This window comes from Pantherophis guttatus, chromosome 3 (assembly GCF_059756535.1).
Source record: "Pantherophis guttatus breed Tessera chromosome 3, ASM5975653v1, whole genome shotgun sequence".
Taxonomy (NCBI): domain Eukaryota; kingdom Metazoa; phylum Chordata; class Lepidosauria; order Squamata; family Colubridae; genus Pantherophis; species Pantherophis guttatus.
Genome location: NC_142065.1, coordinates 73,015,513 through 73,592,228, shown reverse-complemented (window position 1 = coordinate 73,592,228; position 576,716 = coordinate 73,015,513). Strand labels below are relative to the sequence as shown.

The 576,716-nt window shown below is 37.9% G+C and overlaps 6 protein-coding genes, 1 long non-coding RNA gene and 1 pseudogene across 27 annotated transcripts; 6 read left to right on the top strand and 2 right to left on the bottom strand.

The window, feature by feature from the left end:
• Positions 1–121,329: 121,329 nt before the first annotated feature.
• Positions 121,330–132,096, bottom strand: TYW3 (tRNA-yW synthesizing protein 3 homolog). 3 transcript variants are annotated; one of them, XM_087889828.1, is made up of 6 exons: positions 131,931–132,096; positions 129,289–129,369; positions 127,056–127,154; positions 124,331–124,402; positions 122,855–122,988; positions 121,330–121,994 (listed from the first exon to the last, which is right to left on the bottom strand). In XM_087889828.1, the coding sequence occupies exons 1-6, from the start codon at positions 132,063–132,065 to the stop codon at positions 121,787–121,789; spliced, it is 729 nt and encodes a 242-aa protein (XP_087745954.1). In that variant the 5' UTR covers positions 132,066–132,096; the 3' UTR covers positions 121,330–121,786. The 3 variants fall into 3 exon arrangements, with proteins under 3 accessions (XP_087745954.1, XP_087745953.1, XP_034292902.1); XM_087889827.1 differs by having other exon boundaries at positions 131,847–132,068; XM_034437011.3 differs by lacking the exon at positions 131,931–132,096 and adding an exon at positions 131,334–131,646.
• CRYZ (crystallin zeta) lies at positions 131,680–142,546 on the top strand. Of its 2 annotated transcripts, none has more exons than XM_034437008.2 (9): positions 131,680–131,819; positions 135,467–135,583; positions 136,134–136,286; positions 137,251–137,414; positions 138,499–138,550; positions 140,216–140,365; positions 141,424–141,525; positions 141,608–141,703; positions 142,188–142,546. In XM_034437008.2, the coding sequence occupies exons 2-9, from the start codon at positions 135,473–135,475 to the stop codon at positions 142,350–142,352; spliced, it is 993 nt and encodes a 330-aa protein (XP_034292899.1). In that variant the 5' UTR covers positions 131,680–131,819; positions 135,467–135,472; the 3' UTR covers positions 142,353–142,546. The 2 variants fall into 2 exon arrangements, with proteins under 2 accessions (XP_034292899.1, XP_034292900.1); XM_034437009.3 differs by having other exon boundaries at positions 131,692–131,831.
• Positions 142,547–151,302: 8,756 nt separating this feature from the next.
• On the top strand, positions 151,303–229,985 carry ERICH3 (glutamate rich 3). 11 transcript variants are annotated; one of them, XM_060689983.2, is made up of 15 exons: positions 151,303–151,656; positions 162,282–162,375; positions 171,870–171,995; positions 177,776–177,847; positions 179,553–179,675; positions 184,273–184,434; positions 189,379–189,588; positions 192,285–192,465; positions 194,614–194,800; positions 203,321–203,589; positions 204,782–205,114; positions 212,172–212,588; positions 216,617–216,739; positions 220,713–226,944; positions 229,517–229,985. In XM_060689983.2, exons 1-14 carry the CDS (start codon positions 151,637–151,639, stop codon positions 226,919–226,921), a joined length of 8,526 nt encoding a protein of 2,841 aa, XP_060545966.2. In that variant the 5' UTR covers positions 151,303–151,636; the 3' UTR covers positions 226,922–226,944; positions 229,517–229,985. The 11 variants fall into 11 exon arrangements, with proteins under 11 accessions (XP_060545966.2, XP_060545965.2, XP_060545970.2 ...); XM_060689982.2 differs by having other exon boundaries at positions 216,617–216,751; XM_060689987.2 differs by lacking the exon at positions 151,303–151,656 and having other exon boundaries at positions 162,282–162,379; positions 216,617–216,751.
• Positions 229,986–240,747: 10,762 nt separating this feature from the next.
• Positions 240,748–478,903, bottom strand: LOC117677329 (serine/threonine-protein kinase TNNI3K). Of its 3 annotated transcripts, XM_087889820.1 has the most exons (27): positions 478,613–478,739; positions 476,862–477,029; positions 475,482–475,574; positions 455,745–455,853; positions 443,058–443,143; positions 441,643–441,740; positions 441,083–441,193; positions 415,318–415,416; positions 414,181–414,319; positions 398,061–398,205; positions 397,852–397,956; positions 396,897–396,991; positions 396,328–396,477; positions 394,514–394,600; positions 384,004–384,060; positions 375,928–376,020; positions 375,793–375,850; positions 375,478–375,672; positions 372,376–372,480; positions 311,917–311,969; positions 311,128–311,180; positions 309,232–309,364; positions 302,846–302,955; positions 277,359–277,418; positions 266,843–267,012; positions 247,903–247,982; positions 241,045–245,829 (listed from the first exon to the last, which is right to left on the bottom strand). In XM_087889820.1, exons 1-27 carry the CDS (start codon positions 478,689–478,691, stop codon positions 245,753–245,755), a joined length of 2,808 nt encoding a protein of 935 aa, XP_087745946.1. In that variant the 5' UTR covers positions 478,692–478,739; the 3' UTR covers positions 241,045–245,752. The 3 variants fall into 3 exon arrangements, with proteins under 3 accessions (XP_060545964.2, XP_087745946.1, XP_034289089.2); XM_060689981.2 differs by lacking the exons at positions 475,482–475,574; positions 476,862–477,029; positions 478,613–478,739 and adding an exon at positions 456,510–456,636 and having other exon boundaries at positions 240,748–245,829; XM_034433198.3 differs by lacking the exons at positions 241,045–245,829; positions 247,903–247,982; positions 266,843–267,012; ... (19 more) ...; positions 443,058–443,143; positions 455,745–455,853 and adding an exon at positions 471,594–473,824 and having other exon boundaries at positions 478,613–478,903.
• On the top strand, positions 277,948–291,959 carry LRRC53 (leucine rich repeat containing 53). Its single transcript, XM_087888811.1, has 7 exons — positions 277,948–277,981; positions 279,911–280,024; positions 286,901–287,608; positions 288,827–288,931; positions 289,744–289,956; positions 290,128–290,262; positions 291,856–291,959. Exons 1-7 carry the CDS (start codon positions 277,948–277,950, stop codon positions 291,957–291,959), a joined length of 1,413 nt encoding a protein of 470 aa, XP_087744937.1.
• LOC148114632 (uncharacterized) lies at positions 292,012–294,120 on the top strand (annotated as a pseudogene).
• On the top strand, positions 459,481–464,014 carry LOC117674950 (uncharacterized). The gene is made up of 3 exons (XR_015732866.1): positions 459,481–459,565; positions 461,328–461,412; positions 463,864–464,014. It is a non-coding gene; the product is annotated as an uncharacterized LOC117674950 (long non-coding RNA).
• LRRIQ3 (leucine rich repeats and IQ motif containing 3) lies at positions 476,707–531,473 on the top strand. 6 transcript variants are annotated; one of them, XM_034433195.3, is made up of 10 exons: positions 478,884–481,579; positions 482,746–482,836; positions 485,407–485,703; positions 487,454–487,777; positions 492,057–492,190; positions 503,607–503,760; positions 507,503–507,623; positions 514,558–515,269; positions 521,316–521,518; positions 530,973–531,473. In XM_034433195.3, exons 3-9 carry the CDS (start codon positions 485,440–485,442, stop codon positions 521,512–521,514), a joined length of 1,908 nt encoding a protein of 635 aa, XP_034289086.1. In that variant the 5' UTR covers positions 478,884–481,579; positions 482,746–482,836; positions 485,407–485,439; the 3' UTR covers positions 521,515–521,518; positions 530,973–531,473. The 6 variants fall into 6 exon arrangements, with proteins under 6 accessions (XP_034289087.1, XP_034289085.1, XP_087745947.1 ...); XM_034433196.3 differs by lacking the exons at positions 478,884–481,579; positions 482,746–482,836 and adding an exon at positions 476,707–476,792; XM_034433194.3 differs by lacking the exon at positions 482,746–482,836 and having other exon boundaries at positions 478,582–478,927.
• The last annotated feature ends 45,243 nt before the right edge of the window (positions 531,474–576,716 follow it).

Sequence of the window (576,716 nt, the reverse complement as noted above, 5' to 3'; positions counted from 1 at the left end):
CCCTACTCTGGGGCCAGCCAGAGGTGGCATTTGCCAGTTCTCTGAACTACTCAAAATTTCCGCTACCGGTTCTGCGAACTGCTCAAAATTTCTGCTACTGGTTCCCCAGAACCTGTCAGAACCTGCTGGATTTCACCCCTGCTTAATTACTATACCAAGTTGGCTTTCTTCTTTCTCCTTTCTTCTTCTCTGCTGGCCTCAAGGTGGGGTAGGTCTATAGCTTCCATAGCTCCTAGTCATTATGTATAATATATGGAGTGTTTACAGTGGCAATATACAGTCAAGAGGCTGGAGAAGGCTATTTCATCTTATTCTTTCCTCTCTGTCATCTTTTAGAACAGTTGGATTAGGGCAGTGGTGGGATTCAAATAATTTAACAACCGGTTCTCTGCCCTAATGATTTCTTCCAACAACCAGTTCACCAAACTGCTCAGAAAGTTAACAACCGGTTCTCCTGGTTGTTAACAAAGTTGTTAACAAAGTTGTTAACAAAGTTAACAACCGGTTCTCCCGAAGTAGTGCGAACTGGCTGAATCCCACCACTGGATTAGGGCTACTAAAGGGAGCTGTAGAAATCCATACAACCATTAGATCAGGGTTTATAACCCCCAGTCTGTGGACTGGCACCGGGCCACAGCATGCCATAAACTGGGTCGCGCAAACTACTGAAGCCCCATCCACGGGATGCAGGCAGCACATCAAACCATGCCCCCTCCGGTCGGTGAAAAAACCTCTCCCCACAGAACCAAGTCCCTGGTGCAAAAAGGGGGCTGATGCGTCAGATGATAGCTAGGAGATTAGGAAAAAAGGAGCTGTAGCTGCCATGTAAGGAGTTGTAACTGCCAGTTCTCTGGACTTTTACAACTCTGATTATTGGTTGCATTACTGACATTTGCATCATCCCAATGGCGGCATTACTTTTAAAGATCACTCAGTGGTATCTGTCACAATAGTCTCTTGGCTTATCCAGAAGATGACTTTCCATGCTTCCTGTTTTTGATGGACTTGATAACTAGGACTTTTGTCAGTTTCCTCTTCATGGAGTGGTAGTGATCAGTGAGGAAATTCAGGCAGTGGGGGGGATTTAACCAATCAATTCATTCTTGCTATGAGTACTGCAGTTCAATATAGCAATGTATTCTCTAAGAACAAAACATTCAACTGTCTGAGTGGGTGGTCAGTTGCCCATATTTTCTGAATGTTCCCATCTAAAGAGCAATGCGAATTAAAATAATTTGTGGTTTTGGTGAAAAAAAAAATGAAGTGTAGGATTGTGGGAGACCAAAACACTTCACAAGTATATAATGTTATTTTTAGTAACTTAAGGCTGTGCCAGTTTATACTTTCACATACAGCTAGAAAATTATGTTCTAGTCAGATACCTCATTCTTGTCTCTGGAGACCAAATTACCATTTTGATCTGCTTCCTTCTCAATAATTCCATCTAGTTCCTGGAGCTAATACATTCATATTCTTCCTCTTTTAACTTCTGGCTTTGAAATCTTTGTACACATTCCATCACTTTTTTTTCCAGTCCAACTAATAGCTCAGAAGGGATGTTAGTATATTGAAATTCAGCTTGAGTTGTTCTATACAGTGAGTTCTATACAGTGCTACATAAATACGTTACTTCAACTTAAATATGTACTATTGTAAATTATTTAAAGCTAACTTCAGCTTTGCAAAGAGATATGTAGCCAAAGGCAGAAAAATATAATTTGGAGTCCAGTTGGATATCATAACAGAATAATATCAGTCAATGGTTAGCATTTACTACTAATGAGTTGAGATGTAGGGATTCTATACTTGCAGTAAATGCACTGCATCTAAAGTCTTCCCATTTATATGACTGTGACTGACTTAAAATTCTTGTATTGATACTGTGCAAAAGCTCTACACAAATTAATTGCCTTACAGAATTTTTTTTGATTCATGAAAAGATTGCAAAATTTAATTAACTATAGATTAATTGATATTTTCAGTTAAACCTGAAAGACAGATGATTTTAAAACAAATCTTAAGTGGTGGAAGCGGAAGGTAACGTTACTTTTTGTTTTCATTCTCCAGTGTGCTTATTAATAGAGCATAAAAACAAAAGAAGCCATATTTATTATTCTAACAGCAAACGGTACTTTTATTTCTTCGGTTACTTTTGTTCACTTTTGTTTCATAATGAGCTAATCATAAAGAGCTAATCCTTGAAAATAGTTGTAATTACTAGATTATAGTTAATACTACAGGTAGACCAGTGGTGGGTTGCTACCAGTTCGTCCTGGTTCGGCTCCGCCAACCTGCCCAGATGTCATCACATACACTCTGCACATGCGCAGAAGCTTCTGTGCATGCACAGAAGTGCTGCGTGCACGAGCGAAGCGAGCAAAGGTAAGTGAAACACACCCCTTAGATCACCCTTCAGCGACCCACAATTAGAACTGGCAACTCAGTCACTAAGTGACATGATTGTTACGATAAGTGGAATATTGCATGATTACAACCGTATTAAAATTTTACTTTAGCTTCTCTCCCCGCCCTGCCCCCCCACTCCCTGACCCTTTGGATACTCACCCTGTGCTGGGATCATTAGTAAGAAGGGAATGAATATTGGTATTTACACTGATTGGAGAAGAAGAGATTACATCAGAGTAAGCAGGCACACAACAGGGAAAAGAGATTGGAAGGAATGAGCTGACCTTGGTTGTGCAACTACTACACTGCCCACTCCAAGTTCCACCCTGCTTTTGTTTGGACACAAACTAAAGGGGAAGGTGTGAAACTGATTAGACTTGTCAATTACAGCAAAGAGCTGTGAGTCAGCTAATTGAGGTCCCAGATTTGAATTTCTTAATTGGCAGTTAGCATCTTTTGGGGGAACCACTGAACTGTGGAGAAAAGCATCTCAGGCAGAGATTGGAGAAAGGGTGGGGTCCTTGGTGCTCTCTGAGCTTGGTTGTTTTCTTGCAGATGTTTCATTACCAAACTAGGCAACACCATCAGTGCATTTGATTGGAGAAAAGTAGCATAGATTGGAGAAAAGCAGCACTTGTTTAAGGGATCTCTCCACCCTGCAGGGGGTGGGGAGAAAAAAAAAGCAACGTCTCAGGCACAGGAAAAGGCATATTAACTGACTGTAGTCAGAGAGAGACACACTGTGGAGGAAGAAAGTGTGTAGCTTGGTTGCAATTAATTTTTTCAGCACTGTGGAAATTTTGAACAGTCTCTGCATGGGGCAGACAGTAAGTTTCCTTTATTCAAATTGCAAATCAACTAATTTTTAAGTAGGCTGATGTACCAGTTATAACTTTTTTCCTCTTATTCTGTGTCTCTGTAGCAGCTGTCAACAAATTGAGGTGCCTTCCAGGCAAATTCAGCTTCATTGTTCCCAACCAGGACAAAGCTGCAGAAGTCTTCTCCATGGGGACTTGATACAATGCTTCTGATCTCTGAAGAGAGACTGCCCCTTTATATTCCTAAAATAGCACCAAAAGAATCAGATAACTGCTCCAAACTCGATTGCAGAAAATATGACTTCAGCAACAGAGTGGTCAACGCCTGGAATGCTCTACCCGACTCTGTTGTTACATCATCAAACCCTCACAGCTTCAACCTTAAACTGTCTACTGTGGACTTCATCCCATTCCTAAGAGATCCGTAAAGTGGGCGTGCATAAGTGCACTAGCATGCCTACCGTCCCTGTCCTACTGTCCCCATTTATTTTTATTCATTCCTTCGTTCATGTCCACGTTCATACTTACACCTGCTATCTTGGACATGTTTGACAAACTAATAAATAAATAAATAAAATAAAATAAATAAATAGTTGAGGAAAAAAAATAATCATGATTATTGCAGTAGTGGCCAAAGCTTGTAGGAGAAGCGCAGTCATCCGAAACAATTTATAGTTCGGTTAATTTTTAGTGATATTTGCCTTGAGGTAGCTTGGTAGTTCTTGCTGGTATTATTATTATTACTATCCAAGGGATATATTTACCTTGTACTCTCTTCACCAGCCCTGGGATAGGAGCCCTGAAACTAAAAGTTTCAGTAGTTGTGTACCTTACTGGCAAGAACAATCAAAAGAAAAGATTTTTTTAAAATGGGCATACATTATATAGTGCCACCTCCTGGCCTTGTGGTGCTGAGTCATATGGCTAGAGAAATCAGTCTCTTCTTCTTCCTTCTGCTTTATGGCAAGGCAGATCAGTTTCTCAAGAGAGAAACAGAATCCATTTTTTTTTTTAGGAAAAGGAAAAAATGTAGATGTAAAAATTCCTTTTTGTTTAAATAGTTACATGCAAAACTATCCATGACAGAAAAAATTAAAACAGGGTGCTCCTTAGATCATGCCCAGCATCTTAAAATTACCTCCCATAAAAACATACAGAGGGAAAGAGAAAACTCTAAGCAAACTGTAAGATAATGATGGCTTACTTCAGCATTACTAAAGACTTTCCAAATTGCATATAAAGTGATTGAGCTTGCATAGGGAAAATAGATAGCAGAAGCAATAAAACTTACCATATTTTTTGGAGTATAAGACACACCTTTCCCCCCCCTAAAAAGGGGTGAAAATTTGGGTGCGTCTTATACACCAAATGTAGCCCCACCCACCCACTGTCCCCCACCCTATGGCTTCTTCCTCCCAGCAATTTACCTCCTTGCAGCAAGAAGAAACAGCCCATTTCAGCTTCAGCACAGCCTAATTAGCACAAGTTGATTGTCCATTGGATTGGCCTCCCGACTCTCAGCTGTTTCAGGCTGCAGGGATTGCCATTGCCTATTGCTGCACAGGCCTCTGCTGCTTGCTGCAAAGAGATAAATTGCTAGGAGCAGATTTTTTTTTCTTGTGCTAATCAAGCTATGCTAAAAACGAAAATGAAAGTAAAGCAGGCTGTTTGCTGTTTGCTGAAAAGAGGCAAAATTGCTGGGAGGCAGAGGCAGATTTCTTTTTCTTGCTTTCCTCACCAAAAAAGGTAAGTGCGTCTTATAGTCTGGAGCATCTTATATTCCGAAAATACGGTAAATAATGAAATGTGTGGCTTTCATGGTATGGTTCTGAACATCATCCTGCCTTTTTTGCCCTCCTATGGAGACCCTTAGATAATGCATGATTAAAATAAAAAGCAATCATAAATATTTCTAGCAAAACCTGTTACCAGCTTCTTAGAGATAAAGGGATTCCTACAGCAAATATTTTCTGTTTGTTTTCCTTTTCAGTTTCTTGTTTCAGTTTTTTTAGTCAGTGGAGAGAAATGTTACTTTTCACCTTTGCATAGCTTCATTAGTTAACTTCTCTCTGTCTTATAAAAGGATAAAATATTTTATAAAAGCTCTTTCTTCAGTAGAGGGGACAGCCTGGTGCACCCAACTTTGCTGTTTGCTCAAGAACATGCCTGAGAACATTAGCTCTGGCCAAATTGTACAAAGAGAACTTATATAAAATGTTCTATAGTGGCACCTACCACCAGTCAGGCTAGCCAAAATGTACAAAAATTGATCACCTAAATGCTGGAAATGTGACCAAATACTGGGCACCTACTACCACATGTGGTGGACATGTAGAAAAGTAAAAGAATATTGGCAAAGAATTCGAAAGTGGTTGGAAGAAATGACCAGGCAGAGATTGGAACTCAAACCAGAAATATTCTTATTAGGAATTATTAAAGAAGATCTAAGTAAAGGATTAATATATTTAATACTGCATATCATAACAGCTGCGAGAATAGTTTATGCCCAACAATGGAAGAGTGGAAACATACCTAAAGAAAGGGAAATAACAAAGAAAATACTTGACTGTGCAGAATGTGATAGACTGATGCTAGAACTGAAAAATAAAGGAAAGACAGTGTACTATGAGATTTGGAACAGATTTTATCAATGGTTAGACTTAAGGAATGGAAGTCGGAATGGATAAGAACAAGGATGCATAGATTGAAACAAGAGGTAATATATGTAATATATTATGTAAATGTAATCGTAAACGTGTAGAAGAGGTTAAGTATGCATATATAATTAGTAAGTAGTAATGTATATTGAATGCATAAGAGACTTGTGTTACACTTTGTATGGAGGAGATATCGCCAAATGGTTCCACCATGTCCAATTTTTTTTTAACAATAAATGTTTTTAAAATAAATAAAAAAACTACTAATAAAAAAGAACATGCCTGAGAGATGTTCACTCTAAATGTCTGCTATTCGTCCAGCATACAATTGTTGTTCTGGAATATGGTGGTGCTGTGGTTAAATTTTATAGTATTGCAGGCAAACTCTGCTTATTGCCTGGAATTCAGTCCTGATGGGACTCAAAGTTGATTCAGCCTTCCATTCTTCTGAGGTCAGTAAAATGAGGATCCAGATTATTGAGAGCAATATGTAAACAATGCTTACATTGTAAACTTACCTGAGAGCGCTGTAAAGCAGTACAGAGTGGCATATAAGCCTAAAATGCTATTGGTATATTGTGACAGCAGATTGCATGATAAACCCTGTGTCATGACTCTATCTGAGTCTTTTATTTAGTTTTGTACTATTTTTGGGGGTAGCTTTGAGTCAATGTTGACTCCTGCCAATTACCCGGACAGGTCTCTGCATTTTCTTAGCAATGTTTTTTTTTCTTTTCCAGAATGATTGCCATTGACTTCTTTCTAGGGCTGAGAAAAAATGACTGACCCAAAATCTCTGGGCTGGCTTTGTATCTAAAGCGGGACTAAAACTCAGGGTCTCCCAGTTTCCAGCCTGATCCTTAACCATTACACCAATATGGCTTTTATGTGCAATAACAACATTGACAAAAAATTGCTGATAGGTCAAACTTGATATGTCAGTCTAAAAATGAAGTTTCCAGATCAAAAGTTCTTAACGTTAATTAGTTTTTAACCTGTATTAGGGAACGAAAGTGTAAGTGACAATTCCTAATGCTGCTGTTGCCTTTTCTAACTCACCGTAATTTTAATACACAATAATGTCTAAATCAAGACTGAAAGAGCCCTTTATCATTTTATGAGTAGGGAAGAAAGTGGCAATAAGTATACATATGTATGGAGGGAAATTGTCATGTTCCTGAGATTATACTACACTTTGAAAACTGAACTTAAAAATGGCATTTTAGAAAGCTTGCTAGGACATCATTTTGCTGCTCTATTATCCGTTTTGCAATTTTTTTGGAAACAAAAATTGTGCCTAACGGTAGTTTTAGGAAAAAAAATATCCATACCAAAGTGCGTAAGATTCTCTGTAGTTAAAAATCAAACCAATAAAATCCTTCTTTGACCATTCACTTAGTTCAGTCAATACTGTTTCAAAGTAGATGTTAATTTCTTGTTTTGGAAAAGTAACGCATATCTGGATTTAAGTTATGCAAATCCGCAAGTCGATGGAGGATGCGTAAGATGTTTAGTACATACATCTGGGTTAAGTGAGATGTTTACTATTGCGGCTGGTATTGAACTGATGAGATGTGTGAGGTCTCAAAAAGTGTGGCTTTTCATTTGGAAGTCTGAAAGCAAATGGACTCTTGCTGTTACACCAAAATAGGAGAGGGAGACCAAGGAATCTGCTAGCATTTGAAAGAGGATGTGTTTGCTTCCAGCGTCCTTTAAAATAAATATTTGGAAAGAGCAGTGAGCTTTGATTCAGTATCAGTGCCAATAGATAGACTTCAAGTTTTTTGACTTTCAGGTTTTGTTGCTTGCCTCTGCCATACTGGGGTAACAGACAATTTTAGGAATGCGGTGGAAATAGTCTGAGCCGGTGGCAGCCTCAGTTGAAAGACCAAGAAGAAAAACAAAGATTCCTATGCTGGAGCAGGGTGGACTTAAACTCAGATTGACACAGTTTAGGAGACACTGGGGGGACTTTGCTGTAAGGGATGGCCAAAAGATGCCATGATGTTCTCCTACCCTCTTTAGACAAACAACCAATTATTCTTTCTTGGGGAACAGGACATGGATAATCAGGTAAGCGAGATAGCATTGACTGTCATGGACGCTGTTCCTTTAGAGAAATTCTAGAACTTGCTGATAGGGGTAAATTGGCGTTGTCATGGCGGCGTCATGTAACGTATCATGACTTCCCTCCCCCCTTTGTCAAAGTAAGCATGGGTGTGGCCAGCGCATGATGCATCTGGCCTGTGGGATGTGGGTTTGACAGCCCTGGGGTAGACTATGAAAACCTTGAGCAGCATTGGCAGTGCTTATGCTAGTGTTTCTCAATCCTAACAGTTTAAAATGTGTGGACTTCAGCTCCCAGAATTCTCCCAGCCAACACATGTAAATTGCTAATATTGAGAAACACTGGTTTGTGCCCTGACTGGGCACTAGGAGAAATATTGCTCATAAACATTTATTCAGGATCTATTTCCCAAGACATGAGAATGTCTGAAGGATTGGTGTTTGGATAGATTTTTTTTTGCTTAGAAAAAAGGAGTGAGTGAGCAACCAAGTGACTAGATTTGGACATGATAGTAAATTATTGGTACAATCTAAAGGGGTTTGTGCAGAGCTACAAAAGGATGCTTTCATCCTGATGTAAACAAATGTAACGAGATGCATATTCACCAACACACAAAATACAGACTTCAGACCAGGGGTGGGTTCTACTTACCTTAACTACTGGTTCGCAATGGGGCCGCATGCACAGAAGCATTTTCATGACATCAGGGTCAGTGGGTGGAGCCTCCCGCCGGTTTTACTACCAGTTCTATAGAACCGGTGCGAACCGGGGGCAACCCACCACTGCTTCAGACATATAGTACTAAAGTTGAGCTGGGAGTATCTGATGAGGAAACGACTTTGGAGTCATGGTAGAAGATAGGGCATTGCAAAGTTTTGATCCACAAGGTATTTTTGCATAAATAAAACTCTCTTCAGCATATTAAAGCAGCCATTTCCTCCACGGATCAGGTTATCCAGTGAATACTGATCTTGAGAGCTTTGTATTACTTCTGAATCACACTTAAAGTATCTAATATAAAATATTAGCTGCTAGAGAGTAAGAGTGGAGGAGCGTTAGTATTCATCTTTGCAACTTTACTATATTTAGGTTGCAAAATCCCAGAAGACCATTAGATGGTAGCAATTAGTGTTTTTTGCATGTACTAGCTGCCATCTAGTGGCACCTGGAGTTTTGCAGCTCAGACCTGGTAGCCTAATACCTGTGAGCTTCCTGATTGCATCTAGTATGGTCGCTGTGTGACATAGACGTTTGGCCTGATTGGGCAGGACTTTTCTTCCCTCCTTACATTCTACATAATTAATCCCTATAAAAGGGATGAATTGGATAGGTTTGATTCAAATCTATTTTCTGCTCACTGCTGCCTTTACATTACATCTCTAATTTCTTAACTGTCCATCTTGTTCAGAGAGGGTCTCCGTAATACTGTATACTCTGTACAGAGTAATTATCTGTATAATTCATTAAATTGGGCTATTTAAAATCGAAAGTGATTTATCTTTCCTTTTTAACTGCAGGCAGTATCACTGCCAATATTTTTTGATGATGAGAGTGACAATCTTGGACAGTATTTTCCTTTACTAGAAGTTAATACCTGTTATTTAGCTCTAACTATTGGGCTATCATTAAACATTTAGGGGCCCAGGAAATGCATCGACCTGGAGCACTGGAGTCCAGCGTCTACCAAGATCCTGGGAGAGGTAGAACATATGGAAACTATTTAGGAATGGAAGCTATACAAGCCATTAGTTAACTGTGGAGTCTGTGTTAGTTAGACAACAACACAGAGTAAAAGAACGATGCCTGACCACACAGCTATTGAACTTGAAAACTAGCAAGAGTGTCATTACAATTAAAATTATTCTTCCTCTTGGGGTTTTGATGGTGAGTGCTACAAACAATTGCATGCATTTTATTTCTGCGGAGAAATAATCCTCCAGATGAATTCTGAACAAACAGATTCCATTAAAAACAACAACCCAACTTCTTATATGCATGGACTTATTATATTTACATTGTATTTTTTATTTTAAGGCTGCTTCCCCAGTCTGGTAACCCACAGCTCTGTTGAGCTTCAACTCATAGAATTACCACCCATCTTGTCAGTTCTCAGAAGTGCAGTCCAGCCCTTTCAGAATCAAGCATCAAATTGGGAGCTGAAAGCAGCAAGCAATTCCCACCTCATAAGCAACCATGGTGGGGTATAGAATAAATGGATCCTGACATAACAATACAAATCACATGACTTATAGGTATGTCTGTGTGTTGTGACCTAAGCTTCCTGAGTCATTAAAACACACGAGTAGTTCCAAAAACCTCTTTTATTGAAACAGCTGTGAATTATGTTCATGCACAGCTGAGTCCCAATTAGTTGCAAAAAGTCCTTTGGGAGAAGTCCTTCAGGATAATCACCAACCTTTATCTCCCTTGACATTCTGCCAAAGACCTACTTGGCAAAGCCACATGGATTCCAGAATCAAACAGAGATGCCGACTGGGAACAGAATTAACAACGCTGCTTTCCTGCAAAGTGCCTACGTGCCTTTGCTCCTCTTTTAAGCCTTAAGGGGCCAATCATCTTCAGGCCTTACTCCCGAGTCATCCCTTTTGTTTTAACTGTTCATGCTTTCTGGCAGCTCTGTGCATGCGGGCACTAGGAACAGACTCCTCCTGTTCCTCTGCCTCTCTGCTGCCCGACTCTGGAGGCTCCAGAGTCCGCACATCGCTCCCAGATGGCCCTGGCAACGCAGAGCCCTCGTCCGGACCTTCCCCAGACTCCAGGACTGGCCCATGTTCTTCCCCAGCCTCCTCTGCAGGCTGCTGGCTGACCACAACACTGGGACACTGGGACACCAGTAAGAAAAGCTGGAGTTTATGTTGTAACACATTTCATCTCTAGAGATTCTTAGTTATCCAAGTCATGGTTGTCCCGCAGATGCTTTTTCAGGAGACAACTGGACTTTCTTGTTTTTTCTTTTGAAGACATTTCACTTCTCAGCACAGAAGCTTCTTCAGCTCTGACAGGATAGTGGGGAATGGAAGGATTTACATTCCTTGCAGACAGCTGGTCATTTGCATCCTTTTAGAGGGTTGTTGAAGCACTTGGAGGTTTATCTGTGTCCTCAGGGTCACCTGAGTAGTGCTTCTGATCTTGAAGTCTTCAATTTTTTCTCTCTCTGGAAATCCATTCCTACTCCCACACTATTCAAAGGGTGTTCATCCCAAATTGTATAACTAAAAGTCTCTAGAGATTCTCAGTCATCCAGATCATGGCTGTCCCAAAAGTGCTTTTTCAGGAGGCAACTGGACTTTCTTGTTTCTTCTTTTGAAGACGTTTCGCTTCTCATCCAAGGAGCTTCTTTTGGGAAGCACATTTCATCATGTTTTCATCACTGTGGTTTATGCAGGATGCTTTTGCCTGCCTCAACTATATCCTCACCATAATCAGAAATAGAGATTGATTCTAAATGACCACTGATTACTATGCATGAGAAGATGTAAAGCTGACTTCTACAATCTGAATTTAACCAATATACCAAAGTGGTCTTTACCTTCTCAATTCTGTGGCTGCTTCAATTATAGTTTAATTGATTATAGACCTGGGGATCACTAGCAACCACTAAACGTCCATGACAATAAATGAAAATATATGTAGATTTTCTATATACAGGCAAAGCCTCACTTGTTTTACTTTCAAGATGTTTTGCTTCCCATCCAAGAGGCTTCTTCAGGACCCATTAGAACAAGATTCAGCACTCCATCAGCATTTAAAAGACAAAGTCCACTCTTTTGAAGATAGCAAAGTCCACATTTTGAACAGAGAGGACTGCTGGTTTGAAAGAGGGATCAAAAGGCCATCTATGTTATGGTGGTCCTGTCCCGAAGTGATGAGGTATTGGAGAAAAATTCAGAATTGGCTACAAGAATCAACCAATGAAAAAATAGAATTGATACCTGAAACATTTTTCCTGGGAATACTAAAGACGAAATATTGGGAGGGAAAAAGATATCTAATCATACATATACTCACTGCAGCAAAAATAGCTTACGCCCAATATTGGAAAGGAAAGGACACACCACCAGAGGAACATATTATTCAGAAGGTTCTAGAATATGCCGAAATGAACAAATTAATGTTAGAATTAAATGAGAAAGAAGACTCAGAATATTATATGGTGTGGGATGATTGGTACAGGTGGATTGATAATAGAATAAAGAAAAGATAAAAGTTAATATAAATCTTAAGATGCATATGTAAATTACGTTATATTATGATGAAAAGTAAAAGAATCAATCTAACCTGTGTAGAAAAATAACACTGTCTGACTGATTGTACTGTGTTGTATTATAATAAATTTCAATAAAAAGTTAAAACAAAAAACAAAACAAAAAAACAAAAAAACAAAAACAAAAGGCCATCTATGTCAAAACTGAACAGCCCACTCTCAACAGAGGGGGAGGGATACAACATCATCTATCTCCAATCTACAACACAGTCCTTTCAGCAGTTCCAAGAAAGCTCCACACCCATTGGCACTACTCAGGTGACCGTGAGGACACAGATAAACCTCCAAGTGGCCTCAATGGCTCTCTAAAAGAATGTAAATGACCAGCTGTCAGCGAGGAATATAAATCCTTCCATTCTCCACTATCCAGTCAAAGCTGAAGAAATTTCTTGGATGAGAAACAAAACATCTTCAAAGAAAAACCAGGAAGTCCAGTTGCTCTTGCAAAAGCACCTTTGGGTATGGTCTGCTAGGTCAATATTATGCACTAGAGATTCTCTCAGGGTTAATGAAATATTTGTTAAATGAAATTGCTTTTTTGTGCATTCCATAAAATTCGGCAGAAATATTATTGATAAGGACTCAAAAATGTCATATTGATTATGGGCTTCCATCAGCATTATTTTCTTTGCTTATCTGCTGCCCATTTGGTCATGATCAGAAGTCTACATCTGGTTCAGCAGAAGCCTGAGACCATTTGGGATGCTTTAAATGGAGCATGTAGCTTTGAAGATGATGCAAGAACCTATTTCTGATTGGAACCCATTAGACTTCCATTAGATTGGAAGTCAAATGGAACCATTGTGAGGTATTGTAGATAATGAGAGAGAGGGAGGGAGGGAGAAGAAAATAGTTAACTCATGTTGTTGTACAACCAGGGTGGGAATCAGGGGAAGGAAAACAATGGAATGACTAACTAGTTTACCTTCTAATTATATAGCACAGTCCATCAAGTTCTGTTCCTTCCCAGTGCTTTGGGAGGGATTGTTTGTCTGTAAATATAATTCATTCTGTTTAAAAACAAACCACAAAAATATTATGACAATGTTCCTTAAAAAAAAGAAAGAAAGAAAACCCCAGCAGTGCTTAAAAGCACCTTTTCATATACTAGAAGCCACTTTTGGCTAATTTGTAATTAAAGTTTCTGTAAGCCACAGGCACCGTATCCTGATTTTCTTTCTTTCTTTCTGAAGAGTTGGTTCAATTTAAAAATGCACAGTAAATGGCTACATCTCGGGGAGGCCATTTCCATACTAGTGATTTATAATATCTTCCAGCAGCATCTAACCATTGCTGTGCCTTTCTAAACCTAGCTGTGTAACTGTTATAGCTCAGCATAACAATAGTGAGATGATGCTAGATGGTGCTATAAATCCCTGCGATTAATTCCCCACCCTCCCTCTTTCTCTGCTCCAGAGTTGAAGATTTATCTGTATTCCATATGTCTCAGGCTCTTGAAATACCCATGATCATCTATTTATTATGTATCTATTGGATCCAAGACACCATTCATCTTTAATAAATAAACCAAGTATTTTGCATAAGTTGGTTCACCAGCTATTCAATTAGTATTAGTACTCAATAATCTCTATAGAAAATTGAAAATGTTGAATTCTAAGGGATGAATAAAAATTCATAAGGATTTCTTTGGGGCAGACAGAGTGGCTAAACTAATTAAAAAAGACCTCACACTTCTGTTTCAGAATTAGTGTCAAGTCTTCCTTCCTCATGTGTTACTGCCCTAAGCTCAGAACTCAAAGCAGTGAGAGGCTATTCAGGTGAGTAGTGTGTTTTTTGTCGCTAAGAAATGTTCTTCACAAAACCACTAATGCACATGGCTTGTCACTGACGTAATCCAGTAAGGTGCTTGTCACGCCTCAGTTCCGCTGACAATAAACGGACACACATACTTTCTACATCAGCAGTTGCCTTCAGCCTCAGTTCAAATGTATAAACATGATTTAGAAGACAAAGCTTTCAGAATATAACCGCAAGATTATTTGACTGAGCAACAAACTAATCGGAGGTTACTGAACAATGATCCTGAACAAAATAAATTCTATTCTAATCCATGAAAACAAAACAGTTTTTTTATCCAAATGTAAAAGTGAGGGGTACTTCATAAATTTAATCCTTATACATTTCAAGAATTTAGTATTTAGAAATGAGGTAATGGAACTTTGTCTTATTTTTGGGAGTCCTTCTGATAGAACTGAGATGAATCATAAACACATGGATAGCTTACATGGAAGCCATTAACAACTTGATAGTTAGGTCTACTATTACCAATATAGAGAACAATGTATAAATGTTCCTGCACCTCTCATGAAAGTCTGTTTTAGTTCTCTTAGGAATCGATCCCATTCCACACAAAAGATTTTATTGTTTTAAAATCAAGTCTTTGGCACATCAGCATTCACCATTATGACACAATGTTTACAAAGTGGAACGACAATAAGGATATATAGGGAAAGGAAAAGAAAAACAAAGAAAGGAAAGCTTTGTTGGACATATGTTGTGTATGTGCAGTAATGGATCTTGCAGAAAAAAGAATCAAATTAGGTCATTGGGTATAGAAGCTTTTTATGTGCAACAATGAGGTTTTCGGTTTGGAGAATAAACATTGGCAAGAGGTTTCCTTGTGGATATGAAGATGGATTTGAAGTAAAAATGGGTAAAGTCCCCATTAAGCATTCCATTATTTTTCCAGAGTAATGCATCCAATTTTTGGTACAACTACTGATGATTATGGTGACAAGAAAGATTCTATGTTACATACAGTTAAGATCTGCATTAGCCCTCTCTAGCCGATAATAACAAGACTACCTGAACTCAAAAGCTATTTAGAAAGCAGGAACATTTCTTCATAGAAACAGAGTTGGAAGGTGCATAGAAGTCATCTACCCCATCTTAGTGCAGGATCCCCTAAAACAGTTCTGACAGATGACTTCCAGACTCTTGTTGAAGATCTCTAGTAAAGAAAAATTCACCCTATCATGTGGCAGCCTGGAAGAGTCAGCGAGTTATTTTGATATCTAGCACAGGGGTCCCCAACCCCCTGGTCTGTGGAACGGTACCAGGCCTCAGCATGCCAGAAACTGGGCCGCACAAACAAGTGTAGCTATCTACGGGATGCAAACCACGCCCCCTCTGGTCCGTGGAAAAACCTCTCTCCATGGAAGTAGTCCCTGGTGACGTCCCTGGTACCCAAAAGATCTAGCCTTTTTATTCTCACTTAAGAACTGATCATGATATGAATATGATTCATGCTTTGAGAATTTAATTTGTCATTGATGTTTTGGATGCTGCTCTGCATGAACAATATACCCAGGGAAGTATATTTTCTGCTATCATCCTTTAGCAAAAGTGCTTATGATAAATAGATCCCTTCACACACAGGGGAATATAAAACCTGAAATCACATGCCATAGTAGCCTTGACCATATATTATATATATTTAGACTATTTTTTTTTGTAGAGGGCTATAGTAGGAATGTCTTGGAGCAACCAATATGCCCCTTTAAGGCAACACTAAAATGGAAGCCGTGAAGTCATCTCTTTGACTCAGGATCAACCTAGCATTGATTCAGATCTATTTTATTTTGGTTCTAGGACTGATTCATACAGTCACCTTGTCCTAACCTGAGTATGGGCCACTGACCATTTGTCCATAACCTCATCTACTTTTGAGGTTGGCAGTGCCCCCTGGGAAGGCATCTCCTGCTCATCTTCTCCTGCCATGCCTCAAAAGTAGAAATTTGTGATATTTTTTTTTGCCAGCACTGGCAATGCCATCTGTTTTCTTTGCTGCACTTCATCTCACTGCAAACACCCCCACAACATTTAGCTACGCTACATAGTTTTAGGAAAGTTTTCACTTTTCTAATCACTGCCCTTCATGGCGTCAAGGATCTGACTTTTAAAGTTTTTAAAAGAAATCAGTGATGGAACAGGATCTTTTAAAAATATATGAGATTGAAGAATAGAATTGTGCCACTTTCCCCTGCTAGCCTAACTAACAGAAAGAATAGTAAAACTCTTATTTCTCTCCCACTGTCATTCTTATTATTCTCAAGCTCAGCTTGAAACAGTAAAATAAAGGATGCCTGCCTGCCTCTCTGCTTCTCTCTCTCTCTCTCTCAATATCTATCTATCTATCTATCTATCTATCTATCTATCTATCTATCTATCTATCTATCTATCATCTATCTATCATCTCTCTCAGTGAGGAAACTATAATGTTTTCTGTTTTTTTTTTAAATCAGCCCACTGGTGAACACACAGATGGTAAGTAACCTCATTCCACAGGCCCAATGTTGGAAATTACATGTCCCCAAAGACACACCCACAAGACAAAAACATTTGGTGCTTTCCCAGTACAGGTGGGTGTAGTAAAGAGGCAGGGAAAGGCAACAATCAGGGGCTATGTTTAAATGTGGTCCAGAGAGAACATCAGGTCATCACTGGGCCCAAATAGAGAAAGGGCTTGAAATTCAGAAAGGAGTTTAATTTCTAGTTCATCCACAATCCACAGCAGCTGAAGGCTGCACTCTCTACTCCTTGGTTTAAAGATTTGATTTAAACTACAGCTTAAACAAGTCAAGGCCAAAAACAAAATGGAAATAACAATAGTTTTTTGAAACAGATTCTCCTCTAATTTGCATTTGTGTCTGTTTTTTTTAAAAAAATATTGTATTGATTCTTTAGCACATTTGTTCTGGATGTATGTTACACTGGTTATATTAAACAATATATTAAACATTACACATTTTCATTAAAGCAGATAATTTGTTTCTCATCTTAAGATTACTGTGTCCATGTTTTAAACTTTTAGCGCTTATAAAACATGTTTTGTGAGGTTTTCTGGAAGATATTACTACAAAAAAAGGGAAAAAACTGCAAATCATTTCTGTCCAGTTCAATTTAAAAATAGAGTTGAATGGAATGCACACTGTGAATATATTTCTAACACTCCTGCTTCAATCATTGCTTTCTCTATAGGGGCATTTAACTATACTATTATCTCTTGAGTAAAATGAACTTCCAGAGGAACATTTTTTCACTAGGAAAAAATGTAAGATTCCCCCCCCTCCCACTATAGATGTTCAATCCTTTCCTTTTTAAAAGTGTTCTAGGTAAATGGGAAAGGAGGCAACCATTTTTAATTGTAATCATTCAAATTTCCTCAGCATAAAAGAAAGAAATAGAATAGGCTTTCTGCTGTTGCTGCAATCTCTCTTTCTCTCTCTCTCTCTGAAAACTTAAAACTGATTTTTTTTTCTATTTACTATTTCCTCTCACTACATCCCAGCCCAGAACCGTTATAATGAAGAAAATTCAAATTTTCAAATGTTAAGGAAAAACCAGTGACAAAGTTACATTTCTTATCGACCATAATGTCATCCTTTTCAACCAATCCTGAAAACACTTTGTACAATTTATCCTTCACAGTGTGGAAATATGGATCGAAACAGACACATCACATGGATAGATTCTGCTGAGAATTTTGTTTGTTACAGAATTAGGCAAAGAATTTTACAGCAATGTTTTGATTGGCAAAACAAAAAAAAAAGCTACTGAAATAATACTCCCTTTGAAAACCATACACACATATACTCACACACATATGTACAAATACAACTATTGTGTACCCTGATTCAATTTTCGCTAAATGTGCTGAATGTTTTAATTATGCTATAATGGAAAAAAGTTTATTTAAAAGTTATGTAATTTGCAAATCTACTGGGCAATACACTGGAGGAAGGTAAAAGAGTTGATTCAATTATTGTTGAAGCATGGTTCTAATTTCTGCATCTAATTCAGTTTAAACACTCCAGACACTTTTACCGAAGAGTAACAATATGAAACATAGTGGGACTTCTGAATAAACTTACACACAATACCAGTATTAGAAGTTTTTTCAGCTTCTGAATTTTTAGATCCTTCAGAAACACTGCCAGCTTTTTTTGAAACTGAATGATTTAATTTGCCTTGTACTGGTCTTGGATAACTCTTAGTGTAGGGCTGTCAAACTCCTGGCCTGTGGGCTGGATGCATTATGTGCTGGCCACGCCCATGCCCGGTTTAGTGAAGGGGGAAAAAGTCCTGATATGTCACGTGACACTGCCATGACGAAGTGAGTTTGACACCCCTGTCTTAGTGGAAATTTAGATGCTCAGTCAGGTGAAAGTTTTTAAGAAAATTGTTGCTATGCACTTCAAATAATGTTTAGAAGTTCCAATCATGGAGATAAAAACTGATCACTTGCATATTTTCCAATGAGTCAGAAATCCTTACCATGTCACAAGTTTTTTTATTATTATTATAGCACAGTTATTTCACCCTATGTCTAAACTAAGAATGGTGAACTTCAACCTTACAAATTGCTTTTTTCCCCAAATTAGAATTATCTTGCTAATTAGATTTAGCTTGTTAAAAATCCCAAACCCAGCATTTATTGAAAACAACAACAACAACCCCATATACTTAGAATTGGAGAATTTTGAGTCCAAGGATTTTCCAGAACTAACTGGCAGTTACCATTTTTCATACAAAAATATACTTTCAGTTACCTTTTTCCCATCCCCCAATTTTTATATTTTGGCTGTATAATTGTGTTTCATATTATCTGTGTTCGCGCAAAGTATTGGCTTTTGGGTTGCGTTGTTAACCTCTATTCCGGGTAAACCAAATGGGCTGAGTTCATGTAAGCCATTACAAGGAAAAAAAACTAAGCAGGCTTAGCTTCTGGAGCACATGTGGCTACCGACTTGGGGCGTTTCCAGAATGATCAGACTTTTCTTTTCCCTTCTGATTCCACTTTAAAACACAGTCAAGATTGATCAGGGCTGTTTTGACTGCTGGCGGACATCAAGACACTTCAAGCAGGGCATGTTTACATGTTTATGTGCCTACAGAGTTCACGCAGAACTGAGAGCCAATCAGCATGTGTCCTTCCTGGCCAATGGTTGAACGCAGAAGACTATCAACCAATCAGTAGTCACTTGTGGGCCAATATAATGACTGCCTCATTCTACCCGCTTTGTGTTTGTGCCTAAACATGCCTCTCTTTCTCCTCTCAAAAAAAAAATAAAATAAACAAGGCTAAATTGCTGCCATTTCGATGCTCGCTACATCAGAGGCCTACCTTACTGCTTTCCCAATCTGGCTGGCAGAAGGGCAACTCTGCATTAGATTTCCCCATTAAGTCATCATGCCACCTGCCATGGCAGGATTTAGAGCTGAATGGAACCAATTGTTCTCTCCAGTGATAGAAAAGGTTCTCCTTGAAATTCAATGAAGCAACGCGCTGCTGTTTTGGTGGCAAAAGTTCATAACGAGATTTCCTTGTGGGTGGCTGGAATGCATTTTGAGAAAGGTTATTTGGAAATTGCCACCATGGTAAAGATCTGGGATCATATGCTCAGGGAGAGCCTTGTTTACGAGCAGGACTGCACTCTTCTTTTAATCAAGAAGCCCTTATTTAGTGGGCTTAATGAACACAATCACGAACACAACAAAAGAGGTTTTTTTTGTTATGAGATGGGAGGCAAATAAATTCAACAAACAGACAAACAGACAAATAAGCAAACACGATTGGCAAACAGAAATTCTTGCTCTATCATCCAGAAAGTTTGATTGATTCATTGGTTCAAATTATATAGCCGGCCATCTCACAAAAAGGAGACATTTGATAAAAGGGTATAACTAAAGAAAGAAGAAGCTAACTATCATCCAAAGGCCCAATTCACATATTGTGAATGGTGTGTCCCTATCTCTGAGCAAAAGAAAATCCACAATAGCTTCTCACTCACTAGTTGCTAGCCAGAGTTCTGGCCTTGCTTAATTAAAAGAGTATAAACGTTTCAAAAAGTTAGATAAAATTGTTATTAGTTTAACTTGAGAACCATCTATTACACCTCATTCTCTGGAAAAGCAGATGATATTACCTTATTGCTTTTATGAGAAATACTTAATAGTAAATAGGAAAATAGAATCTCTCCTCTATCATAATTTTCAATGTCAAAATGGATTGTATCTCTGCTAGCTCTCTAGCAATACTCTGTTTTGCAAAAACAAAATCCTTCCCCCGTCTCCCTGCCCCCACTTTTGACATTTCCCTGAGACTATAATGAGTTTAGTCTGTAGGATTTCCTATTTTGGTGACATTATCAGAAGAAATTACCCCATACCATTACCTGTAGTCAATGAAGTTTGACAGGTCTCCTTTCTCTTTCTTCCACTGGACCACACGTAATCCTCTGAGACAGGAAAGCATCGTCTAGACTTGGCCCTTTGAAGTTCATTCCACCTCCATCTCGCCCGAAACATTGGCCCTAGCCATTTGCATTCAGAAATTCGGAATTTGTTTGGTGTGGGTTGAATATGCGTAACTACTTAGGGTATTTCTCTGCAAAAAAAATGCCAGGATGACTGGGAATTCACCTAGAATGTGTTCTGTTTCAGACTTGGGTTGCTTAAGATAAGAGCAGGCTAAGCTTGTGTCAGGAACTCTGAATGGGAAAAAGGATCCTTTAAAGCGCTTGGGAAAAATGATGATACGCTGGAATGACTTCTCACTACATATTAGAGTTCCTGAGCTTATGAAAGGAAGAAAAACGTAGTGGGGGGAAAAAGCAGCCCTTCAAGTGAAATAACAGCTAAGTAGTCAAATCAGCCACTTAGTAAGATTATGTTCCCCATTTACTCTCAACAACAGCAAGCACTGACTGTCAGGAAGGGCCTTTGCTTTCATGTAGTCAGACCTCCCAGCATAAACTCACTTGTGATTAGAGTGTAACTCATCAAAAAGGAAGACCATGAGGACTTGCAGGCCGATTATACTGTATTTAAAAATAATGAAAATTATTGCCAGAGGCTCTGAAGGGTCGATCTCCAAGCCAGGGCTACCTTCAGAAGTTAAGATTATAAACTGCTATTAAACCCAGATATAGTGCAAGTTCCCATTGACCTTCCTGTCATGATAGAAACCTGATAGATAATTTTGCAGGATTAGTGAAAGGATATGAAACTGAAAATGTTTTGAGAGAGATTCAGAATTTACTCTTGAAATAAAAGAGGGGATAAGCTCTTCAGCCTCAAGGATCATAGGCAATCCTGGTTAATGGAGCTGGGCAGCATTCATATAATTTAGGAAACACGCACACAAAATTTCTTCCCAGCAATTTTGATAAATTTGGGGAAGTTAACCCCTAGTCCCCCCTCCGCCTATTGCTCCCTTTTCTATTACTAGGGCTGCAGCTGGTCTTCATTATTTGAAAAGCCCCTCTGCTCAGCACAAAAAGTCAGCCTGACATTCTGGTTCCTGCACTTAGAGAACTCAATGTTTATGAGGTTTTCCCAAAACAGAACCCTTCAAGAAACTTGTAGTCATAGCAGAAACTTTGGGAAGATAGGAAACATCAGGCAAGTGGGGGAAAAGAGAGTTATGGATATCCAGAACAGGCTGTGTTGAAAGAGTGGAGGATTCATTGACAGAGGGACTGCAAATTGTCCCCTCGCTCCATCCTATAAAGCAAAAGAAAAAGCAGACCAAGTTTTTTTAAAAAATGGGGAAGGAAAATCTCTGTGAGTTCACATGATCCTAGAAGCTTATTGTTTCCAAAACTTAAATATTTGAAGATTCCAAGATCTAAAATCCTGTGGCAGGACATGATCTAAAATTTCTTTGCAGCTGCCTTGAAGACTTCATTGGTTATTTTAAAACTTTTCCATTTAACAAAGCAAAATATAAAGGTAGCACATTTAAATTTATGTATTCTAAATGATGACATCATAAAGATTGACCTGAAATCCTTCCCCCTTCCTTTTTTTTACATATTATACATGATAGAAAGGAGGTCATCACATCGCATGACTGCACAATAAAGGATTGCAAGTTTAGTAAACACATTTGCCTTATGGGGGGAAAATGGTCTTCAAATATGATAATTAAAAATATTTTAAAATAAAATTGCCTGGGAAGCAATCACACTGCTTGAATTCTTTAGGCAAAATTATGTATCATGTTCTTTAATGAGGGGTTGATGTGATGACCTTTTAGGGAGACATTAAGTTATTATAATTATTATTATTCTATACTATTATTATTCTTTTGTGAAATTGTCATGCTCCAGGTAGTTCTTGACTTATGACTGGTTATTTAACATCTGTTCAAAGTTACAGTGGACTTTTAAAAAGCAATTTATAACCCATCCTTGAAGTTATGGTTGTTGCCTACCCCTGCAGTCACAATGTGGTATTTCAGATGCTTGGCAACCAGCTCACATTTATGACTGGTTGCAGCAAACGACAGTCATGTGACCGTGATTTGTAACTTTTCCCAATTTCTGGCAAAAATCTTTGGAAGAATGGATTAACTGATTCACTTAATGACCATTAATTCACTTTAGAAACATGGTGACTTGTTTTACAACTATTGTAAATATTATAAAATAGAGTCACCAGGACTACCTGTATATATTTCAGTAGTGGGTTACCTTCACTACCGATTCGGAACTCTGAGTGTGCACACGTGCGCACTTGCTTCACTCACTCACGGCACTTCTGCACATGCACAGAACCTTCTGTGGATGCGCAGAGCATCCGTGATGATGTCCGGGTGGGTGGGCAGAGCCTCCTGCCACTGCCACTGCCACTACCGGTTTGCCCAAACTGGGGCGAACTGGTAGAAACCCACCACTGATATACCCTGTTTTCCCAAAAATAAGACATCCCCTGATAATAAGCACATGCGCTAAAATAAGTCTCCCCCAAAAAATAAGCTCTCCCCGAAAATATTTAAATGCAGAGCTGGAAACCAGGTAAGACAACAAGAGGAGCCCCATCTTGCTCCACATAACCCAAAATAATAAGACCTTCCTGAAAATAAGGCCAAGCGCTTATTTCGGGGTTTAAAAAAAATATAAGACAGGGTCTTATTTTCGGGGAAACATGGTTTTTGTTTTCATCTAGAATTGAAACCTGAGTTTAAGAATGATTCTACATAAGCAATTTATCTAAAGTCCACAGCAGTTCTCCAATAGCAACTCTAACCCATAATTCTTTTCTTTTTTTTCAAAAAAATTCCCACATTAATTCCATTAAACGGTTTAATCTGCTTAATAATATCATGTAGATGTGGAATCCAGTTAGGGAATGGAATCTAAAGTTGGAAATATTTATAATGGTCTTAAACATTGTCAGAATTCTATTGTTGTATATAGAATTTTTCAATATCTCATAAACTTTCCCACAAAGTCAATCATCACTGCTCTCATTTAGAATAACAATCTCCCAGTTTTTTGGCAGAACAAATTGTGTGGCATATACGATAAGCCAAGAAATGATATTGTTTCTCTTTGTTAACTGTATTTCTTTGAAATTGCCATCCATCTCCTTTGAAGAAATTTAAGAGAAATCTCTCTCTTTCCCCCCCTCCTCTCTCGGGAGAATAGATTTCAGAGTGACCACTGACAAATATATTGTTTTAGAAAACGAAAGACCAACAAGAAGCTTGACTACTACTATCTCCCATTTCTAAAGGAGGGAATCCTACCTTTCTTCCTAAAAATACTTTATAAAATCTAGTACTCACTTCACGTTCTTTCTCTTAGGGGAAAAAAAAAAGAATCTGCAAGGATGGAGGGAGCTGGTGGGCTGGTTGGAGAACTGCCAATATTTATTTAAAATACAGGTCAGGTTCCTCTCATTGATTCTCTCTGGAATTTTCCATGAAATTCCATCTCCACAATGAAACTGTATACAGTAAATCCATCCTGATCACCTCAATTTATATGCTCTCAAGGAGTGAAGATTGGATTCACTCCGGATTATTAATATTGCTACGACACCATCAGCTCTTCAATTTATATGTATAGTTCTACACTATATTACACTATTCTATAGTGTGTGTGTGTGTACTATTATAGTCTATAAATATCGAACCATTATAGTCTATAAATATGAAACAAAAGTAAATCTGCCTCCAATGTTTACTTGACATTTCTGAGTGATTTTTATTTTTGAATAATTTGTTAATTGGTTTTCAACCTGTAGTGAGGATTATTTTGGCATGTGTTAATTAACCCTTGATATAATTTCCCTAGCCTAGGGCTCACGAAGTGATTTTGTACTTCAACTTTATAATTCTCAACCAATTTGGGCATCGGTGTGATCCACTGAAGCTTTCCAACAAATTATTCAAATAATATACCAAATGATATCAATTTATACAGTTTGCAAGCTTCTGTAATGGGCAAAAACTTCAAACAGTGAAGAAATGTTTAGCTATATTTATCACAGCATTCAAATACCTCTGCCATGAGCAGCAGAAGATGATCTTGCAGACAGTCTTGTGTTACTTTTATAATTTTTGTACCATTTTTCTCTTTTCTTTTAATTGTTCATTATCTGGTTATTTTAAATAAACAAATCCCCTTAGCCATAGCAAACTAAGTCACAAGTGATCATCTAATGATGTTCTACAAATGATCAAGAATGGGCTTAGCATTTGGTAGATAAATGGAGCAAGAGGAGGAGGATGCTGAAAGCTTTTAAAATAATGAATGTCTTATAGGACACAAGACCTAAAATAGTTGAGTAGAGCTACCTTTAGTATTTTCACAAGTGCAGAACGCAGAACCAAACATTCTGCTAAACGTGATCCTGTGACTTTACCTTGTGGATAAGGCTGTCAAATCTGGCCTGCAAATACCCAGAACATCACTAGAGAGCCACAAAGAAATGCATAAAACCATAACTTTGCTGCCTTTCAGAATTCATCCAAGATATTTGCAGTTCAAATCAGCTGGTCCTACTTATGGAACTATTGAAATATATTGGTCAACTGTGTGAACACTTCATAACCTTTAATCTAGTAAAATGTTTTGCCTGTTTTGTTTGTACTTTTTAACAAATGTATATGTATAATACATATAATTAAGTGAGTTGCTCTCAACTGAAACTGGTAACTGGGTGGCCTTTCCCTGGGTTTGAGTCACAACATTGGGTTTTTATGTGTGTGTTAGACAGGCTTGCAAAACAAAAGTGAGGAGAACGCATTGTGTCGAATCTCCGCACAATTCTCTGACACTCAGCAACTTGATCGGGCCTCCCAGTTTTCTGTGGCTGGAGGAAATGCTTGCAGGGCTTCATATGGTAGTGATTTGTCATTTAACATGTTTTGGGCAAGCTGCCAGAGTCAGCTGTTGCCAAATGAAAAGAAGACATGGGAATAACATGATTTTTTTTTTTAAAAAAAATAAAGCAATAGAAAATGAAGCGAAGTAGGAGATCTTAAAGCATAGTGTAGGATATCATACTGTCAGAGTAAGAGTTTAAAGCAAAGGATGGACAACCCGCTGGACTTTCTCACCGGTTCCAACTATAGACTACTGGACTATTCTTTTAAATGTTTGTAATCAATTGGACCACTGGGGATTAATTGCTTGTGATTAACTTACTATGTTTAGCTGCATATGGGTTGGAGAATCTTCCTTATCATGTATCTCAGGTGAAATGCTACCGGTTCGGACCGGTTCAGGCAAACCTATAGTAAAAAATGCTACCAGTTTGGGTGAACCGGTATTTCTGATGATCAGCTGTGACACGTGATTTAGATTAGCTAGAATCATCAGATTTCCTGCTTTCTAGCTAATCTAAATCACGTGGCACAGTGGATTCCCCCTTGCTTTCTACTTACCTTTGCAGACTTGGAAGGCTTCAAAATGTTCCTTTTTTAGCGCTGCGCGGGCACATCTCAAACACACACTTGGTAGCAGACTCACAGAACCGGTAGCAGGCTTCAGAAGATTTCACCGCTGGTGTATCTCTGATATTTGTGGTGTGACTGGTTCTAATGAATAGTAACTGTAACGCCATAAAAAGGTTCCAAGGCCTTTTCCACTAAATCTGTGGGATTATCATAAAAGGTCCTGAACAAATATATGAAAAACAACATTGTGTCCTACAGGTACAAGTCCACCTCCCATTTTTTTTAACTCACTCGAATTATACAGTAATGTGCTAGTTATTTCAGTATAGGCATAAGAGAAGAATTTTTTAAAAATTACAAAATATCAATTCCAAAATCTAAGTCTAAGTCATTAAGTGGAGTGTAAGCCAGGGGTTTCTAAACTTCTTGCCATCGTACCACCTTTTAGTGTATTATTAAGGCAGTGTACACACATAAATGTACTCCTTTAAATATCCAAACATCAAAATGAACATGAATGAACATTGAAAACAATTTAATCAAATGTTGGGAAAGAGGGATATAACAAAGGATTCTTTACACCTCCGCTGACTCTGTCTTCATCTCCCAAGGGAGGTACACCTCAAAGTTTGGGAAAACCTAGTGTAAGCTTATACCATTTGGTAAAAGCTCCAAGGACAAGCTCAGAAAAATAATTCTAAGAGTAATCAACAGAAATCCACTTCTGCATTCAGGATTGTGCTTAAGGGATGGCCAAAGAAGTCAAGATGGGAACCAACAATGAAATTTTATGTGACCCATGTAAAATAATGGGTGTGTTTCAATTGTACTGTTGTAGTTAATATCTTGACTTTTTAAACCATATCCTGCGCAGTATGTCTGAATCGTCACAAAGAAAAGAAAAATTTTACCATATAGTTGCAAGGAAACAACTCTGTTTCAACAGAGGCTCAACATAATGTCTTAACATTCATAATATGAGTTTTAAATTGTTTCTTATAGCCAACAGTTATATTTGTTTTGCTTTAAAAAAAAAAGACTTGGTACTTAGATTAGGCAGTTAGATAACCTGTGGTTTGCTTTTTCAAAAATAGCCTGTTCAGAACAACACCCCCCCTCAAAAAGGGTTGAAATGCAATTAAAAACAAGTGGATTATTAAAAGATAGATTAATGTATTCCATGTATTTATATTTCTTTCTGTTATGCTAACTATTGTGTGCTTGTGGTTGCCCAGATATTTTAGACTATACTATATCAGTCATAGTCTGTAGCATTTAAAAGAATTACTCTTCGATTGGAATGTCTAGAATTTCTAGCAAGGAGAACTAAAGGAGAAGTGAATAGTTGGCGAAGTAAACTCTTATGTTTTTTGAGGGACCAGGTGTCAAAGTCTGCCCTAAGTTGATTCCTTTGGATCCTGGCTGGGGAATTCTGGGAGTTGAAGTCTCCATATTTTAAAGTTGCTGAGATTGAGAAACACTGATCCAGGGTAATCTTTCTGTACTACCATTTTCTTCGCTTTTTCTTTGGATTTAACCTCCTTTTCCCCATTTCAGGTTTATCTTCTTTTGTGCCTTTTTTTTTTCTCAGAACAGACTCCCTTTTCCCCTTGTACTTTCTCATGCAGCCCTCTCTCCTGCCTTTCTCATTTCACTTAAAAATTCACTGTGCTCCCCATCTCCCCACTGTGCCAAATTGATACTTGAGCAAGCAGTGCCTTCCATCAGTGCATCCTGCTGCTGATTTCTTTTCCTGGTTTAATGGAAGGGGCTGCTTTTTGAGATGCATTGACAACTTGGCCTCTGCATTAGGAACTATTATTGCTATGTGATTTGCTGGTCTTATTTGCACCACTAATTTCAGGTGTGCCCTTCCTTTCTTTGTTACAGTGTTGGCTATATAATAAGAATCAAGTTCATCCTTTCCTTGTGATGTCATCACACTGTGAAGAATGACTATTGTTTTGATCAGAGAGACAATGCCAAATGTTTCTGTTGGTTACCACTCAGATGGGAAGATCCCCACAGTAGTCTGTCTTCTTTTCTCTGTGCCAGTTGCAAATGGATGGCTGTAGGAAGTCTGGACTGATAATTGCTATCCACATACTTTTCAAAGTCATGTGCTGAGGGCAATTTAAGCCTTACTTGAAAGCAGTCATGGAAAGCTATCATCTGTAAGAGAGTTCAGAGCATTCAACGCCATCATCCATGGTACAGAAGCCATGATTACATACCTTTTTTTCTTATAATATTCATCAGGATGCTGTGAAGATTAATTATGCAATGGTTAAATGCTCTGAGGGTTTCAGGAAAAGCTCTCATTGAATGCTAAGTATTATTATAACTTCTGTTGCTTGACTAGGGAAGAGCCTTTGAGTAAAAAAAAAAAAATCAATTTCTTACAAACAAAGCCTAAGAAAAGAAAATACATCTTCATCCAGTCTGCCTTTTTTGTTGAATTACTTGGTTGACTTGCGGTTTCACATGAACTGAATTCTTGTTACAGTTTCTGCCAAATGAAAATATGATTGACAGGTTCTGATGCAGCTGGTTCTGGCATGTTAGTTCATCAGAATGCCTTTTGAAAAAAAAGATAGATTGAAAAGATACTTAGGCAACTTTATTTTTTATCTGAAATGAATGCATTTGTGATGGACCTTCAGCCAACGGTGAAAGCAGCATTATATTATTGACTTGCTCAATGAGGAAATTACCTTGTCTACAGCTGAACTAAACCTCTCCAGATTATTGATTTATTCATGGCAAGAATTAAGAATTCAGACACAGTTGCTCTAATGCTGAGTTTATTTGCCAAGATTAATTTATTTCTAGGCCTACGGATGCATGAACTATGTAGAAAACCCAATCTATATTGGCCTGGTATGGCCATTCGTGACAGCTATGTGCCCAAACTGATTATATATGTAGCCATTTTGTGAACTAGCCCTAAATAAATTGGTATATATTTTTTCTGACTAAGTGGGACTTCAAAAACAGGAGTGTCAATAGCACTTGGGAAGCTACTTTATGTGGTTGCAACTTGAGTAACCTAGACACACACACACAAAAAAGATGCTACTACCCCAAATCGCATTTATTTAGAAATAAGGCATATTTCTTTTACTAGGAATTGATATCACATAACTATGCTTACCACAACAGCTGTAGATCAAGTTTTATATTATGAAGTAATGGGAAAAACAGACCTGTTTTAACACTACTGCATACAATTGGACACATGAATCTTTCTAGTGAAATCCAGAAGCTCCCCGGATAAACTATAATTCATACATCTAATAGATGAAGAAATCTGATATGTGGGTTCTAACTTTCATAGGCACATAACAGTACATATATGGAAAGCAGAAACATTTTCTTGTTTCTGCTTTTCTTCCTGTACAAATGGTTCTGAGAATTGCAGCTAAGCATGCCATAAGCTAAAGGCATGATAGAATCCAGAAAGGAGGGAATTGTCTATGACTATGGCGTTTACTTTGAGATGAATGTCAGGGGACTGATCTAAAATAAATGGGAAATTTGACATTGTTTGTATCTCTTTGTTTCCATCTAGTTATCACCTGGATTGTTGCAGCACTAATGGAGGGGATTCTATAATCTGGTCTACAAATAATATTGTTTATCTATAGTCTAGTAGACTTAGATATTTGTGGTTTAATATGAACAGTTTTAAATAATAGTTTCACATAATGTATGAAGCCAGATACTATATGTTTAGGCAAAAAGCTAGATCTATTATATCAAATTAATTATATAATATATTTTGCAAATAGTAATGGAGCACAGACCATAGCTAAGTAAAATAAAAACAAAATCACTCCACAAAATAGAATAACTTCCTTCCTTCCTTCCTTCCTTCCTTCCTTCCTTCCTTCCTTCCTTCCTTCCTTCCTTCCTTCCTTCCTTCCTTCCTTCCTTCCTTCTGGAAAACACTCAAAACAATCTAAAAACTCATTGCAATTAAATATAATGCATGCAATAAAATCCCCAAAATGATAGAACTAAGAAAAAAAACATGTAAAAAGAGATTATAGATAATCTCGAAACAAAACAAATACTTAGCTGGCCAAAGTCTATCAAATTATCACTGGCTTAACAGACAAGCTAAGGCATCTAGAAAAGTGATGTTCATAATTTCCAAGACTTTCCAAGATATTGGTACAGCCATGGTGATAAGACTCTATTACCACAAACAAACAAACAAACAAACAAACAAACAAACAAACAAACAAACAAACAAACAAATTCAGTGACCGTTTGAACTTATGGTAGTGCTAATGAGTGGTATTTATGACTGGCTCTCAAAGTTCTGCCTGTCACAGCAACTGGCTTACAATTACAATATTGTAGAGTCCTTGTGGTCGGTGATATTTGCAACCTTCACTGCCAGCTTCCCAGAAGCAAAGTCGTTGAGCAAGTCAGCAGGAAAATCCAAGAAGCAACTACATGACATTATACTTAACAACATTGAGGGATTCAGTTAATGATGGCAACTGAAAGTGGTAGAACTGCCATTGTTAAGTGGTGTGGACATGTGACCTTGTGCTTTATGACTGTGTTGTTTAGTGATGGCAATTCTGGTCCCAATTGCTATCCTTAACAACTTGGACTACTTGTAACCCAAAAGATGCATTGGGATAACTGATTCATTTGTCCTGCTAAAGAGAAAAATTACTAGCTCCAAATGTGTTATGTAATGTACTTTTGTTTCATTAGCACTTTAATGGCTGTCCTAGGAAAGTTATAGCAAATGCACTTTCTGTCATATCCCTTAGACAATTGGTCAGTGCAGAAACTAAGAAATATAGTACAGTTCTTACTAATAAGTAGTAGTGACAGATTTATGAAATATTAAAAAAAAAAAAATTCCATTGATCACCTGCCAGATTCTCAGTGAACTGTGGTGGTGTAGTGGTTAGAATGCAGTACTGCAGGCTAATTCTGCTGACTGCCAGCAGTTTGGCAGTTTGAATCTCACCAGCTCAAGGTTGACTCAGCCTTCCATCCTTCCGAGGTCAATAAAATGAGGACCCAGATTGTTGGGGGCAACATGTTGACTCTGTAAACTGCTTAGAGAGGGCTGTAAGGCACTGTGAAGCAATATATCAGTCTAAGTGCTATTGTTATTCTGTAAAAAAAATGATTTTTCTGTAGCAGTTAAACTGCATTCTAAGGATTGGACTCATTTGCTTTTTCAATCTTTAAAATGGATCTCAGAACATTATATAGCAGATCAGTTTTTTCCCCTAATGTCACTCCATCACTTTGGTGTCCCTAAATTTTTAGTGATTATAATTTGATAAATTCAGTCATTTTTATAGCAGCCTTTGGAACAATACGTTCCTGCAAATAATTCTAGGGAATAGAAGAAAGGAATAGTTTTTTGTACAAAGTATATGGAAATTGGCCTAACAATGTTAAAAGAATTTTAAAATGCCCAGTTGAAGGCCATATCTGAATGCTTTTTGGGATTTGCACATTAGAAAGCATTAGCACAAAAACTAAATTTGATTTCATTTCATTTCCTTGTACATGTAATTAAAAATGAACTAACTTGATGTTCTAGACACTCATATATGTAATATTTTATTGCATTCTCATGTTGAAATTATTTTAATAACATATTTTGGAGATCATTAGGGGCAATCTAAAGATTGAATGATGCCTAGCTAAGATAACAGATGTAGGCTGAAAAATAAATCAGAATCTATATACTACTAAAACTCTCATTGTCATGACTTTTCATCATGACTGGATGAAACAGTACATCAAAAGGCAGAAATTTTTGCACTATAGTAATTCAAATGGGCTAAAATACAGAATGTGTCTAGAATCCGGGACCCATGACTCTTGGGAAAATGAAATTTGGAAAAGTTGTGACTGCTTTAATGCTACTGACTGCTGCAGTGTTGCTGCTGCAGTCACACAGTCTTCATTTTCAACATTCTGTGACAGTTTCCCAGACAGTCTCGCAATCTGTCACTCAGATTTCTTGCCACTTACCTGCCAGTTGGAAAGGGAAGAGAAGGGAAGGGAAGAGAAAAAAGATGGAGGGAGGGAACAGAGCAAGAAATCCCTGGGTAACTTTCCTGGCCCTTGCCTCCCCTAGGACACTCCAATTCATGCTGCTCCCTGCATAACTTCCCTGACCCCTACTGCACTCCCACATACCCTCCCTGACTTGTGTCACCTCCCCATGTTATTTCCCCGACACACCTGGTACCTCTTGTGCATCTGTCTCCCTGAAATATGATCTCACCAGTGAAATTTAGAGCACCTCTTGGGGACTCAGATTTCGGATGCTCCCAGTCAGCTTTCCCCAAGGAAACTCAATGGGGAAGCCAGCAGGAAGTCAGGAGTTGCTATCCTTCTCACTGGTTTTATGCGCATGCTCATTGTATTAGATAAGGAAATATCTGTGAAAGGGCACAGGTTGTCTAATAACTATTAGATGACAACTAAAAGTTAGGGGGTTCTTTATTTCTTTTTTTTAACTAGTGTTATACAGATTTATGCAGCCTAGCTCCCATACGCCTAATATACATTGTACTATATATGATTAATCTGGTGCTCATTATACCTAAGTTCCTTATGCATTTTTTCTGGTATTTTAACTGGATAAATTCAAATGATATTAACAGAAATCTTGGTTAAGTTTCAACAGTCTGAAGCTTTTTTAAAAAAACACATACCATAGCTAATATTAACCAAAGTTTATTTGGCTTCAGGTGAAATGATGAAGTGTGCTTAATGGAGATTAAAGCTTTTAGCAGAAAAACCTCCAGAAATGCATGTTTACTGGGATAGATTTAACCTATTCTGGTGTGAGGAGGTCAGATCATTCTGAAGGTAAACTCTACTGCTTTCCAAATAATTCTTATTCTTTTTAATGAAAATATATATTTTTTAAAAAAAAATGAAGTCAGCTATAGCTGAGTGCTTGCTGGGAAAGAAATAAAGTAATGCTGGAAAAGATAACAAATGGGAATGCAGTCATTTTTAAAGGATGAAGCTAGATAATAAAGAAGGTGAAGAGAGTCCCAATTGCATAGTGTATATTACTTCAGGGTTTCCATGAAATACTTTCAGTTCAGTTATCATCACTTTACTGCCAGGGAAAGGTAAACCATTCTGAAGAAATCATGACAATACTTGGCTTGAAATGGTTTGGCTTGAAGCTGCTTGTCATTTAGAGGTTTGGCGTGTAACTATCTGGCATTTAGCCAATAATTTTTCTGCTTTACATTTTCTACTGGGAAATTCAGTTAACACATATGTTAACTGAATTCTTCTGAATTTCTTTACTTGAATTCTTTCAGGTAGAAAATAGGCACATACAGATGTCAAAATCATGTTTTTGGGCTTTGTGAAGGATAGCAAAAAAAATAAAAATAAATCAGTTTTGTGTTGCAACCAAGTACCAAGACAGTTCAGAAAGGATGTTTTTAATCCTATATATATCAGGCTATTAAATGAAGGAAAGTACAATACTTTGTTTTAATAGGTAAAAGGATAATAATAATGAGATATAACAGTTAATAATCAAACTGGGGAGAAAATATGATTAAATATTTGTTGCTCTAACTGTATCATTCCTTGGTACACTGAAAGAACTCAAATGTTGAGTTCACACTATGTTAAAATCACTTACACAATGGGTTGTCCCTGGCCTTCTATGTGTAAGGACCTGAAAAAAGGGCTGATACTTGTCCATGGAACCTGATGCAACGTTTAATTCTGCGGTAAATGATTTTGGATTTCAATAACTGAAATCCGGACCACTTATAGTTGTCTCAAAATATCAGATCCTGAAAGCTGACAGCCAAATCTTGGAGGCGATATCTCTGTGTCAGGTGGCCTCTTCTGGATCTCAGAGGCATCCAGAGCAAGCAGTGATTTCATCAAAATTATAAAACAGATGATATGATGCTGTAATGTAAGCTGTGCCTACACATACCAATGACACAAGTACAAAGGAGATAGAATTTGTATCTTGATGTTGATAGATCATGTCACCCCTCTCCTGATGGCCATCTTGCACCTCTGATATAGCTAATTAACTCAATTCTAGCAGGAGCATTGAAAGAAGATTCAACTAGCCTTTAATACCATGGATGTCCTTCACATGAAGTAGCTAATGTTTTAGGACAGCTCTGACTAGCAAATTAATACAGTATCTCTATATCTGAAGCTGTGCTGGTCTGAATATTCTCTCACCATGAACTCAAGAGACTTTAGATGAGCTGCTAGATGAATCCTGTCCTGTATCTATGATATAATAATTATATTGTCATAAAGTCACAGCTTTTTTATATATATCACTGGCTCCAACAATCCTCTTTTAAAAAAGTGTATTTGTTATGAAAATGTTCAAAAGATTGGTCTATATTGTCAGACACAAAAACAAGCCTATACAAGCCAAGAATATAGTCAATAAATTTCAATACTGAATTGGTGCTAGGTGAGTGTCAGTGGAATTCAGGAGAGATTGTAGTTGGACTATTTGTGGCAACATAATGAATCTAAGCTAATGATTCATTTAACTCCGCCCCTCAGTTCTGCCTGCTCTTTTCCTATCTACAATATATTTCATAAGCATTAAAAACTGTAATGTAAAAAAAAAAACTACATTAATACCTCTTTTAGAGTGATGTTGTACATGCCTACTTTGAAGTAAGTCCCATTGAGTCTAATGGGATTCCTGAAAGTTACAGTCTTCCAGCTTTGCAATACAATCTCATGCCTTCTCCAATGGAAATCTTACTGTTTTATTTGACTTACTTTTAGAAAAATATTAAGATTGCTGTTTTAACTACCAAGCAGCCACCAAAAATAAAAGTTTGCCATTAAATACACACAATATTCAAATTAGGGGAAAAAACATAAAAGAAAATAATCCATATATATAACTCCCACACACCATAATTCCCTTTCTTCCCCCGTTTGCTTATGCCATTAATCTGACTATGTAATGTGAGAATGAAGGAAAAGAGCTTGCTAAGCTTCATGAAACCTTTCCTCAGCATCTCCATGAATGCTTTAAAAGTAATCCAAACAAGTAGGAAGAACATAAGAAGCCATGGAAGATTATGTGCCCGATAAGGAAAATGCTTAAGATTTGAAAAACAAAGCAAAGCAAAACAAAAAAACAAAATGGGATGCCTTTAAAATCGATTGCCAACAATATTCCTTGCATGAGGCCCCCTAATTATTTCATCATGCACTCAGGAAATCCTGTAGGTCATATATAAACAGCCCGAGGCATGGACCTCTTCATCAGATAGAGCATGACATCTGACATCTGTGCAGCCTGCCGCTCGCATGCCACAATTAGCCTAACTAGGAAGCTCAAACGTTAACTGATGCAAAGGCAACAGGGACCAGAAGGAGACTTGACGATGGCAAAGGTCCTTCCTCATCCAAGATTAAAATTGCAGCACAGCTCTGTTGGTCACATCCACGGCGCAGTTCAAAGCTTCGTGTAATATCAGGTTCCATGTCTCCCCTCTTTCTGATTACAGAGTTTTTAAAAAGGGAAGGATCCCACATGAGTCCAATATTAACCTCATACAGCAAAGGGAGGGGGATACTACACGAGACTGGAGAAAGGTAAAACAAACTTACAGAGAAGGATCTGCGATCTTTGATGCTCTTAATGATGGGTGAGCAGGGTCAGGATTTTTCAACATTGGCATTTCAGTGCTGTGAACTGTACAGTACATTTGTTTCACATTTTTTAAATTAATAATTCAAATTTAAAAAACAATGGACATGGTTTGACATCTCTGGTTTTTAACATTTCCGTCTAATTCAAATTAATAAATAATGTATTCCTTAATCTATATATAAATTTACATATATCTTACTTCATTACATGTCAAGCATACTACATAATTCCTCCTAATCAGCTATATCCATATCCAATAAACCTATATCACACACACAAGTTCAGTATACATTGACATATATATTTCTAGACATTCACTATCCCTTCTTCTTGGCATTCTTCCTCTTATCTAACCATTCATAAAATTTAGTCCAGATTTCATAATATGTTGATTCACTTTTATTTTTGAGTTCCAAAGTGAGTCTGTCCATTTCTGCACAATTGAAGATTTTACATAACACTTCTTCTTCTGAAGGTGCTTCTTTACTCTTCCGTTTCTGAGCAAATGTTATTCTTGCAGCTGTTAATATATGTAATATTAGGTAGGTTACATTTTTATTATATTTACCATCTGTCATTCCCAATATGAAAAATTCTGGTTTGACTTCTATTTTAATCAATAAAATTTCTTCTAGCCAGCTTTTTATTTGATACCAAAAACTTTTTGCTTTCGAGCACTCCCACCACATATGGTAATAGGACCCTAGAACCACCTCACATTTCCAACATGTTGAAGAATATTTTTTACTAATTTTTGCCAATCTTGTGGGTGGGAAGTGCCATCTGTAAAACATTCTATACAGGTTTTCTTTATATGAGGTCGCCAATGTAATTTTAATATTTTTTTCCCATAGATTCATCCAATTATCCAAATCAATACTATGACCAAAACATTTACTCCAGGTTATCATAATCTCCTTTACTTGTTCTTCAAGCATGTCTTGTTCTAATAGATAGTGGTATAATTTCTTTATGGCCTTACTTTCCATACTTAGTAAAATTTTATTCAATTCTGTTGATTCTATTTTTATACCCCATTCCTTTTTATCTTTCATAAATTTGGATTGTATTTGTAGATATGCCCACTATTCTAATTCAATTCCCTCTTCCTTTAAATTATTCCTTGATTTCAGTTCTCCTTTCTCATTTAGAATCAAATTAAGATTGCTACAGGATGCAAAAGAAAGAGGGGGATTTGGCCTTCCAGATTGGGAAAAATATTGTCAAGGTGCAACTTTGGTGTGGGTAAGCGACTGGTTACATCTCAAAAATAGAAGGTACAGTACAACATTTTCAGGCCGGAGTAAAAAAGGCTTGTATTTAAATTGGGATGAGATTGAAGCCCAACTATAGTATTAAATGGCAGCTCTCACTATCCCCTGATGATGTGGACAAAGGCCATGCAGGATGGTGGATGATGGAATTTAAGTCCAAACCAGTCCAGAGAACCCAGCTTAGGCTGCATTTAGGCACCGAGTTCTCATTGTGAGAGAGGAAAAGACAGAAAGGTGCCCTTATCGGCCCTGATCCTGCCCTCTTTGTTGGTGAGAGCATGCCAAATAATACAGTCTTGCTCTATCTCTCATAAGGATAAACATCCAATGCCTTTCTTCTGGATATGACATCTTTCTCAGGCAAGCTATTTCACAAAATATTTGGAAACGTAACAGATATGCTCCCTTAAACTCTCTGGAGGAGAGACAGACAACTTTTCTGCTCTCAAAGTTCACTTGCAGACACAAAACACAGCTGGCACACAAAAGAGCAGGTGAGCTTGGAGAAATACATTTCCTCTGGAGATAGAATTGCAGAATTGGATTAAAACTCTGTCCTTGGCCATTCCAATTATGCTTATTGTTTCTCCACAAATTTTGGCAGTCATCTTAGCTAGGGATGGGGAGGGAAGAATTTAAAATCCTCACCAAGAAATGCAAATCAAGACAGTTTGTAGCATTGACGATGTCACCTGGTTTGGTGATGAATTGTCTTCAAGAAAATAATCAATTCAAATAGCATTAAGGAACCCACAATTCTTACAATCATCAATTCAAAGTTTCTTTTAAGATCCATTCACAGTCTGACATCCAAATCTGACATTTCCCTTCTCTCTGAATTTGAAGAGAATTAAAAAAAAAAATCTGTTAATTCTGTTTTCAGTGAAATTTTTCTGATTAGGATAGAGAATTCTTGCATCATGCTGAATTAGGAAAGAATATGTGCAACTGTCCTGTTTCTCACTGCACAACCATATCTCTAGTGACCAGGTATTTCTCTGGCTTCCTGTTTACCCCAGTTAAATTTCACAGAGAGATGCAAGAGAGCTCCTACTGCGTATCTTTTTAAAATTTAAAATTAAATGTTAGAGATGGGGAGAAGCCAGGAAATTTCCAGAATTATGAAATATGTAATGTAACAAGGTGAAAGAGGGCTGAACATAAGTCTACATCTGATTTACTTTAGCCATGTCATGCGTGTCAATTCATTGGAGAAGGCAATGATGCTAGGAATGGCTAGTGGAACAAGAAGAAGGGGCAAGCAAAGAACATCCTGGCTTGATAACATCAAATCTGATACAAAGCTGAACATCCAACAATTGAAAGAAGCTATGCATGGAGCTGTGCAGGGTAGCACGGAGAGCATTTGCCTTTAAAATTGCCAAGAGTCGGACACAACTAAATGGTTAAAACATCAGCATAATAGAAAAAAACTGCATGAAAATTATTCTGCTTTGTCTACACTGGGTAAAGTCTCAAAGATAAAGCTTATGGTAAGTTCGTAACCAATAAAAAATCTCATTCAGATTTGCTATGATTTGCTAGCTACTGCTCGTTTAGTGCCAAATATATCTACATAGTCATTAAAAAGAAATCTCCATTGGGGGTGCCAGGAATGTAACTAGAGATTCTCAGTGTGGTGAGCCAAAGTACCAAATAGATTCTGTGCTTGTAACTCTGGACAATAGCCTCTCAAACTGCTTACATTATGAAAAATGATTTGGCATTAATTAGCCTGGATCCAGTGATCTAAAATTTGCTGAGCTTATTTAGATCAGATTTAAAACTTTGCAAGGAGAAACTCCCCAAAATTTTGCTTGGATATCCCTAAGACTTTCTGTGGGTGCAATGCAGCTATCTTGAGAAGTCAGATCTATTTCATTTTTGTATAAAGTCTGTGGTTGTTGCACAGATGTTATCACCATAATGTTAATAACTTTTAAAAAAACCCGACTTTGTTCTCTATTTTGAAAATATCTTGTTCCAGGAAGGAAAAGGTTAACACACTTTTTGGTGAAAAAGAGCAAATGCTTTATCATTTCCAGACGATTTCTATATAATTCAGCTCCCCAGATACCTTTGGATAGGGTGAAAACAGAAAGAACATCTGTGAATACGGATGATGAAGTTTAGATATTAAAAAGGGGAAACTGTTCTGAATAAAAGAAACAAAAGAAGAGGAAATAAGAAATTGTCATATAAAACTAGGTTCTTCATAAAACAATATGCTTACTAAAAGTGTACATCCCAACCATGGAAATTCTATCCTTAAAAGATAACAATATAGCACTGATAAATACCCTAGGCCAAATAATTGAAACAGCTCAGGCATATTCGAGCAATTAAAAGACCCAAGGAATTTAATCAGGAAGCAGAAAATATGAATTATACTTACATAACAATAAATAAAACATATGGACAAGCTTAATAGAAAATGTCATACTAGTTTTAAACCTATTTTGAAATGAATAATTAAAATAGTTTGGAACCAGAAAACCAAAGCAAAACCAACATATTTAATAAAAGCCTTTTTATTAAAAGTCAACAAAAATAAATTAACTTTAAAGCAACAGATGGAGCCTTCTGTACAGGTAGTCCTCGACTTCTGACTATAACTGAGCCCAACCTTTCTGTTGCTAAGCAAGACGGTTGTTAACTGAGTGTTGCCACATTTTGCAATTTTTCTTGCCACATTTGTTAAGTGAATCACTGCAATTGTACAATTACTACAGTAACATGGTTGTTTCGGTAAATCTGGCTTCCCCATGAACTTTGCTGGCCAGAAGGTCGCAAAACATGATCACATGACCCCTGCAACCATTATAAAGATGAGTCAGTTGTCAAATTCCTAAATTTTGATCATGTGTCCATGGGGATGTGTGAAAAACGGTCATAAGTCCTTTTCTTTCAGTGCTGTTGTGACTTTGAATGGTCACTAAATGAACTGTTATAAATCGAGGAGTACCTGTACAATGATGAATTTGTATAGGAAAAAGGCCTCACTTAGAAGGTAGGATTTCTTGTTTTATATGGCTTAGTAATGGGTCAACAAATAGAGAGTCTCAATATGATTTTCATACAGCTAGATATAAATCTGAAATTTCAAGGTTTTAAGATTGAGACCTTTGAATGCAGAAATGCTTTCACAATAGCTGGCACACAATGTTTGTATGTTTGTTTATTTTTTCTATACAGCAGAAGATTTTTTTTTTTTTAAAGCTAGAATTTTACCCGCAGTTTTGCTGGAAATCAGGCTAGGAATTCAGCCCTGATTGTAATTTTGATTTAAATCTGAATGCAAAATACTCGCTGCTAGTTGCTTTGCCCAAGACCCCTTGAAGAAGTCAGAGAGACAAGGAATATGTGGGTATGGTGATTTGAAACTCTGTACTTAATGATCTTATGCGTTCTCTTTTGTTTACTTCTTGAGGGAGATTAATTCACGTTATCTTTTCGAAAGCAAGTATATATTTTAAAAGGTAAAGTGAGCATTTGAACTTGGTCAGCTAGCACTTGATTTCATTTTTTTTTCTTTTTAAAGTAAGGAAAGATGCTGCTGTAACAAGCAGTATCAGTCTAATGAACCATAATACAAACTGGTCTTATATGAAACCAACTGCTCCCAGGGTTGCCTGTTATATTCTCAACTCCACTTCCCCCCCTCCGTCTTCCTCTCCCCCACAATCAAACCCCCATTTCCCAAAGCAAGAAACAGACCAATAGATCTATAGATTATTGTTTTATGGCAGATGGTTCTGTGGTTAGACGAGCAAAATCAGTACAAGTCCAGAAATTGCCTTCTGGCTATAAAAACTCATTTCTATTTTTCATCTTGCTTGTCAATATCTGACTTAATTTTTATCTGTCAGAAACCCACAAAAAGCAGCTGATCATAAAACTAAGCAGGCACACAATGTTACTATTACTTTTACTAATTTAAATGTATCGTAGCTGCCTATTCACATAGACTCTGGATGGTTTACAAATGCAAAATAATAAAAAACGTTTTACTGATAGCCCTGGCCCAATAAAAAAAACCCTCTTCCTAAAACGGTTCTTGGCTCCAAAACTCAAAAAAACCCCACAACCATTTAGTTCTCAACTTTATGGCCACAAATGAGTCCAAAATTTCCACTGCTAAGTGAGGCAGTTCAGTGAATTGTACCATGTTTTATGATCCTTTTTGTTAAACGAATCATTGCAATTATTAAGTGAATCATGGGGTCATTGAGCAAATCTGCCTTCCCTCATTGGTGGTTGCAAATGATGATCAAATGGCCCCGGGGCAGTACAACTGTCTTAAATATATGCCAGTTGTCAAGTGTCTGAATTTGGATCATGTGACCATGGGGATGGAACAGTGGTAAGTGTGAAAAACGTTTGTAAGTCACTTTTTTCAGTGCTGTTGTAACTTCAAACCAGTGGCGGGTTGTTCCTGGCTCGGTCCGGTTCTATAGAATCAGTAGTAAAACCGGTGGGAGGCTCCGCCCATCCGCCATGACGTCATCATGGGTGATCTGTGCATGTGCGCACGCGGTCCCATTGCGAACTGGTAGTAAAGGTAAGTAGAACCCACCCCTGCTTCAAACGATCACTAAACGAATGGTAGTAAATCAAGGACTACCTGTATTCTGTTGTGCACATAAGACTGACTTGTAGCAATCAGATATGAGGAAGAAATCCTTTCGTTTCATACAATGTTCCCACCCAAAATTCCCTCAGGGGTTACTATAGGGAAGGCCCAAATAGAGTGGCTCGAAAAAAAAAAACCATCAAGGTGGCATCGCATCCACAACCTTTATACAGCCATTATGTCCACTCTCCTCTTCCCCTTCCCTAAAGATGCAGCCTGCTTCTTCATTTTTCTATTACTTTTGCTTTTTATTATATTATTAAGATTCCATTGTTCAGCTTAATCTGAGCAGTCAAGGTAGTTATCAATTTAAAATTATGTATAAAGAAAACTCAATGCAAATTAATCACCTCGAGAAAGAGATGTTTCTTGGCTGCTTCTCCAAGCAGTCCCCAGTTCTTCCACAGGTTCTCTACATCACAGAAAGGCCAGATAAAGAGCTTCTGAGTTTTTTAAAAAAGCACTTTTAGAGGGCTTCTATGTCAATTCCATTACTAGATTGGAATAGAAAAAAAATTATCCCTCAGTTTGTGTCTTAAGCCATTTAGGACAGCAACGTTTTTATTTGTTTCTCGGATGCAACTAATGGCCTTTCATTGCAGGAATCATATGCTCTCTTAACCTTGTAATGTTTAGCAGTTCAGCACCTGCATTTTCAACCTAATTACAATATTATAATATAAAAGGTAAAGTAAAGATTTCCCTTGTCCAGTCATATCTGACTCTAGACAACTTTAGAGAGTCTAGAGTCTAGACAACTCCAGAGGGCAATGCTCATCTCCATTTCTTAGCCAATGGAGCCAGCATTGTCTGAAGACACTTCCATGATCTTGTGGCTGGCATGACTATATGCTGAGATGCACAGAACACTATTATCTTCCCACCGAAGTGGTACCTATTTATCTACTCGCATTTGCATGCTTTCAAATTGCTAGGTGGGTAGGAACAGGGGCAAGTAAACAGAGCTCATCCCATGGCATGATGCTCAGGTCTCGAATCCAGGCTGTCAGCTTTCCAGGTGAAAAGCTCAGTATCTTTTATCAGCCATTGTACTCCCCATTATAATATAATTTAAACCTAATTACAAAATTATAATTTAATATTATATTTTTTCAAGATTAGTCCCAGACAGAATATGTTGCTATACTCATTGGATGTAACCAACGGGTGAATAACTATGGAAAACTCCAATTAGGTCAGGAACTATTAGTGGACTAGTTATAAATGTGCAAATGTGCACTTATTATAGCCCTCACCAATGAATCTAGTTACAGTGGAAGATTTAGGAACCCTCTTGCACTATGGACTGAGTTTTCAAGGGGAATACAGCCTCATCTAAAAAAGGTTGAATCTTCATTTTTTCATTTTCAATACTATGTCATTTTAGCTTGCTCTTCCTCATCCAGCCCATTATCATACTTAAACAATATTCAAGGATATTGATTAGGTAAGGATATTGATTAGGAACAGTATCGAATGTCATTGGCACATTGGTGGCACTCCAAAGCTCTTAAACAACAACAACTAGATACTTAGTTTGGACATATGGCTAAAATGGAAAACAAATAGTTGTTTCTTCCCTTGAATAAAATTCAGACCCTTTAGAAGAATGGAAGTAAGCCATTCTTTGACAGCCTCCCCATGTCAATTAGATATATAGAATACATGAATTAAAGGATGGCAGAATGCATTAAGGGTTAGCTACATGAACAGCTTTTGTGCATGTTTTTGGAGGATTAAGTTACGGTTCCCTTCCATATTGGTTTATGGTTTTTGACTTTGTGAAAGTTCCAACATTAGGATCTATTTCTGATTGAAAAAACATTTCATCATGAACAAAAGCACTGGTTTTGATTGTTCTGGCTCATGAAGGAAAACAAAGGAAGACTCAGGTACAGTAAACAGTAACTTTTTGGCTACGTTCATATAACCACATGTACTGTGCAAAAATTGTTTAAACCTCTGGAGAGAAGTGATATACAACATTTGTGTGCATGGATATTATCATATCTCAAACAAAGCTGCTGTGGTCATAGATCTTGGACCGGAGATTGTGGAAAAACTGGATTTGGGGGAATAGGTCATGATAGGGTAATCTCTGGAACGCAAGAGCTATTTAGGAAATTCTGGGATTAGTTTAGAAGAAGTGAAAGGCATTGTTATAGACGGTTAAATTTTGACAAGCGAATCCTCCACCAGGGACACAGCAAAAGATATGTTCAGGAAGTATGCCAGATCTCTGCTTTATGTGTCCTCTTTTATCCAAACATCTTGTGTTCACAAATGCTTGCTGTGTTAATAACACTTTCTTTTCCAGAAGGAGTTCTCCTATCATTTTTATTGTGTGTGAGCCAATGAATTATTATTCATGCGTTTCTCTCTGATATCATTAAGATCCCATGAATTTATGTCAGGGAGGGGGAAAGGGGAAACCATATGAGACATTGAACTGTATCATGTCCCCAGATCCCAGAATCAAAATAAATAAAAATGCACGCAACTTGCATTCTCTCTGTACCTGCTCTGAACCTTGGAAAGAGAATAGATCTGTTATAGCTGATAGCTAGCTTGTTCAGAACCAACTTTCTGCGAGATCTGCTTATCATCTGAGTTATTTTAAAATGCAAATCAGTAACACTTGCACCGAGAGCTGTGTTTTGCTTAGATTCGGCAAGCTCAGATAACTCGTTTCACAGTTTTCTTGACTCAGAAGGAAAATATTCCCAGGAAGCATCACCAGGCTGGTTCTTTCCCAGATGAAGCTAAACGTAGCCAGAACTAAAGAGTTCATGGTATGAACTCTTTAAATGCTTTATATGTTTTTAGAAAGCTCTGGGTCTAATCTCTGGATAGAACAAGAAAACTTCCTTCAGAACTCTGGTGAAAGATAGTGTCAGCAACATTGGGCAAGTCCTAGTATAGTAATGCATAGTATTAGTAGTAATGCAACTTTCTATGTTCCCATACAGATGGCGAGAATTTTCAGAAATCGGTATATACTATATATTATTATATATGTGCACATAGATATACTGTGCAAAAGTCATAGGCCACCATCTGCTTTGTTGTTTTAGCAAAGTTTTAACGACCATCCATAATTATTTTTCGGTGTCGAATACCACATCTTGTTTGTTGATTTCCCTTTGAGAGTTGCCCTGCTGATGCAAAAGTACGATTTTATGTCTGTCAAATGCTGTGATCTTTGGCATTTTGACTGGAATGATATGATTGAAAGTTAATCTTATTAGCAAATTTCCAATGAATATGCAACGTATATTGTCTGTAATGCAATGCTCAAGCATGTCTTGCACAAACCTGGTGTAATAGACCATCTTGCAGAGTTGTAATTTTGGCATGAAAGAGTAGGATACACACAGATGTTAGCAATGACAGTGCTTAGGGTTCCATTCCATTTAGATTTACAGGAACCGGGTGTTGCTCAAATAAATCAAATCTAAAAAAAAAAAATGTAAGGGGAGATCATACTAAAATACTTCCCACTTTAGCCTATGGAACTGTCTTTTCTGCATTTTTCTGTTTTTTCAATACTACCTACAAATATCCTGTACTTTCTGGTTGTATTTTAATAAGGAGACAGAGACATAATTATATATGGTCATCACACTGTTGCTATAACAACAAATCTAATGATGGTCTAAGACATGGGTGTCAAACACATGGCATCATGTTGCCGTCATGTGACGTTTCATGACGTTTTCCCCTTCGTGGAGTGGGGTGGGCGTGGCCTGCATATGACGCATCTGGGCTATAGGCCGCTAGTTTGACACCCATGGTCTAAGACTTTTGCACAGTACTGTACTTATATAGACTGCATTCAGAAAGTATTTAGATCTCCTTCATTTCTGTCAATTTTGTTATGCTGCAGCTTGATTCTACAGTTGTTGAAATTCATATTTTTTCATTAATCTATACTCAGTACCTCATAATGACAAAGCGAAAACAGAATTTTAGAAATGTCTGTAAATTTATTAAAAAGAAACCCCCTGAAATATCACTATCATTATTTTATTTACCTTTTAAATGACTTAGAATATACCTGTTATTATGATAATTAAAATTAAAAAAATAAATTAAATATAAAAATAATAAATTAAAAATAATAAATTAAAACAAAAATATAAACTCTAACGGGAGACTCAATGGACCACTAGATCTTTTTCGGCTGTCAGTTTCCTATGTTTCTATGAGAAGCACTTTTTATTTATCTATAACTTCATGTCAAGAGATTTGAACTCTTGTTATTTTTTTTAGTTTCTATGATAGCCAAGAAGACCACCAATGCAGTTCTTTAAATACAAACAGAGATGTGGTTTCTGTGATACTCAGCCTGTTTCTGTGTAGGGCAAAACTTGTAAATTATTTGAGTAGTTGGTTTTATTTGAAGCATTTTGATTAATTAAAAAATGTGAATGCCTCCCGGACAATTTCATATTTATTCAGAAAATTCATCAAGTTTCTTTGAGGGAATTTTAGAAGATCATGGCCTTGTACTCTGATCTGCGCACCTTCCGTCGCGGTCTCAAGACTTTTTTATTCCATCAAGCCGGCTGGCCTAAATCTTTCCCGTTTAAAATGTACATTTTAATTTGTTTTAAAATTATTGGCTGTTTTAAATTTGTCTCAGCCAATTGTTTAATTCAGTTTTATTCTGTTTTTAAATTTTGTATTTATGTGTTTTATTCTGTGGCTGTTCACCGCTCTGAATCCTTCGGGAGTAGGGCGGTATACAAATCCAATAAATGAAATGAAATGAAATGAAAAGTCATGTTATAGGAAGCCTAATTCAGTTTAAAAATTAGTTAATCTAATCTAATCTAATCTAATCTAATCTAATCTAATCTAATCTAATCTAATCCTTAATCTATTTTTTTTGGAACCCACTTCATTGGATGAGGCTTGGAAGTTCAAGTTCACACATCTTAACATTGTTGAGGTTGAGAGTCTTCTTTTCATTTTCTGTCATAGTAGCTAGATAACCATTTCAGAAAGCTTTGCTATTCATTACCAAAGGGGGGGGGGGGACAATGCCCAAAATTGCTCCTATTTTAATGCATAGTGTGAAAATGTTCTCCCTTAGGATAAGTGTGATAAATTATTGGAGGCTCTATACGTCAAAATGTAATTAAAATGTATTTATTTGCTACTCCCCCAAATTGTGAAAAGTGGTGAAGCTTTGGCATTTTGTTACCAAATGTTAGCTGTAGGCAGTGATGAAATGTAAATGTTTTTACTACCGGTTCTGTGGGCATGGCTTGGTGGTGGGGGTAATATGACTGAGTGGGTGTGGCCATTTTTTTTTTTTACTTTTAAAACCATTTTTCTACAACCTCTTGGGCTGAAGAGGTTGTTTAAAAAAAGCTTTTTAAGCCTCTGACGATCGCAGCTGACTTGCCTGATCAGCAGAGGCTTTTTCTTTTCTTTTTTTTAAGCCTCTGACGATCCTAGATGACTTGCCTGATTGGCAGAGGCTTTGTTTTTACTTTTAAAAGCATTTTTTCTATAACCTCTTCGGCTGAAGAGATGGTAGAAAAAATGCTTTTAAAATTTTTAAAAAAGCCTCTGATGATTGCGCAGCTCAGCTGGGCAATGTGGGGGGGGCAGAGATTTTTGCTACCGGTTCTCCAAACCACCCGCCTCCATCGCTACCGGATCGGGCGATCCGGTCCGAAGTGGGAGCATTTCACCCCTGGCTGTAGGATCGTGCAGCTGTATGTTGTCCAAGCCTGATTTGACAGTGTAAACCAGGGTGTGGGGGAATCATTTAAGACTGAAGTTTGAAAATACTGCATTCCAGACTAAGCAATAATATTGTTTTATACTACAGGTAATCTTGGATTTATGACCACAATTGAGTCCAAAATTTCTGTTGCTAAGCAAGACAGTTAAGTAAATTTTGACCCATTTTACGATCTTTCTTGCCACAATTGTTAAGTGAATCGCTACAGTTGTTAAATTAGTAACATGGTTGTTAACTGAATATGTCTCCCCCATTGATTTTGCTTGTCAGAAGCTCACAAAAGGTAATCACATGACTTCAGGACACCGCAACTATCATAAATACATGACAGTTGCCAAGCCTTCAAATTTTTATCATGTGATCAATGGTCGTAAGTGTGAAAATCTGTCACAACTCACTTTTCACAGTGCCGTTGTAACTTCAAACGGTCACTGAAGAAATGGCGGTAAGCCAAAGACTACCTGTAGTATGTTTAGTTAATTGTACTCATGTTGTATTGCTTGATACTGTCTTATTCACTTTTTTGGGGAGGAGTTTCCATTTTGAGTGCCTTCTGAAATGGGAACCTGAGCAGGTGGATTCAAAGTCTCAGGAAGTCTGTGATTGGGTTCAGACATTTCACTAAACTATGATTTTGTTAACTGTGATTTTTAGTTCACGCTTAAACCACGACTGCCTTGATTCACATAACCTATTGGAGTCAGTGGGACCGAATATGCTTAACTCTAAATAGGTTGGTTTCGGCCTATATCATAGATATATTTCAGGCTTCTTTAAAAAGACCTGCCTTTGGATTTAAAGAATGCTGCTTTAGTAGTAAGAAAGCAATTGCACACTTGGAAAGTTTGAAAGGTTTTGGCTTTGTTTTTCTTTTTTCTTTTTTGGACCCTGGAAAAAGAATTGGGTTTTCTTTCTTTAATGTGTCTCTCCCCTCCCCTCTATAAATAACTCTTGGCAGGCAGAAACAACCTTGATTGCAAAAGATGAAGTAGAACAAGCAGCAGGCTCTACAGCAGAATAAATGGCACGGTGCCAAGAGCTTCATCAAATGAATAATAGCTTCCACTTGACAATCAGTAAAGTGCCTCTTCTCCTGTGGATTTAGTTTTTAATGATGATTAGAGAGGATGGGCCCCTAAAATTTCTCTGGTAGAAATGACCTTCTATTAATTTCTGTTACTTGAAAATGCTGAATTTAAAAAGCTATTTTACAGCTGCAGAACCAAAGGCACTGACATAAAGGAACTATTATCTTCATAATTGAGGCAACAAGTATTAATTTTTTTTTCATTGATTAACTGGGACTTTTTAACTTTATGGATCCTCAATTGGTTTAAGTTTTCCAATACCGTGTACTGGAGCTTTGGGATACTGACTTATATAAAAGTGAAATTATGGTTGGAGTTATTGATGTCAGGATGGTAGATATTAATATTGTCTATCCCTGTGCTCTGTCTACCTATCTATTTACCTGCCTAAGTAGACATCCATCCATTTATGTGACATATTTATTTCCCATCTTTTTTTTTTTTCCTGGAATTGAAACCATGACTAACCTCAGGTTATTCAATGAACATGTGTGGTCAAAAGTAGGCTTCAACATAGAATTTCCCATTTCAGTATGTTTTATTTTATTTTGAAAAATAATTGTGGGTGGGTGGGTGTTTTTGGAATATTATATACACACAACTGAGGGAAAATTGATAATCCTCTTGTAACAAAATAAACAACAATGGTTTGCATTGTTTTTTGTGTGACACCAGTGTTTGGATTCAATATAAAACAGATCCATATATTATGGTTTAATTGGATTTAAGATGCTAGTTTGGAAAAATGGTATTTAGTTCATATTTATCCTCATGAAATGTTTTGCAACCCATATAATTAAACTGAATTAAATGTTATGATGCTGCTAACTTTCCATGGGAAAATGGCACTCTGAAGTTTTCTATTCAAAATCCTAGCAAACTACTAACCACTAAGCAAACTCTACTTTTATAGAGTTTATAGAGTTCAGATTACTTCTGTCACCTTTGTTTAAAGTACAGTTGTGGTTTGCTCTTGGGTTTCAGTTTGATAGGACCTTAAGCAAGCTATAGTCATTCAGCCAATTCTTACTAGTTAGTCATTTAGTGACAAGCATGATATAGAAAAAACCCAGCTCCCTGGTAGACCCTTGTTTGAAATTATGGATACTCTTACTAGACATTGTGAGCAGTGCTAACCTAGATTGATCATTGGAGTAAAATGATATAAGGCATTTTCACTTAGCAGTCTATGAAAAAAAGGTTTTCCTGGCAAGTCTTGATACTAATAGTGCATATCAGGCTAACATTAGATTGAAAAACAAAGAGATTCAAAAGAATAGCCTGCTTCTTCAAACAATGATTTTTCCAAGAACTTTCAGAGTCATTACCTTATCTTTAAGATATTTCATAAGCATGTCAAAAGCATTTTTAAAAGGATTTATGAATTGGTTTGCAACACAGGAAAAATGTTAATTAAAGTTTATTCATTCATTCATTCATCCAGAGCTATAATTTCACTCAACAATTACCTAAAGGGCCACCATCAGTGAGCTGTTGGACAGAATTACTTGGTCTGTTGTGTGGATGTTTGGGTGGTTTAGGGATGGGGAATTTGTGGTGGGTGGGGGTGTGTTTGGGGATTGTTATGTGTGTTGGCCTGGTGTTTGGGTGTTAAGTGAATTTCATTGTATGGGCATACTGTGTATACACAATACACATTGTGTATTGTGACAATAAAGTTAAATAAATAAATAAATATTTCATTGGGAAACCATTACTAAATTTTAAATTGTTAAACATAAAATCTTAGAAAAGTGGTAGAATATAGTTGGCACTATGTAAAAGAGAAGATTACAAATGCATGAAACTTCATCCAAGGGATAAAAAATATGGTCAGTTAAAATACTGTGCCCAGCAATGAAATTTGATGAAATCTTCCATAATCTGATATCCTTGAGACTGGTTTTTATCAGGGAATGGTAAGCAACTATGGTTTATGAGGCTACATTGTACATTATTCAATTTCTGCAGTTCCATCACTACATGCTGCCAGAATAATGAATGATAAAATAAACATGAGGTTTATTTGTGAGGTTTAACATAGATTTTTAAAAACTCTTAAATACCACCTCAAGCCCAAGAAAATGGGACAAAAATGGTTGGCCAAAACCATTTGGTTTTGCCTCTGCATCACTGATTTTATAACCTGCTGCTTTTACCAATGGTAGCCTCCAATAAGAAAATTTTTCTTGTTTCTGGCCTCCATAAAGTAGCAAGAGGTCCAATACATTGGATTCTGAGTTCATTCCAAGCATAAGAGTGGCTTAGCACCCATTATGTCATCTGGCATCTTAGCCAATGTATGGGATAATCCTGAAGGGAAGAAGTAATCTTACATGCTCTATAACTCACGGCCCATGGTCCGGATGTGTCATGCACTGGCCATGCCCACCCCTGTTTTACTGAAGGGGGAAAAGTCGTGATACGTCACATGACAACAAAGTGATGATGTGAGTTTGACACCCCTGCTCTATAGTAAACACTTCATGCAATTGGTGTTTATGAGTACTAAGTTCCCAAATAGATCTATACAACTGTCTGTCATAAGGGTTTGTGCAAATGAAGCATAAGTACTTGATTTTGGGCAAATGAAGCCTATGGGACTTTACTTTTGGACTTCCCAAAACCACCCAACAGCTTTTACCAAAGCTGTTCATATGTTTAAACCAGTATATCTCTAGTATATACAAGCTTAATATGTTTTATTACCCTCATATACCCTGTTCCTTTTTTAAAAAAAAAAGTTTTTAACCCCCCCCCCCATGTTCCACAGCAAAAAAATAAGGAAAGCTTTGCCTGATTAGCATTATCACAGCTAAGCTGCAGGGAAGGCTGAAAACCACAATCTGTGGCTTTATCCTTTAGAAGCCTTCCATTGTGTCTTTCCCCCCCATTTGAGTTCAGTTGGCACGAAAAGAATCAAAACACTCTGTAGGGATTATGCATTTTCAAGTATGTTTTACTCCAACAGTGTAGTTTGGATGTTTAGTGCCAGTTTAGAACTCAATGTGGCCAATGCAATTTATCAGAAACATTAGAAATAAAAATTAACAGTTGAAGTGAACCCATTGAGAATTCCACTTCCTCTGATTTTAGCTGGCAAAAGGCGGGGGGGAATCTCTCACCAAATATACACCCCTGGATTCCTGTGTTATATAAGTGCTTTGTTGTGAACGTGTGCTTTTCTAAGCATACATTTTAGAGATTAATGCAGATCACACACAGTTATTGTGAAGACTATGTACATTTGTGTGTTCATATCTATATTTAATCTAATTTAAGAGAAGCTCTTGAAATTATACAGTATGTAGCTTCTGTATTGCAGATGTATCACTTTTCCTTGTTTATATGTTTTTAACTGTTCTTTTAAAAAGATTTTTTTAAAATCTTTAGCCTCATCGACAATTTGGTGTCAGTATTGTTTAATAATTTCATATTGATACTTTATTTTCTTCAAAGCAAAGAATGGCTTTAAACAAACAATCAAGAACGACAGCCCCTCAATCATCACATGAACTGGTTTTCTATTGGACAGTGTTCGTCTTTAAGCTTCTTAAGCATCCATTTGGTGCATTACTTGAATTTACCTCTTTAATTGTTAGCAATATTTGGCAAAGTGGTAAACCACTTGGAAAATGTCTGAAGTGATCTAAAAGCCTTGAGGTTGGGAAAAAATATTGAGAGATGAAAAATATCTATCAAAGACAGAAGATATTTTAGGATGAAATTTATGAATAAGCTACATTTCAGAAATATTTGTTGTTTAATTAAAAGGGGATCCAGTTTAATATAACGGTTAAGGCATCAGGCTAGGAACTAGGAGATTGACTTCTAGTCCCACCTTAGGTATAAAGTCAGTTGGGTGTCTTTGGGCCAGTCACTCTCGGCCTTAGAAAGTAGGCAATAAAGATTTCTAGAAGAATAGCAGACTGAAGATGACTCCATGAAAAGCAGAACTGACAACTGCAGTGAAAAATAAAAAATTTGCAAATAGACCAGTTCTTCAGATCTCTGTGGTTAAAAGAGAAACTAGAGATCACCCAGATGCACTCCATACAGATACTCCTGATAGGAAGATTACAAGATAATGACCTCTGATGGGTTTTGAGCACTGAAAATAGCCATCTTGCTCAAACCACAATCAGTGCCTTAAAAGGATACTAAGTTTGCATACTTTTAAAATTACTTTTAAAATTAGTTATTACAGTAAGTGCGTTTCTGCTATTAGAAACTTATTAGGGCTTTAAGACTAGACAAATCTTAAAACATCAGGTGAATCTTCTTCCATTCTTTAATCTTCTACAAGCTTAAGAAATATTCAATATATTGAAATAAAAAGCAAAAAATTGATTAAAATATTAGAAAGTTATAAATGGATTCAAATAAGGATTCAAATAAATATGGAATTAATTATAAAGAATCTTTCCAGGGAGAAAATGCTTTTGTTTTGATTTTAAAAAATAAATAACAAGCTAAGATTTTAAAATTTGGATAAACTTAGAGACTTAGAATAACTTTATTGTCACTTTGAATGTAAACTAATCGGCATACAATGAAATTTCATTGCATACAGCTCTCAAAGACTCTCCACCTCTAATATGCTAGAGGAACTAAAGATTTCAAATAAAGGAGAACTCATAAACTAGTCTAACAATTACAAAATGGTGCAAAATTTTCTAACACTGGAAATATTGAAGTATATTTTTGAAAAATGGATTCCAAAATTAATATTTTGATGCCTGTCTCTATGGATAGAAAGTGCCTTAAATGTGCTATGGAATAGGAACAAGACAGAAATGAGTTGAAGGTAGATTTTCAAATGACAAACTACAAGAATGATGAAGAAAATATGTTAGAGTGGACATATAAAATAAATTGGCTATCTTTTAATAATTAAAGAGATACATGAATAATAAACCAAGGTAATTTTTAATAATAAACCTTGCTAATTTTTCTACATTAGATTTACAAAAGAGACTTGTTGAAGCTTTGAAGAATCTCATTCAAAGGGACAAAGAAGAAACAAAAATAAAGCAAGTTCTATGACACTGACTAAAATTTAAAACTATTAGAAAAAACGGAAGGAATATAAAGTTGGTTTAGTTGATCAAGGTTAAAATAGTTATGTTGTTGCATCTGATAACAATGGATTTTTGATGACAACAGGTCTAAATGAGAATGCTTTATGGAATTGTGTATAGATAAGATATGGGATATGGGAAGAAGGGGTCATTTGTTTAAGAAGAGGTAAAATTACTAGAAGTGTTTATGTTTGTGATGAGGGTTGGAAGTCATTTCTTTATATATTTCTTTTCCTTTCCTTTACTAAAGTTTTAGTTTTTTCATTTTTATTTTTCCCAATTTCCTCCCTCTGCACCTTTTACTCCCTCTTTCTCTTTTTCTATTTTTTAGTTTGCATTAGTTTCTACTATTGTAATTATAATGTTTAATAAAATTACCTGGAGGGGAAAAAAAGGAAACAGGCAATGGCAAATCATTTTGAAAAATTGTGCCAAGAAAACTGCAGGGATTTGTCCAGACAGTCACCAGGAGTCAGAACTAATTGGAATACACAAACAAACAAACACCTCTCACACTCCCCCCCCTTAATTTTACTATAAAGCTCGAAGGTGCAAGTCTGATTTTATATCATCATCCTGACTCATAGTCTGAAAAGATAGATGGGACCAAACTGTCCCTAACTGTAGGCCAAGTTTGTGTTTCCAAGAATAAAGGCTACCAACAAGAATTCGTGATCTCCTCATCTGAAATTTCCTCTAAATGCATCTGTGTCTAGAGTAGCCATGTTATTTTTACTCTAAAATTATGAAGAATTCCCTCATCGAGAAAATAATCAGAATGAACTAGAGTTGGCTGTATAGTTTTCTGTTTTGGTTAAAAAAAAAGGAGACCAGGCATCCTTTTATTCAGTTTTATTTAGAAAAAGTGGGAAGGGCATCCATTTCATTTAGTTGTCTTTGAGACAGAATGCCAATCCAAACATCTGTATTATGAAGGGCATCATCATCATCATCATCACTTGTGTGCATTCAAAGTCCGATTCTTTGTGAAAGTATATGAACAAAACCAATCCCGGGGGAACGTGGTGTTATTCTTACTCTCACCAGAGGATAAAGTGAACTCGTTTCTCATCAGAGTAAATTATGAAACTCATTAGAACGAAATGTTGTAGCGAGACTTCTGAAGTAATTCTCCTGAGATATAATTTCTGAAACCTTTTGATAACCATATACTTTCCCAATTCTGTGGGAATATCCTGTTTATGGATGACTTGTTTATTGTAACTTGGTGATGGCACAGGGGAAAACCAAAATGGAGGAGGCACTGTGTGGAGAGAAAATTACATCCTGGTTACCCGTTGCTCAAATTTAATAAATGCCAAATTGCAGCTGCAATTTGACTACACACTGTAAAATTATTTTTCTGCACTATGCGCCATTTGTATATTAGTGTGCAGCTGTGTATTAATATAACCTTAATCTTCTAATATGTACATTTTCTAAGGATGCATCAATCCATATGGCTACTAGAAAACATCAGAAATTCTGTTTTTTATACTGTATCTCTTTATTTCTATCTCATCTAGATTTCTGTAGCCTAACAACAGTTGCCCTGGTATTTTCAGCACTATATATAGTGCTGGATTGAAGAGATAGACATATTACATGTGAGTTGTTGTTTTTTTTGGGGGGGAGGGCAGTGGTGGGATTCAAACCGGTAACAACCGGTTACAACCGGTTCGCTGCTCATGTGTGGTGAGATTGAAAACAGCTCTAAAACTTACCTTCTACTGCGGCCCTGGTGAGTAAAACAGCTGAGGCACGGCAATCCGCTCTGTCGCGCCAATCAGCTGCGCTACAAACAAAGGAAATATAGGTCAGTAAAATGCAGAGGTGGGCAGTCAGGCCCACCTGATTGTCAGAGCGAACCGGTTTGCTCTTAGCTGATTGTCGGAACTACTGGTTCGCCGGAACCGGTCAGAATAGAATAGAATAGAATAGAATAGAATAGAATAGAATTGAATTGAATTGAATTGAATTGAATTGAATTGAATTGAATTTTTATTGGCCAAGTGTGATTGGACACACAAGGAATTTGTCTTGGTGCATATGCTCTCAGTGTACATAAAATAAAAAATACGTTCATCAAGAATCATAAGGTACAACACTTAATGATAATCATAGGTTACAGATAAGCAATCAGGAAACAATATCAATATAAATTGTAAGGATACCAGCAACAAGGTTACAGTCATACAGTCATAAGTGGGAGGAGATGGGTGATGGGAACGATGAGAAGATGAGAAGATGAATATTAGCGCAGACTTAGTAAGTAGTTTGACAGTGTTGAGGGAATTATTTGTTTAGCAGAGTGACAGCGTTCAGGGAAAAACTGTTTTTGTGTCTAGTTGTTCTGGTGTGCAGTGCTCTATAGCATCATTTTGAGGGTAGGATTTGAAACAGTTTATGTCCAGGATGCGAGGGGTCTGTAAATATTTTCACAGCCCTCTTTTTAACTTGTGCAGTATACAGGTCCTCAATGGAAGGCAAGTTGGTAGCAAATGTTTTTTCTGCAGTTCTAATTATAGGCTGAATCCCATCCCTGGATGAGGGAGAGCTCATGTCTATGGGAACTAGACTGTTCTTCTAGAATGGTCAATGTGCCAGATGTTCCCAATGGATGCGACCATCACACAGAACTGAATTATTTGATATTTATTCTTATACAAACCAATGGTATCATTTTCAAAATAGCCTATTGTTCCATTGGACAATTTCCCACTTTTAACCATCTGATCAGTTAGAGTGGGTTCTGTCAGAAGATTCAGGAGATCCATTCTTCTGGCTGTCTGCATGCCTAGGGAAAAAGGCAGGAAGAAAGACCCTGAGATGAGCAATTCATAAATAAAGAGATAGATGAGGAAAACACTGGGAAATCCTAATCCACAATCCATGTTCTGTCCTTCGTAGATTATAAAATGCTAAGAAACAGTCTGAAGACACATTTTCAACAACCAAATATAGGCAACTATGAGGAATACAGGAAATCTAACTGAATGAAAGAGGTCATTTTTAGTTCTGTATTCAAAAAATATACATTTTCCATACCAGCATCATCCATATCAGCTACAAGGATTCTTTAAACAATGTTTGGACATAATCAAGCATGTGGTTTTTAACCCTCCATAATACTGGATTGCAAATCCATCAACTGCAGACAAGAGACATGGGTTGGTTTGAAAAGAAAGAATAATAATGCTGAAGCAAAATGAAATTTGATAGTAATAAAAAAGCACAATTAGCAGTAAGCAATTCAGGGTGCAATTAATTTTATCACAATCTGTTCAAATATTTTTGGCATTACTGCTACCTTGTAAGATAAACTTGGAGAACTCTGAGTTGCTGGGCAAGATGCAACTCTGAATGGGACCAATTCATTAGCCACAACAATTTACAACTTGGAATCTTTTTTTTTCTTTTCTGGTCGAGATTAAATAAGGTTATCCAGAATTGTTTCATAGGGTATTCTTCCTCTTTGCTGGCTAGCTCTCCTGGGGTAAATCACGTCCACAACATGTGGATAACACGTGTCTGACTCAGTTTATTTAGTTGGGCTGCATAAAAAAGTCATATGCTTAAAAATGTTGAGATTCTGGCTCATTGTATAATTAATTTTCTGCCTTTCTTTTTGGTCATTGGTGGGCTTGTTAAGCATAGGAAGAATGGAAGATGTGAGTCTCAGAAAAGGAAATGGGATTAGAATGAAGCATTCTACATACCTGAAAGGTTAGGAAGCAGAATCTAGAAGAAACTTTACATCACCATTAATCTTAGTCAGTTTCTGAAAATTACCTAGGCACAAGAGACTTTATTATTTCAGTAAATATCAGATGCCAAATAATGAATCTTGCTCCTAATCTCTTGAAATCCATGAAATTCCCCTCCCCCAAATACATATGGCTATAGTCAGTGATCTTAAGATTTATCTGTTCAATCTCCTATCACATCAAACATGAAGAGTACATCAGCAGTTTACTGGGGAAAGGACTAATTTAAAAACCTATTGTGTTAAAAACCTATTCTTTGCCTGCTCTCCTACTGCTATTAGTTCATCCAGCGGTTAAAAAAATTGCCTTTTCTCAAGCGGTTGATGAATAAGGATTTCAGCTCTGTAGACTGTTAAATAACTCCCTGTCTGGCAAACCCATTTGCAGCTAGATAAAATAGATGTAGGTAAGTGAGCTTATTGATTTAAACCATCGGCTTACTTTATCAGTTTTGTGTGTGTATGTGTGCCTGTGTGTCTGTGTATGTGTGCATGTGTGGTAGTGATGGTTGCGGCTTGCTTAAATTCAAATTAGCTCTGCAGGAGATTGAGTTTAGCACTATGACCTTGTGGTCCAGTGACATATTTTTTCCCTCACTGTCTTTTTCCATAATTCATGGTCCAAAATGCATCAGATTTTTAGGTTTACTTCAAAAGGTTTTTTATGGCTGATATTATTCTCAGGAAAGTCAAGTGGAAAACAAATGAAAAGTTAACTTCGACTCTCTATTTGTCAGTGAATGAATGGTACAGAATGCAAGGTCACATTCCAAAAAGGTTTTTAAATCATTCAGATTAGTGCTAATCAGATAAAATATTACATTATCGATGTTATGGTTTGCTTTTCTAAAAAATGGCCTTCGTGGAAGAGTCTTACATTCATGGACTGAAGTAATTGGATGTTCAGGTGTAAGATTTTGTTCTTAAACTGAGCTCAGGTATTTCTAATTATGGTACATAATTTTGAATTAGGTATGGGGTGATCCATGGTTTTTTTAAAAAATTCATTTTTCTTTATAATTCTGCTTTCCCTCATAGGTGAAAAGAGAATTGCATGTGAATTTGTTCTACTATATACAAAAGTCAGATGGGTGATAATTTGCTGCAGATAAAATATATTTCAAAAGTCATCATTGCAGTGAAGAGAATCTATGGATTTATGGACATTCATTTAATAATATTTCTGCTTAGTTTATAAAACAGCTTAAACTGATATTTCCAATTTGGTGCATTTAGGCTGACATCAGGGAATAAAAATAGAAACTGCTAATTTCTTGCAATGACAATTGAATTTCTGAGAAGTACAGGTAGTCCTCAACTTACGACCACAATATATGTTATTAAGTGAGACACTTGTTAAGTGTGTTTTGCCCCATTTTATGACCTTTCTTGCCTTAGTTGTTAAGGGAATCACTGCAGTTGATAAATTAGTAACCCGGTTGTTAAGTGAATCTGGCTTCCCCATTGACTTTGCTTGTCAGAAGGTCACAAAAGATGATCAACGTGATTTTGGGACACAGCAATGGTCATAAATATGAACCACTTGCCAAGCATCTGAATTTTGATCACATGACCATGGGGATGCTGTAAAGGTCGCAATCATGAAAAACAGCTGTAAGTCACTTTTTTCAGAGCTGTTATAACTTTGAATGGTCACTAAATGAACTGTTGTAAATGGAGGAGTACCTGTAATCTCTTCGATTAACATTTTGTTTCCTCAGCATATCCTATCCAAATAACTGGAGCCTGCAAATGCTAGTTGGCCAAATCACCAAGATCAGGATGGATGCCTCATCCCACAGATATACCAGATTTTTCCAGGATGCTGCCTGTCCAGATTGCTATAGTCTCTGCATCATGGCTATTACCTATGTGGCTGCAAGTGGTGGAAGCTATAGGCCAACATACTTGAAGAACATCAGACTGGAGAAAGCTGGTGGATAACAATGACTGTGGCTTCTTGTTCACAAATATCATGGCTATTCCCATTAATTCAATTTGTTAGACCATATTCCATATATTGATTAGCCAGGAAAAGAACCAATCTGTACTGATACTATAGGTGCTTATAGAAAAAGTATAAATTTGATAACATCTCCTGAAGCCCTAAACAATGTCATCTGAAACACAAAACACAAATTTACACTCATTACAGCATATCCATATCAGTATCAATAATGGAAGATTCCAAGAGACATCAACCAATCTGTTTGGCAGAAAGAACCATTCCTAATGTCTGTATAAATGTTTATATCATGATGAGTTAAACTGCATGTGGTAGAAGGACCTTTTGTTCAACTTGTCAGAGAAAAGAACATTTAAAAGTTCTTAGTAATCTTCTTTAAATAACTTGGTAAGACAATAATTAGATAATCAAAGTCAGGAGCTCAAAAACCATGGAATCATTTCCTATGAGCCAAAAGAGACATGAAAATTTATAAACAGCAATCTGCATTCATTTCTAAAAGTAATTTCTGAAATGGTACATGTGAGGTGTAGGCACAAGAGAGAAACAGCTGTAAAAAAAATATTAACACATTTTATTGTGTACGCTAAACTTCAGTTGAGTTGAAAAGTGTTTTATTTTTTCATTCCAAGCACAATGTTTGCTTAAAATGACAAATGGTTCTTTCTTGGAGATAAACTTTTGACAAGAACCAAATCATGAAAAGAGCTCCAGATTTTGTCTGATAATGGGTAGATTCAAAACCTGATCGTCTATTTCTTTTTATAAATACATCTTTCTTTTCTGTTCTGACCTGCACAATTAAGCAGTCCACAATTCTGACTCAAGAATTGGCTGAGTGCCCTGCAAAATTTGTTGTGAGGCCTCTAAGATCCTCTGGGACTTTCATTCTAAACATAGGTACTTGCTTTAAACAAAATGAAGGAAACGGTATCTAAAATTTCTTTAGACAGTGGAAGAACTGAATTTGATAATGTGATTTCATGAAAAATATTCACATTTTATTCATACAGTTTATATTTGTCACAAAGAAACTTACCTTTCCAAAAAAATATCTTTGATTCATGCCTCTACCATCTTAAATTCTATATCCAGTTGATTAATTAGTTAACCAAAATTAGTCAGTAACCAGAACTGAGTACAGTTTTAGAATAAATGAAACTCAACTTTGTAATAAAAAGATATTAGAAAGAATCTAATTTACTGACTTAAAGATTAGGTAAAGGTTCCCCTCGCACATATGTGCTAGTCGTTCCTGACTCTAGGAGGGCAGTGCTTATCTCCATTTCAAAGCCAAAGAGCTAGCGCTGTCTGAAGACCATGTCTCTGTGGTCATGTGGCCAAAGGAAACACTGTTCCCTTCCCATCAAAGATGGTCCCTATTTTTCTACTTGTCTTTTTTATGTGCTTTTGAACTGCTAGGTTGGCAGAAGCTGAAACAAGTAATGGGAGCTCATCCCGTTACGCGGCATAGGGATTCAAACTGCTGAACTGCCAACCTTTTGATCAACAAGCTCAGCATCTTAGCCACTGAGCCACCGCATCCCTTTAAGATTTAAAGATTAAGAACATTATTAAACAAAGATTAAAACCAAAGCAATAACACAATGTAATTCACTACTAAGATTTTAATCTCTTTAAGTGATAACTGTAGGAAGATAAGGATAGATGTATGGAAATCTATTTGGTATTCCTGATTTAACATTGTACTGTAAAACCATAAACTCACAGGTTTAAAATTTCCCCCTGGGTATCCATAAGATTCTAAAGAGGGGAGATGATACAATCTTGCAGCAAATGGAAAGCAGAATTTAGCTAGTCTTGTGGATGACATCTTTGAGGTATCTGTTGAGAGGTGCAGAGGAAGAATGGAATCTGTTTTGCTGTACCTGATGCTTAAAATAAGTGCAATTAAATCTTTATGCCTGTTTGAATCAAAGAAGCAGCATGTTATTGATCTGATTTTTCCGAAAGGATATGAGCCTAAGTAACTTTGTGTAATTAAATTTCCCTTCCAGAAAAGTTGGAGATAAGACTTCAGGTCTGATTAATGTAAAAGCTCTTTTCTGTATTGGCACAGAATACTTTAGAGGGAACCATGAAACCGAGAGAGAGAGAGAGAGAGAGAGAGAGAGAGAGAGAGAGAGAGAGAGAGAGAGAGAGAGAGAGAAGTAGGGCAAAATGCAACGGCTGTATTGGTGCTGAGATCATTTGTACTTTTCTTTATGTGCAGAAAGTTAATCTTGGATTGATTTATGCACTTTCTGAAAAATTGTCATGCTCCCCTAAAGAAAGAATGAGAGAATGCAACACGTTATTGTCTGCTGAACCTGTCACAACCTGGTGATATAATTGTTTGTATTATCATCTGTGTTTATTTTTACACCTAGGAAACCTTTGGATAGTTTACTTATTCCCCCTCCTCCCAATTCTATGTTCTCCTTAGAAGAACTAAAGCGATCCTGTCCCGCTAGAAACTGCCATCTCCTCCTGATTTATTTAAACAATGATCTAAGTGCGTAGAATATTTCAGACACAATTTCCCAATGCCCCTGACTCCAGTTCTATGTTTTGATCTTCTGTGCTTGGGTTAAGATCAAGTCTCATTGCTTAGTAACCATATCAATCTTTGGACAATGTCTGATTTATTGGTTAAGAATTCATTCCAGCCTGAGGTATTGATATCTTCAGGATGATACTGGATCATACCATGTATGCTTGTTTTGGGATAAAGGGGGTGTTTTCACAAAAATGAATAGTCATTTGGAAGCTTTTTATTTCTTTAAAAATTAATAATAACTAGCATTTCTTGAATAAAAAAGAGTCTGGGAAGGGGCAATGGTAGTCACAGTGACTACAAGGAATTATTTTTGGAGCAGAATGTTGAAGGAAACCAAAGTCAGGATTCATTTTGTATCACCATTTTGAAGTGTCATCCGTTTGTATTAGTCTTAATTTAACAATGGTAACAATGCTCATTTCCCAGCCTTGAAGATTTCTACCTTCTGACCCTTGGTTAAACAATGGCTTTCTCATGGGTATAAAAATATAATTCTGCTTTTCAAGATGATAAAGATTCAGGGAGCAGCTTTTTAAATAGCCTGTTCACAGTAAGGCCACAGGGCTTTATCTGGATATCTAAAGAGAGGAGTAGGTTGTATTGGAAAGTAGTTCAGTTGCAACAATATTTGTAATCCTTACTTCTTTTACTCTAATAAAGCTTGTTTACAAGATTCTGTGAATTGTGGCTCAGCAGCTTCAAATTTTTCATTCTACATGCCAACCAGGGCCGGATTTTCCTATAGGCTAACTAGGCTTCAGCCTAGGGCCTCAAGATCAAGAGGGGCCTACATTCCCTACATTCAAATTGTTAGCAAAATTAAAATTACACTTTCACTATAGGTGAAAGGGCCTCATAAGTGGAATAGCCTAGGGCCTCTTTTCACCTAAATCCGGCCCTGATGCCAACTGCATGGAAATTTGTTTTACTGGAGAGGAGCTGATCTTGTTTGATTGCATGCATTGCAATTATGTTTGCTCATATTTATCTATTAGATATTGTTTTTTGTTGTTGTCTGCTATGTTATATCTTCTTGACTCCTCCTTTCCCTCTATATATTTTACAAACAGTATGACAAACATTTGTCTGTTCCTCTATGAAACACACTAGTTCATGTCACAATGCCCTCACATTGTGCTTCTTTAGTTTTTTATTTACTCCTATTATATTTAACCTTTTCTCCATGTATTTAAGGCAGTGTTCATTTTCATCTTCACAGTACTGAGAGGTAAGTCAGACAGAGAAGGGACTCTTCTAGACAACCAGCCTTTCAGTCTCCCAAACCTTCTGAATTCATTTTAAAAAGAGCTTGAGATGGATCCATGCTGTTTTGATTATTTTCGGATTACTAATTTATTTCTAATTTTTTAAATTCTTAAACTTATGGTTAATTTTTCTTTTAATCAGGAAATAAAGCTAAATTCACCGGTAGTTTTTCAAACTTGTCATTTCTGAAGATCTATAATAGTCTTAAGATAGTTAAGTAGGCAATTTCTGAAAGTAATTAGAAAGTAAGATTAGCAAACCAAAGCTCCTCCATGACTGTGAACATGATGGCTGATTCTTTCATCTCTCAAAGCTCAAACCCATGGGAGACTGCTATTTTGTAATCTCCTCACAAGAACAGCCATCTGGAGCACATACGGGTGATCTCCTATCCTCTCCTTGTCTGGAGAGGACTCGAAAAAACAATCTACTCATTGGTTTTTCAATCTTTATAATGGTCATTGCCTCCACTTTTTGAGAGAAGTGCGTAGTTCGCTTCCCCCAGAAGTCTATCAGATCCACTTTCATGCCTCTCCCTACATCAAATCATCTGTGGATGCAACACCATCAGTACAGAGTTTGCTTGTGAGGCTTGCAAGTGCAGTTACAGAGTCATGTGATCAGTAGATCGGTTCATTTTGCCTCCATCATTAAGACTCAAGCTTTGATTAAAAGAGTTTAAATAACGCTTCACTAAAATTCATATGTGAATGGAGAATGGAATCTGGGACTTTCAAATTTCTGTCTAGGACTTTAACTGTTCTTCACACAGATGTGAGAAATAGGACAGCAAGTTCAGGACTGAGAATTTTAGCAGTAACCTCATGTGTAACATTCAAATCCACCCTAAAGCTATTTAAGAGCCTCTGGCAGTCTCTGGTTGTCAGTCCCTAGCACATTATTATAATTTATTCCATCACCAATTCAGAGAAGAAAAACTTCAAACATAAATAACAAATCTAAGAAAAATAAACCCCTCAGTCCTTCAGTAGAACTGAATGAATCAGCCTGAAAGTGGTATTTTTCAGTCTTGCATGGATTCAGTTTTACAACTGTTCTGTTAAATTTCTGCACCATCCCGGTATTCTTTAAAAAAAAAGAAAGAAAGACCTTTGTTTTTCTATACATTTTTCTAATATATGCACCTTAAATGTAAATTTAGTTAACACATATATTTTTGATGTAAATTTGAAGCCATGTACTATAAAACCTGGGGAAATACAGAATTGCTAAAACAATTGTGATGAAAACAATTGTGCTGAAAATCAGTTCACTTAAAATACGTGGACCAAATAAAAATCTGCTCCTTAACACTATTCCTCCTCCTCATCACATCATTTTAAAAAACTATCCTTCCAGTTAATTATATTTAAGAAGGAAACCTTGCATTGTACTGTGAACTTTCCCTCAAGGATAAGATGGCCCTCTAATGTAGCAGATGCACTTAACACACTTCGGAAAGATGCTCAGATAAACTGGTGATGACAACCAGCCAGAAGCCTATAGAGAATGGAACTAAATCAGCCATTACAGCAACATAAAGCAGATGTTTCTACTGAGCATCATTTGTGCATCAGGCCAGCACAAATAACATTGCTAAAGTAGGAAGAACAGTTGCTATGAAAAGATTGCACACCTGATAATGTGAACTTCCTGTTGTCCTGGTTTGTTTGCAGTTCACCTCAGGGATGAAGAGGAGGACAGAGCAGGAATGACTGCCAAGCAAAATCAGCTCTTGAAGTCACTCTGGGGGTTGCTGTGCAGATTGTCTCCTGTGTAGCTACACAGTGCCTCCCTCTGAAGGCGAGCTGTGCTTTTTCCTGCTCTTTCCAAAGCTGTCTGCATTAGCAAAAGGCAGGAAGGTTTAATCTTAAATGATTGATTGGCCCACAAGGACATTAGGAACTTTTTTATGTAAAAAGTTTCAATGGATCAGTTCCAGGAAAGCTAGCCATAAATCTATATTGTGGAACAACAATTACCTGATATCAGAAATCTTTCAGAACTTTCACTGGCCAGAAATCAAAGGCTTGGGTTATAATTTTAAATAACTTTTTTAAAAAATCAGGTCCTAGAACAAGTATAATGAAATGCAACTGGTACAACACATAAACACATATGCTAGGCTGCCAAACCATTTGGCACTATTAGAGTCCCACAAGTAGAGAAGCAGTGATTCCCAAAAAGAAAATCTTTTCTTTAGGCGAACACACCTGAGACTACAGCTACTTCTGCTTTTGGACTCCAAACCCAGAAAACTGTTGTCAGGATTAGCCATAGCAGGAAACACTTTGAGAGAGGAAGGGAATAATTTCAGTGTCTAAATTTCTTTCCTGGGTCTATTTCTGCTGCCCTGATTTTGCCCCTCTTCCACAGAATAATGGTCTGGTCTTACTTAGCCTGGTCTAGTCAACTTGTGTTTAGAGGAAAACCAAGACAGTGGAAGAGGATTGTAGAACTGAGTTGAGTCCATGGACTGCGGCCACTAGGTTATTGCTAAGGAAGGAGCAATCCTCACAAGTTAGATCTTTGGCTAAGATTTGAGAAGCAGAAGCCAGGACATAGAGATAGTCCTCGACCCACAATTGAGCACAAACTTTCTGTTGTCAAGTGAGATAGTTGTTCAATGAATTATGCCCATTTTACAATCTTCCTTGCGTTGCTAAGTAAAACCACTGCAGTTGTTAATTTAATTAACAAGAACCGCGGTGGTGCTTAGAATGGTGGTTAGAGTGGTTAGAATGCAATACTGCAGGCTACTTCTGCTGCCTGCCGGCTGCCTGCAATTTGGCAGTTTGGATCTCACTGGGCTCAAGGTTGCCTCAGCCTTCCATCCTTCTGAGCTGGGTAAAATGAGGACCCAGATTGTTGGGGGCAATATGCTGACTCTGTAAACTGTTTAGAGAGTGCTACAAAAGCACTGTGTAGTGGCATATAAGCAGTGACGGGATTCAGCAGGTTTGAGCCAGTTTAGGCAAACCGGTAATTAAATTGCTGGCTGGTCCTGCCCCTTCCCACCCTGCCCCTTCTAGGAGTTCCCACGTACCCCATTTTGGCTCCCAGGTAAGTTCAGAGAGGCCTCCTAGGCCCAAAATGGTGTGTGTGTGTGGGGGGGGGTGAGGTGCCCCCCGCAGCCCGTTTTTACTCCAAAAAGGCTTCAGGGAGGCCTCCTAGGCCCAAAACGGGGCTTGGGGGGTGTGGCGCGGGCCCCCTGTGGCCTGTTTTTGCTCCTAGGAGGCTGCAGGGAGGTCAAGTGCTGCCTGTCACACTCCCTGGCCATGCCCCTGATTGCCACGCCCACTCAGCTGGTCATTAGGGCAGAGAACCGGTTGTTAAATTATTTGAATCCCACCATTGTATAAGTCTAAGTGCTATTGCTTTTAATAACATGGTTATAGTGAATCTGGCTTCCCCACTGACTTTTCTTGTCAGAAAGTTGCAAAGATGATCACATGACCTCCCAGGGCACTGCGATTGTCATAAATATGAGTCAGTTGCCAAACATCTGAATTGTGATCATGTGACCATGGGGATGGTGCAATGGCCATAAATTCAATGGAATTAGATTAAATTTTATTAGGAACAAAGGAGAAGGTGATTAGAAAAATATATCAATATTTACTGGAATAGGCTATGTTTGAAGAACAAGTGAAAGAAACCATGTTAACTTGGAGTAAAAACTTTGGTTACAGCATCGATTTAGACAATTGGCAGGAATTATGGGAAAGAAATAGAAAACTTACTTTAGCTACTACGTATAAAGAAAATCTATACAAGATGTTCTACAGGTGGCATCTCCCACCCACAAGACTACCCAAAATGAGCAAAAACCGTTCACCGATGTGTTGGAAATGTGAGGCAATGCCAGGGACTTTTTACCATATGTGGTGGGAATGCCCGAAAGCCAGCGACTTTTGGCATCAGATAAAACAATGGCTGGAAGGGATGTTAACACAAAATATAGAATTAAAGCCAGAATGTTTCTTACTGGGTATTACAAAGGATAAATATAACAAGAGAACAATATATCTAATGTTACATATTCTAACAGCAGCTAGATTGGCCTTTGTGCAAAACTGGAAAAATAAAGAGACCCCCTCAGAAGAAGTATTAGCTAAGATATTAACTTGCGCTAAAATGGACAGGTTGACTTTGGAAGTCAAAGTTAAGAGCGAAAAAGAATATTACAAAATCTGGAATAAATTGTATTATTTGTTGGAGAGGAGGAGGAATGCTGGGATAAAGGATCATTGATGAGTTGAAAGTTTAGAAATCTTTATGTTAGATATTCTGTGAGAGATAGGAATGAAATTGGTATTGATGTAACTTTCACAGGCGAAAGTTTGAAAGTTTGAATTGTGATAGATGGTATATACATGTATAGCAAAAAGGAACTGTATTTGTTACAACGTAAAACTTCATGGAAATGTCTAAACCAGAAAAATCACACCATGTCCAATGTTTTAAATTGTATTATTAATAAAAACTTTTTTTAAAGATCTTAGAGGAAATCTCAGTATTACAGCCAACTCATTCATTCAAAGGGTATAAATTTGACAAAGGATATTGGGTGTGGTTCAAATACAATAGGTTTCATTTAGTATTGTGTCCCCCAAATGTCCACACAGAATTAAAAATGCCTGAAATTCTACTTCTATCATTTTCTAATTTCAACAGCTATTGGAAGGATTTTTGAACACAAGAGCTCACTGTGGACCTCCATCCCTCCCCAACATTTGACAAGTTTGCAACCATGGGCACATAGAGAAGTAATTAATTAGCACAGAAGTAGACGAAAGCTAAATAAATTGTGTAGAGTTGCAAAAAGCTTTGTTCAAAGTGGTTAATTATGCTAGAAAGTGGTAACAGAGATTTTACATCAGCAAGTGTCTGTTGGAAAAGATCAAGGCATTTTAATAAGAGGGGGAAACAATAAAAATGCCATTCAATCTGTGGCAGTTGTTTAAAAAAAAAAAGGGAAACCTATGTAAGATTTTGTTTTTTTTGGCTATACACTTAAGTGGGTTGAAATGAATTGCCTCACCTGTTGAAAGAAAACATAAGTGAACCAGAGACCTTGAATTTAGCTAACATATGTACATATACATTTACAAGCGTGAAACATAAGAAACAGTATCTTGACTGAAGAAGAATTACATTCATATGTTTCGGGCCTCTTATGTGCTTGCTGAAGCCTTGCCAGAAGGAGTCATAAACAGTCAATAGGGTAGCAGTGAAGGACATGCTTAACTGTCATGGATTTCTTGGCATTGCCACAGTTTTAAAAGTGTGCTTGCGCACAAAGCCTGCCACCACATTTCTGGCACCTAAAAGCTGAAATCAGTAAGATTACTGTGAACTGTTTCATGCCATTTCTCCCAGGTCTAGTTTATCTTTAGGATATATATTTTTTTCTGGGAAAATGGGATGTAATGGTTAGGTCACAGACGGATAAATATTCAGGAGACTATTTTCTGAACAGTAAGCTGCAAGTTTGCTTGTCCCACCAATTCAGTGTTCATAGAAAGTTAAAAGAAACTAAAGAAGAAGCTATCTTTTGGGGAATTATTGGTTTTAGGTGGGAAATAATTCAGCTGTTGGAATTCTTGCAACCTCATATTTTTTGTCATAATCTTGCTAAGGAGACTGTCAGGGGTGGGCTTCACAAATTGTTGCCACTGGTTTGCCACACGCACGCACACTTGCTTCGCTCATGCACATGTGCACACGCATGCCTTCTGCACATGCACCCGGCCTTCCGTGCATACACTTTGCTTGCACAGGCACCTTCCACACATCCGCCCGGCCTCAAAAACATGGCTAAATAGGATGGTATTACATCCAGGTGGGTGGGCGGGGAGCAGTCGCTGCTACCGATTTGCCTGAACTGGTCCGAACCGGCTGAATACCACCTCTGGAGCCTGTGCTTGGAAAAGAGTTTAATTTTTTAAGTTTTGGCAGATGCCAAAGAGTTTGAAAATAGGCTTACACCAGCCAAGGATCTCTCTCTCTCTCCTGTTGCTGGAAATATTATCAATGTGCAACCAAAAAGTCAAATGTAACCTGATATTGGTTGATTAACAACATGAACTAATTGCTTCTCTTCTCTAGTTGGGGCTGACCAGTTCCTTTGTATCCAGGACCGCAAGAAGTTTCTCTTTGCTTGAACAACAACTAGAAGCGAAGCGCAGGGACTTGTGAGACAGTCTGGCTGCATTGGTAAAGTTCAGATGCAGGCAACATGAGGATCAAAAGATAAACATGATTTTCCTGATATTTAGTTTACATATAAAGCATTTGAGGAATGACTTTCTAGATGGTTGCATGAGGCCTATTACAATGTCAGTGGTAGGTGAAGCAAATTCTTCAGTGCTCCCTCAGCGTATGATGGTTGAAGCCCCACAAACGGAGGTGATTATCTGATTTGAGGTAAAAATAAATCTGTCGGTCTTATCTCCAAGCCCTACACCCAGTCCAAGTTTCATATAAATGTAGTGTCAGGGTATGTAGATTTAATAGCTGTAAGCTGATAGAAGGTTGTAAGCGGAAGCAACTGAAAGCTGATGCAATGGGAATGAGGCAGCAGGATTACTGCCACTTTAAGAAGCTGGGTAAGAAGCTGCCTATATAAGGAAAGCCGTTAGAGGGCGTCTTCCTTCTCCTCATATGCTCTCTCGTCATGTATCTCATTGTTCTCCTTGTGTCAGTAGCTGTATGATAAGGTATTTAACCACATATAAGTCTGTAAATATTTAGCTGTATATAAACCACTCTTATTTATCTAAAGGCTTTGTGTGTTGTGTGCTGTGTTTTGCTCCTGGGTTTATCTCATAATACTAGTTACGCTGCCTAAACTCTGACATGTAGGTAGACTCCCTGGCAAGCTACATTAATAGAAGCTGTAAGAGGGACAATCAAAAGACAAATTAATGCTTTTCTGTACTGTATCCTTAAGCAACTTGACTCCAGTTATTTTCCAAGGCACCCGAAGGCCAGACAAGTAATAATGGATGGAAACTGATCAACGAGAGATTCAACCTAGAAACAAGGAGAAATTTTCTGACAGTGAGAATAATCAACCGATGGAACAGCTTGCCTTCGGAAGTTGTGGGAGCTTCATCACTGGAGGCTTTCAAGAAGGGACTGGACTGCCATTTGTCAGAAATGGTGCAGGGTCTCCTGCAGGGGGTTGGATTAGATGACCTACAAGGTCCCTTCCAACTCTGTTAATCTGTTATAATGGAAATCATTATTCCATGTCCTGCACTCTGGAATGAGAAAGAACAGGTCAAACAGTTCATGACTTTTTTCTCTGAGATATTTGAAGAATTCTGATATTATTTTCTTCAAGTTACCTTTCTCATCCAGAACTTTCACTTTCTCCTGAGAGGATTTGCTTTCTAGGCCTTGATAATCCTGATCCGTTTTCTTTCAATTTATTTTGCAGTTTTTCCAAATTTTTCCTCATTTATTAATGAGTAGAGCCCAGAAAGGAGATGATACTTTATGTGGCACACATTTGTCATCATTTTTGCTGTCCCCAAATGTATTAGCAGAAAGTGACAGTGTGGTCTTCTTTGGTAGTTAGTGCCCCCCCCCCCAACCTCTTCCATGTCTAAAGAGAACTCTTGAAATAAGAGGCTCTTTTTAGGATGAGATGGAAGTGGGAGACTACTTTAATTTTTTTGCTTATCGAAATACCCATAAATAGCCTAAAATCATGTCCTCAAATCTGTTCATTTTGCCACCAAATTTTTGATGTTTCAATCCAGGAGTGTGCAATCTGACAGTGTTGTGTGCACATCTCTGCTATGTTATAAGCTAATGGTGAGGAGAGAGAAATGGAGGCGACAGGGGTTTTTTTGGTCTTTTAACAGAAGTTTTTGTGAAATGACAAGTGCGATCAGTGTTGTTTGATTCTACTTGTTTTATTCCGTTTAAGAAGACTACAATCTAGCTACTATATATTACCTAGGAAAAAGACTCATTGAATTCAGCCAACTAACACCTGAATAGACACATATAAGTTTGCGCTGTACAAGTAGCAATTTACTCAAAGAATCTGCAGAAAAAGTCTTCCCAGGTTGGCTTTATAATTACAAGGGCAAAAGGGGAAGAGATGATATAATCTGCTACCATTTGCTTGGCAGATTTATTGTTTAATTGTCTATAAAATACCTGTAATCTTACACATGCTAAACTAGGAATATGTGACATTGAATTTACTGAGAATCACTTCTTCTTTTTTTTGGAAAAAAATTTCAGTTTTATTTCTTATACACATAACATAAAATGTACATTTTCTCATACATAATTAATCATACATATACATGTTTTCCTTAAAGAAAGCATTAAAATAAGGCATTTTAATTTACATTCAGAGTTTCTACCCTTTCTTCCCTCATTTTGCAACAACCCTTCTTCTTCTTCTCCTCTTTCCCTTCCCTCCCTCCCTCCTCTCCTCTCCTACTTTCTCCTTTCTCCTCTCCTACCTCATCCTACTTCCCCTTCCTTTCCCCCACTCCTTTCTTCTTTCCCCCTTTTCACCTTCTCTCCTACTCCTGTCCCCTATTCTTCCTTCCTCTCCTTTTCCCTTTCTTCCCTTTCTCTCCCTCCCTCTCCTCTTCCTACCCTCTGCTCCTCTCTCCTTTTTATCTTCTTTGCTGTGAAATATACTGAGAATCACTTCTAAATACGGTAGGTGTGCAAAGAAACCTATTTTTCAACTGCTGCATTTCTTCCCTCTGAAAAGGGATGTGGGGAACAGTGATGTGTAGGGAAGGGGTTGATGATGCAAGTAATTCCTTAATTCTTAATAGACAACCAGAAGAAATACGCACATGGTAGGGGTTTTTGGTTATTTTAAAGTCATTTTTTAATTTTATTGATCCACTTTAATTTTGTCCCCATCGAAATTGGAATGTGACCTTTGCAATTTTTTTTTCCAGAATTAGATTGGAAATTTTTTTGCCAAGGAGTAAATGTAATAATGATGAAGAAATTTTGTCTAAATGTCTAGTTTGGATCTTACAAAGATGATCCCCTTAGGATTTGGGAGATAAAATACAGGTCTGGATGGAACAGAAAAAAATGTTAGGTATTATGCAATGCATATTGAAATAAAATACATCAAGTCTGAATTGGATTCCTTGTTATTATATGGGCATTTAAACTACAGGATTTCCTTGTTGTCTCCCATTCACATCTGACTGCTTAGTTAACATTTTTAAAAATCCAAGATCAGTGAAGGAAGGCTAGCTGTTGCCAGCTGCCGTGTCATCCTTAAATAACAATGGCCCTATTTTGAATTCTGAAATATTAATAGAGAGGAGAGTAACTAGAGTGGGCGGTTTAATCCATTAACAAGGACATAGTTTTGAGATTTTAAAATGTATCTTCTTGGTTTTATCTCTCTCACACATATATGCACAAACATATAGTTTTCCTCTGAAATTATTGGACAGTATTCCTATGTTTAAAATAACAGAAAAGATGACTTGATGATATCTTATATAATCTTGTTGGATACATTTAACAATTAGGAAGAAAAGTTAGGTCTGATAATACAGACATTACCTCTTTGCTCTTCCTAATAATATGTGTATTTTAAGTCATTTGTCTTTTTTGCATTTGTCTTTTGAAAGTATAGATTGAAAAGCGAGTCCACTGCGCAATTATTTTTCATATAAAATGGATTGCCTTCTCATCATATCTGCCTAATCACTAAAATTTTTGTTTTGCTAGTTAGATAGGATAGATCTGGTCTTTTTAAACAAAGTTGGGAAAAATAGTCTGGCAAATGGCTGTAAATTGGATATATTTAATGTTTTCCTAAACAACTGTTTTCACTTCACATGCAAAATGTGTACAGTTGGGTCAAATTACAAGTAACATGGGACTTGTTATTACAGCAAATTACTACTCTCTTTTGTTACATTCAAATCAGAATCCTTTTCCATTCCTTAAATGCTTCAAGGAGAGTATTTTTTTGCAATGTGTGGATGCTTTTTTTAAAAAAAAATCACATACTATTCAGTCTCATTCTACCACCCCCCGCCAAAGTTTGGAAAATCTAGTACATAATTGCAAAATCATTTGGAAAAAGTATGCTCGGTTTCATAGACTATCCTTAAGGTAATTTTTAATTCATTTTATTTCATTTTACATAGCATATAATTAAATGGTGGAATTTGCTTTGAGGAATTGTGGTGATGCAGCTTACTAGCATACATACAATAAAATAAAGAGGGGTGAGTATACAACATTCTGCTGCAAACTGTGGAATATTTCATGCAGTGATGGGTTTCAATTTTTTTTACTACCGGCTCTATGGGTGTGGCTTGATGAGTGTGGCATGGCTTGGTGAGCGTGGTTTGATGGGCATGGCAGGAGAAGGATACTGTAAAATCATCATTCCTACCCCACTCCAGGGGAAGGTTACTTCAAAATCCCCATTTCCTCCCGATCAGCTGGGACTCGGGAAGCAGAGAATAGATGGGGGTGGGGCCAGTCAGAAATTTACTACCAGTTCTCCAAGCTACTCAAAATTTCTGCTACTGGTTCTCCAGAACGGGTCAGAACCTGCTGAAACCCACCTCTGATTTCATGTCTCCACAGTCCAAGGACCCTTATGGCATAATAAAGTTGGAATTAAGTGCAGCAAGACTCTTTGTAATTCTTATCAGAAGAGACTAGCAATCTTAATGCTCTAGGAATTATGTATGCTGGATTCTGTCAAATACTGCTTGTATCCAAACAGACAGGAAGCAGCAGGTGAAGCTAAGCAGAATCACATCAGATACCTGTACAATTAGCACAGGGGCCTCCCAAGGCTGTGTGCTCTCTCCACTTCTCTTCTCTCTATATACCAATGACTGCATCTCAAACGATCCATCTGTTAAACTACTGAAGTTCGCAGATGATACAACAGTGACTGGTCTCATTCGAGACAATGATGAATCCGCATACAGACAGGAGGTTGAACAACTACCCCCTTGTTCCGACCAGAACAATCTGGAACTGAACACACTCAAAACATAGAAATGGTGGTAGACTTTAGGAGAAACCCTCCCATACTACCACCTCTTACAATACTAGAGAACACAGTATCAACAGTAGAGACCTTCAAATTTCTAGGTTCTACCATATCTCAAGACCTAAAATGGACACCTAACTCAAAAACGTCATCAAAAAAGCACAGCAAAGAATGTTCTTTCTGCGCCAACTCAGAAAGCTCAAACTGTCTAAGGAGCTGCTGATACAGTTCTACAGAGGAATTATTGAGTCTGTCATCTGCACCTCTATAGCTGTCTGGTTTGGTTCTGCAACCCAACAACACAGACACAGACTTCAGAGGATAATTAGAACTGCAGAAAAAACAATTGCTACCAACCTGCCTTTCATTGAGGACCTGTATACTGCACGAATCAAACAGAGGGCTATGAAAATATTTACAGACCCCTCACATCCTGGACATAAACTGTTTCAACTCCTACCCTCAAAACGTCACTATAGAGGACTGCACACCAGAACAACTAGACACAAGAACAGTTTTTTCCCAAATGCCATCACTCTGCTAAACAAATAATTTCCTCAACACTGTCAAACTGGTTACTAAATCTGCATTACTATTAATCTTCTCATTGTTCCTATCACTCATCTCCTTCCACTTATGACTGTATGTTTGTAACCTTGTTGCTGGTATCCTTACGATTTATATTGACTGTTTCCTAATATGGTTTGATTGCTTACTTGTTCCCTATGACTATCATTAAGTGTTGTACCTTATGATTCTTGATGAATGTATCTTTTCTTTTATGTACACTGAGAGTGTATGCACCAAGACAAATTCCTTGTGTATCCAATCACACTTGGCCAATAAAGAATTCTATTCTATTCTATTCTATTCTATTCTATTCTATTCTATTCTATTCTATTCTATTCTATTCTATTCTATTCTATTCTATTCTATTCTAATTTCATCTCATAGGAATATTAGGGCTTCCATCTTTGGTTACAAAAATCCAGACAACCACTAGATGGCAGCAAAGTGATATAGAAACTTCTATTTTTTTATTACCATGTTGTGATCATAGGGTAGAATCTCTAAGACCACCCATACACACAGAGACAAGCAAGAATATAAACTGACAGCAAACAGCATTCCTTTCTAGCACTGATGAAGTTGCCTAGTTAGGGTAATGAAATGTCTTTCAAGAAAACAAGCAAGCTCAGAGAGCACCAAGGACCCCTTATTTCAACCCTGAGCTACAAATATTCTCCTTTATTGGTGCCATATTGTACCAATGATCATTAAGTATTGGTGTTCAAACATATCAGCACTAATAATAATCAACTACAGACCATTATATGTAGCTATTATTCATTATTGGCCATTATAAAAAAGTTAATTGGTTTTTCATTGTTAATGCTGAGTATGAGATCATGGCAGTTTATTTATTCATCTATCAAATTTGTATAGCCGCCCATCTTACAAAACGTGAATCTGGGTGGTGTACAATAATTAATTGGAAAATACTCATCACTATTCTTAGAAGAAAATGTTGAGAATAAGTTTGGTGGCAGATTGACTTCATTTTAAATTTCTACTATGGCTAATATAAAATATGTCAACATACACTATTACTTATTTTGATAAAAATATTTATTTTTGAAATGAATGAAGGAAAAGGGCTTGCAAAATAGTCCTTAAAACAGTAAGGACATATAGCACATAAAATATGTTTTTTTACTGAATCCACCAACAACCCTTGGAACACTTGTTTATTCCATTAGGTCACAGAGTGCATATCTGTTGTCGCCTGTTGACCACTGGCCCCTCCGGCAGCCGAATCAGAGGAGGAGGAGGCGTGGGAGTCAGGGTCAGCATCAAGGAAACCCTGAGAGCTCCGAGGGGGAAATGGAACTGGCAGAGAGAGAGACAGAGGCAGAGCCTGGGCCATCCATCAGCCTTCAGATGGCGAGTCAAAAGCCCCCAGGTCTAGAGGTGGCTGATGAGGAAGAGGAGGAACAGCTGGGTCCAGTGCCTAACACTTGGATGTGGGGAAGGCAGAGGAGAGGAGAGCAGTGGAAATCCGTGGGCTGATCCTTGGGAAGGAAGAGACACCGCTGCTAGTGAAGCCCCACCCTAGCTCTGGGGATAAAAGGCAGGGGAAGAACATGAATAGATATGGCAGACAACTATTCATCTCCCTGCCAGACAGACTTGTTAGCCTGCAGTGAGAAAGAAATTTTTTGCCAGGGCTGCTGGCACTCCTAATATAGGAATCTTTAAGTTAACTTCAGAGGGTTTGTTGTGTTTGGGGAGTTGGGTCAGAATAATATCCATCTGCAAAAACTGAAGCAAATAGTTCTTATTTGCATTTCAGATTTGTTTCAGATTGTCAATTCAATTTGATTCAGTAATTCAAATCTATTTAGAAAAATGAATTGACTTGATTCAACAGTTTGATTTAATTCAGACTGGATTGATTTGGTTCTGAAGAAGTTTTAGAAAATCAGCATTTCTACATGAAAAGTAATCCATTTGATGATTAAATTTGATTTTTGATTTGGAAGGTGAAATTAATTCAAATACTCATTACAATCAGCTTCGAAATAAAGTGGTACCTTGGTACTCTACTACTTTGAAACTCATCAAATTTGGTACTCAGTGAATTTTGATATGAAAATTTTGTCCTGCTACTTATAATTTGTTTAGTACTTAATGTACAACCTAGAACTTGTTGGTGTCAGCTTGTGGCTCACTGTATTATTCTTTATGGGAAAAATTTGTTTGGTACTGATCATTTTTGGTACTCATCGCACATCTCAGAACCAATTAATGATGAGTGCCGTGGTACCATTGTAAGTTTCTGGATTACTCCTTTGTACAGCCCTAACAATAACTGAAATTGGGTATATGCCTCTTTCAGATTTCTACCATAACAAATTCTATTCCACTTGTTTCCCATCGCTGTACTAAAGCCTTCCTTCCTTCCTTCCTTCCTTCCTTCCTTCCTTCCTTCCTTCCTTCCTTTTTTCCTTTCCTTCTTTCCTCCCTCCCTCCCTCCCTCCCTTTGCAACCAGACATTGTTACTAACACCATCTACATTGGGAAGTAGTCAGAAAATTTGTAATAGCCACTAGGATAACAGATGCTAAGATATATCTGCATGTTTTTTTAATTATTTCCATGCAACCTTGAGGCATTTAAATGATATGTTTGGGTTTGCATATATTTCCATTTTTATTCTTAACCAAAGGATTCCAGCAAGACACAATAGAAAATCCAATATAAAATTTTGTAATAGAAGACAGAACAAAAATGCATTATAATAGTTTCACCTCTTCTCCCAACCCCACTGCTGGGGGATCAGAAAAATAGATACAAATTACCAACCCTGACCATATATAGGAGTTAAATTGGAACCTTATTTTCCAAAATACCATCCCATGCTTGATCAACTACAAGTTGCCTGGGATCAAAAATTGTAGCAACTACATTTTTGGCAACTTCTTTCTTAAATAGTTGGTGACAAATTCACTCCTTATTGCTATACAAACTTTCTCTTCTCTAGCAGTTGTTGATTGTGTTTAAACCTTTCTGTGTAATTCAGATTCATTGTGTTATAATAGTATTGGAAATTGGGCAGAGGTGAAATGCTCCCGGTTCGGACCGGATTGCCCGATCCGGTAGCGATGGAGGTGGGTGGTTCGGAGAACCGGTAGCCCCCCCCCATGCCCAGCTGAGCCGCACAATCATCAGAGGCTTTTTTTACTTTTAAAAGTATTTTTTCTACAACCTCTTCGGCAGAAAAAATGCTTTTAAAAGTAAAAAAAAAAAGCCTCTGATGATCGTGCAGCTCAGCTGGGATCATCAAAGGTTTTTAAAAGAAAAAAACCCTTTTTTCTTTTAAATGGCTCTGACGATCCAAGCTGAGTTGCCTGATCGGCAGAGACTTTTTTTCTTTTAAATGCCTCTCATGATCAGGCAACTCAGCTTGGATCGTTAGAAGCATTTAAAAGAAAAAAAGAGTTTTTTACTTTTAAATGCCTCTGACGATCCAAGCTGAGTTGCTTGATTGGCAGAGGCATTTAAAAGAAAAAACGTCCCTGCCAATCAGGCAACTCAGCTGGGATCGTCAGAGCCTTTTGAAAGCATTTTTTACAACCTCTTCGCCAAAGAGGTTGTAGAAAAAATGGTTTTAAAAGTTAAAAAAAAATGGCCACGCCCACCCAGTCACATTACCCCATCACCAAGCCACGCCCACAGAACCGGTAGTAACAAATTTTAGATTTCACCACTGAAAGTGGGTCTCTTCCTCTGAGTTCTATTCACTTCCTTATTCTTTTCCTCTGCTTAGATTACTGCTCTGGAATTGACCCTGGCTTGGGTGTGTGTTTTGTATTGATTTCTCTAAATTAAGTTGGAGTCAGGGGTGGGTTGCTACTGGTTCACCCCAGATCGGGTGAACAGGTAGTGGCGGTGGTGGGAGGCTCCATCCACCCACCCAGATGCTTCTGCACTTGCACAAAAGCGCCCACACACGCCCACGAGTGAACCAGTAGTGACGGGTTTTGAAACCTGCCCCTGGTTGGAATGTCTATGGAGATTCTCTGTCATCCAGGTCATGGTTGTTCCAAAGGTACTTTCCAAAAGGCAACTGAAGAACCTTTTTGGATGAGAAGTGAAATGTTTTCAAGGAAAAACAAAGTCCAGTTGCCTTTTGGAAAGCACCTTTGGGTTAAGTTGGAATGATGAATTGATCACAAAATTGATCAATCAATGTTCCCAGGGCAGGGATGAGTAACCTTTATGACATTTAGCAGTGGTGGGATTCAGGTAATTTAACAACCGGTTCTCTGCCCTAATGATTTCTTCCAACAACCAGTTTTATTTTATTTATTTATTTTATTTTAAATTTATATACCGCCCTTCTCAGTTTGCCAAACTGTTCAGAAAGTTAACAACTGGTTCTCCCGAAGTGGTGCGAACTGGCTGAATCCCACCACTGACCTTTATGCCATATAGATTTCTTTCTTTATTTTCATATGGTCCATGACCTAATTTCAAAAGTTCTCTATTCAGACTTCTAAATAAGCAGCACCTAATGCTTCTCTGAAACTTGGGAGATACAGAAGAAATTGTCAGGGGGGAAAAAAAGGGAAAAAAGTGTGTGTGTGTGTGTGTGTGTGTGTGTGTGTGTGTGTGTGAGAGAGAGAGAGAGAGAGAGAGAGAGAGAGAGAGAGAGAGAGAACGAACGAGAACGTATGAGGCAGTGGTGAAATCCAATTTTTTTTTACTACCGGTTCTGTGGGTGTGGCTTGGTGGGCGTGGTATGGCTTAGTGGGTGTGGCTTGGTGGGCATGGCAAGGGAAGGATACTGCAAAATCCCCATTCCCTCCCACTTCTGGGGGAAGAATATTGTAAAATCTCCATTCCCAACCCACTCTGGGGCCAGCCAGAGGTGATATTTGCCAGTTCTCCGAACTACTCAAAATTTCTGCTACCGGTTCTCTGAACTGCTCAAAATTTCCGCTACCGGTTCTCTGAACTGCTCAAACTTTCCACTATGGGTTCTCTAGAACCTGTCAGAACCTGCTGGATTTCACCCCTGGTATGAGGGTTTCTTGAGAGAAAATAGATGTCCCAAATCAATGCTTCAGTATCTATCATGAAGCTTGGCAAAGATTGAATGCATTGTACTTTTCCCTATTTTAAGGACAATGTTGCACTGCTGCCTAAGCTGTTCTCCTATACGGAGTAAAAAAGATGATCTTCATGAAGATATGTGAGTTCTATTATGAAAGTAATGAGGGAAAACATCTTAAATCCACAACAAGAAGACATTGTTTGTAAGCAGATCAAACTAAACACCACTCTAATATTCACCTGAACACCATTGGCATTGACAAAATCATTATCAGTCAATTCAAGAAGGCAGCTTTACTTGGAACAGCTCACATCCTATGACAATACCTTGAACACCATCAAACAACCACATCTATTTATCCCAGATCTTTGAAAATAGTTTGGAATTGATTAACTCCTTGGCCAAAGGCAGGTTGAACTACTTCCAAGATCAGCTAGGAAACAGGTTGAGAGGTGCGTGGAGAGCCTTATCATCTATACCTGCACACCCACAGGTATTTATATTTCAGGCAGAGAAATCAAACAATAGGGTGGGGGAGGAAAAAGTTACTTTGTAGGAAGGTAAGGAGTAGAAATATTGTGCTGAAAATCTGGAGCTGGGTGCATAATAGCAAAGAGACATTGGAGCTGGAAATTTTGTTGGTTCCTAGTGAGGGCTTAAACCAGGGATGGGTTCTACTTACCTTTACTACCGGTTCGCAATGGGATTGCGCATGCGCAGATCGCTGATGATGACATCTGGGGCAGTGGGTGGGGCCTCCAGCCGGTTTTACTACCGGTTCTTGCGAACCGGTCTGAACCGGGGGCAACCTACCACTGGCTTAAGCAAAGTATTACTGTCAGAAAAAGAGATCTGGGACTCTTGACCTGGATATCATTTTGTTTATGAAATACTCAAAAAATATTAAAGAATGTTAATAAGTCCAAGGAGCCATGGTGGCGCAGTGGTTAGAATGCAGTATTGACGACTGCCAACAATTCAATTCTCACCGGTTTAGGATTGATTCAACTTTTCATCCTTCTGAGCTCCAAGGTTGGTAAAGTGAGGACCCAGATTGTTGGGGGCAATATGCTGACTCTGTAAACTACTTAGAGAAAGCTGTAAAGCACTATGAAATGGTATATAAGTGTAAGTGTTATTGCTATTGCTATATTGTGATGGTGGCATCAACAGCTACAAGGACAGGTAGTGCTTGTCTAATACTTGTTCAAATAGACATATTATAGAGTTGAACACAGATGTGGATAAATTACAAGAACTTTAAAATGGAATTAATGAAGCAGAACTGAAAAATATGACAACAGAATTCCTCCTAATAATCCTAAGGAAGAGAGATGGTCAGAACATTTTGTATATAATGTCACAGATTTGGAAATCCTCTTTTGAGCCTGTTTTGATTTTAAACCCTAAACCATTCTCTAAAACCAATATTGTTTTGAGTGGAACGGGAGAACAAAGTGCTAAATCATTTACAACTTTCAAAGCTTGGCCAGTTCATGTAAGCTTGGATATATCCAATTTTTCAGCTTTGAAGAGCTTTGATATTTCAGATCCTTTCCCCTTGTAGAACTATTGAAAATAAGGAGAAAATTAGCAATGGCAATTGAAGGTCAGTTTTTGCTGAGACATTTAATCCTGGGTTTTGAGATCGTCGTTAAGTTTTGGCAAAAGTAGTTCCAATTATCTCTGCCACATTGATTTAGGGCAGGGGTCCCCAAATGTGGCAGCTTTAAGACTTGTGGACTTCAATTCCCAGAATTCTCCAGCCAGCGTAGCTGGAGTCTTAAAACTGTCAAGTTTGAAGACCTCTGATTTAGGGTCTGTCTCCAAACCATATGTAGTAGATTTAGTCCTCTGAGTATTCATGGACATAATTCTCATCCATCAAGAGATCTGAAAAGTTCGATTAATTTCCTGCCATTCTACTGTACTTAATATTACTTAATATTATTTTTGAATATATACGGCCACATATTAGTATGTATAGATGGTACAACTCATGTTCAGTGACTCATAATTGAATTGTTAATATAATGAATGCTCAAATTTTGGATTGGATCATATCAATATACATAAAAGCAGATTCTTGAATGTGGTTTATTTGAGAGTATCTTGTACCCTACATAATGTAGCCCATATTATAGATTATGTTAGTTGTACACCCTAGGAAGATTTGCCTTTGTTTAATATTCACATTATTCCAGAACATGCTTATTTCATTGCTAAAAATATTTTACGTGTAAATATTTTTAGAGGTTAATTATTTCCAATTCGGTAGAGATGTAATTCAGAGTAACAGTTGGAAGACCGGCTGTGAATAATTACAACACTGTCTTTATCCTGAAATCCAAAAACTAAGCTAAATAAAATATTGAAATTACAGAGTATTTAACAACAAAAAAACAAGTAAACAACAAATTCCTTTGTTTTACACTATGTAATTAGTTCACTTAGCACGCTGCCTTTTTTGTTTCAAAGATTGCAGTATATGCTAAAGTTTTGAGAATGCTTACTTTACTAAAAGAAATTCTACAACAAAAAAATCCATCCCATACTAATGGCATGAATGTATATATATGTCTATGCATGGGTGTCCATGCATCTGATATACATGAACAGTAAGTTATAAATCTTCACACACTTAATATATATTTGCTGTTATTAGTTAGAGGGAAAATATGCATTCTAGATTTATTTATTTTCCTGTTTTGAGCAACGGTTCTTTCAGATTCAGTTTTTACAGTAGCTTCTTGGTCATTGTAAATTTTCCTCAGAAGAAAAATCAAACATTCTGGCATATCTATCCATCTTAATGTATTCCACGGTCTAGCACGAGCTACACCAGGGGTGTCAAACTTGCGCCATCATGGCAGTGTCACATGACGTATCGGGACTTTTCCCCCCTTTGCTAAGCCGGGAGTGGGTGGAGCCAGCACATGATGCATCTGGTCCGTGGCCCGCGAGTTTGACACCCCTGATCTACACAATCAAAAGACTTGATGCAGATTATACAGCAAAGGGAAATTTCCTTATTCTATTCTCTCACTTTGTAATTACCTATCTTACATTAGCTATTAGAATGTCCCTTTGCCTTTTCTTAAACCAATCGATTTATTTGTGTTTTTTTCCCCCTCCATGTATGGTTCAATTCTTCTTTGCAAAACTTTGCTTCTGCGACAAATTGCTGCAAGTGGAGTTGGTAAGTGTTTACGTTTTCTTGCATCTGTCTTACTCAGTAGATAGATAGATAGATAGATATTAAGCTAAAACGTGCTATGAGTTGTTATCTCTTCAAGATTGCAGGTGATGGTACATCATTCGCAAATAAAGATGATTGAAACACCACTGCAAAATGGTTATGCACTACTGCCATATGTCAGCCATTTTTACTTTACAAACCATTAGAAGAATGGTTTGCCATGCCTTATGCCTTATGCCACCAGACTTGAAATTTTGGGCTTAGACAACTTAGAACTACGCCACCTTCAGTCTGACTTAAGCGTAATACATAAAATTATCTGCTACAATGTCCTACCTGTCAATGACTACTTCAGCTTCAACCACAACAATACACAACCACACAATAGATACAAACTTAAGGTAAACCTCACCAAACTCGATTGCAGGAAATACGACTTCAGCAACAGAGTTGTCAATGCCTGGAATGCACTACCTGACTCTGCAGTTTCTTCCCCAAACCTCCAAAACTTTAACCTTAGACTGTCTACTGTTGACCTCACCCCATTCCTAAGAGGTCTGTAAGGGGCATGCATAAGCACACCAACATGCCTACCATCCTTGACCTAATGTCCCCTTTTATTCGTATCCATTTCATGTATTAATCATCATGTTTATACTTATATCTGTTATCTAATATATGCTTGACTAAATAAATAAATAAATAAGAAAATAAGAAAATCAGATTTTGAATCTGTTCCAGTTGTGCAAGTGCACATTTTGGGATATCCTTATTTTACCTGATAGTTACATTCTATTTGGTTGTTTTCTGCTCTGGTAAAATTATCCTTCAAATGGGTTTGCAATAATTTATTGAATACGGACAAGTTAAAGAGGAAAGGACTTGCTGTGTAATAGAAAAGCTGAAACCTTGGCACTTTGTTTTTCAGATGAGACCCACTCACTATGATTAACTGATCAATTGCAGTGATTATAGCTCTGTGAATATCCAAACATTTATGAATGGATATTTGCATGCATGCATGCATACATCTAGCACAGCAGACTGGAAAAGACTAGTATAAAGCAATTATAAATATCCAGAGGGTTTACATATTCCGTATCCCATTCCCTATTTACAATGTACGGTGCTTACAACCATTATTTGTAAGCTGCAATAAATGAAATGAGGTACAAATTAGTGGGATATCATTTGTACTTCAGGTTTTTGAGATCCCATCTGGGGACAACAGCTGAATCTTAGTATTTTGTGGTAGTAATTTGAGTTTTTGCCTGAGGTTCTAAAGCTCAGGGGAATTACAGAGTTTTATGACCAAATATGGCAACCAGGCAAACATTGTGTCCCTTCTTCAATGCTGAAATCTTATTCAACTAATTTTTCGCCATTTTTAAGCAGCCCTTTTAGGCATTGCTCAATGTCCCTTCATTTGTTCTGAATGAGGGAACTGATATGGCATTTAGATCACATTGATTTCTATGGCCACCAAGGATTATTGCACTCAAGGCAATAGCGAAAGAGAGTTTATGGTTTTCCATTCTATTGTCATGCTTGGTATCCAGATCAGTATCAACAGAAATAAGTAGGAAAGTATGGTTTTGGAAAGTACATGTGAAAATATAATTGGAAATGTTAAGTACCCAATAACACTGTTGGCAAATAGTTACAGGGGTGAAAGCCATGTGTTATACACACATTTGCTGACCAAATATTCACATTCAAAAGTTTTCCATAAATCAGTATGACAGAAAAGGGTTCTTGGGATGTAGAAAACTACCTACTGTTAAATTGTTTGTTTCTCCCTCCCTCCCTCCCTCCCTCCCTCCCTTCCTTTCTTCCTCCCTCCCTCCCTCTCTCCATCCATCCATCCTTTCCATCCCTTTCAGTTCATATATGTACCAAGGAGGAAGCTTACAGCTAATTACATTTAATATAACAACTCATATTTGCTAAAAAGCTTTAGAAATTGACTAATTAGAATAAACTATATGCCATTTGCACAACTTTAAAAAAAATCTGATAAGTATGCATATTATTACTGTTGTGTATATACTGTGCCATACAAATAGTCCTTGACTTACAACTATTGAAGTTACAATAGCACTGAAAAAAGTGACTTATGACCATTTTTCCCACTTGCAACCATTGCAGAATCCCCATGGTCACATGATCAAAATTAGGGCACTTGTCAATTAGCATATATTTATGTCACTGCAATCTTCTGGGGTCACGTAAACATCATTTCTAATCTTCCCAGCCGACTTTCGACAAGCAAAGTCAGTGGGGAAAGCCAGATTTGCTTAATGGCTGCATGATTCGCTGAGCAACTACAGTGATTTGCTTAACAACTGTGGCAAAAAAGGTTGTAAAATGAGGCAAAACTGGCTTAACAACTTCCTTGCTTAGCAACAGAAAATTTGGGCTTAATTGTGATTGTATGTCAAAGAATACCTGTACTATGACAAATTTTCTTAACAGCAACCCGTGCCCATTCCCGCAATGAAGAACTCACTCAACACCAGACAAGGCATAGTCAGAGAAGAAAACAGTAAAAAAAACCCAGGAAATTGGGAAAAGGAGATAATTTTGGGGAATTGTGGAGAAGGAAAAATATATGGAAATCCTAATAGGAAACTAAAAGAACCAAAGAACTCCAGACAAACTAGACACAAAGATTGACATAGGCAAGGCAAATAAACTGAAATTTAAGAAAGAAGGATAAAGGGACATGGATTTGGGAAAAGGTAAAGGATCACACAAAAAGGAGCAAGCCATGCCCTTTCTCTCTCTCTCTCTCCCTCTCCCCCCTCTCCTCTCTCTCTCTCTCTCTCTCCTGTCTGTCTGTCTGTCTGTCTGTCATCATTGCAGAATAATTCTCTTTTGTCCCTACCTTTCTCTTTGTTCAAGCAAATCCATCTAAACAAATGCTGTCAGAAAGGATAAGAGAAACAGAGTTACACTTCTCTGTGGGTCCCGATACCCATCAAGACCCACAATAACAGGAAGGTGGATTGATTATATTCAAAATAAGTATCAGACAAGAAAATATCAAATAGCTTATGAATGAATGTTAAGTATTAGAAGTATTATGTTATCTATAGTGGAGTTAAGGTTTCAGGGGGGGATCTAGTAGTCTAAGGATAGATAGTTTAATTTAGCTTATGATTGTTAATTGAAATACCTTGTATTTTGCTCTGGGAAGTCTGGTGGGGGAGGGTGGGTTGAGGGGAGGGAAAGGGTGGGGGGAATATTGGGAGGAAATTTTTTTCTTTTTGTAAAACTTTTCAATAAAAAAAAAAAGACCCACAATAACAGGACATTTCATGAACTCCAAAGCAGGGGTGAAATCCAGCAGGTTCTGACAGGTTCTGGAGAACCAGTGGGGGAAATTTTGAGTAGTTTGGAGAACTGGTAGTGGAAATTTTAAGTAGTTTGGAGATACCAAAAATACCATTGGCAAATACCACCTCTGGCTGGTCCCAGAGTGGGGTGGGAATGGAGATTTTGCAGTATCCTTCCCCTGCCATACCCACCAAGCCACACCCATCATGCCCACCAAGTCATGCCCACAGAACCGGTAGTAAAAAAATTTGAATTTCACTGCTGCTCCAAAGGTTAATGACTAATTTTTAAAACCTCAAACTTTTGAGAACATCAAAGGTCATGAAAGTTTGATATTCAGTCCTGAAATTTTATGAGATTTGGGCAAGAATGTATATCTGGGACTTGTGTCAAATATAAAGAATATACACCCTTCCACTGATGTTTTAGCAGAATTACTCACTTTCCTCAAACTGAAGAATTACAGTGAAAATTGCTGTTCATTGCACAAATTCTTCCTTGCTGGAGAGTAAAACCCATCCTCTTTCGTTAATAGTAGAACATCTTATCTTTATTCATGTTCTGCAACTAAATGAACACCTGAACCAATTTGGAAAGCAGTTAAGGACATTAATTCCAACATCATCTCTGTGTTGATTGATAGGTTTTCAAACTTTGTTGCTCTCAGTGCAGACTTGATGGCAGAAGCACACTTTTCCCCCCCCCAAAATGAACATCTGGGCACCCTGCTGTGCAGCAGTCAAAATTGATTTCAAATAAAAAAGAAAATGGGATATATATCGACATATTTTTCTTTATAGCTAGTGAAGCTGGGTTCAAAGGAAACCTCACCCTTAAATAGATACTGTTTTGTTCGTTTTCCCATTCTTTTCTTCTTTTCAGCTCTTAAATTCCTATTGGCTGTATGCAAGGGCTATGAACTGCTGCTTATAATAGTTTCATGGCATAGCATAGAAATACCTGATTGAGTTGAATGTCCAGTTGGACTTTGTAACTTAGCTAGAGGTTTCCCAGAGGTTTTATTATTAATCTGAACACGATACATTCAGCAGGAAGCAGAACCTGATGGATTCAAGCTTTAGTACTGACCAGAGGGAACTTTAAAAAATACTCATTGAAATAGCTGAATCACTCATTCTAAAGGACAGAAGGGCAGGAAAAGCTTGAGGCAGAAGAAGATGGTAATTGGCACGCTTTGCTGGCTGTGAGTGATTGTTTGGGATAAGTACTAGGGAAATCCAGTAGAAAAATTACTGACTCAAGTACAAATAGTTGAGGAAACTATATATAGAAGAAGAGCCTTGGTGGCGCAGCAGACTAAAGCACTGTTAAGTAACACCAGCTGCCTGCAATTACTGCAAGTTCAAATCTCACCAGGCTCATGGTTGACTCAGCCTTCCATCCTTTCGAGGCAGGTAAAATGAGGACCCGGTTTGTGGGGGCAATAAGCTGACTTTGTATAAAAAAGAACACTGCTTAGGGGGCCCCCGAAAGCCCTACTAAGCAGGTATATACAAAAGTATGAAGGCTATTGCTTAACGCATTGTAAGCCACCCTGAGTCTCCGGAAAAGGACGGCATATAAATCAAACCAATAAATAAATAAATAAATAAATAAATAAATAAATAAATAAATAAATAAATAAATAAATAAATAAATAAAATAAATAAATAAATAAATAAATAAATAAATATACAATATATATTGGGGATAATTAATTAAGTGTGTTTAATAACAACAATAATACCCCTAATATCACTAACCTTGGGCTAATCTTTCTCATTCAAAAGTAATTATTATTTTTCTGTAAATAATGCCTTTAATAAATGATTACTTTTTGTATATCTGTCAGAACTACAGTACAGATGTCTGTCAAAAATCTTTATGGGTCAAGGAGAGTCAAAGACTTCTATTGGAAGCCCATTGGAAGATAATCACATTGTTCTGCCGTGAAGTGGGGAATACCTCTGGAAAATATGAATACCCGTATCCTAAACATGATGTAAAAGACAGTTGTAAAAGTCAAGTCAATAATAGGAGAAGAGATGGAAGAGATAGGATTTGTCTTACAAACCAAGCTTAATAGCCAGATCTCTACTTCATTCTCCTTATCTCCAGCTGCTGTGGCCTAGAGTGGGAGCTCTTGCCTCACAATCAGAGATTATGAGTTCGATCCTAGGTAGAGGCAGATGTAGGGTATCCTGCTTGGGCAGGGGGTTGGACTAGATGACCTGCAAGGTCCCTTCCAGCTCTGTTAATCTGTTCTCCAACAGTTTTTAAGAAGATGTTGGATAACCATTTGTCTAAAGTGGTGTAGTGTTTCCTGCCTAAGCAGGGGGTTGGACTAGAAGACCTCCAAGGTCCCTTCCAACTCTGTTATTCTATTCTATTCCTGTGATAATATAGGACAAAAAGCCCATCTCAGAGTTGTCATGTAAGACTTGGAGGCCACTTCAAATTCATAGAAGTTCTTCAAAGTGACACTTGCCTGGTTCCTTGAACATGCTTTAGAGAAGGCACACAAATCCCAAAACACACAAAAAAATGCGATTTGTCTGGATTCTGACTGAGCTGGAGATAGATCCGAAGCAGCCATTAGATCTGGCATCCAATTTCAGTACCTACTAATATGGCCACTGCTGATGCAAATGACCAAGAGAAGGCTTCTGGTTGGATGAGTAGGGTTTGGAAAGAGAAGCCTTATTTGAACACCTGAGGGTTGGATAACCCAACAATGATAAAACTAGCCAGCCAGAAATTAACACCCTCCAATAAAACACAGAAGTTATCATTAATCACTTTTGGCATAGTTTGAAAATATGACCTTTTGAAAGTAAACTGGAAAACTTTTTTGTTGTTGTCTGCCAGCAGCCTGCGGAGCTGGCAGTGGAATTGGACAGCGATGAGGCTGACGAAGAACATGGGCCAGTCCTGGAGGCTGGGGAAGGCTCGGATGAGGGCTCTGCGTCAGAGGCAGAGATGGGGCCAGGACCATCGGGGAGTGATGTGCGGACTTCGGAGCCCCCAGAGGCTGACAGTAGAGAGGCAGAGGAACAGGAGGAGCCTGTTCCTAGTGCACGTATGAGAAGAGCTTCCAGAAGGCAGGAGCAGCTAAAGCAGAGAGGACGACTCGGGAGTAGGGCCAAGAGATGATTGGCCCCTCATATAAGGCTTAAAAGATCAGCAACGGCTCTTGGCCTCTTTGCCGGAAAACAACCGTTGAGGGAATTGCTTCTTGTTTGACTGTAGTTATTTCTTCTGTTCCTGAACTGTTGCCAAGAAAAGCCTTTGGCAGTTTGCCTAATTATCCCAAGGTCAGAGATAAACTAAAGACTGGTGTTTTGAGGACTTTGCTTTCATTTAATTTACAATACACTGAGAACGAGTTAATTCTCAGCTGTTTTAATAAAATCTGTTTGTTTTTTAGAATTGTTTTGCATTTAATATCAACTATGTGGGCCTGGGTCACAACATTTTTATCTTTTCTATGTGACTATTCAATAGAGAAGAAGAGATGTTCAGCTGAAAACAAGGTTTGAGCACCTATGCAGACTGTGGTTCAGCATTAGTTGCAAATAAAACAGTGGGTTTCTTAGGGATAGCAGTGATTTGCTAGAATGCATATTGTGCGATGTTACAACTGGTTTAGAAAAATAGAGGCAACAGTCTTGGAAACTGAGTTCTTGAAATCTCAATATTTGTTATCTATAGATGCTTGTGGAAGTTGGGCTTCCTTTAACTAGGCTGCATACTTTTTTCAGCTTGAGGGCCCTTCTTCAAAAAATGGGCAAGGCCAGGGAAATTTTTAGAAAAAGTTTTCAGGCTTGTGAAATGTTAAAATACTGTATGTGCCTTGAGCATCTGAAATTCTTAAAGTGCCTTAAAACCCTGTAACATGCCAAAAATGTGTGTGGGAAGTGGGGGGTCCCTTCTATTCTGGAAGGCAGCTATTCTGACAGTAGGCAGTCCATGAATCTAACACTCCTGTTTAATCTAATTAAAAATATGCACTGATTTTGTGACTGTAGGTTATCTACAACAGATCTCCTCTTATTTATTTATTTATTTATTTAATTTTTATACCGCCCTTCTCCCGAAGGATTCTTGATACTTTTGTTCTGTGATTTCTTTTTTCTGAATTCTTTAACTGACATTGTTTCTAACATGAGTCCCATTATTTTCAATAAACTTAGGATGTCAGTCTTAATTTGAATCTGACCATTGAACAATATTGGTACAATAAACCACTGGTCTGGAGTGCAAAATTTATCTTGGAGCTTGAATGAGCTTCAAGCTCCTCTATTCTTCTCAATGGCTGCTTTTTAGCTCGTTAATTCCTAGCACATTTCATTCAGCCACTCCAAAATAACATATTAAGAGGCTGGTGTCTCTCATTTTTTTAATTGACAGATTGAGACCCTGACATTTAGCAGTCCTATCTCTTAAGTCTCTTTGTAAAGGACCAGAAATGAATTACCCGAGGTCAAGTTCTGTTTATACAGTGGACTGTTCTTGCTGAATTACCTTCTTGACTTAATAGCTTCCTTTTGGGTGACATTTCTCCCAGAAAGAAGACAAATTGTCTAAGGTCACACTGCAGATCAATTCAGAGTGTAGGAGGAAATTGTATGGGATCAGCTAAATTGCACCAGGTCTACCAGCTCGCATTTGGCAGCACGCCGTCAGTCACAAGGCACAAACACAACCTTCCTTAGTGGGTAGATTAAAATACAGCCAAATGTGTAAGGAACAAGGTACTTAAAATTGAATATCCTAGGGTCAAGATGGTGAACTATGGCACGCGTGCCACAGGTGGCATGTGTAGCCATATCGGTGGGCACGCAAGCTCAGCTCTGGCGTGCATACGTGCACTGGCCAGCTGATTTTCCAGCCTTCTGGGCCCACCAGAAATAGGGAAACAGGCTGTTTCCTGCCTCTGGAGGGCCTCGGGGGGTGGTGGGGAAGGCCCATTTTTCTCTCTCCCCAGGCTCCGGAGTCTTTCTAGGAGTCTGGGTAGGGCAAAAATGGCCCACCCCAGACTCCACCCCCCTCAGAGGCTGAAAATGGCCCATTTGCCACCAGAAGTTGGCAAATGGGCCGTTTCCGTTTCTGGAGGGCCTCTGGGGGGGAGGAGGGCGTTTTCGCCCTCCCCAGACTCCTAGAAAGGCTCTGGAGCCTGGGGAGAGAAAAGTGGGTCTACCGGGCCATCGCATGCCAGGAGCAGGGGGAGTGGAGGGGTCACGCATGCATGCGCGGGGGTGGGCTGCATAGAATTATGGGTGTGGGCATGCATGTGTGCAACCCCCCCGCATGATCCCCACTCCTGGCACCCGATGACAAAAAGGTTAGCCATCACTGTCCTAGGGCCTGAATGTTTTCTTATTTAGGCAGATCCTGAATCTAATCAAGCATAGGAGTGTTGCAGAATTTAGATCCTTCCAAATTCACAGAAAACTCCAAAATGATGTTTTTAGTTGAGAGACTTAAAGGATTTAAAAATGGTTACCAAAACTTTGTGATTTGGATGTGTGAAATTACGATAGGATTTTGTCACCAGCTGACTAGCACGATGAAACGTCAAAATGAATTATCTATACTGCATGCTTTGCTCTTTTACTTAGTGCTAATAAAATGGATGTGTGTGGTATTCCACTTCCATTAAGAAATACCCTCAGATCACTCAACTAATGCAAATAATTTTATTGGATTTGGATCCAGGTTAAGTGACCCAAATATTGAAATAACTGTCCTATTGAAACAATGTGAATAATCATGGCTAATTTTTATTCCCCTAACTCTTCCTGTAAGCCCTTAGATTTGAAAACTAGGAGCTGGGTTTGAAATATAAGACATGTATTGCTGGATAGATTGGAGACTGTTGGTTAAGGCACCTGATTTTTTTATTTTACTCTTTTTGGTTCTTATTGTTGTAAAAGCCACTTGGAATTGGTTTCATAAGATCAGAAAAATATATAAATAAATACATAAGTCAATAAATAAAGTATTTAAAATAAGTAACTAAGGGTGTCAATTCTCCTTCTGGCTTTGAGGACTAGGAATTGCAATATAAGTATTTTATATTTGGGAGCAATCTTTCCTGCTTTATGTTTTCATGAACATTTTAGAGGAATTTAGAAAGTGATGTGAGCCAAGTTAGTATAGTAAGGGTAGAAGGCACCAGGCTAGAAACCAGGCAATCGTGAATTCTAGTTCCACCATTACCTGGGTGACCTTATACCAGTTACTTGCTCTTGGCCAGCGAGAGAAACAGGGAATGGCAAGCCATTTTTGAAAAATCTTGCTAGGAAAAACTGCAGTGATTTATTCAGAAAGAATATACCAGAACAAGTGACTCATAACTGACTCAAACCCCGAGTAAAAAAGAAAGACTGAAGTGATGATGAATATTTATTTTGGTATGTAACAAACAAGTGAAGAGATCCCAATTTTAAATCTTCTGAACTTCTTTCAAAAGGGAAATTGAGCCAGAAACTAAGGAATTGGAATAATATCTGTACCAAATCAGAACAGTTTCAAGAAAAATGACAAAATCAATTTTCCCTTTAAACACTTCGCATTTCATTCCATTTCAGCCTTGCCTCATTTCCAAAGAAATACACTAAATGTTGCAGACTACAATTCCTAGAATTCCTCACCATTGTTCTAGCTAGTTAGGATTCTGAGATATTATAATTCTACAGTATCTGGAAAGCCATAGTTCCCTTAATCCTGCTGTAGAATTTCTTGAAAATATGAGAAATATTTTCAGTTAATGTTGGCTTTGCCCTGTCCTCTCTGACCCACTGATACAATATGAGCAATATTGAATAAAGAATACGGGCTTCTCTCAGCAAAACAAACTGAAAGTAATAGAGTTCCAGCAATACAATTTATTCTACTATTCCCTGGTGATGCTTACCTTCAGATCAGTGGTGAAATGCAAACATTTTTTTCTACCGGTTCTTTGAGCATGGCTTGATGGGTGTGGCTTGGTGTGTGTGTGGGTCATGTGATTGGGTGGGCTTGGCCATTTTTTTCCTTTTTAAAGCATTTTTTACTACCTATTCGCCCGAACCGGTAGTAAAAAAATGCTTTAAAAAAGTAAAAAAAGGTTCCAAGGATCGCGTGGCACAGCTGTGATCATTGGAACCTATTTTTTTTTACTTTTTAAAGCATTTTTTTACTACCGGTTCACCCGAACTGGAGCGAACCGGTAGCATTTCACCCCTGCTTCAGATGTATTCACAGGTCACATGGTTGGCCCAGGTACACGTGTGAATGAAATGAAGTTGTTCCAAGTAATGCATGAAGAAGATTTAAGATTTAGGTTTATGTTTGGCAAAGACAAAGGTTATAAAATAATGGGGAAAAAATAAAAGAACCAACAAAAATGTACACTTTGTCATGTAAAGATAACATCCTATTTTTAAAGACTGTGGCAAAAGCAGGACTTAGAAACAGAACTGAACATTTTGTCATAAGATTAGTGCTTTGTGTACTGAATAAACAAAGATGGTAAGAAAAAACGGACCTGAAAATATTGCTAATGTTCCCTCCTCTTATCAATTCTTCCTAAATGCTTTTAAATCCATTTTCATCTTATTCTCTCTAGCCATGAATTCAAGAAACAAAGCTTGAATATTGGACAAATGGTTTCTGGAGTAAGGTTGTGGAGAGCGGGAAGCATTGTGGGGAAAAAGCTGTTTTTCTTCTGACTTAACAATTTATTTTTAAATTCTGGCAGTTTACAACATTTACACACACTTTTGCAAATGTGAGCTGGACATTCCATGTCCATCCAGGCAGGTTTATATGTCTGGGAGTACAATGTAGAATTAGCCTGGGAAAAAATAAGTAAAAATTTCTCAGTTTTTTTAATGCAATGATCAATTGAATTGACAGTTGAATTTTAATTTGCAGGGGACAAGACAACATTCTTGATTATGCCTGAGGATAGCAGGAGACTTTAGGCTATTCTTCTCCGTTTTTATGATGCAATGGACACATTCTGAATGCCGATAACCTTGATTTGTTCTGTCACAATATGGCTACCACGACTGTGCATGCATGTCCTATTACAAATCATTCTTTAAGGAGAAGACACAGTGGTGTGATTATGGCCCATCACTCTGTGTAGTCTCCCAAGTGTCTCAATTTAGTGTTGTGTGCATGTGGGTTCTTTTTTCTCTTGGTCAAATGGGGACACTTCGGAAGCATTTGTTTGGAAGTGTCTCAACTTGTGTAATAGTTGAGCTTTGTTTCTTGAGTTCATGGCTTGAGAGAATAAGATAAAAATGGATTTTAAAACATTTAGAGTTCTATTATTAAAGAATTCTATTATTTAGGAAAAATTGATAATGGGAAGGAAACATTATCAATATAACCATGCCATGCCCACTAGTTTTTTCTTACTATTGTTGCTTGTTTATTTATTTTCTAAGAATAAAAATATAATGGTTAAGGTACCAGGCTAGAAACCAGGAGACAATGTTCTAGTACTGCCTTAGGCATGAAAACTAGTTGGGTGACTTTAGGCAAGTCATTCACTCTCTGCCCAACAAACTTCACAGAACTGATATTGTGGGGAAAACAGAAGAAGGAAGTTTTAGTTATGTTTGATACCTTGAGTTGTTGTTGTTGTTGTTATTGTTGTGAATAAGAATACATCAAGAAATTGCTGTTTCCTGCAATAACACCAGTGGAACTGCAAAAAACTGTGCTTCTTGGAACATCGTACATTTTAAGAAGATAGTTGATTGATACCTGCAATAGGATGCTGGCAGCAACCCGTATCAACCATCAGCGCCAGTCAATGATATTTGTGATACATTTTTAAATGTTCAGTTGACTGAGTTTCATGTTTAATGACTAAAAGATATAATAAGAATAATAAGAATAATAGTAATAGAGGTGGGATAAAAATAAATAAATCAGAAACCAGATATGTGGGTCCTAAACATTTTTGGAAGTACCGAAGATGCTTGAAGCTGAAACACTGCTTGCTTCCTATCATGGAGACGGGTGTTTGAAAGTGCCATGACACAAATGTAGACTTTATGAAGTACAAGAGTATCACATGGCATGCACAATTATGTTTCCAGGCTTGTGAACTGTTAAGCAAAGAGCAATTTTGCTGCCATTTTCCATATACTTTCTAGCAACTTCTGTCTGAGGCAGTTTTTAAGCCCAGCCTAATGTCAGAGGTGGCTCCTGTTCATTTTATTTTGTTTTGGGAAGCCATATCTGTTTGCTTCAGGAAAACAGAAACTGCAAAAAGTAAGATTAAGATGGAAGCGCTATAGAGTGCAGAATTTTTATTTTATTTTTTTTGTAAATTATGAGATGATTTCTTGAGATGAAATTCTGTAGGTATAAAAATAAGGAAAAGAAAACACTCCACTGCACTTGAGATCCTCAGTATTTCTTTGTGGATGAACTTTCAAGAGCAACTGCTTCATATTTATAAAATCATGAAGGGATTAGAAAGATTTGCAAGAGGAGTAGAAAAAGGTATTTTTTCTGCTATCCTATTGAAAGGACAGCATTGGGGAAAATGAGGGTGGGTCGGAGGAATAAAAGTCTCTTTTTAATTAAGCTTCTTACCCTTTGAAGTTTCCTGATTTTTTTTCACATTGATGATGTAATTTATGTAAATAATCATCTATCTATGAAAGGAGTGTGTCTGTCAAAACCTAAAATGAAAAACATCCGTCATTTTGAAGTGATTAACATTCTCCAGATGTTTAAATCCTCAGATTTCAGGAGTTTCTCTTTGTTGTGATAATGATGTAGTATCCAGAACAAGAATGTTTACTTTTTTTGTATGGGTCAAACACAGATTTTTCACAATCCTATTAAAGCATGCCGTGCGTTGTAATTGTATGTACAGATGAAAGCATATCCAGTTATTATTATTCCCCCTTTAATGGTAAACTGCTGCTGGTAATTTTACTGTAAGGCTTAAACAAAAGGAATCTACATGAAAGGGCCACCATTGCTCACTTATGTAATCAATTTATAGATGTCAAGTTTGCACAAAGATGGTTATCCTTTTCTGTTACCAGACATGAGACATGCTACCACCCTGCAGCACTAAGAAACATACTGCTCACTCGGGTTGGTTTCCCTCCCTCCCTTCTCCACCCACCTCCCTTCCCCCCTTTTTTGGGGGGGGCATTGCTTGGGAATACAGTAGATGTAACTGATAATATTAAATGACAGCTAAACATTGCTTTACTCTGGGCTGTCCAACTTTAGAATCAAAGGACGCTGACACAACGTTAATATATATTCCCATGAGAAGAAGATTTGAAGACCTGCCATACTTCTCTTTAAGGTCTAGAAAAGATCAATATGAAATGAGTTTCTTCATTTGTCAAGCAGTTTTGTCACTAGAACAATCAATGTTGAAGACAATCTTCCTTTCCCTTTGGGTTTTTTTTTTTTTTTTCCTGTTGAGACTCGCAGATTGGGAATTTACTCATGAACTGCTAAATCAGGTTTCTTTATGTACCAGGCAGTGGTGGAATTCAAATTTTTTTACTACCAGTTCTGTGGGTGTGGTTTGGTGGGCATGGCTTGGTGGGCATGGCAGGATACTGCAAAATCCCCATTCCCTCCCTACTCCTGGGGGAAGGATATTGCAAAACCTCTATTCCCACCCCACTCTGGGGCCAGCCGGAGGTGGTATTTGCCGGTTCTCCGAACTACTCAAAATTTCTGCTACCGGTTGTCAGAATGTGTCAGAACCTGCTAAATTTCATCCCTGGTACCAGGGGACTTTTAGTCACAATAAAGGGATTATTTTGGGATTGTCATTGGAGCTACTACTATTGTCGATTCAAGAGAAGGAAATGTGAATGGAAAGGCTGGGACCTCTAGTCAGCTCTGGGACACAAAACAAATTACAGGTAGTCCTTGATTTACAACCATTCTTTTAGTGACTGTTAGAAGATGCAAGGGCATGGAAAAAAACCGATGACCTTTATTCACACTTATGACCTTTGTAGCATTCCCATGGTCACATGATCAAAATTAAGATGTTTGGCAACTGGAATGTGTTCATGACGGTTGCAGTGTCTCCAGGTAATGCGATCACTTTTTGCGACCTTCTGACAAGCAAAGTCAATGGGGAAGTCAGATTCATTTAACAACCGTGTTGCTCACTTAACAACTGCAGTGATTCACTTAACAATTGTGGCTAGGAAAGCCATAAAATGGGGCAAAACTCATTTAACAACTGTCTTACTTAGCAACAGAAATTTTGGGCTCAATTCGGGTCATAATTTGAGGATTACCTGTACTTAACTCTGAATATCTTTCTTCTGAGTATGCTGATCAGGATCTGATTGGTGGCTAATGAACAGTTTTAGAGTTCTGGACTTCCAATTCCCAGAATGAACAGTTTAGGATTTGTAAACTTCAATTCCCAGAAATCCCAAGATAGTCATGCTGGGTGGGGAATTCTGGGAGTTGAAGTCCACAGGTCTTAAAATGCCAAGGTTGGACAGCCCTGTCTACATTGAGAAGGCACTCGATTGAAGAAGGCTGGGCAAGGATAACTAGCTACCATTTGCAAGAGAATTGGAATATGTTGCTTTCAATAACTCCATTAAAAACAATTTAATTTTTGTGCATATAATACTGCACAAATACTTATTGTGTTTTAAATAAAATCAATGAACATTCAGGAAGCAGAATTTTGAAAATAATGTGCATTATGACTCAAGCATAAAAAAAATGCATATTTAGAAAACAGTATGCCCAAGAGCCTGATGTTTTATATTTGTTCTTCACTTCCCAAAAAATCTATAGTACCCCATGACTTCAGTAATATTTGAAAGCCTAGAAATGACCATCTGCTCCAGAATCATTTTGGATATTGAGATGGCGGCATATGTCCTCCCTCTCACAGAGCCTAGAGACTGTTAGGGGCTGGATGGGGAGCAACGGGTTGAACTAAACCCTTGCAAGACCGAGTGGCTCTGGGTTTGGGGTTCGTTGACTTAGTGAGAATTGCCACCTTTGGTCTTGGATGGGGTGGTTCTACCCCAACAGACCCTGTGCGTAATCTAGGAGTTTCCTTGGACTCACGACTACTGCTAGAAGAGCAGATGGCGGTCATAGCCAGGAGGGCCTTTGCACAACTGTGGGTTGTGCGCCAGTTATGCCATTTCCTGGACCAACAGTCCCTACTCACAGTCACTCATGCCCTAGTCACTTCCCGTCTTGACTATTGCAACATGCTCTACATGGGGCTGCCCTTGAAGAGCATCTGGAAGCTCCAGTTGGGGCAAAACACAGTGGCCCACATGGTTTTGTGCAGATCCCGATGTGCAGATGTATCACCTCTCCTGTGGGAGCTGCATTGGTTGCCCATTTGCTTCCGGGTACAATTCAAGATGCTGGTTGTCACCTTTAAAGAGCTTCATGGCTTGAGATCAGGTTATCTGAGATTTACTCCCCAGTGGGGAGACAGGGAATATTGTGGGTCCCATCCCCTAGGGAGATACACCTGATGGGACCCAGAAGAAAGGCCTTCTCCGTGGTGGCTCCCTCTTTCTGGAACATCATTCTCCCAGAGATTAGAATGGCCCCCACTCTGAAACTCTTCTGGAAGATGCTGAAGACCTGGTTCTGCCAGTGGGCCTGAGGAACCCAGAGTGGGATGGAGCCCATTAAATGGCTCATGTGATCTGCTGTCGCTGAGGCGGGGGGGGAGAGGTAGGGAGTGATTTTGTTACATTGCACTATATTAATTTATTTGATTCTTTTTGTTAGTTTTTATTGTTCTAAATGTGGTTTTATATTCTGTAAAACGCCTTGAGTCGCCATGGCCAAATAGGCGGCAATATAAATTCAATAAATTCAATAAATAAATAAATAAATAAATAAATAAATAAATAAATAAATAAATAAATAACGTACGGATTCAGAAATTGCTTTGTTGTGATAAGTAGTTTAATAATAATTTAATAAATAATAGTTTAATAAACACTTTATACCAAATAATCACAATTTTGTTTGTAAGTTCCTTCTAGGACAGGATAATTTAAGAGAAAAACTCTTAATACTTTTCCTTTCTTCTTTTCCTAATTGTATTACCACATGGAAGTAGTTAATCATTATCATCTCTGTGCTGGTCTAATTTCTTAGATCTATATTAATCTTCACAAAATGGAGTGGGAGGCATAGAACTTGGTCAGCAATGATTTAACCATTCAATTATAATAAGAGCCCTTATTTTGTTAGTAGATACAGAGTGGAAAGCGCAATTTCCTGAGGCAAGACAGTTCAGCTTTTCTCTTTCGAATAATTTATATAAAGTTATTAAAAAGAGAAAACTATTTCTTTTTAAGAAGGAAGAGAGAAAAATCACTTATATTTTCATAGAATTTTGTTTCTAGTGTTTATAATTTTGCTTGTTTAATACCAACAGATTATGTCAAAAGATATTTTGGGGTGTAGTTTTATTAGTGTAATTTATTATTGCACTTTTATATTGGATATTCTTAGCTTGTCTCCAATAATCAGATGTAATAGAAGTTCTATTTTGAATTGTTAATTTTTGTCTCTGAAAAACTGGAAAGGTTTATTTCAAAGTCCTTAACATTTGGGATCCTAGATTATGAATCTAATGCTGACCAAATTTGAAATTAAACTATTATGAAGCAATTAGAATACAGAATGTGTAGAATGAAGATGGAGGGAGGGAGGGAGGGAAGGAAGGAAGGAGGGACAGATAGATCTATGGCTAAATCCATTTTGTAACTATTAGTTAGTATTTAAGGGACTGTCACAAATACTTCGTTAAATAAAAAAATCAGTAGTGTTATAAGTAGACAGACATCTAAAAGCAATGCAGCATAAATTAGCTTTTAAACTTTAAATTGCTTTGTAAATAAGTAATTTTGTTTCGGCACCTGAATGATAGTAATTAGGCAACTGCTGACTTTGATGAAACGGGTATTCCTAAGAGTCAATTTCATAACTTTTCCCACTCAAGAGATTTTGCTTGCTACATTAAAGAGAAAGAGATGCTTTTATGGAATGAAAATGTCATCTTAAAAATATACTAGTTTTTCTTGCCTAGGAAGAAATATTAGGAACTTTGAAATGCATTTCAAAGTCTTCTGAAATAAACCAAAGTGAATTTAAGGAAGAAATTCCTTAATTAGAAAGAATTTGTACCTATTAGTTATGGTAAATGGAATGGAATCCTGACTCATTCTGCTCATAAATTTACAAGCTAATGCTCCCGATCAAATGGAAGTGCTATAAATTAACCAACTATTTTGCTATATATTTTGCCCTCATCTTGGGAAACTCAAATAATTGCCTGAACTAACCTGGACTGTTGTGTCTAATTTATTAGGAAGCTGAAGCCTGAAAGTTACAGCAAGAGCATTCATATTATGTTCACTTGTGCCTGGACATATGATGATACTTAGCGATGCCTCCTGAGAACTATTTGCAATGAGCAAACCATTGGAACTAAATAAATCTATTTACTGATTTGTTCAAAAATATCTGAATCACCTTGATTTGATTATTCCAATTTATCACCCATTTGTAATCAAGCAATATGTTTGCTGGATTCATGTGTGTTTAAAGCTCTCTTCCCAACATCCGGTTTTAGAAGGACAATATAGTCTTCTTCTTAAGAGTACATACACAGTTAGAAGTATGGAATGGCAGATAATTTGGGAGAAAACCTGCTCTACTGCAAGTGCTTGATGTTTCAAACTTTATACTCTGTATGTGTGTCTGTGTCTGTCTGTCTGTCTCTGTGTGTGTGTGTGTAAACGTATATCTCCTGATGGAAGCTAAAAGGTGGCAGCTGTGCCAAAGTAGTCAACCCCAAATCGCTGAGCAGAAACGAGCAGAGAAAGCTTTGATTGCTTCGGAGGAGTAGTGTGTCTCAACTACAAATCAAGCAAGCTACGAGGGGGGAAAAAAAGACCCAATCAACGCAATAATGGCCTCCACTTCACAATCAGACAAGTGCTCCTACTTTAGAAATCCCACCATTTATGGCTGATTGCTAAGCCTGGCCTCATTTCTAATCTAAAGGCGAGTAATAATTTAAGGAAGGAATTATAACAACTTCCCAACAATTTGGTAAATTGTTTTTATTTGGAGGGGGGGAGGAGAGAAAGAAAAGAGGTTGTTGTGAACCTATTGCTGTTTGTAAGCTCTTTCAACCCCCCCCGTTCCCCCCCAAAAAAATCTGGGGTATTATTATATCATCCATTCTTTCCAGTTCTGTCCTAAAGAGAAAAAAGTCAAACCCCATGAAAAACCCCAACAAAAATCCAGAAGGAGTCTAGTAGGATATTGAATGTTTAATCATTACATGCCCACTGTTATAAATTTAAATCCAGTATTCTAGCTGAATGAGCATTAGGGGACATAAATTGGTCCAAAAAACCCCAGAAGTCATTTATCCAGATTTAGTGAGACTTAATTAATAGAATGACAGCAATGTGGTTTGATCGCATTTTAAACAAATGTGCTTATTTTTCTTAATTGTTGCACTATAATGGTATTATTATTTTGAAGGCAACAAACATAAAATGATGAAGAGTATGTTAAAGTATGAAAATTAAACCTATTTCTAGGCAGAGATGCTACTTCTCAAATGCCAATCTAACTGACAACTATCTGTACCTCTCTGGATATCGGTGAGTCACATTAAATTGTTTTCCAAGCAATAACATATTTATCTGAATTGTACCCATGGGATAAACTATTATCTTGTCATCCGTATAGCACTAAAAACTCTTATGTCTGTTTGTAACCTTCAATTGGGTGAAACGGTGTATCTTACGGCAACAATTTTTGAATCAACATACCTCCAATGGACTAACTTACAGAATATATCAAAAAAGCCAAGACCCATTACTCCCATGGGATTGAAATTTGGCAACATTGTGACCGCTTCAGAGCTGCCACGATCAGCTGTGGTGATTGTCATTTCTAATGCTCCATTCCAATGTTGGAAAGTCAATGGGAAAAGTAGCAGGAAATTGTTGCTTTTTGACCGCTTATGGTCATTCTGTTTTTCTGTTTAGGTACGGAAGCAACTCTGAAACAATGACCTAACAGTTGCACAGTGTTAAATGAAGAAGCCATGATACTGCTCCTATGGAGCATCTAATTGAAATTATTTCTTAACCGTTCTTAACAATGATACACATTTTGTGTAATAATTAAAACAGTTACTTGTTTAACAAACAAATAGAATAGTAAAGCTTATCAATAGCCCAATACTGAAGATATTTATGAGAAACTTTTATTTATAGCCCTAATGAAGATGCTTATAATAGTAGAGCAAGATTTATAAACAGACAGACCAGATGCAAGTCTGCACTTACAGCATTTTGGATATCACAGTTGGTGGGAGGAATTAGTATGCATTTGAATTTCCATTGCCAATTGCATGTTGTAAAATAATGGGTTTTCATCTTTCATTTTTTAAAACAAATTTGCCACTAGATCATGATTTATCAACCCATTATTATATTGTTTTTAAGTTAGTTGTTCATTCTAACTGCATATTATATAGTCATAGAAATATCTCTTCTGAATTATTTTGATTTGGGACTAATATATTGCTATGAACAAGCAAGCAAGCAAGCAAGCAAGGAAATATCACCAGAATATTTTTTGTAATTTAAGGACCACATGCTGAAGCCAGACAATGAATTAAGGTTTGCTCCTAGTTGATACTATTTTCATTCCTTATTGGATGCAGATAAAAAAGTTGTGTGTAATGTGAACTGTAGGATTTGGGTGCATGTTTAAACTATTTGCACGTTTTATGATGTAGAATTAGCTCTGGCGGGCAGATAAACCTCTCTCTTTATTTTTGGAAATATCTCTCGGGAACAAATAGATAGTTCAAACATTCATGATGATAAATGAATTTTCTTATATATTTTAATTCATATTCTACCCATAAATCCTGATGCAGAGTGTCATACACTGTGTGCAACTTCTGTGCTAATCTGCTACCCTATTAATTTCACCAGATTAAGCAAAATTTTTCCACATTTAAAATAAAATTTATTTATTATTTTATTAATTTTATTTCTATACAATTCTATGCTGACCTTTCATAAATCAACCCCCTTGAAATGAATGAATCTGACTACTGTATACATGGGCCAGAGGTCCCCAAAAGTGGTCACGAGTCTTAAAGTTGGCATAGGCCACCAACCTCAGGATACAGTGCCAATTCTATTTATTCGGCAGTAAACATACTCACACAATGGGAATACATTTTACTCCACACAAAAATGATCAGACATTTTCTGACGACTATTTAGTGTTCCCTAATCTGGTGCTTTCTAAATAGGTTGGGACCAGATATGTCCAAAGGGATGGCAAAAAGGGTCAAAATGGTGGCCTGGTTTTTTTTTAAATGTTTGTATGCATATAGAACAGAACAGAACAGAATAGAATTCTTTATTGGCCAAGTGTGATTGGACACACAAGGAATTTGTCGTGGTGCATACGCTCTCAGTGTACATAAAAGAAAAGATACATTCGTCAAGAATCATAAGGTACAACACTTAATGAAAGTCATAGGGAACAAATAAGCAATCAAATCATATTAGGAAACAGTCAATATAAATTGTAAGGATACCAACAACAAGGTTACAGTCATAAGTGGGAGGAGATGGGTGATAGGAATGATGAGAAGATTAATAGTAATGCAGACTTAATAACTAGTTTGACAGTGTTGATGGAATTATTTGTTTAGCAGAGTGATGGTGTTTGGAAAAAACTGTCCTTGTGTCTAGTTGTTCTGGTGTGCAGTGCTCTATAGCGTCGTTTTGAGGGTAGGAGTTGAAACAGTTTATGTCCAGGATGTGAGGGATCTGTAAATATTCTCACAGCCCTCTTTTTGACTCGTGCAGTATACAGGTCCTCAATGGAAGGCAGGTTGGTAGCAATTGTTTTTTCTGCAGTTCTAATTATCCTCTGAAGTCTGTGTCTGTCTTGTTGGGTTGCAGAACCAAACCAGACAGTTATAGAGGTGCAGATGATAGATTCAATAATTCCTCTGTAGAACTGTATCAGCAGCTCCTTGGGCAGTTTGAGCTTTCTGAGTTGGCGCAGAAAGAACATTCTTTGTTGTGCTTTTTTGATGACATTTTTGATGTTAGGTATCCATTTTAGGTCTTGAAATATGGTAGAACCTAGAAATTTGAAGGTCTCTACTGTTGATACTGTGTTGTCTAGTATTGTAAGAGGTGGTAGTATGGGAGGGTTCTCCTAAAGTCCACCACCATTTCTATGGTTTTGAATGTGTTCAGTTCCAGATTGTTCTGGTCGGAACAAGGGGGTAGTTGTTCAACCTCCTGTCTGTATGCGGATTCATCATTGTCTCAAATGAGACCAATCACTGTTGTGTCATCTGTGAACTTCAGTAGTTTAACACATGGATCGTTTGAGATGCAGTCATTGGTATATAGAGAGAAGAGAAGTGGAGAGAGCACACAGCCTTGTGGGGCCCCTGTGCTAATTGTGTTTATTTTATTTATGTGTTTATTTTATTTATGTATTTAATTAGTGTATGACAATCACTGATTTACAAATATAAATTGAAATAAAGCACCAGCAAATTATCTATCTATCTCTTTCTCCCCCCCCCAATCTATCTTCTATCTATCACCTCTCTCATGTGGACGGTACAATATATGATATAAAATATTAAATTAAGATAAAACCATATCATGCCATAGAGTTGCAATGGGATAGATGTGTGTGTGTGAGAGAGAGACAGATGTGTTAAAAACAACAGAGCTTTGCACAGTGACACACACCATCTTGAATTTTCCTTTAACTATAAGGGGAGGGTCCTTGGTGCTCTCTGAACTTGCTTGCTTTCTCACAGATATTTCATTATCCAAGCTAAGTAACATCATTAGTGCTACGGTAGTAGACTACTAGCAGTGATGGTGTTACCTAATTTGGGTAATGAAATATCTGCAAGAAAACAAACAAGCTCAGAGACCACCAAGGACCCCCTCATTTCAACCCTGAGCTACAAATATTCTCCTTTATTGGTATCATTAACTATACCTGTGGACTCTCATGTTTAGGACTGTAGGCTATATTTGACCAATCTGGCTAGGAATTCTAAAAGCTGTTCAGTTTACTACATTTTTGTTTCTCATGAAACCAATTCAGAAAGAGGAGTTCTACAATATATATATCTCCCTAACTTTGAGTATCCATTCAAGTATCCATTCAATGTCTTGCTCAGTGTGTTAATTAACACACAACTGCAAGAGGCACACTGCAGAGCCTGTGTGAAAATCGTGCCCAGTTGCGACTAAATCTGACTCAAGATTCACCTAAATTTGATGCACTGCTGGCAGAAGATTAGGCACAATGTGACAATTGTGATTCTATGATAATATTAGAATTTCAAATTCACTACTACTTTGTCAGGCTTTCAGAAAGTAGAATTATAAGAAATCACACATCGAGGACTTCACTAAATTCTAAAATGTTATAGAAAAGGTTTTTAGAGGAAATGATAATGCTAGCAGAGTTTAAAGACTATCTGTATTGGTACAGAAAACAAAATGTCAGATCTTATCCTTAAGAGCTTTTGAATTTTGAATACATTTTGCTTCTAAGAACTCTTTTCATATTTGGAAAAAGCATGACTTACTAAAATAGATTCTAAATTCTAAGTTGACAGTTCATCTACAAAGATTGTTTGAAATCTATTGCTGCTTCCCCACTTCCAAGGATATGGTTATTGTGAATTAGTTAATAAGTCAATATGAGAATCTCTGCATATTGTGTATGCTAAAAATTATCTTAGAAGAATGTGAGAAATCTTTTTTGAAATTGTGTGTACAACTGTGTTTTGATGGAGAATTCTAGTTCCTAACGACAGAAAGGAAAATTGTGGGAAGTGGTTGGGTGCTGGTATCTTGTTTTTATATCTGTATCTAGGGCACATGAGAGAAGTTGGGAGCTAATTATCAGGTATGATCTATAAGCTTCAAGAAGAAACTGAAAGTGATCTGCTGTGCATAGCTACTCTAAAATAAGGCTGAATTGAGTAGAATATCTTTTCCCCCACATGCAGGATTATAGCATTACCTTCTCACTCAATTAATTACAAGCAATGGCATCGGTATGCCTCTATTTATTTGATAATATTCAAATCAAACTAACAGCTGAGGTAATCATAGTGTATGCTGTAGTAGAATTTTTTATGAAAAAAGATTGTAACTAAAAAAAATCTGAAATTAAATATCTGTAGGAAGATGAAATATTAAAAGAAACAAATAAATCTGCAGAGCAGGCCTAAATCTTGAGCCCAGTGAGAACATTCCCTTGCTCAAAAGTAAAAGAAATTGTGAGAAATTTCATAATAATTATATAAAAAGCCAGTAATTGGATATGCAGGTATGTTCTACTTCTTTCATTTAATTCACAAGTGCTATTTTATCATCCATATTAATGCTCAGAGATTACAACTGTATAAATGGTGTGACATTTTCAATGGGGAAATAATCCATTCTGATTATAATTAATATTATTTACTTGTGAGAAAAGAAGAGAGTGAGAAAAAGCACTAATATAATATGGAGGTAGCAGTATCATTTTATAAAATTTATGATCCCACAAATCTATGTGGCTTTGATCGATATTTTCACAGATATATCACAAATCAAACATATGTGCATGCAATGGGATCAATTTACAGTTGTATTAACAGAAAATTGTCAGTCAGGGCTTAGCAAAATGGTTTTCTTAATATTGCTGCCTTCTGAGAAATTTTGTATTCTCTGAATGTTTAGTAGTACACAGCGGGAGTGCAAGCTTAAATGACCCCTAGTGTCAAAAAGCAGCACGCTTAAAACAATTACAAGCACTGATTTTTTTTCCCCATTCAAAGATAATAGTGTAGAAAGAGAGGGGGGCTAATAACCTAAACTACATTTATGGTCTGATCTAAAAATAAAATGGGCTATCAGTCTCCCCATCATAAATTGATAGAAAATCTGTTAAATGAAGGAAAACTGACTATTTGTCCTACTGCCCTATTCAATTTATTTAGGCTTTGTTGTTTGGGAAATGTGTACAATTGTCAATAGAATATTATCAACAGAATAGATTTTTTTAAAATACCATGCTGTCAATTTTTTACATGCTGATCATGTTATAAATAATGATGAATATTAGATGATACTAATATAATTTAATACAAATAGATTCAACAAAAAAGACACCCATTCATTTCAATTAAAAAGACAAATATGTTCCCCCCCAATTGTAAAAGCTGATTTTAAAGGCTAAGATCAATTAGCTATGCTTTGTTTGTCTTTAATTTTCCTGTGATGATGATGATTATTTTTTTAAATGGAACACTGAATGATACCAGGAACATTTTCTTAAATGCTAATTTGAATTGTTAGGAAATATTCTTTCCTGGTGAAGGAAGAGTTTCATTATAATAAAGTAAAATTTTTGTCTAGTTATTGCAGTGAATTGACTGACACCTTAAAAGGTAAATTGATGTAAGAATACATAAAAGTGATTCTTCAAATCAAATTGTAAAGATTTTTCTCCCCAAAACTTTGGAAGGAAAACTTTCCATAAAACTGTCAATATCTGAAATGCCCCCTTTCAAACTATATATGGAGTGTGTGCATGTGTATATGTGTGTGTGCTTTTACATAACATGATCACATGACTGATGGATATTAAAACAGTTTAGCAATTATTATATTAAGGGTTATAACAATGGGGATTTATTGTAGTCAGAAATACTTACTCAGAATTCATGCTACACTGTATGTGTATCAAAAAAGCTGATATTCTTGCCTTCTGCTGTTTGCTGATAAATTAGAAGTGGAGAAGCAAACATGTTCTAGAGGTGGGTCATTTCAGATTTCTTTATTAGAGGAGCATGAAGGAAAAGAGACCAAGTTCTTAATGCAGCATCAAAGTCTTTGTTTGGAAATCTTTAAATTCTCAGATGCAGAAAGCAGTGTGTTAAGAATGTAAAATGGTTTCATATGTATGTATGAGATTGTGTGTGTGTTTGTGTGTAATCATAACTATAGCAACAATATAAACACATGACAAAGAAATCCTTTTAGTTATGAAATTGTGGCCTTTGTGAGTTTATAACCCAAATGTATAGAGCACTCTCCCTGTCCCTTGATATTCACATTATGTGTCATGCAAGCAATCAGAAATATATATAACCATGTTATAGGAAAGTGGTCATGTACAAATAAGTTAGGCTTCCTTCAGAAGGTATGCAGAGGACTCTTAATAGTCCATCTAACCCAAGATAGTAACAGCTCTCAGGCAAAAGTTTTTTCTTGGTCCTGTCAGTAAATTAAGAAGTTTTAGATTGCATCAAGAGACTGAAACTGAAGTTTCAAATATACAAAACATGTGATTTACTGCATAGGTATCTAAAATTGTTTTTTTTTTTTTTAATTAATGAGGCAACGTGCATAGCACCCTGAAGAGTCATTTATCCAGCAGTTTTATTCTTTTTACCATAACAAGGAATATGTATAGGTGTTGAGAAGTTACATTCATTAAAATACTCTCTGTTTCCCTTAAGATTCTTTAGCTCAAGAAAAAACTCTCAATCAATTCACACTGTAATTTTCATTTTATCTCCCAGGAAAGCATGTGTATATGAATATTTACAAAATTGCTCCTTTGTAAATAAGAGAATTTACAAAGAATTATAGTTTATAGTGCATCATAAAATGTATTTCTTTTTTTTCTTTTTTGTATTTCTAACCAACCTACTTTTTCAGGAGAAGCTCTTCATCATAAAATTCTCCTTCAGTGAAATGTATAGACTGAAAGCCTGGTCTGCACTGTCTGCCAGTGACATAAATTATGGTAGAATAGTTGAAATCCTAAAGTCATTTAGTCCTTGGGATTCTTATTCAACTGCCTGGACTGTAGAGTCTTAAGTTTCAAACTTAACTGCTGCTGTCTTCTCTGATTAAGTGAACATCTACTTTCTTGTCAGCAAAAGTATTGGTTTTCAGGAAAAGATAATTTTCATAAGAAAATGGAAAGACAAATGTTAACTGTATAGGCAAAATATTAAATGAAATATTATAGGTAGTAGGTATCAATTCTGCCTCTTTTATCCCACCTACAATTAAGATAGGTAAACAGATTTGTGGTGAAAATAAGCATGTCATTTTATTCTGGATGCTATGATTGCTTTGCTTGGTTTTGGTACAAAAACAAGAAAATATTCTGAGCAGTGCATAATTTGTCCTCCCACTAGAGCTTAAATATCAAGGTGCTTGAAGTTTTTGTTTTTACATAAAGTGAGCAAGGGATCATGGAAATTCGATTTTTGAACCAATGCAAAAAAGAAATCAGAAAAATGTATCCTTACTCACCCTTTAGAATGAATTTTAAATCACGTTTTGCTCACTCTCTCAAGATTCTTTACATTGCCTGGAAGTAAGATGAACATTTTTGTGACTGGGTAAATAAATAAAAGTACAAAAATAATGAATGCTAGGTTAAAAGGTCCCAACTCATTTGCCAATATGATATCTATCACTATTAGTTTAACACAACAAAAATGCAATTTAAGATCTGGAATGTGAAGAGTAGAAAACTATTTCTATGAGGTAATAATTTGCCTATTATTGTATAGTTTCAATAAATGGTTAAATTGTAAAACACAAAATATGTCAGAAACACATGTGAATATTTCCTATTGATTAATACCATACTTGGCCAGTTCCTCTTTAGAGAAGAATCTGATAATATATCAGATACTCATAATAGCAATTAGTTTTAGCATCTAAATTGTTTTCACCTCATTTATGGTAAAATCCAAGAGTTATCTGCTGTCTGCAATTACTGTAAGTTCGAATCTCACTAGGCTCAAGGTTGATTCAGCCTTCCATCCTTTCTAAGGTAGGTTAAATGAGGACCCAGTTTGTTGGGGCAATAAGTTGACTTTGTATAAATATACAAAAGTATGAAGGCTATTGCTTAACGCATTGTAAGCCACCCTGAGTCTCCGGAGAAGGGCGGCATATAAATCAAATTAAAAAAAAAAAGTCTTTGAGTTCTGTAAAATTTAAGGATGAATCACTGAGTATATTAGTTGATACTTAAATTCTTAGATGCTGACTCTTCCTGAGTAGTCTTTAAAAGTGTGATTATTTGTGGATTCTATTGCTATTGCATTTGGTTAGTTCTCTTGGAGTCTTTTTTTTTTTTTTGCAAAGGTTGTTAGGGTAAAATGATATGAATAAAAATTATAAGCAGGAGATACACAAATACAATTATGGAGCAAAAGTATTTACATCTTTGATTGATATCCCTAGCTCCATAAACCTAGTCAACGCTATGTCCTGCAGCTGCAGAAAAATGCTTGTCATTTGCCAATGCTTTCTATTTCCAGTTTGTCAAGTTTGTCAAGACAGACATTTGCCCGTGCATATATCTTTCCTTAAATGCATCTATAAAACAGTTCAAATTGTGTTTGACATAAAATTATTTCAGTGATTGTAACATATTATATTTCCTACATGTATACAATATGTGATCTCACCAGAGTCATAAATGGATGCAAGACACAATCTTTTGAAGTGCCAAGCTGAGGAACTGCTACTCTCTATCTACCCCTTTCACTGCATAGAACAGGAATCTGGGACTTCCTAATACTTGAAGTTCTATGGATCTAAGCCAATATGATACAACAGTGTGATGAGTCTTACAGTCCAAAAATATCAGATTCTACCCTGGTATATGTAAAGATTGTTGTACTAAATGCACAAGTATCTAACTCAATCTAAAATTTTAAGAAATGGAGGTAGAGATCCATGATTCAGTCAATTTCATTTTCTTCAGGGTGCAATTATTGTCTTAATGATACCTTTGTCAAGTTTTGTAGTCATCGGCATTTCTCTCCAAATTGGAATCACTGTGCAGATTGTGCATATAGTTCTTCAGGCAGCGACGTTTTGCTCAAACATTTCTGCTCACTTTTGTGTATCATTTCCTCCATGTATTAATTTTAGGAACATATTTTTTTAGTGTGCTATTTTCCAGTTTGCATTTGATGTGTATTATTCTCTAAAGTAATGTTTTTGTGAGCATCTTCCCAGTGGAAAAAATAGATGTATTTCAAGCGTTCATATCTTTTCAATCATATGTTTACATTGGACTTAGAAACAATCCCATTTTTTTATATTCAGCAAGTCTGAAATTCATATAACATGCAGACTTTGTTTAAATGATTTGTGTGTAGCCAGTGAAAATTTAACACAAATTTTGTGAATTATTTGAAATAATAATAATAATAATAATAATAATAATAATAATAATAATAATAATTGGTAAGTAGATCATAATTCCTGCTATGGACACACAGAACTTGATATTAAGTATGAAAAATATCTGGAAACAAAAATTTAAGTGGATTAGTTGGGTTGATTTTTAGGATTTCTGTCAAACACACTTTTAGATGTCCCAATGTTACTAATTGCTGCTATTTCACATTTCTTAAAATATTTACAACACAAAAAGGTAAGCTTCAAAATTTTTCATTATTTTCTAGAGACTGAAAAATTCATATTATATTACTCTATTTTTAATGACATTCTTTTGTTTTTTGTTTTTTTTTTAAAGAAAAGAAAATTGTATCAGAGTTGGAATCCTGCTAGCTGGTCCTGAATTATAACTTTTGAATTGCCAGAAACGATTATGCAAGTAGAAAGATAATTAAATGTAAATTGGATTAACTAAAATACTACTTGGCTAGCTCTTGATTTGGGACTTATTACTACAACCACTAGTAATAATGCCTTATTAAACTTTATCAGTGAGGATTTTGCATAGTATCTGAATAGATCTAGCTATATAATTTTAGAATGCAATTTGGTTGAAATTTGTAAATTCAGACCCTTATGCAATCAACTTCATCGTGCTGAAGGGATTGCTGTCAAAGAAAAGAACATGTAGCCACTTAAAATAGATTGTTAACTGACCAGGTTTCCTGAAATAAAAAATAATTAGTTGCTAATTGGTTGAATTCTGGTTAGTGACTATAAGAAAGTACTACTACTAGTAGTTTTCTTTAAATATCCATTGGAGTAATTTTCTATATTTAAACTGTCATTTTGAATAAAGGCAACATCTGTTAATGGCAAAAACATTTGAAACTCATTCAGAAATCTCAGGTATGTCCTCAGCAAGCCTAATATTTACCTCCAAAATTGATTTTTTTTTAAAAAAAAATTCTTTTGACTTGGACAATCTTACGTTTATTTGCCACTTCAAACTGATTTTTTTAACCATTGATTTCAACTCCATGGTATATTGTACCATATAGAAAACCATTATTTAAATAATAATAAAAAGTTCAAAATGACATAATTTATATAGCTAGCTGTCTGGGCTAAAGTTTTTTAAAGCATAATATTTTACAATAAGTATAATAGTTAACGATGGGCTAATATTTCATTTTCTTCTGCAAAGCTTCAAATATATACCAGATTTCACTTTGGGGATTCTGTGAACAGCATACATTCATCTAATGTTTAAAAGCGCAGATTTATAATAATAAACGGTTATGTTTTTGTTCTTTGCTCAGAAAAATAAATAGGAATACTTTTATAGTCCAAAAAAAGTAGGCCACAGTTCTAGTCATAAATGTATGGTAAACTGAACAGTCTTTAAAAGGCAGCTGTAATGTTTATACGTTGGACTTAGATGATAGCAGTACAATTATTTATTAATTTGTGATTTTATTTCTCTTTTATTTTTTTTATGCTGGTGACTGGATCTCTGTTTTTCTTGGCCCAGGCAATTAACACAAAATATAACCACAATATTAATGCAAACATAAACCCATGAGTTAAGAGTGCAATAGAACTTCACAGCTACAGTTCAAGCAAATGAATCTGGATCAAAATCTTAATTTTCATCCTATGTAGCTTTATTATTATTTTTCTCATAGATTCTAGATGTGTACAAGATATTTGGGTGCTATTGAATATTCATTAATGCTGAATATTCTTGACTAATTAAGGAATAATTGAATTCCTATATTGATGCATCAGGAGTATACTACTTTTTGTAATGATTCCATGAGAGAATTAAAGCCTTAGAGGAATGCTAGAATTCAAACTACAAATTGATTCATTTGTAATCCTTTAAGTTTGTTTATCTATTTATTTATTTATTTGATTTTTTAAAATCGCACCTTTATTGTTTTTATAAACAACAAGGCAGCAAAAATACATAAGATATGCTTTGGAATTGCTCCCAAGATTGTATTTTAGATTTTGCTCATGCATGAGCCTATTCTTTTCCAAGTTTTTAAATATGCCTGAAGCATGTATCATATCAGGTAGTATCACTGTATCATTCACCTCAGTTGCAGACTATGGCTTCCTCAGAGCCTCATAAGCTTTTTTTCCAGGTTCATGTCCACGTCATTAAAAAAAATGACTACTTTAATGAATAATAGAGAACTATTAATAATAGAGAACTATTATTGAATTAATAGAGAATTGGTACACTTACACAAGGGCTGTGCTGTCCTGATAAAATTTTAGATGGTGTTTGAATAACAAGTATGTCTACTTTTTAAAATAGCATTCCTCTATCATATTTATTATGTGATTAACTTTTCCACTCTCAAGCTTTTGAATATATCTCAATTTCCTTTTGTGTTGTCCTGGACACAGACCTCCTTATTTTAATGATGGGCTACAGTACTCATATTTAAGATTATGGGCACTGTTATCTATCTTGATTCGCTCTGTGAACAATGTTTAAATCCTGCATGATTTCAGTGAATATTATTATATATTCAGTAAATATATGCATGTAAGACGTTTGTGAGAGCTGAGAATATTTTAAAAAGGGAGAACTGTATCATTTGTACAATCTATTTACAAGTAGATTGTAAAGCAGTTCCAAGAAAGCAAAAGGCAAAACAGCAGATCCGAATTCTTGGTGTAAAAACACATATTTTTAGAACCCCTCGCTGAAAAAAAAAATTCCAAAAATTAATTTTCACCTCAATAAATGACACGCCCTAATTTCTTCCAGTAGCATCCTTTAAGACAGCTCCTATGCTGCATTTGAGGTTTCCTGATATTCAACAGATGGGGTGCAAAGGGGTGTAACAGGTTGATGGGGAAAAGCATCATGTGTGTTCATGTGGGTGGCAGAGCATGGTTGCATTTCTTTGGGCACGAGTCAATGTATGCAGCAGGGTCATTTTTCTTCGAAACATGAAATTAAGCAAAGCCTCTGGATACAATTTTCAGTTCTATTCTTAATGTCTCCATTGAAAATGACTGTAGGTTGTATGGCTGTTGATTTTTTATTGGGGTATTGGAATGTAGGAGGAGTGGTGCGGTGGCCTAGAGGTGGAGCTCTTGGCCCACAATCAGGAGGCTGTGAGTTCGATCCTAGGTAGAGCCCGATATTTCTCTCTCTGGGCACAATGAGAATATATTTGCTGCGAACTCCTCATTGGTGACAGGAAGGGCATCCGGCTAGTAAACACTCAGCTCCATTCAGTTGCCCCAACTCCACCCCAATGCAAGGGATTCCAGGGTCATTAAAAGAAAAAAAAAAGTATTGGAATGTAGGAAAGGTACTTGAAAGTGATCAAGCAGACTAGCGGCATGACTCATCGGCAAACAGCCTCATGACATGGATTCAGAGATAGGTACAGGAGATTTGTACGATAATTTGAGGGTGGTACACATCACTACAGGTAGTCCTTGACTTACAACCACAGTTGGAATTGGAACTTCCATTGGTAAGCAGTGAAATCATTAACTGAATCATGCCCAAGTTTACCTTTTGCACTGTGGTAATTAAGCAAATGATCACAGAGAATCATGTGATCATTAAGCAAATCCGGCTTCCCTCATTAACGTTGATTGCTGGAAGCCCCTGGAAAAGTCACAGATAGCGATCATGTGATGCCGGGATGCTCCAATCAGCATAAATACTTGCTAGCTGCCAAGTGCCCCAACTGCATGAATGCTGTGATAATATGTAAATGCGAGGATGGTCATAAGTCACTTTTTCAGTGCTATTGCAATTTCACATGTTCATTAAATAAACAGTCATAAATTAAGGACTACCTGTAGAAGATAGCTGTAGGGGCTAAACATCTTTAATCCATCATTCCTGTGGTTTCTGGCACCAATGGCTTGTTCTAAGTTCTAAGTTCTACTAGACTTCACAAGTTCTAAAGCAGGGGTGTCAAACTTGATTTCATTGAGGGGCTGCATCAGGGTTGTGTTTGACCTCGGAGGGCCGGGTGGGCATGAGCAGGGGTGGGCATGGCCAGGGTGGGCATGACACGGGATTCATGTCAGGGACACCTGTGGTGGCCAAGTGCTAAGGCAGGACTTCCCTGAGATCCTCCTTCACTCTCATTATAATCTCCTTCCTTCCTTCCTTCCTTCCTTCCTTCCTTCCTTCCTTCCTTCCTTCCCTCCCTCCCCCCCTCGTCCTTCTCCTTTGTTCTTCCTTCCCCTCTTTCCTTATTTTTCCTTCCTTTCTCTCTTCCTCTCTTCCCTTATTGTTCTTTGTCTTTCCTCTTTCCCTTTCTCCTTTCCTGTCCTTTCTTGCATGCTCAAATGCAAAAGGGTTTTTAGTTTGTTTTGCTAGCTCTCTGCCAGAAAAAACAGAGCCCGGGGAGCTCCGTTTTCGCTGGCAGAGGCACTGCGGGCCGGTCCTTTGCTGTTTCCGGGCCGGCCCCATGGGCCGGCTCTAAGCACCCCGCGGGCCAAATCTGGCCCACAGGCCTTGAGTTTGACGCCCCTGTTCTAAAACCTCAGCCAGTGTGGTCACTGGTGAAGCATGCCTGAAAGTGTAATTAATCAATAGAGAGAGGCAAAGTTTTGTTATTTCTGATGTTGTACTTATTTATATTTTGTAGGTTGTTTTCCACATGTTAAGTTTTGCCTTGTAATCTGCTTGGGGCAGAACCTACAATTTGACATGCCATAAAACTCCATGCACATTGCTATAGATCTACAAATATAAATACAAATTACTATTAACTATTATTATTATTACTGCTTTAACCAAGCAGTCAGTACCCACATCATCTGTATCTAGTTATGTTTAATGACAGCCAAACCTGAAATATAGTACTGTAGATTCACACTAAGATTCTGTGTATTTTTTGTGGACATTTCCTTCTATTTATGCTTCCAGGGTTATCTGTAGATAAAAATGATAATATTTTCCTCTATACTGTGTAGTTTTACAAATAGAGAAAATCTTGTTTTTTGCCATCCTGTACAATTTAAATGGAGTTTACTTCTGAATTGGACACATAGAAGCTTGCCAGGCCAGATTTCAATTCTGTCAACAAAAATCCACCCATTTCTTTTATACCTTAACTATATCTGCTCTGTGAGAAAGGTGAAAATCTAAATCGAGTTAGTTTGCATAAACTATAATATGTTATGTGCCTTTAACACACACAAACACACATATATTCATATCTAACATTCTTGTTGATCGTGGCTGCATAAGTATTGAAGGCTTTAGATGTTCTATTTATCTCTGCTGTCAGCTTAATTTCATGGCATCCTGAATGAATTGTTTGAGAAACTGTTTTCCTACAACAAAACAAAACAACAACAAAGCCTCCCAAATCTAAGGTTCCCTTTATTTGTTTGTTTATACATCTTTATGTATAAAAATTGGAGCAGGATTCTTTGAGCTAATTCAATGTAGGATAGCGCCACCTGGTGGCCCCCCTTTAAAATAGAAATAGAAACCAACCACCTACCCAAACTCAAAATGCAACCGTGCATAATTTTATAAAGGTTGGTCTACATTCTTCATTTATCATAGCTCATCAGGCAAATGTTTCTGATAACCACTGCGATTGAAGAAATTGTTTCAACCTCATCTAGAAATGATACCTTGCTTAGGCATGTAATATTAATTTGGGATGATAATCTTGCTCTTTCCACAAAATATTCCTCTCATTGAAACAGGCAGTCCTTGACTTATGACCACATCGGTGATCAGAATTTCTGTTGTTGGTTGTTAAATGAGTTACACCCAGTTTTATGCCCGTTTTTGCCAGGGTTGTTGAACGAATCACTGCAGTTAAGTGAATCATGAGGTCATTAAGCGAATCCAGCTTCACCTGTTGACTTGCTTGTGGGATGATGGCTGCGAAGGTTTCAAACGGCAATTGCATGATCCTGGGACACTGCAACCATTGTAAATACAAGCACCCAAATTTTGATCACATGACAATGGAAATGGTCCTAAATGCAAAGACCAGTTGTAAGTCACTTTTTTCAGCGCCATTGTAACTCTGAACAGTTGATAAATGAATAGTTGTAAATTGAGGAGTATCTATACACAACCAGCCAGCAAATAGCAATAGCACTTACACTAATATACTACTTCACAGTGCTTTACAGCTCTAAGCGGTTTACAGAATCAGCATATTTCCCCCAACAATCTGGGTCCTCATTTTACCCACCTTGGAAGGATGGAAGGCTGAGTCAACCTTGAGCTGGAGAGAATCGAACCGACTGCTGGCAGTCGGCACAATTAGCCTGCGTTACTGCATTCTAACCACTGTGCCTCCACAGCTCTTAAATGTTGGGTTTAATTAAAGATCAGGCCCAGCAAATACTTTATTCCAGTACTTTGAAATGAATGGCTATCGTCTTTCTCAGACCATGGGCATCTTCAGTTGAATTGGAAGAGGCAACTTCCACATACTGTATGGAAAGTCTATAAGTAGCCATAGTATTTCATTGTATAACATCTACTCTGTTTCAAAATGAATTACATTCCTAGCTTAATTTGTCTGGCCATTAAAACCAGATCACATTAGAGCACGGGTGTCAAACTTCACCACGTCACGTTGCCGTCACGTGACATTTCGCGACATTTTTCCATTTGCAGAGCCGAGGTGGGCGTGGCCTGTGCATGATGCATTCGGCCCGCAGGCTGCCAGTTTGACTGCCCTGCATTAGAGAGATCCAGGTGTACTCTGGCTTTCTAAACATGGTCCAAATGAGATCTTTGGGCAAATGTTAGGCTTTCCTAGTTCCTGCTAACATAAAAATGATTAATTACTTCATTAGAATTTTACTTCATTTAATGTTCATCAGTTGTAATATTTGACTGCACTTTGTAAACTGTAGTTTATATACAGGTAGTCCTTGACTTAAAACAGTTCATTTGTGATTGTTCAAAGTTACAACAGTACTGAAAAAAGTGATTCATGATTGCAATGAATGAGTGATTTATCATTCATTGCAACATCCCTATAGTCACACGATCAAAATTCAGATGGTTGGCAAAAGAGCCTTGGTAGTACAGTGGTTTAATGCACCCTGTTATTAACACAGCTGCCTGCAATTTCTGCAGGTTCGAATCTTACCAGGCTCAAGGTTGACTCAGCCTTCCATCCTTTCTAAGGTAGGTAAATTAAGGACCCAGTTTGTGGGGGCAATAAGCTGACTTTGTATAAATATACAAAAGTATGAAGGCTATTGCTTAACGCATTGTAAGCCGCCCTGAGTCTCCGGAGAAGGGCGGCATATAAATCAAATTAAAAAAAAAAAAAAAACTGGTTCATATTTATGACGGTTGTGGTGTCCTGGGGGTCACGTAGTCGTCCCTTTTACGATCTTCCAGAATCCAGATTCACTTAACAACCATATTACTAACTTAAATGCAATGATGCACTTAACAACCGTTGCAATAAAAGTCATAAAATGGGACAAACTCACTTAACAAACATTTCAATTAGCAACATAAATTTTGGCTTCAGTTGTGGTCGTAACTCAAGGACTACCTGTACAATAACGTTAAGAGTTTATTCAGATAAGAATTTATTCAACTAATTTAATTACTACTGTTCCACTTTTTGATAAAAATTTTCTTAGCTCCCACCAGTGACAGATGGATTGCCTCAGACCTTCCTACCCTGTTTCCCTGAAAATAAGACATCCCCTGATAATAAGCCTAATTGGGCTTTTGAGAGTATGCGCTAAAATAAGCCTCTCCCTGAAAATAAGCCCTCCCCGAAAATATTTAAACGCAGAGCTGGAAATCAGGTAAGACAGCAAGAGGTGCCCCATCTTGCTCCACGCGCCCCAAAATAATAAGAACTCCCCGAAAATAAGGCCAAGCGCTTATTTTGGAGTTCAAAAAAAATATAAGACAGGGTCTTATTTTTGGGGAAACACGGAACTAAATGGACAACATACTCAAAGGAAAAGGGAAAAAAAATGAGAAGGATGATCAGTTTGCCAATGTCAGAACAAAATGTTTCATTGTGTACTAGCATTCGTATACATTTGCTGTGAGGCTTTCCTTATTTGGCTAAGTTGTCTTACTTGGATAAACATGAAGCAACTGACTCAAGCCGATGGAAGAAATGCAACCTAAGGGCGATCGGTAATTCAAGACGTCTGTGTGTACACCTAAACCACAGCCAGGATCAGTTTTCTGTCAAATTATTTTTCTTGGCAAAAATATTTATTTAGAGAATGTACCTATTTATACAAGACTGCCCATCTTACATGCATAACCACAGTACAGTGTCTGAGGCACCATAACAGGGTCACAACACAACTATACCTCCAGTATATTGGGCTCAATTAATGTCCGGGTCCAGTATCTAGGGCAATGATGAAGAACCTTTTCAGCACCTGGGATGCCTTTTTGAATGCGCACACATAGAATCCTTAAAAAGTTCTAAGTTAGTTTTTGAATTGAATAGAATGAATGGACCCATAAGGTGATCGTCACTTTTAATCAGTGATTTGAAGTAGTAGCTGAGTTATATCTAAATACGCCATTTTATTGGTGAATACTACCTTCATTAATGTATATATATTCTTCACACTGTGTGACTGTACAGTACATCAGCCTGGAGAAAGGCAGAATTGTCTGAAACAGGGTTTTCTCTAGGACAGTGATGGCTACCCTTTTTCTCTTTGTGTGCCAAAAGTGCCCGTGTGTGCACGTGACAGTCCACGCACATGCTGGCACCCATAATGTAATGCCCCCCGCATGTGCTCATGGCACCCTCTACGCTCCCGTGCATGCGCACGCAACACCCCCCCACGTGCATGTGCGTGAGGTGTGGGATTCAAAAATTTTAGCAACCTGCACCACGTCGGAGGGGTGGGGGCATTTTCACCTTCCCAGGCTCTGGAGGCTTTCCTCGAGCCTCCAGGAGGGCAAAAATGGCCTCCCTGGGCTCTGAAGGCCCTCCGGAGGCCAGAAATGGGCCTGTCTCCAGACTTCCGGAAGGCCTGTCTTTCACCCTCCCCAGACTCTGGAGGTTTTTTCAAGCCTCCTGGAGAGCGAAAAAATGGCCTCCTCTGGGCTCCGGAGGCTGGAAATGTGACCCTGTGACCCCTATGCATGCTCACACGTCTCCCACATGCACCCCACCCCCTGCACATCCCAAAAATCAGCTGGCTGCCAGGAGGTGCGCGCACACATGCACAGTGGAGCTGAGCTGGGTGACGGCTCGTGTGCCCACAGAGGGCTCTGTGTGCCAGCTGTGGCACGCGTGCCATATGTTTGCCATCACGGCTTTAGGACGTAGGGCAAATGGCTGTTAACTAAGTGTGTGGGAGTGCAAATACAATGCACAGAGTTGGACATAACCTATTACTACTCTGATCTAGTTATTACTGTAGCTACTTGTAATTTTGGTGAAATACATCCACATCTAAACAGTGTAACTTAGAAAGATATAGTTAAGGAGCTATACATACATGAATAAGATTCTATTCATGGATAGATTAGGAAGCAATGCAATGTCTCAAAATGTTTATCAAGAAAGGCAAAGGTTAATTGTTCCTATAATTATTTATTTCAGTAGCTTAATCAATGATGTATTTGCTTCCTGCTTTTTTTCCAAACACTGAAGAGCTTTTGCTCCCAGACGTGCCTTATGGTCTCAATTATCCATACTAAATGAAATGGGAAGAGGAAAGTAATTTTAATAGCAGAAGTTTCCCTGGTTATATTCAGAACAGTAGTTAACCCTTTAAAGAATATTAAAGAATAAGAAAAGCACAAACAGCGCAAAACAGTATTTATTGTGGCCATGTCTTAGGTACAAGTTACAAGTTTGTGATATTGCACATTGTTAACATGTGTAAAAAAATAAAAATCACTTTCTCCTAAAGGTATCTACACATTTCACGTGCTACAATAGGGAAGGCACACTACGGGTCCAAAAACTGTCCATAAAAATGTTGAAGTTCACTTGTATTATATGGCAGTTAAAACCTTGCTAATAACCTAAGCAAACCGTGTAAACAACATGTTACTTTCTAGAGCAGAGTTATGCAATTATGGGTCCATACTGACTCAGGAATTCTGAGAGTTGAAGTCCACAAGCCGTAAAGGGCCATAAATTCCCACCCCTGTTCTAGATCACAATAATCTACTAAACTCTTATAAAGAGCAAAGAAAAAAACTACATTATCCAAACATAATGAATATATAGGGCTACGTCACACAATTCTATACTTAGTGAAAAATATTAGTATTGCTTTGACGATCATCTTCACTCTCTAAATTTTTATTTTGGTGTGAAGGACTTCCGCCATCCTTTTTGGTTGCTTGAGATTTTTTTCTTCCACCCGAATCCATCCCATTTCCTTTTTCTTTCTCCTCCGAGGGAGAACTCATAGAGTGATTCTTGCTTTCTAGTGCAAGCTTCAAAGAGCTGTAAAATCTAGAGACAATGATTTAAATATGTTTCAGGTTGGCAGTTCCATTAATTGGCTCGCATAAAGCAGAACCTGCAGCTCAGAAACACTAATAAAAAAATAAATTAACGCAATGCCACAGGAGAATCACCGAATTTTTCCTCAACTGATTAGTGAGAGGCTAAAATAGCATGGCATTGATATACTGTATTTATTAAATTCCTACTCTACTGCAATCATAAGACTCTGGGCATGGCACAGAATCAACTGTAAAACACCTACAGTATAATAAATAAAACCTCTAGAATACAGAAAACTAATGATCAAAAGCAACCAATATATGACCTTAAAATGGAGCAGTGCACAGGAAGAAAATTCACAGGATGACATCATCTTAATTAAAGAAGATATAGTTTAATATGAGGCTTATATGATGAATGCAAAGTAGAATTGTTTAATGGGATTGTTTATCCTGTGCTGTTGTCTTAAAAACTGGAGTCCAGCAAAGATGAAACTTTACTAAAGAGATTCGTACAATGGTTACTCATTAAACCTATCCACCCTGAATTCCTGCCAAATCACTACACATGGATCAGCATAGTAAATATGCATGTATATATATATGCACATACAAATTTTGTATTGAATATATGAACTATTTTTTATCCAACCTTTATTATTTTATATAAATAACACAACGTGGAAAAAATAGCTAATACTCCTTCCTCCTCCTATTTTCCCCATAACAACCCTGTGAGGTGGGTTCTGCTGAGAAAGTGATTGGTTCAAGATCAGCCAGTTGGCTTCATGCCTAAAGCGAGAGTTGATACAACTCACAATCTCCTGGCTTCTGGCCAACACCTTGACTAGTGCGCTCCTAACAAACCTGTTAATTCTCTTCCAATTTTCTTCCATCTTCCGATTAGCAACTTGAACCACAAAGTCAACATATTCTTCACTGACCATTAGTCTTTCCTTCTGTGTTAGTGGAACTTCTAAGCAATGAGTACTTCGGACAGCCTATAATGATGTAAAAGGAGAAACTTGCATCTTTAACCAGCTTTTATTAAATCTTATAAAAGATGTGTACATTTTTGAATTCTGTTATCAACAACTTGAAACTTATTGCTAAATGAAGGATTATGGTCTACTGAGGATGGGGGCAGACAGAAAGATTATTTTTCAGTGTTAGGAACCCTGTATTTATAGCCTTGGTTGGCAAGTATAGTTTTGCTTTCTGTTTATCGTCTGATTCTCTAGAGGTGTAATGGAAAGACAGGTCAATGGAGTCAAGGCTTAATGGTGGTTAAAAATAAGGCTGAATGGTTTCTTATATATAACACAATTTGATTTTGTTGTTTAATGTTTCCCCTTTTTTGCCTGTCTTTTTTTCTTCCTTTCTTTCCCTTTTACTTTTTTGGGTTTTTCCTTCTGTTTTTTTCCCCTAGTATATTAAAGCAACAAATATATTTTTTAAGAAGTCTGACATGGAAACAGTTCTCGGCATAGGTTAAGTTTCTTAAAGAAAACTTAATCTTGTGTGGCCTTTAACAGAAAAAGATACTTGATGTGACAAAGGAAGGTGTCTACATTTCTTTTGTAATGTACAACTCAATTTTTAGTAATTACTGTTGCTCCCCTCTGGGAGGAAGTTTCAAAGTATTTCTAGCAGGACTACCAGATTCTGTAACAGCTTTGATCCCTATGCCATCTATCTTATAAACTTGCAAGATGTGTTTTCCTCGCCAGGTACATGTACGCATCCGAACTAGACTGTGTTGTTTGTCTGCGTCGTACAATATATGTGGGTATATGCATAATTATGTATGTATGTATGTATGCATGTATGTATTTTATCATGTTTATGTAGTGTACATTGGAGGTAGTGACCCTTTGAGAGCTGTATGCAACGAATTTCATCTAAATGCATGCCCATTAGTGTACATTTAAAGTGACAATAAAGACTTATTGTCTTATTATTTTAAGTCTAAGTCTTACCAAATATTTCACATTGCTTCCATCAATCCAGCTGAAATTGTCTAGTTTGGTGATTAAGCCTTGAAAGTGGTTGAGGCTCTTGGTTGTACTCAAGGTTTAAGTTAAAAACTTTTAAGGATACCTCAACATGGCTAAGATGTGATTCAACCTACTGATTACAACATGTAAGTGTCATCTTATGTTGGATCAAGAGCAAGTCAAAGAAGAGTCCCTGTCATCTGGGAGCCAGTGATAGCCATGCATTTACTTTCCACGTAGAGATGGTGATTCACCTTGATGAGGCCTGTATGCAGTTACACCCTAGCAATTTTCTCAGGAGGAGCTGCAAATATCCCTTTGGTCAAAGTAGAAAAAAACTACATACCATCATAATTTTTCCTTTCCGGCTAACGGTTATACCAGAGTTTCTGAACCCGGCTTCTATAGCCACGGTGTGCTATAAAAATAAAACCAAACAGTTGGCATAAACAAAGTATGTAAGTGTTAAACCTATACAACAGTGAAACAAGGTGTATTTTCAAATACTGATTTTTCTCCTATTTACAGGAACATAGGTTATTTATTATACCTGAATCCAAACAGTAGATTTTGTTTTGCATTATCCCAGAGTATTACAGGTAGTCCGCATTTAGCAACCACAATTACGTCTGGTAACTTGGCTGTTAAGTGAAGCAGTCACTAAGTAAAACCAGAACTGTGCTTATGATCTTACTTCAGTTTTTTATGTATGTATGTATGTATGTATGTATGTATGTATGTATGTATGTATGTATTTATTTATTTATTTATTTTTATTATTCCAATTTATATACTACCCTTTTCCAGAAGGACTCAGGGCGGTGTACAGCCAAAAGTAAAAGTACACAAATATAAAATTTAAAAGTGATTTAAAAGCATATTAAATAATTTGGCCCAGCTATTCAAATAAAACACCCGTTTTAAAATTTTAAAAATTAAAAAAGTTAAAAAATTAGGCCAGCCCGGCTTTTTGGAATAAAAATGTTTTGAGGGCACGGCGAAAGGTGCGCAAGTCGGGAATCCTCCGTATCCCGGGGCGCAGTTCGTTCCAGAGGGCAGATGCCCCCACAGAGAAGGCTCTCCCCCTGGGGGTCGCTAGTCGACATTGTTTGACCAACGGCACCCGGAGGAGCCCCTCTCTGTGGGAGCGTACTGGCTGGTGGGAGGCTATTGGTACCAGCAGGCGGTCTTGTAAATACCCAGGCCCTAAACCATGGAGCGCTCTGAAGATGCTCCTTTGCTTTATAGACCTGCAAAAGTCATAAATGAAAGGATTGATCCCAAAGTTACTTTTTCATCACTGATATATGATGAACTGTGAGCAAGAACAAGGCAGTTACCTAAGTGAGGACTACCTGTATAGCAGAAGGAAGTATTTCAAAAAGTACATAATTGTAAAATGTCTATAATAACAGACTTGTAGCAATGTGAACCCATGTTATGAAGCAGAAAAATAGAAGCAAACATTAGGGCACAATTACAGCCAAATGTGAAGAATCATGGGGTCTTAAAATGGAATGGACAACATTGCCAATCAATAGACAAAATGTTTCTTCTTTAAAGAGCTGTGCAAAACATTTGAAGTGCAAATATTCCGACTTTAGAATAGTACCTTACTGGAAGTTTTTTCACCTCACAGCTGGCCATTCTGATTTCTATTTTCCAATCAGAGCAATCGGTTTAAGGTTGAGATACTGTCAGATTGGAATAGCTTAAATTGTTTTTGGTGAGATTGGCATGAAATGTTTTGGGGTTCAAACATTTTGATCTCTAAAAATGTTCATACATCTAATCTCTTCCTTTCTCCGAATTCTGTTTAAATTATCTACTCTACAGCATAGTAAAACTGTGAGAAGACCTAAATTTGCTGATGTGAATCAAAATAATTAAAAGCTTACAATAGTTCCTTACTGATACAAGTTCATAGGCAAAATCTAGGATTCATGAATAATTATTACATAATTTGATGATAGCCATCAAACAATGTCAGCCATATAAAACTGTACTTCTGAAATTCTCATTCTACCTCATAATCCCAACAAAACAAGCTTTCACTTACGAGCGTGACATTTATAGAAACAATAGAGATGCTGTTTCCTCCACCAGCATTTTCACAGCCCCAGTTATTTAACACACAATGCTTCAGACATAGCTAGTCCCTGAACTTATAACCATTTGTTTAGTGAGCAGTTACAAAAGCAATGACAAATGTGACTTATGACTGGTCCTCATACTTATAGCCATTGTAGCATCCTCATGGTCATGTAATCAAAATTCAGATGCTTAGCAACTGACAGTTGCAGCGTCTTGGGGTCATGTGATCATCACTTGTGACCTTTCCAGCTGGTTTCTGACAAGCGAAGTCAATGGGGAAGCCAGATTTGCTTAATGATCATGTGAGTCACTTAATAACTGTAGTGATTTACCGTATTTTTCGGAGTATAAGACACACCGGAGTATAAGACGCACCTTAGTTTTTGGGGAGGAAAATGGGGTGGGGGGATTCTGTCTACCAGGTATTCAACTGGCTAGTCCTAGCACATTAGTTTGCTTGCTGGTTTTGAGGCTGGGGCTGGTTGGGGCTGTGCTTCTAAAGCACAGCTGATTGTCGGAGGGAGCAGCGATTAGAAAAGTAGGCAAAGCACGGAAGATCGCTTCACTCGCGTTGGGGCTGAAAAACAGCTTCAAAAGCACAGTTGATCCTCGGAAAGAGCTCCAGTGACTAAAGCAGGCAAAGTGCGGAAGGGGTAAGAGAAGGCAGCAGCTGTTCCGGGTAGCCATTTTGGGCACTGCGTGGGGTTACATTTGGAGTATAAGACGCACCCAAATTTTCAGCCTCTTTTAGGAGGGAAAAAAGTGTCTCTTATACTCCGAAAAATACGGTAGGTACCAACCATGGCAAAAAGTTTGGGTGTGGCTCACCTAACAAGAACATCTTTTAACAACAGAAATTCTGGCCCCAATTGCCATTGCAAGTAGAGGATTACTTGTAATGCCTTCAAGTGTGAGAACTAGGAGGAATCAAGCATTACTTATGTAACAATAACAGTGTCTTAAGCACAATGCTTTACCAGAAGTTGTGCATCTTCCAGGTCTTGACATTGCACATGGAGAACAAATGGTTCAAATTTGAAGATGGCATCAGCTGCAGCTTTCTGCAAGGCAGTAAGCTAAGAAAGAGCAAAAGGTTAATATCAACGCTACATCTGTTAGCAATGAAATATAAGTAGCTTATATAGCATCTAAAAACACTGCACGACAGAAGCTGATTCGACGTGCTAATTAAAATACATTTCAACATGTTGTAATACTCATATGCTCTGCCTGATATATGCTCTGCTTGTTTTTATTCACTTTGGTACAACATTTTGTTGGGATTTAAGATTGTGCGCTGATGGTAAAGAGTTTTAGAAATCTTGATGCTGTATGATACAACCCCAATTCTAAGGTCTGCACACCAGTTCTCAGAAAAGCTTCTGATCAAATCTGGCCTATCCATCTATCTACAAGATCTGCAACAGGGGAAAAAATAGTGCACATTTACTACAGTGATAATGCACATTTTTAGAGAATACTTCAAAAACATTCCTGATCCCAAAAGTTTTATTATTTTCTGTGCAGATCTTATCCACATATTGACCTATTTAATCTATTTAAAACTGGTATTTGGAAGAAAATAAATACTACAAAGCATTGTTTCCCTATGAACACTTTCATTCAATAAAATTTTGTCTTCTCTTTAGTACACAATATCCTAGAATGTTAGATTGGAGGGCAGTTTGGAGATCATCTAGTCCAACCCCCTAATAAGGGCTGGAACCCACTTCTATGGCATCCCTGATAGAGCTCTCCTATTGCAGGAACTGGGTATGTCTAGTTTAATGAAAAAAAGGACTAGGGGAGACATGATAGCAGTGTTCCAATATCTCAGGGGCTGCTACAAAGAAGAGGGAGTCAAGCTATTCTCCAAAGCAACTGAGGGTAGGACAAGAAGCAATGGGTGGAAACTAATCAAGGAGAGAAGCAATTTAGAACTGAGGAGAAATTTCCTGACAGTTAGAACAATTAATCAGTGGAACAACTTGCCTCCGGAAGTTGTGAATGCTCCAACACTGGAAGTTTTTAAGAAGATGTTGGATAACCATTCGTCTGAAGTGGTGTAGGGTTGCCTGCCTAAGCAGAGGGTTGGACTAGAATACCTCTAAGGTCCCTTCCAACTCTGTTATTCTATTTCTGTTTAAATACTTCCAGTGAAGAGAGACCATTAACTCCAAAGGTAGGCATTCTCCAGGTCTTTAGTGAAGTTATTTTTTTCCCCTTAGCATTTAACCAGATTCTATTTCTCTGTAGTATAAACAATGTTCTGGAGCCATTTTGAAGAATTCTGTCTCATCTTTGTATTCAGCCCTTCAGATTTTGAAGAAAATGATCTATTATGTTGCCCCTCTATCTTGTCTTCTCCAAGCTAAACTACCTAACACCTTCTCCATTCCTTGCACATTTTTCCTCCAGGTTCCTGATCATCTTTGTTATTTTTCTCTGGATGTAGTCCAGTTCATCAGTCTTTTAAAAAATGTTTTTATTAAAAGATTTCACATACCTAACAAGTAGTACATTCAAAGAAAAAGATATAGTGAATGTGAAAGAAGGAAAAAAAAGAAGAAAGGAAAGGACAACAGAAAAAGGATTGAGGAACTGGACTCATGATATTATACTTTGTTGCTAAAGTCTAAGACTACATTTGAATTTTCTGTAGCTGTTAACTTATATTCAACTTGTAATCCACCAAGACATCCAATTCCTTTTCACATGTGCTGCTTCCCTCAAAAAAACCCTTTCTTTCAGAAGCTTGCAATTTTCTATTAATATATATATACATCTTATAACAGCTTTAAAACAAGTCTGTCCATATCTCTAGAAATCATGACCAAAGCATTTAAAATTTTGAAATAAATAAGGTGATTTGATCATCTGATATAGTCACCGTCTTGGATACCTCAGACTTAAGATAATAGTAGCCATGACATGTGATGAAAAAAGCATCCGAAAACCAGTCATGTCTATCATCGATTGAATGACTTTTACCACTCTATAAAAAAATACAATAATTCAATTTTCTATGATCAATAAAGACCAGCATCAGCCACAAACATAAGACAATGATACGGAAGAGCAGACTCCCTTCTTTACTGATTTTGTTATAAAAATTTAATTATAGAAACTTGGCAATTCTTACAATATTGTTAGTATGCAGAAATATTAATTTGACAGCTTGTGTAATAAACAAAATGCATTGACCCTTACCACATCTTTTGTACTACATAATTGGTGGGTCACCATAAGCCAAGTACAGCTTTGCTTCTGTATTTCAAAGCCAGCAATACCCTAATTAAGGGGGAAAAAAAGCACACATAATACAAATCTTTTAGGCAGAGAAACATACTCAGAACTATTTGCTGTATTCCCAGCTTTCCAACATTAAAACACTAAAATTTCCCAGCACGGTAAGAGAAGAAAAAAAGCTAAGGAGGGTAGGGGGAATAAAATGTAAACAATGAATCAGTTTCAAGCCACATTTCTGACTAGCTAGATGAAAAAGAGTAAGACGACATATTTCTGGAGATCATATCATGTTTATCTCTGATAGAACAAGTCTTGAAGGGATTGAAGCAGTGGCACTTAAAACTCTGAATAAGGTGTACAGGTAGTCCTCAACTTATGACCACAACTGAGCCCAAAATTACTGTTGTTAAGTGAAACATTTGTTAAATGAATTTTGCCCCATTTTACAACCTTATTGTCCAGTTGTTAAGTGAATCACTACAGCTGTTAAGTTAGTGGCACAACTGTTAAGTGAATGTGGCTTCCCCATTGATTTTGCTTGCAAGAAGGTTGCAAAAGGGGAATCACTTGATCCCAGGACACAGCAACCATCATAAATATGAGCCAGTTGCCAAGTGTCCGAATTTTGATCCCATGACTTTAGGAACATTTCAACGGTCATGTGTGAAAACTGGTCACAAATAATTTTTCAATGCCATTGTAACTTTGAACAGTCACTAAATAAATTGTTGTAAGTCGAGGACTACCTGTATCTTGCCATTATATTTTCAAAAGGGGAAAAAATCAGGACATACATACTTCAATACGTCAGAGGTGCAACCTGAACCACCTCCTAGTTAGTAAATAAATGTTTCAGATGCCCCCATTTCCTTTTAAGAGGGATTCTGTAGTGTTGACTCAGCCTTCCATCCTTCCAAGGTGGGTAAAACGAGGACCCAGATTGTTGGGGGCAATATGCTGACACTGTACACCGCTTAGAAAGGGCTGTAAAGTACTGTGAAGCGGTAAATAAGTCTAATTGGTATTGTTATTATCCAAACCTTCTCACTTAAGTTGGAGAAGAATTCTGGATAACTGGCCAGTTTGGTTAAGGTACCAGGCTAGAAACAGATTATACGTGAGTTCTAGTCTTAGGCACAAAGCCAGCTTGGGTGTGTGTTTGTGTGTGTGTGTGTCTTGGGCCAGTCCCTCTCTCAGCCCTAGAAAGGAGGCAATGGCAAACCACTTTCTTGCCAAGAAAATTCAGGAAACCAGACCAGACAGTCGCCCAGATGTCAATGCTAACAGACATACACACAAAGGGAATTTTTCCACATTTGGGAACATTTCAGGGGAAAGCTGCTTCTTCAATTCCAACAATCTTGAGAGAGGAATGAAGTTCTCATAGAATGGGATAGGGAGAGGGATAGGATAGGATAGAATAGAAAAGAAATGGAATAGGAATAGGAATAGAATTCTTTATTGGCCGAGTGTGATTGGACACACAAGGAATTTGTCTTTGGTGTATATGCTCTCAGTGTACGTAAGGCGAATAAAATACATTCATCAAGAATAAAAAAGATACAACACTGATAGTCAAGGTTACAAGCAACATGGTTATAGTAATAAGTGGGAAGAGATAGATACTGCCTTCCACGATGGACCCGTGTGTGTGTGTGTGTGTGTGTGTGTGTGTATGTGTATGTGTGTGTGTCTGTGCGTGTTCATTCAGCACCCAATCTATTGCAGCTCAGGGCTTCCAGACTTTGGGGGCTGCAGAGGGCAGCAACAACTTTGTAGGTGTCGTCGTACTAACCAAAGGGTCGCGCGGAGCTTTGCAAACCCAGATGGGGCAGAGCCTTATAACCCAGAGGAGGGCTGACCCTGAAAGCAGCGCTTTCACTCCCAAAGAAATTGATTTTGTCAAGGTTACAAATGGGGGATCCAGAGGAGAGGGAGCGGTTCCACCCAAACCTCAGCTCGGCTTCAGATCTGCGTGGCGCAGCCGAGGCCGAAGATGGGCTTACCGCAGCCGGGGCGGCGGCCGGGGGCTGTTCCAGCACCACCACGCGCCCCGAGCACGAGCTGGTGGTGCAGAAAGTCTCGCGGCCATTCAGGAGCCGGACGATCTCCTCGATAGGCTCGTCCACGCTGCCCTTCCGGCTCGCGTCTGCGCGCGACAGCCGCTGCTCTTTCCAGCGTTTGAAATCGGCCATCAGCAATAGCAGCAGCAGCAGCAGCGTCGTCGGTTCTTTTTTTTCCTCCCCGCCCCCAGACGGCAACAATGGCGGCCTTCATGGGACCCGTCTTTGGGAGGCGCCATCTTAGCTGTACGGCGTCTCGCTTGGGGCAAACTTATTTCTCCAAGCCCCGAACCCTCGGAAGTAAACACCCGATGACCCCTTCTGATCAGATAAAGAGCATATATTCGTTTCTTCACCCTCCCTCTGTATTTTCTTAGAAGCGAAGACCCCGCGGAGGCTTCTCGGCTTGCTCAAGGACACCAGGCGACGGTGAGTCGAGAGGTACAAAATTATAACCTCGGTTTGCGGCATGTTTCGACTGTGATTGCAGGCCTGATGTTCCCTAGATTTGTATCCCCGCTTGTCTGGCTGAGCACTTACTGCTTCCTCTTCCTGTTTCTCCCCGGGCCAATCTTTGAAATGGGTCGGGCTGAGAGATGTCTCTATGGCTGAGGGTGAAATAGAATCCGGGTGTTCCTGGTGCCATTCTAACGCTTTTAACCTACCGTTTTTCATCTTTGCAACTTTAAGAGATGTGGACTTCAACTCCCAGAATTCTGCAGCCAGCGTTGCTGGCTGTAGAATTCTGGGAGTTGAAGTCCAAGCATAAAGTTGCTAAGGATAGAAAAACACTAGTCTTAACCACTTTGACTTCTTCACCAGGCTGCCCTGAGTTGGAGGGGGAAGTCAGCAAAACACTGAAAAAAGGCAACATCAGCTTAATTTTTTTTACTGTACTCCAGAAAAGTGTCTGGAGATATCCATGAAGTCACCAGAAGCTGAAATCAAGGGTGGCTTCACTCTTCTTGTCCTTCATCATGAGGGGATGATAGGCTCCTGTTAGACAAGAGAAGGCTGGACCAGATGGCTGTTTAGTATAGCTGGGAAACCAGGGTTGTTGTTTTTTTAGTTGTTTAGATTGTTGTATCAGTTGAGATAACTGGAATTGCAGTCCTGCAAACATCAGGAGACCACCTGTCCTTGGCCAAAGGACAGTCGTTCATATTGTGTAATAGCAGTGAGTAGACATTCCAGAGCAATAAACTGCAGGGGGAAATGTTCACATCAGAACTAAGTCTTATTTTGTTCTTGGATTATAACAGGATTGAAATATAATACTGTATTTCCTTTTTTAAAATTGGATTTTCAGACCACCCAATTCCAGAAAGACTCTAGACAGCTCACAGTCTTTTAAAAAAACTCAACCTAGTTTAAAAGAAGCATGATTGCCTGAACAAAACTCCATAAATGACATTCAGGAAAATTGCAGTTTTTAATGGTAGTTGTGCACTGAGTGGTACCACAGCTAAATTCTGACTTCAAAAAAGGACTGCTAGATCTGTCAGGTGGAAAAACAGGTGCCCACTGTATGGCAGCAGAGAGATGTCAAAAACTAAATCTTTGCTGCCATCATGTGGGCATCCCGATTTCTAGTAAGTATGGATTTGGTAGCCCTAGAAAAGAGAATAGGCACAGGGATACAGTTCCTGAAATCTTATTTTGGAATAGGTTCCATTACAACAATTTTTGGACAAATGCTCATGCAGTACAGTAGACAAATAGTTTAAAAACAGTTTACTAGCGTTGAAAGCTTGCACTAGCCAATATAGGTGTGATCTCTTCTAAAACAGAAGGGATCATGCTTGCACATTCCTGTGCAATCTTTAGTGTTTGTTGATTTGACCCAAGAGTTCTGTAGTCCTGCTAACTTCGTGCAGTTCAAATAGTTCAGAAATAAAGAAGGACAGCACAGAAATTCAAAGACACTGAAGACCAATATGTTATATGCTTAGAGTTTCGAGTAATTACTGTCCTTGCAAATCATTTTCTATCCATGTTTCCTTTTCATGCCAGAAGCACGAAGATTTATGAATTATCAACAGTATATTATTTAAATTATTCATTATATTATAAAACTTTATTTTGAATAAACATTTTTATTCTTGTGCATTTATTTTACAAAAAATCTATTAAAATGTGTTGGTTGGGTCAGAAATAGCAAAAAAATGTAATTTGTTTTGATTAAATGTACTGAATAATTTTTTAATGGACAAAATGCTTTTTTTCCAAGAGTGTAATAGGCAACTCTTGATCACTCTTCTTTTATTAACCAATGATGCTAGGATGGTTAGTGGAAAAAGAAGGGACAAGCAAAGAACATGCTGACTTGATAACATCAAAACTGATACAAAGATGAACATCCAATAACTGAAAGAAGCTGTGCTTGATAGGGTAGCATAGAGAGCACTTGCCTATAAAGTTGACAAGAGTCGGCACACGACTAAATGGTTAAAACAACAATTGATCATGTGAACATATTGTTTTAAATATCTATTGGCTCTGGCCATTGATAATTGGATTCAGCTTCTCTCAGAAATACTATACATTTCTGACAACTCTACCAATATGCAGCAATATATTATTGGTCTGTCTATAAATTTTCACATAGTTTGGTTTCACAAGCAAAAGAATGGGTTTTGTTACTTGCAAAAGGATGAGCTTTTGCAGTATGCTTTTTAAATCAGACAACCCTTTCCACTTGGAATATAAAACAAAACAAACTAAAATGGCATGAGAAATGACATCACGTAGACTTAGCCAAGAAACGCTGAGATTTTTCATTTGTATAGATGAAATGATGTAACAAAATATGAGCAAGTGAATTCAATTTGCAACATTCAGTTTGTGCAAACCAGGATTTTCTACACTTGGTACTCTAAGGAGTAAATATCAATCTGCAGCCATACAATGTCAAGGAACGGTAAGGCTGCTTTAATGTGTTTTATACTCCCATGTATCTCAAATCAGTTTTTAGAGATTGAATCTAAAACACTGCAAGGCCCTATGTTACTATTTATGTGTTCATTCAAACACTGTTTGCTGTTTGCCTAAAGAGGAAGAAAGATTTCTCCCTGTAAAAGAACATTTGGATGGAATTTGAGCAGAACTCAGCATACTGTATAGTAATCATGCTATGTTATGACAAGTATTATTAGACTGCAGGTATGCCTTTGTTTTCTTTTGGACCCCAAAGGGGGAAAAAAAGGTGCCAACTATTTGTATATCAGATCAAAGACACTGATGTCCTGATTTGAATGTTTGTTGATTTTGCCTTCCCTGAGATTTTATTGGCACCAGAATCTTTGAATCTGTGTTGTATTTTGATTCTACTCTTCCAGGAGGTCAGAAGCTCAAGGAAACACATGTTGTATTCCCCTTCTGGTTATTTTCACGATTCTGTAAAGCGGGTCAGACTGTGTAGTAATCTCTTTGGGAGTTTCATGGTTCAGTAGAGACTCACTAGTCGTAATCTAGGACTCTGTTCCTTTGCAAAATCCTGTTAACTTTGCAATGCAGTAAATCATTCAGAATATGTGATGAATGATGCCAGTTCAAAGTGATATATTTGTTTATACATATTTTGCTATGTTTGATTCAAGATTTCTTCACATTGTTGTTGGAATTTTATCCTTTTAAGGATAAAAATCAGATGGGAGATATAAAATAAGTAAGAGCCTTGGTAGTACAGTGGTCTAAGGCACCCTGTTATTAAGCTGGTTATTAAGACCAGCTGCCTGCAATTACTGCAGGTTCGAATCTCGCCAAGGCTCAAGGTTGACTCAGCCTTCCATCCTTTCTAAGGTAGGTAAATTGAGGACCCAGTTGTGGGGGCAATAAGCTGACTTTGTATAAATATACAAAAGGATGAAGGCTATTGCTGAGCACATTGTAAGCCGCCCTGAGTCTCCGGAGAAGAGCGGCATATAAATCAAATTAAAAAAAAAAAAATAGAACAGGAAGAAATAGAGAACCACTGATTTAAATTTCAGGTGAAGAGTAAATGATTTGATTCTGTTTGAAGTGACAAAGGCAGCAGATATTCAGATACTGTAGTTTTTATATCTCTGCATTTTCAGGTTGTCATGACAACAGGAAGAAATTTGATGAGAGCCATAAAAGTGTTTGAATTTGGTGGGCCTGAAGTGCTCAAACTGCAGCTAGATACGTTAGTGCCAGTTCCCAAAGAAAACCAGGTAAAATAAAGAATATGCAATCTTGGCTGCTTTTGCTACCGCTGCTACTACTAATGCTACTCTTAAACACGAAGTCCTGCAAAATGAGCTTGAATAAAACTTGATACCAATAATTTCATTTCAGAAAATAAAATGGTGAAAACAATTGCAGTTGCACCTTAATTGGAACCCAGCATTTGTATTTGGATAATTGAAATTGACATCAACAATCTGAATCATATTCCTGGACTATTCCACCAACAGTTGTGGTGAATATGTATATGGATTCACAATTAGTAAGAAGGCAGCAAGGAAATAGGTTAATTAATGATTCTGGCGGGGTGGGTGGACTGTAGGAGAGAGGACATTCTCCAAGTCATCTTGTTCCATGAGTGACACATCCATGTGGATGCTGAAGGTTATGATTTAATGGTTCTGGTGAGACCCAAATCAAGCATGACTGCAAACTTTTCTCTGATCTGAGAAACCCGAGATTGTGAGGTTACATGCTTAAAAAAGTATCCCCTTTTCTTTTGAACTAGGTTGTGAGACATATTTTTTTCTCCTTCAGGTTCTCATCAAAGTTCATGCATGTGGGATTAACCCAGTAGACACCTATATTCGTTCTGGATCATATAAAAGGAAACCATCTTTACCATATACACCAGGTACAGATGTAGCTGGAGTGGTAGAAGAAGTTGGAGAACATGTGATTGATTTCAAGGTACTGGATTGCTAGTTGCTCACTTCCTTTCTCTTAATTTTTAGGCCCGGAAAATAAATTCTTATCTGGGCTTTCTGGCTTTGATACAGCTCCCATCCCTCATTGGATCCCACTTTTGTCATTTTGCTGACATGTTTATAGTAATTTAAACATTATAATAAAAAAATAATACAAATTTTAAAAATACAATAACAAAAAGAAAATAGGAAGTACAGAGAAGAAAAACAGAAAGAAAAGTAAAAAAAAAGAAAAGAAAGAAAACTACTAATATATGGAAAGGAAACGAAATACATAAAGAAATGACTTCCCCTTTCATCACAAACAATTTTATTAATGTATCACCTTCTTTTAAAATACAACAAATCTCTCCTTCCCATATCTCATCTCTTATCTGTAAACACATCCTTAAAGCCTTGTTGTTCAGTTTTGGTCAGCAAAAATCCATTAAGAGTTATCAGAGATAACAATAGGTCTGTTTTAACTTGGATCAAATAAACCGACTTTTTATTTCTTCCGTTTAACAATCTTTATCTCTAAATCTGTGTGGCAGGAAAGTCTCCAAATAGTGTCCTAAAACTTGCCCCCCCCCCATTTTTTCCCTTTATCCTTTCTTACAAAATTCTTCAAAAACATTAACAAGTGCCTAAATCCAGTATAGGAAAGTGATCCAAGTTATTCTTTTGATTTCTTTAAAGTCCCTTTTAATTTGTCCAGAGAGGAATTATGTAGAGCCGGCTCTACACTCCACTGGGTCATCAACTCAGGTTTTAGAAGAGCTCTGGTTTCAGTTCATTTCTTTCCCAGTAGTCATTTTGCTGGTACTTTATGCATTTTTGTTCACCTCATGCTTCTCTTCTAACTAACTTTTGTTCCGATTTCATTCTTTTCCTTTTTTTGTACAGACTTTGCAAACAAACCCCCAAAACCTTTGATTAATCTATCTTCATTTGTTTGCTCCTGTTAGAAAGGTGACCGGGTTTTCACCTTGGGCACTATTACTGGTGGCTATGCTGAATACACGGTTGCATCCATTGACACCATTTTCCCTTTGTCTGATAAACTGGACTTCAAGCAAGGTGCCGCCATTGGAATTCCATACTTTACTGCATTCCGAGCCCTCTTTCAAAAGTAAGATGCCACTTCCTACAACTCTTTTTAAACTCTTTTAAGTCATACTGCCCCCTCCCCTTTTCTGACTTTCCAAATGTACTCCTGTTAAGTCTTCCTGAATTCAAATTGTAAGTATTTAATGACTTGATGTGCTTTTTCCTCTATGAACCATAAAAAGAAATCTCCAGAGATTTCTGGAGGCATTCATTCAATATCATTCTGTCAGTAGTGCTACAAGCAAGCATGTCTCTGGTTGTTGGTTCATTGTATGACAAGAGTCTACACTGGCATTATGCAAGTGTAGATCAGATAAATAGATACACAGGGACACATATTTTGTAAATCTACACATTTGATACCGTGTTTCCCCAAAAACAAGCCCTCCCCAGATAATAAGCCCTCCCCTGAAAATAAACCCTCCCCTGAAAGTAAACCCTCCCCCCAAAATATTTAAACACATGCTCAGCCAGTCCCCGCCATTTCCTCGGGTTAGGGTTAGGGAGACAGAACTGGAAATCAGGTAAGACGGCAAGAGGAGCCCCGTCTTGCTCCACACACCCCAAAATAATAAGACCTCCCTGAAAATAAGGCCAAGCGCTTATTTCGGGGTTCAAAAAATATAAGACAGGGTCTTATTTTCGGGGAAACACAGTAATAGACTTCAGCATTTTCCACATGAGTGCCCTTTAAAGGGGATGGACTATATCATCTTCCATTTACAATTATGTTAGTGATGAAAAAGTTAATTTTGTGACCAGTATGTGCATTTATGACTTTGCAGGTCTATAAAGTGAAGGAAATGTCAAGTAAGATCATAAGCACATGAACAATTTTACTTAGTGACTGCTTTGCTTAATAACTGAGTTGCCAGTCCCACTTGCTGTTACTAAATGAGGAATTTCTGTATTTATTGCTACAACGGATTTTTTAGGGAATTAAAAATATCAGGAACTGATCCCAATTTAATTATCAAGAGTCCACTAAACATAAATTTTCAATGGATTATATTTTTTCCACTGCTATGTAAACATTAGATTTGGGGGCTGCATAATGTGAAACTGTCACATTGTTATGTTCAAAATATTTATTATGTTTTTTTCAGAGGTTCTGCCAAAGCAGGAGAAATAGTGCTAGTCCATGGAGCAAGTGGAGGAGTAAGTGATTCTGTTTTTATTGCTGTATGCCACCCAGAATTGCACTTTTGTGAACTGGTGGCCGTTTAAAGGAAGAAAGAAATTTGTAGTTACATATAGTATGTATTGGGGAAAATTATTTTGTTCTTCAGGGATTGATATTCCCTTTTCCAGGTAAGCAACACTACACAAAAGGCATAAGAAATATTAAATGAGGGCTCAATGGTTAAAGATTCTAAGCTTGTCAGCTAGAGAGCTGACAGCCCAGGTTCGAGACCTGAGCACTGTGCAACGTATGAGCTCCAGTTCTTGCCCCAGCTCATGCTCGCCTAGCAGTTTGAAAGCATGCAAATGTAAGTAGATACAGGTCATCCTTGAATTTCAACAGTCAGCTTAGTGACCACTCAAAGCTACAACGGCATTGAAAAAGTGACTTACGACAATTTTTCACACTTATGACCATTGCAGCATCCCCATGGTGCTTGACAATTAACTCACATTCAGATGCTTGACAACTGACTCACATTTATGACAGTTGAAGTGTCCCGGGGTTGCATGGTTTTCCTTTTGCAACCTTGTGACAAGCAAAGTCTATGAAGAAACTAGTGTTACTTAATTTAGCAACTGCAGTGATTCACTTAACAAATGTGTCAAGAAAAATCATAAAGTGAGGCAAAACTCACTTAACAAATTTTTCACTTAGCAGCATACACTTTTGGTCTCAATTGTGGTCATAAGTTAAGGACTATCTGTATATAGGTACCACTTTGGTGGGAAGATAACAGTGTTCCGTGCACCTCAAGGGAATAGCCATGCTGACCCCATGACCAGAATCTGTGGACAATGTTGGCTCCCTAGCCTAAGAAATGGAGATGAGCACTGCCCTCTAGAGTTGGACACAACTGGACAGGGAAAACTTAACCTTTCCTCCAGTGGTGAAATTTAAAATTTGTTACTACCGGTTCTGTGGGCGTGGCTTGGTGGGGAGTGGGTAATGTGACTGGATGGGCATGGCCAACTTTTTTTTTTTTTTTTTTACTTTTAAAAGCATTTTTTCTCTTCGGCCGAAGAGGTTGTAAAAAAATGCTTTTAAAAGGCTCTGACGATCCCAGCTGAGCTACGCGATCATCAGAGGCTTTTTTTTTTTTTTTTTACTTTTAAAAGCATTTTTTCGGCTGAAGACTTGTCACTAAGGACAGAAGCCACTCTTTGTCACAAACCCTGAAATTCCATCTTAAACCCTCTGGGGGTACAGATACCCCAAATTGAGAACCCTTGGCTTTGAATAATACTATAAAAGGGTAGCATAAAGTTGATACCTTGGAAATTTGAAGAGGGAATGGCTGCACTCTAGTGGTAATTGAGCGGATAGATTTTACACGCTACCTGAAAAAGTATAATCGTATATCCTGATGGTTGAGTTAATTATTCATTTGCCTGCTTTTGTTTCAGGGATGATGTTTGAACTATTGTTAAGAGAAAGAGTAGATTGTCTCATGCAGGAGGTATCTAAGGATGAGCGATGAACACGCTGTACACTATAACAACTGTAGTAATAGTTAAGGGGTTAATGCTGTGTTGTTGAAAGTCTCTTCATTCAGTATGACGATTGTCATGAAAATATTATGCTGGAAACTTTACTGCTTCTTATCACTATCTTTGCTGTTTTTCCTCTCTGTTTCTTAGGTTGGAATAGCAGCATGCCAATTAGCAAGAGCTTATGGTTTGAAGGTTTGGGGCACAGCTGGGACAGAGAAAGGAATGAACTTAGTTTTGAAAAATGGTGCTTGCAGAGTATTTAATCACAGGAAGAGTGATTACTTGGCTGAGATTAAGGTGATTTGAGAGCGCTCTCAGGTATCCTACCTGTAACCTTTCAAAGTAAGTTCCACTTTAGTTTTAGGGGAGTCCACTTCTAGGTAAGCCAGTTTAGATCGCGGTCCAACTCTGCTTTCCATGTCTTGTTGAATTATGTGGGGTTTACTTTTTAATTTATTCATTCATTTATTTTATATTCCACCTTTATTATTTATGTAAATAACTCAAGTGGCAGACATATCCAATCTGCCTTCCTTCTCCTGTTTTCCCCACAACAACCCTGTGAGGTGGGTTGGGCTGAGAGCAAGAGTGATTGGCCCCAAGTCACCCAATTCAATTATAATTACATTGAATTAAGATTAACGTTACAATTGTAAATTTAGAGGTATACATTCATTTCATTTCTCCTCTTTTGAATAAATATATAATGTTTTCTTCAGATTGTTGGTGGAAACATATTTAGATGCTAACTTTCCCTCATTCTTTGATACCTGTTCATTAATTTTTAGTTTAGGCCATTCCCTACTTTTAGTAGCCAAGGGTGGAACAGTTTTTTGGATTCTTTTTAGGCAAAAGTTAACATTGCCTAAAATAACATCGTAAAAGTTAACATCGCCTAAAATAACATCGTAAAAATAAAGATTTTGAGAGGTGAGAAACCATCATCCTCTCAGTCTTATTATTGGGTGGTAGAAGGAATGAACCAGAGGGCAAATTACCTGAGCAAAACAAGATGGAAGATGTGGATTATAATGACCATTTGTGTCTGTTTGAAGCTGGGGCTTAACATCCCCATTTGTTCATTTTCTCTAGAGTTCCTTCCTACACCCCGTTTAAAATGTGTTTAACCCTCCTTAGCAGAGGGATACCACAGATATAAATGCTATATATATATATATATATATAGCAAATGCTGTATATATATATAGATACATATACTTTATATATTTTGATTTTTAGAAGTAGTTGTAGAAAATAACAATTCCAAGAGAGGGACACTAATGGACCAAGGACTCGAAAAAGGACAGTAACAATTTAGGAGTGAACTAAATCTGCCAATCTCATGATTTTTGTAGAAAATCTCTGGTGCCCAAGGCATAGATTTGATAATAGAGATGCTAGCCAATGTCAACCTTGCAAATGACTTGCAACTGCTGTCAAAAGGAGGAAGAGTGATGGTGAGCAAGCAGTTCTACTTTTCAATTAGTGGCTTTACCATAAAGCGTTCTATTTTATAATTTTCATTTCTCTCTGTGGTAGCTTGTTGGAAGTCGTGGCCCAATTGAGATAAACCCCAGGGATGCAATGGGGAATGAATCAAGCATCACAGGAATTACTTTATTTTCTGCCTCTAAGGTAAAAACTAAAATGATGTGACATGATAATAGGTTAAGCTGACCTATTTATCTTTTTGGTTATACAATCTCAGATGATTGCCTCCATATGGAGAATTCCGGAAGTTTCTTTAACCTCCAAGTTTCTGTTCTGTTGTATCATTCATTTTGCCCAGTGTTTCCCAACCTTGGTCACTTGAGGGTATGTGGACTTCAACTCCCAGAATTCCCCAGACAGCCTAACTGAGGAATTCTGGGAGCTGAAGTCCACATATCTTCAAATGGCCAAGGAAAGGGAACACTGATTTAGCCACATAGTGTGAACATTTCCATTTGGAGGAAACTTTACATTTACTTTTGAAGGGAATGGCTAGATCTTGGTTTTTTTAAGGCTTCAGTGGGATAAAGTAGGTTAACGCTAACATTTCCAGCAGTGTCAAATCATAAAGGTCAGCATATCTGAAATGTCCTTTTTAAATGCTTTATTTTAAATGTTCTCTGTTTAGGGAGAGATGCACCAATGTGCAATGGCAATTCTCGCAGGGATTGAAGCTGGATGGCTGAAACCAGCAGTGGGTCCTGAATACCCATTGGAGAAAGCGGCAGAGGCTCATAAAGACATAATCCACAGCACAGGGGCTTTGGGGAAGATGGTGCTTCTTATATGTTAATTCATTTTGTTAAGTTCTTCTGCAGTAATCATATAAATGAGAATTGCAGTCTTTATGCAATGCATTTGAAATATACAAAAATGTGACGCGGAAGTAAAATATAACACATACAACTGGTATGAATTTGCACAACAAATTCAAATGTTTGTATCAAATTTCACATGATTAAATGATTTATCTTTGCCCTTCTGAAAGTCTTTATGGATCCTTGCAATTTGAGCCATACTGCTGAATTGTGCTTTGCTAGTCTATCTTCATGAAATTTCTGAAAACGTATTTGGGCCGATACAGAAATCTCAGTATGCGTATCTTCTGAGATTTACATATCACAGAACCCTGTTCACTCAGAAACAAACAAGCAGCAAAGATAGAGCTAATAAATTATTTGTTTTATTATGTGACAGAATGGCGTTTATTAGTTGTATCCTCTGTTAGGGTACCATAAAGCAGTAATGACAACAGAATTCCAGATCATCCAATTTCTGATTTTTAATGCAATCTGGAGAGGTATGGATTGAATACTGCCCTATAGTGCTTTACAGCCCTCTTTAAGTGGTTTACAGAGTCAGCACATTGCCCCCCAACAATCTGGGTCCTCATATTACTGATCTCGGAAGGATGGAAAGCTGAGTCAACCTTGAACTTGTCAGGATTGAATTCCTGGCAGTGGGCAGAGTTAGCTTGCAAAACTGCATTGCAACCATTGCGCCACCACAGATATAATACAAAAGTAGTAGTTTGACACTAGGGGCCAAAGCTAGTCTTAGGCTTATGTGTTATATGTATTTCTGTACAATTGTAAAGAGCTCAGAATTATACTACTTAGTATATCATAGCTATATAGCTCAAATAAGTCAACTTCAAGACATAATTTATTGAATGCCATTCTGGTATACTGAAAATTAGTAAGTAATGTATAGTGCCAAGTAATGCTTTGTGTAATTCATACTTTCTTAAATTTGGCTTAGAAATACATTTTAACTCTACAATCATTGATCTGATTCCTACCAAATGCTATCTGATATATTCCTCTGGATTGCTTGCTTCACCTGAAAGCATTACAGATATGGAATCATGTGTTAGCGCTGAAGGATAATCTTTCTCGGACTGGTGAAAACTTACAGGTTATTGATACGATCTATGATGATTTCAGTTCAAAGCATAACTGAAGGTGAGCACTTAGGTGTGAAAGCCAGGTAGTAACTATTTGTCACTGTGATGGAAGCCGCTGGCACTGGCTGAATAGAACCTAAATTTTGTAAATATTGGGTTTGTGGACCCAATGATTCCTGAAAAATACCATCTTTGACTCTGAGTGGGGTGTAGGGTCACAATTTGGGGGTTATAAAGTCACAGTTGCTGCTTGATGACAGAGTGACAGGTCTAGCTAGGAGGCCTTTGCACAGCTACATCTTGTGTGCCAGTTGTGACTATCCTGAACTTGGAGGCCCTGCATACATCATTCATGCTATAGCCACCTTCTGTTTGAATAACTGCAACATTCTTCATAGAACTGCCCTTGAAGTGCAGCAGTTATACAATGTAGCAGTAAAAGGTATGTCCTTATGTACTTGGGTGACCCCATTGTATTGGGAACTACATTGATCTCCAATTAACTTCTGAGTATGATTCAAGGAATTGGTTGTCCCTTTAAAGCTCTAAGTAGCTCTGGACATAGTAATCTAAGGACATTTCTTCTATATTGGATCTGTTTGTGTAACAAGATCAGGTAAGGTCAACTCTCTCCAAATCCCATCCCTGATGGGGTCTCAAATCCATGCGTTTTGACTAACTGATCTCATTCTTTGGAAGTCTCACCTGATAGATATCCAGTTTTGTTCCTCTTGGACTCCAAAGCTTGTGGAAGACTTACCAGGTCCATCTTACACTGGAGGAGGAGGGTATGGTATAACGGAAGATAGAGTTTGCAGATGTGTGGCATTTCTATGTTTCTTAGCTTGTCATTTTTTAAATATGTACTTGGATTATTTTATTTTATCCTGATGTTATTAGCCATCCAAAGGTTACAGGAATGAGCAGTCTACAAGTAAGTAAGTAAGTAAGTAAGTAAGTAAGTAAGTAAGTAAGTAATTGTAAACAATAAAGAGAAGAAAATTGATGTTCTGTTTTTCAGTAGATGGATGGTAGAAATTAAAAGCAGGGAGGCAATTTAAGAAATCTATTGAAAACATTGTAATTGACTTGGGTGGAGACTAGAATCATGGGGGAATGAAATTTCTGTTCCCATTTTTTTTTTCTTTTATAAAGAGCTTGTGGCTCTCTCTAGTAAATACTGGCATTCCAAATGAAATTGACTACATTCTAACAGAAAAAAGCCACATAGATTTGCTGATCATTTACTTACAAAAATTATCCCAATATTGAAAAGCCCATTAAAGTCCTTCACAAGTGCTAGGCTAGAATATTTTGATGATGATGATCTGAAGCTGTCTTTCTTTTTTATTAACTTTATAAGAATTTTGAAAACAGAAAAAAAAAAACACCTAACAAGACTAGTATTTAGAGTGAAAAAAAGAAAGAAGAAAAGAGCAAAGGAAAAAGTGCAGAAGAATTCAAAGAAAAAAAGAAAAAAGATTCAAAAAGTGACTTGATTTTTTTTACAGCAGTTATAAGTATACATATAAATCAACCTCTTACTCTATGGTTACAGCATTGTTTACGTTTTTCCTGTAATCTATTATTTTTATTCTAATCATCAAAACTATTATAACTTCATTTTTTTCCAGGTCTCTGAAAACATTAATAAGGAATTTCCAGTCGTCGTTAAACATAGTCAATGTCTTTACTCTGATTAAATCAGTCAATTTGGCCATCTCAGCAAGTTCCATTATTTTCACCATCCATTCCTCCATTGTAGGCAAAGATCCAAAATTCTCCACAGTCTGGCAGTCCCAAAGCATATGCTAAATCTTGGGAAATATTTTTTGTTCAGTCACTAAGTTGTGTCCATTTTTTGGTGATCCCATGGACCACAGCATGCCAGGCCTCCCAGTCCTTACTGTCTTCCAGAGTTTGCCCAAATTCATGTTGTGTTGATGACTCTATCTAGCCATCTCATGCTCTGCCATACCTTTGTCCTTTTGCCTTCAATCTTTTCCAACATCAGAGTCTTGTCTTCTCATTAGATGGCTGAAGTACCTCAATTTCAGATTTAGGCTAGGATAATAAGAATTACAAGAGTTTCCAACAATCTCTTGTTGGAAAAGATTAAAGAGGTCAAGATTGGCCCTTTGTTATAATTTGGATGTAAATATGCATATTATGTGTTTATATATTTATATTATGTGTTTATAATGGACTTCAACTTAAAAGCAAGCATGATATAAGGTGGGGATAGGAAATCTTCAGTATTTTGGACTACAGTTTCCATAAATTTCACTCATTGGATTACTGAAATTCTAATCCAAAGAACCTGGAGAGATAATTTTAAATGTGTATAATTTTTCAAACCATATTGGAGATCTGCCTATTTTCTGTTGGTGAGGCCTCTCACTGGTGTTGAAGTAATTATGAGAGCTTATTGACTTCCCACCAGAAGGTGTCATACGAGTATTATTTTAAACACATTTCTTTTCTATCACTTTTGATTCTGAAGGAGGAAAATAATTGTAACATCATTTACCAGAATATAATTTTACACCCTCTACTTGAGATGCATGTGGGATTCTCACGGAAAATGGAAATTATTGGAGATCTTCCTTTTTAATAGGTTATGTTTTGTTTGCAAGATCTATGACAAACTTCCTTCACAAAGAATGAACAAACCAGTCTGAAATTCAGTGAGCTGATACGAACTTTATGAAGGCAATAAACTGAAGCCAATGCTATAAATGTATTTGGAGGACATACAAGCTATTGGATTAATATAGTATAGTAAAAGTGTCGAGGTCTGGAGGACCAATTTATGCTGGCATAAAAAAGCCCAGCTTCATACTTTTCCATAAAGATAAATTCATGTTTTGCTTGACAATCTGTGTTTTCTACAGCTAATTCTTTTCTTCATCACAGCAAAATCTATAAAACTTGGGAAAAAAGACTTTTATTAAAAAAAATTATTCTGATCAGATATTGGGGAATGTTATTCTTAGGGATGCCATTTCTTTGTTTTTCACCCTGTTGCCAAGTACACAAAATACAAATCTTATCTGTATTCTTGGTCCTCCAATATTTTCTTTGTCATTCTGTGATTGCTGAGCTAATATTTATGAGTCCAACCACCATAAACGTATTGTCGAGAAACAACATGCTTGTAACAATGGCTGCTAAACCAGTTTCCCATTCTTGTTCTATAGACATGTTGATCTTATAAATACATGTGATTTTCTAGTGCCATTTCAGCTATATTACGGGAAGCCTGTCAGGATTCCAAGTAACATACCCATAGCCCTTGAATTATGATCGGTTGCTTAGTAACCATTCAAAGCAATGACCGACCTGAAAAAGGGGATTTATGACCTGGATAGGAAGTTCTGATGGTTGGGCTCCCTCTGCAATTATGAGACTGAATTTTGTCCACCTCACAACATGGTCGCCCTTACAACTGTTTGCAGCATCCTGTAGTCACGCAACTGCATTTTACAATGGTTTTGCTGAAAACCAGCACTTACTTTCATTTTTCAGACAACGAACCACAACTGTCACAAAGGAGGATGTAAAATTGGGTTGTGTGACTGACTCGTACTACAACCGTCATTTATTTATTTATTTTATTTTATTTATATACCGCCCTACTCCCGAAGGACTCAGGGCGGACATGACATCCAATGGTAATGGGCAAACTCTGTTATGGTTATATATCAAGGACTGACTGTACTCCAGTCTCACTTATTCTCTTTCCTGATGATGTGGCATTTGATATATTATACTTTTTTCCTGTCATTTGGGACAGCATACCTGGCCTTTTATCTAGATATTAAAATATGATTTTTTAATATATGTTAATCCCATTAAGGATATATCAACATGGAAAACAGAAAGGGGGCTATTGTGTGAATTCCATCTCTAAAGCTGCACAAGGAGTCCTTGGCTTACGACCATAACTGAGCCCAAAACTTCTGTTGCTAAGTGAGTATTGCCCCATTTTACAACCTTTCTTGCCACAGTTGTTAAGTGAATCCCTGCTAGTTGTTAAATCAGTAACATGGCTGTTAAATGAATCTGGCTTCACCATTGACTTTGCTTGTCAGAAGGTCACAAAAGGTAATCGCATGACCCCGCGACACTGCAACCACCATAAATATATGCCAGTTGCTAATTATCCAATTTTTGATCATGTGACCATGGGAAGGATGCAATGGTCCTAAAAAATGGTCATGAGTCACTTTTTTCAGTGCCATTGTAACTTTGGTCACTAAATGAATTGTTGAGGACTACCTGTACATCTCCCTCCCCATTCCAACTGTATAATTGTGAGTTAGAGAAGCTTCCAAATATAGATTTTAGTGTTCAATAGGCTTCTCTGGCAATTGAAACTAAGTCTCTATGGCATCTTTTGTCAATAAGATATTAACAAGCAGGCATTCCAGTGTTTGTGAATCAGACTGGAAATGCAGATTGCTTAGTTACATAAAGGGCCTGCATATGATGAACTGGGAGCAGAGCTGAAATCTTGCTCCATTTCAAGTGTATCAGAGACTTTTGGGATCTGTTTTGTTTTAAAAATCAAATTTACCGTATTTTTCGGAGTATAAGACGCTCCGGACTATAAGACGCACCTACCTTTTTTGGTGAGGAAAAGAAGAAAAAGAAATCTGTCTCTGCCTCCCAGCAATTTTGCCTCGTTGCAGCAAACAGCAAATAGCCTGCTTTACTTTCATTTTTGTTTTCAGCATAGCTTGATTAGCACAAGGAAAAAAAAAATCTGCTCCCAGCAAATTTCCTCCTTGCAGCAAGCAACAGACACCCGTGCAAAACAGCTGAGAGTCGAGAGGCCGATCCAATCAACTTGTGCTAATTAGGCTGTGCTGATGCTGAAATGAGCTGTTCCTTCTTACTGCTTGCTGCAAGGAGGTAAACTGCTGGGAGGCAGAGGCCAAAGGATGGGGGCCAGTGGGTGGGCGGGGCTACATTCGGTGTATAAGATACACCTAAATTGTCACCCCCTTTTAGGGGGAAAAATGATGCGTCTTATACTCTGAAAAATATGATATATAGCTGCACAGCTACCAATGTGACAAATTGCAGTGTGTCCATTTTATGAACTATATTCCTAACTACATACCCCTTTGAACTGGGTCTCCACATAGGCATGTATTATGCCCTATCCAGTTCATCCCTGTCAAGATTTACAGTAAATGTCCACTCTATATCCCATGTTAGGTAACAGCTAGAATTGTCACAATCTTGCTAGAGGTCTTTTTTTTTATCGCAGTTAAGAAAGAAACTAAGAGAAGATCTACTTTTTGCTAAACAGAGGAATCGAAGCCTATACAAAGCAGCCCTTTTTTGGTGACCACAATTGTGACTGGCAACTCAACTGCTAAGCACTATAGTTACTAAATGGAAAAATCAGACGACTGCGATAGGTTTATGACAGGGGTGACAAACTCAATTTCATTGAGGGCCGCATCAGGGTTGTGTTTGACCTCGAGGGTTGGACGTGGCCAGCTCCATGATACTTCTGTGATCATATGCCACTTTTGCTAGTAGTCTGTTTTGCTAGCACTGCTGTGTGTGGCCCTCACGGGCTTCATTTTTGCTGGCAGAGCTCTGCAATAGGCCGTCACAGCTGAAAACGGAGCTCGGGATGGTCACGCTCAGGCCCCCTGAGCTCCGTTTTCACTGGCAAGAGGCACCGCGGGCCGGTCTTCACTGGTGGCTCCGCAGGCCAGATCTAAGCACCCCGTGGGCCGAATTCAGCCTTGTGGGCCTTGTGTTTGACACCCCTGGTTTATGACCTTACTTCCCCTTCAGTCATTAATTGGAGTGACATGGTCCACTTGGTAGCAATTGCGATTGCGACTTACAATTTTACTTCCACCTTCTCCATTAACTCTGCTGACACAAGCTGGTTGAAAATCGCACAAATGGCTGACATGACCAAGGGATGGTGCAGTGGCTGTAAATGTGAAGACTGTCGCAAAGTAAAATTAAACAAACAAAACACAAGTAGTCCTCAACTGACAACAGTTCATTTAGTGATGGATGTTATAATAGCACTGAAAAAAGTGACTTATGACCATTTTCCCACACTTATAGCATCCCTATGGTTACGTCATCAAAATTTGGACACTTGGTAACTAGCATCGATGATGATTGCAGTGTCCCAGGGTTATGTGATCATCTTTTGTGAACTTGTGGACAAGCAAACTCAATGGGGAAGCCAGATTCATTGAACAACCGTGTTACTAATTTAACTGCAGTAGTTCAATTAACAACTGTGGCAAGAAAGGTCAGAAAATGGGGCAATTTTGGGTTCAATTGTGGTCGTATGTCTAGGATTAACTGTAGTGTGTGGGGGGGGGGTTTCAGCACTGTTTGAACAATCACTTCATGAAGCAGTCAATAAACAAGGACTCCCTGTATATATGTGTCTGCTCAGCTGAGTTATGCAAGAGGTGGCCAGTCTAAAATCACTCAGTGAATTCCAGTGGCTGAGGTTGGACTTGAACCCGGATCCTCCTAGTCCAACAGTTAATTACTACGTCACACTAGAGAACTAACTAGACACCTTCAAAAAGCCTATAAAAAAAGGCTGATGTTGTTCTTCAGTCCCTGGCATTCATAGTACATGGTCTGTGTACATTTTGTTTAATTATCGGGAGTAACAATAGGTAGAGGTCTCATCATTGAATATGCTTCATTGTTTTGAAAATCATCAAAGTATGTAGCCATTGCTACTTGTATATTAAACAATAGCCCCTTTTAAGTCCTTTCCAGATGGAACCCCCAAATGCAAATCCCAGTTGTTTTCTTGAGATCACTATAGAACAAGTTTTTCTCCTACTTATGGAAGGGTTTTTTTTTACTGCTTTGTCCGGCTTATAGTTCTAAGATTTCCTAGTGGTCTCCCATCCCAGTATTAATGAAACCCAACTCTGTTTAATTTTTCAAGATCAGCCAGCGTGTTCAGTGACAAGAAACAATTCCTTTTATTCTCTCTTGATTCATCTGACACTTCTAGTTCTAGGACCATGAGCAGAAAGGAAAATCTCTAACCTGGGTGTGATGATTCTATCCATCTCAACCATGTTCCTTTCTACAAATGCTTTTTTTCTTTTTTTTCTTTTTTGGTAACTAAGCTAAATGGGTTCAGCACTGAAACTTTACCTTGAAGGAGAAAATACTCAAGTTGGCCACAAGGTGTAATTTTAAAAGCAGGGCAGGTGAAAGAATCGCCTTTTGCACTGCAGTCGGAATAAAGGTGTGCTTGGGATTTTCTCTGCTCTGTTTACCGAATTTTAAATGCATACAGCGTTTTTTTCCCTTTCTTTCCAGCCTCTTTACTGAACTCTGTAGCTTTTTGGGGGGGATGCAAATACCTTAGAGGCAGGCGCCTACCTCTGCGACTATGGAAGCTGCACCCTGCGACTGGTCACTTCCTCGCAGATTTCAAGGGATCTGAGTTTAGAAGAATCAAGCTCTTGATGACACGTCGGGCCTGATCCTTCCATGGGGGGGGGATCCTAAATAATTTTCATCTTCAGGGAGCGGCTGGCCATCCTTTACCTTAACCCCGTCAGGGAGAATCCTAACGCCATCAGCCTTCACGTTCGAGCATAGCACCTCTACGTATTCGCTCTAAGTCAAGCTGGAGCATTGCGCAAGGACAGTACAAACAGCTCCCTTCTGCTTCTCCCTCTCTTTCTCCCTCTCCCCATATACTTGTCAGCGTCGGGTTACAGGAGCCCGGGGAACTGGCAACTGGCAGAAACGGACAGCTCGGCTTCCCCTATCAGCGCGGAGAGCCCGCGCAGCCTCCCAATTCATTGGGTCAAGGGAGACCTTTGCGCCCACCTCCTTCAAAGCATCACCACGTGGTCCTCCCTTAGCAACACGAAGACCTGCGTTGATGCAGGAGGCTGGAGGGGAGGGGGGGTGAGGGTGGGTGGGGGCGAGGTGAGGTGCGGGTTCCCCTCCCTCCAGGGCATCAGCTGGGTGCGGGCTCTGTCTGGCGCGGGGCGAGGCGAGGCGAGGCAGCGCAGCCTCCAGGCGCTGAGAATGAAGGTTCTCATTTAAAAAGCATCCAGCCTGTTAGCGCCCCAAAGCTGCCCTTTGGGTTTCCAGTGCATCCTCCCCACACCAAAAAGAGCTATTCTGTAAGCATGAATCATCCCCATTCTGGGTAAGTGAGAAGCTTCCAAATACTTGGGTGAGGGTGGATGGGGATGAGATCAAAATCATCTCTTTGGATTGCTGTCAGCCTATCTTGTCTCCTGAGCTGCTGGGTTATGAATTCATTTTCTGAAAGAAAAAAAAACAAAAAAAAAAAAACCCAACCACGCTTTTTTCTATCTGTACCTCAGAGATCTCCTCAGTTACTGAAATGCCATTTCTTTGCAAAGTGAACAGGCTGTGGATGACACAGGTCCACTTCAACAGCTTGAGTTGTAGGTGCCCCCACACCCCCAAACTCCAGGTTAAGGAGATGCTGTTTAGCGTATGATGTTTGGGACAGCATAGGGTTTCGACTAGGCTGAAGCTCATCCATCTTCTTCAGGCATGATGGAGTGGCAGGGAGCGTGGAGAAATAATTTTAATTTGCAAAAATTGCATCTCAGAATGAAATGGTTACATTCTTTATTCTGGACAACCTGTTGGAATATAGATTTGGCAGCTCCTGCTAGTTCGTCAATGGAGTCTTTCAAGCAAGGAGGAAAAAAAATCTAATCTAAATCCCCTTGCTGTGATGAAGTTTTCGTTTGTTTAATGAACCATAGTAAACGTTTTTTTAAGAAAGTAGGTGAACAGCTCAAGAGCTGGTCCTATTGCAAAACTTGTCATATTGTAGTTAATACAATCCCTTCTAATGCTTACCTTTCTGAAGGGGAAAAACAAATAAAATAAAATTAATGCAAAGCCTAAAGGCAGCCAATTTAAATTATTGTAAGATTTATGCATTAGAAAGTTAATAACCTTGATGTTGAATGTTCACAGTAACACTAAAAGTTTTCTAATTAATTCTTGAGGGATTGCGAAATCAAATTTTAAGGAAATATGAAGCAACTTTAATACATTCACAACTGGCCAAGTGCTGATGGCTAGAAAGTCTGAATCTCATCATGAAAAAGTGTGTGTGTGTGTGTCCTCACTTCTGTGTCCTAGCAGTTAAATCAAATATTCCACTGAAAAATAATAGCAAGATCCACATATTGCACTAAATCAAAATTGCATTTATTTAGATTTATCAATCCTAATTTTCAGACCATTTATTTTGTAACACTAGATATGGATCAGTCATAAACTGTCATTCTCATGCAATGCATCAGTGCATGTATACACAAATATACAAAGGGAGAATAAAACATTTGTGTTTTCATGAAGGAAAAAAATTAGCATAGAATCTGTCATTTCTTTCAGAGTAGCAGCAGAGGACCGATTTTTAAAAAAATACTTCCTCATATAAAAAATACATCCATGCAGAAAAATAGTGCATCATAGAAGCAATTGTCAGGACTGATGCAGCAAGAAGCAATAATCGCAACAGGACAAAATTGTCCTTCTATGTAATTACTACTAAACATAAATAATTCTTACGTTGCATATATCAGTCTTGCTTAATACGATGGATATCTCCATGAATCTGGATTACAGTTCTCGATCAGTATGGCCATAAACCATAGTAACTAGGAATGATAGAAATTGTAGTCCTTATACACTATGCTGGGGAAGGGGAAGTGTAGTCCTTCTGTGGCTTTCATGCCCTTTCTTTGCTGTTGACTTTGTTGGGGATTGCTTGTTATGACCTTGAAGGACCATAGTGATCAAACCAATATTTGCTGTTTGCTTCTGATATGATATACTGCTAGAAATCATTTATTAGGAATTAAGCTTTGTTATTGGCGTCTGCTCATATTATTGTATACTATCAGAAATTAGTTGTTAGGAACTAATTCTAGCTTATTGTAGCCTTGATACTGATTGGCATTACTGCAAAGTTTGTTATCTCGCTTCTGTTCTTGGCTTCAAAGCTAGGCACATCCTTGAAAATATAGAAGAAACTGTTACCCAGGAATATCAGGCCCCCTATAGATAAAGGAACCAGAGTAGGGAGTTTCCTGCCTCATAGATTCTGAATCCTGAAAGCATTCTGCTGAATAAACAAGTTGGCCAGGGAGGGAAACTTCCCCTATAGGAATGCTCCATAGATAAGGTGGATAGAGACAGGGGCCTAAACAAAGAACGCTTTAAAGACCACATTGGTAACGAACCTTTGTCTTTGATTGGGTAGACTTTGTTTCTAATGGGGTAAAATGTATATAATACTCTGAGCCACTCTCGCAACGGTGTGGCTATTCCTTACATGCATTTTATCTGTGTGTTTCAGCTATAGTATTCACCCAGTCTTTTTACTTTGACCATAAATAAAAAGCTATTACTTTTTGCAAGTCTCATCTCGAGTCTCATTCTCTTTGGTGGCTCTGGGAAACTCCTGGGACCTTACAACCTTATAGGAGAGTTTCTGTAGGCTACCTTGGATTTTCCTTTCGTTATCGTGATCACCTCCAGCCATTGTTGTCTCCATCTACTGGGCCTTTCCCCTTCTCAGATCATCCTTCTAGCATTTCAATTTCCTTTTCACTGCAAGATCTGACTGTAACCACAGTAATATTTGCTCAGTACCTTCTCATTAATTTTTCTATGCCTCCTTTTCCTTGTTCCTTCTTCCTTCACACCTGTCTTCCAACTATGCTTCTACCAGTTCTTACCGTCCTATTTATAATTGCCAACTTTCTTTAATCACCAAATGTCTATGTTCTTGCCCTTTTAACTTCTCCATCTTCCAGGATCTTTTCCAGCCTACCTTGAAAGTTAGTTCAGATTAACTAATTAGCACCTCTGTCACGATGACTTTTTATTTTAGGCAGAGTAATAGCTTCACAGAGGTTGCATTGCAAATACCCTGTCAGTTTTGTCTCTAGAAGATAATATATTCATCAACATCCTGGTGCCCTTTCTCTATGTTAGAAATTTCATATCTGAAAGAACTATAAAAAAAACCCATTTGCAAATAGAACATGGACCCTTCAAAAGCAATATTTAAAAATAGGTCATAGAGACTTCAAATTGTCGAGGGAAGTTATTTTTCATGTTTTTACAAACATAGACTGCAAACAAAACCGATCCTAAACTTGTGAACCTGCCTTATGGAATACAAATAGCCCTTGACTAATGCTTAGTAACTGGTCAAAGTTAGAACGGACTTCCAAAAGCTCTTTATGACCCAGTTCTGAAGTTACAACACCCAGGCCTCCCTTGCAATTACATGATTGCATTTTGGGTGCTCTGAGGTGGTGCTCATTTATGACTGTTTGCAGCACCTCATGATCACAGGACTGATGTTTTATGATGTTTTTTCCCCCAGAAACTGGCATTTAGTTCAGTTTTTTTTCTTCCTACGTGAAATGTTTTATTGACTGGACTATATGCCATTTCAATTGTCAGTGATTCTGAGCAGCTTCCTTGGCCTATGTCGGGGGTCCTCAAACTTTTTAAACAGGGGGCCAATTCACAGTCCCTCAGACTGTTGGGGGGCCAGACTGGCTGGGTGGGTGTAGCTAGGTGGTCATGTGACTGGGTGGGCAGGGCCAATTTAGCAGTCCATTAAACAATACACACAAATTAAACTTTAATTTTAAACTTTAATTTGTTATGCTCCTGGGGGTGGAAATCAGGTTAGTGAATGGATGTGGCTGCCGTGTGGAGAGGGTGAGGGACTCACTCTCTTTGTGTGTGTGTGTTTGACCTCCTACTCCTCCAGAACCACTCTGCCGCCAAAAAATGGGCCCATTTTTGGCCTCCGCCCATCCCATTTTTGGTCTCCTCGGCCTCCAGAAGGCAGGTGGGGACTGGCGGGTAGGTGGGGCGATGTGGGCAGGGCAGCCTTGTGGTCCTGTGTGGGCCGGATTAATGGCTTCGGCGGGCCATATCCGCCCCCCGGTCCATGTTTGAGGACCCCTGGCCTATGTAATAAAATAAGATTAAAAATCATACTATTGTATCTTACTCACAATTTCACCATATTATTTGCTAATGCATATTTTTCTTCTATTTCATCCCTTATATCCAATTGATTCCTCTACCTTCTTATTCTGATAAATATTCATGGAAATTTAAATAGAAAAAAATAGAAATAGAAAAAAATAGAATAGAAAAAAACTCCAGTTCAAATTAATGAGAACCTTCATTCTAAAAATCTTTAATTATTAAAATCCTGGCTAAAAAGACATGGTTTTTACTGATCACTTTGTGGGAGCCAAACACCACAACTGGTTTCACTGAACCAAGCAGAACTGAATGTGAGCCATATCACAAGAATTCCAAAAGCTTTCTATCTCAAATTAAAGACTCTGGGCAGCTAGAGAAAGGTCCCCCACAAGCAATAAGAAGTTAGAAAACATAACAACAACAACAACAAAGAGCACCTGCTGTCATTCAAAAACCAGCCTATAGAAACAAAGCTCTTTTGTGCATTTTATTTTTCTTTATGCCTCAGGGCGGGTACATCTTGCTCCGTCCCCCGATTTTGCATATGTTGGCCTCTTTCCATCTGCCCTTTATTTTTGCAGTGGTCTTATTTGTTTTTCACTAATAGTGTGAGAACTAAACACACTCAGCTTTAAGTGCATTCCATTACCCAGAAACAACACAAGGCAGGATCTTTTAATTCATATCACAAAGACCAGCCTTTTGCTAACAGGCTAATAGAGGCATGTCCAAAGAGACCTTAAGGTGTCCAAAGAGACCTTAAGTAGATCTTAAGAAGGTTGTAGTGAGAGAGGCTTCCCTTAAACCCTTTAAAACGAATGCAATAGCAAGACTTTAAATTGTGTCCAGTAAGCAATTGACACCATGTAATTTTTGTGGCTTGAACCTACTTCCCTCATTTTGGACCCATTGCTATTTCTGGACAGGATTTTTTTCCTACCCGAAATATTTTATTTACTGTTCTTACATGCCATTTCAATTGTCAGCAATTCTGAGCAGCTTCCTTGGCCTATGTCATAAAATAAGATTAAAAAATCGTACTCTTGTATTTTACTCATGATTTTAGGCCAGGAACGATAGACACAGTTTAAAATGCGTAACAGAAGAAAAAATGATTCATGACCCGTGTTTTTCAAGAAGAAGGAAGGTATTAACTGAAGCTTTTTGAGAATAGCCTAACCCAGGGGTGTCAAACTCAAGGCCCAGAGGCCGGATCCGGCCCGTGGGGTGCTTAGATCTGGCCAGTGGGGCCATCCTAGAAACAGCAAAGAACCAGCTCATGGTGCCTCTGTCAGCGAAAATGGAGCTTGGGAGGGCTGCGTGCAGCCCTCCCGGGCTCCATTTTCAGCTGCGATGACCTCCTGCCGCCCTCTGCCAGTAAAAATGGAGCTTGGGGGAGCTTGGGCGGGCCGCCCCTGGGCTCTGTTTTCACTGGCAGAGGATGGTCGGAGACCGTTGCAGCTGAAAATGGAGCTCTGGACACTGTTTTTGTTGGCAGAGCACTTGGGCCACCACAGATGCCCCTGACACGAGTGACATCAAGTTGGCCATGCCCACTCTGGCCCCTGAGGTCAAACACAACCCTGATGCGGCCTCAATGAAATCGAGTTTGACAACCCTGGCCTAACCTAATAGCATAGTTTTGCAAGCCGTTGACTTCTTTTTTTTATACCAATCAGCTGCTGGTAAAAATATTTTTTAATCAAAAAGAAAAATCAATAGATAAAAGTGTATTATCACCCAAGACCAACCATTTGCTAGCTCATGGGGTTTTTCAAAAGGCCTTTTTCAATATTGACTTTTGATTTTGATTTTTCTCTTTTAGTCCTAATATATGTAAGCATATTTGGTTGCTTAAAATGTGAAAGGGTCAGGGTCAGAAGTATCCCTGCTAAATGTCCTTGAAAGATTTGTTTAGGTGTTTAATTTTGTGAGTGAAAAGATTAGTAGAAAAGAGCCACTTGTAATTAATATAGGGTTCCTCTATAATCGACTATGGCTACAATAAATATGGGAGTGTTGGAACTTGGAAGTCATACAGCAGAAGACAAGTCAATACAGATACCATACTTGAGAGGAGTGTAGTTTAATCAGCACACTGCACAAATAGATGGATAGACTGCTGAACACTAAGCAATTTTAGAGTATATATGTCTACCTTGGTTTCATCTACTATGGATGTTTAGTTTTGTCAAGTGAACTCTATCATGACTGAAGTTCTGGGACCAAGGGTGAAATGCTCTGAAGTCTGTTACCGGTTTGCTTCACTACTGGCCCACTGCGTGTGCGCATGTGTGGTACACACCAAACATGCGTTTTGTGCACGCATACGCAGTGCGCACCAAATGTATGCTTCACATGCATGTGCACCGCAGGCACTATCGCACAGCGCTGAAGAAGGAGAATTCTAAGGTAAGTAGAATAGCGAGGGGGGGAACAGCTGTGCCACGTGGTTTAGATTTGCTAGAAAGCAGGATTTCCTGCTTTCTAGCGAATATAAATTGTGCGGCACAGCTGATCATCGGAAATACCAGTTCGTCTGAACTGGTAGCTTTTATTACTACCGGTTTGTGCGAACTGATCCGAACTGGTAGTATTTCAACTCTTTCTGGGACCCTTTTTCAAACACTGGTTGTAACACTTCATGTAAACTTTTAGAACTGAAGACTGCACAAGTTAATTAGTCTCAATGCCCATCCTTTTCCAAAGAAAGAAAAAATATCCTAGAGATGACTAATTAATATTTCTCTTGCCTCCACTGAATCATGTTGTCCATGCAATCACTTGGTACATATCCTAGGGAAGAAAATGTCTTCTAGTTACAACAAGACAATGTTGAGTAGCTAAGGTGAGTTTATATTTTTAGAATAAATGTTTAAAAACCTTCTCTTGTTAGTTGCCCCAAAATATAAGGCCACACTTTCTCGCTTTTCATAATACACATCCCTGAATCATCTAACCAACTGAATGGTAGAAAACTCATAGCTGGAAAATAACAGGATTTCTTCCCATAGAGCAGGGGTATCAAACTCGATTTCATTGAGATCCACATCAGGGTTGTGTTTGATCTTGGGGGCCCAGGTGGTCCTGGCCAGTTCGATGTCACTCATGTCAGGGGCGCCTGTGGTGACCTGAGCACTCTGCCAGCAAAAACGGAGCTCGGGAAGGCCCCTCCATTTTCACTGGTAGAGGCACTGCAAATGTCTTTTGCTGTTTACAGGCGGCCCTGCAGGCCAGATCTAAGTACCCCGTGGACTAGATACGGCCCACCGGCCTTGAGTTTGACATTCGTGGCTTAGAGGATAAACTCTGGAATTCACTTCACATGATGTAATGGGCATAAATTCTGACAGCTTTAATTGTGTAGACAGATTGATTGAAGGATAAAACTATGGCTCCTAATCATATTGACGTCACACTGCCTTCAGAGTCAGACAGCCTGGCGTTGAACCATAATGATTAAGAAGACCATTTGGAGAATGCTATTTCCCATATGATACCTTTGGTAGGCAGTTTGAATTGAAATGGGCTTTTGATCTTGACTAGCATGTTCCTTCTTAGTAAATTTCTTCACGTGTTCCCTCGCCTCACCTAAAGATGTTTTTATTCACTTTTATCCTCAGATATGATCAGTAAAGTTGTGGTAAACAAGTAGTGTTCCATTCATGGTCAGGAACAGGTAACTAGGAAGAGGGTTGCTCCCTTCTGTTCTTTCCAGCAGTGTAAACATTATACCTGTGCAATAGTTTGCTATTAGCATTTATAAAAGAAAGCCTAGCCTAGGTTTTCAATAATTTGTGCATGTTTGAGTGAATGGTTTACAATTCATTAAGTTGGTGGAAACTATATCTAGGCAGGTAGCAAGTGATGTCATATTATCTGCCATTGTATTGGAATTCCTGAGTGGCAGAAAAGCTAATTTGGTTTGAAGAGTTAAGCTCTCCTATGAACTGTGCTACCTCACTACTTTATTTTTCAAATAAAGGGGCTGAATGCCAGGTCTGATTAGAAGTTATCCACCAAAACTAGAAAGTCTTATGTTGCAGATGAGTTAGGTCAGTAGATCTTTGTACGTGTCCAGTTTTTCTCTTGGATTTTATTGACGAGTTGTTGATCTCGAAAAGAGAGCAAAGTATTAACTCTGATGGCTTCAAGGAAAAAAATAATAATTTTTCAGGTGACTTCAAAGAACCAAAACCAAACTGTCAATGCTCATTTTCCCCCCATGATTAATTTAAAAATGAAACACTTCTGTGGAGAGGTGGAGACATCCAAATATGTTGACCAGCTGGCTCACAGGAGTACTGTAAATGGCTTGTTTATTTTTCATAATCCTGAAGAATCTGCAGCCTCAGATTAGCTTGGTATCATCTTCACAATCTTTTTTTTTTTTTCCATATCTTCATTCAGTTTGTATTTGCAGTATATCAACAGATAGGATTATTTTCATTTTCTTCAATGCTCAAAGATAACTTGTGGTCTTCACCAACCATAAGGCCACTAACTCCTGTGCCCTCATTTTTCTGAAGTGCATTATTACTTTCCAGTATAAATACTTAGTGCCTGACCTTGCTTCTTCCCAAGAATCAAACATGAACAAGCTTGTGGTCAGACAGCAACATGATCAGTCTTTCACTTAGTTTCCAAGACTGTCCCTCATTATGCTTTCAGAACAGCATTACCGCTCTGCTGCAATGCCTAGTTTAAACCCCCAGAATTCCCAATTTAGTTTGGCAAAGCAGCCTTTACCAAAATCTGTTTCCACAAATCCATAACATATCCTTTGGCTCTCCGATTCGCCTCCTTTTAACTCCATACAGGTCAGTGGTGGAATTCAAATTTTTTTACTACCTGTTCTGTGGGCTTGGCTTGGTGGGTGTGGCTTGATGGGTGTGGCAGGGGAAGGATACTGTAAAATCTCCATTCCCACTCCACTCCAGGGGAAGGTTACTGCAAAATCCCCATTTTCTCCCCACTCCAGAGGAAGGTTACTACAAAATCCCCATTTTCTCCCCACTCCAGGGGAAGATTACTGCAAAATCCCCATTTCCTTCCCACTCCAGGGAACGTTACTGCAAAATTCCCATTTCCTCCCGATCAGCTGGGACTCGGGAGGCAGAGAATAGATGGGGGCGGGGCCAGCTAGAGGTGGTATTTACCGGTTCTCTGAACTACTCAAATTTTCTGCTACCGGTTCTCCAGAACTGATCAGAACCTGCTGTATACCACCTCTGATACAGCTTGTTCACCCTCCATGTGAACTGCTGCTCAATGGTAACAGTCAAACAAGAAATTTAAGGGATTATAAGAACCATTTTCACAGTGCTTTTTTAGAAGATACGTATCTTCTTTAAAAAACAAACAGCTTTCTATTTCAGCAATGCTTCCTTCCAGTCTTTCTTTGACAAACACTAATGTTTCCATTTTCTTCTTTCTCTAAAACTCTGAATTAGGGCAATTAAGACTACAGGCATTTAGTACACCGAAGAAGCAATTTTTGTCTTTTGTAACGAGTCTTTTCAATGTAAAGAATGAAACCTTGAGTGCTTGTTTGTCTGATTCTTTCCTTATTTAGAGTAGCTAATGTGGAATCACAGTGGATAAATCTCCTGTATTTTAACTTGTTAGGTAGGCCATGAAATACCGAGAAGGAAGTAAGTAAAAGGATATTGGTGAAGCATTCCTCCCCCACCCTCAAATTCATCCAGAACACCAGAGCCAGCAAAGCACACTAAATCAATATTTGGTATAATTACTGTAATCTGGCAGTTTCAGATGCAAATGCAAACAACAGGATAAAGAAAGTAACATAAAACAGTTGCTATAGCACCCGTGTTTAATCACCAGGCATAACACAGCAAACTAAATTATGTGTTTAAAGTTTAATTTATCTCGTGTAGGCTACCTGTGGGATTATTGTGAAACCAAAAATAAACTTCCTGTAATTCTTTTGCCTTTGTCAATGTTTTTATAAAGGAAATAGTTTATTCTTTTCTTTTTTTCCCCCCTCTCACCATCAGAGTGTTTTTTGTTTATTAAAACTAAGTATCCTGATAGGATGTAATCTAGTTTCAAAGTCATAGGATTAATGCAGAATAAAAGAGCAGAAAAAAATGATGACTCAGCCCATTGAGAGGTTTATTATGATGATGTGCTTGTGCTAGTATCTCCTTGGTTGGCTTGATATCTAAAAGAGGTACTGTTTTAAAATCTCTCCCTCTCTCCCTCTCCCTCTCCCTCTCTCTCTCCCTCATTCCCTCTCTTTTTGTGGAGCACAGAAAATAGCAATATAGATACATAGTTTTTGCTTTTAAATGTGCTACATATGGACATCAGAGAGCTTAACACTGGGTCATTGTAGCTATTTTAAAGGTTAGCTATGAATTATTGCTACTATTGTTAGTATTTCCCCCCCACAATTTACAGCTAATAAACTAAGCTGGGAATAGCTAATAGCCAATGCAGGAGTATTTATATTAAACACAATAGCCTCATCAAATTATAGAGGACCTTTCCTAGCTAACCCTATTAGACAGAAGAGAATTTGACTCTCATATTTTCTATCCAGCACATTGATAAATTGTAAATGACTGAAAATATACTTCAGTTTAGTTGGGTTCTAGGCTTGGGCAGAGCCACTGACAATTCTGGGGAAAAAAAAAGATTTTAACATCTATGCTATTGTGAGACCCTTTAATTTTCTATTTTTTTAAAAAAAAACAAAACCTATATTCTCATACTCTGTTGGTATGTTTGTTTCAGATACCTTGCAAATTACAACAGCTTAACAGACAAGCATCTTGCAGGCTATTTCAGCAACACCAGGATAAAACGCCATCTGAGGAGGTCAGGACTGGTAGGTATGCAAATACTTCTTAGTTTCTCTAGATTTATCTTGCCATCTTTCACTTAAGGAGTTTAAGAAGACAGACGTGATTCCTTCCACTCTTACACCTTGTGAAGTTGGTTAGACTAAGACAAAATGAGTGGCTCTGCATTATCCAAAGGGATAGCGGTATAATAATTTGAACTAAAATCTGTGGTCCAAAACTATAATTAGGCAATGACTGAAGATTTTTCCTGTTTGCCTTGTTTCATGCCTCTTCTCCTAAACTTATTAAAATAGGCTTGTTATTTCAATCAAATCTAGCCAAAACAGACCTAAGGCCTTGCCTTTGTTGAAAATGCATGCCAATGCACTTTTATTACAGTTGTCATAAATCATTGTGACAGCACCCAAAGTTACCAATTAAGGTGACAGCATAATATAGTAACCAATATGCATAAAGGCTGTACCCCTAAGTTCATTTTCTAAGAAGTGACCAACTGAATTTTGTTGGACTTACTTCTGAGTAAGCATCCATAAGATCGTGCTGTATGGGAATTCGCACATATTTTCACAAAGGTAAGAATATGTACTTTTGTATATATGTATGTATACTATATACCTGAGTCATCATATAGTGTTATCTGAGATAGTGGGAATCTGAAAAAGCATGAGAAAGAGTTGTGGTAGGCAAGTAACTGTGTTCAACTGATTATTTACAAGGTTATTTTAATAGGAGTTAAATTGTAAGTAACTTTGGAAGCAGAATAGAAGCCTAGAGTTTCTATCCCTGGTATTGCTGCTACCTGTTATTTCTATTGGAATATTACAACTACAATGATTTCAGTGTTCCTAAGAACAATCCCCATTTCTGAGAAAACAGTCTGATATCATATTGGGCTTTGATGTCATATTTCATTTTGGGGTACAGTCTGTTTCTCATACAATAGCTTGTATTCATAGATGTCTGTTTTAAGCCACAGTGGCATCAAATGACAATGTGTACATCATATCATTGTACTATTGATGATACTTTCATAATTTCCGTCAGTTACATCATGTCATGAAATGTGATACAAGTATGTTCTATAAGTCACGTTATTTATACCAAAATATACATATGTCATCATGTCCCTCTCCTTCCCTTATTCCTGTGAAGGAAGGAAGTAACAATCACCTGGCAATCTTATCTGAACAAAATCAGTTATCTGACCTGCCTCTTCCCGTCTTCAGAACACACATACTGCCGTTGGAAGGTGCTGTCTTTTGTGTCAAAATGGAGGATAAGTGGGACCATTAAAAGCAGAGATGTCAGATCCAAATATTTCAACTCTCATGGTAGCCATGTTCCACGGAACAGTAATAACTAATAGAAATAATGGCTACTTCAATATTGTATATTTGCTTTTGCTTAATTTATTTAATAAAACAGAACACAAAGACAGAGAAAAAATTCAATAAAACAAAAGCAAAAACAATGCAAGATAAATTGTATGTATAAGAACTTCTCATGCATACATATGAAATTCTTTATGTAACCATTTCAATGGAATTGTTTTACAATTCATTGTAATTGTCCATGCGTAATCTATGACTGCAGGCAATTCATTCATAGGGTGAAAGTAACATCAGCTTCAATCCACTGAATAATTGAGGCTATAAATTTATCTTTGTAATGTTGAAGAACTAAACTCTTGGCATTAATAATGGCATGGAGAATCCATTTCTGCTGTCCAGCTGCCAATTCCCATGTTGCAAATATGCAGTTCCAAAGAACATGTACATACAAAAATATTAAACTGTATTTCAAAAATAAATTAATGCTTGTAAATTACGTCTTCCCAAAACAGAGTAACATTAGGACACTGCAAAACATGTCCTTTAATGAAGTATTCCAGTCGCATTAACAATATGATAATTTACTCACACTCCAATATTAGACCTGTTGAATTTAATGAGTAGGATTAGTGAACTAAATTCTGTGCATTTAATATTGGGTGAAGATGGGGTGGGGGGGGAGTACAGATGAATTAGAGAATGTCTCAGAAAAGTAGAATCAGCGGCAATCTCTTGTACATGCTCCTTGACACACAGAGCTCAGCCTGCAGACATAAAAGCCAAATAGCTTGGCTTTTTTTTTTTTTTTGTCTCCGACCAATTGGGCTATTTTACAAATGTTTTTCTCCTTCAATTCTGTGAGACCAAAAATATCTAAAGCAGCTCGAGAAGAATGGAAAAAATGACGTATGCTTTTAATTCAGCAGATCCAAAATCTAATCACCTAAACTTTCAGTAGTGTAAGTCTGTCTTTCCAGCATGATGAAATGGTAGCCACAAACTTGGGTGACTTTATTGATTTATTTCATTTATATCCTGCCTTTTCTTTCTTTAAGGAACTCACTCTCATTTTTATCCTCCAAACATTTTTGCCGGGAGGTAGATTAGACAGAGAGTGTGTTAAGATCAGTGTCATTCGATGAGCTTCAAGATTGAGTGGAGTCTTGAACCTATGTATTCGAGTCCCAGTTCAACCATTCTACCACATTGGTAAACTGGATAAATTCATGGGACATAATCCAATAATGAGGCTGCTTACATTCCTTTCAATACCAGTGTCAAAATGCCTCTCAACACTGGTAGTTGGGGAACATAAATGAGAAGGTGCTATTTGCACTTCTGTCCTGCTTGTGGCTTCCAGAAGAATCTGGTCAACCACTTCGAGATTAGAATGCTGGATTATTTAGATGGTTGATCTGTTTTTATGATATTCCTCCCCCACCAGCTAAATCTACTTCCTACCAGTAGAGGGCACTTTCATACCATCCTAACCCACTCAGTTCCTTGTCTGAAAGGGCTAGGATTGCTTCTCAGTAGACCATGACTCTCAGTGGACCTTAAACGGTTAATGAATGGGTTGCTGCACATCCTAGAAAGCCCGTGTTTCATTACATGCCTAATAGTGCAGGAAGAAGTACAGCAATAGATCCATCTGGAATATCCATTCTTTTGTACTGTCTCACCCTTATGTTATAATCCTCTACTAAGTGGAAGGATTGGGGGTTTCTTTTGCTTTATATTGCCATTTTTGCTTGTTCATAAAGTTAAGTGATCTTAACCTTCTCTGGGGGGGGGGGGAGGAGACGGACATCAATCCCAAATCACAATCAGTTAGAATTTTAATTGAAGAATTTTGCTAAGCTCATCTGTGTCAGTAATGCAACATTCAGTCAAGAGTTTGCATGCCTGTAGAATAGGGAGCTAACTTTCTTGGTATCTTGAAATAACGTATTTCTCCTCCATTCCCTTAATAATCCGCTATGCTTACTGTGAGCAAATTATACTTTCCAATATCAGAAAAGGAGGCCTCTTTTTTATTCTTTGTCTCCCATTTTATTCAAGAAATCCTATAAAGTGGGAATATGAAGCATTTAACAGTAGAATTCTGTCCATGTTTATGCACATACATAAATCCATACCTGTCATGTGACGGTATTTAGTTTGGGGGTAAGCAACAGTAGGCAAAGAACAAAAAGAAGCATGAACTAAAAATCCAAGGAAACAAAACATATGAGATAAGAAAAAGAATTAACCTAGTTTAGGCCAACACAACTGACTATGCTTTTTGTAACTTTCTGAATCTATAAAATATCTTGCTTCAAGGACATCTATGCACCACTTCATATCTTGCCTTTTGTTATTTAAACTCCTCACTGTTTCTTTTTGAGGAATGGATCACAAATTTGATCCAATCATGGCTTTCTTGGTCTTCTTTTTGACCCATTCTTTCTTAATAGATTTGTTTGCAATTTGATGATCATTCACTCTCTGTCTATAATTAAGCTACCTAAATTGTTTCGTAGTGGTCACTCACTTGCATACTTGATCCACATTTGTCCAGTACCCATTTTTTCTTGATACTCTTTTTGGTTTACCTATAAAAAAGAACATTTGTAACTCAGGGTTGAACTCAGGGTCCTTGGTGCTCTCTGAGCTTGGTTGTTTTCTTGCAGACGTTTCATTACCATACTAGGTAACATCATCAGTGTAGAAGGAGTTTGTTCTTCTGTTTTTATACAGGTATACAGTTTGCCCTGTCAGTGTTGGTGGCCTTTTTGTTTTGTTATTCACCACTCATGTTCCTACTATATTCAACTCATATTCAATATATTTTTTTCTGGCAATCCAACTTTTAACTACCATACCATATATTTTATTTATTTATTTATTTATTTTATTCAATTTGTATACCGCCCTTCTCCTAGTGGACTCAGGGCGGTGCACAGCCAGAACTAAAACACATACCAATACAAAATTTAAAATTATTAAAAGAATTGCATACTTTGGCCCAAATTTAAAACAATTCGAATTAAAACCCACTGACAGATTAAAAGCTAAAAAACTAAAAAAACTAAAAAAAAGGGGGCGTTCACGCCAGCCCTGTTTGATGGAAAAGAAAAGTTTTCAGGGCACAGCGAAAGACCCAGAGATCCGATATCCTTCTTATCTCCGGGGGCAAATCGTTCCAGAGGGCAGGAGCTGCCACAGAGAAGGCCCTCCCCCTGGGGGTCGCCAGCCAACATTGCCTGGCTGACAGCACCCTGAGGAGTCCCTCTCTGTGGGAGCATACTGGTCGGTGGGAGGCTATCGGCGGCAGAAGGCGGTCCCGCAAATACCCAGGTCCTATGCCATGGAGGGCTTTAAAGTTGGTAACCAACACCTTGAAGCATACCCAGAAGACCACCGGAAGCCAATGCAACTCACGCAGGAGAGGTGTCACATGGGAGCACCCCCTCGCTCCCATAATCCCCCGCGCGGCTGCATTCTACACCAGTTGGAGCCTCCGGGTACTCCTCAAGGGGAGACCCATGTAGAGAACATTGCAGTAGTCCAGGCGGGAAGTGATGAGTGCCTGAGTGACTGTGCGTAAGGAGTCCCGATCCAGAAAGGGATGCAACTGGCGAATCAGGCGAACCTGATAAAAAGCCCCCCTGGCCATGGCCGTCATATGCTCTTCTAAAGACAGCCGTGCATCCAGGAGGACGCCCAAGTTGCGAGCCCTATCCGTGGGGGCCAATAACTCGCCCCCAATAGCCAGCGATGGCGCCAGCTGGCTATATCGGGACACTGGAAGCCACAGCCACTCGGTCTTGGAAGGGTTGAGTCGAAGCCTGTTACTCCCCATCCAGATCCGCACGGCCTCCAAGCACCGGGACATCACTTCAAGGGCATCGTTGGGATGGCCTGGGGTGGAGATGTACAGCTGCGTATCATCAGCATACTGATGGAACTCCACCCCAAAGCCACGGATGATCTCATCATCCGTGGTGATGAGATGATCTTATGATCTCTATAACAAAGTAGGCACGAGTACATTCTTCTACACAACTGTTTTTACTTCCTTTAACGTTATTTCTTCACTGCCCACTGCCTTTCTATGAATATTAAACATCTTCAGATTTTTCTGTCCATCTTCTCAGGTTAAAGTAGATATGCTGTTATCTTTGACAATGTTTAATGAGTTTCTGCTGACCAGGACAGAACAACAAGGATTTAAGGATTCATTTATAGATAAGAGATGAGATATAGGAATTAGAGATCATTTGCTGTATTTTTAGAGGCATTGATAAGTTACTGAAATTGATTATACTTGTTGTGATGAAAGGAGAAGTCATTTCTTTATATAGTTCTTTGCTTTTTCTTTGCTATATTATTTTTTTCTTTTTCTATTTTTTTCTTTTCTGCATTTTTCTTTTATGTTTTATTTTGTATTAGCTTTTTAAAAATTGTAATATTTAATAAAATTACTATTAAAAAAGAAAAATATATACAGATGTATTTCCCCTATCAATATACCTGCATCATCACTACTAGTAGTCTTTTTAATTTATTGATTAGTATATTTAAAAAAAATTAAATGGATTTTTCTCACTCTTTCAGTGTTGAAGTACCTACTTCAATGAAGTACCATTTAAACTTTCTTCAAATTTTCTCTACTTACATCATATCTACTTTTTAGCAAATTCAATTCACTAATTCGTTTTATCGCATTTCTTCATATAGAGATCTGTTCAAATGTGTCCATATATTTTCCCATCATTAGTTCCACTATGGTACACATTTTTTTGTTACTTAGCTAAAAGTTTACTTCATGTCCTGTCTCAATTACAAATACAGGTAGTCCTTGACATATGACTGTAAAGGAGTCTGCCCATTATGGTCGTAAGTCATGAAAGTCATAAAGTGAATAATCACACGATTGATGTGATTTTATGAACTTTTTTGCAGTGGTAGTTAAGCAAAGGGCACAGTCATTAAGTGAATCCATTGTTTGTTATGGTGTTGTTGTTGTTTTGCCAAAAACTGGAAGGTTTTCAGCAAAAACATTGTAAATTATGATCATGTGACTATGGGACACACTTCAAATGGCTGTAAGGTAGGCCCAGCTCTCAGAACTTTGTAACCAGGTTATAAGTACCTTTGTGTGTGTGTGTGTGTGTTTGTGTGTCCATTGTAACTTTGAATGGTCACTTAGTGACCGACCATAAATTGAGGACTACCTGTACTCTGGTCTTCCATGTACATTCATGTCCGCAAGCAATATCATTCTAACATTATCAAAACCATTCCACATACAGTATATTTAATGCATTAGTACTATTTCTTTTACGGCCATTTTCAATTTCAATTCAATTTAATTGATAACCTATGTTATAATATTGTTCACGTTCTGCAGTCAGTTTACTTTTATTTTTAAAACTAGCAGAAAGTACCCTGTCTCACATTTAGAACCTTCTAGCACCTTCTGATCTTCAATCATTCTCTCAGGCTTTCATTATAAATAGGCAAATCAGTCATGTTTTAGGTATATTAATTCGTTTGCCATGTACAGTACATGCATGAATAGAGTCTGCTAACAGCTGTTTGAAAGAAATGCATCATTTCCAATGCAGATGCTCACCAAACAGTTTTCGTTCTCATTCATTCATGGTCACTGAAACACTTCTATAATCTTTTATCTAGTTGCCATTATCCATTCACTTCACTTATTATATATTTTTCTTTCTTTCTGGATTGCATTCATTCAAAATGTTGCATAGTGTTTTCCCAAAACCTCATGTTTGGCTCTTCTATGAAGTCCATTTACTGGAGTCAGTAAAATCTGTAAAATCTGTAATCTGTAAAATCTGAAATCTGTATAATTTAGTTTAGCTTGTGCTGCAAAGGCTGCCCCTTTGGACATCAAATATTTTGATGAATATAGAAGAGGACCAGGGCATTTACTATAAGTGCCACAATGCTTCTTTCATTGGTCTGACCCTTCTCGTTTTCCCTATAGGTGCAGCTATCTGCAATGTAATATTAGAACTGCCATCAATATATGAATTCTTATTTTTCTCTAGTTTTATTCATTCATTCATGCTCATTAACATTTACTTTCTTAAATTCTAACTTCCAGCCTTCATTACGGCATGATTGTCACCAAGTAGGCTGATAATTATTGACTTCCACTGCATATCATAGTTTAGGGCAATTTAACGCTTTTAGTAATTTCCTTTATAAGTTACCAGTTTTAGTTGGTCCTGTGCCTTCTACAGCATCGGTTAGTATGAAGTGTAACCAAAGCCTAGGTTTACTCAGTGTATGCTCATTCTGTTCTGTGCAAGCTAGAATCTAAAACCTAGAGGTACTTTGTAAGCCAAGATACTGCTGCCTGTATCCTACCAACTCAGGCATTATGTGCAGTAGTAGGTTTCCAATTTCAGCCGCTACCAGTTTGCTCATGGGCACATGTGCCGCTTCTGCGCATGCGGAGAGACGTCTGGGTGGGTGGGCGGAGCCTCCTGCTGCTGCTGCTACCGGTTCGCCCCGATCCGGGGCGAACCGGTAGCAACCCACCACTGATCATGTGGTGCATTGACAGACATCCAAGATGGATATTTTCTTAGAAGTATATCCTGCACAGTTGAATGGTATTTGCTATTTAGTATATGTGCCTGGGGTTGTAATTTAATCTAGTGGGATTTCCATGCAGATACTCAGATTATATGTTTTTACAAAAAGGCACTCTTAAGTTTCAAAGGAGGGGGACAGTTTTCTAGTATATTATAACAACTATGGAACTTTTTGTGGGTGTTGGCTTGTTGTATAGGAAACAGGAAAAAAGATAAATGAGAATCCAACAGATAATTTCTGGAAATATAGAACAGTAGACTGCTTGGTCAAAAGGCATTTGAATAGAAGCCATTTAGAGGAGAATCATGCCACCAAATGAGCCACTTAGCATTTTCAAGTGACATTTGAAGCTAAATAAGCCTGTTCTATGCTCAAGATGTCTAACACACTGAGAATGACTGATGAAGAAGTATTAATGGAATTTGAAGCTTTGTTCCATCTTAATAAACCTGGCTCACTATCAATAATACAGCAGCAACCTATTTTAATTCTATGGGAGACCTTTTGGTGACATGGATTGATTAGGTTCTATGTATACTTGCTATCTTGGCACAAAGCTCAGGCTTTTAGCATAGTTATATTAAATCATTTCTACCCATGAATGGCACCAACTAGAAAGCTTAATATTAAGCTATTTCTTACTAGGCTGCTGTTTCATACTTTTTTCAGGCATGATTTGTTCTCGAGTGGCTTCATAAATCTGGTATGTCAGAGCATGTTTCCAGTTGATAATTGGAAGGCAACTCTTCAATGCTTGAAAGGATGTGTGTTTTGAAAAGGATACAAAATTGAACTCCAGCAATTCAGCATTTGGATTTTGAAATCCTCCTTTCAGTTATAATAACCAACATAGTTATAAAAAGTTGTGGCTCACAAAGGCTTCTTGGGCTCATGTTAACCACTGAACCGTGGTGGTGCAGTGGTTAGAATGCAGCATTGCAGGCTAACTCTGCCGACTGTCAGCAGTTCGATCCTGACAGGCTCAAGGTTGACTTAGCCTTCCATCCTTCTGAGATTGCTAAAATGAGGATCCAGATTGTGGGGGTAATATGCCAACTTTGTAAACCGCTTAGAGAGGGCTATAAAGCATTGCAAAGTGGTATATAAGTCTCAGTGCTATTGCTAATACTATTAAATCCAGAAAGCCAGTTCAACTCCCTATACCACAAACTTGGGAAAGAAAAAGGAGGGTGTTGGGAAGAGGAAGGGTATTCCCATCCACCACATGCATCAGCATTGCCCACTAAACAGTCTATTAGTTTATCCTCTGGGTAAATATGTGGTCTGTGATGAAAAAAAATGTTCACCCATGCTGTAATGCAAGGAAAACTTTATGTCAGAAGAACCTAGCCTGTCTCCCTAATGCATATACAATCAGATCTTGGTTATGTAGAACATCACATTTTTGCTGGAGAGAAATAGAGCAATCTTTGTTTATCTTAATCTCCATGCCCTGAGAAAAGATTAAGATTATGCTGAAAATATTTTAGTTTATGGTGAGAAGCTGTATAAATCTTACATCCCCTTTCCCTAATACACTCTGTCTGCATATTTTGTTTTCTTCATGACAGATCTCAAGAAGTGGAAAAATAATATCAGACAAGGAATACCGGTTAAATGCCATGAAGAAGGATCATCAGAAGTATATACGGGAATGCTTGGCTCAGGCTATTTTCCACAAAGCTCTAGATATGGAAGTATGGTTATATTATGGCTACTCTTCACATAAGTAATATTCATATATTCAGGATTTCTGAGAATGTCTACAGGTGTAAATGTTTTTAAGATTAGTGGAAGATCTATGCCACTGATTAGTAACTATCAGTATATTATAATTATTCATTTTCACATACCATATTTTTCGGAGTATACGACGCACTCCCCCCTCCTCTAAAAGAGGGTGAAAATTTGGGTGCGTCTTATACACCGAATGTAGCCCCGTCCACCCACTGGCCCCCAGCCTTTGGCCTCTGCCTCGCAGCAGTTTACCTCCTTGCAGCAAGCAGCAATCTGCAAACAGCCCATTACAGCTTCAGCACAGCCTGATTAGCAGAAGAAAAAAAAATCTGCCTCCCAGCAATTTACCTCCTTGCAGCAAACTGCAAACAGCCCATTTCAGCTTCAGCACAGCCTAATTAGCACAAGCAGTTGATTGTCGATTGGATTGGCCTCCCGACCATCACCTGTTTCAGGCTGCAGGGATTGCCATTGCTTGTTGCCATGTGGGCCTCCGCTGCTTGCTGCAAGGAGATAAATTGCTGGGAGGCTGATTTTTTTTTTCTTCTGCTAATCAGGCTGTGCTGAAAACGAAAATGAAACTAAAGCTTGCTGTTTGCTGTTTGCTGCAACGAGGCAAATTGCTGGGAGGCAGAGGCAGTGGCAGATTATTTTTCTTGTTTTTCTCCCCAAAAAAGTTAGATGCGTCTTATAGTCCGGAGCATCTTATACTCCAAAAAATACGGTATTTGACAATTATTGTGAGTTAGTAATGATCAATAGAATACATCAGAGCAGAAGAATTGTCCTAATAATAAGTGATGAAGGTGGCAAGGCAGGAACCAGCAATTCGTAAGCTAGAGAGAACCGTTATGAAAATCCACCCCAATACCAAGGCTATCAAGAGACTAGCCAAGAGCCCATTAGCTTAGAAAGATGGTGATGAAGCTGAGCTTTTAAACATTGCAGCATAAATATTTTAAGCTTTGATTCTTTGTTCTGGGCAATCAACTGTTGGTTTAGAGGCTTCATTCTTATCTGCGATAAAGTTTCTAATCTAGAGAGCCTTCTGCAAGAATAATCAACTCCTGAGTAAGGGATTGAGCATCTGGAAAATGATGATCAACTGGTGCGAAGCCTGATGTTAACTTGCAGAACATTTTTAAGGCTTAATTTTTGTTTCAAAAGTAGTTTGTATTTATTCGCTGACCTAAGGAATATCTGTGCTTCTAACATGTGTTAGTGACTATGACTATGGAGAATTAGTAATTTCATTTATTCTAGATTTATTAATGTAGTATCAATTCTAAGAGCATGCCTTAAGTGAGAGATAAATTAGTTGTCAAAAGATAATCCATAGTTTTAGAAATAAATGATGATAATGAAGTTAAGGGAAGAAGCAAAGAGACTTGTAATTGGCCAGATTACTGGTGAGACCTCAGAATGTAAGTAGCCCTTGGTCACTAGATTCCACACAGTCATCTCCTGTGGGAAAGACAGCAGGAGGTCATGTCCCATCTGTGTACTCAAGAACTGGTCACAGCCCATCAGAAAAATGCTTACTTCTACCCATGTGAACACCAAAGGTCATGGGAAACTGGCAAGAACAAACAAAAGCATAGATGTAAAGAGTGAGGAAGGAAAGGAAGGAGCAGACGCTATTTCATTCACACAAAAAGTGGAAACGTGGCTGGAGGTAGGCCTCATCCTAGCTTGGTTACACCTATCAGTTGTTTCTACCTTCTGACTTCCTTTGTGATGCTACTGTTTCCCATGGTTTCACCTATAACTCAGAGATATGGTTCAGGAGTAGCCCCCTAAAGAAATTTAGGTCTCTGAGCCTTGCTAAGAAGTCAGCATTCATTTTATACAGGTTCTTGGCAAAGTTAAGAAACCTATGTGCTACTTCCCTAACGAACAGAAAACAGCAGTTGAGACCAACTGCCTTAGAATCTTGGAATTCTAAGGAGATATCACCTAGGTCAGATGTGCATACACATACACACTTGCACAAACATGGAGATTATTTAGAAGTGACTATCACTTTCCCCCCAGCTGATCAAACATCTGATAACATCAGAAACGCCTCGCACAGACAAAATCGTTGAAGAAATCTTATGGATCATCTAAGCCAGGAGATCTCAACAGTTTGCCAATGGAATTCCCAAAGAAAGTTTTGTTGTGGACTTCCATTACCCTTCCTCCTATATATAAACAGACCGAAATCTGCATTGGAAGTCAAAAGATGGCAGCGGAAACCTATGACTTGGTTTGGAGTATAATAGAAATTTTTATATTCCCTTCTCCCCATTTCCTTTCCTGAGATAAAAAAGAAAATTGAATAGATAAGGATAGTGAGGAACGCTTTGGGGGTAAAAAGAAAAATCTAAATAGGGCCCGTGAAAAGGAGACGATGGGGCATGGCCTTTTGGGATGGAGATAAGAGATCTCATGTGGCTTTTAATGATGATTCTTCTTTCTGCATTTTCTGCTGGAATGAAAAATAATGGCTCATCTTAATCTGGGTCCTTCAAATATAGTAGATTGCATCTCCATTAAAGCCCAGCCATGATAGAAGTTTAATCCATAACATCTGGAGGGCACCAAGTTGGTGAAATTTGTTAAATAAACTATAGTATATATTTTGAATGTAAATTAAACTTGTTCCAACATGAGAAGTGGTAGCGGAAATGTATGGCTACCACGTAAAGATTTTGATCATCTCATATATCAGAGAATTTTACTTATTTATGAGCTACATTGGGCATACACTACCTTTTTGTTGTTTTTCCATGACAATCATTTTTTTATTTTAAAAAATCCTCAACAAATGCCCTGCTGATGACATTTTCCTTTCTGTGGTTGAAAAAAATTGATGTTACTATCCTGCATCAGGGCTACCAGCTCGCATTCTCTCCCTCATTTGTTCAAAAATACATCACCTATACTTGGGCCCATCCATACATCACACACAATATATGACAACACTTGCCTATTCAATCTTACAGACAGATCTTTTTTTCTTTCATGAGGCAGTTAAGTACAAATGGAACACTGCTATGGGGCCTTCTTATTGTGCCTGGGGATTTTCATGTGACTACAGTGCATAAGCTAAAAAGAATTCATAAATGGAATACCTTTTCAAACCTAATTGCTTTGTAAATATAAAGCAAAGAGGAAAAAAAATCCATGTTTAGGAAAGTCCACATGCCAGTATATCCATATTGCCAGCTTGTGATTTCACACTCAAGATTTAGTTTTGATGGGCTAATTAAGGATGTGTCTTCACAACACAGTAAGCTGCACAAATATAGTTGAGTAGGTCTACTTAAGATCACTGCATTTTTCTCCTGAACAGTACAGCTTGTTTGGGTCTTATTGTATATTCTGTTATTGTTCATGGGAGCATGTAAAAGGAGAGCACCCATGTTTTATTTTCAGTTTGTTACTCTTCAAAGGACCATGCAGAGAACACAGCAAGCCCTAAATTAGCTAGAAATGGGAGAAGGAGCCAGCAGGGACAAGTGCCCTATCTTATGTACCAAAGAGTCCTGGGACAAAATCTAGTTCTAATATTTAGATCTCTTGATAGACAAGAGACTAAGCAAGGTCTTATTCAGGATTAAAGCATGGGTGAAATGCTACTGGTTCGCTCCAGTTCGGGCAAACCGGTAGTGATAAAAACTACCAGTTCAGGCGAACCGGTAGTAAAAAATACTTTAAAAAGTTTTTAAAAAGGTTCCGATAATCACGGAACCTTTTTTAAAAACTTTTTTAGAGCATTTTTTACTACCTATTTTCTGGAACCGGTAGTAAAAAAATGCTTTAAAAAAGTAAAAAAAAAAGTTGGCCGTGTCCACCCACTCACATGACCCCCACCATCAAGCCACGCCCACCAAGCCGCACCCACAGAACCAGTAGCAACAAATTTTACATTTCACCACTGGATTATGGTAAAATGTTTCAGAAACATTAAAATTAAGACATTTCAATCATAAGCACTGTGTCAGAATTCTGACAAATACAAAAATCTAGATGACTTCCTTGATGGCACCAAAATGTTATGAGGGTTAGTGTCTTTGCTGCCATCTAGTGATAGTCTGGTTTTTTGCTATCTAGCTATGGTCAGATTAGTTTCAGACACTGAATTCAGCATTGTACATCAAGAATTGTAGACAGTAATTCTTTTGAGACATCAGAGCTAGACACTGAATCTTCAGGATTGATCTCCCCACACTTTTTATCCTTGCCTTGCCCCTGCTTCCTTCTGAAAAGATTATTCTGAGGGGCCGTGACAGAGAGAAAGTGAATATTACAGTAACCCACCCTTAGCAGTTCATCTGAATGCAGCTAAGTTTACTTTTTTATACTCCTATTTTATATGCAAGCATTATGTGCTGAATGTAGGAGATATCAACATTTTTGTTAAATGATTCGGTCCTAGGAGCAGTTGGGCATATATTAAAATAATGGCTTTTAAATTGCTGGGTTCTTTTTTCCAAAGATTTTTGAGGATCTCAGTCTTCGGTTATAACATTTACAGAAGTGTTACTAGATCCAAATCTCCAAGGGATTTATACATACGAGCTTATTGCCTATTACCTAAAAAACCTGTGAAAATGGTTGTCTCTCAGGATTAAGTTAGACACGACACTCCACACCCAGCACCTGCTGTCTACATTTAAAAGACATTTTCACAAGAACTCATTAGGTATAGAGTGTCTTGTTATTCTTCCTTGCAAAGGAAACCAGGCATGCTCCATTTTTAACAGCAACTTTGAGAAACATCGGGAAAATGCTTGTACCTGTCCAGATAAATTTTCAATACTTAAGCAGCCCTCTTCACTTATTGTGGTATAGGTGATGGCTTTGTTCACCGCATTCATCTTAGAAAATTACTTCATTATTGAGTGGTGAAACTGCAGTGCTTAATTATGTGTCATGTGACCACAATGCATTTCACAATGGTAAAATGTTTGGTCTGTTTGGGAATTGCCGCTTCTTTTTCCTTCCATTCTGCTGAAAGCCTCCCTAATTATTGTGATGCATTGCGGAAAATGGGACAAAATGTTGTCGAAACAGGTACCCCATTTTGCCCCTGCGTGCACGCTGAGAATTACATTTGGATTTTATAATGTTTCACAGACAGCTAAAGCATTATATAATTTCCCCATCCCATCTCTTCTGTTGTGCTCTCAAGTACTACTGGTGTTCTTAAAAGGGATATAAATCATCATTATCAACTAGGCTGGAAGTGTTACTTGCTGGGAGATGTGGTTTGAAAAGACAAAAGGAAGAAGGAAATAAAAGAAAAGGAACAGGTTGCTTGCATGAAGGAGAATTTTGAAGCCTATGCAGCACTTATTGGGCATGTTTTCGTAATAGCTATTTGAATAAAGCTCATATCTTTAATCACTTGACATTCACTCACTTGCTCTTTGGTATGAGCTTACACAATCAAAATTTGACCAACCATTTGGGTGGGGGACTTTGTTCTCTATTTATATTTTAAAAAGTCATGCTCTTCACTCCTCCCCAAAGGCCACCAGAGCAATATATAAAAACAAGAAAGAATTTCAGTCCTACTATCCAAAAGAGATTATGAAGAAGAAAGAAAAAAGCATCACTTTTTTGGGAGGAAAGATAAAAGGTGTAACAACTCAAGAGTAGTGTTATGTGCTCTAGGAATGATGTAACCATATGGTACATCTGAAATGTGATTTTGTCTTTACTTTTTATTCTTTAAAAATGGACCAATTAGCGACATCACCAGGGTGACGTAAAAAGAAAAGTTGAGACTTCGGCAAAGCGAGAGCGGATCCAGCGAACCAAGGTAATGATTTCTCTCTTTTTGAAAAGAATCCCTGATTCCTTCCAGGACTAGAATTGACTGCCATTGATAAGACTTGGAGATACATATTTGTTTAGGGCTATCAGTTCTGGATTGCAAAAGTCTCCATGATTGCTAGACAGCATCAAAAGAGAGTTTACTGAATTCCCTGGCTCAGTGGTGAAATCCAATTTTTTTTACTACTGGTTCTATGGGAGTGGCTTGGTGGGCGTGGCCTAGTGGGCATGGCAGGGGAAGGATATTGCAAAGTCTCCATTCCCACCCCGTTCCAGGGGAAGGATACTGCAAAATCCCCATTCCCTCCCCACTCCTGGCGGAAGGATATTGCAAAATCTCCATTCTCACCCCACTCTGGGGCCAGCGAGAGGTGGTATTTGCTAGTTCTCTGAATTATACAAAATTTCCACTACTGGTTCTGTGAATTCAAAATTTCCACTACTGGTCCTCCAGAACCTGTCAGGACCTGCTGGATTTCACCCCTGCCCTGGCTGCCCTCTAATGGTTGTCCTGATTTTTTGTAGCATAAATTCAGTGGCCCTACGCTTGATCTGATTTTATGCGCTGTTCCTTTTTCCTATATATAGCAATTACATTACTTTTTATTCTATTCATGATGGGTATTTGGTTACATTCTGCTCATGGCGAGGCATAATTATATTTATATAAATAGGAAAGCCAATTTGAGAGCCTGTTTGATGCAGTGGTTGAAGACACCAGGCTAGAAACCAGGAGATAATCAGTTTTAGGCATCCCTTTGACATGAAGCCAGCTGGATGACTTTGGACTGATCACACTTTTTCAGCCCTAGGAAGAGGGCAATGGCAAACCACAAATATGTCCAAGGAAACTGCACAGACTGCAGTCTCCAGGAGTTATAAGTGACTCAAAGACAGCAAAAAATAAAACGAAAGCAAATTTATTAATATTTGAAGGTTCAGGTGTGGACCTTGATTCTCCAGGGATTTGAAGATATTGGCTGAATTCCTGGGTAGAAGTCTTATTTACAAAAAGCTTTGCCAGAGAGCATTATTTCCTAACAATATTGTTTACTCAGGTATCTCAAGCCATGTTCAGGTATTACCGTTCCATGTTCAAACTGATGCTGGATGAGGAGTAAGCAGGCCCTCCCCTTCCTTAGCCATATGCTTACAGTATAGCTCTCTGCAGTAGCCATATTAACTTTACAGATAATTGCCTTTACACGAATCTACAGGAGTCTGTCTGTTTCACAGACAGGGATTGCTTATATATAGAATTAAGTCCTTGCTAGAGAGCACAGGCTGTATAAATGGAAACCATCTCTGCACATATGTCACCAGCATGACATTGTAATGGAATGTGTGGATGACATTGGGGAATAAGGGGAAGAGATGCTGCCTAGGAAACCATCCAACAAGAGAGGCAGGAGCCCTCAGTGGCTTAATGGTTGGAGAAAGAAAATTAGGGATGACCCACCCTAATGGATCAAGTAGTTAAAAGTAGTCATGGGAAATCTGTACTTTCAGACTTTCAAGATTCTTTTAAGCTAGCCTTACAATAAAGCAGAATTAGTTCACCTAGTCATATTTCTGGTTGGATTCACCTGGAACAGCTGAGAGATATGGAGAAGGGGGCTGCTCACTGTTACTCATAAAGTAACTTGTACATATATATATAATGTTAAGTCTGTCATTTCTCCTTCATTTAGGCGGAACGAGCGAGAAAGGCAGCAGATGGTTCCCATCACTTGCTTTCCCCACATCCACCCACTGTACCAAGAAATCGCTTTGCGCGGCGCAAATTGGGTGAGAGAGGACCATCAAGTCACACGGTGAGTCTCAAGTGAGGCTCTGTAGGATGAACCATAGTCCTGTTTCAATTTTGCTTATACAGTTTCCTGGAGCTGGAGCCCTAGTTTAATGGAATCAAAGTAACATTGTGCAAATTTGCAACACTGGAAAACTTATCTTAAAATGTTTATTCCCTTTTAATCCAAAGGATGTAAAGGTACCATATATGGCTGTGGTTATAAAGGACATTTGCAGATTTCCACTAAATGTATATAGATGGATAGATGGGATTTTAGTGAAGTGTGGCCAATCAGGAAGGCTGCTGATCCTTTGAAGAAATTTGAACAGTGAAAATAAGATATTCCCAAATAGTCCTTGGTTATCTGGAAACTAAACAAGTCTGCCATCCATTTTATCCATGAGAATTTCTCTGAATCTCTCTTCCAATTTGAAATGATTTTGTAAAACAAATTCTCTTTCATTAGACTGAATTGGTAAAAAAAAAATGCTGGCGATTTCGTGGCTTAATTGGCCATATATGCTTATTTTATCCTCCTAACAACTTAGCAAGCTATGGCTTGTTTAAAGACTGAAGTATCTATAATCACCTTAAGTGTTTTGATACTTGAAGAAACATGAATATGGAGATCTGGCTACTCAAAGTCAATGTTACAGGTTTTACTTATCTTTATTTATTTAATTTATTAAGGCTACCCAATTCTAGAATGGCACTGGATGGCTTAAAATATACATGAGGTATTCTTTTTTTATTGAAAAATAACAATTAAAATAACATGACCACCTAGAGCAAAAGAAGCAATTCCAATATATAGAAAAAAGATTTTATATCATGCGAGTTTGCTTATAATTCATGTAACTTTTTCATGTGTCCAAGTGTGGGTGCCCAATTGATCTTTTAGCATGTAAAAGAACTCTCTTGTGGGATGACAATACAACGAGCCCTGCTTAATTTCATGAGAACTCTCTTATACGAACATTATTTTCTACATAATATGACTATTTTAAATATATCTCTATTAGAATATAGCTATTTTTGAATACAGGTAGTCCTTGACTTACAACCATAATGGAGCCTGGCCATTATGGTCACAAGTGGTAACAGCTGTTAGGTGAGATGGCCTCTCTTATTGATCCCTACCCCCCCATCTACAAACTCCACAAACAAATGGAGCCTCTTTAAAAGCCAAAAACAGAGTCCCCTAGAGGCTCGTGATAATAATATTTGCTTACAGAATAGCATGAGGTTGCCACAAAGCAGGCAACCTCTATAGGAATGCCGAGTCTTGCATTGCATCAGCCGAGCAGGTCTCTGCAAAAGACAGAAAGGTAAATTAGGTGCTGTTGGATCCTAGAGTTGAGGAGCAGGCCAAGTCTTGCAAGTCCCTGTGTGGTTGAATGGGAAGAAGACCTCAGCCTACAAGCTCTCACATCCCCACCTGCACTAGTAGTGTCTGCCTCCCAGCATTAGGCTCCCTTAGGTGGCTGATTACAAAACAGGCCTTGGCTTATAAATTTTCACAAAACCCACATGTCCCAGTAGCATTCACTACCCAGCTTTAGACTCCCTTGGGGGGCTGATTGGGAAGCAGGCCTTGGCCTGCAAGTTCTCAAAGCCCCATAGGCAACAGTAGCATCTGCTGCCCAGCTTTATGCTGCCTTGGGTGGCTGAGTGGGAAGAAGGCCTCGGCCTACAAGGTCTCAGAGCCCCGTGTGCACCAACAGTGTTGGCTGCCTGGCTTTAGGCTCCCTTGGGTGGCTGAATGGCTGGGTGGGAAGCTGGCTGAGGCCTGTGAGGATCCAGCATGATAGGGTGGGGGGAGTTGTGGGGGAGGAACTGCAGCATCCCTGCAGTTGGTTATAAGAGTGAACAACTGCGGGAACTCTGCAGTGGCCATAACTTTCAAACTGGATCATAAGTAGCTCTCAGGGGGCATCTGTCAGAACTTGGAATAGTCACTAAGCCACTGATTTACATGTATCTATTTGAATGAAATACGTATTGGCTTATTTCACTTAATTCATCTTTTGTACAATTTAGTTTAACGAATATAAATTGATATAGACGTAAAACCTTTATATACCCATCTATCCCTTTTGAAACCAAAAGTCCAAATCAGTGGTGGGCTCCACACTTTTTAACAACCGGTTCTCTGCCCTAATGACTGGCTGGGTGGGCATGGCTGGGGGTTCCATGTGAGTGAGTGTGGCTAACTCTACATTACTTGTGTGGGTGATACCTGTATGGGACAGGCAGGGTTGGGGAGGGAATCCAGGGGTCTCCGGTGGGGTGGGGTGGGGGCTGGAGGAAAGAAAGATCCAACCTGTGTGTGTGTGTGTGTGTGTGTGTGTGTGTGTGTGTGTGAGAGAGAGAGAGAGAGAGAGAGAGACTGCATCAAGCTAGACCGGGAAAGCTGGCTGCGAGAGAAAGAGAAGCTGGGTAAGCTGGACCCAGACACTTCCCGGGTCCCTTCATCCCAGAAGCAGCAACCTTGCACTCTCCCCTCTCTGCTAGCCTCCTTCTTCGCATGAAATTGTACAGCAGCAGAGACGGAGAGGGAGAAGGGGGTAGCGGTGGCCACTAGCATTGAGGGGAGAGTGCCACACAGAAACGGGGGCACACAAAATTTTAAATTGTACTATGAAGCAGCTGTTCTATCAGCAATTGGTGATTGGATTAATTTAACAAATGGAAGGATATTGAATATTGAAGGGTATGATCTGGTCTATGGTTGGCATGCTTATTTAGTGTATGAAAAAAGGGTGGATAGAGCATTTAAGAGTCATATACTGAGAAATGCTTTATTGCGTGTCTGGAAGAAATATCAATATAAGTTAAATGAAAAAATACCTATATGGACAGCACCCAGGCACGCAATAGAGAATACGAGTATAGAATGTAGACAGGACGTAATTACGTATAAAGATATTCTCATTATGGAGGGAGGTATATTAAAATTAAAATCTGTGAATGTGTTGAAAGAGGAGAAAATAATTCAAACATGGTTTCAATATGTACAATTACAAGCCAGATGGAGAAAAGACCAGAAAACTGGTGTTATACAAAGTGATGAAAATTTAATTAAACAAATTAGAGATCAAAGCCCAATGCATATAAAAAGATTGTATAATATATTGATAGAGATGGACTCGGAAACAGAGCTAGTTAAGGACTGTATGATAAAATGGGCGCAGAATTTTGAACAGCCAATAATGATGGAAACGTGGGAGAAAATATGGGTAACAAATGTGAAATTTACCAAAGTGCAAAATTTAAGGGAGAACTTCTATAAAATGTTTTATAGATGGCATCTAGATCCAAAAAAGTTATCTCGTATGTATCCGAATGTACAACCAAAATGTTGGAGATGTAATTGTGAGGATGCTACTTATTTTCACATTTGGTGGACATGTAAAAAGGTTAAAGCGTTTTGGATTAAAATCTGGTGGATTTTACAAAATATTCTTAAAAAGAGGTTGAAATTTACACCACAGCTGTTTCTTTTGGGTATAGTTACGGATTGTACAGTTATAGAGACCAAATTGATTTTGAATTTAATAACTGCAGCAAGACTGTTGGTGGCACAATATTGGAAGAAGCAAGATTTACCTACAATCCAAGAGTGAACAATGAAAGTTACAAATCTAGCGGAAATGGCAAAAATCTCGGCGTACCTGAAGGATCATTCAAATGAAAGATATTTAAGAGACTGGAGAAGATGGATAGATTATATTCAAAATAAATATCGGAATAAGAAATTGCAGATAGGTTATGAATGATTATATAGATATTTAGTGTGTCTTTAAGTAATAAAGCCAGGCGGGTAATTAGGGAATTGAAGAAACAAGAGATGTGGAATGTCATAATTGTTTAGACTAGGATTGATTATGATTGTTGAAGTTTATACCCTGTAATTTGTTCTGGGAAGGGGAGGGGGGAGGGGGGAGGTTGAGGTAGGGAAGGGGGGGGGGAATATGTAAACTTTTTGTAAAACTTTTCAATAAAAAAAAAAAAAAGAAACGGGGGCACACAGAAATGCCTCCCCTTTCTCCCTCTCCATCTCTGTTGCTGGGCAATCCCGTGCGAAGAAGGGGGCTAGCAGAGAGGGGAAGAGTATGAGGTTTCTGCCTCTGGGACAAGGGGACCCGAGATATGTCTGGGTCCGGCTCACCCAGCTTCTCTTTCTCTTACAGCCAGCTTTTTTGGGCCTTTTTCAGGCCATTTTTCAGACTGTTTTCAGGCCATTTGGGGGGCAATTTCAGGCCTTTTTTGGCCTGAAAAATGGCCTGAAAAATGACCCCAAAATGCCTGAAAATGGCCCAAAAAACAATCAGGGGCAGGGCCAGCTGGTGGTCCGATTTGCCAGTTCTCTGAACCGCGCAGAATCGGAACAACTGGTTCAGGCGAATCAGTCCAAACCGGCAGCAGCCTAACTCTGGTCCAAATGTAGACAGATTACAATTTTGTTTTCAGAAATGTGCATAAGCTACATGTTTTTAAATTAGGGATAGGCAGTGTGGTACCCTCTCAGTGTTTTTTATTACAAACCCAGTGGTTTTAGAGTACCAGTTTACCCAACCTAACTTAAGTATTTACCTCCGTGTCTTTTCATGGTGCAGATTTCTTATCCTCGACCAAGTACTGCTCCAGGAAACATACAACAGCCACTCCGACTTCAGCCCCTCTACGGAAATGTCGTGACTGAAGGTTCATCAAAGACTGGTTTGAGCTCCAGACCAAAGTTTCTCACCATTGACAAAGAATATCATTTTACTAGTGAGGTTAGCATTTGTTCCTTTACACATGCAGTACAATAGGAAGAATGAGGATATACAGTCATTTGTACAATCATGCGCAAGGAATAATCTAGCACATTTAAAGAAAAATAGAATGGGAAGTAATGCAGAATGAATTCTGTTGATAACAATAAAGGGTAATTATTTCTTACAATTGGTTGCAAATGGGGGTGAGTCATCTAAAGAGACCCAGTGGGGGAGTTCCATGCTGGAGGTGGCTGCTGGATTGATGGCTGATTCCACCCCTATTGGTCTTGATGTTCTCGTTTTCTTTTTCATTGTTTACTTTGTTCTATTATTTTACTTCTGTTTTGTTTAAACTTTTTTCACTTCTTCCTTTTTATTGTTGTAAACTGCCTAGAGTGGTGGCACAGTGGTTAGAATGCACTACTGTACACTACTTCTGCTGACTGCCAACTGACTGCATACTACTGCTGGTGACTGCAGTTCGGCAGTTCGATTCTCACCGGCTCAAGGTTTACTCAGCCTTCCCTCCTTCCGAGGTCGGTAAAATGAGAACTCAGATAGTTGGGGACAATAGGCTGACTCTGTAAACTGCTTAGAGAGGGCTGTAAAGCATTGTGAAGCGGTTTATAAATCTAAGTGCTATTGCTATTGAGATAGGCAGCAAATAAATTTAATAGATAAATAATAAATAAATAGAAGAGAAACAGCTGCTGAAAATAGAGGAAGGGGGAAAAGTTGCAAAGGATTTCACTGCTGAAGAGCATGGATGCCTCTGAAGATTAGATGTTGCTTGAAAGCTAGCTGAATATTCACTATTTCTGTAATGGAACTTGTTCCTCTTTCCTTTCTTTCACTATTTGTTTTTTTTAAAGATTTTAAAAAATCTTCCCTTTATTATTTTTCCAAATATTTCAAGGCAGCAAACATAACTAATATTCCTTCCTCCTCCTATTTTCCCCACAACAACAATCCTGTAAGGTGGGCTGGGATGAGAGAGAGGGACTCACCCAAGTTGACCCATAGAGCTTATAGCATGTATATAGAGACAAATATAATGGGGGGGGGAGGGAAAAACTCCTTTCTGAAACTCTACAAAGATCTAATTCCCAGTACTACTGCTCTTCTGAATAAATTTGGAATCAGTTTATAGCTTCTGAAAGCTTGGGAGATCAAAATATTTCCTAAAATATTGTTTTATGCAGCAGTGTTGTGGTTATAATGACAGAAACCAAATGTCTAGACCAGGGGTCGTATTCACTTATCTTCGCTACCACTTTGCAAATGTGAGTGCATGCGCCTCCTCCACACATGTGCAGAGCCTTCTGCGCATGTGCAGAGGGTAAAAAATGGGACATGATGACGTCCAGGCAGAGTCTCCCGTCACCAGTGCTACCGGATTGTACGATCCGGATAGAACCAGCTGAATTTCACCACTGGTCTAGACGTAGTTTGGAGATAATTCTCTTGGCCTAATCATGTTAACTGGAAGACAGCCATGAGGACATAGTGACAGGAGACATAGCAGCCACAAAAAGGAGAAACCTAGGCCACAGGAGCTTTGGTGGGGCAATAAAAATAAGGACATCTAAATGGCATGAATAGGCCCACCTATACACATTGGCTCCAGCCTAAAGTTGACCTCTGCATTTATTAATATTTAATAATACTTTATTAATAATTAAGCAATTGTTTAATGTATTAAGACTACTAATAAATCATTCATACACATACACACTGCAAAGTGTCAGGTGATCAGCTAGTGCAAAATGGGGTGTTTGATTAGAGTGAGGAAAACCCACCCTACAATAGCAACGACTTTATCCATAAATTGTATTGAATTCAGCTTGTAAAATACACCATAAATATGGGAAGATAGTCTTCAAATTCAGCTTAAACGTACCTCATATTGTTTCCGGCTTTAGAAATCATAGTTTTTAAGTGCTGCTGGTTTTAAATTTCTTGCAGTCCCATACAATATGGGTAAAACTAAGTGTGGAAATCCAATAGGTGTATAGGACCAATGGCAGGCAAAAATTGGTTTGATGCTAGCACTCCATATGTACCTCACTTTTAGCTTTTCTAGAATGCATTTTTAATAATAAAAAACAGTATCTCTGCATTCAAATAGTAATTCGGTTTAGATCCTCAACCAGCAATTTGTGAGAAGTCAGATTTAGAAAAAATGCTGTTTATAGTGTTTATAAATCCCACCCACAATGCAGGAATGTAAAAGCTGAGGAAAAAGAAACAATTTTATTCCAGAAGCTGAAGCACTGTGCAGATAAACCCAAGGTGTGGGAATAAAAGCTAAGTGGAATCTTGTACATTCAGAAGTCAGTCAGGGAATCAGAAGCAGCATACATCCAGGAAGTCAAGTCCAAAGTTAAAAAGTGGTTTGCCAGAAGAAATTTGACTCCCAAGCATGCGTTGCTATAGCCCTGATTCAAGCATTTATTTATTTATTTATTTTATTTTATTTTATTTCTATACCGCCCTTCTCCTGTGGGACTCAGGGCGGTGTACAGCCAAGATAAAACATAGCATATAAAATTTAAAAAACAGTTTAAAAAACAATTAAATAATTTTGGCCCAAGTTTAAAACAAACCAATTAAAACCGAATTCAAATTAAAAACTGAGAGGATGGGATCAAGCCAGCCCAGCTAGATGGAATAAGTTTGTTTTCAGGGCCCGACGAAAAGTCCGGAGGTCTGATATCGTGCGTATCTCAGGGGGCAGGTCATTCCAGAGGGCAGGTGCTGCCACAGAGAAGGCTCTCCCCCTGGGGGTCGCCAGCCGGCACTGTCTGGCCGACGGCACCCTGAGGAGGCCCTCTCTGTGCGAGCGAACCAGTCGGTGGGAGGCTATTGGCGGCAGAAGGCGGTCTCGCAAATACCCTGGCCCTAAGCCATGGAGCGCTTTAAAAGTGGTCACCAACACCTTGAAGCGCACCCGGAAGACCACAGGAAGCCAGTGCAGCTCGCGCAGGAGAGGTGTTATATGTGAGCGCCCCGTCGCTTCCATAATCCCCCGCGCGGCCGCATTCTGGACCAACTGCAGCCTCCGGGTGCACCCCAAGGGGAGCCCCATGTAGAGAGCATTGCAGTAGTCCAGGCGGGAAGTGACAAGTGCTTGAGTGACCATGCGTAGGGAGTCCCGATCCAGGAAGGGACGCAACTGACGTATCAGGCGAACCTGATAAAAAGCCCCCCTGGCCACGGCCGTCATATGCTCTTCTAAAGACAGCCGTGCATCTAGGAGGACGCCTAAGTTGCGAGCCCTCTCCGTCGTGGCCAGTGATTCACCCCCAATAGCCAGCGATGGCACCAGCTGGCTATATCGGGACGCCGGAAGCCACAGCCACTCGGTTTTGGAAGGGTGCTGTTGTACTTTTTGTAGAAGAACACTTGTGGATCTTTTTCAGCTCAGGTTCTAGGTCAGTGATGGTGAACCTTTTTCGCACCAAGTGCCAAAAAGGGAGCACTTCGTGTGCACCGAGAAAGGCCGCGACCAGGAAGAAGAACTGCCCAGGGGACATGTGTGTGCCGGATAAGGTACTTCTAGTTTCTGGCATGCACATGTGCACCGGCCAGCAAGTCTTCCGGTTTCTGGCATGCATGCGCATGTGACGATCAGCTGGCCAGTGTGCATGCTCACGCTGGAAAATGGAAGACCAGCTCTTTCAGTTTCCGGCACTGCCACATGCACAAAGGCCAGCTGATCATCGCGTGCGCATGTGTTCCAGAAACCCGGAAGAGGAACGGGCTATGCTGCGCATGCCAGGCGACATGGCTCCGCATGTCACTTCGGGCACACATTCCATAGGTTCGCCATCATGGTTCTATGTCAAGTGAGAGCTTACCTGACTGTTTCAGAACTGCAGGCTCCTCCTCCAACAGGTCCTGCTCTTCTTGAGCAGATACCCGAGGCCCCTCTGGCTCCTGAGTTGCAAGATCAGAAGATGTCAAACCTATTCCTCTAGTTCAGAATCTTGACTCATAGATTGGACCTTAATGTAGAAAGTCAGCACCTACCCTCTAGAAGAATGAAATATTTTGGGAAATATTAAAAAGGCAGAATATTATATTTCTCCAAAGGGAGAAATGGAGAAACATGCTCTTAAAACAGCTCCAGTTTCCCTGCCCCCAAGCAGAAACTGAGGAGGCCACCTTTTAGAAAGGCAGATTTGGTAATCCATTGAAGACAGGATATTTTGAAACAGAGGCAGAATGTTAGGATTAGAAGCAGCCCAGAGCAGTCCAAAGCACCTTCATTGCATCATCCCCCAGCAGTTCAAAGTCACGGAAACCTGGAGCTCAGATAAGCAATAAACCAGAGGTTGACCAGATTACCTCAGACGAGCACCTAGGTTTTGCATTTCCTCTTTTGCCTATAGAGTCAGCTATGACCCCTACATAACCCCTACATGACCCCCATAGTAATCTGACAACAGCCAATAGAATACACGTTCTTGCACAGGAACAGGAAGTTCAAATACAAAGCCCAAAGAAGGTATAACTCCCCCTCCCCAATTCCATTTTGTCAGCTGCCCAGAATCACATGTAGTTCTGCTTCATCAATAAGCCATCTTTCCAATCAGCCTCCATGTTTCCAGTGCTTTTCTCCCATCTTGGAACTGAACCAGATGGATTTTTCTTCCAAAAGTAATGATTGATCCTGTTGCACTTATGAGCTGCCTTTTAAAACCTTGTCAAGAACCTCAATTGTTTATTACAAAATGGGGTCAAGCAATAATCTATTTTATACATGGAGTCAGGAATGAGAAATCTCTTTTAACTGGGAATCCATGCTGAAACCAAATGAAATTTAATTTAAAAGCAACAACAATGAAGAAATACACTGTTTATGCATGGAACTACTAAATGGAAAATTGTAGCTAAGCACCTTTCAACTGCTCTGTGAGTCTAAGTGTTAATGTATTAATATTTGTTCAATTTTTTCAGGGAGACAGAGGGATGTTAAGGCCTGTGCATTCAATGGATTATTCAGTTGAAGTATCCCCATACAGACTTCCCATTATTAACAATTATATGATACCTATTCCACAACCACCCAGAAGTGACAAAACTATCATCCCCATGAAACCTGTGGGAAGAGGTCGACGGTTTCGTCCTACAACTTCATCAAATGGCCTGGAGCAGTTGCTAATGAAGGTGATTCTTCTTCTTCCTACTGTTGCATTTTTTTTTCTTGTTTAAGTAATTTTGTAATGTCCTCTACTTAGTATATAAAGATGTGCTGAAATACTCCTTGATAGGTTTTTTTTGTAAAAGAAATGCCTCTCTCCCATCTTTTTAAATGCACTCAGAGATACATCTTTTGAAATAAAGGAAGTTTGCTTAAGTACGTTTTCCTTTCCTGTAAAACCTTGGTTTTGTTTCTAATATTCTTTTGAATAGATAAATGTAACACTTTGAACCATTCTTCTGAATTGAATTGTATTACTATTTCATCCAAGCTTTCCTTAAAATATTTTTCAAAATATAGAGTACCTTTTCCCAACCTACAGCAATGCAAAAATGTTAGCTGTGAATTCTAGAAATTGCCATCAGAAAGCTTTTGCTCTCTTTTGGGGAAGGCACCTTGGTAATGAAAGTGGATATAGATTGATACTATAAACCAACTAATTTGGAAAAGAAAGATAAGCCCTTTTGCAGAAGATTAAGTATTCCTGTTAGTTAGAGAAGCTGCATTTAAATATACAAATAATACTTTTAGAAAAAAATGTTATATGTGATGTCCATGATATTAAAGAACTCAAAATTATACAGGTTGAAGACATATTATTTATTTGTAACCAAAGAAGCCTAAACATAGAATCCTTGAATAAAATTTAAAGTTAAGGACATCAAGCTGTTGAATTTGCAGGAACTCGAATATTACTCATAAACCTAATCATTTCTACTATGTTGTCATGTCTTTTCCCCAGGTATGTAATGTCCTATGTCAGGAAGCATATCTGCTCCTTGGTCTCAGGGAGCAAAGGTTATGTTATATAAATCTGAACTTAAGGATGATGACTAAATAAAACACAAGTAATCGAGTAACTGAAATCCCATGAATTTCAGTTAAGCATGTAAAAAGAGGCTCTCTGTAAGATAAACAATTTCACTCCATTTGTTTCCAATTACTGGTAACTACATATGATTATGATTTAAGTATGTCAGATCCACCTTGTAGAAGTGGACAGCACTCAAAGTATTTTGAAGAAATACTTTCCCAGAGTGATGTCTTTGAAGATTTTTGCAATCCTACAGCAGTGATTGGGGACAAACCTGGATGGGGTAGAAAGATGTATGAGATTCCTAAAGAAGGCCAAGGTTATGACACATACCTGAAGACCTGCCCCCATTGTCCCCCCCCCAATGAAACTAATTGTAAATAAAATTCTAATCTCCTGATACCTTTAGATTGCAGTCTTATATTTTTCAAGACTGGAGGTCATGGCTATGATATCCCCTCCCAGTCTCAGAGAAATCTTCATAAGCTTTGCCACTGACATTGGAATTTCAATATTGGGAAAATAAAAGGAATAAAAATAAAAAATAAAAGGAAACACTCATGGGGCATTTCCTGCCTATACTGAGAGAGTGATAATTCATATACCTCCTGATGTTCAGTAGAGTTTTTAATTCTGGCCACTTTGAAATTAAAACTCTTGGCAATGAACAGCAATACTACTTTGTTAGACTGTTCATTGGGAAATTCTATCAGAGAACATAGATTTTGTCAAATTGTCTATTACAGAGTGGAGAGAGGGAGAGAGATTATTTGGATCCTTTTCATAGACACCAAGATATTTTCATGCCAATTCTTTTTCACAATTAGAGAATCCATTGTTAAAAAGGGGAGAAGTATACTGTATTATGCCCTTTGGGCTTGTAGACCTTATAGATTGTTATTCTGGACTCTGGAACTGGTGGTCTAGATGTTCCTTTCATTAGATAAAATACACAAAATAAAAATAGAGTGTCTATTGAAGTAAATATATAGCTGAAATGCCATGCGTCTCTTTTTCCAAATTTTTCAGGCTTTTCCAGCAGGTTTTTAGATTTATCAGAGGCTCCAGTGTGGGAGCTATCCACAGTGAGATTCCGAGTTATTATATTAACTTAAATGAATGTATAGTATCTAAACCTATTTTAAAATGATTAGTATGGGTGCCATCACCATATCATCTAGCTTCAAATGTAATTATTTATGTTTGGTATGAGAATGACTTTGGTTCCACTGTCCTGACTATCCACCCTTCAGAATCATAGCATTACTTTTAATTTCAGTATCCTCACAGCATACCTAATTTTACAAATTTTTATTATATTTCCTATTAACGTTCTTCTCACTAAAAAGTTCCAATTGTTCCAGTACTTTTTTTCACACAGATACAATTTTCTTGTTCCACAATATTCTTTTGGAGTTGCAATAACCAGTATTGTATTTGAAAGTGGTCTCATAGATGTTTTATGGAAAGGCATTGTGATATTAAAGCCATTATCCAGATAACTTCAAACAATTATCTGAAATTCTGAAGAACCCATGCCAATCATTCAGTAATGCTAGACCAGATTGTTAGAGCAGTCAAAAGCAGCTTCATGTATCCCTAAAGCAGCTCTTTAGGGATAATTTCATTCATCAAACTTTTATACAGATTTTAGTTCAGCGTGTTTCTGTTGGTGGGCCTTTTTTTGTGATATGTGCAAGAAATACTTGGGATGGTATAAATTCCTTTGAATTTTAGCACTTGTTCATGGGTGAGTACTGAAGTGATTTCAAAATAGAATGAGATATCATGGGAACAAATGTCTAAAACTCCACATATTTCAGTATGTTTCTCTGCCTTTTTATGCAGGACGCTGGAAAATTCTGCAAGCCTCAAATACATAGCAATGCATCTGTTACCATGGTCTATTTGGGAAAAACCGTGCACCTTTCATATGACCTTTTAGATTATCGAGAGGAAATAAAAATTTATCAACAGCATTGTGGAGGAGAAAACCTATGTGTGTACCGAGGCAAACTGCTGGAGGGAGGTAAGCTTCAAACAGCCCCCCACCCCCATCCCAAGAATCCATCTGAATTCTGGCAACCTCTTATTTTTATGTGGATAAACTGTTGAAGTGGTAGCAGAATTATTTCAGCAAAGCTTAGTCTGCTTATGTGTGTCCAGGGACTTATATTCCAGCTGCCTCCAACCAAGTCTAGATTTACTGTTTCATGATTGAAAATGAGGCTGCAATTACTTTTGCAAATTGTAGAAGGACGGATGTACAGGGGTGATTTAACAAAATGCAGTGGGTTAGATTAATTTTTGGATGGAGATGCATGGTTAATAAAATGCTTGCAGGGGTAAAATGAATACCAAATTATCTACGTACAAGAAGCTATAATATATCAGTGTGAACTGTTTATCGCTCCAGAAGGGAAATGAATGCAGGCTTGAGGTTTGATTCTGAATGTGAATCAATGGTGATGATGTTGACTTAAGCAAAGCTGTTCCAGGTATAATTGCCAGCAGAAATGAGGGAAGAATAGCATGCTGGGTGGAATTAATCTCATGCCATGGTCCTGGGCTATTGCTGAGGAATGATAACTTTTCTATCATTAGTTATCATTTATTTAATTTGTCATAGTGCTAGGCACTATGTGGAAATAATGTAGTCTATGCCCAAAGGCCTTAAATCTATATTAGACTGACTGGTTAATGACAACAACAGGGAAAGAGGTCAAGGAGTAAGCAGTTGCTAATGAAGAAACTGTTAAATAAAGCTGGAGTGGCATTTGAGAAAGCCATGGTTTTTTTTTTTTTAAAAAAAACCGAGGTTATAAAAAAAATGAAAGGGAACAGCAAAAAAGAAGGACTGATCCATAAATATGCAAGTGAAGAAAGAGAAAAAGAAGCATTACAAACTTGCAATAAATGATACTCCACTTTTTAAAGCATTACTAATAAGATTTGACAAAGAGAATGCAGAAGTATGTACCACAGTGATCCAGGCAACAGTTGGAAAGTAGACAGAAGCAAGATTCAAACCAGAAAATATACCTTTATGCAATTAGCAGTTATTTTCTCTAGTTTTACCCCTTAGTTTTGTCTACTTAGCAGTGCCATTATTTTTTAAAAAACACTAGCTAGGAAATTTGAGTGCTTTGATATACCTAAAGTGGTATATAAACTAGATTATTCTTTATTGTAATCCCAGTGAATATTTGTCCTCCTACACCCACACAGACACACACCTCTGCTATTTGCAACTGGCATAATACCTCCTCTAACTTAAATGTAATTTTTTTTCTGTAGTGTAACTAGCTGGTATATTGATGCAATCATTCCATGTTGAGGTAAAAGCTTTTGCCCTTCTACATTGGAATCCTGATCTTTATTTAGTCAGTTCTCATCTAGACTATTCAAATCTGTGCTTTATTTAGAACCAAACAAGGTGTGGTGGTACTAGCAAGAAAAAAGCAGCTTTGCAGATAGTAGTGTCACATCTTAGTTGGTGTTAAGTAAAGTACAGATTAAAATAGTCTCTATGAGATCTGATAAAAGAACAATAAAGGTCTAAATAAGCATAAGCGGGGTTGGGTGGAAATGGATCTTGATAACCCAGAGAAAAAGAGATGGATTTAAATGTCTGCTTGGAAGTAGTTTTATTGGTGTTAGTATTCATCAGATCAGTCTGTTTAGTCAGATAGTAAGGAAATGGTATGTGGATGTATGAATGTTGAAACTAACATTAGATTATTGTTTTTATAGTTGTTTTGTATTTAGGAAAGCTCTCCATTTTAAATTTATTCCCCTTTATTAAATTATGTTCATTTATTTAATGAATCCTGTTCATTTATTTAATGTATCCTGTTCATTTGTTTAAACAACCAAGGTGGTGAAAATGTCCCATATCCTTTCCTCCTCTAAATTTTTCCACAACAACATATAAAATGTTTCTGCACCTTGAAAACGTGCCAAAGATAATTTGAGCATGGATTTCTCCTAGAAGTACTACTTCTGTATGTAGGTATGATCCCTTTGATTTTGAAACATGCCACCTGCAATTTACGGCTTGAATTAGTACAGTCTTGGAAGAAAGGGAAATATGCTCTTGAACTGGCTCCTTGTCTATCTTAAATGTGGTAAAAAAGTCCATTATATATACTTCCCCCCCGCTTTTTCTCAACCACAGAAACGTTTCAGTTCATCTCCAGGAGGCACCACGGCTTCCCCTTCAGTCTCACCTTTTATCTCAATGGAATTCAGGTGGACCGATTAAGTTCTTGCTGCGAATATAAGCATCGGAAAGGTACTCGGCTAGGAGGCAAGCATGGATACTTTGGTTTCGTCAATGTGGAAAGATCATCTCCTTGCTATAGGTATGCTTTGATATTGATATTGATCAACACAAAGGCAGAGGAGAACTTGTAACTGTTCTATGGAATGTTTGACCACCTTCCTGCATGCATTTTGATTCCAAAATATTATTAACAACCTTTTCCATTAATTTTACAAGTGCACAATTGATTCTCCTTGGAAAATTTGGGAAGACTGTTATTTTAAGCCATAAATTACTTCAGATCTCTCTTATCTAAGCTTCAAGACATGAATGATTTTTTTGTATAAAATCAGAATTTGATTATTTTTTGGTAACACATAACATTCACCGAATCATTAATTTAGGTTATAAAATAGGATTGATTAAATCTTTTCCAACTATTTAATTTTTATATACACTTTCGCCTGAAAGCTGCAGAGAAGGACTCATGTTTACTTAAGCCTATTTGAGAGTTCACAGAATATTTGAAGGAAAGATGGGGCACAGTAAGGCTGTTACCAGCAGATTGTCCTCATAATCTGTGGCCTCAAAAGATTCAGGGTTTGATTGTAAAGTTAGAAAGAAACATCTTTACATATTCAGCTGAACATAATTAGAATCATCTACATGATTGTGGATCTAGTTCATTTAGGCTTTCCAGTGGTGTGGATAATTTTAGCTGCATTTTTGAAGATCCCCCATTTTGTATACTTTGTTCCATAAGCAAAAGTCTGATGATGTTGACAATAAAGACTGTACATGTTTGGTGGCAAATAAGCAATCAGAATGCCAGTTATTTCAAAGGGGCAGTGAAGTATAGATTTCAGCTTGGTAAACTTGGTAAACTTAAGGTATCTATTTATATAATGTAATGGCTTAGTTTGTTAAAATAGTTTGTTCTTTTTGATCATAGTCCTTTTGTGATATATTTTGAAATTCTATTTCCCTAGATCAGGAGTGTCAAACAGAAGGCCCGTGGGGTGCTTAGTTTTGTCCCCTGAGCTCCATTTTCTGGCAGGGATGCAGGAGGCCGTTGTGACTGAAAACGGGGTGCGTTTTTGCTGGCAGAGGGCTATTAAAACAAACAAAAACAAAAACAAAAGGAGAAATGTTTCCCCTTTTGCATTTGAACGTGCAAGAAGGGAAAGGAAAGAAGAACGGGAAAGAGGAAAGACAAACAAAAAGAAGGAAAGATGGAAAGAGAGCAAGGAAGGAAAATAAGGAAAGAGGGAAGGGAGAAGAAAGAATGAAGAGGGAAGGAAAAAGAAGAAAGGAAGGAAGGAAGGAAGGAAGGAGATTATAATGCAAGTGAGGGAGGTCTCAGGGAAGTCCTGCCTTAGCACTTGGCCACCACAGGTGACCGTAACACCTGCGGTCAAATGACATTGAGCTAGATCCTACAGCCTAGGATGTTGTAGGTTGGTTTTGGGGAGGTATTTTTGGCTCAATTCTATATCACAGAGCAGTAGACATATATAGTAGTTCTTGGTTACTGTTTAAGGCCGAAATTCCTTTCAGTAAGATATTTATTTACAATTTGTGAGCATTGCAATATTGAACCTACATTTTCAAAGTATGTTTAAAAAGTACAATACGGAGAAATGTAAGATAAAAATTCAGAAAGATGATTCATATATTACGTTGTTTCAAAAGACAGGCTCTTCTGGGCATTCTCTGTTTGAAAAAGGTATTGATTTATGTTGATTGTGCAAATAAAAGAATATGGCATTTATTTTTAGTCTAGGCCAGGAACCTTCTTTACATCTTTGCCAGAAATGAAAACATCCATTTCTTCTGTAATATTTTCATTTCTTTGATGTGCAAAGCAATGACAGACCAAAAAAGTGGTGCACATTTCCCCACTGGGAAAAATATTGTATAAACAGCAGTGAACAAAATAAGGAAAGGAAAGAAATAGAAACCCCCAGAGAGTCAAATGATTTTTCCGATAAGTATACTGCACCATCCAGAAACACTTCACTTCCTCTTCAGAGTCAGATTTGCATGATTAATGTAAATGTTATGCTATCACTAATGTGATAAGCGCTTTCTGAGGACTGGAAAGCATACAAATTCGAGCCGTGGTGATACTTTTTCACTACATTTCTAGTCTAGCCGTATAGGTGTGTTTATATGCCAATTTATTTTGACAAAAAATCAGGCAAGAGAATAGTAAAATGCCTTGAATAATTACTCTGGGGAACCGTGTATTCTTATGACATATCGTTCTTATGCATTTTAATCATTTTCATTGATTTTGCTTTGCATAAAAACTCCTGTAATCTTCTCTATAAGCAAACTTTTTTTTCTTCCAACTGCAGGCTATTCTGTTAATTGATTGATTTGATTGATTTAGATCACGCCTTTCCAACCAGATGGCCCTTAATTCGCTAGTTTACCTAAGCATTGGGATAGTAGGAAGAACCCCAGTTATCATACAACTATATTGTAGCCCAATGGTTCTCAACTTGTGGTCCATGGACCTCTTTGGGTTTGCGATATCATCACAGGGGGTCCATGAAGACTTGAAGAAATGTTATGATTTAAATCTTGAGTTAAGTCTTTGGGGCCACAAAAGATATTAAAAGGAGGTCCCTAGTGAAGAAAAGCTTGACCTCAGACTCAACCCGTCCAAGATCGAGTGGCTGTGGCTGCCGGCGTCCCGATATAGTCAGCAGGTGCCATCGCTGACTATTGGGGGTGAATCTTTGCTCCCCACAGAGAGGGCTTGCAATCTGGGTGTCCTCCTGGATGCACGGCTGTCTTTAGAAGAGCATATGACGGCCGTGGCCAGGGGGGCCTTTTATCAGGTTCGCCTGATCCGCCAGTTGCAGCCCTTTCTGGACCGGGACGCCTTGCGCACGGTCACTCATGCCCTTGTCACCTCCCGGCTGGACTATTGTAATGCTCTCTACATGGGGCTCCCCTTGAAGAGCACTCGAAGGCTCCAATTGGTCCAGAATGCGGCCACGCGGGTGGTTATGGGTGCAACTCGTTGTGCCCGTGTGACACCCATCCTGCGCGAGCTGCACTGGCTCCCAGTGGTCTTCCGGGTGCGATTCAAGGTGTTGGTTACCACCTTCAAAGCGCTCCATGGCATAGGACCCGGGTACCTTCTAGACCGTCTTCTGCCACCAATAGCCTCCCACCGACCAGTCCGTTCCCACAGAGAGGGTCTCCTCAGGGTGCCATCAGCCAAGTTATGTCGGCTGGCGACACCCAGGGGGAGGGCCTTCTCTGTGGGAGCCCCAGCCCTGTGGAATGAACTGCCCCCGGAAATACGTAAGATCTCCGACCTCCTGGTGTTTCGCTGCGCACTGAAGACCCTGTTGTTCCGCCAGGCAGGGCTATCAACATAATAATTTTAAATTGGGGTATTTTAAATTTTTGGGGTTTTAAATTGGCCACATCTATTTAATTATTTTAATTTTTAATTATTGTTGTGTCCTGTGTTTTTAAATTGGCTGTACACCGCCCTGAGTCCTTCGGGAGAAGGGCGGTATAGAAATAAAATTATTATTATTATTATTATTATTATTATTATTATTATTATTATTATTATTATTATTATTATTATTATTATTGAGAACCAGTGTTGCAGCCCATTGTGAGAGCAAAGCCATTGAAATATTAAATGCCTATTAAAACTTTGTTTATATAGATTATCTTTCAACATATGGGCGATGTTGACTTTCTTTATACATTATTCAAATTTATACAGCCACCTATCTCATATGTATGACTCCTTAAAAGCAACTACAATAAATATAAAAAGAACAAGTAAAAAAAGAACAATCCAAAAACATATATTAACCATCATATCAAAAACCATAACATTCATAACCATGATAATCATAATAACAACACTTAATTCAATACCTGGGACAGCTTTGCCACATTCTCTGCTTCCCATGCCTGATGGCAACACTATGTTTTCAGGGTCTTCTGAAAAGCCAGCAGAGTTGGCCTATGTAATTTCTTGGGTGGGAGGGGAGGGGGCGGGGGCAGGCATATGGTGTTCTAAATTAAAGGTAATATAGTCTAGATAATATAGAATTAAAAGAATGTTGCAATACTGTTGCAGTTGAAACATCAAGAGACTAATCAAACAGCAGTGGTCTCACCATTCTCCCACAGATAACTTCTCATAAAATTATTATGAGATTATAACAGGTGAGATGGATAACTTCTAAGTCAAACAAACAAACAAACAAAATATGACGTGTGTTGAAAGTGGTTTCTGAAAGGTACCTATACCTCCACTGTGAGATTGTCCTTATGTTTTAAGGATTTGGTTTTGTTTTATGCTTAGCTAGCGATCCTCTTGGTTTTTAGTCTCTATTTAAATTCTCTTAATTTTAATGGTTTTTAGTCTTTATTTAATCTTTTTTTATTTTAATTGTTTCATGTTATCTTTTTATCACTTTGTAAGTTACCAAGAGTTGCTTCAACAGTGAGGTGGGCGGCACATACATTTATTAATATACAGTATAAAAACCAAATATCACTCACTCATCACAAAATCTCCAGAACTGTAAAGCCTACAAACTTGAAATTCGGCATGTATGTTCCTCTTGGCTTCTAGGTGCTCGCCAAGAAAGGATTTTTTAAAATGACTATAAGATCATTAGTATTTTATGTACAGTATTATATTCACATGCTCTGATGCTAAGGAGTTAGATGTTCTACTCCCCCTCCCCACCTGAAAGGAACTCTGTCCCAACTGCCAGTTGCCTTATATTAACACACTCTGATGCTATCCCTTTGCTAAACTGGGCGTGGGTGTGGCCAGCGCATGACTCATCCCGCCTGCAGGCTGGGACATTCTATTCCCCCTCCCCCTCTGTTCCAACTGCCAGTTGCCTTATATTAGCACACTCTGATGCTATGGAGTTACACATTTTACGTTAAATTTCAGGCTTTAAGTGTCAATTTATCACGCCTGATCACATAGTTTTGTAGCGAAGCATGGATGTCCAGCTAGTATATTTAATAAATAAATAAAAAAATGACCCATGGAATAACTTTTTATTTCTACAAAATCTGGAATATTTGCTCTCCAGAAATCTTTGAATTCTTAATTTGGAATTTAATTGGGGAACTGTGGAAGAAATCTTACACATATTTCATTTTACAGAAGTATTTTTTTTAACTAGAAACATTTTTCTCAATGATTTTGTTCGTTCTGTGTTCAGTGAATTCTGATGTACAAATGTACAAATCAGTACATTTGCTTTTTCTCTGAAAAATTGTGTCAGCTATTGCCCTCAATTTTTACATATATTATTTTATTAAGCCTATCATGGGAAAATGGGGAAGGGAAAAGTGGGGAAAAAGAAGTGTAGAATAAAGGGGAAAAAGAAAGAAAAGCATTAAATTCTGAATCTTCAGCACAGTAGAATAAAAATAATATTACAACCTCAACATTTCACTTTTACATTTACTTTTTATCTAATATGTACTAGCCAATTTTGTCACAAGCTTGCCTAATCTTGCAAATTCCAAAGTCAAAGTTTCATTTTTTTCTGTCTCCAGCACAAAATTCAGAAGCAGTTTTCAAGCAGAAGCAAAGTTGGATGTATTTTTTTGTCTGATTAAAACAATTAATACGTCCATCTCTGCTAATTCAATCAGTTTTTTCAGCCATTCTTTCATTGTGGAAATTAGTGTCTCTTTCCCTTTTTTGCATGTATAGCATCTTTGCTGCGTCAACCTATATAATGACAAATTTCTAGATTTTTTTTTTTCAAATTCTTTATCCATTAAACTTTAAAGAAAAGTCTCTGGTTTGATTTTTATATTTATTTTGAGAATCTTCTGTATTAAAATATGAATCTTATCCCAGTAATTCTTTCCTTTGTCACAAATGCATCAAAGATGATAAAAAGTTCCTTCTTTAACATTTACATTTCCAATATATATTTGAAGCACCTTATACATCTTTGACAATTTGTCAGGTTAATTACCATTGGTACATCATTTTATAAACATTTTCCTTCAAGTTATAATTCAACATTTTTTTTTATTGCAAAAGTTTTACAATTACATTTTCACCCCTTTTCTCCCCCACCCACCCCCAAACTTCCCAACCTCCCTAACCCTCCCTAACCCTCCCCTCCCCCCAGACTTCCCTATAATATACTCATACTCATAAAGAACCCTAATATAACACTTATATATAAACTTGAACCCCTCCCTCCCCTGTATAATTTTTCTCTTTACCTCATTACATTAAAAAATTTCCAATACATTATTTTCAAATAAAAGCTATTTGATACTTTCTAGTTTGATATTTGTTCTGAACATATTCTATCCACTTTTTCCATTCCCATTCATAAGTCTCTTGTGAACAATCTTTTAAATATGCTGAAATCTTCGCCATCTCTGCAAAACTGGCCATCTTCAAAGTCCATTCCTCGATAGTGGGCAAAGCTTCATTCTTCCAGTATTTACCTATCAACAATCTTGCTGCTGTTATCATATACAATATCAATTTTGTTTCACCCAATGTAAAACCCTTAACTATACCCAATAAAAACAGTTGTGGAGAAAATTGAATTTTTTTCTTCAAAACATTCTGCATGACCCACCAAATTTTTATCCAAAAAGCCTTAACTTTCCTACAGGTCCACCAAACATGATAATACGTAGCATCCAAACATTCACATCTCCAACATTTTGGCTGAACATTAGGGTACATACATGACAACTTTTTGGGATCTAAATGCCATCTATAAAACATTTTGTAGAAATTTTCCCTCAGATTCTGCGACTGTGTAAATTTAACATTCTGAACCCAATTTTTTCCCCATGTTTCCAGCATCACTGGTTCTTCAAAATTCTGTGCCCACTTAATCATACAGTCTTTAACTAATTCGGTTTCTGAATCTCTTTCTAGCAAAACATTATAAAGCCTTTTGATATGCATTGGACCTTTCTCTCTTATATGTCTAACCAATTCTTCCTCATGCAACATAATACCAGTTTTTTGGTCCTCTTTCCATCTCAATTGTAATTGATTATATTGTAGCCAAGTTAAATTAATCCCTTCGTCCAACAGTGTCTGCAATGTCTTCAGCTGCCATCTGCCCGCATCTGTAAAAAGAACCTCTTTATATAACCCCCCCCCCCGAGTGACATTATATTTGTATTCCACAAAGTATGACCAAGATCCAACCATAGCGGTATTTTATAATCCCATTTGAGTCGGTGCTTCTTCCAAACTCTCATCAAAGAATCTCTAAGTATATGACTTTTAAATACTTTATCTACTTTGTCGTCGTAAAATAAGTAAGCATGCCATCCAAATTCAAGATCAAAACTTTCTGCATTCAATATTCCAGTCTTTTTCCTTCCAAACCAATCACTTGTTAAAGTTAAAGCTGCTGCATCATAATATAGCTGTAGGTTTGGAAGTTTAAGACCTCCTCTTTCTGGAACATCTTGCATAATTTTCAATTTTACTCTCGGCTTCTTCTCGTTCCAGACAAACTTATTCACTCCAGATTGCCAAACTTTCAATTGTTTATCACTTTTAAGCACCGGAATCATTTGAAACAAAAAAAGAAATCTTGGCAAAATGTTCATCTTAACTGCTGCTATTCTTCCAAGTAGAGACAGCTGCAGTTTTTTCCAAGTCTCCATATCTTTCTGCACCTCTCGCCACAACACCTCATAGTTATTTTGAAACAATTTCATATTTGATTCTGCAACCTGAACTCCTAGATATTTTACCTTAGGTACAGTCTCAAAACCTGCCCTCCTTTCAAGCTCATGTTTACGATCTTGTGTCATTCAATTCAACATAAATTTTTAATCCTTCATCCACATGTTTTCCCATTGTACTAGCATTACATCATACCCAAAATTATTTGCCCATTGAAACATACAATGCTTTTCATATTTATCCTCCAAATTCAGTTTCAATAACAATTTATAAACCTTGGCAATAATAACATGTTCACCCTTACTGCACAGTACAATTTCAAATTCATTTTTACATATTGTACATTTTTACAATCCTATAAATTTTTTGTCTAGTTTAAATCTTGCAATTTAAAGTATGTAGATCAATGAGAGACACATCCTTCTGACTCCAACTCTTCCTTAGACTTAAGAGTGGCTATTGTCCTCAAAATTGATTTTATAAAATCAATTGCCGCTATTTTCCCTTACATTAAGCTTCATCCAGCATTCCTTTTTAAAAAGACTTTAAAAACTCTGCCCTATTTTCCCTTAATGCATTATGAATCCATTGATCTGAAGATGGACTGACAATGGAAATTCACCTCCCTCCCGGAAAGGACTCCCTCTCACGATACAGTTTTTCCACTAGAATCAATTAGCTGATAAAACGATTTAAAATTTCTCCAGCTACTTTGGTAATGCTTGTACAATTCCAATATACATATAACTTTTTGTAGTATATTGTTGTATATCCATTCCTGGTTGTTGTTGTTGTTGTTGTTGTTTTAGAAAAAAAAAAGAAATGCAGGAGCTTTCTCTGATTTTATTTTTTAATAATCCCTAGAATAAGACACTTTTAGTAGTATGTTTTCATAATATATTAAATTTTTATCAGATGTATCATTACAATGGGCCTGGATAAAAAGCCTACACCTCCAAAAAAGAAGACCCTTGAAGAAAGTGCAAAATTGGAAGATTGGAAGAAAGAGGAAGTGACACACAAGCCAAAAGAAGAAAAAAAAGTATTACCGACCCACTTTCCTTCAGCTTCTGCGTTAAAGAAACGAGCTGCAGAACGAGCTGAAGAAAAGAAATTGGAGACCAAAAAAAGAGAAAAAGATAGAGATGAATTTGAGGATACCCAGAAAACTGCTATTTATGAAGGTATGGTATGAAAAGAATAGGTGAGTTGGTCAGTGGGGGTCCTTGGTGCTCTCACAGAACACCAAGGACCCCTCATTTCAACCCTGAGCTACAGATATTCTCCTTTATCAGTGTAAATTGCATGAAGGAATCCCTTAAGCTGAATTGATCTGAAACAGCCATCCTGAATCTACTGTCCTCCAGGTGTGCCATATTTGAGTTCCCAGAGTTCCCAAGGCGGCAGTTGTTATTATTTCATCCTTATCATCAATCACTCAATAAAACCAAATAGTTAAATAGAATCCAATGTGCAATAGGAACTGAATATCTTATACTAGTTATTTTGATGGAGTTTCACAAGCAGAATAGAGAGAGATCAACATAATCAGATCTATGCTGTTTTGGTCACAGTTTACTGATAATAATTTGTTGACTTCAGGGGGCAGGGGGATGTGGCCAGGAGGGGTGTGGCCAGCTCAACATCACTCGTGTCGGAGGTGACTGTGGTGGCCCGAGCGATCTGCCAGCAAAAACGGGCTCCTGAGCTCCGTTTTTGGCTGCGATGGCCTCCTGCAACCCTCTGCCAGTGAAAACAGAGCTCAGGAGAGCTGTGTGAGGCCTTCACTAACTCCATTTTCACTGGCAGAGGTGCCACGAGCCAGGCCTTCACTGTTTCCAGGGTGGTACTGCAGGCCAGATCGAAGCATCCTGCAGGCCGGATCCAGCCCCTGGGTCTTGAGTTTGACACCCCTGCCTTAAATAATTCCTTGTTGTTTCCTGGCATTGTAGAACATGGGGTGGGAGAGGGAGAGCAAATGAAAGAAATAAAGAGGTAGGGCTTGCCACAAAAAAGAGGAAGTCAAGCTAATCTCCAAAGCACCTTGAGGGCAGGGCAAGAAGCAATGGATGGAAACTAATCAAGGAGAGAAGCAACTTAGAATGAAGAGAAATTTCCTGACAGTTAGAACAATTAATCAGTGGAATTAATTGCCTCCAGAAGTTGTGAATAAGAGCAGAGTGAACATTTAAATTTGACAGAAAAACACATTGTACAGCTTCAGTCCAGTGTTAACTTTGATGTTGTTGCTATTTTTTTTTAGGATTAAGTACAAAGAGAAACAAAACCTCATGGACTTAACCTTTTGGGGGTTAATGAGAACCAGTAATAATATGCAATCAATTTCCTATCTCACAAGATATCATTTTATTTCAGGATATGAGGAAGATTTTGAAGCTGATGAAGAGAAACCAGTTGAAAAAGTTGAAAAAATTGGGAAAGTTGGGAAAGTTGGGAAAGTTGAGAAAGTTGAGAAAGTTGAGAAAGTTGAGAAAATTGAGAAAGTTGAGAAAGTTGAAAAAGAAGCACGTGCTGATGATCAAATGAGTGAAAAAGGGAAGCTGCTCTCCGAAGGGGAAACAGACCGTTTTGATCGTGAAAGGAAGAGGAAAGTCTCATCACAGAAATCTTCACGGACTTCTGATAGTGAGCGAGATGAAAGTGAGGGATATTCGGAAAGCTACACAGAGGAAGAGGAGAGAAAACATGGTTAGTTGTTTTTTTTTCCCTTAAGCTAAAGTATAGCATCCTAATATCTTTTTAATATTTCAGAGGACTCTTCATTTTCAGGGTCATGGTTAAGTACCACTTAGAGTTGGATTTGCATTTGTTTATTCATTTGTTTATTCATTCAATTGTTTATTTACTATTTATTTATTTATTTCCCATGTTGTTATTATTCAGTCTGATTCTGTATCTGTTAAGACAAAGAGGAGTGTAGGAACAGGAATGAAGTTGATGTTTACAGAATGAAATATTACAATGTCTGTTATGAATTATGTCTGCACTTCATACCTGAACTGCAAATGCTCTTGTCTTTGCGTAGAATAAAATAGACACTATTCTACTCTGTATAAAACAAGGCATAAGGGGAGCTTTGCTTTCTCATTTTTAAAAACTTCCCTCATAACCATGTTACAAGCTTTTTCTTCTCTGTACTCTCCTCTGTACTGTTGTCAAATCTCAGGTTCTCGGGATGCTCCTGTCAGTTGATCTTTGAATACTTTCTGTGCCACTTAACTAACAAAATCTCCCTGTGGGAAAGATTGAGAAGATGAGAATATATTCTTATAAACTCAAACAGTTTGTAATCCATGGTTTGCACTAGAAGAAAACAAAGGCAAGCGTACAGTTGATCACTTCGTTTGCAAAGTCTGGTGGTATGAGCAATGATCTGTTCTATGCATTGTCTTTTCTGAGTTGGAGGCATATTCTTCTCCCACGTTTTTACCACTGTCTTCCAGGGCAGCCAGTAGATGTCACTTTAGCATTGTAAAGTGTCAACTGCTGTAAGAGTATTCTCCCTCTGCGTGTCTGCTTGCCTGCCTGCCTGCCTGCCTGCCTGCCTACCTGCCTGCCTGCCAGCCAGTCAGCCAGCAGTGGAAGAAATCTCTTGTCCTATCTTTGTGATCTTGCACTTTATGGTCCACTGTTTTACTCACCCTCACTTGGTCCCCACAATGAAATGTCCCAACCTCAAGGTGAAAAATATGTGTTCATGGGCCAGCTGGGTTCTAGGCAGGGAACAAAAGCTCAGTGTGGTGAACGCTCAATAATTATTAGCACAAGGAGATTAAAATGTCACAGGATTTGTTTCAGGAGCATAAATAAGATTTTGGGTAACCTCTCTTTTTTCCAGTCAGCATGACTGATGGAGATAATTATTTCCTGTACGTATTTGCAGCCACCCACTTTCATAAATAATCTAGTGGGAAGCATGTATCTCATTTCCTGTTCATTAATACAAAAAGTGTAGAAGCGGGTCTAAAGCAAAGCACATTTGCAAGATTATGGAAGCCGCCAGCTTTTGGGCTTTCTGTCAATACAAAGCTGATTTCTTCTTGCTTCTCTTCTATCTTACTGTTTTTGATGTGGCTGTCGCGTATTCCACTGTTGCCACTGAAGCTGTTCCAGACTTTTCTACATTTACTGCTTATCCCTAAAATTGTTCCCATTTTGACAGGCCTTACATGAAAGAACGTTGTTTTATTTCAAACCAAATGTTAATGTTGCTTTTACTTTCATATTTTCTGCGTGAAAATATAGGCAAAGGTAAAGCGACTGACTGGGAAATGGATGTATCTGCCCAAAAGATCCAAGGCTTTTATAGGAAGCATAAAGGTCAACAGGAAACTCGAGCTGTCAAACCAGGTTTGGAGTTGGTTTGCGTGGAAAAAAATCTTGCTTCTGATCGAGGCAAATCCAATTTTTACACAGTCAGCGACTGTGGCAAATCATAATCTTGCAGCTTTGCTAATCATCAATAAGCATAATTGCACATTCTGTTCCTTTTTAAAAACGTTGGCAGGTCTTCTGAGGCTTGTGGCCAAACCATAACAGATATTCAGTTACATTGCCTCAAGGAGCTTTTATAGGTTTGTTTGTTTTATATAGTTGGACCACTGATACAATTTTAATTTCGACAATGATCATATTGGGTGTTCGGGAAAGTAATTAGCAGCTAATTTTTGCTTCCAAATGAATGTGAGCGACTTGCTTGACCTTTCTCTTTTGTAGGCATTTTTTTTTGTAAGGCACCTGCTATCTATGTGATATGGATACCATACAGTGATACAGTGAGGAATGGGAATCTCGCTTTGTGATAGAGGATTGTCCAGACAGGGACGGTAATTAGAAGACCAAGGATCATCCTTTAATTGTCCATTTCCATTACTCTTTAGTTCTACTGACTATACAACATTTAAATGCTTCTTAAAAGCTCACCTCCATTTCTTTCATGTCCCTAGATGGTTAGTCATGACTGAATTTGTTTTATAGCTGAAAAAGATATATCCGAGCAATTTGATTTGACATTGTATAATTTATTTTGTTGGAATAGAGCAAAGTAATTTTGTCAGGGTGCTTGTTGATTTAGTTTTTGGCTTATATTATCAATGGACGTCTTATTTAAAAGTGTCAGATTTACATTTTATGCTGGACTGTTCAGACATAAGGAACAGATGTGTTATGAGTTTCCTTTCCTTCTTTCCATATCTGTCTGTCTGTCTGTCTGTCTGTCTGTCTGTCTGTCTGTCTGTCTGTCTGTCTATCATCTATCTACATTTTCAGGTGGTAGTGGAGCAAGATTTTTGAGGGACTATGCATTTTTTATTTATTTTTGACTAAAAATTAAAATTCAAGCACTGAAGCAGTGAACTTCTTTTTTATATAAATACACTGGAACAATGATCCACAAAATCTGTCCTTATTCTTGACAGCTGTAGACTTGCAGGTCTAATTGAAGGCAACATTTCTCCCAAGGTGGAAAATTTTAATAACCTCTCCAGATAGATAAGGAATCTTTACTCTTATTTTTTTTTCCTCCCTTCCTAGTTTTGTTGAGAGCTGGTCAGAGAGTCTGAACTTACATTTTTCAGATCCTGGTAGGCCATAATCCTGTGAATAAATCAGAAGGACTCATTAGTTAGAGAAAACATTTCATGGTGTTTTGCTGAGGGCTGCAAACAGCGATTTTGCTATTAGTCTGTTTATATCCTCTAAAATTCTGGTAATATTTTTAATGAGCTGGCTAGCTCAAAGATACTGTGGCTTTTTACATTCTTGGAGATTTAAATCTAATGCTATTTTGCATATTCCTCATAAACCATGGCAGAGCAAGCATCACCGACTTCAGTTCCCACCTGCATCACTTATGCTTTGTATAAAAAGGGGGATAATATAAAGCTCCAAGTCAGTTGTGTGTTTTTCAAGTGGATGGAGCGATTGTGCACTCTGTGTATCTGTGTATGCGTGTGTGTGTGTGTGTGTGTGTGAGAGAGAGAGAGAGAGAGAGAGAACGAGAGAGATTAAATGAGAACCTCATTTGGTTGGTAAGAGAAAAAGTACGGTATGTTAGTCATTCTCTCAGTGTCTCCAAAGGACATAAAAAGACATAGAAATTGAAGGTAGCATATTACGAGACACCAATAGCTAATTGCTATAGATAACTAAATTGATCTACTTTCAAATTTGGCTTCTATTATTATCCTTTTCGGGGGTAGCATTTGGGTTCATACAGCCTATCAAAAGGCGTGAAGTCATGAAGGTGATCCCCTATGGCAGTGATGGGTAACCTTTTTGCCGTCGTGTGCCAAAAGCGGGGGGAGCACGGGGGGTTGCGGGCCAGTGTGCCCACACCCATAATTCAATGCCCCCCGCGCTCCAACCCCCCCGTGCATGCCATGTGACCACTTTGCACTCCCCCCGCTTTTGGCATGCGATGGCAAAAAGGTTACTGGTAGGCTCAGTAGGCCCATTTTTCACCCTCCTTGGGCTCCAGAGGCTTTCATGGAGCCTGGGGAGGGCAAAAACGGCCTCCCTTCCTTCCAGTGGGCCCGAAAGGCCCGAAAATCAGCTTGCCAGCATCCACATGCATGCTGGATCTGAGCTAGGGCAACGCTCGCGTGCTCACAAATATGGCTCCATGTGCCACCTGTGGGACGCGTGCCATAGGTTTGCATCACGGCCCTATGGCAACTATTACTGTGTAGCAAAATGTCATGTCCATCGGTGGAGTTGGCCATTCATTGCTCCCCCGTTGGCCACCCATTTCGCCCTCGAGGGGAAGAGGGAGGCTTGCATGAAAAGGAGTAAGAACAGAGCCAGGATTTGCTGTTGCAGCTGCTGGTTTTGCCCATACCATGTTGACCTCTTTTTGAGAGGAAGAACAGGACAAAGGGAAAGCGAGGAAGGCCAATCAGCAGCATTGGAAAAGGATGTGTCATTGAGGAAGGAGATATGACTGCTCATGGCCAAGATGGTCCAGATTAGGACCATTGACCAGAAGATTTCCCTTCCCTGTACTACCCCACCATGTGAGTGTGCAAGTCTATGGTAAATTTTAAATAAAAGTGGACAAAAAACAGGACAAATAAGGACATTTCCCTATTTCCTGTTAAAACCTACATCATTTATTAGAGCTGGACCACAGATATGAACATTATTTTGCAAATGGTCAGAAATAAGCAACCCAATATCAGTCAATTGCCCAAATAAAGAAAGCTGGAAATTCTCTTGCTGAAAAGAGATTTTCCTATAGCTTTTTATGGAGAGCAGGCAGGAGACAGAGGCGCAAGGCATTTGAATATTGATTATTTTAAATAGAGCTGGCATTTGATGCCCAGAAGTGTCTGGAATTCTTCCTCATAGCTTCATGGGTTTGCTGCAATAAATACATTTAACTGAGCTTTCATTTTGTGAGAAACACTTTCTTGCTTTGTCAACTGAGAGATGCCTGACAACAGATTATTCAGATCTGGACCACAGATTACTTAAATTTGAGCTCCCATCAAGTTCTTGACTGGCTGTATGTACTGACTAGTTACTGTATATGTTCTTTAGCTTTGCTTTCCCATCTGGAAAATTAAGATTATAACGGTTCTCTCAATGGTGATGCAGTCATTTTTATAACAGTGGCTGTAAAATATATTGCATTACATTAGTGTAAGGCAAAAGATAACTAAAACAATTCATATTAGCTCAAGCAAACTTGGCTTGTTTTACAAAAGTCTCAAACCTTGCAGACTATTTAGAACAGCACAAATGGACATAGCAATTTGAAATATTTTCAGAAATTACAATTAATTATCTTTTAACAGTAGGCAAGACACCAGAAGTCAGAATTGCATTAAATGGAAGGCACAAGAATTAAATATATTATCACATTAAAAGTAGTGTTTTTAGGATAAAACTCTTATGACTTTCCTTGATCAGTTCTATTATAGGCATCTTTTAATAAATAGATGTTGCTTGTCAAGAATAAATGGCTAATAATAATAATAATAATAATAATAATAATAATAATAATTTGTGTCACATTTTATATATCCAGTTGACTGAGTTTCATGTTTAATGAATAAAAGAGATACATTGCAATACCTGGTGATGCATGGATTGAAGATAAGCAGCAAGAAAAAAATCACAAAGTACCGGGATATGCAAATTGAAGTTGAGTGACTGTGGAAAAAGAAATCGTGTGTTGTCCCAATTGTAATTGGAGCCCTTGGAGCAGTACCCAAAGGGCTACCCCGCTATTTAGAAATTCTAAATTTGCCGGACTTGAACATTTTGACTCTACAAAAAACCACCTTACTCGGAACAGCTTACATCCTCCGACGATACCTTAACAGTTCCTAGGTCCTTGGTTAGGACTCGAGCTACTGAGCTATTAACCAGCCTCAAAGGCTGTGAATCTCACTAAAGATTAACCAATAATAATAATAATAATAATAATGATAATAATGATGATGGGGAGGTACATATTTTCCAGATTAATTCTGTGGTCCTTTTTGAAGCGAGTCATCACATGATTGGGGCCTGTTTTACAACCATTTTGCAAAAGTTGTTAAGTAGATCACATGGTTGTAAGACAATCCAGCTCTCCAATTGATATTGCTTGTTGGGAACCAGCTAAGAAAGTCATAAAATCACAATCACAATCATGTGACCATAAGATATGGCAGCTTCTTCGTAAATGTCAGCTGGTTGCCAAGCACCCAAATTGTGATCATAGGACAGTGAGGGTGGTGCAATGGTAGTAACTTTGAGGACAGGTTGTAAATAACTTTTTCTGAGGCCATTGTAATTTTAAGCCATCATTAAATGAACAGTAGTAAATAGAGGACAACTTGTAAAGAATGTCTTTTATGTAACCAGTTCTTCAGATACAGATAGTTTTAGATGAACTGATTTAAATTGACAAATTTAATCAGTTGGCTGTAACAGCGCTATATAATGTGTAGATAATATTAATAGATGCTTGAAATTGAAATTTAGAACCTCTTTATGCCCATATCTCACTCAAGGATATATTTTCACAAATGTGTCGAGGCAACATCTTCTAGCATGAAGTCTAAGAATTCTGGGTATTATAATCCTATATCTTTGGAGATCCCCTAAGGGCTGTGTAAGGTCCTGCTTCTCCAGTTTTCTCAAGAAAGCAGAATTCTCAAGAAAGCAGAATAAAAGGAACTTTTATTGAAAGATAGTGATAGCAAAGGGAATGTAGGCAGGATCTGTAGTTTCCCGCTCAAAGTGTTAGGTTAAATCTATGCAAGCAAAGCCCCTCCCAATGTCCAGTTCAACATCAAACCAATCTTGAGGTGCGAAGATGTTCTGAGAACCTCGGGCAGAGAAGGTGATAACTGTCAATTTCCAGGTGCTTCGGTTTCGCTTTCTCCTGTGGTGAGATAAAGCAGATGGCTCAAATCACATTCTTTTTCTCCTCCTTAAGATGACCTGAGGCACATTCCTTCTCTCCTCCCTATTTCCACATGAGGTACAGCAAAACAAAGCAAAGGAAACTCTGTGCACAGAATCCCCACCCCCCACCCCAAGCCTGCCACCAGAATGGCAACATCCCTATAGAGAACTATGGGATCTGACAGGCTGCTTTAGAAAGGCTTAAACAATATTTTGCATTTCTGTGGAGAAAGGCATTTTTTTCATGCTTAATTCTAGTAGGTTTGTCTACTTGACCTCGCAAATAATGATCCCAAGGATTGGGTGCAGAAGTCCATTAAATTGTAATTGTCTTTACTCTTTGTAGGTAGAAAACAATTGCTTTCCGTCTCCGGCAGCAGCACATTATACAGCAGTGGAACCGAATCCGAGTTTGAAGGCAGGAAGCGTGATGAGGAGGAAGACATTACAGACATTCATTCAGAATGTGAAACAGAAACCACCAAATCTCAACGGGAAGGAAGTCAGGGAACTGATGTGGAAGAAGAGGAAAACTTGGGGGAAACAGAAACAGAAAGCTTGAGCACCAAGAATGTGCCAGATATCTTCTATGAAGAAAAAGTGGAGATGACCCTTCAGGACATGAGTCCGGGCCATGAGAAACCCAAGTTTATAGGGCTGGTAGACATGGGGGAGGAGGAAGAGAAGGATAAGTTAGTGCATTTGAAAAGCAGTGCTCTAGAAGGATATCCGAGCAGGAAGCTTTCTGAAGATAAGGAAGGTGGTGAGTATGGTTTGCAGAGAGATCTGTATCAGGTTTGGTGAATACAAGTGTGTTGCTTTGTTAATTCTTAAATGAATGCTGATTTTCTGGTGCCATGTTTTGATATTGCATATGAATAAAAATCCTGCTTGAATCTTCCTAAATCTATTACTATCCTTGAATGGGGCAAGATTTTGCTTTGATATATGTGCCAGATAACTGGTAGAGTTTTGTCTTGAAATTGCCATGCTATCTTATTCTTTCAAGTGCTGGAATTGAGCACTCTTGCATATATGACTTTCGTGTGTCTTTCTCTTGTCTCCATCTCTGTTATGCATGGGACATTTGTTGACTGAATTAATTTAATTTCTAGTTAGCCAGGGGCAAATAGATGAAATGAATCTTAGATCAGTGAATATGCCTGGAATTGATAATGACCATCATTGAAATCGTAGTTGTAGAATTTGTACAAAAAGAACAAAATCAAAGTAGTTGTGTATCTTTTGTAAAGATTCAGAAACATAGAATCTAAAACAAGTTTTTATGTCTTTTTATCATTTGGAACAATGAATTGGGAGCCACAAATACAAGGTATTTTTTCAGATTGTTCATGATCATAGAGAATATGGATTGCCATATTTAGGTTATCCTTCTTTATTCTCTATTAGATTATTTGACCATCTCGGCTACCATTGCCCAATACAACCTTTCCAACCTGTCGCCCACTAAATATATTAGGCTACAATATCCAGAATTGTAACCCATGTGCTTATTTTTGTGTATCATAAAATACATATTATTTACATGATCATTCCTCCCTTTGGCAAGAAAGATAAAAATATTCTATTTTGTTTTAATTTAGCTTGTGATGGAAATATTGTAAGGGTGAATCAATTCATACTAATTAGCATGCTATCAGTGGTGATGCATTCATGAAAGAAAGCCATAAGTCATGCTAATATTTTTGATTTGTGGTTTGGAATATGTTCCTTGGATGGTGATACATTATGTTCTTGCTTGATTTAATAGATTTTGATAGATTGTTTCATATTACTTTGTGTTACTGGATTTACTAGTTTGTCAGGGGCAGAAGATTATAAAATGGTAATTGTTTGCTAGCATTTTGGTGCTGGAGTGCTTTTCATTGCCTTGCAATTTTTTATGTATAAAACATGGAGGAATATTGAAAAAAATACAGAACTGGATAATTATGCTGAATTATTTATAGGTGTTTAGTTGGTTGAGATACTTTCCTTCATCCATATGCTAGGTTTTCAATATGAGTGACTTTGCAATTACACTGTTAGATGAGATGAATATTTAAGTACAACTGAGGAATGAAATTAACCACTTAAGAAGAATACATATAGAATTACATATTCTAATATTAAATGCAAGTGTGGAAAAACCATGTAGGTTGAGTCAATGGCCTGCCCCAGATTTTATCATAAAAGAATATCGTCGTTTCTGTTTTGCTCATACCATGATCATTAAATGACTGTGCAATGGTTTTAGTTTTCAGTGAGTACAGCATTTAGCAGTCTCTTCAGATTCTGTTGCTGTGATTGAACATAGTAAAAATGTCAGCTACCAACACCTCTTTAAAAGAAGTTTTACAAGGTAGTAGTAGATGATATGGTATGCCTTGATGAATGTCCTGGCAAACAAAGAAAAATTTGTTCCTTAACATTTTCTGAATGGGAATGGGAGGGGATACATGAACTTTCTAATGGATGATTTTGAAGATTGTTTTGGGAACAGCAATATATTCAACCTTGGCAAATCGTTAAGACCATATCATGCTTAATTAACCTATTAGGTTGTGGTAAGAGATCAGATTCTAAGAATGGCCTGAAGTTCAAATGCTGTGATCAGTTTTGGTCACATCCCTTTATTCACAGAACAATCATCCATACACAAAATGACTCCCCTGTTTTAAAGTAGGCCTCAGATTGCAACATTTACCAATAGTCAGAGAAAAAAAGTTTATAACAGTAGCCCAGAAGTGACATATAAAAGAAGCATATATGTGAAAATGATGCAAGCATATTCTCCCTTAGAAATGTATTACAGGTAGTACTTCTCAAAGGCCCGTCAATTGAATGAATCTTATTTTTTAGCATGTTGCCTAAATTCAGTGTGAGAGGCATCAACTCTTCTCCCTTTTTTTTTTGCTAAACTTTTAGCTTCCCATTGAGTTTCAGGCACCAGTTGATTACATCTGCATATTTTAGCTGTTTTGCATTTTTAAAAAACCATGAGTAAGGTTAGGTTTAATGGGCTAGAGTAATATTTTTCAACATTGGTAATTTAAATATATGTGGACTTTTGCTCCCAGAGTTTGTCCAGTTAGCAAGCTGGTTGGGAAATTTAGGGATTTGAAGTCCACACATTTTCAAGTTTTCAAGTTGAGAAACACTAGGTTAGGGTTAGGGTTAAGGTTAGGGTTAGGGTTAGTTGATAGTTACAGTACCTCTTCAAATATATGTGTACGATAGCCATGATAACAAAGATCTCAGACCAATTGATTAGGTCCATGGTGGGCAAAAACTTTCAGATGAGATTTTAACACTGTTGGCAGGGAAACAAAGGAAGAAAACTTAGACATTAACCCACAGAAATTTATATACGTGCAAATGTTGTGAGGGTCTTCTAATTATTGAAAGTCCTCAATGCTAGTTGTATCCTTCACGGTTGGATCAGTGGCAGGTTGTTTAGGATTCATTGTAGCCTTAAACTGCACATTGCAATGTCTTATCTACCTTGCTTAAATTGTAGAGATAAAATAAAGGAATCTCCATACACCAAACAGGATTTACTTCATTATACATATATTAATCTATAGGTGATGTGGCAATGCTAAAAAAGTTCCTACAAAATAGCAATAGCACCTAGACTTATATACCACTTCAAAGTGCTTTACCACCCTCTCTAAGTGGTTTACAGTGGTTTGCCCCCAACAATCTGCATCCTTGTTTTACCGACCTCAGAAAGATGGAAGACTAAGTCAACCTTAGTCAGGATCGAACTGCTTTCAGTCAGCAGAATTAGCCTGCAATACTGCATTCTAGCCACTGCACCACCAAGGCTCATGCATGAGTAGGGTGTCCAGATTCAAGGAGAGCCTTCAGTATTTTCCTTTTTAAAAAGACAAAACATAAATGCTGAAGATCATTTTTTTTTTTTACTCTTACAGAGCAATTTCTTTCTCTCTCCTTTAATGACATTTTGGACAGAAGAAAAAAATGTGCTGTTGTTTAGAAAATCATAGTTTCTGAGCTGATAGGAATAAGATATTAATAATAAACATTTTGTTATAAACAAGTGAAATCTAATTATTAACATAGTAAAGTTACAGTGAAAATATTAGTATTCCTTTAAACTGTCATGGAAATAATAATAATAATAATAATAATAATAATAATAATAATAATAATAATAATAATAATACTAAAGAACTGCGTAGCTGAACTGCATATATGCACATGTTGAGCATTTGGGGATTTGCATCCAGCCTTTCCTGTTCATCAAAATGAGACAAAACTTGCAAGTTATTTTACTTCCTTAAGGAATTAACAAAACTATTGAAATTGTGTCAGGAAGCTTAGTATTCAAAGATGGCCTTAGTTTATCTGTGATGGAATAATAGCTTTTCAATTGTATTGTTCCTATTCCTGTTCTTGTTGTTATTCGTATCCTGCCTTCAAGATACCTTTGTTTTTAATTTGTGCACAAATTAAAACCATTTCTGAACAAAGGTGACCTTACAGCTTGGTGGTATTTGAAAGTGGTGAGTGCTTTGTGTAATTTTTGCATGGGAGAGATAGCATTGCATGAAATTTTCATTGCCTAAAGAACGAATGATGTTTATTGTTTATATGTGTACATAATTCATTTTTAAAGTAAAGAATTTTGCTGGATCTTAATTGCCATCCTTAGCTAGTTGTAGAGTAATTGTAAGCTCATTTTATGTTCAAGGATGGCTTATTTTATTTTATTTTATTTTATTTTGCTTTCTCTTTTGCTCTCTTTTTATGATTTTTTTGAAGATCGTAAATCGGTCAGAGAGAAAATAGCTGAGGCTATTGAAAAAGATCAGCTTTTGAGTTCTGAACCCGAACCTAGTGATTACAGTACAGAGGATGAAGAAGAACATATAGCAGCTGCTCAAGGTAAATTTGAAGGTAAATTCTACTGTTGCATGGAATCTGTCTTCAATATTTCTTTCTAGTTAAATGCTGTGTCAAATTGATGTTTTACAGCTTATATTTTATATTTTCATATTTTTCTTCTTTTTCTCTCTTCCATAGGGGGAAAAAGTTTCTCAATCACTACTGTCTTCCTCAGGAAATAGTGATCTTTGAAGCTGCTTCACCTTCAACCCCTTCCTTGCACACATCACTCTATGTGCTACAAAATTCTTATACAGGCAGGGAACTCAGATATAACTTAGGTCAGGAACAACAACTGTAGACTTCATTGGGCCTTCCCCAGCCTTAGAATAACCCAGATTGGTGTTTCTTAAAGTTGGCCACTTTAAGATGTATGGACTTCAACTCCCAGAATTCTCCAGCCAACATGAAGTCCACACATCTTAAAGTGGCCAAGGTTGAGAAAAACTGGCCTAGATTATCTTTGCTGGCACAATAGCTGATATTTGGCTGCATAGTTACAGCCTTTTTTCTTGTCAGTTAAAGTTCAAATGAATGTAGTCAATCTGAGGTTGAATGCATCAGTTTTATCTTTTAATTTGCCAAACCCGGCCAGTTCTTACATATAAGCACACATGGTTGATCTTATCATTAATGGTGACAAGATTGTATCACCAAATATATTCCCTGCACCTCCTGGAAGTCGACTTTTAAAAAAAGGACCCTGCCCACCTGACATTGCTTCTTGTTCATCTCTTAGACTATCCAACAATTGTGCACAGCATGTTAAGTGGGCATTTTTGCCATCACATGAACACAAAGTAAACAGGTCACATTTTAGGATCTTCTGTAGCTCTGTATTATATGGAAAAAACATAATAATGAGATGAAATTGTCTTAAATTATTGAAGCCTCTGAGGAATCCTCAAAAGGAACTCTCTGGGACTTTACAAATAATGTCACACTCCTATTCTAGAGTGTTTTAAGAATGGGTAGAGTCCAAGTCAGATTTTAACAGCTGTTTATTCTCTCTGATAGTGAATTGAAATCTCAGCCATGCAAAATCCAGTCATAAGTATAGTAGGAGAAAAATGTAAATACTTGACAAGTTTTCATGCTGTTGCTAGAGGGGAAGTATTTTATGCACATCAGGTGGTGCAATCATATTTTCAATATACTTTATGCAATTCTGATTGCCTGTTGTGGGAACTCAGCAATTTTGGTTTCTAAACTGTGCTTTATGGCTTAGCATTATGCATGACCTTCAGCTGGGATTTATTGAACAAATCATGTTATTAATGTTCATGAAGAAACCTATAAATATATACAGATGTTGAGTTTTATTTGATATTATAAGGAAATGAAAGTCAGTATCAGTTACTTATCTTCTGTAATGTATAGTTTGGGCCTTAAGTGCTGAAATCCCCAACGTTGGGATACATGTTAGAGTGACAGCCTCTTCATGAGACTGACCAGCAGGTAAGAGTTTAGATGCTTTCTTCCACTTCACACAATACCATACAAATTTTACTGCTCCTATAAACCATTTTGTCAGAAGGCAAATTGAGGTTTTCTTAATAATATTATGCTTTTTTTCCTTTTTATTCTCTGGGCTGAATTATAAGCATTTTAGCTCTGTTCCCTAAGAAACAAGTTTTGATTCCAAGATATATCTCGTTTGATTGGATTGTTCATTGAAAGTCACATACAGTATAAAGGTCTAGATGGATGCTATCAGCACTTCAATTTCAACAGTTTTTAGTGCCAAGTACTTAAATTATGCAAGCATACAGGTCAGAAAGGTCTATAAGAATCTATCTTCTTACAGATATTCCATTATAATATTTTCCTTAATCTTTTAAGGTTTTAGAAGACAATTTATTGAACATAATTAATAATGAGTACATTGAGAGTTTGTACAGTATTTCCAATTAAAGTAAAAAGACTTCAGTGTAAACAGAATTAGGCAACAATGCAAAAATAAAATTCTATGAAAATCCATTGGACATTATGTTTGTATGTAGTCCCGTATTACCTGTTGCACATAATTCTCACTGAAATCAGTGGGAAAAGTAAATCCCAAATCAATTAGATTTCATTATTCTCAAATAGGCTTAACACTATTTTTCTATATATATTCTGATGAGGCACTGTTACTTTTTTGGCTTCACAAAATGACGACTTATTCCCATCCAGATCAGAATATTTTATTGTTCCTCACACTTCCTCCTGGGTGGATCCTATGTTGTTGTTCTGATATTTCTAGAAAGCAGTTATAAGGCTTCTAGGTCAGATACATTTATACATAACAATCAAAAAATCAACAAGAGAGGAGCAACCATAAAAAGGATCATACCACAAACACACAAGGAGCAGGACTTTATTTGTGGCTTCTCCATCTTAAATTTTTAACCCCTTGCAGACACTCTGTTCTTGGTCCCATGTAGCTATTTCTCACTTCCTACTAATCAGCATTTTTAATTCACTTGTTTTAACTACATGAAAAGTCACATTCATATGAACCTAAATGTACATTTAAACGTATATCATTTTCTAAAAAGCTAGGAATTGTTTTATGATAGATCCAGGAGGTATAGAACATTGCAATTTTTAGAAATAAAGTTTTTGGAAACATTATGATATTTGGAAAGAAATTATTATGCCAGATATTCAATCCATTCTTTTTCTCCCTTATGCTTGTATTTGTATAGACACAAAGCCTTGAGGTGGGCAATAATTTCATTTCATTGCAACTAGGACCAAGCTTATTTTGCAGAGTCTAGACTATGATGTTGTCTAAAGCATTTGATTTTACAATAAATTCTCAGTTATTTTGATGTAGGGCTACACTTTTTTTCAAGATATATCATTTTTGTATATATCTGTGTTCACATTAACCTTTAATGTTTGATTTAATGCAGTTCAAAACCTTTATATTCCTTTTTTCTTTATATATTTTTATTTTTTCAGAAAGTTAAAATGCAAACTCAAAAAAAAAAAAGAAAGAAAGAAAGAAGGAATTTTGCAAAAACTCCATAACATGATTAGTCAAAAATATGTAAATCAGTCGAATAGCTTTCACTATCAGAAAGTGCGTTATCTCGCCACCAACTTCTTAGAGCAAAAGTGAAAGTGGATTAAAGTTCCAAAGTAAACAGTAAGAAAATAAAATTATAAAAATCTAGCAAGGGGTTATGGATAGTTTGACATTCAATCAGCCTATTAGCGTAAATAAAAAAATAAGAAAAGCCCAGGTATGCTTAAAAAAAACTGAAGGGGAAAGATGATAAAAGACCTGACCCTCCAATCTCTCCTACCAAGAATTGTGGTCATCTTCTCCAAAGACACACAATCATCTTAGGGTCATTCTGGGTCATTCCTAATGCTCCCATTCAAATCTAGGGAGCAGCTTTGGCTGCACAATCAGCTGTTCGTCTGCAAGAGAAAAGAGATCACCTGCCACCATCTTGGGGGCAAAAACTGTATATTCCTATAATATTAATTTTCTATAACTCTTTTCTTTTTATGGACCTTTTCTGACCTGGAGAACTTCTAATTGATTTATCATTTTTGTAGTCCAACTTCAGTCATATGGACACTCTTCAATACTTTATAATGTTAGTTTGCAGAGGAAAAGGAAGACTTTTCTGGGAATGTTTTTTGTGTAAAAGAAGTAGCAAAATTAGTAGTGTAGGAGGAATATCAGGCAGTTTGTAAAGTAGACTAATAATGAACCATACAAGAGCCAGTTTCCAGAACACTCTTTTCTCTTAACTAATGTAGAATAACGTGGGACCAGAAAATTAACTTGTCCAGTTTACCATTATATTGTAATTGCTCTCAGGTTAATCCAAGAAGCAAAGCCACTGATGGCTATCCATTCAAAATGGATGGGCCAACAAGGGCAGGTGAAACACATGTCAATGCATTTTTTTAAAATGCCACACTGATAAAATTGTCACAATTACAACTCATACTGTGCTTATTTTAATAGTGCCAGATGGAGTTTCCTTGGCAAAACGATCAAGACGGACTGAATCGCAAAAGGCTGCAGAGCAATTGAAAAAAGAGAGAGAGATGATGGGCAAGGAAGGAATACATGAGGAAGAAGAGCTTGTAGTTGGCAAGGGCCCCAAAGAAGCAGCTCTAACAGAAGAACTGCTAGCCCCCCAAAGACCAAGTCTTAGAGGAGACCAGGCACTAAAACCTGAACTTGTGGCAGGAAAAAGAGAATGGGGGAGAGAACCCATAGAATCAGAACCGGCCAGTTTAGAAAAAGAAATAACCCTCAAGGATGGAAAAATGGAGAGCATGGCAAAAGCAGAAGAAATGGCAATAGAACATAAAGCTGCTGACAGAGAGAAGGTTCTAGGGGGGTTTAGATCAGAAGAGGAAGAAGCTGAAGACGCCCAAAGAGCAGCAAAGAGAGAAGAACATATGCGATGGAGCATCCCTGAGGGACAAGGGGCAGAAGTGACTGAGGTACCAAAAGCTTTAAAGACAAGAGAATTAGAAGGAATTAAGGCAGTGGACAGAGACATGCTTGAAGCAAAAGAAAAGATGAAAGGAGAATATGAGACAGCTAAAGATTGGGAGGCAACATTTGCAGAAAAGATCAGTATGGGAGAGGTACCAGATAAGGTGGCAGAAGCTGAACCCAAAGAAAAGGTAATTTTTCAAGAAAAAAAAGATAAAGCAGAGGCCGGAAAAAAAGCTGACCTAATGGGAAAGGAAAGAAAGGATGAGGCATTTTTGAGGAAAGAGGAAGAGGGAAAATATGAATTGAGGCCCATTTCCCCCATGGAAGCAAAACTTAGTCCACCACAATTAAAAATGGAAGATGTTCTCTATGAAGATGAAAAAACAGCTGCTGCAGAAAAGGCAATCATTGGTGGAAGAGAGGTTCCATCTGAGATTGGAGAAACAGTCCAAGACATTTCATCCAGATGGGATGAAGATTTATACCAAGAATATCCAGATGTGACTGGAATGAAAGCCATATCTACGGAAGATTTAACCCTCAAGAAAATAAAGCCTTTGGTGGAAGAGGCCTTCCTCGACCATGAAATTGAAATAACCGAGGAAGACAAGTTAGCAGGCAAACCATATTCTGAAAGAGAGAAAGGCAGACAACCAAGAGCAAAAGATATTTTGGGAATTGAGCAAACAGCCCAAGGAGAAAAAGCTGTAGTACAACCTGTAGAAAGAGAAGCTGAAGAAAGAGGAAGACAAGAGAGGCTAAAGTCCAGAATAGCAGCTCCAGAAGAGAAACTGGACTTGGAGAAAGAAGGGCTTTATATTGAACCTGGCTTAGAATCTATGGCAGTGCTGATGGAAGAATTAGCGAAGAAGGAAAAGGCAAAAGGAGAGATATGGGTTGAAGAGGCAAAAGGAGAAATAAAAGGATTGTCTCCAAGACAGAAAATGATTGAAGAACAACAGAAAGCACTCAGAAGAAAGACAGAAATTGAAGAGGGAGGACCTGAGATGGCACTTAAAGAAGAGGCAGAAATAGATGGGACAGAAGTTAAAACTAAAGGGAAAGTAGGAAAAGGAGAGGTAGGAAAGAAAATGGAATATCCATGGGAAGCAGAAGGAGACATGGCACTTAAAAGGGAGGCAGAAACTGGAGAGGCTAAAATCAGTGTGGGACTTGAGGGCGAGTTAGAAGTCACAGAGGCAGAAGCTGACATGACACTTAAAGGGGAGGCAGAAAGAAGACTTACCAAAGCTACATTGCTACCCAAAGACGGTTTAGATGCTGAAGAAGCAAAAGCTTACAAAACACTTAAAGGGGAGGCAGAAACTGAACGTGTCAGAGCTAAGATGGGCCCTAGAGGGGAGTTATATCCTGAAGAAGCAGAAGCTGAGATGATATTTGAAAGAGAGGCAGAAACTGGACGTGTCAAAGTTAAGGTGGGACCTAAAGGGGAGTTACATGCTGAAGAAGCAGAAGCTGAAATAACACTTAAAACAGAGGCAGAAGTTGGACGTGTCAAAGCTAAGGTGGGACCTAAAGGGGAGTTATATGCTGAAGAAGCAAAAGCTGAGATAACACTTAAAAGAGAAGCAGAGCCTGGATTTGTCAAAGCTAAGGTCGGGCCTAAAGGGGAATTATATCCTGAAGAAGCAGAAGCTGAGATGACCCTTGAAAAAGAGGCAGAAATTGGACGTGTCAAACCTAAGGTGGGACCTAAAGGGGAATTATATGCTGAAGAAGCAGAAGCTGAGATGATATTTGAAAGAGAGGCAGAGCCTGGACGTGTCAAAGCTAAGGTGGGACCTAAAGGAGAGTTATATCCTGAAGAAGCAGAAGCTGAGATGGCACTTGAAAGAGAGGCAGAACCTGGACGTGTCAAAGCTAAGGTGGGACCTAAAGGGGAGTTATATCCTGAAGAAGCAGAAGCAGAGATGGCACTTGAAAGAGAGGCAGAACCTGGACGTGTCAAAGCTAAGGTGGGACCTAAAGGGGAGTTATATCCTGAAGAAGCAGAAGCAGAGATGGCACTTGAAAGAGAGGCAGAACCTGGACGTGTCAAAGCTAAGGTGGGACCTAAAGGGGAGTTATATCCTGAAGAAGCAGAAGCTGAGATGGCACTTGAAAGAGAGGCAGAACCTGGACGTGCCAAAGCTAAGGTGGGACCTAAAGGGGAGTTATATGCTGAAGAAGCAGAACATGAGGTGACGTTTAAAAGGGAGGCAGAGCCCGGACGTGTCAAAGCTAAGGTGGGACCTAAAGGAGAGTTATATCCTGAAGAAGCAGAAGCTGAGATGGCACTTGAAAGAGAGGCAGAACCTGGACGTGTCAAAGCTAAGGTGGGACCTAAAGGGGAGTTATATCCTGAAGAAGCAGAAGCTGAGATGGCACTTGAAAGAGAGGCAGAACCTGGACGTGTCAAAGCTAAGGTGGGACCTAAAGGGGAGTTATATCCTGAAGAAGCAGAAGCTGAGATGGCACTTGAAAGAGAGGCAGAACCTGGACGTGTCAAAGCTAAGGTGGGACCTAAAGGGGAGTTATATCCTGAAGAAGCAGAAGCTGAGATGGCACTTGAAAGAGAGGCAGAACCTGGACGTGTCAAAGCTAAGGTGGGACCTAAAGGGGAGTTATATCCTGAAGAAGCAGAAGCTGAGATGGCACTTGAAAGAGAGGCAGAACCTGAACGTGTCAAAGCTAAGGTGGGACCTAAAGGGGAATTATATGCTGAAGAAGCAGAACCTGAGGTGACGTTTAAAAGGGAGGCAGAGCCCGGACGTGTCAAAGCTAAGGTGGGACCTAAAGGGGAGTTATATCCTGAAGAAGCAGAAGCTGAAATGGCACATAAAGGGGAGGCAGAAACTGGACGTGTCAAAGCTAAGGTGGAACCTAAAGGAGGATTATATGCTGAAGAAGCAGAAGCTAAGATGACACTTGAAAGAGAAGCAGAAATTGGACATTTCAAAGCTAAGATGGAACTTGAAGGAGGATTATATGCTGAAGAAGCAGAAGCTGAGATGATATTTGAAAGAGAGGCAGAACCGGGATCTGTCAAAGATAAGGTGGGACCTAAATGGGATTTATATGCTGAAGAAGCAGAACCTGATATGACACTTGAAAGAGAGGCAGAACCTGGACGTTTCAAAGCTAAGGTGGGACCTAAAGGAGAGTTATATCCTGAAGAAGCAGAAGCTGAGGTGATGTTTAAAAGGAAAGCAGAACCTGGACATGTTAAAGCTAAGATGGTGCCTGAAGGGGATTTATATGCTGAAGAAGCAGAACCTGATATGACACTTGAAAGAGAGGCAGAACCTGGACGTGTCAAAGCTAAGGTGGGACCTAAAGGGGAGTTATATGCTGAAGAAGCAGAAGCTGAGTTGACGTTTAAAAGGGAAGCAGAACCTGGTCGTGTCAGAGCTAAGGTGGTGCCTGAAGGGGAGTTATATGCTGAAGAAGCAGAACCTAAGGTGACGTTTAAAAGGGAAGCAGAACCTGGTCGTGTCAAAGCTAAGGTGGTGCCTGAAGGGGAGTTATATGCTGAAGAAGTAGAAGCTGAGCTGACGTTTAAAAGAGAGGCAGAAACTGCACATGTCAAAGCTAAGGTGGAACCTATAGGGGAGTTATATGCTGTAGAAGCAGAAGCTGAGGTGACATTTAAAAGGGAAGCAGAAACTGGACGTGTCCAAGCTAAGGTGGTACCTAAAGGAGATTTATATGCTGAAGAAGCAGAAGCTGAGATGACACTTGAAAGAGAAGCAGAAATTGGATTGATTAAAGCTAGGGTGGTACCTAGAGGGGAGTTATATGCTGAAGAAGCAGAAGCTGAGGTGACAATTACATGGCAAGCAGAGACCGGGCAAGTTAAAGCTAAGGTGGGACCTAAAGGGGAGTTAGATGCTGAAGCAGCAGAAGCTGAGTTGACAGTTGCATGGAAAGCAGAAACTCGACAGGTCAAAGCTAAAGTGGCACCTAAAGAGGAGTTATATGTTGAAGAAGCAGAAGCTGAAATGATACTTAAAAAAGAGGCAGAACCTGAACAACTGGACAAGGTGGTAACTGAAGGGTGGTTAGATGTTGGAGAAGCAGAAGCTGAGGTGACAGCTAAGGAAAAAGCAGAAACTATAGAGGCAGAATCTGATAAGATAGCTGAAAGGGAATTAGAAGTCGAAGTGGCCGAACTTGAGGGGACACTTAAAAAGGGGACAGAAGGCAAGGTTGCCTTGAAGTGGAAGCCAGAAACTGGAGAGGTAGAGGCTGAGATGATATCTAAAGGGGAATTAGAAGTTGAAGAAGCAGAAGCTGAGTTGACATTTAAAGAAAAGGCAATAGAGAAAGCACTTAAACAGAAGGCAGTAATTATAGAGGAAGGGGCTGATGTGATACCTAAAGAGGAATTAGAAGTCAAAGAGGCAGAAGCTGAGGGGACACTCAAAAGGAAGGCAGAAACTGGACTGGCCAAAACTAAGATGGTGCCTAAAGGGGAGTTAGGTCCTGAAGAAGCAGAAGCCGAGATGACACTTAAGAGGGAAGGAAAAACTATAGAAGCAGAGTCTGAAATGATAGCTGGAAAGGACTTAGAAGCAGAAGAGGCAGAAGCTGAGGGGATACTTAAAAAGAAGGCAGAAGGCAAGATAGCCTTGGAACAGAAGGCAAAAACTGTAAAGCCAGAGACTGAGGTAGCATTTGAAGAGGAGGCAGGAGTTGAAGTTGTACCAAAAGAACAGGAAGCAGAAACAGAAGATTCAGAAGCAAAGGGAGAACTACTTTCTGTGGTCATAGGATCTCTAAATGAAACCACCTTTGGAGAGCAAGGATTAGTAACCAGGAGAGAAGAAATTATAGCAGAAATAAAACATACTTCTGAATCAGCCCCACAAAAAGAAGCATTTGTTGGAGGAGATATGAAAAAGCAGGAAATGAAAAAAGAACCTGGTCTCCAAACTGGAGTATCTGACGAAGCTGAAACAAGGGAAACATTTCTTTACATGGAAGTACAGGAGGAAGTCATAGCTCCTGAAGAAGAGAAGGAACAGGATGAATCAGACACAGGAGAAGAGATGAGAGAAGGAATGATAACACTTGCAGATGTAGAAGAAGCTCTCTTAATAGGGATACAGCAGCTGATAACAGAAGTATCACAGATCAATGAAAAAGAAAAAGATAAAGAAGAACCTTTGATGGAAAGATCAGCAGAAGAAGAATCAATTCAGGAGTGTCCCACGAGTGAAGATTTTTTTGCTGTTGTAGTAGAAGAAGAAAGGGAGACCATTGAGAGCAGTAACAGTGAAGGAGAAGGAACAGGAGAGCCTTCGGAAGAAGGAACAGGAGAGCCTTCGGAAGAAGGAACAGGAGAGCCTTCGGAAGAAGGAACAAGGGAGCCTTCGGAAGAAGGAATAGGGGAGCCTTCGGAAGAAGGAACAGGGGAGCCTTCGGAAGAAGGAACAGGAGAGCCTTCGGAAGAAGGAACTGGAGAACCTTCGGAAGAAGAAACAGGGGAGCCTTCAGAAGAAGGAACAGGGGAGCCTTCAGAAGAAGGAACAGGGGAGCCTTTCGAAGGAACAGGGGAACCTTCAGAAGAAACCCCTTCAGATGAAAAAGATGGAAATATAAACTGCGAAATGGGATTGGAGGAGACTACAGATGAAACCATCACAATGACAAATACCATTCTTTGGAGCTCCCAGGAGTATGAAAGAAAGTGTCACCAAGATCCTACTGGATCTGACTGAGAAGACAGACACCTAGATTGAAGGTGAGCATGTGCTGATATATAAATTCCCTTCTCACTTCTATGAGTAGTGTATGTCTTCTTCAATTTCAGGTCCTCTACTATAGGTCTGGGAGTTTGATGGTTCTAATATACTGCATATCAGACCAGAAAACAGCAGTGGTGATAGATGTAGTGGCATTAAGCAGGGGTCTCCAACCTTGGCAACTATAAGACTTCAGTATAAGAATTCAATTCTGGGAGTTGAAGACAACAAGTCTTAAAGTTGCCAAGGTTGGAGACCCCTGGTATTAAGTGACAGCAACATCAGGAAGGAGTATGAGAAGTTGGAGAATATTAGGGCCTGAAGGAGAAAACAGAGAGGATGTGGAAATAAAGACCAAAGTGGTCTCAGAATGGTGGTAAGAGCACTTGGAGCTGTGACTCTTAAGCGGGTGAGTGGCTTCATCAGATTCCATGAACAACATCAGAAATCTCTGCCCAGAAGAGTGCAGTGCTAAGAACAGCTAAGGTACTGTGCAAAATTCTCAAAGTCCCAAGTTTCTGGTAGAGGACCCCAGACTGAGGAAGATGCAAACAACTCATAGGGGTGAGAAGGGAAATTTTAAATTATTATATACAGTATTTGTCAAATCATGTCTACTGTCTGAGCTCTGGCCCCAGTGTGTCATGAATTAATTAAATGTATTAAGGCTTGCTTCACACTGGCCCATAATATGGTGTGGCTTTCATTTGGCATATTATCTGAAGCTCTCCACTGTGGTCTGTCAACTGTGGGGTATAGTGTACATTTATATATAAACCCAGTCAAGAACATTTCTTCAATAAACCATGCTCAACCATATGTGAATTAATTAATCCTAGTAATTCACTGGGGATAAATATTTAATTCTTGAAATGATTGTAGGTTAGAGTTATTTAAATAAGTTATTTACTAATTGATTTAGCACCTTGAAACCATGTTTCCTGATGAGTTTATAGCAGTTTATGGGACAAGGTTTATTACTGTATTCCACTGTAGTAAATGTTTTCAGTACTGTTATTTGAGCTATAGATTTGGTGTTTAATTAAAATTGGGTTTTTTTCTGCACAGCTAGTTCGGTTATCTAACTTAGCAATAGGTTGCATACTAGATGCCCCAAGTGGTGAGAAGATTTTGGGTGGACAGTGCTGATCTGGATTTGGCTTCCTTTGATGCAGAAGATCTTTGATGATCTACCTAGTTCAGTACTACTTGAGCTTCTTTGAAAATAAAGCTCAACATATAGTTTAAGCATTTCAAAAAGCATTACATTACTGCCCGATCAATCATCCAGAGGAAAGCACCTCTTTGTCTGTAGATAGACAATACTAGCTGATAGACCTTGGATTTCCTCTTCCTCCTCAGTTTCATATTCAGATTGTACTTAAATCATTCCTAGCTGGTGGAAAAGAGCGAGGGAGAGAAAAATACATTTTCCCAAATGCTAAAGTTGTCCCGAGCTATTTCTTTGTCATTCTCAGCCACTTATGTGCAATTTCTGCCTGACCATGGCAGTTTGGTCTGCTGATCAATAGGGCACTTTAATATGTCCTTCTGGCCGCAATAATTCTTTTTCTAAACCCTCAACTTAAAATTGAACTCCTAAGTATTTTCTTCAAATACTTGGTGTGCTCCAGATGTAGAACCTTTGAGTTTCCCCACCACACGTCTGGTCTATCATCACATCTCTGTTCTTCTAAAGGAGTCCAGTTAATGGGATACCAAAGTGACCTACCACATTATAGTATTTTCTAGTTGGAATCTCACCCTCTGCTGCTGGCCATAAACCATTAACTTGAGACTGAGGCCAGAGCTACACTTTTTGCTTGCCCCGTTGCCAATAAAGGCCACTTGCTACTTCTTATTGTGCCATAGAAAAAGTGAGCATGTACCTGCATAGGAATCAATTGAAAGCCAAGGAAGCCACTGCAATGTTACCTCATTAGCATAGATCTCTCCTTCCTGATATAAAAGTAGAAAAGAAAGGCTCAGGTAGTTTGCTTCTAAAAGTGCTAAAGTTCCCTAACTTCAAATTCTGAATCACAAGATACACTAATCAGAAACCATTTACCATTGAATGGTAAATGGCATGCTAATTATTGTTTGCATGTGAACTGTTCTTAGATTTAAAAACAGCCCTGTCCTCCACTAAAATTGAGAAAGAATATGTCCCTCTTTAATGGGCTCGATTAAAATAAATCCTCATTTTTGCTGCCTTAAGAATCACTGCTATTTTTAAAATTGCTGGGGCTGTACTTGTCTCTTTTAAATTTCCAAACAATTATCTCCTGTATGAGTGTTTCTCAATCGTGGCAACTTTAAACTGTGTGGACTTCAACTCCCAGAATTGCTGAGGAATTCTGGGAATTGAAGTCCACACAGCTTAATTGGCAAGGTTGAGATACACACTGCTTTGTACCCTGTAAACCAGGGCTGTTAAACTCACGGCCCATGGTGGCCACGCCCAGTTTAGCAAAGGAGAAAAAAGTCCCAATACGTCATATGACGCTGCCGTGACGACCTGAGTTTGATACCCCTACTGTAAACTAATATTGTATTTGTTTGTTTTCCCAGAATGCTTTGGGGTTGGAACTTCCCATCTCATCATTGCTGCCTCAAGACTTGGTGGAAACACAGACTTATTCAAGCATCTTCTTCTATTCTTTTGATGCTTGCCATCCATCTTTCCATTGTTGTTCTGATTACCATGATCATTTAGTAACTTTTTTCAAGGAAATCATTCTAGATCGGTGCCACCTGGGGTAACTGCCCTCTTTGATTCCTTCACACATATCTGCCACTATGCACCAGGACTGCTCCAGACAAATGAAATCCTAGCTAGCCTATTTCATTAATAGCATTCCTTTATAATTCTGAAAATAATAATGATGAGGCCTGTATAACAGCTGCCACACATTTCTTTTAAAAACAAAACAGAAATATTATGTAATGGGAACTTTCCCAAAATCAACCAGCTAATTCTGCTGCACAGTAAGAGTCACTTGAAGTCTTTATGTAGAACAATAAAACACCTGCAAACAGATTTGAACATTTATATGTATTTTATTGCCTGCCTTCTTCCCTCTGTATTTTAGGTCGTCTTTTTAAATTTAGCCTAAGCTAGGGAAGTGCTTGAAGTTCACTCACATTCTCCAAAAAGTCATACAGAGTGACTCCTGTTAAGCTTCTCAAAAGATTGTCACTGGTCTTGAACTTAATTCTGTACATAATGTAGAAGGTATAGCCAAATTGATTGATACCATAGCTAAAAGGAGAGTTGCATCATTTGTAAAGATCGATATAGGGAATCCTCGAGTTGCAACCATAATGGAGCCTGCCCTTAATGCAGCGGTAAAATGCACTTACCTTAGCTACCAGTTTGGGAATGTGAACGTGCGCAGAGTCTTCTGCACATGTAGAGAGGATCAAAAACAGGATGTAAGGATGTCTCGGTGGGTGGGCAGAGCCTCCCACCACCGGCGCTACCGATTTGTGCGAACCGGATAGAACCGTCTGAATTTCACCACTGCCTTAATGGTTGTAACTTATAATGGTCATAATGCAGGACAGTTATGTGACTGACCTAATTTTATGACCTTTTTTTGCAGTAATTAAGTGAACCCTACAGTCATTAAGCAAACCTATGGTTCTCTATTATGCGTTTTTTCCCCCAAAACCAGAAGTAAATGCTGGTTTTTGGCAAAACCATCATAAAATGTGGTCCCATGAACTGCGGGACATTGCAAATGGCCATAAATGAGCCTAGTTGTCGAGTGCCCAAAATGTGATCACATGACTAGGAGGTGACCATCCAAACTTTGAATCCGGGTCATAAGCACCCCCTAGTATAGGGGTGTCAAACTCGTGTCATCACAGCATCATCACGTGACATATTGCAACTTTTCCCCATTCGCTAAACCAGGTGTGGGCATGGCCAGCGTGTGACACATCTGGGCCACGGGCCACAAGTTTGACAGCCCTGCCCTAGTAGGTCCATCAGAACTTCAAATGGTCGCTAGGCAACCAGTAATAAATCAAGGACTACCTAATAATCAGATTGCTGCTCTATGATGTGTGCTGCTATAGGAAGAAACAAGGATAATTTAGTCATATGACATTTTACATTTTTCCACTGCCTTTTGTCATGGACTTGCAATCAGACTGGGACTTACTTGAACAGAAGGTGTGGGGACAGAAAATCTCTCATTTTGCACTGGGTTTTATCCCATGGTTTCCAGGAATCCAGCCATTGTCTAGACAGGTTATATCGTTTTATCAGCACAGCTGTCTTGAAAAGTACTTATATATGATAGATTCTAGATTCTACAAAGCTTTATGTTATTGTGCAGAAATACCACGTACATCTGCTCACGAAGAAATTTACAAGAAAAAGAATGAGAGTGTTTGAGAGAAAAGATCTCTGACCGATCCCTACATTTTAAACTGAAAAGCTGAAGAGAAAGAGTGATGACAGAATATCAAATCAATAATGTTACCAAATCCATCAAAGCCAGACTGTTTCAGTGGTCTGCATTTCTCTCATAGTTTTCTTATAATTTTCCCATTGGCTGTTAGGAACCCTGCAAGTTTAATGTATTGGCAGCTGGTCTTTCAACACTAACAACTATTCTGGTTAAACCTCTTTAATTTATTCTTTCTAAGACTGTAGCTTTCATTTCAGAAAATGGTATGCTATTTGTTGAGAAATATTTTTCCTTTTTCAGCATTATAAATATGTGGTGTGTGTCTATGTCTGTGTAACAGAAATATGACATCACAATGCAAACTAAACTCCTTATGTAATTACCTGTGATATTGGGATACAAATACGAAAGACACATTTAGCCATTTTGGCATTGTTGCCAGGACAACTGTGGTTATAATGGCATAAATCATACATTGTTCTAAACCACACCGGTTTGCTTGATTTGGGCTTAAGGTAATGTATGACTCTTACTGTGGGTTTGTAAACCCTGGTTTATAGCTTTAGTAAGTTGTATGAACACAGTCATCTATGATATCTCTCTATATATAAAAGCAAAAACTATTCACGCTGTAATCACGAAATCTCCAGAACCGTAAAGCCTACAAACTTGAAATTTGCCACATATGTTCCTCTTGGCTTCTCGGTGCTCACTAAGAAAGGATTTTTTGAAATGACCATCAGAGCATTAGTATTTCCTATATTATTATGAACACGCTCTGATGCTAAGGAGTTCTACTCCCCCTCCCCACCTCAAAAGAAATCTGTTCCAAATGCAAAACACAAGCAGAGGAGAGGACTTTCAGTTTCAGTTTTACTTTCACAGCAGCAAGCAGCTTTACTACAGAACAGTTGAGCTAAGCCATGCCCAGCCTCCTTCCTGTCTCCTCCTTGCTCACACAGCAAATACTGTTTGTTTCCAAACACCCCTCAACTCTCTCACACACTGACAGGATGCTAGCCAGATGAATACAGATGGATGCTGCGGGCTGGGACATTCTACTCTCCCTCCCCCTTTGTTCCAACTGCCAGTTGCATTATATTAACATACTCTGATGCTACGGAATTACACATTCTACATTAAGTTTCAGGCTGAAAGTGTCAATTTATCAAGCCTTAGCACATAGTTTCGTAGCGAAGCATGGACATCCAGCTAGTAGTCAATAAAGCTTGATTAAATCAGGGGGTAGTATTAACGTAGCATCTCAATCCAGCCAGTTTAAATAGAAAAAATAGCGCTGGATTACATGAGTACCAGAGTTTCAGCAGGTATTTGCCTTCTAGCTGCATACTTATTTTTGTCTAAATTTCTTTTGATATGTTTGTAAAATAGAGAAATTGGAATAGAGATTTAAGGAAACCTTTGTTATTACATGCAGTGATATTAGTACCCACACCTAGAAGGAGATTTTCTGCTGATAAAATGTCCTCTTTTCAGTCTGCTGCTCTTCGGCATACTCCAGAACACACTGTTCTTGCAGCCCAAGTCTCACCAAATCTGATGGATTTGCTTCCGAGTGAATAGGCACAGTATTAAGCCGTGTGTCATTTAACCATCTGTCTGGCAGCATTTATTCTGAAAACTTGCCAATGTATAGTTGCCAAAGCAGCACATATTAATATTTGAGAACAAAAGCGATAGTTTAATACTGTTTCATCCCATGTTTAGGGAATCTATTTCCATTGCCTTATTGTAGATTCTATATGCAGATTTTATACTATGGTAACACTGAGCAGAATTCCTGTTAGCCATGCTAAAGAACAGGATTAGGCAGCTAATGGCCCCAAGGTGACATATTTTATTTATTTACTTACTAAATTTACAGTATATGCTGCCTATCTCACTGTCGAGTGACTCTTATTAACATCCACAGTATAATAACACCTGCACACATACCCACCAAATAACAAATGGTACTGAATTTCATGAAAATCTGCAATGAGATTTTATTTTGCTTGCTCATCCAGCGTTTTGATTAACAGGACATTGGTTTGAGTTACTACAAAGTGATAATGTTTATTTTTGTGCTGTAAAATGATTCATCTGATTGCTGCAATCCAGCCTTCGACTATTGTGGACAAATGTTTAAGGTTAGAGAGATTACACACAGTTTGAGATTTAAGGCTGACTTGTCATTGACTCAAATGAGGTGATCAAATTTGATTTATGAAAATTCTAATGAATGATGTAAGGTTCATTCTCACTTCATAGTGATAGCTCTAACCCATATTTTGTGCTATGATGAGTACAGAATTAATGGAAAAAATAGTTCCTGTATGCTTGTTATATGTGTGTCAAAGAATTTTGTAAATATCATTTTCCTTGCAGAACCATGGCATTGTTAAACTGAAGCATGCATGACATACCTTTGTTGAACCAGCATTAATACCTGATTTGATTTTCATTTTTGATATTTGGGGATCTTCATCATTTTAGCAGACATAAAATGCTCAGAAAATTATCTTACCTTTTTTACTTAAAATAGTGATAGTGCAAATATGGTGAACTGAAGACAGCTCCACAAAAGCAGAGCCAACTTGTGAATTGTGAATCTCAAATTGTGAATTGAGCTTGTGAAAGGAATGCAAGCGTGGTAACCACCTACGACCGGATCGAGATTTTTGCTCTTGAAAGCTATGTTTTATGTTTAAATTTGGAAAAAAATATTTACAAAAAAAAAAAAAAAAAAAAGCAGAGCCAACTGCTTTATAAGTGTAATAATTTAAAGAATCTGAAATAAAAAGGAAAACATTTTGTTCCGATAAAGCAATACATAGACTAAAGGTCTAGATAAAATTGAAATAATGAAACTTTTAGAATAAGATTATGGAAGTAATTACAAAGTACAAAAAACTTGTAATGGGAAATCAATTCCGTTTAGGTATTTACAAGACATAGATAAAGAATTTTATGATTTGAAAAACTGGACATTAAGGGAGACTAAAGATTTTAGGTAGAAGAAAGATATGCAGTTCTGTGCAAAATGTAATGACAATAAAAATACTAAAAGAGACTTTTGAAGAATGGAATCAGAAAATAGTACCTGTAATATCAACAATATGAGTAATGATGTCTGCTTCATGGATAGGCTATGTTTAAAATATATTATTCAAGAAAAGTAAGATGTAGAACAAAAATTATCTGACAAAATAGAGATGATATCAAAAGTAGATTTATACCTCACAGGCCATAGAAAAGAGTATTTCATGACATCTATAATAGAAATTGGTTTTGAATTTACAAAAGAGGCTCTTCTCCTGGATCCCACCCACTTAAATTCTTTGCCTATAGGATTTGAAATAGGTCCTTTCTGGCCCTCAACCCATGCCATAAAGGGCTTTAAAGCTGCTGAGAGGTCAAAAAGAGCAAGGATGAATGCATTACCCCAATCCTGTTCCTGCCAAACACATCATCTACAAGTGCAACCAATGTCATCTCTGTCCCATAACCAGGTCTAAAACCTGACTGAAGGGGGTCCAGATAATTTGTTTCACCCAGGACCATCTGAAACTGTTGCAGAACCACTTTTCCTCCACATCCCCTGAAATTGGATGGAAATTGTCCAGGCAGATGGGATCCAGTGAAGGTTTCTTATGGAGGAGACAGACCAAGGATTCCTAAAATGGTCCTGGAAATATCCCTCCTGCAGTGATGTATTAATTACTGCCTCGACTCACTTATAAGTCACCCTTCTGGAGACTTTTAGCAACCAGGTGGGACAAGCATCTAATCAACAAGTAGTTGCATTAACAGCCCAAAGGACCCTATCCACTTCCTCAGGTCCAACACTCTGCACTTGGATTCCAACCTGAGAGAAAGAATACAAGTAAACAGACTCCATACAGTAGTTCTAATTGGGAGTGGACCAGTAGTGGGTTCCACTTACCTTCGCTACCAGTTTGGAACTGTGAGCATGCTCGTGCGGTGCTTCTGCGCATGCGCAGAGAGTCCGTGATGATGTCCGGGCAGCCACTGCCACTACTGGTTCGCCCAAATCAGGCCGAACCGGTAGAAGCCCACCACTGAATGGACTATGATGCACTCAATCCTATGCAATAATAAATATACTGGACTATGAAGTGCTGTTCTTGATGAAAAAGAGTAGTAGTCTGTTGTAATCTAGGCTTCCTGAGTCATTAAAACACACGAGTAGTTCCAAAAACCTCTTTTATTGCAACAGCTGTGAATTACATTCATTCACAGCTTAGTCCCAATTAGTTGCAAAAAGTCTTTTGGGATAATCACCAACCTTTATCTCCCTTGACACACTGCCAAAGACCTACATGGAGTCCAGAATCAAACAGACTGGGAACAGAATTAACAATGTTGCTTTCCTGCAAAGGGCCCACGTGCTTTTGCTCTTCTTTCAAGCCTTATGGGAGGGGCCAATCATCTCCAGGCCTTACTCCTGAGTCGTCCCTTTAGTTTTAACTGTTCTTGCCTTCTGGCAGCTCTGCACAGGCTCCTCCTGTTCCTCTGCCTCTCTGCTGTCCGACTCTGGAGGCTCCGGAGTCCGCCCATAACTCCCAGATTGCCCTGGCCCCATCTCTGCCTCCAACGCAGAGCCCTCATCCGAGCCTTCCCCAAACTCCAGGACTGGCCCATGTTCCTCCCCAGCCTCTTCACTGTCCAACTCTGCTGCCAGCTCTGCAGGCTGCTGGCACACCACAACATAGTCTTTAGAAACTCTCCATAATGTTGTTGTAGTAACAAAATCATTGTGAATCAAATCAACTTTGGAACTCCGTTTGTACAGCAAGTCATAGAACTGGCAGATATTACAGATGATTAACATCAAAGATGATTCCCCCCCCCAAAGCCCATGGATGAGTGGCCAAATGCATTTTAAATCTGAAAGTAATTAAATTAAGACTTTCTCAGTTATAAAGTTCACACATTCGGCTAATGCATTTACATGTTATTAATATTTTTAAATCCAAAAGGGACAATACTTAGTGTTTAGCTTTTCTATTTAATTCCTCTAATTTTAATTGTCCTATGGACATTTTTTTTTTTACTTTTTATTTTATTGTAATACACTGCATCCGTGAGATGGGCGGCACAAAAATTTAACAAATAAATAAAATAAAACACTCCGCAAGAGCCACTAGGACTTGATGAAATCGTTTCTGCATAGCTGTCAAGATACAGTCTAACCAATTTCCAAATTTTCTCCCCCCCCCCAAAATAATCTGAAATGTGTGTAGAGAATACTGGTCTGAGTGAATATTCTGCCTTCTTGACTGTTTATTTTTCTAAATGTTGTATAATAAACCACAGCTCTGACTTTCAAGGTTGCCAACAATTAGTAATGATGCTATAGCTACTGGTAATTGAATGAACTTGAAAATACCATGGTGAAGTTATTCTCTCTGTTTCTCTGTCTCTCTGTCTCTGTCTCTCTCTTCATGTATTTCAAATACACTTTATTTCTGGGAAAGGGACAAGTTTAATTTGACCTCAGCAACAACATGAGGACACTGTGCTAGGGCGGATTTTACATTTTGATTCTTAAAAAAAAAAAATCCATTTGAATTAATAACTCAGCATTTCTGAGCAGCCTATTTTCCCTGGAAGACCTGATATTCCTTCTATAGAGACCAATTAACTGAGGCAGTGTTTTACTCTAATAGCCAATTATATTAATTACCAGTAAAACAATGTGTTTGCTTTGCTTGAATCCAACCAGTTGGCTTTGTCAAATGCTTTGCATTTCAAACTATGAAAGTCTACCATAACAACTATCTAGAATCAGCAAATGAAACAAAATTCCCCTGTGAATGTAAAGGGTCATATGCTGGCACTGAATCAAGCAATTAAAATAGCTTTTTCCTCTTGCTGCTCCCCTTGTTCTATTTCTAGTCCTCATTAATTTCTTACACTTGAGTGGACCTGTTAATGCAGATGCATTACAGAGATTTGGATCTTTTCTTTTTCTTTCTTTCTTTCTTTCTTTCTTTCTTTCTTTCTTTCTTTCTTTCTTTCTTTCTTTCTTTCTTTCTTCTTTCTTTCTTCTTTTTCTTTTTCTTTCTGTCTGTCTTTCTGTCTTTCTTTTTCTCTCTTCCTTTTCCTTCCTTCCTTCCTTCTCTCTCTTTTCTTTCTTCCCTCCTTTTTCTTTTCCTTTTTCTCTCTCTTTGGCAGGCTCCCACACCTTTGCTAGCTGATAGACACCAACCCAAAAAGTGAATCCTGTTGCAATGACTATGTCCTGAATAACTGAGTCTGTTGCATTTTTCATATGTAAGCAAGTTATGAAAAATATGAATTTACTCAAGCAAATATAAACTGGGCTGCAATTAGTATCTTTCTTCACTCAGAGATAGTCTTTATTTTTAACAGTAGCAATCATTGAGAAATTCTCTTGGGGAGAACTATAGCATGGGACATTGCATCTTTTTAACCACCTACCTGTCACATTCAACATCTAGCCAGAAATGTTGGTGCCTGATGCAGTTTGTTTGTGAAAGAGAGTTGATATATAAACAGAAAAGAGAAAAGGACTTTAATAAGGTCTTTATTTTCCTCTTTAATAAGGGAACAAGCCTTTTTCTTCTGGTGCATTTCTTCCAGCAATAAAACCTTATGATGGAGATGCACTGGCTCTGATGCTCTGTTAGCCCCATTTCACTGGCATGTTGCATTCACATACTGATTTGCACCAAATCTAATGAGTAGCAGATTCTACCATTAGGTGGCCGATGAAGGCTGTTGTAGACAGCTGAGATGAGAAGGGAGCAGGTGTTTGAAGGCAGAACAATGTGAACTAAGTGCCCTGACTAGCTTGGAGAACAGTTTCTCATAGCTAATGTCAAAATTAGATTTAAGTGCCGGTCTAGTCAGCTTCAATCCACTCTTGTCATCTTTTGGTCAGATCTTCTCTGCTTAAAATGTATGTAGAAAACTCTCTTATTTTGATGGATTCTCCTTGTTTCCCTTCTGTGAAATATAAGATCAGATTTCTCATCCATACTCCAGAGACTTGCCATCACTCCCTATACACCCTCACTTTGTTTTCCACTGAAGTTTCTTCCTCACCATTATTTTGGCATCTCAGATGTTTCTCCCCGACCCGCAAGCTGTCAATGAATTCATGGCTGCTCCCTTGCTCCCCTCTGCAGAATTTGCTCATTATGGTAAAATAGGAAAGATCAAAGTTCACATTCAGCTTTCTGCATCGCATGTAGGAGTGTCTTAATTGTGCTGCTTGTGCTCAGTGATGCTCAACAGGCAAAAAGAAGCTCGGAGAAAGGGAGAATATGAGAAGGATGAACTTGCAATACAAAAAAAAAAAATCCACATTTTTTTAAAAAAAGTTTCCTTTCCTCTCCAAAAAATATAGTAGTAGTTATATTAGTCTGCTACAGCAAAACAGCAGAAAGATTTGATTATGGCACCCATTTTTACAGATCTCAGTCTGCTTCTTTATATGCACTAGGTATAATCTTAAGAATAAAGTGTAGAGGGAAGAAAAGGGTGGAATAAAGGTTAGAAACTGGCATCCATTGTCATTTTCAGCCAAACAGTCCTATGTCATAATACAGACAATCTTACTTTCATATTCTGTTTAACAAAGGTAGGAAATCTTTCTACCTTTCTGGTTATCAGAGGTAACTATATTAATACAAGGAGTCCACAGGTAATTTCTGGTGGTGTCATTGACACTGTCTCATCGTCGATTTAGGTCTGATGTAATCCATATGATTAAATTTCAGTTCAAAGCCATTATTTAGCTCATGAAGGGATGAGGAATATCTTTTGGCACTGATTTGTGGCCTTGTTGACTTCCATCTACTGTTTTGAAGGCTCTGGTCATATGAATAGATAATAACATTCCCTCTACTGAATGTTCTGCTTCGGATCATTCTCAGTACAAAATGCTGCACATCTGGCCAAGTAGTTTATGATTCACAAGACATATTGTTGTCACAATAAGCTTTCGTCTTGAGGGTTTCATGGTTTTCATTCTACTTTTCATTGCAGTGTAACCCATCAACGGAGCATGTAAGCTGTCTGCTGAGTGGATGATGGGACAGAATTCCCAGCTTACAATATTTTTCAAGGTTGACTATGAAAGCGTTTTAATACTTTGCATTGTATTAACCTCTGGATTCTGAGACACTTAAGCCTTTGCTACAGCTCATGAGTTTAACTGCTAGCCTGCAGTTTGTCTTGCTTATAAAAAAGTGATATGAATGGTTTGATTTCTGAATCTAAACATTTATATCTATATCTGTCTCCACAGCACATAAAACCTGGAGGAAACAAAAATGCTTTTTATGTTTAGCATTTTTTATTTGCAAAGCCAATAATCCTCTGGGTCATAGTGTTGTTACATCTGGGCTTGCAAGCATATGTATATAAGTGTGTCACCTAGAACAGCAAAAATATTTCTGAACATGGTTTTCCCCTTAGGACCACTAGGTGACACTGTGGAGCAGTATTTGTGTCAGCTGGACAGCCCTGAGCTTCCAGGCTTTTTACGCTTTCCTGCAACTGTAGTCTAAAGAGGTCTACATGCACAGTCATCCTCTTTTCATTTGGTGTTCATTCTGTATTGTAAAATCTTCTGTCCCAAACTTACCTGTTGGGATGCTCAAACCTGATTACTCCTTTGCTAGGTTGTGGGTGGTTGGTTTGCATTTGATCAAAATACATAAATACAGGTAATCCTCATTTACCAACTGCCTTGTTTAATGATTGTTCACAGTTACTATGGTGATGAATCGCGGCCGGTTCTTGCATTTACAAGACCTTTGCAGGTCTGTAAAGCAAAAGAAAGCTGAAGTAAGATCAGAAGCACAGTCATGGTTTCACTTCGTGATTGCTTTGCTTAACAACCAAGCTGCAGGTCCCAATTGCAGTCACTAAATGAGGACTACATGTAGCTTTTTTTAAAAAATAGTAACCTTGATAACATGGGTCATTTCATTTCATCATGGCTGCCCATTTCACTAGTAAGGTGAACATCCACTCCTACACCCAAATATACATATACACAGCAGAGGTAGGTTTCAGCAGGTTCTGACCAGTTCTGGAGAACCAGTAGTGGAAATTTTGAATAGTTCGGAGAACCGGTAGTAAAAATTCTGACTGGCCCCGCCCCCATCTATTCTCTGACTCCTGAGTCCCAGCTGGTCGGGAGGAAATGGAGATTTTGCAGTAACCTTCCCCTGGATTGGGGACTGAATGGAGATTTTACAGTATCCTTCCCTTGGAGTGGGGTGGGAATGGAGATTTTGCAGTATCCTTCTTATGTCACACCCACCAAGCCATGCCACAACCACAGAACCGGTAGTAAAAAATTTCACTGATACACAGATAGACATTTTTCATCAGAATGTATTTCTGGTGGTTTTACACATTTTCCTCTTCATATCTTCTTCTTTTCATATGAGAGGCCAGACTAATGACAACTACAAAATTTACAGAAATCGATCAGCTTCTAAAATGTGTAGGTCTGCTTATGAGAAGGAGGATAAAATTTCCAAATGGTATCAGATGCTTTGCTTATTGTCTTCTGAAGTACATTAAGGTTCTACATGTGGGCAGCTTTAGGAATTGACTAGCCTGTTGACAGTAGAAGAAACTGATTTCAAATCTGACTAAATCTCACTGTAGCCTTGGAACCAAATTTTAATTTAATTTAATTTAATTTCCAATTTATATACCGCCCTTCTCCCTGAGGACTCAGGGCGGTGTACAGCCAAGATAAAAAACATAGAATACAAATATTAAAACATTTAAAAATATATATAAATTTTGGCCCGAAAGTTAAGAATCACAAACTAATTAAAAGAATCTAAAAATTTCTTCTAAGCCAACCCGGCTTGCTGAAAAAGATAGGTTTTCAGGGAACGACGGAAGGCATTGAGGTCATGGATTCTTCTTATCTCTGGGGGCAGCTGATTCCAGAGGGTAGGTGCCCCCACAGAGAAGCCCCTCCCCCTGGGGGTCACCAGCCTACATTGTTTGGCTGATGGCACCCTGAGGAGGCCCTCTCTGTGGGAGCGCACGGGTCGATGGGAGGTCGTCGGTAGCAGCAGGCGGTCTCGGAGATAGCTAGGCCCTATGCCATGGAGCGCTTTAAAGGTGATAACCAACACCTTGAAGCGCACCCGGAAGACCACCGGGAGCCAGTGCAGCTCGCGCAGGAGCGGTGTTACATGGGAACGCCATGTTGCTCCCATCACTACCCGCGCTGCTGCATTCTGGACCAGCTGGAGCCTCCGGGTGTTCTTCAAGGGGAGCCCCATGTAGAGAGCGTTGCAGTAGTCAAGGCGAGAGGTGACGAGGGCGTGAGTGACTGTGCACAAGGAATCCCGATCAAGAAAGGGCCGCAACTGGCGAATCAGGCGAACCTGATAAAAGGTCCCCCTGGTAACAGCCGTTAGATGTTCCTCCAAAGACAGCTGCCTATCCAGGAGGACTCCCAGATTGCGAGCCCTTTCAGTGGGGGCCAAAGACTCGCCCCCAATAGTCAGCGATGGAGTCAACTGACTATATCGGGATGCCGGGAGCCACAGCCACTCAGTCTTGGAAGGGTTGAGCCTGAGCCTGTTCCTCCCCATCCAGATCCGCACAGCCTCCAGGCACTGGGACATCACTTTAAGGGCATCGTTGGGGTGGCCTGGGGTGGAGATGTACAGCTGGGTGTCATCAGCGTACTGGTGGTATCTCACCCCAAAGCCACGGATGATCTCGCCCAGCGGCTTCACATAAATGTTGAACAGAAGGGGCGAGAGGACCGATCCCTGTGGCACTCCACAAATGAGAGGCCTCGAGGACGATCTCTGCCCCCCTGCCAACACAAACTGCGACTGGTCGGAGAGAAAGGAGGAGAACCACCGCAACACAGTGCCTCCCACCCCCAACTCTTCCAGCTGGTGCAGCATGATACCATGGTCGATGGTATCAAAAGCCGCTGAGAGATCTAATAGGACCAGAACAGAGGAATAACCCCTGTCCCGAGCCCTCCAGAGATCATCCACCAATGCGACCAATGCCGTTTCCGTGCTGTGCCCAGACCTGAAACCCGACTGGAACGGATCTAGATAGGATGTTTCCTCCAGGAATTGCGGAAACTGTTGCGCGACCACACACTCAACAACCTTCGCAATGAAGCGGAGGTTGGAAACAGGACGATAGTTGGCCAATATTGCTGGATCCAGGGACGGCTTCTTGAGGAGAGGCCTCACCACCGCCTCTTTCAGGGCAGCGGGGAAGTGACCCTCACTCAACGAAGCATTAATGACGCCCTGGAGCCAGCCTCGTGTAACCTCCCGGGAAGCCAGTACCAACCAGGAGGGACACGGGTCCAGTAAACATGTGGCCGCACTAAGTCTCCCCAAAATCCTGTCCACATCATCGGGAGTCACAGCATCAAACTCCTCCCAGATAATATTCTCAAGACTGTTCCTCGTCACCCTGCCCTGATCTACCCAGTCAGAGTCCAGATCCCCCCGGATCTGAGCGATTTTGTCATACAGGTATTGTCCGAAATCCTCCGCCCTGCCTTCTAAGGGATCCTCCCGCACTCCCAGATGGAGCAGGGCGCGGGTCACCCTAAACAGGGCGGCCGGACGATTCCCTGATGACGCAATAGAGGTGGAAAAGTAGTTAGACTTTGCCGTCTTTATCGCCACTAGGTAGGCCTTAATATGCGACCTTACCAGTGTTCAATCAGATTCAGCGAGACTGGCCCTCCAACCGCTCTCCAGGCGTCTTTTCCGGCGCTTCATTTCCCTCAGCTCCTCAGTAAACCAAGGAGCCGCACGGGATCGGCATCGAGTCAGAGGCCGCAAAGGCACAACTCGGTCCAAGGCCCCACCAGCTGCCCGATCCCAGGCAGCTACCAGGTCCTCGGCCGAGTCATGTGCTAGATCCTCAGGAAATGGTCCAAGCTCCGTCTGGAACCTATCAGGATCCATCAGGCGCCTGGGGCGGATCCATCTAATTGGGTCCGCCTCCCTGCGGCGAGGGGTCGCGGTTCGAAGATCTAGGCGAAGGAGTGAGTGGTCAGTCCATGACAAGGGTTCCATGTCTATATCCCCTATAACAAGGCCACTCAACCACTGGCCAGAGACAAAAATCAGATCCAGAGTGTGACCTCCCCTGTGAGTAGGGCCATGAACTAACTGGGTCAGGTCCATGGCCGTCATGGAAGCCATGAACTCCCGAGCCACCTCAGACGTTTCACCAACGGATGGCAAGTTGAAATCACCCATGACTAAAAGCCTGGGTGTATCTACTGCCACCGTGGCTATCACGTCGAGTAGCTCAGGTAGGGCTGTTGCCACGCGGCAGGGAGCCAGGTACGTAAGCAACAAGCCCATCTGAACCCCACGGCCCCACCTCACAAGGAGGGACTCACATCCGGCTATCTGAGGCACAGTGGTCTCCCTCGGACCCAGATCCTTGTTAATAATAACCGCCACCCCCTGCCCCTCCCCTGGGCCCTCGGCTGATGGAATGCTCTGAAGCCTGGTGGGCACATTTCAACCAGAGGGACGCCACCCTCCGGGCCCAACCAGGTCTCCGTAACACCCGCCAGGTCCGCTCCTCCCTCTTGTATAAGATCGTGAATGAGGGGGGCCTTATTGACCACGGACCTGGCATTGCACAGCATCAGCCGAAGGCCCAGCTCCTGAGTATCTAAGCCACCTAGTATCCGAGCAGAGCCTTGGGGACCGGGGCAAGCAATTGCTCTCAGACAGCAAGTGCGAGCCCCCAACACCTGATGTGGTCCCCTGCTCCCGCCATATCTGCCCCTCCCATTCACCGTGCCGATGGTACAGCCCTCATAGGTATCGTCCCCCATCCCTTTCCCAATCCCTCGTCCAGTGCCCCCCGGATCGTTACCCTGTGCCGGGCACGGCTCTGACCCTGGTGGATTTCCCCCCCCATCCGCCATAGTCGTCTTCCCAATATCTTTAAAAGAATAATTACACCCCCCCCAGAACCCCTTAAAATCTTTAAAAATTTCCCTAAAAAACCCCATAAATTCTTCCTTGCTCCATGCCATCTCTCCGGACTCCAAAGTCCGTCATCGAGATAGGCCCTCGATAATGTGGGGGGCCAAACCTGCGAGAGGGGAGAATCTTGCAGGACAAGGAGTTCCGACACTGAATACATATAGCCATCAGGGGAAACAGTCCAAGGGTGGGGGACCGTTGATGTTATAAGCGTAGGGAAAGTTCCAGTCCATGGTCAGGCTGCCAAGCTCCACTGTCCTCTCACGACAGTGGCTAAGGAGGTGCATATCATTCGACCCCGAAAGTTTCCAGGGCGGCCGTCTCTCACCAGGCCAATCCAAATGATTGGACAACATTCAAGAAAAGCTATAAAGATCCAGTACTCAGAATTGCATCCCTCTACAAGTTTACAAACTCTAGGAAACATTCAAGAGAACATTAAAATAAATGAATCAAGTATCCACACTAAACACAGCAAAAGAAAATAAGCCTGGACATCTGACATTAATCAGTTAATAATTTTGAACGCTGCCACATTAAGATGCATTGCATTGCAGTTTTAATTCAAAGTGTTTGTAACAAATTAGCTTTTTTTAAAAAAAAATTCTGGCTGATTATTGGGTCCTTCAACATAGATTAAGCAAACGAGACCCAGGGAAGATATAAAGATCATTAAATTAGAAGGGCAGGTGATGGCCGACAGCAGTATTTCTCACTCCCAACAACTTTAAGACTTCTGGACTTCAGTTCCCAGAATTCTGGGAGTTGAAGTCCACACTTTTAAATTTGTCAAGGTTGAGAAACACAGATCTAGAGGTTTGGAAGAGATACTGCGGAGCCACTCAGGTGATGGATGAGATCGAAGGATGTGTAGGTGAAAAGGAAAATGAGCAATCCTACAGGAAACGTGGAGCAATAAATTTCTCTACTACCATGAAAGAAAGAAAGTGTAATTTTTCCACCGTGGGGAGTCCTAAGATTGCGATTTCCCACAGTGTAACAATTATTTCCTCCCTCCCCCTCTCTTTCTTCATGCTTACTAGAGAAAATATATATCAGGCCTACTAATTACTTTTACTGGCACCACGAATACAGTATGTTCCTGGGTGAACAACCCCTCTCCTAAATTCTGCAACTTATCTGATTTATGTTTCCTCACCTTCTTTAAATTACTGGAATAGGAGAAAAAAAATGGTGAAGGAGTAATTTATGGGGGAAGCATTAGCTAACAGTAAATAAACAAGCCAGCATAAGGCTCTGCTGTAATGTATGATGCCTGGGAACCGTGGCGACAGAGGAAGAATTGTTGCTGCCAATTGGTGGAGATTCTCGCTGCAGGTAGATGGTTCCTGCTGTCAGCCACTGTCTTCAAAGCTGCCACTGTTGCTGCAGGAAGGAAATCGCAGCGTACTCATGGGATCCGACACATAACCTGTGGAAAAAAAAAAGAAAAAAAGAAGCTCAGGTGCTCATTGCAAATGCTGTTCAGCCTAGCTACCGCACCTTGTCTCTCTTCTTCCCAGGTTCATCAAGCCTCTGTATGCAGAAAGAAAGCACAGAGGGCTTCCCTGGTAACAGAAATGCACAGATTTGATGCCAAATAAAAAGATCTGCTTCGGCTGCATCTTTTATGACCCGAAGTAACCACATTCAAAGTCATTTCTTTTCAGGAGAATGACAGAGGTGGGATCTGACAGGCAGGCAGGATGCATTCGTATTCACAATCACGCTAGCCATTTAAGATGACGGGCGATAGGAAAGTGGGAAATGTTAACACCGTCTCACACTTCTGTTTGATTTTGAAATATACATATCTTGACCCTGAAGGGAAGATTCTACAGTCAACAATAAACTGTCTGCCAGATATAATTGTGTCCTTAATCCTGGATTATTACTGTTGCAATAGCTTATATTATAAGTACCTGTTTGCTTATTAGAGTATTTATCATCTGGGCCATTGGTTAAATGTCACTGCTTCAATTATTCCTTTTGTGGAATATATGACAGTTTAGCCTAGTCACCAAATCTCTGAACTAAGACCATAATGGGTGAAGACCACTTATAACATAAACAAGATTCTCTCTCTCTCTCTCTCTCTCTCTCTCTGTGTGTGTGTGTGTGTGTGTGTGTGTGAGGGGGGGGGGAAAGGAAGCCCAGTAACCAACAAAACAAAACAAAACAAAAAACAATCCTGTCTAATTGCAAAAGGCAAGATCCCAATTCTTGCTGATTTGACAAAGTAAGCGATTTCTCTCACTGCATCCAAATGATGTGCTGAGAGAGGCCACTCCATTTCTTCTGGCTCCTTTTGTCTAAAGTACTGGTGGAAGGGTCTTTTTTTTGTATATGAACCCAGCATGCAAAGACCATCAAGTAAGTCTGCCATAAGCTCCATATTCAAGGAAAATTTGAGAAAATGTAGTAGTTAAGTATTAAAAGTGCTATATTTCTTTCTTGCCTAACCTTAATACCAGAAAAAATCATTAGTTTTAATTCCTGAGGACGGTGCCTTACTTTAGATGGCACCTTTGACAACTAGCAGTGCTGTGTCAAGCTTCTGGTAAATCCTGGACATTAGTCTGCAAAGCGACCTGAAAGGTGTACAGGCCTACTTCTTTAGCGACTGCCTCAGACAGTGACTATTCACAATTATGGCTGGAGAAAAAGCAGCTTTATTTAGCATAACAAGTCATCAGTTGAAACTGATCAAGGTCTAGTCAGTTGCAGGCAGCAGCTGCCTGCTGGGCAGAAGGTTCTAATCAACTAATTAAGGTCACAGAGCTGAGCTTGCAGTTAGCACTTTTTAGGTAAGTACTGCACTGCAGAGAAAAAAAGCAGGTCAGGAGGAGATTGCTTATTAAAGGAATCTGGTCTGCAAAGAGGAAAAAAAAGGTGGGGGGAACAGATGAGGCACAGGACATTGTAGGAAAGAACTTTAGATGAACGAGATGGCAGTAACCAATGGTCTTTGCAGCCAACCCCCCCTCCTCACTCTCTGTCACAGGGTTCACTTAGTGACAGTGTAATTTACCAACCATTTCACAGAAACCAATTCAAGCAGAAAATGAGCATGACCTGTACTTAGTTTGACTTCAATTAAAGTTAAGCCACTTGAAGGTCTTGCACAGCTCAAGGAGCAGCATCTGAGCTGTGGTGGCACAGTGGTTAGAATACAGTATTGCGGGCTAATTTACCTCACTGCCAGGAGTTCGATCCTCACCGGCTGAAGGTTGATCAGCCTTCCATCTTTCCAAGGTGGGTAAAATGAGGACCCCAATTGTTGGGGACAATATGCTGACTCTGTAAACCACTTATAGGTGGCTGTAAAACACTATAAAGCTGTATAGAAGTCTAAGTGCTATTGCTATTATTATCTCCTATTACCAAGGTTGCTGATTTCTTATTTCTGGGTTATTCTAAGTTTGGAGGATCAATTGCATTCCAAAGAAAACATCATCAGTCCATTAATACAGTTTATTATAGTTGAAGAGGACTCGTATTTTACCATTTTGGTCAATAGGTGGGCATTGAAAATTTCTTCTCATCTCTTCCAAAGAAAGGCCTTGAGAAGAGTGCTGACCAGCGCTGTAAATTGTAGAAAAGAGAAATGGTGAAGAAGAGTACCTTTTAAAGTTTGTTTCAAAACCAGTATGATATAAAAATAAACTACTGCCATTCAAAATATGGAGATGCCTTTTACAATGTAAGAGCTGCATTGTAATAGTAGAAGGAGGACGAGGACGATGAGGAGGAGAATATGGTTATACAGAGAAACATTTCTGGAATAGCTTGACTAGGTGGCTCAGTGGCTAAGACACTGAGCTTGTCAATCAGAAATGTTGGCAGTTCAGCGGTTCGAATCCCTAGTACAGGTCTCCTTTGTGACCAGGGGGTTGGGCTATATAACCTCCAAGGTCACTTCCAACACTGTTACTGTTACTGTTACTAATAGCTTGTTTCTGATCTTGAGCTTTGCCCCAACGTCTGGACTACTTTCAGTGTTATTAGCAATCTGAGGTGATCGGTCCAGCACACTATAAATATTTTATTTACATCTGTACTATCAGGTTTGTGCATGCTAATTTCTTTGCTAAACAGAGCATTACCCTTTTGAAGCAAATCCCAATATTATTCACCGTAAACACATTCCTTTATCCTTGGAAGTGATCAGACAGAGCCAGCCTTTGCCAGCTGTTCTCAGTTGATGGGCAACTATCATTGTCAAGTATTCCCTCTGAATGGAAAAAGAAGCTGCCCAACTGCCCATTAATAGCCAGGTAATTTGTAGAGCACACCTGTGCTATCCCAAAGTAAGGAATTATTTGAAGTAATTTCAAAGAGCAGCATCTTCAAAGAACCTTTGGTGAAGTTGTGGCTGAAAGAACAAATTCAAGATTATTTCCGGCAATGCATTATCCAGGGTGATTTTGATCACAATAATTTCAAACTGATGGCAGGTAAGAATTTCGTAACTTCAATGGCTGGCTTCACACTATTGGATAAATAACTTAAATGTTTATTCTAAAGATATCTTTCTGGAAATAAATCCCATTGAAACAGAAGGGACTTAACAAATAAACTGTAGCTACCTGTAGGAACCTTTACGGGCTATTTTTTATAAGATTCATATTGCTCTTTTTCTTCTTGCTAAAATGTGCCTGCTTTCCATTTAAATGAATATATAAGGTAGCTTAATAATAGAGCTCTGCTTAATAGTGGGCTCTATTTAAGTCTCATCAAAACAGACTGCTTTGCAACTCAGTTTGCGTTGCCTTGGGTATTAGTATTTCCATCCGTTTGTCTCAATACAATTTGTCTCTTACATATTATCTATCTGTCCCTCCATCCATCCTTGCTTTTCCGATAATAATGCCAATGCTGACAAATAAGGAATTAATAATTGTTTACTCTCATACTATATTTAATTAGGCTCAGATACCAAGCCTAAACTTGTTGCTTAGAAAGAATTCTGTGGATCCTTTGGAAATATTGGAAAACTTTTGGTAAATGTTTTTGAGAGTGCTAAAAACTATTGGCTCCACTGCAAAGGGACTGCTCTTTGTTTTCTTGTTGAAACTAAAATATAAAGCTACCTTGAGCTCAGTAGGTCATATAGTTTTAGTTCTCAGTGATTTTTTTTTTTTTGGCTTATATGGGTGGGTTTTAAGTTTATTATATTGAGCATATATGAACTTATTTGAACATGTTTTTTTTTTGTTTACCATCTGGTATTTTAGAATGAAATATGGACTAAATCACTTTTAATACTTTAATATGCAAATAATATATGAAACTAGCATAATATGAAAACCAGTTAATAATATTTGCTAATAAATATTCAAACATTTCAAAGCAAAGACTATTCTGAAACAAGTAATTCTTCTTAATAGCACCATTGTCTAGATTAGCCACACTGTTTCAATATCAATCTTTATTATTCTAAAATCAAATATGCATGCAATGGAATATGACTCATCAGTTGAAGCCCATCCATAAACTGCATGTCCTGCACCGCTACTCTGTGGGTAGTAGAAGAATGAATTCATGTCATTAGCGTTGCCAGGTCTTTACTGAATTGAAATGGTTTGTTCATTTATTTACTTAATTCAATCCATTTATTCTTTGCTATTAGAGAAGCCATACTTTGTCTATGTCACTAATCCGACTTCACATTTACCTAAATTAAAACTAATGTGTGGTTACGAAAGTGTGCCCAGGCAACAGAATCTAATGAGCGTCAAGGTCAAATGCAGAACTCAGAATCACTAATATTATTTAAAATAGCTCTCACAGAGTTGACATTGCCTCGGACTCTACCAACACACTTTCCACAACTTTCAGAGAAGGCTACTTCTTGGTGGAGAGATATTATTTGGTAACATTATTTGGAGCCATCAGCTTAGAATGTTTATCAAAAGAGAAGATAAGATGTAGCTTCAGACAAATGGCCCAGGTTAGTTACTCAGTTTATAGATGTAGCAATTCATCTATGGCAGGGGTGTCAAAATCAAGGCCCGTAGGCCAGTTCTGGCCCATGGGGTGCTTAGATCTGGCCCACGGGGCCACCCTGGAAACAGCGAAGGACTGGCCTGCGGTGCCTCTGCCTTCACTGGCAGAGAGTTGCAGGATGCCGTCCCAGCCGAAAATGGAGCTCGGGAGCCCATTGTTGCTGGTAAAGCACTAAGGCCACCACAGGTGCTTCCCTGACATGAGTGATGTCAAGCTGGCCACACCCACCCTGGCCACACCCACCTTGCCCCCCCCCCCCGAGATCAAACACAACTCTGATGCGGCCCTCAGTGAATTTGAGTTTGACACCCCTGATCTATGCTATGGTATTCTGGAGTATACTTTCGTGTTCTCTAAACTTGGTTGTTGTTCTTTTGCAGATATTTCGTTACCATCAGATAATATCAACAGATAGGTAACATCATCAGATAGGTAAAGATGGTAACCAAAACTGCTAATCAAACATTCAATGCACACATATTTGGACAAGTAAACAAGTTTGTATCTTAGCATTTCTAAAATACATCACGAACAAATCACAATCCCAATGCGATTGCTCTCTGCCAGATATTTCAGTCTTAAGAGGGCAAGTATGTTCTCAGAGAGATGCAACTTCATCAAGGTAGTTTAGTTAAATTACTAGGAATGTTACTGACGGAAATGCAAATAATTTGTTCAGAACATGTTCAATAACAGAAGGTGGAAGATTGGAATGAGTTCAGAACTAAGAAGGTGATGCTAGCTTCTTTTGAAATGAGACTTCTGGACGTATTCCATTTAATTAGGCTAAATAAATAAATTGGAATGTATTGATTTGGGATCCTGCTGATATTGTCAGAGCATTTTGTAACAAGAGCCAATTCATATTTCAGAAGTGGGAAAAAAACAAGTATGAAATAAAATCATCACTGCCTTGGTGTTTCTACTTTATTTACCAAAGGTGGATTCCAGTTGGTAAACACCTGAACAGAATTTGTCATCTCCAGATTCTGGAAGCCGAGCATTTCTCCTTTATCAAGTAGACCCTCCCTTCAAGTTTTCTTAGGTTACTTCTATCCCATTTAAATTATTTTTCTGCAGAACTATTAAAATGGTGCCTTAGTTTCCAATAAGACAAGCCATAAAACCATGTAATTAGTTATCAATCTTTTTAATCAAAACCAATGAAACCCTTCATAGCAAAGCCTCAATAAATCTGAAATAGCTTTATAAAAATATTTCTTTTAAGACTTACAATCAGAATTACTGTAGGCTTCTTCATTCAAAAGTTATCAAATTTTATTGTCAATCATACTGAAAAAAAAATCTACAGAGGCATATTACTAGATGCTGATTGTTGCCTTTCAAACATGTTTTCCTATGAAAAGCTTTACAATTACAACTGCTATAAAAACCTTCTATATCATGGTGGATGGATGACATAAAGAAGGACAGATGTAGCTGCTCTAAGAATATTGAAGACGGGGCTTTTTAAATAATCATTTCTCCAGAAAACATACTAACAGTCATATGACATTTATTTAATTAAAAAGAAATTAATCACATATATAGTATTTATAATGTTTCTTCTCTCTGTCATATAAAGTAACCACAGAAACCCATGTAAGAATTGCATATTTTGAAAAAAAAGAATGCATCACCATCTGTCAGGCATAAAAGGCCAGTTCACGTGCAAAGGTTCAATTTAACTGATTTATTGCTAAAAGCCTATGCACAGGAATCTTCTCAACTAATGATCAGTATCCGGTTAGAGTTAGATAAGGGTCAGTGTCAATCGGGGTAGGGGTGGGGGGATGGACTTAGTTCCTTTTTGGTTATGTAAGGATTCTAAACTGAATCCTCTTTTTAGTTCACCCCCTGGCTTTGCCATTCCTCCTCCTGCACGTGGGTGTCAAACTTGCAGCATCACGTTGCCATCGTGATGTATCGTGACAATTTTTCCCTTCGCGGAGCTGGGGTGAGCGTGGCTTGTGTGTAATGCATCTGGCCTGTGGGCTGCCAGTTTGACACCCCTGTCCTACAATGTCTGAAGACTTGTGTAGTAGCTCATAGAAAATAAGACCATCAGAAAGTCACTGTAGATCAGCGTTTCCCAAATTGGCAGCCTCCAAAAGGCCGTCCAGATGTGACAGTAGGTTTTGAAATTCTTAAGATGGGCCAAAATGAGTTCTTCCAAGCTCAATGTGCTAAAACATTTTTCCAAACATCTTTATGAAAAAGAAGTTGGTCAAAATTATTTCAAAGAAGAACAGAACTTTAAAGGATTTTGATGAAATCATCATAGCTGATATTCAGGCCTTTAGGTAGTTATGAAATGCCAAGAGGTAAAAAAATACATGTTCTGACTTTCAATGTACTTCCATCTCTCCACCAGTCTGTAGCTCTCTGCTTTCCCATGTTTAATTAACACCCTCACCCCAAAAATACTCTACACAAATTTCCATTAATATGTATCAGGGGTGGGTTCTTACCTTTATACCGGTTTGCATTGTGCATCGCTTCGCTTCGCTCGCGCACACGCACACTCTTCTGCGCATGCTCAGATCACCTATGATGATGTCCTGGTCAGTGGGCGGAGCCTCCCACCGGTTTTACTACCGGTTCTTGTGAACCGGTCTGAACCGGGGGCAACCCACCACTGATATGTATGTATGTATGCATGCATGCATGTTTATATGTATGTTGCCAATAAGGGAGAACACAGAAGATTTTCTTCTTCTGTTATAAAAATCCAAAGAAACCATTCATCCAATTTCTCTGGACAAAAAGTGGATGAACTCATAGACACAGTCAAATTCAAGATTATTTAAGAGAAAAAGGAAAGTAAATATACGTAGGACATTTTAAAAACATGTTGGTGTTGCATCTCTACTAAGCACAAATAGTATGTGAACATTCAAGGTATGAAGTAATATATAATAAAATTCAAACCACTGTATGTTTTAGATTGTAACCTAACATTTATTTATCTTAAAAACTTCTGCTATTATATCACCAATTCTCTTCTGCAACTCACTGAGTTGTTCCTCTTTGTATTTTGTTTGGAAAACAACAACAGACTTGAATATTCCAGTTATCTTTTCATGTATATTGTTTTACATGCTGTGCAAAGTAAAGAATTACTTGCTGAGTGGTAAACTGTTTTTAACATCGAAATAACTGGCCCAAACTCAAAACACATTGGGGAAAAAGTTGACACCTGCATATCTGTGTGGAAAAGATGCTGAGACACATATCTTGGGGAATTAATTAATGGTCTCAAGGCTAAACCTGGTTCTACAAGCTGTTTATTCTCTTTTTACTCTCAAGCATTAAAAGTCTACTCATTTTTTCCCATTCACTGGGAATGAAAATGACAGACCACCTTCACTTTATATAGAGTTTATGCAACTTTATTATCATTGTTATTCACGCAAAGTTTGCAAAACAGTTAAGAAGTATATTCTTTCCTTAGACCAGGGGTGGGGGAACTATGGCCCTTTTATGGGCTTGTGGACTTCAACTCCCAGAATTCCTAAACCAGCCATGCTGGCTGGGAGTTGAAGTCTACAAATCATAAAGGGCTTATAGTTCTGTACCTCTGCCCTAGAGATGATCAGGTAGAATTCAGAGTTCAGAAATGGGGATTTGTGTGTGGAAGCACCCAAATGCAATTCTCGTTTGCTGCTTCAAAAAGGAATAGATCACAAGTGATGTGAAAGAGTTTTGTTGGAAATCCGGGAACACAACTTCCCAAAACAATAAACAGATTAAAAAGTCCTTTCTGATATGAGTTATGCATATTTTATATCTTATCCTTACATCGAAGATAGAAAACTGCCTATCTTCTCTATGTTATTTATTTTTTTTCATATGTTGAGGCCTATGTCTGATAGAACTACACAAAGATCCTGTTATTTTGACTGAAGCATTGGCAACGTAGCATAAGCGTTATGTCTCCAGATCCTTTAATCCAGTGGTTCTCAACCTTTTCTTCACTACGGACCCCCTTTAAATACCTTTTGTGGCCATGGATCACCAAGACTGAACTCAAATTTTAAATCACAACATTTCTTCAAGCCTTTGTGGACTCCCTGTGATGACATCACAGCCCTCCAGGGGTCCACCGACCACAGGTTGAGAATTACTGCATCTATGTCCATGTCTACAGACAGAAAATCATAAGGCCATAAAAGATGTTATACTGAATATACAAATAAAACCAGCTGATGTTTTAATTCTCTAATGAGAATTTGATAACAGATTGGGGTAAACAATCTACAGTCCCCCCATTCCTACTCTATGATTCAATAATGCAATAGGGTTGTTTTTTTAAAAAGTGTTAGCCAGGGATCACTGAAATGGCTGGCTGCCTCTGTGAAAGGAATTTTTTGGGGTGGTGTTATCTTACTCACAGAATGCCTGAATGCCAGTAGGCAATTGGGGGAGGCTCCTTTCCTATCACTACGTGGTTTATTTGCTCACGGGAATCGAGCCGCTGAGTTGCCGACCTCAGCGGCGCGCAGGCTCAGTGTCTTACCACATGAGCCACCGTGGTCCCCTAATGCAATAGGTAGTTCAGGGATATACAAATAACAAAACAAAAGAGTGACCTGGATAACTTTCCTACACTGGACTTACAAAACAAGACTTGTTAAAACTTGGAAAAATTCTATGAGAAAGAGAAAGACAAAATAGAAAGAAATCAAGTTCTAGGGCACTTAGAACTTGATCTTATTTGAAGATCAAGATAGTTAAAAGTAAAGGGAAGGAATACAAAGCTGAAGAAGCTTCTTGATGAGAAGCGAAACATCTTCAAAGAAAAACCAGAAAGTCCAGTTGCCTCTTGAAAAAGTACTTTTGGGACAACCATGACCTGGATGACTGAGAATCTCCATAGACATTAAGGGATATAAAGATTTATTTGATCAAGGATAAAACAGGTTTATTATCTATGCTACCCCTTAATGCACTTTTGTTGATCAGGACTGTACGGCTTTGAGGATTTATTTATAGATAAGAGATGGGAAGAACAGATCATTTGTTTTATTTTAAGAGAGGGTTTATAAGCTATTAAAATTTAGTTTATACTTGTGATGAAGGGGGGGGTCGTTTCTTTATATATTTCTTTTCTTTTTCTTTCCTATATTCTTATGTCTTCTTTCTTTCCTATTTTTCTTTTTCTGAATTTTCTACTTTTTTCTTTTTATCCCCCTTTTTTTTTAGTTTATATTAAGTTTTTATCCTTTTAGTGATACTTTTTAATGAAATTATTATTAAAAAAATAATAAAGCCACAGTGTAGGCATAGTTAGAAAAATACAATTCGGTCTTCCGTGTTCTCAAAGAACACCCTGAAGTGTAGGTGAAATATAACTGAAAAGAAACTCTAGCTGGGGAATAGGTAATCCAATATGCCAAAAGGTTCCCATAGGAACATCGCATCTTTTATTTATATCTGCTTGGAAGAGCTGCCTCATTTGGAGTCTGACTTGTTCAATGTGCAGGCGGCATCCCCTGAAGTGGGGCTGCTGGAAACTTGTCTCCTGCTGCTAAACTACTACTTGGTGCTCTGAGCCTACTGTCATTCAGTGGTTACTGGCTTCTCATGGTTCATTAAAAACCTTCATGCAACATTTTTAAGGCTCAACATAAAAAAAGCATCTGCTGAGAAACATACTTCCCTGCCTCCTGTCCTTGTAAAGCTATAGGCAAGTGCCTAGGTTGGCTTGAAGGAATGAGAGCGTTGCTGCAAAAGCCCAGAAATGCTGCCTTTCTAAATATTGTAGCTTGTTGGCAAGGTTGCTGGGCTCCAACTCGGAGTCAGAAACGTAATGATGTGACCATCCCCAGATTATTCTCCTGAGAATGGAGCCAGTGGCCGTGACTTCTAAATTTGAAGGAGCAAAAGGGTTAGCCAGCTTGTAGCATTTTCCCCTGGGGGAAGCCAGGCCTGCTTTGCTTTTCTAAAGTCTACCTGTGCAAATTTCGGAGAACACCTTTCAGTACCGCTCTTTGGTTTGAGGCATCACCGTTCGAGGGAGAGGGCAAACGCACCCTCACCTCTCAATATATATCACACACTTACTGAACGTTTGATACCTTTGCAAGAATTGGAAATTGGAAGAGACGTCCAATTTGAAGAAAGCATCTTGGCGTTTTCCCCTCCAGATTCATCCTACTGCCTTGGAAACGCTTATCAAATTTCTTGTACAACAAGCTTGCTTTATGAAAGAGATTGATGTCCCACTGCACACATGACAGCATAGAGCAAATCAAAGAATTGTGAGCTTGCAGACCGTTCAGCCATGTGAAGAGGTCAGGCAAGAAGGAGTAGGGACAGGCTATCAAAATGGAGAGGAAAGCATAAATCACGAGCTGCAACCTGTAGGGAAGGCTGTACCATCCTTTGTTTGGAAGAAGAGAAGTACAGTAGCCCCATTTCATATTTCTGACAGCTGAATAATTTTGGCAAACTATTATGACAAATGTCAGTGTTCTTGGTGTTGAGATGCTTAAGTAGCAAACTTACAGTTTCCTGGAATTAAGCCCTATTGAATTCAATGGGGTTAGTTTTGGAGCATAAACAGACTGAGTTAGGAATAAGATGCAGCTACTAAAAAGGGGAATGAAATTTTAGTCTGTATTAATAGAATAATCCTTTGCAAGGCACAAGGAAATAATTTTGCATTAGGCAAAATTACAGCAGGCATAACTTAAATTCTGTATCTAGTTGTGAATATTGTTCATTAAGAATGTAAACAAATTGGAATGAGCGTACAAGAAGATGTAAAAAAGGAGGCGGGACAGCTGATCTGTGGGATGGGAAAGAAAAAAAAGAAAAAGTTGGAAGCGCTGGATTGTTGAAGGAAACATTAGGATAAACATTTTAATAAGAACAATTCTCCAATACTCCAATTATCTTGAAGGCCAGTAGATTGGTAGCTTCAAAAGAATCTGGTTCTGGATATATCTATTGAGAATTTGATAACAGATTGGAGTAAACAGCCTACAAACCCCCCTTCCTACTCTATGACTCAATAATGCAATAGGTGAGTTCAGATTTTACTTCTCTGTGTAAAACGTAGATGATGAGTAAATTGCTTATATCATAACCACCTAGAGTGGATTATTCTGATTCTCAGCAATATGTAAAATTGCATTTTCATATAATATAAAATTTCACCTATTAAATTATTCCAGGAAAGTAATATTATAAACAAGAACTGGCATTATTCATGTCTGTGTATATGTGCTTATGTGCATATCCTTTACATCTTCACGCACAGCCTGCCTGTAAGTCAAATGACAGCTCACAACTTACTTTCTTCCTTAAATATCAGTAAGTTCACAGACCTGGCAGAATATTTCCTCTTGTGCTTGAACTCCTCAAAGCATGAATGCCAAGCTACATTTATTAGACCAAAGTGGGTACTTAATGGACAGGATAAAAAATGGTTGTTGGCTTTTAAATGTTCCAGAAAAATCTCAGTTGAGTTCTGTAAGTCAGAAAACATTTTTTTCCCATTTAGTTTACTTGGTTTGTATAAACCTTGAAAAGTTAGATTTTAAAAACCTCTTTCATTATTAGCTACTGACTGATACTCCTTTTTAAAGTGTGCATTGGTGAACATAACTTTATGGAAAATTAATTAATTATTGTGTATATTATTTCCTCCCTAAAATCTGGAGAAAACAAAGGATTTTCACCAACACAGATACAGTAAATCCTATAGATGTATTTTACTGTTGCTAGGATCTTTTTTTATTTATTTTTTTAATTAGAAAAATACTCTCAAGATCTTTTTTGGTGGAACTTGACAGGATAATAGAATTAGATTTGTTGAATTCCACTAAACTGTAAAGTAACGCGTCATCAGCTTCACTTACTTCTCAAATATTTTTATGTAGTGGTGCTCATCCATCTACCTCTGCTCACACATAAAACCATGAAAGCAAAAGGGCAAGTCAATCAGTTATCTAAGAGACAGAATGTTATACATTTAGCAATGACTGCAGACTATGACCGGCTCTTCTGGGTGGAATACAGACTGCCTGTGCAAAGGACCATGGTTTTTTCCCCCCAATCTGGATCTAAATATTATTTCAAGATTCTTTTATGTGTGCTAACATGACAAGGTTCCATTTAAAGTAGTCATAGTGGCGAATATCTGTAGCCCGGGTATAGGATAAGAGTGAAGGTTCGTTCTCTGAGCTTGTGGGTTGGTTTATGAATATTTTGTTACCAGACTAGATAACATCTTCAGAGTTTAGAGGATGTCAGTGTCAGTGTTCTGTTTATAAGGGCTTCAGGTGTGGGTGTGTTAAGTGAGGGTCTTGTGATAAATCAGGTGTGAGTCATCAGTGAGAGTCTTATGAATGGTCTTGTGATGGGGAAGTTACATCACGTGAGGGTCATTGGGAAGGGAAGTGCTGGTTGGGGGGGCTTGTGTGGGTTAGTTGAGGGTCAGTGCTGTCTCTGTTTGGCTGTGCAGTTGATTTGGATTCTGAAGGGTTCATAGGCTGGTTGTAGGTCAAAGTGTCTGTTAATGGAATTGCTTGTGGAATGCCAGGCTTCGATGAGCTAACGAGCTTGGTGGGTGGTAGCATGGTCGATAATAAAGCAGTCATGCCCAACATGAACAAATTTCCCATTCTGCTCCCATTCTTCTTGGGTGAAGCCAGTTCCATTGACCTGCACCCATCACAAGGTGTTGAATAAACTTTGCATTTACAATAATGTTTCCTTCAACAACATTAACCCACCATTCCTGAGTACCCCTGAAGACAACAAGCCAGGAGTCTCATCTTCCTCCTCTTCTAAACCATATGCTAAACCAAAATTGGGAAGTTTGCAGATGGTCCACCATCTGTGCTGATGAATTCTTGTGGGACTGGTAAATTGGAGGAATCTGGATGGTTGCACTGGACTAGACAATCTTTGTGTGTTCTATCTTGCCCCTTTCCAAAAAGAGACCAGTTGTAAAAATTTTCAACAGGTGCTGGGATGAAGGCCACGTTGTGCATCATCTACACCCTGTTCAATTCTCAGATTTGGAATAGCATCAGTAACACCATAATAAAATTGGAATATGTGGATAAGCATATATATGCACATGTGTGCTAGTACATTTGGCAGAAGGAGACAACCGGAATACATTTGTATTTTGCGTATACTCAGTCAATTTCTCTCTCTCTCCACATACTGCCACCACATCCCAAGGAGAGGCTCATGTGCTATTGGGCCACTGTAACTTTACTAACAAAAATGGACCATATTTACAGAAGGATGAAGTAAGTAATTTCATACCTCCTTAACTCTGTATGTAGGTTTTAGGCACATAGCTAGGCAAGCATCCTTAGTCATTGTGTGCAACCTTGTAGTTTGTCCAGCTCAAATGAGTCGGAGAGGCGAAGGGTGTAACAACGTTGTGAGCACACAACACTGAGTCACTCCTGCTCTCGATTTGTATGTTTTTTAAAAAATTAAAGCCTCGAGAAACCATTGTCATTTGAAAGCTAGGTCATTAATCATCTCAGTATGTCGTATAATTGGAAAAAAAACCACTGAATCTGCAGAAACCATCTTCATTTTAGTTTATATTTTGCCTCTGGGTAACTCTTTCAATGTTTTATTTATAGGACTGGAGTTAGTTAATTTGTATTGCATAGCATTTGAGGGGGGGGGGACTCTTCTGCAACCCTTTGGGTTCTGCAGAACCCATTTCAACCAGCTAATGAGCTTGGGTGGCGCACTGTTGTGAACATTAAATTACAGTAGCAGGGAAGCTGCTGTGATAACTACTTTCTTCACCCTCTTGGGCATCCATAGTATAACCTAAATGTGTCACTTGCTTATTCTTTCATGCAAATCTATTACATGCTGCAGCATGAAAGGGGAACTAATATAAAATCCTCTAATACGCCCTGAATCTTGTTGCTTTCCTCACAAATTCATTGTTGTTCTAGCCCCTTGCGAGATTATCAAAAGGAGACCCTCTCCCAAATCCAGAGATATAAAAGCTAGACTGCATTTCTTCATGTATGGCTTATAGTTTTGAACGATATTATGCTATGATATTGATGTTTGACTCATGCTCAGAGTACATTACTGACCCTGTAGTACTAGCCCATGAACTAAGTGAATGAAACGGTTTGGGCTCATCGCTTGAAAAAGGGTGGCAGATGATTCTTTCAAGAAGACTAAATTATATGTCTACCTGGGATCTTCATTGCTAGGTATTCCAGTAATATCAATATAGCACTTAAAGGGCTAAAGAGACTCCCTTGTTGCCATAGTTACAATTAAATCACTTTCTTCTGCCCCAGGAAATGAAAATTATGGTATTAACATCTCCCAAGGTCCACAGTGTTATGCGACAAGATGTTTCAGCAGCTGGAATCTCTGAAGCACAGTGATATTGCTCTCCGCTCTTATTCAATTCAGATTGCTTTGTCTAAATGTTGGTTTGTTTAGATCAGGGGTGGGCAACGATGGCCCTTTTATGACTTGTGAACTTCAACTCAGAATTCGTGAGCCTGCATGGCTGGCTCAGGAATTCTGGGAGTTGAAGTCCACAAATCATAAAAGGGTCATCGTTCCCCACCTCTGGTCTAGATTGATGTGAGACACAAAAGCCTATCAGTTCCTTTTCCAATGCAAATTATGGCACTGAGCCTGTTACGAGGGTGAAGAACATTTTATATAAAATTCTGTAGTCATTTCTGTCATTACATAGCAGGCCTTCTAGATCTAACATGGGAAAAAAATAGATTAGTTCCACTGCTGTTCTGGTAACAAATCTAAAAGCACAATTACATTTTTAAAGGAATTTTAAAGAACTGTTTTCAAGAATAGATTGAGGCCATTGAAATTGGTGGGGCAAGCCGCCAGACGTTCCTTTGGGATCGTCAGCTTCCACTGCCTGTCAGAGCCGCCTTCACAACGGAACGGCGGCTCGAAAAAACTCCGTTCCCATGAGGAAACGGAGATAGAGCCGGCAGGGGTGGGTAGAACTCTCTGCAGAGTCCCAAAAGTTTTTCTTTTACTTTTGGGATGGAGCGGATGAGATGCCCCATATCCCCAGCCGCTGCTCCGGGCTTTGGGAGACCTCTGCTAATGCAGAGCCAGGCGTCAAAAGCAAGCCTGCGAATTTGACAGATTACTCAAAGAAAATGTGAGCTGGACCTGTAATACTGAAGCGCAAGTATTTTACTTATCTTTTAAAAATTACTTAGGAGAATAGAGGAAGAGAAAGAGGAAAAAAGTTTTTTTTTAAAATGGCGTCTGCCGCGGCTGGAGAAGAGTTTGAGAGGGAAAGTTCTTCCGTTTTTTATTATTACAATGTAGCGGAATAAATACCACTGGCTACATTTGTAGACAAAACTCCGCTCCTGTTTTTGTTTTTCTCTTTTTCCCCTGGAGGATTGTTGCTGGCTGGAAGTCTTTTGTCTTGTTTTTTTTTTTTTTCTTCTAACAAAGCCTGCTTAGGCGGAAACATGGCACTGAGGCTTGTGAAGTCAGACAAGCAAATAGGTGGGGGGGATTCCCCCACTAAGAATTTAAAGGAACAAGTTTTAACTCTTCAGTCCCAGAAACCTGATTTTAATATAATAGAATTTCTCTTAGAGGAGATTGAAAGAAGGGATGAGATTGTGAATCAGCAACTTGAAAAATTTAAGCAGGAAACTAAGGAATTGGTGAAATCCAAGTTTGACTTTTTGCAGCAAAAAATTTTAAAAGTGTCAGAATTCATGATTCGGTTGGATACAAATACTAATTTACTAGAGTCAAAAATGGATGAAATTCAAGATAAATTGGACAATAGAATTCAAAAAATTGAAAATGATTTGTTAAATATTCAGGATTATAGTTCAGAAGAAAAATTTAAAATGGATGCTGACCAAAAGTCTGGTAATGTACAAAATCTGCAACAGAGGATTGAAAAAGAGGTTCTAAAGATACAATATAATTTCACAGAATATGCAATAAGACTTAGAGGTTTGCAGGAAAATAACAGAGATGACTTAAGGAAAATATCTTCTGAATTTCTAGCTGGGATTTTAAAGATTCAACCTGAGGAAGTGTTTTGTAGGATTGACAGAGCTTATCGAATAAACTCCTGGACTGCCAAGCAAAGGCAATTGCCTAGAGATGTGGTAATCTATTTTTCAGATAAAGAAATTAGGAATAAAATTGTGCAAAATTCCTTCAATTCTAATTTGCAATTGTATGGAAGAAAGATTTGGATTTACAAGGAACTCCCACCTAAGATATTAATGGAAAGGAAGAAATTTGGCTTTCTGGTGTCTGAGTTAAAAAGGAGAAATATTCAATTCCGGTGGGACGTCCCAGTTGGTATTATATTGAGATATCAAGGAGAAAGATACCAGTTAAATACTGTTGAAAGAGCGGAAGAATTTTATCAAAATAGGTTGAAAATGAATTTAACGTCTTCAGATATAATACAGGATAAGCAGAAGGAGCTGGAACTAAAGACAGAGACTGTACCAGATAAATTGCCTTTGGATTTATCGGATACCCCAGCTGGATTATCTACAAATTTGAGAGAAGTGCCATCTGATTTTAATGTGATGACTTATCAAGGCAAGGACAAGCATGGAAACCAATTAGAGGATATACAAGGGATAAAAAAGAAACGCGAGACACAAAAAATTAGGATGGAAGTCAAACCCACAAAAAGAAAACAAAAAAAGAAATAGGTTGTACAAAAATAGAAATTTCTAACCCAAGCAACAGTGAAGCCAGTGATTTTAAAATATGAATGATTATGTGAAAACATAGAGGAGGCGACATATTGGTCAATATCATCCTGAGGATAGTGGCAGATCTCTGCATTGCCGTAATTTTGGGACATGGAAAGAGCCTCAAATTGATGGTTTTGAATTATCTACTTTGAAACTTCTTTTTGTGTTGATAAATATATTATAATTATCTTGAATTATAAGGCAAGAGAATCACATTGGGACATGCAGAAGATCGGGTTGTTACCCAATACGATGATGGAAATTAATAATCCTGATGAAACCCACAATTATTATTATATGGAATATAATTATAATGTCACTCGGGTGGTTGTTTTTACTTTTATATATATAAGAAGATGTTTACTACTGATGGGGGCAGATATGATTGGAGATCTTGAATAAACTGTTGCATCAGCAAGCTATGTTACCCTATTATGGATGTTGGTTTTAACAATCCAGTGGAAAGACTTCAAGAAGATATTATATGGACTATAAATTTAAAGTTATTGTCTTTTCTTTTTTTATTTAGATATAATGGAATATATATATATATATATTTTTAAGTAGTGTGGGCAGTGAATTAAAGATATCAAGAATTGTTGTGTATGGTAAATTTGTAAGACAGTGGGTGAATAAGCTAGCTACAGACTGATTAGTTTAAGAAAAGGGATTTTTAAGTGATACATTTAGGGGAGTGGAGGAAATGGATAGAGTGGAATAAATGTTAAATTAGATTTTATGGGGAGCCGGCTTTGAAATGTTATTAAAGTAGGACTTATCGTATAGTTTTAAAGTGGAAGGTGGTTTTGAATTGTTGCAATAATGTATAGATATAAAACACTATTATGCTAAATTAGAAGTTATTTTATAATAGTTATAGTATAATGTGTTTGTTTTTTTTTGTTTTTTTTCTCTTCTTCTTTTCTGAAATGTATGGATAAAGGGGGATTTATAATACTTTTAGTAAGTAAAGGTCAGTATTTTGAGGAGGGAGTAAGTAATCTGTTATGAATTAGGGTTTTTTTTTGTTACGAAGAAGTCACAGGGGGGGAAGGGTGGGGAGGGGGGGTTAGGGAGGGGGGGAGGGGGGGGAAAAAGGGGGAAAAATTTGTATTTGAAAACCTTTTCAATAAAAAAAAAAAAAAAGAAATTGGTGGGGCAAAAGCAGGATGATAAATGATAACTGAAGCTAGAGATTATTTTCCTACTTGTGACTTAGCATTTTCTAGAGTCATTCAACTATTGAGGCTTCAAAGTAACAAGAAAAGAGTAATGAGAAAAAGCTGTATATCACTTCGGCAAGAGAAGGAGGATGCTATGAAGATACTTTTAATTCACTATTGGGAAAATGTCCAGAGTCAATGGTAGGTATAGCATCTTAATTCTGGTTGTGGCTTTTATCCTTTTCTGTTATAATGACACCAAGAACGCTTAGTAAATAGCTTTAGCAAGTTATAACAATAGGACTAAACAAAGGTTAACATCATATGAAAGCCAGTTTGGCCTACTAGTTAAGGTGCTGATCTGGAATCCAGGAGACTGTGAATTCTAGTTCTGCTTTAGGCAAGAAAAACTGGCTGGATGACTTCAGGTCAGTCATTTGCTCTTAGCACAACTTACCTCACAGGGTTATTGTTGTGGGGAAAGTATGAGGAGGAGAGAATATTATTCATTTTTAGCACTAGAGTTATTTATAAAAAAATAAAGGCAGGATAAAAATCAAGTAAGTAAGTAAGTAAGTAAGTAAGTAAGTAAGTAAGTAAGTAAGTAAGTAAATAAATAAAAAACACTGCACTGATCTATTTGAAAGACATAAAGTAACAATATTAGCAAAGTCTCCAGTTCTGTCAAAAAGTCAAACAAGTTATTATTTTAAAAAAATAATAATAAAGCCTACCTGCTTTCTCCACCAAATTTCCTGTCCTCAGTTGTCCCAGGATTGCAAATTTCAAATAGTATAATCTCTTTCCCAAAAACTTATACTGTACTAATTCTTCCTTTTCCTCAACCACTTTCTATTTGAGGTCCTGTTCAGCTGCGTGATTTCATTTTCAGTCACTTTCCTTTCTTCTCCTATAGCTTTCTCTCTACTTCCTGCCAGCCCCAGGCCTTCCATTTTGAATATATTTTTTTCAAATATCATCCTGAATTTTGCTTAGTCTTATTTCTCATGGAAAATCGGCTGCTTTAACAATCAGAGCAAATAATCACACAAATTGTCATGGTATGTGGGAGTGACCTTGTCAGATGGGTGCTTGGTTGGAATGGGTTAAATGATGCTAGCTAGACAACAATCAGATAAGAGAGGACATGGGCCACAGCTGCATAATGAGTGGAGAAAGAAACTCAGAAACAAATCTCCCTAACCTCTAGACCCGTGATGACGAACGTATGGTACGCGTGCCCGAAGTGGCACATGGAGCCATGTCGCCTAGCACGCTCGGTGTCACTCGTTCCTCTTCCGGGTTTCCGGCATGCATGTGCATGCGATGATCAGCTGGCCTTTGTGTGTGCGGCAATGCCGGAAACCGGAAGAGCTGGTCTTCTGTTTTCTGGCATGAGCATGCGCACTGGCCAGCTGATCAGTGTGTGTGCATGCACGGCAGTAACTGGAAGACTTGCTGGCCGGCAAACTGGAAGTATCTTATTTGGTGCACGCCTGCCCCCTGGAAAACTCCTCTTCCTGGTCATGGCCCCAACAAGTGCATGCATGAAGTGCTCCCTTTTCAGCACTTGGTGTTACGCACATGCACACTCCCTTTTCGGCACTTGCTGAGGAAAAGGTTTGCCATTACTGCTCTAGACTGTAAAACAGATGGAGTGAGATTTGTACTTTCAGACGTGCAAGATTCTGTTAATGTAGCCTTCTAATAAAGCAGAATTAACTCATCTGATCCTGTCTGCTCTACCTGAGAAGGCTGACATCAATCTTACAAGGAGCAATCTCCTGTCTCCCAAGGTCATTTCTGCATACCATACATAAATGGCATAAAACTATTAGGGGCTATGAGCTGATGAGCTTCTTGCAGCGGTGAAATCTCCCTGGTTCTATCCGGCTCGCCGAACCGGTAGTTCCAGTGGTGGGAGGCTACGTCCACTTGCCTGAATGTCATTACATCCCATTTTTTAACCATCTGCGCATGCGCAGAATGTTTTTGCATGCGCAGAAGAGGTGCGCATGCACATAGTGTGCATGTACTCCCACTTGGGAGCGCACCCAAACCAGAAGCGAAGGTAAGTGGATTTCACCGCTGCTTCTTTGACTCAGTGAGGGCAGAATCAAGGAACATCCCTTCCAGAAAAGAGAGAAGAGGAATTTCTTATACAGAGTTGGGGACAAAAGGGAAAAATGAAGATGATGTGCATACAGTGCAGTTATGGGAATGCCCAAACAAGCAAATATATAAGGACTGACTGCTTACGCAGAAAATCTGGGAGGGAAGTTGGAGCAGGAAAAGCAGGGTGACATTTGGAAGACCCCCAAATTTAAAGCTGATTTGTTGATAGAATGTTTTGGACCTTCTAGCTTACAAAGGAAAATTATTACTGAGTGTTTTGTTTCTGTGATGCTTCCAAGCATTTTGTTCCTTAATGGGGGTGCTAACAGCAATTTGACTAGTCAAGAATAGGTCAGGCAGTTCTTTGAATCCCACAGACTAAGGAAGCAATCCATGTGGTCTTCATGCTTACCTTTGGGACCACGTCCCATGAGCTCTTGAATTCAGGGCGTATTCCAGTTCAAAACGGCTACGCAAAGCAGCAACATGGCTGCGTCCGGGGCATCCCCGAGTGAGTAGGCAGTCTGACGAGGAGGATGGTGACAAGGAACCACTGCTGTTGCTGGAGGCTGGTGACATCAGCTGGATATAAGGAAGAGGACGTTATTAGTACCTATTTCTGACAACCCCAAAGTCCTGTTACAAAGGCTGTTATCCCTCCTATGTGTCACAGATGCTTTTGATAATGTCCTCAGCTATTTCCATTGATGGTGTCATGCTAGTTTTTCATTGTCCGATGGAGGATGGCCTTTGTAATCTGGGACTGTGAAAAACTTTTTGCTGTATATTTTTTTTGATCCAAAGATTTAAGTCCTCTCTCTTATTACACATATAGAGTATAAATCAGTTTTCTTTGATCAGCTTTTTAAAAAAAGTATGGTTTCTTTGTGATGGGCATAACAGTATTGCTATATTTATTACTGGAATGAGATCATTTCCCATATCATCTTATAGCAATATATTTAAAAGCAATGACTTCAGTTTATTGGATAGCTGGAAAGTGTATGGCAATTGCATCACACAAGAGTGAGCCAAATCATTAGAATAGGCAATACCAAATGTTGATATATAAATAAAATAATAGAGCTGCAACTTTTTAATGCTTAAGTTAATACTAGCAATGTCATGTGAAGTTTCTTCTGTAGGGATGAGAAAACGTAATTATTATTTTAAAATTTTTTGCCATCTACCAACTTAATTTTATGTAAAGTTAATCAAAATGAAAGAAACTCTCAATTTAACAGAATAGTGGGATGGGTGTCTGTTAAATCTAAACGTACAATGAATTGGAAGGGAATTAGTTCTATGTGTAAAATGATGTTAAATGCATGATAAAGTGTGAAATGGGATTTTACACAAGGATAAAATAGCTTTATGTATGTATAAAGCAGTAAATGGAATTTTACTCATGTATAAAACAACATTTGACATGTGCATTACACCTGAGAAAGGCAGTGCTCTAGATCAGAGGTCTTCAAACTTGGCAGCTTTTAAGACTTGTGGACTTCAACTCCCTGATCTAGATAGTATAGCACTAAAGGGAGGAAGGTATGTGTATGGGTGTGTATAAAATTTACTTATTACTCATTTCTTAAAAAATAAGAAGGAAAAAGTGCATGCAAAAAGGAAAACACAGTTGGTACAGAAATTTAATATCAATAAGTAGATAAAGAAATTAATGAGATTGTATAGTTATAGCTCAGTAACGATTGATGAGAAATTGATGAAAAACTCCAAAGTATGTTAAATTATTTTAACAATGTGAAAAAGGATTTGTACTTCTGAGTTGAGTGCTGAAATCTCTACTCTTTGTTATATAACAATATAGAAAGAAAGAATTTAACTATTATAAATATTAGTTTCCAAATTCCCTTTTGTTATACTCTGACAGGAGAAAGGAATTAATTGCATAGAATATGCCACTTTCTGCTAGATGCTTAATAGACAGGAGAGATTAAAATGCTTTTGTGGTGTACATCAGCCTAGTGTGCACCCAAAGTCATAGTCACTGTTAAATAAGAGAGGTTAGAGTAGTTTTATTGGATGTTATTTTATTAATAGATCTTATTTTTTCATTACTTTTATTTATTACATATTTTTATTATATAAATTATAAATAAGAATTTCTTTACTTTTATTATTATTTATTTATAATAATAAGGTGGTGCAATGGTTAGAATGTAGTATTGCAGGCTAACCCTGCTCACAGCTGGGAGTTTGATCCTGACAGGCACCAAGTTGACTCAGTCTTCCATCCTTCTGAGGTTGGTAAAATAAGGACCCAGATTGTTGGGGGATAATATGCTGACTCTGTAAACCACTCACAGAATGCTATAAAGCACTATAGGGCACTATGTAGATCTAAGTGCTATTGCTATTTATTGGATGCTATTTGGCTGGTTGTTTGAAAACCCGATAGTATTTTGGAGTGTGGGTTGCTCCTAGACAAGATGCATCCTCTATGGAGCACTTGGAGGACTCTCATGCCCAAACATTGAAGCAAGATGTTATAATATTATTTATACAAAGTGTATGTGATCCAAAACCATACTTCTTGATTACAATCACTATTTATAAGATATGATTACCCATCTAACACATGCAGGTTTGGGGATGCCTGTTCATTGTTTGTTCTGGAACTATAAATATTTTGCTTCCAGTCACCCCAAAACCAGTCATTTTCATCTCCCAATGATGGGATTTAAGTAGACATTTAAGTGAATACAAGGCAATTCATAACCCATTGGGTCTTCCTTTCGGAGATATTGCCTTACTTTAACAGGGAAACTAAATGACCATAGTAAATAAAAGTAGTGGGAGTGGGAGTGATTTCTGACTTCCAGCTTGTGTTGCTTGTAGGAAGCTGACAGGGAGGTATCAGAAATCACTCCTTCTCTTTGGATGAGCCACAGAACTGCCTGCCAGTTTGCTGGGTGAGTGGGGGAAGAGTGAGGCACTGCAAGAAAAACTGCATCCCCATTCCCCATTCTGGCATGTCTCCAAGAGGAAGGTATAGGGAAGGTGCTGAACAAGTCATGAAAGGTGCACAGGATGCTTGAGAGGTGCCACATGGTGCGAGGAGGGCACACAGGATTGCAGCATGAGTCGGGAAGGTGGCAGGGTATATTTATGTAAGCAAGAGCTGTCAAACAGATTGGAGAGGATGTAAGTGGTCTGGCGCAGGTCAGGAAGGGTGCGTGTGGTATGCTTTGGTATGTGAAAGATGCTGTGCTGGCCAAGGAGAATGTATGGGCTTGGGGTGAGGTTGGTGAGGGTTTAGAGGTCTGCAACATGGGTCAGGAATGATACGCAGGAATGTGCAAGTGGCTGGCATAGCATGAGCACAGAGGGGATGGGGAGGTAGCACAGGTGGAGGGAGCATTACCTGATCAACTTGAGAGCTTCTTTGAAGTCTTCCCTATTGCTGACGCTCCCTGCTAGCTTCCCATAGTGAAAGATTTCGCTGGCAGGGAACATCAGCAATCATAGCCAAGCTTACACATCCTGCTGGCTTCCCCACTGACTTGTGGGAAGCTGGCAGAGAATAATGGAAATGACGATCATATGACTGTGGCTGACTATGGCAGTACTGAAGTAGCAACAGCACAGTGGCAATGAAGCAGCCACAACTTTCCTACTAAGTATTATTGCCATGGGAGTAATGGGTCCCATAATTCTGTAAATTAGTCATTTGAGCTACCTTCATTCAAAAATTGTTGCCTTGTGATGCACTGTTTCAGCCAATGGAAGGTTACAGATGAATGGACACAACAGAGTTAGTACTATATAGTTTCAGTCTAGATAACACATACATGACCACAAACTTCCAGATAATTACACTACAGCATGAATAGAGCAATTTTCTTTTCATTGGAACTGATATCATTTACTCTACCATCCACAGGGCAAAGAATTGTAATTTGCACTTTTTTTTATTAAAAAGATAATTTTATAGTGAAAACCTGTTTATTTTATTTTTAAAAAAATTCCACTTAATGTCAAAGACATGACTGCCTAAGCAGGAAAATCACTGAATATAGCCTCTTTCCTACATTATTAAAAAGATTCTGTAGGGTGGCAATAATGGATAATTTAATTTTTATGCTTGTATACCAGAAGGAAATTTCTCAAATATAGACAAAAAACACATCCAAGAACTAGCATAAAACTGCTACACTATGACACGACATTTATTTTTTAGAAGCAATATCAAAAATCACATTTCATTTTCTGAAAAGAAAAGGGAGACACAAATCCAAAGAATCTTCATGCCTCAGTCCACATGACTGACTAAGATTCTGCTTAACACCCCTTTATGTGAGTTTGGAACTCCATCTTGCATTCTTTTGTTAACATAATCCCTGGCTAGCTGAATATTGCTCCTATTTTGCCTTGAAATGTGGTACATCTCAAGGTGAGGTGTAATATGCAAGGGTCCCTCTCAAAGTCAGTTAAAACTCAAAAGGGGGTTAAATAGGGGTGCATTTTGGCCCTCCTGCTTTTCAACTTTTACATAAATGACATGGTAAAATGGCTAAACAAATCAAATCACCCCCCACCCCACCCCAAATAGGTGACTGAAGCATCGCCCTCCTGCTATATGCAGATGAGGTTGTGATCCTCTCCAGGACACCAGTAGGCCTTGAAAGAGCCTTGCGAGCCCTTCTTCAGTACTGTAATTACAATAAACTGGACATAAATATGAAAAAACAAAGATCCTGGCCTTTGCAAAAAGGCCAAAACTTTATTCATGGTTTCTAAATGGCCACAAAATAGAGCAAATACCTGGGGGTGATCATTCAGGCAATGGTTAAAGAAAAGCACCTGGAGAATATGCGGCTGCCTTGGGCCAAAGATCAGCGAGCACCAATCTTATTTTTTTCCACACAAAGGGAGGATACTATGTCCCTGCTGCTATTAAGCTTTTTGTGGCCAAGTCGCTAGAACAGCTCCTTTATGGGACCTTGCTCAGACCATCAGCTTCATGTTTTACATCATTAGAAATAGTTCAATCCAAATTCATTAGAGCAATTCTCCAGATGCCACGTTGTGTCTCAAATGCACTTCTGCGCCTGGAGTCAGGATTGATAAAAGTCGAAGCAAGAATCTGTATAGTGTCCTTAAATCTCTGGCTAAAGCTTAACTTCTTTCCGCAAGGTCTTGCTCCGTTAATCCTCCAAGACAAATTCTCTTCATCATGAATCAAGGCTGTCGAGTCCAACCTTGCCAAATTAGGCTTCTCCCCAGCTTTAACACTCAAGATGGACTATGATCTAGCAAGACAAACCTTGCGACAAAGGGTGGAGAACATTGAGAGGCAGGCGGACTTAGGGAAAGCTCTGCTGTTTCTGGCTCCAGATGCCATTAGATGTGTGGTTGCTCCTGCCAGATATCTGAGTCAGTTGGAATCAGCAAGCCACCAGAAAGCATTTGCACTTGCACGGTGCCATGTGCTTCCATCGGCCATTCTGTATGGCAAGTATAAAAGGATACCATTCACAGAAAGACTCTGTCCCTGCGGCTCAGGAGAGGTGGGAACTGTGGATCACATGCTCCTTAGATGTTCCTTTTATACGAAGATTAGGAAAAAAACATATTCTGCCAATAACTTCTAGGTATCCTGACCGTTCCGACACCACCTATCTTCAGTGGCTGCTTAAGGATGAACAGTCCATAACTACAGCACAGGTGGCCAGATTCTGTGCAGCAACACTGGGGATTCGTCACAAATATGTGTCTTCTCCACCATAGTGATGTTACATAACAATTGTAGCTAACCCTTTGCACTGCTTAGTCATTTCCCTTTTAGTGATGAACAACGGGCCACACAGTTTAGGGATTGCAACTATCCTATAGTCAGACCATGACATCCATTGACACTGGATTTTATTATAGATTTTAGTTGTTATTTATTATTTTATACTAGAATTATATATATATATATATATATATATATAGATAGATAGATAGATAGATAGATAGATTTTAGTTATTTATTATTTTATACTAGAATTCTCTCTCTCTCTCTCTCTCTCTCTCTCTCTCTCTCTCTCTCTCTCTCTCTCTCTCTCTCTCTCTCTCTCTCTCTCTCTCTATATATATATATATATATATATATATATATATATATATATATTGTTCTTTTAATTCGTAAGTTCATATGTATAATACTTTTCTAGTCAGGGTTTTTTCTTACGTAGCTCAAGATGTTTGTATAGCCATAGTGGGTGATATCTCAAATCACCACTTTAAGTTTAAGTCTCACAAAAGACAACACAAAATGTCTGATAAAGCCTGATATATATATATATATCCCAAATTGCAGCACAGAGTTGTTGCTTTTCAGCAAGATACAAAAAGCCCAGAAACTTGTGAATGAGATTTCACAGAACTAGGGCTGAAGAACAACTTAGCTTACGTAGGTAAAACCTGGCTAGAAAGAATATGCATATATATGTGTGTGTGTGTGTGTGTGTGTGTGTGTGTGTGTTTCTTTTAGCCAGGTTTCTCCTACGTAACCAAGATTTTTCTTTCTACAGCCCTAGCTCAGTGGCAATAGCCTTCATACTTCTGTATATTTATACAAAGTCAGCTTATATATATATATATACTGAGTGCTTTTATTTGTTCTGGTCTAAGACTGTAATAATAAATTGCATTATTGTATTGCCTTGAAATGTATACAAGCTCCCCTCCTGGATTGGAATTCAGATGAACGGTTGTCAGTGTATTAGAATAGGGAGCTCTTTTTGAGATGGCAGTTAAAATTGAAATATTGCTTCACTGTGCTTCAACCAAGAAATACACATACTGAGCAAGGGTGAAATGCTCCCAGATCAGACCAGACCACCTGGTCCGGTAGCGACCTTGGCTGGTGGTTCAGTAATATGTTTTTTACCTTCTGTGCACGCGCAGAAGGTTTTGCGCATGTGCAGAAGGTCTGCACGCACACGTGACCTGCGCAGCCTGTGTGCTTCTGAATCGGTAAGGAAGGTAAGTAGATTTCACCCCTGATACTGAGCGCTCTCAAAAGTATTTTCATCCTTACGTAATATGACCTGGGTATTTTACAGTGTACAGACCACACCTGGCCCTTGGGCTAATCCTATCCAGCCCATGTGAGGACAATTAGAAATTAGAAATCGTATGAAAGTTAGTGTACCACAGGGGCAGGAGAAGAAGCCCAGTTGGGTCTAGCTTTGTGCTGTTGCCATGTTGCTCTTTCAGTCGGCTGGTGGCCACACGAGGGTGAGGAGAGAAAGCATTTTTCTGCACCTGCACAGTGCTCGCTCCTCACCTGGAGCAGCCTGAGGAGATGGCAGCGGCAGTCATTGTATGAAGAGACCTGGGCTTCACAACCCACTATTGCCTCAGTCAAAACATGGCCTTGCAGGTGAGCAGAGCCAGGAGCTATGGATTCAGTCCTCCACAAAAGTCCCAGTTCCTCATGTGGTTCCTTGAGAAAATTAATTGCTTACCTCTGTATTACCTGCTGCTGATAGAACCTGGAAAGAAAAATGGATACTGGGAACCAGCATCCTGACCCTTCCACTTAGGAATGGTGAAATACCTTGGAAACTTTTCTAATGTACATGCACAGGTGGTATTTCTAAGAACTGATTGCTAAAATTGAACATGCTTACAGTGCCCCAATATTTATCATTCATGCACTGAAGTCAAGTTTGGCCAGCTCAACCATTTATTTTAGAAAATATTCAATCCATTTTTTTCTCTTCCTAGTGAAAGGTATCCTTTTCCCTGATGAAATACGAAAGCTTGGGTTTCAAAATCAAGAATAATACTAATAGCAATAGAACTTAGGCTTATAAACTACTTTGCACTGCTTTACAGCTCTCTCTAAGCGGTTTACAGAGTCAGCATATTGCCCCTAACAAACTGGGTCCTCATTTTACCGCTGAGAAAACCTTGAGCCAGTGAGAATTGAACTGCTGGCAGTTGGCAGAATTAGCCTGCAGTACTGCATTCTAACCACTGTGCCACCATAAAGGTATAGTAAGGCCTTGGAAGGGAGCAAGTTTGGTGTAGCGGTTAAAGGCACCAGGATATAAATGGGAAGATCATGAATTCTAGTCTTGCCTTAGACAAGAAGATATGGCCCCAGTTCTACATGTCTGAAATTAGGAAATTAGGGAGATGATGTCAGGCTCCAAAAAGCAAGAAAAACACACAAGGTTACTTTTGAGCCATTTTCTTTATTGTTCCTCATCTATAGACAGAAATCTTGTGCAACAGGAGCAGGAGTGTCAAACTCGTGGCCCTCGGGCCAAATGCATCACGTGCTGGCCACGCCCACCTACCCCTGGTTTAGCAAAGGGGGGAGAAGTCACGATATGTCACGTTACAACAATGTGATGCCATGAGTTTGACACTCCTGAACTAGAGCAACTTTTTTCATCATTAAAGATATACTCTGAAAATTCTAGAGAGGCGCTATCTTGACCCTCTGTTTTCCAACCAAACTATCTAAACTTTGCTGTCTCTCGCTCCTCTGAATGCAGCCCCTCTGTCCTGGGAATCCATGTTACATTCCACTACACTCTAGATAGAAATTTAAAGATACAATACTTTCAAATACACCAGTTTTTTTAAAAAAACTTACTGTGCTTCTTATATCAGTAAATGATGTAATAACAATCAGAGGCTCAATAGTTTTTACTATTTCCATGTTTAGGACTTCTGCTTTATGATCTGCAGTTCTGATAATGTTCCAGTGGTGTGGAAGAAGTGATCGTGGCACCACAGGGCTTGGCGCTTTGATAGTATTGCTGATTAATTCTAGTTCATTAACTCTAATATTTGGATTCTTTCATAGTGTAATCCTGAAAGCAACATCATTAAGATACTGCGTACAATATTTTAAAAAACTGGAATACTTTGAATTAAATTGCCTGTAAGCTCTCCTGAAGAGATGCAAATATACCTTGCTTGTGCTAATTAAATTACATTAATCACATTTGGTTAATTAAGCTTATTTAGCAAGGAGCTTCAGTGTGGTCCAGGGGATTTGCTGTGGAAAAACGTTTTGCTCATGTACTCATGTCCACGCTACAATGTTAATCCAAACTCCTATCTCTTGGATCACTTTAGTGGTTATAAGGATGAAGACTGAGGTAAATGTAAGGTAGTTTAGTCATCATGTTGTAGCATAAATTATAGATTTGTCTGTTCTATTTCTTGAGACTTTAGAACGATCTCCTACAGAGAGTTGAAGACAAAAGACACATTTGATCTTAACTTGATCTAATTATTTTAGTATGCTTCTCCCATAAAGTTGTTGCTGAACAGAGGGCAGAAACTTAAATAAGTATAAAATGCATAAGTTAGATTCCCCCTCTCCCCCAGTATAGCTGAATTTTGCTACATCAGTCTTGTGACAGTTATCATTACTCTGGCTGCCTGTTGGGATGTAACCAGAGAGGGGATTGTGTCCATTTGTTGAGCATTTTGAAGCTCAGAGAAAACATCTTTAACTATATCTGGTCCACCATACTTGGTCCTCTTCCTCTGTTGCTGTCACTATGCCCATGATGGTGAACCTATGGCATGCGTGCCAGAGGTGGCACGCAGCGCCCTCTCTGATGGCATGTGAGACGTTGCCCCAGTTCAGCTCTGCTGCGCATGTGCGCACGCCTCCTGCTAGCCAGCTGGTCTTTGGGTCTCTGCTGCACATGCATGAGGGGCGGGGCATGTGCGGGTGGGCGTGTGTGCATGTACAGGCGTGGGGCCCATGTGCAGGGAGGCATGCGCGGGCCTCACGTGCACATGCACGGGGTTGGGGCACATGCAGGGGCCACGTGTGAATGCACGAGGGCAGGGTGCATGCACAGGGGTGTGCGCCCATTGCATTAGGGGGGGTTGGGGGCGAGCATGCACATTCGCGCACGCGCACACTTTGGGCACTTGGTCTGGAAAAGGTTAGCCATCACTGCAGTAGGCTTTTTTTTTTTTGCTTTTTGCTTTTTGCTAATAGGGAATTTTCATTTGTAGCAGCAAGTCACACAACAGGACTGATGGCATTGTATGATATGACTATGTGAAACCATTGGAGACAAAGTTTGATTCAGCTCCTTTCACCTGGTCTTCCAGTCTAATGGCAGTGTGACAGACTGAGCGAAGAGGCATTCTGTAAAGAGAGAGTTGTCTTGTAGAGATATGGCAGAAAGTGGATCAATAAGACTCTTTTCAATTTGCTTTAAAAAAAAACAAACTTGTTTCCGTGGAGAAAATAAAGGAACTTCTTTTTTTTAAAGTAAAATTGAAAAGCGCAAGGATTTTTACTGCTGGCCAGTAGCTGATCACTTATTGGCTAGATCAGAAGAGGAATCAGATATTGGCTGAGAAGGGTACATTCTGATTGGCTGTTTTTTTCTTGGTTAAAAAACAATATTGTTATAATCAGCAGGGAAAATATACAGTATGGATGCCTGGGGTGTATACACTCATTTTCCTAATTGTTGCTGTTAAAATGTTATGTAGGTTTTTACAATGCTTAAGAAACCCTGGAAAAAAAAGTTCATACAAAAGTGACAAAGGGATTTAAAAAATAAAATTGTTAAGTACATTAGAGAAAATGATTTTTTTTCAAACCGCCTTCAATTTTCAGAGTTACTCCTTGTTTTCAGCCAAGAGAAATAATGAGGGTTTTAGGTATTTCCAATTATGATGACCTAGCTTTTTTCCCCTTTGTTAGAGCATTTATTATACTTCTTTTTCATCAAATTGCTTAGTTTGCAAAACAAAAAAAAAAAACCAAAAAAAACCAAAACCAAATAGCTTAGGCTCCAAAGAAAACAGAGTAGAATATCTCAAAAGTATATCTGAATTTTTTCAGTAAGCAATCAATGAATCATTGTTTATTGTTCAAAATTAGCCACCCATATTTAGTAACAAACAGATTTTGTTCTTACCTCTATGTTGCACAGACATTCTTCTAAGTTGGACACTACTTCAGAAAACTCAGGTCTTCCCTACAAATGCAGCAAGACAATAACAATATGAATGTTGTGACAATGCCTTTCACGTTTTGCAAGCAGATATTTATAATTTTGAAGACTACTTGCTTGGATCTCAAGATAGCTTAGCTTAAAGAAGTTAAGAAAATATTTTTGTTATCTTCTCTATTCTGGAGGCATTTGCAAGTCCCTGAGAGACTGGGTGGGTAAAATTATTTCCCTGAATTATATGAGAGTAAGGCAGAAGAGAGTAGAACTTTCTACTTTATAATCCAATACCATTTTTGGTTGATTCTTTCTTTCCCATCAACTTTATAGTCTTATCCCACATTACTTAGAATAGACCATAATTTTCCATAGGAAATTTTTAGTGATTATGGAGGGATATATCTTTCTGTGAACTTCACTAAATGATCTATCTTTCAGTTCAAACTACTGAAAAGAATTGTTTTACAGGATCCATGGTGATAGTGACCTGAAAGAAAATGAAAATGTAAAGTACACATTCAAGCAAATGGCCATAACAGTGTAATTTTACACATGTATGGATGAGTCTCAGTTGTCTATAACACTTTGCGGTAAAAGGGTTTAGAAATAGGCCCTTGAAAATATCAATTTGCTTTGTAGAAGTGGCCAAAAAGGGGAAGTTCTATGTACTGGTGATTATTAGAAAATTGAAGGAAAATAAAAGGATAGGAACAGATATAATTTATGGTATAACATTGTAGTGTACCATTCTTGTTCCCTCATTTCAAAAAGAATATGGAAGACTTGGAAAAGGTGAAGAAAGCAGCAATCAGAAATTGGATCATCTATAAAGAAAGATTGAAGGGTTATGTTTGAAGATCCAACAATTATGTTTGAGATAGGGATAAAAAAGGGGTTAAAAATTACCCATTATATATAAAAAAAGCACGGAGAAATTGTGCTCCTGCTCTTATAATACTAACATTGGGCATTGTCTAATGAAATGGATTAATAGCAGATTTAGGGAAGACAAAATAAAACACTTCTATATATTTTAGCACATGGATTTAATAGACACAACATATAAATGATGACTATTGGCTTAACTGATTTTAAAACAAAACAGACAAGTACCATTCAGCAAAATAGATAGCTAGAAGAAGCTTTCATTATGCGACATTGTAAAAGGTCCTGCAGTAGGGCTTTGCCTTCACCCTATACTGTAGTCTCAATTTTTGAGAAGCAGCTATATTTAAGGAAAAGAAGTTGGAGTAAATAAATCCATGGGCTTATCAAACAGGTTTTTTCCCTTATGTTTTTAACTATTTGCTCAGTTTCAATGGTCTGCTTGAATCTGTGCATAATATTACTCCTTTAAACGTATTTTTTTAATTGTTTAAATTACTTTTCTGTCTAAAATTTGATAGCACCTTAATTTATTTTTATTTGTTTAAATTTCTATACCGCCCTTCTCCAATATAGGACTCAGGGCGGTGAACAGCCAAAGTAAAAACAAGACATACATACAAAACATACAAAATCTAAAAACTGATTAAAATAATTAAATATCTTGGCCGTAATTAAAACTGTTCCAATTTAAAATCAATTTAAAATTTGACTCAAGCCAGCCCAGCTAGTTGAAATAAATGGGTTTTCAGGGCCCGACGAAAAATCCGGAGGTCTGTTATTGTACGTAACTCTGGGGGGAGGTTGTTCCAGAGGGTGGGCGCCACCACAGAGAAGGCTCTCCCCCTGGGGGTCACCAGCCGACATTGTCTGGTGGACGGCACCCTGAGGAGGCCCACTCTGTGTGAGCGTACTGGCCGGTGGGAGGCTATTGGTGGCAGAAGGCGGTCTCGTAAGTACCCCGGCCCTAAGCCATGGAGCGCTTTAAAGGTGGTCACCAACACCTTGAAGCGCACCTGGAAGACCACCGGGAGCCAGTGCAGCTCGCGCAGGAGAGGTGTCACATGGGAGCGCCTCGTCGCCCCCATAATCCCCCGTGCGGCCGCGTTTAATGAATGTTAAAACCACCTAGAGTCGCTTAGACATGTGATAAGTGGCACATAAATTTAATAAATAAAAAGAATTTAAAATAAATAAAATATGCTTTATTAAATGCTTTTTTTCAGCTCCCAAAGCTTTTTTCAGTGAAGGGGGAAAAAAAAGAACAGCATACTTTAACCATCATATATTGCTTCTCTTAATGCCAAATAGGTGGATATCTAACTGTAAGTGAAAGAATGTTTCACATATTCATAGTTCAAAGCTCACATAAATGGAAATCTGATAGATTCATGTCTAGAATTTGACTCTGTTTTCTGTTGTCTAGTCTGGTTGTCATTTAAGATATTCCAAATGGAAACATATAGTCTCGTTTACCCAGCTGAACTGACTAACATCTACTTTTTTTAAAGGGACTTTTTAAAAAAACCGCTGTGATTAATTTTCATTGTAGAGCTGCAGGGATATAATGATCAGAATAATAAAAATGTCAGGCCCCACAATATATTTATTTGTTCTTTCTGTTTCCCTTCTAGGTGCCCTGCTCATTCTGCTTGCTATGCTATTTCACTTAATAGCGCCGTGCCCCTCTTCATGCATGGTATGCTCTGAAGAAGTTACTCTGTGCCAAGGGTTAACATATATACTAGGTAACCAAGTCAGACACTTTAAAGAGAACTCATATTTATTCTGTACTGTAAGTTCACCCAGCCCGGCTGTAATTGTATTGACTGCTTCTTATGCCTGCTGCTGAGAGGTAAATTTTCGGAGAGCTAGCCTTTCACATTTTGACTGAAGAGTGATAGCATTGTTTCATTTCTCTTTGCCTTGGGGCCTTATCCAAACTATTCCAAGCCCTTCAGAGGTAATTGAAAACCTTTGTTACCGAGAACAGTCATTTCACTCAGCCAAACGCTTTAAGAAAAACAAAATAGATCATTTTAATAAGTTTTGTCCACATTTTGTGCAAAGTTCAAGCTGTCCGCTGGCTGAATGAGCTATCAATTGCCTTCTAACCCCGCCAAGGAATCTTTCAGCATTAGCAAGATTAAGTGATGTAGCACTGATACAGATTAGCATCATAAAGTGCATTATAATTCTGAAAGAATGTCTTTTCTCTTCTCCTCCCACCTCTTGATGCTAAATGATCTGTAGAAATGCTAACAAGATACAGTGGCTGTGTTCATTACTATTGCTTGCCTAAGTCAACAATTTAATCAGACACCTGATTAACAAATTTAAAGTAGGGTTTGGTTTGTGTACTCATTCTTAGTGGCGGGGTGGTGGTGGGGGGAATTAGCAGGAAAAAAATGTAGCTCAATAGTGGTTAAAGTAGTAGTGAATTAATAATGCCTTCTCATTATGTATTTATTTTTATTGTTTAAATTTCCCCCCTCTCTGTCCACAGAGCACTCAAGAAGGTCATAGTGCTCTCTTTTTGTCTATAATGATGTTAAATATGAACTTAGTAATATCCAGAATTCTGTAATGCTCTATTTGGTCCCTCCTTTTCATTATAAAGTTGCCAATGAAAGTGCCTTTTCACAGTAAAACACTGATCTTCCCAACAAGTGATTCAGCAAAGGGACAAAAGAGGAACATTCCGTTAGATTTGCTCCTGAGCATCCTGATTTTTTGCTTTTATTTTGATCAGCTATTTCCCTCAGGGTTTGCTGTCACTATATTTGTTGGTCCATATTGTCTTAATTTTCTTATCCACAGGTCTATCATAGCTGTGTGTTTTGGAGCTCCCGCTTCCTGCAGAAAGATCAGGTGCTTGACCCAAAATCCAAGAATTAAAATAGCACTGCAAAGTGATCATAAAGAAAAACATAAAAAAGGATAGCACTGCATCTTTGTATGCAAAAGTGCTTCTCAGTAAGTTTGTATGCAAGGAAAAAAAAAGATAGATTATAAATTAAGCATGTCAAATGTGGGCTGCAAAAAAACCAGATGACCACTAGATTGCAGCAAGCAGATATAGAATGGTAATTCTTTGTTACTTTACTAACAATTTAACAACCACCTCATCAAATATGCCATAGAAAATATAAGCAAGATCCTGGACATGGCAATGGTAGGATCCACATATCATTAGCTCTTCTTCCTCCTCCTCCTCCTCATATTTGAGATTAGGCCCTCTCCTAAGAAGAGGAGAATTGATCATTGGCCATGCAAAGATTAGCCTTTGGGGAAAATGTCCTCTTTTTAAATGAAATGGTAAAGCTTTTAGGAGAAACAGGGAAAAAAGAAACATCAAAATAAGATCATAACTGAGGACTGGAGAAGTGCTGTTGACATTCTGTAGATTGGAATGATGAGGATGTTGTGACAAACCTCCAATGGCAAAAGTGCATTCATTGTAGAAGGGACAATGCAGTCAAATACTGGGCATCTTTGAAATTTTTGTATATGGGATCTATCAGAATCAAATGTTATCCAGGAAGGAATGTAAGTTGTCTGTTAGACAGATAACTAATTCAAGGTTTATATGGCATTCAGATCATGTTGACATCTGAAAGCCAGAAACATGAAGGAACCAGGCATATTGATTATAAAAACATTCGGTGTTAATGGGCACAGATGAACAATCCTTATAAATGATTCAATAAGCCAAGGCAACAATGCTGGTCAGGTATAATTTACATTCTTCTTTAGGTCCTCCAAGCAAAGCGCATAAGTGTACAATTTGTACAAAATATATTCAATACATGTCCTTTAAGATGGAATCCATTAAAAGGGATCATTTCACTAGAAAAGCACTAAGAAAAAATATGCAGGTTTTCAAGCCAGTCTATGAATTGATCAGAATAACTGAGGTCTTGCACAGAAAGCCCCTTTTATTAAAAAATTCTTATACAAGTTTGTTTTATATCTAATACTTTATGACAAATCTCTAATATTAGGACCACAAAGAGGCAGAGACAGTTGTGTCTGTAAAGATTTACTTGCTCTATAAGATCACATTTTCTACTTCAGTCATTCTATACATTTGTAGAATTAGCAGGGCAGTAATCAATGGCCTAGGGGGCCATTGGCATGTTAATTTCTTGAAATAGAAACAAATCTCCTTTAAGCATGTTAAGCATTCAAGGAACACTTATATGAGACAAGGCCTTACCCATGGCCGCCATTGTGCTTGCTTTAGTCTTAATGAAAAGCTAATTTGGCTGTGAAGATGGAAGGACCCAATGATTTTAAGCGCTAATCAAAATCAATACAAATTAAACTTGCACTTCCTAAGATGAATTCCCTGACTTTGAAAGTTGTACGTGGAAGAATTGATACCAATTTAATTAAACCACACTGTAATTGAAAGCTGTGTGAAAGTCACTGGTTTCCAGGGAATAATGTAAAAATTTTTCTTTACCTGCTCTTAACATTTGTGAGTTCTCATTCAAGATTGTGCTTGAAAGGCAATTCAAAGCAATGCTGAAAGTATTCTATATCATCTTGATTGGTCATGCCAAGAAGCATGCAAAATTGTTATTGCTTCTTTCCTCTAGGATTGCTTCATAAAATCAGAGATTGCTAGAAAACTTTCTGAGTGTAATAGGAATAACTTCTAGATTACACTTGATAGCTAAATAGTACAGTCAACTTGACAATACAGCCAGTCTAATGGTTAAGGCACCTGACTAGGAACTGGAAGACTATGAATTCGAGACCCACCAAAGGCACACAAACTAGCTGAGTGACCTTGGGCCAATCACTCTCTGTCAGCCCTAAGAAGCAGGTAATGGCAAATCATTGCAAAAAACATTGAGAAAAAAACTGTAAGGGGCATGTCTAGGCTATTACCAGAGTCAACATAACATGAATTGACATCACCACCCCAACGATTATGCACATCTTTCACAACAGAATATGTATATGTCTGCAAAAAGTGAACAGCATCATGCAGAATTGTGCTGAACAAAATGCTAGGAATAGAGATATGGTTCAAGACTAAGAACAATTGCAAGATGGAGAATGCTATTCAGAACGTAGAGCAAGGTTGGGTCAGAATGAAAGGTCAGATAATAAATAGACTAGATACAATAAAATATGAAACAGACACACCAAATAATATAAGAAAGGAAGACATGGCAAAAGAAAGAGGAATATACTGTAAAAGGAGTGATTCATTCTACTTAAAAAAACCCAAGACTATAACAAATAGATATACACTCACAATATGTAAACAGACTCTCCCAACCCGGCCAACTTACATTTTCTTTATCCCATCTTTAATAATGCACACACAACACACACAACATATTATCCCATCTTTAATACAGGACTTTAATATTCCATCTTTAACACAGGCTTCTTTTGCTTCTTGTTAGAATTGTTTATCTCACCGCCATGCACTCCCCTTGGAGGCCACCCTGGTGAGGTTTGCTCCTGCGTGTCCTTTTACTATTTCCAAGTTCTGTTCCACAAGTTGTTGGATGGGTAGGTGTATCATACTTGGCTGCAAAAAGAATTCAGACAACTACTAGATCAAGAGGGTGGTGAGCTACAGAGGGCCTGGGATGAAATGGATTATCTGGACCATTTTTTAAATCAGGATTGAGGATGGACTATAGTACTGAGACAGTATTAGTCACATTCTGTGGATGATTTCAGAGGGCTTATTTAAATGAACAATCAGCTGCATTGTGTAGCTTGGTTTCTTATGTAGTTCGATTGCTTGTACAATGCTTTTGTCACAAATAATAGTTAATTAGTAATAACTAATAGCTGTTATTTAATTAGTCTTTTGTCTAAAGGCTTTGCTTTAAGCTTTGTGACTGGACTGTGTATTATATTAGGTAACACTATTCATCTAGCAAATACTGTAATCAAGTCTTGCAGCCTAATTCACCAACATGCTGGAATTCAAGGTCTTGCATCAACAATCAATCAAATTATTTTCATTTTCAGTCAGCCATGTGTTCTGCTAATACTTCTATAGCATTAAAGAATTCTGTTTCTTTAAAGCCTGTAATACTTGAATTGTGGAAAAGAGGCTCACCTTATCTGTTCTAAGAAACAATTGGCAGATGTAAGAGAGGCTTAATTTTACTCCAAGTTTCCTTCATGCTCCTGTAGATTTCAGAGTCCAAACTTGGTTATATGATAAAGGGACATCACAAAAAACAGTGCTGTTAACTCACTGTAAAAACCACTGTTTGGCTTGCTAAAATGGTTACTCATTCAACAGTAGCATTCTAGTCATCCATCCATCATGCTTGCGCTTGTGTGATACGCAGGCTAAAACTCGGCTAATCTATCCTCCAGAGGACATGATTGAAAGCAATACACATCTCAGCAAGGAGCCATTCTCTAATGCATTAATGAGAAACCCAGGGGAAATCCTTCAAGGCATCAATAAGCGAACAGCATGCCTAGCCCTCCGTCAAGTTTATTACTTTTTACCTGAGACAATAAAATCCATATTGTAAAGGGAAAACAGCACATGACCTCCTAGCACAGATAAACATTAACAGCAGTAAATTGGTGGGGGACCTCAAATGCCATTGCTACACAGGAGAGGCGCCTTTCTGGGAATGCTTGAGAGCTTCATGTCAGGATCGAGGTGGGGTCATCGAACAGCATGTGGGAAGCTTGTATGGTGCTTGCTTGTCCTATGCTTGAATGAAAGCATTGATGGTTTCTCACATCCGCAAGAAAGGGGGGACTTTTTAAAATATTACAGCCCGTCATGTCACCTCCTCCGCCAAATGATTGTAATAAGGAATGCTTTAACTTGTGATGCCTGGTGGAACAGATGGTTTTCTGTTTTCTGAACAAATAGGTCATGTCGGAACACAGTGAAAGAAATTATGAATTCATGGGTAAAGAATGAATGTTGCACGAAGGTTTTGATGAATCTAAGGCAGGGTCTGAACAACTAGGAAGCCAAAAGAGGACTGGTGGTGGCTCAATCCTGAAAGGAAAGATTGATTATGTTATTCAGAGGTCGAATGAAGACTTGCCATTGGCATAGCAGAGTCAGGCCGCACTGATTAAGAAATTGGTCTACTCTAGCCATCATGTTTGTCTGCCCTGGATGTATTATGGTAATGTTATGGGATATTTTATTACACAATTTTCCCATGGGTTTGGAAATATATCTGCCTGCATGAAGGCAGTATTATCCTGGAAGACTTTGATAGCAATGCACTTTTTGGCCTGCCATTTATTTATTGGGAAAGTCTAGAACTGTGTAATCAACTCATGAAGGCAACAAAGGCCTCCTCTGCCAAATTCATTCCACAGCCAAACTGAAAGATCATAAGGCATTCTAGATATTATGTCCATAATACCTTTCTGCTTGTAATAGGTTGTATAAGCCAAAGATACAAGAAAGAATAAGACTCATCACTCACCCCTTTCCATGAAATACTGAGGTCAATTATAATCTCACCTTAAGGGGAAATGGGGATCTTATAAAGGATATACATCCAGAATATGTTCTCAAATGCTCTGCCAGTAATGTTAGATGCACAATAAAATCATTAACAAGAAATAAGCCTGTGCAATACCCTGATTTTAAACATCTGTCTCCATAACTGGATAGTGGAAACATTATTTATGAAAAAAATTCCACTTTTCTAATATCTACACATCACAACTCTCATTCCCAATGTAAACATTTGGTATAAGACTGTAAAACTGAAAATAGATTCTAATTTGAACTAGTTCTATGTCAATATTTTCAACACAGATGAAAATACTGCTTTTCCGCAAATAGTTGAAATTCAGATAGCAATTCCAAACACACTGAATATACAATGTTATTATTTAGCAAGGCTCTTCCTTTATGATCCAAACCCCTCTATAATGTCACCTCACTAGTAGCGTTCATTTCAGTAAGGTCTTTTCAAATGTTCACTGAAATGTATTATTATTTCGTGTTGATTTGGGTACATTATAAATAATCTTTCATTCATCATCGGAACAGCTTCCCTAGTTGTCTCGATGTCAATTTTTCTACCCATGAGTTGCGGATTATAACTATACATTTCCTTTCATTTTCCCTTTTTTAAAATAAGGTGAAAAGGGATTATAAAATTGTTATTTGATTTGAAAAAATGATTATTTATGTGATCTATTTTACTGTGTTTTATTAGCCTCCATAAAGTGTTCAAATTACATAGCAAATATAAATTTTGGACTTGACTTTACTAATTCTTTAGTTTGGGGTATTTTTTTTTATATTTTTATATTGCATTTCCAAAAAAGACATAAGGTCTAGAAATATCATGTTTTAAAAATACAGCATTTTATAATTATGACATAATAACATACTGAATGTTGATAGGAACTTATTTGACCATCTTGCTCATTTGTATATGGTGAAGTGGGTATTTATTCAAAAATTATTCCAAACCTGACTTAAAGCTTAAATTCCATATTTTTTTACTTCTCAGTTCTGCTATTACTTTTCCTCATCTTCCTTTAACCTGCAAGACATGACTAGTATTAAAGCAGAGGATGTGAATTACATATTTGTACAAATATAGAAATATAATTATACTTTTCTTCTTTTCTCATAGCTGCTCCTGTATCTACCCAAGCTTTGATTATTACTGATGGAAGTATCACTTCAGTAGAAGGGTTTAACCTCTCTTTCCTACTTAATGCAACTTTCCTAAGCCTCAGTACTAATGGGATTAAAGCATTTAATGATGATGCCTTCCTTGGACTTAGAACACTGAAGACTTTGCTGCTGGACCAGAACCAAATATCAAGCTTTTCTATCACATACAGCACGTTTCATGAACTTCAGAAGCTTCAGGTGCTGGTGCTCAGCAACAACGTTTTAAGTACCATTTATGGCACCTGGTTCAAGAACATGAAGGCTCTTATTAGACTCCATTTAAATGGAAATCAGCTTACCAGCATCAATGCTGACAGCTTTGAGATGGCAAATCTTGGCAACCTCAGAATCCTGGATCTATCAAACAATTTCATTAACTCTATTGCAAAGAGAGCCTTCCATGGCCTGCCTCAGCTGATAGAAATAGACCTTTCTAGAAACAGGCTAGCTCTTATCCCTGACACATTTTCTCCACTTGGTCAATTAAAACTTCTTAGCCTGGACCAGAATTGGTGGAACTGCACATGCAAACTTTATGATTTAGCTTCCTTTCTAAGGCAATATGTGAATTCATCAAAAATACTCAGAAATCCTGAAAATATGAACTGCACAGCTTCTGAAAACCCATCGGTAACAAATCTGCTTCAACTCACAAAGATCAACTGTAAGTCTGCACTGAAGCAACCATCCAGAATTTTAAAAAAAGGGAAAAAGAAATATGGGCGAGACATTGCATTGGTAGCACTCTTCTCCTTTGTAGGTAATGATTCTCTTAACAAAGTGTTGCTTGTTCAGTCCCTAGTTTGTTTTATGTTTATATTCAGGGATATTTCAGGGATTGAAATTTTTTAACAACCGGTTCTGTGGGCATGGCTTGGTGGGCGTGGCTTGGTGGTCATGTGACTGGGAGGGCATGGCCAACTCGACGTCACTCATGGCAAGACGGGGCCAGCTGATGGTGTGATTTGCCGGTGCTCCGAACTGCGCAAAATCATAACAACCGGTTTGCCCGAACTGGTCCGAACCGGTTGAATCCCACCCGTTTGTATTGGCATTCTTCACTGTTTATGAAGTAAGAAAAAAATCACAGAGGCAGACATAAAATCTGACAATGATCAATCTTCCCTAACCTGATTTTCATTCAGATGTGTTGTGACCACAACTGCCAAAAGCAGTTTGGCCATTTAGAAAATGGCGGTTCAGGGTTGTGGAGAATAATTAATCTCATAACATGAATTTGCTAGAAAACTAGCTGCCACTTCTAGAGTTCCCTCTTGCATAGAGTGCTCTAAATTATGTTTGCTTCTTTTTGCTTCCTTTTTCTATTTTTATAGAGATACCTATATAAAAAAGCACTCTGCTGCAATTGGCCATAATTGTATTGTCCAAGAAGGTTTAGGAGGCCCATTTTGGCCCATAGAGAGATAGATGATCCTGGAGTCTGCCATTTTGCAATATGTCAGCTTTTGCCTTTGACTGTGAAGCCAGCCTTGCCATTTTGACTTTTTTGAAATCATCCCCCTCACCTGAGGCATTGCTGCTGAGGCAACAAGCTGTCTGCAACCAACTTTGGTTTATTTTGTGTAGATTCTCTCCCAGTCAATATTTCCATTTTCCCATTGTAAGGAGTATTTGTATCCTACTGGTGCTGTTTATTTTAAGAGGTTTCCAAATGTCAACTGAAAAAGCTCCATACAAATTAATTATTGTTAAAATGTTGTTGGGGGCCCAGTAAATATATATGTGTGTTCACAGCAACTTATTTTGATGAAGTCAGCACAGTGGATTTGTTTTGCTGCTCTTCTGAATTACAAATTCTCATTTCATAAACTGAGCAGAAGCGTTCACAATCTGATCTTGTGTTACACTGTTCACGTTATAGTTGTAGTCTACTTGTCTGAACAAGATATTTGTAATGGTTGGTTTCCAACATGCTACAGGAATCAACGCTCACATGCTTATCGAGCAGTGTCCTCTCCTACGCCTGGTATAGGATATATTTCATTATTTTGGAATGGTGGACTAGTTGCTTCTTGGATATGACCCTCAGCACTGCTCAGCTGACAATACAATAATCTCTATCCTTAAAAAAAACCTGCTAAAAATATATCTATATTTTGGAATCGAAATGCTTGCCTGAAGTTATATCATTGCCTGAAGCTATACCATCTTAGGCTCTGATCTTATTTCATTTCACAAACTAAGAAATATTAAGCACACATTGCATGTGGAAGAGAGACGGCCAAGATAAAAATAAAAGCTATGAGGATGCCGAAAGAATTGATAAATGATATTTTTCTCCCTTCTGGAGTCAAACAAAAGTGTTAGTTTAGTAGCTCTTTATTTGAAATAGCAAACCGTCTATGTACATAAAAATGCTGAGGTTCCATAGACACTTAAACTCATCCTGGGTTTTCCTCCTTTTTCCTTGTATTATTTACTTTGCAATCTTACTTGTACATTACTGGAATCTATACATAAGCTTAAATTAATTGGAATGCTTCAAAAATGTGTATAAAATTAGCAGGGTGGGAGACTGTTCCATCACCATGTAGCTTTATGCATTATATATTTCATTTAATTCTTAAAAAATATTCTATGCAAAATCATTGACATATATAGACATAAAAATATGAGGGGATTTAATTGATTCCCTATGCAACTCTCCTCTTCTGCTACATTCAATAATCTCATATTGCGGGAGTTATGTTGTTTTATTACATCTGTATTTCAATGTCTAATATGAACACTTTTACTTCTCTTACTGTAATATCTTGATAAACTTTCTATTTGTTACAGGAGGTGCTGGCCTCACTTGCCTAGCTTTAGCCTTCTTTAACAGGAAACTTCAGTCTGACACAGTAAATGGATGCCCATCAGAAAATTGCTGTTGCCGAGTCCTAGACGGATCTCAATGTGATCATGAGCCAAGAAATTACCTCACTAAGAGATACTGTAACTGCCACTTAACTTGGGAAAATGAAATAAAAGTTATGTCGAGGTTGGGTGCTGGTGAGGAAATGCCATATTTACAGAAAAATAGTTGTCAAGAAACAATAGAGCCAGAGTGTAAGTGCGCAGGCCCAAAAACCCCATTTGGAAGCATTCAAAGTAAGAATGAACCAACGGAAAACAAGCATTTCTTATGCTTTAAATGTAAACTGCTTCAATCTTTCCCTCAAGAAGCTTCCCAGAATATAGAAGTACCTCATGAAACAGAGTTAGCACTGCAAAAATATTTCCAAAGAACTCAACATTTAGAAAACTCTGGGCAATCATTAAATGCAAGATTAAAAGATGATACGACTTTCAATCAAGGTAAGTAATCTTCCAGAAAGAGAAAATGAAAAAAAAAAAAATTCCTTCCCTGAATATTGTTTTAGCTGATATCCTTGACATAACATATTGCAACATAAAAATGAAACTGGAGTCTATGGCTCCTGGATCCAAGAATGTTTGAGCAAGAGAAGTTAATCAGAAATGTAATTAAATCCCATGCCAAGATAGCCTACCTGCAACAGAACAATGGTTTCGATATGTGGGACTAAATACATTGTTAGTAGCTACACAGATACAAAATGAAGGTTACTACAGAGATGTGGAATACAGTAGATACATATAATATACAAATTCAGCCATTTTCTTTGATTTTGGATCTCTGATAACAATAGCACAAAGATGGTGGTAGTTTCATGAAAAGGGCAGCTTCCTGGCACAGAAAGTTTGAGATGACGTCAGAGGAAGGAAGAAAAGCACATTCAATTTGGGGAGGGGGGGTAATAGCTCTCAATCATATCCATGAAGGTGATGACTGGTAATTGAGTCATTTTGCAGTGAGATGAGTGGTAAACGAATTTAATAAAATGAATAAATAAATAGGGAATGGGAAGGACAAAACTCAATAAATCGCTGGCACAAATTGGTATAAAAAGGGAACAATGAAAATTTAGACATGGTTGGTTGAAGTAAGAAAAAGGGAGGAAGGGAGAGAAAAAAGCTCAGAGATATAGAAGAGAAGAAAACTACATTACATGGTGGGCAGGAAAATAGAGTGGAGAACGGACAGTTCACAGACTTATTTGACTTTCACCATCATAGTATTCAACAAATAACAACAAACTGGGTACATCTTTTCTATCCAGAAGTTATCATATTGTTATCTTACATAGCCTATACATTACAGTTCCCCTTTTCGGCTTTTTGGACTGGCGGGGGGTTGGGGGGGCAGAGAGGGGATGGATCTGCATGCATGGCAGATAAGTGCATGCACATGGGCACAGCTCCATTTGTGCAAGAGGTGGTTGCTCTACCCCTCTCTCATGTAAATAGAGCCCATGCACCTTTGCTTGCCTGCTGCTTGCATGAGGGGAACGTGTGTGTGTGTGCTTGCACGAGTGGGGATGTGCATGCATGCACATGCTCGCCTACCACTTCTGTGTCCCGGTTCCAAAATGCTTAAGGTCTGGTAGTGGGCTGTGGCCAGGAGTTGTTGAACCCTGGTATACATGATAATTACTTCTGGTCAAAGTCAATTTTTTAAAAATTCCAAGCATTCATTTCAGATGTTAAAGAAATGTTCCCTCTGAATGAATGTTAAAGACAGCACTTCTTCAGTTGATTATATTTTGCAGAGGAAGAGAGAAATGAGCCAGTTGTTCCAGAGAAGATACTTTTGTGGGGGCGGGCATCAGTGTTGAAGGTGTTCCAAACATCTGCTTAATCAGTATATGAAAACTCCCTCTACATGTGTTAAGTTTCAACATTTGCTATTTAGCAGGAATCAGAAGTGACACACGGCAAGGAGGACGTTCAAGGCCTGTCTGTGCTTTGGTACCGGAGAAGCTTGGGGAACATTTAGCAAATGAGTTGTGTCAGTCTCTTTCTCAGACTGAGTGTGATGACTGCTTCAAGCCTTACAAGCAAAGGCACCTAATTACAGCCTTGTCATCGACAACAGAAGAGTCCAAGGAACACTGTGTGCAAGCGGCATTAGAACACCAGAGATCACAATGTGAATTCTTAGCAAGGAGCAGGAATATTTCTCCACAACTAGACCACTTCCTTATCTCTAAATGCATATACTGTGATAAAAATCAAAATTGCCCAAAAGTAATGGAAGAGAACCATGGCAAAACCATAAGATTGGAGGCAGAAGAGAGTGAAGATAAGGGCACAAGATCAGCTGGCTGCCGTATGAATGCTGAAAATATCCCTTTATCACCAGCAATCAAGAAAACCAAGAAACCCAAGCAGGTTAGTTTTTACACACCTGAACTGGCAACCATAAAAAGGGCAAATGGGACAACTAGTGATTTAAGCGGAAAAGGATTTCCTCAGAATAAACAATGGCATGAGCAGACTCAAGGAAACCAATCTCCTACTTGGGCACAATTGCTTAGTGATTCAGAAGCAAAAATTAAAGAAAGGCATCCATCTTCTTTCCTTCTCGTGGATCCTCGTAGGGAAAAAGAGAATGAACCGATTCAAAGGTATAAAATAAACACGAAAAGCCCAAATTCATTAACTGTGCAATTAAATTTACATCTTTTCAGGAAAGGAAAAATCCAGCCGAAGGAACTTCACCATCAAAAAAGCTTAGAGCAACCTTTACGCTGTCAACCCATGAGACTGCTACCTACTTCCCAGATGGAAGAGAAAAAGAGGAAAAGAAAAAAGAATCCAGAACATTCAACTCAAGAGAGGTCAGAAAAGGGCAAAAATGGTATTTCTAACAAAGCAGCGGTTGAGGAAGTGCCTGAAGAAAATGGCAAGGATGCAGAAATACCCACTTCTGCTTCTTTTCACAATATGCCTGCCTTGAATATTATCAAGGCTTCCTCATCAACCAAGCATTTAAAACCTCCAAGTGCTTCACCTACATTCTCAGTAAATAAAACTTCAAGAAGGACTGTTCCCATTATCTCCCCTTCATCTGGCCACTCACCAAATATTGCACCAAATGTAACAAATAATATACCTACATTATTGCATTCTAAAAAGCTTAAGAGGGGCACTTCAGATGCTGAAGTCTTGTCCTTTCATCAGAATTCTCTGCAAAAGGAATCAAAAGAAAAACACCATTGCCTTTCTTCAGCTCCTTTTAGGCAAGGAGATGGCCTTGACTTTCAGAAACCCAGCAATGGAGATTATATGCACTCTCAGCAAATAATGGAAAATAAAATGCATAGTGTGGGTATAGATCACTTCAGAGACCAACCTTTAAAAGGGCAGAATAGAAATTTCATCAGGAAAGATGAACTGGAAGGGCAGGAAAAGGTTAGTGAATCTGAATCTGTGCAAGAAAATCTATCCAGTACGGAGTCTCAAAATGTAATGGAAATATTGAACACATACCAGATTATTTCAAAAAAGGAAACAGATAGACTCCTACCACCATTTCACTTGAGTAGCACGTTGCTTGATTGTCAAGCCCTGAAAGAAGAACTACAAATTAACAACCGAGAGGAAGATGAAACCTTAACACAGCAACTGAGACCAGATTTTAAAACAGAAAGCAACAGTGAGTTGATTCCAAATATACCATTGGACTCACCAGGTCTGAAAGAAGAAGCAGCACAATCTGGGGATGAATGGGACAATAACAAATCCAATGCACTGCATAAAAATATTGTCAAGATGGCCATTATCACTAATACATTCAGCATCCCGAGTTCTTCTGAAAATGGAAGCCTATATCTAAATAGAAACATGGATCCTCAAAAGAATCATAATGTGCATATGGATAATGACCACAATTTGCAAAAAAATCTGGATAATCCATTTGATGAAGACAGCACAAAACATAAAGAAGGTAAAACGCCACTAGCTACACATCAAGAGCCTCCTTTGTTAGCAGAGTTTAAAGACGTCAATTATGAGCAACGAACTGAGACATCTTCACTTTCCTGCAATATAAATAAAGCAGAAATCTCAGTTCCCATGCCTACACCGTCTCCCACATCTATTGATTATAAAGAAGAATTTCCTTTGCAAATGGAACAAAGCAAAGCAAACCTTTCATAACACTTGCATTCTTCCTTAGTCCTCTTCAAAGACAAAACCACCTTTCAGTATGAAAATCCACGCTTACTGGATCGGAAATTTCAAATGTTAGTGCAATATTTTATGGAAAACAAAGAGCTGGTAAAAGTCAGACCAGAATTGAAAATGAAGTGATGTGCAGTAAGTTTTAGAACTGTGGCCATAAATTAGGGGTGATAAGACACAAAATATTTATTTTTAAATGTTCAAATCATCAGATAATATATGAAAATATCAGATTATATAGGACTGACAGAGGTAATTTGAATGTTAACTGATCTTTATTTAAAGTAGAATGCTGAAATCTAATGCAGGTCTAGTCCAACTCATGCAAAAATGGGAGAGCTATTCGGATTTGGGAATTCAAATTCTCTGCTTTCTTCAAGGAAACATTGTTGTTGGAGAGTTTAGATTGTTTCTAAATGCTATACCTGAAAAAGATGTTAGAAATGCTTTTCCCCCCCCTCACTGAGCCACCCACAGATTCACAGCAAAAATCTGCAAAAGAATCTGTTAAGAAGACAGTTATATGTCCTGTTTTGGGATACTATATTTCTCCATCAAAATTTCAAACATTAAAAAATACTCTGCAAAATGAAGGAAGTGACATGGTTCCTCTTAATAATATATGTGATTTTATGTACACTATACAATAATGAAAACCTCTGTATTGAAGTTGGCTGTTTTCTCTCCTTTGAAAAAAAGTCATCATCAGTTAACTCAGGTATCTGCATAATTTAGAGGCTCGTTGCACTGTTTTCTTTGTTGTTCTATTTTTTTTTTCAAACTCAGTTGTGATTGTATTGTTTGGTAACAGAACACACAATGTTATGTTGAACCATTTAAGAAAGCAGCAAAGAGGTAAGTCTTCAGGGAGAAAAAAGTATCATGAAATGCTTAGAACATTTTCACTATGAATCTCAGGGTACTGCTACAATTTTGAAAGCATTTAACAGTGGTTCCAGAGAATGGGAAGACTTGGCCAGTAGCAACCTCCAACCTTCTGTGACAGAATAGGGGAGAAAAGGAAGCCTATCTGCTACTTTGAAGATAGACTGGTTGGTCAGTACCATGAGGAAGTGGAATAAGTATAAGAATAAGGGAAGTTGTATCTTCTCCAGTTATATAGAATGGCGGTAGGAAGAAAGTGAATAGTTTCTTAACTTGCCTTCCACTGTGGATTTGAAAGGTTAGCAATGCTTCTGAAACCAGTTTAGCTGAGATTAGGAAGGTAGAGATGATTGAGCCTGTGTCTTCAGGACACATCAGAGACATCCCTTCATTAAGGACAAACAACATTTGGAGCAATGAAAACTAGAGCTGTTTATAATTTCAGGAACAGCATACACTACTATGCACAATACAGAGAGACCTGTACATTTCAAAATCTCATGCACCGCACATCCCTCTATGCCATAGATATATTTCTCCCTTGCACCTGAACACAGTTCTTGTTCATCTCCCATTCCATTATTCAAAATAAATACATCCTCAGTTCAATCCAACAGGCTCTTCTATTGGGAAGATTTTTTTAAAAAATCCTCTTTATTTTCCAGCCAGCAGAATCATTCTGCGAGGGAATCTAATGCACCCTTAGCTGTTCCAGTTTTAAATTAGACATTTCCATCTTTCTTGAGACAAGAGTTGGTACGCATAAAATCTATGTCACCTCATGCATAATCTCATGATGACAATGAAATTGAGATCTGCTATCTGCTGAACTTGTATTGGCAGACTGAAGCTCTCCTCCCCTCTCCTCCAGTCACTCACCACTGCTCTTCATGGCTTTTTTTGGCTGGGGCTGAAGGAGAAATTGGACACCTTGTTTATGTGAATGGAGCAGCCCAGGTACACTTCACAAGGCATAATTCAGGCAATACCAAGATTTCTGATATATACTACACACATTGGTATTCTGGAAGATCATGAGGTCTAATATTCAACATGTTGTTCAGTAGACAAGTAAGCCATAAGTAAAGGGAGGGGAGGATAATGGTGGTGATGGGGCACTACTAATCAACTTAAAGGGGGAAAGAAATGTATTTCATGTATCGCTGGTTCTTAAGCCCAAATTAATGCATTAAAGATGTTATGCTGCTGCTTCTACAAAGTTTTTTGTTTTGTTTCTCTTTCTATTGTTCGATTATTATTACTTTAAGAGGGAAGCACTACCATTTTGTCCACCCTATTGCAATTTTGCATATAGTATGGATTATTTGTAGATGCTGCTATCTGCAAATACTCATTATCAGAATTTATCTAGTTTAAGGATATTTGGGAGTTGGGAGCAGACTGAGAAGTGCTCCTTCCCAGGCTCCTCTTCTAGCCCAAGTGACAGGAAGGCCACCAAACCGGGGGTGGGTTCTACTTACCTTTACTACCAGTTCGCAGCAGGGCTGCGCGCATGTGCTCGCTTTGCTCACGCGCACTTTTCTGCGCATGCACAAAAGTGTTTTGATGATGTCAGGGTCAGTGGGCGGAGCCTCCCACCAGTTTTACTACCAGTTCTATAGAACTGGTGCAAACCAGGGGCAACCCACCACTGCACCAAACCTCCCAACTTTGGCACCAATCCCAGTAAATCTCTATGCAAAAATATCTCAGGATAGGTGGGATAAAACAGGAGGGTGGCTTGAGCTGGAGCTGGAAGGAGTCCATTCAATGCACTTTGAGAGTTTTTCATGTTTCCTCTTGCATTATTCCTCTGTCCGCTGACCAGTCAGCTGGGCTTTTTGGAACAGAGATCTATTGGCCTTCTAGAAGAGAAGTAGACCCATATTCAGAAGTGAGAAGTCACCAGACAGAGCATTTGGTGATCAGGTCATTTGACAAGTAGCTGAAGCCTCCAGTCTCTGCCCACACTTGCCCAAGTCTGCCCATCACATTTTAAGGAAACAAGGTTGCAGTTATTTTTTTCCCCTGCCAGCTGACATTAGATGGGATGGGAATATAAGCACTGCCCTTAAATTGTCATGCAGTAAATTAATTTTTTTAAATTTAGTTTTTAGAATTTTTTTTTGTCCTGCTTTCTTTACTTTGTAAATACTTCAAGATGGCAAAGATACCCAATTTTCCCTCCTTCTCCTATTTTCCCCACAACAACAAGCCTGCTCTGGCTTTCATGCCTAAGGTAGAATTAGAATTCATAGTCTCCCGATTTCTAGCCTGGTGCCTTAACCCCTAGTTTATTTATTTATTTATTTATTTATTTAATTTGTATACCGCCCTACTCCCGAAGGACTCAGGGCGGTGAACAGCCAAGCAATAAGATACATAAATACAAAAATTTAAAAAACCAGTTAAAATCGAATTAAATCATTTTTTGGCCCAGACAAATTAAAACACCCCAATAATTTAAGAACAGATTTAAAATTTATGTATTAAAAGAGGGAGGAGATTAGGCCAAGCCTGCTTGATGGAATAAAAGAGTCTTCACAGCGCGGCGGAAGGTGCGCAGATCCGGGATCCTCCGTATCTCTGGGGGGAGCTCAAACTGGTTTGTTGTTAGGGCAGGACAGATTACAGCTTGGCCCTTGTGGCTCTGCAAATTTTGTTAGCATATTTTTCTGCTGACTCAAGGGTTTGAAAAATGTACATGAACATGGCTGAGAGAAAAGGATCCTAAGATTCAAATTTGGTTTGTGGAGTATATTAAAATGCAAACTGAAGCAGCAAAGTATCTTGGACTAGTTCTGTTGCCTGTGGCCCAAAGAGAACACTTTCCTAGATGTGATGACTGACTTCTCCTGGATAGTTTATCATTTCTATTATTAAAATTATTATAAAGGGAGCGTGAAAATGCAAGATGGAGGAAACAGAACAGAATATGCCTCATTATGTAGTGTTTTGTAGAGAAACTGTAAAAAAATTAACCAGTAGATGGAGCTATCTATTCTTGTCCCTTATAATCTGAAAATATTTAACCAAAGTATTGAAATAATCAATTTCTGACAATCGAAGGCTTTAAACTAATTTAAGGTTTTGAGAAATAAATATTATACTATCACTTTAACAACATTGGATCAATCTCTTGAGCAACACCAGATATAACCTGGGTTTATCCTTCCTCCCTCCCTCCCCCTGAGATGAAGCAATTGGAAGGATATGACTATAGTATTTCCAGAATATAAAGAAAAGAAAAGAAAATTGGAAAATTTCCTTAATCTTCCTGATTTCCTGCTAAACCATTCAAGCCTCTAAACCAGGGGTGTCAAACTCGCGTCATCACGGCATTGTCACATGATGTATTGGGATGTTTTCCCGCTTCGCTAAACCGGGCATGGGTGTGGCCAACTCATGATGCATCTGGCCCGCAGGCCTCGAGTTTGACAGCCATGCTCTAAACTGCCTTCTTTGAAGGGTGGGAGGGTTAGGAGGTATGAAGAATGGTGACTTCCTATGCATTTTATACACAGAGATGCAGAAATTGAGCTATGAAGCTTTTTCTTATATCATACAAAGAAAACTTCAGTTAGTTGAAAGGCAGCTTTTGAAGTCATAGAAGGAGAAAGGCTCCAAAATAACAACAAGTTCCTATTGTCTTTCTCAGTAAACATTATCAGTATGCATTTTTGAATTTTTTAAAAAAATCTCTGTTTTTTCTTTAAGATTTTAGTTCTCTTTAAAAGTTGGGATTTCCTTGAGTTACCAGCTACTTCCTTCTTGTATAATGAAGCTGATTTTACTGTAAAAAGATCAACCCTTGGTGAATTTGCTATTTGTATTCAGACATCAGTTCTGAAATAGAATGCTTAACTTATTGTTTTAACCAATTAAAAATGTATGTAACTTTGTAACATGTTATATATTCCTTTATTAATGTCTTAAAGGAAATGAGGCAATTTCCAGCTATCTTTCTCAGTTTTTAATTCCTGAAAGCTTTTTCTTCACACCATGTTATTCAGAGTGAGGTTGGATGGCAGCCAGAGGCTATTACAGACCAGTGGAGTAGCAGTATATTCTATTTTATGTAGGAAAAAACGCCAATTAACTTCTATCAGCATATGGAAAAATCTGTTGCAGATTATAGCCCTATATTTTTTTCTTCCATTCAATTGTGTCTGATTCTCAAAGTCTGCCTGGACAAGTCTCTGAAGTTACATTGGGAAGGTTTTTCAGAAGTGTTTTGCCATCGCCTCCTTCCTAGGACAGAAGTCACCCAGCTGGCTTTATGCCTAAGGCAGGACTAAAACTCAGTCCTCAGTTTTTTCTCCTCATGCCTTAATAGCAATAGTACTTAAGACTTATATACCATTTCATGGTGCTTTACAGCCCTCTTTAAGCGGTTTACAGCATCAGCATGTTGCCCCCAACAATCTGGGTCCTCATTTTACTGGCCTCGGAAGAATGGAAGGCTGAGTCAATCTTGAGCCTGGTGAGATTCGAATTGCCAAACTGTGCAGTGATAGTGAAGCTATGACACATGTGTCAAAGGTGACTCATCATGATGTTTTGGGTGACCAACCAGTATTTACCAATACCCAACAACAGCTATTTTTGAAAGCACATCCTGTTCTTATTCAATTTTTGGAGGCTGTGGAGCAGTGATGGATTTCAAAAACTTTTACTACTGGTTCTGTGGGTGTGACTTGGTGGGCGTGACATGTCTTGGTGGGCCTGGCAGGGGAAGGATATTGTAAAATCTCCATTCCCACCCCACTCCAAGAGAAGGCTACTGTAAAATCTCCATTCCCTCCCCACTCCAGGGGAAGGTTACTGCAAAATCCCCATTTCTTCCCAATCAGCTGGGACTCGGGAGGCAGAGAATAGATGGGGCGGGGCAAGTCGGGAGGCAGAGAATAGATGAGGGCGGTTCTCAGAACTACTCAAAATTTCCGCTACTGGTTCTCCAGAACTGGTGAGAACCTGCTGAAACCCACCTCTGCTGTGGAGGCCATGTGAGAATGGGATATGCTCTCCTGTGGCTGAGAAGCTTCAGAAGTTGCACAAGAGGTCCGTGCTCTTATGTGGCCTCCTTAGCCTCCAAAAATTGCATGAGAACAGGACATGCTTTCACAAGGCTGCAGAGGCCATTCAAGGAGCATTCTCTGAAACTGATTTCAGAATGAAGACCTTGTATGAGTTGGAGCAGCCATAGGTAGGTTGCAGGGCCTGTCAACAGAGAGAGGACAGTGCCTGAAAGTAAGGGGTGTGCAGCAGTGGTGGGATTCAAAAATTTTTACTACCAGTTCTGTGGGCATGGCTTGGTGGGCGTGGCTTGGTGGGCGCGGCAGGGGAAGGATACTGTAAAATCTCCATTCCCTCCCCACTCCAGGGGAAGGTTACTGCAAAATCCCCATTTCCTCCCAATCAGCTGGGATTCTGGAGGCAGAGAATAGATGGAGGTGGGGCCAGTCAGAGGTGATATTTACCAGTTCTCCAAACTATTCAAAATTTCTGCTACCAGTTCTCCAGAACTGGTCAGAACTTGCTGAATACCACCTCCAGTGTGCAGCAATTGTGCCATTCCCCAAGGCTTGCGTTCCTTGGGGAATGGTGAGGGTTGGCCTTTTTGAATTTGAGGCTCAGTCTGCTACTGATTATCATTCTTCAGGGTGGCCTAGAGAGAGAAAATTGTTTCTCTGTTGTTGGGGAGTGGGGGAATGAAGGGTGGGTGGGGGGGTGCCCACACCAGCAGACTCAAGTTAGGCATTTTTCAAATTTTTGAGTCATTATTGTCTTAGCCACTACACCAAGCTGGCTCTCCAACTTCAATCAAAATTTTGAAAAATCTTCTGCTGAAGATTATAGCCTCACATCATACAATATGGTTAACACAAAGGTTGAGCGCAAGAGAAGTAACGAGGCAGACTCATTTAGTACATAGATGAGAGACTATTAGGAAATTGTCACTGCATTAACACTATTCACTATTCTTCTTCTTAGCTTTTCTCCTTGCTAACAATCCTTGCTTCCACTACATCTAATAACCACTTTATACATTTCCTTTTGTTTAAATTTCTCACCTTGATTTTTGAAGGAACTCATTCATTCTATCCAACCATTATTTTCTCCCTCTCCCTGCCTCTCAACACATTTGTTCTATCATATATTTGTTTTGCTATTCAAACCTTATTCATTCACTCTGTGTGATCGAACCACTCCAGATGCTTCTTTTTTCCTAGTCACTCACTTCTGCATTCAATTCATATTCATTCAGCATCTATAATCCATGCTTGACTCCATCACTCCTTGTCGTACCAGATTTCTAAGTATTCCACTGCATTTCTTACATTTTTCTTGATGTAGGGAAGAATAACGGCGTTCTTCCAATTATCAGGTGCAGATTCAGTCTTCGCACACAAATTAAGCAAGATGCACAGCAATTGCACAAGCAAACCATATACATATTTTTAACATTTCTCAATTTATGTACTGTATACCTCCAAGCCTTAGCATTTTTCAATAGTCTCATAACATTTATGATTTTATTTCCATCCATTTTTTTTCTTAGTCATTTATGGTATAGAGTTTATTTCAATTGCATTATTTGACAATCTCTCTGATTCCCATGCGAACCTTTACAGTCTCCAATCCCCCCATGCCAGTTTCATGTCAAAACAGTTCGTTACTTTTATTTTTAATCCATTCTGTCAAAGGATCCTTATTCAGACTATTCTCCTAGTTTGAAAATATATTTTATTTCTATTAAAATTGCTCTGTAATTTCTCTGTTCTTTTAATCCTAACTGGCATTTGCTCTTTTTCTCTGTGGCCATTTTCTCTTTCTCTCTCTAACATTCTACAATATCTTTCTATCATTCTCATTTTTATATCATTTTGTACCATTCTCACTTTTGTAATTTAGTACCACTTTATAATGCCTTGGTAAGGCCACACTTGGAATATTGTATCCAGTTTTGGTCACCATCATATTAACAAGATGTTGAGTTTTTAGAAAGAGTGCAGAGAAGAGAACTCTTCTCTTAAGGTGATTAAGGAACGGGAGGCTAAAACATGAAAAATGGTTGCAGGAATTAGGAATGTCTAGTTTTATGACAAGGGCTAAGGGTGACATGATAACAATGTTCCAATAATTATGGAGCTGCCACAAAGAAGAGGGGATCAACCTATTCCTCAAAGCAGCTGAAGGCAGAACAAGAAGCAATGGATGGGAATTAATCAAGGAGAGAGCCAACCAAGAAACAAGGAGAAATTTTGTGACAGAACAATTAATCAGTGGAACAGCTTGCCTTCAGAAGTTGTTCGTGTTCCATCACTGGAGGTTTTTAAGAGATTGGACAACCATGTGTCTGAAATGGAATATGGTCTCCTGCTTGAGATTAGAAAAACTCCAAGACTCTTCCAACTCTGTTATTCTGTTATTTTGTATTGATTTTATATTATTTATTACTTCATTCATTCATTAGCACATGTTCTTTCAATATTTTTTTTTTACATTTCAATTTTTAAACTTCCTTACACCATGATCATCACCAGACAGACCAATAGACATTTACTTCTACCACCGATCACGACTTTGATCAACTGAGACTTCCACACAATAGTTTAAAAACTATTTTAATAAGATAGAGAAGGTTGTCAGCACTTCAATGCCACATGCAGCACTTCCTGTTAGCAGTAAGGCAAATGATGACAACTTGACTTATTTTGGATATTATGTCACCAGAACCACTAAAACCCAGTTTAACTCCTAACATGCTCATACTGTTTTAATTTAGGATCTAGAGAATATATCACAAGATAAGATACTGCTGCCTGCGTCCCAGCAAATAGGAAGTACATGTAGAGTATTGGACCACCCTGAAATACAAGCAATAGGTTCGTTGATCTGCCATTTCTCCTCCAGAGAGAAACTATGGGCAATGTTGCTTGAGAAGACATGGAGGGAACCTACTTACCTCAGGACATGCATTCCAGCCCCTCATTAACAAAGAAGAGATAGGCTTGGGAATTGAATAGCCGATTGGAGGTCTGATCTGATGATAGGCCATATCAGCTGCTGCAGCGGCTGTAAATAAGAACACGATGAGGCTGAATTATTGATCATCCCCAAAAGCAGACTCAGGATACGAAGCCAACATTTAAAGGTTAGTGAACTGAAATTATTTTAGCCTTCCAAAGGCTTAACATACCTAGGCAGTCTATTTTGTGCTGAAAAACAAAACTGTTCTATTTTAAAGTAACCTTATTTCAGATTCCATGCCTCAGAGAAGGAAATCACATAGGCTGGCCAATCCAGTGAATAGGTCAGTGATGGCTAACCTTTTTGCCATCGCGTGCCAAAAGCGGGGGGAAGCACAGGGGAGTTGCGCGCGCATGCGCCCACATCCATAATTCTATGCGCCCCACCCCCGCACATGTGTGCGTGACCCCCCCCCGCGCTTCCTTCGCTTTTGGCATGTGATGCCACGGCGGGCCTGGTAGGTCCGTTTCTTCGCCCTCCCCAGGCTCCAGAGCCTTTCTAGGAGCCTGGGGAGGGCAAAAATGGCCTTCCCCACTTCCCTGGAGGCCCTCCGGAGGCCGGAAATGGCCTGTTTGCCAACTTCTGGTGGGCCCAGAAGGCCCAAAAATCAGCTGGCCAGTGCGGGCATGTGTGCCAGAGCTGAGCTCATGTGCCAACCGATATGGCTATGCGTGCTAACTGTGGCACACGTGCCATAGGTTCGCCATCGCGGGAATAGTCATCAAATCTGTTTTCATCATTCTTACTGCCATAAAGTTTTTCCCATTGAGGAAAGCTCCTGGCTACCTAGTTTTAGTTTTAGTTGTTTTAGTTTTAGTTTTAGTGTTTTAGTTTTAGTTTTAGTTCAGGGTCTACCTCTGTAATATGGAAAAGGAGAATTATCATAGAGTATGATATGGAATGGTCTGTTTCCCTTTCATTAGCAATGTTCCTTTTTTTACAATTCTTAATATTTCAGAATAAAAGTCTTTTCTAAGATAGGATCACAAATCAAATTAATTAGGAGATAAGAGAATGACATGATGAAATAATGCTCTGATCATATTCATAGAATGGTTTTCTATCCTGGGATATTTATTCTAATGATTCGTGACTTTTATGATGTAATCTTTGCTCATTCAGGAATAAATGGCATTATACGATTTCAGTGGGACTTACTCCCTTGAAATAATTAGAGATGATCCCTAACAATTTTTGTATCGGATCTCCAACTGTATCTTCAATCAGTCAACACAATGCATCTTCAAGAAAAACAAAGAAAGCCCAGTGCCTTTTGCAAAAAAAAAAAAACCTTTGGGACAACCATGACCTGGATGACTGGGAATCTCCATAGATATTCAACACAATAGAGTTCTGAATATAAATGCTATAACACTACAGTATTAAAATTGTTTGTAATCTGATTATTGTCATATGAAGACTAATACAATTGGATGCTATATGATTTACATTTACTGTAGATGGATCAACTTGTGTATGTTTAGAAATCTACATATTTTTTTTTTCATATGATACTCAAAGGGTAAGGATGTATAAAGTGTCATGCATGCAGGCCATACTCCCAAACCTTTCCTGGGGTGAATTTTAAAGATGTGACTTAATGTAAATAACTTAAACAAAGCTTTTTATGAATCCTGTAATGTGTATAGTAACCAGTACAATTGTCAAGTTTTACCATTTAAAAAAAAATCCAGTCTCTTTACTGTTAAAATTAAGTAGGTTGTCATCTTTTCTTAAAAATAATACAAAAATGGGAGAGGTGTAAAATGTAGGTAGTTCCAGCTAATATACGATTTATATTCTAATTGAGAAGCCAAAGGAGATACCATTATACTATGTCTTTTTCTTTCACCAATCCTCCATTATATAAATGCATTTCTGCTGTAATATTTTCCATTTACTTGGTTTGTGCCATATTTAATGTGGGAGAACTGCCATCTGCCTCCATGTTATGATAGAGGTATAGGCTGTAGTTTAGTCTCTGGTAGTTTCTTAATTAATCATAGTGAATTGCAACAAGTCAGCCTTAATGGGTAGATTTGCAACTCCCTAGAAAATAAATTTCAGAATTACCTTCTTGGGTTGAATAAAGACACTGAACATTAACTGGTGAACAAATCCAAGCAGCAAATTTGCCTCCTGAAGCTAAACTCCACCTTCAACTTCAATTGTAATCTATATTTATTAATCTTCATATCCCTGTTCCTCTCACTAATACCCCAGTGGCTTTTCCTAAGCAACCACTGCAGACAATATAGCAAAATGAGACAAAGATCTCCATATCTGCATAGCCAGAGCTATGCTTCTATGGACTTAACTCAGTATGACCTCTTATTCCCATGTAGTAAAAGGAAGCTACTACAACAGCCCTAAGTGGTATATTCATTCAGATTTACATTCCTCTTCACAAAGATCTTTTGCTCACAGCTTAATTGATAAACACCGTAATTTAATTGTTTGGCAGTTATGCTTTACATAATGAATTGTTACCTTCTTATTTCTATTATGCTTGTATTATAAAACCTAAGCAGTTTTTCAGCACGCTGACAATCTTTCATTCTTTGTAAGATGCTTGCCTTCCACCTTTCTATATTATCTTTCTGTATTATTTAGCCTTATTTTAAAATTCATCATAGATTAATAGTCAGGCAATTGCCTTGCTTTTCCAAAGAGTGTTAAAAGACTGGGGTCAAAAAAATGTTCAGTAGGCAGTGTTTGTGTTTTGTTATCTCTTTCTTTCTTCCTAACAAAGAGGAAAACACAATTCTTCCTTGCCTTGCTTCTAGAAATCTTTGTAAAGGATGTGACCCTAGAGGAGAATATGGAATAACTTGCAAGCTTTTAACAACTGGAATTATACCTCTTAGAAAAAGAGAGTTCCAAAGAAGACAGCCAAATGGAAATAAAGAGCTGAAGGGAAAATTATGTATTAATGGCCACATGAAATAAAAGTTCTTTTTCTGAGTGTTATCCACTTGATTTTTACTATTTACAGAGTTTGACTTAGTCAGCGGTCATTCTGACCTTGGCACAGTAATGCATGTATCTCAAAATATCCTTGGCTGGGACAAAGACCTAATGTCTACTTTCTTTTCTTAATCTGAATGCTTTGTTTCCTGCACTCTCCATTTAGTATGACTAGATTATTCCTAGGGAGTTGTGAAACCCATTGAAGCAATTGTTCCAATGCAGTGAATTGAGCTAATAGGACTGAATCAGCCATTATAAATATAGAGGTTTATTCTGACCACAGTTCCATCATAATGACTGAAGAGTCACTGGACAGTTAGATGGGTGGCTTATAAATCTAATAAACAAATACTTTATAAATAAGATGGCATTGAGGGATCTTCCTTTCCTCATTGAAATATTTGACAGTGCATATCATATCAATTTGGTGACACTATTCAAATATCCATTCTATGACAGGAACCCCAAATAACTTGATAACTTAATGAAATTAGCTGGGTTCACATGCATCACTAAGGCAGAGAAATGCCAATCTAATGCATTTGAACAGCAGGATCAATTCTAACTAGTGTCAACATTATTTAGGTCTTCTGTACCTTGATTATGTTTCACACAACATATGTAACTGAATTAATCCATTTTCTGGGTTCATCACATGCTAAACCATAGACTAACATGGCTAGGGTTGGGGTTAGGATTAGTCTATGGTTTAGCATATTGTGAACCCAGAAAATGGATGCGGGTTAAATATGTTGTGTGAAACCAGACAACATGTTTGGATATATGTTAGATCAAAATGGGGAAGAAAGAATTTTATTTATATTTTGTGGCAGAATCTGACTGACAATATGTACTAACTTAATTTCAAGAAACACGCAAACCTAGTAGCATGGAGAATTAATAAAATCTTGTGAAATTCAAAAAGGGGCAAGGCAAGAATGACCTTTATCTTCGCTTTTGTTTATTCCAGCTCTTGAAGTTTTGATTAGAGATATAAGGAAGGATGAGAGAATTGCTGGAATGAAGAGTGAAAGGGAAGAAAATATGCTGATAGTATGGTGATGATTCTGAAAGAATTCCCTGAATAGAGATATTAATGGAAAAATTAAAAGATTTTGGTGTGTTAGCTGGTTTTAAAATTAATAATCAAAAGATAAAAATGTTAACGAGAGAGAGAGAGAGGGGGGGAGGGAGGGAGGGAGGGAGAGGGGAGAGAGAGAGAGAGAGAAGCAAATGGAAGACCAAATATAATGGATGGAAAAAAACTAGTTTTAGGTTTGGAAAAAAGGAAAAAAGGATTTGATTATTAGAAATGCTAAAATATGAAAAGAAAGCATCATGATGTATCTTTAGAGAGGATAAAATATAAATGCTATATAGAAAATTGGAAAAATTGGAAATAACTGTTTAATATTTTTTTCTTTCTTGTCTTCTTTTTTTCTTGTTTATTACTTTTCGTTTACTTTTATATTCACTTTTCTTTAAATTCATACTGTTTTTATTCTGTTAACATTTTCTTCAATAAAAATTCATTTAAAAGAGTGAACTTAGTTGCAAAGCTACTTCAATGGCCCTCCATACTCTACATCAAAACCTCATTCCTCTACTTGAATAGATTTAACAAATTAATGCCAGCAAAACCCATCAATTGAAAGATATAATTTGTTTTGCTGAAAAAGGAAAAGAGAAGGAGAAAAAAAAATAAAGAATGGACTAAGGAAACAATAATAATTCCATAAAAGTCAAAAGAAATGTAAATCTGGACTTAATAAGCTCTCAGAAGGAAGGGTAATAAAGGAATCTTCTTCAGTTCTCACCAACAAAATATAAGAACAGAACTTCAATAAATATGTAGCTTTAAATGCATTGGAGGAATAATGATGCTGAAAAACTCAGCAATGGAGAAATGGAATGGAGAGTTTTTGTACAAGACAAGTGAAGCTAATTAGTGAGAAACAACAGATACATGTTAAAACAGGAAGATTCAGGAAATCCTTCAGACGGCAAGCTCCTTAGTGTTTAGAAGACTGTTAACACTGTGAAAGCATTTGGCTCTTAACAGCAATAAGGAGAAACCTGAAAAAAATCAGTAGGGAGAGGTGGGTCTATAACAATTTGCCATGGCCAACTCACCGTGGGCAACTCACTGCAGGGCAACTCGCTGTGGGACAAGAGTTACACTAATATATATATATTTAATTATATATTATATATTTAATATATAATAGTGGAATAGAATCATTAAAGAAAAGAACTGTGAATGGCAAAAATTAAAATTAATTTATTTTAAATAATTAAATAGAATTGTTAAATTGTCCCGCAGCAAGTTGGCTGTGGCGAGTTGTCTTGCAGCGAGTTGTCCATGGTGAGTTGGCTGCAGTAAGTTGACTGTGGCATGTTGATCGTGGCGAGTTTGCCACAGCAAAGTTGTGGCAAGTTGTCCCATTCTGAGAAGAGGCAGCTGGGAAGAAAGAAAGAGAATACACTGTTGTTTTCCACAGAGATGGACCGTTTTCTGCCCCATCCTTCTTTGTTATACTTCTTGAAAAGTATAATTCATAGAATCTATCTACAGTATAGATCTTCTGTGTTACTATAGTAAACTGACTTCTTCAGAAACCTCTTCGGTTTAAGTTGTATTTGGTAGCAGCAGCCAGAATTTGGATCCAAATGAAGTTAGTGAAATGTGCATGGTTTCCTTTCATCTCTCCACCAAATCCATAGGAGATCACTGATCATCCTCCTTCCACCCCCAAATCTTGAAAAGAAAGTTCAAATATCTTCTTAAATTGGCAAATGTTATGCATCCAGATACAGATCCTGAGCTGAAGAGTCAGCTAGAAGACTTCCAGCGTCCCCTTGAAACTGCACAACTCTAAAATGCAATAATTGACACTGGATTAATTCATTTAATTCACGGTTTTAGCTATGAAAGTTCCCCAACACATGCGCCTGGCTGTGATGTGGGTACTTTTTTGCTTCTGCTTTCTGGTATTTTTTCATCAACATATTATTATCTTTTAGGCACCAATCCCTGTAGTAAAAGAATATTAAAATTCTAGTAAGCCTGAACAGTTTGGAGGAAGTACCTAAGGGCTAAATATTATTATCAGCTATTCAGTTGCCTATATGTTTCTTTAAAAAAAAATGAGGTCCTGATTTCAATGAAAACTGTGGCTTGATTGCAATACCTTGCCTCTACAATTTTTATGTAAAAACTGAAACCTCATAATATTAAACAGAACAAATCAATAGGCAAGCATTCCTCTAAAACCAAGTTGAAATTATTCACATGCAGGGCATTGCTTTATCGTGCAACAAGCTTGATGTTAAACTGGCTCAGAGTCTTACCTGGCTTCAGGTGAGCAAATGGGATTTCTCCTGTTAACAGTTCCCAGAGACACAAGGCATAGCTGAAAACATCAGCTTTTATGGTGTACCGTGTGCACTGTGTGAATACTTCAGGGGCCATCCAGCGCAGATTCTATATATCAAGACAACATCAATAATGCAATAACCGTATGTTAGATTTCTTCACAAAAAAGCCCCTCTCTTCTCTGTTTTATTTCTGTTTGTTTTCTGGCACTAAGTTAACAAAATAATTCTATGAATGAAAGGATTCATCATAGTGATTGGGTTGTTTCCATATTAACATGCAGCCAAGGCATTATAGATTGCATTTTGAGATTCATGGCCTGCAAAACACCAAAACAATTTTCATTGTGCATGTTTCCACTCTGAAATACAATTTTACTGAAGACTGTCTGAAATCAGCTTTTTGCAATATGTCTGGATACAGAGGAGCAACATATGTCTGTGACAAATATAGTGCACCAATAAGCACTGAATTTACAAATGATTGGATTCTATGGTCTCTCTTCTTGTATGTGCAGCTTACTAAAGGTTTACCGCCAGTTTCAGGTTTCTTTGTCCCTTTTCAGGCCTTGGAAATGGTGACTGTGCTTCTGAGCAGCTTAGTACACTGAATGAGCCTCTGGTTTGATTCTTTGCAATTGAGGATGGAGTCGGCAGCCCCATTTACAGCAAGTAAAAGTGGTTTGTGTTTTACGACCATTCGTTCAAAGTTACAATGATGCTGAATGAATTATAGTTACGCCAGAGAGATTCTTGAAGTTATAGCTGTTACAGCGTCCCTATGGTCATGGGATAAAAAATTTGGGTGCTTGGCAGTCTTCCACATTTATAACCATAGCATGCCCTTCAACTTTTACCACCCACCTATCTCCTGCTCATCTCTACTTTTTTTGGGGGGTGAGGTGGGCTATAAGCTGGTGAGAATGGCAGAGTGCATGGCAGTCAAAACAACAAAGATTGAGAGAGATACATGAGGGGGAAGTGAGCACGGCAGGTCGGGAGAAGCATGATGTCCTTGCCTAATGATGGCATGGTTGCAAATCTGGCCAAATGATTGCAATATGGAAACTGCTGTCACTAAATAGTGTTGTCATGTCATGTTTTGGCTAATGACAGGCTTCACTTAGTGACCAAAACCCCAGTCCAATTAGGATCATTAACTGAGGACTACCTGTAATAGCAAAGATCGCAATTCTTCGAATTTGAAAGAAGCCTTACTAAGATATTTATATAGTGATAGAAATGAGGAAATTTTTAGAGAGTTCTGGTTTAGTGAATTGGACTAGAAAAATTTTGAAAATAATACCCATCGTGGCAATCAGCATGCTTAGGGACATCTTCAGTAAGGTTAACCTGTGGGGTTTCACCAACTACAACTCAGATCTCCCCTCTCGGGCAATTGCTTCTGACTCTATTTTGCAAAGGCAATTTGAGAAAAGGGACTTTCTCAGATCGGCACCAAATTTGCAAGCTGTCTGTGAGAATTCTCAGTATAAAACTCAACTTTTGTCTCACAAGAGTTCTTCACGAAAACTTGGAAAGGATAAAACAATTACAATATAAGCAGTAGTGGGCGGGAAGCTAGTCCACCAAGAGTTACAATTTGATTCTGAGTTGCTAATATAAGCTAATATTAGGGTAATCACTGATGCAAACTAGAACCCATTGCTGCATGCAAAGCAGAAATAACATATTTTTGCTCAATAATCTTCGAGCACTCTACCGAAAATGAATGTGGACAAGAAACAATGGAACACACTATCAATATACTGTAACTTGGACTAATATATGGTATATACGTGTACTATATATAGAACACACACGCACACTCTCAAACACATGAAAATGTTAAAGAGAAAAAAAAAGGCAAACCCCAGGTTGCTTTGTCATATTGTCCTCATCCAGAGACTGCAAAAATCTTGATTCTAGGATTCAAAATTAAAGGAAAAACAAAGGGAGGAGAGTATTTAAATCAATATCACTTAGTTCAGATAAGCAAGTGGAAAAAAAGAGTACACAGCTATATGAAAACAAAACAGAAATGCAGTAATACCATAGCTGAGTATCCAAGTGATCAGTTTCGTGAAGCATAACAATAACTTTGTAAAAACACACATTTTTATTTGAATATTTCAGCACGTTTTCCAAAGAATATAAAACAGGCGTTTCAATTCTTTAACAATGCTGCACATGGCAACTTCTAAATGCAGAAAATCCTGTACAGGTTTTTTTTTCCTTTATCTTTTGCATTTTTAAAGGCTTTTTACTTTAAGCCCAGGGCTCTTTTACACAAACACCTACAATTAAGAGTTGCTAGATGGAAATATTGTATCTTTGCAATCATGAATCAATCACAGGACAAAGAATCAGTGAAATTTTGCAGACCTTGCTTTTCCAGAAATGCCATTTGTACCAACCTGTCATGTAACCAGACCGGACTTCAAGGGTTGGAGGTACATAGGAGTGGATGCTTCTGCAAAATATCTCCTGCTGCTAAACTGATGACTCACCAAAGCCAAATATTTATAAGTGACCTGTGACAATGTACTCAAAATTCCAAAGAGTCCATCCACCCATACAAAGTCATTATGTCATCTTGTTTTTTTTTACAGAGCATGCAAAAATGTACTGTTTTTTTAAAAAAAAAATCCATTTTTTTACCTCCAAAATCAGCAACAACAGCATGGCCATCTTCATACAAGAGAATATTGTGACTGTAGAGAAAAAAAAATATTTTTATATATGTTTGATTAGACATAGAGAAATATAGTAATAATCTGTTCAAGAGATTATGTCATGCTGTCATATATTATGTCTAAGCAGTGTCTTCTTTTTTTTTATCAAGTAGCCCTTAGGATCTTGCTAATAGTTAAACAGATATACACAAACACACGTAAAGCATTGTGTGTTTCTGTATCTGATTGTATACACCCACATATGCACATACATGAAAGGTTGACAGCTTAGGAAGTCCAAATGTCAGAGTAATTCTTTAATTAGTAAGTAGAACAAGTATATTGCCTAATTAGTGGAAGATCATCTGTAACAGTCTTATTAATTATGTGACAGCATTACCTAGAAGGAATGAAGATGCTGACATTTGGGGACTGAACTCGGTGATAACATTTCAATAAAATCAGAAGACCTGATTATCCCCTCAGTTAAGCTCCACTCAGCTAAAATGAGCCACTCCTAAATTACAATGGCATAAATGAATGCAAAGGAAAAAAAGTGCAGAATCCAGCTGTGAGCAGACTACTGCCAACACCTATAAAAGCTTCTTAAGGAGAAGGCTATTTAGAGCTGTTTTCAAAAGGCTAAATTCTCTTTGAAAACTTGACTTAATTTCACAGACTCTCATCACACATTCCTGGTATTTCCCATCCACCCCCTCTTTGTATAAAAGAACTATGAAGGATTTACATGGATCTTACCTCTTCATGACAAGGTAATCTTTAAAATCATTACAGCTATCACCCTGGGGAGAATAGCCTTCAGAAGGACTCTGGTTCGTAATGATGGAACCTTCTCTAATACGTGCAGAAAGATTTTTAGCTCTGGAATGGCTTGATTGCATTGGCAGATGCTAGCAAAAGAGCTTAATGAGTATTGTGCACCTGCCTACTAGATTTCTTTTAGTGCATTATGTTCTCCACTGTGAGAGAATATCAAAATCTCAATTGTGTGGAGAAAAAGGAAATATTCATGTCAAAACTCAATCTGCAATAGATCAGTACGTCAGTCGAGACGAGATTCAAACTCTCAGGATATTTCAAACATTTGCAAGTGAGGGAAAGGAACCAGTCTTTTGGTTACCTGCAGCCCCACCAAAACATGCAAACAGCAGCATAACATATTCATAAGATGCTGTAAAAGTTTAGGGTTACCCAGAATTAATGCAACTACATCAATGGAATACAAGGAATGAACTAGTCCTTCAATTCTATTTGCCTTTATTTCTTCTCAGATGTTGTATTCTCATATATTCAGATACAATTATTTAGCTGAACAGTAAAATAAATCCCTGCAATATCCTTATCTCCACAAAGCTGAACGTCTATAGGGCTGTGGTTATCTTTTTTTCCCCCTATAAGAATATGACTCCTGGACTCTGTACCAAAGACACATCAAACAATTGGAGAAATTTCACATGTGTGCTCTCTGCTCTACCTTCAGCACTGGTTGGCAAGGTCGGGTCTCCAACCTGGAGGACCTGGACCATGTGGGGTTCACCAGCATTGAGTTCCTGATTATCAAAGCTCAGATGAGATGGGAAACATCATCAGAATGGATGACCGCCATATGCTTCACCAGTTGCTCTATAGTGTATTGGAGTCTGGGAAGAGATCTGAGAGTCAACCACAAAAGTGCCACAAAATCCCGGGGGAGAAACCCTATGTCACAGTATCATCCACCCAAGGGAACTAGAAGCTGCAGCTGCTGCCAAAACCCACTGGTGAGCTCTGCTATGAAGCCTCCACCAGCTTTGAAGACAGACATCACTAACAAACTGATAGAAAGCCATGAGTGGCATCACAGAATAAAACCCAGTTATTACAACAATGGACATGCAGTGCCCCCATTGTGCTAGATTCCACACTTCCAGATTGAGACTGTAGAGCCACTCCCATGTCCATAGATGAATTGCATATGTGAAGTTTGAAGTGTATCTTCTTCAAACCCAAATGACTACCATATAATAAGGTGCGGATGCATTTTCATGTCACATTTTTAGGAATGTCTATCTATCTGTAGTCACTCTGAGATGCATAAAGTTTGGCAGTTAAATAAATTTAAAATACATTTTTTAAAATATTGAGTTCTGTCTTCAATATATCCCAAATCAAATATTTCCAATATATTGTGAATCTTGCTCTTTTGTCTGTTTTACTCACCTCTTACCGCTGAAACCTAAAATGGCATCTCTGCCACCATTTATGTTTGATGGTTCAGATATTTGACAAATTTTGCCTTCCTCATTACTTTCAATTCCTAGCTATGTTTACTGCATACATATCTCCCATTCTCTGTTTTAAATGTATGGCTGTTTTTGAATGCTGTCCCTCAAAAATTTCTGACTTCAGATCTTCCCTTGTCCTTGATCACACATTCTGTTTACTCTCCTTCCTATTAATTGGCCAGCTTGACAGGGCACAGATATTTAATATTAGCCGAGATTCAAGCTTTTAGTTTTGATAGGGCTTTGGTAGCCAAGGAGACTGCATTCTGACTGGATGCATATGTTAGCTGCAGTATTGTAGCGACGGGAGGCCCCAAATAGTTACTTGTAAAACAACTCCCACCCTACTTCATGATTGCCGAGAAGATACTGAAATGAAGCAAATAAATAGAAGATGTGAACAATGACAGATCTCACTAACATGGGTGCTTTTAAAGATAAGCCTAATCACCACAATCCAATTTAGGAAAGGCACAGCTTCTCCCTGCTTCTCCCTGATTAAATTTAGCCTATTTTTCTAATGCTTCAACAAGGTTTGTTTTTCCCTGCCAAGTTATTCTTCCCCTCATTTCCAGTTTTGTAGCCCTCTTTTTTTCCCCTTCTTGGTAGAGCTTCACTTCTTGAATCATGTTGTTTTTAAAACAACATGTTTGTTGTTTCTAGAAAGAAAGGAAAATCCAAGTATATGTACATGGGTGCTTAGGTGTGAAAGTGTTCTGTGACAGAATAGTTGCTATATGCAGATGGGGATACGCAGCTTTTGGCAGATGTGCATATACACACACATACAAGTATCTTTCTTTCCCACACAAACACACAGACGTAACAGGAGGAATATCCTGCATTAGTTTCATCTGGTGTTGGCAGTCCCAAATTGACAAGGTTGGAAAACTGGGTAGCACACACACAAGCTGTGTCTATACTTACAATACTTTTGATGGACAACTGCCTTAAATTCAGAGTTTTCTTCCTCTTGGATAAACAGTTCTCTCTTGCCCACTGGACAGTTGTTGTAGTTAAGCCTTTTTACAAAGATTATTTTTTAAAAGATAAAGTTGTGTCATTGTTTCCAGGTAACTGCTTCTTCCTCTTAAATACCGTGTTTCCCCGAAAATAAGACCCTGTCTTATATTTTTTTGAACCCCCAAATAAGCACTTGGCCTTATTTTTGGGGAGGTCTTATTATTTTGGGGGCACATGGAGCAAGACGAGGCTCTTCTTGCTGTTTTACCTGATTTCCAGCTCTGTGTCCCTAACCCTAACCAGAGGAAATGGCAGGGACCGGCTGTGCATGCAGTTTAATATTTTCGGGGAGGGCTTATTTTCGGAGAAGGCTTATTTTCAGGAGGGGCCTTATTTTAGCTCATGCACTCAAAAGCCCAATTGGGATTATTATCTGGGGAGGTCTTCTTTTAGGGGAAACAGGGTAGTTCTTCTCCCCCCCAAATAATTGTCCCCAAGAGGTATATAGGATCTCCCTGCCATATTGAGAAACTTTGGTATCCAATGAAGTGAAATCACTTTATGAGGCACTACTGAAAGCAATTAACCTGTATGAGTGAAGACCTCCTGGCACATTAAGAATCCCTCCAAGGGTTAACAATTTCTGCAAAAATTAGATCTGATTTTTAATTTCATCGCATGATTAAAATATTAGTATATGAACACACCTGCCCAACATGACCTCACTCAAAAACAACTGAAATCCAGGAGAAGATGTGTTTGGTAATAGCTTCAAGCACTAGGAAATCTATCATTCCACTTAAAATTCAGTGTTGGCAGTCAACGCTTGGAGGAAGCAATGTGTAAATCCTCTTTTACCCAGTTGTGTGGAAAGTATGCAAGGGAGAGAGGGTACAGTTTTGCTTTTAAAAAAAACTGCAAATGGTTCTGGCTTCTGGTTATATTCTACTGCAGGAATGGTATTCACTTACCTTCACTACTGGTTCGCAAATGTGAGTGCGTTCACGCAGAGAGTCAAAAATGGGACGTGATGACGTCTGGGCAGGTGGGTGGAGCCTCCTGCAGGCACCGCTGCAGGTTTGCCCGAACTGGATAGAACCGGCTGAATACTACCACTGCTCTACTGCAATATTCATCATTGACCATACTGTCTGGAAATTATGGGAGCAATAGGCACATAATTTTGGGGCGGGTCAATGCTATATAAGAGAGTATTAGATAATATGATGGACAACTTTTCATGACTAGAAGGTAAGCTTAACAATTTGGGTGTAGCTATGGGGTTTATGAAATACTATATTGGGTTTGGCAATAGCATAACGACATATGCAAATGTGAGCTTTCAAGGGCAATATTTGGGAAAGGGTTTTCTTTGGGTGGAAAGAGTTTAAGTAATTAGCTGTTCGAATGAAATGGACGCTAGATAACTTTATCACTGCTAAAGACTAACAATGCAGAACACATTTTGATAATGTTCTCAGTGATATCTACAAGGTGGGCCAAAATAAATAAGATGGAGGCACCAATGCACTACTAGAAAGGGGTGGGGCTTCTATCTTGATGCCATGACTGCCACCTTGCCACCTTCCCTGTCGCCTATGAGGCTGCTGGCTATTATTAGCAACTAATCTTACCCTAAATAGCATCTCTATACTTCAAATCTATGAATCCTATAATAAAACATTGCATGAAAATAAATCACTTTTGTCCACTTTGATTTGCCATGTTTCTACCCTATATCTCTAGGTAACCATACAAGAGTGATAGAAAGTGGAAAGACAGAATCAACTTCTTTTTGCTATATAAAGAATATATAAACTTATATATATACTTATATATAAAATTATAACTTTATAAATTTATAAAATTCTCATTCCTTCCATTAATATCCTAGTCCATTTTCATTTCAAAAAGTGCTTCTATCTCTAATACGATTGCTTTTTTTCTGTGTATTTTCCAATGTCTCTATATTTTAGCAAAATTTTATTAGAGATCACCTTTCTGACAGTAAAGTCACAGGATTTCATTGCTCTTACATAGGTTTTTATTTATTTATTTATTTTAAAATACATGTATGTGTCTCTTTGTCCTTCTATTTATTTATCATCTTTCCAACCAACAAAATTTCACTTGAAAGCTCCAAACATATTGTAAATAGCATGAGTGGAAACAAATGCATTAACCATACAGAGTGAGTAAAAACAAAATTGATTTCAATTAAATCTTTGAAACCATAGCAACAAGAAGCTCCTATAAAGGTAAAGAATAAGAGAACCCTAACTTTTTGTACACCTGTCAGTGCAGGTGTATTTAAGGCTTACTGCTAAATCTACTGGATTTGTCCTGTAACCACTGGGACTGAAGAGGTGAATTATGAGATTTGTTTTGTGGTTAAACCCATTTATTGAGGGTAACATGAACAAAAATGTTTTCCACTTTGCTTTCAGTTTACTGAACACTGGGGAATGCAAACGGAGGACTTATAATGCCCAGGAATAAATTTCATGCATGCCATTAATAATAGCATATCTCCAAAGAGACTCATAAGCCGGGGTGAAATTCAGCAGGTTCTGACAGGTTCTGGACAACCGGTAGCGGAAATTTTGATTAGTTCGGAGAACCAGCAAATACCATCTCTGGCAGGCCCCAGAGTGGGGTGGGAATGGAGATTTTGCAGTATCCTTCCCCCAGGAGTGGGGAGGGAATGGGGATTTTGCAGTATATGTGGACTTCAACTCCCAGAATTCCTGAGTCAGCCATGCTTCGGAATTCTGGAAGTTGGTTCCCAGGTCATAAAGTTGCCATAGTTATAATAAAAGTTATAATAGTAATAATAAAATGTCCATATTCAACTAAAAGGTGGAATTCCAAGGCATATATTAGCCAGGTGAAATATTACCTACTGTATTGGGGGGGGAGTTTACTTCTACTACTAGACTTCATCAGCTTGTCTTTTTTTTTAAAAAAAATGTAGAATTACTGAGATCTAATTGGGTTTATTTTCATGCAAGCAGGCATGCATACAATTTCAAATTGTGTGTACTTATTTCCAAGATATATTGGCCAGAAAATATAATATGACTACATTCAATCCACACTTTAAGTCATGATTTAGTTCACTATACTGTATATTACTCAAAAGGTCACTTTATGGCTAAATGTGTCATCAGAACCCCGAATACTGAGCTAAATCACAAATGTAAGGATTCTTTCCAGCTTCCTCAGCTCAAAGATGGCTACATGGATGTATTCATCTACTTTCCAGGACAATATAAGAAAATAGGCAACACAATAGGCAACCCTCTATCAGATGGGCGGGTTGTGTGTGTGCTACTGTGTGCTGTTACAAAAATAAAACAGGGAAGGTGGGCACACTACCTGAAATAACACCTGAATTTGGAAGTAATCCTCTTCTCCCTCAGGTGAATATTTCAGAGTTGTGCAAACTTTCCATACACTGTTGCTTTTCTTAACCCAGGCCAGCTCTGAAAAATAATGTTGGGCATTTTGAAAGAAAGACAAGCGCCAAAACCCTCTTCAGCCTCACAATGGAACTCTTCATGCATGAGAGTGGCAAATTGTTAATGCATCTTCTGAAAGGACAAAATCCAATGTGTAAGATGAAATTACTTAATTAAGTTTCAGACGTCCCTCATTTATTATTACAACTGAATTTGCATTTATTTATATGCTCGAAGGCACACACCTGTTACAAAGGTTATAATCCCATCCACAGACCAATTCTTAGCCCTCGTTTCTATTTATTGGTTTTATTTATTGATGCTAAAAATAATAAAAAAAGCAACTTTGAGGATGTGGAAAGCCTTTCCTTAACCCCAAGAAACTAGAAGTATCCAACAAAGGGGATAAAGTGAAGGGAATAACTTGCAAAGGTGATGTTTGTGGCTCATTCACCTCCATATGTCGTCTCCCCCCCCCACATTCTATCACCATCATACTATCTCAATTCAGAGAATGAGTTTTGGTCTATTCCCATTAAACTTTTTTAAAAAATTTGACTTACCTCTTCCATAGTTCTATAGTTTCAGCTGTGGCCCACATTCCAGTTTAAGTTATGGGTCTGCTGTTGTTATATCAAGCTTCGGCAGTAAGGGTCAGTAAGTGAATGCTATATATTTTAAAATAAATTGTCTTTTTGTTTTGGCCACAATTTCCTCACTAGTTATTAGCTGTGTAATTTGCTTCTGGGCATATGTATGTCAAGAGGTAGCACTGAAAGGTCTAGCTCAAACTACATAAATTTGATCAAGCATAATTAATGTCTGGTGAGTTTGCTTCGAGGTTTCATGTGGCATTTCAGGTCAGAATTGGGATTTTAAATTGTACTGATTCTGTGCTAGTATTTACTTGCTGTGGTACCTAGTTAGTACTGTTAGTTTTTCAGTTCTACAAAACAAAACCTACCAGCAAAACTTAAGAAGAAGAAAATAAACTGTGTTTCCAGTTACTTATTTATCTAGGCCATCTTTTTTGCTAACTTATGCCACTTAAACCTCCAAGGCCAGCATTGTGAATGTCATAACAATCACTTATATCTGATGTGACAGACAAGAAAGAGTGAGTTTGGGCAAAAAGGGAGAAATGAGTTTAAGTAAAGCAAAGGCAAAAGGTCTAGAGAGGTTAAAAGTATAGAAATAGGGGGATTCAGATATACAGACTTTTTTGTTGTTGTTGTTGTTGAAAAGACACAAAGGAGCCAGAAAGCTTCAGCATCAAATAGAGGAATGTTCCACCTGCAGAGCTGTTGCTGTAGGAGAAGCTTTTATTTACCCAGAACAAGCCTTGATGTACTTCATCACAACAGCCTCAACTTTTGGCAACTATGCAACACAAAACTGGGCTCACCCTATCTCTACCAAACAGAAGCTTGAAGGATGCATCTCATGAGCCTCCAACAATCTAAACCGATTTGTATCTGAGGATGCATTGAAAACTGGTGCTTAAAAAGAAGAAGAAAAAAGTTCAAAGGAAATCACAGCAGCTTAGAGATATTTGTTTCTCTCATCCTTATGGGGTGAAATGTACACTCTCTTTTCATATATACATAGCACCTTCACAAAATAAACTCCTATTGCAGGAGTTGGGAACAATTGAACTAACTTTCTACTTGCATTTCAGCTAATGAACAGATCTGAAGACATGCTGAAAAGTTCCAATGTTCCTTGACTACAGGATGATGTAGCTAATGAAGAGCTGAAGGAGTATGCATTTGCCCAGCTCAAAGGCAACCCCTTAACAAGGGCTTATGTTTTGGCTTTTCATTTCTATACCCTGGATAGAAGGCAGCTTTTCACCCTCAAATTTTAGAGCATTTTGAACTTTGTCAAAAATGTCATTTACAATGACATTTATTAAAGAATTACAGACTCATGTGTACATATTACAGGCTGGGATAAAATCAAACAAGAAAGACAAGGAAAGAAATGCAATTGTTTTATATAGGGAAGTGTAATTATCTGTAATCATTTAATAATGTTTTAAAAATGAAAAACTAATGCTTAACATGGTTAAAGGAATGGATGGAGTTGGGAAATAAAAGAATGTTAACAATTGAAGGTCACAATTTACAGATAGGATGGCATGCATTCCTAAGGGGTGAAAAGCATAAAACCCATGGGTATTTTAGAAGACATATAATTAGGAACTCATTATTATTAATTTGGAACAAAATCAAAAAGCAACATTATATGAGAATACCATTTTGGATTTCGCCCAATGAAACATTAATGCATTCAAATTTAATAGACTGGACCAAAATAATTAGATACAGGGATATATTAAACGATTTGGGAAAATTAAAAACAAAACAAGAATTGGAACAGGATTTGAATAGAGAAGTTGAATGGTGGACGTATTTACAAATAAGATCAAACTATACAGAAGATATAAAGACAAATGAGGTACAATTGGAGCAAAACGAATTGGATAAAATTGTATATGGGAGGGAACAAAAATTAATTAGTAAAATATATAAATTCTTATTACGGTATAAAATGGAAGAGGAAATAGTGAAAGATACTATGATTAATTGGGCAAGGAATTTCAACCACTCAGTAGAATTAGAGAAGTGGGAAAAGATGTGGAGAATAAATATGAAATTGACAATATCAACAGCATATCAAGGATAACCAGATGAAAATGTTTCATAGATGGCATCTACCGCCAGCTAGAATAGCAAAGATGTTCCCTAGTAATTCACCAAAATGCTGGAAATGTAAGAGTAACTATGGAACATATTACCATCTCTGGTGGACTTGCCCAGTGGCAAAGAAATTCTGGGCCAAAGTCAAAAAGTGGTTAGAGGAGATAACACAGAAATCAATAAAGGGAGAACCAGAGCAATTCTTACTAAGGATTCCCATAGAAAATTGCACAAAGGAAATACAATATTTAACATTACACATACTAACAGCAGCCCGCATAGTCTATGCGCAAAATTGGAAGAAGGAAAATTCACCAACAGAAGATTTAATTAAATTTTTTTTAGAGTGCACAGAGATGGACAAACTAACAAAAGAACTCAAGGAGAAAGAGGATACAGAATATTATAAAGTGTGGTGTAGATGGTATGAATGGTAGGAGAATAGGAAAAATGAGAAAGAGGAATAAAGGAGAGAGAAAATAAATGTTAAAGATCAAGGTAAAATGTAGACGAAATAAGGGAAGATAGATAACAATGTGGAGTAAGATAAAGTTAAAATATGTGTAAATAGTAAGAAAGGACGACTTCGAAAGAGCTGTTAAAAAAAGTGTATGTATATAAATGTTTTATGTTTGTGTCTTGTTTTAATGTATTTACAATAAAAAACTTTAAAAATAAAAAATGAAAATGAAAAACTACCTATATTATATAGTTACCACTTCTGATGAGTGAAATAAGTCCTGGTATTAAATGGGAATCATTTCATGGTAAGAGGCATGTTTATATTATAAACATTTAATATTTAATATTTAATATCTGGATGGGGAGGAACAGGCTCAAGCTCAACCCTTCCAAGACTGAGTGGCTGTGGCTCCCGGCATCCCGATATAGTCAGTTGACTCCATCACTGACTATTGGGGGCGAGTCATTGGCCCCCACAGAGAGGGCTCGCAATCTGGGAGTCCTCCTGGATATGCAGCTGTCCTTGGAGGAACATCTGACGGCTGTAACCAGGGGGACCTTTTGTCAGGTTCGCCTGATTCGCCAGTTGCGGCCCTTTCTTGATCGGGATTCCCTGTGCACAGTCACTCATGCCCTCGTCACCTCTCGCCTTGACTATTGCAACGCTCTCTACATGGGGCTCCCCTTGAGGAGCACCCGGAGGCTCCAGCTGGTCCAGAACGCAGCAGCGCGGGTAGTGACGGGAGCAGCATGGCGCTCCCATGTAACACCGCTCCTGCGCGAGCTGCACTGGCTCCCAGTTGTCTTCCGGGTGCGCTTCAAGGTGTTGGTTATCACCTTTAAAGCGCTCCATGGCATAGGGCCTAGCTATCTTCGAGACCGCCTGCTGCTACCAACGTCCTCCCATCGACCCGTGCGCTCCCACAGAGAGGGCCTCCTCGGGGTGCCATCAGCCAGACAATGTAGGCTGGTGACCCCCAGGGGGAGAGCCTTCTCTGTGGGGGCACCTACCCTCTGGAATCAGCTCCCCCCAGAGATAAGGAGAATCCAAGACCTCAGTGCCTTCCGTCGCGCCCTTAAAACCCATTTATTTAAACAAGCCGGGCTGGCTTAAGATGAAATTTTTAACTGTTTTTAAATGTTCTAAACGTTTTTAATTGGTAAATGAGTTTTAATTGGGCCAAATTTATATATCTTTTAATTGTTTTTAATATTTGTTCTGCATGTTTTTTAATCTGGCTGTACACCGCCCTGAGTCCTCAGGGAGAAGGGCGGTATAGAAATCCAATATAAAATAAAAAAATAAATAAATTATTATTTAATTATAATTTGTTATATAATGAAGGATATATAAATATATAGATATAGATATATGGATATACAAATTATTGATGTAGCTCTATTCACAAAGCTCAAGTTGCATGACTTGATTTTAGTGTATAGTTTGTTTATGTATAGTTTGTTTTTATGTGTGTATGTTTGTATATGTATGTTTGTTTATCGTTAATAAAATTATTTTAAAAAAAAATAAGTTATATGGCAAATTCAAAGTAATCTTTCCCTGGAGAAATGTTGTATAATGACACTGCTATGGGTTCTACTTTGAAGGTTAAGATACATCTCAAATACCTCTGAATTTCTAAATCATAATGCAGAATGATTTACTTTGTGGTTATGATAATAAATATTAGATATAGGAAAGCAGGTAATATGTTCATCTAACTATTCTGAGCAAAGACCTTACTTTCTGACTACACCTGCCACACTGTCTTATTCGTATTTAAGATTTTAATTAACACAGAATTTCCTAATGACTCAGGGAGTCATCGGATTTTATCAGAGCTAATAATAACGAGATATATTTTTATGGGTGCAGAGATATATTTGGAGTGCTTGAGGGCCATCACAGCCTTCGTAGGAAGTCTGGAATCCCTCTTTCTAGAAATCTGATTTGAAGTGGCAGATCTGCTGTTTCTCAAGACTATATGTCAACTATATGTAATTTGCTCTGCTTGAATTTCCAAATCTGTCTTCTTCAGAGAAAGCCAAACCTGGAGAGAACTATTTCTGGGATTCCTTATCCTTCCATAAAATAGAATGCATAAACTTGCATAAAACATCATTTTGCCCTGATTTTTTGTCAACTTGAATAATTTACCTATAGATTTTTTAAAAAAACACATTGTGATTCGTACATGGAGGAAAAATAGAAGTATGTTTTTAATAGCAAGCCTCCTTATGCTTATGTTCAATATCCTCCCTAATTTACTTCTTGTAACTTAGACCAGAGGTGGGTTTCATCAGGTTCTGACCAGTTCTGGAGAACCGGTAGCGGAAATTTTGAGTAGTTCAGAGAACCAGAAGTAAAAATTCTGACTGGCCCTGCCCCCATCTATTCTCTGCTTCCCGAGTCCCAGCTGATCAGGAGGAAATGGAGATTTTGCAGTACCTTTCCGCTGGAGTGGGAAGGGAATAGAGATTTTACAGTATCCTTCCCCTGCCACGCCCACCAAGCCACGCCTACCAAGCCAAGCCATGCGCACCAAGCCATACCCACAGAACTGTTAGTAAAAAAACATTGAAACCCACCACTGAATTAGACCCCCTGTGGGAGGTCTGAAAAAGACACAGGGTGTATATATTCTTTCTTGGTACAATTAGATAGTGTCATTGATACAATGAATATGAATTTGGACAAACTCCAGGAAACAATGGAGGACAGGGAGACCTGGTGTCCATGGGGTCGCAAGGAGTCAGATACGATTTAGCGACTGAACAGGAAATGCATCTCAATTATAATGGTTCTTCACACAAAATCTTTATTTGCTAGAACTGATTAGTAACTTTATGGAGTCATTGAGAAAGGTTCAGTGATGAAGTAATTTTGGGGTTTCCTGATTAGATATGTGTTATCAGAGATGGAATGTATCTCTTAATTGGACAATGGTCAATCTTTCTTAAGAGGCTGCCTTTCACTTTTCTGAACATTCTTTAACGTAGACTTAAAAAAGAAAAAAAAAGATATGTAAGGGAAAAAAACCCTCTACCAAATCTAATGAGAATTCTATCTTAAACAATCCTATCCACAATTCTCTGTGTATTCTGGAGCCCAAATCCTACTTCTTCAAATATATGTTGCTTACTTATACAGACTGGTTTGCCTGATTTTCTTTAAAGTTCTATGTAGGATCACTGATTTTCCTTAGCATCTCACACTGTCCTATTTTTATACCTAGGGATTGGGCTGTATTGTTTACAAAAGGAATTTTTCATTAAACCTGTTCTCAGAATTTTGCATTCTGAGAAAGCAGAATTCTGTGATAGTTCTTTTAGAATTCTGGACCCAAAGTAGGACATTTCAAAGAATTACACTGAAGGGAATAATCCTTAATAGAAAGGTTTACAGTCCCACAGCTGGATTGACTAGTGCAGGGGTCAGCAACCTGCGGCTCTGGAGCCGCATGTGGCTCTTTCACTCCTCTGCTGTGGCTTCCTGTCACTCAAAATATGCATCACAACCACCAATGTGCAACACCCGCTGGCACGCAATTTATTGAGCTTTTCAACCGCCAGTAGGCCAACCATAGATAAATCCAAGAAAAAGAAAGTTTCAGAAGAAAACAAGGTTTAATTCAACTACATATGGTAGTTTTGTGGCTGCTCAAGAAATAGTTTATTTTATTTATTTATTTTATTTTATTTCTATACCGCCCTTCTCCTGCGGGACTCAGGGCGGTGTACAGCCAGGATAAAACATAGTATATAAAATTTAAAAGCATTTTAAAAAACAATTAAATAATTTTGGCCCAAGTTTAAAACAACCCAATTAAAACTGAATCAATTAAAAACTGAGAGGATGGGATCAAGCCAGCCCGGCTAGATGGAATAAGTGTGTTTTCAGGGCCCGACGAAAAGTCCGGAGGTCTGATATCATGCGTATCTCAGGGGGCAGGTCATTCCAGAGGGCAGGTGCTGCCACAGAGAAGGCTCTCCCCCTGGGGGTCACCAGCAGGCACTGTCTGGCCGATGGCACCCTGAGGAGGCCCTCTCTGTGCGAGCGAACCGGTTGGTGGGAGGCTATTGGCGGCAGAAGGCGGTCTCGCAAATAACCCGGCCCTAAGCCATGGAGCGCTTTAAAGGTGGTCACCAACACCTTGAAGTGCACCCGGAAGACCACAGGAAGCCAGTGCAGCTCACGCAGGAGAGGTGTTATATGTGAGCGCCCCGTCGCTCCCATAATCCCCCGCGCGGCCGCATTCTGGACCAACTGCAGCCTCCGGGTGCACCCCAAGGGGAGCCCCATGTAGAGAGCATTGCAGTAGTCCAGGCGGGAAGTGACGAGTGCTTGAGTGACCGTGTGTAGGGAGTCCCGATCCAGAAAGGGACGCAACTGGGCAAAGGAAGGGTTTTGTGGCTCCCAGTGTTTCCTTTTCAGTGGGAAACTAGTCCAAATGGCTCTTTGAGTGTTTAAGGTTGCAGACCTGTGGACTAGAGTGTGCATCAAAACAGATTGCATGCAACCTATAAGAATTACTTTCTGTTTGAGGAACTGAATCTCCTTGGATGTTATTAACGAGCTGCGTGTTGTTAGGAAGAACAAGCAGATCTTTAAATCCCTTCCTATGCTTTCTGTGCTATCAATTGTGTCAAATGATTGGATCAACTTATGACATTCAGTGTATTTCAGCCCCTATCTTCTTGTTCATTGCCAAGGACATGCTCCATTAATCCATGAAGATACAAGGTTTCCTTAAAGGCTAATTGCAATTAGATACCACACTGATTCATCCGCACTGTGGCCACTGATTCGGTGGATGCATTTGGGCATGATACATGTAGAAAAGCTTTCATATAAAAGATACAAAAAGGAAGAAAAAGCATCATGTGACAGTTTTACTTTGCAAAATGCTATGCTAAATAATGATATGAAAACTTGTTTAGGGAAACACTAAAAGCTTTCCTTTTTAAACAGAGGTCTAGCCATTACGGCTATTATCTGCAAGTGAATCTTTCAGTATCGCAAACATTTGTAATATTCTCAATATGGTTTGTTCCTGAAAGAGGCTCAGACTGGAAAGTCAGACTGAAAGGAAATGAAATGTGTTTCTACATCAAAACTAAACAAACATAGTTTCATTATGGCATATATCTTCTGGACCACTGCACTGATGAAGCTTTGCTAGAATGAATCACAAACATCCGCACAATCCAAATTTCTTTACTACCAGTTCTGTGGGCATGGCTTGGTGGGGGTGGCTTGGTGGGCGTGGCAGAGGAAGGATACTTCAAAATCTCCATTCCCACCCCATTCCAGGGGAAGGATACTTCAAAATCCCCATTCCCTCTCCACTCTGAGGCCAGCCAGAGGTAGTATTTGCCAGTTCTCCGAACTGCTCAAAATTTCCGCTATCAGTTCTCCAGAACCTGTCAGAACCTGCTGGATTTCACCCCTGCATCTGCAATACTCTATACAATATTTATCCAAAAGAATGTACTTGGGCTTTTACTATCCCAAGAAAATATGTATCTTAATTCCTTAATAGTGGATATAGACTGTATTTGCTTTCCCAATGACTTAAGATTCCCCCCCCCCAAATGTTAGGCAGTAAGGAAGAACCCTCACAAAACTGCAAAAGTGGCTCAGGTGGCAGTTGTGGTTAGGAGAGCATTTGCACAACTTTGCGTTATGCCCCAGTTGCACCCCTTTCTGAATCTACTCACTGTCACTCATGACCTGGTCACCCCTAGAATGGATTATTGTAATGCACTCTACTTGGGTTGCCTTTGAGAGCATCTGGAAGCTTCAGTTGGTGCAGAATGGGATTGGGTGGACAGTTATATATCCCCCTAAAATGGCACATGTTACATCTCTACTTGGTGAGCTGTATTGAATGCTAGTTTGCTTCTGGGTGTAATTCAAGATGCTGGTTTTGCTCTTTTAGGATTCTCTTTTGGTTTTGTTTTTTCCCTCTAACCATTGATACCACCTTTGCCAAACCAGGTAGTAGTCAGATTCTTCCTTTCCTTGAATTTCCTTGGTGAGTCTGTCCATCTCAGCGCATTCCATGATTTTAAATATTATTCTATCTTGTGTTGGGACTTCTTCCAACTTCCAATTTTGTGCATAAGTGATCCTTGAGGCTGTCAAAATATGTGTGATCAAATATGTTATTTCTCTTTCGTAATTACATGTAAATATGCCTAATAAATATGTTTCCAGTTTTAGTGGTACTTTTTGAGCTGTTATTTGTTCCAAGATGGTTTTGATATTATTCCAGAATTGTTTGGCTTTGGGACATGACCACTACATGTAGTAGTATGTCCCTTTTTGTGCTTTGCATTTCCAGCAGAGTGAAGATGTATTGGGGAACATTTTGGAGATCCGTGCCGGTGGGAGATGCCATCTATAAAACATCTTGTAGATATTTTCTTTGTACGGTACTGATAGTGTTAGTTTGCTGTTAATTTTCCATAATTTTTCCCATTTGTTTAATTCTGTACCAAATAAGATATAACAACGCATAATTAAATATTAAAAAATAATATCGTTATATAAGGCGAGAGGAAGGAATACATATTGAGGAATTTAGGTTATTGATGTCAGAGGAAATCAGACATTACGTTTAGATGTTATTTATGTTATTAATGTCGCATTTGTCGCATTTGTATGTGTATGTGTATTTTGTGTGTTTATATATGTAATAAAAATTTATATATATATAAAAAAAGAATAAAAAGATGCTGGTTTTGACCTTTAAAGCTCTCTATGACATGGAAACAGGTTATCAGGTTCCATGAGGGACCAGCTTTTTCCAGCTACATCTACTCTCCCATCAAGGTATGCTCTAGATCCTGTGTAAGGGGACTAAGTCCCATTAGATGGAAATTATGGGGTTCCATCTGCCAGAACCAGGGTGACATATCTTTTCTGATGTGGCCCCTCTTCTCCGGAGCATCATTCCCCTGAGGTAAGGTTAGTTCCTTCCCTGCCCTGAAAATTTGCTTCCTCTATCAATCTTGTAGATTCCATGGCAAGCCTGCAAGGTGCCTGAATCAGATTAAGTGACTGTTGTGCTTTGCAAGCTTGTGGATCCAAAGGTGCTTTTTCAAGAGGCAAATGGACTTGCCTCTTGAAAAAGCACCTTCGGGACAACCATGACCTGGATGACTGAGAATCTCCATAGCTTGTGGGTTTTCATGTAGTCTCATCTCAATAGCAGCAGTTTCCCCAGGGAACCGTCTCTCCTCCTCCACCTCCTCCTCCTCCTCCTCCTCCTCCTCCTCCCCCCCGATCTTGAAGAAATAAGAGGAGAAACAGGGGAAGGAATAAGTGGAGAAATTTGGACTGCAAAAGAACGTTTTAGCTCTTGGCCACTGTCTGAAGAATATTTGGGTTTCTTCAACTTGGATGAGAGTCTTGCCTTGAGGCCTAGCAAGAATGTTCTTCCTGCCCCACTGAGTCCAATTATTCTGGCTCAAAATACATTGAGAATATTAGCTGGCAATGTCTAATGCTCTTGGATGGTAAAAGTGAGTACCAAATTGGGTGAAGATGAATCCCTATGTTCTGCAGAAGCCATACAGTATATCTAAATTCTGCTGTTGAAAAGAAAGCATAAGGGAAATTATCTTGCAGTATGGAGGTATGAAGAAAACTTGCTACCAGATAAAACGAAAGAGGCCAGAGTGAAAAAGTTGAGTTGAAGTTAATATTATAACAGAAATTTGCTTTGTACAATAAAATACCTTGAGAGTATTTTCTTTTTCTCCCTTTTCTAAAGTAATTTCAAAGTTTATTATGATCCTCATCAAAATAATTACATCTCATCTTGAGTTTCAAATGACTTTTCTAGCATTTCCATTCCATATATTTTTATTTGTAAAAAATAAAAAACCAGCACTCCACCCTAATTTCATATCCTGACTTTTCCATGCATATGTATAAGTAACATTATAACATTATGTCAGTAACGTTCCCTGAAATGCTTCCATATAGAATTAGAAATTTAAACAAGAAATTTATAAAGCAACAATTCCCACATAGAGAAATACCTTATTACTGATAGTCAAATTACTAGCATCGGCTTCATATGCGATAAACTACAGTAGGGAGATGACAGAAGAAACTAAAGGAATATAGCCAACTTGAAAAGAAATATGTCTGATCCGTAACAATAATATTGTATGCTATTTATCAAAAACTGATTTTTCTTAGACCTCTGTAGGCTCATTTGGAAAAGCATCTAAATTTGGCTGGCGGCTGTTTATTAGGTATCGGCTTAGAAACAAGCAAGAAATGCTAGCATTTCTGGTAACTTCTGCCTGACCTTCTGAATTCAGAATTCTCCCTGAACTAATCTCCTCTCAACGAAACGGTGTCAGGGTGTACTTGATGTGCAGTTCCAGCATTGCAGTCACATTCCCAAATGGATTTCTTCTCGAGCTCTGATAGGGAGGAGAGCATGAAAACATGCGACTACTGAACCATTGCTAAATTTATATCCCAGTCTAAAATACACAACTGCCATGTTTCCAATTAATTTAATGACATTTTAACCATCATTCCTGCCTTTGTGTTCACCTCATGAGTGTTTGAGCAGTCAAACAATTTATGGAATATAAATTGCTTCATAGACTATAAGTGCCTCCTGTTGTTAATGGGCAATTCAATATTAATACTAGATGTTGCGAAATGGACTGTATTACATATGGGTTCAACTATTAATATGTCTTACCCAGAAAAAAAGAAACTCCAGTTCCAAGTATAATTGGAACATAAACATTCAAAATTAATTAGATATGACATAGATCAAATCTGGCTGGTGAGACAATTTTGTCTTGTTTTTCCATTGGCCCCATCCAATATGAATCCAGTGTGACAAAGAATTGTGGGCAGTTTTACTGATATGAAAGAAAACCTGCATTTCTTTGCTGCTATAACTAGTTGTTTGAATGTTTTTCTCCCCCCAATTATAGTAGTTCTACCCTATGCAATCGGGTTTTTTGAAGATGAGATGGGAGGGAGGAGGGAGAGGCAAAGAAAATCCAGTGGGCCCCTTCTGTCTGTAGGCCCAGGGGGATTCGCCTCGCCTTTATATCATGATTAGGTTTATCTTTCAGTTGGGTCATAGACTAATTAATTATTCATTTGAAAAATGTAAGATTAACAAGCCTTGGTTGACATCTTGTCTAGTGCCTTAATATGACAGATAACAGCCAGAGAAAATCTGTCTATCATAGCTGTATTTTCTCAATGGTGCTGTTCCTTGTGGGAACTGCATGGAGTTTACTCCATATGGTCTGACTCTGTCTGTAGATTCAAAATTAGAATGTGAGTACAGACAACACAGAGAACGACAATTATCAATATCAATCAAGGAGACCCAATATATCTCTATTTGTTCTCGAATGTTTTGCCAACTGTCATCATTTAAAGCCGACAAATATCATAAAAGGCAGATACTGTAACAAAGGAAATCCTGGTTCAAAAATTCACTAGTCTAGGTAATATAACTAGGCAAATTTCATTTTCATTTTTATTAGAATTTAAGCTATGCAGTATCAATGCACAACATAGTCACGTATAACTCCATATATTATAGTCCCCCCCCCAAATATAGAGGCGCCTTAATTCAAATATTTGCAGAGAGAATAGAACTGAGTGAGCCATAGTGCATATTCTTTTACTTCTTTCACATTTATGTAAATTTTAAAAGGTCTGCAGTATCATCATCAAACCAGAAGTGATATTCATATATCCTTCCCTCCCATGAGTAGCACTATGTCTACAATGCTTTGGGAATTCTCTCCTTGATAAGGAAGACTTAAATATAATACATTGACCTTACTAGTCTTTTTAAACTTCATGTTCTTGAACTGTGTTGAGACTTCAATTCCCCAAATCTCCAAGCAACAAAGGTGGTATGAATTTCTAATTTCTAAGCTTTTGAATCCCAGCACAGTTGTAGCTGGACTATGATCAGATGATCTAATTGATTTTGTTATGATTTGGAATTTGAAGCACAGACTTTTACATAAAGGACAAATAAAATTGAGAATGTGGAAGGGAATAAGAGTCCCTTGCTACATTATATTTCAATAAAAGTAGGATGTCAGTGTTCCAAGTAATGCACCTATAGAAAGCAGAACTCCAAGGCAGGTAAATTCCTCAAAGAACAATTTATTGGATACATCCAGTGGTGGGATTCAAGTAATTTAACAACCGGTTCTCTGCCCTAATAATTTCTTCCAACAACCTGTTTGCCAAACTGCTCAGAAAGTTAACAACCGGTTCTCCCGAAGTGGTGCGAACTGGCTGAATCCCACCACTGGATACATCATATAGGCACAACTGGTGAAAACTGACTCTGAAAGTTCCCACAGTTTTCACCTAATTAAAATGTGAAAGTTTCCTCTTCCCCCAAGTCATCAGCAGAGGTGGGATTCAGCTGGTTCTGTCTGGTTCGGGCGAACTGGTAGTGACAACTGACTACCAGTTGTAGTCAGTTGTCACTACCCACCTGAACATAATGCACGAGCAAAGAGCGTGCACTCACATGCGCATGCGCAGAGGAGGTGCATGCACTCACATTTGCGAACCAGTAGGGAAGGTAAGTGAATCCCACCTCTGGTCATTAGTCACACTGCCCAATAGAGATGCTGGCTGGTTGCTTGATTACTCCCCAGCACCTGTTGGAATGTCCTTGGTTCCTACAGGAAAACTTTTTGTTTTGACTACAAACCCTATCTATCTATTTTCCCCCTCCCTGTCTCTTCTTCTGCCTTGTGGCAACCCTGAGGCTCAAAGATGGCCTCAGCCAGGTTCACTTCAGGGTTGACATAAGAACGCAGAGAAATAACCAGTGTAATTGTGGGGACTGATGACTATCTCTTAATGTGTTACTGCTTTGATTTTGCTATTCATTTTCCTGATTTTAATTTTAAGTTGTTAATTTGAAGCCACCGAATTACCATTCAACTGTAAACCATTCGGAAATAGATTGGTTTATAAGCTGAATGAATAAATGAATGAAAGAAGTTGTATCCATCTGGGTTCTTTTAACATATTTTCCATTTCCCCTACAGCTGCAGAAGACCACAACAAGATCCTGGGAAACTGAAACTCCTTTCTTCCAAAATGCTGCACAGTCCAAGGAAACACTCACAAGTTTAGTTGATTAATGTGTAGCTGATCACATATAGAAAAATTAACTGAATTGCATCTGAGAAGCAAACTAATAGCACCACTAAAAGAACACTTTAATGTTCCAGTGTTGTTGCAATGTTCAGCAAAGAGACCAAAGTGCTTATGGATTCATACATACTGCTCAGCCTTAGTCTACAACTATCAGTATTATGCATTTACTAAAGATGTGGAGGGGAGAAATATGGGAAATACTGCATATATTTCTATGATTCAATTCATAAGACTGAATTTGATTTAAAATAAATGTTTTAATTCATATTCTTGCCCCTAACACTTCCAAAACTCTTACTTGCCTCAACATCCCCTTGGAAGGCTCTACCTGTTGGCCATGTCATTTTAAGAGCATTGCATCACTTCAATGAATATTTGAGAGAACTATTCACTTGAAGCTGCTCTGCCAAGCAATTCTTCTCCTCTCCCTTCTAAGTGTAAAATGAAATCTTGCTTCATTCTTTTCCATAGATAAAGAAGATGGAAAAGTGCCTTAAGATTTAAAAAAACCCAAAACTAATCATCATTGTTTTAGCCATTGTCTATCCACTGAAGGATGAAGGTTTCTTCTGCATGTTTCCAACCCATATGGTCCTCAGCGTTCTTTCGGCAGTTGGGCCCAGAACACTTGCCGATGTCATCAATCCATCTTGTTTTAGATCTTTTTCGTGGATGCTTTTTTATCAAGTGGGATCTATTCTATGACTGCTTTGGTCCACGTGCCATCAGTTCTTGCTATGTGACCAGCCTATTTCCATTTCAATTCTTTTACTCTCTTGATGATAACATATTATTTCGTTTCTTCTCTAATCTGTGTGCAGATCTTTCTATCTTGTCTTGTAATGCCGAGCATGTATGTTTCCATGGCTCTTTGTACCACTTGTAGTTTTTGTACTGATTGTGAGGTTAGGGTCCATGTTTCACTGGCATATGTTAGAGCAGGTAGCACACACTGATCGAAAACTTTTCTCTTCAGGCATAGAGGGAGGTTGTTCTTGAAAATTACACTTAGCTTGCCGAATACCTCCCAACCACATTTAACATACCGTTCTATTTCCTTTATTGTATCACCTTCCATTGAGATCCATTGGCCAAGATATATATAGTGGTCAACTACATCTATTACTTCTCCACATATATATATATATATATTTTCTTTAGTGAATTTATTAAACATAACCTGGCTCTTTTTCAGGTTTATTTTTAAGCCAAATGGTTCTCCTGATTCATGCAGCTCTTATATGTGTCTTTGTAGCACTTCTGGGTCTTGTGAGAAGAGAACACCACCATCTGCAAATCTTGATTTAAATAGGCGCCATTGATTTTTATTCCCTCTTTTATCCAGTCTAGTTTGTAAAATACTTTTTCAAGGCAGGCTGAGAAAAGGACAGGTGATATTGTATCATCTTGTCGTACATCTTGTTCTATGTTGATTTCCACTTTAAGATTATTAAGGCAAATGGTCACCATTGTTTTTTTCATATATTGATTGTAGTAAGTTTATGTAAGCAGAGTCAAATGCCTTTTCGTAGACAATGAAAGCCATGCAATGAAAGCCATGTACACAGTGGCATGGTACTCATTGTGCCTTTCCATGAATTTCTGAACAACCTAGATGTGGTCCATTGTACTGTAGCGACTTCTGAATCCTGCCTGCTCCTTTGACTGTGCATCATTTAATGTTCTCACTATTCTGAAAAAACTAATACAAAATAATATATGGTAAGAAAAAAGAAAGGGAAAAATCAAAGAGAAAATAAAAAGTGCAAGAACTAAAAGTTAAAAGAAAAAGAAAAAAAGAAAGAAGATACAAAGAAATAGCTTCCAATTTTCTGTACAGCAGTTATAAGTACAATTATAAGTTTACCTCTATGGTTAGAACATACTTCCTTCTTTCTATAACCCATTCTATATAACCATCACAAGTTCACTTTTTCTGTTTCATGCAAAGAGTCTATAAGGGGTTTTCAGTCAGCAATAAATGTAGATATCATCTTCTCTCTAATCAAAGCAGTCAATTTGTCCATCTCAGCAAGTTCCATCATTTTCACTAGCCATTCCTCCAGGAAAAGCATTTTGATGAGCAAATGACGTTGACTTTTTATCTCAGATAAGGCAAACAGAGTCACCTTTGCAGCACCCGATACTTGGTTGACGCAAATCAAAGTCACCTTGCACTACCTTACTATTTGATTGGAGAGCAAGTATATCACAAGAATTCAAACTTCTATACAAACATCATAATCACAGAGTCAGCTGCTGCAATTCCATGTTAGTTTATACAAATAGAATAGAAAACTTGGACTATTTTGAACTATTCTGTTTTTATCCTGTAACCTTAGTGAATGTTCTCTTTACCCCTTATTATCACAAATTTATTATCCAACACTTTAAGGCTTAATTAATTTGGACTAGGGCTCCCCCTTTCCCATTTCCCTGAATTTGCAAGTTCAACAAACTTATACATTTAAAAAAATAACATGTCTTAAAAGTTAGAGCAATACTCTTAGGAAAGATTACAGGTGGACATCTCTGCCATTATGTGATAAAGAATTGTGTAAACAATTACAACAATGAAGTTACGACGAATTTTTTTTTGATAAGTGACTTAAGAAAATTTGCAAGCCTACACAGATAAAATTCCTTTGGTATTATTCATTAATTCAGACATGAATTATAGTACAGAAATAACAGCCCAAGGTTGTATATATTGACATTAAGATCAAAATCCTGCATTCTAATAGTATGGAAAATTGCTCAAAATGAAACAATAGAAAAATCTCACTGCATAGAGATTACCAATAGCTATTAACTAATAGCAGATAGGTAACCTATGTTCTCACAGCAAACTTCTCCTTAATTACTTAACCATGATATATTCAATTGACCCAATTGTTGGGCTTTGTGTGACACACTGACTCATATACTATCTGTGTTAGAGACTGGGGATGTAGATTAGCTATATTTTAAGGATGTAGATTAGCTTTACTTTAGTTACATTTATGAGCTTAATTGAACATATTCATTCTAGAAAGATACTATAATGCTAAGATGTGGTGGTGAGGAAGAACAAACAGTAGCAGGTTAGAAAACCATCCAGGGAGATAGTACCTTTTATATGTCTTATTTTATCTTAAACAACATTATTATTTCCTCAGCATTTAAAAAAGAGAACATATTAGCAGACACTTCTGACATTGGCTTTCTGAACTGCAAGTTTAACTGGACAATGGATGCTCAGTAGGATGACTGCCATTTCTTTTTTAATAAAAAAAACTTATAATTTTCAAAATATAGGAAGAAAATGTGAGAATCTTTTAGTTTGACAGTCTCTTAATCCTCACAGAATGCTAGTGACCCTTGAGTGAAATCAATCTGTTTGACTCTTTTGGCTACGTCTCTCAAAGGCAGACACAAACTGTGATCACTTAGAGATATTGAGAGCAATGCAATACTTAAGTGGGGTTAAGGAACCTAACAAAAATATCTTTGTAAGATTTGGATTTGCCTTATAACACAACCCTATTCTGTCCTTTAAAAGTACTAGGAAACTTATACTTGTTCTATTATTTGTCTTCAACATGATGCTTTCTTACTGCAGGGGAAGAAAAAAAGAGAGAAGAACACGACCATGTTCACTCCATCTTAAATTTCTTTCAGGAGCTTCAGAATCTCGTAGATTAATAATAGAAGACACACCAGTAGATTCAATTTTCTGTCAATTGAGCTGACAATAGGTTGGGAATAAAGGTTAGCGGCTAGCCTTTAGTAGTAATATCATTTTTATATTACTTCTAAAATTAGCCTGCTGATATTCAGCATATTACAAAGGAGCAGAATGTCTTATAGAGGGTGAGGGAAGAAGGGAAATGTCCCATTTATATGTTGTCATTAATGTGGAAAAGAAAATGAAGAGGCTGAACCTAAATGACAATATTCTATCTGTATTATACAGTGGACTATTTGGATTCAAGCCACCATTTTGAGGATTCATTTGCATTTTGTACAGAAATTGTATCAGTTTACATGCTGGTTTTTACTTTGGTGAAGAGAGAAACCAGGGATGAAAAAATTCTAGCCCTAGGCCACATGTGGCCTTCTAACTAATATCAAAAAGGCCTTTGCAAACATAAAATATGGACCTGGGACAAGCAACCAGGCCTTTCTCTGGCAGGTTCCCTGCTGTATGAGGAAAAACAGAAGAAAAAAAAAAGAGCACTGAGAAAAGAAAAGGGAGAACATTGGCTTAGTATAGAAAACATTTTGTCATTATGACTTCTATGGCAACCTGTGACTTTTACCGAACCTGGGCATACTTGTAGATAATGCCAGAAAGGGAATTTGTCAAGTTAATGTATGTAACTTAAACCATAAAAAAATAGATGAAGGTTAAGGTAAGAGTGTTCGGTGGGCCTTTGGTATATAGCCATGCTGGCCAGATGACCACGGAAATTGTCTTTGGAAAATGCTGACTCCTCGATTAAGAAATGGAGATGAACACCATGCCATAGAGTTGGAAATGACTGACAGAGGATACCTTTAGTTCTCCCCACTCACTTATTCAGTGTTTAAAACATCTGGATTATTTGAATATTTAAAAAAACACCCGGTAACAGCTTAATACTTCATATTATGCTTCTTCAAGGTTATACTGTAGATGCTTTGCATGCTTTGTGTTTCTGCTTTGTGCAATCTAAGATGTTTTGTTCCTTTGCTGAGAGCAAGATAAAATACTGTTGTGGGTGAGAGTAGTTGGGGTCTACATGTTAAGACAATTTTATGTAATTTCAGAAATTGTGGAAATGAAGGATTAATCTTATAAATAAATAATATAGATGGTGAAAATTCAGAAGGAACTCAGCAGCAGTTCTCTTTAATTTATGAAGCTTTCCCCCCATAAATTAGAATGGTATTGGATAATCACTGTTTTTAAGATTTAGTAATAATTTATATTTTTATAATTGTTTTTATAAGGAACTTCCTCAAAGACAATTATAATTAAAGTTAACCCAATTATGCTGTTGTAAACCACCCAAAGTCACTTGAATGGGTGGTGTAGAAATTTAATAAAGGAACCTCTTGATAACTAAAAACTTCTGAATGTGAAGGTTCTTATACAGATGGATCCTAATGGATCATGAAAAGCAATATGTTCCCCTAGGTCAATAAAACAAATGCTCCTAACTGTATCATCCCATTGTTGTTTATTTTGTTTATTATAAAGCTGCCCGTATTTGTGGCAAAAAGCCAGAGCCAATCAGTGGGTTGGTAGTGGAAGGTGGGAGGGCCTTTTGACTTGGTCTTCAAACTGAAAAGAAAGATCACGTTTAGGGAATTGGATGCTAAAACACATGAAGAATGGTTGTAGGAACTGGGTATGTCTAGTTTAATGAAAAGAAGGAGTAGGGGGTGACATTATAGCAGTGTTCCAATATCTCAAGGGCTGCCACAAAGAAGAAGGAGTCAAGCTATTCTCCAAAGCACCTGAAGGAAAGACAAGAAGCAATGGGTGAAAACCAGTCAAGGAAAGTACCAACCTAGAACTGAGGAGAGATTCCCTGACAGTTAGAACAATTAATCAATGGAATGACTTGCCTCCAGAAGTTGTGGGTGCTCCAACTGGAGGTTTTTAAGAAGAAATTGGACAACCATTTGTCTGAAATGGTATAGGGCAGGGGCGAAATCTAAAATTTGTTACTACCAGTTCTGTGGGCGTGGCTTGGTGGTGGGGGTAATATGACTGGGTGGGCGTGGCCAACTTTTTTTTTTTTTTTTTTACTTTTAAAAGCATTTTTTCTACAACCTTAAGAGGTTGCAGAAAAAAATGCTTTTAGAAGCCTCTGACGATCAGGCAAGTCAGCTGGGATCGCCAGAGGCTTTTAAAGGCATTTTTTTCCCTACAACCTCTTCAGCTGAAGGGGTTGCAGAAAAAAATGCTTTGAAAAGCCCCTGATGATCCCAGCTGAGCCGCGCAATCATCATAGGCTTTTTTTAAAAAAAACTTTTAAAAGTATTTCTTTGGCCAAAGAGGTTGTAGAAAAAATGCTTTTAAAAGTTAAAAAAACAGCCTTTGATGATCGCGCGGCTCAGCTGGGTGGGGGGGGGCACAGGGATTTTTGCTACGGGTTCTCCGAACCACCTGCCACCATCGCTACCGGATCGGGTGATCCAGTCCGAACCGGGAGCATTTCACCCCTGGTATAAGGTTTCCTGCTCGAGCAGAAGGTTGGACTAGAAGACCTCCAATGTCCCTCCAACTCTGTTATTTTGTTAAATTTTTAACTTCCTTCCTTTCTTCCTTCCTTTCTCCCTCCCTCCCTCCCTCCTTCCCTCCCTCCCTCTCTCTCTTTCTTTCTTTCTTGGGGCAGACAAAGCTAGAGGTGATTAAGCAGAGCTTTCACAGGGCCTGTTTATAGCCACAACTCGGGCAATATCAATATTCATACAGGAAAGTTGACAATTCTGATTAACTGTTATAAATATCTAAATTTACATTTTTATACACACACACACACACACACACACACAAGGCAATCACATTTAGATAACTCTCCCTATTCACTGGGAACTTCATCATTTTCTGTTATAACAACATTTGACTGAAATGAATGACACTACCTACTAGATTTCAGACATCCATTGGGATGCAAAAAGCCCCCCCCTTTTTTTTTTAGTATTACATTTGCCTAGTACAATGTATCACAAACTGGATAACTGGAATAACTGCACAACTGGAAGGTTATCACATATTTCTTTCCTTTTATTCATAAAATCCATCCTATTCCACATCTCCTTTATCTCGGCTGAGCATGTATGCTTAGATATGCCCTGTTAAAACATTTTCCTTTTTGCCATAACTGGCTCCTTGTTTCACTTCATCACAGCTGATACAGATCTCTTGTTGGCAACAAAGCCTGTTAAAAATGATTGTGTGCGCCTTTTTGGATAGGAAAGAGAAAGGTCTCATCTCAAAATGTTATGTACTCTTTTTACAGATACCTGATAAATAGAACAAGAAGGTTTATATGAAAAAATAAATAAATAGAGGAGACTTAGGTATACCGATTTTGGAGGAAGGGTGGACTATTCTACCTCAATATCAAAGCTGTATTTGTACTATAGGGAGACATTGCCTTTAAATACCCTTTCCCTTGAATTTTATCCTTTGAATCGGAGAGATATAAAATCCATGCAAGCTGAAACAAGCGCTCTTGCAAAAGATAAAGGACATCAAAAAATTTTTTAAAAAAATGTTTAACCTATCTGATGTCTTAGACTTGGCAGAGCTGGCTTCTAGGATGTGGTTTCATTATTTTTTTTAATAAATTATATACAAGAATTTAATTTGTCAAAGAATTAACCCATATTTAGTATTAATCTAAACTTCAGCAAACAATTCCAATATTTTATTAAATATATAAAGAAAATGATAAGACAGGTAGTCAAAGAATTACTCTTCTCTGTGGTCATTTCTCCTTCTTGCTCTGTTTGATGAAGGGCTTCTTACTGACAATGTGACCAGTTAATGTTGTGTGACCATTGTGGAAGAAAAGAGAAACATTAAGCCTGCCCATTCCTGAAATATTGATGGAGACATTTTCAAGAAAATAAGAATAATTGATCCTCAACAAGGTCTCCTTCCCACTGCACAAGTTTTTCCAACTCAGAGACAATAAAAAAAAAAAAAATCTTCCTAGCTTCCCATGAATGCTGGAGCCCTAATTCAGCTCAGCATTAATTTATAATCTGTCTGCAGTTTAAGTATACTTTGCACTTAATAATGCAGTAGATAATCATAGCTGATGGCCAAGATAGTAAGTGGTTACATTTCCCAAATAGCTTATTACATTATACAGACCGCTGTAGATCAGAAAGGTTCCTATTGGTTTTATCAATATTTGAATTACATTCTGTATAATATTGACGCTCTTGCAGAGTTATGCATGTGAGGCTAGAACAATCTTTTTAAGAAGTTTCTAAAAGCAGATTTATAGCATCACAGGATTGGAAAAGACTTTAGAGTCTTCTAGTCTTGCAGGAATCTTCATACCATCAGAGACAAATTGCTGTCCAATCTTTTCCTGAAAATGTCCACTGATGGAGCATCCACAACTCCAGAAAGCAAACTGTTCTATTCTATTCACAGATAGGAAATTCCTCCTCATTTTAAGTTTAGATTTGTCACTGTAAAGCTTTCACCCTTCGGTTGTGCCTTACTCTTTAATCTTCTTCTCTATGGGGAATACATCCAAACTTTCCGCCCCATGAAATCCCCCTTCATGTATTGGAAGACTGCCAGGGTGTCTCCCCTTAGCCTTCTCCTTTTAAGCTAAATACACCAGGTTCCTTTAACTGCTTTTTGTAGGAATTAGCCTCCAAGCACTGCTTTGCTCTAGTCTTCATATACTTAACTGAATATGGAATAGAATAGAATAGAATTTTTATTGGCTAAGTGTGATTGGACACACAAGGAATTTGTCTTGGTGCATATGCTCTCAGTGTACATAAAATAAAAGATATGTTCATCAAGAATCATAAGGTACAACACTTACTGATAGTCATAGGTTACAAATAAGCAATCAGGAAACAATATAAATATAAATTGTAAGAATACCAGCAACAAGGTTACAGTCATACAGTCATAAGTGGGAGGAGATGGGTGATGGGAACGATGAGAAGATTAATAGTAGTGCAGACTTAGTAAATAATTTGACAGTGTTGAGGGAATTATTTGTTTAGCAGAGTGATGGTGTTTGGGAAAAAACTGTTCTTGTGTCTAGTTGTTCTGATATGCAGTACTCTATAGTATCATTTTGAGGGTAGGAGTTGAAACAGTTTGTGTCCAGGATGTGAGGGGTCTGTAAATATTTTCACAGCCCTCTTTCACATATACATATATATGTATATGTATAATTAGACACCGGACATGTGGCAAATAATGTCCTCTATGTCCCAAACTAAATAAGAAATTAATACTGATGCTTTAAGGTTTAATAAGCTATTCATAGCAGCATCTGTAGAAACACAAAAAAAGAATCGCATCATCTTACTGCAAACTCTGCTACATAGAAGAATAGAAGAAATGTACATTAGATCTGGTCAAATGTTTGGAAAGACATTTCCAAAGAGAACCAGGGTTCCTTTCAAAGTGATCAGAAGTGAGTCTAGCACTTTCTTAAACCTCAGCTGGTGTTCTGGTGTCTGAAAAAAGGCAGACAGTAAATCTGCCCCATCTGCTTTTCTTTTAGTACTATATATTGAAAATTGCATGATTAACAAAACAGAACGTCCTAGGAACCCCTTACGGTGAATTCAGTGACGCGGGAGAAATATTTGCTTTTGGAGTCCAAGTAGTTCCATACAGGAAATAAAACACGATTGAGTTTTGAAGAGACAGCAGTGCCAATAAGGGACTCCTCCAAGCTTCTATAGGATATGTCTGGCACTCCTGGTGTTTGTGTCTTCCTTACAATGAGATTTTTCCTCCAAATTCACAGTTTCAATTGGCAACAAGGCACAATGTTGAGTTCAAGAATCAATCAAAATGAGAGAGTTGTGCTTTCATTAGCCACATACCTGAAGGATTTCACATTCATTCTTATCTATAAATTCTGAAAAAGATGTCATTTTCAGCCAGCAAGAAGACGTTATAGAGAATATTGGTTATGCTGACAAGGTCTTGGAGTGGACTTAAGGGCAATGATGTGGCTGGACTAAGATCTAAATGTCCTAACAATCAACCAAAATTTCATTTGGTTGGAGCACTGATTTAAGAGAAACCAACTGACAGTCTTAATAAAAGCAAAAAGGCAGAATACTTGAAAAACAAGCAAACCCTTCCTTTATAATATCCTTTTCAGTCAACTTGTAAAGTTACTGTATTTTTCGGAGTATAAAACGCACCTTTTTCCCCCCTAAAAGGGGGTGAAAATTTAGGTGCGTTTTATACACTGAATGTAGCCCCGCCCAACCACTGGCCCCCACCCTTTGGCCTCTGCCTCACAGCAGTTACCTCCTTGCTAGCAATCAGGAAGAAAAAACAGCTCCTTTCAGCTTCAGCATAGCCTAATTAGCACAAGTTGATTGGATTGGTCTCCCGACTCTCAGCTGATTTGCTCTCAGCTGTTTTGCGCAGGGCTCTGCTGCTTGCTGCAAGGAGGTAAATTGCTGGAGCAGATTTTTTTTTCTTGTACTAATCAAGCTATGTTGAAAACGAAAATGAAAGTAAAGCAGGCTGTTTGCTGTTTGCTGCAACGAGGCAAAATTGCTCAGAGGCAGAGGGAGATTTCTTTTTCTTCTTTTCCTCACCCAAAAAGGTAGGTGCGTCTTATACTCTGGTGCATCTTATACTCCGAAAAATATGGTACTTTGCAGTAGATGGATAGCCAATAGAAAGAAAGAAAGAAAGAAAGGAAGGAAGGAAGGAAGGAAGGAAGGAAGGAAGGAAGGAAGGAAGGAAGGAAAGAAAGAAAGAAAGAAAGAAAGAAAGAAAGAAAGAAAGAAAGAAAGAAAGTAAGTAAGTTCGTTCCAGGCTACTATCAAGCTATTTCCAATTTACTGAGTAATTTTTATGAGACTTATCACAGAACCCCTTACACCTTATTTCCTCTAACGTGGTTGTTTCATTGCACAGATAACTCTCTGATACCACAGAATTTTTCCACCATATCATAGGAGAAAGTAGTCGTTATTTTTAAATGACTTTAAAACTATAAATATGTTTTTTGCATAAAGCATCTGAATTTATCCACCTGATATCTGGCATGTTTTATTTCACACAACGCAGCCAAGCTGGGAAGGCCCTGGGAAACCATTACGTTGGACTGTCTGACATTTTTGTTTGGATGGCGTAGCTTCCACTGGTTGTATTTTATGAGTGCCCAGTTCTATGATTAATTGTTTCATGAAAAGACTGTTGACACAGTTCCAAGGACTTCACTTCTGTGAGTTGAGTCCATGCAACTGTGCCAGAGAAACCATTCATTATTAGGAAATGTGAGCCAAGGCGCAGGCAAACAGGAATGAACAGCTGAAATGTCCATGGGGAGAACTCTAATAAGAGCCTACACTGTTGTTCACATGTCTGTAGATAAGTTATCCTCATCTTAGCTTTGGGTGAAAGGGTGAGCTAATAAGGAGATATTACTGATTGCCAAAGCTTCTCTTGCTATTTGCAGAGGGGGGGAAAGAGTTTAAAGAGACATGCCTCTGAGAAGATTTAACACAGCTGAGTACCATTTCAAAACATGGATCCTGTTACGCACGCTGTTGCTAACCTAGTCTTCTTTCCTTTAACAGAAAGTCATAAAATATGCATATAATTCATTCAGCAAACTCTTTCATCCAAGGAAGAGTACATTTTTTTCTCTACCTCTCCCAATTTCTTGTCCTATATTCCAGATGAAGTTGCTCAGCTTGAGAGAAATATATATATATATATATATAAAGCTTTTAAACTTTTTTAACCTTCGTAATTCTTAACGTTCAACTTTTGCCCCCTGCTTTTTAACTCTGTCGCTTTTCGCCATTTTTATTTGCAGAGAGTCACTTAGTGCTCAGAGTCACGTAGGTAAGACAGGAGTTGTAGAAATGTGTTAAATAATATTGTTTAATTGGTTTATTTTGTATATACATTTTATTTGCATTAGATTAACCTGTACTACACTGAGTCATAAACACCCATGAAATAAAACTATTACTATTTTTCCTCAGCAACTGTCTACTCTGTGAATAGTATTCAGTGTTGGTAGTTTAATTTCAATAAAATTGCCCCTCAGCTTTGAAAGGAGAAGTGCTGGGTCAACACAACCTAATATAGAAGGACAAAGCCAGACCATTTGCTGTCTCTCATTGGGGAGATCATAGAGAAGTCAGAGAAAGGACTGGCAAGTCCCCTGTGAAGGCTTAGTGTCTCCATGGTGACTCAGATAGGCCAGCCAGGCAACTGAAGAGAAAAAAAGGTCTCCTATGAGCAACAATATACTTGAAAAAGATTTTGAAAACAGCTCAATAAATTCTCTTTGCCTATATTTTCTACCTTCCTTGGCTACCACTTACAGTGAAAAGCCTTTCATTAAAACCAGGGTTTGTATGTGAATCTACTTCCAACCTGGAGAGCATCTGCTTTCTACTTGTTCATCAATTCCCCTTCCTTCTTCTAGTGCAGGGGTGTGCAACTATGGCCCGTTTACAACCTGCAGACTTCAACTCCCAAAAATTCTGTGCCAGCTATGCTGGCTCAGGAATTCTGGGATTTGAAGTCCATAGATCATAAAGTGGCCATAGTTGCACAACCCTGTTCTAATGCTATCTGTTCTCTGTTTTTAAGCTAAGAGCTGTGGTGGCGCAGTGGTTAGAATGCAGTATTGCAGGCTAATTCTGCTGACTACCAGGAGTTTGATCCTTACCGGCTCAAGGTTGGCTCAGCCTTCCATCCTTCTGAGGTGGGTAAAATGAGAATCCAGATTGTTCGGGGCAATACGCTGACTCTGTAAACTGCTTAAGTGGGCTGTAAAGCACTGTAACGTGGTATGTAAATCTAAGTGCTATTGCTATTTAAGATCCTTTATAAGATCTTTCTTGGTCACTCATTACCTAGATTGCCATGCTTTACACAAATGAATCTGCAGGACAAAATATATATCTCATCAGGTAACTGGTTGATACCTTACAAATTACCAGTAACATTTGTTGAAAATCTCTTATTTCAACAGACCATCACATAAAAATGATTACGGAACATTCCAGCAATATGTGGAAATCTTCTAGGAAAACTTAACTCAACCTCACATTTTTGGTGCCCCTAATTCCCAGTCATAATGGGCATTTGTATCAATTTGATAAAGGCTGTTTTGGGATATACTTACAAGTGATATTGAAATAATATTAATAATAATGCCTTCAGTTGAATATTACATTTGCAGAAGAAGCTACGATAGAGCACTTTCATATAATCTCTTTTTTTCATTCCACACATTTTTAAGAACTGATTCACATTGATCTGTGAGAGTTATCACTACTGTTGTTTGCAAAATAACACACCTTCTGGATAAGATGACCACTCCTCCTTCCAGCCTGGCCTACCATCCTCATCTTCATTCTTAGCTCCCCCAGCATTTGTTTTTATGTCTGTTTACAAAGGTATGATATTGCTGTGGGGGGCAGTGCAAAACTTTTTTTTTTTAATTTGATTTATATGCCGCCCTTCTCCAGAGACTCAGGGCGGCTTTCTTTATTTAAAAGCTATGTGAAACAATAGTATTACAACACATTTTTTTGACCTCAACAGGGAAGTGGTGGGGAATGGAACAAAATAAATCTTTTCTACCAGGGAGAAACTGCCTGCCTCCAAGCTCCAATGTTAACACCATAAAACTATATTCCCAGGAATTCCCCCTGTGACACACACACAGCTGCTATCGTGATGATGCTCTGAGAGTGGCGTCCCTCCCCATAACATATATTTTTGTTGGTAGCTTTGACTAATGTCCATATTTTCAATTCATTTTCCTAGTCGCACTTTTATATATACTAATTCATCCATTTTTTAAGTTCTTAATATACGATACAATTACTAGTACATTGTCCTGTAAAATTTGGATAAAATGCAAACCTTAATTAAATTTCAGCTTGTCTAATTAGTTTGATAATGCAAAATAAGGCAATTTTGCATTATAAGGTAAAGAAAACCATTTCTCCCAGTGCTTACATCGAAGGAGCTGTCATTACTGTTAATTTCATTCTTCATCCTTATCCTCCATGAAATCCAAGGAAGTCATGACACTAGTCCTAAGAATGTAGGAAGTTTGTAATTGCTCAGCATCTCCTATTATTTTCCATCTTGCCAAATCTAATTTATAAATTGCAATCATACTGAATGCTATAATACTTGTTTTGCATACTGAAACTTGACAGATACAGTTTCTGACATCTGCAGATTTGGCTACAAAACCTGAAGCCCCAAGAAGCTGCTTAGCCCAGGATTTCAATTAAAATGGGACTAAATAGTCAAATCAATAATAGTCAAATCAGCAGTTTCATCAGTAGAATCCTTCAAGTTTCTAGGTTCTATAATCTCCCAGTATTTGAAATGGACACCTAACATTAGAACCATCATTAAAACAGCATAACAAAGCATTTTCTTACTGCTTAATTTAGGAAGTTCAGACTGCCCCAGGAGCTGTTGTTACAGTTCTATACAGGAATTATTAAGTCTGTCATTTGTACTTCTATGGTTGTCTGGTTTATAGCAGTTCGAAAGTTTATAGCAGTTTATAGCAGTTCAAAAGCACATAAAAAATGCAAGTAGAAAAATAGGGACCAACTTTGGTGGAAAGGTAACAGCATTCTGTGTGCCTTTGGCTTTTAGTCATACCAGCCACATGACCACAGAGATGCCTTTGGACAATGCTGGCTCTTCAGCTTTGAAACGGAGATGAGCACCGGCCCCTAGAGTCGGGAACGACTAGCACATATGTGCTTTACCTTTACCTTTTTAGTTGTCTGGTTTAGTTCAGCAACTAAACAGGACAGGTATAGACTCCAATGGAGTCTATAGTTATGACTGAAGAAAAAAACAGTTGCAACCAACCTTCCTTCCACCTTTATATTGCGTGGATCAGAAGGAGAGCTGAGAAAATAACTACTCTCACATCCAGGATATAAACTGTAGAATGCTGCTATAGGGCATTAAATACCAAAACATCTAGACACAGGGACAGTTTTTTCCCTTGTGCCATCAGTCTGCTGAACACCTAATCTCACAGTACTGTCTATGTATATTCATACATGTTGTATGGCTGTATGATGATTACTAGTCTGTTGCTTTGCATGTACACCAAGACCTTCCATACAAATTCCTTAGGTGTCTAATCATACTTGGCCAAAGAAAGCATTCTAATTCTAAATAGTTTGATACAGCAGGGACAATTTCCTATGACAAAAAGGCTAATTCTCCAAAAGACATCTTATACCATTGAAAACAAATTCAACATCATCTCCATTGGTAGATGAGACACTTTGCAACAGGTATACCCATCTTAGTTTCATGTGAATGGTCTTCATCTCATTCCTGATTGTAAGTACTAGTTTTGCACCTCCACTGCACTGCCTATCATAAAAACTGGGTCATTTAATTAACACGGCTGTCACACTTCTATATCATCCTCTGGCTCTTTTCAGTGTCTTTCACTCTATTAATTGTATTTCTTTCATCACGCGCTCTATTGGCAAGTACTCAGAAATGAATGTGTTTATAGCTGATCCTCGGACACCTCATTTCATTGGCCTTTTGTGAAAGATAGGAGTCTAAATATTATTTACTGCCTGAGAAAATAGAATCCCGGTGGTCCAGTTTGCCCTGCAACATCTCTATTGTTGGCAGTGATTTAATGCTGAGTTTGTACAGATGGAATGAAAGTCAAACAGCAACATATTTTAACTCTCCTGGGCAGTGCATCAGTCTGAGGCCCAGTGAAATGCAATTGCATTGTGAGCCACACTTTGTCATCTATTCAGTCAGAGACAGGCCCATTTTAAAATACTTTAAGGTAGAGCAAAGAGCTAAAGGGGAAATTATCTGAAAAATGCCTTCATGGAAGGTAGCTTTCTTTTCTTCTGCATTTGGACTATAGAAATGGAATTAATGGTTTTATGGAGCTACATATTTTTTTTTAAAAAAATATAGAGGTTGACTGGATAAGAAACAAATAGGCAAATTTGATCATAAATACTGATTAGCTTGGTTACAGGAAGCAGTGAATGGAAATGGTGTTTGGGATGAACTTGTTCATCATAACAGCACCATTACTACAACATTTTGTGGTATTATGAAGAACGATTATTTCACTTGGATTGTTGTGATTCAATTTTTATATATACTTTATATACGCTATTTTATTCTGTATTTTTTTAAAGAAAAAAAAATACATATTCCTTTCAATCTCTTTTCATCATTGCATTAATGAATCAAAAGGGACTCCAAATTTCACTAGTAATTGTAAAATCTGGTTAGAGTTATTATGAATAGAATTGTCTCTTGACTTATACTGTAGCACCCATCACAAGTATCCCTTGTCTCCTTTAATTTTCAATTTGCTTTCTGAGCCATTGGCTTCCTCTATTAGCGAGTCTTATGATACTGAATAACTTCTTATATGTTAAGGACATTATGGTTATTTTTATGAAGAGTATTATCGTTATATATGCATAACTGCAATTTCAACAGTTATAAATCAATGTTAAAACTTCCATTATCTCTTTGGGGCAAAATTAATATTATCAAAATGAATCTTGCATTGAGATTAATGTATGTTTTAAGAGGGATTTCAATGTTAATCCCTATTAGTTATTTTACAGAGATGAATAAGTTAATGAGAAATATTTTTATTGTAGGTTAAAACACCTCAAATATCTTTGGCTAGATTAAAGTTTCTGTATGATAATGGTGGCCTCAGCCTACCAGTTTTTCAACTAAATCACTGAGTTTTTATTTTGATGTGTACAAGTATATTACTTTGGAATAAGATTGTTAATAAATATTCTTTTTAGAACTATATGGAAAACATGTTATATTTCTTGGCAAGTTTTAAGGTTCAGATGCAGTAAATAATTGTCTTTGTTTTCAGCATTGAAAGCTCTATGTTTTCATCCCAAATTATAAAATTTTGCAGTAATAAGAAAGATTTTTACTGGAGTGCTTGGGCTAAACAAGATCTCCAATATTAAATTACTTGATTTCTAATAATTCTTTTAAACACTTTGATAGATTGTAGGTTGAAAGGGTAATACATATATACAATTGAAGCACATACTAAACCAACAATATGAGCCACACACTTTAACAACCTTCAAGATATCTCCAGTTTTAGGATGCTTAAGACAGGCAGCATTTGCATAGAAACCAGCAACTGAATTTTCAAAGGAACTAAAAGATAATATGAAAAATAGTATTAATTACCCTCTGAATTGTGGAATGAAGAATTGGAATACTGTACCCAGTTTTAGAAAATCAATGAGTCAAAATATTAAGAAATGTCAAATATAATTCTTATAATTTAAAAATAAATTAAATCATTATAAATGATTTAATGTTTAATGGATTCCTTAAAGATATGTTTAAAAAGTAATGAACGAAGAGATTTTCTGGGAGTTGATCTGTTAAGAAATTTAAAGGTTCCTTAATTCATATGATTGTGTTTGGCTACATTTATTTATTTAGCGTATGGTTGGTCACACACAGTATTAAAACACTTCATTTTTACAGGTTAAAAACAATTAAAACAATAAAAAGCAGTAAGAAAACCTAAAAGGAAAACAGAAATAACATTTCAAAGTTTAATGTCGAGTTTGGAGATCCAGTCAGTAGCTGCCGTTGTTATGCAGAGGAAGTCCCTAGAATCTCCTGGATACCTTCTGTTAGGGCATTCCCTCACTATATGCTGGATAGTCTGTCTAGGGGCCCCCGCAATCACATTGTGCTGAAGGTGTCTTTCTCCATTTATACAGAGAGTCAGCACACACCCCATGAGTTGTTCTAATTCTATTATATGTCACCCATATGTGTCGGGGTAGGCTAAATCCTGGAGGTATACTACTAGGACTGATATGCTCGGAGACATCTTGGGGGGAACAGCTATTCCAGTTTGGCTACAGCCTTATTTTTGTTTCCAAATCATTAAACATATGAGAACAATTTGGAGAAGAAATATCGTGCTCAATGACATCTTGAACTATATTACTAAAATATGGAATTGTTGCTTCAAGAAGGGTGCTTGAAGCTTGAATTATTGCTTTGGGTCTCTTGAGCCTAGGGCTCAGATAATTTTACTTAAAGAGGATAATTTTACTTAAATGGAAATTAACTTACCCTCCTGACTTTAAGGAATGAATCCAGGATATGAATTACTTATATTTGTAAGGGTTCTATGTTTTAAGAATGAAAAGATGAAGCAATATGTTTGTATATAATCTAACTCAATAAATTTATGCATTAAATTAATTTTGTATTATGTAGAATTTCTTTCTCTCTCTCTTTGATTAATGGGTTTATTTTTTTCACATTTATTTTAATAATATTATTTTTTTTATTTGCTGTATAACCATCCTTTCTTTTTTAATCTTCTTGTTGGTGTTATAGTATTTTTTTTTAAAAAAATCAGTTAGAAATTAAATTTTAAAAAATCCTAGTATTACTATTTACTAGTAATAATAATAAAAAAACCCTTTAAAAAACAGTTATATTGGTAAAAGTTTTATTTTTCTTTTGATTTAAATTTTGCTTGATAATTTTCATGAGGAAGCTGGGAAATTTTTATTAGTTACACTAAATACCTAAATCCTTGTCCTTTCTGAATGTCTTGGTGGTATATTTCATAATGTAGTCAATGAAGCAGTTCAGGAAGATAAGGTAGGCAACTGTCCTTAGTCTAGATTGCTATATGATGGCTCTCAAATAGCTGTCAGTAAAATGTATTAATGAAAAATGTTCAGCCAGCATCCATTGGTCTACTTCATTGTGTGCACATGATTAGACAAGATATGAGGTGCAATGACCATTAGCACATAACACAGTCCTCTCATATAGACATGAAATATTATGCCTAAGAACCTCCTGACTGTCATAGGTAATCTCAATTCTCCATTTTTCAAGTGCTCTCTGTTTATCTGCTAGAACAAAGCAAAGAATCCAACAGTTTGGTGCTATCCAACAGCCTTCTTTGTCCCACTGAAGGTTGACTTCAAAGTCATCCTGGCAGCAGCTTTTGAAATCCATTCTTGCTGCACTGAAATTTAGTAAGAAATATTTTCACTTGCTTAAACCAAAATAAAAAAGCTAGCGTGCCTATCTTCAGCTGTAGCAGGATCACGCTATATGGATGTTATACGCAGCCCTCTCGACTTGAAAATCTGGTTCTAATCCAGTCACAGGTTGTTGGATTCTAATGTGTGGGTTACATTAAATGAACAATCAGCACATCTGGGATCAAATAAAACACCTTGTTTTTCCCATTCCAAATAGCATTTCTGGAATTTGGTGGCAAGATTCCTGATTTTCAGTGATATGAATTTTCCTCCATCTCTTTTAGTAAAATAAAAGGGCATTAAGCCCCAGTAATGTTTAATATACTTTTATTCGCTATTTGTCCTCTTATGATACTTCCTGATTGAAAAACTTATTTGCTCACTTCAACTAACCCCCCCTTAGATATTTTTAGATATTTTTAATTGTGAATTGATTTTAGTTGGGGTGTTTTAAATTTATTGGGCCAAAATTTGTTTAATTCTTTTAAAAATTTTAAATTTTGTATGTGATGTTTTTATTCTTGGCTGTTCACCACTCTGAGTTCAGTAGGAGAAGTGTGGTATAAAAATTTAATAAAATAAATAAATAAATAAATAAACTGTGCCCCTTGGGAGAGACCAAAAAAAAAGTGCATCAAAACACTAAAAAGTTCTCTGCCTCTGTGATAAATGAACCTTATATCTTAAATATTGTGTTGTTTTATTTTGTAAAATGTGCAATAGTGTAAAGCAGGGGTCTCCAACCTTTTGGACCTCAGGGACCACCAAACTCATAATTTTGAATCCTGTGGACCACTGGGGGAGGGGAGGCTCAGCCGCCTTTCGGGCCTACCTGTCTGCTTCTGCGAGGCTGGAGTCAACCCTGGCTTTGCTGTCCATTGCAGACACTAGATCGTCTCTCGAGGAGCCCGACCAAAATTTCCCATGCCGCTTCAGCGAGTGCTCCTTGAGAGACAAGAGTTTGCAGGGGGCCAATCTAGCGTCCACAATGGACAGCAAAGCCAGGGTTGACTCTGGCTGCTTCTCTCTGCTAACAGGTGGCCAAGCTAACTGCCTGAAGGACCCCATCCTGTCTCTGGGAGTCAAAGCACCGAAGCGTGAGCAGCGCAGGAAACCTTGGCTGGGCTCCTTGAGAGAAATGCAACAATTTCTCTTCAGACCACCAAAATTTTCTCACGGACCACCAGTGGTCCACGGACCACCAGTTGGTGAACACTGGTGTAAAGAATAATTATATATTACACAGATAAAATACTACTGAAATTATTACAATTTACTCTTAATGTGATTACTAATGATAAGTATGGAACAACATAGGATTTAAAGGATGCTTGTTTTGCCAGTTTTTCTATTAGTAAACATGTAGAATGCTAAAAATTAGATTTATATTTCCCTTTCAACTGATATTTCTTGGTCTCTATCCATATATAAACATATTTAGACTAAAAACGAAATATTGTCTTTGATTCTACCAATTATAATTTTGGAAGCTATACTTTGAGGAAATGACATACAGGTAGTCCTTGATTTATAACATTTCATTTAGTGACCATTCAAAGTTACAACGGCACTGAAAAAAGTGACATGACAAATTTTCACACTTATGACCATTGCAGCATCCCCATGGTCACATGATTTACATTCAGATGCTTGACAACTGACTCACATTTATGACAGTTGCAGTGTCCTGGAGTAATGTGATCCCCTTTTGCGACCTTCTGACAAGCAAAGTCAATGGGGAAACCAGTTTACTAATTTAAGAACTGCAGTGATTCACTGAACAAATGTGGTGAGAAAAGTTGTAAAAGGAAGCAAAACTCACATAACAAATTTCTCTCTTAACAACATAAATTTTGGGCTCAATTGTGGTCATACATTGAGGACAACCTATAATTTTATTGCTAAAGGCGGCTATTGTCTTAAAATAAGTAAGCTTCAATTAGAAAGTGATTAACCAGTTAATATTAGCTACACAGAATTCCAGGTATTCTTCCCAGAACTGCTTCTAGGATCCAAGAAGCACTAGGCAAATTTCAGCCTTGGAAAGATGAAAAAAAGGTAATGGTATGAAGTCAGTCTCCAATGCCCTTTTCTGTATCTTTTTTTCTGAATAATGAATGACCAATGACCATCCTTTGCAAGGCTTTAGTAAATCCTATTTTTTGGCATACAACTGCAAAACTGCTCTTAAAGTCTAATAAATACTTGGAATTTCTTTAGTGTTTTTGGAACTATCTACTCAATAAAGATTTCATCAAAAGGTTCTCATCACGTTATTTACTCCATCTTGGTTTTGGGGTTATTTTTTAAGTCTTGGAAAATTGGGAGTAGAATTCTGTTGAAAACCTTCTCTACATTCTTTAGTTTTATACTGTACATATATTAAAGCTTGAAAGTTCTCCAAAGATGGAATTAATATTAGAAAAACTCATTACACCCATTCACTTTCAAAACTTGACAAGGGGCTTCTTATATATATGATTTAGTTCATGTATAAATGGACTCATGAAGATGCTACAATATTCAGTATATCTATAAAAGAGGTTCTCCAAGTGGAGTAAGCACTGATTTTATTTTATTTTTAATTTTCATAAAGGAAATATTTGCTTCTGCACTGCTCCTGACCTGTACAGTGCTAATGCTAATTGGCTCTCAGCCAGTTTGAGAAAAATCTTACCTATATTGGGATATTCTGCCAACAGAAATACACAGAATTCCAAATACAAATACATACACACAAATATATACACAAAATTAAATTATATTTATATATGTACATTGTATATATACCATTCAAGTATTAAAAGGCACCTAAATACAAGCATAGAGGGACACGGTGGCTCAGTGGCTAAGACACTGAGTTTGTCGATCAAAAGGTTGGCAGTTCAGCAGTTCGAATCCCTAGTGCCACCTAATGGGGTGAGCTCCCTTTACTTGTCCCAGCTTCTGCCAACCTAGCAGTTTGAAAGGATGTAAAAAATGCAAGTAGAAAAATAGGGACCACCTTTGGTGGGAAGGTAACAGTGTTCCGTGTGCCTCTGCCGTTTAGCCATGCCGGCCACATGACCACAGAGATGTCTTTGGACAGCACTGGCTCTTCGGCTTTGAAACAGAGATGAACACCGCCCCCTAGAGTCAGGAACGACTAGCACATATGTGCGAGGGGAACCTTTACCTTTACTTTTTATATACATAAAAATTCTTTTCTTCCACCCTGTAGGTCTCTAATGCCTTTCAGAAATAGTCCTATACAGTGGTTATAAATTTGTTTTGTAGACAGAACGTTGTCTGTTCAAAACACAGGAAAACTTTTATTATTATTTTTTTTCCCCTGGGCTACCTCACCTGCCACTGGACTTTCCTATCTTTTCTTTTTAATAAGACAACCAGTGCACTATTTCATCATTTCTTTAATGACTCTATGTACACGTCCAGTGAGAGAAGAAATGATGAAATGCTATATCTGTCAGCTGTTTTTTAAAAGTCATGTTTTGAACCAGCCATGTTCTATGTGCCAGACAAGTGTTATAATAACTTTGCTATTGTACCACCATTGTTCAGACCAGCTCTGGAGGATAGTGGGGACCATAGCAACCATTGAATCAGCTGAGAAGTGTTCCTGTTCCTTTGATGTGGTTGATCAAAGTGCAGGGGTTGACCAAGAAGAAAAAAATATGCCCCAGGCAAAATGGGCAACAGCTTTTGAGGTAAACAAAGCAGGAAAACATAACTTTGAAAGTACAGCAGGAAAATCCATGTGGAAGTCATTTTCACAAGGGATGAGGAATTTGTAGAAGAGATGAGATCATTCAGTCCTCCCATCCAGAAGTGGTTCCTGATCTGTACCAGGTTGCTGCATAGGCCAGGGATCACTTTTGGATGGTAGGATTGGATGATCTCATCATCTACTCATTCTACCTGGAAGTGCAGATAAGCCCCCAGGCACTTTCTATATTCATTAAACCAACATGGCTTTTCTCTTGTATGCATTCTATCTTAACACTACTGTATATTTGTGAGCAATGCCATTTTGTAGTTCATTTCTTTAAAATGGATCTTGTCTTACAGAGATATGAAAATTATAGCATGGACTAATTACCTGCACAAAATGTCTGTCTCATTATCTCTCTGTCTCTGTTTGTCTCTGTCTCTGTCTCTGTCTCTCACACACACACTTATAAACAGAATTTCCATGTATATTTAAAGAGCTGAGAGTTTCAAAAAATATTTCCCTAGAACCAGGATTCGGGATCCAAAATTATGACAAAAGATTCAGAAAACGATGCCCTAAACTTTTTGACCACATTATAACTCTACAGGGATCAAAACACGGTTTTACATTATAAACCATATGTTTATGTTATGAAAAGGTTTATGTAGTACCTTACTGTATCGTGAGTTCAATTACATGGACTGTGAAGGCAAAGCACATTATAAAATAAAGTAGCATAAGTGTACGCACAGCAATTCTCATACAACATTTGTCAAAAATATTGTCCAAGCCAAAAGATTTAGAGGAGAGAAAAGTATTTGAAAAGAAAGAAATGAAGTAGTTGGCAGGAGGATTTGTGATAAAGGGAAAATGCAAAGTATATCAATAGCCTTTTTCAAAACACATATTTTTTGTATACTACATAGATTACAAGGAAAAATGATCAGCTTTCCCTTTTTCAAACAGTTAAAATTAAATTTCCCAATTAGGAGTTCCAGAAATCAATACCTTCAAGATTTTTCCATCATATTAAATAAACCCACAGAATATGATAAACCTAACAGTAGAAGTGTTTAATGGCTTCAGGAAATAAGAATTATTTCAGTACCAATAAAACCAATTTTGGCTTCTTACCTGGTTCTTTATCAAAATGTTAGACAATTTGAATATAACAAGTCAAATGATTTTGGCCCATGCATACACCCACTCGTCGAGAGAGAATATTAGGTTTTATTTAAAATATTAAAAATTAAAAATATTCAGAGTTCTACAGTATGGTTTTTCACTGATAATCCAAATGCTAATTCACTTGTGTTCCAAAAGGAAAACTGTGAGATAAAAGAGGAATATTAACCATTTTTTGGTAAGATCCTTAAAACATGTTTTATCCTTTGCTGGAAAGATATCCCACAATTTCTGCTCTGGATATACATTACTTTGTTTCATTTGGAGTCCATCCTTAGCAGGATATGACATAGTGATAAAAACATTGTTATTAGATACCTTATTAGTTTGTGGAGTAATCTCTATGAGATGTTCATTTTGTTTTGGTCTTCTTTAATACGGCCACATGAATCTTTTTGGACTCAATATGTTTGAGAACCAGCCTCATCAATTATTCCAAAGGCATATTATTTCTCATAAATATATTTCGGTCAGCTACTTTCATCTGTATTGCATCTCTCCCCATTTTTTTAAATCACTCACATTCATATCTAGGAAAAAAATAGCCACCCAAGCCAATAGAAACAGAGCTATAAGAAGCCTCTCTAATACCATTGTAGCTTCGATGCACTATAAGCTTTGGAAAAGAATGCAGAGAAAAGTAACTTCTCCAGTCTTCCATTCAAGAAAGATAAGGGGGGAAAAAATTCAGCCCAGCCCAGACAGGGGTTAATAAAGAGTTCATCAGATTCAATACGAAATTGTCTTGCTCTTTAAGCCATCCCATCTGAAGATGGGTCAAGAATACCTTTTCCCATTATTTCTCCGAAAACAGTGGAAAGAAAAAAAAAAAAGAATTAGAAAAAGAATTAGAAGGCGCATGTAATCAATCTTCTCCTTTACAAAATCCAGTAGTTCTTCACTCTGCCAGATACTGCATCTTTCAGGGCAAGAGACAGGCAATGCCTATTAAATGTGTTTTTCTTCTCCAAAGAAATGGGGTCAGTAAAGGATCCTTCTAACCTTAATACACTAAAGCTTTAATGAAAGGCAACTGCTATTTTAAGATTTTATGAGAGGATTTTTTTTTATACGTGTAACAAAGAGTTGCAGACACCTGTACCCATTACTACAGAGTTTCCACAGACTCTTTTTATCTGAATCTCCAAGCCAGTTCTTATAAACTTTTACAAATCGTTAGACCCATAAATGAGGCTTAGTCATGAAGAAAGCTAGGTCTTGACATACTCAACTGTTATGCTTTAAAATAAGACTGATATGCTACAGTGTCTTTCTTTTTTTTATGGTGCTTTCATTACCCTACGTTCTCTTGACAAAGAAGGAATTTTCTCAAAAGTACAGATACAGATCAACAGCATTTATTCACTTTCAAATCCTACCTCAAAATTACACTAGAGTCGTTTCTTAAATATGAATGTATACCTGCAGGAGCCCATTTAATTCAGTCCATGAACACTGTCTGATTTCATCAAGTATAAGGTAAGGAACAATGTTTCTTCAATAATATGAACAATAATTGCCTATAGTTATATTGTTCCTCTTCATTGACAGTGTTGTGGCCCGCCAGTGGCCTGCGCGGTCGTGGCTGATCCTGACGACGAGGAGGCTGGTGTGGGGTTGCGCCAGCAGCCTGCGCAGCTGGCGCTCGTGTCGGACAGCGAGGAGGCTGAAGAGGATGTGGTGCCAGAGGCAGAGACTCAGCCAGGGCCTTCAGAACCTCAGGAGGCTCCTTCAAGTGGAGAGAGCGAAGTAGAGGAGCCTCTCCTTAATGCTTGAGCACGCAGGGCTGCCAAAAGGCAGGAGCGGCTACTCAGGAGGAGAAGGTCTACTCGAGAGTAGGCCTTGAGGATAATTGGCCACTCCCTTAGCCTATTTAAGTCGCATGCAACTAGTGCATTCTTGCTGGAAACAACTCGTATTATTATCAGAGTATTTTGGTTTATCATATCTTGCTTTCTGGGCTGGTTGCCAACCTTTGCCGGTCTTGTTTATTCTTGCTACTTAATAAATTTGATAAGGACCGTTGGTGTGTGTCAATATCCTTGGAAATCCGGAGCTGGGGCAGAACAACAGGAAGGGAAAAATACTAATCATTAGACTCTTTTGATAGAGCTGTACAACTTTGTTGGTGCCACAGACCACAACTTGTCTGTCAAATGAGTCATCCTCTAAAATGTGGGTGGAGCCAGAATAAAAATTAAAGTTTATTTAATTGAAATATAAATTTAAAATTAATTCAAGATGTCAATTCGATTATGACATAATTTTCATATATATTTAATGATTTCTCTCTTCCATTACTTTAAAAATACAGTTTGGTTAACCATAAGTTGCATCATTGTACAAGATAGAATTTTGGAATATTCAATGTAGTACAGTGCTTTTGCAAATGGATTGCATTTGCAAAGATTCATGAACTTTGTTAAAGTGATCCTTGCTATATCATTATTCAGCTGCACAGCCACTTTATCTCAAAAAGAATACTTGATGGTGAGTGATTCTCCCAAGCTGAGATCTTGATTGTTTCCACACCTATAGGCAGACTCTTGCCAGGCTAAGCATTCTACTATCTGCATATACCATATACTTTGAGAACTATTGGGGAGGGCCTGCCTTCACCCTCTTTGTCTCACATAAAATATCTGGATGTAACTGTCTCTTATTCCATTGGAATGTATCTCCTCCTGCTTAGAAATCCAGCCTACCACATTCCATAATATTGCCCATGCTTTTGGTATTCCATACTTAGCACATAAGCAATACACCTACAAAAGAGACCATGTTTTCCAGTAAGGTACTTTGTGAACATTCATCTTCAAGTTGAATGCTCTTGTGATTAAATCTGGCTAATCATTTGCCTGATGATTAAAAAAAAAGATGCTGTCACATTTTTGACCATGGATTTGTATTAGATGCCATCATAATGAAAAATGATGTGTTGCCCTATTCCTTTTTAAACATCATGGCATCTGGACAATGTTTCATTATATATCTTGGTTCACCAACAAATGTTAAAGACAGGATAATGCACTATCTGATATTTCTAAAATCATCATCATTCAATGCATCAATTAGGCCTTTTCATATTGTTGATCTAAAGCTTGCTTGAGTCATTCAGTTGAAATTCAGTCTCTTGCATTCAGTCTTAGCAGCCACATCAACTACATATTGTTGGAAAAGATGCCCTCCCCTTAAAAGGTTATTAAACTCATTCCTGTAGTGCATTATTTGATATGCATAAGTAACACTGCTGTTAGTTTGTTGTCATTTGGAGCTAATGTCAGTTGTCATCTCCAAGAGGAAAGAAAAGTATATATTGAAAGCTGTCACAGGAGTGATGGGACTCTAAAATTATTTGCAAGTTACCTCCTTGTTTTTTCAACATAATGTACCACAATGTTGTTCAGTTTTTGTGTTGTTTGGTATAATGACAGTGACTTTGTTGGCAATTTGTGCATTAAAACTTTCTCATAACCAAATGCTGGTCTCCAGTCAAAGTCGATGACTATGAAACTTTCTGACATGTCTCAAATTTGTTCTTTTGCAAGTCAAAGGGACACAATGTATGGATTTCATTCTGTTGTAATAACTTCCTCCATAATTCAACCATCTCATACTGAATTCTATCATTCGGGAATATACCCATTCTTCTACTCTGTCTTGAGGATCTATAAAGTAAATTTGAGTAAGTTTGTTTTGCCGGTTGGTGTCTAGCATTAAATGTCCGATCCGTTACTCATTGAAAAGGCTTTGGCAATTTGTAGATATCACAAATTGTCTCTCATGACTTTTCCTTTCATACAGGTGAACTTGGTGGTTTCTCCAAGGAATAGGAACACAGGACAGTGAGGGCAGTTGTGCATTTTGACTTGCTTTTTCTCTGTTGAGATTTTGTTGTTGAAAGAAGTGTTGTTGTGTTGAGGAACTTTCACAGTAATTTTTGTTTGTCACAGTCCCCTTTCCTCCTCCATCTTTTCTTGTGACCTCATTAGGTACCTTTCTTTGTAATTCCAGAGATGTGTAGCCCTTTTCATAGTCTATAGTACTGATGATATTTTATTGTATTTTAATTTTTACAATGATGTTGTATGTTGCTTTTCTTGCCTCAGAATGGTTTGAAATCCCTGCTGGCTTTTCCATTGAGTTGTAGCAAGCTGTGAGAGACAGTGAAAAAAAAAAATAGAATGATGCTACCTCCTGAGGGCTAGAGCAGGACCAATCTATTAGATCTCTGGTGGTGAAAGGAGGCAACAATCTACACTCAGTTTCAAAGTTGTTGTTGTTAGTTGCGAAGTTGTGTCTGACCCATTGCGACCCCATGGATGACGTTCCTCCAGGCTTTCCTGTCCTCTATCATCCTATGGAGTCCATTTAAGCTCATGCCTACTGCTTCAGTGACTCCATCCAGCCACCTCATTCTCTGTCGTCCCATTCTTCTTTTGCCCTCAACCAGTTTCAAAGTAGGAAGTGATTAATAAATGAAGCAGGATGGGCAAAGACTAAAGTATAGTGGTTCATGTATTTGTCTGAGACCAGATAGATCCAGTTTCTACACCATCTGCAGTCATAGCAGCCTTATTGGTGACTTTCAGCCCAACCTACCTCATGGGTTGTTGTGAAGAAATATAGGAGGATAGAGTGCAGGGGTGAAATGCTCCCGGTTTGGCCTGGTTTGGCCGAACTGATAGCGATGGTGGCCGATGGTTGGGAGAACCAATAGCAATGGTGGTGCAAGGCTCCGCCCACCCGCCCGGTCATCATTACTTCTTATTTTTTAGTAACTTTGTTTTTATCCTTTGCACATGTGCAGAAGGGTTTGCACATGCACAGAGGGTCCGTGCGCGCACGTGCACTTCTGAACCTGTTGGGAAGGTAAGTAGATTTCATCCCTGATAGAATGCTATATATGCCTTGCTGATCAAAGAACATGTGAATGTCTGGGTACTTAGAAGGTGCATTTAAAGCAATAAAAATATCCATGTCTTTCTTCATGTACCTTAAAAGTTATTCCTTCTTTAAGAGCCAGACAATGAGTCAATTCCTTGCAACTATGTGGGGGAGGAATCAAGGGACTACAAGACTGGCTGGGAAACTGTCTTGGAACATTGAACACAAAGATCACATCATAGCAAGAGCTGCCCAGCAGTGAAACAGCAGCCAATAGCACTGAAGCAGCTACAATTTCCCTAAACTTCATTCCTTTGGGAATCATGGATTCCAGATTTTGGACATATCCTGTAAGTTAGCCCATTTGAAGTATCTTTGTTCAAAAATTATTGCACTCATGACAATGAGAGTTTTAGTGGTATATAGATCAATAAATCAATTTGGTATGCAGATGTTAAGAGATGACTTGATTAAAGAATTAGAAGTTCCTATGTTGACCAGACAATGAGTGTCTTAATTTCTACAGCAAGAATATGAATTACGAGCAATAATTTATAGAACAAAAATAATATTTATAATGTATTGGACTCTATTATATTTATATAGACAAGGGTTGTCTAAAGCAGCACTTTGTTGGAGATGTACGGTAATAAGGACAACACTTTTTTAAAAAACACACACATGAACATTTCAGTTTAAAAGAGTCAGTATTAAAGCAAGAAAGTAATCATTACTGTCATTATTGTCCGATTCATTACTGTTTCTTGCTAAATAAATCTGAGAATCTTGCAGGCAAGTTGAAAGGCAATGGCACACTCTTTTAAGTCTTGTAAGGACTTCGCAGGTAGCATCCACTGCATTTTTTATACTACAATAAATACTTAACACAGTTCCTATTTTCACTGCCTGTCAGGTGCAGGAAGTCTAGTTATGAATTGTTGAGAAATGGTTATTCAAAAGCTTAATGACAGGTTTTCCACTTTATTTGATTAATGAACTATAATTAGTTACAAAAGGCTGTTCTTGGGAATGCAGATTTGGGTCTCCTGACATTATCCTCCTCTACTGCACCAGCCATTAGTTATATTTGAAGTCCAGCTCGTATGTTTCAGAATACTGCGATTAGTATTCCTCTAAATATTATACCCATATTTATTAAGCATTTCTTTAAAAGAAGAGTATTTCTATAGACGAGAACAAACACACACACACACACACACAATTTCCGCATTTATACATGCAAATATTTACACACACACACACACACACACACACACACACACCAGATAATTGTGGAGTGCAGTGTTTTGTGGTGGCATTCCTCCTTTCTCTGAGATTAGTTTTATTCAGTGCCGTATGGGGGGGAAGTCTAGTTCTAGGTTCCTTCTATGTAGGGTGTGTCTGAGCTTGACTCTACATCACTCCTATTTAACATAAATATTTTATAATATATAAGAACGTTTAACATGAAACCAATGGGTGAGGTGATCTATCAGCACAGAGTGAAATATCAGTATGCTTACAATATTGAATTATACCAATTCACCCTTGGCTGGACAGGTGATGTTGTCTAGGTGCTTACTCAGTTCCTGCAGATTATGAAGGTCTGGAAGGGGATAAACAAGCTATAAGATTGAGTGTCTTTGGGGTTTTGAGTACCCTAGATCAGGGGTCCAGGGCTGTGGCTTGGTACCGGGCCGTGCAAGCGGCGGGCAAGTGCATGAGCATGCAAAACTGCATTTGCAAAGCAGCGTGCGCAAAACCATCCCCCCACACTACCACTGCTGGTCCCCAGAGCCAGATAGGTTGGGGACTGCTGCTCTAGATGTTTAATCTTTTAACTCTCAATGGACAGAGGTGCTGCACAGTTTTGGAGTCTTCAAAAAGCAGGTGTCAGTCTACTGGGGCTTTTGCACAAATCCTAGACAGGGAGACCATGAAGTCCTAGACAGGGAGACCCCAACTGGGGGGGTGGGTTGCCCCCGGTTCGGACCGGTTCCCAAGAACCGGTAGTAAAATTGGTGGGAGGCCTCACCCACTGCCCCGGATGTCATCAGCGATCTGCGCATGTACAGAAGCAAGGCGCACACGCTTGCTTCGCTTGCCCGCGCGATCTTGTTGCGAACCAGTAGTAAAGATAAGTAGAACCCACCCCTGCCTTGAATCCTGTTCACTCTCCAATTGGATTACTGCATTGTGCTCTACATGGGGATGTCCTCAAAAATACTTGAAAACTTTAACCAATTCAGAATACAGTAACATCTACAGTTTTAAACTTGCCCCAATTTATTTGAGTTACCCTGCTGTTGCGCAAATGGCATTTGGTTCCAATATGCTTCTGGATATATTCAAGGTTTTGGTTATTGTCTTCAAAGCCCTACAGCCCACATATCTCCAAAGATCTCTGCCTGTCCCATTAGATTTGACACACAGGTGTGCACAAGGCTCCTCTATTAAACAAAGTTATCTTGAGGAATATAGAGTCATGTTTTCTCTGCATGGTGCCATGCTGCTCCTGTGAAACAGCCTCCTCCCTGAGATCCTCAACCTCCTGGCCTTCCAGAAGATTGTGAAGACTTGACTTTTCTTCCAGGTCCTGGATCAGGATATTAAATAAGCCCCAAACAGGTCCATTTGTGTAGCTGGGTATCCTATATGGTGCCTTGAATACTTTATTCTGGTTTTTGGCTTGATTTGTAAAGGTTTTATTAAATTGTTTTTAATAAACATTTGTTAGCCTCCCAGATTTCATATGAAAATTGGCAGTTAAATATTTTTTAAAAAATAAACAAAGAAACCAGCAAGTTGCTCTCTTGGTGGATCTGAATAAGCTAGCAGGAATCAATATATGACCCAATAATACTGTATAGCACACTAATAGCCGGGCGAGGCGAGTAGCATGGTCATAAGGAAGATCTGGGAGGGGTTGGGGAGAGCTGGACCATGACTGAGGGGTTCCCCCCTGTGGCGTTTGTTGCCTCTGCTCTCCTTTTTCACCCCCCATCCCCCTGAATGTGATGCCATGCTGCGCATGCCTGCTGAACAATCATCTCCTGATCTAGGTGTCATCTTGACCTCCCTGGAGTTATGACTGTTATGATCTCCGCCGTCTGAGCCTGTTTGGACTATGTGGACTGACCTGATCCCATTGAATAGAGGTTTACATCTGGGGATTCAAGTCTTGGTGGAGTGGGTCTACAGCTGCTGTCTCAATTCCGGCTTTTTGGATGATCGTGGTTGACCAGCTGCCATGAGAGGGGGGCTGGGTCACCCTTCGCCGGATCGAAACAGCATTTTACTCCCGCCATTGCCGTGAGAGGGCAATGAGGTCCCACATGTTCCATTGGAATTCTATTGAAGTCCGGCATTTCACTCCTTCTGACTGTGATAACATCAAATTGGCCCCTGGCTATTGGCCATGGATTATCACCTCCCCTTGATGTTCAGATGTACTCGGTGAATGACCTTCGTGTCCTGCGAGATTCCCCCCTCTCGCAGGTTTGGCCCTCTTCGTTATCGAGGGCCTATCTTGATGACGGGTGTTGGAGCCCCGAGAGATGGCATGCGGCAAAGAAGAGTTTGAGGGGTTTTTTAAGTGGGTTTTTAAATGGGTTTTTAACGAAAATTTTAAGGGGTTCGGGGGGGATTAGGGTGGGTTCTGGGGGAAATCCACCGGGTTCAAGACCAGCCTCAGCGAAGGGCTGCGACACTAGGGACGTAGAACCGGAGGTCGGGGAGGGGGTTGGAGTTCGATTTAAAGTATAGTGAGTGGGAGGGGCAGATATGGCGGAAGCTGGGAACCACATCATGTTCGGGGAATGCGCACTCGCTATCTTAGAGCGATTGCACACTCCGGTCCCCAATGCTTTCCTCGTTCCCCAGGTTGTCCAGATTCTCAGGGCCAGAGCCTTCGGCTGATGTTATGCAATGCCAGGTCCGTTGTTAATAAAGCCCCCCTCATTCACGATCTTATTCAGGAGGGGGAGGCGGGCCTGGCGGGCATTACGGAGACCTGGTTGGGCCAGGAGGGGGGAGTCCCCCTCGTGGATATATGCCCACCAGGCTTCCATGCATTTCATCAGCCGAGGGCTCAGGGCAGGGGCGGGGGGTGGCGGTTATTATAAAGGAAGGTCTGGATCCAAGGGAGACCACTGTTCCACAGATAGCCAGATGTGAGTCCCTCTTTGTGAAGTGGGGTCGTGGAGTACAGATGGGCTTGTTGGTCACGTACCTTGCTCCCTGCCATGTGGCAACGGCCCTGCCCGAGCTGCTTAACATTATAGCCGAGGTGGCGGTGGACACCCCCAGACTTGTCATCATGGGGGATTTCAACCTGCCATCTATCGGTGAAACGTCTGAAGTGGCTCGAGAGTTCATGGCTTCCATGATGGCCATGGATCTTACTCAGTTAATTCATGACCCCACTCACACAGGGGGACACACTCTGGACTTAGTTTTTGTCTCTGGTCAGTGGTTGAGTGGCCTTGATATAGGGGATATAGCCATCGAACCCTTGTCATGATCTGACCACTCGCTCCTTCGACTGGACTTTCTAACTGCTGCACCCCGCCGCAGGGAGGCAGGACCGACCAGGTGGTTCCGCCCCAGGCGCCTGATGGACCCTGATAGGTTCCAGATGGAGCTTGGGCCATTTCCTGAGACTCTGGCTCATGACTCGGCTGAAGACCTGGTCGCCGCCTGGGGTAGTGCGGCTGCCGGGGCCTTGGACCGTGTCGTGCCTTTGCGGCCTCTGACCCGGCACTGAACTCACCTAGCTCCTTGGTTCTCCGAGGAGCTTAGGGAGATGAAGCGCCAGAAAAGATGCCTGGAGAGTAGTTGGAGGACCAGCCGCTCTGAATCTGACCGAACACTGGTGAGGTCTCATATCAAGACCTACCTAGTGGCGATAAAAGCAGCGAAAACTAGCTATTTTGCCGCTCTTATCGCATCATCAGATAATCACCCGGCCGCCCTGTTTAAGGTGACCCGCTCCCTCCTCCATCTGGAAGTGTGGGATGACCCCTTGCAGGGCTGAGCTGAGGATTTTGTGCAATATCTGTATGACAAAAACGCTCAGATTCGGGAAGGGCTGGCCTCTGACTGGGTATGTCCGGACGGGATGATTGAGGCAGGTCTTGAGAGTGTTATTTGGGGGGAGTTCGATCCTGTGGCTCCCGAGGACATGGACAGGGTCCTGGGATGGCTGAATGCGACCACATGTTTATTGGACCAGTGTCCCTCCTGGTTGGTACTGGCTTCCCGGGAGGTGACACGAGGCTGGCTCCAGAAGATTGTTAATGCTTCTTTGAGTGAGGAGGTCCTACCGGCTGCTTTGAAAGAAGCGGTTGTGAGGCCCCTCCTCAAGAAGCCCTCTCTGGATCTGGCTGTTTTGGCTAACTGTCGTCCAGTCTCCAACCTTCGCTTCGTTGCGAAGGTTGTTGAGAGTGTGGTAGCGCAACAGCTTCCCCGGTACCTGGATGAAGCTGTCTATCTAGACCCACTCCAGTCCGGCTTCCGGCCTGGGCACAGCACGGAAACGGCATTGGTCGCGTTGGTGGATGATCTCTGGAGGGCTCGGGATAGGGGTTGCTCCTCTATCCTGGTCCTGTTAGACCTCTCAGCGGCTTTTGATACCATCGACCATGGTATCATGTTGCACCGGTTGGCGGGGTTGAGGGTGGAGGGCACCGTTCTGCGATGGTTCTCCTCCTACCTCTCTGACCGGTCGCAATCTGTGTTGACAGGGGGGCAGCGGTTGATCCCGAGGCACCTTGCTTGTGGGGTGCCACAAGGGTCAGTCCTCTCGCCCCTTCTGTTCAACATTTATGTAAAGCCGCTGGGTGAGATCATCCATGGCTTCGGGGTGGAGTTCCATCAGTACGCTGATGACACCCAGCTGTACATCTCCACCCCAGGCCACCCCAATGATGCCCTTGAAGTGATGTCCCAGTGCCTGGAGGCCGTGCGGGCCTGGATGGGGAGAAACAGGCTCCGACTCAACCCCTCCAAGACCGAATGGCTGTGGCTTCTGGCGTCCCGATATAGCCAGCTGATGCCATCGCTGGCTATTGGGGGCGAATCACTCGCCCCCACGGAGAGGGCTCGTAACTTGGGTGTCCTCCTGGATGCACGGCTGTCTTTAGAAGATCATTTGACGGCCATGGCTAGGGGGGCTTTTTATCAGGTTCACCTGATACGCCAGTTACGCCCCTTTCTAGATTGGGACTCCCTACGCACAGTCATTCAGGCACTCGTCACTTCCCGCCTGGACTACTGCAACGCTCTCTACATGGGGCTCCCCCTGGGGTGCACCCAGAGGCTCCAGCTGGTCCAGAATGCGGCCGCGCGGGGGATTATGGGGGCGACGAGGCGCTCCCATGTGACACCTCTCCTGCACGAGCTGCACTGGCTTCCGGTGGTCTTCCGGGTGCGCTTCAAGGTGTTGGTGACCACCTTTAAAGCGCTCCATGGCTTAGGGCCGGGGTATCTATGAGACCGCCTTCTGCCACCAATAGCCTCCCACCGGCCAGTACGCTCGCACAGAGTGGGCCTCCTCCGGGTGCCATCCGCCAGACAATGTCGGCTGGTGACCCCCAGTGGGAGAGCCTTCTCTGTGGTGGCGCCCACCCTCTGGAACAACCTCCCCCCAGAGATACGTACAATAACAGACCTCCAGATTTTTCATCGGGCCCTGAAAACCTATTTATTTCAACTAGCTGGGCTGGCTTGAGTTAAATTTTAAATTGATTTTAAATTGGATTGTTTTAATTTACGGCCAAAATATTTAATTATTTTAAACTGTTTTTTAAATTTTGTATGTTCTGTTTTTTTACTTTGGCTGTTCACCGCCCTGAGTCCTAATTGGAGAAGGGCGGTATAGAAATGGAAACAAATAAATAAATAAAATAAATAAATACGAGCAGGAGAACCATGATTATTGTGCTCACTACTATACCTGCAATATATTGAATCTTACTCTATTACTGCAGGAAGCTTCTACTGGCATATATTATGGGATAGCTAGCATTTAATAGCTTTATCTGAGTGTTTATATGAACATCAATAGGAGCTTGTAATGGACCACTTGATTTAATGCAGAGAAGATAGAGACATATTAAGTGAGGCTAGGGCACATATCTGCATATTTTTTTACCAGTATTAATTATAGACACTCTTCTGTTTGTCATGACTGTGAGGCCCAGAAGGCCAGTATAGTTGCATCTGATTGCTGACATCCAATTAGCACCACCCAGAGAGCATGTGCAGCTCAAGGCAGGGGTCTCCAACCTTGGCAACTTTAAGCCTGGAGGACTTCAACTCCCAGAATTCCCCAAGTTGCCAAGATTGGAGACCCCTGGCTTAAGGGATGCTACAGATGTGGGCGACTTTGTGTATAATTACATGGATTGTGTGCATATGTTTATTTCTCATTGTCTTGTTCTCATCATATCTTAAATAAAAAAATAAATAGTATTAAGAAGTTATATTCTGGCACAATAGCAAAAGAAGGCAATTGTGTGCCAAGTAAACCTTCATTTTGCAATTTGTTCTAAATTTTGGAATCATTAAACACACTGTAAGTAAAAAACAAAAGTTAATTATCCTGCTGAGTCTAGTTGGGTGTAGTTGGGTCTACACCATGACAGCATCCAGTCTTCTATGCAATTATACAGACATGATGATTATTTTTATCATATCCCTAGAAAGCTGGCTTTCCATTTTTGTTCTCCTATCTTGCGAGAAGTGCTGGCATACATACAACAGATTTAAGCTAAAAACAGAATGGAAGTCTCATATTGATCTTAACGTGTAATGAAATACACTATACCATTCTTAATACTCTGTGGATATAGGAACCTGAACAGCTATTGTCAGCCACTGCCACTACTACACAGCCTAGAAATGCAAGACATTTCTGTTTCTGCACAAAGCTTCAAGAGATAAATCCCATTTCATTCCCTGACAAAGGAGCTACTAGCCCTGGAATCTTTCCATACAGCTAAACGTATTGCAAAGCTTTGAGCTTGCTACAGATTAATAGTCAAAGATGACAGGCTGTTGAAAGGAAAAAAAAGGTCCTATAATACCATTTTGTTTATTATTTATCTCAACCAGTGAATTTGTTCGAAGCAATATTCTTTCTCATAGCCACATGCAAGCGGATATAACTTTGAGTTTAATATCAAATATCAATAGTAGATGTAAATAGTAGCCATAATTTAAAATACCGTGAGTTTTCTTACGGAGCTTCCGCTGAGTTCATCTCCAGACATGAGACAAAAATGTACACAAAGTAATTTTTCCAATGTCACAGCAAAGGTGGCAGTTCTAATAATCCTGTACATGCCTGACAAAATATATATACATTTGTGTATATAATACAAAATGCAGGTCACAACTGATCTATTTAGTTTATATATAATGGCAGATCTAAGAGTGATCTAAGGAGTAGCTATAAAAGTGAATTTCTCTGTTCTTTGTTCAGAAAAGTCTAGCCTGAAGTTTTGGATGTCTTCCTGAATTATTCATCTCCAATTTCCCCCATTCCATCCCATCCAGGAAAGTACAGGTAATCCTCAATTTAGGGCCACAATTGATTTATGTTGCTGAGAAATTTGTTAAGTGAGTTTTGCTGCATTTTACGACTTTTCTTGCTACATTTGTTAAGTGAATCACTGCAGTTGTTAAATTAGTATCGTGGTCGTTAAGTGAATCTGATTTCCGCATTGATTTTGCTTGTCAGAAAGTGATCACAAGATCACCTGGGACACTGCAACTGTCATAAATGTGAGTTAGTTGTCAAGCATCCAAATGTAAATCACATGACTCTGGGGTTGCCAAAATGGTCGTAAGTGTGAAAAATGATCATAAGTCACTTTTTTTCCAATGCAGTTGTAACTTCGAACAGTCACTAAGCAGACTGTTGTAAATCAAGGACTACCTGTATTTTCTCAGATACCGCTGGGAATTTCTAGTTTTATCAACTTTCTTCTGCAAGTATGAGTAACTCTTTGATTGTGAAGAACATTTTTTTCTTTTAATTATGTTTGTTTGATCTTAGTTAATTCAAGATGAGGTGGTCTGAAGGGGGGAAAGTATTTTTAATTTTGGAAAAATGTACTTTTTGAAAGTGAAAAATGTTATTTTTAAAATTTTAAAAAGAGTATCAGTAAAACATAAAATCAAAACTTTTGCTCCTTTGCAAAGAGTACATTTTGGTTCCCTTACATATCAGATTCAATAAATGTCTGCAATACAAAGCAGGTTGGTAGGCTGCTCTAATAATAATCACCTGCGCTCCCACTGAGTTAATAAATCAGGATGGATGAATTAATTACTTCCAAAATTATCTCAAGCATGAGAGACAGTTGATGTCTTTCAAATTAGGAATTAATTATTACAATGAAACTCAAAAGTTGCAGGCGGTTTTAAGAAATGAGCTAGGGAAGATTACTTCCAAGTCAGTGGGCTACTTCATCTCCCCCGATATAATTGGCAGAGCCTGCCATCAAGAAAGGATAAGAAACATCAAAAGTATTTCTAAAACTATTAAACAACAAGCATAAGACTTCTCCATCAAAGGCTAAGGGAGAGGCTTGGTCTGCTTCAAGAAGTTTAAAGGGATCAATTATCTCCTGATGCTGAGTGAGTTACATCTCATTAGGAGATAAACAGATTTAATTTTTTTTCCTCCAACCTTTATACATTCTTCCTACAAGTTGTTGGTTTCTATTGCTCTGTCTGCCTTCTGTTCCTAGCTACCTGCACTCAGAGACAAGTAGTGAGAATGGCAACAGACTATTTATATCACATTTTCTCCCTTCTGGTTTCTCCTATGACTATGAAACAAAATACAATTAGGCAGAACTATTACTCTGACCAAATGCCCTGAAGGCCAACAGGGCAGAGCTGAGGAGAGATACCTAAGTATATTTTTACTCTTTTCCATTTCTAAAGAATTTCTCTTGTGCGGGATGAGAGAGAATACAATAAAACCAGTTTGTTGGTCGCCTCAGTGCTACTCAAGTCACTACACTTCTTTCAACCTTTGATGCAAATAATCATAAAGAGTGGTGGAAAAAGAGGATGCCATGTTCGATTTTTTTCTAACGATGCTAAGCCAAAGTTTAATATCATAGGGAATGGAAATAATCAATCCTGTGGATGTTGTCTTTGGAACTATAGGACTATGGATTACATAATGTTCAATTCTTCTTTTTGGAATTCTTAGAACTGACATATTCACCAAAAAATGCCAGAGCTAGGATCTTTATTTCATTTTAAGGGAAAATTGGAAAATGAAGGGTTGGTATTCCCCATTTTTTTGTAGGACATGACCAGGCTGAGTCTGAGGGGAGGGGGTCAAACATGTCATTAGTCATGAGTCCATGCACACCTGCAAGAGGTCTAAGTCCAGTCACCTTGAATGCTTTCTTATTCCTGCTCATTTTCCTTGACTGTTAGTAGTTCAGATTTTTGTAAAAAGCTTAAGTTTGCAGTAAATCTTTATACTCATTTGAACTACCTGAATCTCCTGATTCCCCTGGCACTTGACATTTTTAACTTCACCTGAATGTGCATTTTCAGGTATTCCTTAAGTCTGTTCAGGCCACTGTTATCAAATTATCCTTTTTCTGAGCACAACATTGGTCAGTTTTGGAAGCATTATAGGATCAGTTATGATCTTCAGATGAAAGCTTCAGCATTTGACTGTTGAAGATATTACCATCATACATACATATATTTCAAAATTGTGGTTAATGATTTCAGCGTCATCAACGACAATGTACCTGTTTAAGTCACGATGTATAATTGGCTGGGTAAGATTGTGAAGATACTCCATACCTTTAGCAACATCTACTGCAATGATTAATTTGGACTGCAAGTCGAGGTTTCTGCAATGAAGACAAAAAAAAAAATAAAAAGACTTGCCTTCATCAAATTAGAGACAGGTGAAATGAATTTGTCAGACCTCCTGATTAGTAACTAAATTGATAACTAGTATTTGTCATAAGCAAATCAATTTGTCTCTCCAAGCAATTTAAAATGAGAAATTATCTCTAATTTGCAATAGGTTTGTTCTTAATTAGAACTTAGATAAGTTATTCATTTACCTACTATTCTATCTCTTCTAATATCTTCCAATAATAGATTTGATAGTCCAATAATCTTTAGAAAAACATGGTGGAAAAGACAAGATAGAACATATCTCATGATGAGCGTGAACATTCATTACTACTAGGATGTCAAAATGACGACAGGTGTATTGTTAAAAGGATGCAATTATGTAATTTGTGCCAGTCAAGGCACAATGTTTGATGCAAGGATGTAAGTAGCATCATTTGTGAAATGATATCAGGATCTCATTATTTGCCCACCTTGCTCCTTGTTACAATTCATGTTGTTCCTGGAATTTATGCTCATGCCTTACTAATCTCATGGTAAATGGAAGCTCCCCTGAGGCAGGCGTAAAAGGAATAGATTTGTTATTTTCATGGAGGAAGCCTAAACCCAATCGTTATGCATAATCCTTTCCTGTATTTATCAGTATATTGCAAATTGTAATGTTTCCGAGACAGAGAGCAAAATCAGACGGCAAACATATCTATTAATCAATATGGAGAGAATAGATGGGCAAATGTAGAAACACATTTGCTTAAGATTCTTTATGCTGCAGCTACTGTTTCCTACATAAGAATGATAAATAACTTTTGCTGACTGCTTTCAGTCATATTTTCAAAATACTGTTGGTGTATTTGTAACCAATTATATTTAAACCCTGGAATGGAGAAACTGATCAAATCAGGAAAGGAGATGTTTGCTTATTTGTTCATTTGTTTATTTAGGATTTTCTTTTTTAGATTTTTTTTAAAAATCTCCAATATGAAGCCTTGAAACATAATGAATAAATCAACTCAACCAGGCACGCATATGGAGAATGTGGCCTATGGATAATAATGATGGTAATGGCATTACGTGAAATTTCAACATGCATAGCAATCCCTAGGAGAGCAAGAGACAAAACATTTTCATGCAATATTGCAACACAAATAAAAGGAAATGGAGCTTGTATCATGATGTCAAGATGGACATCGTGATTAAGGAAAAATTTTCTGAAGAACAATTAATGAGTGGAATGACTTGCCTTCAGAAGTTGTGGATACTCCAAGGCTGGAGGTTTTTAAGAAGAGATTGGACAACCATTTGTCTGAAACTGTATAGGCAGTGATGGCTAACCTTTTTGCCATTGCATGCCAGGAGCAGGGGGGGTGCACATCCATAATTCTATGCACTCTGCCCCCATGCATGCATGTGCGACCCCCCCCCGCTCCCCTTGCTCCTGGTACGTGATGGCCCAGTAGGCCCGTTTTTCTCTCTCACCAGGCTCCAGAGCCATTTTAGGAGTCTGGGAAGGGCAAAAATGGCCTCCCCCCCTGGAGGCCCTCCAGAGACCGGAAATGGCCCATTTGCCAACTTCTGCTGGGATCAGAAGGCCTATATTTTGCTGTCCCCAGGCTCCAGAGCTTTTCTAGGAATCTGGGGAGGGTGAAAATGGCCTTCCCCACCCTCCCCGGAGGCCCTCAGGAGGCTGGAAATGGCCCGTTTGCCAACTTCCGGTCCCACCCCAGACTTGCCCCAGACTCACCCCGGACTCACCCTCCCCAGACTCCTAGAAAGGCTCTAGAGCCTGGGGAGAGAGAAAAACATCCCCCCCCGAGACCCACCACCCCCGAGACCCTCCGGAAAACAGCCTGTTTCCCTACTTCTGGTGGGTCCTGAAGGCCCGAAAATCAGCTGGCCAGTGCATGCATGCATGCCAGAGCTGAGCTCACGTGCCCACCTACACATGCCACCTGCGCCACACGTAACATAGGTTTACCATCACGGGTATAGGGTTTCCTGCTTGAGCAGGAGATTGGACTAGAAGAGCTCCAAGGTCTCTTCCAACTCTCTGATTCTGACATCATATTAATGTTGTGATAAGGATTGGATGCTTGTATCAATATCTCATATTTATAATTATGTCTGTAGAAAGTGAGTTGATTTATGCCAAGAAGTCTCCTGAACCAACACCTGCCAGAATGAAATTTAGGCATGGACTATTTTTCCAACTGGTTATCTCCACTGAGGAATTTGGGTCAATATAGTTGAGAAAACTACTCAATATTTTTTCCCAAAGCTAATTGTCATAGCCTTCCCATGGAAAAGTGCAGAAAATAATCTGTGACTAAAGGAAAAAGAAAAATTCTAGATCAGACGAATGATCACTACGGTTTATTAAACCTGTTCACTGGATCTTTAGTAACAGGCAACTGCTTTTGTGCACCTTGACTTGTCTTGGAAGAATATATAAGTAAGGTATATATTTCATCTCTATAAATATTCTTGGAATCAGAAAGATATGATCACCAGGAATTCTTAGGTTACGGTAATCATTTTGAGGCAACTTGAAACCATACCTCAGGTTTGAAGCCTGAACCCTGCTTGACAGTGTCGCTGCTTCTAAAGAATGTCAGCCTGTCTGTTTTACAGCTCTCTGTTGTAACATGCAACCTCCTCATGCTCTTAATTTACTTTACTTTCCAAGCTACTAGTTCTGTGTATATTTTTGCATTGTACATTTTACTTTACTCTCACTTTTTTCATACCAGTGTAACTTATCACCTCTTTTCTCCTCCTTCTGCAGTCCTTTCTCCATTGCCTCATCAATTTTCTTCTTCTTTCCTTTTCCACTGGATCACTAAGGATCTCAGTGTACAGCTAACTATAGATAGGGTCATTGTGGGCTTTGGGCAAATTCATGGAACCCATGCAAGAAGCTCTCCTTGAGTGCTCACCTCTGGCCAATCCACTCTGCCTTAAATTAATATGGTTGTGATAGGTCAATTTACCTTTTTTGCTCATGCAACAGTGAAAAGAGAGATCCTCCAGATATATATTGAGTGACTATGGCAAACTGACTTGGATCGTCCAAGCAAGCACCAACAAATTGAATAACACAAGGATGATTGAGTCGGCACAGAATGGAAACTTCACGGCAAAACATATCGACATCTGATTTAGAGCAATAGGTATTGGCTCGGTAACTGATAAAGAAAAAAAGAATATATATTTTTATGTATATATATATAATAGCTTTAAGGGTGCAAATTTAAAATCATAATTCATTAATAAAATAACTGAATAGAAGATACTATTAATGTTACCGTTTGATTGCAACTATTTTATTTCTGCACCTTCCTTTGTACACCTTTCCAAATGATCCTGCAACAAATTAAGAACATACCGATAAGTATATGTGTGCGTATGCTAAAATGAGCATATTTTCCACTTGCTTTTACCTGAGCCAATAATTTCATGGAACTCTATTTCTGAGAGCTGGAGGTGAAAATGGGATGGCAAACCAGCACGAAGTAGGAGAACATCTGCCTTTTCTGTAAAGCAAAAATGTGTACTAAAAGCCTTGAATTTAGCAGCAAATAAATAAATTACATCCTACAAAACAAATTTTCACACTATGAAACAAATAAATAAATTGCCATCTTTTAAATTATACATTGGTTAGCTAGTATCTCAGCTCCTCTTTGTTTTAGTATCTTACAAAGAGTCCACAAAATAAACAAATTTTCAACATCCTATCCGTCTTAGAGCTTTTTGGGTTTAGAAGCTTATCACTAAAAGAACAGTGCTCCAGTTCGTATGCATACTCTATCTGCATCATGTAATGGCTGCAGAAAATCCTTTATACAAGGAATTAGTTCCTTGTCTGTCTAACAGAAGCTTATGAAGCTATTTCCATTGCCATTGCGATCTACTGTTGAGTGACTCCTGGAATTGGATTTGATACACAACTTAATTTGTAGATTAATTTATTATTCCATGTGCTCTGCTATAAGAGGTCCACCCAAACATTTCTCAAAGAAACATTTGAATATGTCTCTTGATCAGATGGGCAGAATAAATCTCTTACAGAACTCAGAGCTTTTATTTGGAAAGAAAATTAAGAAAGGACACGAATCAAGAGAATGACTGACTTGTTTTAGCTTTACAGACATAATTTTAAAGATTCTTTTAAAATGAAGGCACAAACTAAATCAAATGAAACTTATGTTATTATCAATACTAATTTTGAAATATATAAAAAACAAATCTCAGTAAGAATGATGTCCTAGTGACATAGGAGGTTTTGCAATAATGTCAGTGAATACTTTATGCTCTATGTACAGCTTTTCTCAATTACAGTTCTTACTGAATTTAAGCCAAACTTCCAACCATCCAAATCACTGAGACTTTTAAGCTGAGGTGAGTTTCAGCAGGTTCTAACCAGTTCTAGAGAACCAGTAGCAGAAATTTTGAGTAGTTCAGAGAACCGGTAGTAACAATTCTGACTGGCCCCACCCCCATCTATTCTCTGCCTCCCAAATCCCAGGCTGATTGGGAGGAAATGGGGATTTTGCAATAACTTTACCCTGGATTAGGGAGGGAATGGAGATTTTACACTATCCTTCCCCTGTCACGCTTACCAAGCCATGCCCACCAAGCCATGCCATGCCCATCAAGCCACACCCACAGAACTGGTAGTAAAATTTTTTGAAACCCACCACTGTTTTTAAGGTATTTCCACATGGCATGTCTTCCCCAGTGTCCCTACAAAGAGGCCTGGGAATGTCCCAATGACAACAATAGTTTGTGATGAGGTCATTTTGAGTTCCATGGCATAGTTGACAACTGCTTCCTCCACCTGACAATGCACAAAACACAAAAATCTACACCAGCCTGAGTCACAAGCCTGTGTCATCCTGAGTCCCCTCTATTCTATTGCACCAATATAATAAAAATAAAGTCATTACTCCTCTCATCTTAAAAAGAGCAGAGAGATGGTGGTGTGGCACATGTGATCTGTAATACAGGTAGTCCTTGACAACAACAGTTCATTTAGTGACTGTTCAAAGTTACAACAGCACTGAAAAAAGTGACTTACAACTGTTTTTCATTGTTACAACCTTTGCAGCATCCCCATGATCGTGTGATCAAAATTCAGATGCTTGGCAACTGGTTCATAATTATGACCATTCCTGTGCCACAGTCATGTGATCCCCTTTTGCGACCTTCTGACAAGCAAATCAACGGGGAAGCCAGATTCACTTAACAACCGAGTTACTAACTTATCAACTGCAGTGATTCACTTAACAACTGAGGCAAGAAACATCATAAAATGGGACAAAACTCACTTCACAAATGTTTCACTTAATGTCAGAAATTTTGGGGTCAATTGTGGTCATAAATCGAGGACTACCTGTATAGGAAGGGAGCATGAGAAGTCAAGGGATGGAAGAAACAGAATTTCCTGCCAATGGAGAACTGCCTCTGTTCATTTGAAAAGTTCTCTTTCGACACTCATTCCTTTAGCTCAGCAGGAGAACTTCAGTTAATCTTCTGTCCAGGATTGATAATGGCATGTGAGCATGAAGCTTCACAATTAACTTGGACATAGTGGAAATGTTGTATAAGTAGTGGCTGTTAAGGAGCTATGTTAAACCCTGCTCATTGCACAATACACAATACTCTTAAACATTAGCTGCTAAGTATAGTCTATCATAAAGCAGACTTTACAATTTGCTTTGACATTCTTATATATTCTATATCACTCCATATTATGATTTGCCTCGTCTACACTTTCCTCTCTCTTACTGAAATTAGTCCAGGAATTGAATTAGGCAAGAAAATCTTATCTATAGGTGTGCAAAATGGTTTTAAATATAGCTGTTTCAAGTGAGTCATATACAGAAGAAAACACACCTGTTTTGATGGTGGTATTTTCTTTTGAGTTTAGACCAAAGTATGACTGATTTGCATATAAAGAAAGTATTTTGTTCTGTTTTAGGTGATGTAATTGTTGTTCTCTTGCCTCTTATAACTGGGCTGTTATCTTCTGAATTCTCCAGCCTGGACTGGTGCAGCAGAAAAGGCTATCATAACTCTGGGGTTATTGGTTTAGCCTTTAAGTGGGATCTGGGGGCAGTTTTGGTGTGAATCAGCAGAAATTTAAAGAACAATTGTCACAGTTAGAGAACCATTCAGGATCTAACTGCCATTGAAGAGAAACTGAAGAATGAGTTATGAGCTAATATTTGTTTATTAGGCCACTTAACTCGAGACAAATCTGGGTGGCTTGCAACATTGCAAACAACAACAATACAAAAAAAAAAAAAACCCAAACCACCAAAGGAACAGAAAAGACATATAAGATGTCTAGAACAGATGAACATTCAACTCAGTAGAGAAAATCCTATGATATGCCTGGGGGGAAAAGCCATGTTTTTAATGACATTTAGAATGAAGGCAGGGCAGAAGGCATCAATATCTTTGGGATAATGTTGTTCTAGAGAGCAGGCACAGTGACAGAGAAGCCCACTTCCTGGATGCCATCAGAAAGGATTGTTTGACCACAGCATGCCAATTGTGTCTGACCAAAGAAAAGGGCAGAATTTATTGAAGATAGAAAGCTCCTCAGATAAGCAGGCCTATGCCACGAAGGGTTTATAGGTGATAACCAGCACCTTGCATTGCACCTGGAAACTATCTTATAAATCAAAGAGTCACATGGGTGTATTTCAGTAGTACATATACAAGGTGGCCAGGACATGAGTGATTGCCTGGAGGTGCTCTGGATTCAGGAATGGGCACAATCAGTGGTGGGCTGCAATCAGTTTAACAACCAGTTCAGTGAGTGTGGGTTTTGTGCACACATGCAGGTTTGCACACATTCAAAATACAGCCATTTGAAGCTCAGCTGCTTATCTTCTAAGGCAGCCCCGGTAAGTAGAACAGCGGAGGAGCGAAAATCAGCTGCGCTGCGCGAATCAGCTGATCCAGAAAGATGAAAATATAGGACAGGATAGGGCGGGGGTGGGGGGGGCAGCTGATCGTCGGAACTACCTGTTTGGCTGAACTGGTCTGAACCGGCAGCAGCCCACCACTGGGCACACACAGCTCACAGGATCAGGTAGTTGACTTGGGTCAAGATATACAACTAAGTAACCATCTGCATGTTCATACCCAGCCTTCACAAGTAATGAGAAACTGCTTACTCACGAGTAAATCAAACTCTATATTTTAAAACAGGGCAGGGACAGTCTTTGTTCACATTGGATAAACAAAACCAAAAGTAATTAGTCACAAATGAAAGTCTTTTCCCTTTCTGAAACCGGGCAACAGTCTCTGTTCACATGAGAACTCAAGATAAAAAGTCCTTTCAATGATTAAGCCAAGCAAGAACAGTCCCTGTTCACACTGGCTGAGACAAATTCACTCTCTGTTATTTCCCAGCAGGGAGACTCAGTTGGCACCTCAAATACAGAGCAATTAATCCCGACAAACCTGATTCTGGCAAAGGAATCCGACTTGATTGATGTAAACTGGAAAACGAACGGTTGTCTGCAACAACAGGCCACTCCCAAACCCCTACTATTTATTTCCCAGTCAGGGAGGGGTTGGCTAGCGTCTTCTTTTCCCTGAGAGCCTGCTTATTGCCTTCCGTTACTCTCCTCTCCTCTCTACACATATGCACATCTGGGATGGGCCCCATCAATTCCTCCCTCTCACTCAGTTCAGGCCCCAAAGACAGCTGCCTCTCCAGCTGAGGGTGGACAGACTGCCCTGGCTCTGCATCTGCCTCTGTTTCTGTTTCCTCATCAAAGCTTTCCAAAGGCTCCGAAGCTGGCCCAAGCTCCCCCTCAACCTCCTCGTCTGCTGTAGCTCTGCTGGCAGCCAATGGGCCAGAACACTGCACACTGATGATACCTTACTCCAACCCAAAAGGTGATCCTACCAAGTACTTTCATGTTATGTTAAATTATGGGGTGAGGGTGTGGCAGCACAATAATCTCTGTGATACGCCACACATCAGGGGGTTGGGGTAAATCTCTCCACCATTAACACCAGTTGGAACTTTCCACAGAGAAAGGAAGATAATCCCAGCACATTATGTTCCATTCCTAACCCTCATAGGTAGTCTATTCTGTTTAAATTTAAATTTTTATTTTATTTAATGGAGCGGGTGATAGTTTAATTAGACAGAGAGAGGATGAAAGATGTTTTACCCATGTCTTCACTTTCTTGCTTTTCAAAGCCTCCTACTAATGTAAAAGGGCATTCTCATCTCCTAAAAATCCACTGCCCCTTCCATAAGCCCTGTTTTCTTATTTGAAGAAATAAGAAATCAATTCTTCTAATTATTTTGTGTGTGTGTGTCTGTGTGGTAGTACTGCTAACCATGTTAGATACCCATTCACATGCATTTAACAGAGACCTTTCCTTTTCTGCTTTTTTTTTAAATGCCTTCAGAGTTTCTCTCTTAACGTTCTGCTCCAGTTTGTTTATCCATTTAATAATATTTTTTCCCTGCCCTGATCAAGAAAGACTTGGGGTGGGATATTGAAAAGTCACAAAGAAAACAAACAATATGACATAAGCCTTGTTATCCTCTGTCCCAAAAGAAGTATTCCATAGGCGCCTCAATATTATAACTATTCTAAGGGTCAAATGTCTATTTAAATAGCGCTTCTCTGGCTGTGCTTAGTCTGAAGGATGTCTACCGGAAGACCTGATTGATCATTCCCCTGCTTCTCGCCCTTTCCATCTGTGCAGAGCTAATTGTCATAAAAAGCTGTTTAGAGCAATTGTTTGGGGTATACCAATCTTGAGAATTGGACTGATTGTAGCCAGAAAAAATGACTATTGTTGTGTATGCACATTATATTGTCTGGGTAACAAGCTGAAGCAAGAAAGAGGGTCAATTGACTGCTTCCACGGCAAACGAGAAATCGACCATTGTTCCTGGAACGCTGTTGTTTCTAACTGCTGCATATAAAGGCATTGGTGTTAATTGAAACTCTTTCTGAAAATTAGCTTCGGTTCCAACCTTAAAACTAAACGAAGGACTTTTGGCAATTCTGCACTGCTGCCTAAGGTGCTTTTCTGCCACGCTGCTCCCATCTGTTTCTTAAGCCAACTTCAGAAATCTCAGCCTGGATTGAGTCAGTTGGCAACAGAGCCCAAGAGCTGATTGGCCATTTCTCTGCTTCTCGCCTTCCCATCCATGCAAAGGAAGGGAAGTCTCACTGATCGACTCAACTCCCCTGTAGGCTGGAGCACCAATGCCTGCCTTTTCCCTTGAGAGATTGTTCCTCCTCACTATTCCCCTTGCTTTGCCTCTCCTTTCCAGGTATTTACACACATGGATGCTTTCAGTCTTCCTTCCAATATTATCAACTCTTTCCCCCCTCTTTTTTCCCTTTGTGACACAGGGAACAGATTGTTATTTCACTCCTTACTGATAATTCAGCTTCATAGAAGTAATATAGCAATGGAGAGAGAAAGAGAGATAGAGACAGAGACACAGACAGAGACAGACAGAGAGGGAGAAAGAGGGGGAAGGGAGGAAGGGAGGGAGAGAGAATAAACAAGGAAGGAGAGGGAAGAGGGATAGGATAGGATAGGATAGGATAGGATAGGATAGGATAGGATAGGGAAGGGAAGGGAAAGGAAAGGAAAGGAAAGGAAAGGAAAGGAAAGGAAAGGAAAGGAAAGGAAAGGAAAGGAAAGGAAAGGAAAAGAAAGGAAAGGAAAGGAAAGGAAAGGTACAATGTTTCATTCAGCCTGGGCAGATATGAAAAGAAAGTCCACTGGAAGATGTAAGGGTTGAATGGAACATGAGGATTTAAGGGTAAGGATAGTTTTATTAAAGGGTCATTGCTAAAACAACTTCAAGATCATATGTTTTAAAAAAATAACTACTGGACTGTAATACTTTATGCCAGGATCAGCTCTGGAACAGTTTCTTGATCTGAAAGGATTGCATCTTGTATGAGAGATCAGAAACACAGAGTTCAATTAAGGCACATTAAGCTACAGGTAGTTCTCAACTTAAAACCATTCACTTAGTGATTGTTCAATGTTCTGATGTGCTAAGAAGGGACTTACAATTGGTCCTCACATTTAAAACTGTCACAACATCCCCACGGGTCATGTGATTGTGATGTGGGTGTTGGCAACCACCTCACATTTACAATAGTTGCACAGTCCCAGAGTTAACATCATCATCATTTGTGACCTTCCCAGCTGGCTTCCAAGAAGCAAAGCAATGGGGAAGTTGGCAGGGAAAGCTGCAAATTGTGATCGCATAATGTCATGCTTAATGACTTGGCAAAAAAGGTAATAAAATCAGGTATGGCTGTGTAATGCACGTAATAGCACACACCACTGAACAATAAATTTTTGAGTCCCAATTGTGATCATAAGTCGAGGACCAATGTTAAGATATTTAATAGTTAGAAAAGATAGTGGGCCAGAACACACAGTGGTCATTTGATTGGTTGGGGAGTGCTGGCTCCTGCATGAAGTAATCTATGTTATGATTGGTTACTGGGTTTCCTTTTTCTCCGCCTTTTACTTCTATGTGCTTGTTTTCTGTTCTGTGATATCTGGTGATTTGCCTCATGATGTAGTGATGTGCCTGACTGTTTGGTGTATATATAGATGTGAAATTATTTATATAAAAGTACAAGTACGTGTCAGCATCTATGACTTCATTTGGACCCCTGCTGCACAATTCCTTGACGCTACTTATATCCTGAATTCAAAGCAGACAGGCTATTTACCCTATCTGAGCCACAAACATGATGCCAAGCATGCTATTTTGGGAATCTCTTTGCTGCTAGGTAGCAAGCATCCAAATTTTTGCTTTCCAAGATAGTTTTGAGTCTTCACTATTTCTTAAAATTGTTTGAAGTTTTGTGTCAACACAACACAGAACAGCCAAATCTGAGTTTTTTCCCCATCAAACCTTGGCAAACTCAAATTCAACAAAACTCCTGGGTTGTACTGTTTTACTATAGGTTTGAAATAAAATACATTTTCCATTTTGGCCTCATCTCTGGTGTTACCAATTTTCAATATCGTTGAGCTTTAGTGCTTAGGTTTCCTGGCTTATTTCTGATAGCCTTTTTGTTTCTTAATAGCTTCCTTACAGGGGGAAAAATTGTAGAAAAAAATGGCAGCTGTATTTTTCCCCCTAGTATGGAGCTATAGCCAAGACTCTGCCTGTTAAATTTCTTGCAAGCTCTCAAATACAGGGAAGATTTGAATGAAAAAGCTGGCAAGCCTCACTTGAGGAACAGATTGTGTAGATAGTATCCCATCCAAGATAAAAAGGCTCAGAAATTCTCTCACTGATTTAAGTGTGCCTGTGGATAAGTTGAGAAGATGAATCTAACCTACCTCAGCCTTAATAAAACTTCAGCATGAGAAAAAAAGCTATAAAGATTAATAAGCCAGTTTCTCAAAAATTTACCTACCTACAATAAAAGTATTTTTTGGTAAGATATTAAAAATAAAATTCTTAGTAATCAACATACCTTTAGTCATACTTTTAATCTTCCCTAGAGGAGAAGGAACTGACACGTATGACCCATCTGAAATTTTAAAAAAGAAAATAAACCTTACAAGTCTTTACAAAACGTATAATATTTTGAATAATTTTCTTTTAACAAATTAAATCCTACTCATTATTTACTCATGCTTTGAAAAGAAATGGTGATGTCAGTCAAAAAAATGGAAAGATATATGCAACCCAAAGATTTAGAATGTTCTACTAAAACAACTTTTAGTGCTATGTTCATGCCAAAGGGCTGCTTTTAGCCATTTTACACAACAAACACCAGGTATGGTACTGAAAAAAAATTGATAGTACTCTTTAAGTTTTTATTAATTTTAATAAAAAGTAGATGATCCCAAGAAATAATCATGTATAGTTTGAAGAAGAAAGGCATTCCAATCTATTTGCTTGAATTATTTGATGTATTGCACCAGGGAAAAGAAATCTTCTAGACAGCATCAATAGGAGAAAAGTATTATATGCCTTGAACAGCTCCCTCACTCTGAGTACTGCAAAAGAAATCTCTGAGAGATTTCAAGATTACAATCACTTTCAAATGTGAGGAAAAACAGTAATTTTTCTGGATGGTATTTCATTAATTGGTTTATAAGAAAGGGCCTGACATTCCTAGACACAACAGAGCACCTATTTTTAAAGTAGGATTTTATAAACCACACTTATTGCTTATAATCATTACTTACAAGACAGATTTACCTATCTATCTAATGGATTCAGAGACTGTCGAGGACATTCACTGGCTAATTTTCCCTATACTACACTTGGCTCTATTAAAATCAAATTTAAAACGAACCACTGATTAATTCAGAATTAAGACTGAATTCAGTATGGTTCCTGCATTAGCTATTTTCTTAGTAAAGTTTATAATTTGAGCTTGGTATAATGGAAATTAATTTGCTTTTGATTTCCTTGTTGATATTTTGTGCTGAAGTTATAAAGCCTTTCATACAGCTTAAACCAGTAAATTTCTTCATATCATGTATGTAGAAATCTGCTTGGTCAGAAATAATTTTTTTTTAAAAAAAATCAGAAAATAGATATTTGAAACCAAAGAAAAATGTTTACATCTGAATTCTAATCACTCTTATGCTGTTTGTGATTGGAAACAAGAATGCCAGTGCTGGAAACATGAAAGAGAAAATATAGTTGGACTGCATGGCTTGAGAATTAAAAATGAATCAAGCAATTGACTAATCAATTTCAGCTTCTCCAATGTCCCTTTAAAGCTAACATTATCTTCAAACAACCAAAATGACGGCTTTATATATGGACATCACTACATGGAGTGTATAGAAATCACATTGGCTATATTAGTACTAAAAGGATCTGGAGGAGTTCAATTATAACATCAAAGACCTGGGCAGGTGTTGACTGTGGAACAGACCATGAACTGCTCATGTGCAATCCCCAAATTAAGCTAAAGAAGATAAAGACAGCCAGTCAAGTTCCACAATATGATCTTGAACATATATCCATCCATTTCAAGGAGAACATTAGGAATCTCTTTGAAGTTCTAAACTTTATTGATAGAGAAACAAAGAAACTGAATTTAAACAGGTTGTTAAGAATGAAAGTGAAAAGAGATTGCCAAAAATGAAGAAAGACAAGAAAGCAAACTGGAATGTCAGAACAAACAGCAAAAATTGCCACTAAAGTAAAAAAAAAAATCTCAGAAAAGAAAAGAACTTAACAGTTTCAGAGAACTGTTAGAAGAGACAAACAGCGGCATTACAACATGTCTGTAAAGACACTAAAGGTGGAAACAGAGGTGGCAAAACTTTCAAAGGATCTCTAAACAGAGAAGAAAGTTCCAACTTCTAGTTGATATGCTGAAGGATAACAATGGGCAGATAGTAACAAATTCAAAGGGGGTCAAAGGAATATGTCAATTTGAAACACTATATAGTACAGATGTCAACATCCAGGATACCTTAGAAGATATTCCTTACCTACAAATACCTTTACTACTAGGAGATGAAGTTAAATCTGTTGCAATATTTTCAGGATCAGACTCAATAATAATAATAAGAGTTAGAGGTTTAAATATATTTCTCTTTAATTATAATAGGCATTCTATATTCACTGAATATTCACAGATAGAAGCAAAGAAAATGGTGAAGGTGGCTCCTTATATATACAAAGGGTGGAGCCAAGAGTGGGAGTGGTGAATTATGAATACATTAAGAGTCAAAGAATAAGTTAACCCCTGATATCCCATATATACATTATTTACACATTAGGGAATAAGGCATTTACATCTGACAAATCCCCCTCTAAATGCCGGTTCGCTATACAACACCAATTACATTCAGATTCAGGACAATATAAGACATACAATTTGGAAGTTAAGTATTTGTGCTGTTTAGAAGGTAAAGGCTTCGTCAATATGTCAGCTAATTGTTCAGAGGTATCACAATGCACTGCTTTGATAAATCCATCTTGAGACAATTGTCTCACATGCTTAAATTTTATATCTATATGCCTGGATCTTTGTCCAATGGCATCGGATCTAGATATTTCAATGGCTGCTTTATTGTCTTCATGCATAACAAAAGGCAAAGCAGGTTTGTTCCAAACATCTGAAATTAAATCATTAAACCATACAAGGTTATTTGCAGCTTTGGATAAACAAACATATTCCGCTTCTGTGGTTGAAGTGGCTACCAGTTCTTGTTTACCAGTGTACCAGTAAACTGGACAGTCATTTAACAGAAAAATATAACCAGAAGTACTTTTTCTGCATGATATATCTCCAGCCCAATCCGCATCTGCGTAACATGTAAGTTTTGGTTCTTTATTATCACTAGGTTCTAATACTAGGCAAAAGTCTAATGTACTTTTCAGATATCTTAAAATTCTTTTGACAGCTTCCCAGTGATACACTGTTGGTTTGCTAACGTGCCTTGATAATAAATTGAGTGGTAATGCAATATCTGGCCTAGTCCAATTAGATATATAAAGAAGTGAACCTATGACTGATCTATAAAATGTATTATCCTTGAATTCAGGGGAAGATTCATCAGTATTTCTAAGGAAATCAGTTTGCATAGGAGTGTCACAGGGTTTGGCATTGTTTAAATTGTATTTGTTTAGAAGTTCAATAATCTTATCTTTCTGAGTAAGTTTGAATCCCCTTCTAGTTTTGTTAATTTGTACACCAAGATATTTGTTTACTTTACCTAGAGATTTCAACGAGAAATGTTCATTTAGCTTGTTTACAAAGATTTCTCTTCTCTCTTTGTGTTTTCCTATATATAAAATATCATCTACATAAATCAATACAAATTCAATGTAATCATCACTCTTTTTGACAAAGAAACAGTTATCAGCAGTGGTAGCGTTGAAATCCATGGTCTTAAGTACTTTTACCAAGCAATCGTACCATCTTTTGCCAGATTGCTTTAATCCGTATAAACTCTTGTTCAATAGCCAAATTTCATTTTTATTAGTGTACTGACTGTGAGGTGCTCTTACATATATTTCCTTATCTAGTTTTGCGTGTAGATACGCAGTCTGTATGTCATATTGAAATACATCAAGATTGAGTGCGGATGCTACTACTAGAGCTGTTTTAACACTCTCTGTTCTTACTGTGGGGGAGTACGTGTCAGTATAGTCCTCCGGATATTTTTGTGCATAACCTTGTGCAACCAATCTAGCTTTGTATAGGGTATTGCCTCCTTCTAGGTTCTTAATTTTATAAATCCACCTGGTACCAATAATTGTTTTATCTTTAGGTGCAATCGCAGGTGTGAATACATTTAATCCTTGCAAACTTTCCATCTCTTTTTTCATAGCTAGTTCCCATTTTTCCTTTTCTTCACGAGGGAGTTTTAATACTTCCTCATATGTATTAGGTGTTATTTGTTCACCATCCATATGCATTATGTAATCTCTGTATTTATTTGGTATTTGATTTCTGTTGTTCCTAATAGCTCTTTCAGGTTTGCTATGGTAGTCATGCAAATATCTTGCTTCCTTTTTTGTTAATGTGTCTGTCTTTATTTTGTGTTGACTATTTGTCCATGTTTTGTTTTTGTTTTTATTTTTGTTGATATTTTGATTTTCTATTGTCCCTTCCTCACGAGATTTTGTATCTTTGCATTTATTTGGAAATATTTCATTAAGATGTAATTTAGACCAGTTGGCCTGTTCATGGAACACAGCTGTTCTGGAAACTATAAATTTGTTATTATTATCAATGAATCTGTACCCTTTGGTGCCAGTTTCATATCCCATAAATCTTAGTCTTCTGGATACGTTTTCTCCCTTTCTTCTCAACTGTTTAGGTATGTGTACGTCTGCAGTGACCCCAAATATGTGCATGTGTGCTAATTTTGGTTTCCTATTATACATCACCTCATATGGTGTCTTATTCACAATACTGGACCAGGTTCTATTTTGAGTGTAATTTGAATAATGTAAGGCTTCTGACCAAAATTGTTTGCCTAAACCAGCATCCTCTAATGTGCACCTAATCATGGTTTGTAATGTGGAATTCTTTCTCTCTACAATCCCGTTCTGGAACGCAGAAAATGGACTAGACGTGTAATGTAACATTCCTCTATCCTTTAACCATTGGGAGAATTCTTTAGACATGAATTCACATCCCCTATCTGTCATAATTTGTTTTATTCTGATATTATGTTGTGTTTCTATGCGTTTGTAAAATTCCTTAAATTTTTGAAAGGTTTCATCCTTGTGTTTTAATGTGTAAACAAAACCATAGCGACTGTAATCGTCTACTATTGTTAGGAAGTAACGTTTTCTATAAGTGATTGATGGAGTTAATGGGCCAACTAAGTCCATGTGTACTAGGTCAAAAATTTTGTTAGTTGATCTGGTGGATTTTTTTGGCCTGGGACTAGTTTTTAGTTTAGTAGATTTACATACTGAGCATTCCAAATAATTTTCACAATTTTTTATTTTGACACCTTCTGCGTGTTCAGTCATTTTTTGTACTACAGGAAAACTTGCATGTCCTAACTTCCTATGTAAGATATGAGCACACTCGTCATGAATTGGTTTACCTATTTTTGGTTTCTTCTCATTGTGTGTATCTGTGTGATCATGAGATATTTTACATTCATCATTGTCACTGTTACTAATATTTTCATCATCTGCCTCAATACAATCTTCCATATTTGAATCAATGTTATGTAACCATCTTTCTTTTGTTATCAGATAGGGTAGGCCTCCTTTAATCATCACAGTGCCTACATTTGTTTTATTCTTCTCTAAAGTTGCTTTTCCCTTTGAGAAAACTATATTGATGTCAGAATCTCTGCTTAGTTTTATGGCACTTAGTATGTTATGAGGTATTTCTGGTATTAACAATACCCCCTCTATTTTTCCTAGACCAGGCAAGGTCACATTCCCTCTGCCTAATACTTGAACTTTTTCTTGATTAGCTACCTTTATTACAAACTTATCTTCTGTAAATGAAGACAATATATTTTTGTTATTAGTGGTGTGATTAGTTGCCCCAGAATCAATAAGCCAATTATTGTTCTCATTTTGTTGCGTTTTAGTGCTGTCTTGTTTATTTAGTCCATTCAGTGAACCAGATTTTCTCTCTTTTGAATTTTCTCTGCCCCCTCTACTTTCTCTGTAATTTGGTGGGCTTCTATATTTATGTCTATCTGTGGAAGACTGTCTATAATTGTATTTATTCCTATATTCTGACCTATGTCTTTCCTTTGAAATTTTGGGACAATCTCTTCTATTGTGTTCCCTGGACCCACAATTGTGGCATTTAAAAGTTTCATTATATTTTTCTTGGAAAGCTACCTTCCTAAAAGATTTGTGTTCTGTGTGATTGCTATAACGATTTTTTCTTGAATTGTCTTCTGCTATCAATTTGTTAGACAGACTTTCTATTGATAAATATCCTAGATTGATGGTGTCTAAGTGTGACATAAAACTATCCCATGATGAATCAAGTGAGTTGATAATAACACTTTTCATTGTTTGATCTGAAATCACTTCCCCCCTCAAATGCAGTTCAGCTCTTATTTTGTTTAAGGATATTAAATGCTCACTTATGGAAACCCCTGGTTTTACTCTGGAAGAAAAGAAGTCCTTAGACATTCTTGTGGTGGTAGCTACACTATTGCTGTGAAACAAATTAAACATGCATTGAATTATTTCTGAAACAGTTAGATTTGGTTTGATGCTATGATACATTGCAGGAGACACGCTAGATATTATTAAGAAAAATGCCTTATGGTGTAAACAATCTATTTTTAAAGTCCAAGGTCTTCTTGGGGGACTAGTGATAAAAAATAGTAAATTTTCTTTCATAAAGACAACCTGGAGCTGTTGATACCATTCTTGCAAATTAATGCCATCAACCCTAAGTTTTGGGAAGTCACTGGGTAAGTTTCCCACATTATTTTGTCCATTACTTACAACCTGAGGTAGTCCGTGGTCTCGCAAGTGTAGGAAATTGCAAAACGGCATGGGGATGCTCGCAACGAGTCTGCGCGGTTCTCTGGCCAGTTCAAGTCTTTCCGGACCGTCTACGTAGTTTCGCACATGCGCGTTGTTCATTTCTTCTTTGGCGTCGTCGTGGAAGGTTCTCTCCATTGTAGCTCGCTCGCTCCGCTCCTCTTCAGACGAGTCGGTCTCTGGCTCGGTCTTAGGAGTTCTGATGGCGGCGACTGTTCTTCTCTTTCTTTTGGGTGCGTTGGCACTTGCTTCGGTTTGCGGTGTAGGGCAGAATCGACATGGCTCTCTGGGCTCGGGCGTCGTCGCTCTCGAAGTCAGGATGGGAGCGTGCATGTCTTGAAGTATCGGCTTGTTCGCTTGCTTCTTCGTTGGCGCTTTGGAAATTTTTAATTTTGGCCCAAATGCAGCAAAAAGCGTCTTCATTGCTGACTTTACTTGGGATTTCGTTAAGTCGTCTTCATTTTCTGATTCTGGCTCTTCCGAAGAGTTTGAATCCTCCTTTTCACTTTCGTTGTCTGATAACGTTTTTCGCGCCAGAAATTTTGAACTGAGCATTTTGATTGGCTCTGCTTCGCTCACTTTGGAGGCTTGTTGAAACCAGGATGGCTGCCATTCAAAATTTCGCGCGGGATCACATTTTTTCTTTTTCATAACGACTTTCTCTGTAGTCATATCACTCACAGTTTTTTGGTCTTTGGGTTTCTCTTTAGCGATGTTTTTCTCTCTCGCTGCTCCGCTGTTCTTCAGCATTTCTTGGAGGTTCGCGATGAGGCTTTCATCATTCTTCTGGCTTTTTAATAACTTCAATATCTCTGACCTGAGTTCGTTATTTTCTATATCGATTTCCTCCTGGCCATCATTTTCATTTATTAATTCTTCTTCTTCAGTGGTGTATTCTTCGGATTCTCTCGAAATCGCGTTTGTGGATTCGTTGATTATTTCTTGTTCAGTTTCTATTTCTTTGCTGTAGGCCCTGGTGTTGGGCCTATCTTTCTTAGACATTTTTAGGTATTTATTGAGTCAATTAACCATCCTCTGCTACCAGCTTGTTGCAATATTTTCAGGATCAGACTCAATAATAATAATAAGAGTTAGAGGTTTAAATATATTTCTCTTTAATTATAATAGGCATTCTATATTCACTGAATATTCACAGATAGAAGCAAAGAAAATGGTGAAGGTGGCTCCTTATATATACAAAGGGTGGAGCCAAGAGTGGGAGTGGTGAATTATGAATACATTAAGAGTCAAAGAATAAGTTAACCCCTGATATCCCATATATACATTATTTACACATTAGGGAATAAGGCATTTACATCTGACAAAATCAGTACTCCTGTCATTACCAAGTTGGAAGGCTGGCAGGAATTGATGGAACACTCACTGAAATATTACATGCCACAGAAGAAGAATCAATCAAATTTCTAACCAGGCAAAGCTGTTCTCCAAATCTGGAGAACAACACAATAGCCGACTGATTGGAACAATATTAGAATTCTACATTGTAATAATAATAATAAAAAATTAATAGAGCATGCAAACTATTGTGCAATATCCTTAACTTAACGTATTAGCAAAATAATGGATGGAAAAAGAGATGCCAGATGTTTAAGATGGCTTTACAAAAAGCTGAGAAATACAAGCCACCATTGCTGATGTTGTTTGTCTAAATGAGGAAGTCAAAGAATACAACAAAGAAATCAATTATAGAAAAACCTTTGATTGTGTCAATCATGTCAAGCTCGGGAAAAATGGGAAGCCCAGAACATCTGATTGTCCTCATAGTAAATTTATATAGAGGTCAGGAAACTACAGTATAGACAGAATGTGGTGAAAGAGATTAGTTCTATGTTGGCAAATGTGGGCTACAAGACTGCATATTCCCCTGCCCCTTCTCTACTCAATCTACAGTATATGCTAAATATGCTGCATATTAAGGGAAGATGGATTGGGAAAATATGATCTTTTTTAAAATTGGAGGGAGAAACTTCAATAACCTGCACTATGCTGATGACTCTACCCTTACAGCTGAAAATGCAAAGGATCCGAAAGCTCTAGTATGAAAAGTCAGACCATGGTGAAAAAATGGGTCTAAAATTAAATATAAAGAATATCAAATGAATGACAACAGGAGTACAACCAGTCTTAGAATTCACAATTAAGCTATCAAAGTGTTGGATAGCTTCCGCCTTTTGTGATGTATCTATACCTACAAAGATAAAAATTGTGCAGACCACTGTATTCCATTGAACACTACGAAATAATTTACAAAATTAAAGAAGCAGGATAGGACATGAAGAATATTTCTATTCTTTGAATGTTGGTGTTGGAAAGGCTCCCGAGAATGGACATCCAGGAAACAACCCAATGGATCATTGAACAAATCAACCCAGAGTTCTCACTTCAGGCACAAATAACCAGGCTCAAATTATTCTGGATTGGACATATTATGCAAAGATCCAGCCCTCTAGGAAAGGCTCTAATGCTGGGAAAGATACAAGGAAAGAGAAAAAGAATATGACCAGATGCCAAGTGAATTCAGTTACAGTGGCAAACAGTTGGAAGACTTCAAAAAACAAGATACAGATAGATCATTATGGAGGAAGTCTATCTATACAGTCACTAGGAGTCAAAGTTGATGAGGGCATATAATTAATCAATAAATCATATCATTCTTGTTTATGATATATTTATCATTGGTTGCTGCAAAACAAACTTCAAAGAACAGGCTGAAGCCAGCAGTCATTACATGCAATATCCTTCAATTTTTTTGACAAGCATAACAGAAAAAAAATCAGTCACAAAATGGATTCTCTCTTTTCCCCTAAACTTGCATGTAATGTGTTGTTGTTAGTTGTGAAGTCATGTCCAACCCATCATGACCCCATGGAAAACATTCCTCCAGGCCTTCCTGTCCTCTACCATCCTCTGGAGTCCATTTAAGTTCATGCCTACTGCTTCAGTGACTCCATCCAGCCACCCCGTTCTCTGCCGTCCCCTTCTTCTTTTGCCCTCAATCTTTCCCAGCATTAGGCTCTTCTCCAGTGAGTCGTTCCTTCTCATTAGGTGGCCAAAGTATTTGGAATGGCAAAATTGTTTTCTTACAGTTAACCTTGATTCAATGTTACTCACATTTATTGCCTGTTTTATATAGACTGTGAGATATAATGTCAATGGGACATTGTCAGACCTACTAGATCAGGGGTGTCAAATTTATGGCATCATGTTATCGTCATGTGACGTATCATGACTTTTTTCCCCTTCCCTAAACCGGGGGTGGGAGTGGCCAGCATATGATGCATCCAACTCACAGGCCATGAGTTTGATATCCCTGTACTAAATCAATAATTAACTCCTGCTACATATAATTGATAGTTTACATACAATTACTATAAGGGCATAATGCAATCAGAGCCTTCTCATCTTCCTTTGCTTATTGAAAGAGTGCATAGACCCCTAAGTACCTATAATTGCTCATTTTCTGTGTAGTCCTTGTAGGAGGGAAGCCAAATCTTACATAGTATATCTGACTCTGATTTTTGTTTTACATTCTTTATAGTGTCCATTTTCTTAGCTCTTCCGAGGATTTCCTTACCTTATGAACTATTGGCAATCCTGTTTTTATTCACTTAGGCTCTCATTTCCTGAGCTTCTCTTATCTTCTCAGCCTACAGCCATCTGTAAAGCTTCTGAATTTCCTCTCCTTCCTTGCTACAATCTTAAATTTCTCTAGCCTTTCCTTTCTTTCTCAATGTCTTGCTTGTTCTCCAGGTGTATTAAAATAGTCTCCTGCTAAGGGCCTGATCTCATCCTTCTCTCCTACCTTATTATTCCATCTGGCCCCTAAGAAACTGATTAGGTTCTGCTGTCAGCAATGATGTCTACTTATTCTATTAACTCTTGCTGCACTATTTTGAGGCTGTTCACGTTGACTAGCCCTGCAGCTATCTAGTTGTTTGGAACAAAGCAGCTATTAAGGTTATTTTTAGCCATGCAAAGTGAATAGTTTAGCAACACCACACCTCCTCCAGGTAGAGAGTATTCATTACAAGGGGATTCATCCTGGGGTCTTTTGTAATGTTTCAAAAGGGTGACAATAGCATCATGTCCTGAAAAATAGCAATCACCATTAGAAGCAAACAAGAACAGAAGTACCACATTGCCAACAAAGAATCTGAGAATGCAGTTCAAAAGTACATTATGAAATGTCGAACAGTATTGTTGTTGAATAAAATGTTATCTTAGAATTTAAAGGCACCATAAAACATCTTGTATTCTTGGATACATTACACATACCAAGGCAATAATAAAATCCATTCATAGTTACCTACAACAGTTCATTTAGTGACCTATGAGTGTTTTTCACACTTACGACCATTGCAGCATCCCCATGAACACGTTACGTGATCAAAATTCAGACACTTGGCAACTGATTTATATTTATGATGGTTGCAGTATTCCTGGATCATGTTTTGCAATCTTCTGAGAAGCAAAGTCAATGGGGAAGCCAGATTCACTTAACAACTATGTTACCAACTTAACAACTGCAGTGTTTCACTTAACAACTGTGGCAAGAAAGGTCATAAAATGGGGCAAAACTCACTTAACAGCTTAACAACTCTCACTTAGCAACAGAAATATTGGGCTCAATTGTGGTCGTAAGTAAAGGATTACCTGTAACTCTGAGAGAAAACATATACACATACACAAACACATTTCTGCCCCCATTCAAAACCAGCTTTCATCTCTTCTCACATTGTAAGGCGTTATATTCTTTTAGGATGTCTTCTTTATGAGAATTTTTGTTTAAAAAAGTAATGTTTTCTTTTTTCAAAAAAACGGAATATTTTGAATGTTTTAAATATTGTAATTTTGTTTAACCTGACTGAATGTTGCTCAGAGAATATGTAAATGTGATAAACCAGTCAAGTGATAAAGAACTGGCAGTTCATAAAAAAAAGAGGTTATTTCTAATGTACCGGTATATTTATAAAGCTAAATAATTCTGGGGTAAAAAGCATTTATAAGCAACTTGGAATTCAGTCTGAATGACATGAGATTACAATCTCAAATTTATAACCCATAAAAATGTCACACTCAAGAATGGTTGTTGATGACTTCAGAGTGAATAGAAGCTTATGTGAATTTGGGCACATTTTCATGTCAAAATATATTTTGGCTCAGCGATGGATAAGCATGAAGGAAATAGCTTCCAGACCTCAACAATTTTCTAGATGAGTTTGGAGGAAAAAGAGAAGTAGAAATGAAGTGTTATCAGACCAGACCTGCAAAATGTGTAATATGCAGCTTTTTTGCAGGATTTCTGCAGGAAATCAAGGATAGCTCTCTATCTTTAAAAGAGGCATTTGCTTCTGCCCTTTGTAGTAGAACCAAAGTTTCTTTCTGCATAAAATCAATAGTAGTCCTTGACTTCATAATGAACTTCATGGATAACTGTATTGTAATGCTGTTTGTGAACCCTTGTTCAGTTATAATAGTGTGGGCGGGGGGGGGGGTTGTGGAGACTTTTAAAAAGTCTTGTCTATTTTTTACAGATAGATATTGCCTTTTCTGGACTCAGGCATACAATTATGGATTTTTGGATTTTTATTTTATAGGTGTTGAGAAAGGTCAAGATGGAATTGGCGTGGAATTCAAACTTTGGCTACTGGGTTAGCATTTCTGAGAGCATAAATCCAATACTTGGTCTTCTGCATTCTCTTAGTGTCAGAAGCATATGGGCAGCCATTTTCAAAAGTTTCCTATGTTGTTCTGCTTTTCTGATTTGTAACACCTTCTTTTTAATGCACAAAGAAGAATACCCAAAGAATACTACCTTTTTCATAGGCCCACATCAAACAGGTTTGTTCATCTTTTTCACCGCTGGACCTGCTTGAGTCAGAGGCTACTAGATTCATATCAGCTCCATTGTCCAGCAAAAATTGGACAAGGCGGATATGGCCATGATAGCAAGCAGAATGTAACCCTGGAAGAGGAGGAAGAGGAGGAGGAGGAAAAAGCATTGTTATAAGAAAGATTTTCATAACAATATAAAGGATTACAGAATAATAAAATGGGTTTAAAGGATATAAGAAAGAGTAGACTTGTTTTAGTTGAGCTTGATTTCAGATGATTACATAGATAGGACTGTTCTCCTGGAGAAGATTGATTTAAGCCTGGATTAGACTTCAGCATCACTGCATGTCAGGGAATGTATGTCGTTCAGAGACAGTTGCATAGCTGTTGCATTTATTGCATTCATCGTTCTGTGAATGTTAATTTTCTGCCCTAATTATTGGCTGGTCTATCACAGAATCGTTCTTCCAATTATTGTTTTGGATCATATACATTTTCTTTCCTTACTTCTTGCACAGACACAACACAAACTGATCCTTAGTAATTTACCTGTATGTCCATCTCTACCCTGGTGATTGAGACTCATTACATTCTGATCAAGAAGAAACTTCACCAGTTCTATGTTCTTGCCATAGGTACACGCACTGAATGAATTAGAAGAATTTTTGAAAACAAAATCAAATAAGTTATTGACAATTTTTAGTCAATAATGTATAAGAAACACAAATACCTAAGATTAGAAAAATCTTCTGTCTGTCTGTCTTTCTGTCTGTCTGTCTGCCTATCTATCTATCTATCTATCTATCTATCTATCTATCTATCTATCTATACACACACATCTTCCTATATGATGGTTCACAAAATGTATATTAAAGAAACAAATCTTTACTCCCAAATGCTTTTGTTGAGCCATATATAGATAAAAAAATTGACTGAAGGAAGCAATTCTTTGAAGAAAGAACTAACTTCCTATTTTTGCATTGTTTTACCCATAGATTTCTATTGCATTTCATCACAGTAAATTCTAAGAAAGGTAATCATGTAAAGTTTTTTAAAAATACAAATATTTTCAGAGATTCTGCATATATTGTTGATGCAATTCTAATATTGTTAAGTCTGTTGCTTTTCATTTTCTTTGCACAAATTACTTCTGGTTTTTATCTTTAAGTTCTGGGTGTTATATTTGTGTTATTTCATAGTTTTATAGCTTTGGCCACCTAGAATTTTTCCTCACTAATGATACTTGGTACAAATATAAGACTCATCAGATGTGTTTTATAGCAGATGTACTTTGCTGCATGGAAAACAGTAAATAAAACTGCAAAAAGGAAAGTTTGGGAATGAGAACCGGTGAGTATCCCAGGAAAAGGAGATAAAATTGGGCTTACCAATCCTTTTCAGTAACATTTTGAGTAACCAATCAAATATCTGACAGACAGAATGACTCAGTCATTTTTTTGACTTGGAAAAAAGAGGGGACAAAATCAAACATAAAACAGAATACCTATGAAAGGCAGTTTCACTAAATATATTTTCCTTAGTGAGACTTTCTGTTCCTGAAAGTTGGATTAACTCCTTTACAACTTCAAATTTTCCATTGTAGCAAGCCCTAGAGAGAGAGAAAATGACCAAGACACTGTTTTTAGTAAAGAAAAGTGGAAATTAGTGCACACTAAGGAGAAAAAAAAAAGGCCTGGATTTCTTGTTACTTACAAGTGTAGTGGCGTATCGCCATAAATGTTAACCACATGGGATTGGACTTCAAAATTACTTTGGAGCAAGAACCTGACAATATCCTGATGTCCAAATCGAGAGCAGAAGTGGAGAGGAACATGGTCTTCATTGTCTTGAGCATTCACTACCATTCAATCAAAGGAGGAAGAAAAAATCAGTAGCTATAATTAAAGCTTTATCATGAATCATAGATGTGATGTATAGATTATGAAATTTCATTGGAAAGGGACAGAATCTGACAAACTCAAGTGGTCTTCTATGCAACTTGATCCCATAAGGCAGAAATACACATCCTCATATATTTTCATTCAATCCAGAGGAAAACTTGCCCAAAGATCAGAAATAAAGGAACACAACTTTTAATACTGTCTGAGAACAGTGAACTAAGCATAAGGTACAAACGAAAGCACATGCATACATGACCAAATTAAAATCATGAGCAATCTGTGCATGTAATTGAAGGAGTTCTAAATCAAGGCAGTTGATTTAGAACAGTTAAGCAAAACTAATTTATCTGAGAGAGAATGTCCTCTTTGGGTAGAAAGCAGGGGTGAAATCCAGCAGGTTCTGACAGGTTCTGGAGAACTGGTAGCGGAAATTTTAAGTAGTTCCGAGAACCAGCAAATACCACCTCTGGCTGGCCCCAGAGTGGAGTGAGAATGGAGATTTTGCAGTATCCTTCCTCTGGAGTGGGGTGGGAATGGAGATTTTGCAGTATCCTTCCCCTGGAGTGGGGTGGGAATGGAGATTTTGCAGTATCTTTCCCCTGCCATGCCCACCAAGCCACACCACACCACGCCCACCAAGCCATGCTCACAGAACCTGTAGTAAAAAAATTTGGATTTCACCACTGGTAGAAAGGAAATATTATCTGACCCAAAACCATGATAGGAAGTCCTAGCTGCAGAAAAAAGAGGGAAATCTTCAACCCAACTGAGCTGCAACTGAGGAACCACATAGAAACCTAAAGCTGTCCTTCAAAGATTCATCCATCTGAACATTAATTTAGTGAACTGGGAGCTTCAGGAGACTGCACCTCTCTTTCTATTTTTCCATTTTCTTTTCCATTAGTAGGTACAGTTTATTCTCACTTAGTGTCCATAATGATACTTCATAAGATGCAAAGTGCTCCGGGACAGTTTCTAGCCATTTTCATATCCTTGATTTGGGATTGAAATATAAAACAGAAGCAATGTTCTGTTCCCAGGCTTGGGTTTAACTGTGATTGTAATATATTGATGGGGCATATTTTGTAGTTTTATACTATTTATGGTTGCAGCTGTTTTAGTCTGGACTGCCTATTTATGTGGGTTTAAACTGTTTTAATTCTATTTACTGTTTTTTTCATAAGCCACTCTTCTGGAGTGGGTGGTCATAACACATCTAATACATTTAATTTAATTTAATTTAAACCCACAAAAGCTATCCTGCCCTAGTTCTTGAGGAGAAGAGTGTCTTCCCGCTTGCTCTGTAACTGATCCTGTGTAATGTTTTCCCTATGGATATGATGATTCCAACCTGTATGGATGGTGGGGGGAAAAGAGTATTCATTGCTTAAAAGAAGATAGAAAACAAATTGGGGATCCAGTTATAACATCAAGTTTAGCTGCAAGCCCAAACAACAGGCGTGTCCATTGGTTGTAATGTCAAAATTCAAAATGGTAGACACAACGGTGTGATCAAAGATCCGCCTCTATTTTTTGTATGTGTGATACAAATTAAAAAAAGACAGACAAAGTTTCAATCACATTGCTGTGGCCACCATCTGGATTTTTTTTTTTAACCATATGCTACAAACACCCTACCTCTCCATACACTGTTTCTCAAATACCATGATTGACTGATAAAGGATTTGTACCCTACAGCTGACCTTTTATGCCTTTATTCTGTAATTGCTTAGAAACCAGAGACCCGACTGTAATCAATTATTGCTGCAGTTATATTTGCTAAGTATTATTGTGGGGTTTTCAGTCAAGGAAAATAAAAAAGCTTCACTGAGTTAATGACCTTTTCACAGGAATCCTGCTACCGTACATATTAAGCACGCAGAGCGAAATTATGACCCAAAAGGCAAGTGTTAAAGGAAACAAGCACCCAAGTTATTACAAGAAGAATGAGAAGCTAAAATTATTCAGCATAAGGAAACAATGTTCTGTGGCCTGGAAAATTCATATTTTATTTAAAATACATTAATGTTGCTCGTGCTGCGAATCAGCAATAATTGAAACCTATGTCAAAGATGTATTTGACATCTTTGGTAAGGTAAATGTAAACATATGTATGAAGGTAAGTACATCGGAGTAAGAGTTGAAATAAAAGTTCTTCTAAAAATGTTCTGTAGAAAAACTGAAAGTTTTCTAGGTTAATTATTTGCCACATATATGGCATCTTTTAATTGACATTAACATTCATGATTAATCTGAAATTGATGTTATTTACTATTTACTCCTTTCTCATCATCAGTCCAAAATAAATATATTTTTTGGTCTTTGCCTACGAAAAAGAGAACTCTTTCCTATCTTATGTGATCTATAATAACAAACAAAACATCTTTCATAATATTAGTGACTTTGGCATACACGTGTTGTTTTTATCTGTCTTTCATGCAAATTAGAACTCTGTTTACTGAGTTCTTATATGTTTTTACTGCTTTCTAGAACCAGGACATTATTTTTAATTTGAGCTGATGTACCTCAGAAACAGCATTGCTGTTCACTTTTAGCAATGTGTTAAACAGCTGTATGTATTTTAAAATTGACCTTAGTGTTAATTTATGTACTCTATTTACTAGAAAAGCAATGAAATGGAATCAGGGGAGCAAAAATGTGAGAGTCACATTTAGAATCTATTCTAAAAGAATAGATCCATTATTCCCAAATAAGTTTCTGTCTGTCTGTCTATCATACAGGTAATCTTCAGGTTACAAAGCAGATTGGGACCAGAATTTCCATTGCTAAGGAATGCAGTTGTAAAACACAACATCATGCAACCCTGTCACTTAGTAATGGGAATTCTGGCATTCCTGATTGCCATCATAACCTGAGGACCACATAGGTCATTAAGCGGGGACCTCACATGATTTTTATTCCCTACCGGCTCCCCCATTGACTCTCTGGGAAGCAGGCAGAAATATAAGAAACTGCAATCATGTATCCACTGGGATGTTATGATGGCCAGAATTCCAAGTACCAGTCATAAGTACTATTCATTCAGCGCCACTGTAATATTGAACAGTCAAACAATTGCAACCCAGGGACTACCTGAATTTATATGCTGCCCATCTTGTCAAAGATAATTCTGTTATGCTGCCAATGATACAAATAACCTATGTCATGCCTTTGATACAAACTAATACAAATGACATAATCGGCATTATTTAGATGATATTATTACACAAATGACCCAAACTGGTATTTGCATAATCTTATTTGCATGCTAAGTCTGTTGTACTGAGATCTGGAAAATCAAGGTTTCACTGTAATTGTATCTTTAACAATTAGGTAAAATCTTAAAATTGTCCCTACTTAAATTTAATGTTATTTGTTTCCTGAATATGCACATGTCGGATTAATTTTTCTTCCATTCTGATTTTCAGAATTTTAAAACAATAAATGCCCTGACGCTAAAAAATAAAATAAAATAAATGTGAGAATCATAGAAATGTCCATCACTCTCAATGTCTCTTGAATTTGTAAATTCAAAGTTTGTTCCAGTTGACATCCAAGAAGTAGAATTTCATTATTTCTATCAAGAGGTATCATTGGTGTGATACCTCATGAGAAAGATTAGATTCATCTCCTGTGGGGACTTAATCTAGTTAAGTATTTATAAAGAATATTCAGGAAACAGCATGCCCTTCTTTTTGGCAGAAATTTTCCAATTCGTAGCTTGCAGTGATGAGTTTTTCACTTCTCATAAATACAATAATTCACTTGAAATTGATGTACAGAGGTCAGAAATGCTTCTGAAAGACATTATTGCTGCTAAACAGTAGTGCTTAAAACACACATTTCATTTCCAATCAATATTTTGCATCTCTGCTCCCTACCCCAAATTGTTTGGGACACTGAAGTTAATTCAATGAAAGTTTATCAGATTTCAAAAGCTTATAATTATGTAGGCTGGATTTTATCCGAATTATAACACAGTATCCAAACCACAGTTTGGCAAAAGTACTGCTTTTATCTTTTCGACTTACTTTGGTAAGAAAAATATATCGGCATGGAATCCAGTTATCTTGCCAAAACTAAAATGGATGTATTATTTGCTAGCAGTACTAAGAGTTCATAAAACTATACAATACTTCCTTAACATAATCCTTTACTTATATAATGGATTAAATTTTTAAAATGTTTTAGAAAGCACTTTAAATAAGAACATTATCATGAAATTAGTTGTCTTAAATTCACAAGTCTAGAATGTGAAAGGAACAAGCACCATAAAACTGAATTTAGTTAAAATATTTCTTAAAAACAGCCATCCGCAGAAAATGTGCAGTTCAAATAACACCACTTAAAAAGAAGTGGTAAGAAAGCAACAACCACAATGATAAAAAAAAATAAACATCTGTGCTGTTCATCTGGCAATAAGTGTACATCAAAGGATTTGGAGATTCGCCCATAGTTCTTTGCTGGATTCTTGCCATATTTCAGTTGGCAATCAAAATCCCAGGTGCAGTTTTGAATACCTTCCATCTCTGACATATTTGCTTATGTGAAAAATAGAGCAGATGAAGAAAAATATATAACTCATAATGGATCCCCATTTTGAGCAGAATATTCTCGATAATATGCCTACTCTAAATATCATCCGGAAGAAAAAAAGAAAGGGATATGAGACGCAAATGCTTATCGTGCATGCTATCTGGATGCCTAAAGGAAATCATAACTCAGGTCCATAATATGAATGTGAAAATTGAAAATATTGGCCAGCCAGGAGAGAATAAAGGGATGACTAGAGCTTGGAGAATAGTCCATTTGTTCAAAGAGATTTAGTGAAAAATAGCCCAGCATTGATTCATTAGGACTGCCCAATCTGGTCAGCAAAACTCTTGAGGACTAGCAGAAAAGAGATGTAGAACAGTCTTAATATTTTGCTGGCTTTGAATTTTCAGTGCAATTATAGGAATACTAGATTTATATTACCTAATTTCAGATTGAGAGGTGATAGGAACCTGCGAACACCTCTGCCACAAGTTCTCTCTATCATATTTGTTTTGTCATCAATATATTTGAAAGAGATAATCAAGTGATGCATAACCAGTATACTACTCAGATTGATTAATTAATTGAAAACGTTCAGCAACAAACTTCCTTCTCACTATACAATGGCTTATAGTTTCTGAACTTTATGCTTGCCTATATTTAGTGATTGTGTGTGGGGGAGTCAACTGAAACCTATAGATACAGGACTGAAACAAGAATGGTGAACTAAACCCAAGGAGAGAACAGATTCCTATCAATAGTAGGATGCACTCTAACCATACGATTTTGGATTTATTTATTTTTTACTACCTTGGTGTTAATGGTGAAAAGTGGTGGGTTAGAGCATAATACAACCGAAGGAAGCCCTTTAGGCCATTGAGTCCAAGTTAACCATAGGGGCCATGATGGTGCAGTAGTTAGAATGTGGTATTGCAGTATTGCAGGCTAATTCTGCCCACTGCCAGAAGTTCGATCCTGACAAGCTCGAGGTTGACTCAGCTTCCATTCTTCCCAGATTGTTGGGGGCAAGATGCTGATGTAAACTGCTCAGAGAATGATATAAAGCACTATGGAGCGATATATAAACCAAAGTACTATTGCTATTAATGCTCTTCCAACGTATGATGTAAAGACCCCACAGAGCATATATAGTGAAGGGAAGCTGTCACTGATAACTGTTTCCACCATGAAACTGTCTTACAGCTTTGATTTTTTTTTCTTTTAACATTTAATCAGAAATTACCTTCCTGTATCTTAAATTTATTATTCTGCCCCAAGTTGTTTATTTCAATAATATGAACATTAGTGTATAGACAATGCTTTGAGGTAATGCTTTTTTATTTTGAATTGAGTGATGCCTAGTTATAGCAACACACCCATTTCCTTTTAGTTTTTACTTGAGATTCTTCTTTAAAGATTCTCATCTCCAATTTGTTCATAGCCTTTCTGATCAAGCTTACCATGTACCATTCCAGTCTGCTTTTGTTAGGTGAAGTCGATTTTTTATTAGCAATCCATCATTTAGAAAAGTCAGATCATGGTTCTAGAAACCACTCTTACCACTCCCATTATTTATGAAGCTAATCATTCACATGTAATGTTCTTTCTCTTTGTAGTCCTTTTCTATACATTAGAAGAATCTGGCCACCCAAGTGCTAAAGTTTTCTTCCAAAGTGTTGAAAATCCATCGTGTAAGTGCTCTTGGCAATGTCATTTTTTGCTATATGTATTACCAGACAGGTTAATTGTTAGCGGGCTTGATAAGTGGGCGTGAATCTGTTCTACGGTATCCCTAATACTTGCTCTGGCAGTCAACACTCTTCATGAGCCATGTTGACATATGCCCTTGTTGATAGTGAATCATCAACTACTGTAAATTTTCTTTGTCTTCTAACAGGTGCATCTTCCCTGATCTTTAGGGATAGATCTACTTATTCAACAATGTGTTTTTATTCCCCCCCTTTCTTTTGTAAAGGCCTCAGAGTGGTTTCTGAGTTGCAGTGGTACATTACATCTACATATGTTTTGGTTGTCATTCTTGTCTATTGGGAAGTTCCTTAGACGCACTTCTCTTATGATTCCCTTCATAGGTCATAATTGTTTGGTTTAATCGATTTTTCTCCTTTCTTAAGGGTTGAAGTGTGGCTGTTTGTAGCTCTAATCATTTTATATTTTCTTCAAACATCACCAGACCCTTGCAGTTGTTGCCAAATATGCCAGACTGTTTTCAGGCAAGCATGCAAACATGCCACAAGCATGGCAGATCATGACTACAGGGTGATGTTAATTCAACATTCCTTCATTGTTGTAGAGAACATCAATTTTAAAGAATGAAAAGACATTCTTCTGGTAGCAGGAACTCAAATTAAAGGGAGAACATGATGCCTATTGTGAGGAAAAAAGTAGTTAGTGATATTCTATTCAATTTATCTTGCTAACTCTCCTGCATGTCCTTATTTGTTTGCTGGGTGCACACATTTCTGGAAACTAAATGCATTCTCCACCTTCTGTAATGTCACTGATTTAGGTTTCTCAAAATATTTATTGATTTAATATTGGGTAGACTTATATGAATATCTGGCAAAAAATTTACATTAAAAGTGTATAGGTGAGGAAACACAGTATGTACATAATGTTGTATGAATAAATGCTTAATTTGATACGATTGAATACATGTATTCTGACAATGATGAGCTATAGGCTGATCTGTATGTCTCTTGTAATTGGGATGCTGCAGCAGTCTGACTAGATTGGTTTCCAATAAGAATGTTGTGATTCTCTGCATGTGGATAATTACCTTGAATCCACATTTCTCTGATTCTATCATATTTACTTTCTATTAAAAATATATTGGTAGTAACTAAATATGCAAGCGTTTTTGCAAGCTAAATGGGGAGTTAAAAATGGTGATATATGCCTGAATGCATATCCTAGTCAAAGAAGCTGATAGCATCTGAATTCTGATACACATTTAATTTAAGCCTACAATACTTAAAAGTAAAGATTTGCCTGACATTCCATAGAGTATGGATTTTCATGACCATGAAAATGGAAATGCAAAACTCTGGGACAATGACAAGATAGGTTTTATACATTCCTAGCTGTGCTTTCAATCTTTTTTAAAAAATCTGATAAAAACCACCACAGACTTTCATAACCTGAAAGTTATATTACAGGAAAACCTTCTATGGGAGGCTGCTCTGATGCTTAACCAGGCCTGTTTTTTGAGGAATCTTCAAAATAATAAAACATTATTTCTGTGACTTTGGTGGTGATTCTTAAGAGTCTTCTATATCAAATTTCAGGTACAGGTTTTAACCTTCAACAACTTTTATGAATTGAGTCCAGGTATAGAAAGCAACAGACCCATTTATTTATCTTTGAGATCTATTGAGATTCCAGAATACAAGGTACAGATAGACGTCAACATATGACCGTAATAGAGTCTACCCATTAGGGTCGTATATTGTGACAATCAATTTTATAACCTTTTTTGTAGCACAGTCGGCATGGTCCAAGTGAAGCCAACATATTGACCCCACGTATTTTACGTTCCAGCTCTGACCCAGTTTCCCCCATCCCCGCAAGATGTGTCATCAGTCACATTCTCCAACGAAGCAATTTTGTGGGTTGTAGAGATCACTCCCCTCCAGCCACTGTGGGTAACCGCAGAGACAGCTTTGACAGAGATATGGCTGGAATGTGCTTTTGTTTTGACTGACGTGCTGTCTCACTGCAGCTGCAGAGTTAGTTTTCCCATCCCCGTTGCCTATGGCAACTCGAGAGCAGGCCAGGGATGCTTTGCGAGTTGACAGCAAACTCATGATTTTCTATGGGCATGATTTTGCTGAAAACCGGAAATGCTGATTTTCGAAAAACTGTCATAAAATGTGATCACTTGACTGTGGTATGCTGCAAACTGCAGTAAATGTGGCTTTGTTGCTGACTGCCTGAAGTTCGGTCATGTGACCATGGAGGGGGCCCGATCATTAGAACTTTGAACCCTGGTCATAAGTCCTCCTTTTCAGGCTGGCTATAACTGATCCTAAACTGATGACTCCTTATATTCCCTAAATAAGAATGTATAGTATTAGTGTTAGAATATATAGTAGAATGTAAATTATGACATATACAATCCCTAAATTAAAATAATTGTTTTATGTAAAGATTCAGTTTTGGTACTTGCTTTGCAATTATATAGTGGAATATATAGAGATTCAGCATTATCAGATTTGGAAAATATGGATTAAGCTGGAACTGCTAGTAGCCTGCATGCAGGAACAGAGATCTCTACAGATTCGATGCAATACACTCCCACATGTATTTTCTTAACAGTAATTTCCACAGAGTTTGATGAGATTCTTCAAGTAAGTGACTATAATTGGATAATTTTAATGCCAGCTGAAGGAAAAAAATCAAATGATATCTGGCAGCTCAACTTGCAGCTAACTATATTCAGAAATTGAAGCGACAGCAACAGGGTCAGTTGGACATATCGAGTTTGATACAAAAGAGGACTTTCATGGTTTAAATAATTGAGTAGAAGGGAGTATTTGAAATTAGAGTGAGACAGGTTTTGTTCAGACTTAGGCACAGACACTTTATACATTAAGATATTAAAAAAATATTAGGGAGATATATTCCATTTCTTCAGATACTTCCTTTGTGGGCATATGTACAGGTGGTCCTCAATTTATAACCATTTGTTAGTGACTGATCTAAGTTACACCGGCATTAGAAAAAGTGACTTATTACCATTTTTCATACAATCATTGCAGCATCCTCAGGGTCATGTGATCAAAATGTCGACGCTTGGTAACTGGCATCTATTTAAGACAGTTGCGGAGTCATGTGATTATCTTTTGTGAACTTCTGACAATGGGGAAGCCGGATTCACTTAACAACCATGTTACTAACTTAACAACTGCAGTGACTCACTTAACAACTAGGAACAGAAATGTTGGGCTCAACTGTGGTCATACGTCAAAGATTACCTGTACATTGTGTAGTCAATATATGGCAATCAAAGAAGGAGCTAAATAATGATGATACATCCTCTACAGCAGTGGACTAGCTGGGGGGGGGGCAGCGGGAGAGAGGATGGTTCTGTATGAGCGACAAGTAAGCACACCACTGTATCATTTCCACGAGTGGCAGGTTTGTACACCCACCTCTTGCGCAAATGGACCGAGCATGCCTATGCTTGTTTGCTGCTTGCACAAATGGAGCATGCACACTCACTATTGCCCACTGCTTGCACAAGTGCAGATGTGCATTCATGCTCACCTACCACTTCCACAGCCTGATTCTGAAGGGCTCAAGGCCTGGTAGTGGTCCACAGCCTGGGGGTTGGGGACCCCTGCTCTATAGCAGATGAAGTTTGCATATAGTACAATAGAACATGGGCTGAAGTTTTAAATAGCCCAGTTTTATAAGAATATGGGGAGGATTCAATGCAGTAATATTGAAAAACACTCTAAGAATCTTATTTTTCCTGCCGCTGTTGTACCTCAGCTATATAGATAGGTATAGCCTCAGGACAAGAGGAAAACATGTTGACTCATTTAGTTCTTTTCTGACACTGACAGGATGACCCCAAGCACCTCTGGGAAGGTGGTGCCAACGTTCAGGTTTCCTATGCCCAAGGATATGCAGAACACAAAATATCAGAAAAACTATCTTTCCAGAAACATTCCAATTTACTATTGGACTCCCCACATGGGTAAAGATTTTAAACATGAAACAGCACTGGCAGCATTTGACCTTAACTTGAGAGAGTTCCTATTGTGTATGAATAAGACAGCCCGCTGTTGTATAATGGATTTCACAAAATCCAATATTGAACTAAACAGTGACATTATACTGCACTCCACTTATAACATATGGGGTTACAAGAAACAGCTGCTTGTAACGAGTAAGAACAGTCAAATGTGTCATAGATAAAAATTAATAAAGGACTGCTCTTCTGATCACCACAGGCAAGCTGAATTTAACACTACCGCAAATTTAAGAGGCAAAATAGGGGCACTATTTCATGGGAATAAGGTCCAAAGTTCGCAGCTGCACTGTACGTTTATTAGAAGTGACCAGAAGTCTCTGCAAGCTTTCAAGGTTTTAAAAAGAATAGGAAGAAAATACATTCTATGTATTTAAAATATTGATGTGTTCATATTGTGAATGCCTATACATTCACATGCATACATAAGTATAACATGTGAGAACTTGAAATGTATATTGAACATTTCCTTTACTTAACGACTATTATTCAATTTATTGCCACTTTGATATCTTTATTATGCTGAGTTCTGTCTGATTCCCATGGAATTTTTGAAAAAAATGTAGCCAAATTTGGATATGTGTTGATAACATTAAGGTTAAACAACCAATTCAGAATAGTGTTTGTTGATTTATACTATCTCCCCTATGAACTTAGGAATTTCATACTTATTATAATACTATATCGATTTGATATTGCTAATCATCATATTATATTATGTATAGTTCATAATAATGCAACTGAAGCATCAACTGAAAATGGCAAAGATGTTTTACATTCATTTAAAAGTAAATATTTACACACAATAACCTGGAAATACAATAATATATGTCGCATATTAAACAATTAAAATGGTTGAGGAGTTGGATTGGATTAGGTTTGGAAAACAAGGTTCAAGTTGAACCTTAATCCTGGAAACTCACTGAGTGACTTCAGGTTTCTTTCTCAACTCTTATAGGATTAACATTATGGCAAATAACCTGCCTTGAATTCTTGGAAGGTGTATTATAAATCTAACCAATCAATAAATAATAAGGATCTTAGCAAGTGCCATATTAAAAACCACTGTAGAGGGTTAGATTAAACCCTGCCAGATCAGATCAGCTGGGCAGATATTATAGAGTAAAACTCACCGTATCACATTGCCATCATATGATGTTTCATGATGTTTTTCCCATTTGTGGAGCTGGGGTGGGCATGGCATGACACATCTGGCCTGAGGGCTGCCAGTTTGACACCCCTGCTATAGAAGATTGGAGATCCCACAAGTAACTAGGCCCTATGCTGTGTAAGGCTTTGTAGGTAAAGACCAACACCTTGAATTGTAGCCCGAAGCAAACTCACATTTCATACAGCTTGCAAAGCAAATGTCAGCGTTCCAGAAAAACCCCAACTCCAAGTAAAGACACGGAAGCAAGCATTTTCCAAAGTTTTCTTTACTAGAATAGGCAAACTGGCACATCTGGGAAAACCCGAATCTGAAAAGACCGGGTTTTCCCTCAGTAAGTCAAAACCCCACAAATCATCCCCTTTCTCCCCAGTTGATCACATGCTCCAATCAACGTCCGTTCCATCTCGACCCAGCCCCCTGACTACTCCTTCTCCAGATGCTGGATCGCCCTGACCTTGACCGACAGGAAGAATGCTATTATGTCTACTAACAACTCCTCTCCTTAATACCCCCTCCTACTTTCCCATACATGAGAAGGTGGCAGCATTGAAGCTTCCGGCCTAATATGGCTTCCAAAGCTGACAGCAGAGGTGTTACATGGGCATACTGCGGCATTCCCATCACTGCCCACACAACTATTATTCTGGACCAGTTGACAATAGAAGTCAAATGCCCTTAATATATCCGTACCTGAACATTCTTCCCTCTTTCTCAAAGACTTCGAAGCACTCTTGGTAAAGTAATTTTTAGTTAAAACTCCCACATAGCATACAAAAATGGGTGGCCAAGGATCCTTAGGATTCTCTCCCAAGAGGAAAAAGGGAATGAAACCCTTGACATTGCTTTTCATTCAGCCGATGTTTAGCCCCGTTTGGCAACATTTGGACTTTTTTGTTCTGTCTCAATAGCAATTGGTCCTATTCTTCAGCTTCCTGGATCTGAAAGCCTGGTCTTAAATGGCTGTTATACTGGATAGGTCAAAGTATTGAAGCAATGCGTGTGTGAATTTCAAAGGCTAATTGTAAATAATGAATTATTTTCCTTTACTTAAAGCTTGCAATTTTGTCCTCGGTTGCCATGGAGATCTGAAGTTTCAGATGTGAGGCTTTGAGAATGCAACATTTTCATCTTCTAGGTTCCTAGCTTCATTCTCCTTTTTTTCTTTTAAAATACATCATCTGTAAAAATGTTCTGATTTCTTCTCTTTAGGAATACGTTAACAAACTGGTAATAAGACTAAAAAAAAAAATCAGGTATGGTGGGAAGACCATATCTTCTCTTCTCCCAGTCCTCCTCCATCTCCTGGTATTATAATTATACTGGTTCAGTGCACACATATCAAGCTTTAAATATCAAGGGCTCTTGGTGGGTAAAAAAGAATAACTTACAAATCTGACTCATGCTGCTCCTACCGTTTTTAATGAAGGAGTAGGAGGTATATAATGTATTCATAACTCACAGAGAATATGTTAAATTCATACCGGTGGTACTATAGAGTAGGAAGAGAGGATAACAACAACTTCCTATCTAACATAGCAGAATCATACTGCACAAACAAGGACGAAGAAGAATGGGAAGACCAAAGCTTCAGGGTGGTCTGCGAAAAACTGGAAAAATTATTTTAAGAAAATTTAAACAACCATCTAAGCAAGGCCAGGTATGGTTAGTACTTAGATGGGAAGTTGCAAATTCTATGGTTGCAGACTACACTGAAAAGTTAACAACGGCTAAATGTCTGTGGAAGTTCTCAGTCATCCCAGTCATAGTTGTCTCTAAGGTGCTTTTTCAAAAGGCAACTAGACTGTTTTTTTCTATGAAGAAGAAGAAAGAGTTCACTCTTTTGAAGACAGCAAAGTCCAGATTTTGGCTAGAGAGGACCACTGGTTTGAAAGAGAGGTAAAAGTGGCCATTTACGTTAACACTCAGCAGTCTTCTTTCAACAGAGGGGGAAGGATAAGAGACCACCTACCTTCTGTCTACAATGCAGTCCTTTCAGCAGTTCCAAAAAGTTTCCACCCTATTTGCACTCTGATTCAGGTGACCCTGAGGGCACAGATAAACCCACAAGTGGCCTCAAGAGCTCTCAGGGAGAGTGCCAAGACCAGATGACTGCAAATAAATATGATCCTTCCACACATACAGCCATCCTGTCAGAACTAATCCTTCCATAGCTCCCCCTCTCCCATCCTGCCAGAACTGATGAAGCTTCTTGGATGAGAAGCAAAATGTCTTCTTCTTCATTCTCAAGGGGAAAAAACAGCCCAGGTGCCTTTTGAAAAAGCACATTTGAGTTAAAAGAAAGAGTTAAAAGGCTGGAAGAAAGCAATGAGAACTATTTATTTGTACTGTTACTAAGAAAATTACATGGAGGTCTGTTCTACAGGAATCTTTATCTTTATAAGATATTTACAGACCCTTTGCATCCTGGACATAAACCATTTCAACTCCTACCCTCAAAATGACGCTATAGAGCACTGCACACCAGAACAACTAGACACAAGAACAGTTTTTTCCCAAATGCCATCACTCCACTAAACAAATAATTCCCTCAACACTGTCAAACTAGTTACTAGTTGCCTTTCCAACAAATTCAATTTGTTTCATATTGCAGTTTTAGCACTCTGCTACACAAATAATTCCCTCAACAGTGTCAAACTAGTTACTAAGTCTGCATTACTATTAATCTTTTCATCGTTCCCATCACCCATCTCCTCCCACTTATGACTGTATGACTGTAACCTTGTTGCTGGTATCCTTAAGATTTATATTGAGTGTTTCCCTAGGACTATCATTAGGTGTTGTACCTTATGATTTTTGACGAATGTATATTTTCTTTTATGTACACTGAGAGCGTATGCACCAAGACGAATTCCTTGTGTCCAATCACACTTGGCCAATAAAGAATTCTATTCTGTTCTGTTCTGTTCTGTTCTGTTCTGTTCTGTTCTAAGGGAATCTTCCCTTAGATTGCTGCCAATTCTCCAGTAATCCTTTTGTGTCCAGAACTACCTCTCAAGAAGCCTCTTGACCTTTGAAACTTCTCTGAAAAGCCAACTTTTCTATGAAGCCTTTTGTTAAATCATCTTTAATGCACTCTCCCAAGGGACACAATTAAAGCTCCCTTTCCCCCATTTTTCCCTTCTTCGCCCCAAATTAAATCCCACATTAGTTGGGCCACTCCTAGCATCTGACAAAATCAGCTGCAGTACACCAAAGCTTATGCCTTTTAATAAAATACATCAGTCTGAAAAAAGGCTACCAGATTCCTCCTGACTTTTAGCCCCTCCAGAGAAGAGATTATAGCATAGTTCAGGGATATAGCTTATATTTTCTTTACAGAGGATTCCTGGTCAATCCAGTTTAAAAGGATCTTAAATTTAGGATGTAAACTTAGTCTGAGGCTGCAGAACCAACCAAAATAGATAACACTGGGCTGATGGACCAATGGTCTGATCTGATATTGTATTTGGGCTATCATATCTGGGATTTGTTAGAATTTTTTGTATCCCTTTCAGTTTGGCAGCCCAGATCTGGTAAATACCTTATCTTAAATACCTTCTAAATAAATTATTTACTGAACTGAATCTGTATTTTTTAAATTTACTTATTAATCAATCTAATGTGCATCTCTGCCCATCCCATGGAATGTGACTCTGACCAGCATACAATAATCAGATAAAACAATAGACATATAAAACAGTTATAAAAATATAAGAATCAATATTAAAAGTTAAATATTATTAAAAACAAAACATACTTGGCTGTATTTATCTTGCTTATCATTCTTCTTGTCTACTAATACTTTATCTACAATTGATGACATTTTGATTGCAATTTTGAACACCTGCTTGTTTCCTTGTCTTTTATAGTATATTATTATTGGGTAAAAATAAGTCAATAAAGCAGAATAATTTAATCCCAAATATTTAATATCCCAAGGAATTTTGCAGAGGTCAGGAGGTTTGGTGATGATGATATGGTTGTCCAGGACACGGCCCATGGATTGCCATTGGCTGTGTTGGTTTGATTTAGAACTACCACATCTGATTTGCCAAAATCCAGAAAAGCACTAAATGGAAGCAAACAGGAACAGATAAATCTAACTTTGCTGCATATTATGCTTCTCTGAATCTTTGCAGCTCAGGTATAATGGCCCTAGTCTGGTCTAAACTTTTTTTTTTTTTGCTCTTACCTTGTGGTTCAGTTTCCAGCGAGAACAAGTCAGATAGAACTTAATGCAATAACTCCATCAGCAGAATGTCAAAAAAGAAGGATACAAGAAGGTCAAGAAACTTTGGAAAGGAAAAAGGACCACAGGAAAGAAATATATGGCCAGGACCTTTAGTGAACAGAAATATTGCAATTCATATATAGGTTTAAGTAATCAGATACATTACAAATTGGAGATCTCCAAAGGACAACATCAAGGTTATATTTCTAATAACTTACCATCTGCTTTGGTGCCCTCCTCCATCAAAAGCTTTGCAACATTGAGAAATCCTTTGGCAGAAGCTAAGTGAAGAGGTCTATCTCCAACTTCTCCACTCACGTTTACATCAGCACCACATTTCAATAAGAGTCGAGTTACCTGATAAGATTTTATTAATCAGCATGAAATTTTTAAGCTACATTTACATGTTCTATGAAATCAAAGGAAAATATATTATGACAAGCCCTCCTATTAGGGATTGTTCTTTTCTATAACATCAAAATGATGTTATAGTGTATTTAACTGTTACGATGAGAATCAAGATTGGTAGTCTTGAGTTATAAGGAAATTGCATGTTGACAGACTTTTAGGTGGAGTTACCATTCCTTTTAAAAAATGACAGTTTTTAAGGAACAGTTTATTAGTTTACTTACTGATATAAATAGCAAAATAAAATAAACAGCCCAGAACTTAGCTATAGATTACATTCCAAAGCCAAAATTTTATCATGAAAGCACCATATGCATTTTAGCATAATTTCACCAACTATGACTATTTGTTCCAAAGTAACTTATACCAAAACAAAGTAAATCAACCTCAAAGTTCTACACATAAAGATCTTTCTACTGTAACTGGATGACTTGAATTATAGAAATCTCAAAAAGGAGCATTCCAGAAAAGCAAATATTGCATATACCGTTACTGTAACTGACTATATGATTAGGTTCTTTGAGGGTTTCACTTTTCAAATTACTTCTGGAAGTGGTTCGCTGTTTTGTTTTGTTTTTAAAACTAGGCAGTATTGCAGGACTGCAGGAAATATATATGCTTACTTGAATAGGCAAACAAGATTTTGGTGTATACTGAGTACCATATTCGTCTTCTAGCATAAACACAAATCATAGAGACTCAAAGATCAGCTATTTATGACAATATTTTAGGAGTTATCAGTGGAATCCTATCTCAGAACTTCAGGGGATGGTCCCAGCGTCTCTTGGGCTATTGCAAGAAATGTTAAAACATTGATTATTTCAAATGAAACTTTTTGGAATGCATGTGTGGGAAAAACCCAGGGCCACATCACTTTCTTTTGTTTATTAAACATATTGTACATAAAATTTCCCATCTGTGAGCAAGAGTGACAATCTTTGCCATACCTGTTCATGACCATAATACGCTGCAATGTGTAAAGGGGTAAAAAAGACTGCATCTTGAACATTAACATAAGCACCATGTTGTAGAAGTATATCAACGGCCTAGGAGGGAAAGAAGATATTTTAATTAGAATACCTAAATAATTGCATTTGTGGAATGTTACTCTTTGAATGCTATATTTGTATTAAATGAAGATTCGCATTGCACCACAAATACATTTTTTAGTCAAGAGAAAAGTTTTCACAAATTTCTTCAAACACGTAGAGATCTTTATCTTCCATTCTTACATTTGAAAAGGCCAATATTTAATCAACATTCAGTCTTTAACTATGCATAATTTGCTTGTTAAAAATGATAAAAACCAAGGAGTAAATAGAGAGTACTGGAATATTTGCTGAAAAATAACATATCTCTGATACTGAGAGATGAATAATATTTTATAACCACCAACTGTCAATGCAATGTATAAAACACTAGTTTTATATAGGTCCATTAATTTCACATCAAGTTAAATGTTCAGACTGTTCATTGGACTGTACATAAAATAGACTATAATATGGGCTTCAGGAACTTTCATTCCTGTATGCCAAGACAAGTGGTTTGATCCTACATCTTTTTTGAAACATACTATAAATAAAATTCCCTATTTATGATCAAACTTGGCATAGTAAAATATTCAACTGCAGTTAAGTAAGTTTAGTTGAAATAAATTCAGGTTCATAACAATAACAGATTGCTTTCAATATTCACAAAACCCTCCCAGTCTGGAAATCCTCTGACATCCACCCAAGGAGGTCCCGTTATCTCTCCTTCAGTGCCCTTCACAAGCAATTCTTTCCAGCTTGGTACATTGGCAATTTGGAGAGAGGTTCTACACAAGTCTTGTCCCATAGCAAGAATGTAATAAAACGAAATTCAGAAGCAGAACAAAGTGAAGCATGTTGGTTGCCTCTTTTTGTTTCGCTCCCAGGAGAGAATGTGTTGTTTCACCCAGGAGGAGACTGTGTTGCTTCACCAAGCAGCTTTCAGAGGTTCCTTTGTCTGAGCCTTTGTTGATGCAAAACATTCCTTCAAACCTTCGTATAGTCCCAACAGCTGATTATGCAGAGCTGATCATACGGAGAGTGGAAGCTATTTTATATCCTTCCCAGGAGATGCTTCTGCTGTGACATCAATGAACAAGTATCATTCATTAGAGCTGCACATTCATCTTCACAAGGGTGCCTTCTCATATACTTAAGCTAGAACTACTTGAGCTGAAACTTGATACTTTCCGGTTTTCAACTCACGTGGAAACTTCCTTATATATACACTAACACTTTCTACTGCAAACACTCTTACTGTGCTTGTGATAAACTCTTCAGTAACATCACCAGGACTTGGAGTTCATGTATCAAGACTTGCCTTTCCAACAAATTCAATTTGTTTCATATTGCAGTTTTAGCACTCTGCTAAACAAATAATTCCCTCAACAGTGTCAAACTAGTTACTAAGTCTGCATTACTATTAATCTTTTCATCGTTCCCATCACCCATCTCCTCCCACTTATGACTGTATGATTGTAACCTTGTTTCTGGTATCCTTAAGATTTATATTGACTGTTTCCCTATTACTATCATTAAGTGTTGTACCTTATGATTCTTGACGAATGTATCTTTTCTTTTATGTACACCAAGAGAGTATGCACCAAGACAAATTCCTTGTGTGTCCAATCACATCTGGCCAATAAAGAATTCTATTCTATTCTATTCTATTCTATTCTATTCTATTCGATTCGATTCGATTCGATTCGATTCGATTCGATTCGATTCGATTCGATTTTATCTCAGTCATGAAGTAGTAAAAAGAGCCACCTTAAATGGCTCTTTACAGTCTTAAATGAATTATCGGAAGAGGCAGTGGGTTTAGGATGAGCTTGTCTGTACTACTTGTTTTGTGCATTTCAAAATATCAGGGTATGCTGTGCCAAGGGATTAAGCAATTTGCTTGTATTTAATAGGATTTGTATGCCTTTTCCCATTACAGGATAATATTGTAAGTTTCATCTACAAATGAAGAAATCTTGGAAGCTCTGGTTGATATATCCATAAATATGGTAATAATTTAAATGGATGAGGCAAAAGAGCATAGGTATTTGCAAATCTTTCTTAGTGAAACAACTTGAAGTGGACTTCCCCAGTTCAAAATTTCTTTCAACAATTACTGAACAAACATAGCAATACAGCCAAACACAAATCATAATATATAGGCAAAACAAAGATAAGCATGCAATTGAGAATATAATAAAGATATTTTGGGGTGTAATTAAGGTATCAGGATTCAGAAGATACAGGTCAGACATTTTTTCTCTACAAAAAGAAAAGGAGCTTCTATTGGCTGGATGAATTAAGCAGAATATATTTGTTAAGTAATGAATATAGCCATTTTTGAGTGTTAGCTTGCCTCTGTTTTGGAATAAAATTGTTGTTGTACACAACAAGAACATGGTTGCAAAATTAACTAACAAATTGAAAAATCAGATTCCTCTGAGCCACCCATATATTCATAATTATGGTGTCATCCCTGCCAGGTAAGTATTTTCAGAATATCAGAAAGATAAATGTAGAGTTAGAAATCCTTCTAATATTGTTTTTGTCCCATAAATGTAGTGTAGATGAGTGGCCATACCAATATGATAAACGGAATATAAATTAATATTCTGCAGGAATAAATAGCATTCCTGTAATTCTTATGCTGTCTCTTTCTTAACCTGTCCTACACTGAAGGGCTGACAAACACTGTAGCATGGCCAAAGCCTATTGTTTTTATTTAGAAAATCATCTAAATACATGAAAACATACGCTAGCCAAAGTTATTAACAGTCATTAAGATTGACTTTCACGTGCCTCGCTGCAATTAGCGTGACTCTAAAATGTTCCTTTTTGGCTAGATCATATTCAGAAGACCTGTCTCCAGCATATTAATATTCTCATTTCTATTTATTTATTTAGATTGGTCCTTAAACACAGTTTAAGTAAAGTTAAAGCAAAGTAATGGCTCTAAAAAGAAAAGGTCATACATAATAGGACTATCACATTAATTAGAAACTAGCTCAGAAACTAGCTATATTTCAGTTGCTCTTCACCTAACCAATTTATTTTATTAGCAATATAACCTTTGCCCCTTTCTCATTTCTGCTTTGTTAAATGACTCCACAGAAAATTACATCCAAAGTCTTTGAGCCAAATTAAGTCCAGTTCTACAAGAGATCAACAGTTAAGGTTTATTTAAGGGTTAGAGAGTCTTGTCCACAAATGCTAATACGTAAGATAAACTACACTTTTTCTTTCTTGGACAAGGGTAACAGAAAGATTTCTAACACAATCTGATCAATTATTATTGCCTTTTTGGAAGCAAAATTAAAAAGAGAAAGATAACAATTAAGGCCCGTTGGTTTTAAAACTTCTATATGTTTCTATGTTGCAACTTGCAACCTTGAAAAAAATGACATTTTTTTCTGAATATTATCATCATTTTCTTTTAATTAAGCCATCCAAACCAAAATATGATGAATTTTGAATATTGCCCCAATTATTTCCAATTTAATATACCCTAATACAATCAGTCATGTCCTCTAGGTACAATTTATTCACAGCTGGCAATTTTTTTTCAGTTCTAAGCTGTTTTGTAACTGGCTAACTAGCAGATAGAAGATATATCAAAAATCATACTTTTGGAATTCTAATAAACTATTGTATATATTTTTTCTTAAGTATACCAAGTCCCAGATATAATGCTATAAATACACATGGTTACAAGTGCTGTTAATAAATACAGTTAGATAATGGGTATATTCAATATTAAAATATGTAAACATTTTAAATATTCCAAAATATAATATTTTCCCAATTTATGCTGGCATCTGAATGAGTTTGCTAATATAATTAATCCTCAGAATGTCTAATTACAATTTGCTTAATGGAAAAAAATACCACTATATATCTAATGTATCTTTTAGCTTCCTTAATTTCCATAATATTTCTGTCATATACATCAACAGTTTATTACGTCTAATAGTCTTTTTAATTTTGCTTGTTAGTGCATTGCTGAACTATGGGTTCATTCACAATAGTAATTTGTGTACAATGCTATCCTTGTATCTTGTTTTCATGCTGGTGTTCCAGTTATACCAACCAGAGCATTCAATTTAACTTAAACTCAGTTGGGCATCTGACAATGCTCTAAATTTCCAAACTAAAATGAACACCAGAGTCCAACTGAAAGTATTTGGAAAATATGCAAAAAAGGGAAGATAACAATGATATATATATATGTTGTGGTGTGTTTATAAACTGCCAAGGCAGCCAGACAATCTGGATAATGACCTCCTGGATCTGATTATAACTTTTTTCAGGATGTTCATAATGAGATATTTTAACTTCCCAGACATCCCTTGCAAAAATAACTTGACTAAATCTGAGAAGTTCCAAATATTTCTCAGTGATCTTCCTGTCTTTTTCATATTCCAGAACACCAAAGAAGACAGAAGGGGATTAATCCTAGATCTGATCTCTGACAATATATAACCATTGGGAACTTTTGAGAGGAAGGGCTATATCACCTTAGGATCCATGGTATTGGAGAAAAAATAATTGGACCATAGGGAGAGGGAGAGGGGGGAGGGAGAGAGAGGGAGAGAGAGGGTGAGGGGGAAGGGAAAGAGAGGGTGAGGGAGGGAGAGAGAGAGGGAGGGAAAGGGGTGAGGGAGGAAGGGAGAGGGAGAGAGGGAGGGAGAGAGAGAGAGTGGGGGAGAGAAAGAGAGAGAGAGACAGGCAGACTTAGAGACTTACTTTTAGGGAAGGAATTTCAGCAAATTTATAGAAGCATCTTATGGGAAAATTTCACCAGGCTAGAGCAGTGTTTTTCAATCTTCTCAAGTTTAACAAATGTGGATTTCAACCCCCAGAATTCTTTATCTAGCCTTGAGAAAGTAGAGTTTGCCTAGACATTAGGAACATTTTTCTAAGACCTGCATTAAATGATGGAACAGACTGGCTCTAGAGGTGGACTGGAGGTGTTTAAAAAAAGGTTGATAGCCATCTGCCAGGTATATTGTAGAAATGATTTCCTGCACTGGGTTGGAGTGAACCAGATACTTTCCAAGGTCTCTTTCAATACATTTTAAAATTCTGTGAAAAAAGAACAAACAAGCCTCCCCCCCTCCCCCCAAATCATCAGTTCTTCACTTTTCCACTTTGTTAAGAATGTTCTTATGATAATGTTAGAACAGTGGTGAAATCTAAAATTTGTTACTACCTGTTCTGTAGGCGTGGCTTGGTAGGGGGGTAATGTGACTGGGTGGGCGTGGCCAATTTTTTTTTTACTTTTAAAACCATTTTTTCTACAACCTCTTTGGCGAAGAGATTGTAAAAAATGCTTTCAAAAGGCTCTGATGATCCCAGCTGAGTTGCCTGATCAGCAGAGGCTTTTTTTCTTTTAAATGCCTCTGACATTTGATCAGGCAACTCAGCTTGGATTGTCAGAGGCATTTAAAAGAAAAAAAAGCCTCTGATGATCAGGCAACTCAGCTGGGATCATCAGAGGCTTTTAAAAGCATTTTTTCTACAACTGCTGAAGAGGTTGTAGAAAAAATGCTTTTAAAAATAAAAAAAATAGCCTCTGATGATTGTGCGGCTCAGCTGGTATGGGCGGGGGGGGAGAGGCAGGGATTTCTGCTACCGGTTCTCCGAACACCCGCCTCCATCACTACCGGATCAGGTGATCCGGTCCGAACCGGGAGCATTTCACGCCTGTGTTAGTATAACTGGTTTATGAAATACTGTGTTATCATCACAACAGTATATATATATATATATATATATATATATATACACACACACATATATATATATATGATTTGAGATATCACCCAACTATGGCAATACAAACATCTTGAGTTACGTAGGAAAAAACCGTGACTAGAAAAGTATTATACATATAAACCTACGAATAAAAGAACAAAATATATACATACATACATACATACATATATTCAAGCTAGTCCCTTTTTCTTCCCATGACAGCTAATTTTGCTTGAAATTTGGACCCCAAGCTGTTAAAAGTTGCTCCTTGTCAACTTTGCAGCTTTCCTTAACAAATGAGGATGAAAGTGAAGAGTCTTTCTAGTTCTCTTTTTTTACTGTTACCATAACTATATTCTATTTAGTGGCTATTGAACTTGCTCAGCCTCTGTTATGTTGTTATTGCTATATGTTGTTGTTGTTGTTGTTGTTGTTGTTGTTGTTGTTGTTGTGTTTTCCTCTCTCTTTGAGAGCTGTTCTTTTTGCTTGACCATACTGATATCTCCCTCTTCTTTGCCAGGCCGAATTCTACAGCACTTGCTACCCCAGCTTGCTATTAGAATAATTTGTAATTATACAATTATATTCATAAAAAGTAAAATAACCTAGGAAAAGTGACTGGAGTTTTTTTTGGGGGGGGGGAGAAGGGCAGAATAGAAAATCAGAAAATGTTCACATTTTATAATATATGATGTCTTTTATATATATATCAGTTAATGTAAATTTGTACAAGGACCAGAGGCTAGATATATGCTATGGAAAATCCCACAGCTCATGTTGGAGATGTCCAGCCCAAAGCCCTTAAGTGCACATGAATGATCTCCAAAACTTTAGGAAAGGGAATCTTATTACAAAAGTGGGCAATTTGAGTGCAAGTGGTAAGTAGACCAATTTCATACACCAGCAACACCAGACATGTTATGCTATGGATTTTTAGCAATGGGCTTTGAATAGGTTCCCTATTAGCAAATGAAGAGTGGCATCTATTTTATTTCCTTGAACTAAAATAATGCTTGTGCAAAGAAAGTATTTTCAGTGCAACTACAAAAAGAATTATGTTGTGTGATTTTGTGCAGGCTTTTAACTTCTGTTGTCTAATAGAAATAAGTGTCTTCATTGATTTTTTTTCCCCCCAGAAACAGGTGATATGGCATGAGGTAATCTGCCAGCTCCAATTTGAAACTGATATATTTCCCTTCCCTTCTCTAGACCCTTCTATTTCTTCAAAAGCTTTTAGATTTCATTTTAGTCAAACTACAAATAAATGCTTCTGTTCAGGACAATGTTAAAAACAAAAAACTATCGTATGCTATCAGACTGGTCCTCAAGCATTATCTGTGCAAATTGGCCATTCTGGGTTGGATTCTTAGAGTTGGGGTTTTTACTATAAGTTGTAAGCCATTGTGATTGAGCCAGTTTAACCTAGTATTTAAGGTGCTTGCCTAAAAAACAGGAGGCTGTGAGTTCTAGTCCTACCTTAGCCATGAAAACCAGCTGCATAACTGTAATGACTCCGTCAGAACCTGGGTCCGAGGAGGAGGATGAGATGAAGCAGGGGCAGATGAAGAAGGATGGCACAGCCTCTCTCACCCCAGAGGATGACCGGGGGAGCAGGACGTGGCAGTCCCTGGTCCTTCAGGCCTTGGAGGGATGGCTGGAGATGGAGAGAGGGTGCAGGATGACTGTGCGAGAAGGAGAGGGAAAGAGTAGGCAGCAGAGCAGACGAACAATGGAGCTCCGAGGAGGAGTGATTGCCTCCCTTTCCTGATCCTCGAGGGCAGAGGGTGGAGAGGAGGCGCGATCAGCACAGGGTGAACCAATGACTCAGTGGGAGGGCGCCCTGCCCCTCATCACATGGCTCACCTGGGGAATAAGATTTAAAAAGACGCTGTGGGGAGGGGCACTTGTCGGGAACAAGCATTGCCTTTTTCCAGCCACGCTTGCAGTTGTCAACATCTTGCCACCTTGTCTTACTGTGCTTAGTCTTGCTTTGCCTGGGTTCAACTTGCCTTGATTTGCCTGGCCTGGCTGTGGGCAAGTACTCAGTGACACAGCTCTGCTTCAGGTTGTGCTGCAGCCCCAGCAACTCCTCCATGTGACAAGGATTCCCTGGAACCAGGTTCCTGAACTATGTTTTCTCTCAGAACGGGCTGCTTCTCTGGACTCACAGCTGCCAGGAACTAATGGAGGTCCGTGTATGGGTTTGGAGTGTTGTTCTTGGACTTACAGTGAACTCTGGGAACTTTTTTTTGGGGGGGGGGGAAGTTGGAGCAATAAAAGGGAATTAAGCCTTCACTCAGGCTGTGTTGCTTTCATGCTCAGCCCCAGGTCATCACAATAACTTTGGGCCAGTAACTGTCTCTCAGGCCAACCTATCTTGCAGGATTGTTGCTGCGGGGAAAATAGGAGGAGGGAGAATATTATATTTGTTTGCTGCCTTGAATTACTTATAAAGTAATAAAGGGGAGATAGAAATCTAATAAATAATAATGATTGTTATCCTGTACTGAGAACACTTTTCCCAATCTACTTACTTCTCAGCAAAACTGAATTTCAAACCAGAGACATTATAGCTACTTATCCTACATAATCATCAAGATTAGAATTTTCATAACAGTTGGTTGAACAGAAGGTAAATGTTGATAACTTTGTTTCAGAAAAGAAAATGCAGGGTATATACCTGAAGATTATATTCCTTGTTTGGACAACTGAAAGAAAGGAAGGCCAGAAGGGCAAAATTGTAAAATGATTTTTTCCTTCCTATACCACATTAAGAACATACTGCAATTTAATTGCTTTTATTAAAAAGCCTAGAAGCAAAAAAGATATATTAGATTTCAACTTGTTATATTTTTAATGAAACATGAGGTTTAATTGGGTCATTTTCCCTCTTCAAGTCCTCATTTTGCAATTAAAAATTAAAGCTGAAACTTGTATATTGTCAAATCTTCTCAGAATCTGGAAATTACCAATGAACTTGCCTTGTTATCCATATCAAAAACTCACATACATTCACTAATTATGATTTAGGAAAAGTGATATTATGGAAACGGACTATAGCTTTTGGAGTAGATTTGATGGCAAGATGCCAATATCAATCTGAATCTAATACAATATAAATATGTAAATTAAAGCTACTAGTTTGCACTTTATTTAGTACAATTGATTGCTCATCTTGTGAATTCCTTCAGGAGTTATTTCATTTCCCAGAGGAGGCTAGTTAGGCCTTGTGCGTGTGAAAATGATGGATAATGTAGGACCCTTTTAATATACATGGCTGAATACATCAAATTGGTTTCCACAATGTTTAAAATAAATTTTATTAAAAAGTTTTACAAATAACATAAAAATGAAAACAAACTAGTAAAGAATAAAACCAGTAAAAAAGGGAGAAGAAAAAAAAAGAAATGTACAGAAAGAAAGAATAAAAAGAAATCGAAGTTTCCAATTTCCTTTGCCGCAAATATAAATATAAATACAAAGTCATCTCTTATTCTGATTACAAAAAAGCTTACTCTTTTGTATTATCCATTTCTGTAACCCTCAAAACCACAAATCATAAGTGCATTTTTTTCATTTCAGGCAAAAAAACTGTCTATAAGGAGTTTCCAGTTAGCCATAAATATAAGGTAGATAGTGTTTTTTCTCTAAAAAAGAAGAGTTCAATGTAGCCACTATCTTTGCCAACCATTCTTCCAAATTGACTTCTACAATTCTAACAATTTTAAATGTTATCAAAAGTTGTGCTTATGCATCTCTAAATAAGTAAAAGCACTTGCAATTTTCAAACATGAATAAATTACACTATACAATGAAATCCTCCATGTGGCATATAAACAAAGATTAAAACAAAATAAATTCAAACAATTAGAAATTAATTTTGTAAATTCCACAAAATGATCCATGTTTTCTTATATTTCCTTTGCCATTCTCCTTATAAGCAGCTGCCTTATATGGCAGCTGCTGTAACTAATATTTTTCCATTACCTTTTTAAAAATAATTTTATCTTTTTTTTTTTTAATTTGATTTATATGCCGCCCTTCTCCGGAGACTCAGGGCGGCTTACAATGCGTTAAGCAATAGCCTTCATACTTTTGTATATTTATACAAAGTCAGCTTATTGCCCCCACAAACTGGGTCCTCATTTAACCTACCTTAGAAAGGATGGAAGGCTGAGTCAACCTTGAGCCTGGTAAGATTCGAACCTGCAGAAATTGCAGGCAGCTGTGTTAATTACAGGGTGCATTAAACCATTGTACTATCAAGGCTCTTGCTTTGCTTTGCTTTTTTTTTTTTTTTTTTTGCTTTTTTAATTTATATGCCGCCCTTCTCCAGAGACTCAGGACTCATCTTGCTCTTTTTGTAATTAAAAATATGTTTGTTTGTTTTTTAAAAAGTGATAATATATATAAACAATGTCAGTACCTCATAATGCAGAAACTTAGAAGCTTGTTACATTCTAGCGCTTAAAAAGTGAATATTACACATAGTTTCTGCTAAATTACCAGACCAGGGTTAAAAAAATTCAGATTACCAGTAGAAGACAGTAAAGAGGTGCAAAAATTCCAATTCTTTGCTCCCCTCTAGAGTTGTCCAGATTTTTGCAATCCCGATCTGGTAACCCTCATTTCAGCCTCGTTTCATGTATGAGACATTCTAACCAAAATAACAAGGACCTCATATCCCTTATATATCTATAGAGGTTAATCTAGATATAATTTCTATATATTAAATACATTGCTAAAGATGTTATCATAATAAAGTTTTGAAGTAACTGTTAGGCAGTGGTGAAATCCAATTTTTTTTACTACCGGTTCTGTGGGCGTGGCTTGGTGGACATGGTGTGGTATGGTGGGCGTGGCAGGGGAAGGATACTGCAAAATCTCCATTCCCACACTACTCCAGGGGAAGGATACTGCAAAATATCCATTCCCAACCCTCTCTGGGGTCAGCCAGAGGTGGTATTTGCCGGTTCTCCGAACTACTCAAAATTTCCGCTACCGGTTCTCCAGAACCTGCCAGAATCTGCTGGATTTCACCCCTGCTGTTAGGGCTCTTTAACAGTTCTTCAGAGGTTTACTTTTCATGAATGACTTGCAGTTTTTTTTCTTTTTTTATCTCTAAAAGAATATAGAAAATGAACTGGACATTTCTTCAAGTATGGGACACTTCTATAGAGAAGTATCTTCAAGGCCATCACCGTGACATGAAGAAATCTCCAATCCAATCCAATCCTTTATTACAGTAATTGACTATCATCTCTGCCTCACCTATTACAATCATAAGATACAAATAGAAACTGAGACAATAAGAGAGAAATACAAATATGTAGATGAGTACATAAAAATGCAAATAAATAGGCTAAAAATAAAGTGAGTACATACAGTACATTACCAAAAAAATAATAGCTGTACTGAGCTGCTATTAAAATATACTTACTGAAATGCCAAACACTAAAAATATTAGAATGGTATTTAAAATACTGCACTATAAACTGATAATCTCTTAATACATTTTATGGCAAAGTTACTGGAGTTTCATGGAATCAGTAAAACTTCAAGAATATAAAATGGCTTCAGATATTCTACATCTTGCCTTTTTTTGTACAATAGAATTACAGGTCACATAATACAAACAAGGTAGGAATTAAATTATGCTCATTTACCAGTTGATTTGAAAGTCACCAGTAAGTTGATGTGAAAACTAATCTCAATGTTGTTTCCCTTGGACTCTACAAGCAGCCATGCCAAATTTTGCCACAGTTTGTGTGACAGAATTCTTTTTGTTTGAAAGAGAAGTAAAGAAGTGTAAAATTTCTCCGAATGGTGTGGAAATTGCAACAAAAGAGGTGTGATGTATTTGATGCCACACTCTCTGTAGAGGTACAGGATGATAAAACATGCACAATATTTTCTATCAGTCCTAATTCACAAGGTCAGATATTCTCTTGTATAGAATATTCCTACGTGACCCCATAAAACTTGTCCATAGGAAGATATCAAATAAAGCTTCTACCTCTACTGCATTTTGGAAGCAGGAACACGCCCCCCCCCAGATTTTCCTCTTTCTAACCCTTTCTAACCCTTTCTCTAATTTTCTCTGCAAGGCTGCTTCTTGTTAGTGATTGGTAACCTCAATCCATTGCTTCTACAACTTTCTCATAACCCAGGGCAGTGGTGGGTTGCCCCAGTTTGGACTGGTTTGCAAGAACCGGTAGTAAAACCGATGGGAGGCCCCTCCCACCGCCCAGGATGTTGTCAGAAGCTTCTGCGCATGCACAGAAGCAAGGCGCGCGTGAAAGCGAAGCAAGTGCGCACGCACGATCCCATTGCAAACCGGTGGTAAAGGTAAGTAGAACCCACCTCTGACCCAGGACTGTCAAACTGGCAGCTCGTGAGGCGGATGCATCACGCTCAGGCTACGCCCACCCCAGCTCCGCAAATGGGAAAAGTGTCGTGAAACATCACATGATGGCAATGTGAAATGGCGAATTTGACACCCGTGTCATACCCTATGCAAAATAAATATTGAGAAAGAAACACCAAAGGAAGGCAATTTTAAAGTTATGGTCTGTTTTTACCTGAATTGAACATTATTACAAAACATATATGGAAGTAAGACTTTTGGAATTTTGTTTTTCCTTTTGGCAATAATTGGTGACTGCTATACATAACCCCCCCAGTAAGGCCAATCCCTTGAATATGGGGGGGGGGGTGGTTCAAACTGGCTACTAACATCCTCTGAATTATCAGTTTTACAAAATCCATTTGAACTTTCACGCATTCTAAGAAGTAGTTAGGCCTTTAAGATACTCAAAATATATACTAATTGAAAGTCCAGTATTGTAAATCAGACCTATTGCCAAAGATCATTACTGTGACCTTTTTGATCATTTTCTTGCTTCTTTTTAATATATTTTTATTAGGCAATTGATAAAAAAAAGGAAATAGGGGAGGAAAAGGGATAAAAAAGAATAAAATACAAATGATTAAACAAGGAATTTACAAATGTCATAGAGATAATAATTATCCACTATGTCCTTCACTGACATTCACAGTCATTGTGAATGACTGACTATATTATTTCTAAAAGCTTGAACATTGTTATTAAACTCTAAGCATGTTGTGAAGTTATTATTTTTTCTTCCTTTAAGATTCCCTTTGTTTCACTCAGCTTTTGTTTTCTTTAATAAATCGACTTGTGTTCTTTTGTACTGTTTTTTTTCCAGTCACTTGAAAGATACTCCAGATCATATGTACCTAGAAAAATGAACTGGGATACCAATGGATTTACTAAAGAAAAATAATAATAATAATCCAGAAGCTCAGTCAAAGCAAAAAAGCAAATGTGCAAGCAAGCAAGATTCTGCTAAACTTGAATTGGAGAAACGTTGCATGTCAGACAAGAGTACTGTGGTTTTTAAGTGTTTTAAACATTTGTATTGTTTGTAGGTTTGCTTTATTATTTGTTTTTGTTTTGGTACTATTTATGTTTTCATTGGAAGTTGCACAGTCATTAAGATGGGTGGCTATATAAATAGAATAGATGCTTTACACACACACACACACACACACACATACATACATACATGCAAACACATATTTTAAAAAATTACAAGCACCAAGCTATTGAGAAATACCTAAAGCAGGGGTTTTTTTTTCTTGCCTCTGTGGAACCAGTATATTGCAGGAGTTTGTCTAGAACAAAGTACAGCAAGCAAACTGGGCATCAATGAGGCTGCATTGAAACCAGTTTGATTTAGTGAAAAGTACCAGGCTAGAAACTAGGAGACTCTGAGTTCTAATCCTACCTTAGGGGTGGGTTCTAAAATTTTTTACCACCAGTTCTGTGGGCCTGGCTTATTTTGTGGGTGTGGCTTAGTAATGTGACTGGGTGGGCGTGGCCAACATTTTTTTTTAACTTTTAAAAGCATTTTTTCTACGACCTTAAGAGGTTGCAGAAAAAAATGCTTTGAAAAGCCTCCGACCATTAGGCAACTCAGCTGGGATCGCCAGAGACTTTTAAAGGCATTTTTTTTCCTACAACCTCTTTGGCCGAAGAGGTTGCAGAAAAAAATGCTTTTAAAAGCCTCTGATGATCCCAGCTGAGCCATGCAATCATTAGAGGCTTTTTTTTTTTACTTTTAAAAGTATTTTTTTGGCCGAAGAGGTTGTAGAAAAAATGCTTTTAAAAGTAAAAAAAAATTAAAAAGCCTCTGATGAGGTGGGCAGGGTAAGCGAGCGGCGACCAGGCCGGGGACCGGTTCGGGGGCGTGGCCAGCCAATGTTATTACCGGCTCTCTGAACTACTTCAAATTTTTACTACCGGTTCTTGCGAACCGGTGTGAACCGGGAGCAACCCACCACTGCTGTACACCATTGTGGAAAGCTACCCCTGTCCTAGAAGAATGAAATATTTTTAGGAAATAATAAAAAGGCAGAATATTATATTTCCCTAAAGAGAGAAATATGCTCTTGGAGACAGAAAGCAGCACTCACCTTTCTTAGTACCCCATAGCAGATGTCAGCACTTAAGAGATAAGGAGATAGATAGCTCTATTCATAAGCAAATACCCTCACCCAAGATCCAACACAGGAAAAAGCCATTAAGCTATAATAGGAATTCCCAACACCCTTTCAGAACACAAACTTCTTCATTACATCATCTCAGAGTCAACCAAACTAGCTCAGACAACCTATAGAGCTAGCTCCATGGCTCCATGGGAGTCTGACAACAGCCAATAAAATACATGTTCTTGCACAGGAACAGAAAGCTCAAACACAGAGCCCAGAGACAGTATAAAAGCCACCCACTCTCAACTCCATGTGGTCAGCTACTCAGAACCCACGTGGTTCTACTTCATCATTAAACCATCTTTCCAATCAGCCTCCATGTTTCCAATGTCTTTCTCCTGGCTTAGAACCAAACCAGGTGGATATTTCTTCCAACACCATCAATCGTCATAGTCATATGATTCGATATAAATAGGAGACCTGGATATTGAGCTACAATATTTCTTCACGTTCTACCACTAGGGCTTTACATTCTTTTTATTAGATGCTTATAAATCAATAAATTAGTAGCCTGTTTCGTTACTTCTAGAACCACAGAAACCTCATTCATCACTTTCTTCTCCTTTCCCCTCCTTTTTATTCTGTCAGCAAAATTTTACAGAATGCAATAAAAATAAAATATACTTATTAAAATAAGCACATACCTATTTAAAAAATTAAATACTTAGCCTGTTAGCTCTACCAACATTTCCTAATGTTTCTTTCTTTCTTTTTTTCTAGAGCAATGTTTTACTGTACGTTCCTTTTCAAAACTGTGGAGTCCTATTCTCCAGTTTTTAAATTACTTTGTATGCAGCCAAAGCTCAAATTAAAAATGGGGGGGAGGGAAATCACTTGGCTCAGTTAATTCTTATAACAGTTTGACAGATGTAGATTCTTTATATAAGGTTCATAATGCTTATTGTTCTTCTTGTAATTCCAGTTGGCAGCTCATTATTTACCACATGATGTTGCTGCTGAAAGAGTGCAGTTCACTCTGTTTTCAGAATTAGACATAGTTGGTCAAGCGTTTCTATATTGTTAGGCAAAATCCAGTCTACACTAAGCCGCAATTGCTATACTAGAATATATCCTGAAATAGAACTAAATGCTTGGAGGTAAATTGGAAAACAATTGCTGTTTTTGCATAGAACGCATTCATAGTAGAATGAATATGAGCTTTCTTGAGTGGCAAGATACTCGCCCTCATCCTCACATGTTCTTTGAAACACAGATCATACTAATTTCATTTAAAATTGTAGCAGAACCTTGGAAGAAAGTTTTACAAAGCTAAACTATTTTTTAAAAATGTTAAAGTTCTAGTTTTTTTCTTGTTTGGGACTGAAGATGAAATTCTTAACCAAATAATGTGTCTCCACAGTAGTAGGTTTGCAGGAATTGTTTGGTGGTCAATTTTTCTGCATAAGAGCAGTTGGGTCTACTTGGAGCTGAAACAGAACACCAGATTTTCAGATCTCAAGCTTATGATTAAGATGATGGCCTCACATGGTTTTTCTGTTAACATAGAGAAAAGCCACCTAGAACCCACTACTAGAATATTCCATTTAGGAGTTATAATTGATTCAGTGGAAGGTAAGGTTTTTCTATCCCTGGATAGAAAAGCCGGGTTGAGAGATCTGGTAGAGAAGGTCATAAAAGACAGAAGGGCTTCTCCTTTACTACTTTCAAAATTGTTGGGCAAGATGGTCTCAGCCATTTCCATTGTGCCCTGGGCCAGGTTACACCTTAGAGACCTGCAAAGGTTTCTCTTGCCTCTACAAAAGGCGGGCAGGGGATCTTCGTCAGCCACAATTACAGTTCCAAGGGAGGTGCTCGCGTCACTCCGCTGGTGGCATTCCCCTGCGATTTCCAAAGGCTGCCTGTTCCTGGAGCCTCAGTGGATGATAGTGACCACTGATGACAGCAAATTATGTTGGGGAGCTCACTGCAGGACGCAGGTAATGCAGGGCATATAGTCCGCCAAGGAAGCAGCTCTCAGTATAAACTGGCTGGAGCTACGTGCCATTTATCTGGCTCTTCGGGCCTTTCGACAGCTAGTGACCGGCGCACATGTGTTGGCACTTACCAACAACACATCAGCCAAGGCCCATGTAAATCGCCAGGGAGGCACCAGGTCTAAGTCTCTGATGCAGGAAGCAAAACGACTAGGACTTTGGGCAGAGCAACATCTAGCCTCGTTGAAGGCGGACCATATATCAGGAGACGCAAAAGTGGCGGCAGACTGGCTGAGCTGCCAAAAGATAGATCACGGAGAGTGGAGCATCCATCCTCTCCTATTTCAGAGAATTACGGATCATTTCGGGATGCCACAAGTAGACTTGTTTGCATTCCAACAAAATGCCAAGCTAACACGCTTCTTTTCCCGTTTCCATTGTCAACAGGCAGAAGCTATGGATGCCCTGCGCTCCCCTTAGCCACAAGGCCTGCTTTACACTTTTCCACCAATTCCCCTCATCCCGAGGGTACTTTGAAAGATCCTACTGGAACAGGCGGAGATCATTTTGGTGGCACCACATTGGCCAAGGAGGTCGTGGTTTGCGGACCTCATGAATTTATCAATGTCTCCTCCTTGGAGGATTCCGTGTACACCTGATTGCCTCAGTCAAGGGGCAATTGTACATCCAGAGCCTCAGTGGCTACAGATGACCGCTTGGCGGTTGAGCGGGAGGCTCTGCAGCGGGATCACATCCCGACCTCAGTAATTCGGACTATACAAGCATCTCGCAGGTCGTCAACAGAACGAATTTATTCGTCCACTTGGCGGACCTTTTCCTCTTGGTGTAATATCCAAGGTTTCTCAGCTCTTCGAGCGTCTGTGGTTCAGGTCCTGATGTTTCTCCAGACTGGATTGGAAAAAGGTCTTACTCCCAACACCTTACAGAGACAAGTGGCAGCTATATCTTCAATACTGATTTACAATTCCACTCATTCACTGGCTCAGCATCTGTTGATTCGAAGATTTCTACGAGGAGCAAAGAATCTATGTCCTCCAGTACTACATCGGTACCCCAATTGGGACCTTGCACTGGTCCTGGACACTCTTATGGGATCTCCATATGAACCATTGGGGTTGGCAAGTTTAAGACTATTATCTGGCAAAGTAGCTTTTCTGGTCGCTATAACATCGGCGAGACGAATTTCTGAGATCGCTGCATTATCTACCAGGGAGGATTTGTGTATGTTCAACACAGAGAGGTTGTTCCTCAGGTTAGATCCAACATTTGTGACTAAGATTAATTCTCCTTTTCACCTTTTACAGAAATTAGTCCTTCCAGATTTCTATCCCTCCTTCAACGCCTTTCGAGAGCCAGTTGCACATGTTGGATGTACGTCACGCTCTTCAGATATATCTGCAAAGGACTGCTGAGATTCATAAGACAGAATCTTTGTTCATTTTTTTTCTCCTGGCATCTTTAGGACAGAGAGCGACTTCATCAACGAGAGGTCACTGGATTCGAAATACGATTTCTACCGCATACGAACTCAGATCGCTGCCTGTTCCCAATAAGCTTACAGCTCATTCCACGAGAAATGCGGCAACGTCAGCTGCCTGGGCATCGAGTGTTTCCTTGCTTGATATTTGTAAGGCAGCTACTTGGATATCTCCTTCTACATTTGTTAGACATTATAAATTAGATAAATTTGCCTCTGAGGAGGCTGAATTTGGCAGGAGAGTGTTACAAGGTGTTGATATGCAGGGAGAGTCTTTGATCCAGACTGTGCCCTCCCATGAACTGGGACAATGAACTTGGGTATGTCCCACATCTGGCTGCTGTCTCCACATCCAATGGAGAAGGGGCGTTGGTCCTCCCTGTTACGCCCCTTCTCATTGGGTGGAGACAGCAGCCAGTCCCACCCTTTAAACAGTCTGGAATCTAATATTGTAGGTAGATGTAATTCTAATATGATAAATATATGTTATCCACACACAGAGTCTGTCTTCCTCCTTTGACAAAAGCTGGAATCCCCTGGCAACAGGGGCAGAATTTAAATCAATTGACAGGCTCAGTCCTTTATTCTGACCAATGAGCACAACCCACATCTGGCTGCTGTCTCCACCCAATGAGAAGGGGTGTATCAGGGAGGACCAACGCCCCTTTTCTGATTTCTAGCTTGGTACGTTAACCACTAGACCAAACTGGCTTTTTTTTTTCTTCTTCATCAGAGGACAGATAATTTTTGCTAAGATGCTAATTGTTGTGTAGGTAGATCGAAGAGACTGAGAACAGGCTTAGACAACAGCTCTTTATTTTACAACTATATACAATCCAGCAGCCTGCCTCTCTGACAGCTAGCCCTTTTATAGGGAGCTGTCAGGGATTTCAGCCAATCACGTTTGAGTATTCTTCCCGCTCAAACAACGGACCAGAGGGAAAACCTAAGTTGTCAATATCTAACAGTGATGGTGCCTCTGACTTCACACAACTGCTCCTCCACATTGTCGGCACCTTCATTAGATCACAGGATATCAAATGTGTTATGCAGTTCTATACAAAATGCTTCTTGACATTGTTGTGACCAAACTAAATTGAGTTGGAATCAAGGTGGTGGATGGCAATTTGATACAAATTTCAATTTCAGTTTGATTTTTTTAACGAAACAAGAGTTTCATGCTGTACTTCTAGGCCAATAGACAACATATGGCTGAGAACTATTTGCTCACAGTAGCATCTGTAATGAACCATAATGAATTATGATATCAAAGTGATGACATAGTAATACACGCATATGCTGCAATTGTGTGTCTGTGTCTGTGCATGTGCATGTGTATAAAATGATGTTTGATGCAATTATATAAGTTGTGGCATTTGTGTGATGATATCATCAGACTCATGTCATTATTTGCTTCCTTGCAAACCTCCTGTTTCTATACATACTGTATAGAAAGTATGTATACCGTTCTATACATACTGTATATTCTGCCACACTAAAATGCTGTATCCCCCTTTTCATCCTGATTCATCCCATTCATGTCATATGATTGTAAATTGTAGAAAACAGCAATGCCCCAGTATTTTAATGAACACATATAATCATATTTATCAGCATGCAGATTTGATTTCTCTTTGTAATAAGATGTGAATGTGGAAAGAATAATTAATTCTAGGTTAACTGTAGTTCCATTTGGTTGGGCTTGGTTTTTGTATAAAATACAAGCAGAAATACTAAGCATATTAATTATGCACTGGATGGATTTCATCTCATTATTTCATCCAAACCTGCCAACATGCCAGAGCTGCAGCTGTTACTAAATTTATGATAGCATAAGGTTCTTACACAGTGAATGATTTTATCCCCAGGTAGCACACCACTGAATACACGAGATGAGGAAAATTAAATAATCCCAGAAATTAACTAGAGTTTAATGAACATGCAGTAGGCCAGGATTTAAGATTAAGAGATGGTCACAATGAAATAAAAAGTATTTTAAATTAATGGAATGTTTCAGTAAAACTTTCCTGTTAATAATAAAAGTGCCACTGTGGCTTAGAAAGCACTTTATCTTAACTGTAAGAATATCACATATAAACAGAAATATAAGTTATGCTGTGACATTACATCTTTGTTGATATATGAATACTAAATATGAATGATATTCTCCTAGCCAGCCTTGGCTCTAGCTAGCAACTGAATAAATTGCTTCTTGCATTTCTTAATTCAGAAAGAACACATGCCAAATTGTATGTGTTTGCAGCCTTCATACTTGATATAACATATCTGAATATATTATGCTTAGATATTGTATGTGCCTTCTTTTTGTGTATTTCTGAATATATAGATAGAAAAAGGAACCATCTTTTACTAAGAAAGACTACTAAGTCTGTAGTCTGTACTCATTTATCTGGATCTAAGTTCCATTAAACTCAGTGAGGCTTCGTTCTGAGTAAATATGCACAGGATTGTCCTCTGAATGTCAGGCTGACATTCAAATGAAGAAAGGATATATTTCTCCGACAAAGAAAGATTATTTCAGATACTTGGGATACAGCATACACAGTGACCTCATATGTATGCATGCTGACCTGAATTTGTTTCTCCTTACTATATAATTAAATCTTGAGAATAAGAATTAATATGTGATATATATCATAATCTAAGAACAAAAATATAATTTATGGGCATCTTAATATAGAACCAAGGGTTTTTGGATTTGAGGCCTTTAGTATAAATGATTCAAACTAATCTTAAAGTTGAGTGATTTGATTAGTTAATCTGCATATTTTTATTTTATTTTATTTTACTTCAAATTTATATACCGCCCTTCTCCCTAGGGACTCAGGGCGGTGTACAGCCAAGTAAAAACTCATAAATACATAATACATAATACATAGATTAAGAACAGATTAAAAGGAAATATCTCAATTTGGCCCAAAATTTAAAAAGACAAACGAATTTAAAATCATTTAAAATCATTTAAAAGGATTTGTTAGGCCAGCCCGGCTTGTTGAAAAAGGAAAGTTTTAAGGGAACGGCGGAAGGCATGAAGGTCTTTGATTCTCCTTATCTCTGGGGGCAGTTGATTCCAGAGGGTGGGAGCCCCCACAGAGAAGGCCCTCCCCCTGGGGGTCACCAGCCTGCATTGCTTGGCTGATGGCACCCCGAGGAGGCCCTCTCTGTGGGAGCGCACGGGTCGATGGGAGATCGTCGGTGGCAGAAGGCGGTCTCGAAGATAACTAGGTCCTATGCCATGGAGCGCTTTAAAGGTGGTAACCAACAGCTTGAAGTGCACCCAGAAGACCACTGGGAGCCAGTGCAGCTCCCGCAGGAGCGGTGTTATGCGGGAGCGCCATGCAGCTCCCGTAATTACCCGCGCGGCCACATTCTGGACCAGTTGGAGCCTCCGGGTGCTCCTCAAGGGTTATCTTCCCAGATAACATTCTCAAAACTATTCCTTGCCATCCTGCCCAGATCTACCCAGTCAGAGTCCAAATCCCACCGGATCTGAGCGATTTTGTCATACAGATATCGTCCGAAATCCTCAGCCCTGCCCTCCAAGGGGTCCTCCCGCACTCCCGGTTGAAGCAGGGAGCGGGTCACTCTGAACAGGGCCGCCGGATGATTCTCTGATGATGCAATAAGAGCGGAAAAGTATTTAGACTTCGCCGCTTTTATCACCACTAGGTAGGTCTTAATATGCGACCTTACCAGTGTTCGATCAGATTCGGTGAGACTGGCCCTCCAACCGCTCTCCAGGTGTCTTTTCTGGAGTTTCATCTCCCTCAGCTCCTCAGTGAACCAAGGAGCCGCGAGGGATCGACACCGGGTCAGAGGCCACAAAGGCACGACTCGATCTAAGGCTCTGCTAGCGGCCCGATCCCAGGCCGCCACCAGGTCCCCGACCGAGTCATGTGCTAGAACCTCAGGAAATGGCCCAAGCTCCATCTGGAATCTATCAGAATCCATCAGGCACCTGGGGCAGACCCATCTTGTAGGCTCCGCCTCCCTGAGGCGGGGTGTAGCGGTTCAAAGATCTAGGCGAAGGAGTGAGTGGTCAGACCATGACAAGGGTTCCATGTCTATATCCCCTATAACAAGGCCACTCAACCACTGGCCAGAGACAAAAATCAAGTCCAAGTGTGACCCCCCCTGTGGGTGGGGCCATGAACTAACTGGGTCAGATCCATGGCCGTCATGGAAGCCATGAACTCCCGGGCCATCTCAGACGTCTCACCAATGGATGGCAAGTTGAAATCACCCATGACCATAAGCTTGGGTGTATCAACTGCCACCGTGGCTATCACGTCGAGTAGCTCGGGCAGGGCCGTTGCCACGTGGCAGGGAGCCAGGTACATGAGCAACAGGCCCATCTGAGCCCCATGACCCCATCTCACAAAGAGAGTTTCACATCCGGCAATCTGTGGCACAGTGGTCTCCCTCGGACCAAGACCTTCTTTAATAATAACCGCCACCCCCCTCCCCTCCCCTGGGCCCTCAGCTGATGAAGCACTCTGAAGCCCAGTGGGCACATCTCAACCAGGGGGACCCCTCCCTCCGGGCCCAACATAACAACATATAACAACATAAAACTGGAGAAGAAATTAAAAATGCAATTTTTCCAGTTTATCACACTGCACATTAATTTAGATCTTGATCTATGCAGTTCAGTTCTACCTAGGTATGAAATAGGTAATACTGCATATCAATAACAGTGATTTTTAAAAAAATTGATTTATATGCCGCCCTTCTCCGGAGACTCAGGGCGGCTTACAATGTGTTAAGCAATAGCCTTCATACTTTTGTATATTTATACAAAGTCAGCTTATTGCCCCCACAAACTGGGTCCTCATTTTACCTACCTTAGAAAAGAAGAAAAGAGTCAACCTTGAGCCTGGTGAGATTCGAACTTACAGTAATTGCAGACAGCTGGTGTTAATCACAATGCTTTTAGTCTGCTGAGCCACCAGCTACCAGCAGGAGCAGGAGCAGAATCAGGAGCAGCAGCTCCTCTTCCTCCTCCCGGCGGAACAGAGCGGAGGGAAACTTGGACCCATTCCTCGGAGGAAACCCAGGTGAGTTAACTTCCCCGGGCGCCCGTTTTGGTCCAGTTTCTCCAAGTATTTGTGTGGGGACTTGCCCACAATTAATTGCAGGGGCAGCGGGTGCGGGACGGTCGGTGTAAGATGCCAGTTTTGCATAAGGCAAAAAAGTTTGGGGGGCTTTAGGGTTTTTTTTTTCCACCTCCCACCCCCCCTCAATTGGAAAAAGTCTCCAGGGTGTTGAGGTGTTGGAAGTTTTTGGTGCTGTCTGAGGTTTTTTATTAACTAACCAGATAATAATCAGGTTGTATGTGAGTGTGTGAGGTGTTTTTTAATTTTTTTTTAATTTAATTTTTTTTTTTAAAGGAAAAGGGCAGGGAGGTTGCCAGTCATTCGTGGTTGTCATTGGCATTTATTCTAAGGAGAGAGAGATCAGCTTGGTTTTTTTTTTTTTAATTCATCGATTTACAGCAAACTATAAAGTTATCCAATCTCCCAGTTCCTGGAAGTCACGTTTACTGCCAATTAGAAAAGAGCAGGTTTCTATGAGGTATATACGTTAACTTTTTACTACAAAAATTATTTTGTTTATGACATGTTCAAAAATACAGATAGTCCTCAATGTACCACCACAATTGAGCCCAATTTTTTTGTTGCTGAGTGAGAAATTTGTTAAGTGAGTATTGCTCCATTTTACAACTTTTCTCAACAGATTTATTAAGTGAATCACTGCACTTCTTAAATTAGTCACATGGTTGTTAAGTGAACCTGGTTTCCCCATTGACTTTGCCTGTCAGAAGGTCGCAAAGGAGGATCACATGACTCTGGGACACTGCAATCATCATAAATGTGAGTCAGCTGTCAAGCATACGAATGTAAATCATGTTTACATTGCAGCATGGGGATGCTGCAATGGTCATAAGTATGGGAAATGGTCATAAGCCACTTTTTTCAGTGCCATTGTAACTTCGAACAGTTACTAAATGAACTGTTGTAAGTTGAGGAGTGCCTGTACTAAAAAAGAATATACTGGAACATTTACAAGGCAATGATTAAAGAGACACACAATAAGTGTGAGCACATTGTAAGCCGCCCTGAGTCTTCGGAGAAGGGCGGCATATAAATCAAATTTTTTTTAAAAAAATGATATATGGAGCATTATAGCATTTGTATTGCTATAAGATTTTGGATTGGTTCACAGAAAAAACATTAGGAGGGTCAAATGAGTCCTCCGAGAGAACGTAGGTCCAAAGCCCATCTGGATTACTCCAGGAAGGAATTCAGGAGATTCAGAATTAGATGTAAAATATATTTTCAAACGATAATAACTTTCTAGTTACTACGACAGCCTTTGATTCACCCTCAGAGGTTATAACTCAGTGTGTAATCATAAGAGAGAGACCACAGCACTTTCACAACACCACTTGTTTACAGCTGTAAACAAAAATACAATATGTGAAGCTGAGCAATAGATTGTTTTGGCAGAAATGTTTATCTTTTCTGACTGATCAGGCTTTAGATCAAGCTGAGAAGGAAGGAAGAGTGTTACAAATCCATTTATATATTACCATCTGTGCTACAAACTGAACTTGTGGAAACATTTTGCTTATGATTTTAGAAGCCTGCAGCAAGCTCTCATCTATCATCTGTCTGTTATCTATTTCACCTGCACTGTACTTGGATCACAGATAAATTAACAATTTTCACAGTATATTTTCTGACTGAAAACTGAAGTTTTACTGATAAATGTAACAGAGTAATAGGATAACTGTGTTGGGAATATATGTTCACCATAGTTTATGGTTTGTTGTGATGGCAGGTTGTTGTATCAGCTGGCAACTTCCTGCAGCCAGGCAGAGCTTCCCAATGGCCATTGCTGGATGGTTTTCAATTTGTTTGTGGTTGTGATGTCATCTGCTCGTAACTTCTACCCTCTGTTAGAGACCTTCTAGTGTCAACAGAGATGTTGACAGATGAGACAAGAATCCAAAAATGGTAGTTGGCAAACTATGCAGGCCAGAGAAAGGAACTATATGTGCAATCAACTGCATCCATGATATACCCATAAACCATAGTGCATCATCTGAATCAGTCCAATGTGTAATTAACGGCCCATCCACACTGTTGTTTCCACTCTCTACTTCTTCAAAAACAGTTTGAAGTTGATGTGCAGCTTGGCATTCCGAGAACATAACAGAGTGTTCTCTCTAACAGGCCAATCAGAGTGTGCTAAAAAGGGGCATTCAGTCGGTACTTCATACACTTCAAACATGCCCTGATCTGGTTGGCTCAAACACCCTTGGCCATTTGATCATGGTTAGATTGAGTCAGAGACAGCTTTTTCCCATCCAAGCCTATACAGCCTCTAGGCACTCAAATATATTTTATGTAATATATATCTTAATTTTGCAGCAGAAAATTATATAAAAACATTTATACATTAGACATGTATAGAAAGACATTTATAGATAGCATTTCTGTTTAGAAAACAGCAATTATTTTTAAGGTGTTTTAGAAGTTTATGTTTTAGAAATTTAAAAATCATTTCTAAATTCTTTTCTTGACACAAACTCTCAATAATATTTAGCAGCACAAAATCATCCCTAAATTAAAGGTAAATGCACTTAATCAATAGGAAATCTACTCAAATGCAAAGGAGTATTTTTAGATCAACATCAAAATGGCAGATATTATTGGATAAGTGAAGCCCCACTCCTTTTAATATGTGATACATGTTTAAAGGGGAGAGGGCTTCTAGCACTCAGTCACACCTATCATTTTGATGTTATTGACCATCAGTATGGACAACTTGTTTTACATTTATCATGTTTTTAATTCTAATTATTATTTCAATATATATATGTAAGTAGGCATACCTCATGATGACCAGCTATTGTAGCAATATGAAGAGCAGTAAGTGCTCCGTATCCAACTTGTTGAACATCAGCTCCACTGTGCAATAAAGCCGTTAAAAGTTCTGCATTGTCCTGAAATTTGGAAAAGTAAATAATTATTGATAAAATATATTATGGAAAGTGGTAGAGCACATGTTTTGTTTGCAGAAAGTTCCAAGCGTCTCAGTTAGATCTGAAAAAGGGACTCTTAAGAAAACCTGGAAAACTACAGCTATTGGGTATATTTTGCTGTTTTCCAAACAAGTATATTGATACTAGAATTTTCTACACTGGCTGAAGCTCACGAGAGCTGGAGTCACAAACATTTCGGAGAACGGATTGGCAAATAAAAATTATGCTGAGCTAGATAGATCAATAATGTGTTATTGTCTTAGAAGCCGTATTTATGTTATTACACTAATGAAAATTGCCCTTGATTAAAGTTTGCCGTGGAATGATAACTGAAAAATATATCCTCCAGGAAACATGAGAATCAAGCGCTTTTGAAATCAGATACAATTAATTAATGTAATCCTGTTTACCTTGTAAGCTGCTAAATGCAGAGCTGTAAATCCATTTCTTGTCAGCCTAGAGGGACGCAGCCCTTTTAGCATAAGGGTCCGAATATGTGTTTTATGTCCTGTGAAATAAACATTGGTCACAGAAGTAACTTAAATATATCAGATACAAGCAGATGAAAGTGCCTATCCTTCAGATTAGTAATATATTTAAATTTAGAAGTCCAATGAAATTACTTGGATACTTCCCTTATTATCCTATATTGGAAAATAAGCAATATCAGTTAAATAATACTTGGGATGAATTCCAGTGTGCTTTTTGACTAGGAAAATGATATATTACATACAAGAGATTGTCTGTACCTCTTGTCAAGATAGCTCTTATAAACCATCTCTTCTGATATGCTATGGAGGAGGGGTCTCCAACTTTGGCAACTTTAAGATTTTTGGACTTCAAGTCCCAGAGTTCAGTTGAAGTCCACAAATCTTAAAGTTGCCAAGGTTGGAGACCTCTGCTATGGTGTCAGCTTTGGAAGCCGGAAGCTTAGGCCGGAAGCTTCCATGCTGCCACCTTCTCATGTGTGGGAAAGTAGGAGGGAGGATTTAGTAGAGGATTTAGTTGTTGGTAGACATAATAGCATTCTTCCTGTCGGCAATCCAGCATTTGGAGAAGGAGTGGTCAGAGTGCTAAGTCGAGATGGGACGGACATTGATTGGAGCATGTGATCAACTGAGGAGTGAGGGGATGGTTTTGGGGGTTTTGATTTACTGAGGGAAAACCCGAACCTTTCAGATTCGGGTTTCCCAGATGTGCCAGTTTACCTACTCTAGTAAAGAGAACTTTCGAAAATGCTTGCTTCCGCATCTTTACTCAGAGTTGGGGTTTTCTGGAACGCTGACATTTATGGAGGATTAAGTGATTCAGAGTAGATTCTGAATGTACATATATAGGTGGAACACCCAAGATGATGAAAAAGATCCTAGCATTTACAAGAGATTCTCTCAAACATCATTGGATGAGGTGTTCCCTACTGATATTGTAAAATCTGTAACCTATTATTTCTTTATTAAATTTCAGTAACAACCCGTTTTCTTTATTAAATTACGGCAACAACCCGTTTTTACATTAGCAGAAAACTATGATTGCTTCTTCTCCATGGCTCTGTTAATTTTTTTCTTGTTCTAATTTGTAACTGAGTTTAATGCATATGGCCCAAAAGATGACTTTTCTAAATATCACCATCAACAATATCATCATCATCATTATCTGTATTTCTATTTTGTTGAAGCAATTTTGCTATTGTCACCTGATCACTGCGTATGATTAGATCAAATTAATGCTGAAAATTAACAAATAGTAATAGTTTCGCTGTGATTTATTAAAATCAAGTAAAATAATTAACCATAGCAACAAGGATGATACTGGCTGAAATACTTACCATTGCAAATACAACACAGATGTAAAAGAGATAGCCCATTTTCCGTGCGGTAATTTAAATTCACTTTGCTGAAAGCTTCATCAGAGCTGAAAGAAAAAAAGATTTCATAGATAAGTCTAGTTGTCATATTTTGGTGTGTTTTCATTTATTGTGAAAATTCTAAAAGAGGAGAAAATATATTTCATGATTTCATAAGATATGGGAAGCAACATTTTGATTATTTATGGGGGGGTTTTGCACCATAGTTTAGTGCATAGCATTAGGATTTTGGGATAGTTTCCTATTTAAGTACTAAGTGGTTCCAACCTAGGTAGTCTTTTCAAGATCAAACAAGCTTAGGTGTGTGTGTTGCTACATATTATGACACTGTCAAAGTAATGTGTGCTAAATTCAGTTTGCTCATTTCTGCTTGCTATTACATAAACCTCATTCTGAAAATTCTAGATCTACATCACATTCCATTTTCTCCAACTTTCTCTTCAAATCTTTCAAGCAATAGTATAAAAGAATGATGAATTCTGAGATTTATATATCCTGTCACTCTCTTGTTCTCAGAAAAAAACTTCTTTTTTTTTACAGGAAAACAAAAGCTCAATGTTAGAAAGCTGAAATAGTCAGGAGGAAAGTTGGCCTAATGCCGAACCTCCTGAATCTGGGGAAACATCAAGAAAGACCATGGCTCGGTTTACACATGTTGTAAAGGTGGAGCTCCATGCAAGATCCAATCAAATAGGCAATAATAATGGAATATTAGGTGAAAAACCAACGACATTTGAAGGGGCACAAATTGTCTTCCCCTAGTTTATTTTTTGCATATAATTTTTGGTATACCCAAAATACCAAATTTTGATATATATATTTTTATTAAAACATTTAAAAAAGAAGATTAAAAAATAGAAAAGCTAATATCAAGAGAGAAAAAAGGAAAAAAAGGAAAAAGGGAAAAGTGCAACAAGGTGAAGAAAAATAGAAAAGAAAGAAAAAGATATAAAGGAATGGCTTCTGATACTCTTCACAGCAGTTAAAAGTACAAATATATTTTAACCTCTCTCCACAACGCTGCATCATATTACTTTTCTTTCTATAATCTATCCCAGAGTTTCTCATCTTCAGCAAATTTAAGCTGTGTGAACTTCAATTCCCAGAACTGGAGTGGAGTTGAAATCCACAAGTTTAAAGCTGCTGAGATTGAGAAACACTGATCTATTCTCTCTAATCATCAAAACTCTAAATTAAAGTTCCTTTTTTATTTTTACACAAGATACTAAACATCGATAATATTTTTTCTGTCCACTCTAGTTTAGAATAAGTAAGCTCTGCATACTTTTCCTGGGCAGTCTTCCTTCTGCACTTTGGGAAGAGAAATTTACAAGCATTGCTTTTCACCGTCATATGAATATTTTTCATGTCATTTCAGTCAACAAACTGATTAAGATCAGGCTTTATGAAAAGTTTTTGTGCTTTCTGAACTATGGTTCCTAGAAACCATAGTTAGTATTGACTACCTTTGTTTGGCAGACAATAAACCTAAATAAAGAAAGGCAGAAGGAGACAGCCACACGAGTATAGCATAACCTCTAACCATATAGAGTTTAATAAGAAAAATGACCATAAGAGTTTCCACATTCCTCTTAGGGAAGGTTAGATGGGAGGATGTGACCCAAGTCTTATTCATGTGGATCTTCTTTTTGTTAACTATTGTTTAGCATCACAGAAGCAGAGAATGCTATTATAGGCTACTAGGTCCTACCCCTTGCTCAGCACAGGAATCTGTTTTAAAGTAGACCCAGCCTTTATCTGAATGCATTGAATGTAGGGGAATCCAGTACCTCTCTCAATAATTGGTTTCACGGTCAATGGCTGTTATTGTTAGGAAGGCTTTTTCTTGTAATATTTAATACAACAATCCCTTCTTGTAAAATCATTATTCTTTGTCCTAGGCTCTGGAAATAGAGGGAATAGATGTCTTGACCAACATCTTCTCAGGTATTTGAAGATTCCTGTCATACCCTGCAGCATTTCTTTTAAAAGTTAAAACATAGTTTCTAGTTTCCTCAGTGACCTATTCTGAACTTATCCCGGTTTCTCCAAATCCTTCGTAAAATGTTGTGCCCAGAACAGGACATATTATTGGAGGTGGAGACCATTCAAAACAGAATAAATGGAAATATATTTTTTTTCCAGTGATTTGGAAAATATGATTCTTCAGCAAACTTCTTTTGTTGTGGGGTTTGTTTTTTTGGCAGGCTATTCCTTCCAGTATCTTTTTCATAAGCACTTTGATCAAACTGGCTCAGGACTGGAAAACAGAATCCAGTCTTGGCTTTTCACTAGCTTGATTTATTTATTTGATTTTTATCCTGCCTTTATTACTTTATAAGTAACTCAAGGCAGAAAACATACCTAATGCCCCTTCTTCCTCCTATTTCACAACAACAACCCTGGGCAGAGAGAGTGACTGGCCTAAAGTCACTCAGCCAGTTTTTCATGCCTAAAGTGGGACTAGAATTCACAGGCTCCTAGTTTCTAGGCCAGCACTTTAACCAGTAAACTGGGTCTCTTATGATAATGTCATAATCAGAGCCCAACCAATACCTTTCTCTGTTGCAGATATATTAGCAAGGAATGCCTTCAGTTCCTGGTACCAGGAATCCTGACCTAAACTTTTCACAGGGAAGAAAAACAATGAGCAAAGGAAATACTAGATCCTGTGAGATACCTTTGCCCAGTCTGCAACTTTTTCCAAGGATGGGCTTTCTTACTTTTTACCTTGTGAAGTGCTTCTTTTCTTCCTTTTGTATAGCTAACCCATTTTACTGCTTGACTGCCTTAAAACCTTAATAAAGATTAATTAAATTTTCAAGAGAAACAGGGAATAAGGAATGCTTTTAAAAAATCATAACATTATTTTGCGTCTTGCTTATGAAAAGGATGATCCTTTTTTTTAAAGAAATTGTTATCTAAAAACATCTGTAGTCATTTCATTGTAATTTTCTATTAATCTGAAGCATAATATTCCATTATATAGGTATAATTAAAAGAATTTCATTTTAAGCAATATCTATCTTTAAGAAAGAAATGCTATTTTCTCCATTTTTCCCTCATTTTCTGTACAATTGCACCACACAACTATGCTGGCAATTTCTACAGCCACTGAATATTAGGTATGCATTAAAAAATTCTAAGCCCAATTTATTTTTTAATTTTCTTCTACTGCTATTGAACTGATACATTTTAATACAGCCTAAGGATTTCATGGTGCTTCCCAAAGAAGTATATGGATGAAGTGAATAATTAAAAGGAAAGCATTATTAGTAATGCGCTTCTAATATTATGATATTCACCTAGGATATATAGATACGTGATCTTATTAAAAACTGATCTGCAGCATTAGTACTTGTTACACACAGGTTTTAGCAAAAATGCAAGATTGCTAAAATGCTACAGAATTGGCAGTTTTATGATTCATTAACTATAGTCATTTACCTCCTATTACAATTGTATGCTAGAGAAACAAAACAGCATTCATTAATGAAAATATAGTTAAAAAAACTAGCAACAAACTAAATATATAAACCAAACTTCACAAAAATCTTTAATTAGTAAATACATAGAAGCAGCACTTTTAATATTTAGAGCTGCTTTCACTGGACATTCTCTCCCATCCCTATTCTCTATTGATTTAAAAATAGATTCTTATAGAAAAAGAAACAATAGCTGAAATAATGGCGAGCATTTATTAGAAGGCCAAATTTCAAAATGCGTTTTAAAATTGGATTATAAAAGTGCCATGGGTTTGCAACGTGTCCCAAATTATTTTGTAGTTGACAAATAAGTTATGGAAAAGTTTTGAACTGATATCTCTTTCTTTTTGTTGCTTCTTTCTTACATAAGAAAGAAAAACATAATCAGTTCAGCAATAGATTTGTGCATGTTAGATTTTTTTAAACAAATTCCTTAAGCATCTGATTACTTTTCTGACTATTCAAGAGTGTAATCTTAAAATTGCATTGTAATTAAAAAGGTAGAAAATTTGTGATGAATGATTTTTGTCTGAGAGTCTTTTCCCAGGGCTGATTTGAAGGCCTATCCAGACCTATTAGAGTAAGCCAAAACCACCACAGCAGTGCAGTGATGGCAAATCTTCTGGGTCTGGCATGTCAAAAATTCAGAAAATCCTTGACTCTGCTGGCATGTCACACTGCTAATCCCCAAACCAAAGAGAAGCAATTCTCTATCTCCCCCACCACCCGTTCAAGCTACTCTGAACAGTGGCAATCTGTGAAGCACCTAGGGTGGGACTGAACAACAATAGCACTTAGACTTATATACCGTATTTTTCGGAATGTAAGATGCACCAGAGTATAAGTCCCATCTGGACTATTGTAACGCTCTCTACATGGGGCTCCCCTTGAGGAGCACTCGGAGGCTCCAACTGGCGCAGAGTGCAGCCGCGCGGGTGGTGACGGGAGCGACGTGGCACTCCCATGTAACACCTCTCCTGCGCGAGCTGCACTGGCTCCCGGTGGTCTTCTGAGTGCACTTCAAGGTTTCGGTTATCACCTTTAGAGCGCTCCATGGCTTAGGACCTGGTTATTTACGGGACCGCCTGCTACCACCAATAGCTCCCACCGACCAGTACGCTCCCATAGAGAGGGGCTCCTCCGGGTGCCGTCGGCCAAACAATGTCGACTGGCGGCCCCCGGAGGGAGAGCCTTCTCTGTGGGGGCACCTACTATCTGGAACAAGCTCCCCCCGGAGATACGGAGGATCCTGGATCTGCGTACCTTCCGTCGCGCGCTCAAGACTTTCCTATTTCATCAAGCTGGCCTGACCTAAGTTTTTCCCCTTTTTAAATGGAAATTTTAAATTTGGTTTTAAATTATTGGGGTTTTAAATTTGTTCAGCCAAATTATTTAATTCGTTTTAGTCTATTTTAAATTTTGTATTTATATGTTTTATTCTATGGCTGTTCACCGCCCTGAGTCCTTCGGGAGTAGGGCGGTATACAAATTCAATAAAATAAATAAATAAAATAAAATAAATAAGACGTACCTACCTTTTTTGGTCATTTTTTTTAAAGTTTTTTTTTTTTTTTTTTTTTTTAGACAAACACACATACAAACATACAATGTATTTTCTTTGAACAGAGTATTTGGCTGGTTCACAAATTTAAACTGTGTTTAGTCATTTCAATTAAATTTACAATTTCTATATTTCCTTTTTGCCATATTTATTCCTCATCTATTTTTTTTAAAAAAAAACCAATATTACCCTTCATCCTCATCTCTAATCTTAATCAAATTCAATTTTTCCCTTCTATTCTATATTATACCCCTTCCCATTGTCATCTATTTTTATATCCATCCTCACATTGGTTAATTATGTAATATTACAGTTGTTTAATACAAATTCAACATTTTAATATAAATCAATTAGTTATATAACTATCTTTTTTGTATATTAATCAATATGAATATGAATATTCCAATTATTTCCATGCAACCCAATTTCTTACAAATCAATTAATTATATTTACCAATAATAATAAACCAAATAATTTCCCCCTCTTATGTTACTCATTTTCACATCTTAAACAGTTTTGCCCTTATAATCCTTCAAATCACAACTTAATTATTTCTACTTTCATCGCAATATATAATTAAAAATATTTCAATCATTACAATTTCCCTAATTAAATTTAAAAATGTTCTAGCTGTTATCCAAGCTATAATTTAATCCTTTTTACTTTCACCACCATATACCATTAAAGATATTTCAATTGTTACAGTTTATACTTATTCATATTTCTAAAAAAAATAAAAAAATAAAAATTTATTGTCTAGATTTAAAAAATACAAAGACAAATATTCCAATTATTATTCATTTCATTTTTACAATCATTATTTCCCATTTATTTCTTACTACTATTCATATTTCAATTCTAAATATGTATAACATTTTTCTCTTTAATGTCGTTTTCTCCCTTCCCTTTTTTATTTTTGCCTTTTTCTTTCTCCTTTTTTTCTTTTGTGTTTAAAATCTTGAACTCTCCTCTTTTGCCCTAAATTTCCCATTGTTTGCACCTACCTTTTTTGGTGAGGAAAAAGAAGAAAAATAAATCTCCCTCTGCCTCTGCCTAATTTTGCCTCCTTGCAGCAAACAGCAAACAATCTGCTTTACTTTCAGTTTCGTTTTCAACATAGCTTGCTTAACACAAGGGAAAAAAAAATCTGCTCCAGCAATTTACCTCTTTGCAGCAAGCAACAGAGCCCTGCGCAAAACAGCTGAGAGCAAATCAGCTGTGAGTCGGGAGGCTGATCTAATCAACTTGTGTTAATTAGTCTGTGCTGAAGCTGAAAGGAGCTGTTTTTTCTTGCTGTTTGCTTGCAAGGAGGTAACTGCTGCGAGACACAGGCCAAAGGGTGGGGGCCAGTGGGTGGGCAGGGCTACATTCGGTGAACAAGAGCACTTAAATTTTCACCCTCTTTTAGGGAGGAAAAAGGTGCGTCTTATACTCTGAAAAATAGGTACCACTTCACAGTGCTTTCCAGGCCTCTCTAAGTGGTTTACAGAGTCAGCATTGCCCCAACAATCTAGGTCTTCATTTTACTGACCTGTTAAGGCAGGGGTGAGAAACTATGGCAACTTTATGACTTGTGGACTTCAATTCCCAGACTTCCTGAGCCAGCATGGACTAGTACCCAGACACCCTCTCTGAGGGAGATGGGCAGTTAAGAAATGTGAAATTTAAATCAAAACATTACTTAAGGGGCATTGCTATTGTAGCAACCTGAAAAATCACCACAAGCAGAATATGCTGTGTTTCGTAATGGTTGCAAGATGCAATTTTATAAACCCAGGTACTGGCAGCCATGTTAAATTACTCAGTGCTACTACATAGAGGGGTTATCCAGATCCGTAAGCATTCCAACAGATCTGTAAACTTTAATTGAAAGGAGGAGAATATGAAAAACAATAAAGCATGAATCCCGGCTTTACACCACATTAATTTTAATAGCCCTTAGCTAAGCAAAAACAATCTGCAGTAGACTCACCAGAAAGAATACATAGAACTTCCTTCCTTCCTTCCTTCCCTCTCTCCCTCCTAATGAGGGACGGAGCCACGTGATGGTATAGGATGCCAATGGAATCCATGCATTTTGAGACCATTTAATATAAAAAGAGTAATGATAGAATTGCTCCATGAAGGCTTTATGTTCTGCAAGATGACTTAGAGTTCAGTAATAAATAAAACAAAATTTGGGATAATGTCTACTCAGCACTTCCTACCTGGAAAGAAAATGTTTGTGCCCCTGCCCTTAGATGTCATCCTTTATTACTAAAGTTATAGCCTAGATTACTTTACTCATCCAGTTATTTTGTGATGGCTACCTCATTCTTCACCTACTCTCCCACTGTGTGCACAATAAACTTGTAGCAACCAGGAAAACACACTGAGCAATGATGAGATTGTGAAACATCCAGATTTTTATTCAGATTAAATACTAACATTTGCTCTTGTTTCTGTTGGACCATGCTCTCATATCTTAAGAAAAGCTTAGCACACAAAAATGGGTTGGAAACAAATGAGATTGCTAAGCATGACAGTTCTGAAGCCAGTGTCCCTATGACTAACACGCTAAAATGATTAGTTTGGCTGCATTTGCTAAATGGAAACTTTTCTTGTACATTGTTGTGCTATAAACCCATATGTTATAGTCACTTAAAAAAACGTTATAGATTTTATTCTCCACTGGCTTTTTTCTACAAAAATGTTCAACTTGCATAGAAAATCTCATTTTTCATGTATATATGAATTTCTTAATTTTTTCAGGCTTATCTTGATTAATACTTGATTAAATATTTCCCCCCTCTGGCTATTACTTGAGTTTTTACAAAATAAACAACAGCATTGAAGGTATATTCAAATGATTCCCGCTATTACTAATAAACTCATATGGATTAGATGGAGTGAATTGATATTGTCAAAAGATAATAGTTATGATTCTGTTTTCATCATCATCGCTATCATTATCATCATATTGCACCCTTGCATTGAACCCCAGGTTCTCAAAATTAGAATTACTATTCAAATTCTCAGAGCTCTCAGTCTGAAGGGAATAGCACAGAAGTTTTAATAATAAATAATAAATACAAATGAATAATACTCAATTAGGGCCTGATTTCTCTTTGTAATGAAAGTGAAATGTTTTCTTTTATTTTGTAACTTATTTATAAGCTAGTTATTGTAAAGTATCTTTGGTCAGCTTTCATTCTTTAAATATATTTCTCAATCTAGATTTAGGGAAAACTGTTCCTGAGATGTCAAACTTGGTTCCAGATTCAGTTACAAATGTTTTGTTTGATGGTTGAATTGTCTTCTTTTAGGGTTCAGAAACAAAATTCAAGCTGTATGTCGGATGGAGGTATTTGCATACACTGTGCAAATCATACGGCTATCTGCAAGGGATAGTGGTGAAAAATGATCAAATGTGCCCAATGACGTCACCATGCAATTGCTATCTTTTTTCAGACATTAGAATGGAAATGCCTAAGCATAACATCTCCACAATCTGGGATCATGATGTGCATTTACCATTTTGGCCTCATCACAGTTGCTGCCATTTTGTACAGGGCCAAAGTTTTTCTTTCATAAGATACTTCTGCAAGGGCAAGAAACACACATTTGCCCTTTCAAGATTCTTTTTCCTTTCTGCTTTCAGGATTAAAATTGGTTACCTTACACATGTTCCCTCTCTACCCTTGAAACATGCATCTTTCAACAGAATCTAATTCCCTAATCACTGGCCTTAATTGAACACATTTCAAATAATTGAAATCCTGCCACTGGCCACAATGAGATCACAGCACAAACTTAGATGTGTCGACACCAAGCTCCATGAGTTCAACAAAACTTAACCCAAGTGAGTGTATATAAATTCCATTTAGCACTATGCAGCTCTTTAACAGAATAACAGAGTTGTTAGGAACTTTGAACTTCTTCTAGTCCAACCCCTTGCTCAAGCAGGAAACCTTATACCGTTTCAGACAAATGATTGTCCAATCTCTTCTTAAAAACCTCCAATGTTGGAGCATCCAAAACTTCTGGAGGAAAGTTGTTCCACTGATTAATTGTTCTAACTGTCAGGACATTTCTTCTTAATTCTAGGTTGGTTCTTTCCTTGATTAGAGTCTATCCATTGCTTCTTGTTTTGCCTTCAGATACTTTGGAGAATCTTCTTTGTGGCAACCCCTTAAATATTGGAATATTGCTATCATGTCACCTATGATGATGTCATATACGATCAGTGGTGGGTTCCTCCCGGTTCGGCCCGGTTCGGCTGAGCCGGTAGTGGTGATGATATGACATCACTGAATCGGTTCTCTTTGTTCAGGAGCTGGGCCCTCCCGCCCGCCCCCGTGTTATTCTTACCTTTTATTTGGCCCCACCCCCAATCTATTTGCTGCCTCCCGAGTCCCAGCTGATGGGCTAGAAGGAAAAAAACTGTTTAAACTCTTGCCACGGGGCTTCAAAGGGCAGCCCTACAGCTGATCAGTGTTAAAAAGCAGTGTGGTGGTGGACCAGTGCCTCCAAAAACAAATGAGTAGACCGGTGCCTGCAAAACAAATGGGTAGACCAGAACGCTCCAAGAACAAATGGGTAGACCAGTACAGCTCTGCAAGCAGTTAAAAGCCTGGTAGACCAGTACCTCTGCTAAATCCTAAAGAATTGTCATATGACCATCAAACCACGCCCACAAAATAAGCCACGCCCACAGAACCAGTAGTAAAAAAATTTAGAACCCACCCCTCTATACGATATATAATACCGTGTTTCCCCGAAAATAAGACCCTGTCTTATATTTTTTTGAACCCTGAAATAAGCGCTTGGCCTTATGGTCATGCGCTCAAAAATCCAATCGGGCTTATTATCAGGGGATGTCTTATTTTGGAGGAAACAGAGTATATGATATATAAATGATGCCATGCTATCATTTAAATTCATTCCAATAATGTACTTCCAAATGCACAAACACATTGCATGCTACTCAGGGGCTGACTGTAAGCAAAGTCCAATATTTGTCTTCCTGAACTCAAATATTCCTTTCATGCACAGAAGAAAGCCAAACTATGCTCCATTCTGTCTTCTTTCCTGCACAGCATTTTATAGAAACACTCATTTTATAGAAACATGTTGATCCTTTCTCCAGAGCTACAAGCAAGAATGTCCACATTTAGCACTCAGTTTTCTGATATCCAAGTATCATCTTTACTGTAAAGCAATGAAATTAAGACATACAACATTGTTTTTAATATCTCTTATTGTTTCAATCCGATTACCCCGATGCACATAATTCAGGTAGTCCTTGATTTACAACAGTTCGTTCAGTGACCGTTCGAAGTTAGAATAATACTGAAAAAAGGGACTTATGACTGTTTTTTTACACTTATGACCATTGCAGCACTCCCATGGTCACATGATCAAAATTCAGATACTTAGCAACTGACTCATATTTATGATGGTTGCAGTATTCTGGGGTGATGTGATTGCCTTTTGTGACTTTCTGACTAGTAAAGTCAATCTCGGCTCTATCTAGTCAGTACTGCACGCAATCGCCATGCAGCGCTATTTATTCCCTTCTCGGCTCTTAAACCATCATCCGGTACGCAACCCACACCCCCCACATCAGCTGTTTGGCAGTTTTGTTAATCCCGCCCGTCAATGCTGTCGGCACTCCACGAACGTCATAGGTCAGCGCCGACTCAGACTCTGAAAGCTGTGCCAATCTCGCCAAGGCTTCATGCTGCTTAACGCTGGACCTAGCCTTTTGCCGCGTGGAGCTTACCCCACCATCCCAGGCATCCAGGTGGGTAGTACCGATGCTTTGACTCCCCCAGCCCCCAGCGATGGCGAGTCCCAGCTGGGGCTCGACAGTCAATGGGGAAGCCAAATTCACTTAACAGCCATGTTACTAATTTAACAACTGCAGTGATTCATTTAACAACTGTAGCAAGAAAGGTCATAAAATGGGGCAAAATACACTTAACAAATGTCTCACTTAGCGACAGAAATTTTGGGCTCAATTGTGGTCATATGTCAAGGACTACCTGTACAGTCTCAGGAATAGCAAAAGAAAATCGGGGACATGAGGCTCAACTGCACAACAACTCTGCTCCCCAAAATATGATGGGCCCAGGTTGACAGGCAGATGTGCATATAACTTAAGCTTCATAATTATTAAACAATGTTTTGAAAGTTATACTGGAAGTTACTACTACTACCCAACACATCCAATAATTTCCTGCAGATGAGTAGCATAGATTTCCTGCCAAAAATAATCCACAAATACACACAATGAAGACAGCTCAGGTCATAGCAAAAGTCAAACTAATTAATTTACTCTCTGAGGTCCCTTCCCTTTCAATATGCAGCATTTAACTGTATGGTGAAGTCTCATGTTCCGTGGACTTGCATGTAAATACACTGCATTTTTAAAAACTGCTCAAATTCACAAATAAATCATCAACCAAAACTTGAATAAAACATAAATGGCAAACAATATGAAAAGCGGGTTTCCTATTTTGAGGAAAATGGAAAAGAGAAAACTCAAGATGCCTTGTAGTTATAACTGGAGGAGAACTTACATGATCTGAAGAGGAACCAGCTAAAATTATTATTCTGCCCAGAAATTTTAACTCCTTTAACTTTATAGGAGCCATGTCACTCTACGTGGACAAGCTCTTTAGAAACAAAACTAATGGGATAGCTTCCCACCATCTACTATGGCATCTGTGGAATTTCTAAAAGCCAAAGAAAATACAGAAGGATGTATTGATTAATTCAGTAATAATCCTGTGCAATCCCTAATCTCATATCTGAATGTATATCACAAAGGACAAAAAGAAAAGAATTATGCATGAATGTTGTACACCAAAATATGGGTAGCAAACAAATTTAATAAATAAAATAAAAACAAATGTTTGTGAGAGAAGTATCTGTGTGAAGGAGGAGAGAAAGTCTATATAGATTTGGTGAATACATATCAAGTCTTACTCATTATAGATAGTCCTCGACTTATGATTGGTTATTAAGTGACCTTTTAAGGTTACAACAGACTTCCCCTGGGCTACTTACAACCCAGATTCAAAGTTCCAATGGCTGCTCCACCCAGCAGTCACATGATTACATTTTGGGTGCTTGGCAACCGGCCCACATTTATGGCCTTTGTAGGGTCTCATGATCACATGACCACGATTTACATTTTTTCTGGAGAGTGGCATTTACTTCTGGTTTCCAGCAAAAGCATCCATTGTGGAAAATGAATTTGTTTAACAACTATGGCATTTACTTAATGCTTGCAGTGATTCACTTAGCAACCACTGCAAAAAGGAAGTCAAATTTGTTGTGGTTATGTGGTGAACTGCTTAATGTCCGGCACAATTTACAACCATAATTCTGGGCTCAATTACAGTGATTAGTTGAGGACTACCTGTATTGCTATTATACAGTGTGAGGTACAGTTAAACAAATCAAACATCAGATTCTATATTCTTTGTCTAGTTTAGCTTTCTAAGAGTAATTTAATGGCCTCCTTAAACCTAACAATATATGACCATGGAAGTTAAAAACAAATCTGATTCACAATTTACAATTTAATAAACAACTTTCAGAAAACTGTTTACCTGAAAACATGCCTCAGCTCTGTAAGCTCTTTTTCTTTGATTAACAGGTCATCTTCTAATCTTTCAATGATTATAGCATATGCTTCACTAATTTTTTTCTTCCACTCATCTATAGTTAAAAAGAGAAAGATATACAAATCTTGACAGAAATACCTTCGGTTATCTGAAATCATAATTTTATGACAAAAATCCCTGATTGATACCCTTTAAATATATATCACAGTTTTCTCTTCCAGGTCAGAAATATGTGTTCATATTTATTTACTCAAATAATTGTATTTGAGAAATAAATAATTTAATTATATAATAATAGATCCTTACAAGTTAATATAGATACTGAAAACACAAAGCATGTTGTTTTGAAAATTGGTACTTTTTTACATAGCTTCACTTTTATAAAATCTCAGCTAAATCAGTATTAACCTGATATTTATTTACTCAAATAATTGTATTTGAGAAATAAATAATTTAATTATATAATAGACCATTATAAGTTTATATAAACACTGAAAGCACAAAGCATACTTTTTTTGAAAATTTGTACTTTTTTGCATAGCTTAACGTTTATAAAATCTCAGCTAAATCAGTATCATCCTGACTCTGCTATCCTTCTCAACTGAAAGGAAAGTCTGTTTCTGAGTTATGCCATTCTTCATTTAGACTATCAACAATAAACACCTGGCATTAGAACCAAGAAGCAAATTAAACTGAATGATTAATAATGCAGTCATATTTATTTTTTTTAAAAAAAGCAAAAGAAATTACCAGTACAAGTTTGCGTTGGTCTAGATTTATAATTTCCCATTTATCCAATGTTTCTTCTTTGTTTCAAGAACGTTCTCGTGCTAAGTAATGTGACTCCTTTTCAAGATCACTGACAATCCCACAAAGGGAAAAAAAAACACTTTGATAGTCTTGTGCCTAAAAATAAACGGTGTGCCAAACAGAATGTCATGCAACAATGGCACAGAGGAAAGCAGGGAATACACTATCAAGTATCAGACAAAACAATAAAAAGGTATTTATATGTGCTGATAAAATAAACTGCTGTGCTGAAATTATCTTTATGTCTCTATTAAATGCATACATCTGCCAATATGAATCAGATTCTAATCAGAAATGGAAATGTATGGCTAAACAGCTTTCACAAATTCAGTACATAAGGTAAGCCAGGAGGAGATAAATTTCAGGCTCAATGATTCTAACTTTTTTTTTAATGAGTTTCCAAAAATTTAGCAAAGGAAGTCAAGTGCAAAGCAAAGGCTTCAGTGGAGAGAGAAAAATACACTAATCTTTGAACAATAAAGTATTTGCTCAGCATTATCTCCTGAAATAATTTAATAACAGTTATAACTAATCCATGCTTGGGTTTTCTCTAACCATTGTTTTTCAACCACCTAATTTCAAGCACAAAAGTTTTAATTGCTTCTGTCCTCACATTGTTAAAAGTCAGAAAACCTTATTCTACTAAGAATTTCCAAGAGATGTATCTACTTAGCCTGATGTAAACACTTTTGATAGTAACATTATGAATGTGGACAGGGCAGTAGTGGGTTTCTACCAGTTTGCCCCCGTTCGGGTTCCGCCCACCCACCCGGACATCATGACGGACGCTCTGTGCATGCGCAGAAGTGCCGCATGCGAGTGAAGCAAGCGCGCATGTGCGCTCACAGTTCCAAACTGGTAGCAAAGGTAAGTGAAAACCACTACTGGGACAGGGGTATTTGCAGGGGGTGTTTAAAAACAAAATGAAGATGACAGCCACAATAGTGCGATCAAAGCTCCATCTTTTTTAAAAAAATCTGTGTCAATCACACATATTGTGTCCTGGGCTCCATCTTCACTTTTTTGGCTACACTCTGAGACCAACCCTGAATAAGGATACTTTCATGAAATCATCAAATGTCAAAATATTAGCAAATTCCTCCAGTCTTCTAAATATCACCTTTCTAAGAGAAATCTAATCTTCAATTTCTTCTGTCTGGTAAGGAGATTTAGCAAATACTGATCAGACTTGATGCATCTTGTGAATATAAGATCTTCTAGGTTGCCCAGTCAGATGTGGACGGACTGTGATGGAATTTAGAGGAGAAAAAATCGATTTTACTAACTTCAAAGCTAATAGTTTAGGCGTTGCATTAAGTTTTTCCTAACTGAGAAACAGAGAAAGTCATCTTACCTAATTACTTTCCAACAAGAACTCCAGCTAAGAAGAATGTCAAGGTATAGAAAGGATGTTCTCAATATTACCACTACTTTAGGTCATATGATGGAGAAGAGGGACAGACTTACACAAGAGAAATTGGCAACATTCACAACCACTGCCTAACTCAGCGTTTCTTAAACTTGGCAATTTTAAGATGCATGGACTTCAACTCCAAGAATTCTCAGTCAGCATGTTTGGAAACATCTAAGGAGATTCTCATTCATCCAGGTCATGGTTGTCCCAAAAGTGCTTTTTCAAAAGGAACTGGACTTTGTTTTTCCTTGAGGACTTTTCACTTCTCATCCAAGAAGTTTCTTTACTTCTGACTGAATGGTGGAGGATGGAAGGATTTATATTCCTTGTAGTCATTTGCTTGTCAACATTTTTTCTGAGCATCATTGAGGCTACCTGAAGGTTTATTTGTGTCCTCAGGATCACCTGAATAATGCAAATGGGTGTGATGAAAAGGTCAGAAGTGAAGAAGCTTCTTGGATGACAAGCCAAATGTCCTCAAGAAAAAACAAAGTCCAGTTGCCTTTTGAAAAAGCACTTCTGGGACATATTTGCAAAGTTGCTAAGACTGAGAAACATTGGTAACTGCTCGATAGGAACGTGCTATGTGATTTTTTTTTCTGAAATTCTTTACTCTGCAAATGCTGAGAATCCATCCCATAATCAAATTTCATGTTATTTTTTGGTAGCTTGCCTGCATCCCACCTCAAATACACATACACCAAATTCTGCTCTGTTTTTACAATATTTCTCTTCTAATAAATAGACCGAGAACTGCAAGTTCCTTTTCCTCATTTCCGCTGTTAGTCAGACAAAGACTACTCCTGCTTTCCAGTATTAAGTACAGTAGAATTATTACATGAAAGAAAAAAAACCCATATGTTGTATGATCAAGCATGTGTCTCTCAAGAAAGAAGCCTTTTAAAGATTAGACAAACCTCTTGTGTTTAAAAAAGGTAGTACCATCTCCAATCACACTGATTTCTGAGGGGAAAGAAAGGATAAATGCTAGCTTATTCTTGCTTGTGGCTAGCATTTGTCTTGATGTAGCCTCACTGGGATAAAAACCCAAGATGTACTCTGACAAATATTTAGCCTTCTAACATTTGTTTAAATATCAAAACAGAAGCTACAACTCCCCCCCTTCTCTCCTGTAAAAAGAACAATTCATTTTTTTCTTACTTTATCTAAAGTTTTAAAAAATAAGCTTTGAATAACAAGAAGAGGAGTCTATTGAGAATGTTGGAAGAAAATCTCCTGTGTTTGTTTCCCAGTTGGGAAGCAGTCATCGATGCTGAGAAGAAATAGACATGAAAGTCAGCTGCCAGAAAAGGGATCCTTTAATTCAGGAAGGCAAAAAAAGTAGTGACACAGCTCAAGTGTTCCTGGCTTGCAAGCAGCTTGGCGTGTGAATCTGTGCTTTTTATGGTTAATTCCCCTTTGAAGCTCCTGCAGCTTGATGGGTTTATTTGTGTGCCTCTAGTTAAAGTGATTGCTGTGGATCCTGTCTTCCTGCCTTAATGGGTTAATCCTGTTCCTGGGGCTTTGATTTTCCTATCCTGGGGGTTAATTCTGTCAGGAAAGAGAAAAAGGGAAGTTCCAGGTGAGTTTTTTTTAGCCTGATTCCCCTTATCTTAATGGCTCTACTTAAGTGTTCCTTTCAGCTGGTGCTTTTGCTTGGGGTTTTCTTAAAGGGGGAAGGGCTGGCTTGAGTCTCTTGGCACTGTTTTCTGAGGTTTCTGGTGCTATGAGGTTTCTGGCACTGTCCTTTTGGGGTATTCTTCCCACAAGAATTAATCTTTGCTATGGCTATACATCAGTGGTGGGTTGCTACCGGTTCGCCCCGGTTCGGGTGAACTAGTAGTAGCGGCAGTGGGGGGCTTCACCCACCCTCCCAGACATTATCAAATACTCTCTGCGCATGCGCAGAACTGGTGTGCGCACTCGCTTTGCTATCCCTTCCTATTTCTTAATTTTAGTTCGACTTAATATTAGTTTGACTATTTGCAAAACTTCATATGGTGTAATTCAAAATACCCCCCAAAAAAGGAGGGGAAAGAAATTGGGGAAATTACTTTGCATATTTAATTGATTTCTATACTTCTGCTACTTGGCACATGATTCAGGTAGTATATACTATCAAGAACAGAATAATCAAGTAAAAACATAGGATTAAAAAAAACCGTTAAAAGGGAAATCTCAAAAATCAACACAATCTTATTGCTATTTTATGATTATCCAAATCATGGAAATCTTGCAATTTTTTAAATCCTTGACAAAATATAGAAGATAGTACAGAGACCTACCAGCTCATTCTATGTTACCTTTAGATGATTTTAATAAAAAAGAAACATAAAGTCAGTACATAGCCATTATTTTCATTTTGTTTTTATAAAATTTTATTACAAGCCCACCACATGTAGCTATGGTTCTAAACTAGGTTAATGTAATTTTGGTACTAGCAATGAATATAATGTAATGAATTTTGTGTACCATATAACATGAACAATACTTTGGTACCTCTAAAAGCCAGGAAAAAGAATGAATTATAAGGAAGATTTTAAAAGTTAAGCATATATTCTTTTTTCATATACATCGATATCCTGCCAACCTTTAATCTTCTCTTCCTATATGTGTGTTTAGCCATTTTCTTATTCCAATATTTTATTCATTCATTTATGAATCTTTCCTATAGCTATTTCTTATTTCATGCTAGAATATATAGATTAAATATTTAGAATGACGGGGTTAGAAAGCATTAACCTTGATAGTACCTTGGCATAAATATGTTCACCTCAGAAACACCAACCATGATAATATGAGCTTAAAACATTATATCACTGCCAATTGAAAAAGTCCTTCACTCTTTAATAGCATGTGTTTCACAAAATAAGCAAACCAGCATTTTAGTCAATTACTGCCCATAAACCAAGAGTAACATGTATTTTTATTATCCCTGTGTAGTAGTTGCTTTCTAAACATTTGAGAGGGTGATAGAATGGGAGAAGAAAATGTAACATATATTCAACACTGGTCTATGTTGCTAGGCAACTTGAAGAGCTATGAATTTAGTATCCAATGCTGATCTATTTTCACTGATTGTATTAGCTTAATCAACAGATTAAAGTGTATTTGCATTGATACAACTGTTGTTAAGGCCAAGACTGTTGCCCCTGGCAACTGTTCCATTTTGCAGTTCAGACCCCCAAGAAGATCACTAGTCATTAATTTTTTATGGTGGGTTTTCTTCCAACAGGGTATTTATTGACAAGTTAAATATGTATTGTCTATATTCAGATATTCAGAGACTTACAGCCTTTGATCCAAAGCTTTTTATATCATTCATTTGCATTATATTTTGACAGGTATTTCTTCATTGAGCTCAGCATAACTCTATAGCAAGATCCACAGCAGCTCTTTCTGGTCTCGCTGCTAATGATTATTATGGAAGTAAGTACACAGAACAACACTCTGAAGTACCATTTGTTGAATATGTTGACAAGCTTCCGAACAGCTAGAGAACAATATGATCTATTGAATATGGTAATATCTTGAATTTTTCCTGAATGAATATTAATAACAAGCAAATGCCTTATAAATTTTTCTAGGATACTTCTATTCTGAAAAACATGACAGAAGGTCTATAAAATAACAAATGATATAGCAAACGCAAAACCAAACCAAACCACCAATATCCAAGTTCTAGGTCTGGTATCAAATGAAATGCACCTAATATAAATATTCATTCAAGGAACACACCATTTATTTAACATTTAATGTAATACTCTGTTATTAAGTTGCAATTATGGTAATCGGATAAAGATGCGAGCATGGTAACTGCTTTTCTTTCTTTTCTTTTTTCTTTTGCTTTGTTTTATATTTATCAAGGATAGAATTTATCCACAATAAGGATAAATTAAATAAAATCTAAATTAAATAAAATAAAATCTAAAATCAGAATATTTTTTTATTCTGCCCCCATATCTGCATCTTTTATCACATGTTTTCCCCAACATCTCATTAGTCATAGCTGGATGATGACTGGTAAACCAGAGGGGTTTGGTCTACTTTGACAGTGAAAGTGATCCTTCTAAGGAGAATAGAAAGAAAGCCCCATAATTATTTTGGATATATAATATATTCGCAGGCAGTTTGCAAGAAGTCCTTTTACCTATTGTTCAAAAATCTTCTCAATAATCATTTAATGCACTTCAATTAAAAATAGGCAAGAGTATCATTTGGTGTGAACGTATCTTCAAAAAGGAGCTCACATACACTTCTTTGATAAATTTTTAAAAGTTTCACTGGTTGCTGAAAATATATACCTGGGAGAGCTAATTTTATAAACAAGCCAAATTAAAACCTCTTTTCAATTTCATCTGGTAAGCAATGCTTAACACAGCTTTAGCCAAAGTTGGAAGATAATTGGACTTTTTAGCACTGAGACTATCTTTATCAGTTGTATGTAAAGGATATGATCTTTTCCTTTATTTTCAGGTTATCCTCATTACAATCATTTAATTTACCAAGGATCATAATACTGAAAGATATTTTAAATACAAGAGATCAAGACATTATATAACTAAACAGGTGTTTGCCTTGTCAAGGTGATGGAAGATAAAAATAAATATGCAAAATCCCCTTCTGTTATTTGTGTTACTACACTATAAGAATGGCATTTGCATGAGATTTGTCTTTCAAGCTGATAGAAAATGTCTACTGATGTTGAAAAAAGGAGAATGGAACAAGAAGCTATTTTGTTGTTATATTTATACTTATATTGAAATCAACTTTTTTAAAAATAATATTCAACTTAGTTTCAGCGTTTTCCAAGTTCTCCTTAGCTTCCTCAATGGCTCTACTTATAGTTAAACCTTTTGTCTAACTATGTACAATTAAATTCCAGCATGCCTAAATGTCTGTTTCTTGTCTGTCTTAGCAGGTTCTAAAAACCATTCAGGAAAATCTATTTTTATTTCATGACACATATAAAGTTATTAAATAAAGGAACCTGGCATGAATACAACATTCAGTTTGACTGTATGTAAATCTGAAATCATCTATATAATAATGCTTCATAAAAATGTGACCAATCTTCTATATGTCTCTTCCGGATGTAAATGTAAATACTTAAGAGAATCAAATCATTACTTCTTGAGGATGACATATTTCCTAATGTTATCCTTAGTTTCACTGCATAATCTGATTTTTATACTAATAATGGCACAAGGTCATGCCTGGTTCACATATGCCATGGTTTCTTCATTAATTGGAGAGAGGTATGAGCAGACTTTTCTGGAAAAAATATATCATACACTAATTCAAATTGTTTTATAATAGCTTTCTGTTGCTTCAGTAGGTAACAGCACCTGTTCAACATTGTCTGTATTCAAAATAATAATAATAATAAGCAGGATCTGGTTAGTTATTAAACAGGAGATCAGGAGGAATTCTAGGAGTGTAGGCTAACCTGGTTACTTAAAGATCTCAGAAATCATTAGTGATAAATGATTTTCTTTGGCCAAGAAAACTGCATTAAAATGTTCATGTGATCACCAGGAGGTGGGATCAATTCAATTTACTTTACCACATCTACGTAGTATTAGGCAGCAGTGAATTTGTTGACTCAACACTGGAAAAGATGCATTCAGCCCTCTTCACTTAAGAGTAAGTGGTAAGGCAGAAACAACCTGCCATTGCTAGCAACAATCAACACAGTTGAAATGATGGACCAATGGGATAGCAGCTTTAGAAGTGGTGTCTTTAGAAGATGTTACAAACTTGTGTTATTTTGCAGCCGAATCCTAACAAAAGGCTTGCCTCAACACTTTTACCATACAAAATATATCAACAAAACCCTCCTCCCTCTTGCCCTAAATATTTGTAATTTTTTTTTTATAGACATCAATATTCTCCTTGTAAAATTAACTAGTGGGGGCAGAACAACTGTGTGACTTAAAGAGGCAAAAAGGAAATCCAAAGAAGCGATGAGCTTTTAACCCTGAAGTGCAATTTAAGAAACATCCTCTGGCTAAATAAAACTGCTGTGTTTACAAAACGTCTGACTGCAGAGAAGTATGTTAAATGCTCAGAGTGGAAATAATGTTGAACACAGCAAAAGTACTTGCAAACACTTTTAACCCATTCCATAACTTCATGCACAGCCAAAAACAATTAAAACAACAGTAAGGGACCGAGGTTATATTTACAGCAGCTGCTGCTATCACAGAAATGGCTCCGAATGTATTCTGGTGGATATGGAATTAGATGAGCCGTATGGAATTAGTATCAAAACATTCATGGATAAAATCTCTTCTATTGTTCTACAAATCCAGTTAGAGTTTTTAATGAATGAATTCATTTTAAAATGGTAACTTGATTGTTTGGGGTGGAGGGTAAAAGATTGGATTAATTCTGAATATGTCTGAGACACTCTCTTGATTGTTGTTGAATCTATTGAAAAATGCTATTGAAAACAAGCATTTCAATGAAAGTTGTTGCTAGTTATGAAGAGTGAAAAAAACAAGTCATTTTTCTCAATTACTGTAAAAGGTCAACCGGGAAACAATAGATTAATCTAATAGAAGTGATATGCTGTTTGAGTTTGCTTATTCCCAACCTGAATATTTGGAAAGAACACATGTAGTCCTAAAATGTTTTAGGGATTCTATAATCTTTATTTCAAATGAAACAGGTAGATGCTACTCCCTACCCTCCTCATTTTGTGCTGCTCATGGAAGTTGGGCCATGAAGCAATATTAATTTTTAATATCAGTATTCATCATCAACTATCTTTCCAGGTATTATCAACCTATCTCAGTATTTTATGTAATAGCAAGGGTAAGTGAGTGTGCACGGAATGATGTGTTTGATTTCAGTTTTTAAATTCTATACAAAAAGCACTGTAACTCCTTCTTTCCTTTGTGCTTTATTTTCTTGGTTTATGTAATTATCTAACCACCTCTGAATGTTAGTCTGACCGAAATATAATATGTTTTGATAATCACCATGGGACATGATGAAGGAAGAAAGTTTTAAACCTTTGAATGACACATGATAAAGGATAAGGACAGTTTGGGCAATAAATATTGTGAGACATTACATCATATTACAGTTGGCACCAAAGAGTATCAGGAGAAAATTTAGGGAAAAAATGAACTCTAAGAATTTATTATCTGGGCATGTCACATTCAGTCATAGATTTATACCAGGAAGTATTTGTTCATCATCCTCAATATTAGTATATATTATGATAAGTGTGTACTAAGGGTTCATCCACTGTTCTAAGACATGAACGTGCTTTAATGGAAAGGTTCACTCATGCATAAAGCTTAATGATTGCATTTAAATATCAGAGTAAACCATAACAAAAGAATAACATTCTGGCCTAGTATGTTGTCTAAATTTGGTTATTTATGATGTACAGTTAGTAACTGGCAATCGAGGTATGGAGTCCCTCAAAGCTCCATTTTATCCCTTATGCTTTTAAACATCTTCATGAAGCTGCTGGGAGAGGTCATCCATGGATATCGGCTGAAGGGCCATCAATATGCAAATGATACCCACCTTTACTTCTCCTTTTCATCTAATACAAGCATAGCCATTGGTCTTCCAAACTAGTGCTTGGGCAGGGTAATGGATTGGGTAAGAGCCAATAAACTGGCTGAATGGTGTCCCGCCCATCCTGGAAGGTCTGCATTTACCTTAAAGGAACAAGTTTGTACTATGGGATGCTCTTGGATCTATTATTTCTCAGATGTGTCTATTAGATCATCATGCCATGAACTGAGCACATTGGACCTGCTAGAAGCTGGGTGCCCTGATAGGCTCTGTGACTGCAGGAGTGAGCCAGAGACTTAAAGAGAGATCAAAGGAGGGGTCAGAGTAAGCAAGAGCTACTATGTTTTTACAAGCCAGGCATTAACCACATTAGAAGGATTGGACTGTGAGCTGGCCATGCTGGGATGCCTGTTGCTGAAGGAGCTGACTGAAAGCCGTGACAGAGAAATGGGCCAGAGGAAAAGATGTGGGTCACTTTTCAAACCTGCTGTTTGTCACCTCTATTATGATGTGGGTCTGGTGTTGGGGGCCAAGGGCCCATTAGCAGGGGGTTTGCATCTGCTGCATTTCTAATCTTTCCCAGCATTTGCTTCTTTTTGCTACCAGCATCCTTTATCCTGCAGACTCTACTTTCCATCTGAAGAGGTCAGCAAGTCTTTGGGGGCAGTGGGGTACTAGTGGGGAGGAATAGCATCAGAGTGGCAGTGTGCTGGGGACCTTGCCTCCTGCAGAACTTTTCCTTCTCTTATTCCCAAAGAAAGGGAGGAGATGATTACTTGCCTCCGATTGTCAGGGGTCCAAAAAACACCCCCAACGAAATAAAACTCCAAGGCAATAGATTCCTTAAAGTTCCATTTTATTAGAGATGTCATGTTGGCACATCTGGGAAAACCCAAATCTGAAAGCTTCCAGGCTTTCCCCACCCAGTTGAAAGTTCACAACCCTGCTCCACACCCACAAGTTCATCACATGTACTAATCCATTCTTCAGGCTCAACTGGAGACAATCCCCAGTCACTCCCATCCAGGTGCAGGCAAATGTCCTTGACTCCCAGAGCAAGGAATGTTGTTATGGCTATTCTTCCACCGCTCCAACAAAAAAACCTCTCCCAATTTCCCAGGTTAAAATATGTGGCAGTCAGGAAGCTAAAAGAAGAAAATGGCTTCCAAAATTGACACCTGCCTCTTGACTCTGGCTGTGGGTTAGGTTCCCTTGTTTGTTTCGTTGTATGATTATCCCTTGGGGTGAGAGCCTGAGGTGGTGGTTGCTGGGTCAGATGAATGGGAGTGGAACTCTAGCCAGTGGGTGAGAGAGGCTGAGACGAGTTTTCTATGGATGATAGTGTGAGTCTGTGTTTGGTGTGGGTGTGGTGGGGGAGTGGGGGAGCTGGGGTACTGAGTACCCCAGTGTTTCCCAAACTTGACTCTTTGAAGATGTATGGACTTCAACTCCCAGAATTCCTCAACCAGGCATACTGGCTGGGGAATTCTGGGAGTTGAAGTCCATGCATCTTAAAATAGCCAAGTTTGGGAAACACTGGAGTACCCTAATGGCTCTGAAAACCAATGGAGTTGAAGAACTTCAGGGTGCTTGGCTTCCCCTGTTTGGGATGGGTGAAATCACCAATATGGTAGGTCCTGGGCCTTGGAAATTGAGTAGGGTGGATGGAGGAAGATGCAGTCTTAGGGGTGAAAAGGCAGATCACAGCATTAGGTGGTGACATGCTAAAGGGAGATGGGGCAGGAGTGGACCACATTCAGGGAAAATGGGGTCAATGATTGTAATTATCGGGTAAACTCATAAACAATGATCTTATCTGATTATTACTGCAAATAGGCTGCAGTATCAAATTAATAAATCTGTAACCCATAGAAACAAAAATAAATCAATACATTCATCAATAAATAATTTAACTGATATGAATTAGGAACTAATGAGAGGTAATTGGAAACATAATAAGAAGTTCTTTTTATTTATAGCCAATGATTGCCTCCAAAATGAATAGATACTTTGAGAGTAAGATAAAAGGTTTTAAAGAAGTAAACTGAATTAAACAGTTTTTAACAGGATGGTGCTTTCTTTAAAATAATGAACAGTTTTGACTCATTAAAGTTACTACAACCCTTAAAAATGAATACTTTTAGACTTTCATAGAAGTTTGAAAAAAATATTTGGATTAGTATATACCAGAAAAATGCTGTGTTGTGGTCCAAAATAGTTCTTCCACATCTTACGCTTTCATTAAGCTTGCAGACAAAAAAAGCAAGAAGAGGAAATGAAATCCAGCATGATCATAGCTACACAAATAAATAATATTAGAAAGTGACCAATGATAAATGTGGCAGTTATTCAGTGACACAAAACAGGCAAGAGTGAACATACCAATCTTTATTCTTTTTTTCAAAGAAGCTTCTAGAATCTGTTCAAGGTCAGTAAGAGATAGGTAGCTTTGCTCTAAGTTATTGGAAGATTTCATGTTTTGTGTAAGAGAAAGAACCGTAGGCTATTTATTGAATTGGTACTTGGTGCTGCAGTGCACAGAAACACAAGGATTTAATCTTATAGAAGAGGTTAGAATGCAGCTGAGAAGCCCTGAAGAATCAAAACACGGTAACTAAACCTGACAAAGAGCAGTAACTAAACTCAAACAAAGAAACCGACAGATCTACGTTACAATCTTAACTGAATTGTTCTGAAGCTAGGAGAGGGTAACCATGTGAGCTCTGCAAAATTGGAAGCAAAAAAGAATACCATTCAGTTTACTAACTTAAGAGTGCTATTGTGCAACTTATTAACTGCCGAGCTTTTCAAAGACCAGATAGAATATTTGAGTCTGAATCTTTTTTAGCCATTCTGTGTCTCCCATCATACAAAAAGACATGCGAGGTCCTAAAATTTCAGCTAACAATGTGGCATTCGCTGGCTTTCTTTCTTCTGAGCTTTTCTTTTGACTACCTGTAAACTGAGGATAGGGACTATTTTAGAAATTGTCATCACTTAAGCAACCTTGGATTTTTTGGCTGAAATATAAATACTGATTAACCTGAAATGGATATTGTTATTATTATTAATAACGGCAAATGACTTCTTTCTATCAGTCTACGATAGAAAGTGTCCTCACATACTGTATAACAGTATGGTATGCTGGTCTAATTGCACTCAACAATGAACTAAAGGGCCACCATCAGTGAGCTGTTGGACAGCATTACTTGGTCTGTTGTGTGGATGTTTGTGTAGTTTAGGGGGGGGGAATTTGTGGTAGATGGGTTGTGTTTGGGGATTGTTGTGTGTGTTGGACCTGGTCTTCAGGTGTTAAGTGAATTTTGTTGTACGGGTAGACTGTGTACATACATACAATGACAATAAAGTTATTATTATTATTATTAAATGAAGAATTTTTAAAAAATGTAAAACAATTAACAGCTATGGACAGGAAGGCACTACAGAGAGTGATCAATTCAGCACAAGAAACCATAGGTTGCCCTCTAACACCACTAGATGACATTGCCAGGTCTCGCTGTTTCAGCAGAGTAAGGAAGATACTTGGGGATCATTCACACCCTGGGCAGTGTCTCTTTTCGCTTCTACCATCGGGCAGAAGATATTGAAGCATAGTCAGCCAGACAAACAGGTTTAAAAACAGCTTCTACTCATGGGCTGTCAGATTCTTAAACACAATCATAATCATTCCATGCACATACGGAAACTAGTCTCCCCCCCCCCAATTACTTGTATAGGGATTATTCGATGTATATAGGTATTATTCTCTATACTATTTATGTTGTTTTGTATTTTCTATTATGGATTGCACCAGAGAGGCTAAACCAATTTCGTTGCATATATGATGTACAATGACAATAAAGGCATATACTGTTCTATTATTTCATGGCTATCATTAATAAAACTTGGCATTAACAAAACTTGGCTATCATTAATAAAAACATGAATTGAGTAATATTTTAAAAGACTGCAATTAGAAAATTGAAAAATTCATAAGTTTCCTTTAATTGCCTTAATCATTTGAATTACCTTATTATTAAATTGTGATTCCAGAGGCATGTTAAAATCTACGTCACTTAATTTATTCACTCCTATTTATATAACATAACAAGGAGTCACAGGAATCTGATGCATTAATTGGATTCTGTGACAAGGACCAGTACTGATTCAGTTATAAAGTACACAAGTTATGAACTTTGGTTTAGCCATAATTTTTAGCTTAATACATTTTGCAACATTGTCGCAAGAACAAAAAGGAACAAAAGCATGGAGAGCTATCTGTAATAAGACCATGTCCATCTGTGATCTAATGGTGGATGAATGGCCAGGTTTGGCATGTATCACTGAGACCTGACTGACTGATGGAGGGCATTGATGTTGCCCTCTCAGAAATCTGCCTGAACAAGGTTTCAGATTTTGCATCAACTTAAATACAAGATGAGTGAAGTTACCCCTTTCCTCTTCCGGTTCCACTCATTCATATACTGCTAATGTATATCCCATTATGCAAGAAGTGCAAATCCTCACTCCTCCCGCTTTTAATCTCAATTACGAAGCCAAACAATGAAGATAGAAATTGTAAAAAAGGAAAAGGAAAAAAAAAATTAACTACAGGCAGTCCTCGACTTACAATAGTTCAGTACAACAGCGCTGAAAAAGGTGACATGACCCTTTTTCACACTTATGAACATTGCAACATCCGCATGGACATGTGATTTACATTTGGATGCTTGACAATGGATTCACCTTTATGACAATTGCAGTGTCCTGGGGTCCTGTGATCACCTTTTGCGATCGTCTGACAAGCAAAGTCAATGGGGAAATCAGATTCACTTAACAACTGTGTTACTAATTTAACAACTGCACTGATTCATTTAACAAATGTGGCAAGAAGAGTCGTAAAATGGGGTAAATGTTAACTTAACAAATGTTTCACTTAGCAACATAAATTTTGGGCTCAATTGTGGTCGTAGCTCGAAGACTACCTGTGCTAAGCAAATAAAATAGACTTCCAGGAGACACACACACAGCATTCCCAAACATTATAACCCTCCCCCCCTCCCCAGCCAACACTGTTACTGTTGGCCAGGCTGTACTTACCCCCTGGTCTTTTTCCTCTCCCTTCATCCTTACTTTTTTCACTTTTATGCATAACTAGGAAACCTCTACTAAGCTTAAGAGATGTATGGGGTTAATTTCATAAATAACAAGTATCTCCAAAGTGGATTTGATGTTTTCTGAGAAGATTGCTTTTGCTTGCATCACTTCAGATTTAAGATACTTGAGAGGCAATTTTATATTTTGAAAATGCTCTGTGCTTTGGATTCATGCCTCAAACTTTTGTACAGTAATGTTCTCAATTGTTCAGATTTTTAGCTTGATTTGAATTACGATTTATATTTTTACTGTCCTCAGACTCTATTTCCAAAAAAGATTAACAGAAGAAAACTGTAGATACATGTAAATATTGTAATTTTTGTTTTAAAAAGCTGTTCGTAGTTGAAAATAATATATTCATTTTGTCAGATGGAAATCAAAGAACTTGCAGAAAGTGACCTCAAGACTGGAGTATTGCAACATGCTGTATGTAGGGCTGCCCTTGAAGAGTATTCTATAATGCGGGATGTGGCTGCACAGGCAGTTAATGGGATTATTTGGCACATGTAATGCCAGTCTGCAAGATGCATTGGCTTCCAGTGTGCTTCTGGGTACATTTCAAGTTGCTTTCAGGACCCTTATGACTTGGAACAAGGTTATTTATAACCTTTCCCATTTTCTATCCTTCCAGATCTGACAGGAAGAACATCTTCTGAGCATCAGCTGATCTTTTGTGAGGTCTTGAAAACTTGGGGTTTTTTTGGTTTTATGCTTGAACCTGGGGTTCCAAATATGTAATGCAGGCTGTCTCCTGGTTATGTTGATAGTGGTTTTTATGATACCCAGATGTTTTTTTTTTTTTTAAAAAAACCCAATTTGTATTGATATGTGTTTTACTTATTTAATTGTAAGCCACCCAGTACATACAGTATGCAAAATGGGCAGGTATATAAATTGACTGATAAACAGGCATATTAAAATCACCTTTTTATTATTTTGACATGATCATTATACAAAAATTGGTTAAAGCTGCATATTTTAGATTTAACCTGTTTGGAGAAAGCAGTTGATAATTATGTGGTAATGATAATGCCAGGATATGCCTAGAACTATTAATAATCTTTATCTAGACTGGGTATTTTATTTATAACTATACTGAAACTATAATTGATCAGATTATGACAGTTGTCTCAGTACCATTCATACAGTTAAACAAAATCTTGATTACCTAATTTACACATTTCAATTTATTTTGCTCATTTCACCGCAGCCTTGTAAACCAGCATCAGATTTACACATGAAACACAGAATAGTGTTATGAATATACATTTAAGAAATAACTTTATTGCTTATTTGTAATGAACAACCCTGAAAAATAAGAATGTTGTCAGAAATAACTTTTTCTATGTAAAAACTTTTAAGTAGTTTTCAATCAAATTCCTAATTAATAACTTGTATTTCCCACTTGAATTAATAAAAACCCTGAAAACGTAATAATATGAAGTGAAGAAAATTTCCTCCTTTGTGTTTTTATAGATTTGAAATATTTCATTAATGTTTTCATCAAAAGAATAGTTTATCTGCATTTTTTGCATTATTAATGTTATGCTACAATAACAGTCTTAATGCAGTTTCATTATTTCTACTTCAATGAAACACAAAAATATGCATAGTGCTTGCTTCTGGGGTTTGGAAACCTTGAAAGCAATTAGCCCTCATTGAATTAAAATATGGGGGAAAGTACCATTTTTCAGTCACTTCTATATAATAGATTTCTCTTTCAGTTTCTGCAGATGGATTTCTTCATAAAGTTGTTGCCGGAATTTCAGCATGTCTTCAACATCTTTGTAGCAAAGCATTTGTTCAATAGACAACAGCTTAAAACTATCTAACTTAAATGGGGACTTATTTTGTACAGAGTTTAAAATCCCTAATGACACTTTTACCGAATCACTTAAATGGGAGCATACAGGGAAGATCTGAACTGTCCACAAACCCAAACATGTTTTGTCCCCAGAAAAGAGCTCATCTGAAATTCTCAAGCCCCAAAGCTCTAAACATTGTTTAAGACCAATGCCGAAAAGACTTAGTAGGTGTGTATCTGCAAGATTTGCCACATTCTGTTTCAAGTTATCTTCTATGCCCAACACCATGCTCACATACCTTAATTCTCCATCAATTCTTACACTCAGGGTTGTCATGAAAGTATTTGGGGGTATATCTGCTTTTGTGTCAATGGAACAGCCACTGATGATACTGTTTGTTCCCACTGAAACCTTGGAACCCAATCTAGAATATTCAATTAGTGAACCAGGTGCAACAAAACACTTTGAACTAAGCATACTGTGAATGATACAAGCTGATTTATCCAAGTCTTCTGCCTTGTTTGAACAGATGCTAAAAACATTTGGCAGCAGACCCAACTCCAATTTCATTTTTCTATCAGAAGTATAATGAAACAAACACTCACGAGTAGTTCCAATATGATAGAATTTGGAATTATTTAGGAGTATAACATTGAGAGGCAAATCTTTTAGTATATTAAATACCTTCTCCCTTATTTCTATTAGACCTGATTCTTTTGTGACATTTTCAATCTTTTTTGCATAATCGTTTGTTGCTCCAGACCCTAATGCCTGCAGAAAATCACCATAGGCATCTATTTCATAGCAAAGTTTGCCCATCTGTTTATAAAATGTTAGCAGAAGTTTTGCAGTGGTGTGATCAATGTAAAATAAGCTATCTGTATATACAAACTCAGATTCCATAAGTGAATCTCCCAGGTCTCCAGAAGGTGATGTTTGATAATCACTCCTTTTATGCACTGCTCCAGACTGATACATTTTTTCAATGCTAGGCTTATGCAGAAAAAGATGACAAGATCTGTACTCAAGTTCTTTTTCCAGCAGGTGTAATGGAGGCTCCAATACAAAAACTCCATGAGTTGTACCAATGCTCAAACTGGAAGGATGAGCTAATGCAGTAAATCCAGGCTGATTAAACCTTAGGACTTCTGTTGCATCAATATTATAAAATTCAATGTCATCTGCACATGTAATCAAAACACCTGGATTCATACAAGCAGGAAAATCAATGTACATGGCTAATTTCAAATCAAGCATTTGGTAAATTGGATCCCCACAAGGCAAAGCTGTGAAAATTTTTCCCAGGGCACTGGCGTTCGGTAAACGTTGACTATAACCACCTTTATAAAAACAGGAAAAAAATGAAGAATGTTTACTATAAATAAAGCATGCCTGTATTCATATTCATATGCATCGAGATTCTAAAGAATTTTACTTGAGGTTGATTTTTTAATATCTTGTGTAAATATTTTAACATGATGTATGAAAAAGATCTGTGAAAACACATACTTATTAGTAACTTCCCCTAATAACCCTTAGAATATTCAGAATATCTGAAACCTAGGATGCAGTAGATTTTAGATACAAATATTACAAAGGCTAAGAACAGGTTGTATTGTTTTTAAAAGTTGTAAATATTTACAAAGCAAGTAAAAGTTTACATTCAAATTCTGATAGCTGTCCTCAACTGTTCTGAAATGATGAGATTCTTAAGTATTACTTAGTTTGATATAAGTGCTACTTTTAGATGCCGCGTAAAGAGCAAATAGTAGAATACTGAACACTTTAAGATAGTCATTGCTTCAATTGTTTCTTAAAATTATACAGTATATATAGGATTAGTCCAGTGCAGTGCAAATGCTCTTCTATTCATGAATGGACTTGCTTCCCCCCCCTTTTTTTTTTTCCTCTGCAAATTCTTACAGGAGTAATGTCTTCACAACTGTTTAGAGAAGACTATAAGGCCCAACCCAAAGAACAGAGAAGCATTGACCTGGGTAATTTCTAAATAAAACTACCTCAATCGGACAAAGATTCTACAAAATATTTCAGTGACAGAATGTTTTTAAAAACAATGCATCTGCAATTTACATAGAGTTGTAGGATAAAAGAGTTAATGTAATTATAAAAACGGCAAAGAAAGAAAAATTGTGAGGAGATTGGTATGGTCAGAGAACTTAAGTCAAAGCTTTATAGGTTAACAATAGCAGTTTACACCAAACTCAGAAACACGTTTCTATGTAATGCAGTTCAACTCGCACAAAAACCTGGATGGCTTTGTTGTGCATGAACTGTAGTTGTAAAACCCTCTTTAAATGATACCTCACATAGACTGCCAAATGTACAACCAGCACAAAGGCGGACTCTTCAGATAGGTTACAGCTAACACATGTTAAACTGGTGAACTCCTGCACCCTGCATTTCCATTATGAAAACTCTGGGAGAACCCTCGACTTGTACAATTCACTTATTTGCTATAAACCTTCATTTAAAAAGGCTGTGATCCTATATTCAGCACTTACATTGTGTGGAGGAAGTTACAGATTGTTTGTCTTTTTCTACTTCCAAACATTAATATAAGAAACCAAAGAATCAGTGATTCTAATCACAGATATTCTAATGCACAGGGACACTGAAATGACTGCTTTCTAGTGAGTTGTAAAATAATTCTGCCAAAAATCATAAAGGATTTCCAAATTCAAAATTATATACCAATGTCATACTTTATTCTTTCAAGTTTTTTGTAAATTATAAATAACTGAATTTTTGTGGGTCATTAATACTATTATTTGTTCTACAATCCTTCCTTTCTCTAAGGAGTTTTGAACAGAATTTTAAACACATTTTCAGGTTATAATTTAACCTAAATATGCTTATCTGTCTTTGAGCATAATTTTGTAGTGAAAAGAAACCCAATTTATCTTCACTACCCTCTTCAGGGAAAAAACAAACAGATGCATACCCTACAAGTAAGATAAGTTGATGGATAAAAATTACCAGAATGAATTAATATGATAGTGAGGGTATCCCATTTATCTCCATAATGCTCTTCTAAGCACCGAAGGGCGTGAAGTGTTGATCCACCATTTCCTACAAAACATTTCAACACATATTTAAATTTAGGAATAACAAGAATTAACAGGATTAGTTTGCAACCAACTGATACACCTATCTTTTGAAAGTCATGTTACTTCAAATCACACACCACCACAAAATTTAAATGAACTTGGATCAGTCATCATCATTTTTACAGTGGTCATGGAAAAGATAACTGGAAACTCTCAATTGTAATCTCTGTAACTCTAACATCAAACAACAGCCATGGAAATGTTACCTATTTGCCAAATCAGTCAAACAAAATGAAAAACTATTTTTTCAAGAATGAATCTATTTTATGAGAAGAACTTTCTTCTGTTTAGATCCTACTGTGAAATGTTTAAAACATTTTAAACGTTTGGATTGAAAACTATAAAATGGAAATATTTTATATATTTATATTTAATTATATATATTTTAAAATGCTGAGTATGCAACACAAATCATGGAGCTGATCTCAAATATGTTTCATGTCTAGATCTCTATTTTTTTCCCTAGAATGCTTTTAAAGGAAAAAAGTTTTCATAAACTGAGACACTGTAAAATTTAATACAAATACTACCTAAACTAGAAAAATCCTTAAGAGTCTATTCAATTGACATGTTGTCCAAAAGAACATCCAGCTCATTAATGGCAATGGAATTTCACATTTGAATCAAAAGAAGCATAATAATAGTATTTGAACATATTTTAGAAAGTTTAATTAATATAATTTGGCTTCTAATGACATTCTGGAAATCTTTCAGTAAAAGATACAGCTGTCATAATATGCACCAGAAGGAGAACCTTTTTATCTGTCTGAAAATTAATCAAATTGTACTGAACATTTAACAACAAACTGTCTCAGTTTCTGCTCACCAGATGATTGAAAAGTTAAACTTAACAAACTTGAGTCAGAAGCCAGCTAATGTATTTTTAAATTCCATGGATTTTAATGAAAGAAAACAGAAGTACTTAATTTAGTTTGAATGATGACAGCCTTTCCAATTCTACTGTTTCCCACATGCAGAAGTTCAACACAGTCATGATGGTGAAAGAGCATCATGAATGGATATCTGCAGTAAACTGAGATTACATTATGACCTCACAGTGCAAATTCTGCTTTTTCAGATTTCTATTCCAATTTCTGGCATAAGTTCCATCGCTTGTTCTGCTCATCCTTCCTACAAATGCTCTGCCCCATCTCTGGAAGGACTGTATTATGTTTTGAACGTATGTATGGAGATATATATATATGTTTTATTTTGCTAATATTAATTTTCTCTAAATTGCAGAACCTACCAATTTTTGGTCCAGGAGGATCAGCAAAAACATGATAATTCACTCCCAGGGGTAATTCTTTTCTTTTCAACTTTTCTGATAATTGTTTTTGATAAGCTATTTCTTGCTTTTTATCAACTGCTGTTATTACAACAACATCCCAAAACTCTCCAGTCTGCACAGTTTTACCTATTGGAAAAAGGAAATGTTATTACAAGGGATATAATTACCAAACTGATTTCAAATGTTGTTGTTCTTATCCCAAACAAGACTCAAAATCCTTGAATTGGGATTCCTATTCCTTACTCCCAATTGGCTGCTAGTGTTATTCGTCCAATACTGCCATAAAATATTACAGTTTACTTACACTGCAGTTAGCTACTAAAGTTCAACCATTTTCTTCTTCCTTATGTTCAGGTTCACCTGATTCACCTTGGGTTCAGGTTCACCTGATTCAATGTATAGTTATCCATTAAAACTTTCTTTCTTGCTGCCTAAAGTGCCAAAAGATATGCATGTATTGAAAATGATTTGGAAAAGGTACTTTGGTATATGTGTGGGTACATGAATGCAGCACTTCTTTAATGATTAAATGATTAAAGTAGCTGTATCTTTTCTGTGGCTCTATTAAAAAGGTGTTCTGTTTGCATTTCTTTGGAAAGCATGCAATATTAATCTCAACCTTATTTTTATCAAACATTGTTTTTCCTGATCACTCTTTGCAAAATTGCTTTTACTGGACATAAGAAAATCCATGTTATATGAGCCTGCAAAAGCGCTTAGCCATTCAAAAAGAGGTGCTTTATATGCACTCCAACATATTGAAATGTGTCAATATGTTGGATGCTTTTCCACTGCTGTACAAAACCTATGCTTGGGAAGCAAGGAAAGGGTATGACAATTTTCAGAAGTAAATGTGGTTGGAAGAAAAACAGTGTTGGAACACAACAGAAATATCTGGCGTTCACTGGAATATTCCACTCCCAAATCTGTGAGTTTTGCAGTCCCCTACTTCGCACAGAACTAAAATGCTTTTATTGCATGTACAAATTTTCGAGTCTGTTGGTCAGATATGCTTAGCTTTATCAAGATGAGAACACTGTATTTTTTATAGTGAATGACAACCAACGTGCTCATTCTTTTACGAAGAGCCAATATATGAACGGAACTATAAAATTTTACATCAACTACTTGCCACAACATAAAGAAAGAGAACATTGAATTCATTTATTTACAAAGTCTCATCAGAAACAGAAGCAGGTTCATACTGTCATACTAAAACAGTTTGATTCGGGTTTAACACTTTGAGATAACCTAGCCACTAGCACAGAGGTCTTTAAACTTGGCAGCTTTAAGACTTGTGGACTTCAACTCCCAGCTATGCTGCAGCTATGCTATAGCTGCATAACATAGCTGGCTGGAGAATTCTGGGATTTGAAGTCCACAAGTCTTAAAGCTGCCAAGTTTGGAACTAGCACTTTATCCAAGCGTGATTCAGTAAACTATGATTTAGTTGATTGCAAATCCATAGTCTGCAAAGCTGTGTGATAGCACAGGCCTTCCGACTACGCCCAAGATGCAGGCATTTTAAGCGCCCCCCCCCCCAGCATTTCTCACCCTCCGAAATAATGGAGGGGGGTGGGGTGGAATCTGAACACTGGTTTCTGCACCAGCAATTACGCAGAAGTCCCTATTCCCACAGCCGCCCACCCGGCTAGCCATTCAGAAGATATTGAACCAAGACAGCCCGTGCTGCAGCCCCAGGCAGCCACCTCTCAACCCGGCGAACTTCTCCAGCCTCTTCCGCGTCGCTCGGCGCCGCCGCGCCTCCGCCTCTCCCGTCAGCGGCATCCCGGGGTCGGGCGCCGCTTCGCCCTCTTTCTCTCTGTCTCTCTCGCTTCCGTCCTGAAGCCGACGATGCCGCCGCCTCTTCCTTAACGGGGCCGGGCTTGGCCTAGTAGGCCTTGGCGCCGCGCGGAACAAACCGGTTGCTTGGCAACCGGCAGGCCGCGTCTCTTGAATCTGGGGTCCACTTTCCGTCCCGGGAAGGCGGGCCACGGGGGCCGCTTGAAATGGGGAGGGAGTCGGTGAGTGAGGAGCAGAAGGAAAAACGCTGGAAGGGAGGAAAGATCCCGAGGTTAAGGGTCCCAGCTGGATGAGTTACGTGTCCGGGGTTGCTCAGAGACCACCTTTGCTGCTTCTGATCTACAGAGCTTGGGAAGAACCAAGAGGGAGAAGGAAGCTTTTAACCCTGAAATCTGACTCTCTCTCTCTGCGTAAACCTAAATATCTTTTATTTAGAGAGTAGCTTGCAAAAGAAATGAGGGCTGGTTTTTTGGGGGTGGGTGGGTGATCTTTCCCAGAGAAGAATCTGGTCATTAAGGAACGATTCCCCCCCAAGGCTCATTGTATTCAGCGAGCTACCTTGCGCCCTGAGAAAGTTGGGGTAGGAGCAAATATTACTCTTCAGAATGGTAACTGCCCTTTTTTCCAAGCTCCTGTATACCTTTGGTTGGTGTGTGTGTGTGTTATTGGGCATAATCTTGCTTCCATTGTGCGTGGTCAACTCAGTTCAATTTTGAGGTATGGCTACTGTGGGATGCATTGTCTAGTTTTGAAATAATTACAAGCCAAAACCTATAAAAGAAAATAATGGTAATTTTATTTACTACTTTGCAAAGGGGGTGCATCTAGCGCACACACAGGTACAGTGGACATATCTTAAGCCATCAATATATTTTCTTTACATTCTCTATCCCAGGTCGCAGGTTTGTCTTCCACCTTTTCGTCATTGGCTGAGTACTGAGGCTGTCACAATCAATCCGAGGCATCTAACGAATACATTTTCCCCTGCCCCTTATTTACAGTTTATCTCTAATGACTATTAGTTTCTGGGGGTTGTCTATTTGCCAACAAATTCTAGCTAAATCCAGTTCTGAACATACCACGGGGCCTGTCATCCCTCGGTCCTATGTGCAGTTTTAAGGTCAAGTAACTTTTATAAGATTAGATAATACACTGTATTCTTTTCAAAGGTTAGTATGTCCTGCTACAATTTCTGTAAAAACAATAAACTCCTTTTTCCTTTCCCACACCACCATCATGAAAAAGGAATAGATTTTTCTTTAAAAAAACATTTCTAGGACCCCAGGGGGCTCCCCGCCCCACAAGGATTAGTGAAATTAAAATCATTGTATTTACCAGTTATGCTGAAATCTCATCAAGCGATCTTGAGAAACTAGGAGCAGTGAATGTGTCAATTTTAATTTTTAATATGGTAAATATTTATAGATATAACCATTAAAAGCAAAAGTTGTTTGGAGGGCTGTTTATAATTTTTAAAAGTGAGAAGGAATTCTAAGAGAAAAAAAAATAAGATGCCCTATCCCAAATCATGAACTAATTACGCAGACTGAATTAATTTAGTAAAAGGGTAAGGGTAATATCTGAGAAGTACAGCTAAAAAAGAGGATTTGTGTACAAATAAAGGTACCAGAACTTGTCCATTTGTTCTGCTATCAGGATCTTGTAGCCTATTCCTACACTTCACATGGACCAGAATATAAATCAAGCTAATTTAACTGGTTTACGTCTATGGAGATTCTCAATCATCCTAGTCGTGGTTGTTCCAAAGGTTTTTTTTTTTTCTTCCAAAAAGCAACTGGAGTTTCTTCATTTTTTCCTTCGAAAACATTTTACTTCTTATCCAAGAAGTTTCTGAAGAGTTTCAGAAACATCTTTGATGAGAAGCAAAAGCAAAAGGAAAAAAATTGAGAAAATCCAGTTGGCTTTTGGGAAAAAAACCCCAAGAACTTTGAGTTTACTATTGATAAGGCTACTTATTGTATCTGGGCAACCAAAACCCAGATGTTTGCTAGTGGAAAGCAAATACTGTATATACTAAAAGTTCTCTTTGCTGCTATCTAGCTGTTGTCTATATGAGCATAAGGTTCACAAGATAGAGCCGAAGCAAATTCCCCAAGTTCAAGAAAAATGTAATATTGTTCATATTGTACTGAGGACACAGCTGCACAAAAGCATTAATATGTGGAAGTGTACCAGTTCCCTTAAAAGGTTCACAGGTTGTTGGTATATACTTCACACACATAAAAAATTTAGTTTAGTCCTAGAATTGTATAGGGAAATAAAGCACTTGCTGAATTCCGGATAACTGTGCCAATGCTTTTCAGAGTTGAAAGGAGTGATTGTGTAAATAAAAATTCATTCTTGATAGATTTAAGATTTGAATAACCTATATTTTCTGTTTGATCATAGAAATAGGTAATATAATATGTTTGTGGACAGTCCTGATAATGCAAACAAAATAGCTTGCTTCTTTCTCAAAACTAATACCTTCTTAGGAAAATGACCCAGATGGGCCTCAATTTCTATAATCATTGGGTTAAAAACAACCAAATATTATCTTGTCCTTCTGTTAGAAGTATTATATTTTCTGAGCCTCCATCCAAATTAATACCAGTCCACAAATGTATTTATTTATTTATTATTTATTTAAATTCACAAAATATAGTATTTGCTATGTTTGTGGCTTGAGGTAAAAAGTTTATTCATTTGTCATTGTCATTTGAAACCTCTTATTTAAGCCACTTACTACTTTATCAGTTTTTCCACAGACATAATCTTTTTCTAGCAAAACAAGTTTTTATGCTCTTCTCTGAAGAGCCAAAGAAAGATGACCAAGAAATAATTCTGCCTAGGCTTCTTGTTCTTCAATTGGGGTAATCTATTATATACTTACATTAATTTTAATACTAGGATTGCAAAGCAAATGTATCAGTTCATTTCAGTTGAATAAACTGTACAGTTCTATTTGTCTCTAGTGGTGGACCTCAATTGTAATTTTGACTAGGTATGTAGTCTCAATAGCATTAAGGAAAAATTCTTGATATAATATTGATATGTGAAAATTTTATTTCCTTTACCATGGCCCGTTTTAAGATTCTTGACAGATCCTTTTACCCTCTTTTTAATTTTAAGAGCTCATGCCTAGTCTCCCAGAGATTATAAGGGTGCAAAGTGCAAATGAAAGAAAATGTAGCAGTGGTGCCCTTTGATGTGGTTTTACCATGTACAAATCTTTCAATAAAAGAAGTCTTAACAATAAGGCAGAATTCTCTTTAAGGAATTATCTGAAACTAGTCTTGGTCATAACAAAATGACTCTTAAAGTAATGTTGTATATGGGGAAACTGAGTGGTTTCCCTGCCTTTAAATATAGAAATATTTTTTGAAGTGTTGTTAATTCTGTAAATACCAAATTGACATCTCTTTAGACTATGACTAAGCACATTGACATGAGGTGAATGATTCCATAAAAATTAAAGTACAGTCTCATTTAATTTTATGACTTACTCAGTTAAGACTATATAAATTACTTCTGTAGTGATCTCCAGTGACCTAAGTGAGATTTTAATTTTGCAAAGTTAGAAAGTATTACATTTTAAAACATTCTTTAGCAATTGTGCAAGATTGATTGCTGCATTGAAACTACAGTATAGGACTAGAATAGACTGTAGGGCCAAAAGAGTACTCTCCATACAACTTTCATATGGTTTTTTTCCAATAAACTTGTTCACTTATAGAAATGCACTTTTTATAGAAAAGCTGCTTCCTGTGTTACCAACTATTGAGAGAACAGAAATAAAGAGGAAAGGCCCTTAGATTTAATATGCATAATTTCATCCCTAATCTAACTCTGTTTAACCAGCCATCATTGTTTTGAGAAACCTCATTTAGAATCATGTTACAGCTCTGTTCACTATAATCTCTCTGCATGAAACCAATAGATTTTACTTTGCACAAAATCCTCATTTGAAATCTGCTACAGCTGAGGAATTCAGGCATGTTACTAGCCCAATTCACAATTGTTCCCATTCTTCCATCAGTTCCCTAGAATTTATGCAGTTGTGTTGTTGGAAAAAACAAGTGCTAAGCCAATCCTCATCTGATGCATGAAGACTGTGAATTCCAGATCGGGTAAAACAAGGCTAGATTAAGTTCTACTAATTTTACTTGTTAGTTGGTAATGTTGGTTCTGGTTGTTACCTTGGCCAGCAGTTGGCTTATGACTTGGAGATCCTTCTGAAGTCTCAGTACCTGCTCAGGTACTAAGTAGATGGAAATTATAGGCAGATGGGCTGTACCCAGCTTCTGCTTATGTCAGGTACAACTGTACTGTAGTGGATCACACCCTGATTTATACCTGACTAGACAATTGCAGTGAGCTCTGTGTAGGCAACTCAAGTTACAGCTTATACAAAATATGGCAGCAAATACGGCAGCAAGACAGTTCCAATGTAGAGTAACACATGCTTCAATCACTGCAGTAATTGCCAGTAGGTTTCTAGATCCAGTTCAAAACGTTGAACATTACTTTTAAAGCCCTATATCCGTGATGGCGAACCTATGGCATACATGCTGGAAGTGGCATGCAGGGCCATCTCTCTGGGCATGCCAGCCGTTGCCTGTTGCTCTTCTGGGTTTCGGCACTCATATGCGCTGGTCTTTGCGCACACATGCATGCCAGAAACCAGAAGACCAGGTGACTGGCGCGCATGCGCATGCTGGAAACCGGAAGCTCAGCTTCTCGGCACGTGCATGAGCATTGGGGAACTCCTCTTCTGGTTTCCAGCGCTCCTGCACGTGTGCATCGAAGAACTGCTCTTCTGGTTTCCGCGCTCTCCCATTTCGGCACTTGGTGCCAAAAAGGTTCACCAATACTGCCCTATATGGTACAGCATTAGAATATATCAGCCATACCTTGGCTGGATTGAATCTGCCCATCTGATCCAGTCATCTGAGAATCTGTAGATAGTCCTTTCCAATTCATTAGATTTATGGATCATGGACTAGATATGATCAGGCCTCTGTGACAACCCTACTTTATGGAATTTCTTCCTGCAGTCCTTACATTTTAAATAATCTATAAATAAGCTAAGCCTCTATTGTTTCAGTGCTTAGCTCTGGTCAACACCAGTTGTGCTTTGACAGAATCAGAGACTCTATTAGTTTATAGAGAGAAATCAGGGCTTAGGAAGTTTGCTGGAACAGTGCTGAGCCATGAAGGCTCATGACTTCCAATCTTAGAAGTCATGGAAGCTGTAAAGACTTGTCCTTGGGATTTTACATGATTTGACTTTGGATTCTCTCTCTTTGTTGGTTGCTGCTACTCTAAACATTGTCTGCTCAGGAGTCTGCTTATGCATGTATGAAATTTAGACTGAATTTATGACTTCAAGTTAAGCCTGACAGATTTATTTACAACTTTAAGTATTGCTGTTCATAAAGCTAGGACAACCTGAAAACCTCAAATTTTCAAAGTTTAAATATATGACACTGCATGCTGATAACGTATTAATTTATTTATTAGATTTATATCCCATCTTTTCTTCAAGAGCTCAAAATTGCATGCATAGCACTCCCTCTTCTCTAAAGACTAAAACTTAGGTGTTCCTGGTGCCAGTTCAGTTTTATGCTTGTAAACATTTCTAGCTTAAATTTATGAAATTCAGGAATAATAGAGACAGTAATTCAGCACTAACCCTTTGAGCATTTAGAAGAACCATTATATCTAACTACTTTGACAGTTCTTAGAGAGTGATTTGAGAGTGGGAATCCCCTCTACAGTAAGTGATAGTTTATCTCTTTTCAGTCTCGTCAATATCTTATTCCTTGGCACAGTAAGATTTAAAATACATTATTGTCTGTTGCTATTGCCAAATCTGTTTACTGAATTGGAGTGCATACTATTTACAGCTGGTTGCGATTGAAGTGACATATAAGCCTCAGTAATGAATGACTAAAAACAAACACAAAAATAAATAGAATGATTAAAAAAATATGATTTTTAAGTAACCATTTTGAAGCCATGAAGAGTTGACTCATCCTTTATAGATTATAGATTGAGTCATCTATTGAGTCATTTCTCAATAGAATCATTTCAGTAGAATCCTTGAAACCCTCTGTCATTTTATTTTATAAAACAATTTTATAAAATTTTATAATATTTTATAAATTTGTTTTCAGGATTTAGAAAGCTTAAAATGCACTCTTTTTAAAATGGATTTTAATTCATGTGTTTTATTGATCACAAGGCTATCTATATAATCCACAAATTATCCCAAAGGTCTGGCAATACAATTTGTTTGGCTGAATTATATAATGTTTAAAGTATCTTTATATTTTATTACTGTTTTTGTTTGTTATTTTGGTAGACTTGACCCAGAAAGGAAATCTGTCATGTAACAAAACAAATCAATAATTTGCCATTGAGAATATTTCTATTGCCTATTCGTGGTGGTATAAGTATGAAGTGTTTTGTTCATCTGATAAAATGTAAAATGGCATTTCTCCACCAGATGCTTTTATGCTCTTAAATGTTCTCTTAAATATGTTTTCTTCTTCCTAGCTTCTGTGTTATGGCTTATCTTTTTATAAAACGGGGAATTGTATCGAGCAGTTGGATATTTAGTTTACGTATTTGAAGTTTTTTTTTAAAGGAAAACTGAATAAAGGTAACTTACTATGTAATCCTTTCTCCTCTTTAGATCTCTCATGGATAAACCATAAAAGAGATAACTATGGAGGAGGAATTTTTAGAATACCTTGTCTGTGTTTCTGAAAAACTACTACTTGAATATGGCCAAACTGCTGACGAAAGAGATGCAAAGAAACTGAGAAATCTGGTTATGGTTAGATTGCATGCACACTACCTATATGATCTACGAAGCATGCCATATTGTGTTTCACTCAAAATATGCGATTTGTCTTGCAATTTCCTTACAAATATTGATGCACTTGAATATTGCATTAATTTAATTAAATTGGATCTCCATAATAATCATGTGAGTAGTAATGGCTTTAAAAGTGTAATTTTTGAAATAATGTAATCTATGCAATAGTGGAAAATATCTGTAACTCGTGTGTAGGATGAGGGTGAAGTTTTGTTCTCCAAGCTTGTGGTTGGTTTCTGAATGTTTCATTACCAGGCTAGGTAACATCTTCAGCAGCGTTTACAAATTCCCTATACTCGGCTGAAGATGTTACCTAGCTTGGTAACGAAACGTTCGGAAACCATCCTACAAGCTCGGAGAATGAACCTTCACCTTCAATCTAATCTAGACCAATAGAAGAGAGCTCCTAATATTTGCATCAAACTAGGTGTGTCTTAGTATTATGGAGTTTTCCAATGAAACCGCATATGGATTCTTAAATCTATATTTTTCCTGGATGAAAACTAAAAGATGTGTAATATTTCCTTTGAAATTTGATCCTTTTTAGGTGGTGTCCATGGATTACAGGGAACCAGGGTTTTATTTCACTGGCAATGCATTCAAAGATTGTGGCAATTAGTCATAGTTAAATTTTTAAATTCTAGACTTAATATTGATAAAATTAACTGGCCAAAGCACTATAAATTGATATGGGGGTTTTTTTTGGGGCTCAGAATGTTTGATGTTTAATAGCCCTTCTCCAAATGGAAGCCTGAAAAATAGCTGATCTAGATTCTTTTGTCTTGTTTCATGTCTTGTAGTTTTCCCTTATTTTTCTTGCATATTTTTGTTTGGGAGAGGATTTTACTTCTTTTTTAAAAAAAACATTCAGTTCAAATGTTCAACTGATTTAAGATGATAATGTCAGATTCTGACCCTCTGTTATATGAATAGAGAATCCTAATCATGCCTTTGAACACCCATGCAACTCTGGTCCAGGAGTTTGCCTTTAATGCTTATTTTAGACAATGTAACATATATTTTTATCATCATTTTTGTTGATATTTTACACTGTCACTAAAGAAACAAATCCATAATCTAAAATTCATACAATACAGGATTATTGTATAAACCATGTACAATTTATGATATAATTTCTTTAAAATTATTGCCTTATTAAAAGTATTTTAGAAGTCTCTGTGGCGATAAAGTCTCTCTTTATCTACCTATAGATAAAAATGTCTATAGGTAGACCTGGTTATACTAATTCATTCCCCTTGTTTTTAAGTTTTCTAAATCTAGGGAGTCAATACTTTCTAATGAATAAATCTTTTAATGTTCCTTAAAAATGCTAGAGGAATTTTTAATATAATTTTAGGAAGGTTTTTAGATTATTCTGCTGTATCTGAAAATTCATTGCCTCATTTCTGGAATTCTTCCATTCCCTTTAATTGATACATTAGTTACCTACCATACTGTCAATTTCTATAGGCATTATCAACTGACTGATTTACAGATATTTTGATGATTTCTCCTCTTCCTCTTTTCTCATTGACTAGTGTTTCTCAGCCTTCGCAACTTTAAGTTGCATGAAATTCAACTCCCAGAATTCCCCAGCCAGCATCTAAACATGTTGAATGTTTTCCATTATGTTATTTCAGTATTGGAAACATTTATGGAATTAAAAAGTCTATTGGTGGACAATGACTGGGCTTTTTCATACTTGAAAAGGCAAGCTGTGGGAGTACTAAATTGTAATTATGGACCAGATTTGATGGTTGTGCTTTTTGAAGAATTATATACTCTTCAAGTGTAGTGATATATTTATTAAATCATTTTTCATTTTTCTCTCTTTTAAACTTGTTTTTCAATCCTATTTCAGCTAGAATTACTTCCTGGTCCAATGTTTTGGAGATACATGAAGAATTTACAATTATTATATCTACATGATAACGGAATTTCGACACTGGAAGATGTGCATTCATTATCTTTTTGCCCTAATCTTACTGCACTCACTTTATATAACACTCCACTGTGTTTGAAAATTGCTTATAGGCACATTGTTGTTAACAGCATTTTTTCACTCAAGGCGCTAGACTACTATGTCATTTCTGATGAAGAAATAACCGAAGGTTGGAGACTACCTGAACAATACAAACCATTTACTCTGCACTTTTTTGTTGACTATTACCCACTTTCTGGAAAGGTAAACAAAATAATTTAACGTTATTAAAATGTTATTATATAGGCCTTCCTAAGAACACTAAGTTTTAAATATAGTCTCAGTTTGAGAGCATGCAAATGCAAGCGGATAAATAGATAACAATTTGGTGGGAAGGTAACAACTTTCCATGAACTCTGGCATATAGGCATGCCAGCCATATGACCACAGAAAGGTCTTCGAACAATGCTTCCTCCCTCAACTAGGAAATGGAGGTGAGCACCGCCCCCCAGAGCCTGACATGACTGGGCAGGGGAAACTTTAATCTTTGCCTTTATATTCTAACAATCTGTTGCCTTTATCTGTGTTCAAGCCAGAACATTTCTATTTAGACTGGACAAACTTTGTGTGGACAAAGATTCTGCCACTCAAGAGACACCTTGCAAGTGCGTTTGTGAAATATTTGCTTCTCTCAGGAAAAAAAAATAAGTCTCAATATGAGTATTAATTGTGGAAAGTGGTAGAGGAGGTACAGTGTGGATTTCCTGCCATTTCCAAAGTGTCTTCTATTTTAGCTTGCAGATCTCCAGGGCAGCTTGGCAGACTGAGCATGATTGTGCTTTTAGTGGAGTCTACAGATTTGAGTGAAAATAGGAGGTGGTGAAGGGATTGGCTCCTCAGAAAACAGAGAGAAGATAAGGTGTGTGTCATGCCCCCATCAGAGTCTGAATCTGAGGGGGAACATGAACAGCTGACAGAGAGTGGGAGAATGGCTCCGTTGGCTATGGAGGAAACTGGGGAAGGGCAAAGTCAGGCTGGGCAGAGCAGGGGAGAGGTAGAACAAGGGAGAGGGGGTTCAGATGAAGACCAAGGCCCATCCCCTCCTCTTCCTAGGGCACGCAGGGAAGAATGGAGAAGAGAGCATTGTGGGTTGCATGGCTTACGAGGGAGGAAAGGGCCCCGATTCCCTTCATAAGACACACCTGGGGATGGAGTTTAGAGGAGAGGCAAATGGGAGGGGCGGTTGTTGGGAACAAATGGTGAGTTCATCGTGTTAACTGCTTTATCTGAGTTCCTGGCATCCTCCCAACTGGTTTGATTTATTGCCGTGCTACTTCACTTCTGGAACTCCTTATCTTGCTTGCCCTGCTGGATTAATTCCTTTTCTTGCCTTGTTGGATTTATATTTTGAAGTTTTCTGCTTATAACGCTTGGACTGGAGTATTTTCAGCCAAAGGCTGTTGCAAATTTGTGGGTGAGTTTTCCTCCAGACCAGAGAGAAAAAGGTACGTTGGGGCAAAGTTGGAGCTAATAAAGGGAATCATTCTCTGGCTGTGTTGCCTTTGTGCCACACTCCGGGTCATCACAGCGCACCCATTTATGGCTTCATACAGATTCTCACTGTGAAGAGATTGCAAAATGGCACTCTCCAGAGAGTTTGTGTGAGGGCTGGGCGACTATTCATTTTGCCTAAGTCACGCTCAGCACCCCTTAAAGAGACATTGTGTTTGCATACTTCCTTACTTAATTACTTTAGGAAACTGTTTACTATCAACTTCTTTGGAGTTAGCAACCTTCCAAACATAAGTTATAGTACACTGGGAGAGTTTCCTTTCATCCTGGATAAAAGATGCTCTGAGTAAGTTTAAGGATTAACAAGAAGAGCTTTGATTTATTTATTTTTTTTTTTTTTGGAGAACAGCAAAAGTGGGACTAGAATGTTGATTTTGGAAAGTTAATAGGCTAGATGGACCTGAGAAAACATTTCCTATGAGGTGTTCAAAAATTTATAAAATTGTATATAAATTTTTTGAAATTAATGTTAAGAAATCCTCCTGTGGGAAAATTTTGCTGAAAGGAAAGCAAACAGAGGGGACTTGAAGACTAGCTACAGAAAGAACAAAGAATTACTTTTAAAGAACAGACCATTAATACAACGAGGCTGTGCTATTAAATTATAGAAGAAATTAAGCCTTTTTGTGACCAGTTTACTCAGAATTTACTTACAAAATTGTGCGCCACTTTAGCATAGGTGATAGAAAAACAACAGATTTTATTGGATTAAACAGACTGATTTAAAGGTGTATTTGGAGTTTGAAAAATACTGGATTGTAAAAGAGAAAAGATGTGGGTCTGAAAATAAATTTTAAGATGCCATAATAGTTATATGGAAAATAATGTCAAAATAGATTTATAAATGAAAACAATTTTAATAATTAAAAGGGACATACAACTAATAAATCAGTAAATCAGACTTGGAAAGCAATATATGGAAGGTGGGGTTCAAACAAACAAATAATAAACCAAAGATACAAAGAAAAACTGCTCAAGCTGTTCCAGGAAAGAGACAAAGGGAAACTAAAGAAACCCACTTCTTGAATTAGGTTTGATGAAAAGCAAACAGTGACAGCGTAAGAAACTTATCCCATTGCTGAAACCTGGTGATGGCAATATCATGGTTTGGGGATGCTTTGCCATTCTGGAGCAGGATGGCTTGCAGTCATTGATGGAACTCTGAATTTTGAATTGTATTAGCAAATTTTACAGGAAAATGTAATGGTATCGGTCAGTGAACTGATTTCAAGACAAAATTTATCATGCAGCAAATCAATAGCCCAAACATATAGTTGTATGACTGAAGAATGATAAAAGCAAAAGGAAATGATCGAATCAAAATTTTGACTTGAATCCAAGAGAAATATTGTGAAAGGACCTGAAGCACACAGTTCATTCAATTAGCCCACCAAATCCCTGAGTTGAAGCTGTTCTGTAAGGATGAATGGGCTAATATTCCTCAAAGCTGATACATAGGACTTATTAACAATTCAAGTTCATGTTTAGCTCCAGTGATTGCTGTACGGGGGGCACACCGGTTATTGAAAATCACACATACAAATATGTAGCTTTGGATCAATTGCCACAATGAATAAATAAACAAGGAAAATGTTTTGATCCTCTTGTTCAATTAAGTTCTCTATTTAATTTTAAGGTGTGTGGAGAAAAGATCACATTGTATGTATGTATATACAGAAATATGAAAATTCAGAAGCACTGAATTTTCTAAATAGCACTATAGTTGAGGCCTATTCTTCCCCTTGGTGAGCAACTCTGAGAAAAATCTGGATTGCTGTGTCCAAAATACATTAATCTGATATTTTTATTCCCTGGTAGAAATGGTGAAAAGGATTTGCAGACAAAATTTACAATTTCATTTCCCGTGAAAATTCATGATATAGGCAAAATTTCTCCGCTCTATTTCAATGCATACTATATAGGATTTTATTGTTCTGAAGTTTTCTACCAGTAAAAGTGGGTCCTGTTTTTGATCACATATGCTAATAAGAATCACTTACTTATTAGAATCCTTAAATAATACAGAAAGGGAACAGTCTTTTAATAATGAATATATAATGAATTCTATATTGAGAAAAAAGTGCTGTTCATAAAAATCCCTGTTGAATATTCGTGAAATTCCTGTATAGTCAAAATATATTACATTCTTCAAAATAGTTTATTGATAACATTTGGAAGAACATCATTCATACTAATACTTACATAAGTGCACACACATTTATTAAATATGTAATATTAAACAATTTAGCAGTTACTGGTTCTATGTACCCTGATAGTATTCAAGGTAGAGCATTATTTTCCTGGACATTGTGCTACGAATCCCCATCAGACATTGAATAGAAACAGATTTGTACAAATGGGATCTGAGAAACATCTTTACATTGTCCCTTAAGATGTACATGCTGAACAAGATAAGTTAGGACCCTACGTGAATCAGTCAAAAATCTAGTCAGTGATTAATTATAATTCATTATATCCATCCTGCCAAGAAAGAGCAGTCTGATTCTGAAAGTACCATTCCTATTGAATTTTTTTACTTTTGCTTATTATTTCTCAGCATTAAATTTAGCATCAACTTATAATTTGTGAATATCCCTGCTTCTAGTTTTGACAGCTGTTGACCAAAGCCAGCTAAACTAAAATGGAAAAAATTGCTGCTCGGAACAGCAAAAATATATGAAATGCTCCTTGCAAAAAAAAATACGATGTAAATGTCTGTTTCTATGATAAATGGAACTATAACCAAAGAATAGGAGAAATTTACAACCTCTTATGAGTTCAGTTAAAAAGGTTTACATAAAAGCAATCTATTACCAGAATATATAAAAATTATTTATAAGCCAAAACAAAATAGCTAGGATGCTTTATCCAAAATAATTGCTTTCCGAAATATCATTTAAAAAGACATAAAGCATAGTTGGTTTTGATGCACTTTGACAAACGTTGCTATATTGCTTTGTTTTATTTTTAGGATACTACATTTCAGGAAGAAATGAAAATAGTAAGAAATATAATTTCCAAGATCAATCATGTTCTAGTTCATCATTCACCAATCTTGATTATTCAGAGATGGATCAGAGGTTATTTAAGTAGAAAAACATTGTGGTAAGTTTATTTTTACTTAGTTTTAATAAAGTGATATTTTCATGTATCTAATTAAAGTTGCCTTGTCAAATGTATATGGAGCAATTCTGTACAGATTTTAATTCAATATTTTAGAAGTGAAAGCTATAGTTGCTGATTCATTGGTTAAGCACTTTTGCTGTTATTAGTTATTTCAGTACTGTGAGAACAAAACTCTATAGTTTGAATTCCCACTAACAGTCTTTGGAAAATGCATTGATTTTAATGGTTCTAAATTTACTTTATTTAATTCTGAATACTTCGACCAATATTATTGCTGTTGTATAAACTTATATATTATGAAATGTTTGTGTGGAAAACCCGCTGATAAAACAAAGATATTCTAAAACTTGACTAGCATACATGGTCACATTTTAAGATTGTATCTTTAAATTTATTCTGTAAACTGAAACAAATTTGACATAGAATTGTTAATTTAAAAAATCACAAAAGCAATGTATGTATCCCAGGCACAATAGGTCCTATAAAATTCTTCAATTTCTACTTATGAGGATTTCTGAAACTTTCATTTTTTTTTCCTCAGAGCAAATAAGTTGAAATTATACATAGAATCATTATTTTCATTTTTTTTGTTAGTGCAATTTATATTTGTCTAAAGTAGCTTTATAATCACTGTGTGAAGTTGCTGCAAACTGAATAGATTAATAGATTAATGCCTATAACAATTGTAACATGCCATTGTTTCTCGGGAAAAATATGAAAGTTACAGGTAGTGTCATTAGATACAAAATAATTACAGATTTTTAAATTTAGTAAAGAAAATTTCAAATAACGAGTAAATGATATGCATTTCTACTCACCAAAAACAAATGATTATAACTGGGCTGCCCGATTCTGAATGTGTCATTTGTATGAAGTAGCTTGTGACAGTTAACATTATTTTAGCATTTTTATATATGATATTTCAGGTGTGTGGGCACAACATATAGTAATTTATATTTTCTGAGAACAAGGAATTGGCCAACATCAAAATGAGTATGCCACAGAGCTTTTCTCTCTACCGAAATTGAAACACTAATCACCAATCTTGAATCAATAGACAGCTATACAGGTAGTCCTCAACTTACAACCACAATTGAGCCCAACATTTCTGTTTTTATGTGAAACATTTGTTAAGTGAGCTTTGCCCAGTTTTACGACCTTTCTTGCCACAGTTGTTAAATAAATTGCTGCAGTTGATAAGTTAGTAACCCAGTTGATAAATGAATCTGGCTTCCCCATTGACTTCGCTTGTTCAGACGGTCGCAAAAGGTGATCACGTGACTCTGCATCATAAATATGACCCAGTTGCCAAGCATCTGAATTTTGATCACATGATCATGGGGATGCTGCAAAGATCGTTACTGTGAAAAACAGTCGTAAGTCATTTTTTTTCAGTGCTTTGAACAGTCACTAAAAGAACTGTTGCAAATCGAGGACTAACGGTAGTAGGATGAAATTTCTTTCCTTCAATGGGTCTGTATTTTGTCCAAGATAATGAATGACAAAGTCTAATAGATTTCACACACCTTAAGACTGGTTTTGGACAATTTTGGAGTTAGGTCTCTCTGTAATATTGTTTTAGCACCAGTACTAATAATGAAAATGTAACCTGTTGAAGAAAGTGCTGTTCACCCATATTTGAGCCAGCAAATTAATGGGTGGAAAAGCTTGGTGGATTTTATACATGTTGAAACTACCTTTAGATCAGGGGTGTCAAACTTATGGAGTTGTCACATGACGTATCACGACTTTTTCCTCTTCGCTAAACCGGGCATGGGCAGCGCATAATGCATCCAGACTGCATGCCACGAGTTTGGCACCCCTGCTTTAGATGATATTGGAATAAAGAAGGAAATAGTTGCAACTAATGTAAAATGCAGCAGCTGACATGTTAAAAAGAACAATTCAATATTATCGTGCACCTCCAATATTTTGAGAGCTGCATTGGTTGTTGGTTGATTTTAGGTTCAGTTCAAGATAATTATTACAGCCTCTAAAATCCTTTGTGACCTGGGAGTGGTTATCTATGAGACTGCTTACCACAAAGGAATGTTTTCAGACATTTCTTGTCTTTCTGAAAATCCCTCTCCTCACACAAAGCAAACACTTCCCTTCTGTGAAATATCTTCTCAGATGTAATATCTGCAAACTCGTCCCTGGTATTCAGAAAGCTTTTGAAAAGGTGCTTTTCCAGCACATATTTGCGGACTGAAGAGTAATGAAGAGTAATAAGTATCTGGGTGTGTAATGGAAGGTTCTAATAATGTCTGGCTCTATTTTATTATGATAGGATTATGAATTATTATGACTGAAGTATCATAATTTTTATGGTTGTGGGTTGTTCTATGAGTATTAATACTGCATTTGTTATTACCTTAGAATTTGTTAGTAGTTTAGAATCTAAACCAAAGCAGCAGAAAAGCATTCATAATAAATATTTTAACATCCGTACAGCTAAGGACAATTTAAGCCTGTATTACTTAAGGAATGGAGAGAAAAATGAAAGCAATGTTATGTGGACACAACAACAACAACAACAACAAAGGATATGTTTGTTTTATGTTTAAGTACAAGTGGGAAAAATTCTATATTAATAAAAATATCTAAACTTTGAATGAGGAACTTCCTAATTAAAATATTGTCTCTGCCAGAAATCTGTTAACAATATAATCCTGTATGTGCTTTCTCATAAGGAAATTCCACTGAGGGTAGTAATATTGATTCCCAGGTAGGTACAATTACTTAAGATAGGAGCCTAAGTGATTAAGACAAGACCTATTTGGGTAGGCATGCTAAACCTTCCAATTGGTTCAAATACTGTCTCTTTCACCTGCATTGTGTGGCTAGCAGAATATCTATCCATGGTTTGTTTATAATTAAGCACACTTGAAACTAGAACTTCTTTAGTTATACCTAGAGTTCCATATAGAAAATATCTATATGCAACACTTCTGATTAGTTTTAGCTAGATGTAGTATAAATGAATTATGAGAAAGTATTCAGACTCAACTAATATAAATTTAAGCAATAGCAATAGCACTTAGACTTATGTACCACCCCATAGTGCTTTATAGCCCTCTCTGAATGTTTACAAATGTCAATATATTGCCTCCAACAATCTGGGTCCTCATCTTATTGACCTCGGGGAAAGATGGAAAGTTGAGTCAACCTTGAGCCAAGTCAGGATTGAACTCCAGGTTGTGGGCAGAGTTAGCCTTCAATACTGCATTCTAATTACTGTGTCACCAGGGCTTCTGTCAGTTTATCATGAAATGGGTCAGTTAAGCAGATTAAAAAAATATAATTTAATACGTGAATTAATCAGTTCCATAATATTTTTCATGTTAACCTTAATTTAACAATCTCCTATAATGCTCAAATTTATACTTTTCCCCCCCTAAACGTTAACCTAATCTTAAACATTTTAGGCAGTTACTTTTAAGAAGGATAAATGCTAAACTTTGGTACAAATTACTCCTTTAATAAAAAAAAAAAAAGGATTATTTGAAAATCCTCTTCATTAAAGATATTGGGAAAGAAATGGGCCACGCAGGTAAACAATGCTTTCTTAGAATGCTTTCTTCTAGCATTAAATTTCAACAATAACCATTGCGTTATGAGAAAATAGAAAGCCCTTCTAGTTTTGGTCACGACAAATAAGTCTCTAACTATGTTAGTCTATAAGAAAATGCACTCTGTAACACTCAACTGCATATGTTTCTCTAAGCAGCAATTAATGCTTAGTATTAACATTTTTATTTATTCCAATGTATGTGTATCCTGCCTTTTTTTTTTTTTTTTACATAACTCAAGGCAGGGAACATATCCAACCGACTTTTCTCCTCCTCTTTTCCCTTTCAACAACAACCCTATGAGGTGACTTGGGCTGAGAGAGAGTGACTGGCCCAAGGTTACCCAGCTGAATTTTTTGCAATCTGGATTAATACAGTCTCTTTGCATTAATCAATATTGATTAATGGAAGACAATTTTGCAAAGTACACAGTGAGAAATTTAATAAATGCATGTCATATAAATTATATTCAGCAAAAATCATCAAGCAGATTTCTAGCAGGCAGTATCGGCATTCCATTCTTGAGAATTGTTTTGTCAAATGTTATCTTAAAACATGAGCAAATGAATTCTTTAAAATTTCATTCTCCAATAAATATATATGAAACAAAGGGCCTGGCTCTATTTTATATTAAATATTTATTTATTTATTTATTTATTGGTTCGATTTATATGCCGCCCTTCTCCGGAGACTCAGGGTGGCTTACAATGCGTTAAGCAATAGCCTTCATACTTTTGTATATACCTAAGCGGTGTTCTTTTTTATACAAAGTTAGTTTATTGCCCCCACAATCCGGGTCCTCATTTTACCTACCTCGAAAGGATGGAAGGTTGAGTCAACCTTGAGCCTGGTGAGATTTGAACTTGCAGTAATTGCAGGCAGCTGTTGCTACTTAACAGCACTTTAGTCTGCTGCTCCACCAAGGCTCTTATCAAATATACCATTATTAAGTAAGGTTGTAACTTTACATTTCTGAATTTTTTCTACAATCTGGCAGAAGATTGAAGGGACTTGTTTTCAAATATATAGAAACATTAGCTAATGTCTGCTCCCCTCTGCCTCACATTTCCGTTGTTCTTCTCCTTTACCAATATTGGGAAGAAAGATATATAGGAAAATCTAAAATGGAAGATCTACCATTTCCTAAGCTTAACCATTTGTTTGGCTAAGCAAATGGGAGGAACATTTCCTTTGCCATTATTGTTATTATTCCATTTCTCCAATTCGTTGATAGGACTGAAAACTTTGCTGCAGTTTTGGATGGAATTAACTCCACTTTCTGAATTAAGCATTTTCAATAGTGTCTTCTTATGCATCTTTTTTTTTTTTTTTTGGTGTGATAAATGTGTGGTTGGTTTTAAATCTATAAATCCGATTGAAAGTTAATGAAAAATAATAATCAATTTTATAAAATTAAGAATTTCAAGATCCCCCCCCCCCCCAATTTTTCTAAGGCCTATTTAGTATATCCATTATAATAGTGCTATCAGATATGGGCTGCAATAATCCTGATGACCACTAGAGGGCAGAAAATAGTTTTATTAGGTGCTTATTTGCTGACTTCTAATAGTCATCTAGATTGATTCAGTACAGAGCTGGCTGTCCTACCTAGATCGTCTGATTTTTCTTGGTGGAAATCTGAAATCTGTTTTTGACATTTCCACCCTTTATGGATTACTAAAACTGTTAAAATGCTTCTTGGATGAACATTTAAGACACTTTATCTCATTGATCACATAACCACAAAAAAACCCCATTATAGTTGTGAATATAGTTATTCAGCCACGACATCAAAGGGGTTTATGCCGTATGAAATATAGAATCTAGTTTCTACAAGCACAATTCTCTGAGGATATGATTGCAGAAGAGGAGCAAAATACTAACATTTTATTTATTTATTTATTTATTTATTTATTTATTTATTTATTTATTTATTTATTTATTTATTTATCAATTTATATATTGCCCTTCTCCCTGAGGACTCAGGGCGGTGCACAGCCAGAATTAAAAACATGAAATACAAATATTAAAAACAATTAAAATATATATAAATTTGGCCCAAAAATTTAAAAAACCACAAACCAATTAAACATTTAAAAAAATTAAAAAATTTCTTCCTAAGCCAGCCCGGCTTGCTGGAAAAAGTGGGTTTTAAGGGCACGGCGGAAGGCACTGAGGTCTTGGATTCTCCTTATCTCTGGGGGCAACTGATTCCAGAGGGTAGGTGCCCCCACAGAGAAGGCTCTCCCCCTGGGGGTCACCAGCCTACATTGTTTGGCTGATGGCACCCTGAGGAAACCCTCTCTGTGGGAGCGCACAGGTCGCTGGGAGGTCGTCGGTAGCAGCAGGCGGTCTCGAAGATAGCTAGGCCCTATGCCAAATCAACATTGTTGATTTGATTGCAATTTTATAATATACAAGTTTTATTTTCATTATTATTTGTGCCTGGCGTTGTTTCCTATTTTTTTCCTGTAAAAAAATAGACCTTTTAATTTGTTATTGCATATTAAAAGTAGTATGTTACCAAAAAGCAGGAATGGGTGTAATGACACTACGCAATATGGAGCAGCATGCATAGTAGTTTATTTTAAGTGTGACAAGGTGAAGAGAATGACTTACTGAAGTGTTATTATCAATATTAAAGTTGCCTGGGTCTTTTCAATGTGATCTCTGAAAGAAAGTATATTCTCCAAGATACTCTGAATTTATGTACTGGGTGAACTATACCCCACAGCAGACGATGGTAAATTCATGCTTAGCATCATAATTTATACGATGAAAAGCACTGACTTGTGCCTTTGTATTATTTGTACACAGATGGTGTTCTGTGAAGCATTCAGAAACCAAGCAAACCACATCTGTCAAAATACTCTCCATCAATTCCAGCATCTTATACTGAGTAAGATTAGAAAAGTTGTCAGTTTAGATCAATGAATCTCATACTGTGCTAGATTGGCTGGTCATTTGTATAGGGCTCAGTCAGCCCAACTAGCTCAGGAACTGCATATATTTTTCTTTGAGGAGTTCAGGTAGACCTTCTTGGCAGTTCAAGAAAAGGAATCATTAAATCTGCCATAAGGCTGTACCAGAGGGATATACTCCTGAATCTTCTCCACTTTCAAACATACATTGAAACTGAGAGGCGCCAGGAAGAGGATAGAAAAATACTGTAAACGCAGCTTTGCAATAATGTGTTCAGGTATGAGGGCTGGTCTGCAGGAGTGAATGAAAAAGCACCAGAGGCTGAGAAAGGGAGCTTAATGAATTAGAAAGAAGAAATAACAAACACAGCAGAGGTTGAAGCAGGTGTTACTGAAGCTCAGTGATAGTGAAACAGAGAAAAATATCATAATGCATAATGCATAAAGTCAGCATAATGATGCTGACTTTTGTGTAAGAGTCTTCCTTTAGCTAGCATATTCGAGATGCATTACAACTACAACCCTCTAGAATTGTTAGCCAGCTTGCAAATGTTAAAATTGTAATCCTAACATAGCTATGGAGTGCCAGATTAGAGAGGTTGCCTTGAAGTTCTAAGAGTTTGTTTGTTTTCCTGAAAAGGCTTCTTGGAAAATTCAGAACAGTTAAATAGAGAGCCATGTAATCATACTGTAACTGCTTGTCTATATTTTGTATTGCCTGAAATGAGGCTGAATGTTGACAACCATCTTGTTTGATAACACTCCATTATTTGGCAAGGAAAATGAAATATTTACAACAATAAACTTGTCAGGCTATTATTCTGATGAAGAGTGACAGACAGTGCATTGTTTTGGCAGAAGGTCACATTTTCTTTAAGGAACTGACAATTTACTTCTTTTTAACTAATGTCTTCAGGTTGCTCTTTCCATGAGTCCAATGTATTTTGGATAGAGTACAGAAGATACGTAATGCAAAATGCATGTCTTTTACATGTTGGCACCATGCTGTGCGTCTACAAACAATGTTGAAAACTTGAAAGAGAAATGCAGCTCCGTCAATTCACTTTTTCCTGCAGCTCTGGCACTACAGAAACATAACAGTGATTTTACAAGCAAATATATTTTAAAACTGAAATCATAATCTTAATAGTATGCTTTCACACACATAATAATGGAATGTTTATCCACTGTGCTAATTTGTTTAAAAATTTCAGATTATTATTGTCCCTTCTCTGTCTGCATAATTTCACAAGAGAACACTTAGCTGCTAAATTGTTATGACCCTTTTAGGAAACAAGGTTATTTAAATAAACGTTTCTGTGACCACTCGTGAACCTTTGGGCTGAAGCTAGATAAGTAAGATGATTATAAAGACAGTTGAAATTGATTTCCTAGCCACTGCGATATCGATCAAGGGAAGTGCCGGCATCATCCTCAAATCTGTATCAAGTTAAAAACTAAGTTGAAAAGTGTAATTCCCTTGGCCGTTCTTAAAACAGCTCTGTAGAATGGATTATATTGTTATCCATATTTTGAAATTGGGAAGAGAGGGAGACTGAAATGCTATTCTGGCAAAGGCTAGTCAATATAATTGTGTACTCTATAATAACCATTGGTACAGTTGCCATTTAATGAGACCCAGGAAGTGTGCATTCTCTGAGAAAGTGCTTGGCCATTAGAACAGCATATCCTGTGACTTTCAGATGATGCTAACCCCTCTGGTCTTCTTTAAGTCTTTAAAAACTTGATCCCTCCTGGGTTAGGACATTGAATGGGTCCATCTGGAAAAAGAATTTAATTTTTTGAATATGTTATAACTTAGGCCGCTGTTTATTTTTTAATTCTGTTGTTATGATTCTTTTATGTTGATTATTTGCTTGGTTTTGCTTTTAATCCCTTGTTAGCTTTCAGTTGCATTTGTAAGTTGGGCAGCTATACAAATTTTTAAAATAAACATAAATCACACACAAATGAAATTTGAACTAAAGCCTGTGATATTCAGTGGGGCCTATGAGTAAACTTATAAAGTATTTTACCCCCCGTGAAAGCTGACAAGATTATTGCAAGTTTTAGTCATACTGATATTCATATTTGGTATTTCAACATACAGTTGAAATGTCTTTCTAATTATAGATCTTAGCCCATTAGGCAAATACTATTCAGTTCAACTGCCAAATACTCCAGTTCTTGAATAGGCAGTGCATGTTATGGTGGTATTATTTTAATGAGGCATTATTTTAGTTCCTGTGTATTATTATTATGGGATATATAAAATGCCCTTCAATTTGAAGTAAAATGGGGCCACTTTTAAACAAGATTCTTGTATAGTCAGGTGGCTCACAAATTATGTAGCAGTTCATAAATTAGTAAACTAAAAATAAGTCAAACAAGGGCTTTTGCTATTGAATGCCGATGATCTCAGTTGAAAATAAACCTCTCTAAAGAAGAATGACAGGACATGGTTAGTGAATGAAATGTTCAGTGAATAATCTCCTTGAGGCAATCTGGAGAAAAATAGCGCCAAGCCTCCTCATTTTCCATAAAGAGCATCTGTAAGTGAAGAGGCCTCCACTGTCAGAAGCTCATCTTTCTTTCACCAAGAGGAAGGCCTTTTCCAATGTTACCACCAGGATAAAAAAGGCATTCCCTTGTGGATGATGTTTGGCTTCCATTCTCTCAGTACTTTGGACATCTACACAGGGATGATTTATGCCAGGCTTGTTAAATGGGTTTAACAAATTATTTTACTGTTAATTGTATTTTGTGGCTTAATTTTGCATGTTCTACTTTTTATTTACGTTTTGTTAAATTTTTCCTGGAATTGCAAAAGGTGGGACATAAACATAGTACTTGAACGTATGTACTTAAGCAGTTTGAAACTTTAGATCCTTTCTGAATTTGTAAAAAAAAAAAAAAGGGGGGGGGGACTTGAGGACACTTTTTCAAATATCTGTGCCTAACCAGAAATTGTATTCCCTGGAATAAGATAACTTCAGCTCTCTTTTATAATGCATGTGGCAATCATTTGCACCAGAAATCTAGGGTTGCCTTGCTATAGCTTTCCAATAGCAATAGTACTTAGACTTATATATTGCTTCACAGTGCTTTACAGCCCTCTCTAAGCAGTTTATAGAGTCAGCATATTGCTCCCAACAATCTGGGTCCTCATTTTACCAACCTCGGAAGGATGGAAGGCTGAGTCAACTTTAAACCAGTGAGATTCGAACTGCTAAACTGCTAGCCGTCAGCAGTCAGCTGAAGTAGCTTGCAATACCGCATTCTAACCACTGCGCTGCCACCACGGCTCTTGTCCTGTCTTGCCATTTTCAAAATACTGTCATCCCTTCCTTTGATGCAAACTTCCTTATCTCAGGTTTTATCCCTACTGTTAATGGATAAACATGTACAAATCATGATACAGGAAGTACATACTAGTCTACATATTTGTGTATATAGATGCAGGCACAGAGATGATAACTACAGGTTATCTTTGACGTATGACTGAATTGCTACAAGGAGACCGTTTCTAGATTTTGTGCTTGGGATGGGAAAAAAATGAAATTTTGATTTTGGGTTTTACTGATTAGATTGATTTGTTCTTATATAATTAGCTAGTTTATATTATTATGGAAAAGTAAAAAGTTGAGGTTTGATGTTAATGCTTTATTCTACTGCAACAGAGAGAGTTGGAAGTCAATACTTTTTCCCCCTTTTCTTTTCTTCCTCCCCTCCTCATTTGTCTTTCCCCTTTTCCTCCCCACTGTGTCTTACTATTTGCTTTTGTATTTTTGCATTTTATTCTATAATCCAATAAAATGTTTAAATTCAATAAAAAAAAAAAAGACTTATGACGGCAATTGAGCTTGGAATTTTGGTTGTAAGTCATTGCAGTTGTTAAGTGTGTCACTACATGATTTGACCCAGGTTTATTTTTAGCGGCAGTCGTTAAGCTAATGCAGTGAACATTAAGTGAATGCATGGTTGTTAAGCAACTCCATTATATCCAGTGGGTAGGTTTTTCTGCCAGAAACTGGAAGTAAATTCTGGAAACTGGCAAAAAACGTTGCAAATCATAGTCATGTGACTGTGGTATGCTGCAAACGTACATAGATCTTAGCTGGTGGCCAAGCACCTAAAATGTGATCATGTGACTGGAGGAAGGGAGTGCGGCTATTGTAACTTCTAAATCAGGAAGGTTCTAAGTACCTTTTGGGAGATCCATTATACTTTTGTACAGTTGCTAAGCGACTGGACATAAATCAAGGACTACCTATAAAACATTCTCTTACAAAGCACACACATGAATTGTGTATTGATTGCTCTGAATGGTTGTTTCAGCTAATTGTAGCCAAATAGCCATTCCCCTATGTGTTGAGACATAGTGAATAAATTTGTGGTACACACATGATTATTTATAAATGGATTAATGGAGGGCATTATGCTAATATATACCAGTGATGTAGAAGTTACAGCCAAATAAGTCATATATAGAATGACAGAGCTGCAGTACCATTACCTGGGAGTAAACCCTATTATCTATATTTGGACATTGAATAAGTTTGCATAGAATTTCATTAAACTGATATTATGAGGTTGAAAGAGGTTATATCCAACTGAGTTTTGCATGTTGCTTATTAAAATAAAATTAAGACAACTATATCACAATACTTTTGTCAGTAGCAGCTTGATGCAGTTTTTCATTTTGTGTTCTCAATAATATAAGGATAATGTTTTGACAGGTAATTTTCTGGTTGTTTGCTTTAGAAAATATACAGTATGCAACAATCAGCAAGGAAAATGTATAAAAATGAAGTACGTATTACTTACATTGTTTTGAATGTACAAAATATTAATCCCATTTTAACTCCTTGAAATAAAATTATCAAACTATATTTTTAATAGCGTCAGTCCTATATCTGATGTTCTGTGGTATAACCGTTACACCAGAGGTAGAAAAAAGGTGCATGTAACTTCTGTGGACAATAAAAGCCCTGTCTCTGAAACTGTTACGCAAGAACAGCCTACAAAATATAAGAGAGGTACACCCGCAATCCAAGTAAGTATACTATTTGTGCTTTGATTTAGAAACTACAGTAATCTGCAATTTGCATATTGTACCAAAAAAGTTGGTAGATCCAGGGAAAAGCATTAAAAACGTAGCAAAGCAATGTATAGTACTGATCAGAGTTCTCTGATAGTATAGTGTTCTGCTCCAATAAAACTAATTACATAGAGTATGTCAGTACGGAGGTAAATAGAGTCTATTCAGTCTATTCACTTTTTTATGTAAAATATCTGTGGATAGACAATAGAAGGCAAATTATATAGGCTGGCCAAATATTTAGTGAAATATCTCTGTGGATGTTCCAGAAAAGAGTGAAGACCTGGCTTTTCCCCCAGATGTTAGGCCAGGATGCTAGTGAAGTCCAGTATGTGACTTTTTGTGCTGTGAGTCGATCATTTAGGGCCTTGGTTATTGTGTTGCAATTATTTTTAATTGCATTATATTGCTTTTCTGTATAATAATTTCTTGTTGTTATTGGTTGATGACTTAGAAATATATTCTTTTCATTAATAATTTCTGGAGTATTTTGGTATTGCTGAAGATATAATAAAGCTTGATTTCAGCAAGGTATTTAATAAAGTACCCTACATATTCTGATTAAGAAAATAGATTAATATAGATTCTATATTAGGGTAATTAAGAGAATACATAGATAGTTCAGGTGTTATATTCTAAGGATATTCAATTATGTTTTGTCATCAAACCTGGTGAAGTGCCAGAGAGTTCATTCTTGGCCCACATACTTCTCAATATTCTATTAATGACTTGGATAAGTTTTTGAATGACAAAAACTGGGTGGAATAGTTAATGCTGTAAAAAGGGGGAACAAAATGCAAAATTATCATGCTAGGTTAAAAAAATAGAGTAAGTGATCTGAAAATTTACCAAACAGAAATAAAAAATAAGGTAGTTAAGTAATTGGAATGTACAGATATAGAATAACAAATCACTGGTTTGTATTAGAATAGTAGCTGATTACAAAGTAAATATGTGTCAATAGTGTGCTATGGTTATGAAAAAAGGGGAAAAAACTTGCATCAATAGAAGTATAGTTCATAGACCACAACAAAGTAATAATTGTATTTTATTCTGCTTTGATCAGAATTTACCTTTAATTTTGTGTGCTATCCTGGTCACCTCATATTAGACAAAATGGATCAGGCTCAGAAAAACATGATCAAGAAGATAAAACTAAGCCATATGTAGACAGCTTGAAGGAATTGGGAATGTTTAGAAGTTGAATAATTGCACCTAGTTTAAATCTGCTGATTTCTGGATTGCATTTTTTTTTAATTAGCCAGTATAGCATCCTGGGGGGGAAAAGATTGAGAAAATAAATTAAGAAAATGTTACTTTGAACTAACAGATGTAAACATATAATGTGGAATTCTGAAAAGCATAGTTAAGCGTACTAGCATTATTTTATGTCTTAATTGATATTCTTTATTGAAATGCAATAATCCTGGCAGTCTGTTTGGATAAACTATTGGAATGAATTTCAGCACTGATGTGTCTAAATTACATTCAAATGTAAGAGCAAATATTATTAAATCAAACTAGCTGCAATCTGTGTCAGAGTGAATGGCCTGAAATAAAAAAGGCTTGTTCATTACTAGGAATTGCAATGATATATTTTAAATTGACATGCAATTACTTCAGTTGTGGTGAGCAACATCTGCTACTGCTTCCTATGATGATGGCCTATGGCTCTGCCGTGTAAGCGTCATCAAAGCCTGAATATACATTTCAGTAATATGTCTCTATAAAACTCTTTTAGAAATGATATGTTCCTTTTCCTACAGCAGCTTGATGCACTTGGCTACCAGACACAGCTTCTCCTCCGTTATCTTCTGAATAACTCCTGTTTTGTTTTTTTTTGTTTTTTGTGACTTGGCATAAGCTGAACTATCAAACATACACATAGCATTTGGCATCATTGCACTTATTAATAAAACAACTACATTTTTAAAAACTGCCAATAAATATATGAATATTTATATTCCCTGTCTAAAGGCAGATTGTCTTAAAGTTCAAGGAAAGATAGAAAAAATAAAGTGTTATGTGAAGTCTTCTGATTTACGTGTCACAATAACTGCTTTAACAAACTGACTAATGAACTCCACAAAACTACCTGTTTAAATTCTTAAACTTAAACTTCCCTTGAATTTTGTGACCCCCCCCCCCCCAGTAAATCTTGCTTCTGCACATGGATTTTTCACAGTAACTACATTGTTATAATGGTTTAGGGATAGCAAATGACACAGGATAATGCAAGAAATACAGCTAACACATGCCATAACTTTGTATAGAAAGAAACTCTATGTTGGATCTTAGCGGTTTCTTTATCAGTTAAAAACTATTTTGATTTTAAGACTGTTCTAAAGTTCTCCTGTTGTCACACAGCTTTGAGAGCTGACTTTTAGCTCCTACCTTCTTTGTCTTTGGAAAATCTCTAACAATGTTTTTATTTTGACAGACTTTGTATGGTATGAAAATACTTTTATTATTTATGTTTTGATTTTCCTTCCCCCCCCCTTACTTTCCTGAATGTTTTAAATAGTAAGGTCTCTTGAGTGTTCCTTTTAAATAAAAGAACAATGAACACCCTAAATATCCGGTCTTGTTTAGCAATTCACCTCTGTTGGTTCAAACAAAAAGTTAAACCAATCCTCTGCTCTCTGAGAGAATAAGCTCTATATGGTTTTTAGGTTTCATCCTCCCATGTTCAAGGAGATAAAGCTAATGGAGGGAATCAATTCACTATTTGCTTTAAGGCCATCCCATCCCACTATTTTTTTTTTTTTCATTGAGCCTTCAATTATTGGAAAGAAACCAAAATGTCCTAAGGGAATACCATACTTACCTGGCAAGGAAGATAATGTAGACCCATTATATCTGAAGTCTTTCCCTTTTCAATGGGCGTGTAATTTAGGTTGACTCATTCCATTGGTTTCAGTGACAGGAAATTCCTTTTAAGAATAAATAACTAGAATGGGAGGAATGGCAACAAAGCCCATTTCTCTTTCACTTCATTCATTCTGCCATCAAAAATGCAGTTGGGTTTTGCTGACCTCAGAAACTCTAATCTTTTGTTTTTTGTTGTTTTTTAATATGGCAGCTAAGAATTACCTTTTCCATTGGTTATAAGCATTTATGTTAATGAAGCTGGTTAAACAATACTCTCCCTCCATGTCTTCCACTGATAAATGACTATAAAGGCTGAAATCTGCATTTAACTATAGCTTCTACTTGTAGATATGTGTAAACAGAGCTTTTCAACTCAAGCAGCTCTGAAGTTATTTTAAAATGCCCTAGGAGTAGCATGTGCTTCTGCTCAGACTAAGAGCTTTTCTTGTTTATTTGCACAGATAAAGCTAAGGTGCCCTTGTCATGTACTCACTGCAAAGAAATGCATCTTGGTGTAACAGATGATGAGTGAAAGGGTTGTTTAGTCTAAAAGCTGGAATTTATTCAAGAAGCATAGAGGTGTGAGGTTGGAACAAGCATTCATCCATCCATGCAAACCATGATGCTGCCTAGAGAGACAAACAATTTTTCAAAAAAAAAAAGAAGGCTAAAAATGAAGAAAAAGAATGGCATAATTTTGCTGCACTACTACATGTGCAATAATAAAGTTAATAAAAAATATGTGACAATACAAATGTTGCTGTTTGAAGAATTCTGGCATTTCTCTCTCTCAAATCATTAATGAATGAAATGTTGATTTTAACAGATTATAGACATGAACAATCTTAAAGAATTTCGTTTAACTTTAAGAAGATTAAAATATCCTGTTATCAGACTGGAAGAAAAGAAAAAGATTAAACAGAAGGAATTAAAGTCAACAAAGAAAGGTTAGTTACCTAACTTCTATAACAACTGCCATTTCTATAGTATGTACAGACTTCTGAATATTCATTCACTTTGATATCTGATAGTTATATTCCCTTATTAATCCAATTTTGTCCATTTAAGGTTGTTGTGTTTAAGCTAATGTTACATGCAAATAAATATTTTCATGGAAACGTATGATGTAAAAACTAGGTATATCAACATAATCAGCATTTTTATGTGCAATGTATCAGGAATGTGCCTTGGTGGCACAGTGGTTAAAATGCAATATTGCAGGCATTTTCTGCCCACGTCCTAGAGTTTGATCCTGACAGGCTTCAAGATTGACTCAGCTTTTCATCCTTCAGAGGTCAGTAAAATGAGGAGCCAGATTTTGGAGGCAATATTCTTATATTGTAAATTTCCCAGAAGGTGTTGTAAAGAGCAGTATATAAGTGGCATATAAGTCTAAGTCTAAGTGCTATTGCTGTTGCTATGTCTTTATGAAGAATATCATAGATGCCTTTATAATGAGTGACATATTTGAAACCCAAGTCAAAAACATTTATGTGGACTTTGGACAGCATCCATTATGTTATGGTCCTCATATTACCTGGAGAAATAAGGATAAAAATGTATGTTCCTTGGGTGTAAAACAGTTACTTACCCACAGTTTATGTAAAGTTTGAACATAGGGATAGGGATAAAATAGTTAGAGATACAATGGGTTTGAAATAAGTAAGTGGAAGGTCTTCCATTAAAAACAGAAAGAGAAAATGAACCAGACAATTATGAAATGAAAAATGTGTGCTGTAAAGGCCAGGTTCATCTCGTAGACTGTTAATAAGTGAATTCAAATCTAAGGTAATATGCATAATTATAGTTCTGAGCAACTCCTGATTTATTTGTAGAAAAACAGAAACAAGAATTAGTATCCCTTTACACCTGCTCTTTATAACTTTGACTGCTTACAGAAAATAAATGCATTGCTATGGGTAGTTCATACCACCTTTTGCTATTTTGAAAATCTGTGAAGATATTTTCCTCTCTTTTTGTGTCACACATGATAAATCCACTAACACATGAGACACTGGTAAAATAATTCATTTCGAGAATGATATGAATTATAAACATCTATTCGGTTCTGGTACTTAGGAACACAGCAGAAATGTTGGTTTGAAATTTCATAATGCACTTCTTGTAGGTCCCTTGACCTAGTATGTTTTTGAATATTATAATGCATATTTTGAGTCAGTACTAATTCCTGGTGACTACATGGACAGATAACTAGTTTTTATGACAAGATTTTCTGAAGTGTCTTGCCGGACCAAAGTCACCCAGCTAGCTTTGCACCTATCTGAGAATTAGGACTTTTTCAAACCCAGCATCTTTAACTATTACACCCAAGTGATTCCCTTGATTTGGAAATATATTAATCTTTGTACCTACTGTACATTTTCCAGCGTGTATTTATCTGGATATATTTGGAAACAAAGAGGAAAAAAAGCCCATGTCTTTCAATCTGTTACTCAATTCTATTAATACTATCAATAGATTAGGAGATCTGTAAGTATGTGGCAGCTTCTTTATCTACATAAATAATTATAAGGAAAAAAAAAATCTGATTTATTTCCGGTAGGAAATCTTGCTATATGATCTATTATCTTGGACAATAGCAGAGAAAAATGTGTCACATAACTTGCATAAAAAGTTTTATATTCTCCCTTATATATTTTATATTTAAATTCTCTTTAGATGTTGATTTGATAGAACAAATGCTTCTTCTAATTGTCTATGAAAAAGCATCATTGGGCTTCTTATATTGTTTAAAATATCTTCTTACCATAGGACAAACAAACAAAACATTAAATTACTTTTTACATAGAAGAAATGAAATGCAGTTATTTATATAATCAGTTTCTGGTTTGTTTTCGCAGCAATGATGTAAAAAAAAAAATTAGACTTGGCTTGCCACCAAATGGGACAGCTTCCCAGGTTATATTTGGCACCATCTGCTGCCAGGCACCTTTTCCTTACCCATGTTGATGCCATTGCACAACATTCCTGTTTTATTTTTATTTCATTTTTTTTCCAGCATGTCTTAATTAGTTTGTAATTCCATGTGGTTTGTTTTGTTTTTACTGGGTCTTGCATATAGTTGTTAATTAACATTAAGGGGAAAACTTATTTATTAGAGGGGACCAGAAAGTAAATGCTGTTTTCTTTGTCTTTCCATGTTCTACTTATTTTTCTATTTATCACCTGGACCTATGTAGAAATTAGAAGTAACGCAAGTAGGATATGAGCACTTGGTAAAAATAATGAAAAAAATTCCTCAATGTATGCATAGAATAGATAGCCATTAGGGACTATCTGAAATTTAAAATACATTTGATGAATCAGGTCAGGCTTGGGCACAATAACATCTATTGCTCTTTCACCTCTAGGCCAGGACAACAGAGTGCTGACCCAAGGTCATTCAGTTTTGAGTTTCTTTGAATAATTACAGCATATTTTTGTAAAAAAAAAAAAAGTATGTGTTTAGAAAAAAGAATACCCATCAAAGAGAGGTCAAACGAAGAGAAGCTAAATGCAAAGAGCAACTGCTTATTTTGGTACTGTTATTTGAGTCCCTTCAAAATTTTGCCCCTGTTCTGCCCCAGCTACGGGTTCCAAGAACTGTAGCACACACACACAGCTCCAAAAACTCCGTTTAATACAAACAGACACCTTTCAAAATGCAGGCTTTAACCACAAATGTCCTTATCAGCCTGCTATGAATTACAGAGATTAAACAAAGTCCGACAAGGGTTGGCAATCAGCCCAGAAACCAAGTTGTAATAAAAAACTCACTCTCAAATTGCTCTGTGTAGGACCAAACGTTTCCAGAAACATTTGCTATCTGTGTGCGAACTTAAATAGGCTAAGGGAGTGGCCAATTAACCCCAAGCCTTACTCTCGAGGAGACCTCCTCCTGAGTAGCCACTCCTGCCTTTTGGCAGCCCTGCGTGCTCAAGCATTGAGAAGAGGCTCCTCCACTTCACTCTTTTCACTTGAAGGAGCCTCTGGAGGTTCTGAAGGCCCTGGCTGAGTCTCTGCCTCTGGCACCACATCCTCTTCAGCCTCCTCGCTGTCTGACTCGAGCGCCGGCTGCACAGGCTGCTGGCGCAACACCACACCAGCCGCCTTGTCGTCGGGATCAGCCACAATCCGTGCAGGCCACTGGCGGGCCACAACAGCCCCAGACTATAAAGAAGGCACTTCTCTTATTCTACATAGTAGTTATAAGTATAAATGTACTTTGGCCTTTCTCTCTAAAATTACATAGAATCACAGAATAACAGAATTGGAAGGTCCAACCCCCTGCTGAGGTAGGCAACTTCAGTCAAATGGTTGTCCAATCTCTTCTTAAAAACCACCAGTGTTGGACCATTCACGACTTCTGGATGAAGTCATTCCACTGATTAATTATTCTGTCAGGAAATTTCTCCTTAGTTCTAGGTTGCTTCTCTCCTTGATTAGTTTCCACCCATTGCTTCTTGTCCTGCCCTCAGGTGCTTTGGAGAATAGCTTGACTCCCTCTTCTTTATGGCAACCCCTTAGATATTGGAACACTGCTATCATGTCACCCCTAGTCCTTCTTTTCATTAGTTTAGTTTAGTTTAGTTTAGTTTATTTGATTTGTATACCGCCCTACTCCCGAAGGACTCAGGGCGGTGAACAGCCAACAATAAAATACATAAATACACAAAATTTAAAAACCCGATAAAATCAAATTAAATTATTTGGCCCAGACAAATTAAAATACCCCAATAATTTAAAAACAGATTAAAATTTACGTATTTAAAAAGGGAAGAGATCAGGCCAAGCCCGCTTGATGGAATAAAAAGGTCTTCACAGCATGGCGGAAGGAGCGCAGATCCGGGATCCTCCGTATCTCCGGGGGGAGCTCATTCCAGATGGTAGGTGCCCCCACAGAGAAGGCTCTCCCCCTAGGGGCCGCCAGTCGACACTGTTTGGCTGACGGCACCTGGAGGAGTCCCTCTCTATGAGAGTGTACTGGCCGGTGGGAGGCTATTGGTGGTAGTAGGCGGTCCCGTAAATAACCAGGCCCTAAGCCATGGAGCGCTTTAAAGGTGGTAACCAAAACCTTGAAGCGCACCCGGAAGACCACCGGGAGCCAGTGCAGCTCGCGCAGGAGAGGTGTTACATGGGAGCGCCATGTCGCTCCCATTACCACCTGCGCGGCTGCACTCTGCGCCAGTTGGAGCCTCCGGGTGCTCCTCAAGGGGAGCCCCATGTAGAGAGCATTACAATAGTCCAGGTGGGAGGTGACGAGGGCATGAGTGACCGTGCGTAACGAGTCCCGATCCAGAAAGGGACGCAACTGGCGAATCAGGCGGACCTGATAAAAAATCCTCCCGGTCACGGCCGTCAAGTGCTCTTCTAAAGACAGCCGTGAATCCAGGAGGATGCCCAAGTTGCGAGCCCTCTCCGTGGGGGCCAATGATTCACCCCCAATAGTCAGTGATGGCGTCAACTGGCTATATCGGGACGTCGGAAACCACAGCCACTCAGTCTTGGATGGGTTGAGCCTGAGCCTGTTCCTCCTAAACTAGACCTTCCCAATTCCTGCAACTGTTCTTCATATGTTATAGCCTCCAGTCCCCTAATCATCTTTGTTGTCTTCTCTGCGCTCTTTCTAGAGTCTCAACATCTTTTTTATAGTATGGCGACCAAAACTGGATGCAGTATTCCAAGTGTGGCCTTACCAAGGCATTATAAAGTAATATTAACACTTCATGTGATCTTGAAGTGTTGTACTGCTTTTCTTTTTATAATTTTTATAATCATTACAATCTTAAGTCACAAGTACATTTTTTTATTATTATGCAGTCTTTTTTTATATATAATTCTTATTAAAATGTTTAAATAAGAAAATAAAAGCTATATTTTCTTTTCTTTTTTTCATTTACTTCTTTCTTTTCTTGTACTTTTTATTTTTTCTTTGATTTTTTTCCCTTTTCTTTTTTCTCTTCCTTACTTTCTATTAGTTTGTGTGTTTTTAATCTTCTTAAAAAGTATTAATAAAATTATATACAAAATTTTATCCCAAAGGTCACATTCGATTTGTTCTGATTATTGCTGGTAAGAATGGAAAAAGTGCTAGGATTAGAGACGAGTGAAACAAATATTTTTCTTTGCTCACATTTATACTTAAAGTAATTTGCTGAAATTGCTAATCGGGAAAGAAGAAATTACGTCAAGACACCATTGAACTTGGGAGCATTGTTGATCTAGCGCAGGGATGTCAAACTCACAGCGTCACATTGTCGTCACATGATGTATCACAACTTTTTTCCCTTTCACTAAACTGGGTGTGGGCATGGCCAGCGTGTGACACATCCGGTCTGTGGGCTGCGAGTTTGACAGCCCTGATCTAGTGGATGGTAGGAGATGAAAGCATGGAAATAGGCAAATAAACTTGAGGATTCAAGGATAAAGTTTACAATGTACATCTAGAAGAGAAATACATTTTTAAATTCTGGACAAAACTATGCAAGTAACTTGCAGTGGGTGCTTTTAAGATTAAATGTTTCTTTACGTGTGTGTGTGTGTGTTTGCATGCAAGAAAGGGAAACTAAAAAGAGAAAAGATACAAAGGAGTGGCTTCCAATCTTCTTTCCAGCAATTATTAATTCAATTTAAATTTACTTTTTACTCTGTGGTTACAAGGTAATTCTCTTCTTTCTATAATCTGTTTTGTCTAATCATCAAAACCATAAAGCATAACTTCATTTTTATTTTTTCATGCAAAAATCTCTCAGGGATTTTTAGTCAGCAATAAACATAGATACTATCATTTCTCTGATCAAAATAGTCAATTTAGCCTTTTCAGCAAGTTCCATCTTCTTCAGCAACCATTCCTCTTTTCTGGATAGTGCTGAATCTTTCCATTTTTCTGCATACAATAAATTCTGCTACAATTACCATGTACAAAAGTGCAGTTTTTCCAACTGTTTCAAACAACTTGAGCCACGGTGGCGCAGTGGTTAGAGCGCAGTACTGCAGGCTACTTCTGCTACCTGCTGGCTGCCTGCAATTTGGCAGTTCTCACCAGGCTCAAGGTTGACTCAACCTTCCATCCTTACCGTGGTGAGTAAAATGAGGACCCAAATTGTTGGGGGCAATGTGCTGACTCTGTAAAGTGCTTAGAGAGTAAAACACTGTGAAGTGGTATATACGTCTAAATGCTATTGCTATTGTCCATCAATTCCAAAAGAAAAAAAATCTGGTTTCAATTGTACAGTAATCTTTAAAATCCTATGAATCAGTGTAGGTGTTTGAATCCAGGATTTTTATACATCTACCAAACCTGATAAAATGTCCTTTCTTGTTGTTCACATTTCCAATATAAATTTGAAGTGCCTTTATTCAAATGTTTCTCACTTTTGAGACTTAGCCATTGCAATTTCTGAATGTGTGTTGATGCTCAGGAACAAAGAAGTAATTAGCATGAAGCTTTTCAATCAGTTAGAAGCTAAGAAAATAAATTAGAGTCAAACACCTTTAAAAATGATTACAGATGGTTGCATTATACCCAAGTTTAAACAATGAAATATATGTTTGATTAATTTGCTCCATTGGTTTCAGTGGGAGTTTCTCACAAGACCTTTAACAGGTCCAGATTTTCATTACATGAATTGAGAGTACAAACAAACAAGCAATCTTGAGTTTTCTCATTGGGTTACAGGCAGCTTTAAATTTCAGGACTGAATTTCACCAGTAATGTAATTCTTTCCTGTCTCATTCATACAACCCTAAATTCAATTGGAAGAATAACATAGTTGTAATCGGGGTAATGAAAAGTATATTGGCACTTTTAATGATCAATTTGTCACTATTTAATATCATTTTATGATATAACAATATAACCATTGAATTGTTTCATGTTAGATTTCACAGAGAGAGAAAAAACTGAAGTGAAGATGGCAACTACATTTAGACTTTCAGGCTCTAAAATGCCTTTTTATTCACCGAATGAACATCGGAAAATGTACAAAGAGAAAGAGAGAGAATTTTTTGATACTGCTCATGATATGCGTAACATCACACATCCTGTACCACAAACTTTGCCAATATATGAACCTGGCAGCATCGAAAAGAGAGTCTTTGCTAAAGCATATTGCACTGTAAGACTTCACCCTTTATATGCCATTGAACAAGCATATTGGCAAAGTCAGAAGTTGGATCTGCAAGCTAAGAAGGAGCGAGATGTGATGCGGCTGTTGATTGCTAAAAGCGAAGCTAAAGAATACATGCATCATTTACATGAAGAAAAAATAGACAATATTCAGAGGAATTATGAAAAGGAAAAGATGATGGATACAGATCATGTTAAAAAGTCCAAAGAGAGAAAATCCAAATTCATTGTTAGAATGAGAAAAAAATATAATAATTTTTTAATAAAGAAGGAAGGAAAGCTAATAGAAAACTCATTCATTCAGCGCTTTAGCACTCAACATACTTCTTTGACTAGAGGTTTATTAAAACTTGATGGGTGGAGAAATAACTTGGAAATCCAAAATGAAAGAAAAAAAATTCTTGAAGGAATTAGACAAGAACAAAAAGAACGAAAAGAGGTGTATGGACATTTTCAGGAGGAGAGGTAATGTCTGTCTGAGTAAGCTTATATATATAAACTATATGTAATGTAGTTTTAGATAGATAGATAGATAGATAGATAGATAGATAATGATAGATGATATAGATAGATAGATATAGATACAGTAGATAGATAGATATCTAAGAGATATATTTAAGGATGATTCAAATAAATATGAATTATATATATATACTGGAATACGTGTGTATTTAAATATCTACCTGAAACATTCTGCTTCTACAAAGTAATACCTAAGAAGCAATCTTATAGTTCCAAAGAATAAAATAGGATGAAGGAAAGGAAAGGGAAAGGAAAGGAGGAAAGGGAAAAAGGGAAAGGGAATAGAAAAGATTCACAGGCCAGGAACTGAACCAGTTCTGTGAATGCAAAACATTTCCTGTTTCATTGAGCTTTTGGGAAATAATGATAAATAAAATAGATGGAAATAATATATAAGAAATGTTTTTGTAATTCATACTGTTGCTATCAGCTTTATTTGTTTTTTCGTATAGGTGAACAGCTTTCTATTTGAAACCATAAAGAGAAATTAAATGTCCCTACTTTTCACCTAAAAGTGGCCCTGCAGCAAATGTATGTCAAGATGTCACAATAAAAAAAAAAATCTACATTTTTACATATGCATTGGGACATCTCATGCATGTAGCTGAAGGCCAAAGTTTGCATCCCAAAGCATGTTTTGTCAGTCCCACCCACCCCTTTCTTTACTGACATGGACAGCAAAAAACATGACCTGGAAACATTTGTTTTTCTACTACTTCCCACTGATGGTGCCATCATCTTGGTCTTAGCTTATGAGTGAGATGGGCTTAAATTATGAGTAGCTGTACCAGTCTTAAAATAGTGTCTCCCCGTTATTCTGACACTAAAGGTGTCCAAAGGGTGTGAAATCTGCTAGGCTTTTTGATGGAGAAAGGTTAGGCGATTGACAGTGATTGACTACAAAGGCAGGTTGGAGAGGGCTGATAGAAATAGCAAGGACGAGTAATTAGCACTGCAACTTTGGGAAAGGCCCTAAGATATCCATAGAGTTTATACTTAAAATATTTTTTGAGGAATTTTTATCCTCCTAGGCAATATCTTAGGACAGAAGGAGTTACCCTTAGCAACAGTATTTTCATGTATACCACTATTATTGTTTCCTATTCAATTCAATAAACAATCTTTAGTTTTATGTAGGAAAGCAAAGGTAAGGTGTGCAAAGGCCCATCTTTCAACTTAACATACTTTTGGACTTGGAGACTGAGGAAAGTGTTGTTCTGTTTTTAATTGTAATTCCATTTTCCTTTTAAATGCTTATTGTATTATTTTGGTAATACAGGTGACTAATTAAAAATGAAGTAATTATATTAGTTTAGGTTTAGGTTTATTTGATTTGTATACCGCCCTACTCCCGAAGGACTCAGGGCGGTGAACAGCCAACAATAAAATACATAAATACAAAAAATTTAAAAACCAGATAAAATCAAATTAAATCATTTTGGCCCAGACAGATTAAAACACCCCAATAATTTAAAAACAGATTAAAATTTACATATTTAAAAAGGGAAGAAATTAGGCCAAGCCCGCCTGATGGAATAAAAAGGTCTTCACAGCACGGCAGAAGGAGCGCAGATCCGGGATCCTCCGTATCTCCTGGGGGAGCTCATTCCAGATGGTAGGTGCCCCCACAGAGAAGGCTCTCCCCCTAGGGGCCGCCAGTCGACACTGGCTGACGGCACCCGGAGGAGTCCCTCTCTATGAGAGCGTACTGGCCGGTGGGAGGCTATTGGTGGTAGTAGGCGGTCCCGTAAATAACCAGGTCCTAAGCCATGGAGCGCTTTAAAGGTGGTAACCAAAACCTTGGTTACCAAGGTTTTAAACAATAATGCTAAATATAGGAATTAACTATTCACCCAGCATTGTGCCTTATTGGTATATTTCATGGGTTTGATATACTTTCTTATGAAAATAAAGTTATTGATGCAAAATATTGCTTGGTGCTAATTTTATCAGGGAGCTCTAATTATGTTTGCTTCAAAAGCTAGGTAAAACTGGATTATCCTTATAGAATGAAATATTTGTGGAGCACTCCAAACCATTTGTATGTTATTTAAAATGATTTATCTAAAAATTAAAGATCCTTTAAGCATGATTAATAAAAATATTAAAATTTAAGCTGCTATTGGAACCTGTAATTCAGCTGGTTTTTTCGTTGTCTTTGTGTATGTTTGTGGGGGGGGGGGAGAGAGAATGAGTTGTCTTCTTTTTCTGACTGCTGTATTTATTTAAAAAATTGTATAAAAATACATTATTTATGTAGGATAAGACAAGTCCATAGTATAACAGAGTTAGTGCTTGGTAAATCATGTATTTTAGCCAAAAATACCTGTGGCAACACTAAATAAAAAATAAGTAAACAAAAACTAAGTAACCTATAAAACCAAGAAACAAGAATAGAGGGAGCAGTTCATTTTTATGAGTGATATTTCAATTTTTTAAAAATATTTTCTCTTAATTCCTTGTTTATCAAAGGAGGTGTCAAAGGATTCCCCTTACCCAACCACAAACTGAAACTCTGGCCTCAGAATTAGTTAAATTTCAGTTTATAAAAAAAAAAAACCCAACCCAATAACAAACAGATTTTGAATATGAAATTAAGCCCATTTACACCTGAACAATCTGTTTTAAAATGATGACATTAGAGACATGTGAGCAACTCTGTTGTTTTTGAGCAGATTTTCTTCTGCTTGATTAAGTCAGAATAATTTTTTGCTAAAATGTAATACAAACTGTCATTCTTTTTTCTCTCTCTATTATCCTCTGCATTGGCTTATTCGATACAGCAGAAAAAAAATGTATGTTAGTTAAAAGTCTTTATTTGTTAGTTGTGTTTTGTAGGAAATTAATTAAATTAATGTCTATTCTTGCCAACATTTATTGTTGCTTTTACAGAAAGAAGTTAATGAAACACTTGATGCATAAAAATCTAGCAAAGACTCTAAAAGTGAATTTAATTAACTGAAAATTATTATTTTTTACATAGTTAATTACATAGTTTGCTTTTTTCTAAAAAAAGGGAAAGCAATTGGAATGAGAGCAACGAGACATTAATTTTCAATTTTGATTGATATATTTCCTCATTCAGGATATGGGTTGGGTTCAGATTATCATCTCCCTTCTTGATTAGCCTGCAGAAGTCTTTGAAAATGCTTCCTGCTGACCTGCTTGAATGGAGGGGACTGTGGCTCATGTAGAAAGAGGGAATATTATGGAAAAATCAAGTGGAAAAATGGAAGCCAGAACAGCTTCCTTTTGGATGAAATATAATATATCCCACATGTAAAATATTATAACATTATATATCCCCTGATTATTTGTTTATTGTTTCTATTATAGCATTCTGAAGACTTCAAATACAAGTATAAACAATACATAAAATACTACCAAAAATAGCCCAACCATACATTCTAAAATATTAAATATATTTAACACTGCCTAGAGTTATATAAAATAAAGGCAACCTATAAATCTAACGATATTTATTTATTTGCCACATTTTTATAGCCTCCCATCTCAAAACAACTGTGGGTAACATACAACTAATAAAATCATGGAAAAACAGTAGAAAACCAACAGCAATAAAATCTGAAAAACCTGGTGCATAGCCGCACTTCTTTAATGAATCCACATTCTCATCCCATCCTGGCATCACCCTATCCCAATGCCTGGAGAAAGAGTCAGGTTTTAAGTGCTCTCCAAAGGGTAGAGGCTTGTCGTAACTCAAGGAGAGGGTATTTATAGGGAAGTGGCTGTAACAGAAAAGAAATAGTAAACAAATATATAAGTACTTGTTAGCAGAGGCAGAAATGGAGCCTGCAGTACAGGTGCACCCTGGCCATTACTTCAGTGACTGTTTAAAACTATGGCAGTGTTAAACAAAGGGAGCTACAAGCCATGCTCATAACTGTGAATGTTGTAGCATTCACGGTTATGAGATAAAATTTAGGGTGCTTGGCAAGGTTCTATGACAATTCACCACAGCCAACTCAACAGGGCCAACTCGCCACAGCTAATTTGCCATGGCCAACTCATTGTGGGACAACTCGCCACAGCCAACTTGTCATGGGACAACTCGCTGCAGGACAAGAGTTACACTAACACTAAAGAAATGGTAGCATAGAATCATTAAAGAAATGATACAAAAGGACAGGATGAAATGTGAATGACAAGAATTAAAATATTTTTATTTATTTTAAATAATTAAATTGAATTGTTAAATTATCCCACAGACAGTTGTGCCACGGCGAGTTGGCCTCAGCGAGTTGGCCCATTCCTCTTGGCAGTGTGCCCACTCTTAGGTCTGTAGAGGCACTGCAGCTCCTCCTATCTACTCATCTCTCCTCCCACAACTAGGCCACCCTGCACAGCAGCACTCGATCACAGCTCTAGGCTATGGCAGAAGTAGAGACTGGGGCCTTCGGCAGTCTCAGACAACTGCTATGGCCCAGTTGTTTTTGTGCCGCTGCTACCATTGGGGAATGCTGCTTCATGTTCTCCAAGACACACACATTTTGGGTAAGGGCACAATTGTCCCTGTTGCCCAGTGTTCTCAAGATCTGCTGTGCACCACTTACTGTATCATCAGGCATTTTTATTTATTTATTTTTCATATTTGTATACCGCCCTACTCCCGAAGGACTCAGGGCGGTGAACAGCCAAAAATAAAATACAAAGACATACAAAAGTTAAAAACTATTAAAAAACAGATTAAATAATTTAGGCTCAAAGATTAAAACATCCAATTTATCTAAAAGAGATTTAAAACCCAATTTAAAAGCCAATTTAAAAGCCAATTTAAAAGCCAATTTAACAATTTAAAAGGGAGAGTTAGGCCAGACCAGCCTGTTGGAATAAAAACGTTTTTAGGGCGCGGCGGAAGATGCGTAAGTCTTGGATCCTCCGTATCTCCAGGGGGAGCTCGTTCCAGATGGCATTTTTCTCCTGCTGTTGAAAGATCTGTGTACTCTATCCAACCGGACTTGGTCATATCAAACCTTCTTTCCCAAAACCACCTTGGAGCTTGAACTAGCAAGACTTTGGAAGTCTTGGATAGATTGTGTGGGCTTCTCAATAGCAGGAGAAAAATGCCTGAATTCCGCAGATACTCAGGAGTATTGGGTGACAGGGTAATTGTGCCATTGCCCAGGATGCATGCCCTACTCTGCTAAAACGCCTGAGTAAAGAGAGCTATTTTTAACCAATTTATTGCTGTCTCATTTGCTACATGGGATATAATAAATCAAATCACTGCTAACAATAAAGTATCCTAAATTTTAACAATAGCATAAGTAGGAAAACTTGCGTTTCTAAAGCATACTTAGAAAACAGTAGTTAATACTACAGTGTCCATTCATTATACATCTATAATTATATATATTATATAATTTTATTAATATATCAAGATATAGTAGCTATTATTGTTTCTGACTGGGGATATTGAATATCACAATATATTTATTATTTTATTAGTATCCTGATGAATAATCTTTACCTGTTTATAGTTACGTATATTTTAGAACTATTCTATAACGTGCATGGTAATTTATAAAATAAATTTGGGGTCTTGGGACTTTTTTTTTATATCATTAAAACTGTGACATAAAAATAATTGTTTAATTGATTTATCAAAATGGAAAGTAAAAGAAGAACATACCAAGGCCAGGTTTTTTTTTTTTATGAGTTTGTAATCCCTTTTATTGGAGTGGAATCGGAGTGACTGGATCGAGCTGAGTGTTTACTGGCCGGATGCCCTTCCTGACACCTACGCAGAGTTCACAGCAGATATTTATTCTTTGCACACTAATAGAGAAACATCTGTCACTGCCTAGAATTGAACTCTCTCAACCTTCTGAGTGATAGGTGAGCGTCTTCATCTCTAGGCCACCACACCACTCTAAGCCCAGTAGAGAGAACAATAGAAGGGAGAATTTTCAATATCTGAGTTAGAACTGGTGAAAATTATGGATTCTTTTCCATTTCTCTCCCCCAGGCGACAGATGTTACAAAAACAAAATATAGAAGAGAAAATATTTAGGAAATATGTGACGCATGTAATAGCAAAGGAGAGATTTGAACAATCCAAAGCAAAACTTAAAGCCGTGAAGGAACCTCATGAAAAAATATTGTATTCATTACCCGTCATTGGCAGTTCGAACACTGCAGTGCCTATTACAGAGTATGATGGCTAAGAAGGTAAGGAAAAATATGGAAAATGAGCATAAACCTAATTTTGACATGTCGTTTAAATGTTTCAGATTTTAAAAAATGAATCAACTTCTAACTAAACTTGTATATGTTTCTTCTAATGCTGATTTTGACAAAACTCTGAAAAAAGCTGATGATTAAATATAATACATAAATTCAAATATTTCACCATTTCCAAATGAAGAAAACACAGCTGTATACCCGTTGTGCTAATTGTTAGCAAATGTTGACTTTTAAGCAGCAAATATTTCAAGCATACATTACTATTACCTCTGTATTTGGCTTTAAAATTAAATTATTCAATGCCATATAAAAATAATTGAGGAAAAATTCATTGGTTGTTAATGCAGCCAAGTAGCATGAGTGCAATTAAACATGTTAACTATACTTATTGCAGGCAGGACTGCTGGAGCTTTGCCTCAGTGATTCCTTCGTAACTGTATATAGAACAATGCCATAAGCCATTAGCTCTGGATAGAATGTATTTTCAGTTGCTCTCTGGCTATGCCTAATGCAATAATTTGGTCCCAGCTGCTAACTTTCATTAACACGCTGTGTACTTTGATTAGTTTCATTAGCTGCTTTCCTATGTGTAATTAATTATGTTTCTCGTTGATTCTACTTTAATTCTTTGTATATATATTTCTCCATGTGTGTCATAGACAGGAATGGAAAACTCAGGCAATTGCTAGGAGAGATGTGAGGTGTTTCCTTGCTTCTCCTAATTCAGTCATCAACATATTTTTAATTTTGTACAGCCATTTAAAGATCTCCACTTTTTTTTGATTGTGTCATTTTCTGTGCAGTACTCTTTTCACAATTTAGATGTACTGCCATAGGCACAATGAGATCTTCACTTTTAATTATTATTTTGCCTTGTGCATCCATATGGGATGCAGAGAATGGTGTTATAGAGAGCTGGGAACAGGCTACACATTACACCATTCATGCATTAATGATTACTTTTATTAAAAAGAACAAGTAAAAAAAATAAAAGAAGCAGTTTTCTTTATAGTCAGTTGCTCTGTCTTATATCATAAACTATCATATTGTTGTGCAGCTCAATTTGAGGTTGTTGTTTAGGTTTCAGTTTCTAATTATGAATTGACACACACACAGTAGTTGATTACTTGTTACAATATTCTTGTTTTCCAAATTTGTTTCACCAACCAAATTTATGTTAGCCAACCCAAGCATCACTTTTTGAGATTCTCATCTATGCCCAAATTTTTCTGCCAATTTTTCTTATTATGTATTATAATAGTAAGATTGAGAGTATCTTGGCGACGTTTTGACGAGGTCTCACTCATCATCTTCAGGCTTGTGTCTTCGGCTTCGTGCATGTACGAGCAAAGCGTGATCGGAGATGCCGTCTCTCTATAAATACTGGTGGGAGGTGTGGAGTTCTGGCTTTGTTGTTGTAAGCGGGTTGGTTGTGTTGTTACATCTTTTGTAAAACAGCTTGATGTAACAACACAGCCAACCAACCCAGTTACAACAACAAAGCCAGAACTCCACACCTCCCACCAGTATTTATAGAGACGGCAATTCCGATCACGCTTTGCTCGCACATGCACGAAGCTGAAGACACCAGCCTGAAGATGATGAGTGAGACCTCGTCAAAACGTCGCCAAGATACTCTCAATCTTACACGGGAAAAGACCCAAATACACTAAGACTTGCATACCTATACCCGTAAAAATCTACAAAAACATTTGCTTTCTTCTCTTATCGTAGGTTTTTGTATGTATTTTTCTTCAACAGGGTATTTTCCTACGTAAACCTTTCTACGATAAGAGATAAGAGAAGAAAGCAAATACTTAGCCTCTACGGGGAGGGAACATATGGTAAGGGTGTGGCTAACTGATGAGGACCAATCAATCCGAAATAGAACTATATTAGTCTCCCAATAGGCAGCAAAATACATGCTTGCTGTCTGAAGAAGCCTAGGATAATGGATGTGATTTCACTGAGCTATGGCTGCAAGTTGAGAAACTTGGTTTACATAGGAAAATACCCAGTTGAAGAAAAATACATACAAAAACCTACGATAAGAGAAGAGAGCAAATACTTAGCCTCCGCAGGGAGGGAACATATGGTAAGGGTGTGGCTAACTGATGAGGACCAATCAGTCCGAAATAGATCTATATTAGTCTCCCAATAGGCAGCAAAATGCATGCTTGCTGTCTAAAGAAACCTAGGATAGTGGATGTGATTTCACTGAGCTATGGCTGCAAGTTAAGAAACTTGGTTTACGTAGGAAAATACCCGGTTGAAGAAAAATACATATATATGTATGTGTGTATATATATTTATATATATGCATATTCTTTCTAGCCAGGTTTTACCTACGTAAACTAAGTTGTTCTACAGCCCTGGTTCTGTGAAATCTCATTCACAAGTTTCTGGGCCTTTTTTCTGCTGACAAACTGCAACTCTGTTATATATATATATATATATATATATACATAACAGTTATATGTTATATAACATATATATCTGTTATATAACATATATATCTGTTATATATATATATATATATATATATATATATATATATATATATATATATATATAGACACACACACACACACACACACACAGAGAGAGACATATATACAGTTGCAAGAAAAAGTATGTGAACCCCTTGGGATTACGTGGAGTTTTGCATGAATGGGTCATAAAATGTGCTCTGAACTTCATCTATGTCACAACAATAGAAAAACACAGTCTGCTTAAAATAATACTACACAAACATTAGATGTTGCCATGGTTTAATTGATCATAACATGTAAACATTCACAGTGCAGGGAGGAAAAAGTATGTGAGCCCCTAGCCTAATGACTTCTCCAAGAGCTAATTAGAACCAGGAGTAAGCCAACCTTGACTCCAATCAGTGTGATGATATTGGATGTGTTGCTGACAGCTGTCCTGCCCTTTAAAAACACACTCCTGTTTTGGGTTTACTGGTTTCAAGAAGCACTGTCTGATGCGAACCATGCCTCGCAGAAAAGAGCTCTCAGAAGACCTACGATCAAGAATTGTTGACTTGCATGAAGCTGGAAAGGGTTACAAAAGTATCTCCAAAAGCCTTGATGTTCATGTGTCCACGGTAAGACAGACTGTCTACACATGGAGAAAGTTTAGCACTGTTGCTACTCTCCCTAGGCGTGGTCGTCCTGTAAAAATGACTGCAAGAGCACAGCGCAGAATGCTTCATGAGGTAAAGAAGAATCCTAGAGTGTCAGCTAAAGACTACAGAAATCTCTGGCACATGCTAACATTTTTGTTGACAAATCTACAATAAAGAAAACATTAAACAAGAATGGAGTACATGGGAGGACACCATGGAGGAAGCCATTGCTGTCCAAAAAAAATATTGTAGCATGTTTGAAGTTTACAAAGAGCACCTGGATGTTCCACAGCACTACTGGCAAAATATACTGTGTTCACAATTTTGTGAAACCAAAATTGAATTGTTTGGGAAGAACACACAACACTATGTGTGGAGAAAAAAAGGCACAGCACACCAACATCAAAACCTCATCCCCACTGTAAAACATGGCGCAGGGAGCATCATGGTTTGGGGCTGCTTTGCTGCCTCAGGGCCTGGACAGATTGTTGTCATTGATGGGAAAATGAATTCCAGAGTTTATCAAGACATTTTGCAGGAAAACGTACGACCATCTGTCCATCAACTGAAGCTCTGCAGAGGATGGGTGATGCAACAGGACAATGACCCAAAGCATACAAGTAATTCAACAAAAAAATGGCTTCAACAGCACAGAATATGCCTTCTGGAGTGGCCCAGTCAGAGTCCTGACCTCAACCCGATTGAAATGCTGTGGCATGACCTTAAGAGAGCGATTCACACCAGACATCCCAAGAATATTGCTACACTGAAACACTTTTGTGAAGAGAAGTGGTCCAAAATTACTCCAGATCATTGTGCAGGTCTGATCTGCAACTACAGGAAACGTTTGGTTGAGGTTATTGCTGCCAAAGGAGGGTCAACCAGTTGTTATTTTTTTTAAATTTGATTTATATGCCGCCCTTCTCCGGAGACTCAGGGCGGCTTACAATGCGCTAAGCAATAGCCTTCATCCTTTTGTATATTTATACAAAGTCAGCTTATTGCCCCCACAACTGGGTCCTCAATTTACCTACCTTAGAAAGGATGGAAGGCTGAGTCAACCTTGAGCCTGGTGAGATTCGAACCTGCAGTAATTGCAGGCAGCTGGTCTTAATAACAGGGTGCTTTAGACCACTGTACTACCAAGGTTATTAAGTCCAAAGGTTCACATACTTTTTTCTCCCTGCACTGTGAATGTTTACATGTTATGTTCAATTAAACCATGGCAACATCTAATCTTTGTGTAGTATTATTTTACGCAGACTGTGTTTTTCTATTGTTGTGACTTAGATCAAGTTCAGAGCACCTTTTATGACCAATTCATGCAAAACTTCACATAATTCCAAGGGGTTCACATACTTTTTCTTGCAACTGTATATATATATTCAGATACTGCGATGAAGCAATAGTTTGTTCCACAGGGAAAGTAGGATATTATTAATGCTTAGCCTTCTGTATGCTTCATGTATTGAAATGTTGCTCGCATTTTGTTCACAATCTTCTCTCAATGCAAAAGTGAATACAGTTTTTGTAAGTACATTTCTCCTGTGTCATCTGAAAGGCCTGCTAGAGAGGTCACACCAGGAAGTGCAGTTAATATCAACTCTCTAAAAAACTCAACTCCACTTCTCAGGCTTGAGAAATGACTTAAGCTTTTTTTATTGAAGACAAGAAAGAAGACATAGAAAATCTTTTTATTTCCGAATATGGGAATGAAGCCCTAGATACTTGCCAAGGTTTAAATTGTAAACTTTTTCCTACCATCTTTTTGAGACAATGGATTTTTGAAAATTGGAGAATCCATTGCAACTTTACCTTAATAGTTCTGTGTGGTAGAGAATCATTTGTTGCTGTCTTGCCAACACCATTGCTGGGGAAGCTGCAACAAAGAACCAGATCATTATTCCTTGTTGTAGATTTTAGCAAAAATGTCTCTCTGTTGGTGATGGTGAGGATTTAAGGCTAAGAAAGGAGAGTAATATTGAGAAAGGTTAAATTAAAAGGACTATGATGGCGAACTATGGCACACGTGCTAGAGGTAGCACACAGCGCCCTCTATGTGGGCACATGAGCCATCGCCCCAGTTCAGCACCGCACATGCGTGCACGCCTCCTGCAGGCCAGCTGGTCTTCGAGTCTCTGCACATATGCGCGGAGGGCGGGGGGCGTGCGCAGGGGCTGCTTGCTTATGTGCAGGGGAGCATGTGGACGGGGCACCCATGGGGGCCCACGCACACATACGCTGGGGCAGATCATGTGTACATGGGCCCTATGTGTGCATGCACAGGGGCATGTGGGGGGGCATGCACATGTGCAGGGGGCAGGGCACATGCGGGAGCCTGTATACACATGCGCGGGGTGTAGTGCATCCGCAGGGTGGGGGCACATGCATGGGTCCACATTCAGATTGCATTTTTGAGGTTTGGGCGCTCACACACACATTCGCACACACATACTTTGGACACTCGCTCCGGAAAAGGTTAGCCATCACTGGAATAGGACATGTTGAGTCAGGAGAAATAACAGAGGTTATATTCTAACTGGTATTATTTCAGACTCAAAAGACAATTAGCTGCTAGATAAATAATAAAATTGCTTACTATATTACATTATTGCTGGCCATCAGAGAAACCATGTATTTTAACTTTCAACCCCTGCTCATGGTTCTGCTTATCAGTCAATCATATATGTTCCATTTGATAGCTTCAGTTGCTTTTTAAGAGAGGCTTATCTTTATCATGAGAGTCATGCCTTCTCTTTCCTTAAGGCACTTTTGGCACTCAGAATTTTTACATATGTGTTATCTATTGAAATATTTGTATTCAAAATGGGCAGTGATTTGTCCTGTCCTGTCCTGTCCTGTCCTGTCCTGTCCTGTCCTGTCCTGTCCTAGCCTAGCCTAGCCTAGCCTAGCCTAGCCCAGCCTAGCCTAATCCTATCCCTATCCCATCCCTATCCCTATCCCTATCCCTATCCCTATCCCTATCCCTATCCCTATCCCTATCCCTATCCCTATCCCTATCCCTATCCCTATCCCTATCCCTATCCTATCCTATCCTATCCTATCCTATCCTATCCTATCCTGTCCATTATATTTTCTCTAAGGAAACAGAGATCAAATGGTTAACAAACAATTATTTATTGTATGAAATTACTGAACAGTGTACAGCAGGTTTTGTTTCGTCCAGTGTTTAACTACGTGACTAGTTTCTGCTTCCCAGAGATTTCTTAGATACTATTCTTAAGGTGAAAGTAAAAGTTTCTCCTGTCCAGTCATTGTGACTCTAGTGGGTGGCACTCATCTCTGTTTCTTAGCCAAGGGAACCAGCCTTGTCCAAAGACATGTTCTTCATCATGTGGCCAGCATGATTATATGCCAGGGTACATGGAATGTTGTTATCTTCCCTTCTATCAAAGTGATACCTATCTATCTACTCACAGTTGCATGCTTTTGAACAGCTAGGTTTGCAGAAGCAGGAGCTGGGGCAAGTAATGGGAGCTCACCCCATCACATGGCACTCGGGTCTCAAATGTGGGCTGTCAACTTTCCAGGTGACAAGCTCAGCATCTTTAACCACTTAACCATTGCGCCCCTCGCATTCTTAAGGTAAGGGTGGACAATGCATAATTTATGGGCTGTTGCAGCTTGGCCCTCAACCACCTCTGAATCCCCAAGATCATATTTAGACATTTGATGGTTAACTGCTGAACTATTTCCTACTGATTTTCAGCAGGAAGACAAAGCAGTTTAGAAAACCTAAAGAGCAAGTATGATGGAGCAGGCCTACTAGTAGAGCTGATTATGGGTTATTCTTACCATTTGTAGTGGCATGCAAATCAATCAACATTTCTTCTTTTAAATAGATGTTCAACTTTTGAACAGGATGGCTGCTTTGCTGCTTTTACCATTCCTTGTCCATTATTTCTGGTTAATGTATTAATTCTCTAGTAATTTTATTTAAAAGAATGTCCTTTTGAAGTTTTATTTTCCCATAATTTTATATACAGTTGATAGTAATTTTAAAATACAGTGTGGCTTTTTATGTAAGATCATCCATTGCCTTTTGGGGTAAGCAACTTTATGCAAAGGGCAGAAAAGTATGAGTTAGTAAGACAAATATATTAAAACAATAAGAAATATAGATAGAACCATGCAAATATCATCCATGATACTTCTACATTCCTTTCTATCCTTATAAATCATCATTGTATTCACCATGCTCCATAACAGCCTTTTATTTAAACTCCTCCCCTCTTTCTGTTTCCATCCAACCGTAGTTTCTGTAGTCTTCCCTTCCTCTTGACAGCGCATCAGTTTTCATATATTTGTTTGGCAATTTAGTCGTAAGTTATACTCTCACTGTATACTGCATATCAGCCAGTAACAAAAAATCATTGCATATGGAACTAGACCCACTTTTTATATCCCCAGCCATCACATCTATAATAATAAACATATCCCGATATAAACATCCCTTATACATTTATCCATCAATTCGTTAGACACCAAGAGGACATGAAACAGCCTTGTCTTACTCCTTGCTGAAAGTTGACCATTTGCTAAGCATGCTGTTTATTCTCCTGTATACTAACTTTCAGCAGCTACGCCGGAACTACCAGCCTTTCTTTCCGTATTCATGTAAAACATTCCATAATTCAGACCTGTTTACTTTACCGTATGTTTTCTCTAGTTCAGCAAATATGCAGAGAACTTTTTTGTCGCTTTTATAGTTAAATAGTTAACATTATATATTGTAATATATGTAAATTATATCTTGAGCAAGTGTACATTATAGGCTGAGTATATAATGAAGAGTTAGTTATTTCCATGCAAGATAGAAGTAGCTGTGGTGAAATTTATTTTGGTAAAGTGCCACATCTTTGAGATCTCACACATATTTTACATAAAGGTTTACTCTCGCACAGACAATTTTAGCCTTTGGATTCAGTGGTCCACAGAAGCTAACAACAATAGCCATATGTTTGTCTTGGGAATAACTGCCATTTCACTGTAGTATTTTTAAAGGAAAAATTATGAAGGTATTATAATTTAATTATGCATATAGCCAGCTAATGATCCTAATGATACATTTAAGAGGAGGAGAAGGAGGAGATTATATGGCAAACAATGTAAGCCCCATCATGTTTACTTCAGTCAAGCCTGATGGCTACTGTCATGTCTGAAACCCATTGTATTCTTTTTTCCCCCTTCTTCTTTCTTCTCTAAAAAGACACAGGCGATGTGAGAATATCTCCTTTGTGTTATCAGTCCCCCGAGAGATTTCTAAATTATCATGAAAATATGCCGACAGTGGGCATGTTGGCTGATTTGATTCATTCAGAATCAATTCCCGATTGACACAGAAATGTGAGCTTTATTCAGTTAAGCAGCCCAGTTAAAGGAAAAGAAGAAAAACTGATTTTACCTGCTATGTTTACCCTATAAATGTTCTTGATGAGATCAGCAAGGGTATATTATGCAAGCTAAGAATTTCACCATGTGTGTGAAGGACACATACTTTTCACAGATGATGTTTGCATTTATTTCCAATGTAAATGTCACTCCTTGTTCCAGGTAGTGATGTCCTAAATCCCTCAGGGTGTTGTCAGTAGTCATCAAATCTAACCGTGATGGTCGGTGAGCAGTCCTATTGAACTCTGTGGGACTTACTTTAGAGTAGACATACAAGGGATTGAACTATAAACATTTATTGCTACCTTCAGAGTTCAAACAGGCATTTTACTTGAAAAGGAATGTCCAATTTCACCTCAAAGCACCAAAGTCTTTAGTCTCTTTTTGACATTCCTCCGATATTTCATCTGAAAACAAATCTTTTCACTTTGCTTTGAACATCACTTTCAATGAGATTTTAGGACCAATCCTATTTTTTTTTTGAGATTCAGTATTATATATTATGTTCTTATTTAAATAAATAGGTAATATGGTATAAAAGAAGGCACGCATGTATTTTTAATATTTGAATAATAAATTTACAGTAGAACTTTCCAGTAGATGGCAGCATCATTCAGTCTTTTTAAAAGGTTGTACTGAATAAAGGGCAACAAAATTCTCATTTAATTGTGAAGGAAATGTTAATAGCTGTCCAGAAACATAGTCATTAAAATGCTGTTATAAAGGTATCCATGTTTGATGAAGCCACCAAATATTTGATTATTATTTGATTTTCCTATTAATAAACACTTGGATAAATTGCAGGAGATTTTTACTTGATCCTGCTTGAAAAAATGAATCTTTGTTTGCCTGACCAGACCTATTCTTTTCTTTTTCTTTTCTTTTTTTTTAAAACAGATGCAATATAACAAGGATGAACACAAAGGGAGTAAAAATGTAGCTGATTTTTATAGATCAGATTTGCTTTAAAGATCGACCAGCAAGCTATGATGAATTGTTGCAGTTACCTACGGGAAGTATTTAATTCAGAGTCCATCTGAAGAATGGAATTGGAAAGATCCCTTTGCTTATAGGGAGAGTATTTAAATAACTGAAATATACCATTTTTTTTAATCTTTTCCCAGACTGCAACGTTTTGCGAATTTATGCTACTTCAACTGTGTGTTTCTTGCATGCAATGATAGCTTCCATGCAATGAATTGTGGACGTGAAAAGGAACTGATCACAAATTAGAGCTTTCTACTACAATCTGAGGCAAAATAGGCATGTGTGCATAACACATAACAATGTACACCTATTCCTTGCACAAAAGCAATACAAACTCTAGAATATATGCCCTGTTTTGAAATTGAAGGCAATACTCTGGCTGCCAGAAAGTCAATAAATGCTTAAATGCTATTTGTCATCTACAAATATTGTGTAACAAACAGATTTATACTTCTTAGGTCATAATCACCTCAGAATCAAATCTATGGCTAATAAACATATTCACACAACAAAAATCCATAGGTCTACCTCATAAGATTGGCTTCCCTGCAGTAAAAACACAATTATTAATAGCGCTATATTGCTGAGACTGGTTTTACTTTTGCTCATAGTAGTCTTTCAGTCCAACTCACACTTTTGTTTTTCATGAAAAGAGCCAGTAAATGCTATGTAGTTTATGGTAGATAAACCAGGATTTCACGTTTGTACTCTGGGATATATTAGAAATGAATTGACTTTTTTTTTTCATTGCTGGATCTGGATATTTTATCCACCCTTTTCTCCTCCTAAATCTAATTTTGGCTTTTGTTGAAACAGTCGAACCAACAAAAAAGCAATCCCTGTATTATCCTTCGGGTAGAAAATCAGCCAAATTGTTTTCAACCATAAATGTTCTGGTGCATTTTGGGAAGGAGGTAGGACTGTTTACCATGCACCTGTTCTTAGAAACATTGCTCAGAATCTATTGCTAGCATGAGTGCATGACATCCAGCAGGGTTGTCATTTGGTCAGGGAAATTCCATACGTAATTACACAGCAAAGGTGTGACTTGGAGACTTGCTTTGTGCTTTACAAAGCATATTCTTTAAAAAAATGGCCTGGATTAGTCTTGCTTTCAGACCAACAGAAAGTTGGCTTGCATTCCCAACTTTTCAGTCTTTGTTTCTTCAGGACTTACACACCAAGAACATTCTTTAACCCAGGGGCGTCAAACTGGTGGTCTGTGGGCTGGATGCATCACACGCAGGCCACGCCCGCCTCAGCTCCGCAAATGTGTGAAATGTCACATGACAGCAACATGACGCCGCAAGTTTGACACCCACGTTTTAACCTTTCTACTCCTCCCTGCCCCATATGTTGTAATTGTCAAATAAATAGTTCTTGAAAGCTTGCAACAATTTTGGAAACCTTCAGCTAGCCTAATAAGAATATTGTTGCTTCTGATTTTTTTAAAAATCTTAGCCAACATAACATAGTGATCCACTTCATAACCAATTTTAAAAACCCTACTAAATCCTTCCACTTGAAATAAAAAGATGAGAACGGGACTGGAGAGATCAGGGGTATCAAACTTGCAGCCTGCGGGCCAGACACGTCACCCGCTGGCCACGCCCATCCCCATTTTAGCAAAGGCGGGGGAAGTCACAATATGTCACATGATGACACTAACGATATGAGTTTGACACCCATGGGTTAGATGCAAAACATTTTGTTATTACTCAGCTGTGATTTTTATAGTATTTCGCAACTCAAATCGAACTGGTTGACCACTGATTGAACATTCCATATGTGAAATGTTTCCCCTCCCCATAGCCTGATATTACAAAGCAGCAGAAAATATAAAAGTAAATTAATGATTAATGTAAAATATTTGGAAGAGTGCGGTCAGCATGGAAGCATTATTACTGATTTAATCCCAGTGGCATTTTTGCTGCTTATTAGTTGAGCTCTGGGCATCCCAGTTCTGCTTGTTGACAGCTCCAATTATGGGTGCTGCTAATAGGCTTGTGCTTATGGCCTCCTAGCTCTCAACTCTCCTCCAGCACCTTTGCAGCAATTTAAATAGGCAGTTAATGTATGTTTATACAAATGAGCACAAATGACTCACTGTGAAAATAAACAGATGGGAATCTTGCTTCAAGGTCTGAGATCAACAATATAGAGCCTGTCATTTTAAAGGCAAGAGCTCTTTGGTGAACCTACTTTTTCTGATGTAAAGTCAATAAAATATCATGACTATGTAGAGAGCTTATCAAATTTCTCCGCAGGAATTATATAAAGAAATGCTCCAGCTGGTAATAAAATATATCATCTTTAAGGATGATGCCCAATCAGACCAATGTCACATGTTCTGAACCCACAGTGGACAACCAGATATTTATGAGCAATTGGTACAGGAGAATCCTAATTATATTTTCTAGTAACTGTTATGTCAAACTATCAGTATATCAAGAGATATACTGACTGCTGCCTGAGATACTGTAGCCGGAATATAACTAAGTAGTCACAGATTGGCTGTCCTTGATAAATTTGTCCAATTTTCTTCCAAGCTGGCAATTCTCCATCTTGTGTTAGGGAATGCCATCATTTAGTTATGCACTGTATGAAATTAGATTTCCTTTTGTGTGCCTCCACTCACCCCATATTCAAATTCACTAGATGCCTTTTGCCCTCACTTCTTGCTAATTTTAATGTCATGACAGCTACTAGGATTATGCAGTGCTTTAGATTTAATGGTGAAGAAGTGTTGCAGAATGTGGGAAGGTGAACACAGCACACCTGTTGCAGATGCGCTATAACAGCTATAAAGCTGTTTTCTATTATTTGTGGCTGAAGCAGAAATCTCCACACAGCAGCCTGGTAAAACTGAAAAAATGTGGCTGCATTAATGAGTCACACATAGAAGTTCTGTTCATGCCCCCAGTGTTCTGAACAATTCTTAAGAAGAAATTCCTCTGAAATAAGGGAATTTAGTACCCCCATCATTCAAATATATTTCTGTATATTTCCCTTTCCCAAACTGCTTTAATGTACTTCTTTGTCCTATAGGGCAGGGAACCCCAACCCCTGGTCCGTAGCCTGGTACCAGTCCGTGGCTCATTGGGAACTAGGCTGTGCAAGTGGTGTGTGAGTGTGTGAACCTTTATTTACCTAAGCATTGGGCACGCATGCCAAACCATCCCATCTCTTCCTGCCGTCGCTGCCGGTCTGCAGATATGCAAAGGTTGGGGACCGCTGCTATAGGGAACACTATAACATACTGATAAGTTGAAATGTTATTTTCCCACATAAAGCTGTATTTAAATGATTAGGCATATGGGCTGCTTGTAATAGTATCAAAGTGATAATCACACACATGCTATATGGAAATTCATTGTCATAACCAACGCAAAAATCAAACCTGGATATTTTACAGCAACTGCAAATGAACAAAACTTCATTACATTTCTGTTAATTTCAGAGAAGTCAGCAGATAAAATGCAAATAATTTTAGTTTCAAACCAATCCACACAGTGAATAAGTGTTTGATTATAAGATGTGGTAGAAAGATCAGTGAAGTAAAAGATCCCCTCCTGATTTGACTGCAGAAATAAAACAACCATACAAACATTCCCACATAAGGGATGTTATATTTCTGCTTCATCAATATTTGAGGGTAAGACATAAAACCTTGTACATGTGAATATTATTCTGGCTATATCAGAAGTAATTCGGTAGAGAAGAATGTAGAGAAAAGCAAGGTTTTACACTTAGGCAGGATAAACCAAAGGTACATATCAGTGGTGAAATCTAAAATTTGTTACTACCGGTTCTGTGGGTGTGGCTTGGTGGTGGGGGGTAATGCGACTGGGTGGGCTTGGCCTTTTTTTTTTTTTTACTTTTAAAACCATTTTTTCTACAACCTGTTCGGCGAAGAGGTTGTAAAAAAATGCTTTCAAAAGGCTCTGATGATCCCAGCTGAGTTGCCTGATCTGCAGAGGCTTTTTTTCTTTTAAATGCCTCTGCTGATCAGGGAACTCAGCTTGGATCATCAGAGGCATTTAAAAGAAAATGCAGCTCAGCTGGCCATGGGGGGTAGGGGTGGGCAGGGATTTTTGCTACCGGTTCTCTGAACCACCCGCCTCCATCGCTACCGGATCAGGAGATCTGGTCCGAACTGGGAGCATTTCACCCCTGGTACAAGTACAGATTAGATGAAACCTGGCTTAACATTTAACATCCAGCTGCCTGCAATTACTGCGAGTTCAATTCTCACCAGGCTCAAGGTCGACTCAGCCTTCCATCCTTTCTAAGGTGGGTAAATTGAGGACCCAGTTTGTGGGGGCAATAAACTGACTTTGTATAAATCTACAAAAGTATGAAGGCTATTGCTTAACGCATTGTAAGCCACCCTGAGTCTCTGGAGAAGGGCGGCATATAAATCAATTAAAAAAAAAAACTGTAACTGTGAGAGGGACCTTGGAGTCCTAGTGGACAATCACTTAAATATGAGCCAGGAGCAGCAAAATATGAGCCAGCAGCAGCAAAAAAGGCTAATACAATCCTTGGTATGCCTATAAACAGGCATAGAATCAAAATCATGTAAAATATTAGTACTGCTTTATAAAGCCTTACTAAGGCCGCAGCTGAATACTGCATCGAGTTTTGGTTACTATATTACAAAAAAAATGTTGAGATTTTGGAAAAAGCGCAAAGAAGAGCAACTAAGATGATTAAAGGCCTGGAGACTAAGCATATGAAGAATGGTTGTAGGATTTGGGTTTGCTAGTCTAGAAAAAAAAAGACTAGGAGGGAAATGATAGCAGTATTCCAGTATTTGAGAGGTTGCCCCAAAGAAGAGGTGGGTCAACTTATTTTCCAAAACACCAGAGGGCAGGGCAAGAAACAATGGACAGAAACTAATGAAGGAGAGAAGCAACCTGGAATTAAGGAGAAACTTCCTAACAGTGAGGACAATTAACCAGTGGAACAGCTTGCCTTCAGAAGTTGTGGGTGCTCTGTTACTGGAGGTTTTTAAGAAGAGACTAGACAGTCACTTGTCTGAAATGGTGTAGGGTCTCTTGGTTGGGGGGGGGAGTTGGCCTAGAAGACCTCCATGGTACCTTCCAGCTCTATTCTGATTGTAATTGATTGTAGGATTATGAAAGAGATCCTTGAGACAGATTGAATTTTAGATCCATAATTCTAATTGTTCATAGCCATGATTCAGATTAGTTTTGGTTATTCCAAGTGCTATTAAGAATTTGTTCACAGGAGAAGTTGTTTGTCTTCCAAATGAAAAAAACCCAAAACCAAGCAAGACCAACAATTTAATTCAGAGAATCTGTCTTAGACATGACATGATTTATACTGTATATAGTTTGTATCACATCCAAAACTTAGTTTTTGTCGTAAAACATTTAATTTTTAATCTCATGTTTATGTGCTATTGCTTTTGTTATTCATAAGCACGTATTGATTTTAAGAATGATTTGAGATTTTTAAATAGGTCATTATTTAATAAACTTAATTTTAACCTAATACTATGGTGCTTGAAAACTCTAAAATGCTTTGTGCTTTTTCATTTTTGCCTCTTTTTCTTTTTGTGTGTGGTTATTCCTTTCTTTGTTACAATTTATGCGCACATAGGCACAAGAGTTGAATTAAAAGTAATGCCACTTGTATTTTAAATTGTCAACATATGGTAGTACTGAGGCACTTCAAGCTCTAAAATGTTCTTTAGTATCTATTTTTTTTTCACTTCAGTTGATAGGTTGTTGTCAAGAAAAGGTGTGTAGCTATTGTTTGTGAAATGAAAGCCTGCAGTGACTACTTATCAGTGTGCTTTAAGCAATGTGCCATGATTGAGTTAATTGCTGAAAGAGTTCCTCCAAATGATATTCATCACCAAATGTAGGTTATTTATTGTGATGACTGTATTGACATGATTCGTACGTGTTATTGAGCCAAAAAATGTAAAAATGATTAACCAGGAAGAGCTGATTTGTGTGATCATGAACAAAGAGAACAAGGTACGAGTTTCACATGAGAAAGTTTGATTAACTGATTAAGGACAATCAGCAGATCACTCAAAGAGAAATTGTTGTCAAACTTAGCATTTCACAGAAATATGTGGGTCACATTATTGATGTTTTCCGTTTTATTAAAATATCCCTATTATAACTAAAGTTACCTAGGTGGAGGCATTAATTGTTAAGCACCTTTGTGTATAAAACAGCACTTTCCACCCAGATCACAAATTTATCCAGGAAAATATTATCGACACAAAGAGTTCAAGCAGTAGCTACATTCTCTCTCCCATGGAAATCACCTAAGAGTGAGAGAATTGCTAATGGCATCAACTTTACTAATAATGTTGGTTTTCTCTTTCACACTTCCCACCAAACAGCATGAATGAAAATCTTGCACCTTTGGGATTTAAAGTTACGGTCTTATTTACAGTCTTTCTTAGTCCGAGGATTGTATGCATGTCTATATGTGGCTAATTTCATGCTATAACTTTTGTCTTCTTCATCTCATGTGGCTCAACTTCCTTATTTTGCAACTGCCTTGACAAAAGATTATTTCTAAAAAGCTTATGTAGCCTGGCTAATGTTTGTCCACATACTTAAAGCGAATCTTTTACTGAACATTGAACAAGGTCGTTCTTAATTTCTGTTGTACAAAGAACTTTTTTTTTTTTAAAAAAGTTTCTTGTTCAAATTCTTATGTTTTTACCCAACTTTGCCCCAAGCAACTCAAAGTTCTGTACTATATTTTCTTTTCCCAGTTTATTATTCCATTCACAGCAAGAACTCGGTGAACCAATAATTGATCAGAATGAGCTTCATTGTTGAAAACAGACTTGAACCTGAGTATTCTAGATTGACACTATAGCACATTAATTCTGTACGGCTCATATGCCAATGGAAAATCACCTTTTAATTTTAGCATGTACTATGCTATGGAATTTTAGACACCTCTATCTCACTTCTTTCAAACCCAAATCCATGAATTCAGTAAACAGTTTTAGCCAAATAACAATGGCTCCAGGAACTCTTCCATAAACAGAGATAATAACACTGGTCAGTCTAATGATGGTATGAGAATTACTGCACATAATGGAGCACTTAGAATACACTACATTTTTGCTACATATTGCATTGCACACAATGAGGTTGTATCAGCATGGCTGCTGTCCAGCAGTAGTGGAACGGATCCAAAGTCAGTTTTGCACTTAGATCTCATTCAAATTACCGTATTTTTCGGAGTATAAGACGCACCTACCTTTTTTGGTTGTTGTTTTTTTAAAAAGTTTTTTTTTTTTTTTTTTAGACAAGCACACATACAATGTATTTTCTTTGAACAGAGTATTTGGCTGGTTCACAAATTTAAACAGTGTTTAGTCATTTCAATTAAATTTACAATTTCTATATTTCCTTTTTGCCATATTTATTCCTCATCTATTTTTTTTTAAAAAAAACCAATATTACCCTTCATCCTCATCTCTAATCTTAATCAAATTCAATTTTTCCCTTCTATTCTATATTATACCCCTTCCCATTGTCATCTATTTTTATATCCATCCTCACATTGGTTAATTATTTAATATTACAATTGTTTAATACAAATTCAACATTTTTATATAATTCAATTACTTATAACTATCTTTTTTGTATATTAATCAATATGAACATGAATATTCCAATTATTTCCATGCAATCCAATTTCTTACAAATCAATTAATTATATTTACCAATAATAATAAACCAAATAATTTTCCCCATATATTCCTCTAAACCATAACTTAACCATTTCTGCTTTCAATACAATATACAATTAATAGCATTTCAATTATTACAATTCCCTAGTTAAATAGAGCTTTTTTTCTTTTGTGTTTTAAAATCTTGAACTCTCCTCTTTTTCCCTAAATTTCCCATTGTTTGTACCTACCTTTTTTGGTGAGCAAAAAGAAAAAGAAATCTCTCTCCCTACCTCATTTTGTCACGTTGCAGCAGAGCCTGCTTTACTTTCAGTTTCGTTTTAGCTAAGGAAAAAAAAATTCTGCTCCAGCACTTTTTGCAGCAAGCGAAGAGCTTGCAAAACAAGAGCTTGCAAAAGAGCCTGCGGGAAACAGCTGAGAGCAAATCAGCTGAGAGTCGGGAGGCCAATCTAATCAACTTGTGCTAATTAGCCTATGCTGAAGCTGAATGGGGCTGTTTTTTCTTGCTGTTTGCTTGCAAGGAGATAACAGCCAGGAGGCAGAGGCCAAAGGGTGGGGGCCAGTGGATGGGCAGGGCTACATTCGGTGTATAAGATGCACCTAAATTTTCACCCCCTTTTGGGGGGTAAAAAGGTGTGTCTTATACTCCGAAAAATACGGTAATTCTCTATTAAAGTATTGCATTTCAGATATCGCCCATATGGTTTTCCTCAATTAGCAAGGAGGAAAGAAAGCGACAGTGCCGAATAGTGTGAATCTCTGAAAAATTTCTCATCATAACTAAAAGTGCATCGCTAACATCTAAAAGTGACAACTTCTCATTATGATTGATATCTTTATGTTGAGCCTCACTGAATAGTTTGAACTTGTACTTTTGTTGCCTTATTATAACTTAACACATAACACAATATGCTTAAAGAAGCAAGAAATGAAACATTTTCCAATGTTCATGTTTTGGAGAGCAGGTCATTGGAGGTGTAATGAAACTTACTTTTGTGATATAAGGCAGTGTGATCAGGTGAATAATAGAACATTTCCTTATATATATTGCCTTGCTGAAAGCTGTCAATATTTTCAGACCATGAAAATGAAAAGAAATACATTTTTCAAAAATGAAAAAAGTTGTAACTCATTTCTCAACCTAGCATTAATTCAGAGAAAATCAATAATGAAATATTATCAATTATTTTGGGACAACTAGTTCCATCTTTGGCTGTCTCCAGGCTATATTTCTTAAATGTTTTCTTACTCTGAAATCAGAGGAGGTGGCTTGAGGCTTTCGGTGCATTCAAAATCCAGGCCAACAAAAAATAAAATAATGATTTATAACTTTTTTTTTAAAGTGTGTGAAGGATGAATCATGTGATCAGTGGCATTTCCTATGAAAACAGTGAACATTTGTATTTGCCCTTTTAAGAGTTCTTTAAATAAAAAGAACAGTAGGCATCAGGTACCTTCACAACATGAATAAAAAAAAATGAAAATATAACAAGACTTTTAAATACCATCTCTCTATATATCATATATCAAAAGCCAAGAGGCATCTCAATTATAGTAAAGTCTGTCTGTCTGTCTGTCTGTCTGTCTGTCTGTCTACATCATCTATCTATCTCCCCAAAGAAAGTATATAAAAATGCAAAAGGTTTAATAATACAAAGATTTGCTTTTGAAAATATAAGTGACGAAGCTAAATACCAGTCACGTACTGAGATGCTATTGTACTGCAAACCAGGTCATCTACCTGCGGGGCTGACTTTTGGTTTCCCTCTTTGAATGTCTCCTATGATGGAAATGCAAGCAATTCTCCAGTGTGCTCTGCTCTCTTGATCTGGAGCGAAGACTTTCAAATCTCACAACACTCTGTGGAGTTCAGTGGCAAAGATGTGCAAATGGCTACTTTGATTTGTTTAAATATCAAGAGTTGCGGGCCCACTTAGGACAGAACTGTGAAGAGATGGGCAGGGTGTTTGCACTTACAACATTGCTGTAGGCAACTGGGAATGCTGCTGTGAACTAAGGCATCTCCTGGGTATCATCTTTGTCATAGATTTCAGAAGCTAAGGTAGCTTTGTATTAGTGCAATAAGAAAATGCCTGGGACGTTCACAATAAATCACCAACGCAATCAAAGCATACATTTTGTGGCTTGTTCAGTCTTGTTTGGTTTGTAGCTTGCTGTGGCATGGATTAAACTGATGAAGAAATGCCATGCCCTTGAGATTCTCCCTCAGAGTTAATAGTTGTAACTACATGATTGATCCCAATGATAAGAGAAAATGGCTTTACACCTGGTTATTTTTTCCCCCAAAGAGTGAGAACCTGATCCTTTCCAGATGCTGCTAAATCAACTTTCACAACTTTGGCATATCCAAAGATCAGAGTGGTAGAATTTCAGTCCCTCCAAAATCTGGCAAGATAGGGCATTTTCACCCATGAGCAGAGCAGATTTTTTTCTGGTCTGATTTCATGGCAGCAACCACAATAAATGAGGACCCAGATTGTGGGGGTAATAAGCTGACTTTGTATAAAATATACAAAAGTATGAAGGCTATTGCTTAACGCATTGTAAGCCGCCTTGAGTCTCCGGAGAAGGGCGGCATATAAATCAAATAAATAAATAAATAAATAAATGATAAGTAACAGAGCCCTTTCTTTTGTCTCCACTGTTAGTACTAGTCTTTAAAAAGTGTTCCTTTCTCCCCCTCCTCCTTTTTTGTCAAGCAATAAAGCAAAACAGGAAGAAGCACTGTGAATTGGAGAATCCTTATGAAACCATTCACTATGGTATGTAAACATTCAAGTTGTAATCGTAACCAGGGGTGGGATTCAAAAATTTTAGCAACCAGTTCTCTGCCCGGTTCCTGGATGGGTGTGGCCATGGTGGGCGTGGCCTACTCTGCCTCCTGCACCATGGTGGGGAGGGATGTTTTCACCCTCCCTAGGCTCCGGAGGCTTTCCTTGAGCCTCCGGGAGGGTGAAAACAGCCTCCTCTGGGCTCTGAAGGCCCTCTGGAGGCTGGAATCAGGCCCATTTCCAGACTTCTGGAACTTCTAGGAGGCCCGTTTTTCACCCTCCCAGAACCTCTGCGCGGGTGCTGCACTTACTTGGCATCTAAAACAGGCCACTTGGAGACTCCTGGGAGGGGCCAGGCAGGGTGGGCGGGGGCAGCCAGGCCTTGCAACTACCCATTCAGCGAGCCAGATGTAAAATTAACATCCGGTTCTCCCAAACCGGCTGAATCCCACCCCTGATCGTAACACATAGACACCCCTCCAGGATTTTATATATAACACATTTATCTCTTTGTATATAATGAAATACATTAATGTGAGCCTGTACATTCTTCAATCACTAATGAAAGGCCGCTCATTAGTTTTTTTTAAAAATCAAGATGGCAATCAAAACAATCAAAACCCTGGTCCTTTTTGGACATCACCCTCCTTGTGAAGAACCTTATTCAGAATTGGGCTCATTAGATTCAGTCAGCTTCAGAATAGCAGAGTTGGAAGAGACCTTGGAGGTCTTCTAGTCCAACCCCCTATACCAGGGGTGAAATGTAAAATTTGTTACTACCGGTTCTGTGGGTGTGGCTTGGTGGTGGTGGGGTAATGTGATGGTGGGCATGGCCAACTTTTTTTTAAAAAAAACTTTTCAAAGCATTTGTTCTAATGCTTTGAAAAGACTCTGCCGATCAGGCAACTCAGCTGGGATCGTCAGAGACTTTTCAAAGCATTTTTTTTACCACCTCTTCGGCCAAGAGGTTGCAGAAAAAAATGCTTTGAAAAGCCTCTGACAATCCCAGCTGAGCCACACGATCATCAGAGCCTTTTTTTTTTTACTTTTAAAAGCATTTTTTCATCGGAAGAGGTTGTACAAATATTTATTAGTCACATAGAAATAAATAAATAAATAGAAAAAATGCTTTTAAAAGTAAAAAAAAAAAGCCTCTGATGATCGTGCGGCTCAGCTGGGCATGGTGGGGGGACCACAGGGATTTTTGCTATTGGTTCTCTGAACCACCCGCCGCCATCGCTACCGGATCAGGCAATCCGGTCCAAACCGGGAGCATTTCACGTCTGCCCTATACTATTTCAGACAAATGGTTGTCCAATCTCTTCTTAAAAACCTCCAGTGTTGGAGCATTCACAACTTCTGGAGGCAAGTTGTTCCACTGATTAATTATTCCAACTATCAGGAAATTTCTCTTTAGTTCTAGGTTGCTTTTTTTCTTGATTAATTTCCACCCATTGCTTCTTGTCCTGCCTTCAGGTGCTTTGGAGAATAGCTTGACTCCCTCTTCAGTAGAACTTTGTTTTGATTCAACATACAATAAGTTATAGCTAAAAGATTACTTCAATAGAAGGAGAAACCGACTCCTGATTTTCAGCAACAGATGACAGATTGTCAACATCAGAGTTAGTTATTTTTAACAAAGAGGCAAATAAGAAAACCTTTGATCTATATGCAAAGGTTTTGGAATTCTGTTTATAATTTCCATTTGCAGTTGTTTTCCTCCCCTCTGCCCTCATCTATCAATTTGAAAGTATTAGCATGATTTTTAAATGTGGTTATGTGTGTACATTTTAATACATCAATGTATACATTGATATGCTTCCTTGTTGTTAATTTAGGGTAGCATAATTGTTTTTCATCTAGTTCACAAGTCAGCCAAATCTGAAGTTTAACTCTAGTTGAATAAAGCATGAACTCCGATAACCCATAAAAAGAACCTTGAACAGTCAATGAAGCATTTCTGTATAAGTTTTATGACAATTACTATGGTTAGCCTTTTTAGAAATGTTTTCAAGTCTTTTTTTTATAAAGCTTTTTTATTTTTCTCCTTGGAGTGAGGAATCATTGTTTCCCCTCTGCACGCTACATAAACCTCCACTGCAGCACACAACAGAATCATTGCTTGAAGTTCAACAGAAGTACCAAGAGCTTATGACTTCTCTCCCTTTTTGCTTCTTAAAATTAGCGTTTGGCACAACAGTGGGCCGTTTCACTTCTGACACAGTTGTGCATGAAAGAAAAAAAAAGCTAATTCCTTTTGATTTCTGCCAGTTAGTATTAAACTTATGAGGCATGAAATCATCTAATTCTCAAGAATCCGGTTTCCATAGAGTTCCCAATAGAAAACATTTCAGCATCAAACATATGGGCTTGTGTCTCACCAACCGTAGGGACGTTTATTTACTGACACCTTGTTTTGCTTGTCCTTGAAAGTATTCAGGGACTAAATTTTAAAGACAGATACCAGGATACGAAAAAGAGACACATTCACAGGGAGGGGAAAACCACCCAGCTTTGTGTGGTGATCTTATTGCAAGGATCTCTCCTGTTAAAGTAACAGATCACTGGAGTTCATTTAATAATTTTCATGTCTTGGCTTTACTGAAGTAGAAGACAACAGCAGGTCATCAACATTACCTGCATCTCCTTACATGAGGAATGATTTCCTCCTGAAATATGATAAACTTGTGGAACATTGAGATGCCTACGTTGAAGACATTTTTGGAACGTGTTTTTTTTTTCTCTTTAGCAATTTTATTCTTTACTCCATTATATTTTGAGTGTTTTCTTCGATTATGGTGAAGCAGAGGTCCAGGTTACTAGCTAGAATCTAGCTGAGAGGAAAAGGTTTTGTTTGTTTTGGAGTAGTTAATGAGCCCAGATTTTGATTATTGTCTTTTATAAAAATCAGAAAAGATTAATGCATTGTAGGAAATGACCATAGCTTTTTGTCTATACTTATTGATGATTTTAGGTGGTCTCAGTGGAGACGTCTATGTACACTTTTGTTCAATATATAAACATGGCAATTCAATATGCTAGTAGCAAATTCAGATGGCTTAAAATGGCAGCATCCATGCACAATAATTGGTGGGCTAAAAGTAACTTCAAATTTAGCAGCAATTCAAAATCAAACAAAAAAGTCTAAAGGATAAAGTCAAATGACACCAAATAACAGATTGATTAAGGTATGGTGAGGGGCCTTAAAAATAAGTTGAAGAGAAGAGACAGAAGGAGAATCTGGAAGGAAAAAAATGATTGGTTGGTTAAAAATGGAAGAAGTTGGTGAAAAAAATGTGAACCAAAGATGATTGTGCTGAGAGAGGAGCGAATAGCTGTGACAGAATGAAGAACTAGTGAATGGTTTGACTCTTGGGATTCCTCTCTAGACAAGGAGAGGATTGGGGATCACTCACAAATGCTCCAGACATTTGCTTCACCTGAGGAGACCTCAAGACAAGGTCTCTGGCAAGTTTAGAATGCTGGATGATGAGGGAATTCCATCTTTGCCCAAATTCAAAGTCTTTATGGACACTGGGTTTATATACTTCATATCATTGGGTGAGTTCCTTCAATCCTTAGCAAAAGAGGCTTTAAACAATTTTAAGGATTTGTTAAAATTTATTTTTTAATAAACAGCAAAAATGTGATTAGAATGTTGAGTTTGGAAAGTTACAAATAGATTAATGGTCTAGATCAGTGTTTCTCAATCTTAGCCGTTTGAAATTGTGTGGACTTCAACTCCCAGAATTCCCCAGCCAACATAGCATAACATAGCTGGCTATGGAATTCTGGAAGTTGAAGTCCACATATCTTCAAACTGTCAAGCTTGAGAAACACTAGATGGATTTTAAATAAGTTTTTGAAATTAATTGTAAAAATATTTCTCATGGGAAAATACATTTGTTTTGAATTTTTTAAAAAAGTAATAGGACGGAACTTTGAAGTTTGGACAGTAGAGGGTACCATAAGGAACTAAAGGCTACAATTAAAGGAAAAGAACATTAAAGGCACAGACAAAATGTTAGATTCTAATTGCTGGCTACCCCCTATTCACTATGCTTTTTTTGAAGAAAACAAAAAAATATTCAGATGATATTGGTCACTTTCCAACCAATGTTTGGCAGTTTTAAATGCATTTATTATTTATTTATTAAACCAATTTTCATAGCCAAGTTATAAACTAATGTATAAACTAATTGATATCAACTTGCATTGATTTAATTGAAATAATTATACCATCATATACAATACTTTAATATTTGCTGGATTTTCTGCACCATCTCTAATGCACAGACACAGATTACCTTTGTCACAATTTTTGAGCTTCTGTTTATTTCTGAACGAAGGGTCATAACCAAATAATGTAAGATGTTTTACTCACTTGTTTTTCCTTAATATCTAAGGTTTTTTTTTTCTTATAGAAGATCATCTTCAATTACTAACCAGTTTGTGTTTTAAAAAGAGTAATCTATTTTTTCCCATTTCAGAGCTGAACATCTAAACATCAGAGCGACTCCGCAATTGGATCATCATTATCTTGAGCAAATTTCAAGGTAACATTACAGTCCCTCTGAAATTAGTATTACACAGCAGTGTTATGAAGTGACATTCATTTCATTCTGGGAAAATGATGACATTAGCATCTAATTATCTTGAAGGAAATTCGGTATCAATCAACTTGTCTGCAATATGGCACTGCCTTCATTCTATCAGGTTTGAAGGTGGAGACCATCACGGTACAGAGAATTAATACTTTTACAAACCAGTCATAAACATTTTCTCTTGGGTACTAATATGCTGAAATCTGAAAGTTATTAAGACCATGTCAGCAAGAATATGTTTCACCCAACATTGGAAGGGGAAAGACCTGCCGGCTGAAGATTTGATTTTGGAGAAAATTTTGGATTATGTGGAAGCCGACAGACTGACTAAAGCATTGAGAGATCAAAAGGACTCCGTATATTTCCAATGTTGGGACAAATGGTACGTTTGGTTGAACAACAGACGCCCCAAAAGTCAAGTATAACCAGGATTATGTTTAATATATGTTAAATCTGACTGAAGCCTACATACCGTAGAAAGTGTAAATATCATGTAAAGTTCCTGTCGCGATCATTTGTTTGACTATTTCTTTTTTTTGATGTATTGTTTTAAATAAATAAATAAATTTTAAAAAAAAGACCATGTGACTCACCCATTAACGTACTAGTCCATTTCATAATTATTAGTATGTACAGTATGTTGTTCAATGGATTTTAACTTATTGGTTTATAGCTGACTTAATCTCTATTTGCATTAATGGAAGCATTATCTGTGCCACCAAAAGCCTTGGTGGCGCAACAGACTAAAGCACTGTTAAGTGCTTTAAGTAACACCAGCTACTTGCAATTACTGCAAGTTCAAATCTCACCAGGCTCAAGATTGACTCAGCCTTCCATCCTTTCAAGGTAGGTAAAATGAGGACCCAGTTTGTGGGGGCAATAAACTGACTTTGTATAAAAAAGAACACCACTTGGGGGGGGGGCAAAAGCCCTACTAAGCAGGAATATACAAAAGTGTGAAGGCTATTGCTTAACGCATTGTAAGCCGCCCTGAGTGTCTGGAAAAGGGTGGCATATAAATCGAACCAATAAATAAATAATAAATAAATAAATGGAAATTAATGTGAATCTGTAATCAGACAGAAACTAATTCACACATCCAAACCACACCTCCTTTTGATGTAGTATGAAGTAGTAAGTTCTCTCTGTGTGAATACATTATTCAACCAATCAAACTTCCAAATAAAATCAGCCAAGATGCTGTCTGTTGGGACAGTTTATTTTTCAACTTCAGTAACTTTCAGAGGAATGGACTTCAACTCCTAGCATTTGTTGGGACATTCCACACATTCAGCTATGAGTCATCAACCGAGAAGATATTTTGTCAAGTGTGTGTGTGTGTGTGTGTGTGTGTGTGTGTGTGTTTTGTATTGATAAGAAAAGTGGAATCTAAATGATTCATATCTCATAAGCCCTCACATTGATCAGCACAGAAGGGAAGTGGACTTTTCTATTTTATAAATAACATGTTTTGTCACCAAGTCTCTGTTTTTCATCTACTAACAAGAGAGAAAACCAATGATATTGGCTCTAGGTGAATGGCAAGGCATTGTATCCGAGAAAGATCTTGAATGTTCTATTTTTATAGTAGTGGCTTCCTATTGCTTGTCAAGAAAGAATCTCCAGAGGAGCCTTACTTTCTATGGGTGAAATAAACACATAGATGAAGGGAAGTATAGTGTATCCTCAATTAATATTTTTCAGACTGTCTTTCAGTGGTGGGTTGCCCCCGGTTCGGACCGGTTCTATAGAACCGGTAGTAAAACTGGCAGGAGGCTCCACCCACTGACCCTGACGTCATCAGAAGCTTCTGCGCATGCACAGAAGCAAGGTGCATGCGCGAACAAAGCGCGCACAATCCCTTTGCAAACCGGTAGTTAAGATAAGTAGAACCCACTCCTGCTGTCTTTGTAACTTGTTGTGATTCATAACAATAATGATGTGATGGAATGTTGTCTGGATTCCCAGGAGGGAGGGGCTGCATTCCAGAGAACCAAGAGGGGCCATGAAGTTTAAATAGTTTAGTTGGAAGAAACAGAATTAAGATGGGCCCTCTCTAGCAATTCTCAGAATATATCTTTAATGATATAAATAGTTGCTTTACTTTGACAAATCCAACACTAGAAGAGATTGGACAACCATTTGTCTGATATGGTATAGGGTTTCCTGCCTGAGCAAGAGGTTGAACTGGAAGACCTCCAAGGTCTCTTCCAACTCTGTTATTCTGTAAGATTTCTGTCTATAGGTAAGGAACAATAAAGGAAACTGTTCTGAAGTAATTCTACATGACTTCTTTTGTTCTTGGAGTCTGATAAATAATAACAAAATACTGTATTTAATGTTTTTTTCAGAGAATTATATCATGTGTTGCTCTCAATATATAACACAGTAAAAATTATTAATAGGATATTTGGTAATTTATATAGCCCAAGCAAACAGATCTGTGCTCTGAGAAGATTACAATCTAAAATTCAAATAAGGAAAGATACAGAAACAGGTTTTGGAAGCAGCCATAGAAACAAGATAAATATGTGGGTAACAGGGATGGGGCAAGGATATGTCCCCCTTTTTTATATATGTCACAAGCATATTAAAAAGGAGCTGGACTTTGATGCACAACTCCCGCCTATCATCTTCACTTTTCTGACTCCCTCATGGATGACACTGGTAGCTATTTTACAAGAATCTTGCTGTTTCCATAACATGTTTTTGAAGGATTTGCATAGCCCTAAAAAAAAAAAAAATCACACTCCATTGCTGACATTATACGGACACATGCACTTAATTTTCTTGGCAGCAATATGGAAATGGTTAGATGCACTGAGGTCAAAAGTTCTGCTAATTAGGCATTCTAATTTTGATTTTTACACAAAAGACTATTCATTTGTTTATTTTTTTAGCAACTGTATAAATTTATAAAGAAAACTAAAGGAAGATATTTTTGAAAACCTCTCAAAACTACTAGATATGCACTCCTGCCAAAGATAAGTAATTTTAATTACAACATGAAGATATGTCTTATGTTGTTTCTGTGCATATTCTATGACACAACTATTTTTTAGTACTGTAAACAAATCTGTTGGCTTGATAAGAAGACATGGGGCCAATTTAAGCATTACAGTTTCCGTCTAATTTACAATAAAACTAAGAATAACTATTGAGTCGGATTACAATTTTCCCCCTTCCTTCACTGTCTTCTTAAGCTTCTTCCCTTTGTTGATTCAAAATTTCTCATTATGTGCAAACCAAGAAATCATGGTTTAATACTGAAATCTCACATCTGTAATGACAACCTTATCAGCCTTGCCTTTGGTATTAAATAGGGAAATCTTTTTCACAATGTCTCGAAAGCTAAACAAAGGAAAGTTGAAGCCATATATTTCTATATGGCTGAAAGTCGTAAGATTAACAGTCAGGACAAGTGAATAAGCAAAAGCTTTTCTAGAAAGCTTCTGAAAGGTCTCTGGTGACAGCCAATGTAGATGGTCTTCAGAAGGAACTTCTTCATTTTTTCTCCATAATGGCAATCTTATGGGGTATGCTGAGTTGAAAGAAAATAAATGGCCCAAATCACTCAATGAATTTCTGTAGCAAATGGCCTTAAACCTGATCCTCTATGGTCCTAGTCCAACATTTTAACCATGTTGAGAGGTCTTTCATAAACAAAAGTCTTCTCAGAAAATGAAAACCAATGGTCACTTTAAAGAGCACATGGTCATTCTTTAATATTTCATTCTGCATTTTGGCTTCCATTGTATTTTTCTTGGAATAAAATAAAATAGGTTAATTATGCTGCAGATTTTGTAGGGGATTTGTTTCTGGAATAAAAGGTTGTTGAAAGAAGCCCCAGAATGCTAATATGGTGTGGTTTAAGAGAAAAGAGACATTTAGGATTGATGAGAATCTAAATGTCAGAAGAGTATGGGAATGAGTGTATGTTCTCCAGGAAAAGCTGACATGCCCAGCTTGGTACTGTATTTGGTACTGAACAATAAAGTTCAGAGAAGGAATAAGGTGGTGTTGTGGTTATCCATCTTACTAGAAAATCATTTCTTGGAAGCAGAATGTTAAGATTTTGTTTTTGGTTTTAAGCCACAAAGCCAGATTTTGTTGGTATACCATCCATCCTGCTTCCCATTATCTTCCCTGCCTAAGCTGGAGTACAATTTCTTTTGTACTCCAAAAGAAGTTGTCTACACAACTTCTTTTGGAGGTTGTCTACACAAATTCAGACTATGAATGAATGGGTGGATGCAAGGACAGCCCATTTGGTCTGTTTCACTACTACTATAGAGTAGATTTGAAGTGAATTATTATTAGTGGAGCAACATCCATCCACTCTCACTGCAACTTCCCAGTTCTTTCTATACAGTACCATAACATCTCCAAAGCATCAGTAAGATTATCCTAGGAAGCCCAAATAAATGAAATTCAGCTTTTGAACCCCCTCCAAAAAAAAACAAAAACAAAAAAACACCCACCACTTTTCCCATGTAAAATCATTTTAAGTAGCCAGTGAAAACTAAAGTGCACCTTTATAACTCCGCTAAGAGTCATTAGGAAGATGTGTTTGCTGGCTAGACACAGAACATCATCATTTTCTCTGATTGGGCATAGCAATCTAAACTCCCGGAAGGATTGGCTTTTAATTATTCTATAAAACTGAGGATAGTGCTTAAAAAATGCAGGGGAGGAGCAAAGAGGTCACGATTAATGAAGCACAGGACTTCAATGATTTGTTTCTAACTATGTTCTCAACAATCTACTGTGGGAAACCTATGATCTCAAGCCACCAGTTAGATAGGATGACTGAACTGATTTGATATGGCACAAGGATTGCTATATTCTGTATTTCTAGACTTAGAATGTAGACCATGTTAGGCTGATGTTGCTCTTGGTTGATTAAATATGTCTGTGATCTAGTAGTTTTATAATTGTCCTAGGCTGTCTGTATATGTTGGAATTCCTACAGACTTTGAGGTTTTATTATAAGCAGGAAAGCTTATTTTAATTCAGTTGGTTAAAAGGCTCAACAGGACAGGAAGATCTGAAGCACCTTTTTCTAGACTGAAAATTGAAGAAGAAAGTCCTGGGTAGAAGACCTAAGAATGTCCCAGCTAGACAGTCTAAGATTATTAGGAGAGGGAAGCCTAATTAATTATCTTTTATTAAGAACTCTGGGCAGAAAAGGTCCACCAGTGAGGTTTAAATTGTCTACCCTCCTAGTTTGTAGCAATAAATGCCTGCTACAATTGCTAAGAGGTGTGTAATCCAAGAGAAATCTGAATACCCTAGAGCCGTGATGGCGGACCAATGGCATGTGTGCCCGAAGTGGCACATGGAGCCATGTCACCTGGCACAACAGCTGTCACCCCAGACCAGCCTCACCATGCATGCACACGTGCCTTCCGTCTGCCAGCTGGTCTTTGAGTCTCTGCTATGCATGCGCGGGGGGGCGGGGCACATGCACGGGGGCTTTCACATTGCATAATGGGGTTTGCGAATGCACACCCCCGTGCCCCATTTTGGGCCTGGAAGGTCTTCTGCACCAACCTGGAAGCCAAAATCTGACTATTGGGGGCGAATCGCTGGCCCGCACAGAGAGGGCTCACAACTTGGGCGTCCTCCTGGATTCACGGCAGTCTTTAGAAGAGCACTTGACGGCCGTGACCGGGATGATTTTTCATCAGGTTTGCCTGATTCGCCAGTTGTGTCCCTTTCTGGATTGGGACTTCCTACACACAGTCACTCATGCCCTCGTCACCTCCCGCCTGGACTATTGTAATGCTCTCTACATGGGGCTCCCCTTAAGGAGCACCCGGAAGCTCCAACTGGTGCAGAGTGCGGCCGCGCGGGTGGTTATGGGAGCAACATGGCGCTCCCATGTGACACCTTTCCTGCACAAGCTGCACTGGCTCCCGGTGGTCTTCCGGGTGCACTTCAAGGTTTTGGTTACCACCTTTAGAGCGCTCCATGGCTTAGGACCTGGTTATTTATGGGACCGCCTACTACCACAAACAGCCTCCCACCGGCCGGTACGCTCTCATAGAGAGGGGCTCCTCCGGGTGCCGTCAGCAAAGCAGTGTCGACTGACGGCCCCCAGGGGGAGGGCCTTCACTGTGGGGGCACCCACTATCTGGAACAAGCTCCCACCAGAGATACGGAGGATCCCAGATCTGCACACTTTCCTCTGTGCTCTTAAGACCCTCCTATTCCAGCAAGCCGGCCTGGCCTAATTTTCTCCCCTTTTTAAAAAAATTTTAAATTGAAATTTTAATTTGTTTTAAATTATTGGGATTTTTAATTGTCTTGGGCTAAATTATTTAATTTGGTTTTAATTATGTTTCTAACTTTTGTATTTATGTATTTTATTATGTGCCTGTTCACCGCCCTGAGTCCTCCGGGAGTAGGGCGGTATATAAATCTAATAAAACAAACAAAACAAAACAAATAAACAAAATGGGGTGCGGGGGGCTGGGGCACATGCACAAGGGGTGCTCACATTGCATTTTGGGGGTCCGGGCATGCATGCATGCATGCATTCGCACACATGCACATGTGCTTTGGGCACTTGGCACCAAAAAGTTTAACCATCACTGCCCGAGAGGTCTCTTTTTGTAGATGATAAAGGAAGCAATTAAACCAAGGCCATAGTTGGGCTTCTGGAATGAATTCACAAAATTACTTCTGAATGCTTTGGGGTGGTTGGGTGGGTGAGGCTGGGCAAAAGTTTAATACATCATTTTTTTGCAGCAGCACCTCTTCTGAGATTCACTGAAAACTAAAAAAGAAGGACTGCTTTAATGAATGGCAGAGAAATGCAATGCCTAAAACATGCTTTTCAAATCATGGACTTGTTGGAAATTGGATGATATATACATTCACACAAACAAACAGTTTTTGAGCACAGTGCTGGGATTTGGGAAGCAAAGCAAAATATAAATAACAACCAAGGAATTCTTGGTAGCACAATGTCTGAGTTATAGTGTCTTTTATAGCTATCTCTTCAGAGTCAGCTAAACTCTACAGTTTTCATGAACTTTATTCCCAGACACAAAGAGATAAAGGACTATGTATACTTGGGAACAAGTGGATGGAACTCAGCTGAACTCCTGCGATCACACTGACAGGGCTGCATTTTTTGTGTTATCACCTTATGATAACACACACATGTAATAATGTTGCTAGACTCGGTCAGCAAATTACAAAATATGTTGAACGTTTGATTGAATTTAACACATTAAAATAGGTTGGCTAAATACTTTGCAATAAATAATTGAATTGATTCTGTACTAGATATATTGCATTTTATATTGCCTGGCAGATTATTTTGCTGGTTTTGAGTCAGTTTTGATTCTTGATGACTGCCAGAACAAATCACTACCGTTTTCTTGGAAAGGTTTTTCAGAAGTGGTTAGTCATTGCCTGTTTCCCAGAGTTGAGAAAAATGTCTCAACTGCCCAAGGTCAGAGAATTGATTCCATGCCTAAAGTAGGACTAGAACTCACAGCCTTCTGATTTCTAGCCTTCACCAATGCTGGCTCTTAATTCCATTGAATTGGGATTTTTGGTATACAAAAATTCTACAAGGAAGCAGTATTTACAATTTTTAAGATTGAATATCACAAGTCAAGGTGACTAGAGTGGTGCAAGAAATAGCCTATAGTGGGTTGTTGTTGATAAAATGCAGAAAACATTTACCCAATTTTTAACTCAAAGGTGCTTTTTCAAGAGGTAACTGGACTTTCCTGTTTTTTTTTAAGATACTTCTCTTCTCACCCAAGAAGGTTCTTCAGCTCTGACTGAATGTTGGGGAATGGAAGGATTTATACTCCTTGCAGACAGCCAATCATTTGCATTCTTTCAGAGAGTTGTTGAGGTCACCCAAAGGTTTATCTGTGTCATCAGAGTTACCTGAGTAGTGCAAATAGATGTGGAGCCTTCTTGGAACTGTTGAAAGGACTATGTTGTAGACTGGAGAGAGATGATTTTGTATCCTTCCCCCTCTGTTGAGAGAGGGCTGTTCAATTTTGACAGAAATGGCCTCTTTGGACCCTCTTTCAAACCAGCAGTCCTCTCTGTCCAAAATGTGGACTTTGCTGTCTTCAAAAGAGTGGCTTTTGTCTTTTAAATGCAGATGGATTGCTGAGTCTTGTTCTGATGGGTTTGTTCTCCTATGTTGTACCATGTGTTTATGAAGTGGTTGTTTTGTTTCCCCAATGTACAGATCTGCACATGGCTCACTGCATTGTACTGCATATACCATGTTGCTCAGGTTGTGTCTGGGTGTTTTATTCTTGGGTGGACAAGCTTCTGCCATAGTTCATTCTTGGGTTTGAAGTGTGCACATATTTTGTGTTGGTTGAAGATCCTCCTGAGATTTTCCGATATTCCTGCAATGTATGGAATGACAACATTGCTTTGTTTATTGTTCTCTTCTTTGTCTGTTATGGAGGAGCTCCTGTTGGGTTTTGCTTTTTTGAGCAAACTGAGCAAGTTGGTATATGCAGTACAATGCAATGAGCCATGTGTAGATCTTTTTAAACTCCTTCTGTCCAGCCAATGTTTCTCCAGGCCAAATGTTATGCTTGAAAGTTAACTCAAGCCTATGTCTTAATATAAATGCTACTGATTATTAATTTGTATGTAAAATAAGGTTGTTAACTTTATTAATGAATAGTATCAGTTATCAGACCTTTAGCACAATGTTTATTATTTAGAAGAATGTTATCAATGTACTGCTTGGATTTTCACAGAAGCAGCCTTATCATTATTCAAAGCAAGACAGCGAAACAAACATCAAATTTAATTGTGTTAACCAGACTTCAAAACTATAATCTGTATACAACAGCTAATGCTTTCATTACTTATCAATTCACTTATAATTATGCTATACACTCCAAAAAAAGTTAAGCACTTAGCAAATAAGAGTAGATTTTTCTTGACTGTTTACACATTGACTAAAAAAATAAATATAGACTTGGGAGAAAGAATAGATGTTTAGCTTTAATAATTAAGTATTATTGCTGTAATTCTAGTCATTGCTTAGCTGCATTCCATATATTGCTGCCTGTCTGTTCCTATACTTGTTTATTTCATTAGTTGGTGGGTTGATGGGATGCTCAGAATATTTTTGAATTTCCCAGTCATATTTTAGCCCCTTTTCTCCTTGAAAAGAGTCAACAAAAGACTGATAATGGAATTTTGTTTTTCTTGCCAATCCTAAAAATGCTTATACTTGGAAAGGAAATGTTTGTGAAATTTGTAAAAACCCAGTTAAGGCTGAGAGGTGAGTATGTCTTGGTTTACAATTTGGTAATCCTCAGATTAGTAGTTGGGAAAAAAAAACATTACACTGAAATCTATGTCTAAACAAGGCTGTCACAGTTGCATGCAGATTGCCCTTGTTTTTGAAGGGCACAGAAATCTGATAATGGCAAGAGTGATTAGAAACCAAAAGGATGAGATCAATTATGGAAATTATATTTATTTCTTGAATAGCTATTTTGATGCGTAATTAGAAGTCCAATAAAACATAGAACAAATAGGGATCATTTTTTAATTCTCATTCCCAAATTAGAAATGACATTTTTATTTTGCATTGATATTCCAAATGGCAATGTCATGCAATTTCAAATCTGACCAGTAAATGAGTGTCCTCCAGGATTAGGAATTTATTTTTATGTGTACTTCAGCAATTTGTTTATCTACTTTTGCTGCATTTTGGTTTAAGGTAATATAATGGCAGGAGCATAGTAGCCTAGTGGTTAAGACGCTGGGCTGGACAATTGAAAGGTTGGCAGCTTGAGACCCAAGCACCACAAGATGGGGTGAGCTCCTGTTTTTGCTCCAGCTCCTGCCAACCTAGCAGTTCAAAAGCATGCAAATGCAGGTAGATAAATAGGTACCACTCAGTGGTGGGTTTCAAATTTTTTTACTACTGGTTCTGTGGGTGTGGCTTGATGGGCATGGCTTAGTGGGTGTGGCAGGGGAAGGATATATAAAATCTCTATTCCCACCCAATCCAGGGGAAGATTACTGCAAAATCCCCATTTCCTCCTGATCATCTGAGAATTGGGACGCAGAGAATAGATGGGGGTGGGCCCAGTCAGAATTTTTACTACCGGTTCTCCGAACTACTCAAAATTTCTGCTACCGGTTCTCCAGAATTGGTCAGAACCTGCTGAAACCCACCTCTGGTACCACTTCAGTAGAAAGGTAACAGCATTCTGTGTACCTTGGATATAGTCATGCTGGCCACATGAGCTCAGAAGCATCTTTGGACAAAGCTAGATTCCTTGGCTAGAAAATGAAAATGAGCATTACCCCCTAGAGTCAGATATGATTGAACAGGGGAAATCTTTACCTTTTTGTTTTAATGTAATGCCATTGTATTTTGAGGAATAGAGTGACATATTTTGATTTCTCTTTCATATTTAGAAGATAATAGAAGTTTAGAGTTTATTTTGAGTTACAATAGTACTAAACTGCTTGTTTTCCCTATTTTTGCTAAAAGATAAATCTTAACACAGAGGTAACATATTAGGGATGACCCAACATCCGAGGTGGCGCAGTGGTTAGGGTGCAGTACTGCAGCTACTTCAGCTGACTGCTAGTTCAGCAGATCAGTGGATCAAATCTCACCGGCTCAAGGTTGACTCAGCCTTCCATCCTTCCGAGATGGGTAAAATGAGGACCCAGATTGTTGGGGGCAATATGCTATTTAGTATACTGTTTTTGGTGTAAGCCGCCCAGAGTCCTTGGAGAGTGGGCAGCATAGAAATATGAATAATAAATAATAAAATAAAAAACATTACTTATTATTACATTTTGTTACATATTAGGGATGACCCAACATTACATGATCCCCCTTCATGGATCACTGCCTTGTTGTGGCAAAGGGTCTTGCATAGCTCAATGAAGCTATGAGCTATGCCTTGCAGGGCCACCCAAGATGGACTGGTCATAGCAGAGACTTCTGACAAAACATGACCCACTGGAGAAGGAAATGGCAACCTACTCCAGTATCTTTGCCGTGAAAACCCCATAGACAGTACCAAAAGGCAAAAAGATATGACCTTGGAAGATGAGCCCCTCAGGTTGGAAGGTGTCCAATATGCTACTGGGAAGAGCAGAGGGCTAGTACTAGTAGCGCCAGAAAGAATGAAGTGACTGGGTCAAAGCCAAAAGGACATTCAACTGTGGATGTATCTGGTTGTGAAAGGAAAGACCGATGCTGTAAAGATCTATACTCTATAGGAACCTGGAATGTAAGAAACATGAATCAAGGCAAACTGAACATGGTCAAACAAGAGATGACAAGATTGAACATCAACATCTTAGGAATCAGTGAACTAAAATGGACAGGAATGGGTGAATTTAATTCAAATGACCATCAGTTATACTACTGCAGGAAAGAATCCCTCAGAAGAAATGGAGTAGCCTTCATAGTCAATAAAAGAGTAGGAAAAGCAATACTGGGATACAATCCCCAAAATGACAGAATGATCTCAGTTGGAATCCAAGGCAAACCATTCAACATCACAGTAGTCCAAGTCTATGCCCCAACCACTGGTGCTGAAGAGGATGAAGTTGACCAGTTCTATGAAGTCCTACAACACCTTATAGAATTAACACCAAAAAATGATGTCCTTATCATCACAGGGGATTGGAATGTTAAAGTAGGAAGCCAAAAGATAACTGGAATAACAGGCAGGTTTGGCCTTTGAGTACAAAATGAAGCAGGGCACAGGCTGTTAGAATTTTGTCAAGAGAATACGATGGTCACAGCAAACACTCTTTTCCAACAACCCAAGAGACGACTCTACACATGGACATCACCAGATGGTCAACACAAAAATCAGATTGACTATGTGCTCTGCAGCCAAAGATGGAGAAGCTCTATACAGTCAATAAAAACAAGACCAGGAGCTGACTATGGCTCAGATCATGAGATTCTCGTTGCAAAATTTAGGCTTAAATTGAAGAAAGTAGGGAAAAGCACTAGGCCACTCAGGTATGAACCAGGGGTGAAATGATACCGGTTCGGGCGAATCGGTAGCGATAAAAACTACCGGTTTGGGCGAACTGGTAGTAAAAAAATGCTTTAAAAAGTTTTTAAAAAGGTTCCCATGGTCACATTTTTTAGATTTTTTTCTATCGGTTCAAGCGAATAGGTAATAAAAGATGATCGCGTGGCACAGCTGGGTGTGTATGTGTGCATAACCTTTTGTTGTAGTAATTTCAGAAGACAGAGAGCCATCCAGACATCAACAAGCTTATTCTAGATGTCTATTCTACAGCAGACATCTAGAATAACTCTTACCTAGCTATCTAGCTAGATAATGATATCTAGCTCCCTTTGTACATTCCATATTAAAATAAAGGTTTGTTTGCGTTGGCCAAAATGATTTGGAACCAACCTGAAGACTGGAAAACTACTCAGTGAATTTAAAACAATGTACAATACAATTTTTGTCTGGCTTTTCCAGAAAATAAACGTTCCTCTTTTATGCATTTCAGATGTGCCCATTCCTTGATGTATCATTTTAATAAAGCATGGAGAAATTCAATGCATTGTGATATTTCCTCTCCCTACACTTTCAGACTGCTTTTTAGAATATGAATGGAAAATGGAAAGTTCAATAATTCATAAACAATATCTCTTCAGTGGTTTATATTATTATTATTATTATTTTGCCAGGAAGTCTTCAGAAAAAGTGAGAATAATATTGGTGTGCATTGTGAGTTCTTTCTTGGCCTGAAGAAAATCCCTTTAGGAAGAATAAAGCTTAATAAACAGAAATGTCTGAGAAGCAACCAAACCCTCGATTTTGGACAGATAACTATAGCTCCCCTGTTATTTCTATTAAAGCTCATTTAATTGCCCAAATTTCTTTCTGGCATTCTCCTCATGCCCAGCATCTCATTTCCATGACTTCATTTTCATTCTATGTCTTCTGTCTAATTGTTTCTGAGCAGTTATAGCTACTCCCTGAACCCAAAAGTATTTCCCACTTATGAGTCTGTTCTGCTAACATCTATTTCAATATTTACAGTTTTGGTCACCCTCCTCTGTCACCTGAGATGTCACTAGGCACTTGGGGAAATAACTTATTGCTTCACACAAGTGCATAAAATCAGCTTCCATAGGACACAGAAAAGCTCCCTGTTAAATGAGCAACAGAGCTCATTTTACTCTTTCCTTCTCCCATCACAGACTTACAAGTTAATAGACTTTCCACTGTCATTAGTGCAGGACTTAGTGACCCAATGAGAGTTTTGGCAGATGTTCTTCTATGCCTGCCTGAAAATCTTAAGCACCCTCACTATTCATACAGCTGTATTTATTACATTTACCGGTATATGGTCCTTATTTTCTTAGCATGGAAAGAATGGAAATTTGGACTGCATGTGAAGGGTGTCACATGCCTTTCTCCAGATTTGTGCAATAATATCCAAATCCAGCTAATGTTCAACAAATCTCCTATAAACTCATCTGGCCAGAAGATTAGCTTTTGCCATGCAAGCTTTTGAAAAAAATGCACATTCATACATCCATTTCATGCTGAATCATGCCCATTTGGACCACATACCATGCTTTGTTCCCTGAGAATGTTCCCTGAGGATGGGCTCCAGCATGAATCCAAAAGCTCAGAAGACTAAACTTCTGATCCCAGTGACCGATCCAGATTGTATCCTGCAACATTATCCTGGGACACATGTATTCACCTTCATTCATGCTCTCCTTTGTATTTTAATATAATACAGTGATGTCTATAGGGGACATTGCACATAATGCAAGTTATTCTTATGTAGAAGATTGCAGTTCTAACTTTACAAAATACTATATCAGTCATTACTTATTTTTGCTGAATTCACAAAAAGGGAACATTTAGAATAAAATGTTATTCATGCAAATAAAATGCATGAATAAAATGCACAATTATCCTGCCTTGTGCATGTCTTGTGATATGTCCTGGTCTGAAACAAAGCATGAAGATGTCCAGAGTGTATTAACTTAGATGTTATTTAAAATGATCTAGGACTCAATGGGTGTTCCATATCCAGAGGCATAGCTTGGCGCAGATATAGAGAATGTATAATGAGAGTGGAGCTATTGTGTTCAGAACGTGTTTGAAGCCTCCTTGAGGGATAAGATTGACTTCTGTGGAAATAGGTTGTTTGATTATGGGACATAGGTGTGATAGCCCCTTTATTAATGTTGAAGTTGAAAGGATGGAACTGCATGTTGGGATTCTAGCAACCTTACCCAGGGTTGCCCAGAAGCTATAAGTAAAAAGGCAGCGATATGGCAAGACAAGATATTCAGCTGTGTACAGTTGCTTTTCCAATTCAAAATAAATTTGGGAAGATTCAGAGTGGAAGAGATAATATCATAGTATATATATCCACTGTCACTTTTTTTTATAGTTACAATGTTGGAGACTTGTATAGGAGTTATTGATGACAGTTTCTTGGAATTATGAACCCATAATAAACAAGAATATTGTGGAGCAGGGAACATTTGAATTCAATCCAAACACACCCATTTCAGATATCTTTATATTCCCTGTCAACAAAGAGAGCAAAGATTGCCAAGATGTTTGATAGAATTCTAAACTTGAAACTTCCAACTTTCCATTTTGATTTTGCTTTCTATTTACAGAATTTTAGCATGTGATGCTACATTCTTCTCAGTTCTTTTATTCTTTCTCTTTATAGTTTGTCATCTTTATATGCTAATACCATAAATAAGTTAGCACAGTTTTGTATTTAGATTTAGGATCTTTAATAAAGAGCCCAATTTATAATCTGTCATATATTTTCAGAGCAATAAAGCTATAACAAATTTGAGTAATTTATTCTTGTTGTATTGCTTGTTTTGTGATTATAAGCTACTGAGCTTTTAAGGGATAAGCTACTGAGTATAAAGACAAGCTCTTGAATCTTGCTGTATGCAGTTCAGTAAAGACTTGATTGGTTGTAAATTTATTTTCAGCCATTCATCAAAAAATGTGATATGGTGTAGTTTAATCAGTCTATCAAGTGAGTAAAGAATCTTAGTTAATTAATTCTCTTCAGCCAATCCAATTGGCCAATTCACTATTAATACTCAATAAGGCTGGGTGGCATGATGACTCAGTGGTTAAGATACTGGGCTTGTCAGCTGGAAAGCTAGCAGCCCAGGTTTGAGACCCAAGCCCCACGCAATGGGGTAAGCTGCCAACCTTGCATCAGCTTCTGCCAACCTAGCAGTTCAAAAGCATGCAAATGTGAGTAGATAAATAGATACCATTTTGGTGGGAGGATAACAGTGCTCTGTGATGTCATGCTGGCCACATGACCGCAGGAAATGTCTTTGGACACTGCTGCTCAGTGGCCTTGAAATAGAGATGAGCACCACTCCTTAGAGTCAGCAATGATTAGCAGGGTAAAATCCACAGGGACTCCTTACCTATACTCAATTATAGAGTATTGTATTCAACACCATAAAAATCAGATATAATTAGTTTTTCAAATAATAGCAGAACTGTTTTTAGTTTCATAAATTAATTATGAATTACTTTTTAATATTCTGTCAAATTCTATTTTAGCAATAGGTCAGAAACCAAAAGCTTTCAAAAAGACTAGACTCAAAGACAAAATCTGCTTATTTTCCAGATATATATTTTTTTAGTTGGTTGGTTAGTTTGCAAGTTATGGTTGCTATCCTTGCATTGCATCACTTGAGTATAATCATACAAGTGAATGAAATTGAATAGTGCACGTTGACTGAAGGTGATGGTATGTTATCCACACAGGATTCGTATGACAGTATTGGTGCATTATGTTGTGCTACTTTTTACTCTTGTGAATTGACTTCCTGATTCTTTTAACTCTTTCTGTGGTCTTTGAGTTTCTCAGGATCTCCCGTTTTTTCTTTCTTGGTGCAATTAATCCACCATTCTTCCAACTTTGTGGTTCTTTAGCTCAGTCTAGAAGCTTTCATAGTAGATTGGCTTCCCAAATCATTTATCAAGTCAGATCTTGGATCTGCTTATTTCTTTTTTATGTTCACTTTGTGAGCTTGCCATCTGTCCCATTTTATTTTCAAGTCACCTGTCATCAGATTAATCTATTAGACATTTTTTAGATGTATTTCTTCTAAGAGCACAGGGCAGTTTTCATTGGGATCTCCCTTCTTTTGATTGGCTGAAATGAGTGATAAACCTAAAGTTACCCAATACATTTCCATGAGTGATTGCAGATTTGAATTGGATCACCTAGTCCTCCTCCAACAATTTTACCACTTACTCTATCATGGTTTCTTCTTTAGTCTTTTCATTTCTTTTTTGATGTTTATAATTTTAATTATTGTTACTGTGAAGAACCTGAAATCTTCACTTCTTTTGTCTCTACTGTATTTTTCTTGCTCTGTTTTTATTGTAGATTCTGCTTAGCTGTTTTGAACTCATTTGTCTCTCTTTCTGAACTCTGTTTTAATGTGATTATTATCATCTTCATGCTAGCATTCATTCTGCAGAAAACCTTGAATATAAAGCTCTTTTAAAATTATTCTAATTATGAGGACATTTTTGATCTCCTGCACTTTCTTAGAAAAAAACATTTTTTTCTGTTTTCCTCATATTCATTTCTTAATTGCCTATGGACTTTATGTATGAAAGATCTAGAAACTGGTTCTGTTGACCAATGTCACTAGCTTTACATTTGCATCCACCCTTATTTGTTATTAAAGCAGCTTAAGCATATCCATCCAGCAGCTGTGACAAGATAACTGCTAGAGGATGTGACTTTAGCAACCTTAGAAGAAAACCCATTTCAAAATAATGAAGTGTGCTTGCTCCTTGCTTTGCATACAGTTGTTCCTGCAAGGCAGTGGAAAATGTGATGCACATCCCTTGATTTGACAAACAGGAAATGAAGCTCATTGTGATAACATTCACTGCACACAAACAGCTTAAACCTTTAGCAATAGTTCCCAATTTCCCTTCCTTACTTTTAAACAAAGATGGCTGGAAACCCTTCCGTATATCAAGCAGTAGCTTCTCTAATGTTCCCCATGGCTTTTATAAATCATCATGTTTTATAACGAATCTTGTATCCTAATGTCACAGCATCAAGTTCACTAATTTGCCACAAATAACCAGGGTCAAATTGCAGGATGATGGCTTCACAGGTGGAGAAGTATGCTCGTTTCCTATAGTTCAGATTGACAAGACATATAGGTCTTCATGCATTTGATACTTCTCTGGACATCTGGGTGAAAAATGTGAAGGAATCAAGAGCTTGAAGGGATTCCTGCATAATTTCACAATGTTGTGACTTTACTGCCTCCACCCACACCCACTCCCCCATCCAATGATGTCAGATTGTCAGAGACTGCCTTGACAAATCCCTGCAGTTTTCTAGGCGAAGTCTTTAGAAGTGGTTTGCCATTGTCTCCTACCTAAGGCTGAGAGAAGGTGACTAGGCCAAGGTCAGCCAACTGGTTTTGTGCCCAAAGCAGGACTAGAACTCAGGGTATCCCAGTTTCTAGCCCGATGCCTTAACCACTGCACCAAACTGGCTCTTCTGCTGACTTCATTGTACATTCACTCAAATAAAGAAAATACTCTCTCTGAACTTTTTACAACCGATAGAGGTTTTTGTCATCTGTTTTCATGTCTGCAGGCAGGAGATGGCCACAAAGTAGAAACTATTGATCATTCTTTCTGGGTTGACTGTAAACTGCTTTCAGCTTTTATTTTCCCCACCTGGAACAGGCTAAGCCTCAAATAGGATAGGGTTATTCATCAGAATCTCTGTATCCCGATGCTGTGATCTGGGCAAAAAGAAAACATCTCATATTATTCCTGTCTGTTAGATCATGGGGCTGCATCCTACCGATTTGTATCCACCTCATGGAGAAAGACATATTATTTTCTCCTCTCTTTCTTGTCAATCTGCTCGGCGTTAGCAGAATTTGTCCGACTGCTAGCACAGCAATAGCCACAATTGGGTCTCTTAGCTTTATTTGTGAAGGAAAGAATTTCCATTCACTTTTACCGAAGAAAGAAAAATAATAGTAAATGTCTGCCCTCTTTGGACAGAAAGAAGCTGGATTTTATTTAGAAGATAAGCAGAAACTTGAAGTGGAACATAGATTTAAGGTCTCTTTAGGGTGATTTTTAAATACTCAATCCAACCAGAATATAGATACATAACAAACCATCACCATTCTCTCTGTGTGGCAACTTTACAACCTGTGGACTTCAGCTGCTAAAATTCCTGAGAATTCTGGGAATTGGAGTCCACAGGTCAGAAAGTTGTCATAATTGCCCACCCATGCTGCAAGGTAATACTCATTAGATTCCACTTTTCTCCAGCGTTCGGAGTAAATCATCAAACGTACAACTTAAAACGACTGTCTTAGGTTGTGATGAAGAGTTGCCCCCTCCTATTTTGCTTGTCATGAGAGTTATTTTAATTTTAAACCAATTTAATACAGTGTCAGCTTCGATAATGTCAGTGTCACCACCACACCTTCTTGCTGCGGAGCAATTGCGGCAATTGCCTAAGTCTTGCTGCAATTGCCTAATACAGTGGCCAAGCATGTCACTGCTCGTAATTTAAGCCTGACATTGGGAAGATTAATTTACTGTGAAAATGACCCTCCAGAGACCAGCCTAGGCACTGGATGAATCATAGTTTAAAAATGGGATATTTCAGTGGTTTCTGAACTTCTAATTAAGTCTTTCAAAGAACCATGGATTGTACATTAGTGATAACCTCTTCTGTTTCCCCAGGGACCTGAAACATACTCCATGGCTGACAATAGTATGACATCTGGAATTCAACCCATAGCTGGCAAATTAAACTTAGAAAGTTATCTGATATTGTTGGTATTTCAAGTATCTTTCGAGATGATTACAAAATGCTGTGAGCACCAGCAACAGGTTTTCAAATATTCACACTCAGGGAACATCTACAGTTTCACTGGTGCCATGTTTTACTAGTAAACAATTTAGAATATATTCTATCACTTTTGATAAAATACTTGTCTTTTTTCTTTCATACTTGGATACTATTATCCTAGGTGTTAACTGCAGTGTATGGGGATCATACATCTGGAAAACCAAACCTTTTTGTACTTCCTTTCCCCAATAATGGTTTCAGATGTGTCTTGAATCTTTCGCTATCAAGGTAGGACTGCTCAGGTAATACTTAGACTTTGCATGAAGTAAATCATATTAATCATCTATAGAAATGATTTTTTTCAGTGCTCACCTTTTGTGCAGCAGGACTGGATTGATAATATGAGGAATATGAGATTACATTGTGATTCATCACTGCTGTATTCTGAAAGATACACGTGGCTTTTGAAGATTAATCCCCTGTTCCTTTATACTGTGTATTTGCGCAATATTAGGATTTGATCTTAACAGATGAACAGTGTCGCTCGCTGTGCCTACCAACCAGTCTTTTTTCCTCTGACTTTCTCCTTTTGTTCTTTTACTATATCAATTTATTTAGATGACTATCTTTCTCTATTTATCTATTCTCAGAGGTGATGAACAGACAGTACAATTTACTATACTGAACATCTAAAAATCCGGTCTTATTTTATACGTAAAATGTCATTTTTCTTAGCTTTGTTAAGTCAAAATTGTGGGAAATTGGAAAGGGCAAAGGCTTGATGAAGGATAATACTTCAATATATTTCTTATCCTGAATTAGCCAAACATTCATTCATTATAAATTGCATTACAAACCAAACCAAATAAAGAATAGCCCTTACAACAAAATGCACTTTTATAATATCGTCACTTAAATAGCTTTGACTGTTTGCTTCTCTAGTGAGCCAAAAACAATTTTGTATTTTCAGTCCTTTACTGAGAACTGAGACTTCCTGCCAGGGGGTCTTTAGCTATTGCAGATTTAAGGGTACCATAAACTAGCAAACAAAAATCCCCAGCTGTAGGGGCAGCCACAGTGCAGACACCCATATACAATACATTTGCAACAAAATCCAAAGTAGAAAAATGTATTCAGTGGAGCAGCTGAATTCTCAGAGCCATTTGTCATCCAGGGTGAGTACAGGCAAAGCTTTCTCAAACTGTTTTATGGGGAGGGGATTGTTCCACAGTGACATGTCTATCAGTGTCACCAAGAGTTGCTCATTTATATCTCTCTCTCTCTCTCCCCCCCCCACCCCTCAAATCTGGCTCTAGGGTCTACCTCGGTTTACCTTTTCCAATAAGCAACCAAGTTGGAAGATCATTTAAAAAGCAATTCATTATAGTACTCTGATAATGTGTGGTCTCCCTATGAAAAGGGGGAACCCCGAGAAATGGATTACATTTACTTTTATAGTTAACACAACAAAGAACTTCGAAGCAAAAGCTGATTGGTTTAGAAATACTCATCTGTTCAGTTACATCACAAGAATTACACCATAGCCATAAGAAAGAGCATTATATTGACAGTAAAAATAAAAGAAATTTGCAAATGAAAAACATAAAAATGGGTTTGGGTAAGATACATTCTCAGCGCTTCTCATGGTTGGCTTGACTATTTGACTAGTTCACAGAGTCTTGAGAACAGCTAAAAAACGAAACTGTTATTGACAATGTATTGAAAGCTCTCCGGCCAGTCCTGGTTCCTGAAAGAGAGGCTTTTTCTTGAAGGTTAAGGTTTATGGGAAATTATTAGCCATACAGCTGAAAAAACAAATTTAAAAAACAAGAAAACCCATTTTAATTAGCCAGTGCAACAGTGTTACAAAAACCATGTTTCAAGTATTACAAAGGCCATCCTCTGCGGCTCTCACTATAGTTTATTAATAGTTTCTTTCTTAGCATAAAATACAAACAGAAATAAAGACAATGGAAAAATGGGAGTAGAGGAAATAAGTGATGGAAACGTGGGGAGATATTGAATTTAGTAGCTGGAACAGTAAAGTGTGCAATAGGCCAGAACCCACAATTGTAGTAAAGTAGTTAGAGAGTGCAATCTATGCTATGCAATCTATGCTATGATTGGTTGCTATCGGGGGTGGGTTCTAATTTTTTTTACTACCGGTTCTGTGGGCGTGGCTTATTTTGTGGGCGTGGCTTGATGGTCATGTGACAATTATTTAGGATTTAGCAGAGGTACTGGTCTACTAGGCTTTTAACTGCTTGCAGAGCTGTACCGATCTATCCATTTATTTTTTGTAGGCACTGATCTACTCATGTATTTTTGCAGGCACCGGTCTACTCATTTGTTTTCTTTTAACACTGAACAGCTGTAGGGAGGCCCTTTGAAGCCCTGTGGCAAGAGTTTAAACAGTTTTTTTCCCTCTAGCCATCAGCTGGGACTCAGGAGGCAGCAATAGATTGGGGGTGGGGCCAAATAAAAGGTAAGAATAATGCAGGAGGTGGGTGGGTGGGGGGCAGAACCGGTTCGGTGATGTCATATCGTCACCGCTACCAGCTCAGGAGAACTGGGCTGAACCAGGAGGAACCCACCACTGGTTGCTATAAGTATAAAGTATAAAGAGGGAGTTTCTCTTTCCCCCCTTTTTCTTATGTGTGTTCTGTATAGTGTTTAGTTTAGCTCATGATGTTTCTCTGTTCCTAACTATCTTGTGTTGTTTCTTTTTGGATGATGACAAAAACTGCTGTAATAAATTTAAATGTGTGTGTGTGTGTGTGTGTGTGTGTGTGTGTGTGTGTGTGTGGGTGAGTGTGTGATAAATCACTACAAGTTTATATTAGTGTCTCTGACTTCATATAGACAAAGCTGTGCAATTCCCTGAGAAAAGAAATTAAAAAACAAACAAACAAACTTCTAACTTTTTTGGAGTCCAGTAAGGTACATAGTAAAGTTATACTAGCTGCTTTTTAGTTATGCCAGCTAATAACCAATAGCCATTTCTATAACAATAACCCGCCTAATTGTCAAGACTTGCTTATTTGCCAAGAAACTTAATGATACTTGGCTGACGAAGGTAAGATTAAAAAAAAAAAAGATAACTTCTGATGCACCAGCCAGAATCTTCAATGTACTATCTGGTGGTGAGGTTGGTGGCAAAGTGACAGGAAAGTACCTTGTTCAATGCACGCTATGCTGAGCATTTCTTTCCCAGCTAGATGGATCTGGAAATCTTCCCAGATGTTACGGTACATTTTGTTCTTGTGGCTCTCACATCAGCGCTGGAGCTTGGATGAGGGGAAATGAAGGAGAGGATTGCTCTTGTTTCCTCTGAGTGTCTAATTTGATGGGTGGGGAGATATTTTTTTCCCCCTGCTTTGAAATTTTTTTTATTGCCAAGAAAGAAAGAAGGAAAATCAGTACGCTGTTGGCGAGCAGGTGAAAAATGTGACACCTGTCTTGCTAGAGACTATCTGAACAGCATGAGGCATGCAGGTTGCCTCCGATTCTTGAAACATTTTTGCAGAATTTTCCCTGCCATTTTGCACTGCTTGGAGGAGACGGGGATGAGACTTATTTATAAAATGCTCTATATCAACAGAGCTATTAAGACAAGCCCATTGCTTTTTTTCCCTGATCATCTCACCTTTTTTTTTTTAAAAAAAAGCTGTCTTCTGAATGTATTCAGTCCAATAAAGCATAAATTCTATTCCAGATGCATTAGATTATAAACCCTACTCTTCGTAATTATCAATAATTATGGCTGGGGCTAAGGCAGTCTAGCAACATCTGGAAGGTTATGGATGACTCCTCCTTGTGTGCAATTCTTCCTCAGAGAGTCAAAAAATGGCATTTACAAATGAATGAAAAGCAAGTCCAATCCCATTTATTAATGCAGATGGCAGGAGATAGACAACATTTTTTTTAAAAAAAGATATCGATAGATTTACTCTGAGCATACTTGGTATATTTTATTTCATCGTCACTGGGCAAAATTAATTTTCTTCTCAATCATCGGATTAGGTGGCAATCTAAATCCCACTTCTTAGGGCATTTGTCCCTTGTAACTTGGTGGGATTTACTTCTGAGCAACAATTAGATACATTTTCACAGTGAGAAGTCAGACTCATGGGGCCCCATGACTAATGAATGAAACAAATCTCTGTTACATGATTCTTTGTAGGGATTAGGTTGATTTGTTTGTAGTGCTTGTCCAAATGTATGGTTAAATGGTCTTTGGTACAGCTTAGCCTCTACAAAAGTAATCAACAACTTACAAATCTGATTCATAGCCCTCCTGCAAAAAAATTAAGGATATAATACCTTTCAGGTTAGCTTAGGCTGAGCAGAAATGGTTGGACAGAATTCAAATCATTTTATTCCCCAGCTGAAATACAATTCCCCTTTTGCAAGAGTATTGGTATTCAATGGAACAACTTCCAACTTAACAGTGACATGGCAATTTATGAAAATAGATTCTTTAAAAGCAGTTATGCAGCCTGCTGTGATCGTCTAACAATCCACACTATGTCATTTCCCGTTGCTTCTCCTTATTTTCTCTCTCTCTACTGTGGCTAGTTTTGCTTCTGAGCTCTATATGTAGGAAGTTAGCACCCACCCCTCTCCTGGAAGAGTGAAATATTTTAGGAAATATGAAAAAGGCAGAATATTATATTTCCCTGGGATAAGCATGTTTTGAAGCAGCTCCCATCTTCCTGCCCCCCCACCCTTTGTCAATGGGCCATTAAGGCTTGGGCCAGTCTATTCTACATAACAAAGATCTACCTCCTTCAGGCAGAGCCATAGTAGGAATTGCGAAAGATAGGATTAGCCCTCTACACAATAGCAACAGAAACTAACACAATGGGACCCATCTAGACGAGGCTCACCACATGGCACCTGGGAAGATTGCATCAGCCAGCAAGACCCCCACCCCCTGGGAGTCTGACAACCAATCAGGATACTCTTTTGTGGCCCCAAGAAATGCAGAGCCAGAGAGAGCATAAAAACCCGAGGATTTACTGTATCTGCCCCTTTCTGTTCAGGAACTCAAGCCATGTGATCCTGTCCACCATTAAACCATCTTTCCAAGCAGTCTCCATGTTTCCAGTGTCTGTTTTCCCCACTTGGAGCAGAACCTAGAAGGAAGTTTCTTCCAACATATACATATTGTTCCGTACATCACATCACATTACACTACCTCTCTTGAGGAAGCCATACTTCAGTGGTTGAACATACAGTTCTGTTTGTCTTTGATGAAAAGGTTGTTGAAGAGATATTTTAGGAAGGCTAAATTCTAAAGCGGTTTGGAATTGACAAGTAATGAATGGCTTCTCGTGATAGCCCTTTTATAGGTACAGATGGATAGAGGAGGGGAAAAAAAACCAACCACAAAGGGAACTCAATTTTATTTATCATTAATTCTGACTTGCTTCAGCAGATGTTTTTTGAGAGCCATTTTAACCTGCTTAATTTGTCTTGGTATAATGGGATGCTGATAGCCTCAATTAACAGACTGATTAGGAAGTTTTTTTAATGAGTTCCAATAGTTTTGCTTGTTATTGCTGATTCAGTGCACTGAATTCTTAGAGCTGGGAATTTAATGTTAGAAACCACCCAAGAGAGGTTTTCCACATGGCATCTACTATAACTTCCTCCATACCAAAAAATAAAAATAAAAATAAAGAATGGTAATATATGCAAACAAAGAAACTCTTTTTTCAAAAGTTTTCAAATTATAGGTTGTATAATTGATAGATGGTAGTAGTACCCTTCCCTGATACAATTAACCTGAAAATCACTACTCACAAACTGAAGAGAATATCTGAATTCTCCCCAATATACAGTCACTTGTGTTCATTATAATCTATTGTATGATCTTAGCAATGATAATAAATGTTTTCTTGTATTCCTTAAACAGAAAGGAAACCAGACACAGGTTTGTCTAACACTTTTTTTTTTCAGACAAAAGACAACATTTGATATGTTGACAAAGATACATTCCAAAAGTGAGGCCAAAAATAAAAATATAATATTTTAATATGATTTTGATTCAGAATAAACCAATACCATTAATATGCTTATTTCCAGTGTATAATTTTCATGTATAATTAGCACATAAGCAAAAATTGCAATCATTAAAAATGTTTTGGCAGGCCATATTTGACAGAAAAAGAAGGGGTCAAATACTGCTTGATCATTTATTTGATTTTACTCTATCTTTTCATTCTGATAAACATCCAAAGTAGCTGACGGAATTAAAAAAAACAGAAAACATACTATAAAAAACAAACATGTAAAGTTTATGGTTACATGCTAATTCCAATCAACATTTTACCTTGCATTCTGAGACCTAGAATGCTTTGCTGTTGTATTTTAAATGTTCAGAGTTAAATAAAAAGCATGTCATGAAGGCCAACTAGTTGGGATGCAGAGTAACCCTATTTATTCTAGTACAGCACTTTTAAAAGTCAAAATTTGTATAACATTATAGGGTTGGCATGCTTCAAAAATAATTGAAGAATTGTTTTGGAGTTTACATAATTTTTTTCTGGAGTCATAACAGCTAAACGATCTAGAATAGTATCAAATCAATGCCTATTGAATATTATTCCAAATAGAGGGTTTGTGGAATTATTGGATTTTAGTGTATTTATCAAACCTATGTACCCCAAAGTAATAGAAAAGTGATCCAAGGAGATATCATTAATTTGAATGAGAGTATGTGGAGATCCCAGATAGGCTCCCTGGGTACAGCCAGAGTTAGCTTGTGTGCTTAATTTTCAAGAAACAATACTCTGGAGTGGCCCTGTTTATCTAGAAATGCCATTGCTGGAATGCCATTGTTTCAAGAATAATTTGCCACTTCTAAAAGTATATGAATTGCAGAAAGCATCTGTGAATGTTTACATGGGAAATTAGGTTTTTCATGCTCTGAAATTAACAGTAAGTGATAAAGAAAAGCTCAGTATGAATAAAATATATATGCCTTGAGCAGTGGTGAAATCTGAACCGTTTTGCCACTGGTTCATTGGCCGTGCATGCACAGTATGCACCAAAAGGAGGCTTGGGAAGGTAAGTAGAACAGCGACGGAGAGGAATCAGCTGTGCCACGCGATTTAGATTTTAAATCACGCGGCACAGCTGATCGTCGGAAATAACAGTTCGGAGGAACTGGTAGATAAAAACGGGTAGTTTTTATCACTATTGGTTCACTTGAACTGGTGCGAACTGGTAGCATTTCACCACTGGCCTTGAGTGAGCAACATAATGCATTAAAACTGATATAGGATACAAACACAATAGTTTGCTTGAGGAGGTATTGCACAAAGTATAGAAGCTAGTTTGAAGCACAGATTGTTGTCATGTATCTCTCTATTTCCTTGGTGCTTCTATATAGGTGTATCACACATACTGTATATGTAACTGTTGGTGTTAAAATGTGTTGTTCTTTCTCTTCTGCTCAGTATAGACTCTTCTATCACAATATTCCTTCTTGTTGGTCGTCTGTCTGGAACTCTTCCACCATATTACACAACTGAAGGGGAAGGAAATAAAGAAAGGGAGGTGAGAATGTGACAGTAAAAAGGTCCCCTCCATACACATGTGTACTGGATTCACTGCCAATCTCACCAGATGCCCCCTCTGTACATGTGAGCTGCTTAAAGTGCCCTTGTAAGCAAACATTGACAGCAAGCTGAATTGATTTTAAGTGGCAACAGGGAGAAGAATCAATCAGGAACCTGTGGCCCAATAAACCAAATTGCTTTTATTCATTGATCGTATCTCAAAGGCAGAATGGCTGGCATATTGGGAAGGGATGAATAAAGTCAGAGAGATGGGTTTATCTCAAACATTCCCAATTTATACTGGGTCTGCCTTTTTTCTTTATCTTGATTTTGCAAAGTCTATATAGACCCTGGTTTTGCTTTTGATTAGGGCTGCTCAACAAAGTGCCAGTGCTTTTCTGGGATCCCAGTATATACAGGTAGTCTTTGACTTACCACCACAATTGAGCCCAACATGTCTGTTGTTAAGTGATTCATTGGTTAAATGTGTTTTTCCCTGTTTTGCGACCTTTCTTGCCAAAGTTGTTAAATGAATCACTGCGGTTGTTACGTTAGTAACACGATTGTTAAGTGAACCTGGCTTTCCCATTGACTTTTTGCTTGTCACAAAAGGAGATCATGTGAACCCAGGATGCTTCAATCATTGTAAATATGAGTCAGTTGCCAAGCATCTGAATTTTGATCAGGTGACCCTGGGGATGCTGTGATGGTTGTAAGTGTGAAAAAAAAATGGTCATAAGCAGAGGTGGTGTTCAGCTGGTTCGGACTGGTTTAGGTGAACCAGTAGCGGAAATTGCAGGTGGGTCCGCCCAGTGGTGGGTTGCCCCTGGTTCAGACCGGTTCTATAGAACCGGTAGTAAAACTGGTGGGAGGATCCGCCCAGTGACCCTGACGTCACCAGAAGTGATCTGCGCATGCGCAGCAGCAAGGTGCGTGTGCTTGCTTCATTTATGGGTGTGCGCAATCCCGTTGCGAACTGGTAGTAAAGGTAAGTAGAACCCACCTCTGAGTCTGCCCACCCACCCCAGCTCTATGCCATCCTATTTAGGCATGTTTTTGAGGCTAGGTGTATGCACGGAAGGTGAGCGTGCGAGCAAAGCATATGGGCACGCCCACATTTGTGAACTGGTAGGGCAAGTAAGTGAATACCACCCCTGGTAATAGGTCACTTTTCTCAATGCCATTGTAACTTCAAACAGTCACTAAATGAACTGTTGTAAATTGAGGACTACCTGTACTGTGTTATTGTTTGCAGGTTAATAAAATTATGTTGTATCTTCAAAGTGATTTTGTTACCTTAGGTGAGCCATAAACTGTAGCAACAAGTAAACGTGATATTGTGAAAGCAGGTGAAAAGTTAGTAATAGAGGTGCCATTTGAACTATAATCTCATTGTTTATTGTTAGAAAAATGAATTGCATCTGCAGACAGTAGAAATAAATTGCACTAAATATTTTTGCTGCACAGATTAGAGCAATACAGTGACAAGCATTGATATGACAGTGAATTTAACAAAGCAGAGGCTGGCATGGATGGGCAAAGTTTCAAAACCAGCAACCACTGAATATCTATCATTACTAGGAAGATAAGAAGCTCTCTCTGTCGGATCCTTTCCCAGATATTTATAAATTTCCAAGTCCCCTGTCTTCCTAATTATGAACATGAATTGACAAGCCCTTCTTCTTTGAAAGCTTCTGTTCCTGGGAATCTGCTGTTTGTGATGGCAGAGGCCTATTTCACAGTGAGCTCCAAATATGAAGGACATATGGTCATGTCTATGGGTTATTCTCTTCCTCTTGAAAACAGAGTGGCATGCCATGGTATGAAGTATAGAACAGTTTGTGTAATATTAGAATCATATGATAGCCATAATGCAATATCCAGGTGCATAGGGATTTTGAGTTGCTGGTTGTTTTGTGAAAGACACACACAAATACACACACAGAGAGAGAGACAGAGAGCAAAAAGAGAGAAGGAGATAAAAAGAAGGAGGAAGAGGAGGAGGTATAATCATGATGATGCATGATTTTTCAGTATCCTTGTGAATCCTTGCAATGTCCTTACTAAATAGGCCATTTTTGAAGAGCCTTTGGAAATTGCAATAAGTCCAGAATGCAACATCAAGAATACTGATGACTATTTGTTTTTTTAGAATAATATTACATATCTTTTATAAAGCTACATTGTATTCCCATACAGGTAGTCCTTGACTTATGACTAATCACTTAGCAGTTGTTCAAAGTTACAACGGACCTCCTGGGTGCTTTTTAAGAGTGTTTTATGAGTTATTTGAAATGAAAACTAATACAGGACTCTATTAGTTCAGACAGTAAACTTATGGACTAAGAAACTAAAGTAGCATTAGTAGTGGTGATATACCAAATGATGTCATCGAGGTCCTTTGTCTGGAGACCATCGGAGCTTAAGTAGGGAGAAAGAAGTTTAGCTTCAACCTTAGCAAACCTGAATGGTTGTGGTTTTCAGACTCCCCCTTTCCCCTGATTTGGGAATTTTTCAACCCTAGAATGAGATGGAAAGGATATGCAACGTATCATTCTCCTAGACTCCCATCTCCTGCTCAAAGCCTTGGTTAGGAGGGTGCCTGCACAAATACTTGTTGTACATCAATTGCATCATTCCAAGATTAGGAGGCCCTGCTCACACTCACTCATGCATTGGTCACCTGTTTGGATTATTGTAATATACATGACTCTGTCCTTGAAGACAGGAAATTGCAGTTTCTCCAGAATGCCCAGGTAGTTGTGGGTACACCTCAGTATATCCATGTAATATGGCCTAACCTCTCTTTTAAGCTGTTTTTTAAAAAAATTTAAATTTTTAAATTTTAAATTTGTCTTATGAATTTGGGGTGTTTTAAATTTCGTTTTCCGGGCCAATTATTTAATTGTATTTTAATGGTTTTTTAACATTTGTATTATATGTATTTTATTTGGCTGTTCACCACCCTGAGTCCTTCGGGAGTAGGGCGGTATACAAATTCAATAAATAAAGTAATAACATAAAATAATATTAGTTCTTCCATAGACTCTCAGTAAGATTTTGGTGCCGTTCAAGGTGCTGACTCTTGTGACACAGGATCGGTCCATTTATGAAATAAAGCAGAAATAGCTGCCTCCAATTATTTCTGCTTGTTTGACCATGATGGTTTATTATGAGACATTGAAAAAATTGGCTTTCTTTTGGGAATTGGGACAGGAAGCTAGATGAGGCCATTTTTAAATGGCTATTAATATAGAAATGTGTGCTGCCCCATATATGACATGTTAATTTGATTGTTAATTTATTGTCTTTAACCTGCTGTTCAGAGGTGGGTTTCAGCAAGTTCTGACCAGTTCTGGAGAACCGGTAGTGGAACTTTTGAGTAGTTCGGAGAACCGCTAGTAAGCATTCTGACTGGCCCCGTCCCCATCTATTCTCTGCCTCCCAAGTCCCAGCGGATCGGGAGGGAATGGAGATTTTACAGTAACTTTCCTCTGGAATGGGGTGGGAATGGAAATTTTACAATATCTTTCCCTTGCCACGCCCACCAAGTCACGCCCACCAAGCCATGCCACGCCCAGCAAGTCACACCCACAGAACCAGTAGTAAAAAATTTTGAAAACCACCACTGCTGCTGTTCACCTATTCATAACACAACTACCCTTTGAGGTAAGTTGGGCTGAGAGAGAGAGTGACTGGTACAAAGTCATCCACTTGGCTTTCATACGTTAGGTGGGTCTAGAACTTAGTCTCCTGGTCTTTTAGGCCAACATTTTCACCGCTATACCAAACTGGCTCTTTCTGTCATTGTTACTTTTCATACCATAAAGACAGCAAGAGGAAGACAGAGCATATTTGTGTGGGAACCTTTGTTTTAAGAGGCAAAACTGGTAGAATATTACATCCTTGATTTCTTACTATACTTCTCAAAGAAAATGCCACTCCTTCATGAAGTGCTTCATTATTATTTATCGTTGTTTCTTACTCTTCAGTAATCCTCTCTTAGTGCATACTTGATCACATGGATTCTTGCTATTTCCTAAGGGATCGTGGATGGAATAATTTTGCCTCTATTTTGCATATTACAGTGA

Coding starts and splice junctions, on each gene's coding strand:
- LRRIQ3 (XM_034433196.3), top strand. CDS start 485,440: ATGGAGGAGGAATTTTTAGAATACCTTGTCTGTGTTTCTGAAAAACTA. Junction 487,778..492,056: donor ATTACCCACTTTCTGGAAAG/GTAAACAAAATA, acceptor TTTTATTTTTAG/GATACTACATTTCAGGAAGA. Junction 492,191..503,606: donor TTAAGTAGAAAAACATTGTG/GTAAGTTTATTT, acceptor TATTTTTAATAG/CGTCAGTCCTATATCTGATG.
- TYW3 (XM_087889827.1), bottom strand. CDS start 132,065: ATGAAAAACGGTAGGTTAAAAGCGTTAGAATGGCACCAGGAACACCCG. Junction 122,989..124,330: donor GGAAAGGAAAAATTATGATG/GTATGTAGTTTT, acceptor ACATCATTATAG/GCTGTCCGAAGTACTCATTG. Junction 121,995..122,854: donor AATTGGAAGAGAATTAACAG/GTTTGTTAGGAG, acceptor CATTGTCTCTAG/ATTTTACAGCTCTTTGAAGC.
- LRRC53 (XM_087888811.1), top strand. CDS start 277,948: ATGGATGAGTCTCAGTTGTCTATAACACTTTGCG. Junction 277,982..279,910: donor GTTGTCTATAACACTTTGCG/GTAAAAGGGTTT, acceptor TTTCCCTTCTAG/GTGCCCTGCTCATTCTGCTT. Junction 280,025..286,900: donor AGGGTTAACATATATACTAG/GTAACCAAGTCA, acceptor CTTTTCTCATAG/CTGCTCCTGTATCTACCCAA.
- CRYZ (XM_034437008.2), top strand. CDS start 135,473: ATGACAACAGGAAGAAATTTGATGAGAGCCATAAAAGTGTTTGAATTT. Junction 138,551..140,215: donor TCCATGGAGCAAGTGGAGGA/GTAAGTGATTCT, acceptor TCTGTTTCTTAG/GTTGGAATAGCAGCATGCCA. Junction 141,704..142,187: donor CTTTATTTTCTGCCTCTAAG/GTAAAAACTAAA, acceptor TTCTCTGTTTAG/GGAGAGATGCACCAATGTGC.
- LOC117677329 (XM_087889820.1), bottom strand. CDS start 478,691: ATGCCGCTGACGGGAGAGGCGGAGGCGCGGCGGCGCCGAGCGACGCGG. Junction 477,030..478,612: donor GAAGTTCGCCGGGTTGAGAG/GTGGCTGCCTGG, acceptor TTTTTCCAATAG/GTAAAACTGTGCAGACTGGA. Junction 372,481..375,477: donor CTGTTGCATGAGCAAAAAAG/GTAAATTGACCT, acceptor TCTTCATTGCAG/AAACCTCGACTTGCAGTCCA.
- ERICH3 (XM_060689982.2), top strand. CDS start 151,637: ATGAATCATCCCCATTCTGG. Junction 162,376..171,869: donor ATCTGAGGAGGTCAGGACTG/GTAGGTATGCAA, acceptor TCTTCATGACAG/ATCTCAAGAAGTGGAAAAAT. Junction 177,848..179,552: donor AGCGGATCCAGCGAACCAAG/GTAATGATTTCT, acceptor TCCTTCATTTAG/GCGGAACGAGCGAGAAAGGC.